Source organism: Astyanax mexicanus, chromosome 15 (genome assembly GCF_023375975.1).
Source record: "Astyanax mexicanus isolate ESR-SI-001 chromosome 15, AstMex3_surface, whole genome shotgun sequence".
NCBI classification, from domain to species: domain Eukaryota; kingdom Metazoa; phylum Chordata; class Actinopteri; order Characiformes; family Acestrorhamphidae; genus Astyanax; species Astyanax mexicanus.
The window spans coordinates 27,209,473-27,735,080 of NC_064422.1; the positions used below are offsets into that span (position 1 = coordinate 27,209,473).

The 525,608-nt window shown below is 37.5% G+C and overlaps 13 protein-coding genes, 2 long non-coding RNA genes and 8 other non-coding genes across 44 annotated transcripts; 13 read left to right on the plus strand and 10 right to left on the minus strand.

Moving 5' to 3' along the window:
• Nucleotides 1-27,214: 27,214 nt before the first annotated feature.
• On the plus strand, nt 27,215-155,758 carry myocd (myocardin). Of its 12 annotated transcripts, none has more exons than XM_022668871.2 (15): nt 27,215-27,487; nt 93,476-93,642; nt 127,191-127,256; nt 134,244-134,299; nt 135,719-135,794; nt 136,234-136,398; nt 142,194-142,366; nt 145,042-145,134; nt 145,953-146,248; nt 147,188-147,347; nt 147,468-148,481; nt 148,663-148,803; nt 149,963-150,088; nt 150,661-150,718; nt 151,754-155,758. In XM_022668871.2, the coding sequence occupies exons 2-15, from the start codon at nt 93,525-93,527 to the stop codon at nt 152,329-152,331; spliced, it is 3,120 nt and encodes a 1,039-aa protein (XP_022524592.2). In that variant the 5' UTR covers nt 27,215-27,487; nt 93,476-93,524; the 3' UTR covers nt 152,332-155,758. The 12 variants fall into 12 exon arrangements, with proteins under 12 accessions (XP_022524592.2, XP_022524591.2, XP_022524590.2 ...); XM_022668870.2 differs by having other exon boundaries at nt 145,956-146,248; nt 148,657-148,803; XM_022668869.2 differs by having other exon boundaries at nt 27,217-27,487; nt 148,657-148,803.
• LOC111192344 (uncharacterized) lies at nt 148,797-151,939 on the minus strand. Its single transcript, XR_002649839.2, has 3 exons — nt 151,810-151,939; nt 150,653-150,733; nt 148,797-150,300 (listed from the first exon to the last, which is right to left on the minus strand). It is a non-coding gene; the product is annotated as an uncharacterized LOC111192344 (long non-coding RNA).
• A 3,311-nt stretch (nt 155,759-159,069) lies between the features above and the next one.
• Nucleotides 159,070-172,628, minus strand: map2k4b (mitogen-activated protein kinase kinase 4b). 2 transcript variants are annotated; one of them, XM_007257212.4, is made up of 13 exons: nt 172,254-172,628; nt 167,285-167,320; nt 166,709-166,741; nt 165,496-165,598; nt 165,212-165,386; nt 164,512-164,631; nt 163,565-163,684; nt 163,429-163,480; nt 163,107-163,234; nt 162,903-162,980; nt 162,617-162,765; nt 162,421-162,466; nt 159,070-162,021 (listed from the first exon to the last, which is right to left on the minus strand). In XM_007257212.4, the coding sequence occupies exons 1-13, from the start codon at nt 172,375-172,377 to the stop codon at nt 161,908-161,910; spliced, it is 1,278 nt and encodes a 425-aa protein (XP_007257274.1). In that variant the 5' UTR covers nt 172,378-172,628; the 3' UTR covers nt 159,070-161,907. The 2 variants fall into 2 exon arrangements, with proteins under 2 accessions (XP_007257274.1, XP_007257275.1); XM_007257213.4 differs by lacking the exon at nt 166,709-166,741.
• A 3,746-nt stretch (nt 172,629-176,374) lies between these two features.
• adprm (ADP-ribose/CDP-alcohol diphosphatase, manganese-dependent) lies at nt 176,375-184,775 on the minus strand. 3 transcript variants are annotated; one of them, XM_049464289.1, is made up of 4 exons: nt 184,703-184,775; nt 178,366-178,926; nt 177,587-177,700; nt 176,375-176,752 (listed from the first exon to the last, which is right to left on the minus strand). In XM_049464289.1, exons 1-4 carry the CDS (start codon nt 184,713-184,715, stop codon nt 176,463-176,465), a joined length of 978 nt encoding a protein of 325 aa, XP_049320246.1. In that variant the 5' UTR covers nt 184,716-184,775; the 3' UTR covers nt 176,375-176,462. The 3 variants fall into 3 exon arrangements, with proteins under 3 accessions (XP_049320246.1, XP_007257279.2, XP_015463325.2); XM_007257217.3 differs by lacking the exon at nt 184,703-184,775 and having other exon boundaries at nt 178,366-179,196; XM_015607839.3 differs by lacking the exons at nt 177,587-177,700; nt 184,703-184,775 and having other exon boundaries at nt 178,366-179,198.
• LOC103043761 (manganese-dependent ADP-ribose/CDP-alcohol diphosphatase) lies at nt 182,205-184,715 on the minus strand. Its single transcript, XM_007257214.4, has 3 exons — nt 184,076-184,715; nt 182,784-182,906; nt 182,205-182,514 (listed from the first exon to the last, which is right to left on the minus strand). Exons 1-3 carry the CDS (start codon nt 184,713-184,715, stop codon nt 182,225-182,227), a joined length of 1,053 nt encoding a protein of 350 aa, XP_007257276.3. The 3' UTR covers nt 182,205-182,224.
• A 6,025-nt stretch (nt 184,776-190,800) lies between the features above and the next one.
• Nucleotides 190,801-213,488, plus strand: LOC103043447 (myosin heavy chain, fast skeletal muscle). Of its 2 annotated transcripts, XM_015607842.3 has the most exons (41): nt 190,802-191,047; nt 191,135-191,191; nt 192,270-192,485; nt 192,799-192,942; nt 193,469-193,625; nt 193,736-193,763; nt 194,121-194,235; nt 194,332-194,424; nt 194,548-194,611; nt 194,697-194,795; nt 195,805-195,908; nt 196,003-196,141; nt 196,230-196,348; nt 196,759-196,908; nt 197,018-197,188; nt 198,358-198,664; nt 198,759-198,850; nt 198,957-199,044; nt 199,119-199,236; nt 199,431-199,554; nt 199,689-199,825; nt 199,929-200,184; nt 201,295-201,537; nt 201,630-201,806; nt 202,514-202,659; nt 202,745-202,835; nt 203,176-203,565; nt 204,039-204,165; nt 204,263-204,381; nt 205,687-205,883; nt 205,983-206,166; nt 206,267-206,432; nt 207,248-207,372; nt 207,454-207,762; nt 208,140-208,343; nt 209,847-209,972; nt 211,496-211,666; nt 211,766-211,870; nt 212,938-213,033; nt 213,146-213,277; nt 213,370-213,488. In XM_015607842.3, the coding sequence occupies exons 3-41, from the start codon at nt 192,282-192,284 to the stop codon at nt 213,385-213,387; spliced, it is 5,835 nt and encodes a 1,944-aa protein (XP_015463328.3). In that variant the 5' UTR covers nt 190,802-191,047; nt 191,135-191,191; nt 192,270-192,281; the 3' UTR covers nt 213,388-213,488. The 2 variants fall into 2 exon arrangements, with proteins under 2 accessions (XP_022524600.2, XP_015463328.3); XM_022668879.2 differs by having other exon boundaries at nt 190,801-191,047; nt 194,121-194,424.
• Nucleotides 213,489-215,182: 1,694 nt separating this feature from the next.
• gas7b (growth arrest-specific 7b) lies at nt 215,183-279,036 on the plus strand. The gene is made up of 14 exons (XM_049464287.1): nt 215,183-215,609; nt 230,239-230,359; nt 238,529-238,606; nt 244,365-244,450; nt 246,576-246,626; nt 259,788-259,877; nt 261,390-261,505; nt 264,932-265,006; nt 271,050-271,128; nt 272,324-272,452; nt 273,137-273,260; nt 275,586-275,665; nt 275,819-275,917; nt 277,016-279,036. Exons 1-14 carry the CDS (start codon nt 215,430-215,432, stop codon nt 277,127-277,129), a joined length of 1,422 nt encoding a protein of 473 aa, XP_049320244.1. The 5' UTR covers nt 215,183-215,429; the 3' UTR covers nt 277,130-279,036.
• A 2,273-nt stretch (nt 279,037-281,309) lies between these two features.
• Nucleotides 281,310-348,574, minus strand: LOC103045081 (myosin-16). Of its 4 annotated transcripts, none has more exons than XM_007257220.4 (23): nt 348,349-348,574; nt 329,792-330,019; nt 323,800-323,904; nt 320,385-320,471; nt 318,040-318,185; nt 315,978-316,068; nt 308,139-308,195; nt 301,874-301,960; nt 300,584-300,829; nt 300,227-300,344; nt 299,475-299,602; nt 298,013-298,209; nt 297,504-297,636; nt 297,117-297,333; nt 295,916-296,052; nt 286,982-287,085; nt 286,430-286,622; nt 285,285-285,488; nt 284,047-284,172; nt 283,786-283,956; nt 283,070-283,270; nt 282,817-282,963; nt 281,310-282,372 (listed from the first exon to the last, which is right to left on the minus strand). In XM_007257220.4, exons 1-23 carry the CDS (start codon nt 348,430-348,432, stop codon nt 282,220-282,222), a joined length of 3,360 nt encoding a protein of 1,119 aa, XP_007257282.3. In that variant the 5' UTR covers nt 348,433-348,574; the 3' UTR covers nt 281,310-282,219. The 4 variants fall into 4 exon arrangements, with proteins under 4 accessions (XP_007257282.3, XP_007257281.3, XP_007257284.3 ...); XM_007257219.4 differs by lacking the exon at nt 348,349-348,574 and adding an exon at nt 340,524-340,707; XM_007257222.4 differs by lacking the exon at nt 348,349-348,574 and adding an exon at nt 330,154-330,420.
• trnal-uag (transfer RNA leucine (anticodon UAG)) lies at nt 288,366-288,447 on the plus strand. The gene has a single exon. It is a non-coding gene; the product is annotated as a tRNA-Leu (tRNA).
• trnal-aag (transfer RNA leucine (anticodon AAG)) lies at nt 288,748-288,829 on the plus strand. The gene has a single exon. It is a non-coding gene; the product is annotated as a tRNA-Leu (tRNA).
• Nucleotides 289,700-289,781, minus strand: trnal-aag (transfer RNA leucine (anticodon AAG)). The gene has a single exon. It is a non-coding gene; the product is annotated as a tRNA-Leu (tRNA).
• On the plus strand, nt 290,263-290,345 carry trnal-aag (transfer RNA leucine (anticodon AAG)). The gene has a single exon. It is a non-coding gene; the product is annotated as a tRNA-Leu (tRNA).
• Nucleotides 290,922-291,003, plus strand: trnal-uag (transfer RNA leucine (anticodon UAG)). The gene has a single exon. It is a non-coding gene; the product is annotated as a tRNA-Leu (tRNA).
• On the plus strand, nt 291,474-291,555 carry trnal-aag (transfer RNA leucine (anticodon AAG)). Its single transcript has one exon. It is a non-coding gene; the product is annotated as a tRNA-Leu (tRNA).
• trnal-uag (transfer RNA leucine (anticodon UAG)) lies at nt 293,014-293,095 on the plus strand. The gene has a single exon. It is a non-coding gene; the product is annotated as a tRNA-Leu (tRNA).
• On the plus strand, nt 294,549-294,630 carry trnal-aag (transfer RNA leucine (anticodon AAG)). Its single transcript has one exon. It is a non-coding gene; the product is annotated as a tRNA-Leu (tRNA).
• Nucleotides 348,575-355,845: 7,271 nt separating the features above from the next.
• On the minus strand, nt 355,846-358,983 carry pts (6-pyruvoyltetrahydropterin synthase). The gene is made up of 6 exons (XM_007257225.4): nt 358,758-358,983; nt 358,163-358,242; nt 357,366-357,388; nt 357,050-357,106; nt 356,625-356,695; nt 355,846-356,531 (listed from the first exon to the last, which is right to left on the minus strand). Exons 1-6 carry the CDS (start codon nt 358,847-358,849, stop codon nt 356,408-356,410), a joined length of 447 nt encoding a protein of 148 aa, XP_007257287.3. The 5' UTR covers nt 358,850-358,983; the 3' UTR covers nt 355,846-356,407.
• On the plus strand, nt 358,374-362,792 carry rcvrnb (recoverin b). Of its 3 annotated transcripts, none has more exons than XM_022667888.2 (4): nt 358,374-358,446; nt 361,012-361,358; nt 361,615-361,726; nt 361,900-362,792. In XM_022667888.2, the coding sequence occupies exons 2-4, from the start codon at nt 361,083-361,085 to the stop codon at nt 362,016-362,018; spliced, it is 507 nt and encodes a 168-aa protein (XP_022523609.1). In that variant the 5' UTR covers nt 358,374-358,446; nt 361,012-361,082; the 3' UTR covers nt 362,019-362,792. The 3 variants fall into 3 exon arrangements, with proteins under 3 accessions (XP_022523609.1, XP_007257286.1, XP_007257285.1); XM_007257224.4 differs by lacking the exon at nt 358,374-358,446 and adding an exon at nt 358,459-358,703; XM_007257223.4 differs by lacking the exon at nt 358,374-358,446 and having other exon boundaries at nt 359,678-361,358.
• A 74-nt stretch (nt 362,793-362,866) lies between these two features.
• Nucleotides 362,867-375,906, minus strand: LOC103027748 (glucagon-like peptide 2 receptor). Its single transcript, XM_022667887.2, has 13 exons — nt 375,448-375,906; nt 372,625-372,721; nt 372,396-372,500; nt 370,552-370,673; nt 369,256-369,362; nt 368,711-368,867; nt 367,234-367,393; nt 366,397-366,457; nt 366,159-366,225; nt 365,065-365,153; nt 364,391-364,529; nt 364,260-364,301; nt 362,867-363,788 (listed from the first exon to the last, which is right to left on the minus strand). Exons 1-13 carry the CDS (start codon nt 375,541-375,543, stop codon nt 363,450-363,452), a joined length of 1,581 nt encoding a protein of 526 aa, XP_022523608.1. The 5' UTR covers nt 375,544-375,906; the 3' UTR covers nt 362,867-363,449.
• A 34,320-nt stretch (nt 375,907-410,226) lies between these two features.
• LOC111193569 (uncharacterized) lies at nt 410,227-411,470 on the minus strand. The gene is made up of 3 exons (XR_007424545.1): nt 411,224-411,470; nt 410,640-410,753; nt 410,227-410,428 (listed from the first exon to the last, which is right to left on the minus strand). It is a non-coding gene; the product is annotated as an uncharacterized LOC111193569 (long non-coding RNA).
• A 233-nt stretch (nt 411,471-411,703) lies between these two features.
• On the plus strand, nt 411,704-415,339 carry LOC125781336 (coiled-coil domain-containing protein 106-like). Its single transcript, XM_049465157.1, has 4 exons — nt 411,704-412,214; nt 412,779-412,925; nt 413,072-413,311; nt 414,739-415,339. Exons 1-4 carry the CDS (start codon nt 411,995-411,997, stop codon nt 415,053-415,055), a joined length of 924 nt encoding a protein of 307 aa, XP_049321114.1. The 5' UTR covers nt 411,704-411,994; the 3' UTR covers nt 415,056-415,339.
• Nucleotides 415,340-467,618: 52,279 nt separating this feature from the next.
• gsg1l2b (gsg1-like 2b) lies at nt 467,619-482,297 on the plus strand. 2 transcript variants are annotated; one of them, XM_007257226.4, is made up of 5 exons: nt 467,619-468,091; nt 468,926-468,973; nt 471,575-471,727; nt 478,691-478,802; nt 478,937-482,297. In XM_007257226.4, exons 1-5 carry the CDS (start codon nt 467,785-467,787, stop codon nt 479,235-479,237), a joined length of 921 nt encoding a protein of 306 aa, XP_007257288.1. In that variant the 5' UTR covers nt 467,619-467,784; the 3' UTR covers nt 479,238-482,297. The 2 variants fall into 2 exon arrangements, with proteins under 2 accessions (XP_007257288.1, XP_007257290.1); XM_007257228.4 differs by lacking the exon at nt 471,575-471,727.
• A 1,333-nt stretch (nt 482,298-483,630) lies between these two features.
• On the minus strand, nt 483,631-499,594 carry hs3st3l (heparan sulfate (glucosamine) 3-O-sulfotransferase 3-like). Its single transcript, XM_007257229.4, has 2 exons — nt 498,706-499,594; nt 483,631-486,559 (listed from the first exon to the last, which is right to left on the minus strand). Exons 1-2 carry the CDS (start codon nt 499,116-499,118, stop codon nt 485,941-485,943), a joined length of 1,032 nt encoding a protein of 343 aa, XP_007257291.2. The 5' UTR covers nt 499,119-499,594; the 3' UTR covers nt 483,631-485,940.
• Nucleotides 499,595-525,608: the final 26,014 nt, after the last annotated feature.

The window sequence follows — 525,608 nt, forward strand, 5'->3', positions numbered from 1 at the left end:
TTCCAGAGGACAGCGCTGTGAACGGCTCCTGCTGTTCTTCATCCCAGCAGAAGATGTTCTTGTGATATCCTAAAACAGCATGTTGCTCAATAACCATGGTATGCTCCACCAGCCTAGAACGTTAGCGTTAACCCTAGGGTCAAATCCAGTTATTCGCCAGAGAACATATAATGTCCAGCTGCTCCACAAACTTCAGAGTTAGCAGCTCAGAAAATGAGGCTTGCTCTCACAGCCTACAACATAGAGGCAGGGCAGTAATCAATAGATATGATCTACACATTTACTTAAGCTAGCCTGGGGGTAATCTCTACACACAATATGCAATTTCCAGTCATTCAGACTTATTGTGTATTTACACTGTTCACACAGGGCTGTGTCTCTATAATGTAATTTTAGCTTTACAGATAGTTGTGGCTTCTGCAAAGCATCAGGTATTATCAGGCACTATTCTCAGACACCCATAATTAGCATCACACTGTAGATCCTTTGTTGTTCTTTAGGAGTTGCGGTCCCCAGGTTCAGAACCCCCATTCTAACACATAGGCTCTTGAAAAAATTCTTAAAAATGTGCATGGCATAATAATATATGGATATACATTTTTTAAGCACATCAAATTACATTAAATATTGTTTTACAATTTTCCCCCAATGGTTAAGTAAAAACTGAAAGTTTCGATTTTTATGTTTAATTGAAAGGAACAACAGCAATCAGACGTAACCATCCAAAAGTTGAACATTTTTATTCATAAGAATTGTTTTTAGCTCAGTCAATATTAATTTATTCAATATTTAGTGTAATTAAAATTTCAGTTTTTATTCCGTCATCTTGGCATAAACAAATTACTTTCTATATAAATAAATTGATTTGCCCTTTGTATATGACCTGAAAGTATGTGTGTAACATGAACAGATACAGATACATTTGCATGTTGTATTTACTAATTAAGCCAGTAAAAAAAGACTTAAAGGTTTAAATTTGAAAATATATATATTTCAAAGGGGTCAATTTAACCTACGACATGACATGAATGTTAACAATTTTGTGTCAATGGATGAAGGAACAGATTTGATTTTAAGTGATTGTTTGTCATATATTGTAGTCTTATTTCAGAAGCTTAATTATTTATGCATTTATTTAAATACATTAAGCAAACAAAGTAGTATAATAACTAAACACATGGTCATAAAATGTTTTAAAACCAAATTTTTACGTGAAACTTAAATTGTAGAACTCACTTTTAGCGTAGTGTAAAAACAACTTATAAAATTCAGAGGCAATAATTGACAGAAAATGCAGAGGCAGGGAAGCTCTGCTTCCTGTGAGAAATCATATTTGGAAACTGTTTTTAGGCGAATAGAAAAATTGTTAACATGAATTGACATTAAAATAATCAAATTTATTGACTTATTTGAGTTTGTGACTTCATTATGAGATGTTCACACAGTGTAGAGGGAAGCTGGTCACTGTGAATGGTGTAATAATGGATGTGGTTTTGATATGACAGGAACAGAATGATCTAAAGATGTTGGAACAAAGGCCTGTTGACATCATTGCTTTAGTTTTTTTTTCGTATTCTGATGTGGGCAATTTTCTTGTCCGCTCTGGTAGTTTAAGTGCTGTGTAGGTTGATGTAGAGTTTGTGACGTTTTGATAGGGCTATCAGGAAACACTATAATAAAGACCCCGTCTCACTCCCCTCCTATTGTGACCTGTATTAATGGCAGTATGTTTCCAGTTTATCGTGGTGTAATATAGCTGGGAAGGAATCATCTCTCTTATTGTTGCTGTTACAGTTCATGCTGGGATCAGTGCGACTCCCCAGCAGTCTCTCTTGGCATCGGATGACACACCACTCACTGCAGTGCTCAGTCAAAAAGGCAAAAACTGACATCATGGCTGGTGCACAGTCCAAATATAGTACATGAGCACTACGTTCTGCCTAAGTTTAGTGTGTGATGTCATCATTACCGCATTACAACAGCCCAAGCTCGCTCTTTTCTTTAAAACAGATTACGGAAGAAGTGGTGGAACAGCGGTACTGGAACAACTTCCCAAAAATGTAGCGTGAACCTATGTTGGAAAAATGCTCGGAAGTCAGGTGGACTTTCTGAATGATTTTCTGACTTACTAACTAAACAATTATATATAATATAACCAAACGATTAAACTGTCTTTATGGGAATGTCCTAAAACAAATGTGTAAAATGTAATTAAGCCGAATTGTTTTCTTGTGAGGAAGACGTTCTCAACACCTTTAAATCAGTTACAACAAAAACAACTCAAATTAGGATCAGGTGCAGTCCATCAGCTGAAAATGATTAGAGCATTGTTAGAGAGGATTCTGGAGAAGCCTCTCTTATTTAAACCTCAGAGTTTTAGGCTGACGTTCAGACTCCCAGCCCAAATCTGATTGTTGCCATATACAGATTGATTTTTGACAGTGTAGACAGCAACAAAAAAAAATAAAAGAATTTTTTTTTGTATTAGTATTCAGGTAGAATTCTGATTGTGTGGGATTGTATAATTGTACAGATTTGTACAGCTGTGTCTCAGTCTGGATTCTCTGTCTGTATTTCAGAATCTTTTGCTTTATAAGCACACACAAAAAAAACAATAATAACATCACATCACAGCTGATGTGATGTTATTATTGTTTTTTTGTGTGTGCTTATAAAGCAAAAGATTCTGAAATACAGACACCCTTCTAATTACTGACACCTACAATATTTCCTTAAAACAGCAACTCATGCAGATAGGTTTGTCTGGACACACAAATTTGATGTAATCACTAGCTACAAAAAGTAGATGACGACTTGTTCTTTTTTTAAATTTAAGCTCAAGAATTAATTTAATAAAAAAAAAAATTATTACCGAGTTTTTTTTTATTTTTATTCCAGACCCTCCTGATTGAAATTCAAAAGAAATATTTTTTAGAATGGGATAAAATTATCTCACGCTTAATCTGGCATGGAAAAAAGCCCAGAGTATGTTTTAAAACATTACAGTTACCAGAAGAAAGAGGAGAACGGGCCCTACCATCATTAAGAAATTCTTATTGGGTAACTCAGATTAGATGAATAGTGTGCTGGTGTAATCCAAAATATCAGGCACAGTAAAATCTATGGAGAATATTACTACTCATAATATCTCTATACAGGCTAAATTAGCAGATAGAGAAATTAACGACCCATGGGTGAAACGAACATTGAGGACGTGAAACAATGTTGTTAGAAAATATAAATTGACAGACCGTATTAAAATTCAGAATTTCCATTAAATAGACTAGATAACAGATTTAAAATATGGGTAATAAAGGGAATTCCAAAGGGATTTTTGTTCCATAGTAGAGAAAGGAGAAATGATGACTTTTTAAACACTAAAAGAATGTTTCTTATTCGAGAACAAGATACTTTAAGGTAACTTCTGGTTTGAAGGTATCTGTTAAACAAAAAGTAAAGACAAAGTACAGAATCACTTGCAATAAACAGTTTGCTCTTGGTATTTGGAGTCTGGAAAGAAGTTTTAAAAAGATCTCAGTACCATTACAAATCAGTCTTCACTGTGGAAAATTATTTACAAGTGGAGAACACATTGTGAGAAGGTTCTTGCAAGGTCAGCATTAGAGCAGACCTCCAGATGAGTAAAGATTTCCCCAACATCTAAAATATGATGACAGGACCTACAGGTACAGTAGCTCTCAACACACTTGACTTTAAAGTACAGTATCTGTCCCCAGTTTCTTGAGAGGTGTGCATGAAGGAAACCCTTTCTGACTCAGCATTTACCTAGCACATGGAATTAATGCTGCATTCCACTTGAACTAAGTTCTAATTGGGAATTTGGGGAATTTTTAAATTGGAACTTCCCCACAATATGGTTTTCCTACTCCTGAAAAATCAGGCTCATCTCAAAATCCAAGATGGCTGCACTGCACATAAACCGTAGTGAAAATAGTAGCAGTATTTTACAGTTTATTATAACTTCTGACTGTTTGTGTGTCATTACATATCAGTCATACCCACAGTTCCACCTAACTGGGACATAAATTGTGGGACATATTGCTAGAATCGCCATAAACACCAGTAAAGGTTGTGGTAATATAGTGTACAGTTATCTGAATGTTTAACTGGAATGCCATTAACTGACACATGACTTCATTCCCAGCTCTAACGTTCGACTTCCGAGATAAATGGAACGCAGCATAAATCTTCTTACATTGACTTTTATTGAAAGTTAACAAGGTTTTTTCCTTCTCCTGTAAAGTCGTCGTATTGAAGATACAAGGTTTTAGCTCGACTGCCACTAAGTTACATGAAACATCTGTCCTGAAAGTCAGAACCACCTCAAACAGAGCAGCAGTCACTTCATGTTTCCAGCAAATACCAGACTGATCCAGAAGTACTTGTCTGAAAACATAGCTTTGAAATTGGTTTGTGCGTTTGATTCTTTTAGGACTGGTTATGCCAAACAATCTGTCACAACTTTTCTGTTTGATGTCTATGAATGACCTTTCATCGCGAGGCAGCTCCACAAATCCATCATTCTAAATTGAAACAGCTGGAATGGACTTGCTGGCTTGGAGTTCCTTTGTTTGAAACAATTCGGATTAGTTCATGTAGACATATGAGGTATACTCTATATCTTAATTAAACCATAATATTTATACGTCAGTCAGTGTCTGCATTAGTTTTGGCCTCGCAAGCAAACTTGTTCAGTCTAAGGCTGAGTTTTTTTTAGGGTCTCTGACAAGGAAATAACCGGCGTGTGTTCAGGCACGAGACCTTTCCTTCTTCTTACTGTTGTGTACAGGGTGGTCCGTTCATTGTTCTGAGGATATCAGCTGCTTAAGGAAATTAGGAGTGGGGCTTGATTTTCTGCTCTTTTTCAAAGAGGCAGTTGGTTTTTATCTGACGAGGGTACATGTGGTTGGTTGCTCCATTGTATTTCTAAAAAAAATTCAAATGCACAAACAATTATTTTTATTTAGAAACCCAAATCCAATATTTAAGCTAAGATTTTAACTTGTGTCTGGGAGTGGCTTTTTCTTGCTGTATTTCAGACCTGTGTCACATTTCCAAAAAAGTTGGGATAGTAAAGCATTTACCACATTGTAAAGTTGCCATTCCTTCTCACAACACTTAAATTGCCATCTTATATCTCATCCATGATTTCTATAAACACCAGTAATTAACAGACCTGCTCTAGTGACTGGATTACCCATCAAGTTCTTAGAGTTTTTACTGAACTGTAAAATCTGCTTTTAGCTACAGTGCACCAGCGAGCTGAAATGAGGGTAACACTAAAACTCAGCTCACTGGTGTCAATACTCAATTTAAACTTTTAATATTTAACCACCTTCAGTCAGCCTGTAACTGTTTTAATTAGGGTTTTTTTTTACCTTGTTATTTATTTTAATTATTTTGTCTGTGTTAATTTATCAAATTTTATGTTTTACCTTTGTGTTTTAGCCCTCTTATTTAATTTATTTTATTCATTTCATCCATTTATTTGTTTTGTTACTGCTTTTACTTTTGGCCTTTTACCTTTTTATTTTTATTTATTTCTCCCTTTTATTTTATATATATATATATATATATATATATATATATATATATATATATATAATTTTTTTTTTTTTTTTTTTTACTTATTATTGTTTATTTTAGTTCCATCATTTACTTTTTTTTTTTTTTTTTAGAATTGTGGTTATTTTAGTCTTTAGTATTTCTTTAACTGTGTTTATATTTTATTATTCTATATATTTATCTCTGTTTTATTTCTCTACATTTTAACGTGTTTGCATATCCTTTTATCTTTAATTATTTTATTTTTTCTTAATTACATCTTACATTGTTTGCTTGTTTTTATCATTTAAACTTAATTTTCAATCCCTTTAATTTTATGTAAGTTCGGCTACACTGAAAATGAGGGTTACCCTCAATGTAATAACCGAGTGGAAATAAATGATTTGTTTTAGGTCCCATTCTTCTAGCAAACCTGTTTTAAGTTTAAATAAAGTCATTTTCTCCACACATTCTCTATTGGGGACAGGTCAGGACAGCAGGCGAGCCATTCCAGTACTCAGACCCTCTTCTTCCACAGTGTATATTTCTCTAAAGCCCTATCCGGATCGGATTAGTTTCTCAGGGGGACGTCTGTGAAAAAAAAATCACTCTTTTACTCAGTGATAAATACTCTTGTATCTAAATTGCAATTATCGTGTTCAGTAGCTCCTCCATTTCCACTTCCTGTTGTGTTTACATAGATATCTGTGGAAACGCGTGTCTGAAGTGTAATTGTGGTGCGGGCAGTGCACAAATAGCTATTTTATTGAACGCGAGGTAACGAAACTTAGAGGTGTGCCCCCGGACAGGACTAAAATTATTGCAGGACCACGGAGTTCAGTGAAAAAGAGTAGATAATTCAATACTTACTTAATTCTAGAATACTCATTTGTCTGACCACAATATGTCTTTCACTTTGTGTGATGGCCATTTAGCAAACCTATTTATAACAGGAGATGTGAATATGTGAATGATTGTCAATGAGACGTGGTTATCTATAAAATGTTGGCTCACCAGTGGCAACTCTTATCCACCATCCATCCAAACTCCAGCAATGTAAATAGCACTACACTAAGTTGAACCACTACAACTAAATCCTGTTTGTCTGAGCAAGCAAAAACACCATTAACCCTCCATAAAATAATATAAACACCCCAGATAACTTACCTTAAAACAATGTGGAGAGGGCACCCACTAAACATGCTAAGAGCTCCCCTGAGAGCTTCTAAGCCCCCCCCCCCCAATTCAGAATAAGCCTCCTAATATTATTGGAACAGAGAATAATAACAGACAACGAAGGCCTTATTCACTGCTGTTGTTCATTTTCCTGTGTACTCATCAATTTAGCCTTCTCCTAAATGTAAAAGTCGCATAAACAGCTGATCTGAGTGTCCTGACTGAGTCACTTGCTGTAAATCAGACATTTATCTTTATCTGTGGCACATATGACGCAAAAGATCAGATTTGTGGACACTTTAACTCTTTGTCTGAATGGAGGATTTGTAATCAACTGTAGTTTAATCTTTTTAACAATTAATATAATAGATGTTCCAATATAGAAGATCCATTCCCAAAGATAATAAATATTTAAACAGGCAAATACCCATTTAAGCATCCCAATTGTTATTTTATAAGCCCTCTTTTATAAGGAACTGTTGCAAACTGTTCTTGGCTTGAATGTGTGGTTTTGTAGAAAACTTTAGTTGCTATGTAGAACCTTTAAATTCTTTGTAGCTTCCTTAACATTCAACTTTTTACCTTTTTTAAGAACAAAAGTAGCTCTTCCATGCTGTGCTTCCAACAAACCATTTTTTGACTTTATTTTTTGTGTCTTAGTTATCTTTGGGACAGAGATCAAGATGAATGTATGTTAATAATGCAGTGACAGTCTTGTGTAAGTAAAAAAAAAAAAAGGGTTTGACCTCCTCCACTCCTTGCAGGTCTGAGGTAATAGAGTGCCTCCACGTACGTACGTATTCCCCTGCTTAATAAAGTGATGGCAGTAAAGAGTAGTTGGGACTGTGGGAGCAGTCTGGGAGGAGAGAAGTTGTGTGTGTGTGCCTGTGTGTGTGTGTGTGTGTGCTGCCGCTCTGCGCCTCGGTGAGTGTGTGTGCTGCAGGAAGCCGGATCCAGGCAGGGCGAGCCTCCTCTTTACCTCCTCTGTGACCATGAACACATACAGTGAGTACTGAACCTCCTTACCTGTGCTTCTCTAGCGCTCAGCTCTGCTCAGACTGGCCTCTGCTTCTTCACGCCTGTGCTGAGAGAGAAATCAAAGCAGGCAGGCCGTGTTTAAGCCTCGCTGTTATGACTGGATGTGAAACAACATTTCTTATCGCTCAAAAGCCTGATGATTTAGGACCTAACAAACGCTATAAGTCCTTGAACAGTGTCCAGATCAGTTCTCACAACAGTGGGGGATTGATGTATGGGCATCGTTGCACTGGGCTGGCTTTACTGACAAACCTGTAGAAGAACTGTAGTGTTTTATTTATCATTAATTACTGTACACAGACTTGTACAGTAAGGAGAAACGGCTTCATTGCTAAGGTCAGTCAGAAATTGATGTTTGAATGGAAATGTCCATTTTTGTGTCCAATGTATGGTAACACTTTGTGTGTGTTCATAATGCATTAAATAGCATACATAGTACCTTGTAATGACTAAGGGTGGAACAAATCATGATGAATTCTATTGTATTTATTTGCAATACATTTATCAATATGAGGCGTCAGATATCAATATTTAACTTTTAAAATTTACTAAATTTACTGCTTCCTTACTTCACAATTGGATGTCTAATTCTGTAAAACTGATACAAATAAGTCTACAATTCCTGGTATTAGCTAATTTAGGAGTATTTTATCCTCTTCAGTAGCACAGCTTTGTGAAGTATCGTTGAGAATTGTCTTACAATATATCAAGTATCACAGTATGATAAGTGATGTATGATGAAAATATCATATCGGGAGATGCCCAGTGATTTCCACCGCTAGTGTTAACGGTCATAACTTGGGTACCTATAGCAGCATAAATAATAATATATTTCATGTAGCATGCATAATATCTTACATTGACTGTCCTAAGTTGACATAATAACTAATAAGTACTTACACTGGTTACTTACTTGCTTTTTAATGTAATTCCTATCACTATCACTGCAAGTCTATGACAAACAGTATAAGGTATTCAGCATGCTACTGTATAAAATGTATTATACATTCATATGCATTCAAAATGCTTTACGAATTCAGGATTGGTAGGAAGTGTTACCCAGTTAATTTATATTTTTTAATAAAATTAACACTTTTTAATAATTCTGTTTTTTTTTTAAGTTAAAACTTTGGAGACTATTTAATCAATTTTATTTTTATTTTTTTTACCAATTATTTAGTATTTCAAGCACTGCAGAAGTGCTCATCCTCACAGTGACAGCAGGGGTATACAATAGGGGTGGACAATATGGCCCATAAATAATATATTTTATGGTATTTTCACGATAATAATACTCTTGGCGATATGACAAAACATTGAATATTAAAAAAAATCTAAATAAAAATACAGTTCTTGAAATGAAAACAAAATGAAAATGATTAAAAAAATGAATTTTATTATTGCATACGAATTGATATGGCCCACCTCTAACTGAGCTATTAAAAAATACAAGAATTGTATCAGATTTATAACAGAAGTCATTGATCCAAATTTTTATAATACTAGTAATGCACTCCAAATATCTCCATATATCAGGATTAAAGTAAAATAAATTATACTGGACAGATTGTATCTGTCTCTAGTAGATATATAATGGGGAATGAGAACAGTGTGATTTTTTTTGTTTTGTTTTGTTTGTTTTTAATAAAGCTACTGTCACTGGTGTTCACTACTGTCACTGGTTAGCTATTGTCACTGGTGCTAGCTGCCGTCACTTGTGCTAGCTGCCATCACTTGTGCTAGCTGCCATCACTTGTGCCAGCTGCCGTCACCTGTGCTAGCTGCCGTCACCTGTGCTAGCTGCCGTCACCTGTGCTAGCTGCCGTCACCTGTGCTAGCTGCCGTCACTGGTGCTAGCTGCCGTCACTGGTGCTAGCTGCCGTCACTGGTGCTAGCTGCCGTCATTGGTGCTAGCTGCCGTCACTGGTGCTAGACATGGTCACTGGTACTAGACACGGTCACTGGTGCTAGCTAGTGTTACAGGTTCTAGCTTCTGTCACTGGTGTTAGCTAGCTACAGTCACTGGTGTTAGCTAGCTACAGTCACTGGGGCTAACTAGCTACTGTCACTGGTGCTAGATACTTTCACTGGTGCTAGATACTGTCACAGTAGCTTCATCTAAGTTCAGAATTGAACATTTTTCTATTCCATAAGTGGATGTTTCTGTAGAATGTCACATTCAGCAGGAATGAGATGTAGAAGATTGAGAACATCGGTCTGAAAGTGTTAAAATGTGGTCAGATGACGGGCAGGCAGAGTGAGGGGAGTGATTATAGACATAATCATTATCGAAAAACAAACCCCGCTGAGAGCATATTGATGTTGACGAGAAAAAAAAATAACTTTCACACACTCTGCTCCAGAATGGTGATTAACTGATATTAAAAGTCTAGGGCTGCGCTCTCACAGTGACACATGGTGTTTAGATGTCTCTTGGCAAGGCTCGGCCTTCTGGGGATTTTTGGTGTGTGATGTAAATGAATATTCAAAATAAGATTATTAGTCAAAAAAAAGAACTTGGGGGAACGCGGCAAACTTTTGGCAGAGGCGAGCAGGCCAGTGCCTGAAAGCCGTCAGCTTGGTAACAAGAAGATTGGTTGTTTATAGAACTTGAGATGTTCAGAAGGAACATATCTTCAGGGCCGATCCCAGGAGCCAGGCCTAATTAGAAACAAATGCTTGAAATTGACTTCAGTGGAGCCACGGATCTCTTTATGTTCTTTGGCAAATTGCTCGCCTTTTGTCAGCTGTAGTCGGTGGCTCATCCCTCCCCAGTCCATTGCATTTTAAATGTGCTTCATAGATGCCGACACTGGGGAGTCCCCCTACCTCCTTCGTATAAGTCCTGGCCTAGTAAACACAGTTAAAACACACTTGTTGAGCTCAGGCTGGTTTTGATTACGCTCTCTTTCAAGTGTTTGCTGCTTGTCCTATGGCCTTCTAGAAACATTACATCATGGAGGAGCTTGGTCAAGCCTGAGGAACAAAAAGAATTCAACTTCCCCCAACTCAATTGTTTCACCAATTTAAGTTGACACAATAATCATGTTTGTCTGACCAAAGTACAAGACATTTTAGAAACCGCTGGTATTTGATGAAAAGTGGCACATGTCTCACATATGTAGACTCAAGTGTATTCAGCTTAATATTGGCCTCAGTCTGCTGTATCTGCGTATGACCAGATCTATTACTCTAGACAACAGTATTGACATGCTGCCCAGTACCCAGTGATTAGTGAAACCCCAAACCAACCTTTTAACTTTTAACTCAAAACATACTTAGACTAGACATGAGCTCTTAATCCATATGGGGACGCATGGACCTCTCCCAGGTACATCCAGGTCTTTAGAAATGCTTTTTAAGAGCCTTTTCTAATTTTAATCTCTCGACTCAAACACAATTTGCCCATTCACCGTTGGAGAAGTCTTTTATCCGGGTTCACTTACTTTTTCTAGCCTGCACAATGCATTTTATTTTACTGTTTTAGCTAATTTGAAGACTAACAGCACCACTGTTTTTTGAGTCATCTAGATTATGTGTCATCTAATATTGTGTGTAATTGTGTGAATGATCAGATCACATTGTATTTACTGATGCAAAAATCTTTTTCTAGCCTTTTTCAGTACCAGACAAAAAAGAGAAAATTAAATGATCTTAGTAAACAAAAAAGTGTTAAACAAGACAGATGATTAAATAGTATATCACTGTTCATCACTGTCCTATGAAAAACACTTATCTCCATTTTTGTCGATTTTTAGTTTACTGCATAATTTGAACAGACAAACTGTCCCAAAATTTCCTGATGACCAGACCAATAGAAACCCTTCAAAATATCCTGAAATAAACTCTTTTTACATTTACTTCCACTGAAACTTTACAAGGTTTCTTCTCTCTCCTGTAAAGTTGCTGTTTTGGAGATAAGTGTTTTTCATTGGACAGCGATGATATACTTTAAATATGGAGGTTAAGGTTGGAAAACCTTTGTATTTATTTAGAGAAGAAGTAAGAACATTTTCATTAAATTTTCTTTTGTCTTCTGTTTCTGCTGAATTAAAATATCCTCACTGTTTGTGCTATTTAAATTGTGTATAGAAATGTCAGTATATAGTACTTATGAATTACATAAAGAGCCATGAGGCTTTAAAATTTTGAAATTTTCTCTATTTTTGTCTATTTGATTGACATTGCATTTCAGTTGTTTGTTGTTTCTTTCTTTTGGCTGCCATTACAAGACCTCAGGTCAATATTTCTCATGTATAATCAGGAGAAGACTTTATTAATGTCCGACTTCATTACAGCAGGTGAAGCAGAGTAAAGTTTCTAGGTAAATAACAGCTGTGTTTTAGCAGCTAAACCTAATGGAAAGACTACACAGCGACATGAGCACTTCAGACTAAATACTCACTAAATTAATCATAATTTATCAGCCTGGAAGAAATTAATATGAGAGTCGAGGCACCTGCTCTGTGTAGAATATGAAAATCTTGATTCAGAGTAAAATCAGTTTATAGCAGGTCTAACTCTACAAGGTTATTTAGCCTTCAAACATCCTTTACATATAGCTTTACATATTTCACTGTCAACTAAAAACCTTGCATCACCAAAGGGCCAACTTTTCCTACTTTCAGTGGAGGTCAAGTTATTTCCAGGCATTTTTATTGGTCCATTCATCATGAAATTTTGGAACCATTCAAATAACGACATCAAATCAAGTCAAAAAAGTAAAAAATGGGAACAATTAAGAGACTAAGATGAATATAAATCGAATCTTTTAGGTGGGGTCCCCCATTGTAGGCATCACCACTTTAAGATATATATATATATATATTTAAGATATTGCCAAATCAGATATTCATAAATGGACGTAACATCAATTCATACAGAAGATCTACCACCTCTATCATTTTTTGGTGGCACTCCTAGCACACTATTATCTAACAACATTATACTTGAAATTACTTAAATAGATGCTTGCAAATTGTTACATAATTTTTGCAGGTAGATCCAGTGTTAAGAATGTAGAATATGAATGATAGAGGACATTTACAAATGAGAACGTACATGTGAAAAATGTCCAGCCCTGCCAGCTTGTTGGTACTCTCAAAGAGAGTGGAAAAATTCTCGACTCGCTCTCGTCTCACTCTCTCACTCTTGGCATGGATGGATATCATTTTTCATAGCCATTTTGCTGTAGCTGCACAACAGTCTGCAGCAGTGCTGTATCATCTGCCCAGCTGTCTGTACACCTGGCTTTAACTCACCTCCGACTGCCTGTAGCCCTCTGGTTTCCAAAACCTGACCGAGTCTCTTACAGACAGACGGCCAACATTAGATACTGCAGAGTTTACGTAGGACGTACCAGCATCAGAGTATCAGATCCCACTGAAATTTGACATTTTTTACCTTAAAAAGAGTCATCATCACTCACTTATTCATTTATTTCATTAGGAATTGAGAAATTATAAAAAAATTATAAAGACTGAGATTATATACAGCATTTAACATTCAATTAAATGCCCATCACTTTGGCATAGACAGTGGATGTCTTGTAATATGTAATAATTATACTGTTCTTTCCAAAAATGTGTGCACTGGAAAAATATATGATATAAAGGTTATGATGTAACAACAAAGCAGAGTGATATATACAGCATGATAAGTGGCAACAATTGATAAATAAGAAATCCTCTAGAGGAAACAAACTTGACAACCTCTTTTCAGGTGGACATTTAACATACATGAATCATGTATATAGGGCTTTCAATGTTTCTTTAAACTATAAAAAGTAATTAAGATTGGTTAGTTCTCAAAAAACTGCATTATTTGTCATTCTATAAAATATGAAGCCAGCAAATATTTTTGCTTAATGAACAAAGTTCCCCTTCAGAATTTTTTATTTTACTTTCAAAGAAAAAAAATCAGGGAAACATGACTGATTTAGGATTTTTCATTACCTACTTTTGTTTAGCAAACTTAAATATATATATATATATTATTAAATGTCAATAATAAATTGACAGATAACAGAGGAAATTGTATTGTTTTATTCTTTAATTCATTAAAATTAAATATCTCCAAAAAAGTGACCATATAAGCAGAGGCAATGCAAGAGTGAACACTGTAGTCTGCTGTACTCAGACAACATAAGCCCTATCCGGACGGGTTTAATTTCTTAGGGGGTCCTGGGGTAATTTTCTCTTTTATGGAGGGTCCTCTGTGATTTTATTCCAGTTCGGAACGACCATTTATATGTTTTTCTCAGACGTCCTCTAAGAAAATTACAGGCTGAATTACCTACTGTTTTTGATCCCTTTCTGACCAGCATTCAACCATCTAGCTGATTGTTTGCAGTTATACTTATAAATTGAGGCCTTCATTACTCCACCTACTTTCTTCCACCACCATGTTTAACAGTTGGTGCAGTGTTCTTAAAGTTGAATTCCTAATCTTTACTCATCCCAACATACATCCACTCATTGTGACTAAACTGATGTATTGCTCACAGAGCATATTTAGTTTTAAAGATGGGAACCTATATTTAGCATATGCGTATGGCCTGTTTCTCTAGAAAATCAAAACATGGCTGTGTTCTGTAGAAATTTGTCAGACCTATGCTGAGGTGATGAGTCATAACTGATTGAGTTTAGAACAAACCCTTTTTCTCCGCAAAGAACAAAAAAACAAAACACATTCCCCTCTCGCATGCACACATCTGAGTGCACAACGCTCGTCCAAAAGAAACAACCAACAGAAATAGGTTTTGGTCTATTTTGGTCTGCCTCAGTGCGTATTTTTAGGGAAAAAATGACATGCACAGTATTGAATTGCAGAACGGTAAGGTCAGACATTAGAGTTTTTTTCTTTATTTCCTTTACGCTGTGATTCATAAATGGTATGTGATGACATAACTGCTGTTTCTTGTGTTCCTGATAAGTACTGGTATACACTACTCAAGTGTGAAATTACGCTTGTTTTTATTTCTATAGTTACAGACTGCAGTCCTTCTGTTTCTCTGTATACTTTATTATACTTTGTCATTCCACCCTGTTCTTTAATGATCAGGAGTTCACAGGATCAAAACAGAACAAGTATTATTTGGGTGGTGGATCATTCTCAGCACTGCAGTGACATTTAGAAAGCATCTATAAGGCATTTTCAACATGGCTATGTGTGTGTGTGTGTGTATAATATGCAGCTCTGGGGGAAAAAAAAATAAGAGATCATGTCAGTTTCTGAATCAGTTTCTCTTATTTATTTATAAATATATGTTTGATTTATTTGCAGAAAAAGAGAAATGGCTGAAATAACAAAAAAGATGCAGAGCTTTCAGACCTCAAATAGTGTGAATAAAACAAGTTCATATTCATAAAGTTTTAAGAGTTTAGAAATCAATATTTGGTGGAATAACACTGGTTTTTAATTACAGTTTTAATGCATCTTGGCATGTTCTCCTCCACCAGTCTTACACACTTCTTTTGGATAACTTTATGCCACCTCTGGTGCAAAGATTCAAGCAGTTTTCAAGTTTCAAGCTTGGTTTGATGGCTTATGATCATCCATCTTTATGAAAACATTAAAATGTTGACAGACAATGAATGTATTCATAGAGGCATATAGAAAAATAAATCTAAAGTAAGATCCACGTAAACACAACAGCGAATGGAAATGCAAGAGCTACTGAACTCAATGCCATGTGACCAGCCTAAAAACTCACTGGTCCTCCTGTTTTTGCAATTGCAGTCCGGATGCAAGAGTTTTATCACTGAGTAGAAGTGTGAAATATTTTTTAGAGACGTCCCCATGAGAAACTAATCCTGTCCGGATAGGGCGTTAGTCACACTTTGTAGTGGTAAAAATAAATCTAAAGTAAATCTAAAGTAAATGCAAATCTTTAAATTATCATAGGAAAAATCATGGAATTGCACGATTCTCATCTGCAGGTAAAATGGACAAGAATAGATACTTAAAATCCTCAAAAAGTCTCTTTTTGAGCAGAGGATTAAAAAGAAGATAATTAATTTAACATTTTACAAAATTTACCATATAATAACTATAAAAAAAGAAGTACTGAATAATTTCTTTAGCTACTGGGGTTAATGTTAGACACAGCAGTCAGTTTGGCTCTCTCAGCTCGTCTTATGAAGGACTGTGCCCTGGTATTTGTGCCCTGTTGTGGTTGGCTGGTGTGGTTCTGGAAGTCTGATGGGATCCGGGACTGAAGCACGTTCTGTGAAGTGTTTTTACAGCGTGTTAAAATTCATCTCTCTCTGTTTACTTTTTAGCAGTAATATAGGAAGGAAATGGTTTACTGTGTGTTGGTGCAGAAGAGGATGTGTTCCTAAACGGACTAATAGTTCACTTATGATTAATGAAAGCTGTTTGACGACAAAACAGCGGATGCCTGTTCAAACAGAAGATTATCTATTGTCTGTGAGCAGCGGGTAACTTCAGCAGTGAGGTACCTGGGAGCATGAGTAAGATGTAGGATAGCTATAAGAAGCTGTTAAGAAGATGAATTCAGACCCTACAGCCCTAAACGTTAATAACCGTGTAAATATGATGCAGATAAACAGACTTTCCTTAGTTAATGTTGTAGGAATCCTTTCTCTAGAATAGAAATATATACGATGACTCAGATTATATACTATACACTTCTGTTCAGACCACACCCCCTTTTCTTTTAGTTCAGATCATGTCTTTCTCTGGGGTGAATCTGACAACTTTTCACAACCCCAAGTCAGAAATAGTTTTACTGAAAATAAAACAGGCGGTGTTTCTTTTCTTCTTTCTATGATTTGATTTCAACTTCATTTTATTTATTAATAAACATCCATTCCTGCATGTCAGGCCTTCAAAACATTCCAATTAAAAAAAGATGTGACAAGGCTGGGGGATGAGTGGTCCAGCGGCAGCTAAACGCTCCCACTATGATTGAAAGATTGCTGTTTCAAATCCTGTTCATGCAGCTTGCCATCAGCTGCCGGAGCCCTGAGAGAGCACAATTGTCTTAACTATCTCTGGATTGGTAGATGGTGCACTATCTCTCTACATCACTCTAAATAGGCAACAAGGCATCTGTGAGCTGATGTATCGGAACCAAGTCGCTGTGTTTTCCTCCGAGCGCGATGTGATGCTACTCGGCAATGCTGCAGTTCAAAAAGAGGCAGTGGCTGACTTCAGGAGGACGCATGTGCTGGTCTTCACCCTCCTGGTGTTGGGGCATCACTATTGATATGGGAAGTCCTAATAATAAAGGGGGGGAGAAAATGAGAATAAAAAAAGTGGGACGAGGCTGATTTAGGACTAAGAACGAGTCCTATATATAACATAATTTGAAACAAGTGGTATCAACAGGTAATCATGATCAGTATTCACAAGCCAAATGATCTCCAGTTTGTAACAAAGGTGTTTTTTTTTTTTTTTACAGAAAATGTTCCTAAAGGTAGATTGGAAAGAATTTGCACAGTATAATGGTTTAAAAAATAGTTTGTAATGTTTTCAGAAGTAATCAGAGAAAGTAATTTCAGTGTAAAAGGTCAAGGGCGCAAGTCCAATTCAAAGATGAAAAGCACTAATTAGACTTATCAAAGATCAGCCCAAAGACCAGCGTTTGTCATAAAATGGGGGTGTGTCAGTACTAGAGGTGTGACATATCAGATCATATGCAATAATATCACCAACATTTTTATTAATAATATTATTATACCCTGAAATATCGAGGCATATCACCCACCCCTACTTATCACATCAATATACTCCTTTTTTTTTGTTGCTGTTTTAAGCAAAATAAAAAAATCACATTTGTTATCATTTCCCATTATATATCTACTAGAAACAGATTATATCTGTCTAGTATAATTTATTTTACTTTAATCCTGGAAATATGGAGATATATAAAGTGCATTATTAGTATCATGACATTCTGGATCATTGACTTCTGTTACAAATCTGAAAAATGTTTTATATTTTTTAATGTCTCAGTTAGGGGTGTGCCATATCATATCGTATGCAGTAATAACATTTCATTTTCATTTTTGTTGCAGTAGTGTGTTCTTGAAAAAAAATGATTGACTCCATGTTTTGTCATATCGCCAAAAGTATTGTTATTACAGAAATACAATAAAATATTGTGATATTATTTTAGGGCCATATCGCCCACCCCTAGTCAGTACATTTTAGCAGTATCTGGAAAGATGAACCTGCTGGAGTCCCCAGATTGGCCCTTCTATGAATAGTCTGAGCATTAGCTTCTGGACATTTTTTTTGGCATTTGATTAAATTTTTTCAGGAAAAAGTTGTATGATGCGTAAAGGTTTTGTGGTTTTGGAATTGGCCTGTTTTACAGCTTTTTTTTTAAAAGAAACTTCACTTTTAAAAGTCAGAGAACATCTACGTAACCCTTGGCCTGCTCTTGTGTTAGTGTTAGCTTGCTTTTATTTTACATTTTATTTAACTTATGCTTCTAGTGTATTTATAATAAATAATGTATAGGTTTAGTAATTGTCTGCATAAATTGAAAAGTCTCTTGAATTTGGACTTAGAAAAAGTATATAGTTTTAATTTTTGTTTTCTCAGAGCATTTGGTGAGTTCTAATAAAACTATACTTTAATAGCAGACTAAATGGAGGACTCAATATGTGGCGGAGTGTGAACAGCATCTGAATCCAGTTAATTGTCTCACTTGGACATAAGGCTAACGGCGATCATGCTCTGAAATGCAATATGAAACGAGCCTACACCAGAGTATTAAATTAAAACAAGTGAATCCAATTACAGCTAATCAGAGCCAGCTGCTTCAGCTACAAATGTATAACATGCAGGCCAGATAGTAATACAAGAAGGCCTTCTGTGCGTGTGTGCGTGTGCGTGTGTGTGTGTGTGTGTGTGTGTGTGTGCGCGCGCTGTATAATGTGTGGGTAATCACTCTTGTAATTATAACCATTCATTGCATGATTTTAAAGTATACAAATACAGTTACGTGCTGTGCTTCTTACGCCACATTTGCCTCAGTGCCTTGTTGTTTTGGTGTTGATTTGTGATATCACAATATGTTTCTTTAATTTACTGAAAGATGGAAAGATCCTGTTTAATACCAGCATCCTCAAACCCCTCTTATCCGCTTGTTTATTTACATACGCTGAATGAATTCATTTGCAACACTGCTAATAGTAAATTTTTCCTGGATAAACAAACTGTTTGAAAACATTTGGATTCAGTTATCAAGGGGATGTAATATCCTAACAAAGTTATTTCTTCTATTAATAAACATGACCGTTTCATGCTACGGGAATGAGGCCTGCAGCACAAAGTATGTTGAAAGATGACATTTTACAGTAAAGTCCTGTTGTTTTTTTAATTCTGTAAACAGCATTTTGTGATTAGGGGTGGATTAGGCATACTCAAAGAGATGAATCCCTTTCTTTTGTTGCTCATCCAATATTACTGTGTCAGACTTTCATCCAGCAAATGGCTTATCTTGCTCATTCAGTGAAATGACTTGTTGCTAAAGTTGAGACAACAGCCCCCACAGTTAATGGTTAATAGCGAATTAGGTTCTCCGTGCATTCAGACAGCCCTCTGTGTGGGGTTTATATATTACACATACCTCAGCAGAAGCTGTTGGTCAAGTTTAAGTATTAAGAACCGAGGCAGAAGAGAGATATGCAAAGTAGAAAAGAGGACATGTAGTGATCATCTGTATTATCTGTTGTTGTGCTAGCAGATTACTAAGCTATGAAGTCCAGCAGTATAGAGTATATTTCAGAACATTTTATTATTTAAACAATAAACTGGACTTATCCATGTTAGTGTCTGAGAATTAATTGTTAAAGTATGAATGGCAGTTTATATTAAAGTAATTGTATAAACCAGAGAAAACTTAGCACTGTGTGAGATGTAAACTAATTGATGATAAATAAATTACGTATGAGCAAGAAATTCTACAACTATCGGTATTAAAGTTATGCCAAAGAGGACAGGCTCTTGTAATGAGTAGGTGTGGGACAATATTGGAAAAATATTAATATCATGATATATTGTATTGTTTTACACGATACGTTATTGATATATGACATCAAATACAGGTATCGTTATTAGGGCTGGGTTTTGAAATTCGTTAACAAAAAGGCACAGTCAGAAATGTCTTGGTACTACTGAGTGCCGAAAAGGTCTAAAAAAATAAATAAATAAATAAATAAATAAATGGTGCCTGTTTTCGATACTTTGCATGAATCTCTCTCTCTCTCTCTCTCTCTCTCTCTCTCTTTCTCTCTCTTTCTCCCTCTCCCTCTCCCTCTTTAGAAATGTTAAATCTCTAACCACACTACTCCATCATTACTCTCCCCCTCACAATAATACAGAATGTTTAAGTTATTGACACCACTAATATAAATATAATTTAATTTTGCCAATTTAATGCTGATATTTCTTAAAAAGAACTCATAAAACTGAAATGCATCCAGTAATATGCTTTGGGAAAACAACAAGACTCAAAAGTATGATAGTCTCTCATGGTGATTTGTATGAGAATGAAATTATTCATGTCGGCTGTTAAATAAATACGTTTTGTAAGAATAATTAACGTTTTTTGTTTATTTTTTGGGTTAGAATTTGGAAAAAAAGTTGGTACCGAAAAGTATCGTTTGGGTATCGGTATCGAATTCAAAGTATAGTACTGGTATCAAAAATTATTTTAACGATACCCAGCCCTAATTGTTATTGAAATGTAGGTGCTCTAAAGACTTATGGTACGGTCTTATTACTCCATGTGGTGACGCTAATCTAATGAATAGGTCTTGTGATATAATATTAGTACTATTGTCAATAACTTTTTCTAGTGTGCATAATAATCTGTTGAGCCTTTTTGTTGTAAGTACTGTTTATTAATGTACACTTATTTTAAAGTGTTGACAAGACACACATGAGTGTTCTCAAGCTATGCCCAGGTAACAGACTGGAGGTTGTAGGCAGGGTTGAAAGATGTAGAAATTGGTTTTTATTTTGTGTGGTATAAACATGGGGGTTGTGACCCCCAAGGTGGACCTAACACTGCCCCTGGGGGGTCGCAAGGGTGATGCTAAACATTGTATGTGACTGGAACTCTTGAAGCTTGTCAAAGTGCAGTTCAAACAATGATGAACAGAGAATTACAACCACCATCTTTACTGACCGTGCAATTCGCAGCTTGGTTTAGGGTGTGTCTTTGCTATCAAAACAATGAGAAAAGTATGCTTTAAAGCTTGTACTAAGTCTCCTAATTAAACATGGGTGTGTTTTGGGCACAATGTGAAATAAAGCCATCAGTGTGTCACTTGCCTTTCCCTTTAAGAGCCAGGTGTGCTATGACTTTGGCAAATTGTTATATCAGCTCGTTCACGCTGTGAAGCTGTGAAGGTGTAACAAGCGAGATAATTTACTGTCAAGATAACAATAAACATCTGACTGTTGATGTCCAAGTTGTTTTCAGTCAGTGGTGCACCTGTGTTTTCTGTTGACAAAATAGCAATACGCACAACTTATTTCAAGATCGCTACAACAACTTATTTCAAGACCACTACAACTTTTTTCAAGTGTAGATATATTTACAGTCTCCACTGCTATTCAAACGATGCAGGCGTAAGGCATGAAAATAGACTGTTTTCAGTGTGTAAAGTAGCAATGACCATCACGACTCTCCTTGCACAGGGAGTAAGATTGGGCTCATAGTGTTAATTTAACAGGAACCCTATTGATTAAGTACTGGTTATTTTGATGTGTGTCCAACACTAATAAACACGTGCGAAAATGTTTGTTAGCCTGCCATCTCAAAAAAAAGCTGTCACTGTAGAGGAATTCTTAAGTGTATTGGCATTTCCTAGTAAGACTCTTAAGTGGACCTCAGCTTATTCAAATTTCATTTGCTTGTGTTTTTATAAACACCAAACATTCCACACACATCACACCCGCACCTATTCGACTGAACTGACCTCCTGTTCCAGAATTAACAAGGTAGAAAAATTCTGTTTCTACAGACTAATATCTGAGAGGTCCTGCAGTTGTACACACTGCCTCACCCTTAGGTCCCCCTTTCAGTTATTTAGTGCTTGGACCCCCAGACTTGCAATCCCATTCTTGATTCTTGGGTGTTCTTTGTTTCCTCTATTTAGGCCTGGACTAGATCATTAATTCAGCTCTTGTCCTTCTATCCTCTCTCCATTCTGGGAAAGAATTGTAATTGTAAAGTGACTTTGAGCGTGAGAAAGACTCTATATAAATGAAAGGATTATTATAGTCTGCTTGCCATTAACATAAACCCTATCTAATCCCTGCCTGAAAGGCGAGGGGACCGCACGAAGTGGACAATGAGAAGATAAAGGCGAGGGATGTTTCTTTTTAATTGGATAGTGAATGTTGAATAGAGCGAGTGTTATCATTAATTGGTGCCAGATCAGTGTGAAGGCTCGTCGCAGAACATGAATATCTCACCACACCCCCCGAAGATAGGGCCAGATTGATGATCAGGCCTTTGACGAGGGGTGAGAAAAGTGGTTCTGGTGTATTAGAGAAGCAGGACACTAACAGGGCCAAGAATAATACATGCTGCAGTATAGGGCAAATCCAGGGTTGCAGCACTGACTCATATTCAGATGAAGTTCACGTCTGAGATCAATATAAATATCTGTGACCCTTCTGAATCATCAGTGTGTGAAATGGCAGGCCTGCGGAATGCGAGTGTCACTTCAGCCCTGACCGAAAGAGCATCGGAGTGAGTCGTGAGCTGCATGCAGCGAGCGCGAGTTTGTTTGTTGCTTCGTCTGTGTTTTGTGGAGTCTCCAGTGGCCTCCCAAATCCTCCAGGGGTTTGTGTTTTTGAATTATTGCCCATAAATTCCTACGAGTTGAAGTAACAATATTGTTTTGTCTCATGTTTCCCTGCAACTCAGAATAAGGCCCAGAAAGGCCTGCTCCAGGATGAATATTGCTAAAAAAGTATAGCCATTAGGACCGAGAGGAGGTTTTTATACAGGAGCTATTTCAAGATGGGGACTCTACTTTGCTTTAAATGAAACGACCTGCTCGGTTTCTCCGATAAAAGTGGTTTGAACTGAATGAAGCATGGCAAGAGGCTTTATGAGGCGACAGGTCGTTTAGACAGATTGCGTGGATGACCTCAGCTGAGAGTCTGGAACCGAGATGCTCTTTCCATTTCAGTGAGGAGGTGTGATGTAGAGCTTTGAAAAAAAATGTCAAATGGATTCAGTAGTCATACTTCTAAAGAACAGTTTGAAGAGCTTTAAGAATAGGCAAACCAGGGCAATGAGTGGTCCAGTGGTCTAAAGCTTCACATGTATCGGAGGAAGCATGTGCTAGCCTTCACCCTCCTGGTGTGTTGGGGCAATAATAAATACAGCCACAACACAACGGTGAAAAAGTTTGAAGGGGTATGATATCAATAATATGTTTTTGAGGAATACCTGGAATATAAAATGAAAATAACTTTTCATTAGGATTCATTTTCATTATTCGCAATAAAACAACTTTACAGTCATATTTGATCCACTTATGTATCTAATGCATAAGCAGCATTTGTTAATGTAACTCTATATTTTAGTGCTTGACAAATGTTTGTACGGTGGCCAAGAAGGATCATACGCACTGCAAATTGAAAAGAGCTGCACAAAATACATCCATCAAATTGACAACGCAGGCACTGCAAACAGAGAAATACAGCCAAAACAAAATGGAAGTGAGACACAACACAACAGAATTTCCCGAGGGGACCCTAAAAGATGCTGTACTCCTAAACTACATCTTTATTAACATTCAGTGAAGCAGCCCTTTTACTATGCATAGAACCGTGGTAATCACTGTTAACAAACATAACTTATTTTTCAGAAGTTCGGTTGCCACTAATAGTCCTCTGAACACACAGCGAAATCCGAGATGTTACTTTTAGGGCCCCCTGGAGAAATTCTGTTGTGTTGTGTCGCACTTCTGTTGTGTTTTGGCTGTATTTGCAGTGCCTGTGTTGTCAATTTGATGGATATATTTTGTGCTCTTGCAGCTCTTTTCAATTTGCAGTGCGTTTGGGCTTTCTTGGCCACCATACAAACATTTATCAAGCACTAAAATATAGATCTACATTAACAAATGCTGCTAAACCATTAATTGCACAAGTTGTTTTATTGTGAATAATGACTATGAATCATATTGAAAAGTTATTTTCATTTAATATTCCAGGTATTCCTTAACAACATATTATTGATATCATGCCACTAGATTTTTTATTACCAAGCTTCCATAGGTGGGACAAAAATGACCTGCATTTAATTCCTATACAATTTTATGCAGAATTATTTAACAATATTATAAATATTTTTTGATCTACATATGAAAGAGTGAAGAGTACAATTATTTATGAATCTAATGGTTAAAACTTATTCTAACCATTTCTAGAGGTGACATCAAGTATATAGTATTCTGAGATGCAGAAAAGTACATTGAGATCTTTAAGATATAGATACCGGGGATGTTCATGCTTTTTCAACAAGGCAATGGAAAACCACATGCTGTTTTTATACCTACATCTCTCTCTCTCTCTCTCTCTCTCTCTCTCTCTCTCTCTCTCTCTCTCTCTCTCTCTCTCTCTCTCTCTTATCTCTCTCAATTTTTTTTTTTATTTAAAATAGCTTTATTTGCATTTTTCTGTCAAAGCAATGAAACAAATACTTAATATGCAAAAGGTAAAAAATAACAATATATTTAAAATATATACGTTAACATACCTTACATATAAAAGTACGTCATACAGTTACATAGATATAAAAAAATTATAAATTAATAAGAATCTATAACCCTGTAAATAGTTGTAATAGCTGTAAAAGCTTCTTCTCTGAGAACAACTCCGAGTTTATCACTATCGGATAGAGATGGGAATGCAGGATCGATCTTATTAAACTGCTGAATGTACAGGTCTGGTGGGCAGTATAGGAGGAAGTCTCTCTCTCTCTCTCTCTCTCTCTCTCTCTCTCTCTCTCACTCTCTCTCTCTGAAGGCGTCCCTGCCCTTCAACCTACCAGGTTGTTAAAAATCTTTCTGTATGTCTACAGTCATACAATTACATTTCCCACTAAGACCATACAGACTAAAGACATGGACCAGACTAGCAAACTGTTCAATTAATTAGCTTATTGGCCCACATAAGCAACAATCTTTTAGCTACATTTTATATTGAATGCGTGAACCTTCATTATCAGCATTTGTTTTCTTTTCACAGTGAAATATATGGGCACCTGTATTGACTGTTTTAATTAATATTTAAAGCAAGTAAAGTGTATTTGTGTTTATTTGCATGCATCTGTAAAGCCTGCACTCTGACAGTGATGAAGCGAGTGTCATTTTACCACTTCCCTCTTCACTCTGTCACACACAACACTGACATTTCCTCTTTATCATACACTCTGAATGCACACACAAATACACACACACTCTCACACAAAATACACTCAAACAAAACACACACACACAAATGCGTGCATCATGCCCCTGGTCCAGTATTCAGGCTAAGATAACCCACAAACTGCAGACTCTCCTGGCCAGCGAGGTTCCGCTCGTAGTAAGTTGCACGCTACAGTTTGTTTGTATATCTGTTTAGAGCGTTTTGGCATTATCAGTGGTCAATCAGTCATGCACATTTTGTTCTTAAATCGTGTTTGGAAAGTTCTGCCTTTTCCCTTCAGCGCTGTGGTAATGATGTATCATTCTGCTTATGCAAATGGCTAAACATCTGTTTTACCCATGTTGAGCTTGAGTGTGCATTGTGTGCAGCTCTGTTGATTTAAGACTTGCAGACTACAACAGTTTGTTTAGCATGTAAAGCCTGTGTAACAGAAATGTCACAGAGCCAGACAGTGCATTACAATTACTCATCTGAACTTAAACGTGTGTCTGGGAAGGCATGAGAACACAGCCGCTGAATCTGAAACGCCAGGCTTTACAATAAGACGGGCTCTATGATTTCTGCAATGCAGAGAACATATCTGGAAATATACAAAAGTGCCAAGTTAGGACTAAAAACAAAGCTAGGATTATTCTGACAATACTGCGCATGCAGATGTGCACTAGCTGCAGATATACCAGTAGCTTAAAAATAATGTAGTTTTAACTGTAAAATTCAGACCACATCATTACCCCAACAATTTAAATGTATCTAAAAAACAACCTTTCTGTGAGTTTTGCAAACATACTATAGACAATAGACAATGAAGATGCACTTTAAAGCAACAGTTGGTAAGTTTTGGGGATTTGAGGATACAAAAAAATATGATATTTTTATTGTAGAGCTCTGAAAAAAATGAAGAGACCACTTCAGTTTCTGAATCAGTTTTTCTGATTTTTCTATTTATAGGTATATGTTTGAGTAAATTGAACATTGTTGTTTTATTCAATAAACTACGGACATCATTTCTCTAAAAATAGTGTCATTTAGAGCATTTATTTGCAGAAAATATTAGCAGATCTCAATTAATGCAAAGAAAACAAGTTAATATTCATAAAGTTTTAAGAGTTCAGAAATCAATAACCCTGTTTTAATCACAGTTTTCATGCATCATGGCGTGTTCTCCTCCACCAGTCTTACACACTGCTTTTGGATAATTTTATGCCACTCCTGGTGTAAAAATTCAAGCAGTTCAGCTTGGTTTGATGGCTTGTGATCATCCACCTTCCTCTTGATTATATTCCAAAGGTTTTCAATTTGGTAAAATCAAAGAAACTCATCATTTTTTAGGGGTCTCCAAACATGTGCTTGGTTTTTGCTGGATGTATTTCACTTATTTTTAAATGGTGCACAACAAAGCTATGAGTGCTTCTATCTGCAATTTTGTGGAGAAACTGTTAAATTAAACTATGTATTTTATAAATTAATTAAACGTATGTATTATATAAACATCTATATTTATATTTTCGCAATCAATACAAATTTCAGTAATTTCATCTTGCTATTTTTTGTATTAATGTAACTGATAATGCATATTCCCTTAAAGTTAAACTTAAAAAAAGTAAAAAAGTAAAAAAAATAAAATAAATGCACCTTAAACTTAAATTTATCGTAACGGCTGATTGTTGTATCATTTTACTTTGTGTATTTTTTATGGTTTTATGCTTCAGTAAAGATCTGAAGATTTCCTCTGAAAGCTCTATTACATTCTAAACTGCAGGATGAGCAAAGAGGGTGGACCCAATATACTAAAGGGAAGCAGCATGTGTGTGTATAATAGAAATAGATAACAGGAAAACACTAATATGGTCAGAATAGTCAGAATTGATACTGTGGAAGATAAATATTGCTATTGTTTCAAAACATAAAAGGTTTTCCAGAGGTGTACAGTATTCAGATTATTCCTTAAGATATTAAAACATTGTTTTCTCTTATCTCTTTCTACAGAAATGATTCTTCATCCACTACAATAATTTCCCAGATGATTTCTTAATAATGAGGGATTCACACTGACATGGCTGAAGTCCTTCCAACAAAAGCGCTGAAAACATTTGCTGCTCTGACGTGTCCGAGAACAACTGGGAGTCTCAGTAACCTCAGTCTGGGTGAAAAACGAGTTGAAGAAGAAAGGCGTTATCAGACCTTCAACCAAAAAGCAACACACCAACTCCCTGAGCGTCTATCTGTGAAGAGATGATCCTCAGCACTGCCCAGTTTAGATGAAACTTCTCAGGTAGGACATTTGTATCACTCCGCTAACTCTGTTAGCCTAGTTCTGCTTTCTTGCTTAAGATTGTCTTTAATGTTGAATATTTTATGTTGTTCTTTGATTTAGAAATGGTAAGTAGTTCTGACATAATAACTGTATTTGTTTGTAGGTAATAAAGTACAAAAAATAATTGAGATAAACGATATTATTGAGATTTTGAGACAGTTGTATTACAATTATTAAAATTCTAATATAATAGCATTAATTTGTTACAAAATCTGACATTGAAATCGACCCATTGTTTGTGTTAATAGACTATCATTGCTAAGAAAAAACATAATTTGACATACAGAAGTCAAGGTTATTTCCATATATTGTATGATAAATCGGTACTGTAATTATCGTGAGAGACGTGCTACATGCTCATTTTCCTTTACTGGTTCCCATCAATGCAAACTTTAATGGGCTGCATAACAAATCCTAGCCTAGGCCTAGCATAGCCTCGCTTTTTCCCTCAGCATAGATACCTGCAGCAGCGATTGCTCTGATTGGCTGTCATTCCTTATCCGGTCATTGTAATGATAGCTGATAGTTTGATTTACTCATTTACCCAACCTTTTTATTCTAGAGCATTTTTAAATATAGATTTGAACAATAAAAAATCATAATAATTTAGATCTTTAAATATTTAGAACAAATCTCAAATGACGAGATATTTTTGTATTTCTTTTTTTTTTTTTTTTTTTTTTTTTTGCATTTTAAAAATCATGTATGGATTTCTGTGTTTTTAAAATACGCATTTATTCAGACAAAGTTTCTGGAGCAAATTTTGAATTAATTTCTTAAGGGTTATTAAAGGTGTTTGTTGTGCAGGTTTAAGACCAGGTGGACTCATTAGTTTAGATCATGTAGCACATTAACAATATCATTTTGACTTCATTTTTCATATTTAAACATGCACTTTTTTAACGTATGTTTACAGATCTTTGCAAAGATTTGTACAAGGGTTAGTTGTAGTAAAAATAAGTGATTCTGGATTGAGCATAGGTACACGCATATACTGTTTAAGCTTTACTGAATTATATTTTGGCTATTTTAGCTTTAATTAAGCAGTTTATTATTTGTGTCCATACCTTCACTTAAATACAGTCTATATATGCTTCTCCCACCTCTTATGGTTGTAACAAACAGTGTATCATACCATATATATATGATGATATTTTGTTTGGCAATACTGTATCTATTTAAAAGAAAAACACAATATTGTTTTTTAATTATTAGTTTACATGTAAATATTGGTGTCAGACTGTGGTCTCCAAGAGGAGATCTATACTTTTAACTGATGCTGTCAGCCTTTTAAGACTTATGCTACATTCACATTATCAGGCTGAAGTGAATCAAATCAAATTTTTTGCTCAATGTGGCTCAGATCTGATTTTTTCATGGCTGTGTGAACGTGCCAAATCCGATTTATTTATGTTTATTTTTTTAGGCACTTTCATATGTGGTCTTAAGTCGGATACATATCGAAAACATGGACATGCAACATGAATGTAAACGGTCAAATTGGAATGCATGTGTCTTTTTGCTTTTACGCATGCTCTATGTGCTTCTCTCGTATCTACACATCTCTTGGTGCAGCTGTGCAGCTATAGCTGCAAAAAACAGCAAAAGCAAACCACCTGGCCTCACCTCACCTCCTCAACCTGAGTATTCACTTCAGACCAGCTGTTTTCTCTCCACTCCAACAAAAGGTGCTCCACATATGAGCTGCTAACACATCCATTTCACCTTATAAAGCTACAAGTCGTCTCTCAAATGTGTATTTTTTTTTGTTGGTGGTGAAGAAGGCAACGTTTATACACGTATATGTGTGCACATGAAAGTGACCTGTATCTGTGTGTAATGTGAACAAATCTGTCTCTGAAACGCCTCACATTTGTGAATGTGAACCGTCCAGATAGCCAAATCCAATCTGAGCAAAAAATCGGATTTGTCCAATGTGGCTTGTAATATGAACAAAGCCTAAGTCCTCTAATCTGATTACAGTTTTCTTTATTATTATATTTTTATCAACAAAAGCCTTGTGCCTCATAAGGGCATGTACCTAATGTACTTTGTTGGAGATGCTAGGTTTTGTGGTCAGGAAACCTGGACTAAAGCATCAAAGGGAAGAGGTGAGATGAAGATAAGTCTAGCAAACATCAGCAGAGTGTAATAAGTTTATTCTGCTGCTGTGCACTTAATGCTTTAAGTTGTCATTATAGATTCCGCATGGCAGTTGCTTTTATGACGGGGATTAACACGGATTGAGTTCATATCAAATAATTTCACCTCTGTAAAGAAATGCTTTAGAGCATTTTACATTTGCATGGCTGAGCGTGGTCATGTTCTTTCTCCACACCGTCCAGCTGACCGTCTGGTGGCCTGTCTGTGTCCAGCATTAGGATCCTGGCTGATGTTACGTTTATGCAAATGCGATTTCTGGATTGTGTAGAGTTTGACGTAGTTGTTAACGTGAGGAATAAGTATTTTTCTCTTTGTGGTTTGAAATCATTTGCTTGGATAAGCAGTAAGCTCATTAAACATCTGTTTGTGGTCGGACGACAACTTTGCTTCCTCCAGATATGCAGTAAATATTTTGGTGAAAGAATACACTACAGGCAACATCAGTGTACACGTGATACGTGTGTTTACGTGCGCTAAAAGAATGCAGAAGAGGTGTATGAAGAATGCAAAAGTGTTTCAGTGAATGTTAGTGTAATGTAGTGTAATGTAATCTTCTTTTCACATTTCTGTTTTGTTTTAGTTTTTTTTACCTACATGTAAAAGTCAAATAACACATTTAGATTGCTTGTAAGGGAATTCTTTATTCCTGTATAAACACACCTGGACAGAGCAGAGTAATTCATCATTGTAGGTTTATGTGAAAAAATGTGAACCCACAAAATAACCTTTATTAACCTATATTAACAATATTGGAGGTAATATTGCTAAACATAAAACTGAATACATGCCCTTTCAGAAGAACTGGTAAAATGTAATTAATAAAAATGTAGATTTCTGCGAAAGAAAAATTTCGCTACATTTGGAATCCGGTGCATTAGACTAAGGTGCTGCCACTATGATAGAGAGATTACTGGTTCGAATCCTGTTCATGCAGCTTGCCATCAGCTACTGGAGCCCTGAGAGAGCACAATTAGCTTTGGGTGAGTGGGTATAAGGCACTCTTTCCCCACTTCACTTCAAAGGGTGATGTCAATCAACACAAGGCATCTGTGAGCTGATGTATCGGAACTGAATCGCTGCTCTTTCCTCCGAGTGCACTGTGATGCTACTCGGCAATGCACTGGCTGGCTTCACATGTATCAGAGGAGGCATGTGCTAGTCTTCACCCTCCTGGTGTTGGGGCATCACTAGTGATAGGGGGAGTCCTAATGAGTGGGTTGGGTAATTGGCCTTGTTAATTGGGGAGAAAATGGAATAAAAAAAATTATTTATAGAAATAAAAAAAGGATTTTGGAGGAGCATTATCATGTTGCATGATTTAGTTGCATCGTCTTACATTTTCCCCCATCACCCTCTGACACACAACAGTTATAAAAAGTATATTCTATGATGGAGAACTTGTCAGGTACATAAATTATACATATATTTCTATAGATATTTTTTAAAAGCATGTCAAATCCTTATTTCTCAGAATGTTTGTACATTCTCAACAGTTTATATTCAGATCGTTTAGAACAAAAAGCATATAGTCAGCAGATGTTCTAAGCCTGCAACTGTAGCTGTATTTGAATAACCTTTCATATCTTTAATATTTACGACGCATGCTTTTATAACAGGGCTGCATAGAGAGTTTAAGTGCAGTGTCCATGAAGGGAAAACATGTGTAATGTTAGCGGTCTTGGCTGCTTTCCTTACATTCTGCCAAAATCAGCTGCTCCCCCTTCGCAGAGATGAAAACAAACATGCAATCATGCAGTGGTCGGATGTGATATGCGTAGTATATGCACCCTAATTACTCATAATCATGAAATCTTAACTGGTGCAGAGCGTTTACTGTTCTGGTGATTAGACAACTTGTTTTCTCACTATACAGCATATACAGTACATAAGCATTCAAACGGATAGTTAACTACAGTGGTGTGTGAAAGTTTGAGCACCCCAGATCATTTTCAGGATTTTTCTTAAGTCATTGGTTGTTTGGATCAGCAATTTCAGATAAATATATTATATAGCAGACGAACATAGTGATATTTGAAAGTGAAATGAAGTTTATAGGATTTACAGAAAGAGTGCAATAATTATTTAAACAAAATTAGGCAGGTGCATGAATGTGGGCACCTTTGTAATTTCATTGATCTGAATTCCTTTAGCACTAATTATTGGAACAAAAATTTGTTTGGTAAGCTCATTGACCCTTGATCTATATATACAGGCACTGTGAGGAACATAGTGAGGAAATGGAAGACCACAGGCACAGTTCTAGTTAAGACCTGATGTGGCAGACCAATAAAATTCTCAGATAAGCAGAGGAGAAGGATGGTGAGAACAGTCATAGTCAACCCACAGACCAGGTCGAAAGACCTGCTGTAGATGGAGCCACTGTGCATCGTTGAACTATTCAGTGCACTTTACACAAGGAGAGGCTGTATGGGAGAGTAATGCACAAGAAGCCTTTTCTGTGCACAAACAGAGTCGCTTGAGGTATGCTAAAGCTAAAGTACATTTAAACAAGCCAACTTAATTTTGAAATAAGGTGCTGTGGACTGATGAAACTAAAATTGAGTTATTTGGAGGAAAAAGAACACAGCATTTCAAGACAAACACTTGCTGTCCACAGTAAAATTTGGTGGTGGTTTATCATGCTGTGGAGCTGTGTGGTCTTAGCAGGTACTGGGAATCTTGTTAAAATTAAGGGTCACATGGATTTCAGTCAAAATCAGCAGATCCTTGAGAACAATGTTCAAGAATCAGTGAGAAAGTTTAGGTTGCGCGGTTCTGGATACTTCAAGACAACCACCCTAAACACAGCTCAAAATCTACTAAAGCATTGATGCAGAAGAACAAGTACAACGTTCTGGAATGATCATCTCAGTCCCCAGACCTGAATATGATTAAAAATCTGTGGTGTGATTTAAAGCGGGCTGTTCATGCTTAGAAACCATCAAACCTCACTAAACTGGAGATCTTTTGTAAAGGGGAATGGTATAAAATACCTTCAACCAGAAGCCAGTCTCTCATTGGAAGCTATAGGATGCATTTAGAGTCTGTTATTTGCTGTTATTACTGCAAAAGGAGAATCTACTAAAAATGGATGTAGAAACTTTATTTTACTTCTTAAATATCACTGGGTTCATCTGCTATATGATCTATTTAATTGAAATTGCTGATCTGAACAACCAAGGATTTAAAAATGAAATTTCTAAAAATGATCAAGGGTGCCCAAACTTTTTCATACCACTGTAGATGATGAACTAATTTCCAAAAGGACATTAAGGTTGTAAAATATTATTTTCAGCATTGTATGTATGATTTTTTTTTTTTTTTGGTGAAACCAATGAAACCAAGGGGTTTGAGCTCTCCATTAAGGTTTAGCATTGTTATTTTCATTGTTAAAAAAAAAAAGGCTAAGAAAGATCAACCTTAAACCCATAGCTATGTTCAGAATCGCTCTCTCCCAGCTAATAGTTTTTGTTAGTATTCTTTTTCTGAACATCATAATTAATGTTGTTAGAATGTTCGGCCCGTCAAGTTTTCTGGATGTTCTTTACAAAATGTTTCTTAACATTTGTAAACATTATACTAACATTGTTGCAACATCACTTGTGTCTGTGTTTTAATTTTTAGTTTTGCAAATGTTAATTTTAACGTTTTTATAACGTTTTTTAACGTTTTAGTATTTATCTAGCTGGGGGCTTTATGTGAGAAACATTTTAATGCAATCCATTATTACATCACATGTTTTCAGAACATTCTTATAACATTGTTTCTGTAATGTTACAGAATATCACATTTTATTTTACAATATTATTGAATATAGTATTGATATGGCCCTAGGGGTGGGCGATATGGCCCTGAAATAATATCACGATTTTTCAGGATATTTTTGTAATAATGATATTCTTGGCAATATGATTACATACAATATGATATGGCACCCCATATCATAAATAGAGTTTTAACCAGTTTGAACAGAAATCAAAGTTCAAACATGAATCTAATAATGCACTCCATGTATACTGGACTGAAGTAAAATAAATAATAGTGGACAGATATAAATAGTGTGAAATGGTCCTGATGGTCCTAAAATATCACTATATTCAATGGTATTTTTGCGATAAATATATTTTAAAAATGTTTGCAATATTATTGTGTATGAAATGATATATATGGGACACCCCTACACTAAATAATCAACCCTGTAATGGCAGAGGCTTGACAGAATGTAACAGGTATAATAATAACACTAGATCCATATATTCTAAAACAAAAAAAAAGTTCAATAACTCCTCTATTATTATCTGCCAAATTTTCAAATTTCAAAAACATTTTAGGTATTTAAGAGATGTTTTATTCAGTTAAAATTTTAAGTAGGAAATTAGGAGTAGAAAACGATGGTGGTCATCATCACTGGGTGGTGAATCAGTCCCGGAGGCCTTAGTCATCCCTGCACCTCTTCTGTTCATCAGATAGCACGTTTCCAACGTTCACAAAGAGTGCTTTAATTACCCCGAACTCTGAGCTGTGTGATGTGTGTGACTCACGCTGCCCTGTGCGTCTCTGGCAGTCTGCACGGCTTAAGTGCAATGTCCATTTGCCGGCCACTAGGATTAATAACTGTTATGGCAACAAATGACCTCATGGTTCAGTGGCTTTAGATGATATTTCCTGTTGAATGCTGCGTGGTTCCTTTGTGGCTGTATCTGTGGCTGAATGATTCGTTAGAGCTCGGGATGATAATTGAGCAGCGAGTTTGTGATACTCCTCATTAACTGGGTCTCAAAGACAGTGTGAAGGTCACTGCTATAAATGATTATTAAAGCATTAATAAGTGTTGTGTGTTCAAATTAAAATGTAGTATTTCATTTTTTTGGTATAAATCCTGAAGCCATTTAGTGGACCTTTTTCTGTTTACTAAAACATCCAAATAATCTGATTAATTCTGGACTCTAGTTCTTAGATGTTTATAGGTCCTTTTAGGTGTAATTGTTTAGTTTGTTTATTAATTTTATATAACATTTAGGTTAGAGCAGATGACTGCAAGGAATATTCCTATAGCCTTGCTTTCTCTGGGTGAGTAGATGGTGATGTGTCTCCCCAAATCACTCCAAAGGATGATGTCGATCAGCACAAGGCGTCTGTGAGCTGATGTATTAGAACCGAGTCGCTGCGTTTTCCTCCGAGTGTGCTGTGATGCTACTCAGCAATTCTTCATCAGCAGCAGTTCAAAAAGGGACAGTGGCTGCCGGTGCATGTATCGGAGGAGGGATGTGCTAGTCTTCACCCTCCTGGTGTTGGGGCATCACTAGTGATGGGGGGAGTCCTAATGAGTGGGTTGAGTAATTGGCCGTGTAAACAGGGGAGAAAATGGGATAAAAAAATTAGAGATAAAATTATAGAATAAAAGAGATGATCAGTGATTTCTAAGGTGAACATCTACAGATATTTAGATCCACTATAAATAAAGTGGAAAAAAAAACTGAATTCAGGTTTTAGTCTTCAGTGAAAGTCTGTTGATGATCTACTGTATGTTTAAATGCTTATACATCACTGTTATGTAGTTTAAATTACTAAGAGTCTTATTGTGGTTACTTAAATTTTATTTAAAAGGAACCACTCAAAATTAAGTGTAACCATTCCATTCCAACTCCACAACTAACAGAACCAAATTAACTGTATTGTTATTTATTGTTATTTATTGTTATTTAATATCATTTCCATATCTGTAAATCAACTGCCCTTTACATTGTCTGTACATATATTTCATAGCATTTAGAACAATAGAGATGGTCTAAAATGACATGCAATAAATATTCATTAACTTAATGTTCTGTACAAAGTTAACAACATTTGTAAAACTTCCATTTCAAAGATATAACATTATACACTGATGTTAAACTACTCTGGGTGAGAAATTACAGATGATAAAAGGTATTGATAATGCTATGAAAAGCATTAAGTCTTGATTAAATAATCAGTTTTTTATATAACACGCTGACTCTCTGAACAGCTCTTTTAAAAATATTGGTGTGTAGGTCAGACCCCAGCACTTGCACCTGTGAGTTATCTGGGTGTCTTCCAAGTAGCTTTCCTTTCCAAGTTGAAGAAAGGGGAAAGTCTGTCTGTTTTTGAGGGAAAAAGCAGTCAGATGGAGGGCAGGGAAAATGAGAATGGAGAATGGAAAAAGGATGAAAACAGAGCTGCTGGAGTTAAAGCACTGCAGTTGGACTTTCTAACTTTCTGGGCATTCTAACTTACTGATGTGACAAACAAGTGAGGACAGCTGATTAATATTAGAAATATGGAATATGCTGTCTACAGTTTAATCATGCTCACTAGCAGGTGCTTCTAGAAGTCATTTCCGCTGATGCCTCTTCAGATGTTATTTCTTACTACTGTTACGCTCTATAATATAATGCTGTGGTTATTTCTTAACAAACTCTGCCAGTGGAAAGTTAGGTTAGCCAGCAGCAGTTTTGGGTTCGGTTCCCAGCACTGGCTGGGCAAGACATTAAAACTATATATGTTATTATTATTTATCTTTATTGTTATAGTGTTAAGGCATTTTGTTAAACTATTTTTTTTTGTTTTTGCTTTCAACTGCTGCCTTACAGAGGCAGAGTACAAAAAAATATCTGTACTTAAATGAAAATCTGTTTCATTTAAAAAAAGTTTTAATATTGCGATGACTTTAATTCCAATGAGAGGGATCATCTCTGGTGAATCTCTGGTGAAAATCCTGCCATGGAAAATCTTACAATTGATTCTTGTGGAATTGGCCAATAGAAAATACTAATTGTTTACATGGACGTTCTTGTTGATTATTTCCCATCAAACCAACATGTTAAAATTCTTGAATGTGACCCCCAGGCTTTTTAAACTTCATTATTCATCACGGCTTCAGTGTGACCGCAGCCGTTAACACCACCACCCCTCCCCATCCTGTAACATTGTGTGGCTTTAGTGGCTTTAGTAAACAAATGCTGTCATCAGAGAGGAGTTCAGCACAGCTATGTCCCCTGTACTACCCTGCAGTGATTTCCTGCTAAACTGCGTTTAAGGAGCCCTTATCACGTGGGAACAAGTGTGCTTATCTGATGATATCAGTCTGTGGCGGCAAAAAAACATCAATTTCATGCTACAGCTTTACTTGTCAATTTGAGCACTCGAGAGGCAAGCGTCTCAAAGAAGAAGAAGAATAATAGGGCCACAGTGACCCGAATACAGTCCAGGAAAATTGCACCGTTTCACACCATATCTCTGCGTGTTTATCATGTTTCTTCACCTCGCTAGGAATTTAAGGTGTTCTTTTGTGAGCCTGTTATCACGTAACGCTCGAGAGATTAATAAAACAAGATGATTTAATGACGGCCTCTTATCTCTGTCTCGTAATGTAATAAAAGGTTGGGAAAGTGCTGGGCATGGTCTGATGCTTAGCTCAGGTGTTAAATACACAAACTAAACGCAGACGAGTTGAACTTCGAGCATTATAATGAGGGATCGCTCCAACGCTGGCAAAGTTTTACTTCATTTCCTACCTGATATTCAGAAGCTCCATTTTCAGAATGTCAAAATAAGCTCTCATATTGCATAACATACCAGGCTTCTGGGAATTCTGGTACTTTTAAACCAAGTCCCTGCTGAGTTGTGGCCTCCCAGCCCTATATATGCTCACGTCTCCTCCTCCTGCTTTCTGCAGCATCGTCTGTTTGTGTTGGCATGTTTCTTGATTGATAGTAATTACATGAACCAACTCTCTGATATTAGTCGTGTGAACGCTCTTATCACAGTGCATTATCTTAATCACAGCATCATTATTAATTACTTGTTTTTCCATAAGCTCTATAAGATCTCTGCATGCCCACGGCTGCTATTAGTACTATACATTAGTCTAGACGTGACCCAGGTCCTGTTTTTCAAATGAAGTCAAATGAAATTTTTTTGCATCATTCAGAATGCATTCATTTTAGATTTTTATGTCAAAACCAAAGCTATGAATAATGGCATGTTACATCTCAGCTTTCCAGTCAGATTTCTCAGATTAACGGTCATCGCTCGGTCCCTCACCAGGTTCAGGTGACTTTTGCCTTTTTCAAGCTCAAGCAGCAGTCGTGTTTTTAACCGCCCAGTATCAGGAGACCCATAAGACTGTTTTAAACGCACTTAAACATCCCCCCGCTTTCTCCACGTCTGTTTTTGTTTGCATTTCTCACATTCTCTGCACTGAAACAGCTCTGTAGTTATTAACGTCAGACTGAGTGCTGTAGAACCCATGAAGTCACCCTTTCCTCTGCTGGAAAGGTAACTAAAAAAAAAAAAGTTTAGAACTGCTGTTTCTTTTGAGAACTTCCACCCAATTATTTTTGTCCCATGTGACACCGATTTGTCATTTGTGTGGCAGTCTGAATGGCAACCAACTCCTTAGATCTTACATCTTGATTTTAAATCTAATACATACAGCTCTGAAAAAAAATGAGACCTCTTTAGTTTCTGAATCATTTTTGAATCTGATTTTGCTATTTATAGGTATATGTTTGAGTAAAATGAACCTTGTTGTTTTATTCTATAAACTACAGACAACATTTCTCCCAAATTCCAAATAAAAACATCATCATTAAGAGCATTTATTTGCAGAAAATGAGAAATGGCTGAAATAACAGAAAAGATGCAGAGCTTTCAGACCTCAAATAAGGCAAAGAAAACAAGTTCATATTCATAAAGTTTTAAGGGTTCAGAAATCAATATTTGGTGGAATAACACTTGTTTTTAATCACAGTTTTCTTGCATCTTTGCATGTTCTCCTCCACCAGATTTACACACTGCTTTTGGATAACTTTATTCCACTCCTCAAGCAGTTCAGCTTGATTTCATGGCTTGTGATCATCCATCTTCCTCTTGATTATATTCCAAAGGTTCAATTTGGTATAATCAAAGAAACTCATCATTGGTCTCTTAAAATCCACAACTTCGAAATATTTTGACTAATAATATCAAAAGGCTTGTCCTGCAAGCTTTCTAACTTAAAAACTAGGTTTAAGAAAACATGGGAAACTCATTGTTAGCTCCTCTGATGGATGAAACTGAAACTTCAGCAGCAGTTCCAGTACTGGTCCAGGTACTAAAAATGCATATTAGAAAAAAACAAAGCCCTTTTGAATAAGGTTAGTTCTATGCAGTGAAACAAATAAGAGACAAAAAAGTTTTGTTTCTCTGAAGAACCTCTTAACAACAGTTTATGAAGAGCCAAAACTTACATTTACACCCTTGTTAAAGGATAAGAAACCTCTACATACCTACAGAACCATGCATCAAATCAAATCAAATCAAATTTATTTGTATAGCGCTTTTTACAACAGGTGTTGGCACAAAGCAGCTTTACAGAAACATGATTACAGGACAAAGAATCAGGCAAAACATTACACATAGAAAATACAGAATACAGAACCCCCAGTGAGTGCGGAGGCAAGGAAAAACTCCCTCAGAGCTGCGGGAGGAGGAAGAAACCTTGGGAGGACCAAGACTCACATTAAAGGGGGGACCATCCTACCACTGGTCAAACGGCTTTTAAATTAAAATTTAAAAAGTCTTTTATACATCCATATAGGTTTTATGTACTCAGGAGTGTAATAGCGCCACTAATGGCTTGGATGTAATCTGTAGTGGAGAGTAAGATGGTCGATGAGCAGCTGATCTGTGGTGGTGGTGGAGAAGAGCTGACTTCAGAAACTTCCATCAGTCTGGCCGGACAGGAGACGCGAGAGCCTGAGGGTCCAACATCGGTATCGGGTCAGACAGGTGGGCAGTCAGTAACTCGGAGGAAAGCAGAGAGATGGAATTAGTTTTGACTGGATTTATGCAAAACTGAGAATATTAAAACATTATCAGAGTGTGGCAAGTGACTCCGGCAGAACTGAATAAAACAGCCTAACTAAAGGCAGAGAGCCAGAAGGTAACATAGACATGGAGGCACCCTGAAACACCAGCATCCACCCACTCCACCGTCCACAAACCTGAGTGACCGTGTGCAGTGGGAGAACAACAGCACCAGCATCTCAGTTTACCACAATTTCCTCTGTCCATGAACCCCTGAATCTGCAGCCTTATCTAAAGGGAAAAACATTAATTACCAAAAGCTAAACTAAACAAGTAAGTTTTCAGTCTAGACTTAAAGATTGAGACTGTGTCTGAGTCCCGAACATATTCGGGGAGATTATTCCAGAGTTGAGGCGCTTTATAACCTTGAAAACCTTTTTTTTTTTTTTAATATTATGGTTTTATTGCCTTACTTGTTTTAAAAGAATTTACTCTACGGCACCATCAAATGCTTCTGGAGCAGCTTTTTCAAGTTCCTTTGCTTGGTTCATTTTAGGTCAGACTTGAAGTATGCTTCTCACTGCAGCTCCACTAAATGTCAGTCAGTGACTCACACAGAAGTGGGCAGTCGAAACTCAAGTACTTCACTGGAATATTCTTATGTACTATTCAATGGAACCTAGAAAATATGAACAGATGTTGTTGGTGTAGTGATTCTTATTTTGGTTTACAATACTGTTAAATATTTTATTAATATTCCTATGTATTTTGTGTACAGTCATATGCAAATTTTTGTTCACAAAGTAATGCACATTTAAATGTGACTAGTGTTTAATATTAAAGTTTAAACAAATAGATGTGCACAAATGTGCCGTATTTATTTATTTATGTAGAGGACTTGTTTCACTTATTTTTACATTAAAAAAATCTTTTTGTTTTCTTTTTTTTTCTTTTTTTGTCTTATTCCTGAAATTGCAATAAAAACGTTTTTTTTTCTGTGTAATCCAAATTAAAATAATTAATGTGTCAAATAATTTTTTACATTAAAATTAGACCTGAGGTAAATATGTTCATTTCAAATGTGCAAAGTAGAGATTAAATCAATCAGTAAATAAATTAATTAAAATTAAAATATCTTGCCCCATGTTGCGTTACTAGTATTATTTACATTTAAATCATGAAAACATAAAATATCAGCCAGGTTGGGGAGAAGTAAAAGTGTTATGTAAAATTAATAATTTAGGTGCGTAAATTTACCTATCCAGCTCTGCTTTTCTGTAAAGCTTTACATTATTTTTTGGATATATATATATGATATATATGTTTTTTTTAGCGTAAATGTCCTAATAAAAGGTCAGTCCTGTGGGAAAAACCTCTGCCAAGTTTTCTTACATTATCTTGTAGGATTCATTCTGGATTCATTCGTTTTTGCAGAACTCTTTCATAGTTTAGTGAAATTCTTAAGGGCCGTTAAATAATGTCTCTAGCTAGCGCTAATCCTTTGCATTAATCAGTGTTATGTTTAAAGGCTTCTATTAAAGAAACTCTTTAAGAACCATCTGTTAAGTGTGTACTCTAGGAACACTGTCCTGTATCTGTTACAGAATGAGTAATTCCACATTAAATCCATTACACATTTCGCACTTATCATTTATTTGCCGGACTGAGAGATAGGTAGGAGATAGCCGTGTCACAGACAGAGGGGAAACTAGTTTAGAATCGAGAATCCTTCCTCTTTCCAGTGATCATAAAGAGCCTGCCAGTAATCTAAACACACATACACAGTGTACAATATTCAGCTTTGTTGTCCAGAGAAGAAAACCATTCCTCTTCTATGGTTTATAGTAAGAGAAACAGAATAAGCTGGTGGAACATTCCTCTCTGCTTAGCTGAAGACAGAGAGTGTCTTTGGACGTGTCAGGTAATGTCTGCACTGGATTTAACAGGAAGGTGATTTGTGGCTTTGGGGCGCTTTGATGCAGATTCATTTTTTTTTAGGTTGACTGATAAGGTGTCAGTTCTAGTTATGCTAGTTGTCAGATGTGTAAACTCGAGTTGCACATTTGATGCCTTGTAACTCGACATTAACTTTTCTTACCTTCACTGACTTGGAATGGGACTTGGACTGTAAGACTTAAACATACTTGACAATCATATTTTTTAAATAATTAATTTCAAAATGTGAAATAATAAGATTAAATAGCATAACTGTTCCGTACTGTATCACTGTAAAGACAGCTGCACACACTGGATGCTCATTTCACACCAAACTCAGACACATGACAGCCCACACTGATCTGCATGCAATACTCTCCAACAATAACAAGTGTAGATGTTCACAGTGGTTGCACTCATTATGCAGCAAATCAGTGGTAACATGATCATGAAGTGCATAAATATGTGTTGGGTCTACTTTTCATTTGTGACTTATGCCATGTGTGGCATTTCTAGCAATTTCTACGCAGAAACAATACAGAATGCAGTACTCTAGTTGACTGTACAGTGTATAAGCCAATAAACAATTATTAAACAGCTGTATAATTACATTTTCACAGGAGCAATGCTGCAAGATTACCTTGTACAAGTAGACACAGAGTTTTGGTTACCTTGGTGACTTGACAAGAATGGGAAATTTAAGACTTGGGACTTGACTTGAGACTTGCCTGTAAAGACATGGGACTTGAGTGTCAAGACTTGGGAATTAAGTGTCAAGACTTGACTCAGGAACTAAGTGTTAAGACATGGGACTTGAGTATGAAGACTTGGGACTTGGCTCAGGAATTGAGCGATAAGACATGGGCCTTGAGTGTCGAGACAAGGGACTTAAGTGTCAAGACTTGATCCAGGACTTGAGGGTCAAGACATGGGAACTGACCCAGGAATTGAGTGTCAAGACATGGGGCCTGAGTGTCAAGACATGGGGCCTGAGTGTCAAGACATGGGGCCTGAGTGTCAAGACATGGGGCCTGAGTGTCAAGACATGGGGCCTGAGTGTCAAGATTTGATCCAGGACTTGAGTGTCAAGACATGGGACTTGACTCAGGAATTGAGTGTCAAGACTTTGGCCTTGAGTGCCAAGACATGGGGCCTGAGTGTCAAGATTTGATCCAGGACTTGAGTGTCAAGACATGGGGCCTGAGTGTCAAGACATGGGGCCTGAGTGTCAAGACATGGGACTTGACTCAGGAATTGAGTGTCAAGACTTTGGCCTTGAGTGCCAAGACATGGGGCCTGAGTGTCAGGGCCTGGGACTTGACTCAGGAATTGAGTGTCAAGACTTGGGCCTTGAGTATCAAGACTTGACCCAGGAATTGAGTGCCAAGACAAGAGACTAACTTGTTACTTGCAACTTTGCGAATTGTCTCCACTTCTGTTGCTTGTATTTGTATTTCTGTTGCTCTTTTCACAATTACAGCTCTTTCAATTAGTGGTGTAAACTCATAGCAGTCTTACTATAGTAACCTACTGACAGCTCAGAAACACAGAAGCTATGGAGATGACCTAACAATGCCTTTAAAAATGATTGAGCGTGGGGCGCTGCCTCTCCCCTCCGCGTGATGACTGTATCATGGAACAGCATCAAAAACAAGGTTCAGAGGTTCATCAACAAGTGCTGGAGAAGAATAATGCGCTTCAGGTGGTGCTAGAAGCTTGGTGCTCCAGCTTCCAGCCCCCAGGTCTATGGGAAAGTTCTTGACAGGAGGAAGGAGACACAGCATGTCCTGTACTGTAGCATAAAAAAGCTGGACAAAGACCTGCCGGCCATAAATCTGCAAAAGCTGCTACCTGCACAAAGCTCAAAGCTGAGCAGAATGAAAGAACTAGAGCCAGGCTAATGAATGCATTCTAAGAAAAAGACTTACCTAAGGAGGATCTTATGACAACCAGTAAGAAGTTCATAAAAGTGTACTAAAAACAATATTTCATATTTCAAATATTAAATAAAAGCATTTTCTAAGAAAGGCTTTCCTTGTTATCTAACGTTCAGTCCAACGTGGGTTCTTTAGGAAAGACAGGTGGCATTCAAAAAAAAATAATCCATGCAAATAATATGATAAAGGCAGTAATCCAATCAGTGCATTTACACACACTTAAAATATTAATCTTATTTTTTGGGGTCCTAATAGTATGCAATGTTTCTCTACTTACAGTGTTCTCAAGTTTTTTTCTTACTGAAGATGTACCATCAAGGGTTACAGCGCAATTTGTAACAATTTTATGATAAATGGACTGTAAAAATGCTCGGAAATCACTTTTATATCGACTTCCACTGAAAGAGTTTTTTTTTCTTTTGATGTTCTCATTTTAGAAATGCAGGGCATTAATGTGATGTTATTTTTAGAACATGAATTGTTCTGCAGTGTTCAATATTTGAAAAATAAAAGACTACTTAAAAATGATTTTCTTTGATTTTACCAAACTCAAAACCTTTGATATATTTTCAAGAGAAAGATGAATAATCACCAGCTCTGAGCCACAGCTCTAACTACAGAGCCACAGCTTTGATTTTTGCATCAGAAGTGGCATAAAGTTATCCAAAAGCAGTGTGTAAGACTGGTGGAGGAGAACATGCTTTATTTCACAAAGTTATTCCACCAAATATTGGTTTCTGAACTCTTATGAATATGAACTTGTTTTCTTTGCATTATTTAAGGTTTGAAAGCTCTGCCTTTTTCATTGTTGTGACCATTTCTCATTTTATCACTAGTTTATTTTTTTCTTAAGAAGCTAGTGGTTTAATGTCCTACATTTACACTTAAAAGCACTGAGTCTTTACTCTAGTCCAGTTCATCACTGAATCACGTAACAGCCTGTGTTACAGCACTGTTTGATTACAGAGGAAACTGTTTGTTCCACAAAGCTCTGAAGTTTTATTCCGTTGCTTTGTCTTCAGTATTTGTATTGTTTTTATCATATCTACTGTTATCTACTGTACTTTCATTTTTCTATTCTGATCTTCCATAAAAAGGAACAAATGCGTGACCCTGTGTAGTTAAAAGCCCGTCTGGCCATTAAAGAATAGATTTGGCATAAATTCTGTCAATTTTTCCATTTTATCAGGCCTCTCTCTTGTAAGCCTCCGTGTATCTGGGCAAGACCTGCCCACCCAAGTAGCCTTGCAAGCTATGACAATCTGGGACTCTTGTCTCTCCAGCATATCTTGAGCGACCTCAAAGTAAATACACTCCCTTTCTGTAGAAGCATGGAAACTTATTATTACTCCAGATGCCTTAACCATTCACTTCTTAAGCCTACAAATTTAGAATCCACATGCACGACACAACAATGAGTTATTGGGCGATTATGAATAACTAACTCTGCAGTGGAAAAAGGGTCTTGTAGCCAACTGATACATCCCCTTCCCCAGCAAGAGAGCTGCACTTTCAGATGCAGCAGAAGGTGAGCCCTGCCTAATGTTTATCAGGTGTTTGTTGCTGAGTTCTTTATGCCATATCGCTCTGACATTAAGATGGGAATGCTCTTCCAAACCGGCCAAACTCACAAAAACATCAGGTTTTTGTTTATTTAAAAAAATGTATTCATCAGGCTCAGGTTTTCCCTTATCAGAACAAATAAGCAGAAACAAGACACGCATGGTGTGGGCTTCTTTATTTAATTTTTCACAGGATGTTATCTGTAGATCTTTCTCCATCTTTCTTTATTTGCAGAAATGCTTGCTAAAAATTACTAAAGGAGCTATGGCTCTCAGAATGATGCCTTAACCTCTTATGGAACAGCTTGTGTTCCTCACTCATGTAAATTACATTTACATTTACTGCATTTGGAAGATACTCTCATCTGGAGAAACTTGCTTTTGACTAATGTTAACAATTTAGGTTAATGTTAATGATAGGAGTCTTGTCCAAGAATATCATTGGATAAGAATGGAAGACCTGTCTAAGCAGGGAAACAAACTCAAACCCTGCTATGGGAAGGTGGTGGTGTTATCTGCTACATTATGTTATATTGAAGCTTTTGGAAATGGATGAAATAAAGCAGTAATACTGAAAATTTTGCGGAGAATGTAGCTAATAGTTCAAGCAAAACACAGCCATATATATGTAAACAGTATATTACAGTATTGTAAACTATAGTACTGTATATTATCACAACGTCCTCCACTGTCACTAAAATTGTTGTCAAAGACTTTTGACTCTGAGTTCTCATTTAGTGAATATACTGCTTGACATCCATTCCAACATAAAAAATGCATCAAAGTATGTGGGAAGGATGAAAATTTATGATAAAAAACAAAAAAGAATTTAAAGGTTGACACGTATCCATCTATTCTTTAACAAAGGACTCACATCCACCACTGATGATCCACCACCAGATCACCTGCCTTCTAATTGTATTCACCCATTCCCAGCTATCCCCTATGTGTTCACATGTTAATTGCTGAGTATTGTTTGCAGTTCTCCCATCTTTACAAAGAGTTTTACATTGTCTTGTTTTCTCAGCATATTGAGATTGTTTTTGCTTTGTCTTTTTGCTTCAGTCAGTCACCTTTCTGACTACTTGGGATGTTTCCCTCCAAAAGTATTGGAACAGTGAGGGTTTGACATTAAAAGATGAATATCATTATCTTGCTGCATGATTAAGGATGTCAGTTTTATTGCATCTTTTTTAAATTGGAAAATAAAATGTCCCTGTGAGACTTTTGAGTTCATCCAGTTGGATTGCCAGACCTATCTCTGATCATTTTTTTTTTTTTTACCTCTTTTTGTGATGTACACCTGCGTACGCATACTTTTAGAACACGTTAGAAAAAATGAAACAAAACTATAATGATCCAACATATTGGCAAAAGTATGGCAAAAGTATGTGAACCATTGCTTTCAGTAGCTTTTGTGATTCCCCTTTGCAGCAATACCTGGAACTAAATGTTTACCTGACTTGTGTGCTGGGTCATTGTCTTGCTGCATGACCTTCTTTTCTTAAGATTCAGTTTGTGCCTTGAAACACTTCCACGAGTGTGTGTTCTAAAGAGTTTTTTTTTATATATATAAATCAGGCTCCGCCCACTGACACCTGATTGTTATTCCATTGATTCAACACACCTGACTCTAATTTCACCTTCAACCTAACTGCTAATCTTAGAGATTCAAATACATTTGCCTCTCACAAATATGTAATATTGGATCATTTTTCTCAATAAATTAATAACCAAGTATTATATGTTTGTCAATTGTTTATTTTGATACTCTTTGTCTACTTTTAGGACGTGTAAAATCTGATGATGGTTTAGGTCATATTTATGCGGATATATAGAAAATTCTAAAGCGTTTCTCAAGCACTATTTTATGTTTGTTGTATATGGCTTTTAGGTAAATCCATATACGATATACATATATGATGTATCATTAAAGGTATGATCAGTATGATCTTATTGGCTGTTTGTGCCTTTTCCAAAACTGCACAACTTATTTGCTCTAATCTAGATGTGCAGAGCTTTAGGCAGTGTAGGTGAATTTTTTTTTTTTTTTTTTGTGGCATTGTAAAAACAATTTTACTGTTCTCATATTCAGTTTTGACTCATGTTTTCAAACTTTTAAGTTTCATAGCTAAAGCATATTTCAGTTTATGCCATAAAATGTTGAGTCCCAGGGGTAGTGTTATTACAAGCTCAGACAAAATAGATGTTTACACGTGCCTGATATCTTTTTTTTTATATCCATACAGACGGTTTGAAAAGGTTCCCATGACGGAGCCATTCCAGCAGTCTGGGCGTGTCCTGCCAGCTCTTTATTTTAAACCCTAAACTCATGGGAAAGCTATTTCTGGACTTGTCCCTCGGACACTGAAAATACTGCCAGTTGTTTATGAACAGGTGCAGCGGTCAGAATGAACCAGGAATAGATTATTAAATAAACACACATCAAAACATAGGGGGAATATCCATAGGGATATATGTTTAAGTTATGGTGTATTTGCTTCTTTTTGTCACTTTTTGCAGCCAGTGTGATTTTTCAGGACTGTGTTCTCAGTGCTGTGAATGTAATAGGAACAGACTGTGGTTCGCTGCTGTCGAGTGAAGCGCAGAAGTGGGGGACGCTGCTGCTCAGTGACCACTGTAGCTCAGCAGGGTCTTAGAATACAGGCAGGCTTGCTTGCTTGTATTGGAATTATAAACAGTGAAATACCAGTGTCGTCAGGAGGATGTCTATGTGGTTTCTACCCCACACGTTTAAGAACCTTGCGGAAACCTGCTGGACATAAATCAGCCTGCATGCCGTCGCACTCTCATTCATTTGAAGCTCGTTCTTTTGAGAGCGGGTGAAACAAAATCACTAATTCTGCTTGATCTCCCGTATCGGAGTGCAAGTTATGTTTGCATACACTGATCAAGCATAACATTATGACCACCTGACTCTTTTCAGCTGTTTTTTTTAGCTACAGTAAGCATACAGGAGCACTGTGTAACTTTGTAGGATCTGTAGTACTTTTGTTTTCTGCATACTTTACTATCCTCCTTTTACCATGTTCTTCAATGGTAATGACTCACCATAAACAGAACAAAACAGCTATATTGTATACTGACATGGTGGTGGTGTGTTAGTATGGGTTGCACTGGGACAAGTAGCTCAGTCACAGTTGGAGTTGCTGTTGGTGTTTTAAGAGCATTTTCACACTTGTAGTTCATTTCTCTGGTCAAAATTGATTGAGTTCATTTACTTGGAGAGTTTTCCACTTTGTTTTGGCTTGTTTTCACACAGAGACTAACCTAAAAGCAACTAAATGTAACCCAACAAACCACACAAGCATGTTCTCTCCTCTGATTGGTCAGAGCTGTCTGGCACAAGAGCAAGACAGTAAATGTTGCAAGAAAGTTCTGTGTTCTAGAATAGCGCTGTGTTTATCTGTGTTTGTACAGTATAAAATACTGTATTTTTCTCACTATAAGGCGCACCGTATTATAAGGCGCACTTTCAATGAACGTCTAGTTTTCTGGTCTATTTTCATAAATAAGGCGCACTGGATTATAATGTGCATTTTAAGAGACTATAAGGAACTTCTAATTCAGCAAGTCTCACCGCTGGGTGGTGGTGGAGGTAGCTAACTAAGTTAAGTAAAGCTAAGCTAAGTAAACAAAACGAGTGCTGAATTTTATTCTACACAGATTTATCTTCTGCAAACTGTGTAATTGGGTGAGTAAAGCGCTTTCGTTTATTTACAGTAAGCTTATATTACCAAATTTCTCCAGCATTAAGGCTGGAGCATTAGCATTAGCAGCTAACCACTAGCTACATTCTGCAGTCCGATAATACTCACATTTGAACGGCGAAAGAGCTAGCGCCTTTAACGGGTAATGTTGTTGTTATTATATAGCTCCAGCAATGCTAGCCGGGGTTAGGATAAGGCTACAGGCCTATAATACTCACCACTTAACGTGGAAATAGCGGTTAGCAGCTAATACAAATGCTACTCCAGCCCTGGGGCTGAAGAACTAAACTGACACTCCTGTATACTCTGCACTTCGGCAGAGTGGCTTTACTTCTCCTTACAACCTGACTGGTAAAATTCATACATAAGGTGCACTGCATTAAAAGGAGCACTTAGGATTTTTGGGAAAATTTAAAGTGTTTTAAGGGTGCATTATAGTGTGAAGAATACGGTATATAGGGAAACAGTACTGGACTGTACACTATCAAGTATTCTATATATGCGTAGTGGAGCTTAAAAATGGATATACGTCTATAGAAGCAAGGAGATCATACTCATACTGTTATGCTATATGTTAAGGTATAATGTGTATATGCACAGCTGCTGACTGGAGGGATACTTCCATATCCTTATGTGGATTCTACTCCCATATCTATTCTATTATAGGCAGGTTTCTTAAAGACAGTTTATCTTCTCTTGCTTTCTTAGAAGCAAAACATGTTGCAGAACATGCGTGATGCCCCTAACAGACAGACCTAGCGAGGGAGAGGGAAAGAGAGAAAGAAAGAAGGGAAGGGAACGAGAGAGAGAGAGAGAGTGAGACGGTGCGGGTGAGTGAATGAGTGGGCAGAGTCTCTGGGAGCTGGCCGACCCATGTGACACTCCCTGCCCCGCTTTGTTTTTCCCACACAAACTGACATGACAAGGGCTTAATCTTCAGCTGCAGCACATTCAAAAAGCAGGGGTTTTGTTTTCAAATTAATACTTGTCTAAAGATTTGATTTATAGGCCAGGCCAGGGCAGCATATTTGCTTATAAGGTTGCCAGTCGTCCATGGCGATACTACAAGCGCTAGAAAAGGTTACCTAAACATCACGATGTACCACAACAAACGTCCCAATAAACTTTATAGAGGGCAGCTTGAAATGGCCTACCAGAAGCTGTTGCATTTTGAAGAGCTGTTGAGAGATGATGCGTGCCCTTAATAATCACAGAGTACATGTACAAACCTAGTTCCAAAAAAGATTGAACGCTGTGTGAAATAAAAATAAATATAAATAACAAATAAAGCAGTTTGTTTTATCAACAGTAGAATATAGAACAGGTAAAAAAATAGAAAATTAGAAACATAGAAACAGGCTGGAAAAAGAGCATTTTAGAGAATCAGAGTTTTTCAAAAGCAAAGATTGGAAAAGATTTACTCATCTGTAAAAAAAAAAAGTCAAACAAACAACAGTGGAACAAATGCAGAAAAATGTTCCCCTATGTGCAATTTCAATGCCTGAGATATCCCTCCATTTACAGTAGCCTACATATTATTAAATAATATTAAAGGCTTAGGGTTGTGCTGAGCAGTAATATCCTCATGTGTTAGATTCTGAAATGAACAAAAATGTATGATTCAGACATCATAAAAAGTGTTACAAAATGCCACAAAATGTACTGCTCCCAGTATGGATCAACTGAACAATGATTTGGTTTGTTTGCATCATGAAAACAATTTATGATATACGTTTCAATGTCCAAAATGTCCATCTTTACTATGCTAGCAGTGTGATAAATTATCCAGCTACGGTTAGCGAACCTTACTGAAGCTCAATGATCACCTGTTCAGCTGAAACATAGCCAGCTCACCCGTTTCCTTGGCTGCATGCAATGTGTGCATTCTGTTGTTTATATCTGGCAAACCTGGGTGTGGAAATGGGACTGGGGGAATGGTGGTGGGCAGGTTTGGAGGTCACAACCCGTACAGATTACTGTGATGCACCACTCGGTTTAAATAAGAAAATATACTGGCTGTAGCTCTCCTGACAGGAGATTACAGTGCTTAAACTTAGCACGTCTCTCTAAAACATCTTGATCATGTGGTGATCATGGGTTACTACAGAAAATATTATACTTGATGGTCCAATTATAATTATAAATAATTTATTTTTACACAGTATGAATTTTCTTACTTTTTAAAAAAATATATGCTTATATTATTATGTATGATACAGTAATATGGCACACCCCTAGTTCCCACTCTATTTCTTTTTTTTTCTTCAGTGTGGAGTTAACCCAAAATGAGTGAGTATTTACACTAAACAGGAAGCAGAGTTTGCCGTTTCCCTGAGAATGTTGATGTGTGAAACCAGATGTAGCTTTCCCCTGAGACCTTAAATATCACTCTAATTCTGGTCCCCTCTTACACTAGTAAGATCTGGTGAGATGATAAAATTTCTGCTTGTGTATTGGCCTGGTGTACCAGCCCTGGCATTCTGGTATTCTGGCATGGTCTCCCTCCTCTGAAGTGGCCCATCTGGGCCTGAGCTCCCACAGGAGGACCAGAGAACGCTAGGCCTGTTTGTTTCCCAGCCACCATCCCACCGGCCATCCCTCTGCACTACTACTGCCCTTTACCGCCCAGTCCTGTGTTCAACCTAAAGGGGTTTCCCCCTCTGCTTCCTTCCCCAGAAGACTAGTCTGGCCTGGATCCAAGGGCCGTTTGTTTTTGGGCCTTTTTTTGCCATCCTTACGCTCTGGGCAGCTAAAAATAAGAGTCCACACAGTGTGAAGGACCACAGTGAACCTAGTTTAAGTGGGATTGATTTAAATTCTATACATAAAGTGGTGATTTGTCGGTCCCCTGCCTCCAAGTCCTCGCGGTATTGTCCTCCCTTTTGAGAATAATGATGGGAATTCCCATACATTTTTAAAAAGTCCTCCTGGAGGCTGATAAGACCTTATATCCCAGAATCTGTTCAATCCCAGAAGTGTGTCCACTGTCCTCAAATATTTCTCCAGTGATGGATGCATTTTTTAAGATCTACGCAAGATACTGAAAAATAGTTATTTCTAAGAATATTTTTCTTACGTAAAGATTTTGCCCCAAGCTGCCAACAGCATCCAGATCGTAGATACAATCCCAAAGGATCCCTCTGCATCCAGAAAGCTGGGAACAGTTAAGAGTAACCCAGAAGCATGTCGTTACTGACAGGGACCGGGACATAAATCTCCAGCAATGGCTCATCAAGTCATAACAGTCACCAACTCAACAACAATCCAGACTCCCAGAATCTGACCACAAATTCCGCTTGGCCCGGGACTCGCCGCGGTTCCAGGCTGGATGCAGCAGACGGAGGTATGTGGGTACGGAACGTAGAGTCATTAGTCTCCGAGGCCTGTGGAAGAGAGCAGGAGAGAGTGTTCCCACTCTGGATCCGGGCAGGAAGCCTCCCCTGCATTTCTTGGCGGCCCGTTGACCCCCGTGGCGCAAAGGACGCGGCGAGGCTCCATCAGATAGGACTGAGCGAGACAGTGTTTTCACTCCGTAAGACTGAAACAGCAATCGCCACAGGCCAATTACCAACTCCAGTACTCATCCATCTGAAAGGTCCCTGTGCACTGATGATCATGAGGCTGGGATTTTACACAGTTGAAGGGCTTTACTTTAGAGACTCGATTAGAGAGTAAATTTCTCCAGACAGGAGAGGACATAGCGTCCTTTAGGGTGTAACAGATGAGAGCCCTACTTTATTAGGATAGTCCTCCAAACACTATGAAAAATAAAGGTAGCAAAATGTTCATTAGAGCAATTCTATTTCAGAAAATTTAATTTTTATGGTTATTATTACTATAATGCTATCTAATAATATTTAATGATACAAATATTATAATACAAATATTCTAATATTTGTGATCATTTTTTTTGTGGTGTAACTGGTCATGCAGTTTTTGATCTAATGTGATCTGAGAATGTATACTGTATCATTTTTGATCAGATGCATGACACATGATTTTTATATAAATGTATAGTGCACATCCACCTGCTGTAATTCTGCTAGACCAAAACCAACTGATTTAGATATACTACCTCTGGGCAGGCCAACAAAAGAAAGTGTACTGTCAGAAATTTTGATTATCTACACTTTACTGGAGTAATTATTTTTCAAACTAATTTTTACTTCTACTACTAACATTTTCACACAGTTTTCTGTATTTTCTTCTCTTTCTACTACATTTAAAAATAGCCCTGTAGCCTCCTATTTTATTTCAGCTTGTTTTCATTCTAGCTTCTTGTCATTTAAAAAAATATTTGGAATCAATCACAAATCTCTTCATCCAGACCGAGTGAATTTATTTGTGGTTGGATAAAAAGTATTAACATATTCCATTCCCTATTGGTTTATATGATCTATCACACCTGCACACGTCACACCCCCCACACTCCAGCAAGAACCTAGCAGACGTATGTAGCCTAAGATGAAGATGATCCGTGCAGAGACTCAAGAGAACATGATAACCATTAAAATGTATTTTGGGAAGACTGGGTAGTGCACTATAGGGGCTCCTGTGGCACGGCCTAAGCTTTTATCCATATTGGCAATTTTCCTCATAACATTACTTGTACTTTAATACTTAAAGTAAATAGTGACACTTTTGGACTGTTACTGATATTAGTTGTACTTTACTAGTTGATACTAGTTGAGTTGATACTAGTAGTATTTTAATTATAGATAATAGAAGTATTCTACCTGAGTAATGAATGTGCATACTTTAGACACATTTGGCCCCTACCAAATCCCAGCTTCCACATTGCCTGACATGTAACTGCATGACTGATAGGCTGGTCCTATTTGCATGTAAAGTCTACTGACTCCTTACACCATTCTTCAGAGAGCCAAGCTAAAATTTCAACAACATAAAAGTAAAAAATTAAAAAGCTCACCTAGCATGAATGGACATAGCATGAATATATCAGGATTTTACTTGTGAAAAGATTTAATGCCACACATCCTCTGACTTCGAAGATATTCTTTGAAGCTAAATAAACAATGTACAGAACTTCCTCATTCATATCTCAGTGCTTGCTAGCAGCTCAACTGAGAGTTGGGGCCTGAGGGTTGGGGAAGATGTTAAAATTAATCAAAATGACAAAAAAAGCAACAACAGGGCATGCAGACTATTTTTTATTGAGTTCAAAATTGCAAATCTAGTCATACAGTACTGTTCAAAGCTTTGGGCACCAAAGCAAATTACACTAATCCATTTATCTCAGCAGTATGAGTGTTTTTACCTGAAAAGCACCACATATGATCTGAACGTATGCAAATGAACATACATACGGCAAACGTAACACGGAATATGTTATATCTTGTGAGCCAAGCTAAAGAAAAAAGTGTAGTTCCAGATTTCTCCTGGATGCCCTCAGCCAGCATGTGTATATGTTCACTTCCGTCAGCAGCTCACCTGATTTACCAAACTCACCAATTTACCAAACCAGGTGTTGATATGATGAAAACTAGAAATAACTCTATTAAAATCAAATGAGGAGAGATTAGGAGATGTTTTAAGGTTTAATGTTAAAGCACTGCTTTTAGTAAATTTGCTAAGTTTGTATTTATGGTAATGCTAGTGTTTTACTGAGATAATAAACACTTACTTTACAAATAAGAAGCTTTTTCTTTACTGAAATTCCCACAGAGGCCTAAAACATTTGCACAATACTGTATATAGATGTGTGGAAGGTTCATATTTGTTCATGGTAATCTGCTTTTGACATTTAAGCTTTTTTTTTTTTTTTACCTTGTTGTTATTAACCTGTCACACTTGTGGAGTCTCTGGTAAAAATGCAACATTATTAACCATCCAAAGGCACTGCCTCATGTGCTTACTACTCCTTCATACTGTATATATCAGCTTTAAAGCACACAAGCACATCAAGAACTCTCTCTTATAAGCATCAGGCCCCGGGATGTCCACCTTATAGTCATCTCCACTTATAACAAAGTTATGTCTGTTTTCTTAAAGGACATGCATGCTGCTCTGCTGCCCTCAGAAAGATCCATCCCCTCTGGGGTAAAAACAGCTCGCCCATCTATCGCCTGGGGCCTCTGCTCGGGGTGGAGGTGGGGGGCGGGTGGCTGAGGGGTCTGTTGAAAATCCTGGGGGCATGGAGGGGATTAACACGGACAGCTTCTGGCCCGGGCTGCTCAGCGTGTGCTGCATAATTGAATTTCATGCTTGGGCCTCTCTTCTGAAGTCGTGTACCAAAGCAGTCATTTGAAAAGAAAGCTATTAGTCAAAGGCCTCGGCAAAGCCGTGGCTTTTGGTGTAGGAAGTCAGAGATTATGAGGCAGCGGCCATCAGTGAAGTCGTCAAAACATGACAGTCTCGCTCCGTAACGAGGGGGACAACACACACAGCACAGAAATAATAAATATCCCCTGCAGAGCCTGTGCTGCTTCTGTTTCACAGCCATTAATGCTTCCTGTAGCTTTATCTCGGAGTAACTGACTGATAATACATGTTTAAATGCCTCGCAGTGCAAGTGACCCTTTAGATGTTTTCTCTACCTGTTGGAATACCTAAATGGAATCATTGCTTAATTATTCAGTTTACAATTTTCAAAAATGCCAAAGGTGAAACCTTGTCAATAAAATAAAAAATATATAATGTAAAAAAGAGATAATAAGTGCATAAATATTCATTCACCTTTAAAGATGACTAACTGACTAATTCAAAAGAAGTCATTTAATCGGCTATTCTAGTAGCCTCAAACATGAAGAAATTATAATCACCTGAGGGCATGATCATTCCGCCCCCATGTTCAACAGGTGGACAGGTATTCTTTTTGTGAAAATGTTCATAATTTTTCATCATCATGTAGCTTTATCTTTGAGTAACTGACTTATAATACATGTTTGAATGCTTTGCAGTACAAAAAAACCCTTTAGATGTTTTCTCTACCTTCATTGCTTAATAATTAATAATTAAGCTTTTTGACAAGAATTTACAAAAAAAGGTCAAAACTTCCACAGAAAGTTTTATATATATATATATATATATATATATATATATATATATATGTGTGTGTGTGTAAAATAAAGAATAATAAGTGCCTTTAAAGTTGACTAACTGACTAATTTAAAATAAGTAATTTAATCGTCTATTCTAGTAGTCTCATAAAAGTAATAATTGGTGAAATTAAAATCTCCTGAGAGCATGATCATTCCACCCCCATGTTTTACAGTTGGACAGATATATATATATATATATTTTTTATCATTTCTTTTTTTCACAGTAGAGGAAATGCATACAGTGTAAGTAGCACAAAACACATTGAGTCTGATTTGTTTTATTGAAATTTGATACATATGTGATTCGGAAAAATGGGACTTAGTCTAAACAGCCAGATCAGAATTAGTTTTTCATGTCAAAGAGAAGAAGAAACAAAGGTGGTGAGGAAAAATAGACACGAGTAGACAAAATGAACAACAGCTGTGAATAAGGGTTACAGTGGCAGGATAATGTATTAACAGAGCTCATATATGTTTGGACCTGTGTCTCTGTTTCAATATTATTAGAAGTCTTGTGGTGTCACAACCACTCTGTTTCTAATGAAATGACCAAATGCAGCCACATGACTTGACTTCAGAAAATAAAAAACTTAAAACTTAAGTTTAAAGAAAGCAGTTACACAAACCAAAGAAGTGTCTGTAGCTGAATTAATCTTAGCTTAATCCAATTCTCAGTGATAAGCCCAGATGTTAGCCTGAACTTTTTAAAACCTCCTGTGATTCTGGCAAGGATGAAACTGAAAATTAACGTAAAGCAATGCTCTTCTGCACATGAGCATCAGTATCACAGTGCAAACTGTTCAGGCTTATGTCAGATATGGGTCTCATTAAAAAGATAATGTTAACAGCCTAAAATAAACTGGTGAGAAATCAGATTTGGGCCATGATCACCTGCTATGTGTGAATGTAGTCTTACTCTCACAATCTGACATCAGATCTGATTAATACAAAAAATAATAATAGTAGATTAACAAGACTTGTAATGTGAATTCTTTATAGTGTACTAAGGTTTTGAATTTTGTTTTATCTTTCTGTTGTATTTTACGTTTAGCACTTTAGCTTCTTCCTCACAGTGTCTCAGTAGAACAGAGTTTTACTGTTTCTTTTTTCTAAATACTGGAACACTTTGGAATGAGTAGTAAACTTTTCACTGTGGCTGGAGAAATAAGTAGAGCACGCGTCCCGTCTGCCTGCCAGCGAGTCGTGCGTACGCCTCACACTCATGTGAAGCCTCTGAGGTCTTCGCTGTTGAGTGGACGCTCTCAAGCTGTCAGAAGAGCTGGGATGAGTCATGCTTTTTTAAAGCACTGACATCACGATCCAGGACCTCAGCGTCTCAGTGCCTCGGCTCCATGCACTGAGCCGTTCAGACTTTACAGCTCTGAAAAAAAAATTAATAGAATCAGTTTCTCTGATTTCTGATTTATAGGTATATGTTTGAGTAAAATGAACATTGTTGTTTTTGTTTTCTAAAAACTACAGACATTTCTTCCAAATTCCAAATAAGAATATTGATTATATTCCAGTGGTTTTCAATTTGGTAAAATCAAAGAAACTTATCATTTTTTCCAGAGCTATATATGAGGCAGTGTGGAAGTAGGAGTAGAAAAAGCACAGCACATCTTGGTGTACATTTCTGATTTCATCATTGGTTCAGAGCTCTCAAAATCCATTCCTTCCATTTCCAGAAATGATCTGGAATACTGACTCGCCTGACCGCAATACATGCTTCCACTGAGTGACAGCTCTCTCAAGATGCCTCAGAGCTCAGAGAAGTTGTTGCAGCTTCAGGACATGGTTAGCACAAAGATTCTGTTTTGCACAGTAAAGTTAATCTCCATCAGCCAGTGTTTAATGATGGTTTTTGATACGGTTTGTCTGAGGAATTGGAAATCATGGGCGTGTTCATTAAATTTCTTCTAGATTCCCTTCAATGGTTTAATAAAAGTATGCACTATATAGGGATAAGTTGGCAAATCTCTGCCAATCAATTTCAGTTATTCTATCATGTATGTGTTACTCACTGAGGATTATTTCTCTTTGTTTGGTCCTCAAAAACAGTGGATACTGTTTTTTTTTGTGTGTTTTTTTTTCAAATCGTGTTTAAAACCATTAGTTTATAATCACATCATTTTATGTTTTTCAACTTAATACTGTCTCTAAATGGTCCACATCCCAGCTTTTTAGTAGATGTGGTTTAAGCCTTAAAGCAGGAATGGACGTATATTAACATATGAAAAAAAGGTTGAGCCGAAAACATGAACTATACAATACCAGTCAAAAGTTTGGGCTCACCTTCTCATTAAGTGTTTTATTTTTATTTTTTCCTACATTGTAAACATAATCTTGAAGTCATCCAGACTATAAATGCTATGATCAGATAAGGAATAATGTAATAAACGTAAAAGTGCTAAACCAAACCAAAATATTTAGGTGGGCTCTAATCTGCAGCAGAAGTATCTTTTGATCTTCCTTTCCTGGGGTTGTCCTGATGAGAGCCAGTTTCATCATAACGTTTCGATGGTCTTTGCGACTGCACTTGAGGATACTTTGAAAAAGTTCTTGAATTTTTCAGATTGACTGACCTTCATTTCTTGAAGTAATTATTTTCTTTATGTAATTGAGGAGAACAAATACTCAAATAGGGCTATTCACTGCATACCAACTCTACCCTATCAAAACAAAAACTGAGCTAATGATGCTCTCAAACACATTAAGAGGGAAAAAAATTAAGTAATTAACAAGTTCAGCACAGCTGTTAAATGAAAGCCGTTCCAGGTGAGCACTATGTTGAGAGTTAAATGACCCTAGCAAAAGAAAAGGAAACTTTTAGGTGTCCTAAGGATTGTTTTTCTGAAGGACAATTCTATTTGTAGTTTTTATTATAATAGGTTGCTGGTATCCAATAAAAATATGTAACTTAGGTTGTGTTCAGGAAGGTAGGGTTTGTGTTTTGGATTTTTAGAAAAATGAACATACAGAAGACATCATTGAAGATTTTTTTTTTTACATGGTTTCATACAGTATTTTTTTGATGCTCTGTTGAAACTGTTACACCAATATTAGCAAGAATATACCTGTGGATTTTATAAGCAGTGATTAAAATCTGTTCTGAGTTATGTTTGAATTATTGGAGAATCTTAATGGTAGTGTACAGGTTCTGTGTGCTGTTTAAAATGCTTATGTTGTCAGTGATCCAGAGCACGGCATTCTGGGCTGCACTTCTGGTTGCAGTGGAAAATCTGATCAGTCCAGTATAAACATGTATGTTTTTGCTGATTTGATGTGTAATTTTACAGTCCTCATTTTGAAACATTACTGTAACTGATCTTATCATAATTGCCTTATCAAAGTCAATCTGGAAAAGTAATAGCAGATAACTGACAAACGGGTTGAGTTATTTGTTGGGCTTATATGGATTAAAAGCCTCTGGTACAGTATATTCCAGAAAGTCCAGTATATTCCAGAAAGTCTGTTTTTGAATGCAGATGCACTGCAGAAGCCTGAAGCGTATTCAGTATTGTGATTCATTTTTCTTTTTCTTTCTACAGCCCAAAAATACAGTAATTGTGTTAGTTTAGTTCTGCAGAATCTAGGAAAATAAATGGCTCTGAGTTCACCCAGGCAGAATAGCTGTCTTCCACTTTCACCGTCCCATATCCCACAGTTTACAGATACCGCCTTATTCAGTAGACCACAGCACAAATAAAGGGCCAGCTACTACACCAGCTGCTTCCTCCTAGAGTGATGTAAAATGAAATGTTTCCAGTGTAAGAGCTTTACAGAAAATGTAGAGGCCTATGAAAGTAATATGTTAAAAAGAATGCTTTATATGGGCTTCAGCAAATCATGAAAGCTCAAAAACTTCAATGGAAAATAGGAAATGCGTCAGGTTTATAAATCAAGCTCTTACACAGAATTTCTCCAGGTTAGTCACTGAATGAGCTGCAAAAAAGAAACAGAATGGTTTTAATGATGAATTTACACCATCAAATGCAGCTGTGAAAGTCATAACACGAAACAGTGTAGAAAAATGAAAGTTTTAATGGAAACAGACTTTGATAGGGGCCGTCAGGAAGACGTTGTAGGTCAGCTTTCACCTCCTCTGTTTGTTGAATGTGGAATAATGAAATAAATCAGCTTGAGGAGCGGCTTTGCTCTGGCCTTTTAGCTCACGCTAAAGAAACGCCGTAAAATCCACCACATCTTACTTTACAAGTTGGCCATGAGTGATCCGACTGAAAATAATGATCCTTCTGGGTCTTACATTTGTTTGAATTATGCGCCCTGTGTAAACCTCCGCTCGGCCACACAAAAGCTGCGGGTGTTTTTGCGCCGTATTTAAACGGATTTCGCGGCTTGTTGTATTAGGTGTTGCGTTAATACGGAACTTTGTCTTGACTGCTCGCTGTTAATTTGACCTTTCGCTGGAAACCGCAGAGGCCTTTATTCGCCAGATGTGTTTTGTCTGTTAGAAAAGGACATGACAACAGAACCTGTGCCTGACTTCATACACTATACAGTACGTCCAAATGTTTTGTAGCCACCTGCTCACCCAGTGACTCTTCTGAAATCAGCAGTATTAATACAAAGAGACCTTTTCCCGGATTTCTTACAGTAACAGGCTCTACTCATTTCCTGGATCTGGTCATGTTGATTCCACTCACTTTAACAATGTTTTAAATACAGACTGGCTCCTCCAAACTCCTCTCTAACCATGTTCTGATCATCTGCAGCTCATCATGTGCTGCTCCTCAGTTTGGTTTAAGTTTAAATAATTAATTTTAGTAACAAAAATGGTGGTGTCAACTTTTTCTAATGAGAATTGATTCAGTCCTATTCAGGCATATCGGAGTGTCATTTTGAGTATCTCAAAATACTGAAAGTGTCCGTTTGGGTATCTCCAATTGTCATGTTGCGCATCTTTAAGTGTTTCTTTAGACATATCCAAGTCTTGAGGCATCTACATGTCTTTTTTTTTTTTTTGTTTCTCCAAGAATCCAAGTGTCCTTTTCTTACTCTTCAAGTTGCCTTTGGACATCTTTAGGTGTCCTGTCGGGCGTCTTCCAGTGTCCTTATTTCTTTTGGGGCATCTCCAAGTGTCCTTTTGGCGTCTCCAAGTGTCTTTTTGGCCATCTCCAAGTGTCCTTTCGGGCATCTCCAAGTGTCCTTTCGGGCGTCTCCAAGTGTCCTTTCGGGCGTCTCCAAGTGTCCTTTCGGGCGTCTCCAAGTGTCCTTTCGGGCGTCTCCAAGTGTCCTTTCGGGCATCTCCAAGTGTCCTTTCGGGCGTCTCCAAGTGTCATTTTGGGCATCTCCAGGGGTCCCTTTTGGCTTCTCCAAGTGTCTTTTTGGGCATCTCTAAGTGTCCTTTTTTATAATCTCTAAAAGTCCCTTTTGCATCTCAAGTGTCCTTTCGGGCGTCTCCAAGTGTCCTTTCGGGCGTCTCCAAGTGTCCTTTCGGGCGTCTCCAAGTGTCCTTTCGGGCGTCTCCAAGTGTCCTTTCAGGCGTCTCCAAGTGTCCTTTTTGCGTCTCCAAGTGTCCTTTTGCCCATCTCCAAGTGTCCTTTTGCCCATCTCCAAGTTTCCCTTTTGGCATCTCAAAGTGTCTTTTTGAGCATCTCCAAGTGTCCTTTTGGCCATCTCCCAGTTTCCCTTTGGGCATCTCCAAGTGTCATTTTGGGCATCTCCAGGGGTCCCTTTTGGCTTCTCCAAGTGTCTTTTTGGGCGTCTCCAAGTGTCCTTTTTTATAATCTCTAAAAGTCCCTTTTGCATCTCAAGTGTCCTTTCGGGCGTCTCCAAGTGTCCTTTCGGGCGTCTCCAAGTGTCCTTTCGGGCGTCTCCAAGTGTCCTTTCGGGCGTCTCCAAGTGTCCTTTCGGGCGTCTCCAAGTGTCCTTTTGGGAGTCTCCAAGTGTCCCTTTGGGCATCTCCAAGTGTCATTTTGGGCATCTCCAGGGGTCCCTTTTGGCTTCTCCAAGTGTCTTTTTGGGCGTCTCTAAGTGTCCTTTTTTATAATCTCTAAAAGTCCCTTTTGCATCTCCAAGTGTCCCTTTGGGCACCTCTGAGTGTCCCTTTGGCATCTACAGGTGTCCTATTGGGCATCTTCAAGGGTCCCTTTTGGCGTCTCCAAGGGTCTTTTTGGGCGTCTCCAAGTGTCTTTTTTTCACATCTCTAAATGTCCTTTTGGGCATCTCCAGGTGTCCTTTTGGCGTCTCCAAGTGTCCTTTTTTGCATCTCTAAATGCCTTTTTGGGCATCTCCAAGGGTCCCTTTGGGCATCTCCATGTGTAATTTTGGCGTCTCCAAGTGTCCTTTTGGGCATCTGAGTGACCTTTTGGGAGTCTCAAAGTGTCCTTTTGGGCATCTCCAAGTGTCCTTTTGGGCATCTCCAAGTGTCCTTTTGGGCATCTCCAAATGTCATTTTGGGCATCTCCAGGTGTCCTTTTGGCATCTCCAAGGGTCCCTTTGGGCATCTCCAAGTGTCCTTTTGGGCATCTCCAAGTGTCCTTTTGGGCATCTCCAAATGTCATTTTGGGCATCTCCAGGTGTCCTTTTGGCATCTCCAAGGGTCCCTTTTGGGCATCTCCAATGGTCCCATTTGGAGTCTCCAAGTGTTCTTTTGGTATCTCGAAGTGTCCTTTTGGGCGTCTCGAAGTGTCCTTTTGGGCGTCTCGAAGTGTCCTTTTGGGCGTCTCGAAGTGTCCTTTTGGGCGTCTCCAAGTGTCCTTTTGGGCGTCTCCAAGTGTCCTTTTGGGCGTCTCCAAGTGTCGCTTTGGGCATCTCCAGGTGCTCTTTTGGGTATCTCCAAATGTCCTTTTGGGCATTTCCAAATGTCCTTTTGGGCATCTCCAGGTGTTCTTTTGGTGTCCCTTTGGGCATTTCCAAGTCTCATTTTGGTCACCTCCAGATGTCATTTTGGGCATCTCCTGTTGTCCCTTTGGGCATCCAAATGTCCTTTCGGGCGTCTCCAAGTCTCCTTTTGGTCACCTTCAGATGTCCTTTTGGGCATCTCCAAATGTCCTTTTGGGTGTCTCCAAGTGTCCTTTTCCGCACATTTTACCTATATGTTATTCATTTGAAATAAATACACAGCTGTTGGTGCTATTGGTCAGTTATCAGCTGGAGGCTGTAGCTCACCGATTTAAAACAGAACTATAAATCATGCTGTTTTGGTTGGATTGACACCATTTACTGGCAGCATACAGCTTGTCTAATACTGATAACTCCTCATTTACTGATAACAGGTACTTTATGATAATAGCTTCTTCTTCAAATGCTGGAGCCCGAATATAACTGCTAAACCATTTAAGGTGGAATGAAACCATTAAATAAGAACCTGGCAAGTAACAAACCATTTTTTTATGTATTTAAAATGTGTTTTTATATATTCATATCAGGAATTGCAATGGAATGTGGTACGTAATGTTGTGATTAAATGTAATAAATGTTTACTTTTGGAGTTACAAGTGGAACTTCAGTGAAGTTACATTTGTATCCAGATATTTAGAGTAAAATGTTGGGATAGGCCAACAAAAGACTAGAAAAGGGGTTCTAATAAAAAGGCCGTGTCACAAGGAGCAATTTACTGCTACCTCTCATGACTGGGTATAACAAGAGCATTTTAGAGAGGCAGAGTCTCTCAGAAACAAAGATGGGCAGTGGTTCACCAATTTGCAAAAAAGTAAATGTTCCTTAACATAAAATTTGGATCATCAGAAGTTTCAAAGATTCTGGAGAAATTACTCTGTGCTAGGGGGACAGGAACTACAGACAATAATGAATGCTGGTGATCTTCGGGCCCTCAGGTGGCACTGCATTAAACAGGTGTGATTCTGTACTGGAAATCACTGCATGGACTCAAACACTTACAGAAATCATTGTCTATACAACTGGGGTGGTATATCAATAAAAACAAGTTTGAGATCTTTATCATGAATCATAAATAACCTAATCTAATTATTATCTTCATTAGTCCTTGGGTTAAAGATAAAACCTGCTGGAAAGCAACTCTCCATTAGGGAAGCTGGTGACCACTGGTGTATGATCAGTTTCTTTTATAGCAACACAGTATATTGAGCCATGTCTTTGACATTATACTGCACACTGTTTTAACGGCAGTTCATATGAAATGAATATCCCAGTCAGAAGAGGACCTGGTGCTTGGTCTCCATTAAGAAGGTCACGTTTTCTGTCTGAAACCGAGGCCTGTTTATTTTGTGCCAGAGGACATGGTCAGTGTGCAGGCCTCTCGCTTGTGTCTGGGAGTATTATATGGAACAGTGGCTCTGACCCTGCACACACAGAGCCAGGCAGCACATGACACAATCTCATATTAATAAGTGACACAGGCTCAGTCGCCTCCAGTCCAGGTTCTGTTCTGGATTCTGTAGCACTGAAAGTGAAGTTATTACATTTCTTGTTTTTAGAACTATTGGAAAATTCTCAGAATTGTGACTTGTTTCATTTGGTCATTAACTGTCCACAGTGTTGTCAAATTTGCAACCAGTGTGCTCACATTCATGACCGGAGACTAGGGTTTCCCTGCAGAAAATTGGTTAGTCAAACTGTCTTTATTGACCGAGTGTGTGTGTGTGTGTGTGTTTTCGTTGAGGTACAGCCTATAGGAGACTCTCTCTTGCCCTTCCTCTCTCTCTCACCCTTTCTCTATCTCTCAATATGTTTAGGAAAACATTTATGTAGTTTAAGCAGTTAAAGTAATGCTGCTGTTTTTTTTTTTGTTTGTTTTAATAAAGCACCACAATCATGCTCATTGTTTGTTCCAACAAGATCCAAAACATGGATCCTCTCAGGATGACAGTAGGAAAGAACCCTGGTTTAAAGCATTTAATAAAAGTGCCCCATTCCAACATTTAATTCCAAAAAAACAAAACTTTGTTATGATGAAGATTCATTGTTATTTTGAGTTTAATAAAGGTGCAGCTATATAGAATGCCCTGCCTCTTTATTTTTATTCCACCAAGCCTACCAAAAACATATCGCAATTATACTGAACTGTGGGGTTTATACTGAAGTGTGAACTAGGGGTGTACCCTTGCACCCCTAGTTTGTCCAAAATCTATGTATTTGTGTAAAAAATTAATCAACATTTTCGTCCAGTTACAGTACGGGAACCTAACTCTGCTCGCTGACACACTAAAGCAACTACAGTTAATTTAACCCCCAAGCCCAGACCAGAAAATAAATGAAATTGTCCAGAGCGCTTGGTAAGACAAAGTACGTATAATACAAAAAATTCTTGCATATGGTCTGTTCAAGCCTGTCAATCACTTCATATCTGAGTAGAACCTCTTTCTTTTTATATAGCAGAAAAATGTTTTAAAAAAACTTGGTGAAATTAAAGCTTGTGACAATATTATCACAGCAAAAACTGTTGGTATTAGACCTTGGAGGTGTTCAGTCATTTTAACATATGGGGATGGGTGTGGCTGCGCATCACACCGCAACCAGCCAGGAACGATGCTAGACTTGGGGTGGCTTCAGTTTTAATTGACATTTTCCTGTGCCTACGTTTTCTGTGCTTTACTTGTTTTTACTACTCTACCTGCAATAACAGTTTTGATCAGCATAACCAGTATAACTTGTGTAGGAAATGTTTTCACCTCGATGACCAACCGTTTTCTGCATGGCTCCTGTTTATTGTGAATCTACCCTTCAGTACGGCACAGTTTACGAAATGGGAGTCTATTACCTACAATAGGCTAACATGTGATGTGTGTAGGATGGAATTCAGTGACCTAGTAGCACAAAGTTGACACAGCATCGCAAGACATTCTATTAAGCAGTTAAAAGCTTTTTTATCAAGTGCTGGAATGAACATTAGGATGTTTTATATGACACGGCCACCAGCTAGAGAGGAAGTACCCAAAATATGCCAGAGCGTAGTATGAACAGTCTTCCAGCACTGTTGTTTTACCTCAGGAAACTATGCTAAGTAGCTATGCTAGTCAGGGGGCTGTGTTTTTCAGTGAGGTATGTTGGCTCAGGGGAGTTAGCACGTGTTTTTGTTTTGTTTTGTTTTGTTTAGTTTTTTCTCTCAAAGCGTTTTGTTCTCAATCCACACACACAGTGCTCCAGCTTGTGAAAGCTGCGGGGGTCCTAGGGTGCTGAATCCCCAGTGATTTCACGTCGGATTGAACTCTACCGGCGCTGGAGCTTTGCTTGTGTTGGAGGTCGAACACAAATCAAGTGAAAAGAGCAGGACAGATAAGATGGCTCTGCACACGTCAGAATGTTCTTTTATTTCCACACAAAGACTGTTAAACATGTGTGACAGCCATTTTTTATTGGTCTGTGTGTGTACACACACATTATCCCCACAAAATACTGTGTGAATTGTCTTTCCGAGGTCAGTCTTGAACTCTGTGTTCTTTGTTTGTTTGACGCAGCTGAAGTGATAAGAAGCATACAGCTAGAGAAGAATCTATAAGGTCTTATGCTTATAAGGCAGTGTGTCAGTGTTTTAGGGGTGCTGGTGTGGAGCTAGCCTGCTTGCTATCAAGAAACAGAGCAATCTAGGTTTAAAGCTACTCCAGTAAGAACACTCACTCCACAGAGTGTTCCACAGAGTAAGAGCGATGGCAGTGACCTCGCTGTTACTTGTTCCTGTCTGGAATGTCACATTTTTTACTGTTTACTAATCACAGCCTTTTGCCAATTAGACAAACAAGCTCACCATATTAGTCCCGAGGTATTTAGGCCTTTCTAAATTTACATGTATAAATCTTCCTTTGCGAAGTGCGGCCGCTCTGTTAGTGTGCACTTGAAACAACATGCTCAAATGATCATTACATCACTTGTTCAAAGGTCAGTAAAGCCTATCAGTGCACAATCAAAACATTCCGTGAGTAATCAGTGAAAATGAGAACTATGACGAAACAACATTAAAGGCTAACAGAGGGAGAGATTCCCTTTTAGAGTAGAATAAAGCAAATATCATCAAACGCATTTAAATTCATGAACATGGACCTATTTGTCTTAAAGTGTAGCTGCAAGGCTAACCATGCAGGATGTGAAGAACAGTCTAGAAGATTTTACTTATAAGTATCAAAGTTGTTACCTCAGATTAGGGGTGGGCGATATGGCTCTAAAATAATATCACGATATTTCAGGGTATTTTTGCGATAACGATATACTTGGCAATATAGGAAAACAGACAAATAATTCATTAATTTCTGGAATATAGTATAATAGTATAACAGTATAATCATAATGTGGCAAAATAAATAATATAGAATAAAATGACATAATTCAGCAAAAAATATTGCAGAATATTTTCATGCATATAAACTACAAGCAAAAACTATAAACTAAAACAATTATACAATAAATACACTTAAAGCATCACAGTAAATAATGGACTAATTTTAAGACAAACCATCCCTATTATCACAATATGGATTTTTAATATCATGATATTTCTATGTCACAATATATTGTATATGATATAATATTGCCCACCCCAATTTAGATCCTATTCTTCATAGCCAGGCTAATCGAATCTATAGCCTCATCTAACACTGTATTATTTATTATATGGCACACCACTTTTTTTTAGGTTCTGCTATTTTGTAGTGGTGTCTTGTGCAGAATTCCACAAAGCAGTGCAATATGCTGTGTTCATCGCCCCCACTGTTGTCTTTCGTGGACGTCCAGTTTTTTCTGAGTTACCGAGCTCACTACTATGCTCTATTTTCCCGCAGAATGTACCAAATTGTTGATTTGGCCACTCCTTATATTTGTTGATATAATATCTAAACTTGCATCATCCAATCTTCTCAATATCCATCAACAATTTATAAAGCCACAAATGTTTTAAAGTTTGTTCAGTAAGGATCCATTTTCAAAGCTCTTCCTGCAGACCGGATGGTAACTTTTGAACTGATGAGAAGCATAAGAGTGAGCTTCTTATAGAAGTTGGTTCTTCCGTTGATCCCTCAATAAATGAGGCTTACTGGACTAAGATTCTGAAATCTTCTGAAATGCCAGCCACTGGTACAGCTGACTGCAAAATCTTCTCCTTGTATTTATATGTGTAAGCTCTGGTATTTCGCATGGATTAGTTATCAGGAATCTGCAAATCCTAAGTTTTACAAAAAGGGAAGCGAAACAGCTCGTTGAATATTGTTCAGTATCTTTATTCATTGGGTAGTGACAGTAGAATCTGTGGATGACAGTCACGTGTTTATACATAAAAGAACTTTATTTGTTTTACATTAAATGCTTCATATATTCACACAGTAAAGAACTTAATTACAGAATAAAAAAATTAGATGTGAGCATGGTGTGAGGTTATACCTGACTGCACTGCATCTTGGGATGGGCAATATTGAAGGATGGAAAATGTACTCTTCTATACCCTGATGTACCAAAAGTCATTGGATAGCAGTATGTTAACTGAGTGTTAAGTGTCAGGCTGTTCATGCATTTTGAGATTGTACGATAAACAGCTGTGGGGAAAAAATTAAGAGACCACTTCAGTTTTGGAATCAGTTTCTCTGATTTTGCTGTTTATAGGTATATGTTTGAGTAAAATGAACATTGTTGTTTTATTCTATAAATTACGGACTACATTTCTCCCAGAGCCAAATAAAATTGTCATTTAGAGCATTTAGTGCGTTTATTTGCAGAAAATGAGAAATGGCTGAAATAACAAAAAAGATGCAGAGCTTTCACATCTGAAATAATGCAAAGAAAACAAGTTCATATCATAAAGTTTTAAGAGTTCAGAAATCAATATTTGGTGGAATAACCCTGCTTTTTTATCACAGTTGTCCTGCATCTTGGCATGTTCTCTTCCACCAGTCTTACATGCTGCTTTTGGATAACTTTATGCCACTCCTGGTGCAAAAAGTCAAGCAAGTTTGTTTTGATGGCTCGTGATCGTCTATCTTCCTCTTGAATATATTCCAGAGGTTTTCAATTTGGTAAAAACAAATGAATCTCTATTTTTTCCAGAGCTGTATATCAATAATCTTTCATAGCAGTTGCTGTTGACATATTTGGTTGAAATGTATTTCAGTGTTAACACATTAACACAAATTAGTAGCCATGTAAAAAATAGCATCAGTACTGTGGAGTTCAGATGGTAGATTAATGTTTTCTTTATGCTGAAATATGCATTAAATCTCATAACTTTAATACCTATACCTCAGGTTTCCACCTCCCAAAAATATACAGAATTACCAGCATTTTGACTTTTTAAATGTGATTTTATTCATTATTAATTGCAAAATAATGTTGTGATTGGTGCAATTATTTTTTAGCGATTAAAAGGCTTTAGACTAGATGAAGTAAAGATGTGATTACTTGTGACTAATCACAGACAGTTTTTGGTCATCAATTGACACCACTATTATTCACCCTTACAGTCACAGTAAGAATCTATATAACACGTCATTATATCACTGACCCTGGCTGCACAAAGCACAAATCCTAACCTGAGATAGGAGTGTTCAGTACGAATGCTGGAACGAGTCCCTGAGCCAACAAGGATGACAAACTTCTGCTCTCTTCAAAGGTCAGCGGCTTCTTTCTTCTTTTCTCTTCACCTTCATTCCTGGAAGATATTGATATTTATAAGGGAGGACTGATAGTGAAATTTCACCGACTTTTCTAGTCATGGTCCTCGTCAAAGGCCCAGCGAAAGTCTGCAGAGAGACACTCCTGTATTGTGTCATATAAATGTTTGTCTGTTGGAATGCGCTGCTGTGCATCACCGCATTGCCTGTGCTTTTCCATTTTCTCTGCTTGTGAAAGGTCATCTGAAGCATGCTGTTCTTCACCGTGGGCTACTGGCTTCATCCAGCTAATTATCCTGCTCATGGAAAGTGTCTGTGTATACAGTTCTATCTCAAACACACACACACACAATCCAGCCACCTCTGATAGTACTTGAGTATTCTACTCTCGTGCATCTCATTTACAACAATGGTTCATTAAGAAGTGGGTACTTCAGAGAACTTTGAAGAGATTCAGTTTGATGTCAGTTATTATACTCATACCCATATGGTTAAAGCAGTCTGCTAGATAACTTTTTTAACAGATATAAAATTTTAAATTTTAATATATGTCCATGCTTGATATATGATTAAAACTGCAAACCTTAAAAAGCATCCTAGCCTTAAACTTAATAAACATAATTTATTGTATTAATTCTTATTCTATACCTTAGCTTTATCAATATGACAATATATGACTAGGTATTATTTTTATCCATCAGTTTGCATCCATATCTGTATCAGTATCAGCTCCTACGTTCTTAAAAATCAAGGTTCTAAAAAGCGTTCGAGTGATGCCATAAAACAGGGGTCGGCAATTAAGTTTGGCCACGGGCTAGATATTTTCCAAGCCATTACGTGGAGGGCCACAAAAAATTGTTTTGGAAAATGAATTGTAATGAGATGTAGGGTGCTACAGACTAGTAGCTCTCCAGCCCAGAGGGTTGTTGAACCCAATTGCAGAACAGTTGATTTCAAAGCAGGTTAACCTAAGAAGAAAGGAATAAATAAATAAATAATCACATTGTTCCTCTCATGAGATCGAACCTGTGGTCTCAGGGTCGCGGTTTAATACACTACTGCTGCCCCGGCTACTGAATTGGGACATAGCTGGGGGGAGAAAAGGCCCTTATAAGGATATAGGGAGCCCAAGAATGTGCAGAAAAACAAGAACAGGTGAAAAGTAAAGACGAAAGTCTCGCCGAACGCGACATAGAGACAGGGTTACATGGTTCTTCTGTGGAGGAGGACCTTAAGTTAAGTTTCTAGTCCTGGATTTTGTCGTCCTTGGTAGTTGGGACACTAATTGGCCTATCATTTACATTAACTTTCTCCTTAACTTTCATTATGAACTGAAAACTAGACGCAAGTTCCAGGTTTGAAGGGTTCTATGGGTTCTATGTTGTAGTAACATTTGTTTGGTTTCCCTTGATGCCATTCCATAGAAGAAAAATTATTGAAAGATGGTTCCTGGCTCTTGTATTTAATTGAGCTTGTATATATAAAAATATGCAATTTATGCTCAAGGTCAGAACAGAGTGTTGCTTTTGTGTGAACATTCTGAAAGTCATATGACTTCTCATTACCCATGACTTACTGTCATATTAGTCAAAGTTCTCTATTATTTTACTGTATTAGGCCATTACTCAATTTTATAAGCAGTTTGTTTCTCGTAACTACTCTTGCGTTCTTGCATGTCTTGTCTGTTGTTGTGTGATTTAGTCAGCCAGAGAAACATACGGTCCTCTTTTGAGTTTCAATTTCTCTCAAGGTTTCTTCTTCTACTTCTGGGGGAGTTTTTCGGCCACTCTCATCACTGACTTGTTTAAAGGAGGCTTAGGCCTGGATCTATGGCAACCTGCTTTTTGACAATGATAATACTTTTTTGTATTGAATTGAAAGCAGTACAATGCTCTAAACTGGTCTGCCTTCTATGCCCTTTTTAAGATTAATAAGCTCACCAGCTTGTTCTTTCTTCTTGATGATATTCCACACAGAGACTTCAGTCATTTTAAGGTTTGATCAATGTCTCTAATTTTTTTATTAAAGAGATTTAAGCTTTTGATATTTTAATTGGTACGTTTCTTGTCCTCTTGATGATTTCAGCTTTTGTGATTTTCATTGGTGCATCTCTTGTCCTCTCTGATTTCAGCTCTTGTGATTTTCATTGGTACATCTCTTGTCCATCTCAATGATTTTAGCTTTTGTGATTTTCATTGGTACATCTCTTGTCCTCTTGATGATTTCAGCTCTTGTGATTTTCATTGGTACATCTCTTGTCCTCTCGATGATTTCAGCTTTTGTGATTTTCATTGGTGCATCTCTTGTCCTCTTGATGATTTCAGCTCTTGTGATTTTCATTGGTACATCTCTTGTCCTCTTAATAGTTTCAGCTCTTGTGATTTTCATTGGTACATCTCTTGTCCTCTTGATGATTTCAGCTCTTGTGATTTTCATTGGTACATCTCTTGTCCTCTTAATAGTTTCAGCTCTTGTGATTTTCATTGGTACATCTCTTGTCCTCTTGATGATTTCAGCTCTTGTGAGAGGCAGCTCTTGTCCTCTTAATGGTTTCAGCTCTTGTGATTTTCATTGGTACATCTCTTGTCCTCTTGATGATTTCAGCTCTTGTGATTTTCATTGGTACATCTCTTGTCCTCTTAATGGTTTCAGCTCTTGTGATTTTCATTGGTACATCTCTTGTCCTCTTAATGGTTTCAGCTCTTGTGATTTTCATTGGTACATCTCTTCTCCTCTTGAGGATTTCACCTTTGGTGATTTTCAGTGGTACATCTCTTGTCCTCTTAAAGATTTCATGTTTTTGTGATTTTCATTGGTACGTCTCTTGTCCTCTTGTAGAGCATTGTCTACGACAGACTTCAAAGTTGTTTGAATGCTTAGAAGCAAGCCTAGGTATCTTATGCCTGCAGTAATGAAGCAGTGGCGCTCTACAATAATATGGTATGTTTATATTTGGAGAGTTTAAAAGCTTTAAATTCTTATTCTTTTTCTTGTCAAAAACACAAACTGACATGCATTTCTCCCTTAAGATTTCTAGACTTTTCTTTTATGCATGCACGGCCAGTGAAACACATATAAACCTCCAAACCTCGGTCTACCAGACGGAGTGATTGACAGTGACAATGTAACCTCATGATTTGTTATGGTCACTTTAGTAGAATGACCATGCCGCAGTAATCTGTTAAGAGCTTAGGTCATGCTAGAAGTGCTTGAGGCAGGTTCATAGAACTGCCAATTCTGTGCAGAACGCGAGCCTTTAGAGACTAGAGCAGGCAGAGAATGTGCTGCGTGCCACTCATCATTACCATCACCCTGCTGCTGTTTCCTGACCCATTCCGCTCTGTTTATTCAAGTACATTTGAATTGAAAGTGGATTACTTCACCAGTTAAAGATGGAGCCTGAGGGCTTTTATAGACTCAGGCACAGCCATTGCCAATGAGTCAAGGATTTGTAATGTAGTACCGTGAAATATAGCGAGATATTTATAATTACCTGTGGCAGAGATATTAAGCAGTCCAGGATGTGTGAGTGATTTTGTACAAATATGTCTGGATTTATTTATTATAAGCATTTATTTGTTCAAATAGAAAATAGATTTTCTTAATGAAGCCCAATATTTTTTATCCTAACCCAAACTTTTAGTATGTTTTATCATATGAAAGTCCAGACCAGAGTTTGCACTAAAGTTGATGTGTTTGTTACGTTGTATAGTGTATATTTGGTCCAGTTTAGTTTTGGTTTCACTCTGCAGTTTAGTCAGTGTATGTGGGCTGTGTCTCCCTTTGTCTTACACTGATTGGTTTGTGAGAGAAGCTTTTTTGTAATTGGTCTAAACCTCTTATAAAAGTGCTTTCACATTGCAAACAATCCAGACCGAGACCATCTTCTTTTGGTCAGACCAAATTGTGGTCCTTTGGTCTGGATCCTACACTGGGGCATCTTTTACTCCTGTTATTTCTGTTTGGCCCAAAATAAAAAAGTCAGAAAATACCCCAAAAACAAGGTAGGTTCATTACAGTAAATCGGTGGAAAGTGGAAGTCTGCAGTTCCATCTGGTTGGTGGAACAAACTTACTCTGGACTTCCAGGGAGGAGATTGAAGTTCAGTCAGAGTTTGCAGACTTTAAGCAACTCTTCAGTGACTGTTCAGACACCCACGGACATTTTATTCTTCAGGCCATGAATGGTTGGTCAATCTGCACCATACGTACTGTACACCAATCAGCCTCACTTTAGCAGCACTGCCTGCTGTGGTATCTATATGAACAAACAAACAACTCTTCCAGAAATCAGATCCTTTCTGGCAAGTCATTATATTACAAAAGTACATTTATATATTTAGCAAATGCTTAGAGTTCAGACTTTTCCTTAAACTTACTTACTATAGAAATACTGAAAGCGATCAATTGATATATATATATGTATTTAAGTTTATTTAATGACTGCACTTTTCACAGACATACAGCTCTGGAAAAAAATGAGACTACTTAAAAATGAGTTTCTTTGATTTTACCAAATTGAAAACCTCTGCTTGACTTTTTGCACCAGGAGTGGCCTAAAGTTATCCAAAAGCAGTGTGTAAGACTGGAGAAACATACGGTTGGTGGAGGAGAACATGCCAAGATGCATGAAAACTGTAATTAAAAACCAGGGTTATTCCACCAAATATGGATTTCTGAACTCTTAGAACTTTATGATGATGAACTTGTTTTCTTGGCACTATTTTAGGTCTGAAAGCTTTTTTGTTATTTCAGACATTTTTCATTTTCTGCAAATAAATGCTCTTAATAACAATATTTTTCTTTGGAATTTGGGAGAACTCTTGTCCGTAGTTTATAGAATAAAACAGCAATGTTCATTTTACTTAAACACATATAGAAACTGAAGTGGCATCTTATTTTTTTTTTTTTCCAGAGCTGTATATTTTGACCACTGGCAAGAAAAACAGAAGCTAGCATTCACCCTCTATATCCTTTCGATAACCTTTGCTTGCCCTATTGTCATCCTTAATAGTACAATCATCGAAGGTATTTGAAAACTCATCACGTAACATAGTCCAGTGGACAGATATACTGGTCACATTCACGTTTTGTCATTCAAAAGCAAATACATTTCCTTTGTTTTGGTTGTGAATCAAGTGGCTTTTAATAGTGCTGCTACAGATTCGCTGTAACAGTAAAAGTGTAGGAAGGAGATGCTACTCGCAGTCAAATGTGTTTACACAAACGTATCCCATCACTTGAAGGGCTCTCTTAGTCGAGCGCTGCATTCTTCTGAACAAGGATCATGTAGATGATGAGGATCACGTCACCATACACAATGAACCTCACAGTAACTAATGATCACATTTACCTGTTTTTAGATAATTGCTTTGTTTTTGTTTTGGATTTTTTCTCATATGCAGCTTTCATTTACTGCTTTAAGCTCAAGTGGCTCTGATGTTTTAAGCTGTTGTTTAGGTTGTCCTAAGCTTCTGCAGGTGTGCTGTATCAAATATTGCTCCTAACCAGACTGAAGAAGAGGCAGAGGATGCCCTTCCTGTGATAGGACATTTAGTCAGCAATAGGACTTCTTTCTTTAACAGAGAAATTTGGTGAAATGCACATATTTCAAACTTCCCACCATACTTTACTTTGCCATACTTTAAATATTGAATTATTAATAAAAGTTTTTTGCTATATTTTTTGTTACATTTATCTTTTGCATTAGTATAAAATAAAAGTGTAATATAAATGTTATTCATTGCATTTCTCTCTATACATGCAGCTTCTTTGGCCATGACATTTAGTAAATAGATGATAACAAATTATGTGTTTGTTTTATTATATAGATTTGGTCTGGTTAGGTTTGGTTTCACAGTGCAGTTTAGTGAAGTCACAAAAAAACTATGTCTGTCTGTCATCAGCTACATGGCATCTATCTCTCTCTCTGTGTGACACTGCCTATTTTTTTTTTTTTAAAGGAATACGTCAGTACGTGGGCATGTTATCAATTTGGCGAGTTGTCTTGCCATATGATTCAGGTGATCTGAACTAAGATCCACTCATTTGGTCATTCTTACCAAACTGTAAGAAATCTGAAGTTCATGTATGAGTAGTTATGTTTTTTAAGAACTGAGTGAGACCTGGACGCTATTTGGAGCAGGAAAGTGAAGTGCCACCTAGGGGTGGGCGATATGGCTCTAAAATATTATCACGATATTTCAGGGTATTTTTGCGATAACGATATACTTGGCGATATAGGAAAACAAAACAATAATTAATTAATTTCAGGAATATTGTATAAGAGTAAAACAGCATAATCATAATGTGGCAAAATAAATAATATAGAATAAAGTAATATAATGCAGCAAATAATATTGCAGAATATTAAGTGCATGCATATAAACTGCAAGCTAAAATAATTATACAATAAATACACCTAAAGCTTCACAGTAAATAATAGACTACTTTTAAGACATAACAGCCCTATTATCACGATATGGATTTTTAATATCACGATATTTCTGTGTCACGATATATTGTATACGATATAATATTGCCCACCCCTAGTGCCAAGTCATTTTGAACTCCTAATGCTGTTGTTGCCTCATGACTACAATCTTTTAATTGTTGCTTTAAGCATGCATAAGATAATCTGTATGCGCAAATGTTTGTGGACACCCCTTCTAATGTCATCTGTAGAGAAGTATTACGAATAAATTAGGACACCAGATTATGGAGGAGATTAATATGAACCTGTAGGCACAGGCATGGGTTAGAGGGTGTGAAGTTACCTGGCATTGATCTACGGAGCAGTGGAACCTGGATTCTCTGCAAAGATAGGGAGATTGAAGAAACTATAGATAAGGGTGATAATCCACCATCCTGACCTCACTAACAGTTATTTTGTTGTTGAATGCAATCAAATCCTTACATCATGTCTACAAAATCTAGTAAAAAGTCTTATCTGGACTTTACAGAAGTTACTCTCAACAAAACCAAGATAAAATCTTTTTTTATTACCTTAATTTCAGGAGAAACGATGAATAAGCAGTTATCTTAGTCTTTTTATATATAATCAGCTCTGGAAAAATGAACAACTTGAGTTCATGAATCAGTTTCTCTGATTTTGCTATTTATAGGTATATGTTTGAGTAAAATTAACATTGTTTTTATTACAATTTTTTATTAACTACAGACAACCTTTCTCCCAAATTCCAAATAGAAATATTCTTATTTAGAGCATTTATTTGCAGAAAATGAGAAATGGCAGAAATATCAAATCACAATGTTCATGCATCATGGCATGTTCTCCTCCACCAGTCTTACACACTGCTTTTGGATAACTTTATGCCACTCCTGGTGCAAGAATTCAAGCAGTTCAGCTTGGTTTGGTGGATTGTGATTGTCCATTTGTCTCTTGGTTATATTCCAGAGGTTTTCAATATGGTAAAATAAAAGAAACCCATTATTTCAAAGTAAAACTCTTCATTCAAAGTGCTGTGACTTAATCCCTGCCTGGGACGCTAATCTATAGTGTATCTATAATTTAAACCAGATTAAATAAAGCGCAATCAGATCTTCACCACAGTGGTGAACAAAAGGAAGCTCTGAAAAATGTGGAAACGCATGAATGGAAATTCATGCAGAAGATTCCAGGGAGGTCCCCTGTGTTTTGCTTGTGACGGGTATGGTGCGTTAAAGGTTGTCACACAAACCTGAGGAGAAGTACACCCACTATAAACTTTCCGGGAGCTTTTTAAACACTGCCTGTGCCAGCCCAGAGAGCCAGAGCCGAACCAGGGAGCTTCAGCAAAAATGTCACACATACACACACACACACACACTTGCATGCATGTACACACTCGCACACGCACGTACACACATACACACACACACACACACGCCTCTCGCCAGCCTCACGGGAGATTATATGGTTTCTTTGTATTTATATTACCTTATGTATTTAGATTACATGGCTTCTCTCTATTTCACAAGTTAAACACACACAGCATTATTCATGGAGCTGCAGGGGGACCTGTAGTGTACCAGGATGATTGGTGGGCACTCACAGCCAGCCTGTGATGAAGACTGTGCCACTGGAGGTTAATACAGGACAAAAGCACTATCAGCACACCGGAGTGTGACCGCTACAGTCCTTATGGGAAAAATCAAAACACATCATTACTTACAGCGCAGGCCGCCCTGGACAAGCTATACTGATATTACGCAGTACATCATAAGAAGTAAGCACTAGAAATGCCAGTGTTTTAATTGTGTGTATGAGGAGATTTTCGTGTTTTACATTCAGGTACAAGACCAGGACATAAATGAACTATTTGGCAGTTTTCACCTTAAAATATTATTAAAGCTCACGTGCCACAGAAGAGTTTTAACTAAACACAGGAAAAAGCCACCTACATAAAGCGGGGGAAAAACAGCACGGTGTTAGTCTTTCTCGTCCCCTGCTAAGGACACACCAGGTGTTTGGACTGATGTATGAGCTGAGCATACATGTGATATCTAAAGTTAAAAAAAAAAAAACATTATAGAATTATATACTTCTAGAGCAGGGGTATTTAATTAGAATTCAGTATGGTCCAGTATACCAGGGGACTGCAATCAGCGGCCCGTGAGCCAGATGTGGCCCGCAAGCATGAAACATCTGACCCATGAGGATGTTTGAACTATGAATATATATTTTTTATATAATAATAATAAAATGCTTCTCTGGCCAGATTTTGTGTACATTCCTCCCCTGTCTCTCTCTCTCGCGCTCGGCGTGTCTTTAGTTTCCGTTCTCATTTTACCGCCTGTTCTCGGGCTCCCTATCTCTTCATAAAGGCATTTTTTCCCGGCCGTGTCCCAATTCACTAGCCGAGGCAGCCGCATCTGCACAGAGCGCCGCAAAACACATACAACCATAAAGACAAGAAAAGTTCCGCTGCTTTAAATGAACACTGTAAGAATTAAATTTATCTGAGTAGTTTTTGGGTTTGCATCCACATTGGACAACGTCTGGGTCCGGACCCGGACCGGGGTCCGCCTGTTAGTGACCTCTGCTCTAGAGTATAGATGCTAAATGTGAAGTAGTCCGATACGTGACACTGCATAAAATCTTTACATTTGCTACATTAAGCTTAATGTGCCTACGCAAGAACCTCAAGAATCCAGGTTTGTAGTTGTAGCAGGTCCTCAAAATTTGTATTACTTTACTTGCATCCAAACTCTAAGTTAAATGTAAATGAATCTCCGTGCTGACCCCACACCTAACTTTAATAGTAAACTTAACCTTAACTATTATACAACCTTAAATCCTAACACTAACCATTTGCCTAAAACTTAATTCTAACCCTTATTCTAGCTCTTGAAGGTAAATGATTGACTGCACAGTTCCAATCTTAAGAAATCAAAACATTTGGAGCCATTCTTAAGAAACTATAATATGTGAACATGCAACGTAAAGAAAATGTACTTGAATGGCTTATAGGCTTCAAAAATATATTTAAGCTAAAGGCATTGTAAGTAGTAGCAGCAGTACGAGGAGTGAAAAGAAAATTAATATTTACCACTGCTCTCACCGCCCTAACATAGCATTAGAAATCCCATAGAGCACAAGCTAAAACTAGCCCTATTTTAACTGTGGAAATTGAGTCAGTAAGTGCCAGAGGTGGAAGGTAAAAAAAATACATTCACTCACATTACTGTAATTGAGTAGATTTTATTAGTAATTTGTCATTTTTAAAGTAGTTTTTAAAATAGGTAATTTTACTTTTACTCAAGTACATTTTGACACAAGTAATTTTCTTCGCTACATTGGAAAACTCGTTGGGTAGCGCAACTGAACTTTTCCCTGCAGTGTTTATTACGGTTAGCAGGAGAGACGCTGTGAATCAGCTGTGTAGCCTGGGGTCTGTGCGCACGGCTCGGGGGAACCGGTGTTCTGTCGAATTATGCTACCCATCGATATGTGCTTCTTTACAGGACTGCGCATGCGCCAACCAACATGTTATGTTTTTTTCATGTTTTTTATGATAATTCCTTAAGTTTTTATTGGGAACATTAAGCAATCTGCTTGGATGTTAAACAAAAAAAAACATGTAAATATCAGTTAAATCATAGCAATGGCAAGTTATATAATAATGAATTGTAAAACTATAAAAATACGGTTTATAGTCACCTATATGACCATAACTTTTTAACAGTAAAGAAAAAAAAATGGAAACCTGTGCCACTTGCCAATTTTATGGAGTGGTCTAAACAAATACTGCCTGAAAGGTCCAAATTATTATTTGGAATAATAGTTCATAAAAAACAACAAATAAATAAAAGTAACTACACTCTAAGAAAAGTAAGTACAGATTTGTACCCAAAAGAGTACAAAGCTTGTCGCTGGGGCTGTACCTTATATTGAGGTACAAAAAAGTACCTTTCAGTGAAAGTCCTTTTTTGTACCCATGTTTTTTGTGCCAGTAAAGATTATAAAAATTATAAACATTATCATCAACTAAATATGGCTCAAAAACTTGATGATCCAAAATTGTCTGGCTTTAAAATAAAAAATGTGCAATTTAAATATATATTGTTTATTAGTACAGTGATGCAGAATACTGAATGTACCCTTTGGCTGGTTAAATGGTACAAATCTGTACTTATTGCTGTTAGAAATGACTTTGTACTTCAGAAGGAACAAATCTGACCCTGTAAAGACCAATATTGTACATTTGTGGGTACAATTATGAAGAGTGTACCTTTGAGTACAAAAAAGTACTCATATCGTACCTCTGTTTTTTAGAGTGTATGTAACTTTTACTCTAAGTAAATCTTAAATGGAGTACTTTTTTACTTTTACTCTACTAGATTTTTAGATGGGTACTTTTACTTTTACTTAAGTAGAATTTTGGCAAAATATAAGTACCTTTACTTAATTACACTTTTTCAGTACTTTTTCCACCTCTGGTAAGTGCTAATAAGGGTCACAGTAGGCCATGGATCGAGCTAAAGGAGATTAGTTAAAAAAATGTATTAGATATAATAATTAGAATTATTAGAATTACATATTATGGATTATATGGATTAGATGGATTATACTAGGAAATAAAGCTTTTGTGTCTCTCCATAAATATCGAATCAAATAGTAATAGCCTGAAAGTCTATTGGAACGTATACCTGGTGTCCACACACACATAGCGAGAAGAACAACGCACACCTCCCACTGTTACTAAGAGCAGAAGTAAGTGAATGGACACCATTTCAATGAGGACGAGCATACCAGGCTTGATGTGCTTGCTGGCATGGCCTCTACACCCCTGCTGAAGAGCGTCCTCAGACTAATCATGAGCATAACACACACTTCAGCACCTGCATTATTCCTGCTTACTTATGAGGAGAGCTGGAACAGATTCTCTGTGTATTTAAATGGAAAGTACGAGTGTTAAAGAACAAATCTGTACTGATGTGTCAGTTACAGTCCTGCGCTTTGCCTCAGCCTGATTGACTGTACTGTGAAAGTGCGCAAAATTGCTCTACAAACCCAAACCTTTGCAAAAACAAGTGGAAAAGTATTACGTGCCGTGGACGTACAGTGCTGCGAGACGTGCCTGCAGGAACATTAGCCTCATGTGCTTCAGTGCTTACTTGAGTTATGAAGTAACACATTCTGTAGATGTTGAAATGCAAATTGTGAATTGAGATTTTTTTATATACCTCACCACAGAACAATTCCATTCAGTAGATAAGTGAGCATTCCTAACAGCTCTCAAAAGGAATTCATACGTATGTGACTACAAGGCCATGTCAGGATTCACACAGTGTGTAGTAAATATAGCTATATCCCTGTGTACATGCACAAATGAACACAGTAATTTTATGAGGTGAACGGAGAATGTTACAAATCCACCAGTATAACTTTATTAAGTGAACATAAACTTAAATTTAATCCACAGCTCAGACTAAACCTAAATTTTACATACACCTCAACCTTAACCTAAATCTAACCTACACCTCAGTGTAAACCTGAAAAAACAACTTATCAACCTAAATTTAACCTACACCTCAGCTGATCCTCAACTAAACCTAAACTGAACTCAACACAAACATAAACTTAACTGCCGCCTTAATCTAAATTTAAATTTAACCTACAGCACAACCTTAACTTAACCTAGCCTTCAACTCAAATCTAAACTTAACCTATACCTCAAAGTAGACATGAACCTAGGGTGCTTTCACACCTGAAAGTCCGGACCGTGGTCCGAACCAAGGTTCATGTGTTTGCTACATTGTATATATTTGGTACTCTTATTTTTGTTTTCACACTGGAGTTTAGGAAGCGCACCAAAGACCTTTGTGTGATACTCCTACATCCTTTCATCATCACTTATGTATCGATGTGTTTACTTAACTTGATGCTGATTGGTTTTAGAAGGACATGTGTCTGACGTTGGCGTGTTGAAATTTCAGCGGGTGGTTTATTCGGTGAAAAGCCTTTCCAGGATCAGGATAAAATGAATGAACAGATTAATTTTTTATACCAGCAGCAGCAACTTCAGGCACAGTACTCTAGGTTAGTTCAAATTCACCAAACGAACGTGCTTGTCCTGAAGCAACTGTATCCACAGCTCATTTTTCCTGCTTTTCCGGTTATTTTGAAAGGGTACTGACTGCAGCCTGCAGGAAGGCGGAGTTGGACGTCCAGTGCGTCCAGCACCGCACACTTTGTCAGCATCATGTTTTAGCTCCGCCTCTGAACGGAAGTAAACAATGTACAGGGCACTTAGCGGACTTTAAATATAATGTGCCGCGTCGTCCGGCTTAAATACTGTGTATACACTACATGCTTGTGAGACTGACAAGGCGTGGCGTGGACAAAGTGGATGGGACCGGACGCGCTGGACGTCCAACACCGCCTTCCCACAGGCTGCAGTCAGTAGTAGTTGGTTATTTTTCTTCTTGTGCTGCCGTTGTTGAGGAACGCCTGCTCAGCTTCCTGTAATCGGTCTGAAAGTTCGAACCATTGAGAAAAGTGCTTTCACACTGCAGGCGAACCGGACCATGGTTCAGAAGATCCGGACCGAGACCACCTCTCTTGGTCGGGCCAAAATCTGGTCCTTTGGTCCGGACAGTGGTTCGCGCCCCTTTTACACCTTTTCGGAAAAGTCCGAAAGTCCAGACCAAACAAGGCACGTGTGAAAGCACCCTAAATCTAATAGTCCTTAACCTAAACTTACATCTCTACCTAAACCTAACTTACACCTAAACCTAAATTTAACCCACACCCCAACTTAAATTTAAATTTTGTGCCAGCCTGTTGCTGGCATTAGGCACACAGTGACAATAGATTCATGTTTATCTGTTCATAAGAGTCGTATTCTAGCTGTACATGTGAACATTGTGCACAGAAGGGCTTTGTGAGTAATAATGTAGCTAAAAGTGTTCATCAAAGGGATGCTTATTTTTAGGGTGGCCATCTTTTTTAGTGTAGGAAGTGATGAAACTGTGGTCTGTGCAAAAATTCTAAATGTGTATCCATCCATTTTATTTATTTATGTTTTTTAATTGAACAACTGACATCTGTTGGTTATCTTCATGGTCTTTGTTTTCTAATCTCTGTTTTCTCCTGTAAAGGAACCTAACTCCAATAAACTGCAGGATGAAATGGAAGTGAGAGCGAGAATCTGACCGCAGCCTCGTGTTCCTTTTCTTTCCACATATCGGTGCGTCACAGGCTGGGTTGTGTGATCTCTTTTTAATGAGTTTTGGGTTATGACTGATAGGCTTGTGCTGCTGGTCTTTGGCTTCACCGTTAGGATGCATCTGGAGAGCTGTGAGAAGCTTGCTGATCCTCCTGCAGGGTAATATCTTAATCTGTCTTGGCATCTGTGGTCAGACAAGTGTCATGTTTTTATTCCGGGGAATTCGAGTTATTTTGCTGTTGAACTTGAGCAGGAGGAGCGTTAGAAATTTTCTTTTCTTTTCTCACCTCACAAGTGTTGATGAAGTGCCTGAGTTCAGTGACTCACTTTAAAGGATCAGGCTGCTGATTATTAAATAGTGCTAAATATTTTCAACAAGCACAAGTGGTTCAGCTGTGTTATCTAAACGTGCATTCGCTTAAGAATACTGTAATGTTCTTGTGACGTCAATCTCTCAGGAGAACTGAACTGCGGAGGAACAGTGTGCTTTAGTTAGATCATCACTCAGATTGTAGCCAGAGAAATAGTGATGAACAGATTTATATTCCTGTATTAATAATGGTTTATTTAATACACTGCATGCCGCATATCATAGTAAAGAAACTAGTATTGTGTCCCATGAGTTTTGTCATGTCTAAGGAAAGCTGTTATTTCTGCAAGCGTGGTTATCTGCTCACAAAGACAATTCTAGCCAGATGCCACTGGTCACAATCATTTTTTATGGCAAATTCCTGGTGCGACATGTTACATTGTGGATTAGAAATATTAAATAACTGAATAACTTCCAAGTAAACTGAATAAATATCCTTTTAAATATCCTATTGCCTTGCCATGAGCACACTGGCCATTGCTTAACCTCACTCACAAGGTAGCACCTTACAACATATACAACATTCCCGAGCTTTCCCCTGAAGTAATACTAGGGTTCGTGATCAGTTTCTATTCTGCTACCTCATGACTTGGCATTTCAGTGTATAAAAGTAATATTCCAGTACATATAATAGTATATCTTCGCTGTTCAATGAAAAACAAGTTTCTCCATTTTTGTTGATTTTTTTGTTTACTACATAATTTATTCACGCAAACTGTCCCTGACACTTTATCCATTTTTTTGATGCATAGACCAATATTTTTGGAATTATCCAAAATGACCTGAAATAAACTGTTTACATTTACTTACATTCAAATCTAAGAATGTTTCATCTATCTCCTGTAAAGTTGCTGTTTTGCTTTGATACATGCTTTTCATTGGACAGTGCATATAACATAAAATGAATCTGCCATTGTTCTCAACATTTGGAGGAATGAGCCAATGTAAAAATTCTAAATTAACTTACCGTATTTTTCGCACTATAACATGCACTTAAAATCCTTTAACTTTCTCAAAACTCTTCAGTGTGCCTTTTAATCCAGTGCACCTTATATATGAATTTTATCAGTCAGATTGTAAAGAGCGGTAAAGCCACTCTGCTAAAGTCCAGCGTTATACAGGAGTTTCAGTTTAGTTCTCCAGCAGTATTAGCATTAGCTGCTAACTGTGCTAAGCACTAGCTCTTTGGTTTTTCAGAGTTGAGTATTATCAGCCTGTAGCCTGCTGCTAAGCCGGGCTAGCACTGCTGGAGCAGCATTAGCATTACCCGCTAACCTCACTGACCGCTAGCTCTTTGGCTGTCCAGAGGTGAGTATTATCGGCCTGTAGCCTGCTGCTAACCCCGGCTAGGACCCAGTGGTGAGAACTGCTGAATTTAGAAGAAAAACACAGCGACACCCCTGTTCCTACTACTAGTTATTAGTTACTAGTGTTGCACAAAATGCATCTAAGAATTTGGAGTGCCTTATGTATGAAAATAGACCAGAAAATAGACGTTTATTGATAGTGTGCCTTATAGTCCTTTAACAGTGCAGTTGTTGACTAGGCTAGGTTGAGTAGCTAAGCTTGCATGGGAAATCTAGGCTGCGTTTGTAAATGCAGAACCACTCTCTTTGCACCTTCCCCAGTAAAATAAAGATTCCAGCCAGAAGAATTTGTTAAAAAAATAGTCTACACTCTAAAGCCTAGAAATGTAAACTGTTTTGCTCATTACAGTGGCTTAAATCTATGCTTGGTTTAGGCAAATAGTAGCGTGTAATGTTGACCAATTCATTTCAAGTGTCATGTAGGGTTTGGTTTAGTTGTGGCTTAGGATGTGATGTAATGAGGGCTTGCTTAGGCTTTTCAGACGCTGCACAAGCCATAAACTCTGAAAGTGGGATTAAACAATGGCTGTAAAGCAAGACCCTCTGGCTGTGTATCATTCTGATGTGTAAAACACATCCCTGAAACAATTTAAATGGGTTAACGGGTTCCTCCTAAGCTAGTCATTTTTTTCTGCGGCAGTTTCCGTGTTTCTCTTCACTCTCAAGCGAATATACTGTTGAACACAACCACGAACAAATATCCAACCTTTTTCTGTATTTATTTGGATGTTTAACCTCCCAACTTTCCCCATCAGTTTACATAGCTAATCTCGCATAAGTCACAGTGTTGGTCTGTATGCATCACCTGTCATTTGTGGCTTTTAGCAGCTTTCTAGACTAAACCACATTGGTCATAAAAAGGTAAATGCCACAAAAAGTGCCCTGTGATGTTCAGCACGTTCTACAATTAATAACCCTGCTAATGCCATTGGAGCATTTTAAGCTAATTTTAGGTTTAGAAAGGTTGGTATTTGTGGGTTCTTTGGTAGGTTATTGATTTTATGTTACACGACATGGGAAAGTGAGGCTGACTTTGGACACTGGCGATAAATATGCAACATTTTGGCTGAGACAATTTGTAATAGCAGTGTTATTGCAAGTTCTCTGAAATATGAAGGTGCCAGAAAGACTGCTTTGGAGGAATGCCATAGACCGAAGTGGGCAGTGAGGACCAGGTACCAATACAGTTTACAGATTCTCTTACTTTAAAAGACCTAATAAACCTGGCAATTAACAGGTGAGTTGCATCAGGTGAGCTTGAGCAGGTAAAACAATAAACAGTGCAAGGGTCCAAGTAAGTTTCCTAGGACCATTATTTTGAAGAGTGTACCCAGTAAATATTTTAGAAAATTCAGATTGGATTTAACTACATTAAATTAGTCACTTATGAAGTATCACTGGTTAAATTAGTTTAATTAGTCACTGGTTAAAAAGTCTGCTACTCTAAATACATGACTATTAGCTAAGTAAAATTAATAAAAGATTGAAGGAGTGCTCTCCGAAAGGCATAAAGTTACATCAGATATTTGTTCAACATTTTAAGTGACATTGCTCTAGTGATTTGTAAAAATCTATAGTGAAATAAAAGTGTGTTCACCCAAATAAATTTGCGTTCTTAGTTGTTTCAACGAGATCTTGGGCCTGAATTAATTTGTTAGAGCTATAGCTTGTCCATAAAACACTGAAATCAGTTGTGCTCTATCCTTTTGTGCACTGATACCTGTATAAAAAGCACCTTCATAAAAAAAGTCATCAGAAGAAATCATTTCTTGTATCCTCACCACAAAATTCAGCATCATATATAAGCAAGCATTTCAAAGAAACATCTATACTTAGTAGGGGTGTCACGATTCTCTAAATCCTCGATTCGATTTCATTTTCGATTTGAGGGTCACGATTCGATTTGATTCTCGATTTTCTTGTTTTTTTTTCTTGTTATTATTTTATGCCTCATAAAATTTAAATAATATATTTATTATTATTATTATTATAAATATTATAAATATTATTATTATTATTTATTAAGATATATATGGTAATGCCATCTAGTGACTTTTTTTGGTAGCAACAGTGTGCACTATTAAAACAAGCAGTTTATCAGAGCTGTGTGTGGATGGCTGGTGAAACTGCTCACTTACATGAAGCTGCAGTTCTTCATCAAACCACTAGTCGGAGCTGCAGCAGCAGCACAAGCCCCGCTCTCTTCACTCAGCCACTACTTCAGTACAGCCCAGCCACGGGCTACAGAGCTCAGCCAGTCCGTTTTTACTGTTTCTGTAAACAAATAAAGGTTTTAACCCCACTAACCGGATAATACAGCTCACTACAGTTCATCTTTCAGCCCAAGCAGCTAACAGCAGCAGGTTAGAACAGCCGACACGGAGTCACTGCTGGGATTACATTATAAACAGGTCAGTTAGCGCGCTGCTAACCTCAGGATGTTTATAACTACGGAGTTTAGTGGACACACCACGGCCACCAGGTAAGTCTTTTAAAGGCTACTGAAGACTATTAAAGGCTATTAGAGGTTATTGAAAGCATTATTGGGGGGCAGAAATCAGTACAGGCTGGTTAGATAAGTGATGTGGTGAAACTGTGACTAGCGCTGTCACAGTGATGTTTATTAACGTCATTAAAACAGATTTTGTCAGGTATTGTCTTATAAATATTTACACAACTTATATCTCTCCTGAAAAGCTTTTATTTTAGTCAGAAACACGCTTGTGTTTACTTTATCTGAGAGAAAGATGTTTTTTTAATTCAATGGAAAGCAACAGGTGTAGTCAATTATAAGTTTAAGATTTTTAATCCACCTCACTGTGATCTATAGTCAGTGTTCTCAAGTCACACTGACACACGCATTTCAGCGAGTTCACACGCTCTCACCTGCGCGCACCCACCCCTCCGTTAGATACAGATACAAAACAGTGATCACACTCCCGCCGACACTCAAAACTTGAGAGCCCTGTCTATATTTCTATAAATCCGTTTTCAGTTTCTCCTCCGTGGTTGAAAGGCAGCTGTCTCTCACACAGCAGAACTGAGGGCGGGGCTGCGCTCATGCAGCGGCTCTCTATTTAAATGAATAGGATGCGCTGTGTTGCGTAGCGCTGTGATCTGCGCTGTGATTTGCGTAGCGCGCGCGGGAGGGATCGTCGATCCTCTTTTTGACTTCGATACTCGAGACCATGACCTCATTTCGATTCGATTTCGATAAAATATCGAGATCGTGACACCCCTAATACTTAGTGTAGGCCTAATGTCAGCTCGATTAAAAAACACCACTCCGACTATAAAGCGTGGGGATGGGTGAATCATGTGTTTGTGTTGAAACCAGTGTCAGCCAGCTTTTGCACAGATAAATAGGCCAAAAATCACCAAAAAAAAAAAAAAAAAACTGTGCCCAGGCCTTTTCTTTATTTATTTATTTTTAACTGTAAAAGATGGAAGTAAACTGCAATATAGTTTGAGATAACAAATATATATCTTAAACTTTTAGAAACTTTTAAGACTTTTCGTAATCAGTACATTTTTACTTGCTACCTTATTTATAATAACTGCTATATAAAGGGAACCCGCTGCCCAAACATTTGTATACCTCTGTATTTTGATTGCGGTGGAATTTAAATTAAATCCCAATCAATTGAGCGTATATCAAAGTCAGGCAGTGACAGACTGTGCTGGTAAGATTAGACAGTACTGGATTAGACAGTGCATGTGCCATTCATTGTGCAGTGGAATGGAAAAGAGTGCAGGAATGCTGCCGGTTCCTTTTTTTCTCCTCCAGGTTGTTCTTCAGATCTTAACATTCTATTTACTAGGCATGAAAAAGCTCCTGACCTTTGAATCTGGAGCCTGCAGTCTTTTACAACGTTGTCTTGTCTGTCACTTGACAGTTGACTGCTGTAGTTCTCTCAGCTTAGCCCCAGCTTAGCAAACACTTCTGTTATATTTTCCATTAGAAAAACCTGGGGTCACCGGTATGTCTGCCTGTGCTAGCCAAAACCAGATGGGGTTTTCCTATAAACAAGTGTACAGAGAATATTTATACAGTCTATGGCACCTGACGCCATAACACTCATGACATTCTGTTTAGTAGCCAATGTTGCCATAAGTCACTTTAGAGAATTAAGTAAATATTTTCAATATAGCCATGCTATTGTTTATTATAGAATGGCAAAAGCTCTAAATCTTGCCAAATCCTCGGTTAAAAAAAAAATTCATTTAATAACAGCTTGTCCTGTGAGGTGTGCTGTTTTTCACGCCGGCACCTTTTTGTTATTCGCGGCTCTATTTACTGTGGAGTAGATGCTAAAACGCTTCTTCTGCGAGGCGTTTGAAACACATCACACACCGACCATTAGAGCCAGGCTTTCAGATTTCACCTCAGCTGCTCATAAAACCTCTGATTAGTGCATTTGCACCTCGTTTGTTAGAAATGTCACCCCACAAAATTTCACGTTTACATTCCAGTTGATTACTAGTCGCCATCCAGCTCAGCTCATCAAGTCTAGGCGCTTAATTGTTGTCTGGATACATTCAGCACTCCAGCTATTTATATCTAGATACACAATAGATATTGACCCATGATTTATTACTACATAAGTAAAAGTAAATAACTTTACATTAATCTTCTTTTTTTTTTTTAACTCCGGATGCTATTATGGTGCATCTGCCTGGCCATCACAAAAAAAAACACCTTTAGCTTTGATTGCTGCACGCTTTCACTGTGGCATTGTTTCAATAAGCTTCTACAATGTCACAAGATTTATTTCAATCCAGTGTTGCATACATTTTTATCAAGATCTTGCAGCATTGATGATGGCATAGTCTGACCACTGCACAAAACCTTCTCCAGCACATCCCAAAGATTGGTGTCCAATCCAGGTGGGAAAATGATGATCTCATGCTCCCTGAATCACTCTTTCACAATTCCATCCCAGTGAATCCTGACATTGTCATCTTGGAATTTGCCCGTATCATCAGGGAAGAAAAAATCTATTGATGAAATAACCTGGTCTATATTCAGTATATTCAGGTAGTCAGCTGACTTCATTCATTCAGCACATACTGTTGCTGAACCTAGACCTGACCACCTGCAGCATCAACCCCACATCATTTACTTACTTAAATCCAGATGGTGACTTTTTTAATATTATTATCAGAATATTGTATTTTTGCCCTTAAAAGATTTATTTCTTCCCACTACACAGAAATCAGAATTTCTCTGCTTAATCACTGGCCTTTGATGTTACAAACATGTTGAATTGTTCATGATCAACCTTAATCTGTTTCAAATATACTTTTTGGATGTCAGTGATATCAAATATTAATTTCTTAAAGAGGCACAGGTATCCCAGTAAAACAGAGTGGATAGGAACATGTTTAAATAGTTTGGTATTTTGTAAAAAAAAAAAAAAATAGCAAAAGGAATAATTAAAACTTCTACATTACTAAATAACATATTTAAAACGTTTGAAAACAAAAACATGTTTGCTTTTCAATCTTTAAAAATATTTATTCAGCTTGTCCAGGCAGCAGTGGACATGACAGAAACCCACCTATCAAAGAAAACAAATAAAATTGTATAAAATGTACTAAAAGTAAAAGTACTTTGCATTGTACTCCATTCCTCTATGTGTAATATTGCATTCATTTAGAGGAAATGTTAAAAATCTTAAAAATGTATTATTATACAGTGTTTGTATGAAATTGAAACAACTATAGTGCTGGCACAATTAATTAATTAATTAGATACTGCCCCAGTTAAAAATGCTGTATAATAATTCTCACAGCCCCAGGATCATTATATAATAAAGCGGGGAAAAGTATCCTAGTGTTAGGCTAATTCCTCCTCAGACTCATCTTGAGGCAAGTCCTGGAATAACCCCAACATAAATAAGGAAAGCAATGAAAACCTCCCATAAATTTGGCCATGGTTCAACTCAACTGGTGGTCAGCGAAGGGGGGGTTGGCGGGGGGGTGGAAGTGAGCAAAAGTGAGAGAAGAGGAAGATGATTAAAAATGACAATAGGAAAGAAAACACACGGCATAAAGCTGTTGGAAATTAATTTCTCAATGAAAGCTGCCTCCTGCTGATGACGGCTGGTCGGGGTGGCTTTGATGTGAACCTAACGACTTATTTTACAACTCCGTCCCGGAGGAGACCACCCTGCAAACTCCAGTTCTGATTAAATCAGCTGCCCTTTACAATGCTGACTCTGAGAATACAAATGAACCAACCCACCATTAAACATCAGCCCGGGCTGCCCAGCCGCCTGCCGAATTTACTACGATGACATTATGGATATGATAATCAGGGTCTGTAACAGACAGTAACAAAATTCCATTATACATCTTAACTCTCATCTGAACAGGTAACATCAAATTCTGAACATCAGAGATGCTATCGTCCTCTTTAAAGCTGCGTCTCTCGCTGTTTTACAGCAGTTCTCTGGGTGGCATCGGCGCTGTTCTGTGACATGGCACACATCTGGCATGCTTATCCGGCGACGCTGCTGTGCTCCTAACTGTCACCAGTATATAAATGGCCAGGATTCCATCTGAGAAAGGGTTTTTAAGTCTTGCCCATCAGTTAAGAGCTCATTAAAAGCCTTCTCCTGGAACAGAAGGAGGAGGTACGTAATCCTCTGGAACCGTTTTTTTTCCCTGAATTCTCTCTTATCTAGGTGTTGTAGTTTTTCCTTTGTTACTTGGTGGTGATCTCTGGGTATTCCGTAACTTAAAGCCAGTCAGCAGATTGAAAGAAATTCCATAGAATTTTTTAAGCATCTGTATAATCAAACAGCTTCAGATAAAAAAATACAAAAAATATATATGTTTGTTTGCTGTGACAACGCTCATTAAAAAAAAAACGTTCATCATTTCTTTACAGTGAAAATATAAACAGTATGAAAGTTGTGATGTCATAGATTGTGATGTCTAATATTAATTTCTTAAAGTGGTGGAATTATCCCCAGATAACAGGGTGCACATGGACATGTTTATTTTGTGAATTACTAAACATTTTTAATAATTTTAATTTCTAATAATATAGGCCCCTATGATTTCTGTGATGCAGGCAATATGGACAGAATCATTGAATTCAGTCATAAAAACAGGTTTAAGATACAAAGACAGAAATAAGCAAATTTAGTAAAAAAAATGGTGGTGTCAATCGCTTAAAAAATATGGTATTCTTCTTAAGACACCAGTTTTTAAAGTGGATATTTAAATGTAAATAAAATAAATATTGTAAGAAATGTAAAATGCAAATACATTTGTTTTATTAAAATACTAGTATATACTTGTGTGGCAAATTGGATAGAGGAAACCTTTTTTTGTACTTTATTGTGAACATCAACAACAGGACATACCGGCCGAAAGAGTCTTAGGTGTGGAGTCCGGATGCACACACAGCCCTGTCACATGGTCCTGTGCATAACCATGTGAACAGGACGCATAAATGCGCGAGGATACGTGGTCACTTTAACGCTTTAATGCTGACAGCCCTATAAAAAAATATATATATATATCTACAGTTTGTTTGCAATTAATACAAAGTTTGCTAAACAAAAAAAAAACGTGTAAAGATAATAAAACACCAACCTGAATACCTTAAATCAGTTTTCTGCATAGTAGATTCCACCAGTAAGGACATAATTTCCTCTAGAATGGCACATTTCCCTTTAAACCAGACTGACAGACTTTGTTTAGATTTTAGAGATTCAACAAAAAATTATTAAATCATCCTTTAAATGAGAATAATAGTAGACTCTGTAATGTCTACATTTTAACTATAATAAAAGCACTGATTAGTCAAGTGTCAAGAAGTATATTCACTTTGCACTGATTTGACAAATTCTGGCCTTGAAAGTAAAGAGCATTATAAGCCTGAGAGCAAAATAAATAAAATTTATACTTATGGACCAGATTGTAAAACATACTAGAAAGTCGTATTGGCTTTTATTTCATTATCAGATTAGATTTGAAATAATGTGTTGGACAGTGTCCATCGTTCAGAAAGCTCTGGTACGTTAGCAAGGCTTTTTGGCCTCCCAGATGTGCAAGAAATTGGCAGCAGGGCTTCGATAACACAAGTATTTTTACAAGCCGCAACATTTTGGGGGGAATTAATGTCCTTCAAGTCATCTAAGTGGCTTTGAAAACATAGCTTATTAAAGAAAACACAGATGTGTGTTTGCAGTGCCCTATGCGGTTTGTTGCTGTAGATGATGTACTATACATACAGAGGCCTTGGCTTGTGGAGGAGCAGGAGAAGGCCTCGTTTTTCACTGGGACACGTTGAGGGGGCTCTCAAAGCTACTGAATCGCGAGCGTGTGTGTGTGTGTGTGTTTGTGTGTGTAGCACTATCCTGAAATAGAGGCCCTAGCGAGGCCTGCACTCTGTAAATTCTGTAAATTAATAAGTTGGCTGGCGCGCTGGCTGGGAGATACATTTGTGGACTTTAAGTGAGCTTACGCTTTGTAAATAAACAGGCTCACTCTGGTTGCTGCTGAATGTCTTCCGGCTTAAATGGGTTTTAAGCAGAATCAACAGAGAGACGCCGCTTCATGTTCTCTGCAATATGGCGCAAAATCAAGGCTGTTATAAAGCTGCTGCAACAACAGGGACGAGGTTTAGCCGCTAAATGACGTAGCGAGTGGTTCAACATTTGAATGTTTGGTGAGTCAAAGCGCATTATTATGCCGGGTTGTCACTGAGCAAATGTAAAATGACGCACTGCTGCCGTTGTTCTGCATTAAATATGGCTGTCGTGTCCTGACGAGTGTGTCTTGGCAGGGTGACAGACTGTGGGTGATCTGAAAGGAAGGGGAGCGTGGCCAGGGCCATGAACGCAGTGAAGAGCGCTGAGCAGAGGCCTGAACTCATCCATGGCTGCAGGAACACAGGGAACCCCAACGGCCAGGCCGGCTCCAGGCCCACGCCGAACACACACCGAAAGAACGGTGAGTGGAGATGCTGGAAATGATGCATGGTAACGGTCTGAAGTGGTAAAAAATGGCTAAATCCTTAAGTTAACACCAAAATACCATACCATAATAAAATGCCTTGATTTTGACCATTTTGACGCTATAAACATTTAATCACAAGACTAAAGTATGGCCCACACAATGTCTATACACACAGATTATTGCAAAAAATGTAGGTATTAGAGGCAATGATTTTGTAAAGACTTGTGATAATTCAAAATAATCAGTGTATGCTTAAACCCTCTTTATTTTTACTTCTGTATAAAATCTATTTGCTTAGAGTATCTACAGCTCTGGAAAAAAATAAGAGACCACTTCAGTTTCTGAATCAGTTTCTCTGATTTTGCTATTTATAGTTATTTGTTTGAGTAAAATGAACATTTTTTTATATTCTATAAACTACAGACAACATTTCTACTAAATTCTAAATAAAATATAAAAAAAATTAGAGCATTGATTTAAATAAGAAAATAAGAAATGGCTGAAATAACAAAAAGATGCAGAGCTTTCAGCCCTTAAATAATGCAAAGAAAACAAGTTCATATTCATAAATCAAATCCATATTTGTTGGAATAACCCTGGTTTTTAATCACAGTTTTTCATGCATCTTGGCATGTGCTCCTCCACCAATCTTACACACTGCTTTTGTATAATTTATGCCACCTCTGGTGCAAAAAGTCAAGCAGTTCAGCTTAGGTAAAATCAGCTCAGGTTATACAGTGTGTACAGTTCTCACAGTACAGTTCTTTAAATGTTCCCCTTAGTCCACCCATGCAGTCTGTTCCTGCTTCATGCTGAATGTAAATGGTTGTACTGTTTATAATTGAGAATAGGCCCATGTGCAAAAACCTGCCATTGATCTGCACTGACGCGTTACTGTATGCGTGATCGGACATGGCTGGAAGCACTGGTCTGTAATCAGTGCGTGACCAGTGGTTTAATCATTATTCTGTAGCATCTAAAAGCATGAAGATTCCTCTTTAAGAAAAACTCTTATTTTGGCCAACATACATACCAGGTAAATAGGTAAGTATGCAAGGTGCCGTTTTGCCAAGTATCTCCCCGGGCCAGATAAAACAAGATTGTTTGAACATTTTATTAGAAGCAGCTGATGACTAATCCATGCTGAAATATCAGTGCGCTCCGCTTTTCCACTTCACAGTCTAATCAAACCGGCTCAAATGCCACTCGAATCACAAGGTTTTTGAGGATGAAAGTATTTGTGGAATCCTGCGATAGAAACTGTATTTTTAGCATGATGGATCCCTGGACTCCCAGCCTGAACGGTGAGAGAAATACAGCGTTTCCCACTTCACTCTAAGAGCCGCCTCAGTTTTCCATGATGTCATGTGTGTTGCTTTGGTGAAAGAAACCGAGGAGACGAATGAGCGTGAGCTTCAGTATCCTTTAGCCATTCAGCTTTTTTTCTGTTCCCCCTCTCGTTATTATTATTTTTTCCCCTCCAAATGATTCTAATGCCTTAAGAACTTGAGCGTGTAGTCCTGTTCCGCTGCCAAACCTCTAAAACCCCAATCTAAATTGAAGATAAGGCCCATGCAGTCCCGGTCTCTCTGCTTATTTACATAAAGCGTCTGGTAATTGAAGGAGCTCCTTTTTGTCTCTGTGTGTTGTGGAGTGAAGTGGCCAGGCCAGACCCCCTCTTTACTGGCCTTAAAAACATGAGCTGGGTTTGGAGTGGCTATATGCAGCAGAGGAGAATAACACTATGTAACTATAAATATTAGAGCTGAACTCTGTGAAGAACAACAGCCTCGGCCATTATGTTGTCAAAAAGTATTTTTGTAATGACCCTAGAAACGCCAATAAATGAAGGCAAAATAAGAACACGCACTTACAGTCTAGAGTGTTTATCAGCATCTTATAACTCATCTAGTCTCAAACATCACTGACCCTATTCTAGATTTTTCTTGTATTTAATTTTTTGTTTAAAGAAACAGTTTACAGAAATCAGTGCTAAATTAGAAGGAATGTGTGAAATAGCTACAGCAGTCAATTTCAAAACACTGGAAAGATAACCGATGAGACATACTCTGTGAGCTGATCAGTGAATGTATACGTTTGCAATGTTTTTATTGTTTGAAAATTATAAATGACTCTGTTAGTTTGGCTGCATTACACTGTGTGTGCTGTTGTGTTCTATACATGGTAACCCAGGGGGTGGAAGTTGGGCTGGGGGGATGGCAGTGGGCATGTTCTGAGGCTGAAATAACAAAAAAAAAGATGCAGGGCTTTCAGACCTCAAATAATGCAGAGAAAACAAGTTCATATTCATAAAGTTTTTAAGAGTTCAGAAGTCAATATTTGGTGGAATAACCCTGTTTTTAATCACAGTTTTCATGCATCTTGGCATGTTCTCCTCCACCAATCTTGCACACTGCTTTTGGATAACTTTATGCCACTCCTGGTGCAAAAATTCAAGCAGTTCAGTTTGGTTTGATGGCTTGTGATCATCCATCTTCCTCTTGATTATATTCCAGAGGTTTTTAATTTGGTAACATCGAAGAAACTCATTTTTTAGGTGATCGCTTATTTTTTTTTCTCAGAGCTGTATATTGTGAACACCTTTATTTTTAAGCTTATTTCATTAATGAAACTACACTGCTGTTCAGAAGCCTGAAACTGCACACTGCAGCTGAAAGTGATAAATGATGGATGGTGATCTTTGCTTATTTCTTCTTAATCTCATACAGCTCTATTACTTAGACTTGCTGGACCAGTGTTATGCATTAACGTGAGTGTATCAGACGTCTGCTCTTGGCCTTGAGCCAGAGACCCCTGAATGTCCTTACTCTCCCATCATGTGAACTAATCTCTTTGAGCTGGAGAGAGTGCCTCTTGTGTGTGATTTGAACAGATCATGCATATGGAGTTATCCACAACACTCTCTAGCCCTCAAGACAATCAACTCATGATGCATTTTTTCTCAAGATAATCTGCTTTATCTACGTAATATGTTGCCAACAGGTTTCACAGCTTCCCTGATCATCTGAATTAATAGACATAAGCTAAAGTCTGTAAATAAGCATTTAAAACGGTTTATAACATGATGTAGTGTAAAAACTGCAACTACAGTCATTACAGATTAGACAGATATGACAGAGTCATAAATGTGTGTTTAAATAAATGTTTACTGTACTTACATAAGCAGCTGTCTAAGTTGTGAGGTGTTATCTTGTGAGAGAGAGTTTAAGTGAGCGAGGCCTGATGGCAAATACCAGAATATATCATAATTGGAGCACAAGTAAAACATTAAGATATAGATTTAATTTAATACCAGCAAATTCTGGAAAACCCACAAATGTTTTGTCATGCCCATTTTTTGTAACTAAACTAAATATCATTAAAAAAACCTGTGAATAAGTTAAAAAAAAGAGCAGCACAAAAGCTGTTCATATAAAAGAATGGCTAAAAAGCCTGTGTAAAAGAACTAAAATATTTAAGTCATGATCATGAAGAATGCTAAACTTTTGTTTCAGCCACTTTTTTCAGTTTTATGATTTTGAAATGTTAAAAAAAAATTAACCTAAAAAGGTACCCTTGCTTAAAATGTTTTTTAAAAAAAAGTAATATTTCATCTTTAAATATATGGCTAAGGAACACTAATATAAAGTATACATATAATGCAGAATGTACAGAGGGTACAGTTTTATTGTAAATTAGTGTACTAATAAATGAGGTGGCACTCTGAATGTGGCTTAAAACACCTTGGTGGCCTGATGTGTTGAAAGAGACCACATGATGGCATCGTTCACACAAAAGAAGGCTCAGGCACCTTTTCACTCACGCTTGTGTTTACATGATGACAGTAATCGTGCCACGCTGCTTTATTTTGTGGCGATGCGGTCATAAAGTACTGACAGACTGACGCACAGTTCAGCCTTACTTTATGATTATGTTTCCAGTACAGGACTAAGTGAGGATGTCTGTCTAAGTCTTGTGTTGCTTTAAGTCATGTTTGGTCGGCTCACACTAAACATGTGTTTCAGATCAGAACCAAGTGCCCCTGTCTTCTGATGTGCTACTGTTTACCAAACAGGATCTTTCTCCAACAGGCCTCATTTTTGTTAGCTCAGTTGACAGTGGAATAAAATGCTTGTCAGGAGACTGTAAACCAAACTAGGAAAGGACTGTTAGGAATGCTGCTTTCTTGAAACATTTTAATAGCACTATCTTCACACTGTCCATTTCCTGAGGGACAAGGTGAGTGATTTCATCTTAAAAAAAAATAGATTAATAAATAAAGCTCCTTTCACTGCTTCAGATAAGTGCTGTAAACCACATTTTGTGGTTTTGATCTGTTTAATTAATTGGTTATTGTACACTGGCATACTGTGACGTGTCGTAGAAGAGCAGTAAGTAAATGGATTGAAATCAGGTTCACAGCGAAAACAAGAGTGTTGAAAATTCAGAGTTAAACAGCTGAGAGTTGATTTTCTCTCTCAAAGTGTAATTTTAACTCTTTCAGATTTAAATGGTGTTCAGTGTTGGAGTTATTTGACAGAGTTGAATATTTCAGTGTTAATCCCACTTAACCCAATAAATACCGGCCAACTCCACAGAGATTTAATTAAACTCCGCCCAGTTAAACACGTTATTTGCATAATGGGTGTGTCCCCCAGATCCCAACTTTCCATCAGTGTAAAATCTTGCCCACCAGGGCTACCTTCCATTGGGTATTGTGTTATATTTAGTTTAATGGTTGTTTGTCTCGCCAATATATTGTAGGCTATAAGAGCAAGTTAACATACTTTGTACAGTAAATTGTGATAAAGTGTTGGTAATGCACTAAGAAATACAGTGGAAAATTACACGCTAACCTGTCCTGAATAGTAATTAAATAATAAAAAGTCATATTAATTGACTAATCTTCTTTTCATTTATATATTTTTTAACTCTTTTCAGTTAGTGTAATGATTTAGGAAGTTAAAGAAATGTTGAGTTAAAAAGGAAATCTGGCAAGGTGTTAAATTTTACTATTTTGAAAGTGTTGATTTAACTCCAAAGAGTGTGGACTTACATAAACCCTGAAAAATAGTTAAAATCAACTCTGTGGGAGTTAATTTAACACTTGCTTTTTGCTGTGTTACGTCTTGTATATGTCATGAGGTGCTATATTGTGAGTGAGGTTGATCACTGGCCAGAAATTGAAGTGACACAAATTATCAGGATTTGTAAAGGCCTGATGGGGTTTGCAAACAATATAACATTTCTCAATTCACAGTTTTACATGTGAATCTAGCATAAATCCCATCAATATTTACATCTAACTAACATGAATAACAAATCAATGCAGAATAAGTATTTCAGCTTCTATGGAGCATGACAAAAGTCATGGGACATGATTCTAGTTCCTGTATGGTGTTTGATTCGTTCCTAAAAAGCAAATAAGCACGTTCTGTTAATTTAATGAATGTCTTACAGTGTGTTCTTCTGTATGATTTTCCAACTAATATTTTGTGATGTTTGAGTGTGAAGAATCTTTTTTAGCTAAAACAGTTTCCACATAATGTAAATGTTCCTCCAGAAACCCTTCAGTTAGAGCAGAACAGGGGTGACTAGGCACGTCACAGTAACTCCTTTTTTTGGACAACATATTGTCCCAGAGATAATTGAAGTAAACTTTGTCATTTTGCCATTTTAAGACCATTTAATTCAATTTACCTAATGATTAGATAACAGCAGGACAATGGACAATGGACTTGATTAATAATAGTTTTGGAGAGATATGTGTTTATTTCACCTGCCACAGTCAACGCTGTATGTTTAGAGGTGCCGTTTTTTTGCTTTGGTTATTGCGTGACTCACAATAAGATATATTAGTGAAGTTCATACTTAAAGCACACGCAAGAAACACAATGGACGATATCACGGTCACCAAAAAAGAGTGTTGTACAGTAAATTGAATCTAATTACTGCCTCCATGAATGCTTGATCAGTTGAAAGGGGTGTTTTAGATTTGGGATGGAGGTGTAACCTGTAGGATGGTAGCTCTCCAGGAGTAGGTTTGGTGACCCCTTATGTAGAACCTTTTAAACATTGAAAAGTTTCTCCACAGTTCTCACAGTTCTTTGCAAACATGCTTCTTCTTCTGTATCTTTGTGGTTCATATTGTTGTTAATCAAACAATGTAATTTACCTTATTTTATCATCACAGTTTGACCAGCAGTTTTATTCTAATGTATTCTTAATTCAGTTTGTTAGAGCTATGAATTGTTCAGTAATTGGTAGGGAATGCCAGGTGATGCAGAATGACTCCTCAGACTCTGTCCCAACAACCAGCAGCAACCAGTCTAACTTAGACTCTGAGAATTAAAGATTGCTTCCCACTAAGGTAATTAGAAGATAGTAAAGGGTGAAGTGAGTTAACCAGAACTTTAAAGGTCAAGATAAGATCTGTAAGATCGTACGTTGGACCTCTGGTGTCCACATTCAGCATAGGTATTAAGAAAAATCAATGGTATATATAAAGGATATATACAATCTAAGTGCAGAAAGACTCCAGACTTTAGAAAACTGTCTCAATTAATCAATCAACTGTCTACCAGCAGTATATCAGGGTTTATGTCAAAGAAATCAGTGTTTTGCCGAATTGTGAAGTCGATAATGGAAAGAAATGTCCTGAATTGATACTGATATAAGGCATGCAGGATTCTTTTGAAGCACACCATCATTTCCAAAAGGAATAAAAATATTCAAGAATGAATTCTTCGGAACATACAATCAATAGCCCTGGCCCGGCATTAAAGATCCTGATTGTTTAGTTGCTTTAATAATGATGAGGGAGCTTCCGCACAACAGCAGTGCCTTTACCTTTTTTCCTTTGTTTCATAGCCATTTCATGCGAACCAAAATGTCACCTGATCCTATCTTGAAAGTAAAATGAGGGGAGGAAGGAGGCTCTGACAAAACAATTTTTGGCTCATAGGTTCAGAAAAACACCTGCTTGAAAAAAAAAAAAAAAAAAAGGCCTTTATTGTTACAGTCTGGGGAAGGCCGAACGCTGCTGTGTGATTCTTTCATGTGAATTCCATGCTGGTGTTGCGGTGACTCTGGGTGAGAGATTACACCCATCTGTTTGAAATTGCGCAGCGAGGCGGGTGAAAATGAAGCACTTGATCTCCTAGGTTATGAAAACTCAGAGGTTACGAGAACTGCGAGAAGATGCTGAATGGAGCGACTGTGACAAAAGAGGACCAGGAAGCAACGTGATGCTGGGAAGGCCGTGAGGCTTTTCAGATTTGTTTATCAGCCAGAGAGTGACATTGTTTAATTGTAGGTGAAAATCATAATATGGCTCGTTTGATCTACTCTGCAATAACATTCGCCAAAGTTTCGAGCTGATATCCGATATCTTGCTGAAGTCTCGCGTTGAATTCGCTTCTCGTCCAAGACTACTCTGTTTACTCCGAAAGGTCTCACATAATTTATCAGCTAAGAAAATACCAAAAAAACAAAAAAAAAAGCCAAAACGTTGGTGGTAGTGTGCCAAAGCACGCTGCTGATACGATCAGTGCAAAATAAAAACAAAGATCCCGGGCCCAGCATTTTCTCATTAAGGAACAGGTGGAATGCACAGCGATGTATTATGCCTGCTGTTGTTCCACAGCTCCAGTTCATCCATGAAATTACTCACATGTACATCCATCATTTGATTTGAGCTTTGAAGGGAGCTGGTAATGAGGATTAGTTGACGGATAATGCGCTTTTTGGCCATCGGCGTCTGGCTCTCGTGTCGGTAAATATAAATAGATATTTATGGGCCAGAAGATTGAGGTATGAAATGAGATGAAGAGGAAAAGAATAAACATCGAATTTTAAAAGCGAGTGAAAAATGTTTGAAGGCCGAGTTTCTGGTGCCTCCCGGGAACTCGGGTAATTGGTATCACATTGAGTCGTATTATAGTAAAACGTTATTGAAAACTATACCCGCTCTTGAGCTCAAAAGCATAAATAAGGCATCATTACTTTTGTTGCAGCCCTGTTTTGCACATATGGCATATGTTCACTTGACTGGACATTGATAGTTGATTTTGTTGTAAGCTTTGAAAAATCCGCTCCCACAGCCAAGAGCTGTTCACCTATCTGGAATGTACAGTTGAAATTGGTTTGGAGCTCACAGCAATAAAGGGCACATTAGAGAGCCATGGCAGACCTTCACTATACTTTTCTCCTCACTCATAAGTTAATTAATTATATCTGCGCTCGGGTTTACACGTAGGAAGATGAGGTCATACGGCTGAAATGAATCTGAGGCTCGTTTAAGTGCTTTATTATAACAAATGGCTCCTTAATGGCTTATCAGACTGAACATATTTTATAGAGACATTTAAACAGACTTTAAAACTGGTGACTATCCATAGTAAGTTGTAAACCCACCATTGAAGCACATGCACACAATTTCCATTGGCTTTTTTACACGGAATAATAGATATACTTTTGTACCAACCTGGAAAAAAAAAAACTCTTAATATGTTGCACCTAAATCTTTTTTTTTTTTTTTTTTTATGAAATTATATTTATGATTTAATTAAAATCTAACATTTTGATTTAAAATTAATAAATAAAAATAATACCTAAGGATAAAAAAATAACTTGTAGTACCCGTCAAAAGTTTCTCATACAATGTTTAATTATTTATTTAATTAATTTTCTATACTGAAAATTTCTAAAGACATGAACACAATTAAAAGACACATTAAGTGTGCAAATCTGTCATCAAATCAAAGTGTGGATACTAGCTTTAATGTTTTTTAACATGATTGTACAATGTAAAAAATCCTAAAAAGAAAAACAAATTGAATGAGTAGAGGTGTTTCCAAACTTTTGACAGGTTTCATATATAAGGACAGTTTACATTTCCCAACATTGTTACAGCTTTTTTTTTGCTTTTTTTTTTTTTAATTTTGAAAAAACAAAAATCATGTTTTCTTTTACTTCTCAGTTATAGTTTTTACTTTTTACTTAATTTTGTTACTTCAGTGATACTTATGATTTTCTAATACAGACTAAAAATTCCAATTATAGCTTAATGTAGTATAAAGGTTATAAAATAGTTTAGAAAAACTAAAAAAAAAGAATTATTACTTTAATTGAATCATCTGAAGATTAATATATTTTTTATTTATTTGTCTTTATATGTTTACTTGTGTGGTAATGCAAGAATTAATGCTGTGGCATAATATCAAACTCAACAAAAAAAAAATGGTAACTTGCTCTTTCAGCCTATAACACTGAAGCCAGGGAGTCAATTACATCATTACATTAAAATGTACACGAGTAGCTAAGACAAGGAGAACTGGGGGGAGGGACTTCACAGTGATGTTGATCCAGTGGGTGGTCATGCTCTATATGCAAATAGTATTGCCAGGAGCCAATTGGAATTTGTTGGAATGGCTGAGAGAAAAACTCCAGGAGAAATGATCTGATGTGATGTTATGACCTCCGGGGTAAAGTTAAAGTATTATTTTTTATAATTTATTCATAAGAGATTTAGTAATTAATGCACTTTAAATCAATAACATAGTCGTTTTTACAAAGCTGCTGTGCTACACCAACTCTAACCTAAAGCCTGAGCATCAAACACACATCTCAAGTGAAAACATTTCTCCTAATCGAAAGCAGCTGAATGAACCTAGAGATTTAAACATCTAATGTTTTCCTTCCCCCTGAGGACATGTAGTCACCACAGAGCTATAAATACATACACACCACCCCACACACACACACAAACATACAGCAATTCATTTCACACCTTCTGATGAGCCCTAAGCCAAGGTCCTTCAAGCTGTTCCTGTAGCGCTGTGATTCCAACCGTCTGAGGAACAATATTTACTTTATATTGACCAAATCTACCCCAAACTGTAACGTCATCTGTTAATTCATTCATCACTGCGACACTAGATGATAAGGAATGTTGGCTATTAAACATTGCTCCGACTCGAGCGGGCCTCTGCGCGGTGGAACCGGAAAAGGTGAGGTCATTACATCCACAGGTCTATTTATAGGCGTTTAACGGGTGCATATTAAACAAAGCATTCAGAAAGTCAATTAAGAAACCGCTCGGCCACAGTGACCCGAAAGCAACCCGCGAGGTTACTCTAAAACAAAGAGCCGTGGTTTTAGCAGGACCTGGCTGCTCGGGGATGCATGTGGTCAGGGAGTAAAGGACTTAAAACCATGGATTTCAGGGCGGCAAAGATTAATGAACAGTTTCTTTTTCCAGGTGTTGTATTGTGGATACAAGAGATTTGGGTTGTGAATTTTACCAAGGAAGAAATCCTTTCCTTGGAAATGAAAACAGTAACACAAAATACGGCCTTGATCCAGCTCAGCTGAGAAATGAAGAAGCCACTGAGCATTCCTACTTCAAAAAGTGATTCTGAATTTTTTCGACTTTACCAGTATTTCCAACTCCTGTATTTGCCTCATGGGTATTGGGTTTGGTTTATCTGGGATTAGCTAAAATAGGATTGAGTATAGGGTTTTTTTCATCAATTTGAACCAAACCAGAACATGTCCACACATGTCCGTGTTTTTGCCAGATAACATTTTTTATTTATGGTCAAAAGCCTTCAAAATATGAGTTGTCAACAAAATAACTGAGGTATTTTTATGTGTGGTGTTCTTAATGCTGGTATGGAGACCAAGGCCCAAACACATTTGAACAATTTCCCATCGCGCTTAACCATACTCTTACCCTAGTTATGAGCCTTCATGCCTAGCGGTAGGGTTTCATGATTCTTATTGGGATAGATTGTAAGAATTACAGGGATTTTTCAGAGGCACATTCTAAATGGAGGGTTTTCAGAAGTCAAGATGGCAAGATGGCAGCACAAGCGACCACAGAATCTCAAAATTATAGTAGTGTTGTCTTTGTTAAAATAATACATATTTCACTAAGTTTAATGTCAGAAAATAAAAATAGTCACAGTTCTACTAAAACCCTGGCAATGAAGCAGTGTTTTATTCATTTTAATGTATTGGATTCTTGAAGGGTTGCCCTTTTCTTAAGGGAGGATGGGTGACACTTAAATAAAATAGAAAAATAAAATAGAATAAAATAGATAATCTATACATTTTGTTTGTTTTGATACCACTCGTAATCCAAGTAGGAAATATCATCAGTTTATTTGCACGTCTATAGTGGTTAAACAATTATTTCTATTTTTTTCTGCAGGCACTTTGTAATTGGGCATAACATTTACCATAAGCCAGGTTTTGTTAAAACAGTATTGTTAATCAGTATGCATGCATAACCCAACCAATACAAACACATCAGTCATTCCACATGCATCACGTTTGTCCACTTGTAACTTGAAATCTAAGCGCTGTACAGTCCACAGTCTTTAAGAGACAACTCTGACCTGCTCTGCAGTGTGAAAAAAATAGTTGGGAATAGGAAAGCATTTCTGGTAAAATCGTGATTTGTGCCTTCCTGATTCCGACCTCCTCCAACCTTTTGCATATTTTTAAGAACAAAACAAAAAAGTTTTAATTTGATGTTGTTCTCACCAGTGACCAAGGTATGTATCATTCCACAGCAGAGGTAAGTTAGAACCATATGTTAATTTTCATAGAAAAGCACCTGGCTATGATTACAGGCATGCTGTTGATGATTGGAATGCATTGAACACAGGCAGCTAGGAAAACACACTCATTTAAAGAAGGCAGAAGGCACATTAATGTGGAACAGGATCGCATGAACGCACAGTGCCGATAGTACCGCATGTTTCAGCGCAACACTTAAAGAGTTTATTACTCAGCATTGCAATTCATCTTACTGCCAGCTCACACGGTCTCAAACACAATAAGGGACTTTATTATTCAATAAAAGAACAATATAACCCCTTTTACAGTTTCCTCCCCGATGAGTGAGCATACGCTGTCTTCATTTAACCTGCTTCGGTTCTTCTTCAGGCATCGTAGGTGATGCTTGGAATAATTAAGTCCAGTAGTAAGTGCCAGAGCAGGCTTTTTCCCCCAGTGCGAGTTAAAATGCCTAGATTTATTGAGAGAATAATTTGGTAATGCTTCATTTGAAGACCTCTCTCACATGGGCTATGAAATCCTATCATAAGCACTTCACAACACCCCCGATAAACAGCATATTTAACTCAGCGGCTATAAATACCCGCAGCGTGTAATGCATGTGGTATGTCATGACACAGTTTGGATTGGCCAATGGACTGGTATTTCTGGTCAACCTGTCGGGTGATGTAAGTATTCACAAATGCTTATAATGTGCAAGCAAGGGTAATGTGTTATCAAAGATAGAATCAGGTTAACTAGGAACAAAATGTGATTTCACAATGCTAATTGTGCTATTCCAGGTTTTCTGGTTTGAAAGCAGGTGCAGCACATGGATGCGGATTTCAGAACCAGTGATTTAACCCCTAAAAGATTTATGCTCTTTTTGGGGTTATATACTACAGGAATTATTCCACAAAAATGTGGTTAGTTCATGTGGTTACTTTCAGTTTATGTATACACTCTAAATTGGATTGTAGTAATGAAACCAAAATCACATCTTACTGTGAATGTGGAATTAACATTATATTGAGATTTTGCAGAAATACAGAAAAAGAGAATGGAAAACAGCAGGTTACTAAAAGGTGATTTTTTTTTTTTTTTTTTTTTTTTTACAAAAAATACTATTTTGTATTAGTTTTTTTTCTTTTATTATTCTTATTATGTAAGGATATATAACAAAAACACAAATCTGAACAGTGGATTCATTTAAACATATTATGTTCATGTACGGCAGAAGAGTTTTTTTTTTACTTAAAATATTATGTAGCTCTGGTTTTGAATGATATATGAACAAACCCCTCAGTAAAAAAAACTTAAGAATGTAGACAGGGATAAAACTGGTCACTTTGATGACTTTAAGTGCTACTAATTAAGACTGTACACTGTACAAGTGCATGATTTTTGCCTCATTTTGAGATGATTTTTCAATTGTGTGACTTCGTTTGAGTTTGGGGGACCAAGTTTTGGCTTAATCACGTGTCGTGAATTTTGTAGTGTTCTTCTTCTTTCTGTTTCTTTTTCTTCTTACGTTGCAGTTCTTCTTCTTCTTCTTCTTCTTCTTCTTCATTCTTTTTCTTCTTCTTCTTCTTCTTCTTCATTCTTTTTCTTCTTCTTCTTCTTCTTCATTCTTTTTCTTCTTCTTCTTCTTCTTCTTCTTCTTCATTCTTTTTCTTCTTACGTTGCAGTTCTTCTTCTTCTTCATTCTTTTTCTTCTTCTTCTTCTTCTTCTTCATTCTTTTTCTTCTTCTTCTTCTTATGTTGCAGTTCTTCTTCTTCTTTCTTTTTCTTCTTCTTACATTGCAGTTCTTCTTACGTTGCATTTTTTCTTCTTCTTACATTGCATTTCTTGTTCTTATGTTGCAGTTCTTTTTCATTTTATTCTTATTCTTACGTTGCAGTTCCTCTTCTTATGTTGCATTTCTTCATCTTCTTCTTTTTCTTCTTTTTCTTCTTCTTCTTCTGTTGCATTTCTTCTTCTATTTCTTCTACTTACAGTTCTTCTTCTTTTGTTGCAGTTCTGCTTCTTCTTACATTGCATTTCTTGTTCTTTTTTTCTCTTCTGCTTCTTCTTACGTTGCATTTCTTCTTCTTTTTACATTGCATTTTTTTTGTTCTTCTTCTACTTCTTATTTTTATGTTGCATTTTTTTCTTTTTCTTATGTTGCAGTTCTTTTTTTTTCTTCATCTTCTTCATCTTAATTTTACATTATGGTTTTAGATACAAGTCTGACGTATATGGATGTACAGTGTGAGCAGTTAGGTCACGTCAGAGCATCACTCCATATAGTGTGTCAACACATATGGTAAAATTATTGAAAATATTGTACAGCGTGAGCCCAGATTTTAGGGGTGATTTCTGGTTTAGACTATGAGAAAATAAAACTTTAAATGTATATATTCTCAATTTTTTTTTTTTTTGTGGCTGATTTAAGGGAATTATCCTATTTAGAACTGCTCATATTTTGCAGGACTAAGAGATTTACAGTGATTTCTGTGGTGACATGGTGCATATGATTATTGCAGTACTGCATGTTCTCTTTCAGATAAGACAATGTTTTTGCCTGTCATATCCTGCTTTATTGTGGGATTCAGTAAAGAGGTAACTCAAATACAAATTGAAATAATTAAATCAATGACTGTGAGAGATTCTAGAGCAGCCTTCTGAACACCAGTGATTTGGTCTTAGACTTCAGTCTAAGACTCTTCTGCCAAGAGACTTCAGTACCTTAGCAGCAGGTGTGCCGCTGTAATGTTTTCATTACACTGTAATTCATAGTCTCCTGGCTGCCTGATTAAAACAAGAGACTCCCAACCAGAATCGCTCAGCCTGCCAAAATCATCCCCTTCCAGAGCATTCCACTCAGGATGCCCTGAAGGTGATTTGTACTCTCGCGTGGAAGTCACGATATGAATGATTGCATGCTGGTGATGGACCTAATTTGCTGAGCCAAGCCTTGTTCTAGTGGTCACAAACCATAACCAAGTCTGCTCTTTTGTTTTTGCACTTTTCTGCATTGCCCAGGACCTGTCATCTTTATATCAATGCCAAGATTACATTTGAGACCAAGTATTTTGATTTGCAAGTGCGTAAAACGTGATTTCTCACATTCTTGTTGCTGGAATGAAAAGATGTTTAAACCTATTATGACAAAAATAAAGCATTTAAAGAGAGTAATTAGAGCGTTTTTTTACACCTAAAAGATTGGACCAGAGTCTGACCCAAGGTTCATGCATTTGTTGGTCCAGTTAGTTGGACTAAAGGACTTTGCTACATCTTTTCATCACCTGCATGAGCTGCTTCTCCCTCTACATAACATTAATCGGTTTGGAGAATGCTGTCAATTTGGCAAAGTGGCTTTCCAGGTGTTGTGCTGAATTATGCCTCCCTGACAGAATTCTGTTCCCCTTTGCAGGCCAAACATGTCATGCAGTAAGATCAGCATAACAGATTACCCTCAGATTCCTTTTATTTCTGTTTATAAATATAAGGGTTAATCTACAGTTACAGAAGATACAGAGGTCATGAGTGTAATCTGTTTCACCCTTACTGCTGCACGACATGCGTGCATGTGAAGAACAGTCGCATTTCAGCACAGCACATGTTCTTTTTCTTCTTTTGTTGTTAAATGTTTGCTGATAGTTTGTCTCAACTTTATGTAATTGGTCCAAAACCATCCAAAAAAGGTGCTTTCGCACTGCAGACAAAAACTGGACCATGGTTCAGTTGATACAGACCTAGACCACTTCTTTTGGTCGGACCAAATTTTGGTTGTTTGGTCTAGATCGTAGTTTGTCGTCACGCTGACCACAAACCAACCAACTCAGACAGCCACCACCTCATGAAACATGGAATTACATATTCGATGCATTTAATCAATTATTTTATATATTTTATATCTGTATATATTAGGGTTGCACCATATCGTATCATATGCAATAATATCAGCAACAATTTTAAATATTATGAATGACATTATACCCTAAAGTTTCGTGCCATATCACCCACCCTTAATTATTCTCTAATTATCAGGGTACTACTTTTTTGCTTTTTTTAGCAAAAGAAAAATTCACACTTCTCATTTTACATTATATATCTTCTAGAGACAAATTATATATTTTATATCTACAGTATCATTTATTTTACTTTAATCCTGGATATATGGCGATATTTGGAGTGTATTGTAAGTATGATGACATTCAGGATCATTGACTTCTGTTACAAATAGCAAAAAAAATCGTATTTTTTTAATATCTCAGTTAAGGGAGTGCCATATCATATCGTATGAAATAATAAAATGTGATTTTCATTTTGTAGTGTATTATTGAAAAATCGGCAAGAGTTACGACCATATCGCCCACCTCTAATATATATATATATATATATATATATATATATATATATATATATATATATATATATATATATATGCATTTTTCTAAATTCAATTAAATTCAGGTAACATGACTAAAATTGTCCTTTTTCAACAAACATTTGCAATACTGGATCATAAAAATACTGCTGTTATGTCTCAAAACACCTCGCTAACTGGAGGCAGACCACTGTGAACACTGGAAATATGACCAGTCACGCACTATTATAGATAACACTACTTTATGATAAAAGCCTTCTATCTGCCAGACAAGGATGAGACTGTGCCCAGTACAGAAAATATTGTGCAGAGCACTGACATCTGACATACACCAAATGTTTAGAATGATAGTACAGTGTATTTTTCTCATTCCAGCTTTAAAAACATTTGAGCCAGATAATCAGGACTCTAGATTACGTGGTTTTAGTCTGTTGGAGCCAGAATTGAGCAGAAATCCTAGCCGGTCTGCTAAGGGTCCACAAGAATTGCATCTAAAACTCGTGTTCTGTAATTCAGTGCTAAGATCTCTGATGGCTTCAGGCTGTCTCTTATTGGGTCTTATACATTCAGTAGTGACACTTGTGGTCAGTGTAATCCAGTCTATCACTCCAGTACTAGCAGTGAGTCAGCGCTTAACTGGTCTAAAGAGTCAGCATGACCTCCATTGGCAGGTCAGTCTGAATTCAGAGCTAGACTTCTTACATACAGCATGTTCCTTCAGTCGTCATTAGCAATAGACAACAAGGAACATCTCCCATGGACCTGTTCTGTTCTGTTGATCAGACTGAACCATCTTCATATCTTTTGAATTTCTAAATAAGTTCATAAAAACTACACTCAAACATTAAGACTGACTTTACCAATCTAAACAGGGATCAGCTGCTAATTTTCAGCTCTTTATTAAACTTAAATGGGTGTGTTCTACCATTCAGAAGACCCGACAGCCATACAAACAAACCCGTATTAAATCCCAGCTCTTAATAACTGGTCTGTGTGGCTCGTCCACTGTGACCACAATGCAACAGCTTTTGGACATATTTTACCCTGTGACACATGGAATTAGATATAACACAAAACTGTGCCTGATTAAGTTGCATTAACTACACAGATAATCACATACATAGAGTACATGTTTCATCGAGCAGTGAATGCTTGCTGATTGATCATCAGATAACATTGTTGTTCAATCTCACATTCTTGAAGGTGTTAATGTGTCAGTCTTGGACAGTCAAGTTTTGGAGATTTAGGGATTTAGAGACCTCTCTGGTGAGAATGTGTAATTGCACAGAATGTGTGGAAGAGTACTTTTAATACAAGTTCATGTAAAAAAAAAAAAAAAAACGTAGTGTGAAATTCTGTTTTTGGTATACTGTTGTGTTTATACATAAATCCAACAACCTACTAGACCACTCTGTTTTAGAATAAATATATTATAGATTGCATGGATGATCATGCCAGCATACTATTTACATTCATTTGAATATTTTGTCCACTTCCAGTTTAGCAGTTCTACTGATTTCAAAAATCCCTTTGCAGGTCAGCTAACTAAAAAGAGCACGTGTTGTCCAACTTCACATTTTTGAAGGTGTTAAAGCGACATTCCATTTTTTGTGGATTTTGGGATTTATGTGTATATATTTATAGACCTTTGTGGTGAAAATGTTTAATTGCACAATGTACATAGAGTAGTACTTTTAGGGTAAGTTAATAAATAGTATTATTATTAAATTAATTGCTGTGAAATTCTGTAGTTTTGAGTATATACAGCTCTGGAAAAAAATAGTCAGTTAATCAGTTTCTCTGATTTTGCTATTTATGGGTATATGTTGGGGTAAAATTAACATTGTTTTATTCTATAAAGTACAGACAAAATTTTTCCCAAATTCCAAATAAAAATATTTTCATTTAGAGCATTTATTTGCAGAAAATGAGAAATGGCTAAAATAACAAAAAAGATGCAGAGCTTTCAGACCTCAAATAATGCAAAGGAGACAAGTTCATATTCATTAAGTTTTAGGAGTTCAGAAATCAATATTTGGTGAAATAACCTGGTTTTTAATCACAGTTTTCATGCATTTTGGCATATTCTCCTCCACCAGTCTTACACACTGCTTTTGAATAAAGCAAAAATGGTGCAAAATGGTGCAAAAATTCAAGCAGTTCAGCTGGGTTTGATGGATTGTGATCATCCATCTTCCTCTTGATTATATTCCAGAGGTTTTCAATTTGGTAAAATCAAAGAAACTCATCATTTTTAAGTGGTCTCTTTTTTTTTTTTCCAGTGCTGTAGTTTTGTTCATGTTGGTCGTTGAAAAAATATATTTACACTTTTAAAATTAAGAAGGAAGTTACAACCAACAAAACTAGCGGACCACTCTGTTTGACACTGATCCTATTCATTAGATTAGATTAGTCTTATCCCTTCCCAACTCAGGAATACTACAGCTTTTTATTTTTTGTAAAATCTTAGAGACTGCTGCTTTAAAAATGAAGTGGTTTGCTTTGCTTAACATGTTTGTTCAGGTTTTTGGTTGGCAAAAAAGCATGGCCTTCCAAATCATGTATCACTGCAAAAATGCTTTAAATGTAATGTAGCGGATCGGAACCACACAGTGATGATGGCATGATTGACAGTCAGCTTACTGAGCATCCATGCTCCTGTAGCCTGTATGTTTGAGTATGTTTCATTTGAAATGAATAACCTGATATGTTCTGATAAGTACTTTGAATAACTTAATAATACCTAGGATCTATTTTTTTTTTCAGTAAATAAAAGGTCTTGATCAGATACAGTGTACCTGCTTTATCTCCTTCAGACAAACCTGGGGAGCATTATGACATGTGGGCTAATGGGAACTGGCCTACACCAACAAAAACATGGACTTGGTCTTTCCCCGTCCAGAGGAAAAATGTGCTCCCTGACAGCACGTTTCAGCCAGGCAGTTCAAACGTGTTCGCTTCAGTTCAAGACACGTCAAGGCAAATATTTGTGCAAATCTAGAACTATCCCGTTTGATACATTGGTAGCATAGCGAGGATATGCCGGAACCCCACCCCCACCTCTTTTCCACATGGTAGACCGAGAAGGAGAGGTGACAAGAGACGGACACTTCTGTACAGCATCTCAGAAGAGAGGCCAAAGGTGAAACGAGTAGTTCCAAGTTGACACAGCTGCCCGTCCTTCAACTGGAGAACAGTGGGCTGTAAGTCAAATGACTGTAGGATCATAATCTGGGCGAAGGAACTGCTCCTACTGTTCTGCCTCCCAGGGAACTCTACAAAAGGTTATCTCTGAGTGAAGAGCAGTTTGGATGAATTCCACATGGGGAAGGATGAGGCGGTAGGGCTCATCCAAGTTCCACGTCCATATCGTCTAAGACATCTAATGCAGAAAGTGCAGACGTGAAACAGTGCTGTATTGAAGCAATTTTCATAATGTTTTTGTTCCAATTTATGCTCGATTATAGAAAGTATGTACATCATGTGAGAAAACAATTAAATTAATTTGACATGGTTGTGATTCACCTGCCTGTTTACACAGACAATTTTACAAAGACGCCCCAGACACAATCATTAAGCACCGTGGATGCCCACTGTGCTGTCCACTATAGGTGGTAAAAACAATAACTTGAAGCATTCAAACCCAGTAAGAATGTAGCTACTGTTAAGCCTGATGGTAGTACCTTTTAAGGCTGTTTTCTGCTATTGGAACTGTTGTCTAGCTGACAATGAAGCTGACAATGATGTTAAAAAAAACAACAACAACCTCAAAACATTCATTTTGGAACTTTTATCTTTGGTGCATTAATATCTTGTAACTCTTTTATTATATTTATATATAATATTTATATTTTATATCATCATGACGGATGGATTAAAACATAGTTCAAAATTACTTTATTTAATATAATTTTAATACATTTGTTGTTGTAACCATTTCATGCCAATTTCTGTTTCTAAAATATGATTTTTGTTATGATAGAACCGATATGATGAAGAGCTATCCTACAGCTGGGGTTTGAACCCCACTTATGAAATGTCTGAGTCACAACAGGTACTACAGATACCTTGGAAGCTTATTTGCGAGCAGAATAAAACTCAAAAATGTAACTGTTCCATGTCTCTTTGACATTTTCACAGTACTTAAACTTCCACGTCTTGCACAGGTTCTGGAACATGATGTCATGAGACGCTCCTAAAAGGACGGGTGAAGTGTATCAGTTGGGGCTCACGAGACTAAAACGACACTGACTTATACGCCAAACCCACTCCTGTGCATATACAGTAGACCTTAGACTAAACACTGATGAGTGTTTCATGTAGTTCAGAGACATCTGATCAAAACATACACAAACATTTCTTTCCACAGATAAATCAAAGCAGGAAAACAGATCCTGGTTTACCTGACAGAAACCTATCAATTTTTCAGAAAAAAAAGATCTTTCTGAGAAAAGAGAGGAGAAAGAGCTTGCAGTAAGTCCTTCAGATGTTATTTTCGATGCTTCTGCTCCTGGTACCACAGTGCTTTTATCTTTGCATTAGTCACGGACTTGTATTAGCTGAAATTGAGTAGAAGAGAGGTTATTGAATTTTAGGTGTGCAGAGGTTTTAAGAATACCATAGAAAGCCCATCCTAAGTTCAGCTAATAACAGGGTGTTAGCGCAAAGCTGAAGAGATGTGGTGGTTCCACATGCTCTTGTGCTGTAATCGTCCATGTATATTTCTCTTTCCTCATGGTGGCCAAGATCCAGGTCTTTGAAACGAAAGCAACGAGGCGAAGTCGATTGCCGAGAGCGAAGCAACCGCGAAGACACACAAAACAATAGCTTTCCATCTAGCCTAGCGCGATCCTGATTCAATATGGATGGCTAAACTGCTAGTGCTTTAGCGCTATTGTTGTATTTTGGATTCCAGGCCTGTTGCCTTCTGCCAGCTCAACGGAAATCTCGCTCCTTCAGACCAAAATAAAACCTTCCCCTCCATCTTTTTAAACTTGGGAGGCTTTGGCCCAGGGGCCTTCTCATGTCACTTTCGATTTGGACTTTTCTCGCTACGTAGCAGCGTCTAATGAAATCCCAGTGCGGGTTTCTAACTCCTCATGTGGCCCTGATAGCCTCCATTTCCCCCATTCCCCACCTCCCCCTTTAAAATCCAAGCCCCTCAAACAAGAAGGAGCTGGGGGAGACCCAATGCGTGAGAAAGCTCGAACCTGTCTGACATTTGATTTGCGCTGATAAAACCAACGCAGCAACGTCTGGATTCTCTATTCTATCAACATTTCATTGTGAGAAATGTTAAAAACTGGAACCTGAGGAACGTTACCCAAACCACATGAAAGATGAAGGCTCTCAACAAGACTTTTTGAAAAATCGTAACCCAGAAGAATGTCCAGGGTCTAAACAAAAGTCTAGCGGACTTTTCTTGCACACCAGAAAGTGGACAAATCTCCAGATCTTTTGGCTTTTTCTCAGGAGACGGGTTCTCGCGGCGCTCCATTTGGGAGTGTTTACCTGTGTCTGTGGTCATCTCTCTGAGCCAGAGGCAGCAGCGACAGTAAGCAGAGGACAGTCATTAAAGCAGTGTTGTAACTGAGACCAATGGGCTTCAGAGAGATAAGAGCCAGCTGTTGCTGCTGCTTCAGGCCTTCAGTGTGCTCATAGCCTCTTGCTGCTGCTGCTGCAGCCAAAGAATGCCATCACTACCTTCACCAGTCTGTCTCCAATTCATTTCTTCTGTCTCTTTCAATCTATCTCTCACTTCCATTAACCTTCTCATGTCCCTCGAGGACAAATACACCTTGAAGTGCAGTTTCTTACATCATTTATCTGTCAGAGTTCATTGAAACAAGTGGAGATTGTGGGTAAAAGTGTGGATTTTCAGTCAGAAACCTTTAGTCAGTTTATAAGAGCTCAAATACTTTATGAATAGATGTTTTGTCATGATTTAAATTTGGAGCAGGATCAAGAATGATTTTCTCTAGTCTTGTTTTGTAAAAGGAAATTTGTGAAATTCTTAACACAATCAGAAATATAGATCATATAGGTCCTATTTATTCACTGTATACATTAGCAACTAATAAGATTTGGCCTTTAATGATCATGACTGGCAATATCTGTCTATAATTTTTCAGACAAACACTTCTTGCTGAAATCTACACTCAATGCAGCGCGTTCTTTAGTGCCAATAGAACAAGCTAAAATTCATGGTACATAATAGTTTATAGTTTATAGTTCAATGATATTTACTTGACATAAATTCAGTGTATAAACATCTAAATCTAATCATGAATTTTACAGATCTATTTGTTTTTGGCATTTTGTAAAATTACTGCTGAGATGTAAACATCAGTCATAGTCTTAGAGATATGCACAGACAAATAAAACAGTTCAATTTATTGATTTGGTCATTAATCTGAAATCACCACTAAGGGGGTCTATATGATTTTTTTTATGTTATATACTGTTCTGTTTTGTTAATGCATTGGTATGAAAAAGTTTGGGCACCCCTGATGATTTTCATGATTTTTCTTTAGAAATCATATAGTTAAGTATATAATGTATCAATAAAACGACAAGTGTGCCCAAATTCATGCACCTGCCTAATTTTGTTGACATAATTATTGCACACTTTCTGTAAATCCTATAAAGTTCATTTCACTTAAATCATGAAAATTATCAGAGGTGCACAAACATTCATGTCACTGTAATATTAAAATAGTTGCTTCTCTACTGTAGTTAAAAAAAAAAAAAAACATTTTAGACCAAAATCATCAGACAGTTCTGACTCATATTCTTAAGGAATGTTTTTTATCCCAGTCTTATTTTATTTCTTAACCAGTTGGACTAAGCAGAGATTTAAAAATCTGTATGGCAATTTAGTTTAATATTAAATATACAGTCTATTACAAGACTTAATTCCCTGTCCCCCCGTCTCTAGTTCTAGTTTTGTAGGTGTTTTCACTCTTCACTCCTGCATTCTGTCCTCCCTTTCTGTGTGTGTGTCTCTGTCTCTCTTTCTCACTTCCCCATCCGCCGCCCCACTGGCTCCACTCTAGACCCCGGCGGGCTGCAGCTCCTCCCCTGGCCGTCTGTGAGCGAGACCCTGTCTGTCTGATGTGTTCTGAGATACAGCCAAGAGCATGACGAGCTCCACTCCTCTATTCTACTCTTCTTCTTTTTTCAGTGATCAGACTCTCCAAAACACTTGTGACAGGGAAAGTTTCATTGTTACTGTAGCATTTGAAAAGTAGACAATATGCTGTGTATATATATATATATATATATATATATATACATATATATGTGCAGTCAGCTCTATAAATATTTGGTCTAATGACACAATTTTTTCATGTTGCCTCTGTACACTGTTATAATTAATTTGAAACAAAACGGGCAAGTTATGGTTACAGCTGAAGGGTTAAACAAAAATACATAATTAACTGCATTAAAGATTTAAAAGTAATTGGACAATATAATTATATATAGAATATTTTTAATACTTGAATTTATTTATTTCGCTCTTTACCTCCACTCACTCCCTAGAGTTTAATTAGCCCAGCAAACACCAAACTGCTTCTTCTCCTTTAAGGCAGGTCCCAAAGCACAAATCCTGCATCCTTTATTTTCACACACATCCAATTCATAGTTTCTGTGTCCATTAAGCCACCAAACGCCTTGTATTTCATTGGTGCAGACAACTTTAAGCTCTAATCCATAGTCATACTGACCTGCACTCCTCTAATTGCCATTTTTTCATTCCTCATTCCTACCATTCACCTGCACAGCCATTCTTTTTGTAGTTTTTCTAGTAGTTTTTTATGATATTTTGAGAGAACAGGCCACGTGTCCACAATGCAGTCTTATTTGATATCTTGGTCTCCAAAAAATCTATTTTATTGCATATAATTCCTATGTATTGCTTTGTATTCCTAAACAAATCCCCAACACTTATGTTAAATCCCATGAACTAAAGCTGAATACTTTAATCAAATCAAACATCGCTTCACTTCAGATCCATTCAGGTGGTGTACAGAGGCAAAATAAAATTAAAATTATAGTTTTCCTCTGTCTAAACACTTACGCAGCTGACTGTATATTTTTCTTCATAAGCGCTTATGACATTGATCAGAAACATCTGAGAATATAAAACAGGCGGGTGGGTGTCTGCTCCAGCCGAAAACAATCGCTCACCTCCATCAACCAGAATCTGCTGATACGAGACCAGCCCTCCTCCCAGCCGCCTGCAGACAATAGAAGAATGGCAGCTGATACGTATAGATCCGTTGGGTGACGTGTCTGTCAGCATGTACAGTACACAGTATTAAAAAAAAAAAACATCTGTGCACTGAAACAAAGCTACAGAGGAATAATTACATGTTAAGTGCACTGTTGCTTGGCTTTGGTGGAGGCTTCTTGTCTTTGGAGGCTTAATTTTTTACCCCAGACAAAAAAAAAACTTAAGATTTATAGATTCATTGAAGTTGGACAGTGTTTTCATTGGAAACTGTTGAAATGATATTGTGGATTTCCTAACACACTGAGTTACACACAGGCTGCAATATAGGTTATTCTAAAATTCAAGTGCGAATGTTAACAGTCCTCAACTGTTTTAATAAAATCTCTCTCTGGCGTGCCAATAAACACAATTTGAAAGATTGTAACATTACTGATGACTTCAACATGGTGTTTTACGCCGGATTCTGAGAGGCGCGTTCCTCAAACTCCAGAAGCCGTAAAGTTATGTTAGAACACCACCATAACACTGAGCGAGAATTCCGCACTGTGGAGCACGCGTGTATGCGTCTGGCCGTCTTCATGCTATATGGCTGTATACACTCGTTTATCACGAATCCAGAGGCATGATTCATGTCTGGAGGTGACGTGCTATTCTTCGAAGCCCGCTCAGATGAAACATGTCTCCTCTGGAGACGCGGGGTCCAATTAAAGGGAGGGATTAGGACGGGACTCAGTGACCCTCTGAGGAATTTTGCGAGGATGCTCTGTGTTCGCTTGTCAGACTCGGCCGCTGCAACAACCTCCCTTTAAGCACTTTCACCTGCTAATTAAGCCTTCCAAGCTCCAGTCAAGGGGAACTGTGTGCGGCCAGGCGCTCTTTTCCTCCGAAAAATGGCCCGCTCGCAGCTCAAGATGTCCTAATGTAAATATTTGACTGAGCTTGTATATTGGACCGTGGACTGCAGCGCGTGGCGAAGGGAGTGGACGGATTGTTTGGTGCCATTAGCAAGTTTAAGCCCTTGGATTCATTTAAAATCCGCCTAAAGTGCTTTTAAACGGCAGGCCAAGCAGCAACACACCCTCTGAAGAGGCAGATAGAGAGAGTGTGTAGGTGCCACAAGAGAGCATGAAGGGACCAGGACCGGTCACACCTAACACTGTTCCTGGAGTAGCTTTCGAAAGGCATACTGTATTGTGTCTACACACACCCACGCTACACACTATGATACAACCAAACTATTGGCTTACAGTGTGCTGCTCCTAGACTGAGGATACCAGTCTAATGGTATACATGATATATGCATTGCTGTCACAGACGTTCCATACACAACACATTCAGCTTCTCACAAGTACAAAACACTTAAAGCTATCGTAATTTAAATGCTATACTTGAAGTAGGAGAATATATTGTACAGGATATGGGCTTACAGGTATGTAAATACTAATTTTATGGTCTGCATACTTGAGAGAACATGTGAAAACTATATCAGTTCTTCTACTAGACTACGACATTTTCCAAAAAACAATTAAAAAAATCTTTAATATTGTGGGAGCTCACAGTTTCATCAAAACTCTAATATGGCATATTTAAATGGGACTAAAACATGTTGTTAGGATGTTTCTAATCACCTAGATCCACTGGGTTGGATTAAAGTGGCATTGTTAGGTGTTATCTTCTGAATGAAGTTGAACACTACCTGGCCAGTGTGCTCATGGCAAGGCGATGTAAGTTATGGTTGGAGTTCATGTCCATAATGGGTGGGTATAGTGGTCTACATAAGTGCTTGTTCTACAGTAAAACTTAGCCTGTCTTAAGTACTGTAGTAACTGTCTTAAGCACAGTTGGGAAAGCATACATTATTGGTACTAGTAGTAGTAGTTGGTAGTGTGTTACAGAATGGGCAAGCAGCATTAGGGTGGGATAGGGTAGTGGATAGCAACCTCTAACTAGGGTTTGAAGCATTTCTAAATATAGAGGCACTTCAGGTGGTTTTGTTTGATTGATGTCCTAGAATGACAACTTTTGACTCTATATTGAATGCTAAGTTTGTGATAGACATATGAGAGTGTGAAGAACCTTTGCATTGGTTAAGAAGCTTCACATCCAGTGAAGTTGTTCACATTCTCACGTATCTTTTTTAAATATACCAAAACTTGTCATGGACCCAAAAGTGGTTCTTCAATGGCATCTCTCAAGAAACCATTTGTAAACCGTTCCATTCTGTTGTTTTAAAGAGCTATTGCTCAATTTTTTTTTTGTATTTGTATTTGTATCCCCTGCATCCTTGCTTATTCTGAAGATTTCCAGTCCTGGCTGAATTCCTCCCTGACTCAACGTTTGGAGGTGTTGTTGTGTATAATAGGCTTGTTTGGAGTAAACAGGCAGGCCCACGGGGACGCTCGGAGTAGTGCTATGACCGCAAGGCTACAGTCTTGCACAAGGAGTCAAAACTAACCCCCTCCATCTCGTCCTTCGAATCCTACTCCTGAAAACTCCATTGTTTGTGATGGACTGTGGGAGCTGGAGGAAGCCTGTCAGTTCTGAGTTGGAGGTTCTTGCTCCTCAGACAGCGCACGCACTCGCACACGTTCGAGCTGACCTTCAGGAAACTCTACCCCTCAGGTTACCATATCCTCTGCCGTGCTGCCGCTGCCCGGAGGAACATGTGTGAAGTTAAGTATGAAGAATGGCCCATGGTTGAAATGAAAATTTATCTAGCTCAGGAGGATGGCATGCGCCTCTCGCCAACCGGCCTGCATTAGGACCAGATGTGGATTTGGGGAGGCGGATTTCGTTCTGTGGTATTTCTTGGGGAAATAGAGAGTCTTAATTCTCGGGTTTGACTCCTGCTCCCATTTGCAGATCCCTCTCGTGTGTGCATGTGTGCGCGTGTGCGAGTGTGTTGTGTGTGTGGTGGGCTCGCGTGCAGGCGGACAGAAGGGCAGCCCCCCTCTCCGATGCTGAGGGAAAGTTCAGCAGTGGGCTGGAGGGAGGGTTTTAGAGCCGGCTCCTCCACTTTTAAGTCCCTCCCCGCAGCACAGCCCTATCAGTTTCTCTCTGGTGGTGGAGTCGAGCCCCCACTGCTACATGGGACCAAAGCTTCTCTCAGGAGTCGAGCGGGGCTGTGTGACTGTTGTTAGCCCTGTCCCAGCGAGACACTGCCTCCTCACTGCCAGCGTTTAGATGCACAAGGAGATACGCTTGTCACTTTGGCAGTTTGGTACTTTGGTACTTTGCTTGCTCTTTCTTCTCTTGGGTCTGTACTGTCCATGACACTCTTTCTGCCAGGCTGTCCTGAAGCGAGTGGGCTTTAATAGTGACCACTCACTCTATTAATGCGCTGACACTGGAACCTTACCTTAGACCAGAATGACTCTGCTGGGCTCTGAACACTCTGTACTGATTCGCAGCAAGTTTAGATCAGGTAAGTCTTGTTTTATTACTAAATTCTTGTTCTTTTGTGTCTTTTTTTTTTTTTTTGGCAGCTGTCAGAAAACGCTATATATATACAGTATATACTGCGTGTGCGTACATAAAGTTTGTGTGTATGTATGTATGTGTGTGTTTAGGAGGGATTACACACATGTTGTTGAACTGACAATGTTATTTCACTGGTAAAATTGAGAAAATAACCAATAACGAAAAAAAAAAAAAAGTTTTTGTGTTGTATCGCTCTCTTAAGCCTTAATTTAAGTTGCATTGAGTTAAGCTGTGTTTTACTTCACTGTTTAAACACTGGAAGCTCTGCGCACTTGGCACCTGTTCTCTCTTGTGTACACTAGTACTCGTTCAAGCGTCCGCTTCTAATAGCCGGAACTGATTTGAGAGTTCAGAGGTTATCAGACGAAAAAAAAAGGAAGGCAACAGTTTTGCTTGACCCTTCCGACCTCAGGTGTTAAAGTTCCCTTCCCCTAAAAGTAATTAGGGATATGATACTTCGGTGTATGATCTCCTGGCTTGCTGTATTTATAACTTGTTATAACTTAGAAGCCTCTCTGCTCTTGCTGGGCTGATATACATCGATACATACAGTCCCAGTCCTGCAGTCCTTCTTCAGATGCTTAGTGAACCTCTGTGTGAATCTAATGTATGAATGCACTGTGAACAATACTGCCACCTCTCTGACGTGAACGTTACTGACGGGATCCGGGAATGAGAGTGCCCCGTGAGAACAATTTAAGAATCCAAGCATCAGCGCAGTGGCTGGAATTGTTGCTTTTACAAAGACAAACTGTTGACAGCGAACACGTTAGCTCAATTTAGGCTTAAAAGCAAAGTTAGCACTTCAGTTTGCTCTGAAAGAATTTATTTGCTTTTACAGTCATAGTCTGTTCTTTTTTTTCCCTCAGTAGACTAATCGCTTACCAGAAATTACAGGCAAAATTGAGCTTTTCCCCTGCTGTTGTTTAGAGGAGCGGTGCAGGGGGAAATGACCCCTGCACCCAGAGGAAGGGAAGATGTAACGCCTCTGGTACGGTCAGGAGTGCTTAAAAGGCTGCTTGTTTTGACCAGCACACATTAGCGCGCTAATACTCCGCAGATGTGGGACTGTTTACACGTAGATGTACACATTTTGCTTCCCTATGGCCACTGCCTGAAGAGTTTCGCCTGAATGTGAGTGACTGAGTGAGGGTGTGTGTGCATATGATGAAGCAAGGCAGATAAGGATCTGCTGGTGCATCCCTTGCGGATGTGTTTGACTCGTTGAGGGACTTCATTAAGGGGCTGCAGGGGATGGGTGGCTCACTCCCACTCCTGCCCACAGATTACATAACTGTGCTCCCATGCTACCAAACATTGGGACAATTAAAGGTGTGTGCGGGATTGTCGGGGAAACGTGCGCTTGATGCAGTGTCATTTCTGCTATTCTGAATCCAGGCTGAATAATTTGGGCAATTATTTTCTGGGTTATGGAACGCTCTTGCTGTGTTTTGCTGCTTTTGCTTCAGGTTGTGGTTAATGCTGTACTACTGTAATGTAATCTAAGATCATAAAACAAGGGGCCAAAACAAGCCAATTTCCAACATTTGCTGTACATTTTTTACTTGTAACCATTTTAAAATAGTTATAATAGGGTCCAATATTTGTTAGATGTCCTCTCACCATTTTGCCTCAATGCATTCTATTCATTTTAATGAAAAGAGTTGCCCCATGCCTCAATGCGTAAGGATTCTCATTGCATTGAGGTTCAACTTTATGCAGATTGGTACAGCTGGAGTGCTGGGTCTAGCCAATTGGAGAAGAGTAGGCTTGTATGTCAGATGCATACAAACAAAATAAACAGAACAGACACTGGCAGCATCTCCTCAGCATCTGGTTAAAAAACGTGAAAAATACTCAGAACTGTTGAAACTGTGTTCCATGTTGTTTAAAAGTTATAGTTAAAATATCTAAGAATATTAGAGTTAAAATGTAGTTAAAATGTCTATGTATAAACTTGGTTTAAAGTAAAAAAAAAAAAAAAATCATATTTTGGAAGTGGTTGAAAACACATCTGTAAGATCTCACAAATGTCTTAACCACTTAAAAAAGACGTTGTCTTACCTTTCCTTTTTTATTTCAACCAAAATGTAACAAACCACAACAAACAGCTTTGGCATTTTTTATGTATTTTTAGAGCAAATTCTTTAGAATATAGATTAGAATATAGATAAGAATGAGATTAAAAATTTGTAAAAATATGACGGTTAACTTCAAGACTGTTCTATAGCTAAATTTGCATTTAAAAACATTGCAGACACGCCCCCACATGGTGAGCCGAGAGATGTGGCATGGGTGATTGTTTATACAATAGTAGAAGTGGATTTGTACCACTACACAGCCGTTTGTCACTTTTGTGTATTTAAGACAGGTATAAGATACATGAGCTCTATTTTTGAACTAAGATAGGCTAAGAATAAGCAGATATATGTTACTCGTTACATTAGAGAAACCATGAATTGGAATTGTTGTTTTCACATATTATATATAATTGGATAGTGTATCATATGGACTGTATGAATGGGGATTGAACCTAGTTTTGAAATTTTGACAGTGTTTACATTTTACGTCAAACTTCTTTATTAAAAAAGCAAAGGATATTCAATTTACCTTGATAGCGGGACCCTTTAAAGAAGCTGTATGTATCACGTGATGTAGAATGGTAAACCTTTTAAGCCAAGAACCATGTAAGAAACTTTATTTCAGAGTTTGAATGCATGTGTATTATCAGTCTTTGTTTAGAAATCGATCCTCCATTCTATAAGTCATCTAATGGCCTTGAGATTTGGTTCCTAACTGTTCAGTTGGTCCAGATTCTCCCAGTGCAGGTCTAGCACCCCCCCCTGTCCAGCCCCCATTCTGATGAAGTTCCAGATCCAAGCACAACTGGGCCAGGTAATCAAGAGCTGATTACTTGGATCAGGTGTGTTAGGAGCTGGAACCCTACAGAGTGTGTATAGGAGTGGGAGTGTCCCAGAGGACTGGACTGAGAAGCCCTGTGTTAAACTGTGTTTACTCACTGTGTGTTCAACTGGGGGGTGACCGGTCTCAAATTACTGACAGTTTAATAAGACCGTAAGCCCTCTGGTGGGCCTGGGTGAGTTTATTCTGTCCTACCTCCATGATCCTTTCCCCTGAACTGGCAGTGAGAGCATGTGTGATGAAGACCATGTGAATAAACACGACTGCAGAAATGAGTCAAGTGCTACTGCGTTACGTATTCTACAATATTATCCAATATTATGTTGTAAAATTGACAGCTTCTGATTTAAACTGTGATTGGATTGGCTGAGTTAATGCCTATATCTTTCTGTAGGTTTAAACAACAAAAAAAAAAAATCCATAGATCGACCATATAAATGTGCTTGATTTTGACTTATATATTTTTATTCATGAAGACACTTACAAAAATAATTAACTTCCCGTAGTAAAGAAAATTCAGTATATGGTTATTTGCTGGAAGGGCTCAAATGATCATCATACTGAATGCTGTTTGGCAACCACTGCCTACTGTTTACTAATATAATCATTAATATCTCAGATCTTGTTCTGATCACCCTGTTAATATTCATATATGCATGCTCTTTCAACAACAGCTAACAGTGAGTTGTAAAGAGTCGCTTTTAAACGAAGCTTCACAAGTGTCCCTCATTAGACACGAAGTTGAACAGCTGCTCTGTCTGCATGGAGTCAGTTGCGCAGTTGCTGGTGTCATGAACTGTGCGTTCTGGTCGGGATGAATCACTCGCTACAGAAGCAGACCGACCATTCATATGGATACAAATATCTCTGCACCAGCTGCCTCATGTCAAGATTACTGGCTTATTGCAATTTGCACAAAAAAAAAAAAAACAGCATCGCACATCAAAGTCTGGAGTCATTTGTTTGTTCCTGCGCTGGTGCGCTCTGATAAAAGACTGCAGTGTTCCGGAGCTGGAAAAATGAAATTCATATTCCGTGCGGAGCATGTTAAGGATTATGCAGATTGGCACAGCTCTGAAAGCTCTGGTGGAGTGGTCTGACGAAGGCTATAAAATGTGAAACTGCCCTCAATCAGGCAGTCAGGGTTGGGCTAAGTTGTTTTCGCAGGTATATGCCCTGAGGACAACTGGTGCAGCTATTTTAGGCCATTAAGTCAGCTCATCTGGTTCTTATTGCTAGGAGGGATACTTGATCCAGGGTGTCTGCAAAGCTGTGATCGTTCTTATTGAGGGCAATTATTGAGGGCAATCACTGGATTCTGGCCTCCTTTATCGCCCCCCCACCAAGCAAGGGTAAATAGTACTCGTGCTGCCAGGAGGCCGGCCTGAGCACATGCTTAAAGTGTTTTCTACTTTCAGCTTTTATTAATTCACCTGTTACTGAGCTTGGAATGGTTCCCTGCTTTATGTGCACCTCTTAAAACAGGATTAAATCTTAGAAAAAAAAAACTTAAAAGCCAATTGATTAAAAGAAGCAAAAGAAAAAGGTCACTGCAGAATCCATAGTTGGGTGACATTGATTAGTAGAGATTGTTGCAGGTTGAAGATTCTTAAAGGTTCTTCTTGTTTTATTTTTATATAGACTCTAAAATAAACATAAATTGTTCGAAAACCGCTTGCAGGTAAAAGCCATCATCAGTTGTAAGAGCTGCCAAGGCCGTTTGCGCGAGAGTGTTTCCCACCAGGTGCCAAAAATCCGCTTTGCTGCCCACCTATTTACCCATTAAGCGTCCACGCCTCCATGCTTGGCACCAAGCTGCTCAGGTTCAAGTTGCTTGCCCAAAGTGTTTCAGAAGAGAAGCAGATGTGCTGTGTGAAGACTGCTTTTGTGTATCACAACTTATACTGAGTGCAGGCACTTTTCACTGCTTGCTTGTCCTCCACCTTAATCTTTACAATGTCGGAAAGTGCTCCAAAGCCGCCCAAAGCCCTGGTCCACGTGCCTAAACTATACTATACTATACTACACTCTACAGGCATAACTGGAATCTACGGCAATAAACCAACTAATAATTCAGACTCAGGAGGGGGGCTGTCATGCCCTTATGGTTGAAAAAAACTTTACTAAACTGCTCTCTAGAGAGGCAAACATGAGACATAGTGCCCTATTGGCCAAAGTTTCCATGTGAAAAAATTATAAACTATTCTACATAACCTAGAGTACCTTCTAGGTTGCCCTTTTTTGCAATAAACTATGATGAAAGGCCCTGTAGAGCAAGAACATGTACAGATAATGTGCAGCGTTTCCTGCTAAACTGCATGTGTACTTTGAGCCTTTCATGCCCTTACAATTGAGAAAACCCTTGCAGTGTGTGTTTGAAACTATAAACCTTTGAAATGTTTATTTAACAATGTGTAGTCTAGTCTACTGTTTATCTTAATAAAGCATGAAAACTGTTTTATTATACATAGTGCGTTGAAAGTTTTTGCATGCTGTTGGAATCCCGGAACATTCCCCAATCGTAGGACGTCATTGCGATTCTGATGAGAGACACGCCACCCAAAACAAAGAACGCAACAGGCCCACAAATATTTCTTAAAACAGGATGTAAGTCTATGATAAACACGGCTCCTGGCTTTTAAACAAATCCCTGCAGTGTGTGGTCTTCGTGAGTGTGTGTGTGGCGGGGCAGTGGTGGGGTCATAACTGCAAGAGCTGGTCAGTTTTCGTTACTGGTTTGTGTACGATTTGTGGGATTCTGTTCTTCGCGCAGGAGGCAGGGAAGATGTCCTGCTATCTCTGATGAGGGGGATGATGTGTTCCCTAGCTAGACTGTTCCCTAACAGATTTACGATGCGTTATGTAGTTGCGCTTATGATGGGTCACTCTCCCTCTCTTTCTTTCTCTCTTACACTTTCTCTGTCTCTCTCTCTCCCTTTCTTTACCCACTCTATATCCACTCACAGTCCTACAGTTGAGGCTCCAGCAGAGGAGGACACGAGAGCAGTTAGCAGACCAGGGCATCATGCCGCGTGAGTAACGCCTCTGATTTCTTTTTTTTTTTTTTCCAGCATTGCATACACTTCACCACTCTGCTCCTTCCTCAAACTACTACTATTCCACTCAGTGGCATTTTAGAGAAGTGTCACTAGTGGAGAAGGTAATAGATGCATTGTGCTTGGCAAGTCCTGCAGTGCAGGCAACACCACACCAAAGTAAAGCAGGAAAAGCAAAGATCCATGTGAGCTAGAGGTTTCATAGATGAATTTGCTAATATAGCCTATACACTAGTTGAAGCTGTGGTGAGATATGGCCTGATTTCAGCCATAAATAATGATGACAGCTAAAGTAGTAGTTGAGGGTCCAGAAAGCTGTTTTGTTACAAAAGCCTGACATGCTTTTGAATGTGGAAGTACTTGTTCCCATTGTGTTTCTGAAATGAACAGGTATGCTAATATCAGTGCTTCAGTCCATGCCAACAGCTGTATGTCCACTAAAACACAGGCTTTTCTGAAGTCCCTACGCTCTCATTTTCATCATCAGTGCTTTGGTTCACACCACTTGGCCAGACACTGGCCTTCTACACATCTGTTGAAAAACATGTCTTACGTATAAGTAAGTAAAGTGTAAATTATGCAGAGATGTAGTAAATGCCATGCTAGTCAGTATATCACACACACTTGCTGCTGCTAAACCCAGTAGTAGCAGTTTAAAAAGCTGGTCAATATGGAGCATCTGCTGATATAGGCAGTAGTAACGGTTTACAGTTCTGGTGAATATGGAGTATCTGCTGCTAAAGCCAGTAGTAGCTGTTTAAATGGCTAGTCATTTTATTTTGTTTTATTTTTTTATGTATTTACATATATATATTTAAACAAAGTGTAGAAACAGTTTGACATTTAAATCACGAGAAAAAGGACACCCTAGGAAGCTAAAGAGTGCCAGTAGTAACAGTTTAAAAGCTAGTCAGTATGAAAGTATCTGCTGATTATAACCAGTAGTAGCAGTTTAAATGGCTAGTCAGAATGGAGTATCTGCTGATATAGCCAAAATTAGCAGTTTAAATGGCTAGTCAGTATGTAGTATCTTCTTCTAAAGCCAGTAGTAGCAGTTTAAATTGTTAGTCAGTATGGAATATGTGTTGCTAAAGCCAGTAGAAACCGTTTTAATGGCTAGTAAATAAGGAGTATCTGCTAAAATAGGCAGTAGTAGCAGTTTAAATGGCTAGTAAAGATGGAGTATTTGCTGCTATAGCCAGTAGTCGCAGTTTAAAGGGCTAATCAATATAGAGTATCTGCTGATATAGCCAGTATTAGCAGTTTAAATTGCTAGTCAGTATGGATTATCTGCTGCTAAAGCCAGTATTAGCAGTTTAAATAGCTAGTCAGTATGGATTATCTGCTGCTAAAGCCAGTATTAGCAGTTTAAATTGCTAGTCAGTATGGAGTGTCTGCTGATATAGCCAGCAGTAGTATACATCTGTGTCAGATTTTGTATTCGCCTTACAAATTATACAGGTGAGAGTGTTCCCAAGCTGCCCTTCAGGGCAAAAGCTAATCAGTGGTTCCAAATGGAGTAATTTCATTTGTCCGTAATATTTTTGTTCATACTTAAAATTCTGTGTTTTTTAACATACTAGGATATTGACAGTCTTGGGACGATATAAACCAAACATCTAAAGTAATTAAAGAAAACACAGTCTGTGCCAAATGTAAAACCCACTAGCTGAAAAACAGATCCCCTTTCTGCAGTCACGCTCAATGTTGCGCTCATATGAACTACACACACACACACACACATACACAGAATAGATGCAGGGCCATTATGAGCTCACCCACAATCTGTTTTGCTTGTGACTGGTTATATTCATGGCTGCTGAATGGTACAGCCAGCTGTAATGGTAATAGCTAGTGTTCCAGCAGAAAAGCAGCAGTGGTAAGATAACAAGTGTAAGCGCCCAGAGGAAAAGAATCCAGAGCTCTGCCCAGTCCTATCAATCTCTGGGAGACGGCCAAAGATAAAGGGCCCCTAAAACGATTGGCCGGTCTGCAGTGCTTAAAAAAGAATTTTCAATGGCTGTTTATCTATTGATTACAGACAAGAGGTGGACAAAGCTAGATACAGAGGTTTGCCAGGTTCAGAATAGCTGCCATTCACTAGCATTCAACAGATTATGTCAGAAATATATCTTGGCAAGTAAAGTTATCTTTAATGTAGGCAGTGTTTGTCTTTGTGGGATTGTGGTATGAATGTTATTAGGTTTCTGGGTGCAGGTATAGACTTTTAATGATTTGACTTTTGATGAAGAACCTCCTTTGGTTTTATAAAGAACCATTTTTGTTAAAGAGAGAACTTTGATTACATTGCTTAATTCATTAGGTGGATTGATGATTAGTTTAACTTAATTTCAACAATATAGTAGCATTATCAAGTGATATTTTACTTGGTAAAATCATTTTAAACATACAAAATTAAGGTTAAAAAAACTAAAATATAAAAATACATAAAGCAGCGTTATGTGAATAGTTATTTCTTGCTCCTAGGATCTCCTATAGTCTGTATGGACACATGTTTCAGGACACCTACATATTTATTGAATTCAAGTGTTTATTCTTTTTGTTGGAGTAACTGTCTCTACTGTCTGGGGAAGGCTCTCTACTAGACTTTGGAGAACTGCTGTGATTTTATTTGGGATTTGACTGCATTCAGCTATGAAGAGTGTTAGGGATCAGGATGTTGGATGATCACGACTCTACCTCATTATCCTCAACTCATCCTAAAAGTATTGGATAAAGCACAATCATTCCCAGTCAATAATGTGAGACCTTATAACCTTCTATATCATTATGTAGGTTCCACTTCAAGTAGCTGAATGCATTCATTAGAATGTATAGTGCTTTTCTGGCTGAGACGTACAGAACTGCCACTAAATGTGAAATTAGCATATGGAAGGAACATTAAAATATTTACACCAATATAATTACACAAATATGAATTAATTAATGCAGATAGCAGCATGCCGATCCTGAAGCAACAATATATATCTTACGCTCTATTATACTGGAGGTCAGTGAAGCATCACCATGATTTATTTTTATTTATTTATTTGGTAATCAAGTTTTTGTTGTGTGTATTTTTACTAGGAACATTTACAAATGACATCCACATCCATCCTGTCCTATCAAACTCAAACATCACACACATACTCATATTTACAAATATGCATAGTATACAAGTTTGAATCTCCATGGTGAAATAAGAATCTTTACATCTTCATATTATACCTATATTCTCACTATAGCACTCACCATAATTTGGAAAATGTTATTTTAAGGTAAAATGCTACAAAATATTGCTTTAAAATAAGCAAAAACATTTACTTATATCTAGGCTAACAATCTACCAATACTCTTTCATCAACCTTCTAATTAGATTTAGTTGCCAAGAGTTCACTGTTTTCCAGCTCATGTGCTTTGCAGACTTGGGCTACCGGGCAGTGGTCAGTAGTATGACATGACTGACTTCATTAGAGACAGATGTGCAAGCTGTGCAACTGTTCCAGTCCCCACATCTGTCTGAACAGCAGCTCCTCTCAAGCAACATCTTCTTCTTACAGTTTGAAAGCTTTTGTTTCCTTTGTCCTTGTGTTTGTTTTATTTACAGAGGCCTGAAGCTGCTCTTCTGATCCAACTTCCACTGTAGTCTGGCCTCTCTCCGTCACAGAGCACCTTGTGTTTTAGAGGAATTACGCAATGGGTTGCATTCTTTTATGGACGGAATATCTCAGTTCTTCTTCTGTTGTCTGGACGGAGGATGGCCTGTGCGCATGCCCTGTGTATACATTTCCTCTGGAACATCTGGTGTTTATTAGACACTTGAAGGCAGCAGGCAGGCCTCTGAGGGCTGTTTGGCGTGTGGCCGGGGAGGAGTTAGCAGCGTGGACACTGGTGCGCGTCTGGCCTTGTTTATGAGCATTATTTCACTCTAACCGTCCAGCAAGCCTGCATCCCACTCAAATGTGACCTAACGTACGATTATACACTCTATACTGTCTGACTCAGAGCTCTCCCCTCTCCCATTTCCATCTGTTCTGCTTGAAGTGACAGCGCTGAACTAGACTCATGACTGCGGGCAGCACTTTATTGCCTGTGTGGTTCTGCAGGCATGTAAAGGAAACACTATGAGCAAAACATCTGATATACTTCTTCATTATGTCCCCACAGTCACGGGCTGTTGGCAGCTGAATATGGCCAATAACATCATGTTTCATTTGTCTGACAAGCAATAAAAGCTACCAGGTGATCCTTAGATTGACTCGAAGTCATGTAGCAGATTACAAGCAAGAAGAATGACGAGCTAGTTCAGAAAGATCTGAGCTGCAACAGCTTATGATTGCATATTATGTATTAACCAAAGACTGTAAAAAAAGATGGACGCTGTGTCGCCGTTCCCATTCGTTCAATGAAAATGAAGCCAAAATCTTCCGCCATGTTGGTGATCCTGATACCCGATTCTGCGCAGTAGAGACCAGAGGAGGGAGGAAGACTGTGGAGAGACAGCCTACTCATTTGAATAACCCCGCCCCTGAGGGCTGCCTCGCGGTTACAGGCTGTAGAGCGGGGCGGAGTGGAGCTGACGGTCTGTTATTGGTCCCGCTCATAAACAGCCCTTTTACAATAATCACACCTTTTTTGAATAGAGCTGAATAACGTTTTTAAAAACTGAATTGTGTGGGGATATAAAAATGTAACAATATAAGCAGAGGTTACAATAGCTGTTGCATATAAATAATGGAGGTAGAATTACAGTATATTAGAAAAAAAGTGATTGAGAGTTGTCTGTTTTACCATTGAAACCTATAGGGGTGGGTGGGGTTACACAGCTTTCTGCAACCGAACAGAAGGGGCCCCCGACCTGTGGTGGCTTCACTTTTGAGAGACGATGCTCTGTCCAGCTATACACAGTCTATGGTATTAACTAATCAATTAATTAATTTTATTCCATTTTATTAATAGAAGTATTTTTATATCAGGGCTTTGCAGCAAAAGCACAACTTCAGAATACCAAAGAATAAAATGAAACTGAGACTGTAGGCCACATTTAAAACATCCAAATGTAAACTTAGGAGGCCTGTTCTCACTTATTTTTAATGAAATATGTATTTATTTTTACAGTTTATTATTGAATTTTACTCATACTTTTATTTGAAATATCCCCTAATGCTAATGCGTTGTATACTGTCTCTGCATTAGCATGGGTATTGTATATGTATATATATGTAAACTATTGGAAAACAATCCAATTCCTGCACTGTCCCACAATTTCTATATTGGTAAAACGCAAAAAGTATTTTGCTTCTCCTGTTGAGTAGCCATTTTGGAAGGTCTATCAGCAACCATATACTGTATGTATAATTGCAGATTAAGTTTTGAACACTAGGTTGATGGTTCTGTTTTTTTAATCATACTACAGTATGATTAACTACAGTACTATGAATTATTTGGCAACTATTTGCTTTAGCAAAGTTTTAGTTGAGTCCCACAGGGTTCTATTTTGGGGTTTATAAAACTAATGTTTTACTTCAGATTACCGCTAAGTCTGATCCACTTATTTAAGCACAACACACACTACTAACACACCACCACCATGTCAGTGTCACTGCAGTGCTGAGAATGACCCACCACACAAATAATACCTGCTTTGTGGTGGTCCTGTGGGGTCCTGATCATTGAAGAACAGACAGTGTGAACGGAGGATAATAAAGTATGCAGAGAAATAGATGCAGTTCAGTTATTATAGAACTACAAAGTGCTTCAATGTGCTCAGTTCTGTAGCTGATAAAATAGACAGTGAATTGAATATTTCAGTTTAATATTAAGTAAGGTATTAATGTTAATGCTGTTCTTTTTCGCATTTTTTAATTGAAAAAAAAAAACCTGTCTAATTTGACAAAATATTCCAAAACCTTTCCATAACACTGTATAAGTACAGTATATGTATGTGTAACAGTTAATAAAAATACATGATACTACATGATTTCCCAGCAAGCCAAAGAGGAAGGCCAGTGGTCTGGACGTCGTCTCAGAAATTGAACATGCTGTAATCTAATCAGCATCATTAGTGCTACTTAATCAGGCAAGACTCCAGGAATAGGCTGCCTGTGTGTTACACTTATCAGCTCAGGTGTTGAAGAGAACATCCATTAGGCATCATGTGTGGGAAACACACTCCCAGACTCTGCCTATAGCACACGTTTCTCTCACGTCTCCTTATTGGCTGTGTTTTCAGCTAAAAATTCTTCCTCTTCTGGAAAAAAATGAAGAAAAATATCAGTAGGCTGTCGAAAGCTGTTTATTTGCCTGAAGCTTTCAGCCAGACAAATGAGCGCAAGTGTAAGAATAAACAACTTTTATGATTTACGCCTTTAAACAAAGACTGCATAACACAACAAAAATGAATTTCAGCATGAGCTTCAAATCTTACATTCTTTACACAAACAGATGATCAGAGCTGCCTATTGATCTTTACTGGTAAATGTACCCTTTTTTTATAAACTTCAGTACCCTAGTTTTATATTTTTTTCATTATTAATGATTCAGAAAGCACTATTAATTATTTGGTAACCATTTATTGTAGCACAGATTGTGGAGTCCCACAGGGTTCTGTTTTGGGGTCTATGTTATTCCTGAGAGTTCCACAGTTATGAGGGTGAAGAACCGATGTTTGGGCTAATCTTCAGGGTTTAAAGAGTTAAACCCCAGATTTCCCAGTGAAGACTTTATCAACATCACTGTGTGAGCGGTGCAATGCTACACCTCCGCTCATTGTAACAATCAGACAAACAGCTCAATCAGGCTTTAACACAGCGCAGTGCAGCCGACCCCAGGAGAGAGCGCGAGGGCCAGCGCAGGTGCTGCCAAAGATTATTTATGTAGGATTTATTGACAATGAGTTCACAGACAGCCATGCTGATAGGAATGCATCCCATTTATTTAGCTTCTTTTCATTTATTTTTCCAGCCCTGAAGAGTCCAGCTGCATTCCACGAGCAGAGGAAAAGTCTCGAACGATCCAAGGTCAGAGTCATGTGCAGCGTTATCTTTCTGAAGCTGGCAAACGCAAACACAAACACTAGCATGTGGCACGTGCCACGAACACGAACACGAACACAAAAGCTGGAGAAGTGGAGAGTAACTGTGTTTAATCACTAAAACAAAGATTAACCAATTTAATCCAAAATAAATTAAATATTTAGAGAGTTTTGGTTCATTTTGCGGTTCATTTAATATTTTGCATTTGACATTTATTGGTAATTTCATATTTTATTAAAATACACCATGTAGTCAGTCATTTAATTACAGCAGAATTTAAATGAAATATACTAAATTTACAGAAAAAGAAAAGTGTGTTACTATAAAAAAAAAAAGAAAATGTATGTCATTACAAAAAAAACTCCAAAATATAAGACCAAAAGACTGATACAAAATATAAACTCAGACATGTTCGTTTCATTTTTAGAGAAACATTATTCCTTAAGTTACAAAACAATTAATAAAAGTTAACAATTGTTTTACTAATTTCACAGAATACAGAAAGAGTAAATCAAATGTAAAAATTTGTTTTGAAACATTATACAGTACCAATTCCACCTGTTCCACAGTTCTCGTATTGGTGCAAATCATAAGATAGATGATCCTGCTCCTTTAGAGTTGCCGTTTTTAGTGGTGAAGTTTTTTCCTAGCAGCGTTAGGGCTATATTTTTTTTTTAAACATGTTAGACTAAAAAGAAAGGAAATCTACAACATATATTTAAAATAATCAAATTTTAGGTCACATTTATTAGGAGATATAAACAAATTCAAAGGGCTCACAAACTGTATGTATTCAATATATTCTACATAGTCTATATTTTACTATGTAGTATACTTTAATAGTCAGTTCAGTAGAGATGTTTTAATCTGCAAGTTTGTCTTTTTTCCATTTATTTCAGCTTTCACTCATAACAAAAATAAATTTATTTCTAGGTTTAAACTACATAGAGTTACTGCCCTATGAAATACATGTGTCTCCAAAATGTATCTCTTAGCTTTGAATAAAAGTCAGTGTAAAATAAGAGTTTATTGTGAGTAATTCTACAGCATTTTCGTTTATCATTATCTGGAATTATTTACAGTGTACAATGGCCAAATATGGCGTGCATGAATTTTTTTTATTGGAGAGCAGTGATATCAAATTCTAATCTTAATAAAATCATTTTTTTTATTCCTTACAAAAACAAGTGAGGTATTGGTTGAAAGCACAGATGTATCTGCAATACATTACAAGTGATAAATAATCAAATTCAGAATCAGATTTGCCTCCACGCTTTTTTGATTATCAGTCATAAATGTGATTTTGAAGTTTTAAGCACTGACTGTGTTCTATGTTCTTATTGATTGCGTGTTGATCTGCAGGTCTGATGAACTGACTGTTTGTTACTGATTGCTGTTTTTCAGACTGGAGATTATTTAAAGCATAAAATCAGAAGTAGACCTGAGAAGTCGGAGCTGGTCAACATGCGTATTCTACAAGGTACGAAATCGAGTGCTTCCCAAACATCAGAAAAGGTCAAAAGACACACTTAGAACAAACTTCGTACAAATGACATCATACCTGCTGCGATGCCTACACTCTGCTGCAGATCTTATAGTAAACCTTCCCGCCAACATCAGAGGCTAAGGTTCCCTCGGCCGCCGACTGCGGAGCTGCCGTAATGAAAACAAAGCGCATGTTGTTTTTGGCAGCAGGCTGTACAGCAAGGCAGTTTACACAAGACGCATTTTGACACTTCAGCGTATGCCCCGTATGATCGGCGCTGAGTGATGAGCGCTCGGGGCGTGTCCCGGCTTGGACGCTCACACAATAACTGTTTACGCTAGAGATGACTCGGTTGCTGCATCATGCATGCGTGCGAGTGGAAGGCCGTGCCGCTGGATTAATGGTGCTTATTATCGCTGTGTTTACTGTGCAGACTCGGCCAGCGACGGCTCTGCTCAAGACCCGCAGACCAAACTGAAGCGCGCCAGACTCGCTGATGACCTTAACGAGAAAATCGCCCTGAGACCAGGCCCTCTGGAGCTGGTCGAGAAGAACATCATTCCTGTCGATTCCACTGTTAAAGAGGCTGCTCTGAAAGGTAGTAATGATGAGCTGGACTGGTTCTGTGCAATTTTAAGGGATATTACCCGCAATCAGGGCCTGCAATTCAATGCCACGGCACTTAACGCATTATTTTGCGGAAAAGGAACTGTATGCGATTTTTCCAGTACATAAAAAACAAAAAAAAACAATATGAAGATTTAGTGACTAATATCAATACTGATTTTAGGGGCTGCAAGTTCAAGTTATGAGTAATATCAGCAGATATTTTTTTATATTCGTTTTCTCGCAAAAACAGAAAGAGCCATAACATATTCAGCCCTATGCAAAGGTTTGGGCACTCCTCATCAAACGAGATTCATATTAATTTTAACAGAATTACATTCACAGATTTTGAAGGGTCTGCATATCATTGTAAGATCATGCGTTCAGAATTTTATGCCCCCACAAAATGTAGATTAGTTAGAAATGTTTTATAATTTTAGCTACGCAGTATAATTCTGTGTATTTTATTTAGCCTAAATATAGTCTTATGCAAAATGTGGGCACCTTCCTTTACAAAACAACATTCAACCTTTCTTCACATTTTACAGCACAATTCTGTTTTTTCTTTTTTTTTTTTTTTTTGGCATTTTACATAAACACAGAAAATAATGTATTTACATGTGCCATTACTTTTGCACACTGGAAATTGTGTTCTGAAATGTATCTCTGTAGAAAAATTAATTTTTATTCGGTCTACTTGTGCCCAGACCTTTACATAAGTCTGTATACAGTATAAAAGAATTCCATTCATACTATATCAAACCATACTTATCTGTCAGTGGTTCTCAGTCCTGGTCCTGGAGTTCCTCTGCCTGCTTCTGGATGTGTGTGAACTGATGAGATGGTTACAGCATGAAGAACAGTAAAATATGCAGGGTAGTGATGCATTAGGAGCAGGACTGAGAACCACTGGTCTACATGACCATAGACCACCATTACATACATGTTGTTTACATGTCTTGCATTACAGTGCAGTTTGAGGAACGTGTGCGATGATAGGCATGCAGCTGCACCGTGCTGATTGGTGGATTGCATTACTTGCTGGTTGTTCCATGTGTTGGATCATCAGTGATGTTTGGAATAAGGGGGAAACTGTGTATGTTTAATAGAGTCCAAACTATCGCTATCAGAAAGGTAAACGTGGAAGAAATATTTTCAGATGCGTAGACGACTCGATCCTTCAGGCACTCGTGAGCTAGCAGTGTTTAGCGAGATTACTGACAATCCTCCCAACCTTCTCCTCAACAAACAGATTGATTTGCGAGGCCCTTGCTCACGGGCATTAACTTGCAGCGTGTTTACAGTGCAGTGGAACCGCAACTGTGTTGTCCCTTTAGATCCCCACTACAGCCAGTGTGTTTGGACTCGTCGGAAAGTAAACACTGTGTTTTCCCCCGGAGTCGTCTGTAAATGTATTGCATAAGCCGAGCGTACGGCCGAGGACATGAGTTTACATTACCTCCGCTGGAAAAAGGAGCGTGTTTTATTGAGACAAACAGCAGCTGTATTTGGACCCACCCTTTTCTCCAGAGATCAAATGAACGTCGGCCCTCGCTGCTCTGTTTTGACTCCTCGTGATTTATGTGGCTCCGCTGAGCCACCTACAAAGGTGTCTGAGGGGGACCGATCCGCTCCACAGCTGTCTGCAGCCCTGGGAGACCCCCATCCCCTGACGCTCCCATGACCCGCTCTCTGGGTTTGATTATTAGACCTGTGGGCTTTTAAATAAGCAAAGGGCTCAGAGATTTTACAACTTTCTTTGAAGGCCAATCGCAAACCTTCTGTAATCTGAAAAGCCTTCGCATCTGTATACATGTGCTCGGTGAAAGCGTGTTTTGTGGAGTTTTTTGAGTATCTGTTTTTATTACAGATGTTTCCAGTCGTTTTTTTGGCCCCCCCTGACCTAAACCGAGTCATTTCATTTTGAGTACCTGCTGTTTATAGGCTACCTAGAAATCTGATATTTGTATTCGTGTGAAGTATAATATACAAGCACATTAAAGGTAGTACAACACTGTATAACTTACAGCACAGTTCTCCTTCATTTCCCAAATAACAAATCATGACCCCAACCCAGACCACAAAAAGAAATTGAGCAAAAATACTGTCTCCCACTCTGCACCTCATAACATTTTTCACTTTTTGACATGATGTGAATTATTTAGTGGCTGTTATTTTAATTATCAGTATTTTATGATGAACAGACCAATAGAAATCCTTCTATTAAACATATGCTCTATATGCTATATTAGCCGTTTTAATTAAACAAATCAATCAGATTAATCAATGATAGACAGTTATGAGATTTAATCTATATTTCAAAATAATAATAAACAAAATTTAATCTACGTTCCGAACTCTAAATAGAAGCGATTTTGTGTTTAAATTGCATCAAAATATGTACCAATACGTCACAAGGCTCTGTTAAAAGAGAAAGAAATAAGAGACCACTTACAAATGATGAGTTTCTTTGATTTTACCAAATTGAAAACCTCTGGAATATAATCAAGAGGAAGATGGACGATTACAAGCCATCAAACCAAGCTGAACTGCTTAAATCTTTGCACCAGGAGTGACATAATCTTATTCAAAAAACTGTGTTTAAAAAAACAGGGTTATTCCACCAAATATTGATTTCTGAACTCTTAAAACGTTATGAATATGAACTTGTTTTCTTATTTGATGTCTGAAAGCTCTGCATCTTTTTTTTCAGACATTTCTCATTTTCTGCAAATAAATGCTCTAAATGACAATATTTTTATTTGGAATTTGGGAGAAATGTCTATAGTTTAAAGAATAAAACAACAATGTTTATTTTACTCAAACATATACCTATAAATAGCTATAAAATCAGAGAAACTGGAGTGATTCAGAAGCTGAAGTGGTCTCTTAATTTTTTCCAGAGCTGAATATTAATATTCATATACATTTATACAAATGTCATGGGTTAGAAACTAGTATCATGTCCTGTGACTTTTGCCGTTTCCCATTAACGCTAAACAGTGATGCATTTGAATGTGGATGTGATTTCTGAATGGATTTGGTCTGTTTGCATGGACAATTCTAACTAGACACTGCCGGTCACAATCATTACCAGACACTGTGATGTCCATTGTGGGTGGTAATGCCTTCTGTGGGGTATTCCTAGTACACACGTGACACTGTATTAAAAAAAGTGGAAGCGTACATGATATATTATCTTATTTAACGAACATGATGCAACATCTGCAAAAATTTTCTTTGTTACTAAATACCGCTGTCGCTGTCACATCATTAGTAGTGTGCTTTAAACATCAAAACTCTCTCTCTGATTTAAAAGAACAATAATAAGCTTTTTCTTAAGCTAACAGCGTCCTGAATGCATTAGTGCTCAATAAACATAGTTTTTCTAATGTGTATGTGTTTTATGTAGTGATAGAAAAAGCAAAATTGCTTAGAATTCACTGATTTATCACAGTGGTCCAGCATGAAAAAGCACTTAAAGTTAACGTAGATGTGCACATGGCTTCATCTGCTAGCTCCCCTTAGTGTCCGATTAAAACAGTTTGCTTGTTTAATATTAAAAACATGTCTTACTCCATAAACAGAGCAGAGCACAGCCAAGTAAACAAAGCCTTTATAAATGATATTAATAGTATCAGGCTTAATATAGTCAATACCGATCTATTACAATACGCCTTGCCTGGCTCTAGTACCAGTCTAACAGATACGGTTTGATACACTGGTCTCGTTTTTAATCTCGATTTTCTCCCCAGAGGCTTGTAAACGTTGTGGAATCTGTTGGTATGGGTTGATCTAAGATGACAAAAGTAAACAGGTGGGGGTCAGGTGTCTCCAGGGCCTGGTTACAGTGTGCAGGCCAGTCCAACATCAACAGGTGGAGAAAAAAAACACTCTGAACATTGTTCACTGCTGGTGCTGGACAGCAGCTGGGCTCAGGAGACACAGCATGTGCCGTGCCCGGCACACTGACGGGGGAGCGTGTCTGTCATGATTGAAACCAGGGCCCACGCTCTTGGCAGTCACATGCTTAGATACTGAGTCTCACACACACACACACACACACACAATTCACCCTACCAAAGTGCGCACACACACACACACTACACACTACACACTGTCCCTCTCGTAACCCCTCTTCTGATAGGACAGTATTATCATGGCTCCTGTAGGATGAAGTGGTGCTGTCAGTCTCCCCCGCCCCCCACTGCATAACAGCCACTACATAACCGCACCACAGGGCCAAGTGCTCGCTCAGTCTGGGTGAAAGTGATAAACAGCACTGTTCACCAGTGGCCGTGATCAAAACCGCAGGGATACCAAGGATTTTTCTGTAATAAGAGGAGCTACTTTTTTCAGTAATCAACGTTTTTCTAAAAAAAAAATAATAATAATAAATAAATAAAAATAATAAATGTAACCAGTAAAAGATCTGTCAAACCATGGATGCATTAGTTTTTGGTATTAGGGCATCATTAATATGCTGCTGTGAGATGACCGATGACGCCAGAACACTGTGATGAAGTCAGGGTTTACTGTAAAATGTACAAAGTGAACACACCACCCCTGTCAGGAGTTTTATTTTTATATGCAGCTCCTTCAGTAGATGAAGACAAAAAAGGGTATGGATGATAATTGTCAACGAAACTGAAACATCTTATATAAAAGTACAAAGTAAATAAATAATAAACACACTCAAGGGTCATTTGCAGTCGTCATTGTTAGAAACCAATCAACATGAACTAGGGTTAGTATGGCATGATGGTAACTTGGTATGTGGATTGCAATATCAGCATCATGACATTCTGAATCAATCATTGACATCTGTTACAAATCTGATAAAATTCTTAAATTAATAAAATATAACATTTTAATATATAATAAAATTACATTTTAATTTTGTTGCAGTGGTGTATTAAAAAAAAAACATATATATATATATATATATATATATATATATATATATATATATATATATATATATATATATATATATGAATATATATATATATATATATGAACTGAATTAATATATATATATATAATTGTGGTACAGCTGCATGCTCTGAACCACAATTTCCATACCATGACAGTTCAGGAAAAAAACACATACTCCTACATACCTAGAACCAGCATCCGGGCATATTACTGTCCTTTAAAACCAAAGCATCTTCTTATTAATTATTTAGAAAAATAATACACTTAAGTTATTAACATTTCAATAGTTTTAATAGTTTTAATCTTTAGATTTTAAGGGGCATAAACGCAAGCAAAATCATATTGCCACCAATCCATACTGTGTGTTATAATCTGAAGGCTTGGTCTTTGCTGTTCCAGATATGAATATTACAGTGAATTATAGAATTTTCTTTTTTGGTTTCTTTGCAATAAACATATGGACTTTATCAATGTATGTAGCTGTTCATTGCAAACACAGACAGTAAAGCCCTGCAAGCCCGGAACAGTGCAGTCACGTTCCCCTTTAAATCCCCATACACACACACACACACACAGCAGGCATGCATGAATGCAGAGAGATGCTTATTTAAATATTTACACAGACACACTTTAGAGCTCATGCAATTCTCCTCCACTTTCCTCTGAGTGAAGATGTTAATCAGCTTTGTTTTACATTACTTCCAACTGCAGTCTGAGGCTCTTACAGCCCCCATAACCCCCCCCCCTCTCTCTCTCTGCTGTGTTTTATTCTGCTGTGTTGTGGCTTTGACTCAATCCACAGTCCCACTATTTCTGCTACAGTTTTGTCCTTCTCTCTTATCTCCCCAGTGAATCATGGGAAGTTCCCCAAGCAGGAGGACTCGTACGCGTTTGAGGAGGACAGCAGCAGTGAGAGTTTGTCTCCGGAGCAGCCCCTCAGTGACGAGTCCCAGAGCTCAGCCGGACCCTTAGCAGAACCCAAGAGCAGCGTCCCCTCCCCCTCACTGACCAGCCCAGTGCAGGTGAACAACCTACTATAAAGTATTACTATCACTGTACAGAACACTGTGTCTACAGTAACAGAACTACACACTGAACATCCACTCATATTCAGATCACTGCGGTAGTCCTGTTAACACCAAAATCGAAATTAAAAATCAGATAAAAATGCTGGACTTTTGCTCAGTAATCGTATTTCTCAGTCCCAGCATGCGTAAAAACAGACAGTAGAACTGAAAATAAGCAAGCAGTGCTCAGCACAGCACCTGCAACGTGGAACAAAACATTTTCAGAGTTAGACTGAAACAGAAGGATTATAATAATATTCATATTCTAGATCATCTTATTTCATAAGTTTATAGGTTGGTTGCAAAGCAAAAATCAGATTTTTGGCTGATTTTTGTAAACTGTAGAGTTTTTCCATTTTCTAAATAAACACATTTACATGGTTTATTAATAAACTCTGATGTTCTACAGTAATCAGATTATGAAGTGCATGTAAACACGCTCACTTAGAGTTGCCGTATAGTAATGTGTGTTATGGAGCCAAGCAGTTTCCATCATGGATTATTAAAGTATGTAGTCTGTCTGTTTTACTGGATCATTTGTGTGGTGCCAGAACAAATATTATGATTCAAATTTTTGTAAAATGTCACAAGCAAAATCAGTCATAGTTGAGTTGTAGCCAGTGGTTTCCATCCCTGGTTCTGGAAAACCACTCACCCTGCATATTTCAGTGATTTCCACTCAAGTTGCTAATTAGGTTTTTAACTGGATCAGAAGTGTTGAGAGTAAATACAGAAATATACACACATACAGCTCTGAAAAAAATGACTATCAGAATCAGTAAATCAGTTTCTCAGATTTTGCTATTTATAGGTTTTTGTTTGAAGGTTTTATTCTATGAACTATGGACAACATTTCTACCAAATTGCAAGTACAAATATAGTCATTTAGAGCATTTATTTGCAGAAAATGAGAAATGGCTGAAATAACAAAAAAGATGCAGAGCTTTCAGACCTCAAATAATGCAAAGAAAGCAATATCATATTCATAAAGTTTTAAGAGTTCAGAAATCAATATTTGGTGGAATAACCCTGGTTTTAATCAGTTTTCATGCATGTTCTTCTACACCAGTCTTACACACTGCTTTTGGATAACTTTATGCCACTCCTGGTGCAAAAATTCAAGCAGTTCGGCTTAGTTTGATGGCTTGTGATCATCCATCTTCCTCTTGATTTTATTCCAGAGGATTTCAATTAGGTAAAATCAAAGAAACTCATCATTTGTAAGTGGTCTCTTTTTTCCAGAGCTGTCTGGTGATTTGACCTTTATTTGTGAGAGCAGAATAAAACTACAAATATTATGCTGCATCCCAATTGAAAACTAATTTTCTTTTTGAGTGTGGTTACTATGGACACTATTATCTCACACTGTTCTCTACAATTCTTTGCCAAAATGGAAGGGAACGGGCTACTAATGCCTGAATCAATATTGGGACTGAATCAATGCCTGAATCAAAAATGGTAGATAGTGATGCAGTGATGTTTGTTGGGGCTACAAACAGGTACTTTTGTGTACTAAGCTGCCAAGCCTGGACTATTAAGATTTGTATATAGTATTTACCTTACAGTGTTGGTGTGAAGTTTACAATCAGAAAACTGCTCTAGATTCAATTAATCACTACTTGGCAGTCATTTAAATCATTTTGTTTACCCTAATGATGCTGTACACAGAATGGAATGGATGCTAACTAAAAAAAACAACCCAGGAACCTTTCATAATGCGTCATATAATCCATCTATAACAAAATTTGTCCACCAGACTCTGTAACATATTGTGTCAGAGAAACCAGCATTCATTTTTAATGAGTTATTGAGTTATATTACAGCCAATTCATAGATACATGGAGAAGGTACGTGCTGATGTATTACTTTTTTCCAGGTCTAACATATTTAATATCTCAGCCAAGCTTGAACAAATTCAGCTTGTTCCTCAAACTGGAGAGAATTTTAACATCTTAGGGAAGTGTGCCCCCTCTGCTCATAGCCTGAACTGCAGTATCCTGCTTAAGCTCCTGAGCGACCGTTACAAGTATATGGCAGGTCTTTGGCTCAGGGCCCGATTCCCTCAGTGCGAAGGATATGATGTCCTTTGTATTTTTTCCAGTACGGCCTGCAGTACTGTGTGGTGCCTATTCTCAGACTCCTGGCATTAAAAACAACTGTCCCCTCTGACAGGAGGTCTGGCACCAACCCTTCAAATGTTACCAGCCTCACGTGCATCAGAGGAGTTATATAGCTCTGGAAAAAAAAAATAAGAGACCATTTAAAAAATTTTGTTTCTTTGATTTTACCAAATTGAAAACCTCTATAATCAAGAGGAAGATGTATGATCAAAAGCCATCAAACCAAGGTGAACTGTTTAATTTTTTGGACCAGGAGTGGCAAAAAGTTATACAAAAGCAGTGTGTAAGACTGGTAGAGGAGAGCATGCCAAGATGCATGAAACTGTAATTAAAAACCAGGGTTATTCCACCAAATATTGATTTCTGAACTCTTAAAACTTTATGAATACAAACTTGTTTTCTTTGCATTATTTGATGTCTTTCAGCTCTGCGTCCTTTTTGTTATTACAAGTAAATGTTACTTGTGTATTTGTAACTTTCTTTGCTAAGATTTTCAACTTTATCATTAAGGGTCCACAGACCAGAGAAACTCCAATTCAAAACCCAGATGAAAGTGCTCACAACCAGGCAGCTCCACCCATACCAGTCCCTGCTATAATCAAGGTAGGAGACACAGAATCCAGTTGCTAATTATACTAAAAATATGTCTTCAATACATATGTGTACATACAGCTGTTAAATCTGTACATTCAAAACACCACATTCACAGTACTTTTCAGTTGGTACAGCTTAAGTTTTTGAAGATACCACGGAATCAGTTGTTGTAAATTACAATTTACAGATTACAGATTTTTTAATATATACGCATTGGGTCCAAAAAGTTTAATATTTGCAGCCACCAAATAATGCTAATTTTTACAAAGCTTATAATTACAGACTATAACAACATTGCAATTTGCATGAAGAACAGAATTTCAGAAATTAATGTATAATTTGTCCCACTTTAGCTTTAATGAAATGTACCATTTTTAATGACATATACAGTACGTTTAAGTATTTGAGTAAAATGATATACTTTGTTTTATTTTAAAAACTGCAAAAATCTGAAAAATGACATTTACATTATGATGATAAATGTAGGTTTAAATGTAAGTGTGACTTGGGATTTAAATCATGTTACAGGGGTAGGCAAATGACATGTTAGGAGTCTCTGCTGGGGCATTAAACTTTAATCTGTTGCAGACAAAACATGTATTAGCATTTGTTTCTATATTTTGACACTATTTTAACTCGATAGTTGTTCTTTATATTGTTTCAAAATGTCAAATGTAACTTGAAATAACATTTTTACATTCATAGGTTTCCCTCTCCAGAAGTTGGAGTTGCCATAAGATACAAGGGTTTTGTGAGAAATTGAGAAAGAAAATGTAATATGTCAGCCTGTGGCTGTGTTTCTAACTTTGCCATCTCTGTTCACAAAGCAGTCCAAAACATCAGACAAGAACCGTCACAAGAAGCCTAAAGACATCAAGCCCAAAGTGAAAAAGCTGAAGTACCACCAGTACATCCCGCCAGACCAGAAGGCGGAGAAGTCTCCTCCTCCAATGGACTCGGCCTACGCTCGGCTCCTGCAGCAGCAGCAGCTTTTCCTCCAGCTGCAGATCCTCAGCCAGCAGAAACACCAGCAGCAGACCCACCACCAGCACCAGCACCAGCCCCCATGCCCACAGAATCAGAGCTTCAGCTACCAGCCTCTGCACCAGCATCCACCAAACAAGTGAGTCTTACCCAGCAACTACAGCCTCACTATTGTAAAAACACTTACTTGTTACATCCATCTTTGTGCACTATTTCACTATTTTCTGCTGTACCACACTGAGAATCAGGACTGAGGACTAGGGTTTAATGTTCCATTATGCGGAAGTGGATAAACACTGATTTGTACTCGTATAGTGGTCATCCTGGTATGTGGGAGGGTCAGTGTTGTGTTCTGCTTGGATAGTGGACTAAAATAGACTCGAGAGACTGATGTAATCTTGTCCTGATAGAACTGACACAGGCCTCAATATCAGCGGGTCTCACAGACTCTCAGCACTTAGCACTGAAAAATGCATGTTAGGGCGTGTGGGTAACAAGCGTGTGAAGGTGGGGTGTAGAAGAGCATAAACATTAATATTAGAAGGATAATAAATATGAAACAGCTTTTGTTGTGTAAATCAACAAAAGGAATGCAACAAGGAATATGTGTTTAGCTGCTTTGTAAGGCAACACCAAGTATTAGATGTATTGGATGAGTGGACCATGAGTTTCAAGTAATCAGTCAATTAAAGGCCAAACAATAACATACTTTATAAGTGCATTACATATTACACTTTTACTTTAATGTGGGCATAGATATAACACAAAGTTGTTGTAAAAAGTTGGCTAATTCTGTGTTTCTTTAGTTTAGCAATGCTGGACTGAGAAAGTAAATACAGTGTATACCAGTTCTTGATCTGATGTTCTAGATCAGGTGTTCGCAGTAGCTCTTGTAGCAGAATCATTAGCAGCACCATACCTGCTCAGGTTACTAGCAAAGAGTTACTAGAAAAATCTTGGAAAACCTACCAGGCACTGTTTTAGAATGAAAGAAAAGTAGCTGCTTTAAGTACTGTATATGTGTGCTGTATTGTCTGCTGTTATGTCTAAACTGACTGCATTAATATGTCTCACTAAGGCAAACAAATGAACAGCAGCACACACCATGCAGTTCCAGTGGTGGCACAAGCACCGCCAGCAGCAGCTCCTCATCTCCTGTGAAGAACACTTACTGCAGCCAGTCCAGCGTCACTCCAGTCAGACCAGGGCCTCTACCGGCCAACCTGGATGACCTCAAAGTACGTAATGCACTCATGTGAAGGTTTAATATGACTTATTGTAAATATATTTATGCTGAGTTATTTATTTGAACTGTGTTCCAGTTCCACTCTTGATTTTTCTCTGTTTTATGCCTGTAGGTGTCTGAGCTCAGGCAGCAACTGCGGATACGTGGTCTCCCGGTGTCTGGCACCAAGACGGCCCTCATAGAAAGACTGAGGCCCTATAAAGACCCTAGCTCCAGCTCCCCCTCCAGCTCTGGAGACATCACTACCGTAACTTTCCCGGTAACGCCAACAGGTTCTCTCTCTTCCTACCAGTCTCCCAGCTCTTCTAGTGCCATGTCTCATGTGGGTGGCTACTACCCTTTCTGTAGCACCAGCTCCACCCCGCCCATCTCTCCTGCCTCCTCAGAGCTGTCTGTCAGCGGCTCCTTGCCCGACAGCTTCAGTGACGTCACCATGTCCTCTCCTCAGTTTGGTCTTCAGCCATCTCCAGCTCAGCTGAGTGCCGACGAGAGCCAGAATCTGGCTGCTGGCCTCTCTGGAGGATGCCTGCATGGAGACGCTCCACCAGGCCTCGAGGCTGAGAAGGACAAGATGCTGGTGGAGAAGCAGAAGGTGATCGAGGAGTTGACGTGGAAACTGCACCAGGAGCAGAGGCAGGTGGAGGAGCTGAGGATGCAGCTGCACAAGAGAAAACACAGCCATGGACTGCAGGATCCTCAGGGTGGGCCCCGGCTTCCGCCACAGCACCAGCTGCACCTCCAGTCCCCAGGCCTGATGCAGCAGCAGCACTTCTTTGGAGGCGTGTCCATCAAACAGGAACATGTGACCTCCAGCTGTCCAATGTCTTCAAAGTCACTTAAGACTGGGTCCCCCAACAGCTGCATGGAGGGCGTGGGTCACTGTGGAATGAGTGGTGGGCTCCGGAATTTGGACGTGCCTTCCTCTAGGAGCCCCTCCGGTCTGACGGCCTACCTGAGCCCACAGTGCTCGCCTCAAGACTCACCAGTCACCAAGAATTCCAGCAGCCCACAGCCCAGCAGCCTGCCCCCTTCACCCAGCCATCAGTACCTCCTCACACCTCCTCTGAGCAGAGACACCTGCTCACACCCTCTGCCTCACAGTGGGGCCAGGCCACATCCCATGCAGGTACCTACACAGCACAAAACAAAGAAAATCAGAATTATATAAAGAATATTACTGACTTTTTCCCGAACTACACACTTAAACTACTGTTTATATTTTATAATGTCTTTAAAATGAACAGACATTAACAGACTGATCTGATGAATGTTCTCTACCCCTCTCTCTCTCTCTCTCTCAGCTCCAGCAGAAGAATGTTGCTCAGTCTGTGAGCTGTTCCTACGCACCTGATCAAAGAAGCATGCAGCCAGTGTATCCAAGCAATGCTGAGAACAACCTGAACCCCAGAGGGTCTTCTAAGGCCAAGAGCACAAACATGCAGCACAAGGTTTGTGAGGAGATGCGACTAATCCAGATTATCCCACCTTCTTAACCTTATTCATGCACAAAATCTAGCTGGAGAACCCATCACACACAAAGCTGACCATTTCCCACATTTCACTCTTGTGATGCTTCCTATCTGTCAGCAAACTAATTCTCACGTTTACCCTGGTTCTTTAATTTCACACCATCAGATCATTCTTAATACTTAATTATCCCCATAACTATCTGATCACATGTCTTCACTGCATTCACTCAACTGTATAAACATGAAAAGAAGTCACAAGTCTCTGAATGGGCATGATTATGGTCATGTGGTTCTCACATGCCAAAACATATAGAAGAATTTGAGGTATGAAAAGACACATTTCATACAGTAATACGTGAACTACTGTTTATAGATAATTCCAGACCAAATAGGCAGAAAAGTAAAACTGCTGTTCCTTTTCCTCTTTTATATGGCAAAACATGCAGAGTGTAACTGCTGCACAATTTAAGGTGGAACAGGAAATAAGACTTTTGTTCAAATCATATAATTTCACCTTAAATCAAGCTTTCAGTGACAAACTGTGCACCAGTTACATTTCTGTCACCAAGACTTAATTTAAGGTGAAATTAGAATATTCAAACAAGAAGCTTAATTTCCCACTCCCCCTTAAATGGTGTGGCAGTTACATTCTAAGATGGAATGGGAAATTAAGCTTCTTGTTCAAACCATCTTATTCCACATTAAATCAAGCAGCAGCCTCAAGTGACAGAATGTGACAAACTGCTGCATCATTTAGGTTTGAATGGAAAATGTATATACTTCTACCGATTTGTTTTTTTTTTTATTTTACTATCCATAATTTTATCCATTGAAATTACAATAAACTAAGACAGTACAGTATGTATCATAATAGCTATTGTCATGTTGCTAGTCATTTCTCATAACATCTCCATCCGCATCCGGAATGTGCCCCTCTATCCCAACAAGAATAAAGGCTCCCTACCTGTACCTGTTAATATGGAGAGGTGCTACAAATTGGGTGGGTGAAATGGGACTGGGCCACAGTGCCTGCTTCACATGAACTTGACACTTTGTGACCTTAGAGACCTCCTCAGCTTTTCTCCGGTCCCTCCTTCCTTGTCTGAGGTGTAACATTTCACCCTATTTCCTCATTTAGATGGCAATATTACACTCTCCCAGACATGTTGACCAAAAGTGTGCTGCCTCCACCACTGCCTTCTGTAGCTCAGACTCTGCATCTGCCATTAAACAGCCCCCATGCTATGAAGATGCAGTGAAGCAGGTAAACAAGTCCCCCAATCACAGCTGATAGCAGCCTGTGCCTTCCTCCACTGCACCAGCTTCTGGCTTATTTGCTGACAACCACACTATTCCTCTTCTCTGCTGCCTTCACTCGTCATGCACGCCTCCTTGCTTTCACACATTGCATGATCTGCCCCCCAAGGCCAGCTTTGGAAGTTTGATGGCTTGCAGAAGTGATACGTGTGTTATCTCCTGCAGATTTAATGCAAAATTTAAGTGTAATTACACCCAAAAAATATTTTACTTAATTTAATAAATGTTAAGATTAAATAAATAATCAGTAGGCAGAAAAAGAAAACAAGATTTTTGGGTGGAATTCCTCTTTGAAGTGGTTGTGCTGAAGTGTGAGGTGAGAAGGAAATTGCTTATCTCTGCCCACAGAAGATAAAACTAGACATGCTGCATCTGACAGTTCTAGCGGCCGAGCATAATCCTTGTTTCCAGCTGGAACAGTGACATTTCGCAGATCTATAATGACTTGCAGCACAGATTTAAAGTAACACATTCTTAATACTTATTCATAACTTGTTTACTGTGTGTTTACCTTTGTAGCAGATGGCCAGAAGCCAGCAGATGGACGAACTTCTTGACGTCCTTATTGAAAGTGGAGGTGAGTGTATGACGTCTGAAATTAAACAGCATTCACAATTAAGAATCAATTAGGAAGCACAATATTGATGGAACTAATTTCACAATTCCCCAGATTTCTGAGAAGCACATTCATGCTGCAATTCTCCTAATTATTCACACTAGTTTTCTTTTGGATTCAGATCCAGTAGATTTGAAGGTCACTGAACTCATTGTTAAAAGTTCATTAAACCAGTGACTGGATTTTTCTGTAACAGTAATCAATTTGGTTCCAATTTCTATATATGGTAAATTAGCTGTGTATCGGTGTTGGTTTACAATTCCAATATTAGTGCATCCCTTCAAATGAATGATAATTCTAATAACCAGAAAACACTGTAGTTTGTAGCATATGTGTCAGTTGCATCCTACCTGGAATTTTATTACCTGAGAATAATAAGTAATCCTGGCTAGTCTGTCCCATCTACATCTTTGTGTACCCACTTCCTTTTCTGCTGCACCTGTACTATACTGTGGATTATCACTATAAAGAACTTTACTGTATAAAAAAACATAAGTCAAATTTTGGCAAATTTAAAGATGTAAAACAGACTTTGTGTGTAGTGAAACATAACAAGTACAAACTTTTGTTGAATAGCACACCTCCATTTACCAGCAGCATTGCCAAATCAGTTCTCAGTGCCTCCTTTTACATGCCAGGTCTCTCAGCATTCTACCAATGAGTTGTGGAGCTACTTTGAGTTTGTTAATTTCTTTGTACGGGCAACGCTATACCCCATTCCTAGCATTGTACACCTGTTGAAAGCATCAGTTAAAAGCACTAAATGCTAAGGGAAACTGAGATGGACTAGTCAACAAAGGTTTGTACTTGTTATCAAGTTTTACTACACCCAGAATCCATTTCACTCTGATTTCTCCTTTATGTTATAGTGGTATAAAACTGTATGCTAGAGACGCAGCACTTACAGATCAAGTTAAAAATCCAGCCTATCCTTTCCCTCTTATTAATCACTTTCTGCACTGTAATATCCCTACTCCCCTCCCCTTTTTTCCAAAGAAATGCCAGCTAACGCCAAAGAAGAGCGGTCCCCTGTAACCAAAGTTGTGCCTCACCTTACAGTTTCACCCAGCAGCGCCGGCCAGACGCCCATCCCCAAGTTCCACAGACACTACAGCCACATGTCGCCCTCCCAGATGCCATATGACCACGCTGCAGGTCATGGAGACTACCATCTGGAGGTGCTATTGAGCAACCCCATGAGCCGGCTGACTGACATCATCCAGCTGAAGATGGGCACAGAGGAGGGCCAACTGGAGGAGGTGAGCGAGGGCTTCCCGGTGCATCACCACCACAGTGACAAGTTGCTAAACAACCGCGACATGATGGACACGCCTTTGTCCCCCATGGCCACCAAAGTATCGCCGGTGCCTGTCGACGGCCAAGGGCTCGGGATGACATTCACAGAGTCGCCATGGGAGACCATGGAGTGGCTTGACTTGACCCCACCCAGCTCAGCCACAGCGTTCAATAGCAGTATGCCTCCTCCCGGGCCCAGCATTTTCAACACGGAATTCCTGGATGTCACGGACATCAACTTGAACTCTGCCATGGATCTGCACCTTGATCACTGGTGAAGCTGACCCCAGCTAGATAAAAAATAATAATAATCACTAAACCACACTAACGCCAAACGAGCGCACAGCCAATGAACAGCAAGAAGCTATGGGCTGACCCATTCAAATGTCAAGGAGTCAGCAAGTTTTACCCAAAGTTGCCTTATGAGAAATATATGCATCAACAGAGACCTACAGTTTAACAGTGACTGTATTGTTAGTAGATAGTATTGGTCCATCAAAACTTGAAAAGTCTTTGGTGTAATGTGTTCTGGGAAAGAATGTTTTATAATTTACTGGAAACAGGAAAAGAAAAATTAGCTACAAACCAAACTGCATTCAAAGATAAGGTCTATAATAAATTCTATAGTATTAGCAACTCATTTGTAAATATTAAACAGTACAGGTACAAAGTTCAATTCTTCATCACATTCATAGTGTGGAGAAACACTCCTGAAGTGTTCACTAAACTCAAGTAATCACACATTCTAATGTGCTACTGTAAATATACATTAATGCTCACACTGCACCTTGAGTAGTATAGTACTTTGTCACATTTTGCTTTGCATTTTTTTTTTCTTGGAAAGCATGTAATTGAATATTTTTTGTAGGTCCCCAGTTAATCCTTTTAATTTATTTACGACTATTAGCGTTTGTTAATTAGAATGTGAAAGCCTGCCTTAGTGTAACATCCACATCGTCACTGTCATGCAAAGAAAACCTTGTATCTTTACAAGAGAAAGAAAATGCTTTCTTGACTTTTAATTGAAGGAAGTCCCTGTAAATAGATTTTGTTCCAATTCACTTTTATAAAAAGTATTGGTCCATGAACTGCTGGGTTAACAATTTCAAAAATGACGTAATGGAGATGCAAGGTTTTTGGGTAACAGTGACAACACATACAAACTAAACTATACCTGCCATTTTACTGTCACTAGGAACCCGTTTACACCAGGTCATTTCATGTGATTAGTTCCTGGTTGTATTCTGATATGATTTTATCAACATGCATATTTACACTTAGTAGACAAATGTGTATCCAGTTAGTCAGAATGAAATTTGACTGTATTGCATTAGACAAATCCGATCATTACACAACAACCAGTTATGTTCAGACTAACCAACTCAGCAATGATGTACTGCATGGGGAGGAGTTTCAGTAGTGGAATATGTCTTAAAGAGCTGTAAAGAGGGTTGAATGTGTATTGGGTGTTTTCATACTTACAGTATTTATGCGGTTTGGCCTTATCCAGACATAATCCTAAAACTTATGACACATTAAGTGACCAGGTGTAAACGGGGTCTAAACAACCTGTAGGAACCAGGACAATGTCTGAATTTTATTTCATTAATGAACAACTACATATGAAGTTTTCTAGCCATATTTCTTTTTGTTTTGTTGATAAAAACTATGAGAAGTTTACATTTGTTTACTGTTTTCCCCTAGGATTTCATTATGGCTGTTTTTAGTTTTAGTGATTTTAATATGACAAGTGACCCATTTGGTATCGTTGAAGACTTCACTTCTCAGATGTATTTATTTGGACATTTCCATAGATATATTTATACAGAAGATATTTATGAGACATTCCTTTTTTAGGAACTGAATTCAGAACTCATAGATCAAGAGACTAATAATAATGTCCTAATCTGAGTAGATTTTTATACAGAAGTGAAAATCTTACCAGTGTGTCTTTAGAACTACCTTTTTTATGTCTTACAACCATTTTGCAGCACTAGGAGCTAAAGAACTGACTGCAACTATCCACTTCAACACTTGCTATGTAAACCAAAAATAAATGTTTTTTTTTTCTTTGGGCAGCAACAGCATATTTTTATATATATTTTTCTAGAACAAGAAGATTAGTTTGTACTGAAACAATCGGTTTATTGTTCTCCACAATTTAAAATAAGTACTGAATTAAATGATCCCTATGCAATAAATTGTAAAAGTGAAATGACGCAGGTGATCACCACTACCTATGAAGGTAAATGTTTGGAAATGGAGAACACCTATTCTTAGTGACACTTGTGCAGAATGAAGTGTAATAAATATACTGTATGCTGTTTTACTGTGAAGATAAATCAAACATTAGGCAGGTTTGGGACCTGTGGACATTTTCTCTTTATAAATGAAACAGTATGTTCTATGTGCTCTATTGAAGCCTCTTTGTACATTGTCAGATTGCCTCTCATCAGTCTTTCCTTTTAGACAGAGACGGATCAATATCAGTCGAAACTGTGAACAGATTGGTTATGAATTTTCAGTTTTGTACGTTAGTAGATATTTTGAATGGTTTATTTTATATTGTTACCTGTGGTACACTTAAGCCTATAGATAATTCTATTTTTGAACATGTTGTTTTAGTTTCTAAAGCTTAAAATGATTTAAAAACAAAGCTCTTATTTTGGGGAAAACAAACCAAAAAGACATTCCATTTTGTCCTCAATTTTCCCACTTTTGCCCTTTTTGCATTTTAATTCAAAATACACTCTGGTGTAGAGCTGGACAATGACTTTTATTATATATCACATTCTTATTATAGCAACTTCTTTTAAAGCATCTTGTGAATTTCATCATTGCCATCACTGCATGTTTCATTACAAAGAGCATAACTAGTTCTGTTTAATTGGTATGATGTGCAGCAAAACTGCCTGGGTGATATGGTAAAAACACTATATCATAATAGACATCATTTACTTCTACATTTACTTTATTAGTAGCAGATTCTAGAAAACAAGTCAGATACTCCTCCATACTTTGTATAGAGAGTTCTAGTTAAATTTTGCTGCACTTAATCAATTAAACATAACTAATTACACTCTTGATAATGAAACATGCAACGATATTCATATGATTAAAAACATCATGACAATAAAATGTATTAATATGATAGTCACATTTCCCATCCTAGTTTTTTATTTTTATTTTATGTATGCAATGAAGGTACAACACTAGCCTTATATAAACATCTGTCTAATTTAGTTCAGGGTGTTTTGCTTTTTTATTTTTATTTTACTTCCAATCCTAAAGCTTTGTTTTTTTATGTGCCCATTTTTCTTCTTTACGGATGTTTTTTTTTTTTTTTTTTTCTAATGCTGGAACAGGAAATGGAGTTGTACACTATGCACACACAACCAGAACAAGCCCACAAGCCTCGTAGCCAACCAGGTAACTGAGAAAGAGCTGAATCAGAAATGCAATAGCCATGATATCGAGTATCTATGATCTCTCTATCGTGCTGAAGAAAATGTGTTAATGTTGTTTCTCTCTACTCTTTTTTTTTTCTCTCTCTCTCTCCTGGGGAAGAAATATTTAGATATGACAAAAAGCTTTTGTACTGCTTGGCCACTGAACAGCTTTACAATGTAAACCGTCTCATAATGTCTCCACCACTGTACTACTACTATTAAAAGACTTCAATAAACACTCATTTCCAGAAAGAGACTTTTCTTCATCTACGCTGTGTTTCTTGTTGTGCATCAGCTTTTTAACTCTCAGAACACACATTACAGGAATTTTTGGTATTACTATTATTAGGTATCTAAACTTATTTGGTTTATAAATTAAAACATTAATAAAATAATGCAAATATTCGCCCTCTTTTTATACCTGTACAAACACTAATTTTAAGCAAAGAAAATATTATTGTTTAATGTTTAATGAGTCTCCATCTTTGTAGATTTCAGACAGAGATTAAGCCTTATCTTGGACTACACTGCATTTTGAATAAAGATTTTGCCTGTAACAGTACATCTGATAGTTGGGTCAAAATCACATTCTCACCTCTGCTCCAGAGTTTGTTTGATACCAGAGACATCCTCCTCTCAACGGGTCTTGGTGTGGCTGTTTTGGTTCAAGTCCCAGTGTCTTCTGCGCAATGAATCGCACCTAGGGTCCAAACAAGTCCAAATTAACCAAGTTACAAAGTGGAGGTTTTTAAAAACAACAACAAAAAAAAAGTAATTACAATTTCCCCCACTGTTGTAATCAGAATTTCTTCATTACATCTGTACTAAAACATCAGTTACATTAATATCTGGGTTTGTTCCTCTGTTTCCAGGGATAATAATGTCTTTGAAATAAAAAATAAATAAATAAAGCATTGCTCATATTCACATTGTTGCCCAAAGTGGCTCGTTTGTTCTTATTTAGACATGCAGCGCTTTTAGCCGATGCTCCTAACAGGCTTACAATACTACAGATAAGGGCATAATTTTGCCCCCGCAAAAGCGCTATTTTTACGCCATTAACAAGCTCAAAGTAGCTCCACACTTTATTGGTAGAATTCAGAAGGACCTGCCGTTTAAAACGAGGCACTGAGAACTTTCAAAGTGTACAGATAGTTTATTAAAACACTCTTTATACACAGTACCTCAAGCTAGACGCCGCCATCTTGAAATTAAATCATACACCAGCACAAACGAACAGGTAGGATAGGGGAACAGATTGCAAAATTAAATATGTGGATAAACAGGTGGAAATCATACAAGTCCACAGAATTAATTTTGCAAGTTACCTATTTTTCATGTTTGTCATTAGACATACTGTGATTTAATTGTAATAGTGTAAAAATAGCAATTTCTTTGCATGGGTAACGCTATGCCTCATCACTAGCAAGACTGTTGGGAGCATCGATTAGAAGGACTGTACATAAAATGCTGGGTGTGAACAGAGGTGGGCTATTTGAGCCTGTTATGTTTTTACTACACTCTAAGTATGTTATAGGATTAATTATGTTTCTAATAATAATAAATCATATATCATGATTTATAAAATGGGATTTTACAATCCCATGACTCCAAGTTCCTATAGTAATAACACATTAAACACATGAGAATTTAATGAGTTAATTTCAGCGTTTTAGAGTGGCATTGCGTTTCTGTGAGGACTGGGAAATTTTTAAAAACGCTGCTGGTGTGGACGAAGATATGTTTAAAACGGAGACTAAAAATACAATAAAAATACCCGGATAGGTGTCGACGGGGCCTAAGTAATACCTGTCAAGTCTCCCGTTTTGGCCTGGAAACTACCGTATTTTACTCCTCTTTCCCGCCGTCCTCCCGTATTAGTATTTTCCCGTACATTTCTCGTATTATATTAAAAAAAAAAAAAAAAAAAAAAACTTTATTGTTGAGGAGACAGGGCACTGACCGCTCTGTGTCTCTTATCCAATCGTGGTGCCGATTCGGGGAGAAAATCCAGCCTTTCAGAAGAAACAGCCAATCAGGTTGCTGGTTTTGTGGAGCGCAGAGGAGGGAAGTAGAAGTCATTTTGCAGAATTTGTGCACCCTTTGTTCAATTTTAAATCCATTAAATAATCCAAAAAATATATCATGTAAAAGAGTGCATCCCTGCCTAAAAAGACATGAAATCTTTACTTTTTTTAATATCTAAATGTTTTTTCATTTGGCTGTATTAAAAGAATGACATATGTAGGAATGTCCACAACATTTCAGTGTCAACAAAGGTAGACCTATCAGAGTCTGATAATCTAATTGAATTCTGTTAGTGGTTCACATGTGGTTATTTTAGATTTTTTGTAAACCGGTCTTAAAATGTAAGGGATGCTGAACCTCCGTTGGGCTGGTGGGACGGCTTTAAGCGGACGGCGGAAAATGTCCATTATTTTTAAATCCAAAACTTGACAGGTATGGCCTAAGTGCATTCCAAGCTATTTATTTATGAGATTGTACATCGACTATAATTGCTTCAAAAAGCTGCAAAATCTGTCTATACTTGGATTATATTGTAAATTAGTATAAATTTACCTGAAACCCCCGCAGGTGCTGGAAAGTTAACGGTATGATTAAAACATGGCCTGACTTTTAGCATTTACACACTAAAATATCTACAAACAAACAAACAAACAAATAAATATAAACAGTTTAAACACTTACTGACTGCAGAAGGCTGGCTGGCTTGCTTGTCTTGTTGGCTGGTTTGGCGTCCTGGTGCAGTTCCATGTGAATCATCAGCAGGTGCTCAAAAAAAAGACTGATTAATTAAATGTAAAGATACAGCTCCACTCCCAGCTCTCAGCACGCCGACCTTACTCTCATTACAATTAACTGTGCTGCTCTTCAGCGTTTATGCATTAAAATACCTGCAAACTGACCATTATATTAATCAAACAAACAGCTAAAGCTCTAAAACTCTGGAACTGTGGAACTGGAATCCGGATCAGTGGAGTTTCTCAGGGCAGCGTTATTCCAGGGAAGCTGCGGAGTGGAATCAGGATACAGGATCGGATCGGTCCCTTCTCTACACCTGACCCAACACAACTGAGTGTTTAATAACACTTTCATACCAGAGTTATATTGCAGTGATGGAAAAGAGAAAAATGCTGTTTTCTGCCTCTAATGCACACCAAAGAAGAATCTAAGACTCTATTATAATGTCCAGTAAAATCCAATTAACCAAACTATTTAATTGTATTGGAAGTCTGTGTTTAATATTTTAATTTTAATATTTAATAATGAACTTTCTATGTCACAAACCATTCCTACACAGTAAACTAATCTAACCATGATTAAAGTGTCTACATAAAATGGACAAAAATTAGCTCTTATTACTTTGCCTCGTTTGTTCACTGGTTGATTCATGCTCTATTCTGATGGACAACAGTTAGTCTCAGTGTTATGTGCAACACAACATTAAAAAAAAGGATATACGTAATGTCCATTGTAGTGGACAGAGTTTAAAAGGGTAAAATTATCTTACTGTAAAACAAACAAACAAACAACAGTAGGCCAAAATAAGCTAATTGATTGGATTTATTCTAGCATTGAGCCCATTTGTGTTTTCAGATCTTACAGAAAAAAAAACAGGACAAGGTCACAGTCACATCTTAGCCTTATCACAACTGACCTGCAGGCAGATATTTAGCTCTTATCATTACTATGTGAACACTAAGATTTCATGAATATTATTTAAATACGTGAAGTGAATAAGACAAACAGCCCAGACGCGTCAGAGGTTAATCTCTCCAAAAACAGACATAAGGCAATATCCCTGCAGATCTTCTTATTACATTTTTTTTTTTTTTTTTACATTTTTTGTACAGATTTTCTTTTGAGTTCACAACATACACTTAAAATATTTTCACAGTGTGAACATCTTTTTTTTAAAACATATTTTCCCACTCTTAATAGTGATACAATGTAATGATACATATCACCCATATCATATTTCCCCTTCTAAATATTAAATATTCTACTCATTTGTAACGTACACTATTTACCTTTTGAAAAGTTGCTTTTAATATTGGGGAAATGTATTTATTATGGTACCCACACACAAAGTATTTAGAGTTTAACCATAACTAGGTCTTACAGATACTAGATAATATCTTTTTACATTTTTCTATTTAGGTACCAAAAAAATACAATAATAAAAAAAAAAAAACGGTATTGTCATTCAAATCTGGCAGCATCATGTTATAATTTTGTCAAATCAGTTGCTGAAAGGCTGCTTTGGCAAAGTTCCATGTTTCTCTTTCAAAACTAGTAACCCAAACTGTGACTTCTGGACACTGATCACTGACATTCCATACAGTCAACATGCCATGCTGTGACTGCTGAGAACATGCCAATTTCAGCAAAAGAGGCAGACTCTATGAAGCAGCAAATACAAAGCTACTTCTGAAAACAACAAAGCAAAGGATTTTTGCAGAGGAATCTGTAATTTTCTAAAGTTATATAGTAAGTTTTATACACATTTACAATTGTGTAGAAGTGTCCTGCAGGCTCTATTTAAGTGTTCACTACACCAGAAGGACTTTTTCCTTAAATGCAGTGAATACAATTTGGTGAGTTAAAATTGCATATTTATAAAATAAAGCTACTTTAAAAGGATAGCTTGATTTTTTTTTATCTAGACAACATGGTTCACTTTCCTGGAAATCTAGTGATTGAGATGGAGTCTAACAGATCAATTCCAACAGACAATCAATCATCCTCTCCTTTCCATTCCCACATCAATGGCACCTGCATATGGCAGAAATCATATGGCTGAAATGTTGGAATTCTACAAAACTGGTAAACTCCCAAACACCCTAAACAATCAACAGATATCCAATTATGTGGAGCAAAAGGTCTAGAGTTAAGTTTCCAACCATCCTTTTAACAAATTCTTTTATGCTAAACAATACTTCTGCATATTCATTCATTTCATCACAATGTGAGATCACAACTAATGTGTTTTATTTATCTGTACAAGTATTGACGTAAATGACCACCACATTACAGAAATGATTACTTTTAGCATTGCAGGTCAAAATGTCTGTTACTGTGAATAGTTAAGCGGTAAAGTTAAAAGCAACACGTTTTGCAATATAGAGATCTGAAGACCTCTCTGGTGACAATGTGTAATTGCACAGAGCATGTGAAAGTGTGTTCCGACATGATATATCACGCAGTGGTCTATTTGCATTAAACAGCACCTAATACAGATTAATGTAAATAATTTGCTATGTGAAATAATTATAAAAGAAATGTAAAAACAATGTTTGGTAAGATCAGCAATTAATCTTTATTATTTTGCACAACTTTGTTGTGGGAAAAGAAGCCTAAGGATTCAGTGGACTCTGGGGGGGTGGGGCACTATTCTACGGCGCACCTGCACAAATATAACCATCATAGTCCTCACAGTGTCCTAACCTGATCATCATCAATACTCTGTAGACAAACTTCAGGAGAGTAATGCATGGAAGACGAGCCGAGTCTCACCAAACTCTTCTTTTTACCAGGAAGAATGAGTGAAAAAAAGTTACTTTTACCTACTTGCTTAGCTTCTATTCACAGTAACACATTTTGACCACAAGTTTGGGTTTTCCAAACTTCAGCATGCATGTTTATATATCTCAAAAGTTTGGAACACCAGTCAAATTACCTGTGTCGATTTTCTAAGTGTAACTTTTTTGTGTGGTTGATACATTAAGCAAATTATCTATCAAAATGCACTGTGCAAATGTAATGTCACATTAAACATCTCCTTTTTTATATGTTCAATTCAGAAAGATAACAGGAAAGAGGCATTGTGGAAATATCGAAAACGTGCAGAGGAATGCCATTTCTGTTTGTTTCTTGTGTGGAAAATCAACAAAATTAATCTGAACAGTGCCCAAACTTTTGCATAAGATAGCTGTTCGTTATATTGATGCTCAAAAAACGCTAACTTATTGTTTTGGTATGTTTTGCATGTTATATTACACCTACCCACACACACTCATTTATACCCCGTGAACACGAAGAGAAGCTCTGCTTTGATTAATTAATTGTGTCTTGAATGAAAATGTTCAAGTTTTGTGTCCTTAATTCTAAAACAAGCTCAGCTAAAGTTTACATATGGCATTAAAATAAATATGATACATCAGATAAAATAACCACCATGTTCTAGTCTGAACGGAGTTGGCTTGTTTTTAGTCGACCGATACACACTAACGGCTTGAAGATGAAAGCCCGTCCTTATTGCACAAAATGTTTTGGGATTTTTGAGTGTCATGTCTTAAAAGCAGTGTGTAACCATGATCAAGAAACAATGCACCAAATGGTTGCCATGTTACACTGCATTGCATACAGATACCATACAGGCGCTCAGTCGATGTACATAGGAGAGCTTGGGGAAGCGGGGATTTCATCCAGAATTTTACACACATAACTGGCAACATCCACCACTCGCTCTTCATACATCTGAATGAAGGGGTGCTTCTGCAGAGGGGGGAGAAAAAGGAAGAATCTCAACAACAATATAATATAAAATGTAACAATGTTAAAAGTTAGATTCCCGTATGAAGTACATGAAGTACATTACGCCAAAACATATGGGACTAATATAATGCCTCATGAACCTAAAGAATGCTGCGCTGACATTTACAAAATGTGTGTGGGACATCCTGCTTTGAATGTCTTACTGCCAGATTGTCTTGTTGTTTAACACCTCACAACTTATACAGGTGTGGGCATTCCTAAGCCATCACCAGAAGTAACACTTCATGATCAATGTACATAATGCTATCCCAAGACTTTCGGCATGTCCGCGTATTAACTACCATTGTTAAGTTCTATAGAAATTAAGAGAATTTAAATTCGTTAATCTGCATTACTTACCAGAAGCTCCTTGTACTTTGGCCTTTTTGACTCATCCTTTGTAAGGCTAAGAAAAAACAAGTGTTATTAATACAATTATTAATTTATTAATATAATATACTAATATCCTATTAATTTATTTGGTAATTATATTATTTCAGAACATTTTTAGCATTTTTAAATACCAACAAACAGAACTAAAACATTTCACACTCACCATAGATTGACAAAGTTGATGAACTTGGGAGAGAACTGTCTCTCCTCTGAATTGATTAGTTGAGGAGGGTCTCCCTTCACCACCTGTGTGAGCTGATCAAACACACTGTTCCACTTCGGGTACGGGAAACGGCCCGTGGCCAGCTCGTACTAAGAGGAAACATTTTAAAACACAATTATTGGCTAATTTTACATTAAAAAAGATACATGTTTTTACATGAGACTGTTCAGTATAATTCAATATCTGTTTGGAGATTTATTTTTATTATTATTAATTAATGACTTACCAGCGTGATTCCCAAACTCCACACGTCAGAACGCACATCATAGCCTTGTCTAGAAGCACTGGGATCTATCCTTTCAGGCTGTTGGGGGAAAAAAAATCAGATTTGTACATTTAAGTACAGTCACAGTTATAATTCAATGAAAATGGCAAAGATAAACATCAGAGAAATGTTTATTAGTGAATAATAAGGTTGCCACAAACTCACAGCCATGTAGGGTCTACATCCAGCATCTCTAGTCTTGGCTATGGAGTCAACCAGCTGTCCACTGATGCCAAAGTCACACAGCTTTATGTTGCCATTTCTATCCAGGAGAATGTTGGAGGGTTTGATGTCTAAAATGTATAGGAGGGGAAAGAGAGTTAAATTAAAGTAAAGTAAATTAAAAACAATATTTAAACAGAAAAAGATGTAATGTACAGTTCTTTTCTTCCCTCATATTTCTATCATGAAGTCTGTTTTAAATTCAGTGTAGTGATAAAAACTTTCCACTAGGTGGCACACTACACTTTTTGCATAACTCATTTACCTCTGTGGATTATTTTCAAGTTTTCTTTCAAGTGATTCAGTGCTTTCACAGTCTGTAAACAAAAATATAAATATTTTATCAACATTTCTCATCGCAGCAGTACAACAATATGCATATAAAGGCATAATGCACTTACCGCTAATGTAATTTTGCCTAATATTTCCTCTGGAATGACATCATCTAACGAGCAATATACATATTTGTAGAATTTGTCAAACGAGGTAGACATAAGTTCCATACATATCCAACAGTCACCCTGTAAAAAAAGAGATTGAAAATACTATCAACACACAATAATTACTGTTTATTTACCAGGACCACAGACAATCCTCAACCCCTTAACTGCTTACAAGCGCACAGGATTTACAAGTTGGGGGTATACTACATGACCACTTTCAAACACCTGAGATGAACATTACACATTGTGTAGCTTTCATTATTTTATGAATAGGTGTATGCCAGACATAAAAAAAAATCAAGAGCAGCAAAATTAATTAAATAATTAAAATTCATAAATAAGGAGAGGGATTTGGTACACATCACGATACAGAGGTTATGATTTAATATATTGTTATATATTGCAATACTGCAGACAAAACATTTTTTGTTTGAGGTAAATTTTAGGAAACCTGTCTTAGTATAAAAACACACTATTGTGTATAAAATCTGAGCACAAAAAGAGTTTATTTTTCATCCAATTAGAACAACAGAGTACATCTATCTAGTGGTTGGGATTTAAATAGACCACTAAATTAACCACCACTCTTTACATGCAAATTAATGATTCGATATCAATATTATGTTTTTGAAAATCAATACAGTATTTAAGAATAAAATAATGCCATATGTTACAATATAGATAATTTCTTTCTGCCTAGTATTTAACATGTAATAAAACATGCCATCTCAATTTCCAATAAGTTGGAAGGGTTATAGAGGTTTCGTTCCACCATATTGAGGAATCGGACTCTTTTCTACATACTATTAAAACCAAAGAAAATCCATATTATGTAGAAAGTCTGCAATAATTCAGACAGTGGGCATTTACAGATACTGTCCACAAGTGTGTTACCAGGGCCTCACCTCTCGGAACAGAGCCCCATAGAACTGGACAATGTAGGGACAGTCACTACTCCTCATAACTACATCCAGGTCCATCAGCAACTGCTTCTGCTCCTTCTCATCAACAGTGGACCGAATCCTCTGCAACAGGATAAAACATGAATCAGTAGGACCAAAACCAGATTTATCCCAGGGTATAATAAATAAAAAACACCAACATTTATTACATTATAATCAGTTACTTCTAGGGCTGCAACTAATGATTATTTTGGTAGTCAACTAATCTACTGATTATTTTTCTGATTAGTCATCAATCATTTCTGCCATGTCCTCCATATCTAAAACAATAGAAACAGCTGATCATGAGATTTAACAGTTTAAAAGCATTTAAATGTTTAGATGTTGTTTAAACGTGGAATGTACTGACATTAGTGATTAAATATGTAATCTGTTGTGTTTGGGCACTTTTGGAGACACAGACTAAGTTGAGTGTAAACTGTGTGAGTGAGAGATTTACCCATCTTCTACTGCGCTTCTGTCCCCAGCACTTTGTGTAATGAGTTACTGTTACAAATTATCTATTAGTTGACAATGAAATTTGAAGTCAACAATTTTAAATAATGGACATTGGCGATTCTATCGACTAATTGTTGCAGCCCTACACAAAAAATATTGTATTATTAAAAAAAATAACATTCACTACACATGTATTGTGCTTCACCTTGACAGCCATGATCTGACCACTAGGCTTGTGAACCATTTTGTTGACAGAGCCATAGGCTCCTCGACCAATCTCCCCCAGGTCCTTCAGGTCTTCTGCAGTGAAGTCCCAGTGCTGCTCAGGAGAGATCTTCAGCTTCCCAGATGATTCGATACTGTGGGTGCGCAGTCTCTCTCTGAAAGTGAGCACAGAAGGCCTGGTGAAATGAGTTTGTGCCTACAGAACCTTAAGAATATCCACTGCTGCAGAAACTGAAACCACTGTGTTTGTGATGGCCCACTTACATGTGTGGGTTCTGGAAGGAAGGAGTGCTCGAAGCGATGGGAAGTCTTGTATTTGGTTTAATCGGAGGATTAGCAAAGTTTAGCTTCAGTGCTTTGCGTTTACCTGAGAAAGAAAAAGAGGAGATTTAGCAGACTAAAGACAAGAAAAGGGCTGGACAAAGCCGACACTGAGTATGAGAAGATCCAAACACTTTGTACATTTTTAAGCCCTCAAACTGTTCTAGATGATAAATGGAACATGTAGGTAGAACATGTAGTGACATGTAAAGATGTTCTGTGGTACGGCATGAATTGTGGTAAATATGGTGGCACACTATGAATGAATATGCTGTAGGTTGTAACTTGTTGATTTTTGTTCTTTTCCTTAGGCCTGACACAATAATTATTTTATTATGTCATTGTACAACATACAGACATGACCTCAGTATTACCACCATTGTAGGAAAAGCCTATTACAGTGAATGAGTTGGTATGTCAACTTGTGTTGAGAAACTGTGCAAACTGTGATTTTATTTTATTTATTTAGCATATTAGGGCATGTTTAACATTGCAACTTTACAATTAATTTAAAGATTAAGGCAATAAATTGAGCCTTACTCATGCTGCCCCAACTACCCCAACACATTAAAACATGTTAGTAACCAAAGAAGAATTACTAGATTTAATTAAAATCATTTTTCAAATTAAAAACATTTTAAGTGAGATTTGATTCATGCATTTGTTAATTTGATCCATGCATTTAATGCACCCTTTAAAAATACATTTGCTACCAAGATCCTGTTTAGACCTGATCACTACATTTGATCACTACATTTGATTGTAAAATGCTCCTTGGACAGATGGATGCATTTAAATGCATTTACAGTGGTGTAAACCGGGTCAAAAAAGGTAAAAAGTTTGTTGAACAAAGTAACACAGAAACAAGTTTGGATCCATAATTAACAATGTTTGTAAAACAAAGGTTTGTGAAGGTGGGAAGAACCTTTAAAAGGTTTAAAGAACAATCACCCATTGGTTCTTTAAGAAGCATTTTTGCTAAATCCTTTGTAAGAATTAGTGTGTACACCATGATGAGTTCTGAGAAAAACACTACTGCAGGAACTCCACAGAAATGTCTACTATTTCTGTAGACAGATTTTTCCCCTCAAACATGCTGTTAGAGTTTAGTTTCAAAATAGCCCAAAACAAAAGCAAAACAAAAGCACACACTTACTTTGGGGCACACCAGACAGATTTATCTGAAACCCTACAGTAGACAAATACATTATGAGCATGATAACAGAGATGGAATGAAGTGCAGTGGAAATGTGAACGGTGTAGGATAGTAGGATAGCTGTGATAGTGCAAATGGAATAGACCAAAAGTACTATAAATTTCCACATACAAATCTAACTACAGTGGCGTGAAAAACAATTTTCCACCTTACGGTATTCTTTTGTTTTTGCATTTTTGTCATACTTAAATTTTTCAGATGATCAAACATTACTTTAATATCAGACAAATATAATTTAAAATTATCATTTAAAAGTGCATTTTATATTTACTCAGGTTACCTTGGTCTGATATTAAAGTGGGTTTGATCATCTGAAAAAGATCAGTATAACAAAAAAACAAGGGAACAAATACTTTTCCATGTCATTGTATGTGAAGTAATTTCTAAACAGTTGACCTGAAGTAGGTGAAGAAACCAATTTAATGAGAATTCTCTACATAGACAAGTATATAGATATATAGACTGACAGATAGATGGACAGACAGGCCGACAGATCAACAAAAAAGGTAACTATACCTGTTTCATTTTGACACCTCCAGCATGAGTTGGACTCTGTGGATTTTACAAATTTTTACACAGTTATAAATCAAGAACGATCCAAAGTAACAAACACATGATTAAAAATGTTGGTTGTAGAAAAAAATATGCAGTTTGCTTTATCAAAAAATAAACGTGCTATTACATAAATGTTGTATGTCCAATTTTGAATCTGGTGAATCTAGATCTTCTTTACATTGTGTAAAAATGGCATACTAAACAGGCTAATAAAATGCTCCAAAATTATATAAATATATATAGCAAGTATAATTACACTATTTTTTGCAAAACACTGTATGTATGTATATATATATATATATATATATATATATATATACACACACACACACACACATATACAGGTGCTGGTCAACGAATTAGAATAATTTGAAATAGTGCAATCATGAAATTCTTTGAATGCATTTTTTGTGCAGAAAGCAAATCAGGTGTTCACCGCACCTGTCCTACTCGTTAGACTAATTACTCGTTACCTGGAAAAAAATTTGCTCAGCTGAGCTTTCCAAAAGGCCCATTTAGGCCATTTAACTGTGACACTGTTGTTTTATTGAATTAGAATAATGGAGAAACCGTTTCATTGAATTAGAATAATTTTTATTATAATTACAATCATCACTTTCTCAGTATTTTGTGGCTGCCCCCTTGGCTTGTATGACTGCCTGAAGTCTCCGCGGCATCGATTTGACCAGCTTGTCGCAAGTTTCCGCACTCACAGCTTCCCAGGCAGTGGCGATGTTCTGCTTCAGTTGGTCCAGCGTAGTAGGCTTTCTGTCGCGAATTTTCCGCTTGACGATGGCCCAAAGGTTTTCAATGACATTGAGGTCAGGCGAGTTGGCCGGTCATGCCAAAACTTCAAGCTGTTTTTTAGTGAACCAATCTTTGGTCGACTTTGCCGCATGAGCCGGTGCAAGATCCTGTTGAAATATGAAGTCTTCTTCGCCGAACTGTTCCTCAACAGTCGGAATCAGGAACGTTTCCAGAACATCTTGATATACGGCAGCATTGACAGTCTTCATTGACAGGAAGCAGAGTTTCCCTACACCTCGAGGGGACATGCATCCCCAGACCATAACGCTCTGGGGAAACTTGACGGATCTTTTCACGCACTCGTGGTTGTAGGTTTCGCCACCACGACGCCAGACACGAGGACCTTGGTCACCAAAGGAGATGCAGAAGCGTGATTCGTCACTGAAGACCACTTTCTGCCAGTCTTCAGCAGTCCACTCGCCGTGTTCTTTGGCCCACTTCAGCCGTTTCTCCATTTGTTTCTTGTTCAGCATCGGTTTTACTGCTGGAACGCGAGATTTGAAGCCGAGTTCGCGCAGACGGCGGTAAGTGGTTGATCTGGAGACGTCAGCGCCGGTCTGCTTGTTCCACAAGTCGGTGAGCTCGGAAGTGGACTTGAACCGGTTGCTGACTGCGATCTTTCTCAGCTGCTTGTTGTCGCGAGCAGAAGTTTTTTGGACGCCGGAACAGTTGGTGCGCTTGCTGCAGTTTTTCTTGAGAGCTTTGCAGACGGAAGACTGGCTGATGCCGAGCTGCTCAGCAATTTTAGTTTGGGTCAAGCCTTGTTGGCGAAGGGCTTGAATTTGAGCCACTATTCCGGTTGAGAGGTCGCGCTGCTTACCCATGATTGATTTTACAACTTAGAAATTCTACTCAACCCTGACTTTATACTGCACAGTGAACACTCTTCACAGAAAACAAAAATTCGAGCATTTATTCTAATTCAATGAAACGGTTTCTCCATTATTCTAATTCAATAAAACAACAGTGTCACAGTTAAATGGCCTAAATGGGCCTTTTGGAAAGCTCAGCTGAGCAAATTTTATTCCAGGTAACGAGTTCTGTGATTAGTCTAACGAGTAGGACAGGTGCGGTGAACACCTGATTTGCTTTCTGCACAAAAAATGCATTCAAAGAATTTCATGATTGCACTATTTCAAATTATTCTAATTCGTTGACCAGCACCTGTATATATACACATACAGAGTTTTGCAAAAAAATTTAATTATACTTGCTGAAATAGGATCAAATTAGAATCAAAATTATATAACTAGTTAGCCACACTACATATCACAGTGTTCTTTCTAGCTGTAGGAATAGCATCTGTTTTGCATGAATGCTATACTGTGACTGATGTCATATCAAAATTTACCTAATGGTGTCAGACTACAAGCAACCAAATACAAGTAATCTACAATGGTCTAAACAAGTGGAACAATTCATAAACTAAAATAAAATTCATCACATACTGTTCATCTCATCTTTACTGACTGAACTCATGTAACACCAGGAGATAAAAACAGTGTTTACATAAAGGATGTATTTGATTGTAATTTGATTGTGGTTTGGACTATAACAGAAACTTAAATAAATTAGCTAATAAATAAATAAATAATTTGATATTATGTAATAAATTACATTTTATTATACAAAGTAAATATATACCAATATCTCAATTTATTTACTATAAAATAATTACACAGGTAGTCCAATTAATGTAAACATCTAAATCACAGAAAATTCATAGGTCGGCAGTATGCTTTCACGTATTGTTAATAATGGTTAACATCCTTCTAGCAGGCATTTAGTTGTCACATCAGATGGCTTTCTGTCATCCATTGAATGGAAGAACAGCTTCATGGTTTTACTTATTTTATTTAAATATATCACTTTCACAACTTTAACCATTCTTTTAGAGCATTACACATTAAGGAAGAAGTAACTGTCTATAGGACTTCCTGTAACATTTTTGTCTGTGATGTCACATAGTTGCCATGGACTATATGACATTACAGTGCCTCTATGCTGCTCTGAAAGATTTGGCCGTTTTGTCACATTTGGTTCATTTCCATAGTTAGGAGTATTGAACATGGTTTCTATTTTAAGGTGTTTAAGTATATTTATTCTAATCTAATAGATGATTGAGAAATTACATAACCAGAAATTTTCTATCAATAATACAAACATATCTGTTTGTAACAGTACACTTTTACTTCATACAATTTGAATGTACCAATTATGTCCAAATTTCAGTCAGAATTACACCAAAGATATCTATACCCTGATAGCAAAAAACATTTTTTTTTATTATTGGGGCTTTTTGGTTCAATAAATATTTTAGGGTTAAAGAAAAAAAAGAACCTTTATGAACAACCTAATATGACCTAATAATATTGTTCAATGTTGAATTTTTAAAAAAGGAACATTTATTTAAAGGTTTTAAATGGTTTAGGCTCTTCTACAGAATGTCATCCTGGTAATCTGACTTCTCATATATTATTACTTTATATAGGCCTTTCACAATAATTACAGTATCGACTTATTGCACAATACATGAACATGAGCTCAATAACATTTGATGATCGTGATATTATCTGTTGTGCTTATTTGTATGTTAATGTTCATAAACATTTATAACGTTTTATTAATTCCTGAGGGCAACACTGTGCCATAGAGAGTTAACTAGTTGGTTACATAAGTAACACTATTTATTAATAAAACTAAAAATAACTTTAGCACTGGAATTAAGTGCTGGGTTACATATCTAACAAACACTACATGCATAAGTATATGCCCTGTATCTCTCACATATGACATGAAAACGACAAAAACTGTGGAATAAATGTCAGAATCTGTGAATTCTGGCCCATGTCAGTGTGAAATAAAATAGGGTCTATGTAAATTAGCTAGCTTAGCTATAGTTAACTAGTTTATTTGAGGTTTCTATTGGCTAACTAACATTAGCTACAGTCAAAACAACACAATCAGTCCAGGCCTAACACGGAACAAACAGATATATAGTCAGGTAATGTAGAAGAACTGCGAGTACTGAGTTTTAAATTAGTTTCTCAGAACTTAAGTGACAGATTTAGTTAGTGTTTCCATCTGACTCACTATTAATAAAAGCTTTCTCACACTGAAGTAGCTTAGCAGTGTAGCTAACTCAGCCGAGCTGGGCCTAACAGCCGCTAGCCGTGTAGTGAGTTATGTTATCTCTGTCCTGCCGGTGTTCTGTCAAGTTCTGCTACCCTGTCAAATCCTGCTTCCTTACTGTATGTTTATCTGTAAAAATACAAACAATTAGAACATGCTGGCAGTAGAAGTGTCGGCATAGTATTTGAATAGCCTAAATCGCAGTATCAAGATAAAGTTAAGGCAATACAGGTGATTAAAACATTTATATACATTATTTTGCGAGTTCCGATTGTACAATGCACCCGGGGAAAAAAATAACACATTATTAGGAAAAACTACAGGTGGATAACAGGTCCAGAAAGTAAAAATACATCCCAGGGTTTTGTACCAACTGCCTGGGCAGCTCTGCTGCAGCTCAGCAGGGCTTATATACGTTTTAATAAATAAATTACCATTATTCTTTAATGACTTTTCTATGCATTTTCATGACCATACGACTTTTAAAACATCAGTAAGGACATGGACAATAAAAACAAAAATCAACTAAAATATAATTATAATTAATATAATTTAGTAGGTCTAAAATGAATCTGATAAAAATGTTGACACACAATCTTTAATAATAAAATGTGTCAGATCCTGAGAACTAAATTACTGAATTAACTCTGAGCTGACGTATTTGTTTTGACTTCTCCAAAACTTCCTTGGTGTTTTTTTTTCCAAAACTTATCCAGGCCTGGAAATTACAATTTTCAAATTCCATGACTTTTTCAGGTTTTTAAGACCGTACAAACCCTGACTCACTGAAAGAAAAAAAAACACACGAAAACAGTAAAACTGAAAGTTTTGCGCATGCGCACAGCCGCTAAGTAGCACATATAGATGGGTAGAAGAGTTTGATAGAACACCAGCACTGACAGTGCTAACGCTAGCTCGCTAATTCTCCTAACCCCTCTGGACGAGCTCCGACAAACACATTTAGCCACACCGCGTCCCCCTCACTCCTCACCCTGTAAGCCGCTCATCGTCGTGATGTGCTGGCTCTGCATTTGGTGGTGCGGGAGCAGCGCACCGCCCGCGTTAATGCCGCTGCAAGAAGTTGGTGAATTGGTGCTGGGAGTCGGAGTCGCCATGGCGGAGGCTCGGTCTGGGCGGTGCGGGAGAAGCAGAGCTCGCAGAGCGGCAACAAAACCAATCAGCGCCCGCCCTGCGCTACGCGAACACGGGCGAGTCCACAGTCGCTGCAGCCGCGGGATCAGCGCATCGCCTGCTCGAAGGAAGGAGGAGCAGGATGGTTAACAGCACGGCTCCATTAGAAGTCCTGCTCGGAGTCCCGACTGACTGCTGGGAGAGTGCGGGGCAGCGAGCTGGGGCACGGGATTTCCAACACGGGAAAACTGCGCTTCAAAATAAGAGCCTCCAGTGACGACCTGACTGCTGTATTACAAAAAAACAAATAATAAAAAAACAGGGTAGTTTAATTGTGTGATGTGGGGAAAAAGCACATTTAAGTTAATTATTATAATTTATTTATTCCGTATACATATACGTTTACCCCATTTAAAAAATAAAATCGCTTATATGCATTTATTCATTCATTTACTTAGCTGTTTACTAGGTTATTTATTATTTATATACACGCATGCATACGGTCAGTGTAGCGTTTATTACTTTATTTTCTGACCGTTATAGGACAAATAAAAAAAGCAATGATGCAAATCTTTCTAATTTTATAATTTCATGTAGTTTAGTAAAGAAACATTTGGTTTTCAATTTTCAGTTTTTTTTTCTCCATTGTTTTCATAATGTATTAAAATTATGGTATACTCTGAAAACGTGGAAAAATAAAAACTAGAATTATTTTTTTCTTCTGATTGTGAGATACAGGAATAAAACATGGAAAATTCACCATGGGAAAATGAATGTATTATTATTATTTTTTATTTGGATCTATTTTCAAATTTAGCCGGAAACAGTCAGAAAAAGTAACTAATTACACTGACCCGGTCATTCATTCATTCGTCCATTCATACATAATACAAGTTCCAAAATAAGTAATTTGTAATTATAACTATATTCGCTGTAAACTCTAAAATATGATTGGAACACCTCACTATCCTGCTGCTTTGTTGGGTGGCCTATAATGGAATTTCATGGAATTTATTAAATTTATTGTCAGTCAGTCATTTGGACCACTAACAGAAGTCAAACGTAAGACACTATAGTAACACCTATTACAGTGTGGTGTGCGAGAGGAAGAATCCACACGATGCAGCATGAGCTCTTTATTAAAAGCTCACCGCAGTCAGAATATCAGCAGAATGACTAAAACTGCTGCCAACTTGATTCAGGATAGGTCAACAACAATTCACACAAATAACAATAGCTCGGCAATAACTCTCAGCAGCGCTATAAACAAATTGCTATAAATACGTTTTAATGTCATTGAATAGAATATCAGCTATAGTTCCTCTCTACGCTCTTCTCTCTTTCACACACACACACACACACACACACACTGATCTACTCACTGATTCCAGTCAGACTGTTTCCCAGTCTCTATTGTAAAACAAAATTTCCTTATACCTAAAAGTAAATGTTTCTGTCTACCTCCTGAAAGACCATTTTTCATAGTATGCTCTTAGTAGTGTTTATTGTAGTATGTGGTGTCACTACAGATTCATTGAGAAAGTCCACTGAGTCCACCGAGAGTCCACTGAAGCCCACGCAATCCCAGAGCAGGACTGCTCTGACTCATGAACTAAATTGTAGTAACTTGTAACATTATGGAATGTTTTTCTCTTCCTTTCCCATCACGGCCACTCCCCTCCCAGTGTCTATACGGAAATAGTCTCCATTATGTGTAGGTAGGTGGTACTGTGGAGGTGTTGAAGGAGGCAGGTTGTCTTTTACAGTTGACTGCGAACTAGCGTTTGGGTCTAACCTCCTGTCTTTTTTTCACTTTGAACGCCTGCTGTTCATGATCTAATCAAATCCCAATGGACTAAATTATGTCTCACCTTAATTTCCTATTTCTGCAACACAGAAAAAACATCAGCAATCCACACTTTCCATACCATACGCATATAGTCTTAGGCACAAAACTTATAGTTAAACTATATATTATATGGTCTCAAAAGTATTGGGACACATGCTCGTTCATTGCTTGTTCTGAAATCAAGGGTAATTAAACGAGTTTTATTCTGCTTTTGTTGCAGTAACTGTATCTACTGTCCAGTGAAAACTAGATACTAGATTTAGAAACATTGCTATGAGGATATAATTGCATTCAGTGACAGGAACATTGTTATGTTAAGATTTTATAAGAACACAAGCCCACCTCCATCATCAACTCCCCAAATCAACCCATAGCAAAGGTATTGCTGGAGTGCTTTATACCCACTTAGTCTATGCCAGGCATTAGGCACGATGCCAATTGGCTCATGTTTTTTCTTGCTTAAACAGTCCTATTCTATTAGCAATACTCTATTGAGACTAGACAACCTGCATATAGTCAGGCACATTAATACACTGGAAAAAAGTCCTATTTGTGTGGTTTTGTGCGTGCTTAAGACAGAGAGTTATTGCCACGCAAACCTATTAAGCACATGATTCAAGTTTCTGTTTTACTTCCCTTGGGTTAACTAACAATATTTCACACTTCTACTCAGTGCTAAAACTCTTGCATCTGGACTGCAATTGAAAAAACAGGAGGACCAGTGAGTTTTTTTGGCTTTCTCAGTCACATAACACAACGTTCAGTAGCTCTTCCATTTCCACTCGCTTTTTTGTTTACACGGATCTCCGTGGAAACACGTGCCCACGTAATTATTGGACAAATAGCTATTTTATTAAACGCAAGGTGTCGTCTGAGAAAAACACATATATGGTCATTCCAGACGGGAATTAAATCACAGAGGACCCCCAATAAAAGATAAAATTACCCCAGGACCCCCTGAGAAAATAACCCCGTACGGATAGGGCTTAAGGTGATGTTGATCATATGATGCTACATCAGTGGCAGTTGGAAAAAAGGCGCCGTCTGACTTCACGTGTTAGAAGAGGAGTATGCTGGACTGCTCTGACTCATGAACTAAATTGTAGTAACTTTTATTACATTATGGAATGTTTTTCTCTTCCTTTCCCATCACGGCCACTCCCCTCCTCTAAAAGAACAGAGGTAGGAAAGGAGTACTTTTTTTGTACTCAAAGGTACACTGTTCATAATTTTACCCTCAAAAGGTACAATATTGGTCTTTACAGGGTCAGATTTGTGCCCTCTGAAGTACAAAGTCATTCCTAACAGCAATAAGTACAAATTTGTACCATTTAACCAGTCAAAAGGTACATTCTGTATTCTGTACCACTGTACTAATAAACAAACTATATTTTATTTGCACATTTTTTTATTTGAGAGCCAGACAATTTTGCATCATGAAGTTCTTGACACGTATTTAGTTGATGATAATGTTTATAATCTTGCTTTATAATCTTTACTGGCATAAAAACAAAAAAGGATCTTCATTGAAACGTACTTTTTTGTACCTCAATATAAGGTACAGCTACAGCGACAAGCTTTGTACTCTTTTAAGTACGAATCTGTACTTACTTTTCTAAGTGTGTATGGAAAAAAGGCGCCGTCTGACTTCACGTGTTAGAAGGAAGTATGCTTTACCCTCCTAGTGTTGGGGACATGACTACTGATAGGCGTAGTTTATATAAATGAGGATTGAGTCATTGGCCTTTCAAATGGGGGAAGGCAACAGAGCAAAATTAGAGTGATGAGCACAGTGAGTGATAATGATCTTGACCAGCAAGTTTATTTGTCTTAGTTTTGTAGGAATTATTTTTACAAAAGTCTGAGAAAAGTTATCAAAACTGTTCACAAAATTAAACTGATATTAAACTGAGATTACTCATTCAACAGTTGCACATGATCAGATTGATTCATATTTTTGTACATCATATAAAGCTGGTACAATAGACAATGTGACATAAGATCATCAAATATTACATTAAAATACAAGTATATTCAGTGTCATTTAAATAACTGAAAACTTAATGGCTTGGTATTAAAAAAAAAAAAAATATATATATATATATATATATATATTTTTTTTTTTTTTTTTTTTAAATACCAAGCCATTAAGTATATTCAGTGTCACTTAAAGTCACTTAAGTTTTTTAAATGAACTAACATGAAATCCCCAAAATTGTTTCATGGAAACATCAGTACCCGGTCAGATATAATTCCTCTGCCTTTGAGGACCATTCTGTCTTCATATACATGGACGGTCCCAAAAGCATCACTGAAGGGTGGTGTCTCAATAACCCCCTGCAGAGTGAGGTGATGAACCCCGTATGTGTCCCTGTGGTATCCTCCGTAATGATCATGTCCAGCCATGAAACACACCACACTCTTATGAGACTGTAGAATGGACAGAACCTTGTCATAATTCCATGCAAGGCAAACAGGACCAGCAGAGTAAGGATGAACGGGAAGGTGACCTGCAAATACATGAAAACAAATGACTGCCTTAGTCTCAGATTCCTGCAACAGGTGAGGTAAATAAGCAAAATAAAAGCATGCTTACTGTGTTCATCACAATTTTTTATCACTCAGTTGAAACTGAAGTTAAGGTGTGACTTTAGTTTTGGTGAAAAAAATCCTACATATTTCTTTTCAAGTCTACTTAAAACCATATTACTTTAAATGAAATCATGTGAAAGAAAACAATAGGCTTTGCTTTGAATGGTTGATTTAGGGCAACAAGATGGCCCACATTTACATTCCATAGCCTATAGCACAGTTTAGAACTGTAAGAATAACTAAAACAAGCATATTTTTCTAGTTTTAAGCAGATAACCACAGCATTGCTTGTTAAGGCTAGAATTAGCTTCTGGACCTCTAGTCAGCATTTCTATCTTCTCTGATTGTGAGGCTGAATTATAAATTAAAATGTTATTTATTATTAATTTATTTTTAAATTAACAATTGTATTCCATTATTTACATTTAAAAGACAACATGTTTTTTTCATTCCTTTAATTTGATTCTTGCAATAAACTGGTTTTTTATCATTGACCTTAATGGAAGAATTCCTTTTTTGTCCATTTTTTTCCATTTCTATCATTCATAGAAATGAGTCATGTTACACCCACTACTCAAAAGAAACTCAGAAAACACCTTTTAATTGTTCACTGTGATGTTGACATCACTTTTACCCTTGTTTTATTATCATTATTAAATATAGACTCAGAGAAAACAGATTTTGTACAATGTATCAGTTTACAATTTTACAGCTGCATTATACAGAAAACATTTATATTACAAATGACTTACTGGCGATAGCAACCTTCTCCTGTTTCTCATCAGCTCTGGCTAACACTTTGTCCAACCATTTCAGCTGGTCTTTACTGAATCCACCACTGAAATTAACGAACCTCGCCTCAGTGCCTGAAACAGTAATATATTGTAAAATATAGTAAAATATTGTTATACCAATAGACTCAATGGGGAGAAGCCTGTGAGTGGACAGAAGCCTGTGAGTGGGCAGAAGCCTGTGAGTGGGCAGAAGCCTGTGAGTGGGCAGAAGCCTGTGAGTGGGCAGAAGCCTGTGAGTGGACAGAAGCCGGTGAGTGGGCAGAAGCATGTGATTGGGCAGAAGCCTGTGAGTGGGCAGAAGCCTGTGAGTGGGCAGAAGCCTGTGAATAGGCAGAAGAATGTAGCAAGAAAATACCAAACTAAAGGGATCTATTTGTAGATGGGCAAGTCTACAACTCTGTTTTCTATCTGACAGTATCTCTGTTTTCTACTGACAGTATCTCAGTAATGGTGGAATACACTGTGTGTGAGTGTGATTAGGGCTGTTTCAAGGCATTTAGGGGCCCCAAGCAAAACGAACATCCCATAACTCTGCTTAATGCTGGCATTACATATTCATTAATCATGAACCTGGCGGGCTGGTAACTGTCAGCAATAAGTGGAAGGTTGTACTTTTCTGCAATGGAGTTGAGTGTGATGTTTGGTGTGACCTGCATTATTTGTACACCATCATAACTGTTGTTTTAAGTGTAAATAAATAAATAAATAAAGCAGCCTCATCAACCACCACCTCTTACCTGGAGGAATGTTGAGCTCCTTATTGTGGTTGTGCTTCGTGATGATCTTCATGGACTGCTTGAACTTCTTGCTGGACTTGTCTCTGCCTATAATACTCAGGTCGTAGGCATCCAGCACAATGAAGCGAAATTTGGGATGGGGGCTGAAGTGATAAGCGTACACTTCTTCCAGACTGTTCTTCTCTCCTCTCTCTCCTCTGTCTCGGCTGTTGAGGGCGGACTGGAACAGCGCTGCTCTGCTGAAGTTGTAGAACTCGTGGTTTCCCCACACATGATGAACTTTGGCGGAGCAGCTGCTGAACTCGTCCAGCACGGTCTGCAGCGCTCTCTCGGACGCGGAGAGTTCTCGGTTAAAGCCGTCGATGATGTCTCCGAGCTGCAGGATGAAGGCGGGCCTCCGCTCCGGCTCCTCTTCCTCCTCCCAGCACCTGCTCGCGTTCTTCAGGATCTGCAGGCTGTTCCGGTAGAAGCGTTTCCTCGTGCGGAGAAAGTTGAAGCCGTCGTCTTTATCCGCGAACTGAATGTCCGCGATCACTCCGAACGAAAAGAGCGGCGGCGGAGCTCCGTCCTCCATCAGCGCGGGAGCAGTCATAACTTCAGCCCGACTCGCGACAACGCAGCCCGGCCTGACTGCTCTTCACTGAGCGCTGTGTTCTGTAGCGCACTGGAGGTCGGACCTCTGGCTGTGGGCGGGCCGGTGGGAGGCCTGGCTGCCAGGTAACTCAGCCCGCCCAAAAACTTATATATAACACAATTAGCTGAGAGTAATTATTCTAGTATATTATTATCAAGAATAATCACATTTTCCTTCTTAACACTGAAACTTTTAATAATGCATATTTAAATGTAAAATAATAGTTCACAAAGGACAATACGTGTTCACAGTTAAAAAATATCTAATTAAACATTTGAATATAAAAATGTAAAATAAAATAATCATATTGGGATTTTTTATATTCAAATGTTTAATTAGATATTTTTAACTGTGAACACGTATTGTCCTTTGTGAACTATGTTCAGTACCTGTTGTAAATAAAGGTAAATCTACATTCTGAACTTCTAAACAGTAGTGAATTTTTTTTGTGTACATCGGTAAATATAGCTAAATACGTCACCAATAAAATATCCAGATCAATCACGTGCGTTAATGTGCTCAACTTGACATCACATGTGCTCGACATTAAAAAAAACAAGGGAAAGTAAAACCATGAATCCGTTTTTAGACCTTTGACCTTTTTTAGAGGGGCTACATAGCCTCCTCTAAATTCCCTTGAGCCGCTCCAAATTAACATGCGTTTTTTCACCTATTATCCCTTTTCAAATCCTGACACATTACGGCCTGGGGGAACGCTGCTGTCCTATAACGCCTCCAAAACCACAAAAAAGAGGAAAAGTTTCAATAGTTCTGAATCACTGTAAAAGACACATCCTTTTATGGGGCGCTAGTCTTGAACCTATTAAAAAGTAGTTTAAATACATTTTAAAAAGTTTGAAGCCTTTGAAAAGCTGTCTGAACAAGCTGTTTAAAAGATTTGAATCTTTTTAAAAGTTGTTCAAATCAAAGGTTCTGTTCTTCTCATGGAAGATTTGGCCAATTTGAAAAGTGATTTGAAAATAAGTTCAAATAATAAAAAAAAGAATTTTGTTTTTAAAAAGTGATTTGAATCTTTTTAAAACTGAGTTAAATCTTTTGTAATCAGTTCCCATCCTAACAGTGATTTTCAGTGAGTGCCCCCTATATACCTTTAGACATGTTAAAGTGGTCCAAGACCAGGACCACAACCCACAGAACAATGCTTTGAGATATATGTAAAGACTTCATCCATTATGATTATGTGGTACTAGGTACTATCTGTCTTATTGTGCCAGACATCTTTCAGTCCAAGCACATCCCAAATCCACAACCTTTATATCTGATGTCTTTAGAATTATCTCATGTCTTTGGCATGATATGCCTAACTAGACAACCTGTATTATGATCTCTGTAAAACTAGAATTAGATTTATGAGAAATAAAGATGATTCTTGTTTCATTAGAATTGTATACAAGATTAAACAAGTTCACACATACCACAGTGTAACTGCACATGCTCAAATGTATTTACCCATTCACCCATATATAAATATACAAATATAATTTGTAAAACATATTTCCCTGCACATTATATAATATACATTATAAACCTGGTGAATATATGTGACAGCAGCAGACCACCATATTTTGCACTTACTATAACACTTTGTGTCATTTTTATTAAATACCTAGTTGTTTGATATATTAAAATATATTTAGGACAGCATAGAAATATATTAAATACATACATATACTGACTGTATACTTTAAACAATCAAACACCTTATACACCTTTAATGTTACTAATATACAGCTCTGGTCAAATAGTGTAGTATAAGTGTATATGCAGCCATCATGGACATGAATGTCATAGCAACTTTGTCAAACTGTTTTTTTCTCAAATGTTTTAACGCTTGGGAGGGGGACATACATGAAGCCCATCCTCTGAAATAGCATCTTATAAATACCATCTACTTAGATTGTGTGCCCTACATCAACTCCTATCTCACCTTATTGACATCAGAAGGGGGGGGGGGGGGGGTTGCTTTCTTCAAAAGAGACCTGGACAGGAGCCCAAAACTTCTCAAGAGTTATCTCCCCCTTCTTCTTGTCAGTGATCATGGCTGACTACAGCTGCTAGTTTCCTTGTGTGCAAGTGTTTGTATGACAGCACTTGCTGTATGAACTTATTGAGGAAGTTCAAGTAGTTGAATTCAGTTCTGAGAAGGATGGTCATAGACAAGTTTATGCAAATCATCATCATCATCTGCTGCTTATCTGGAGATCAGGGTCACAAGGGCAGCCATCTAAGCAAAGAGACCCGGACCTCCCTCTTCCCATCTACCTTTTTCAGTTCTTCTGGGGGGACACCAAAGTGTTCCCAGGCCAGCCGAGAGATATAAGACCTCCAGCTAGTCCTGGGTTTTCCCTGGGATCTCCTTCCTGTTGGACATGCCCGAAACACCTCACCAGGAAGGCATTTAGGAGACATCCTAAGCAGATGCCCAAACCACCTTGGCTGGCTCCTCTCCAAGCCCTATTTCTAAGGCAGAGTCTGGACACCCTGCAGAGGAAACTAATTTCCGCAGCTTGTATTAATATCTGATTCCCTTCGTCACTACCTAAAGCTCGTGGCCATAGGTGAGAGTTGTAACGTAGATTGACCAGTAAACAGAGAGCTTTGCCTTCCTACTCAGCTCTCAAGGAGGAATGCAGGTCATTTACAGAAATGTCTTTTGGAGTTGTTTTAAAAATACTAGTTCAATCAGCTGTCTAAAAATTCAAGTGACTGGGAGGTGTAGCCAGGTGTAGACCCAAACTGTAACCCTCAGAGCAGAGGAAATGATCTGAAACAACCCACAAACCAAAAAGGCACAGAACTGCCATAAACTAAAAACTGCTGAAGCAGTGAGTGAGCTTCACGTCACCATTAACTAAAAGGCAGCTGGCGACTAAAGAATCCCCTACTTAAAAAAAGAAAACATAAATAAAAAAAAAAAATGTATGGTCATATAAGACAAATGTTAACCACTTTTCCAACTGCCAAGCATGGTGGTGGTATCATTAAAGTCTCTTTTCATACAGAATGTCTCTTTAATTTTGTGGTGGCATTAATCAAGTATTAGATCAGATGTATGTGTATTTTTGACCTTTTTTTCCAATTATATATGTAAGTTGTTCACTCATTCATGGCGATTTTTTTTTCTTTTTAAATGCATGACATATATGTCCATGATGAACGTATGTAAATCAACCACAACTGTATATAAAAAGGCCAACATGTGCTTTATCGAAACATCAACACCCTGTCAGATATTCTTCCTCTGCCTTGGAGAACCATTCTGTCTTCATACACATAGACAATCCCAAAAGCATCACTGATGGGAGGTGTCTCTATAACCCCCTCCAGGGTGAGGTGATGAACCCCGTACGTGTCCATGTGGTATCCCCCATCATGATCATGTCCAGCCATGAAACACACCACACTATTATGAGCCTGCAGCATAGAAAGTATCTTGTCATAATTCCATGCAAGGCAAACAGGGTCAGTAGAATAGGGGTGAACAGGAAGGTGACCTGCAAATATAGAAAACATGTCAGGCATCAGTCCGAAATTCCTGCAACTAGAAATACAAATGTAACCTGAATAAGGCATGAATATTTTACATTGTAACATTTATATTTTTTTATTTTATAGCTTAGTCCAGCTAGTGTTCACATGTCAAATTCTTACAATATCTTAAGTAAAAGGTTCTCCAGCTTTTGTTTTCAATATGACCTTGTTTTATGTCATTTTAAAATGAGGTGTTTAGTTTTTTGTTTGGAATTCTTTTTGAAATACTTACTCAATATGGTAACCTTTTCCTCATTTTCATCTGCACTCGTCAACACTCTCTCCAACCAGTCTAGCTGGTCTTGACTAAATCCTCCATTGTACTTCACAAACCTCGATTCCAGTGGAGAAATGGCTGAAATGGGACCAAACACATTTGCATAACAAAATGTTTTATTAGCATAGTAAATGATGAGATAAGTGTTTTCATCAACAAAATGTGCTGTGAGGAGAGTGTGACCCTGAGTGTTTTTCTGCTGTTCTGGGACCAGTGTATATGAACTAGGGAGACAATAAGCTATTTGAGTGAAGTGCTGGGAACCTCTCCTCAAATAGCTAACACATGCTGGTTTTACATAGTGTAAAGTTGTACACATCTTACCATTGTATTGTACTGGTTCTTATTCGCATTTACTTAAGAATAAATGCTTGGATAAAGTCTGTGTAGGGAGTTGGATTTTTTTCTAGAAAAGTGCTTTCACACTGCAGGCAATGGTTCAGTAGGTCGGGACACAGACCATTTCTTTTGGTCGGACCAAACTCTGGTCCTTTGTTCTGGACCGTAGTTCGCATCTCCTTTCACACCTGCTACCAGATTGAAAAGGCCGAAAATCAGGACCAAACAAGGTAGGTCTGAAAGCATCCTTAAACATGGGGTCCATTTACGTTGTAGTCTGCACATGGAGCCCATTTGGGAAGTCCCGCTGGGTCCAAGTCACAATATATCATCGCTGTCCAATGATAAACAAGTATCTTCCAATTTTGTAGATTTTTAGTTTACTACATAATTTGAACAGACAAACTGTCCCTTACACTGTGCCAGAATTTCTTGATGAACGGAGCTATAGAAATACTTAAAAATGACCTGAAATAAACTCTTTTATACATTGACTTACATTGAAAGTTTAAAAGTTTTTTTCTCTCCACTGTAAAGTTGCTGTTATGAAGATACTTGTTTTTCATTGGACAGCGACAATATGTATAAACCAACTCAGAGCCCATGCCCACATGAAGCTAATCTGGAACCCACCTAACCCAAGTTTCACCCATATGAGCATGCTTGGCTGGGTTGGTTCTATACACACAAGGGCCTGGGAGAGCACGTGGTGCTATGTCACTTATGGTATTTAATCAGCTGATCTAAATCAGGGCTCTTTAGCTCAAGTTGGTGTCGTTAATGTCCCTTTGATCCACAGCCTAATATACTGACACTTTTATATTATTGTCAATATACATAAACACAGAAATGTTAACTCAAAACGACTTGCTACACAAAACTGTCAGTCTATACATATAAATAAGTACCTGGAGGTTCGTTGAGCTCCTCGTTGTGGTTGTACTCTGTGATGATCTTCATGGACTGCTTGAACTTCTTGCTGGACTTGTCTCTGCCTATAATACTCAGGTCGTAGGCATCCAGCACGATGAAGCGGAATTTGGGATGGGGGCTGAAGTGATAAGCGTACACTTCTTCCAGACTGTTCTCCTTCTCCTCCTCCTCTCCTCTTCCTCCTCCTCCTTCTTCTTCTTCTTCTTCTCCTCCTTCATCTTCCGCTCCTCTCTCTCCTCTGTCTCGGCTGTTGAGGGCGGACTGGAACAGCGCTGCTCTGCTGAAGTTGTAGAACTCGTGGTTTCCCCACACATGATGAACTTTGGCGGAGCAGCTGCTGAACTCGTCCAGCACGGTCTGCAGCGCTCTCTCGGACGCGGAGAGTTCTCGGTTAAAGCCGTCGATGATGTCTCCGAGCTGCAGGATGAAGGCGGGCCTCCGCTCCGGCTCCTCTTCCTCCTCCCAGCACCTGCTCGCGTTCTTCAGGATCTGCAGGCTGTTCCGATAGAAGCGTTTCCTCGTGCGATGAAAGTTGAAGCCGTCGTCTTTATCCGCGAACTGAATGTCCGCGATCACTCCGAACGAAAAGAGCGGCGGCGGACCTCCGTTCTCCATCAGCGCGGGAGCGGTACTAACTTCAGCCCGGTCCGGGTCACCCCCGCGTCCTAAATTCACTCCGCACTGTGTTTACAGTGAAGTAAACCTGTTAGCTAGTCAGAACCCTCATCATTACGAGCTGTTATATGTATTTTAAACAGGGATAGACTGTGTTAATAGTTAGCCAAGGTTAACTAGCTGAAAGAGTTGTGACCATGTTAGCTAACTAGCTAATTAACTAGGTTAGCTAGTGTTACCTTATAGCGTAGCTAGGTTAACTTAACTAACCCTTGCAGTAGCCTTATCGTTAGCTAACTAGCGTTAGCATGCTAAATTAAAGCTAGGCTTCTTTTAATGAACTACGCTAGCTTAGCTAAACCGGCTCGGTTTCAGCAGCTACCCCGCTTAGGCACATTCAGATCTACCTCTGTGTTTTGATGTTCCTTCCCGTGTCTCTGACTGACGGCTGCTGTGTGTATGGTTCCTTCACTAGCTGAGCTAGCGGCATTAAACTAGACTCCCCACACCGGCTCGGACAGGGGCTGCGCTCCAATACCAGCTACTGCCCTACAGCGTCCTGCTAGTGCGAATTATAGCTAATGTGATGCATACTATTTTTTTTGTTTGAGGTTGACTTTACTATTCCTTTATAATTGTTAAATTGTGTAATAATCTTGAAAAATGAATTGATACAAAAGAAAACACCAGATACAAAAGGCATGTTATTGTTGACATTTACCAATACAGCTACTTATATACAGCTCTGGAAAAAAGTAGAGACCACCACAGTTTTTTAATCAGTTTCTCTGATTTAGATATTTATAGGTATATGTTTGAGTAAAATTAACATTTGTTGTTTTATTCTATAAACTATGGACAACATTTCTCCCAAAATCCAAATAAAATATCTTCATTTAGATCATTTATTTGCAAAAAATAAAAAATGGCTGAAAAAACGATGCAGAGCTTTCAGACCTCAAATAATGCAAGGAAAACAAGTTCATATTCATAAAGTTTTAAGAGTTCAGAAATCGATATTTGATGGAATAACCCTGTTTTTTAATCACAGTTTTTATGCATATTAGCATGTTCTCCACCAGTTACACACACTGCTTTTGGATAACTTTATGCCACTCCTGGTGCGAAAATTAAAATATTTCAGCTTGGTTTGTTGGTTGTGATCATCCATCTTCCTCTTGACTATATTCCAGAGATTTTCAATTTGGTAAAATCAAAGAAACTTGTCATTTTATTTTTTCTTATTTTTTCCAGAGCTTTACATGAAGAAAATATTAGTACGTTTATAGAAAAAAAATCTGCTGCAGTTCTAGACCATCTGAAATGGGGGATCATTCTAGGGCCATTGGTTATGTTTTACTTTTCACAATTACTTTTTCGCTTATAGCGCATTGTGAAAGTAAGCATTCAATGTCATTCAATATTTAATTCATACAGATTTCACTTACAATCACACAATTTACAATTTGAATAATGTTATTTCTGTATTTGTCATGTTATACAAACACATAAACAAATTATCGCTTGATGTGCACCTCTCCAGAAATGTAAATATGCATCACATGACGTGGACAGCCACAGCTGCGATTGGTCCGCTGAGTTGCACATACATTCCCGCCTTGGCGATTTAAACTACACTGCACACGGAAACATAAATGTGCAGTAGACAACAGGTCTGCCTGGAAAATTACTTTAATTACATTAATAAGGTCATGCAACCAGTGGCCCTACCTTTAATGAAGGCACACCCCAGTGCGCTGTTCCAACAGGAAATTGCAGCCAACTCAAGAGCTTGTTGCTGTGCCATGGCCAGCTGCATCACCACACCTATACAGCCCATGCCAAGACATCTGGAATAATATGTTACACATGCGTTACACACTAAATAAATAAATATTATCCATATCAGTCTTTATCTTCCTTCTAAATAGCATTGTGACACTTGCAACTATTTTCTGATAAAGAGTGTAGCTTGTTGATATGGGACAGTGAATGTGGTCTATTATGGTACATTAACAGTGTCAACTATTTAATTAAAACATTAATAACAGTTAATGTGTTTAGGAGAATAAGAATAATGTGCTTCATTCCACATACGAAGCATGCACATAAAATAATAACTTATTAAACCATAAATTAAAGTATGTCGTACTTTCTAACCGTGGTTTTGAGTCAGAGTTTAGAATCCAGACCTCCAGAGAGAAATTACAGTAGGACTTATCTACTTCAAAGAGTTACATGTCAGAAACAATCAATATTAAAACAATTTTGGGATTGTTATCATTGTGCAAACACTTCTCTGACAAAAAGCTAGCATAGCAACTGGGCTTTAATTAAGACAGAATACAACTAGGCCACATGTCTGGACAAAAATATAAGAGAATATGAGCCCAAAATAAAAAGTAACACTGCAAAGCTCATGTTTTAATATCAAACCACAGGTATTCTCTACCTTAATATCTAATGTAACATCAGAATAAATTATGAGAAAAAGTAGTTCTGACTATTAAGTGTTTGTATCCAACATCTGTTTCATGAACTAGTTCAGCTGGCTATCTAGCTCAGGATAAAGGCTATTGGAACACAGCCCCAGTGTTATTTACTCACGTGCGTATGTGGCGCCGTGTGACAGACAGCGTTCAGAAAGACAGAGCTGTACTGCTTAACTAATCAGCAAATAGCAAATAAGACCCAGGAGACAGCGGTAAAATAAAGCGAGCTACTTCTCAGATAAACCCCTGCTGCGCTGCTGCGCTCTCTGCTCTCCTTTAACAGCATTTTATTATCGCCTGTTTGGACATTCAGAGCTCTAAACACAGTTACTGAACGCTGACCATCTACAATAAGCCACATTACCGCCACCTGCTGTTAGTGGAGGCAGGATGCCAGGAACAAAACCGTAGAAATATATCCCCAGGAAATTACGTGTATAAATGTGCACATAAAATAATTTTGAAATACATTGTCTTATACATTGACCTAACTACAAATTTAAGATATGTAATCAAAAACAAAATATAAAAACTATATAGAACACTGAAAAATAGCATTTGTTACCTGTCCCAACTCTCTAACTAAAAACTTTACCATGAAATATAATTATTAAATTGCTTTAGAGATGTTTTTTTTTGCATTGTTGTGTCCAATCCCATCTATGCTATGTTTTTTCATAATAAATCCATAATATTTAAGTTAAAATACACATTTTAGTTGTGACCCTGGGTTTCACTCATAACCCCATTTGACACATCTACAATATCTACATCACATCTACAATAGGAAGTTACATCAGGTGGTTTTTCTGAAGATCATGGAAAAACCAAAATTAAGTTCCCTCATTTGTTTTTCTTTATATCTGATCATAGGTATTGTAACTATGACTGAGGGGTTCAATATCAACCCTCATTCCTGTTACCTAAATTAATTCTTAGTTCTTATTAGTTTATTTTTAAAATACACATTTTGGGATAATCTCTAGAATGTGCTCAGTGTCCTCATGCTATTAGCACAGCTATTTTTCATGTTTTTGCTAATTCTATGCCAAAAATTCATTCCTGTTACTTCCAGTCCTGTTACTTATAAAATAAAAAAGTAACAGGAGTGAGTGCTAGTAACAGAAATGAGTGCCAGTAACAGAAGTGAGTTCAGTAAGTATCAGTTCAGAGTATTGTCCCCTGGTTAACTGATTTATGCGAATATTAATTAATGTAAACTACTTTTTTCCAATTTTGTTTGGTTTTTAATTTTGTTTGGTTCTTAAAACATTTTTCATGTTTAATAAATTACATGAAAAAAATTGTGATCAATTTTAGGTTTGGGTATTCTTGAAAAGATAAAAATGGCTTTGCATATTCTAGAAAAATACAATATGCATGCACATATAGTGATTTATTTGTAATAAATATTAATTATTTGAACATGCAGTCAACTATTTCTTTAAAATAAACAGAGAGATTTGTTAAGGTTTCTCCACAGTTTTAAATTGAAGAAAAAAGCTTCTCAAGAAACTTATAATTTTAACTGTGTAGATTCGAGCTGATTTATTGGCAGGTGGTTTTTAATTTTAAGTTTTGCTACACTTTGTTATATTGGGGTTAGATTCACAGTGCAGGTAATTTGCCAGTATTTAGAGATACATGGAAACAGATAGCATCACTGAAACTGTTTCAACTGTTTTACACTGACTGAATTATTTCCCTAGCAATATGCTGTGGCTGACACAACCCGTGTCAGTAAAGATATTTCTAGGTGGCTTATGCCTAATTCTTTACACTGTTTAGCTCAGCTTTATTTAGACAACTTTAGTTTGGCATTTGACTTGACATTAGCTCATAATCCATGAGCTCTTTCCATCTGTTGCAGAACAGATTAGCGGACAGTTGTGATGGGAGCCCATCTCATGTCTTATTATTTTGTTCTTGTAGCTTCTTGACCTTTGTCTGGGGCAGATGATTTGCTAGAATGGAAGTATGTGTGGTTCATAAGTTCTGGCTGGGTTGATATCAACCTCTTCTAATAGAGTAATGGCATGTAAAATAAAACAAACAGATTGTAATGTTTCCCAGGCACAGTGCCCACCTAATTACTTACAAAAAAGACAGGAGAAACAACTGTTGTTAAGTTTGACTTGTAGCTGCTGATCTTTTCTTGCCCTGTCTGGATCAGCTTTTACTGGAAGAAAGCTGTGACAGGACTGCCAAAGAGAGAAGGACCTTCACATCAGTCACACGCCTTCACTTCATGATCAAGGGTCCCAAAGACCCATGTCAGTCATTTTGCAGGCCTGGGACTCTATCACCCACTTAAACACAATTTACATCTGCAGTATTTGAACCCTTGAGTGTAGGAACACAGAAGCTGCCAACATAGGGCTATGACTGTCTCAAATAAACACGTTAATAACTAATAAACACACATAAGTTTCACTAACTGTTTTTAAAGGGGACAGGGTGTACGAGTAAAAGTGAGTTAATACAGGGCGATTCATACTGCTAATCAGTCTAATTACTTTTTAATATTTAAAAAAGCAAGAGAGTAGAGTATACATGTCTGTAATTCCTAAATAGTTAATGCACCATTTGTATTAAACCCATTGAGTCAAAACTTAAAGTCTATGCTTTAATCTTGATTGTTTTATTTTAAGTCCATTAAAGTGGTGTACAGATTTTATGGACCTGACAGCATTATTCTAAAATTGAAAATGTATCCATAAAATAAATCTGTGTATAGTTTTTTACACACAGGAAGGGTTCTGTAGCTGCAGAATGTCTGGTAACAATCAGGGCCGATGCAACAAGGCAAGCAAACCAATCAAATACCTAGGGCCCCAAGCTGGCTTGGAGCCCCCAGACAACAATAGGTTATGAATTGAATGCAACAACAAATTGTGAAAATATGAAACTTCATCAAAATTCACGAAGCGGAGTTACCCAACAGGAAGCCAGAAAAGAAAGAAAAGAAACAAAGAGGAAGAAAAGTAAAAAACAAGACAGTTGTAAGTGACAATTTACATTGGATTAATTAGGCCTACATGTCATGTACAAATTGTGTATTTTTGCAGCAGGTAGGCTAGCAACAAAATGTATAGCTAAGTTACATTCTTAGCAGTCAACGATAGTAACAACTAGATAAGTTATTAAATGGGCTGATTATAGAATAGATAATAGAGGATAAAGAAAACACAGATCTGTTCACTGTTTACCATATTTATTGACATGATATTGCAATAGCCTAACGTTTTTTCAAACTTAACTTTGAAAAAAGTGGCTTGGAGCCTGCAAACGGCCCTGGTAACAACAGCTCTGAGGAACCTCTCGAACTTCAATAATTGATATTGATTCACTCATAAGATAAAACCTCACAACCTATATAGGTGTTCCCATTCCAAAACTGTCCCGTAATATAACTTTACACATCACAAGTCATTTGTATACTGTTATCTTATGACTTTTGGCATTCGTATTTGTGCATACTGTCAGTTTTTAGTTGAGAACATGTGACGTAACATCCAATAAATTATTAATGATTATTTAACTGTTGATCAAGTTATCTGTCATTTTGGAAGCAGAATCAAAGAAGAGCATTAGTTGTGTGGTGTTCAGTATTGGACACTATCAGCATCAAAGGACAGCCCAAGGGCAGGTCTCAGGGATGGATCATTCTTCCTTGGCAAGACGAAGGCATTGTCTCTACGGCATACCACCCCACCCTGTCAGAGAGTGATTTCATCCAAATATAGGTATTCAGTTCTGACAGGATCCTGAAAGATCCTTATAAAAGAGGGAAGGCAGAGTCTACAGCACCAGTCCTGTGACTCCAGCCTCAGTCAGCTTGTGAGTATTATTTTTATTTCAGTCATTTAGGTAATCTGTCTTTCTTTTGATTTATATAAACACAACAATAATTTACTTCTGTTGCAGTAAGGTTATTGGACAAAAATCACTGAACAAGAGAGCTGTTGGAGGGACAGAAGGGAGGTAAGCATTTTTTTAACCTCCCATTTTTAAACTCCAGCACTTTTTTTGCAATTTCTGTTTGAAATTAGCAAAAATCTTTTCTTCTTAAGCATTATATTAACTACAAGCAGTTTTATGAAGTTAAACTGTATTAGAAAATGAAATGCTTCAAAATATTGAAATGGATCGACAATGGTCAAAATATGAGGAAAACCAAAAAAAGGTGCTGTCCTAAATTTTATATTGCAATCTAGATTTTAATGACTACCAACTGAAGAGTATATGTCCTTTCTGTCTGTTGACACTTGTGTCACCATGCATGTTTTGGATGAACAGGGTTCTTGAAACACCATAAGCTTTCTTGGATGGATGGATGGATGGATGGATGGATGGATGGATGGATGGATGGATGGATAGATGCTAATGTTGCTGCATTGTCACCTGTGTCAATGTTATAATTTTTAGTTTGGAAAATGTTATTTTTAATGTTTCCACAACGTTAGTATTTTTCTAGCTGGAAACGCTATGTGAGAATTACCATTATGGTACAGGTTTTCCACAAAAAGTCCTGGCACATTATTTCTATATGTTACAGGCTAACCTTTCTAGAAACTTTTCAAATCATTGCTGAACATTCTTATAACATTCTAGAAAACCCCATGCAAAAGGTTCCTTAAGAAAATTATACTTTTAACATGCAAAATTTTAAGTAATTCTAGCTTTAAGTGTCTGATTGGAGTCTCCAAATTTCTTTAAACTATAAACAACTGATTTTAATGCAGCAGAAATTAAATTTATGTATATGTATAATATATAATATATATATATAAAATATATGTATAAATCTATTATGATTTGTATCTATACACAGATATGGCCTGTAGACAGCCTAGGGTAACTTAACATGGTAAGGTTTAGCCTACTCAGTTCACTACTATGACTCTAATGTGTGGTTATACGGTTATAGGAGTGTTGAACTGAAGTGTAAGCACTAAGAGAAAGTTAGAAACCGACGCTTAGAGAGAATAAAGTGTAATGTAATGTAATGAGTGATGCTGAAATAAAATGTTGCATGTTGACACTTACTGTCTCTCTACAGATCCTTGCAGCCATGAGTACTGATGCTGAAATGGCTGTGTTTGGCGAGGCAGCGCCATATCTGCGAAAGCCTGAGAGGGAACGGATTGAGGCTCAGAACAAGCCTTTTGATGCTAAAACAGCAGTGTTTGTTACTGATTCCAAAGAGCTGTATGTCAAAGGCATCATCCAGAGCAGAGAGGGGGGCAAAGCTACTGTAAAAACAGAGGCAGGCCAGGTAAGAGCAGTGACCGTCTCTGAACAGACAATATTTAATAAGCTTTTTTAGCATATATGAACACTACTGAGCAATTTGACACTTTTTCACTACTATAAAATGAATTTTGTGGTGAATCAATGGATCAAATGATTCTGATATGAGGCTTGTATTCACAAGTTTACAGTTTAAGAGATTATAAATCATTTGTAGGAAGCTGTAAAACATACTCAATGAACAAGTGTGAATTCTGTTCAAAGTCGAAGATGAATGTAAAATAGTGGAGAAATCCAAAATCTGCATTTCAAGCATGAAATAACTCTCTCTTTTTCAGAGTGTCACTGTAAAGGATGACCAGGTATTCCCAATGAATCCACCAAAGTTCGATAAAATTGAGGACATGGCCATGATGACCCACCTCAACGAAGCTTCTGTGCTGTATAACCTCAAAGAGCGCTATGCAGCCTGGATGATTTATGTAAGACTTATTGCCATGTAATAATATACAGCTCTGGAAAAAATAAGAGACCAGCTTCTTTGATTTTACCTCTGGAATATAATCAAGAGGAAGATGGATGATCACAAGTCATCACAGCAAGCTGAACTGCTTGATTTTTTGCACCAGGAGTGGCATACCGTTATCCAAAAGCAGTATGCAAGACTGGTGGAGGAGAACATGCCAAGATACATCAAACTGTGATTAAAAACCAGGGTTATTTCACTACATATTGATTTCTGAACTTTCTTTGCATTATTTGAAGTCTGAAAGCTCTGCATCTTTTTTTGTTATTTTAGCCATTTCTCATTTTCTGCAAATAAATGCCCTAAATGAAATTTGGGAGTTTCTAGAATAAACAAACAATGTTCATTTTACTCAAACATATACCTATAAATAGCAAAAGCAGATACATTAATTCAGAAACTGAAGTGGTCTCTTAATTTTTCCCAGAGTTGCAGTTGCTGTTTAGTATCTGTAACCGCTGAATGTTAACTGTATGTTGTAGACCTACTCTGGCCTGTTCTGCGTCACTGTGAACCCCTACAAGTGGCTTCCAGTGTATAATCAGGAGGTGGTAGTTGCCTACAGAGGCAAGAAGCGTCAGGAGGCACCACCCCACATTTTCTCCATCTCTGACAACGCCTACCAGTTCATGCTCACTGGTAAATGACTTTACACTTTGAGAAAAACTGTAATCCAACCTAGTTTTCTCTCCCTCACTCACAAAGAAGCTAATTAGTGCTAAATCATGTTTATTTATTTTTATGTTTAGATAGAGAAAACCAGTCTATCCTGATCACGTAAGTAAACTGCACCAATTTTGGTTCTTAAATTTGGTGATATTTAAGTGTGAAGAGACTTTTTTGGTTTTTTTAGAGTTTTAGCAAATAGTTTGACAGAATATCTAATGATAAGATGTATTACTGTCCCTGAATGCAGTTGATCAGTGAAGACATGTTTAGGATTAGGAATTCTTCAGTTCTTCTTTTGTCAGTAAATACATGGTTAATAAGAAGCAAATTTCATAGAAGCAATATCAAAATGACTGATCGACTGCACCTGGGGTCATGCAAAATAATGTAGATTTATTTCATATATAACCAAATTGTTAAGTTTAAAACCTGAACATTATGTATGATGACCTGCTTTCCTCTAAGTGGAGAATCTGGTGCAGGAAAGACTGTGAACACGAAACGTGTCATCCAGTACTTCGCAACAATTGCAGTTTCAGGAGATAAGAAGAAAGAACTTGCAGCCTCAGGCAAAATGCAGGTGAAAGCTTTCAGATCCAGTCCCTTAGCACACGTTATTCTCAGGCTGGAGTTTTTATTTATCAGAGCTGATTATCTGGACTGCTCTCTACTGCAGGGCACACTGGAGGATCAAATCATCTCCGCTAACCCTCTACTGGAGGCCTTCGGTAATGCCAAGACTGTCAGGAATGACAACTCCTCTCGCTTTGTGAGTTGATTGATTAGATGGTTAGATATCAAAATGTAATGCTGGCAGTCATGTAGCCTCAAAGATAGTCTTCTCTTAGCATGTCTCTTCAATCTCTTGTCAATCATAACAAATCTTCTCTAGGGGAAATTCATCCGAATTCACTTTGGAACCTCAGGGAAACTGTCTTCTGCAGATATTGAGACTTGTAAGTTGTTTCTTTTCTTTTTTTCATTATTTCTTGGGGGTTATGTAATCTTATGTAATTCTTGATTGCAAGTTTTGTTTTACAGACTTGCTGGAAAAGTCAAGAGTCACATTTCAGCTGTCTGCAGAAAGAAGCTACCACATCTTCTATCAGATCATGTCCAATAAGAAACCTGAGCTGATAGGTAAACTATCATGGTACCATGCGTACCATGCCTAAATTGTTCCTGATAGGAATCAGCAGTTTCATGTTTCATGCCCCCCCTCTTTCTTAACTCAGTAATGTCTATAGACTCTAGCTCCACTTATCAAATGTAGGGGTCTGGCCTTCTAGCTCACAGTTCCCTCCGATATCATTATAATCTTATGGCAGATATAGTATATGGGAATATGCACAATGGATGAATTTGTAAATAGATGTTTAATACTATAAAGCAGTACTTAAATACTACTTTTTTAGAAGTAAAAACACATACACAATGAAATAGGATGGAGTCAGCTAAAATGGATCATATTTTGTAAATAACTGTAAGACTGTCAAATAAGCTTTGTATTTGAGATCTAACAATATTTTAGTCTCTTAAATATTTGTTTGTTTAGAAAATATAAAAAGTATATATGCTGAGAATTATGAGAGTTAGAGTTTTAGTAGGTTCTCTTCTGAGCTACAATTTATTTAGCTAAAATAGGCCTGCACCTTAAATGTGTTTTTCACAAAGATCCGGATTTTAATTTAAAAAAGCAGGTCAGAACATTGTTTGGGAACATTCTGCTTTGTTGTTAAGCTTACTTTTAATATCTTCATCACCTGTGACTAGTGAAATTTGCTACGTTGTCCTCTTTCATAATGCAATGTTTTTGATGTACTTCTGATGTACCTCAGAACAATCAGAACTGTTGTTAGATGTAAAACTGTGTTGCAATAAGGCAAGAGCACTTACTGTGATTGGCTACATAAAACATAATAAAAAACATGTGCTTGGGTTAAAAAATGCATCTTTAAAGTGACAATAAAGAGACAGAGTCCTCTATTGGCTGTACTTTTTGTGAGAAACAGTGATTAAGTGACTGGTAGGGTGCTCCTCCTTGCAATAAATTATGATGATCTGCTCTCTATGTCTATGTTCAAACAGCCTGAAGCCGGTACTGCTACTGCTCACTAATCTCCTTTATCCTATGATTTGTTTATTTCAGAGACACTGCTAATCACAACCAACCCTTTTGACTTTCCGTTTGTAAGTCAAGGAGAGATCAGTGTTGCCAGCATTAACGACAGTGAAGAACTTCTGGCCACAGATGTGAGCACACATTGTCTATATATAGAGTAAATCACATTAACATGTCTGGAATAAATGTTTTTTTTTTACACTTCATTCACTCATACTAATTTAGAGTGCAGTGGACATCTTGGGTTTCACGGTAGAGGAGAAGATCGGTATATATAAGCTGACCGGTGCGGTGCTGCACTACGGCAACATGAAGTTTAAGCAGAAGCAGAGAGAGGAGCAGGCCGAGCCTGATGGAACTGAGGGTAAAAGTGAATATTAATGAACATAAGATATAAGGGATGGTTATAAATAATACAAACTGACTTACACTTTGTGTCAATGATGCTACAGATGCTGATAAAGCAGCTTACCTCATGGGCCTGAACTCTGCTGACCTGCTGAAAGCACTGTGTTACCCCAGAGTGAAGGTGGGAAATGAGTATGTCACCAAGGGACAAACAGTCCAACAGGTACATACACTTGTTTAAATTTTCAACATACTGATAATTATGTATAATTTAATTTAATTTAATTTAAATAAAAACGCCTTCAAACATGTTGTACTTTTTTAGACTTTGCCGCCCCCATCTGGTGCAAATAAAAACTGTTTTAGATATATTAAATAATATACTGCAGTTTTTATATTGTTAAATACAGTATATATTTTTAAATCAAGTGTGCTTATTTTCAATGGTTTATTACTAATTATGAACTTAAACAATCTCTACTTCTTATCTTCAAAATGACAACTTTTATAGAAAATATAATTTTTGCTACTGTGATAAAAATATGTGAGTTCAAATTATTCATCATGAACTTTTCACAAAACGGTGGTATAATATGGTATGACAGTAATCAAATGCAAACTTGTTTCTTGAAGGTTTACAACTCTATTGGAGCACTGAGTAAGTCAGTGTACGAGAAGATGTTTCTATGGATGGTCATCCGCATCAATCAGATGTTGGACACAAAGCAGCCGAGGCAGTTCTTCATTGGTGTGCTTGATATTGCTGGGTTTGAAATATTTGATGTAAGTTCTGTTATTATAATAACTTAAAATGAAGTTAGCAATGAAAACAGAGTGTGTTTAGAAATGTGCAAACTGACCAGTAACCAGTATTATCTATAAACTATTGCAGTTCAACAGTCTGGAGCAGCTCTGCATCAACTTCACCAACGAAAAACTGCAACAGTTTTTCAACCACCACATGTTTGTGCTTGAGCAGGAGGAGTATAAGAAGGAGGGAATAGAGTGGGAGTTCATTGACTTTGGAATGGATTTGGCTGCTTGCATTGAGCTTATAGAAAAGGTATGAACTGTTTAGGCAAGGGGTGACAAACCTGTTCACTAGGGGTGGGCGATATGGCCCTAAAATAATATCATGATATTTCACAGTATTTTTGCAATAATGAGACAATTTTTTTTAAGAATACACTACTGCAACAAAATGAAAATTAAATGTTATTATTGCATACAATATGATATAGCACACCCCTAACAGAGATATTAAAAAACAGTAACAGATCCAGAATGTCATGATACTAATAATGAACACCAAATAACTAGATTTTGGACAGATCATCTGGACAGATCAGATAAGCTGTCTCTAGTAGATATATAATGGAAAATGAGAACAGTGTGAATTTTCCTTTTGCTAAAAAACAGCAAATAGTAGTACCCTGATGTAATATTTAGGGGTGGGTGATATTTGGGTATGATATTTTAGGGTAAAATAGCATTCATGATATTCACCTGATTTCACCTGTTTACTCAACTGGTGATGTGTCATTACCAAAAGGCACAGTATTTTTTATTATTATTTTTAATTAAATTCAGACTAAGCATAATTCATATTTTCTCAGCTTAATAACTTTTTATTTTCACATGCTGCACAACAGGAAACTTGCATTTAAAGTAAACATTTTTGACATTTTGAAATGTTTATGATGACCTTTCTCTGTTTCAAAGTTAATTTATATTTTCTAAAATAATTTTAATTATCATTACATCATCTTATCATAGCAGAGTGGACAACTTAACATTTAACTCAGCTAAATATGGAAAGAATTTGAGACATATTAGGTGATTTTATAACATGCAGCAAGTGTCTTCAGTGCCTTGAGTAGTAAAGTAAAGTAAAGTAAAAACTATGAAAGTTGTGATATAGGTTATCCCAAGATAAATCTTTGGACATGTTAAAATAGCTTGATATATTTATGAAAATAGTCAAATGAATAATAATAAAATAGTAATAAAACTTTTCTTTTTAAGAAGGAAAATATTCTCTTTAATTTGGAGAGCACTGTGAACATGGTAAAAACATGGAGTGTCTGCTTACCTAAAATTAAATCCTGCAGCAACACCAGCCCAATGTAAAGAGGTTTGACACCCATCAACTGGATGCCTTTAAAAAGGCATTTTTAAAACTTAGATTCTTTACATATTAACATTAACATAACCTTTATTTGCAATTTGCAGCCAATGGGCATCTTCTCCATTCTCGAGGAGGAGTGCATGTTCCCTAAGGCATCTGACACTACTTTCAAGAACAAGCTCTATGATCAACATCTTGGTAAAACAATCATTTTTCAGAAGCCCAAGCTTGTCAAAGGCAAGGCAGAGGCTCACTTCTCTCTGGTGCACTATGCTGGAACTGTAGACTACAACATCTCCGGCTGGCTGGACAAGAACAAAGACCCTCTGAATGAAACTGTGGTGCAGCTCTATCAGAAATCAGCTTTGAAGTTGCTGGCTTTCCTTTATTCCAGTTATGCCTCTACAGAAGGTATGTTCTTCTCTGTAATTCTGCTCTATACATTAGTTCTGCTCTGCTCAAAAGTCCTTTAGTCATCATGTGTCAACTGCTGCTGCTGCTGTAGAGACTGGTGGTGGAGGAGGTGGTGGAGCTGGTGGAAAGAAAGCAACAAAGAAGAAAGGCTCTTCTTTCCAGACAGTGTCAGCTCTTTTCAGGGTGAGTCGTGAGGTTCAGACTCACTGTGTGACATTCAGATCAAAGTGTTTGATCATACTGTATGTGCCACTGGAGCAAAATAAATATAGCAAAATCTGCTCCACAGGAAAACCTTGGGAAGCTGATGACCAATTTGAGAAGCACTCATCCACATTTTGTGAGATGCCTTATCCCCAATGAGACAAAAACTCCAGGTAAATTCAGTATATTAGCTCTTTCTATGTTAAGTATTGTAGAAATTGTTACTAATTCCACTCAAATATGGCAGGTGTTATGCAGAACCATCTGGTAATCCATCAACTGAGATGTAACGGTGTATTAGAAGGAATCAGGATCTGCAGGAAAGGTTTCCCAAGCAGGATTCTGTATGGAGACTTCAAGCAGAGGTAATGTTTAAACTGTTGGCTTGTTTATATACTATATATTTTTTAAATAAGTAACTGTAGTATAAAAACCCCTGTCTGTAAAGCACACTTAATGGTCAATCACTTTTCCTGGTTTGCAAATTCTATGTTCTAGTTATTTGAGTAAACTCAATTCCGATTCTCACTATTTTTAAAAATGTTTGAACTGTTTGCAGGTATAAAGTACTGAATGCGAGTGTCATCCCTGAAGGTCAGTTCATTGACAACAAGAAAGCTGCGGAGAAGCTCCTGGGCTCGATTGATGTGGATCATACCCAGTATAAATTTGGACACACTAAAGCAAGTGCAAATATGATCCTTTAAATTATTAAACAGAATGAAAATACTAATATTACAGGTGTTGCCGTCTGTGTCAAAACAGTACGGTTCCACTGAGACCTAAAGCATATTCATTATTTACTGATACCGCTTAGGTGTTTTTCAAGGCTGGCCTTCTGGGAGCTCTGGAGGAGATGAGAGATGACAAATTAGCAGCTCTTGTCACCATCACTCAGGCCCTGTGCCGAGGCTTCCTCATGAAAACAGAGTTCTCCAAGATGATGGAGAGAAGGTTGAGTTGATTTAAATTGTTAATTATTTAATAGATTTCTGTTCACACTCATAGTATTATTGCAGAGTGTAAACACAGACCTATACCTTCATTTTCTTTGCAGAGAGTCTATTTATATAGTTCAATACAACATTCGAGCATTCATGAACGTGAAACACTGGCCATGGATGAAGCTCTACTTTAAGATCAAGCCTCTCCTGAAGACTGCAGAGACTGAGAAGGAGATGGCCACCATGAAGGTGGAGTTTGCTAAGTGCAAAGATGACCTGGCAAAAGCTGAGGTTAAGAAGAAGGAGCTGGAATCCAAAATGGTAACACTGCTCCAAGAGAAGAATGACCTGCAACTTCAAGTTCAATCTGTGAGTGAAACAAAACAGCCTTTTTAACAAGGGTGGAGCGAGCCATCTTAAATATACAGGACCATTTTATCTTCCCATTTAGAGCTAAATTAGTTTTTTAAGCCATCTGAGACCAAATCTGTACATCCATTATGCAAAACATGTTAGTAGGTCATATTACTTGTTCCTCAACTGTCTTGTCATTCCCAAACCCTTAAACAGCACATGTTGAGGGTAACCCACATTTCTACCCCTAAAATTAAACAGTTCAATAAAAAGGTTACATTTAAATAACATTGGTATAAATCTGGCATAAAAACTGCATTACTAATAATCCTATATCTGATTGGATGAGCTGCAGGATTCTCTGTTCATGTGATTTAAAGAAAGCTCAAAAAAGTATTCACCATAATGAAGATGGTTTTAAATGTTTCTAAAGCCTTTTGTTTTTTAAAAAAGTTTATTATTTAAAAAAAGATTCAGAGCTTTTGACGAAGCGTCTGAGGCTCGAGCCCCAAAAGCGCTCTGCCTAAGGTTCATCAGAAATAAAGTTATGTGCTGGATAAATAGGGTGGGCAGTAATATGCTAGATTAAACACAATATTTGAGCCTTTCCAAAGAAGAACCATACATCAGTTAATTCCAAGTAAATTATGTTCTTTTTTACACACAAACTTAAAAATAAATTACAATAGTAATAAATAACTGACCTCTCTCCAAAAGGTTAGAAATGGTTTATATGTGGTTTGTAAACATAATGATCATGATCCAATTTCAATTAAATTGTAGAGATGTACTGCCAATAGAATAGGACTCTCTGAAGCAGAGAAGCAAGAACATGTAGGCACAATGCCTAATCCCAGGCATGGGCTATAGAGTCAAAAGCCCCCAGCATTGATCTGTGGAGTAGTTGCTTCTATAAATGTTATTTTCTCTGAATCAATCAGATTCTCACAGCAAAGCTTTCAAGAAATCTAGTAGAAAGCCCAACAAATACAGGATTTTCATATATTTCTATGTTAATATGTAAATAAAAATAAATAAATCCAAACTGGCCTGAAGTAAAATGACTGACTGACATTACATAACCAAAACATGTATTTAATAGATACTGGTCTGGCTTTCTCACAGGTAGCAGAGAACCTGTCTGATGCTGAGGAGAGGTGTGAAGGCCTCATCAAAAGTAAGATTCAGATGGAGGCCAAAGCCAAAGAGCTGAATGAGAGGCTGGAAGATGAGGAGGAGATGAATGCAGAACTCACTGCTAAAAAAAGGAAACTAGAGGATGAGTGCTCTGAATTGAAGAAAGATATCGATGACCTGGAGCTCACTCTAGCCAAAGTGGAAAAAGAGAAACATGCTACTGAAAACAAGGCAATTCCTCTAGTCTAGAGGATAATGGATCTTTTTAGCTTGAACAGTTACATTAAAGGGTTTTATTAATTGCATTAATTTTCATCATTTAGGTAAAGAATCTAACTGAGGAAATGGCCAACATGGATGAAAGCATCGCAAAATTATCCAAGGAAAAGAAAGCTCTCCAGGAGGCCCATCAGCAGACACTCGATGATCTACAGGCAGAAGAAGACAAAGTCAACACGCTGACGAAAGCTAAGAGCAAACTTGAACAACAAGTGGATGAAGTGAGTTTTAAATACGGCCTTGGGTCCCTGGGTATCCACTTACCTGCCCACCGCTCTGGGCACGCATTCCCACAAAATCACTGTGTGTGTCTTCAGAGAGCACTCACTAGTGGAGTATATGTTGTCTTGTCTTGCCAAAAAAATGCTGCACTGACTGTATATGTGAGTGGGGCCTCCTGCTGTAAATGTGGATGTGATTTGTTCTAGAGTCACTGGCACAGACGATTCGAGCCAGATGATGCCAGTCATGATCATTTCCAACAATGTTTCCACCACATACAAAATACATAATCCCACCACTGCTTCATTAAATTGCTATAACAAAAATACAAAGATCCTTTTCATTTAAAATAATGAGGGACACAAAAGAACAGTGAAAACACTGTGCCACGTCCAAAATGTTTAAACTATGGTTCATAATGGAGGCACCCATTCCAGATCCCATTTGATTAGAGGTTTACACAGTAAAAGGCAGCCAGTCTTGCTAGGGCCAGCCAATGTTACTCTCCTAGCCCTGTACATCCTATATATTTCAGCTGAAACAGCCAGTTTATGAATTTAGTAAACCAATTAAACTAATAAAAGTGTGATAAGTGATGCTGAGTGCTTTATTTCTTTTATTTATTGCATTATGATCAATTTGCATCACTGGAGTCACTGTTATCATATGACTTTTAACCTGTAAGCTTTCTTTTCTGTACCAACAGCTGGAAGGTTCTCTGGAACAAGAGAAGAAGGTCCGTATGGATCTGGAGAGAGCGAAGAGAAAGCTTGAGGGTGATCTGAAACTGACCCAGGAGTCAATAATGGATCTGGAAAACGACAAGCAACAAATGGAGGAGAAGCTGAAAAAGTAAAAAAAAGAAAATGGTAACAATGTTATATTGGAGAGACCACAAGTACTGATGTTGAAGTCAACATGTACCTTATCTTTACAGGAAAGATTTTGAACTAAATCAGCTGCTCAGTAAAATTGAGGATGAGCAAAGTTTGGGAGCACAGCTTCAGAAGAAGATAAAGGAGCTTCAGGTACCCACTTGTACAAAGAATTCCTAAAATTGAAAATTGGGACGCTGTGTAAAATATAAATAAATGTATATAAAAATACAAAGCAATGATTTGCAAATATTCTGACAGCAGCAACGCATCTCATAAAATTTGGGATGGAATAACAAAAGGCTGGGAAAGTAAATTGTACTAATAAAAAAAACTGCAATAGAAGCAATTTGCAACTATCTGACCTGACTGCAAATCATTGTATTCTGTTTTTATTTACATGTGTTTTTATTTTACACAAATAAGTTTTTTTAGAATTAATACTGTACAAAAAAGAGGAGGGCCATGATGCTCATCATTCTTCTTTGCACAGGCACGTATTGAGGAATTAGAAGAGGAGATTGAAACTGAACGTGCTGCACGGGCCAAGATAGAGAAGCAGAGGTCTGATCTCTCCAGGGAACTTGAGGAGATCAGTGAGAGGCTTGAAGAGGCCGGCGGTGCCACCGCTGCCCAAATCGAAATGAACAAGAAACGCGAGGCAGATTTCCAGAAGCTGCGGCGTGACCTCGAAGAGTCCACCCTGCAGCATGAAGCCACCGCTGCAGGCCTCCGGAAGAAGCATGCAGACACTGTGGCGGAGCTCGGAGAACAGATTGACAATCTTCAGCGTGTTAAACAGAAACTGGAGAAAGAGAAGAGTGAATATAAAATGGAGATTGATGACCTAGTCAGCAGTATGGAGGCCGTGGCAAAGTCAAAGGTAACAGAATTTTTCTAAGCAAGGAGTGCTCATTTCTGGAGTTCTACCACCCTGAAGATGTCAGATCTAACTAAATATATTCAGTTTTTAAAACTCACAGTTTTGATAAAAAGTACACTTTCATTTTACTCAGATTTTATGCACATGGAGTTTTTTTTTGTGCTATAACAGTTTTCCTCTCCTAAAATATCTCAATATATTATTTTTGTTTTCAGTATTGCGATATGTTGCACTATATTGAATTATAACTGCTGTATTACGATACATATCCTGTTAAGATTTTAAGGTTTTGCCAACACACATCACTAGATATATCCCACCTCAAATGTCTAAAATGTTCATTTACATATCAAGTATTAAAAGCCTTAATTACCTGGATCAGGTCTGTAGGGTGGTGCATCTCCAGGAACAAGAATAAGTATCCCTGTTTACTAAAATTGTGATAAACTGTTTTTATTTTATTGGTTTTATAGGCTAACTATGAGAAAATGTGCCGTGCACTAGAAGATCAGCTCAGTGAATACAAAACCAAGCATGAGGAGAACACTCGTCACCTACATGATATCAGTGCTCAACAAGCAAGACTGCAAACAGAGAATGGTACAGGCAATACAGCAGTGATTTAGTCTACAACAGTTCATTTATTTAATGGAGTTGCTAGATTTTAAAGCTATGTCTCACTCGGGTGCTTCAACAGGAGAATTTTCTCGGCAGCTGGAAGAGCGAGATGCAGTGATTGCTCAGATGGCCAGGGCCAAACTGGCCTTCACTCAACAGGTTGAGGACCTTAAAAGACAAGTGGAAGAAGAAACAAAGGTATATCTTTACACTAAGCTGTGGGTTCAAGCTAATGCTCGATTCGTAAACTGTCTGGTATTGGATTGTGACATTTGAGTTAAAAGTTGCTGATTGGACCATAAAAACCCACAGCAACCAAGTTGTTACTTCTTGGATCTTCATTTTTGGGTTGCTGATCAAATCATAAACGGCTAGAGCAACATAGCTCTTGGGTGTTGGATCTTGTTAGTGTCATGTAGGTGAAGGTAAGTAGGAGTGGAAGAATAGCATTTAGCATATAGGGATGTGGTTAAACTTAAGTGAATGCGAGAGTAAAGTATAGGGGCGTGGCTAAGGGTAAGTGAGTTGGAGTGTAACTATAGGGCAAGGGAATGGGCCATATAAATAACCCCAGTAATCGTCCTACTTTATGTTACATGGCAGTCTGCTAGATGACAAATCAGGATTGTCAGTAAAACAGTGCTGAGTTGTTCTTATAGAGTTGCTTTATTGTCCACTAGTTCTGTTGCCGCATTTAACTTAAAAGTGTTTTTTTTTTGGCAGAGGGGTCACTATTTTGATAGAATCCATTGAGTAAAAAGTCAATATTGAACCCTTCTATTGTGTTTTGGTCAATTTTTCATTTTTGTTGTCTAAAAGGTGTAGTTCATTTAATCAGAATAAAATAAGCTTCCATTACTTCACCCACATAGGTAATTTAAACACACAATCTATTTAGATAATTTTTATTAAATATTTAATTAATATTTGTTAATTTAGGCACGTGATCATCCTTCATAAAGGCACAGTTCTTATCCCACTTCCTCACATGCATGTGTGTATATGGTATGTTGTGGTGTGGATCTAGGTGAAACCAGGTTAGAAAATTGGAAGCAAGGAAACTTTCCCAGAAGAATACTACTTTTTGCAGTTTTCAAGAGATTGACATTGTTCTGATTCTGTGTTTCAGAGGATAAAAGCACACTAGTACTATAAAACCATCCACATTATCACAGCAACCAATTAGCCTCACCTAAGCAACCACTGAAAGTGCCAGAAAGTGATAAAATTCTATTTAACCCGCAAAATCATTCTAATTGGTACTGATATTTTTTAATGAAAAGTAACAACTAGAAAATGGCACTTCCTGAAGGACACATAAAATAATTGTGTAATTTTGAATGAATTGGACAAATCTCACTTGTTCCTAGCTATAATATAGTGCATTATTCATGTCAGTATCTAATATTGTAAATTACTTTCTTCCACAGCAATTTCAGTAGCAATTAATACAAGTTGTATATAATGGATTCTCTTCTTTTATTATTATTATAATTAAAAAAGGCTAAAAATGCTCTGGCACATGCCCTGCAATCTGCTCGCCACGATGCAGAGCTGCTCAGAGAGCAGTTTGACGAGGAGCAGGAGGCCAAGTCTGAACTCCACAGAGGAATGTCAAAGGCCAACAGTGAAGTGGCTCAATGGAGAACCAAATACGAGACTGATGCCATTCAGCGCACCGAGGAGCTTGAGGAGGCCAAGTACAGATTCCACATTCACTGAATAGACATTCTGGTTAAACAGTGGTTAAACATGAATTCCCATACTTGCTAACAGGCTCACGTTTATTTTGCTAACAGGAAAAAACTTGCCCAACGCTTGCAAGACACAGAGCAATCGATAGAGGCTGTGAACGCCAAGTGCTCCTCCCTCGAGAAGACCAAGCAGAGACTGCAAAGTGAGGTAGAGGACTTAATGGTGGATGTGGAGAGAGCAAACGCACAGGCAGCCACCCTTGATAAAAAGCAGAGGAACTTTGACAAGGTAAAACACAGAATCTGTCAGAACCTGAACACTGAAAATAAACTTTAAAGCAAATACTTTTTGGCAACAAAAGCAACAGACCGTTTCAAACTCGTTTCAGGTTTTATCTGAATGGAAGCAAAAGTATGAAGAGAGTCAGGCAGAGTTAGAAGGAGCTCTGAAAGAGTCTCGTTCACTTAATACCGAGCTTTTCAAAATGAAAAACTCTTACGAGGAGGCCTTGGATCATTTGGAGACTCTCAAACGAGAGAACAAGAACCTGCAGCGTAAGTTAATTGATCTGTTTAAATTATTAATGTTCATATAAGTGTCCATTTTTGTTCAGCTCAACCTAGCGTACAGGAGCACTTTGTAGTTCTTTAATCACACACTGTAGTCCTCCTTTATCTTTTTCTCTACTTTATTTACTTTATTATTATTATCCTTCTTTCACCCTGCTCTTCAATGGTTATTATTTGGGTGGTGGATTTATTCTCAGTACTACGGTGACACTGACATGGTGGTGGTGTGTCAGTAGTGTGTGTTGTGTTGGTATAAGTGAACCAGACACAGCATTGCTGCTGAAGTCTTTGAACACCTCAGTGTCACTGCTTGACAGAGAATAGTCCACCAGCCAGAAATATTCAGCTAACAGCATCCTGTGGGCAGCAGCCTGTGACCACTGATGAAGGACTAGAGAGTGATCAGTACAAACTGTGCAAAAGCAGATGAGCATCGCTCTTCAAGTTTCTAACAGTGTAGACAGAGAGAGGACAAAGTGTTTAAAAACTCCAGCAGCACTGCTGTATCTGATCTATTTGTACCAGCCCAACACACAGTGTCACTGCAGTGACAGAGAATGATCCACCACTCAAATAATATCTTCTCTTTTGTGGTCCTCTGGGGTCCAGATCATTGAAGAACAGGGTGAAATAAGGATAGTAAAGCATGCAGAGAAACAGATGAACTGCAGTCTATAATTATAGAGCTAAAACATGCTCTTGTATGGTAAGTTAAGCTAAAAGTACGGACAATGAGTGTAAAATCAAGAAGGTGTTCATAAGTTTCTGACTGAACTGTGTACATGCCGCTGTGACTCCAGAGGAAATAACCGATCTCACTGAGCACATTGGTGAAAACGGGAAACTGATCCATGAGCTTGAGAAAGCAAAAAAACAAGTGGACATGGAAAAGACGGAAATTCATACTGCTTTAGAGGAAGCAGAGGCAAGTTGTATCCCACTTTTGCTAGTAATACATGCATCAGTCTTTGTAGTTTGTGTCTTTTCACACTATTTCCCCCCACAGGCCTCGCTGGAGCACGAGGAATCAAAGATTCTTCGCATTCAGCTTGAGCTAACACAAGTGAAGTCCGAGGTGGACAGAAAGCTTGCCGAGAAAGATGAGGAGACGGAACAGATCAAACGCAACAACCAGCGCACGATTGAATCCATGCAGTCCACGCTGGATGCTGAGATCAGAAGCAGAAACGATGCTCTGAGAATTAAAAAGAAGATGGAGGGAGACCTCAACGAAATGGAGGTTCAGCTGAGTCACGCAAACCGACAGGCAGCTGAGGCCCAGAAACAACTGAGAAATGTTCAAGGCCATTTGAAGGTAGAGCCATCAGATTCAAGAAAGGTCACAAAAGGTCTAAATCCTTGTTCAGTCATTTGTACACTGTAAACTTTGATAGGTTTATTAGATTCTTATTAAATTTGGAAATCTCACTGCCCTGGAAAAGTTAAGTTGATTTTCACATTTTGAGAGCTATACAAGTTATGGATTAGCCATATATAAAATAATGATAAAGTGTTGCCTCAGGGAATGGCTTGGTTTCCCCAAACTTGTGTAAGTTGTGTGGTGTTATCTTTTGAGGAAGGCTGACATTGACCAGTGATTTGGTAAAAAAGTTTTTAATATGTTTTTTTTTTCTTGTTTAATATTTGTATCATTTGTCTTGTTTGTATGCTTGTTTGACATTTTGTGTCCAGGACACAACTGTTCTCCTGGATGACGCCATCAGAAATCAGGAAAACCTGAAGGAGCAGGAGGCTATGATGGAACGGAAGAACGCTCTGATGCAGGCTGAGATAGAGGAGCTGAGAGCCGCTCTGGAGCAGACAGAGAGAAGCCGGAAAATGGCTGAGCAGGAGCTGGTGGACGCTAACGAACGTGTCGGCCTCCTGCACTCTCAGGTTAATCATTATCACCTTTACTTTAAAGTTTTCTTGTATTTTTAGACATTTGTTTTTTATTGCAAAGAGACTATGAGAAACTATGAGACAACTGTGAAAGAAAATGTAGAGGGAGAATCTGGAAACCTGCTTATGGTTCAGTTTATTAAAATGAAAGTGAAGTGTTATAGGATGGAGTGCTACAGACTAGTAGCTCTCCAGCCCAGAGGGTTGTTGAACCCAATTGCAGAACAGTTCATCTTTAACTAGGTAAACCCAAGAAAAAAGGAAAAAATAAATAAATAAACACACCGCTCCTCACATGGGATCAAACTTGTGTCGTCAGGGTTGTGGTCCAATACACTACCGCTGCCCAGGCTAGTGAATTTGGGACGCAACCTGAAAAAATGCTGTATAAGTAGAAAGGGAGATCAGGAACGAGCGAAAGAATTTAAATGGGCGGACACTAAAATCACACAAGCGCAACAGAGAGACAGGGGAGGAAAAGTGGTGTTTCCATATATGTTACCTATGAGGTGATGTATAATTATCACCCATATGAAATATCCATAGAAAATGTGTATATGTACATATATTACAAATAACTATAGGACTTATTATCTATCTTATTAAATGTTGAATTCATATATGTTTACTAAAACAATCTATATACAGCAGTAGGAGAAGTTCTAGCCCCATAATTCATTGTGAATCTGAAGCTGAATCTGAAGCTTTTTGTTGCAATTTCAAACAAGTTTTATATATATGTTTGAACACATATACAGTACAGGCCAAAAGTTTGGACACACCTCTCTTTTTCAATGCGTTTTTTTTACATTGTAGAACTATGAATGAACACATGTGGGGTTTTGTACTTAGCAAAACAAGGTAACAAAGTAACTAAAAAAAAACATTTTTATATTCTAGTTTCTTCAAAATAGCCACCCTTTGCTCTGAGTACTGCTTTGCACACTGCATTCTCTCAATGAGCTTCAAGAGGTGGTCACCTGAAATGGGTTTCTAATAGTCTTGAAGGAGTTTCCAGAGGTGTTTAACACTTGTTGGCTCTTTGCCTTTACTCTGTGGTCCAGCTCACCCCAAACCATCTGGATTGGGTTCAGGTCCGGTGACTGTGGAGGCCAGGTCATTTTTTGTTAAGCACATAAAACTCCACATGTGTTCATTCATAGTTTTGATGCCTTCAGTGAGAATCTACAATGTAAATAGTCATGAAAATAAAGAAAACGCTTTAAATGAGAAGGTGTGTCCACACTTTTAGCCTGTACTTTACATATTTGTTTTTACTTTCCATGGCATTCTTATATATGTAAAGATATTACATTTCCGTAATGTTTTTTTAGGCCAGTGTACAAACCTTGAGTTAACCTCTGTATTAAAAGCCAAGAGCATTTTTATTATCTTCTTACTTCGCTTTGGCCTCATTGAGGTCGGCACTGTTAGGCTTTCAGAAAGTCTCTTGTTGTTTCTATTGTCTCTTAATAATAAAAACTCACCACAATTTAGAACACCAGTCTGCTCAATGCCAAGAAGAAGCTCGAGTCTGATGTAAATCAACTCCAAGGAGAGGTAGAGGAAGCTGTCCAAGAGGCGAGGAACGCTGAGGAAAAAGCAAAGAAGGCCATCACTGATGTAAGTTCCTATATATTACCGTACTCTTAAGCAATCCAACTTCCGCTAATTACTCAACTACAAGCCTTGACCTTCTGTGATGTTGCAGGCTTAACACAACAAATGCGTTGCTTGGGGATCATCAGATCCTGTACAATATTTTTACAGGTGATGCCAAAAACAGCAAGCACTAGACAGCAGGGAAATTATGAACAGAGAAATTCAACTTAAAACGGAAAAAAGGGGGAGGAGAGGTAAATCCCCAATTTATTTTACTCTATCCAAACTCAAGCATTTTTTAATCTGTGTATATAATGGAGTGTCTATTTTTTCATTTTCTCTCACTGCCTTTCGTATTTATACCTTCCAGCTCCTTTTTTCCCCTTTTTTACTATAACTTCACACTCTCCTCCCTTTTTCTCTATTTCATTTTGAGCTCATTTTTCTTTCTGCACATATTTTAATACAGTTACAAACTAAATAAACCTACAGTTGAGTCATTATGCGCTGCGAGGACACGGCTCTGTAGCTCTGCATTTCTCAGCCAAATGAACAGCAGGACTGGAGGCTTTATAAAAGCTGGCTAATCATTTGAGAGTAAAGCCCAATCAGTCTGCTGGGTCCAATGAGTAACTCCCAAGACTACTGTAATGTTGTCCAAGTACCCTGGCAAGCTAACAGCCTGGAGTGAGGACAAGCTTCTGATTGGTAAAAAAGACCCGCTGTATTCCTGAAAGAATGCCCTGAATCCATTTCTCCACTTTAAACTGCTGAAATGCATTCACAATTAATATTTATTATATCCTAGGCATACATGATAGAGTTTAATACCTTGACACATTTATATGGCTAGACATTGTGGCTTTGATATATGTTATTTAAAAAATGTGCTACAAAGTGTTCAATAAAAATCCAGTGCTGGGATCCTAAAGAATCTGCTGATGGTTACAAAAACCCATTCTTGTAAATGAGTTTAAAAAGCCTTAACATAATGTTAAGGTTTTGCTTTTTATTAAAACCATACTTTGGTGTAGTTCCCCATATGAACTATTCTGGTTCCTTATGGGACCTTGTTGCACATGAAAGTTAGTTATATACATGTTAATATCTTTGTTAAAATTCATGTTTAAAGAAAACACATCAGATTATAAGATACACATTGTTATTATATACAGCTCTGGAAAAAATGAGACCACTTTTACTCAAACATATACCTCTAAATAGCAAAAGCAGATTCAGAAACTGAAGTGGTTTCTTAATTTTTAATATTTAGCTCTATATAAAGTTAAAAACACATAACGCAGGACAAAACATTTATGTTTGTAATTGGTTAGAGGCTTAATTGGAGCCTTTTTTTTCTGGTGTAAAAATTGCAAATTGCAAAGTGAATGGAACATTTTTGAAAAGCTTAAAATCTTTTACAAAACTCTTATTATAAAAAGATGATAGGGTTGGTTTGTCATAATATGGGCCAATTCACAACAGCTCAGTTACATCCACTCATATTATTCTTGTATAAATGTTATTTTTGAATGGATCTCCAGGCTGCCATGATGGCAGAAGAACTGAAGAAAGAGCAAGACACCTGCGGTCACCTGGAGAGAATGAAGAAGAACCTGGAGGCATCGGTAAAGGATCTGCAGCATCGGCTGGATGAGGCTGAAAACCTGGCCATGAAGGGGGGGAAAAAACAGCTCCAGAAACTGGAGGCCAGGGTAGGAACCACTGTTTCTTATAAAGAACACTGGAGATTTCAACCCAAGACTGAAGAACACAGGTGAAGTTACAAAGCCTGTTCGGATCTTTGTTTCTAGGTCCGTGAACTGGAAAACGAGCTTGATGCTGAGCAGAAGCACGGGACAGATGCTGTTAAAAATGTTCGGAAATACGAGAGAAGAGTTAAGGAGCTCACCTACCAGGTCAGTACAATTTCATGTACCTTTCTTTCTTAAAAAAAAAAAAAAACTCATCATTAAAAATATTGTTTCACACAGAAAGGAGTCTTGAATTTTAGTGCTATTCTAAGGGAGTTTAGAGGATATGGTAGGTCATGGTGTGGGATGCAGTTTTGTATGATGCCAGATCCCCTTTGGCCTTCATTATAGGCAAAAAAGGTTATTTCTGGTCATTTTGAAGTATTTCTATTGGTCCGTTCATCAAGTAACGTTGGCACAGTGTAAGGCAGACAGCTTGTCTGTTTAAATTATGTAGTAAATAAAAAAATCAACAAAAATAGAGATACTTGTTTTTCATTGGCAGCAACGATATCCTGCTGCCACCTGAAAATCTTCCTTGCCTTGACAAAGATGCTATTCCATGGCCAGCCACATCTACAGACCTATTCCATATAAAAAATGTGTGGGATGCTATTTAAACTTGGTATGAACCCAACCTGGACCACAAAATCTGCAGAAACTGAGTGAGGATGTACAAACTGTATGGGATGGAATATTGCAGGACACCATTAGGAACCTCCACAACCCCATATTTAGACATATTTTGTGTTACATATGTGTTACACATGTATTACATGTGTTAGACACTACTTCTGTATGTTTAGCTCAATAAATATTGCCTAAATCAATCTAAATTTTCAATCTTTTTTGTTCCTGGTAATCTTATCTTCATTTTAAATGGCACTGCAATTTAAAATGTCCTTCTGGGAGCAACATTTTTTTAAATTATAAATGCGTATTAGCCTTATATGAGTTGCATTAAATGAATCAGGCCTTCCTTAAAGATACATTATTAGCCATTAAATGGTCATTCCCTTTTTTTAAGGTCTTGTTACAAACTATTAAGATTTTTCTTGTACACTTGAAGAACCCAGTCCTTAAAGCATTAAAAAAGTTCTATATTAGAACCACAGCCTTCACTTAAAAAAGACCTTTTTTAATCCATTTTAAAGTCAGCAATGTTAATATGATTAGTATTCTTCTCATATTCCATAACAGTTCATCAAATATGAGCAATAATTTGTTAACAGACTGAGGAGGACAGAAAGAATGTCCTGAGACTCCAAGATCTGGTGGATAAGCTTCAGCTGAAGGTGAAAGCCTACAAGCGACAGGCAGAAGAAGCTGTAAGTTTTTTCTTAAAGAAATAAAACTAAACAATTGCAGAGCAATACATACAGCATGAAGCTCCATGTGGACCTAAATTAATCCATAAGATCATTTTACATATGCTCACAGGAAGAGCAGGCCAACACTCATCTCTCCAAACTAAGAAAGGTGCAGCATGAGCTGGAGGAGGCTGAGGAGCGGGCCGACATCTCTGAGACGCAGGTCAATAAGCTGAGAGCCAAGAGCCGCGATGCTGGAAAGGTGATGCTTTTTCTCAACTCGAAATCTTATGAATTCTAAAAATAGATAAAAAGTTCATGATCCTTTTCTTTTTCATGTTTTTTTTTTCACAGGCTGCTGAATCGGAGTAGAAATCTCTGAAGTGGATGATCACTTCCTTCTTATGCATGAATAGTAGAGTGATGTAGATCTTTTAATCAGAAATATATTAAAGCACAAGCTGTACAATGCACTGTCTGTGGGGTGTTTTCCTTTTTTTGTTAACATCTTTTATAATTTTTTTGTACAAAACAGTTTAAAACAAACAAAAAAAAAACATACAGATGACACAAAGTCAACTAAATAAATTAAAAGTATTAAACTGCTAACCTAGATTAGGTATGGTATTCTTAACTTACAGAATTAAGAAATAAAAGCTGCTTCTGTCCAATTAGACTCCAAATCAGGGGGTGTGAAAGAAGAAGGGTTTTATCTGTATAAGCAAGGTGCTTTTGACTAGTTACATTACACTATATGGACAAAAGTACTCAGACACTATTTTATACCCCCCAAGTTCATGCTAGCAGTCGCCACTGTGTCAATAGGTTTGTGTTTTCTCCAGAGAGTCCAAGACTATCTGCAGTATGTCTCTACAGGGACTACACAAGCTGTGTGTATGTACTTGAACATCTGTTTCTGCAATGGGTGAAACTTAAAGAAGTTAAATGCATTCATTTACTATCAATATAATGTACTCATGACCTTGAGAGTGAGGAGCTACTGCCATCTAGTGGGCAAAATAACCTTTTTTAAATCAGTATTAAATAAATCAGTGGAGCAACATATTATATACATATATTTAATAGAATTAATAAATATGTATAAGCCATTTTTAATTAAAATGTTTTTTTTTGTCTACAACCAAAATAAAAGTTTAAATCAATATAACTATGAGTATTAATATATTTAGGATTATTGTATTTTTGTTTTATACATTTCTTAAAGTGCTATACTACAGGAATGGCTTTTTTAATGTAGTAAAGAAATTGGATAAACTACCGCATCCCCTAAAGTGACATAATGTAAAAAATGTATGATACTTGGTCACGACTTAAGCGTGGAAACAGTTCCTAATGCATGCGCATAATTTATTAAAACATGGGTACAAGACCCTAATGCATAGGCACGACTTATTAAAGCATTGGAACAAGATCTTAATGCATCGCCATGTCTTATTAAGCGTGAAAACGAGATCCAAATTTCTGGCCATGAATAATTAAAGCATGAGAACGAGATCCAAATGCATGGGCACAACTTATTAAAGCATGGGAAGAAGATCCTAATGCATGGGCACGCCTTATTAAAGAGTGGGAACAAGAACTTGGTCAGGACTTAACTGTCTTGTTTCCACGCTTTAATAAGTTGTGGCCACACATTAGGATCTCGTTCCCATGCTTTAATAAATTGTGCCCATGCCTTAAAATCCTGTTCCCATGCTTTAATAAGTCATAGCCACACAATAGTATCTAGTTTCCATGCTTTAATAAGTCTTAGCCACACATTGATATCTTGTTCCCACGCTTAAATAAGTTGTGCCCATGCATTAGGATCTTGTTCCCATGCTTTAATAACGTGTGGTCACACATTATTATTTTTTTTTATGTGATGACAGTTTAGGAGCTCAATAATAAACAGCAGTCTGGAGCAGCAGTTGTAAGCTTGTAACAACAGATAAAAAGAGGTGTGTGTGCGCGTTATTTTGTTTAACACCCGTTTTCCTAAAGCCCCGCCCCTCTGCGCTACGATTGGCTGTTCGTTCATATTCGATGAACAGCTGGAGGGTGTGTTTTCTGGAGTAAGGATGAACTCCTGTCCAATCCCAGCGCAGGAGACGGGGCTTGTGTGAAAGCGGGTGGGTTGTAAACAGTGAGGCTTGTCTGTGGAGGCGCTGGGTCAGTCCGTGTTGTGCGCGGAGAGCGAGGTGAAGCGCTGCGGGGCTGAGCGGCTGGTTTCCCGGCGGGGTTTGGGACTGAGGAGCGCGGCTGGTCGAGTCTCGGGATTAGTGTGGGAACAGCGCGGGGTTCAGTGATTAATGATACCGTATCGTGTCAGTAAGAAGAAGCTGAATTTGGGTGTTTTTGAGGAAAGCGAGCTGAGCTAACCTGTTGTCAGAGAGCGGCTGGAGAAGTTGGTCATGTCTGGATCGTTCTGTAAAAGTTTGTACGCCTTCAGCGGAGAGCAGCATCAGCAGGGGCTGAAGTTCGAGGTCGGGGAGATGATCAGGATAACCCAGGCTTTACCTGGAGGATGGTGGGAGGGAGAGAAGGACGGAGAGAGGGGATGGTTTCCCTCCAGTTACGTTCAGGTCGTGGAGGTAGGTGTGTGTGTATCTGTGTGTGTAAGAGGTGCAACTATTGATTATTTTGGTAGTCGACTAATCTGATGATTATTTTGTAGATTATTCGATTAGTCAACGATTATTTCTGCCATGCCCTCCATAACTTTAACATTAAAGAAAGAACGTGGAATGATGTTTAAAAATGGAAAGCATACAGCTCTGGAAAGAAATAAGAGACCACTTCAGTTTCTGAATCAGTTTCTCTGATTTTACTATTTATAGCTATATGTTTGAGTAAAATGAACATTGTTGTTTTATTCTATAAACTACTGACAACATTTCTCACAAATTCAAAATAAAAATAATGTGATTTAGAGCCTTTGAGCTTTCAGATCTCAAATAATGCAAAGAAAACAAGTTCATATTCATAATGTTTTAAGAGTTCAGAAATTAATATTTTGTAGAATATTTTTAATAACAGTTTTCATGCATCTTGGCATGTTCTCCTCCACCAGTCTTACACACTTCTTTTGGATAACTTTATGCCACTCCTGGTGCAAAAATTCAAGCAGTTCAGCTTGGTTTAATGGCTTGTGATCATCCATATTCCTCTTTAAAAAATACATTCCAGAGGTTTTGATTTGGTAAAATCAAATAAAGTCATACTTTTTAAGTGGTCTCTTATTTTTTTCAGAGCTGTAAGTATTTAGTAAGTAAATATGTAGAATCTGTTGTGTTTGGACACTTTTGGAGACACAGTTGAGCATCAACTGGGTGTAATGTAATAATGTACTGGTGATACAAATTAGTTTAGTAAGTTGACAATAAAATATGGAGTTGTTATGAACATTTTTTATAACATCAATGTTTTACAAAGATCTTGAAAGTTATTTGAAGCAGCAGTCCTTAAGATTTTTACATTCTCTTGCTAATGGTGTTGCTAATGGTGCTGAATCACTAGATACATCTGGTCTGAAAGCAGACTGAAACCACAATGCAAGTTTTAAAAGTACTTTTTGGATGCTCTGTGCAATTACACTTTCTCACCAAAAAGTTGTGTCGTGTCGTGTATTTGCAACCAGATATAACACTTAATACACGTTGACCGTAATAGCATTTTGCAATCCAACAATGGAAATGGTTATTGAAAAAAAAGATTGCTACATTATGTGATTACAATTACTACTACAGCTGAGTTTAAAATGCTCGTTTGGAAATAATTATTATAAAATGCAAAGTACCGGCACTAATTAAATGAGGTATTGTACTATTTTTATTGAAAAAGTTTTGAGATACTTTTTTAGTATCTGTATACCGTGCAACACTAATCATGTATTGTATAAGTCAATAACATAATTGTGAAATTTGTGAAATTTCAATACAACACAGAGGTATCTTCTGTCAATTCAATTATTATGTCTCTATTTTGACTTTATTAAAGAATATTAAACCACAATATTTAATACATTTTTTTTCTTTGGACTGTTTCAGTCTAACACTTCAGCCACCAGCTAATGTTAGCAAATATAATAAGCCCTGAACTGGCAGGCATAGCTATGTGTAATCTTGCCACAATGTTTTCAGTAATAAAAAATGAGAAGCAGATAGTATTGAGTTCCCTATTCTGAACACTTGAACATTTGCTGTTATTTAATGTACACTGTTGTTTATATGCCAGATTTCTTTGTGTATTTTAAATCAACCGGATCAATTGTCTCTATTGTTTATGGTCCTAATCTGAGAAAATACACAACACTGTCTACTTTCTGCATTACTACAACATTGTCAAATGTTGGTTGTGTTTTGTCATTACCTCATTATTAAGTAACCATACCACTGATTGTATTCAGTTGCGTCACTATACAACACAATACTCTGCAATAAAATTGCTATAGTACTGGATATACTTTACAAGCCTCATTTTATATGATTTTAAATATCAAACACACATAAACAGGAACTTCTGCACTGCTTCACTTGTACAAAATCTACAGAAGCTCATTTAGGCTCTTTATTAACAGTCTTAATTGGGTAGTAAAACTGAACTGATCGTTACTAAACTGCTTTATTTACAGCATGGAAAATATGAGCCTTAAGCTATGAGTTATTCTGAGCTGTTTTTCATTCAGGATTTCACATTCGCCTCTTGTTCCAACTTAGTGTGAAGGACACATCTTAAAACTGGTTTAAACTCCTCCCAAAACATCTTTAAACCCAGCAGACTCTTCAGAAATGATCCGAAGACAGTGAGCAATGGGGCCAGACGAATTCTCTGGTGGATTTGTCTGTCCTATCTGATAAGCCCAACCTGTCTCCGCACTCTGTCAGGACTTCCACATTCCTGTGTGCCAGGCCAGGTTCCCTGTCTGCTGTGTTGCATAATGCATTACTTATAACTCATTGAATTCGTCCAGCTTTTCCTTTGAGGTTGAGGTGTTTGTAATGAAGTTGCTGGTAGCTGCATCAATCAGTTTTTTAGACAGATCTTGGCGCTAATGTTATGTTTGTATGTCCTTAGTCCTAAACTATAAGTTTGCAGTGTTCAGTTTCAGAAGGACACAGGAAGCGCAGTAAATAGGTCTTTCACAATTGTGAACTTTTAGCTGACAAGTATGATTTCATGCATCAATTGAAGTTCATGCCTAAACTGATTAGATACTTCCTTCATAACTGCCAATACGTAATAGCTCCCATCTGACAAAACACACAAACTCAAATAAACAAACATTACTCACTGCTGCTCTCCAAACATCCATTACAGCAGCAACAGTCAGGAATGGTGGGAAAAAAAGTGTAGGCCAAAGGTTTTAAACATGGGGGACGCAACCTCCAAGGGGCATAGTGACATAGTCTCTGGAAAGTTGCGAGGGTGATGCTAATTAAGAGTGGTTTCTCTGCAAATGTGCCGAAAATTACATCCGGACACTATTTAGAGTTTTCCTTTTACTGAACCAGATCAAGTTATTTACCGTTCTTCTCAAGAAGAACCAAGTAGAGGTTAGATCGGGCCCAAAATATCCAGCCCGACCCGGCCCGAGCTCTTGCACGTCCAAATTAAATCCGACAGTTTTTTCAGTAAGTAGAGCGATAAAACCGCTTTAAAAAATATTTTCAGACTGTTCAGAATGATGTTAACTAACATTGCTACACTGTAGAAGCATAGACCTATTATTTAAGAATAAATATTTATCAAGAACAAGATTAAAACATGAACAAAACGAACAATGATTTATATGCCTATACATTTGTAAATTGGGCTACAAGAATGATGTCTGAATGACTTTCCTCTAATCTAATATAATTTAACATGGTTTAAGAATAGAATATACTTTTTAAAAGTATAAAAGAGTTTTTTATATTGAGCTTATAGTCTATGTGCAAAAACACAAAAAATAGTTATAAGGCTAATCACTGAACTGCACATCGCTGCAAGTCAAGTGCATAATACGGACAAGTGGAGTATTCAGTGAGTGCAACTTTTTAAAAACACAGTTTGATGTATTACTTTTCTATATTGAGATTATTACGCCATAGCTTTATATAAAATAAAAGTAGTATGAAAAGTGGTATGAAATCTCAGTCCGACTCGGGTCAGGTCAGAAACTGGTTCGGGCAGAGAATCTAAGCTCCATTACCAGGTGCAGAGCCCATCTCACTATAGAAAATGATTTGCAACTGTTTTTTGGCCGATATAATACAATTGGAACATCTTGTCTCAATGCAGTCTGGACAGCCAGAAAAAGATATCTGATTTTTTGCAAATCATATCCAAACCAAATTTGGAGATGGTTTAAAAATGATTCATGCTACTGAATCAAGCAGATTCAGAGGCAGACAGCTGGGCTTATCATCGTTCTGATCTGGCTGTTCAGATTGAGTCGCATTGCTGCAAATGTGATATGTATCAGATTCCAGTACTACATATAAAAGTGCGTAAACTGACATGGACATTTGTCAGATTTAGTGTGTTTTTTGCCATTCATACAGCAATAATGACACATCTATGTCACATACAAAATACACTTTTACCTGCTGTGAGAATGTACTGGTAGCCAAAAATCTATATTTTTACAATAAATCTAATCAAGCAATTGTACATATAAAGTAAAGTATGTAGGAGGGAAATTGGTTCATGGCTCAACTAGGCTACTGATGCATTCTGAAACTTCCCAAAGTTGTGTAATTTGAAGATTTTATTAAAAGAAACTGTGTAGAACAGTCAGTATCAGCAAAACGGTGTTGTAAGAATATCCTAAACTGCTGGCTAAGAGGAACTGGGTGCCGGCTCATTTGCACTGAAGACGTTTTTCATTCATAGTCTTTTCAGAAAACACCGTGAGCACTGTAATGCAAATTGGAAGAGGAATTAAAACACCCATGCACCTTTGAATGACTCAACCCATAAGTTTCCAGTTGATGAAGCTCAAAACCTCAAAGTGCCCACAGATTTTGCGTGGCAGCATGACTTGTCTTTAGTGGGGAAAAAACAGAGATTTAAATTCAAGGAGTGTCATGTAGAAAACACTGTCACACTATTTATCCGGACTGTAAGATACATTGTATTTGTATTTCCACAGTAAACACATCTAAAGGGCGGTGATAACATTGTGAATAACAGTAAACATGATGTAGCAACAGACAGAACTCTTCGCACTGCAGACTGTGATCATGTGATATTACTAGTCTTGAGGTAGAATGAGGTAGAGCGAGGTCTGCAGTAAACCTCACAATAAACTACTTCATTAGCCCTATCCGGATGGGATTTGTTTCTCAGGGGGACATCTATAAAAAAATATTTTGAACTCACACTTCAGTGAGTTCAGTGGAAAAACAGTAGGAAATTTAGCCTGTAATTTTTTCAGAGGACGTCTGAGAAAAACACATACATGGTGGTTCCGGACAGAAATAAAATCACAGAGGACCCCCCATAGAAGAGAAATTTACCCCAGGACCCCCTGAGAAACTTATCCCAATCCAGATAGGGCTTTAGCCTGAGAAAATAATTGCAAAAATACGTTTAATTATCTTAAACTAATTTGGGATCTTTATTTATTATAGTTTTTTTTGTTCATTGCAAAAATAAACAGTATTGGATCACTGTGTGATTTCTGGGTTTCAGTTTGTTGCTCTAACCACAGCTGTATTTGGTGGTTTATTGAATGGGTTTAACCACTTTCATGTAGAGATAGGAAGAAAACCACATGTGTACGTATGTGATTTGCTAAAGCACCATGCCATGATTCAGTGACAAGTCATCAAGCCTGCTCAACTGAGTCATTTTCACTAGCCTTAATTAATCTGACGAGAACCTAGGAGATGTTCTGGAGGCCATGCGAATGAAAACGGAAAACATGATGTGGACATAATGCTAAGCGGCTAATTATCTCTGTAAGCAAACAATGTTGGAGAGATTTACTTGGCAACTACAGATAAAAAATGTATGAGCATTTAGTGAAGAAAACCATAAAAATCGGTATATTCAGAATGCTGATCATAAGAACCTGTTTGTTTATGGTTATGACATTATGCATTAAGCAAAAAAAAGATAAGCTCAGTGTCAGTCAGTTAGCAGTATAGGGTAGTATAACAATATGTTAGCATTATCACTGTGATAAACTACTGTGAGTAAATGGATACTGTCAAGAAATTAGTTCTTTAAGAACACTCAACACCTCCATTTATCATGTCAGTATCTTCATAATAAGTGGAAAATATTTAATTGGATACATCCCATTATATCATCATATTAATTTTTTTTTTAGCCTGACGCCATACTGATATCAATACTGAAAACACTGAATAAGACCCATATAAATTTAGTACATTTTGTAAGTTTCTAAAAAGTTTAAACTTTGAAACGAGTTGTCTTTAATTAGAGCTCTCTGCATCAGATGTTTTTTACAGCTAGACACCTCTGTCTGAAGTGACTGTCGAAGCATGACTGACAGATACAGTTACTGATATCAATATTGTTACTGATATCATCTGACCTACTTTGCTTTCCTGACATTTTGTGGTTAAACATGTTATTTTGAGACTTTTTTAGATGTCGTACAGGATCAGATTACATTCATTTCTTTTTCTAATATTTCTGCTGAAAGTCAGCTGAGACCAATGCTACATTCTAGAATTTACAGGGTTGACAGGGTGGGTAAGGGTGGGTGACCCAATAAGTAGAATGGTCACTACACTCTAGTAATTTTCAGAAAAATCATAGTGTAAGACAAGGTGTAGTATGAGTGCCACTATTCTGATCGATTTATGAGTGATTTTCATTCTTTAATTAGTCCAAAAGTAAAAAAAAAAAAAACAAAGATAATGTACAAATGATTTAATTATTTTTTTTTATCATGGTCTTTAAAAAGGATTTAAATCGATCTATGGTTGTTATGTAATTGGTGTGACACTCATTATTTATTGAATGTATTGCAAAAACTGAAAAACATTATCACTTTTTACACTAAAGCAGAATATGGTACCAGTCACCCAGGAGTGCTGGGCGATGTGACCTCAAATATAAATCACTGTTAATTAAGCATTAGATTACTTAGATCAGGTTTAATTAAAGGATATTTTAGCAAATGATGGAAACTCTGTGTTGCTTCTATGTTGTAGAAAGTTTTAGGAGGAATACATGATCACACACAGTAGCATAAGTAATATATGATTTACAAAAACATATTAAGTATTAACTAAGTAAATAAAAATAGATAAAATTTACATAAATATTCAATACACCCAGCTCTAAGTTACATTTTTGTCATAATGCCCACTCTTAGCATCAATGCATTATATTATTCTTCTGAGTATAATTTAGATGCAACAGTAAACTGTAGGCTACTTCAGATGAAGCATAATTGAATATAACAGCAGGTCAAACAGAAACTCAGGGAATGGAAATGTGTCATGTGTTGGCTGTTGGGATGAGCTGACTACTCAGCGTCTGGCAGAAAGTCCCACAGCTTGTGAAATCCAAACATGGGCACAAAACAAAGCTATTCAGTGTTACATCTCTGCATCTTTTTCTCAGACTGCTGATTGGCCTTGCTACTTTGTATTGAGCTTGGCTTGGAAATTCACGCAAGCCTCAGTCTCTCCATTACCCTGAATGTGAGTCACGGGTCCTGTGGTAATGAATTCTCTATCATGTATGAGAAATATCCCCCTGTTCCCCCCACTCACAGCCTTACAGAGATCTGTGAGCTCTGACTGATAGTGAGAAAGTGGTAATTGACTTCTCACTGCCCTGAATCTAATCTGCACGGCTAGTGTTTAGCATGGTCCTGTGAGTAGTGGCTGACTGTGGAAATTCTGAATCAGAATCAGAAGGCCAGCTACACACAATATCACAGAGCTTTCTTTAGGAGGGGAACTTTGAGGTTGTGGTTAGAGGATGGCACAGGTGGTTCCACTTCCACAGCAATGCTAAATTTAGTCAGAGAGCAAATTGGAAATTTAGAGTCTCAGAAAAGGTCTGTTAACCCAGAGAGTTACTGTGATCTTTTAAATGCGTTTTTAATAAAGCACTTGGTCTGTTGTAACTTTTTACAAAGCTCAGACATATACACATCACAGTGTATACTGTGCATTATGATTATTTTGACAATATATATATAAACAGCTCTGGGAAATTAAGAAGAGACCACCTACAAATGATTAGTTTCTTTGATTTTACCAAATTGAAAATCTCTGGAATATAATCAAGGAGAAGGTGAAAGATCACGAGCAATCAAACCAAACTGAACTGCTTAAATTTTTGCACCAGGAGTGGCATAAAGTTATCCAAAAGCAGTGTGTAAGACTGGTGGAGGAGAACATGCCAAGATGCATGAAAACTGTGATTAAAAACCAGGGTTATTCCACCAAATATTGATTTCTAAAACTCTAAAACTTTATGAATATAAACTTGTTTTCTTTGCATTATTTGAGTTCTAAAAGATCTGCATTTTTTTTGTTATTTCAGCCATTTCTGAGAAATGCTGTCTGTATTAGTTTGTTGTAAAGATGTAAAGATTGGTATCAGACAGTGGTTCATTTTGTAATGTGTTTAGGCCCTGACTGCTAGTGTTGTACTGTTCCACCTATCTTTTCATTAATAGGTTTAAGGGGTCCAAGTATCTTTAGTGCAGATCTGAAAAAGATGATCATGTGCACAAATCAGTTGGTGATCATTTGTACACATTGTAGCTAACAATATCATCAGTTCAAATACCTGTATTAAAGTAAGAAGAAGAATTAAAAAGTAAAAGGCAACAGTGTTAATAGAAGTAACTGTGTGTGATTAAACAAATCATTTTCCCCACACAGTCCCTTTGCAATCGAAAACATTTTTTATAGCTTCTATTTAATTTTATGTAAATATTGCCTTAATATTTTGGGAGGTAAATAAAAACCAAGAGATAAAGCTGATAAAGAAATACTTTTTAAAAGAGGTTTATGGTCAAATAATTTAAATATTCCTGTCCATGATGAGTGTATGTAAACTTCTGACCCCAAACCACAAACTGTAACTGAGACTTTTAAACATTAAAGTGCTAGAAACTTCTAAACTGGATAAATGACTAATAGAGATCAGACCCTAGCATATCCCTCCTGACCTGAATCTTCCTCTGGGATAGCAGCTTTAGCAGTTTTAGAACTGGGGTTTCCCAAAAGCTGACCTCCATTTCCAAGCAATTGTGTTCATGCCAGCTGGAATCCAGACTTTCTTAAAGTAATTTGCATAACTTAGAGCACTGGAGCACTGGTGAGGCTGTTTAATAGCTGAAAGTGAAGTGCTCAGAATGATCTACACTAGAATCTTCTCAGTACTTATCTCAGTCTGTCTGTCTTAGACCTTTTTTAGACATTCTCATTATCTGTTGTTCTTCATTATTCTATAAAACGTCATGAGGGTGTTTCACACAGCAGGATTTCTTAGCTAAGCCAGGCAGCTTGAGCCCAGAGTCTAGCCAATCTAAGAGAAGAGCTGAGGGACATTCTTAATTGGACAGTCATCACCATTGGGCTTAAGTTATTTGAGTAGCTGTGAAATCATGCTCTGTGTAAAACCCCCTGATGACTGTTACGTGATTGTGTTGTTCACCTGCATTTTGATTTACTAGTTTAGTTAACTGTTCAGTGTATCAGTTTTTCTTAAGGGTTTTTAGATAAATAATCAAATTACAGTTCTGCTGAAAGTGTGGATTTTTCTTTCAGTCTATTCGACATTTGTGCTTGATGAGAGATGCTTTTAGAATGGTGTAAATGTAAAAAAAGGCAAAAAAATCCTACAGGGGGTTGTAAGGATTGTTTAAATACTTAGTTTATAATATAATTCACAGAGTTTATGAGGCTGACAATAAAACAAGAAGAAAAAGTTATCCAGTTGCTGCATGAGTTTAGAAAAAAAAAATGGTATTGGGGTGTGTGGCATGTTCACCAGGTCATGCTAGATAGACTGCTGCATGTAAGCATTGAGAACGAGCAAGCAGTGTGCTAGTCATGAGCTATTATTAACCACACTCCAATATTATTAATGTTCTCCTCCTAAACATAAAAAAATAGTAGATTTAACCATGATTAATCACAGAATATTTTCTAATGTGTATTCTTTTATTTACATTTAAGTACCCATTACTAAAAACTTAATAAGTGCTGGTAGGCCACACAGTTTACATATAAATGCACTGTTTGATATACTAACTAAGTTTAAAAAATGCCTTAAATATATTGTTTCCATTAATATATTTAGTAAATAATAATAATTATTAACCATTAAGAGGTTCAGCTTTGTACCACATAAGAGTTCTACAAAAACATTTTTGAAATAATGCAAAATATTGTTCATTACCATTATTGTCAAATTTAAAGAAATTATTGAGATTTTGTTTTTTGTAAATATTGCACACTCCTAGTTGGTATACAAGTTTTCATCAGAACTCTCCTGAAGTCAATGATCCTATTTTAAATGTATTCTCAACCATTTTAGGCACACACAGATTTTCTTCCAAAGTGTCAGATTTAGAGAAATTTTAGAGATTTCTTCTTTAAGCACAACTGCAAAGTAAAAAATGAGGGATAAAGCCAGGATTTTTACAGCTAGTTTTTTACAATCTCCACGGTATATTAAAGGGTTAATACACTTTTTCTGTCCGGAATTGCAGCAACATTATTGGGCAGATAGAGTTCGCTCCATGGAAAATGAGAGTAGTGCAGATTTTTCTTGCCTTATCTGTGAATACTGCACATGCCTATTTTGAAATGACAATTCTAAAATAAATAAATAATGGAAAGCCCTGCTATCTAGTACCTAAATTAAACATAAATTAAACATACACGTAATTAAAGTGACTGTCCCTATGTTTTTAGTGAGAATGTGTAATTGTAGAAAGCATGCTTGAAAAGTACTTTTTTAAAATGTGTTGTTTGTGCAGCTGTTATGGTGCAGTCTCTTTTCAGAGTAGATGAATTTGTTGAATTTAGCAACCTCGTCAGATCTCTTCAGTTCTAATTCTGTATTTTGTTGGTTTATTGTGCATTAATGAGCAGATAAAGAGCGGATAAAGAGTTTGCTGTTCTGATATCTCCAGGTTTGCAGTAGCTGTTGCATTAGCGACATTAGCAGTGCCACACTCACACAAGTAACCAGGAAAAGCTGTTACACCCCCCCCCCCCCCCCCCAAAAAAAACAAAACAAAACAGAGAACCTACCAGACCACTCTGTTATCAGAATGAATATATGTAGAGTAGCTTTGCTGGGATGGTAGTAGAAGCACCCTAATGCAGTTTATTATAATATTTTGCCCTCTCCTCATTTAGGAACACTACTGCTTTCAATGTAAAAAAAAATCTTAAGAACCACTATAATAAAAGTGAGAATAAGTGAACATTCCATTATTAGCTACAATAAAAAATGATATTCTCCATATTTAGCCTTGGAGAGCATACTCCTGAGACCCGGTTGTCCTGGTGGATACTGGCCATCTTTGTGTCCAGATGTTGGAGTCAGGGTCATAGGAGTTCATGGCTGCATGGGACTTTTTTCCGACAATTTTTCTTTTCTTTTTTTTTTTCATGACAGACTGACTCACTCAGACAAGTCGAGCACCCTGGATATAAAGGCGCTTTTTCACAATTGTCTGTCATAATTGTCTGGATTAAACTTGAACTTGGATACATTTAATCCAGCCTGGATAAGAGACGTGACTAACGGTCACTTGACGTCTAGCTAAACCTTCTTCACAGTGTAGATCCTGCAGTGTTACTGAATGGGATTTTGGCGTGCATTACTATTGTTGTGTGCTAAGTGCTGATGCTCAACTGAAAAGCAGTGATATTAAAACGCATCGTTTGTAGGCACACAAATAGCATAATTATGTTATTTTGCAGTGTTTTTTTTTCAACTCTTGGATTGTTGGGCTGTGTGTTGGCATCAGAATGGAAACTGATGAAGATTTTCTGTTGAATCTGAGTGACCACAATCACGTCTCTCTTGCTGAGACAGTGTCTTTTCTTCTGTTTCTTTGGAAATGACAGAAACCAAAGCTATACATAACCGCTGCTCTAAAACTGAGAGATCAAAGCTCATGAGGTAGAGGATATTTACGAACTTGAAGGTCCTCAGCCACAACTTCAGGTATTTGAAGCATTCTTTCCTTGGGAGTTTGACAGGGTATTGCTGATTTTCCAGGCAGGGTGCCAGTGGCTTGCGAAGAATTTTTTTTCCACACTCACTAGGCTTGGGTATGGGAACCATGTGTCCCTTTGAGCAGATAATAAATAGCATCATTCAGGTCTAGCCTGTCCACTCTGCATCCTTGGGCAAAGAAGGCTGAAAGAGTACACATAACTTTGTAACATAACGCTGTGTCGTTTTTTATTTTTATCTATCTATAAAAGACCATTTGGTGTAATCTAATAGCTTAATTCTATCTTGATTTCACAAGATTTAGAAGAAGCTCAGCTGACTGAATAACTAAACTTGCTGGCAAAAGCCGCAGATTGATGTGTAATAGATATGATTGGTGTGGAGTTCTCTGAGAGGAGTTCTACAGAATCAGTGTTTTAAGCAGATGCACGCAGTCAGAGGCAGATCTGAAATCTAGAGTGTGGACCGTCCAAAAGCAGTCAAGTTGTAAGTTAGCCATCTGGAGTTATGCATTATTGAAAGTTACATATGCCAACACAAGCTGTGAGTTTCAGACAGTTTACATGATTTCATCTTTATAACCAATGCGGATTAAGAGTGATGCATTTGTGAGGAAGAAATGTGGTCGGATTATATTTGAGAAAAAGTAAACAATGTGAAAAAAAATGCACCTGATTAATGACTTTAAGTGAACACCTGTTCCTCAGACATGAGGGACCCTCTTTACCTGGAGGAATCCATTACTGATGTGACTCCAAAATAAGAAAAGATCTTTATCTGGAAGAAAACATTAGTTATGTTTCTTCTACATGGAATTTATCAATATATCAAAGTATCACAATATATTGTTTTGCAATGCTGTATTGCTTTTTAAAAACAAGAATTGGTTTTTAATTATTATTTACATTAATCTTTATGTAAAGATTTTTTCATGTGAAGATATGTAAAGACAGTGGCTCCTTTTGTCTGTTTGAACCCCGATGTCTAATCTAGATTGTCTTTCAATTGAACTGTTCTTACTGCATAAAAAGTAATTTCTTGTACTCATTTTATAAATGATTAATGATTGTACGTTCATCCTATAACAGTTTTTCTACAATTCTACAATTAAACAATTACTGTATAGTGATTCCTATCACATCAACAAGTTCTTGCTAATACACAGGTCTGCTTCAAACCTCCTTACATGGAAGGAGCCTTTAGTCCTGCATAAGCGAACATTAATCCAACATATAAATAAAGAATATCTTTATTTGGATTTTAGCTTAATGTAAAAAAATCTCTTTACCTGAAAGAAACTATTAGTTTTTCAACACCTCTGTAAACATCTTTTTAAAGAATCCCTTAGAGATGTTTCTCGAACATAAGGAAAGATCTTTATCTATTCAAGCTAAATTAGAAAGTTTATGTTGCAAGCGATCCATGTTTCTAAAGAAATGGCCGAATGTGGTCATGTGAGGATGTGGCTTCAGTGTCAAAGGAAAATAAAAAGCTTACAAACCAAGTTTAATGAAACCATTGACACAAAGCTGGTAAGCCCAGTCAACAGACACTGGAACTGCTTAATAGCTATTCAGACCACTATATTCATTTCTGATATAAGTCACATTGATAAAGCCAATACGAACAGCCTAAAAAAGCTCAGATTTAGTTTAAAATCAGTTTTGGACCACTTTTACCTGCTGTGTAGACATGACTGAGAAAACGAGTATAAGGGAACCTCGTTACCATAAGCAAAGTATTAGTGATGTTACTCCAACAGGGTTGCACGATATTTTGAAAAATTACATTGTAATGTTATGTTGTTCTACAATATATATATATATATATATATATATATATATATATTGCGATATTAAAAAATACAGTAATTTTACCAAATTTTGCAACAATCAATAATGCAACAAGTTATTAATAATGCAATCTGTGTATCAATGATTGGATTCTAAGAAATGGGATTACGTAGATAAAATTAATAATTTATTAGATATTGGCACATAAAATGAGAACAGTGTGATTTTTTATTTGTATTAAGCAGCAAAAACGTTTTTAAAAATGTAACATTTTAAAATTGACTTGGCACAATATATTGCACTTTCTGCGATGGGTCTATAGCACATGTGTATGTTGCGCTATCGATGCTTAAACGATATATTGTGCAGCCCTAGTCTATACAAGAAGAAAACCATACAGTGGAGTTGCTCCAGTTAAAATGTAAGATAACCTCTTTATCTGAAGGAACTATTAATAACTGTATTTATTATACTGATTAATTAGCATGTACAGGTGCAAAGCTTAAACAGAACTCAAAATCAGAAATGCCTTATCAACAGAAATTATCTTATTTACTTAAAAAACTGAACTGATGGATTCATGTGCTACTACTGTTCAATAGGAACTTTAAGGACTTGGGTTTAAGCCACCATTACTTTGACCTCTGTGTCGTTGTGGTTTCTTTACACTTTACTGAAAATAAAGTAATGTAGAAGGTAGAAGATTCTGATATGGTAAAATGATACTCTGATATCACTTCTACAGCCTAGTGTGCAGCATATCCCAGACCTCATCACGTACAGTTCTCTGTATAGATGCTAAGTGTGTAATTTACTGTTTTGGAGACGAGCAAAGTCTTCTGGCATTCCTCAGACATTTTCAGCATTCACAACTGGAGTAAATTATGGATGGGAAAACCTCTATGAGCTCAGCTTCAGAACAGCATTGCCCACGACCACAGCTAAAATAGAGAGAGGTGGGCAGAGTCCAAATCCACACAAAAGGTCGCTACATTAAGGAAATTCCAGGCTGTTTTTTTTCAGTGTTATGCAGTCTTGCAACATAAGTGATGTGCTTGTGACATTCTGAAAAGTCACATATTTTCATGTGATGTAGTTTCTGATGTCTTATGTTTCCATAACAAATCAGAATTGAATAAACAATTCAAATTCTATATTCAGTTTTGTATTTTTACGATTGCAAAACAACCCAAAACAAGACCAAATCTCTGTAAACATGCCTCTCTCATTTCTGTTAATACAGAAGTCTGTGTCCATGAGTGTGTTGCCTGGTGAAGAGCCTTGCCAAAGCCCCCTGCCCAAAGACTGGAAGAGCTACATGTCACCACAAGGACGGAGATACTATGTCAACACGCTAAGCAACGGTGAGCAAACACAAGAAACGAAATATTTTACCACTGCACACATTTAGAAATAGAAAATGTCCTGGCACTCAATCTGTGTCACAATCAGTACATTCTAAACACACAGGGTTCTACAGCTCTGTGAAAAAAAATTAGACCACTTAAAAATGATGAGTTTCTTTGATTTTACTAAACTGAAAACCTCTGAAATATAATCAAGAGGAAGATGGATGATCACAAGCCATCAAACCAAATTGAACGGAACTGCTTACATTTTTGCACCAGGAGTGGCATAAAGTTATCCAAAAGCAGCGTGTAAGACTGGTGGAGGAGAACATGCCAAAATGCATCAAAACAGTGATTAAAAACCAGGGTTATTCTACCAAATATTGATTTCTGAACTCTTAAAACTCTTAAAAGCATCTTTTTTGTTATTTCAGCTATTTCGCATTTTCTGCAAATAAATGCTCTAAATGACAATTTTTGGAATTTGGGAGAAATGTTGTTCATTTTACTCAAACATATACATATAAATAGCAAAATCAGAGAAACTGATTCAGAAACTGAAGTGGTCTCTTAACGTTTTCCAGAGCTGCATATAGTACTGACAAAGAGTTTTTGGATTTAGTGGAACTTTATTTAGCTACACAGAACACGAGTGTGAAGAAATCTATTATTTTAAGCATCTCAGTGGTTGTAATTGTTTTATATATTCTAAATAACCATTTTTAGGGATATTATATACATTCATATCAGAATATTAAAACCACCTCCTTGTTTTCACATTATATCAGCTGCATGGACCATATAGGAGCACTTTGTAGTTATAATTACTGTAATGATTGTAGTCTGGAGTTTTTAAACACCTTATTGTCACTGTTGGATTCAAAATAGTCCACCAACCACAAATCTCCAGCCAACAGCATCCTGTGGGAAGCATCACGTGACCACTGATACAGGACTAGAGAATGACCCACACAAACTGTGCAGTGTTTACATTAAATATCTTGGATTCCTACTTTCTACAGTGAAGTAAGAGTCAAAGTAAATGGCAGTATCGTCCATACTGTCCTAACACTTTCTGATTTGTGCCTAATTCAGAGACACGATTCAGAAGATAAACAATAAAAACGCAAGAACCGACCCTCTTGCCCAGCATGCAGTGCAGTGCCAGCATAATTGGCTGGTACGGCGTAGTCTTAGTGGATCAGAGGCTCGCTGAAGATGACGCCTGTTTTCCTCACATTGTCCCTAAACAATTATCACTGTGTCTAGCCAAAGCTAGTCCTCAGTGCACTGCACTGTGTACTCTCTCTCTCTGTAGTCTGTACTGTTCCTGTCCACCCAAAAGACATCCATCTGTGCTTTCTCCAGATGACTGAATGAGGATCTGGCCTGAGGAACACAATTACAGGGGCTATAATTTAATTTTTGTCTCTTCTCCTGGACATTTCTTCTGTACATTTAGTTTGGAGTCATTCTTCTCCGAATCGAGGCAAGACGGTGTGTTTAAACATGACATAATGGATATTAATGCGTTTTTTTGGGCCGCACTGGGTAAAAAAATATAGCATGAAGAGTTTGGTAACTATGAAACATCAGTAGGACAAAAATGAGCCTATGTAGCTACCATAAATAGTTGCTGTAATAACAGCTCATGAGGATTTATGGACTGGCTCTTATGACTCAGGACTCCCAGTAATGAACGCCTCCCGCTCCAGTAGCACTCAGCTTCTGAAAGTTAAAGACTTTTTGGTTCCTGTTACTGCGACCTGGCACTGGTTTCAGTGGTCCTGACAGCTAAAAACAGCCCATACTCCACCTTCACATCTGCCAGTAATAAGAGCAGCTGCTCCTTTTAAAGCTAATTCCAGCGTGCTTGGTGGAGCTGCTAATGTGAAAACAAGAAAACATATGAAAGCCCTGACCAGTCACTTACTCTAATCCTTCACACTGACTCACCGTACGGAATGCACCTACTATAAATCGCCCGGTCTGTTTAGTCTGAGCTGCTCCAAAAGCGTCTTAAGAGATCTTTGATTGGGTTTGGTTTTCGCATTACGACACCATTCAGCAAACCTCCCTGAAGCTGCTTACTGCAGGGTGATCTAGCCCGGATAGTCTGTGTTTGTGTTCTGAAGAACTTTCTTGTGGTATTAAAAAAGGACTCTTGTCAGTTTAGCAAAGATGTCTCTGATTATGGTGTTGTGTTGTTTGATTGCCATGGTGACATGGTGAGTCTGATGCATATGTGTGTGTGAGGGTGGGTGTGTGTTTGGGGAGGGGGGGGGGGTATGTGTGGTTTCCTTCCTGTTCTGTGCAGCAACGTTGTGGTTTCAGTGACTTTGCCATGCTGGTCTGCCTGATCCACCTATGCTCAGCCAAGTACAGTAACATACAACTCTGGGACCAAATTCTTATTGCCCATGGAGTGGCTAATGTAGGTTATTTGGGTATTTTTATATGCGATATAGTGGCAGTGCTGCTGAGTATGGTGAGCTCCCAGCATCCTTTATGGTACCCTTCATCTTTGTTTGCAGTTATTAAAGGGTTTTGTGTTGTTCATGGGGGTTATATGTGTGTGATTTTGTTATATTTGTTTGCTATTTCGTCTTTTGGAGTTTGGATGGTGGATAAGGGTCTCCACTGTTGAGCCACCATTTCATAAAAGAACCACTACTTATCTAGTGGTCTCCTTTTCTAAATAAACTTTCACAACATGACTATAGACTGGCCTTGTTACTCCGCTCCTGGTGACGTTACAATTTGTAATATTGTACAATACAGTACACTGTATTGCAAACATGACAAAAGCGTATTTTGGAGAAATGCTGTAAAGCAGCAATTTGTAGTTCTCAAAACATCTCTTCAGTAGGTGGTTTTTAAAGGTCCTCAGGATAAAAATTCATTAAGAATCTTGTTGGTTTATTTTTTTTGCATAAAGGCAATTTACTTTATGTTTTTATGCTAAAATCTGCCTATAGTAAATTTACTAGACTCATGAATTCTATTTCCAGTTATTTTGATACAAATAGTTGTTCAATATAGAAACCATGGTTGAATGTTAGAATTGTTCTTTGCCCAATCAAAGGATTATATGGATTGGTGGCTAATATTTTGTAGGTTCTTGTACTTATAGTACTGACTAGCAACAAAGGAGTTCCTCCATCATTATGAGTCAAGAAACCCTTTTCAGCCCTGTTTACAGTTGAAGCATAGAATGGCTTCAGTTTAGCTGTAGTGAAGTCAAGCTTAAGCTTGTAGTATGTTTAAACTAGGTTTGTCCTGCTCAGGCTATTTTGCCCCAGTCCAGTCCAGTCTTTGTGTTTGTATAAATAATACAGTCACACAGTTTAGTTAAGATGTGCAGCTAATTACTACTGAAGTTTTACTTTAGTTTTAGTAACAGTTTACATAATGCAACATTCTGGACTGATTTACTTAGTTTAGTTGTGACTTTTTAATTACTATATTGAGTTAAATATCTGACTGTGAAATAAATAAAAAACACTGTAGTTAAGTTACTTAATGTGTGCGTTTCCCTAATAGTTTAAAATAGCCAGTTTCAGGTATGCTTTCGTGTTCCACTGTAAAATAGTTTCACACTAACTAAACTCTTCTCAATGCTGCTGGCTGGGCAATAATATCCATTCATTTTGCCTTGAAGATTCAGTGATTGCTGAAAATGATCCATTAAAACTGTTTCAAAAGGAGATTCTCTATTTAATTTAAAATGTAGGCGGGTCTAGGCTTAATCCCCGTCAAGAAAACCAACACTTTAATTCTAACCAATTGCTGTAGTTTTTACATGGAGAATTTGGTCCTTTTTCCAGAAAGATGCATTGCGATGCACTGACTAGTCTGTCAGTTCTATTCTTGGTATAGCATATTCGTAGATGTATTGTATTAAAAACAATAATTTAATACTGGAAAATACAAAAAAAAACTTTTAAAGAGCATTGACCCTATCTTACACACTGCACATGTTGCTATGTTCATTGCTATCTTACACCCCTCCAACAGTCTATTATTAAATTTTATTTTCATATGTTACACCTGCATTGTTTCAATAGTAACAGGGAGGCGTGGTGATCTGGAAGAGAGGTGTGTTCAGGTAAATTCTGGTGTATTGCAATCATGGCAATAGAAAACACAGGTGCGCCACTGACTGAATACAACCTAGACAGATGTAAACAGTCAGACATTCATTGTTAGCAGTGCACAAACCCATAGCACATGCCTGATGGCAGCTATGCAAACTTTTACATAAACAATAAACAGCCTGTACAAACATGAATAAGCAGATCAGTTTTCTCTGCTGAGAAGTGTTGGACACGTCCAGGTAACTGCGCCCATGAAATAGCAAACAAATTCAATGTACATCTGGCTCTTTAAGGGAATGGCAAGTGACACGCTGATTGGTTCATGGCATGTTACACCCAAACACACCCATGATTAACTATGGGAATTAGGTGATGATAGCAAAAATAGTGCCCTTAATTAACAACCATATTGTGATATTTGAATTGGAAGATGAAATATGTTTAAATATCCTAAAAGAAAGAAGTAAAATGTTGAGGTCATGTTCACATATTGTATCATAAATCAATGTTATTATTTATCATTACAGGGCTTGACAGTTACTGTTCTGTAAACATCTTGTGCATTGATTTTTTTGTAATTTTGAACTTTTGACATCATTTGAATCTGTCATTTAAATACTGTGTCAAAACTGCATGATCAATGGACCAATAAAAGGGCTGGAGAATGACTTGGGATAAAATCTGTTTTATATTTACTTTCATTAAAAGTTAAAAAGGATTCTCCTTTTAAAATATTGTAGCTACAAGGTTTTTTTGAAAAACACTATCTGCACTATGCACCTTTGGAAAAACATAGATGGAGAGAGAGCTTGGAAGAGCCTTTGGGAGTCCTTTTTGTGTAAAATCTGTACCGTTACTCTACCATGTCAGACTGTGTTCTTCATTTACTTTCAATGTTCACTTTCTGTATCTCTCAGCTGGTCTAAAAATGCTCTTCTTTGAGTGGTGACTCAAAGCATGAATTACACTTCCAGTCTGAAAAGGGGCCCAGAAACAAGAAATACCGATTTTAACATAATTCTGCTTTGTAAAATGGTATAAATGAGAAGTTCTTCAGAAATCCAACTAAAAGTTGATGTGTATGTGAATGAAGAATCAGAGAAAGATTGAACTAGAATGGAAAAGTTTGACAAGAATGCCCCAAAACAATGCCAGTCACCAGCCCTAGAGTACCATTAGGAATGAGTGAATCTCCCTGGCAGAGCAACATTAAAGAAACATGGTGAAGAAATGTGTCTTCTAGGGCACTTGAATGTGTAGGCAGTGCCTTTGATCCTTTAAACATCAGAAAATGTCAGAGCAAGTGACAGCACACGGCAGAGCAGAAGACTGCGGCTCGCTGCGAGCGCAGACACCGAAATTACGTAGGTGCAGGACGAGTACAGAGGAGAATTATTAGAAACTCAAAATCAATGCAGTGCTTTTTATTGCAGATGTTAGGTGGTGAAACTGCTGGCAATCAGTGAAAAATGAAAGTTTGTAATGGCTTGACTTTGCACAAATTGTCATGCAGGAGCAGCAGGCAGCGCGGCGGATGCCATTACAGATGGTGATAAATAAAAGATGGACTTCATGAGACGTAACTAGGCCAATATTCATTACTTACGGGGCGGCAGTCCTCATATTCATTACAGATCAGACGCACATGATATCTGTGATGTGTTTTCACACAAAATAAAATCAATCTCTAGTAAACACAAAGTGGGACAATAGCGAGGACGCGACAACTCGGCCACGCCGTCCTGGTGCTGACGTCGGTCTGATTGCGATAATTAGACTAATATGTTCGCTCAGGTGCTTGTTGCCTGGTAACCAACTGTTCCAGCTTCAGAGTTGAAGCTTCGTAAAAGATCCACAGACTCTTCTTTTTTTTGTCTTTCATTACATATCCAAAGACACTGATGGCTTCTGCGTAGGCTTTCATCTTTCACGTTGATACGCCTAGCCTTTATGAGGATGAATACTCACTACCCACAGTAAATAAAATGGCCCATCCATATTCACGTCAGACGCCAGAGAGTGACAGAGGAGGAGGGATGATGAGGAGGACCGGTTCTGAGTTAGAAAATAGAATAAACCTAATCAGAAGCACATCAGTGACATGCTAATTACAGTTACGTAACCTTATTGACATTTATAAGTAGACGTATCTCCTCTGCTATGGAAGACCGAGTGCAATTGAATTATCGTCACCAGTTCAGTCAATTTCTTTCATACTATTGATTGCCTCATTAGAAACTTACTGAAAGATCCGGAGAGGAAGAGCCCAGTAATGAATGGCCTTTGATGACACTGTAGATCACTTTTGAAAGGATCTTGATCTCTTGCTGCCAAATCTCTTCTCCATGAGTGTCACTGGAGCTGAACTGATGGCGCGGGATGTGCTTGCTTCTCTGGGAAGCTCAGAGAGACATCTGAGCTTAAGGTTTGCAGAGAAAAATAACATAAAGGCCTGCATAAAAGTGGCTTCAGTTCGAGACTATCTGGAAATATGACACGTAGGCACATGGAAGAAAGTGAAACAGAGCCATGGAGATAATGCTATCAGCTCTGCTGAAGTCCTGCTATTCATTTATTCCAGCTTTATCACTCCTGTATTATGTTTCAGAGGAAACTGATGGCCAGGGGTTTTTTTTGGCCAGCTCAGACAATCTTAGATTTATTATTATATTATTATATTATTATTATTTATTATGGCTAGCTCTTAGTGCAGGTCTGTCCAATTGGGCCTAATTAATGGTAGATGGCAGAAACTAATGAGTGATGGTTTGGCCAAAATTACTGAGGTTAGGATCCTGTATTCTGATATATATATATATATATATATATATATATATATATATATATATATATATATATATATATATATATATATATATATACAGTTCTGGAAAAAAATTAAAAAACACTTAAAAATTATGCGTTTTTTTAATTTTACCAAATTGAAAACCTCTTGAATATAATCAAAAGAAGGATGGATGATCACAATCCATCAAACCAAGATAAACTGCTTGCATTTTGCACCAGGAGTGGCCTAAAGTTATCCAAAAGCAGTGTGTAAGACTGGTGGAGAAAAAAACATGCCAAGATGCATAACAATTGTGATTAAATACTAGGGTTATTCCATCAAATATTGATTTTTGAATGTTATAAGATTAACTTGTTTTCTTTGGATTATTTAAAGATTTCATTTCCATTTCTCATTTTTGCAAACAAATGCTCTAAATGACAATATTTCTATTTGGAATTTGGGAGAAATGTTGTCTGTGGTTTAAAGAATAAAACCACAATGTTCATTTTACTCAAACATAAACATATACATACAAAATCAGAGAAACTATTTCAGCAACTGAAGTGGTCTGAGCTGTATATATATATATATATATATATATATATATATATATATATATATATATATATATATATATATATATATACAATTAAATTTATTTTATGTTCAAACGGTTTTAAAATCTCACTTCACTCTATAATGTCCCTCTAAGTATTTGTGAGTTATTTGTGAGTTTACTGCTCTAAAATCTAATTGTATATGATTTAAAATATGTGCAATATATTAGGCATGGGCTAGAGTTGTATAAAACCCCCAACACTGAGCTGTGGAGCAGTGAAACTGGGTTTTCTGGAAAGATGGTGCTCTTTTCAATATGTTTGGGATGAACTGAGGATGATGAGAAAGAGGGGTAGAGGTGGTGATCATCCATCATCCTGACCTCACTAACGCTCTTGTTGCTGAATACAAAAAAAAAGCCTTTTCTGAACAACAGAGACGGTTATTCCAACAAATGCTGGATAAACTCTTTTTTTAACCCTTTTAAAGAGTGAATAAGCAGGTATCCATATGCGTTTGTCCACACAGTGTATGCTGGACTTGAAGTAGACCCTCTCGTATTAAACAATGCACCACATGCCCTTTAGTTTATGTTGTGTACACCACTTTTATTAGGCTTTATATAATTCAGAGTGCTCTCACTGCATCTGCAGTAGCTTATCATTCCAGGCCCATCACACAGCACTGTTCAGATGATGTAATTCACTGGTAATGTTGTGACGTTGCCTTCTGTTCCAGAAACAACATGGGAGAGACCATCCAGTGTCCCTGGGACCCCCAAAACATCACTGCGACACAAGAACTCTTTACCTGCGGGTAAGACTGCTTTACTAACCAAGTGCTTTCTCTGTGTTATAGACTTTAGTTCCCCAGTGACTTGAGTCGTAGCATTCATTAGTCCAACACCCATCTATTCATTCATTGATTCACAAATTAAAAGAGGTTGCATCATGGAGGGGTATGGCTGGAGCTTATTGAAATTCATAAAGATGATGTGTATGCAGCCAAGATACATGATTTACATACCACTTAGATATGGGTTAAACTCAAAACAGTTAAGACACAAATAAGGCTGCACAATATTAGAGATTTGTAGCATTAACTTATTTATCAGGAAATAAGCAAAGCAGAATTTGTGGGGCTATTCCTATATCTATTTTTTATTGGCCGATCCCAATATTTAGAGAGCAGACATGAAAAGCCAATATTTAGGGCTGTTGAAAATTTTTAGCTCTGAATGGACTATATTTTTATCCAATGTTTTACACGTTGAATATTTCTGAGACACTTTAAAGTTTGGAGAGGCAACATAATTTCTTTTACAGTTCATTTAAAATAAAACTCGAAATGTTGATAAAATACTGGCAAATAAATCAATAATAAAATAATCTTACCTTCAGTCAATCGGTGACATGAGTATGATAATAGAGAGACTCCTATTTTTTCCCAGTGCAAACAGTCCAGTTGACCTATTCCTTAAGATGGCGTCCACCGCATCCTCTTGATTCTCTTGAACCTCTGTAAAAATAAATAATAAAATAAAAATGTGAGCAATAATCCCATAATCATTTTTTACAAACTGAAGTACTGAATTTGCCATTTACAGTTAATGTTATATATAGCATTCGCATCTAACCTATGCATTGCAATTGCCAACACTAACCACCCCAATTAAATAGGTTGTCTTTCATGATTTAGCTAGTTAAATATATCGTAATAATACTAAACTGTTTAATTTACAGTAATGTTACCATACAATATTACTCCACAGCATCCTGATGTTGACAACCCCCAATAATAATACCTTAAAGGTATGCCAGTAGTGTTGTGTTTGTGAAACAAGCACAAAATGTAGCTAGCTAGCTAATATAAATGCTAATGCTGTTTACTAATAGGGAAACAGGGATTGAGGTTGTTTTAATTGTTTGGTTACCTTTGTTTATTTTCTAGTTATTCAGCAGCACAGACACTGATTTAGAGTTTCAGTAAAAACAGGAGTTTCTGTAAAGTTCCTCCAGCCGCTGTTTCTTTAGCTGAGTTAGCTAAGCTGAGGTAAAGTAGCTAACGCTAGTCAGCTCAGAGCTGGCTGTGTGAGAAGCTACTGAAGCTTCAGAGAGAAGAACAATGCTCAACATATTAGTTTCAGTGCTCATTACAAATGCCAGTCAGATTAATTTGCTTACTGGTATTGTGACTGAAGTTCTGACTAAAGTAAAACCGTTTTCTGCTCTACTCAGCTCCACTGCTGTTTTTAAAGGTGCTCCACAGCAGTAAAACTCACAGAGCTGCCCAGAGCGATGCCTGAAGGCATTCATTAACTATCGGCCTTGTGTACACAGATATTAACCAATATCAATTAAGATTAATCAGTCCATTTGATATTGTTGTTTTGGGATTTTAAATGATAAATATTAGGGAATAATCTATAAAGGAAGACTACATCTGCCTGGATAAACATCATATAAAATGTAGTCTTTTTTTTGTAGGGTTACAATTCCAATAAACTGTAAAATCTTACTGGCCTACTTATTTAATTAATAAATAGTTGGGATACATACTCAGTTAATTTGTGTAAATTCAACTTTTTGCCATATTTGGCATATATGTGTTGATCTGTAATATATTTTTTAATATATAATATATTACAAAATATACAGCAGTGGAAAAAAGGAGGAGACCACTTCAGGTGTTGAATCATCTGATTTTGCTTTTTATAGGTATATATTTGAGTAAAATGAACATTGTTGTTTTATTCTATAAACAGACAACATTTCTCCTGAATTCCAAATAAGAATATTGTCATTTAGAGAATTTATTTGCAGAAAATAACAAAAACGATGCATAGCTTTCAGACCTCAAATAATGCAAAAAAAGTTCAAATTCATAAAGTTTAAAAAATCAATATTTGGTAGAATAACCCTGGTTTTTAATCACAGTTTTCATGCATCTTGGCATGATCTCCTCCACCAGTCTTACACACTGCTTTTGGATAACTTTATGCCACTCCTGGTTTGATGGCTGTGAACATCCTTCTTTCTCTTGATTATATTCTTATATAGTTTTTAACTTGGTAAAATCATAATTTTTAAGTGGTCTTTTATTTTTTCCCGAGCTGTATATTGTGGTACAGCAGCCTGGCCTCAATGTTGAAGGCTGTAAGAGCTAACATTTTCTCTGCTGCTGAGAGAGTGGCCACTTATACACTAATGCAGAATTATGTCATCAATACCTGTTACGTGGCATATTTATCTCTTATCTTAGTAAACTGTGCCCCCCATTCTCAACTCCAGGTTCTTCAGTCCTGGATTTTGTAATTTGGGTGTTCTTGCTGAAAGAACAAAACCTACAAAGATTGTGTGTATTGCTACATACTGTACTGTTATTGAATTAGGAATGTTTGCATGTTGCATACTTTTACTTCAGTGTTGTGAAGGCCAGTGTCGCAAGAACTGCCCTAGATTGAAGGGTAATCTGAAGGGAATGGAAAGCATTCACTTTGCAGTACTCTGTGGGCTGGAGTCTCCCTATCTTCACTACAGGGTGCAGTGTATTCCACAGAGGTCCTCTGATTACAGATTTCCTGTGTTTTAATTTTATCTGTGGTTTGGAACACTGGAGCCACTTGTGTGGTGTGTGCGCATCCCTTGCAGTCCAGATTACCAAGATATCAACAACCTGAACAACAGCACTAGTCAAGTCTCAGCCTGTGCAGTGTAACATCTGTTGCAATCCCAGAAACTAAATGTAATTTTTATAATTTTGCAATGCATTTATTTTCATGTGTCATTATTTAAACACTGTTCTTTCTTGCACTTGAAAAATAAATTACTTCTATTTTTATATATTTATATTATATTTATACAATTTCAGACTACATATATATTTTTCTAACTTAATCATTTTATTTTCACTTGTATGTATTTGTCCACCCTGTGAGCCGTCAACAAGATGTACAATGTATTCTAGGCCATGTTTGCTTGATATTTTTATTAAAAATACTAAATGAATAATTTAGAGACTTAAATTATTACATAATATCTTAAAAACTTAAAACTAAAATACAAATTGTGTCATTTAACCTCTTAAAAGAATCAATTACCTTATTCAGACAGCACTGTGGACATGGCAGAAAGCCACCCCTTCACATAGAAAAAAAAAGTAATATTAAACTATATTTGTAACAATGTGTTTATTCAGTGGGAAATGTCTGAAAGGCACATTTTAAATAAAATTTTGACCCATATGTAAAAGTTTGATCTATAAAAATTATAAACAAGAATATAAATATCTAATTATTTTTATTTTATGGGCTGGATGAAATATTAATTAAAAAAACTGTCGCCCATCCTTCCTTAATACTCATCAACCCCATCTCACACACATACACACACACTTATCCACACCCTGTGTCCCTGTAGACCACTGGTGTTACATGAATGTTCTCAAATATGAACTGTGAGCTAAAGGTTTTTTTTTAGACCACCAACAGATGCCATACATGCCTCTTTTAACATCAAAAGGAACATCAGTGTCAGGATAAACTAAATATTAAAGTTTTTTTTTATTTCAGGTCTCAATTTTCATCTTTCTTATAGGAATTAAGCATTCAGCTTTCAATATGGCTGAAATAATCTTCCTCCTCTGTTTCTTATCAGTCTTCTTAGGGGAGTCCTTTCACATAATCTTCCCATTCACACTCCCATTTTTCAGCCACCTGCACACACACTCCAGTTTCACTGAGAGGTGGAAAGACTGAAGTACTGACATTCCTTACATAAGTAAGAGGACTGCTACTGTACTGCTAAATAACTTTAATATAAATAAATAAATAAATAAATAATGATATAAGAGTGAAAATAAATCAGGTAAGAGCAGATATGTTACACAATAACTTTAGCTATATTAAGTTACTGTGCTCACTAGAACGAAACTTTATTCTGGTACCCTGTTGGCCTGCCTCAGACCTGGGTAAAATATGAGCTACGGTTGTTTATGGAGGCGTACGGGTTAAATATGGCATCCTGCAGCACATCTGCCCACATATTTTGCAGCTAGGCCTGTAGACCCTGAACATGTGTAAGTTGCCAAACTCAATATCTCCAACAGCTGTTTACATTAACCCTGGTTTTTAATTACAGTTTTCATATCTTGACGTGTTCTCCTTCACCAGTCTTACTCACTGCTTTTGGATAACTTTATGCCACTTCTGGTTTGGTGGCTTGTGAGCATCCATCTTCCTCTTAATTATATATTTCAGAGGTTTTCAATTTAAGAAACTCATCATTTTTAAATGGTCCCTTATTTTCCAGAGCTAAATACTTTTTGCTCATAATAAATGTGTATTAATCTTACAGAAAAAAGTAGTCAGCATTGGTGTCTTCAGTTAAACTGTTTATACTGGCTAAAATGGCTATAATAAAAGATGAAAGCAGTATTTTTTAATTTAATAAGGACTTATTAAACCTACTGTTGTCATAAAGGTGCCACAAGGGGTTTTTGCTAGCTTACCTTTGCACTAGTGTGCTCTCTCATACGAGGGCACTTAGCAGACAAGGACAGAGAGAGACCTTTCCCTTGATGCAGTGAAGAGATAATGGGATTTACAAATGATTCAGAATGTCGAAACTGCTGCGTTAAAAAACAAATGCAATTAAGGAGCAGCCAGAGAGAGATCAGTGTCATCGCTTATAAATGGAGGAAGGAAACTGCGAATGTGTTCAGGATGAGGGCATCTCGACTCAGAGATCCATCTCACAAGGGGCTTCAACACCCGTGAGTGTGTATTTGTTGAATTTAATGACCTGCAGGAGGAGCACACAGGAGGTCACGAGGTGAACTGCCTCCTCTGCACTACACTTGGGCCTCGGCCAAGCAGCCGACAGAGTAAAAACAATGAGAGCTGGAGCAAATGCTCTGTGAGCTTGTGGAGCATTGTGACTGCGTCTGTTGAAATGATTCTGTTTGATCAAACGTCTTTCTCCCATTTCCAGTTAATTATACCGAGCTGAATTATTCACTGTGTACATTGTTCTCTTTAGAGGTTTTAAAGTTTAAATAAAGCTCATGTTGCGGTGGCATTTGGGCTTGCCCGCCCTGCTTTGGAATAGAATAGAGCAGCGTGTTATCAAGCGCAGCCGATCAGAACGCGCTCTTTTCTTTCAGCTCTATAAATACGGGCAAGGAGATTAAAATTAGACTCTACCAGGGGAGGTGCTGTGAACATGTTGGAGAAGAAAAAATGCCATGGCTCGAAAAAAAAAAACTGGGAAGTGCCTCCTAGAACACGTCTTTTGGTTTGTCAGCTTGCTTTTTTTTGCCGCTGTGGTTCTTCTGAAAGTCGTCATTTCCTAGATATCCAATGTACAGATTCAGTTTGAGGAATGTGCTCATATGACTGCTGAGGAAATGCGAGATGTTCATCAACATTTTCTATCTAACTGCAATTTGTTTTGCCTGTGAACATGCCCGTGATATGTCACTGAGGTTGGATTACATCTGGATCTAGTTTCAGAGATCCTTCTTAATACTTTAACTGACTGTCTCCCACCGCACTGTCCCCCTCTTGTCTTTACAGTGAACGGATTTCATGGCAGCAGTAGCCCGTTGCATCAGACGGAGCAGTCCCACAGTGTCCAGAGGAAGCCTAGCCTAGATCAACAGGTATGACTGATCCACAAAGTGATAACAACTGATAATAGCACAGAGGCTGAGTACATCAAACCTGGCTTTCATTATTTTTATTAAGTTCAGTTCAACATCTTTACAAAAGAAATCTGATTACCAAGACAAAGTGCAAAAGAAAAGAAAAGGTTTAATTGTTTAAAGAAAAACATAAGTAATAAAATATTTAAATACAATAAGACTACAAACATAAAATCTAATGATTTAAAAGCACAGCTAAACAAGTATGTTTTAAGCCTTCTCTTAAATATGCCAAGATTGTCAAGAGTCTTCAAATTGCCATACAGAAAGAGAATTCCACAAAGTAGTGCCATAATATGAAAAGGAAGCCTGTTCACTTTTGAGTCGAATACAATACATACATTGCACGATACATTTAAACTTGAATAAAATCAACTAAATATTCTAGAAAAAACACAACATTTACAACTGCCCAGGTGTCTAACTAAACTAACTATTGTAGTGTACATTTAATACTTGGCCACAAAAATAGCTAACTTAAACACTAGATAAAGCAGAATTATTTACGAAAGAATGAACTGCCTGCCCTGCCCTCCCACACAGTCTTTGTTTAGCATTAGCATAGCAACCGTGGACAGCTTATAAATCTGTGCTGTTCTGTCTCTGAACTGCTGTTTGCAGAATGCTTTAAAGAGACAGAAGAGAAGAGTAAAGCAGTTTTTAGCAAATCTTCCCTTCCCTCATGTCCCTTTACTCCTGATTACCTCAAGATGGAAATGACAATTTTGCTATCGTAGCAACTTCACAGCACGCCTCTTTTAACACCTCGTTCCACAGCCACCCCCTCCACAGCAACCATGACAGCACTGACAACAAGACCTGAATAACGCCAACAACTATATAAAACACTGCCAAGATACAAATGACTGTAATTCATCCTACAGCAGCCTCACTCATTCAGGTCTTAAAGGCACAGTAACAAAAACAGACACTGCTACTGTCCTAAATAATGTTAAAATTATTAATAGTGCACCACAGAAATGCGAGAATGTAAGAATATGAGAAGTAGAGAAATGTGTGGTTTGAGATGCAGTCATTCTCCCACGAGGAAGCTTGCACTACGCTAATGTAACATGTTCCAGTGACTACTTTAATTACATATTATCATATTAAGTGAAATTACTTAAAGTTTTAAACAATATTTTAACCAAAACTTTCAGGAAGAGGGTTGCTATAGTATAACACAGAGGGTACCTTTTAACACTGAGGTTCAATGTGTTGCAAAATAATGCCCATACAATTACGATAATTACAGACAATATAAAAATATCAAAAAAGTATCACAATATTTTGATTTTTAATTATTGGTTTAAATATAAATATGATGAAAAAGGTGTCAGACAGCGACAGATCTCACTGTTTATAAATATGAAATTTAGTTTTTTATACAGTACTATGACAGTTTCTCTCAAATTAAATGCAAAAATAAAAAAATGCAATATATTGCTTTGCTTACAATATTGAAATTTATATCAATTTATGAATCACATCACCATTGATACATATTGTATCGCCAAGTTCTTGCCAATATAGAGCCCCAAGAAATAAGTCTTTAGATTAATCGTCTAATCAGGGGAAAAAAATTGTTAGTTGATCATAAAGATGGTGAAAAGAAATGTTTGTGTGACCCTAGTAAATAAACAGCTCTGGAAAGAAAATTGCTATTTATATATATATGTTTGAGTAAAATTAACATTCTCTAAACTACAGACAACATTTCTCCCAAATGCCAAATAAAATATTGTCATTTAGAGCATTTATTTGTAGAAAATGAGAAATGGCTGAAATAACAAAAAAGATTTAATCACAGTTTTCATGCATCTTGGTATGTTCTCCTCCACCAAAATTCAAGCAGTTCAGCTTGGTATGATGTTTTGTGATCATCCATCTTCCTCTTGATTATATTCCAGAGGTTTTCAATTTGGTAAAATCAAAGAAACGTGTCATTTCTAAGTGGTCTCTTATTTTTTTCCAGAGCTGTAAATGCACACAAATGAAGTTGAGGGGAAAAAAATATTTTGCAGAAAGATTGTATGGTGGAGGGGATTTCTGGTGATGTGGTGTCTGTTCTGTCCTCCTCCAGAGCCTTGTGTCAACTTCACCAAGACGGCAGGAGCGTGAGACGTCTGTTACCGTAAGCAAACCAGAAACACACAGACACAGACACAGACACACACACACACACACACACAAAACCCAACATACAGCAGCAACAGCAGCTGGAATCCGGCAGCACACTCCCACATCCCACCCCACACAGAAACACACAGCAGCAGCATGACTGGGGCAGACTTGTACTGAGTGAACACATCTGTTGGATGAGACTTTGGTTGAACTGACATCAGCTGCAGAACACGCTGCAGAACACACTGCCGTCATAGTAACAGCCATAGCCAGCTAACTTTGTTTTGAAGAAGTTTAGTAATGTTTATCTATGTGATCTTATAGATTCTGTAATCTCTGTAGCAGTTTTCCAGCAGGAGCTTTGACTATCTGATGAAACTCCAACTCAACCTCATCCTCATAGTTGAGCGTATGACTCAAACTGTTTTATAAAAAAAAAAAAAAATACCTGCAGTTAGAGTGTGTTGTTAGTGTATGAGTGTTTAAAGCCACACTGGTTCCAAAGACTGATGTTGTTTTTCTGGATACTTCATTAACTAAAATTGTGACTCATTCACTTACTCATGGTTAGCAGAGAGAAACTTGTATCGTGTCACATGACTATTGCCATGTCCTATATTTGCTAAAGAATGCTACACTGACCTGTGGGATATGTGAGTGGAGCCTCCTGCATTGAATGTAAACCACATGGATGTCCACTATGGGTGGTAATGCCTATTATACATATTTTTGGTACAAACATGAAAGTGTGGACTTTTAACTGTCTGCACAATGTCGGAAACTTCAGTGCTTGACGTAGCCTTGTCATGAGCATGATGGCCATATGTGTGTTTTCCCAAGCTGTCCCCTCAGGTAACACTTTATGGTCATTTTGCATCATAAGAATGCTGTTTTGTGACAGTAACACTTTGTGTTATTCTATGTTGTAGGTTATTCTATGTCCAAAAATGTGAATGTTTTAACATTGCTAGCCAGTTAACTTAACATTGTAGTCTATTTCAGCTGCTGTTGTAGCAGGGCTTTCCCTCATGCACACACGTCATAAGTCGACCAAATGCAACACATTTTATTTTTAACTATGCTATGTATCACACTGCAACAAAACCATGTTTTTTTTAATGAATACAGTCTTATTTTTATTGGAGAAGTTTATCAGTAGATGTCTAAAATAGAAATTTCTGCGAATGTCTCCTTCGCAGTAAAATTCTTATATCTGGACTGCAAGAGAATTTGTGGGTGAAACAAACTCTTTAAACTCTGTTTTTTTTTTCATGATTTGGAAAGTGTTGACTATCTACTAGATGCTCTCGGATACACGTTGCCAAATACAGACTAAATACACAGTTTCCACGCAAAGTGATGCCTGGAAAAACAAAGTGTGAATACGAATGGGACTCAAATGATAAGATCACCTCTGAGTTCAGTGATAAACGGCAATTAATTCAGCCTGAATTTTTTGAAGAGAAAAACAGACTGAATATGGCTGATATGGACATAAATAAAATCATAGAGGAGCTTCTGTGAAAGAAAAAAATATAATAGGAACCGGAGTACATTTAATCTCATTTAAATAGGGGTAAGGTTTCAAGTGGATATGATAGCTTCTTTTGAAAAAGTTACAAGAACGTTAAGAGATTTAACCACTTTTTTCAGGAGCTCTTGAAACTTTTTTGGATTTTGGGCAGATTTTTGTACCTCAATTTGAGCTGTTACTGGTACATCCAGGTCATGTTGGATACAATCATGTATATTTAGTAATTTAGGGATTTAGGGAAGTCCAGATCAGATTTTTTTTACCAATGTTCATGTATTTGTTACACTGTGTACATTTGGTCTGGGTAGTGTTGGTTTGCTTTCACACTGCAGTTTAGTGAATAGACTAAATAACTTTACTACATTTGGTCATCAACTATGTGGGCTGCACCTGCTTGTACTTGTAACTTATTGATTTGTAGAATGTTGTCAGTTCAGCAAGTTGCCTGTGCCTTGTGTTGTACCAAATCTGACTACCTTTGCGTAAAGTTGTCATGGAGCAGAATGAGTGCTTGAGAAAGTCAGATTTTGGCCAACAATGGTACTTTTTCTTTTTCTGTTGTTTAAATGGTGACAGTAACCTGTCTCAACTTAATATAAAAGGTCAGAAATGAAAGTGTTTCCACACTGCAGACGAAATTGACCATGATTCAATTGATACAGACTGAGACTACCTCTTTTGGTGGGACCCAGTTTTGGTCCTTTGGTCCTGACTGTGAAAGGTGGCAGCACCTTTCACACATGCTATTTTGGTTCAGACCAAACTAAAAAGTCTAAAGGTCTGGACCAAAGAAGAACCTTAATGCCCCTTAATGTCATTTAAGGACATGTTGAGCATCAGTGGGACATCACCATGTTGCCCTTGTGTACCAACCATAAATCATCACGGTAAAGATGAATGGCTGCTTTTTGAACAATACCACTGTTCACTATAGATCAGTTCTGCAGTGTAAATCCTGCTGGAGGAAAGAAGGGGTCGAGTGGTCCGGCCGTCCGACCTGTCTGAAAGAAGCTTTGTGTGGAATAATCAGCGCTGCTCCTGCACATGCTCTATCACTTTCAGCCCAGTGCAGAGGAGAGTCACAGGGCATGGCTGGGTTGATAAGGGCACCACATCTGCTGTTGCCATGGGAACAGAGGCAACACTATCGATTGAAGGCACCATAGGAGGGCCCTAACTGAGAACGAAACTTAGCAGTTTCGTTGCTAATTTTATGCATGACAGCACACCGTTGCAGGGGTCAGCGGGGTCGTTAGTGGAACAGGGTAATTAAATTGTAGCGCAGTGTTTGAAGGGTTTTGACAGATGGCCTACTGTTTTATTTGTATTATCAGAACACGGATTCATTCCTTTCCCCCCGAGTGGCTTTTTAAGCAGTAGAAAATAGGCCTGCGTATTTACAGCGATGTCATTTAAGCCCTTGAATTGAAATGGCTGCTAATAGTCTCCCTTGAGTGCCATTTAGTTACATGCACTAGACTGTCAGTAAGAGATCAGTGGCAAGCTTTCAGTCCTTGATTGCTGAGCATATTGAGCATATTGCTTTGAGTGACCCAGTTTCAAAACACTGCTGTGAAAAAAAAAAGCAGCAGATACCCACAGCGGAGCCCTCACAAAAGCATGTAAAACTTCATAGAGCGGAGCACATAGCTCATAAACACACAGCGCCTATTGAGTGAGGGAGTCTGTGAGAGATGGAAAACGATGACTTTTGTGTCTTTCTTTCAGTGCGAGGCTTTAGAATGATTTAATTTCTGTCTGGTCAAAATTGTACATTCATGGGATGTAGGGCACAACATTTAGTTGAATACAGTGTAGTGGCTTATCTTTTTTAAAGCAAAGAAAATAAAGAGTACTTGAATATATGCCTTGCAGTTATATGCTTATGTTAATATAAGAGATGCACTAAAATGAAAATTGCCAATCAAAATGAAATATTTAGTCTAAACTTTTAGTTTTCAACATTAAATACATTTTAAAAAATTGCTTTTGGGTCAGAACCAAAGTACCAGATTTGTAAGGGGCCAAGGAACCATAGCACAGACCAAGGGACCACTGTTAGGTTCACCTGCAGTGTAAACACACTTTTCAAGATGTTTCAGACTTTCTGACCAATTACAGGAAGGTGAACTAGAATTCTGTCACAACACCTGACAAAGCAACTCAAAGCCGAACTCATAACCAACATTCCAGCCATTCTAGCTACAAACTAATTAATATTAAGTATAAAGAGGCACAGCCCACGTAACTGATGATGACAGGATGTAGTAAAGTTCTTTAGTCTGCTCACTAACTGCAGTGTGAAACCAACACTAACTGGACCAAATGTATACAATTTAACAAACACACAAACCTCTGGTCTAAACTTTCAGAAGTGAAAACCCCTTTTAAAAAGGATCATTTAACACTTAACAAACCAACAAAGCACATGAGGTAAAAGCATTTACCTCAGCAGGGTTAATCTTATCGTGAATTTACCTCATCAGTGCTGCTTAAGTCCCACATTTATCACAGCAGTGAGCAGCATAACTTTAGTCGAACAGTTACCTCAGCAGTGATACTCAAGTCATGTGAGTGAAATTTACACAAAGAAAGTAATTTTAAAAGCCCATTTACAACCTTGTCATTTAAAAATTATGAGACATGCTTTGACTGGATGGTCTGCATCACTGTAACAGATAACAGAAGACACATAACATAGCATGGCTGGGTTAGCTGTTGTTAGGTTTTAGATTAGCTCTGCTCCACCTAGCATGTGTGGCTCTTCTCTAACCTTCATGCTTGGCCCTTCTTTGAACTTCTCTGAAAGATCAGATTAAGGCCTAGAAATCTGATATCTGATACAGGGAGTCTGTACATGCTGTTAAGACACTTTTAGAAACTTTGAAAATGAAGAATTACGTAGAATTTTGTATTGTAAATAAAGAAAGGTAAAACTCTTTAAAAAACTTTTTAAACATAGACAAGTATTTCTTTATTGAAATCTAGTGGGATTTTAAGATGCTTTGGACCCTTGTCAGTTTCTATTTTATTAATAACATCTAACTGGTAATTATCTGGTATAAGTAATCTTTTATGTCAAATGAATCTTTTTACAAATAATCCTTATAGAAAAACCCAGAAAAAAAATCCACAGCCATGTAAGTGATGTCTGCATTCAGACCACAGGATGGTGTTAAGAGAGAAAGGAGTTTTTTCACTGGTATTTAATTAAGCATATGGTTTAGTATTTTTCAAGAAATACTAGCTCAAAATTTATAATACTTAAAAAATAAATACTAGAAAATACATGAGATAAAAAATGACCTAAAACAAAAGAACACATTTGTACACATTGTTAATTCTTCTAATACTTCTAAAGCCACTTATTCTGTCAAGGTCAGTCTTGGCGTCAGCTCCCCGGAGCTGCATGGCTTGGTGTCTTAAAAGATAAAACTTTCCTCATTTACTGCTGAGAGCAGCGCCATTGTCCTCCTCCACACAACTGCACTGGCTTACCACTTTCTTTTCACTTTATCTTCCGTTTTCAGTGACACATTTCTTTCTAGGCGGACCAAACGGTGGACAAAAAGGGGCTTTCAGAGACCCGTGCCAAGAATCCAATCCATGTGTACAAGGCGAAAAGTTCGAGGTGGAGTTCTCTAAGCTTAAAGAACACAGTGAGGGCTTTGATGAGGAGTTAAAGTGCTTGGAAGATGATTACCTTTACAGAGAGATGTTTACCAGCTGGTGTGAATGAAGGCTCTGCGGAGTAAGCTTAGGTTTGTTTTCTTTCTTGGTACAGACGAGGCCATGACATCACGGCTCAGATACCATGACTCTTTCTGACACACACTTTTGTTCTCTCACTTTCACTATCTCTTTTCTTCTCTCTCTCACTCTCTCTCTCTCTCTCTCTCTCTCTCTCTCTCGTACAAACCCCGCATCCTCCCCCAAAGTTGATTAGTGCTAATGTGGCAGTAGATAGAGCTCTCATTGTCAGATCTCCAGGCCTCAGTCTTCAGGGACTGATGCTGACAACATGCCGAGTTTAAGCTAGAAGGCTGGAGGCTGGCTGTGCAGTCTGGCAGAGTTAGAAAGCCATTACTGAACCTCTGTGGAAGAAACAGGGACTGCGGAGGACAGTGACCACAGAACAGTCTCGCTAATCATCCACAGCTCCTCTGCTAAACATGGGGTCTGATAGATAAGAGAAGTGTTTTAAACACTGGAGCTCAGACCTAAATTCTTTAATGACATTATTATTATTATTACACACATTTTACACACCTACTTACCCAACATTGCTACTGAAATCAGTACTAAACCAAAATCAAGTACTAAGTAATGAGTATTTGCTGTAGCTACAGCCTTAGGAAATGTCTGTCATATGTACAGTATGTGTGTCATTAAGTAAAAAGAGAAAGGGGGTCCTGTGAGATTCCACACATGGTTTGGTTGTTTTTTCTACACCAAGACAAAAAAGCAAAATAGCAGTGGCAACATCTTCAATACTAAGCTCTGATTATGTCTTCTATTGCATTTTTATTTGTTCGTTCATTATGACATTTGGTCACAGTGTAATTTTCTATACATGTGATGAACACATTGTAAGATTTATATAAATATAGATTAATCGATTACTGAACAAATTATGCATTAAACAAATAAAGCTGATTGATGGAGCCCACATTGGACTTCATAATAAAAGCCCAAGGCAGATAAATTAAATGAAAAGATGTACATTAAAATCAATGACCACATTGCCAAAAATAATAGGGAACTCCTTTTTTAAGTTTTTTTCAAAATATGGTCAAATATACAGTTTATTCTGTTAATATTTGCATCTTATATTAAAGCATTTTAAACAGGGTTGATATATTTTATTATTACGGAGCAACATATTTCAGCATATTTCTAGCCTAAAATCTTATGAAAATAAACTCTGAAATATCTGCCATGTGTGACTGTCTTCTATACTTCTATAGTTTTGTAACTGTTAAAAGTTTTGTTTGTGTATATGCATATATATATTTAGTAATTATAAAAATCTAGTACTTGCTTTTCAGTGAGTTCTGCATAGAAACTGATCTGAGATGATGTGACAGTTCACGGTTATCTTTGCTCAAATCATTTGCAAGATCTACACCTGGGGTGTCCAGTCTTATCTGCAAAGGGCCGATGTGGCCACAGATTTACAAGCCAGCCAAGCAGAAGCACCCATGCTGAAATGTTTGAAGACCAACCAAGAGATCAGCTGATTAAACCAGTATAATCAACTTTTCCAATCAAGTTCCAGCTTGATTGGAATGAAAACCTGCAGTCATACAGATAAGACTGACTTTTTACTTTTGCTTTGTTACATTTACTTAATGGAAAAACAATCCATGGCAGCTTAATTAACACAGAAAACTTTTTTTTACCTGAATAACGAAGGGTTATACACAAAGTTACAAAAAAGGATAAATGCTTGACATGGAACAACAGCGTTGGCAATACTTTGCAAAGTAACACCAGTAGAGACAGAGTAATTTGACTGAATCTAATGAATCAATATTCAGGGGAAGATGAGCAGGAAAATTGTTCATGCTTGAATGGCTTGAGGCATAAACAGAGCCCTCAGGGAACAAGAGATCATGGGATTTAAATCGACAGAGTAGTTCCAAATTCATGGGGGCAGGAGGGAGACATGGAAGTGTGTCAACACCTAAGCACATTATTTTAAATTATTTAGCTTGGAAATTATAGTTTTAAAAGATTATTGCTTATTGCTTAAAAGAGATGCTTATTGTGAAGAAAGTAGTTAATGTCTGATAAGGTAATTTGCCGAGCAAAGCTGTGGAGATGTTTCTCAATGATTTAAAGCCATTACTTTTTGCAATTTTTGTAATATTTGTGTTTTACTTAGCAAATAAGCACTGCCCAGATAAGAAGCTGCTTAATTGTAGATTAATTGTAGGTTTTATAGCTGCCTAATTTTTTTCTGTACAAATCATATAAGTTGTTCATTTGAAAATAGAATAAAATACAAGGTTGTGAGACATATGATTTCTTTAATTGACTTGTAAGTAGGTTTGTGTGTAGGCTTCTAAGAGCTTCTAAAAGTGTTATGTCGTGGCTTGACACATGATCTGTTCTTACACCTAAACCGATGTTTAACAGCTAACAAAATACAGTGAACAGCATTTTTTGCTTGAAGTCTGTTAGACACATCTTTCTCTCTCTTGTTAAATAAGATCATAGACTGTTTTTGGTGGCTATACCAAACCTTATTTCATGTAATGTGGTAGTGTATGTATATATAGATATATGTGTGTGTGTATGAATACACTGTATATTGAAATAAGTTTTAATAAGTTTATTTATAACATGTTTTATATAGAATGAAGCTATGAAAGGTTAAGGAGTGTAGGTGGCTTCTTTTTAAGAAATTGAAGTCTGGAATAAAATCTAAAAGGAAAAGTAGGGAAAGTACTGTAGATAACTTTGTGTAGGAAGCAGTGTGTTGGGGTGTCAGTGCTCGAAAAAGGAAAACTGAAAGCCAAAAAAAACCCCTCACAAACATTCAATTTACTTTATATTTGCGTATAAGGTCCAAAAATATCCAAAATACAGTGCCTTGCAAAAGTAAAGAGTGGTCAAAAGTTTGAGGACACAATTTTATTTCAGATACAACAGGGAACTTAAAGAAAGGGAGAATTCCATCTGAATACCCAAGAAATTACCAGTAATAGGTGAGAAGGCCAATCTTTTAGGCTAGGTTAGGGCATGGCCGCCATCTTGAAATTGTTATATTTCGTTTCTGAAATAAAAGGGTTTCCTTTGACTTTTGAATCACCCTGTATATACAACTCTGGAACAAAAATAAGAGACCACTTAAAAATGATGAATTTCTTTGATTTTACCAAATTGAAAACCTCTGGAATATAACCAAGAGGAAGATGGATGATCACAAGCCATCAAACCAAGCTGAACTGCTTGAATTTTTGTGCCAGGAGTGGCATAAAGTTATCCAAAAGCAGTGTGTAAGACTGGTGGAGAAGAACATGCCAAGATGCATAAAAACTGTGATTAAAAACCAGGATTATACCAACAAATATTGATTTCTGAACTCTTAAAACTTTATTTTATTTGCATTATTTGAGGTCGGCATCCTTTTTGTTATTTCAGCCATTTCTCATTTTCTGCAAATAAATGCTGTAAATGACAATATCTTTATTTGGAATTTGGGAGAAATGTTGTCAGTAGTTTAAAGAATAAAACAACAATGTTAATCTTACTCAAACATATACCTATAAATAGCAAAACCAGAGAAACTGATTTAGAAACTGAATTGGTCTCTTATTTTTTTTCAAAGCTGTAAACTGCCCTTAAAAATAAACAGATAATTATATTTATTTGTGTGTGAAAGACATTAAATACGTAAGGAGTCCAGACGTTTAGAGGGCTGTGCACATGTTCTGGTTAGGGTGTGAGTTTTGCTGAGACAGGGAGCTCTGGGGTGCGTCTGAATGGTATCTGTCATTATTCAGCTTCACTGTGACAGCACTGCTCTGACAGCTCAGCGGCGGAGGATACAGAATGAACGCAACATGTTTGATCTGTTTTTGAGGGGAAAAAATATGAGCTACAGCGTTGTGCTGATAAATGACACTGTGGGTGTAACTGATATACTGTATTTAGATATTCAGAGATATTTTTGCAGTGGTTTTACCAGGGGTAATAATAGTTTTGTGGTAGTAGTATTTTAGTTGTAGCAGTGAAAGCGCACAAATCAGTATGAATTAAAACAATGTAAAAGGTAAAGTTAAAGCTTCCCTATGTAGCAGTGTAGAAGTAGAAAGTTAGAGCAGCTATTTAATACTGACTTGTGTATTTTCACTTTTTGCTTGTGAAAGGAAAGACTGCTGGAAACTGTGTTACTGGAAACTCCCAGTGTAGGTTTTGTGGTTACAGTGTAGGGGTGGCCCGTGGTCTTGTGCAGGGACTACTCTGAGGGGGGGATGCAAGAGAATTACATCCATCTAAAAGAGACAGACGACATCAGTCTACCATAGAAGTTCTTTTATATTTTAAACCTCACAATATATATGGTAAAAAAAACTATTTCAGTGTCAGTTTATTCCCAGTATCGTGCAACCCTAATCCCTGGTCACTGCCATGCATCTTTACATCTTATTTAGACTGATGCTGGTTGGTTTGCTGTTATAGCACCTAGGGGATGCATGACATTAGCAAAAGAAAGATTTTTGTCTAAAAAATGGTAAAAAAAAAAAAAAAAAAAAACCTATAGCACTTTCTCATACATCTGACTTGAGTAGCACTACTGTGGTACATTTATTATTAGAGAAGCTCTGCTGAGGTATGTTTAAGATTAGAATAGCATTGCTGAAGGGCATGTATGATTACAATAGCACTGGTATTTTTGTGATTAGAACAGCACTGCTGAGGTATGCTTATGATTAGAATTGCACTGCTAAAGTAAATTCATTAGTAGAATAGCACTGCTGAAGTACTGTAAATGTACTGTGCTTTGCTTGGCAGTCTGCTGGGATATTAACAAGAATATGTGTTTAATTAATGTTTTTAAGTTGTAGCTTTGTAAATATTTTTTGTAAATATGACATACATTTGGCTGTGTGATTTATTCAATGTATAAAATATAGTTGGTATTCATTATATGTTTTCTTTATAATTTATTGCTACCCAATACATTCACACCACTTTGCCTTTGCATTGTAAAATTGCAAAATATTTTTTTCAAAATGATTGTACACTGCAGCTGATATTTTGAGGTATTTATAAAGTGTAACAAAGAAACTGTACCTACAGATCATAACCACCACCACTACCCATCTACTCATCTACAGCATGTATGTGTCTGTGGTAGGTACTGTGAAGCAGTGCACACATATAGTATGCAGTGAGAAACAAACACAGTGCTAAGCAATCTAACAGGAAGAAACACATCAGGTTTCCACTGTGAACTGATCAGTGTAATTCTAAACTACTGAGTGACACCACTGATCAAGCTCTGAAAACACACAAAGATATCATCAGATACTGCAAGAAGATTTGCAGAGTGTTAAAATGAGCAAACATATGTGCCCCCATTTTCCTTTCTCCAGTCTCCTAACAGCTGCTTCCCATACAGATTTCACAAGAGCTGTCACTGCTCACACACATTTACAGAACAGGAAACATTCTCAGCAATGGGCTGGAATAGCACATGTAGCACACGATAGCACTGTTTAGTAGGTAAAGCTGCTCAGCAGGCCTTTTTAACCATGTTCATAAAACAGCAACTGTTTTAACTAAAGCTGGAAAATCAAACATTGTAGGCAGTCGTGTCCAATTGTTTGCAACAGCAGTGAGTTAAACAAAGCTTTAACTCTTAGTCTTATTATAGTACAGCGCCTTTGTTATAATGGTTAAAGCTTTGTTTTATTAACTGATGAATTATAGTATGTGGCAGAGTGAGAGATAAGGAATCTGGCTGGAGCCTTGAAATCTACTCAAGAGCCTTTTATGTGGAGCTATAAAGAAGGAAAGCCAAGGCCTCACAGTTAAGCCTAACTGGTAAATCATTGAGCATGATGACCCAAAATCGAAGCTTAGTATAAAAAATTAAGGATGCACCAAAGAAAACATGTCGAAATCAAACATTTAGTCGAAAACTGGGCCCAGTTTTCATTAATTTGTCCACTTTTTTCACTTTTGTTTTTTTAATTCTGTGAATGAAATAGCTTAAATGCATTTTTGTCTTCATTTTCAAAGATTTTAAAATATGTATTGGACACTAAACATCTCAACAGACATACCAATAAAGCACAATATTGTTCTATTTAAATTATAAGATCTTTTGCCTACTGAATTGGTTTTTTTTTTTTTTCAGTCAAATACATTTGATTGCCAAATATTACTTGGGACCCTGTACAGAAGTTGTGTCAAATTCTCTGAGCTACGATTCCTCAGGGATGGGACATCACACATTAGAAACATGTAATGTGGTCAGATGAATCAGTATTCCAGATATTTTTTGAAAGAAATGGATGCCATGTGCTCCAAATCAAAGACAAAAAGAACTTAAAGGGGGCCCCCAGTTTGTTCCCTTATTCAGTCATCTCCCTAAGATCACACACTTCTATTAAACTACAAAAATAAAGCTTGGTATTTTTCCTTTCTATCATTGCTCCTGCCCAGGCAAACAATACAATGCCAGTTATGTTCTGTTGAACTCCTTGCCGTGAAATACTTAAAATGTTTTTTAAATATCTTGAATAATGAAACACTGTGATTTTATTCCTGTAAAATCTGCCATGTTTGTGTTTTTTCCCCTCACCTTTGAGAAAATTACAGGCAGAATTATCCATTATTTATTATGTTGATATAGAATCAATTATCAATTATCCATATTTTTTAACTCCCATACAGACATATATTTTGCCCAACAAATGTTACTTTGTATTGAAAAAACATTTTGTTTTTTTGGCTTCTATATGTAGTTTCTAAGCACATTTCACATTTATATAATTGCACACAGGATGAATCCAAACAATGTCATGTTTTGTCAGCTTCAGGTTAGGGACGGGTCAGGACTGCAGGCAGGACACTCATACCCATACATTCTTCATCTGCAGCCATGTCTTTGTAATGTGTGCAGCATGTGTTTTTGCCTTGTCTTGCTGAAAAGGTCATGAACAGGTCATGAAAGGTCAAAAAGGGCTCAAGGCTTGCCCCTTATGCACTGAAACTCCTCCTGATTGCTTGAATTGTTTATTAACAAATTAATTAAAATTGAATAGACAAAACATGCATTAAAAATATGTTGGCTTCATAGTTGGATCTCATTCATCTGCAATGAAATAAAAGTCTTTTTATATGGCTCCTAATCCAGTCAACATATAAATAACTATAAAAGCACAGCCATGTGATTTTGTTGCAATCATGCAAAAATAAGACTTCCTCTCTTTGATGACAGAAATAAAAAAATATCATAAGGTGTTTTCCTGAGAACATCCATGTTGTTTTTTTGCCAAAACCACTTAAACACATTTTAATTTGTACATACAGCCTTCAGCTTATTTGATTAAGTAGACATTATTTGTAATATTATAATTCACTATATTTCCAAATGGGAAAGTTGTATCTACTGAGCTATACATACTGTAGCCAGGTATGTTTTACAGTGGTTTGTTCTATAAAAAGACTTACACTGTAAGGATGTAACAGTAAAGTGTATAATTTCATATTGTGTCAAACTGTAATGCAACAGTTTGTATTGTGGTGATTGTATTGTTGTATAGTTATTAGCAGGGTTGCGCCCATGATTGTTTGGCTCAGTAATTGCACCTAGAATGTTAAAAATCTATTGAATTTAAAATGTTATTATTATTTACAGATTAATCTAATATGTATTTTTAAACTATTCATGATCATGCTGTATCAAAACATATTTATAGTATGATTATGATTATTATTATTAGGATTCCCAGTAGCTGCTAGCTCTGTAGCTGCTATATTTCCCGTCATAATTCTTACAGTCTTAATAGTCCACATTGCCTGGTCTCTGGTAAGAAGCTGGGCTCCCCCACCTGCTACACCTCATTACTGCACCACCCTAACCTGATGTCTCTGCTTGACCCTCTTCTCCAACAGATCAATTGCGTAACGTTCCCCCTCCCGCTACACATGGCAGAGCAGCAGTTGCTCAAACCGGACGAGTGGAGCTACTGTGATTATTTTTGGGTAAGTTAAAGCATATATAGGAAGTCTGACCAGTTCACATCTTCATAAGTTTACATTTTTTTTGCTTGTCTTTATCAGAGTAATAAGGGCTACACAATACTAACCATGTTTGTAGTGTACAATGACCAAATGCATAGATTACAATAAATGTATACACTTATCAGCCAGAACATGTTAAGTTAAATATTAAGTGAAACATCTTTTTCAGTTTCTTCTGTAAAGAGGTGGATATAATGGGCAGCTAATAGACAGTCAGTTCTGGTAGTTGATGTGTTAAAACCAGGAAAAGCAGGCAAGCTTAAAAATCTGATCTGGCTAAATTGTTGTGGCTAGACAACTGGATCAGATCATCTGCAAAACATCAGGCAGGTTTTGTGGGGGTTTTCTGGTATGCAGCGGTCGGAACCTACCAAACATGCTCCAAGAAAGAACAACCAGTCAAATGACAACAGGGCCATGGAAGCCTGGAAGGCTGACCATCACAACTTACTGGGCTTACAAGATCCGCTGCTAACTGGATTTTGATGCCAGATACCACAGGACGCTTTAGAGGTCTTGTGGAGGCCATGCCTTAAATACTGGTATGATGGCAAAATGGGGGGACGGTTATGGCTGATCAGTGTATATACTTTACTTTACATCATATCAGAATCAAAAATGATGAACACATCCATGTTTTTACACTCTCTGTCCATTTTTCCAGTTTCACTGACCATAAAGCTCGTCGTAGTTCTATAATCAAAAACTGCAATCCTTCTGTTTCTAAGTATACTTAAACATCCTCCTTTTACCCTGTTCTTCAAAGATCAGGACATCACAGGACCACCACAGAGCAGCTTTTATTTGGGTAGTGGATCATTCTCAGCACTGCAGTGACACTGGTGTGAGTTTGTGCTGGTATGAGTGGATCTATCACAGAAGTGCTGCTGCAGTTTTTAAACATTGATGGATTGAGAACAGTTCACCAACCATAAACATCGAGCAAAAGGCGGCCTTAGGCTAAGCAATGACACTAACACACCAGAACTACGCATTTTTAGAACTACAAAGGGATCCTATATGGTCAGTAGAGCTGATGAGATGGACAGTGAGTGTAAAAACATGGATGTGGTTATAATATTCTATAACAGGACTGTGAACAATGGAATGAAATTTACTGCTAGTGCAGTCACAATACCAGTATTTTGTCTGTATTATGTATGTGGGATGTGGGATACAATACCTTGTTCTAGTTGAAGTTCATGTCATGCATGGCTCTGGGTACTGTTTTGAATGCCCACGCAGTAACATCTTGGCTTTGGTGTAGTTCTTGGTGTAGAGCTTCTGAGCATATTTTTCATATTTAAACCTCTGCATCCAGGACCTTCACTTACATCAAGGACCTGTGAAGAAAGTTTTTGAGAGCCATGTGGGGCGAAACATCATTTCTGTCACAACTTTTCCTAAAGGCTGCGTTTGACAGCATGATTCTCAGCGTGTTTACCAGCATTCTTGTTTTGTCTCTGGTTTCAGGCAGACAGAAAGGACCCGCAGGGGAACGCCTCCATCACAGGCTTTGAGGTGTTATTGCAGAAGCAGCTGAAGGGGAAACAGATGCACAAGGAGATGGCTGAGTTTATGAGGGAAAGGTAGATTTCATCTCATAATAAAAAAATAAAAAATTAGGCCAAAACAGAAAAGTTACCTAAATGTATTTTTTTAAGAAAAAACTATAACAAAATCACATTTACAAAAATATTTATTGGATACTTAATACTGTATATAATATCCCAGTAGACAAAGCAAGACAACACAATGCGTTTATTTCAGCAGTGCAATTCTAGTTATTAAATGTACCTCAGCATTCTATTTTAATATTTGATTTACTTGCAGTGCAATTTTACTCATAAATGTTTCCCAGCAATGTGAAAGAAATTTACACAGAGAAGGATAAGAAAAGAAAACTTGTCATTTGGTATGAATGGACAGAGTTTTATCCTGTTAGCACTGGTTAATCAAATCAAATCAAATCAAATTTATTTGTATAGCGCTTTTTACAACAGGTGTTGGCACAAAACAGCTTTACAGAAACATGATTACAGGACAAAGAATCAGGCAAAACATTAAACATAGAAAATACAGAAAACATAGAAAATACAGAAACAAGGTTAACAATCCTACCATTAGCAGAAACAATAGAATACATTTTAAATAAAATTAATTGTTCAATACTCTGTTGCCTTATATTCAGTGCATCCCTTCTTCAGTTCCATTATCACACACAACGCTGCTTATATTACCGTTATTGCTTCATCAGATACAAGCATGAAAAATACAGAATTACGAATGTTTTTCCATGTTTTCTGTCAGTGACACAAATTCTTCATACGTCAACAACGTTTCGGCTGCTGTGTACAACAACTTCTGCCCCTCAGCAGGATTCTCAGTAAAAGTGAAGTTGCATAACAGTTTTATAGTTCTCCTCTTTTGTTACCATGAAAACCGCACAGCAACAACTCCTCACATCACACAGCGAGTTTCCTCTATTTCATTAATGGTGGACTTTCATGTGATGCAAACATATTACAAAAAGCAAGTCACTTCCCTGGGCAGAACTTTCTGCTTTTCAGACATCAGACATCAGACACCTTCCTGCAGAGTGGACGAAGATGTGTACACTTTAATAACCTGTGCACATGCTATTGTTTTTCTTCTACCTGTGACAGCATAGGCTAAGCTATGGCTACAATTGCCTGTTATTACAGCCTGTAAATTATTTTCATTATTTGCAAGTAGGGATGCACTGAAATTAATTTTTTTGGCCAAAACTGAACAAAGTGAAACCTTTCAAAGGTTTTATTACTTTTGACATTTTTTACCAATGAATAAAACAAACAGCCTAAATTATATAAATAATAATAACTAATATAATATCATTTATTATCCCAGCAAACATGCCAACAAAACATGTTAATCAGTGCTATTTCTATCACAGATTTACCTCAGCAGTGCTAATCAAATCACATGTGAGGGAAATTTACCCAGAGAAAGGCCAGTTTGGTGTGGACATGCCGTCTCTGCTTAAAAAACCCTATTGTTAGTTTTATATGACATAAAATATATGAGTTATTGTTTGGTATAAATTATTAGGTCTTTTTGCTTATTCAGCTTCAAAGTAAAATAGCTTTTTGTGTCATTTTTGACCAATTAATTTTGGTTGCCAAATTTTGGGTTATCCCAATATGCCAGTTATTATATTAATTACAAATTAGCACAGTGATGAAATTTCAAGACTTTAAGTCTAGTCTTTAAGTACAAATATTGAGAACTTTTTTCAGGTATAAAGTTGTAAAACAGAAGTTACCTTTTTATACTGAGGTAATTGTGTTGCAGATTAAAGCCCTGCTTGCATCTTATGTGTATTATAAAAATAATGTCATTTTGAAAAAAATGAAATGTAATATTTTTGATTACTGATAAAATGAGCACCTATTGCCTTGAGCAGATTTAATCTGGAAGTTATATGTATTTAAAATTTCTAAAGAAATTTTTACACAGTTGCTGTTAGTGTTTTTTTTTTGTTTTTTTGAAATGTTTGACACAGTAGAGCGTACTGGACTCTCCAGAAGAACTCATGTGGTTTTATGTAACAGTTTATTTAACCCTTTCTGGATGCTACTCGGCCTGCAGCTGACGCAAAGGGTCTGGGAAAGTGTTCTTAAAGTCCCTCAGTGGGAACGTGATGTAAGGGGTCAACTGTAGTACCATTTTCCCTCAGGCAGTCTGGGGGGGGGGAGTGTTAGCACACAGGCACAGCAGGAAATGACCTTAGCATGTGAATTTCTGGACACGGCAGATGTGCTGAAACTCAGCAGTGAGAGAACTGGGGCTAAACATCGGTCCCATGGTGACTAATAGGTCATGCAGTTGCATGTTCAGCGAAGTCATTTTATTGAGAGTTCAGCTAAAAGCATCCTCATTACGTTAAGTGTAGAAGTTCAGCCAATAAAGATTTGACAAGTTTCTTGCTTCAGTTTCTTCAGTTAATGAGCTGGAAGGCTAATGCAGCTAATATTGGGCAATACCTTAAGCTTGTACCTCAGCAGTTAGCATTATGCAAACATCAAGTGTTGCGTCAATCTTTGTATTTGGATCTGTTTTTATAGATAATTTTTGTCACAAACCACATAAGCAAGACTATATGAACAATAATTTCCACTGGTATTGACAGAGAAAACGTTTATTTGGTTTTTAGCTGCATTAGCATCATGGCTCTAGCTTAAATCCGAAAAAGCAAACTTCAAACACAGACACCTTTATATTTGGGTATGAGAAAATGTATAACAGATTTTTAGTAGTGGTGCGAATCATTTAAAAAAATCACAATATTCTGTTAGGTTATAAAATTGTTATGAGAAAAAAACTAAGAAATGTGTAGTGCAGTCCACATTACACATTTGTCAGTGTTTTAATTTTATTATAATATCTCCTTGTAATTGTGGATTAAAAAGTACTTTATAATATTACAATTGCATGTATTGGTTATACAGGCTGTATTATTTTCATTATTTGCAAGGAGGGATGCACTGAAATGAATTTTTTTGGTCAAAACTGAACAAAATTTTTCTTCATAACTTTTTACACCACTGAATAAAACGAACAGCCTAAATTACAGAAAAAATAAAACTACAATTTATTATTTATTTTTTTTTACAGATTTAATATCCCAGCAAGCATGCCAACAAAGCATGCTAAACAGTGCTATTTTTATCACAGATTTACCACAGGAGTGCTAATCAAATCACATGTGAGGGAAATTTACCCAGAGAAAGGCCATATTTCATTATAAAGTAATCTACATTCCAAACTCAACAGTAGCTACGCTGTGTTTCCAACGCTAAATAAAAAAGCTGATACCCCAGATAGCTTGAAGAATGTTCGTCATTATTGGCTGAGACTCAGCATAGTCCTTGCGATATCGGTCCGAATGTGGTTTATACTTGGCAACTGAAGAAAAAAAATTACATTTAAAAGTTTTCAGTTAATTTTATACAATATTTAATTTGTGTCTCCAGGATTAAGATTGAGGAAGAATATGCCAAGAATCTCCAGAAACTCTCTCAGAACCCGCTCGCATCTCAGGAGGAAGGGTAAGTGCTCACAGTTACAGTTACAGCACGTTTAGAGGAGCAAGTGTGAGTGAATGTTTTTCTTTACACTGGCTCCTCAGCAAGCCATCTTATCAAGCTTGCAAAATTCTTACACAATGTAAAGAAAAACTGCCAAATGCAAACTATGTCACAAAAATTGCTTTAAAAGGTTTTTGTGTAAGAACAGCAATACACAGCAAGGCATGTATCCTTTGAAATGCATTTGTATGAAAATCTCCAGAATGTGCAGGAGCTGATCCATGATTTTAATCAGACATCTGACATCTGAAACTGTTGTGTCTGACGTGTGATATCTGACACTGAATTCTAAAGATGTCCTAAAATATACAAGCATGATATCTGCCTACATCACCCGCATTTAACCTTCAGAGCTGCATTTCTAGAAAAGTCTTGTGCTGGGTAGATAAATGTAATAAATGTGGTATCAATACAAGATTGAATTTCACTCAGAATGTTACTAGTTCAGTTTTAAGGGAACTGCAAACCAGACATTCCAACCACCAGAAGGCCTTGAGAGCATGGTTGCAAATGGATTTTTTATAATAATGTTTAAAAATATATATACTTTAGAGTATATTGATGCATATTTGTTTTTGTATTATTATTTTAAGGGGATACTTGAATACTATCACTGTACAGCTAGTTAAAGTGACAGTTTGTATGTTCTAGAAATTTAGAGATCTCTCTGGTAAGAATGTGTTTTTGGACCAAGCACGCACATTGAAGTGTGGTCTCTTTTCAGAGTCTCTTCATGTTCTAACTCTTTTTGTTTTTGGTTTATTGATGATTGAATGAATAGACAAAGGCTGAGTTTGTAGTTCTGAAAACTCCATGTTCGCAGTAGCTATTGTGTCAGCATCATTAGCAGCACTGTGGTTGCTTGGGTAACCAGAAATGGTTATTATAGCAATAGAAACTCATAGGAGTTTTGTCCACAGATTTGTCTATGCAGAGAAACACATTAATGACAATAATTAGAATCATTTGTGCCATCCACACAATCTATCAATATATCTGCTGTCAATGTAAAAGAAAAAAAAATGTTAAGGACTGCAGCTTTAAGGTTAAGTCAGTTTTTTTATTAGTGACCCTGGTTCAGGGCTCCCTCATCCTTTTTATGCTTTGTTTTCATGGAAATTGAGCAGGGTTTTGCATGTTAGCTATATAGTGATGCTGCACTGGCAACAAAAGAAAAAGAGACCATGGTTGATCTCACATGTGTGAGGCATGTATGAGGCATGCACTTTTCCACACCCTCATTGCTAATGGCTAATCTAATTTGAAAAGAAAATTGAAAAAATTTTTTGAAGATCCTCTTGAATGTTTTTCTGAGCAAAAAATGTCATCACTGACAGGCTTCTCCTCTAGGAATTGATTCAGCTCACCTGTTTTTAGTGTAGCTGCTGAATAGGCTTTGGTCTTGCCACAATATTAAGCTGCCTCCCAGCACAACTAAGACTTGCTCTTTCAGCTGCCACACCAGTTCAATAAAGAGGCCTGATTGTTTAATACAGAATGTAGATCATGCCGTAGAGGTCCGCCCACCCTCTCTTACAGAAAGGCGCCACAAAGCTTTCATTATTCTGCCTCTCAACTCGGGTTTTGTTGTGACTTGTGATGGCCATTGTTCTGCAGGCTGGCTTCTGCAGCCATGCTCAGAACCTCTTGTTTTTTCTGAATTTGCCATTTGTGCACTCATGATGTAGACAGTATTGTTACAAGAGGGCAGGCCATGACCTTTCACCACCTCACTGACCAATCATGCGCTGGCTTTAAAATACATCACATGAATATTTTCAAAACGTATGCTGCTAAATAGACGTGGACAGACAGTCATAACTAAAATTTAAAAGATTTTTTTCACGTCTGTTTTTTTCCTGCATAAAACAATAATGTCACTGTTGCTAAATGTATTTTGGTCCAAATGCTCTTGTTAATAACTATCATATATTGTATTTTTTATACATTATCAAATCCATACTTTAGTTCAAGCAAATACTAGATTTCTATCCATAGTATGAATATACAATATGCCATTTACATTCTTCAAATCAAGTTTTGAAAAAAAAAAAAAAAAAAACATACTAAGGGTGTGTTTAGTTTCATTTTCCTTAATCCAGACAAAGCAATAAAATAATACATTGTTCCATTTCAGTCCAAGCTGTAAATTTTAGGAATTGGATTTTAATTAAAATAGTCAATAAACGTTCCGACCTAGTCACTGGATTCCTAATTTTACATTTATGGTATTTGGCGCAAAGTCTTTAATCACATTATAGAGGTAGGTGAATGTATCATAACAATATTGTAGTGTAGGTAGTGATGCTCATATTATACACATTTCTAAAATCAAAACACTGTCACAAATAAAAATACAGTGTCAGAAATACATACATACACACATGTATATTAGCATTTCAGTGTTGCTGAAAGTGCATAAATGCCTTGACACAGTCTCTGAGTAAATGAACATAGGGTAGCTGTGTTAACATGGCTACCGTATTTTTCACACTATAAGGTGTATTTAAAATACTTTAATTTCCCCCAAAAATGTGTGGTGCATCTTATGTATGAATTTTACCAGTCATGTTGTAAGGAGCAGTAAAGCCGCTCCACTGCAGTCCAGCATTATATATGAGTTTTAGAAGGCTGGTGCAGTATTAGCATTAGCTGCTAACCGCACTAGCTCTTTCGCCGTTCAATGGTGAGTATGTAAAGCTATGTAGGATGGACTGCTAGCTAATAGATCCTTAGTGTAGTGAAGTTGGCGGCATTAACTAGCGCTAAACGCTGTTAAGTGCCGCAGCTAGCCCTGCTGCTAACCTCGCTACTGCTAACCTCACTGCTGCTAACCATGCTGCTGCTAACCGCGCTGTTGAAAATATTGGAAATTTAAGCTTCCAGTAAAAAAACGGAAGCACTTTACTAGCAGCTACTAGCAGCTAGCGCTGCTGCTAACCATGCTGCTTTTTAACCATTTAAGCTTCCTGTATAAAAACGGAAGCACTTTACTTACCCAAATAAACAGTTTTGATGAGAGAAATCTGTGTAGATTAATATCCAGCACCCGTTAAAAATAAAATGTTTGATTTTTTTTTTTGAAGAACTAAAGTTACAGTTTTGTGTACTTCACCTAATCTTTAAAAAAAGATGTTCATTGATAGTGTGTCTTATAATATGTTGCGGCTTAAAATAAAATACGGCATATTTCTTTTCTAATTACCTAAAAGCTTTTGGCTAGGTTGTGAACCTCCAGAGAATAAATAAAGCTGAATATGGAATATATAAAGACCTATGCATTGAATATACTGGTTTGTTTGACGACACAGTTCAGTCTAGCGTACAGAGAACACGCCTGACAGCGACTTTTTGCCCATGAGACGCTAATACCACCTCACTGCCTGTGTTCTTAAGTCTTCTTACTGCTTATATTTACTTATATAGCCTATATTTACTTCTGAAAATACACAACTAATTATTTTTTTAAATAATCACAACAATAATATAACACTCATGCTGAGGGAGTTTGTGAATCCCAAAGTGGAAACAATTTTAATGCTTATCTAGTGAAAATGTATAAAAACAGTGTAAAGGTGATTTGTTTAGTTTGTGGTAAATGTGCTGGCCAGCGTTTGGAGCTGTGTGTGGTTAGCGGTGTTAGCTAGCTCTGCTACTCACATGAGCTGAGAGATGGACTCTGTATTAAATAGTTTTATCCGGTTAGTAGGGTTAAATCCGTCAGTCCTGCACATATGAACTGCAGAAAAGGTGAAAACTCCAACACTAGACTGAGCCTGTAGCTGAAAATGTAACCCTAAACGACTGTTGAGAAGTTCCTCAGGTCGAGTCTGCAGCTCCATCTAGAGGCTGAGTATATGTGTATGTATATATATATATATACATACCTTTGTGGACCTTCAAAGGTAGAACAATAAAATAATATAGTCAGCTAAGCTAAAGCTTTTTTTTTAGGTAATTTTCAACTATCGTTGAGAATTTTTCCAAAAAATGTGTTTCTGCAGTTTCTTAATCTATTTCTATTCTCTAATTTCACACACACACATGTTCTTACATGTATAGCTTTCATTTGAATATGTTCATTTCAGCACTTTCAATTTCAATTAATTTTGATTTGAGTAAACTAAACTGCATACATGAAACCACAGAGATTGTGTTTTGTAATCTGTCTGTTTTAAACAAATCCACCTTTTTTCTCTCATCATTACTAATTTGGTATAACCTGATATTCTCACTCAGACAGGGAACTAAACCCCAGTCTGCCACATGGAGAGGAGGCATGTCAGCCTCTGTTCTGACTCTATATCTGACTCTGACTCTAGCTGATTTCTGATTGCAAGTTAGACAAAGCAGCTGATTGGTACCGAGTTTTGGTAGCTGTGACCCGGCTGTCATGGCTCTGCTTGCTATGCAGAAGGCTGTGACTGCCTGAACTGCAGGCCTGAATTGCAGGCCAGGGGTGTGTGTTAGAAAAGTAAATTCCACACGTCTCCCATTCAAAGCCCTCCTTTGAATCAGAGCGCTGTAGCAAGTGGAGCGCTTTAACTGACGCCTTGGGGGTCCTATTGGCTGAGGCTTTGAGAAAAATATGCTATGAATGCCTGGAATGAGGCAGTGAGGGTTTATCCTTTCACATTCTCTGCCTAGTTATGTTTGACACTTTCCCTGAAAAATGATGGAAATGTTCCATTGCAAAGGACTAATTTTACAGGTTCTTCTGGGAAAAGAATATATTCTTTAAAAACCTTTGATGCTCAGCTCTGAATTCTTTTTTGCTATTGCCACTGTTTTACTTCCATGAATTTGGTTACTGCCATACTTGGTTTAGCAAATATATATATATATATATATATATATATATATATATATATATATATATATATATATATATATATATATATATATATTAACGTTATATCTATGATGTTTTACCTGTGATGCTGCAGAGAATGCAATTTATAGTTGGTTTCTATGGTCAGGATCAGTTGATGAGTTTGTTTACTTGTTTGTTTACACACTTCTACCTAGTGATAAAACTCCTGCATTCGGACTGCAGTTGAAAAACAGGAGGACCAGTGAGTTTTTAGGCTTTCTCGGTCACATGACATCACGTTTAGTAGCTCCTCCATTTCCACTCACTTTTGTGTTTCCGTGGATCTCCGTGGAAACGTGAGTTGAAAGTGTAGTAATGGTGCATGGCAGTAGACCAATAGCTTTTTACGAAACGTGGGATGTGCGTCCGGACGAGACTAAAATATCAGAGTGTTGGGTGGAGGTGGGGCAGAAGCTGGGGTTAAACTTAGTGGCGTAATTAATTGCGTTAAAAATGACAACATAATAGCGTTACTGATTCCAAATTAATTGCATGCGTTAACAGCCCTAGTTAAAATATAACAGAGAAACACACCTATCTACTTGTTTAGCAACAGAAATAAGGATTTAGACAACATGTTCAGAAGTTTCTATTTGAATTCCATAATTTCAGTGATTCAATGATTTTTCTTATCTTTAAATGTTCATCATTTGGAATTTTCATCAGAGAATGCATTTTACAGCATGATATTTTCCTGCATGTGTATTTTACAGCTCACCTGGGTGGGAGTGATGGGGTTGTTACACTTACCTAGTGCTGTGTGTGACATTAAAAGACAAAAAATAGTAGTAACAACAAGCTTTAACAACAGTTTTTACCAAAGACATGCCCACTCGCTTGAGTAAAGGTTCGTATTAGGCTGTAATGAAATCCTTGCTTGTAATCAACCTATTCTTTCTAATTGTAATAGATTACAGATACTTCTTTTGTATTCTGATGTAGTCTGTTACATGTATTCTATTACTACCCAATCCTGCTGGTTCACTTGACAGTACTTTATCATTTGTATATTGAGAGTTTAATGGAGGTTAACAGGTCAGGTTGCACAGATTTTTCTGTGAAAGGCTTAGATTAAACAGGAATGAAACTCCCACTGTGCTAAAGTCATGCCGGTTCCTTATCTGTCCTCAGCACACTTGGAGAGGCCTGGGCTCAACTGAAGAAAAGCCTGGCAGACGAGGCTGAAGTTCATCTCAAGTTCTCCTCTAAGGTAACAAATCCTCTGACCACGAAAAATGACTTCCCTCTGCCACTACCTCATACTGCTGCTGATGTATAGGCGTCTTATTTAGATAAGAAGGCCTGTAACAATGGTTATCTATGAAGTTACATATTTACTTAAGAATGCATGCATTATAATCAGTGTGGAATCTTGAAAATGTAAAAATAAGGTAATGCTTAATTCTGCAGCGTGAGCACAATGTACACTATGTTTACTGTGTATAAACTGTGTATAAACTAAAATACTGCTCACATAATGCCTTCTGTATGTGTGGAAATATGCTGTGGAGAAGGTTCTGCTGTACAGCTGTTTGGAGAAGAATGGAGAGTGTCGTATTTATGGAGGCTGGAAGATAATGTGCCAGATGTGTTCATACTCTCTGCTGAGGACACATTAATCCTATGAGCTATAGCTGCACACAAAGAACCTCCAGCCTCTGTATATTACATGCAGAAATAGACAACTATAATAATTTGCACAGGCTAGTCAGAATAGCAAACGAATTAATTATTTTCTGGCCAACATTAAGAAATAGTAGCCACAATAAAAGAATAACAAATTATTTAAAACCTTATGAACACTTTCAAATAAAACCCATAACACCATCTTTAAACCCATCTTTAGGCGCACCTGCAGCTTGATTTTGGGGCGTGTCAGTGTGTGTTTGCTATCGTAACAGCAGGAAAAGTACCCCTACAAAAGGCATGTAGTAATAATAGTAATTATTCTAATTAATCATGGGTGTGTGTTGAGCAATAATGTGCAATAAACCAATCAGCATGTCATTTGCCATTCCCTTTAAGAGTCGGGTGTGCTCTGACTTTGGCGTATTGGTATTTTAGTGGTGCAGCACTTCTGACCTGCTTTTCCACACTGTGAAGATGCGTGAGCAGGTCATTTATAAGAACAGCAATGTTACTTTATTTTTTATTCTGTTCATTGTTGATGTAAAAGTTGGGTTTGTGCACTGCTGTGTGTGTGTGTGTAACAAGCAGGGATGTGCGTTGCCAAAATAGCAATAAACATCTGAGGGTTGACTGTTGTCTAGGTTGATTCCAGTTAGTGGTGCACCTGTGTTTTTCATCGCCAAGATAGCAATATGCATATAATGTTTATATGATGCATATAATGTACATGTTTAGTCCTGTCATTCATATATTGTCGTTACTTTTCTATGTTTCAGCTGCAAAGTGAAGTGGAAAAGCCCCTAATGGTATTTCGAGACAATTTCAAGAAGGATATGAAGAGGTTTGACCATCACATCGCTGACCTCCGGAAACAGCTGGCCAGCCGATACGCTGCTGTGGAGAAGGTAGACTTGTTTTATTTGTCAGAACCTTGGCCGGCCTTGTGTTTCATTGGTCACCCCTATATATGATACAGGCAATCCAGGCAACAGAATCAGAAAGCCGAGCAGTGTATCAGTGATAGTGTAGCATTAGCATCACATTGATCTGTGAATACATCTCATCTCCTCCTACGTCCCCAACAGCCCAGATGCTTGACTTAGTCCCTGTTCGTCTAGCTGTTCTAGAATTTCAGGAATTCTTCTCATACATTATTAAAGCTCCACTTTGTTTCCCAAAGCAGGAGACCATTTCCTGGCCCTGGAGAATATCCAAGCTCTATAAATAATCACATGGCCGTGCCCTTCACACATGACCTTGAGACTGAACACATAGTGGTCTGGGTTTTGAAGTGTTGGTGCCGTAAACAAACCTGCTCTGACAAACTGATCTCATTTCAGCGCTGTCATTGTAGAAGCTGAGATAGGAGAAGACCTTCAGCGTAAAATATTGGAAAGCAATAATACATAACACAAAGTTAGAGCTGTTCAGAAGTCAGTCAATATGGTGGGTTTTTTGAGAGAGTGATCTGTAATTCAAAACAGTGCTTATAAGAAATTGGAAACGTGATAGACAACATACAGAACACACAGAAAAGAAAACATATGAAACTTATCTCATCCCTTATCTCTGTTTTTGTGTCCTTAAAGTCCCGTAAGGCCCTCGCAGACCGGCAGAAGGACCTGGAGGTTAAGACACAGCAGATGGAGATCAAACTGAGCAGTAAGATCGAGGAGGACATCAAGAAGGCCCGCAGGAAATCCACACAGGCAGGTCAGTGCCTCTGAAATGGCAGCACTCTCACAAGACCTGCACTCTGTGGCCTTTTTCTAGGTAGAGGCAGGTTAGATAAAGTAAAGGATCAAGACTGAAAAGCAAAGGTTTGTACTGCATCTCATGCAAACCAAAATACGTCATGGATTTCAGAGATTATGGAATGAAATGTACAATATGTTGGTCTTAACTTTATCAAACATATATATATATATATACACTAAATCATGAAGTTTTATCTCAGGGGATGATTTGGAAATGTCCACATCAGTATAAGTTGTGAGGTGCTATCTTGGGAGCGGCAAGGTGTTTGCTCATGGCAAGATGACGTGAAATATCAGTACTCAAGGCCTGAGAGTGGGTGTCAAGTGGATGGGACATAAAATTGTACAGCATTTATCATTCCTGGATCTACAGAGTGTTACATGTGTACTGGAAATATGCCATGAAATGTAATATCACCCACAGTGGACAGTGCAGTAAAGTGACGCTTTAATGGCAATGATTGTGACCAGTGGTGTCTGGCTAGAATTGTCCTTTTGAACAGAAAAGCGATTGTGGCAGAAATCCCATCCACATGTAATAGAATAAGTTTTTCGGCTTTCTCGGTTACGACATCACGTTCAGTAGCTCTTTTATTTCCACTCGCTATAGTGTTTAAGTGGATCTCTGTGGAAACGTGCACCCAAAGTGTAATTACGGTGCATAGCAGTGGACGAATAGCTATTTTATTAAACGTGAGGTGAAGAAACTCAGAAACTCAGCGAAAAACAATAGGTAATTCAGCCTGTAATTTTCTCAGAGGACGTCTGAGAAAAACCCATACATGGTCATCCTGGACTGGAATAAAATCACAGAGGACCCACCATAAAAGAGAAAATTACCCCAGGACCCCTGAGAAACTATTCCCGTCCGAATAGGGCTAAAGAGGAGAGTGAAAACTCAGCTTGAGAGAACAATTAAAGAAAATGAAGCTAAATTAAGGAAAATCTGGGAGTCAGGAGAAGAATTTCTGTGAAATTCAAATAAATTATCCCAGACAGTATCTTTTTGGCAGAATCTACCTGTTGCAAAACTGCATAGCTTGTTTTTTTTATCAACTTTTTCTATAGGCAACTGAAATTAGATTACTTTCATGACTCTGAGGATAATAGTGAGGGTTTACATCTGTTTAAAACTAATTTGTGCTTCACATACAGCCTATTATTATTAGAGTTCTGTGACTGAGCGGTTCTGATCCGGTCACTCTAGGGAGGAGAGACATGGCCAGTGTCACTGAGCCAAACGGTCTGTTGTTGTGCCAGAAGCCATTTTTCTGCAGTGACAAGACACAACCTCGGGGCATGTTTTTTCCAAGCTGTTGCGCTAGTCAGAAAACACAAAATTACAACCACATATTAGTGGAAATTCAGGGCAACAGAGAGAGATGCAAAAAAAAAGAGAAGTGAAAATAATAGAGGAAGATATCTGTGCTGCAGATTGAACACGTCACGCAGTGGGTAGAAGTGGCTAACCTGCCATACCTGACATACTGGCTTTTAGTGGCTCCAAAAGCTGGAAAGATCAAATTTAGATAATTAGGATAGAGCTCAGTTTTCACTCAGAATATTTTTAATTTAAGATTATACACATACAGTAATTAGATTCAGCAATATGTTTTAACACATTTCTCAGCAGCTGTCATGAACTAGTGTTGTTTTGGCTCCCCCTAGTGATAAATCAGTGGAATAGGGGTAGTATGTCATGTTATAAGTGGTAATTTAGGGCATGCAATCTAGGAAATTTAGAAATCTGTAAATATTTTTTATTGTATCATGTCATGATACACATATATAATTTTTAACACACACTGTGAATGAACACACATTAAATTCAAAAATTGAATTGAATAGTTATCTCTAAAAAAAATACTTGTTTGTTTTGTTTATGCTTATATTAGGCACTGCACACTTAAAACTCATATTTTTGTGATACAAACTGTTATAGAGATGAACTATGTGTCACATCCCACAGCCCAGTTCCCTGTTGCTTCCCTTCTGTGCTTGTGTTTCTCTGTGTTTACCTTTCCTCCTCCGTGGTTCTGTGTTCCTCTGTGTCTCCACTTTAACTGTTTTACTTGTGTTCATTGTAGCTCCACCCCCTCATTACCAGTCCCCAGATATTACTTATTTCCTTTCACACCTAAATGAATATTACTTGCGTTTGCATCTGCTCCCCGTGTCCTTCCTTGCAGCAGCCGTGACACTATGAATTAAAAATTTGTATTAAACCCCGAGTGAAGTCATTACCAAACATGCTCTAATATATCGTGTTTTCTGTCTGCAGGGGATGATCTGATGCGATGTGTCGATCTGTATAACCAGTCTCAGTCGAAATGGTTTGAGGAGATGGTCACTACAAGTCTGGTGAGACTGCTTGCTCCACTTGTCTATATTATAGTTATTATTATCCACCACATACAGTAGTGTGTGTATCTAATAGAACATACAAAAATTACCGGAACACAAAATGGAAAATCATACTTGTTCTCACATCGTCTTTGTTCTTGGAACTTGTAGGAGCTGGAGAGACTGGAGGTGGAGCGTGTGGAGATGATTAGAAAACACCTGTGCCAGTACACAACACTGCGGCATGAGACAGATATGTTCAACCAAAGTGTAAGTCATGTTTCACCAGACTGTGGCATCTATACTCATCATCAAAAAAATAGTTGTACCCTGAAGGAGTCCACCAACAGAAATGAACCATTGCAGTTAGTTAGGTTAGGCAGTTAGGCCAGATTCTGTCTTGGTGGAGCTATGCCAACAGGACAATGTTCGTCCACATACTGCCGCCATCTCAAGACTAGAGGTTGTGTTGAAGACATGGACACTATACTATGGCTATCTGCATCACCAGACCAATCCTTGATTGGAAAAGTGTGAGATGATATTGGACACACTATCAACACTACACCCCTGCCGTGAAATCTGCAGGATTTGAGTGAGAATATTCAATCTGCATGGAATTAATTAATCCAGGACACCTTTAGGAACCTCTACAAGTCCATGCCAAGAGTCTGGCATGTTGTGTTACACGTGTTACACTTTATTTCTGTAAGTGTAGCTCAATAAATATTGCCTTTTTTTGTCTAAAACAAAATGTTATTTTTTCCCCATTTTCTCCTCAATTTATACGGCCAAATACCCAACCCACTCATTGGAACTACCCTTATCACTAGTGAAGCCCCAACACCGGGAGGGTAAAGACTGGCACATGCATCCTCTTTTCAAGCTGCTACTGATGCAGCATTGCCGAGTAGCATCACAGTGCACTCGGAGGAAAGCGCAGTAACTCAGTTCTGATACATCAGCTCACAGACGCCTCGTGCTGCAGACATCACCTTCTGGAGTGATGTGGTGAGAGAGCGCCATCTACCCACCCAGAGAGAGTAATGTCAATTGTGCTCTCTCAGGGCTCTGTTAGCCGATGGCAAGCTACATGAACAGGATTCGAACCGGCAATCTCCTTATCATAGTGGCAGTGTTTAGCCTGCTGAACCTTTTGGAGCCTTGTTTGTCTTAATTTTCATGAATTTATTGTTCCTGGTAACCATTATCTTATCTTGCCTCTGAATAGCAATGCAATCTGATAGAAACTTCCTTCTGAGTACAAGTATTTCTTTGACAATGAGTGCATTTAAGTAAACACTTGTTTATCAGAAAAATACAGATAGTCAGTAAAACATGGTGCTTCTCTGTTTGTTTCATGTGCAGACCATGGAGCCAGTGGACAAACTGCTTCAGATCGTGGACCCTGCTAAAGACAGAGAGCTGTGGGTGAAGGAACACAAGACGGGAGAGGCGAGGCCAGTGGACCTGGAGATCTAATGGAGATTAAAGAAAAGACTGTATTATTATCCCAGTGACGGAGCTGGCCCTGTGAGACTGTCCTTTTAGGTGCGTAAGCTGAAAATCAGCCCTGGAACCTGGAGGCCCTGGAACATAAACACCCTCCATAAATGAGGGCCAGTGAATGGAACTGCTGTGTCTGAGAAGATGGAGCTCTACTGACCAAAGCCGGTTGCTGTGTAAGCCACAGTTTAAAGCCAGTGAACCCTCAGCTTAAGAGTTCAGCCAAGGGTGGATGACGTTGTTGGTTCATTACAGGCTACGCATTACCAATTTTGATTCACTGCTATGTTAACACATGGTCCCCCATCCAAACAGTGTTGATAATATTGTAGTCCTATTTATTAATTAAGGGATGGTTGGGAGAGGAGGGCTCATAAACTAAATCAGGCAGCAAAAATGGGCTACTGACAAACACTGTTCACCTACAAAAGTGAAAAGATTTAGGCACACCTAGTCAAATTACAAAACGCACACAGTGTTTTGTTGTAAATCCAGCTCTGGAAAAAAGAGACTACTTTAAAATTATGTTTTCCTTGATTTTACCAAATTGAAAACCTCTGGAATATAATGAAGAGGAAGATGGATGATCACAAGCCATCAAACCAAACTGAACTGTTTGAATTTTTGCACCAGGAGTGGCATAAAGTTATCCAAAAGTAGTGTGTAAGACTGATGGAGGAGAGCATGCCAAGATACACAAAAACTGTGATTAAAACCAAGGTTATTCAACCAAATATTGATTTCTGAACTCTTAAAACTTTATGAATATTAACTTATTTTCTGCAAATAAATGCTCTAAATGTCAATATATTTATTTGGAATTTGGGGGAAATGTCTATAGTCTATAGAATAAAACAACAATGTTAATTTTACTCAAACATATACCTATCAATAGCAAAATCAGAGTAACTGATTCAGAAACTGAAGTGGTCTTAATTTTTCCAGAGCTGTGTTCAGCATCTAAAGAGAACACATTTTTGCACTTTCTCAAAGCTCAGTACAGTTCCTTGGTGCATCACAGCAAGCAGCATTATTAAATGATGAAAAACAAAACAGTATCAAAAAAATACAAAACGTGACTTGAAATAAAACATAAAATGCCATTCCTATACTTTGGAATAAATGTTTTAGTTGGAGTAACAGACTTTCCCTGTACAGCTAAGTGACTTAATGTCCTGCTCACAAGTTACTCCCTTGTGGAAGATGAATGAGGAGAAGCTGATCAATGACCAACCTTTATTAAATCATTAATAATTAGAACTGTTATCTTGCCTTATATTAACGACTTAATTACTGAGGCACTTGCACCTCAGTGCTTCATTTTTCTGGGCTGTGCAGTGCTGCTTACTGTTACTTTGTGAGTGATGGCCTGAAGTGTGTTCTCTTTAGGCGTTTTTTTTTCATGGTAAATTATAAAGTTTCTAAAGTGTCTAAATATCTTCATTTATCTTCACTGTCATGAAAAAAAATCTTACATGTCTATTTTCAGTCATTTTTCTCTTTTTGACATTCTGACAGTTGTCCTATACGTTGTGTTAAACTTTCATGTTAAATGGACCAATAGAATTTTCCATAATGACTTGAAATATAAAAATTGGCCACTGAATGAAGATAGGTGTACCTGATAAACTGTCAACTCAGTGTAGATCATTCTTTATCTCTCTCTCTCTCTATCCCCTCTCACTCTCACTTACACTCCAGGGCCCTGCAATATTACAAAAATATAAACAGCAACATGTATTTATTTTTTTACGAGTTAACCAGATAAGGGATACACATACATAAAGAGAATGTTTACACACATCAGTTTTAAAGTGTTCTCACTCTCATAGAGAACTGCTGCTGCTACAGAATTATTCATAAACACGCCCTTCTCTACGGTGGCCGAGAAAGCCCAGCGCAGTGCAAATTGAAAAGCGCTGCAAAAGCACAAAACACATCCATCAAACTTACAACACAGGCGCAGCAAATAGAAAAATGCGCTGCAAAAAGAAAAACGCGCTGCAAATAGAACCACAACACAACGGAAGTGAGTCACAACACAACGGAATTTTCCCGGGGGACCTTAAAAGATGCTGTACCAGCTGTATACAAAGGACAATAAGTTTTACTTATTGTCCTTTGTACACATAGTGAAGTCCGAGACGTTACTGAAGACGCAGCTTAGCTGGTACAGTATCTTTTAAGGTCCCCCGGGAAAATTCCGTTGTGTTGTGACTCACTTCCGTTGTGTTGTGGTTCTATTTGCAGCGCGTTTTTCTATTTGCAGCGCGTTTTTCTAGTTGCAGCGCGTTTTTCTATTTGCTGCGCCTGTGTTGTAATTTTGATGGATGTGTTTTGTGCTTTTGCAGCGCTTTTCAATTTGCACTGCGTTGGGCTTTCTCGGCCACCGTACCCTTCAGTCACATCAGGTTATTTATAGTGCTATAAAATGGCATGAAATGTTCTCAGACAAATGCCCATATTTGGCACACACAGACATGCTGATAACGCAAAATTAAACTTCACACCCAGATATTTACAGAGACAGAAGACTGCTGAAACTAATGCTTATTGGCTTCTGTGAATTTTAGTCATTACAGACAAATATATCTGTTTTAACACAGTTTTACACATGGTCTTGAAGAACTGGCTACACTAAGAGGTTTGTGTTTCAGTTAAGACTTTTTATATGATATTTTTTGTCTCACCACAGGTATCATGATGAAAGACCTTTAATGTACACTGTAGAATAGGCTCTTTACTCCCATCTTATACCGAATAGAATTATTTAAATTTAAAGTGTGATTATCTGAGGATTTTAAAGGATTTTAGATTGTCCCATCCCTAAAATGGACACACAGTGTCACTGATGTAAAGCACCAAAAAACATTCGGCCACCAATAGTACCCTCTTGTGGAGAATCGCCAGTCTCAGATAGAGACGAAAGAAAGAAAGAAAGAAACCAGGGCAGTGAGGTGCTTTTCATATATATAATCTTTCACTGAACAAGCTGTTAAAAGATTTACTAAAACAGTTGAGTGACTCACAGCTGCTTCTCATGAATTCCTTGCTGTCTTAATCTCAATGAAAATGTGGTTTCAGATTGCAAGTTTGTGGTCAGGAATCTCAGGGGTTAAGAGTACACCATGTTTAAACATGTAACAGGACAACAGTTCACATTATAAGCCTCTTTAATCAATTTAGTTTTGTTTTTGTTTTGTTTTTTTGTTCAGATTTAGCGGTTTACATTCTCATATGTAAGGGTCCTTTATGTGTCTGTAATGTAAACAGATCTGTCCCTGAAACACACATGCATACACTGATACAGTTATGCACATCATTCCTCATTTTTGCACTGACTGATGACAGCAGCACTAAGCAGATGTGTACAGGCAAAACATCGCATCAAATCAAATCTGACTGTTCACTTTCTAGGATTAGGATTTGTATCTGATTTGGGATCACATATGAAAGTCATTCAAATCTGACTGGAAAAGACCAGATTTGAAATATCCACACAGTCCTAAAAAAAGATTTGTGTCACATTATGGCAAAAAAATCAGATTTGAATAAATTTTGCCTGGTAATGTGAATGTGAACGCAGACAAACCGACAACAGCTAGACAAGTGTTGTTTCCTAACAGGCTTGTTTTCTATCTTAACAGACATGATTTTTTTTTTACTTTATAAAGATCTTACTTTGGTTATTCTGAAGGATTGATTCGAGGACAGGCTACAGGCACCTACCAGAAATGGACAAAGTATGTAAAGCAAAAAGAGGTACAGATAATATATTGAAAATTATTTTGCACAATGCTTATTTTTTTACAAAATGAACTTAACACTGATTTTGTTTATACTGTCTGTTTTAGACATTTGACTGAATTTCTTTTCTTTTATTGTCACGGCTTCTTCTTTTATAGCTACAGTATTATAAGCAAGCAGCTGGAAGATCATTTTTGTGATTAGAAATGTAATGTTCACCATGTTTCTGTTCAAGTGATGTTCAGAGTGTAAAGTTTACTACAAAATACTTGTAGAAAATTTGATAATCTATAACTAATAACTGATGATTCTTTTCTTTTAATATTTTAAATGTTAAAATTCAGAGTATATTTCTGTCTGTATGTGTCTTAATAAAAATACAAGCTTTATAAAGAAAATAATTGTGGCACACATTTTAATATGTTTATTGTTAAAAACTTATGTTTTACATTTTCGGGAATCAGGAGTACATAAAATACATACATTTCCAAATGCTTATATATAGCTTTCTAGGAATCGGTTTATAACTGATTTATTTCTGGACACTACAGGGATTGAGCATAACTTTTGTTGTTGTTTTTTTTATACAGAGTTGAAATGTAGGTAAATGTATACTAAAATACTTTACTATGGATAGCTTTTAATTTCTTTAAATATTCATTTGAAATATTTTACCTTTGAAAACACAAATAACAATTAATCTTAATTATTCATACATATGACCTTGTTTACACCTGGTCCATTAACGTGACTAGTATCTGGATTGTATTCTGGTGTACACCAATTATTAAGGGTGTTCTGGTTGTATTGGGGGAGTTTTCAGTTGTAGAATGCATCTTGGAAAGACAGATGCATTTAGATGCATATCCAGATCAAGGTGTCCAGATGGGTTTATGATGGTAGTTTAAAAAACATTTTATGGCAAAGTTTTGGCAAAGAGAACATACACAGCACAGTGTAATTATCCAGACAGTAACACAAGATCTGTTTCCACTGAATTAAAAATGAAAACAACAACTATAGGAGGAAGTGTGCTGAATGTCAGCTTTGACATTATAAACAGTGATTCTATGTTGATTAAAGCTGACATTCTGCACTTTCACTTCCTACTTGTGTTCTGTAGTACAGACCCAAACAACAAACAGACCTTGCACAGTTAGTCCCAGACTGTGCTGTGTTTCACACAAATTGCACAACATAGTTTAAAAAGGAATAATACTGAATATAGATGCTAGTGTTGACCAAAGTTTGATATTTTATCATTTGAAATCTTGATTCAGAGCTCCCAATTTATGTTCGAGGCCAGGAAAAAAAACGCTTTAGTCGATCATGAGTTTCTTGAGGGAGTTGAGATAAGTGGGAATGAGAGAACTGACTGATTCATCGTCATCAGTGAGGATCTTCTCACCTCTGCCTTCTGAACCAACAGAGCTGGGTGATCTTACAACCCCGGGATATGGAGTGCTATAACCCTGTAGAGAAGGAGAACATGTTTTAGTTTTTTTTTTTTTTAAATGATGCATATTTAAATTGAAAGCATTTACATAGGTATATAGTATGTGTTTATTTTGTAATAAAAATGGTACGTTGTAATTATTAATTAAATTAAAGATTTAATTTATAAAACCTTAATGGACAACTTTGATGTGTTTTTTTTTTTTCACTTCATTGCCAAAGTATCAGATTGGGACTCTGTATCGGTATGAACTGACTCTGACTCAGGGGCAAAAAAATGTGATTGGGACATTTCCTTGAGTGTGAACAGTCAAGCAACTCACAGAAATCACACACACACATTTGGTACAGTATGCATATTCTACAGGTAGCAAAATACCTGATATGAGTTCCAGTCCTGTGATATCTAGCATGCCATTATGTATTGTCTAAAATAGATTTAATATAAGCTTTAGACTTACTGATGAGTATCCTTTTCCAAAACTGCCTCTGTTCTTGGTCCTGATCTTTGTCAAAGCAGACTCAGCTATGTCAGCTCGCTCTTCTGCATCATCCAGCTCATGGACAGTCTTCCTATATTTAGCCAGGTTCATGTTGGCCTGCTCCTCCTGCAAGAACAAATATAGCGACACTGTATTTTCTATTGTTCAAAATATATCTAAAATCTTTTCTTAACAACATGAACCACAGAGAAATGTCTCAGCATGATCATACCGCTTCCTCCACTTGTCTTTTGTAGGTTTTCATTTTGATCTGCAGCCTCTCCACCAGCTCCTGCATTCTCAGCTGGTTCTTCTGGTCCTCCTCGGACTGAAAGAGTAGCTCTTTGAGACGGCGCTCGTTCTTCCGCAGGGTCTTCACCGTCTCTGCGTATTTCTTCTGCTCTGTTTCCAGTTCCAGCTCTAACTCCTTCACCTGCGAGGTCCAGACATTGCCAGAGAAGTGTTAGGTGGTAAGTTGTGAGGTATTATCTTGTGAGAGGGTGAACAGTGGATATATTATCAGGGTTTAAGTGGGTGCCAGATTAACTGAACAATTCATTTTTAATGTCCTGCAAGCATTTACACAATTCCTTGATTCACAGTGTCATATGTGTACCAGGAACCTGTCATAGAATATGGCATTAATGATTGTGGTACTGATCATAACTGGCGGCTTCTGGCTGGAATTGTCCATGCAGTGCACACAAGCGACACTGTCAGAAATCAAAGCCACTGATTGCAACATTCTTTAGGTTCCATGTTATGTGGCAAAAGTCATTGAGACTACATGAGACTACATGAGTTCCTATTCCATGACTTTTGGGATGACAGTGTTCATTTGGAGATACAACAAGCCAGTGGAGACAACAGCAGCATGGCGCTCAGTCTCAAAGCCTTCAGCTTATACTGGTAAGTATTTGGCAACCAGAGTGACTCTCAGTACTTTACCTTTCCTTCCAGCTTCTGAATGATCTTCTTGCCTCCTTTCATGGCCAACTGCTCAGCCTCATCCAGTCGGACAGTCATGTCCTTGAGCTGGGCCTCCAGGCCTTTCTTCACCCGCTCTAGATGCATAGTGTGCTCTTGCTCCACCCTCAGCTCCTCTGCCACTCTTGCAGTCTGCACAGAGAAACACATAAGCTTCTGAGTGTGTTAAGATCTTATGTACGCCTTGACACCATTATTGACATTATTGAGATTGTATTGTACCTCACACACAGCTTTCTTGATCTTGTCGTTGGCTCCCCTCAGTTCATTCTGTAGTTCCTCATGCTCTTGGGTCAGCTGCTGAAGGTCTACCTCCAACTTTCTCTTGCCACTGGAGGCGGACTGTAACTACAGTGACAGAGCCAGTGTGGAGTTAGAGTAAGAGTAAGAGTTTAGAGTAACAAGGGATGAGCATAGCATTTACTGACCATTAAAAGTGTCATTCCATCGTTTTTATTCATTTTAAAATGTCTAGTTGTGGTCTAACGCTGTTAGCTAGCTCCTATCTGATGGGATGAATACTAATTCATGGGCTGATATAGACACAGTGCTTTTCCTGATCGACTTGTTTTCTGAATATTTTCTTTTATTAGCTAGTGGAAAGGTTTCATGTGCAGCATCCATATACAACTCAGAGAGACCTATTGTATCTCACAAAGAACAAGAAAAAGTGGATTTTAGCACAAGGACACCTTTAAGCTAGTGTATTGTATCAATGCTATGGATTTCATTAGGGACAGGATTGTGCATTTATAATAGTAATAGTATAATAAGAGCAAGTGTGTTTATTTTATATGTAAAAGCAGTTCTAAAACATAAACATAATAAAATAATAATATTCATAATATCCACCAATTTCGTGAGGATCACATGTAGGGGTGTGCCATATTGTACCGTACGCAATAATATTGATAACATTTTTTAAATGTTTGAAATGAAATCAAAGTACTACTATTTCACTGTTTTTTTTTAAATATATATATATATATATACTAGAAGCAGATTATATCTGCCCAGTATCTATGGAGTATATGGAGATATTTGAAGTGCATTATTAGCATTATGACATTCTGGATCATTGACTTCTGTTACTAAGTTCTTGATTTTTTTTTTATATCTTAGTTAGGGGTGTACCATATCATATCGTATTCAATAATAAAATGTAATTTTAAGGATTTTTTTTTAATTCAGTGTTTTGACATATCACCAAGAGTATCGTTATCGTAAAAAAATACCATGAAATATTGTGATATTATTTTAGGGCATTATTGGCCACCCCTAATCACATGTACTCCTATCTATACATATAACCTGTAAGATTATTTGTACATTTTTAAGTGATACCAATATGATAAACATGATAGTACCATAGTATTGTGGCTCTGGTTCCAGTGTTTCAAAAATATGAATAAAGAAGAGTTTTGATTAGTATTTGATTAGATCTTGATTAGTATCTCTACCTGGTTGTTGATATCGTTGTATTTCTCTGTGGTCTCTTGGAGCTCCGTCTCCAGGGCCTTGCGAGCCCTCTCTGCAGCCTCCAGCCCTGCACGACTCTCCTCGCCCTCAGTGACCAGCAGAGTGCACCGTCGCTCCAGCAGTGTGTGCTCCTCTCTCAGCTCCTCCTGCCCTCTCGTCTCCTCCTCCAGCTGCACCTGCAGGTCCTACACAGAAGACAGGAAGTGAGAGCAATTCAAGTGAAGTAAAGTACCAACTCTGCAAGTCAGCAAGGTCAAATCACTGTTTGCTACTGTTTTCACACACTGAAGCTTTGAAATGTAAAATTTATACAATGCTCAAAATATGTTATAGAAATTCGAAAATGTATTTTAGATTCTTCAAAGTAGCCTTTTTATGCATTGATGCAGCTCTGCTCTCAAGCAGCTCCATGAGGAGCCTCTGGGGATTCCTTTTACCTACAGACCTGAAGCAGATGCCCCAGTTATCCTGAGAACCTGCTGGCTTATAAAGGCCGCTTGTTGTGGAAGTCTTTATAATACCTTATATAATATTATGCCTATTTTGCAAATGAATAAATTAAACAAAAAATAGACATCAGCATCACAACTCAGATTTGGTTTATAAACACATTTAGAGCACATTTTTGCACATTTGAAAGTCATTAGGTCAGATTGTATTTAAAAGGAACATATCAAGATTGTCTTGTATATCTTTTTTACATTTGTATTAGTACTGAATAAAGGACTCTTCACATGACAAGTTGATCATCCATCTATAGAACTTAGGAAAAGAGAATATGCATGAATTGGTAGGGTTAATTGTTTGTATGCTGAAGGAATGTAGGAACATAAATATTTTTTAAATAGATATATAATGGATGTTTTTTAGCTTTGTTTTAGTATAAATAGAGTGATTTCAGAACTGTCATTTAGTAATATATTTTCTGTGCAATTATCCTAGGATCACAACTTTTTAAATTTATTTTACACTTTTATTACAATCTCAGGCTATTGCTTTATTATTGGTCTTGAGATCAGAGGACAAATTCTTTGATAATGAAATAATGGAAGGCCAACAGAAAATTTTGAGTTAAGACTGTCATTTCTGAACTACTGCTGTACAGCTGTCACAAAAGTACAGAAACCTTAGTCTGCTGTTGCATCTTTTTGACAGTCTTCATTAGCTCTGCGTTGTTCTTGTTGAGCAGGTCCATCTGCAGCTCCAGCTCATTTATATCACTCTCCATCTTCTTCTTCAGACGGGCCCCTTCTGTCCGGCCCTTCACCTCTACATCCAGACTGGCCTGCAGTGACTCAACTGCCCTCTGGTGGCTTTTCCTGAATACAAACAATAAACCCCTAGTTAGGTGAATCTGGCAGTTAATGAGAGAGTTAAATCACCAGTTTAAACAAGACAGACATCAAATGCAGGACTAGAGTTCCCCACCCCTGCTTTAAAGCTTATATCAATGTTCCGTACAACAGTTTCATAGAGTCCCACATGAACCAGAAAAAGTCAGAAGAACTTCAGGTCAAAAGTATGCAGACAGACTTACTCACCTCTGAGTCTAAAGCGCATTTGTGAAAAGCAAGAAGAGGAAAATCAGAAAAGCTTTGTTCAGAAAAAAGCTATCTGGGAATTTGTGTCAAGATTATTTTCATAGATTTATAATGGAAAATGTAAATGAAATCTCAACCTGGCAGCATCCAGCTCCTCCTCCTTCTCCTGCAGTCTGCGCTCCATGTCTGCTTTGGCCTGAGAGAGCTCCAGCTGCAGCCGGAGCACCTTAGTCTCCTCGGCCTAAAGGGAAAACATGGAAACACACAAGATGTGTTTGACCTTTTTCACATTCAATAATGTTAAGTGCAGTTCCTGCAGAAACTGGGAGTGTAACTGCAGTTTAACATTGTTGATCATTAATGTACTAGTGCATCTAAAAAAAAAAAAAACAGAATATAATTGAAAAATTACTTCATTTCAATAATTCAGTGTATTCAATGAGAAACATAAATTATATTATACTGTATTACACACAGAGTGATCTATTTAATTATTTTTTTTTTGCATTACAAAACATCACTGATTGTGGAAACTTCACACTAGACCTCAGGCAGTTTGGACTGTGTGTCTCTCCACTCGTCCTTTAGACACTGGTCCCTTGATTTCTAAATAAAGTGTAAAATTTACTGATGGCTAATGATGGTTTGGAGAGCCATGTCATCTGCTGGTGTTGGTCCACTGTGTTTTATCGAGTCCAAAATCAGTTTTGCAGTGCTTTCCCTGAAACTCTTACAGCACTTTATGCTTCCTTCTGCTGACAACTTTTATGGAGATGCGGATTTCATTTTCCAGCAGGACTTGGCACACTGCCCATACTGCCAAAAGTACCTACTGGTCATAAAAGTACCAACTGGTCATACATAATATTCTAATTTTCTGAGACACTGATTTTGGGGTTTTCATTGGAGTTTGAATTAAATAACTGAAATAAAGTAAATTAAGTAACTTAATGATATTAATTTTTTTAATTCATATTTTAAAATGATATTTTATTAATGGAATTTAAATGTGCTTGGCAAAGAAAAACAGAGCTGTGTACACAGGCTGTTGGCTAAATCTTACATTGTGGTAAAAACATTATAAACAAGGGTAATAAAAAAAATTAACTAACTGTAAGCCATTCCAGGAGATTACCTTACAAAACTAGATGTGTAAAAGGAGCCTAATTTGAAGAATCTAAAATAAAAAAAAGATTTATAAGTCTTTACCACAATATTATAAGGTATATATAATATATCTAGGTATTCTAACAAGGGTTACATCATTTTTTTTATCTTCAAATTACCAGACAATATATATCTGAGCCTCTTTTGTGTTAGAAATTTTGACTGGTACTGTATTTATTTTTAAATATATAATTTTGTCAGACAGTTCAATTAATAATATAATAAGTGTCTAATATAATACGTTATTATTTTTATTGTTATTATTATGTCGAAGGATTACTGGTTGAACACATTTGTGACTGAGATTGAGTGAGATTGAGCCCATGTGTGAAAGAGTCCACTGAGTGAAACAAGGGTAGCGTGGCCGAGCGGTCTAAGGCGCTGGATTTAGGCTCCAGTCTCTTTGGAGGCGTGGGTTCGAATCCCACCGCTGCCAGCTGGTTTTTAAAAACTCCACATTTCTACTACTGTTATAGTGTTTCCGGAATCAAAGCGTGTTTGTAGAGAAATGCGTGCTATCAGTTTAAATCCAGAATACACTTTCAGTTTCTGTTGGCGAACTGAACCAGGCTGTGAGCCGGGGCCTGTCCAGCACGTGTCCTGTAGATTCAGCTCAAAGCGCCATTTCCACTTCCTGACTGTAGGTGGAGCCCAGGAGCAACAAATACCAATTCCTCAAATAAGAGTACTGGAAACAGCTGTAGATGAGGCTCAGACTCTTTCGACATTAGTACACGGTAGCGTGGCCGAGCGGTCTAAGGCGCTGGATTAAGGCTCCAGTCTCTTCGGGGGCGTGGGTTCGAATCCCACCGCTGCCAGCATGGTTTTAATAACTTTAATAAACCTTGCAACGTTTGCTGGTGCTGGTTAGAGTAACTTAAATCACTAAAACTAATCACCCCTTTAATACTTACATTAGTGTACAAAGCAAACTAAATAATGCTTATCTAAATAAACAAGTCTGTACAGGCAAATGTTACATATCATTTTAGTCTTAATTATGAGATTTGCTTGTGTGGCTTAAAACATAACATAAATTGGACTTTGACTTCCCGTTCTTCATTCCAAACGAAATCTTGACCTAAAAAAATGACATATAATGAACATTCAGCACTAATATTTTTATATTTTAAATTCTTTTTATGTTTTTAGAAGATTTTACTAATATATTTAACTCTATAACTGGTATAACATATACATATTACAGCCTATTACTACCTATATTGTTTATTTATGAATATTTATTCAGTTTAAACAAGTTATTTTCCTAATACAGTGTTCTGACAAAATGTTCTTTTTATTAACTGACAACAAATGTATTATTTTATACACATTAACAAATTGACTGTAACATTAGCTGCCACTGTCTAATGTAAATCTTTCAGTAAGTCTTCTGGTCATTCTGGCTATCCAGCTTGATTATGCTACTTATGCGGGTTGACCTGCTTGGTCTTGGTGGTTTGATTATGTGGGTCAGGCTGTCATTCTTGGTGCTGCCAGTGTTACTTGGTTATGCTGGTTGTTAAGCTTGGTCTGGCTGATCACATTTACAGACCAGATAAACAATCGCATATCAAACAAAAACGCAACATATACTGGTTTAAGGCTTGGCACGAGTTCTACTGCCACGCCGTAGAGGGGGCAAATTAGCAAGAAACAACCAATTTATTCAAGCCAGTACAAATTACTGGCAGCGGTGGGATTCAAACACACGCCCCCAAAGAGACTGGAGCCTTGATCCAGCGCCTTAGACCGCTCGGCCACGCTACCTCATACCGTCAATAAAAGACATTTCATGGGTTCGGGCAGACTCATCTACAGCTGAAGATGTTTTAGAGAGAGAATTTTGCGTTGTGGATCTTTAAGAAATTGCATCAATGGTGGCATGGTGCACATATACTATGTGTTTAAGTGGGATAATTCAGCTGAGTCTGGACATTCTGCTGTATATAAAAATGGTATTTTCTCCACCTAGAGTTACAATATGAAATTCACACTTTGTGAATTTTACAAGGTTTTGCAAATGAATTTTAACTTAGATCAAAGATTTTATTTTTAATCATGTTTGGAATAAAGTAATGTCCACGGCAGTGCCAAACAAATCCCCAATGTGGGTCAGTGAACAGCAGTGCTGTTACCGTGTGCAGTACGAAAGCGCATTTAGACCACTTTTCCTTTTTAAATCTGCTAAAACTGTGCTTGCCAGCGGTTGTATTCGGTGGGGGCCTAGATCGTAATACATAGTACTGACGGAAGCGTGGCCGAGCGGTCTAAGGCGCTGGATTAAGGCTCCAGTCTCTGCGGGGGCGTGGGGTCCGAATCCCACCGCTGCCAGCTTAATTTTAAAAGGTTTAATAAACGTTGTAACGCTTGATGGCGCTGGTTAGTCTAACTTAAATCACTAAATCAAATCATCCCTTCTATACAAAGCAGACTTTTACGAACAAAAAAAAAAACAAAATAACAAAATAAAAAAGTCTCTATATCTCTCTATAATCCCACCGCTGCCAAGGCACTTTTACCGGCTTGAATAAATTAGTTGCAACAATTGCTGACTGACGTAAATCGCTAAATCATTTGCATTTATTTGCTCATTAGATATATTTAAACAGTCTAGATTATTTAACTTCTTTTTTTGAGGAGATTTATATTTGAAAGACGTGACTCATTCATACTTTCTTAAAGGACTTGTGAGAAGTTGGATTCATTAAATGGCATGTCTATAAAATCGTTTAACTAACTAATCAATTGACGGGCCAGCCCTCGCTGATTCAAACTGGGTTACAGCTGGAAAACACCATAAAAATGCATTTAATAGCATCGGTCTATATTCCTAATATTTTAGTAGAATATTAAAGATCTGCTACTGCCCAACCTACGAATTTTATCTGAACCTGAAGCCATTGAAAAGGTAGCGTGGCCAAGCGGTCTAAGGCGCTGGATTTAGGCTCCAGTCTCTCTGGAGGCGTGGGTTCGAGTCCCGCCGCTGCAAACAAGGTTTTTGAAGTGAATTAAAAGTGGATAAATCGTCTGAATGTGTCCGAATCCGCACCGCTGTTCGCTGAACCCTGGATGGTGGTTTCCCTTGTGTCATTTCATTCTGAGTTTGGACAGACCAATCTACAACTAAGGGTATGTCAGAGAGAGAATTGTCTTTAGTTGGGCTCTGCCATGGAGCAGTGCGAATACCCTTGCTTTTTGACGCTCATACCCCACTTCTGCCGGATAGTTCAACCTGAAAAGTGTCACAACTTATGATGTTAATATAACTTTATTTGATTCCAAACATGATAAAACAAATCCTTGGATTTGTTCTTATTTTAATGTGTTCTGTAGGTTTGGGTCAAAGCGTGAATTCCACATTCTGACTGAAGGTGGAGTTTAGGAGAAAGAAATACCAATTCTCTAGGCTAGTTGGTCTTGGATCATCTTTGGGTGGTAGCGTCTTAAACGAAACCAAGAGGTAGCGTGGCCGAGCGGTCCAAGGCGCTGGATTAAGGCTCCAGTCTCTTCGGGGGCGTGGGTTCGAATCCCATCGCTGCCAAGGCACTTTAACAGGCTTGAATAAATTAATTGTAACAGTGGCTGGCTCATTCATACTTTCTTAAAGTACTTGTCAGAAGTTGGCTTTATTATATGGCATGTTCTATCTACACATTATTCAAGTTTTAAAAATGGCTCTGCTTTTATCTTACCATTAAACACCGTTTTAAAGCAAATCAAATCCCTCGATCTGAATTGTGTTCTCAAGGACCTTGTTTGCCAGATTCTTCATCTGATCCACAAAGCAAAATTCTCTCTCTGAAATACCCTCAGCTGTAGATTAGTCTGCCCAAACCACCATCCAGCCCTTGGGACATCATCCATCACCACTGCCATCAGCTTTGCTTAGCAAGTCTGTCAGCTCCACAGACAAGCATCACCATCAATCACCTACCATAACAGCACTGCTGGGAGGTCAGATAAGCTAACTTACACACCATGAGGTGTTACTCTCTCAATTTGTTAAAACAACAAACAGTCCAACACCATGACCCTACTTTACCACCCTCACTGCTTCACAAGAGCACATGCAAGAGAAACCAGAGCCTGACAGCAGCCATTCAACATTTAGACTAACAAAGCATGTCGGCTGAAGACCGCCTGATAATAGCTGACCTGGCTTGTGTTGGGAAAGATTTCTACATAAGTAGATCTTATACCCCATCTTTGTGTCAGCACTTGTCACCCCCAGGACACCCATTTCAGTTAAATAACAGCAGGGCCCCAGGAGACATTTTATCAGTGACTACAATCTTGACGCCTGTACTAATTCTGCTTGTAGCCTCTGAGGACCTCCGGTCCTTTGACGTAAGTTCCAACAGTTCTGTTGAAAAAGGTTCATGCATCCTGTCATGACAGTATTGGGCCTTCAATCATTGCTTTGAACTGTTCTTTTTCTGGAGCAGAATGAACTTACAACACACATCTTCAATAAAAACCAAACAAGTTTAAAAATTTTCAGAGCTTTCTGGAAGCAGTATAAATAACATTATTCATACTCATGAAATAAATTTAGCTCATGCACAAGAAATGGACAACATTTTCCCAAATGTTCAAATGTTTGCTTTCTGACTCTTTTGACTAACTTTTGTTAAAGTCTTTTTGCTTTTGATCCAGAATATAAGACTATATATAGGCTGACCTTGATGTAGTGTGCATATATAAGTGTTGTGCACGATTTAACCCAGTAGTTCGCAGTTCTGAATTCGCACTGCGCTGTAGTGTTAGTTAATACTAATTACAGAACACCTGATTCAACTTACTAATCAATTGACCGTCCAGCCCTCGCTGATCTAAGTTGGGTCACAGCTGGAAAACACTAAAATTAGTAGTGAAGTGGTACGCCGTATGTACGCAATGTATTTAATAGTATCAGGGTATATTCTTACTATTTTAGTAGAATATCAGACTTACTACTGCCTCACCTACTTGCTGCTTCTGAGCTTGCTGTCAGTTAACGGGTAGCGTGGCCGAGCGGTCTAAGGCGCTGGATTTAGGCTCCAGTCTCTCTGGAGGCGTGGGTTCGAATCCCACCGCTGCCAGTTAGGTTTTAGTAGATTTAAAGTGGTCTAAACGCGCTGTCACACTGCACACGGTAGCTGCACCGATGTTCACTGATCCACATTGGGTTTAGTTAAGCGCTGTTGTGGACAGCTTTGCGTTTCTATGCTCATAACCAATTCAACCTGAATCGACTTTAAGACTAAATCGTTCCTAGCTTTATCTTTAAACATAAACATATTAAAAATTATCAAGATGTTGATATAAGTTTACTTGATTTCAAACATGATAAAAATATCTTATATTTAAATTACAATGCATTTACAAAAAAACTTTTAGATTTCTTTTCTTATTTTAATGTGTTCTGTAAATTTGGCCCAAATAGTGAATTCCACATTCTGACTGTAGATGGAGCTTAGAAGAAAAATACCAATTCTCTTTTATATATACAGCTGAATGGCCAGACCCAGTTGGTCTTGGACCACCTGCAGGAGGTAGCGTGCAGTGTTGCCAACTTAGCGACTTTATCGCTATATTTAGCGACTTTTCAGACCCTCTAGCGACAAATCTAGCGAGTTTTTGTGGTGTTATTGGAGACTTTTGGCGACTCTGAGATGAACACACGCTCTTCAGTTACTGACCGCGCTGCAGCGGGCGCTGCCGTGAGCCCCGCCCACATCACTCACAGTGCAGACCCACACTCTCTCACACTCAGAGCACCCACGAACACACTGTAAATGAATCGTTCGTGCCCACAGCCGCCGCTGACTGACCCCGCTCTGTATTTAAAGAGCACAAGTATAAATATAACTGTGTCTTCAGTGTGACACGAAAAGAAATCACTGAATTTAACTCACTTTGTCACTCACCTCATTCACCACATAGCCTGTCACTCACCTCCTCCACAGTGTCTGCCTCTTTATAAAAAGCTAAATATCTATTAAACCATTGAACGATTTGTCTATGATAGGTTTAAAAATAAAAAAATAATAATAATAAAACAAAGCTAAATATATATTGAACCATTCAACAATGTGTCTATGATAGGTTTAAAAATAAAGAAAACTTAAGAACACGTAAAATAAATAAATAAATAAAAATAAATAAATAAATAAAACAACGTAGAATAACAGTTCCGGCTAACTGCTGCTCTTATAATATATATAATTATAATAACTCTTATAATAACATTTAATTATAATAAACTCTTATAATAACATTTAAGAACATGGCAAAAAAATAATTTATGTAATTCCCGTAAAAAGTTATTGTAAAAAAAAGTAACGTCCTATTTAAAAAAGCAACAGAAGTTGTTCATTTGTAACATTTCTAACATATTTATGGTGTTTCTTACTCACTTTTTTTCTCTCCCACAACCTTAATCCTTTACAGCTTCAAAAACATGTATTATGCAAATTATGATGACGTCATTTAGCGACTTCTAGCGACTTTTAGAACAGCCAATAGCCAATAATCTAAAAGATAGGCATCACTGGTAGCGTGGCCGAGCGGTCTAAGGCGCTGGATTAAGGCTCCAGTCTCTTCGGGGGCGTGGGTTCGAATCCCACCGCTGCCAACAACAGTTTTCATGGGTTTAATAATGTAACTTAAATTACTATATCAAATCATCCCTTTAATATTTATGTTTCTATACAAAGCAGACTTAAACATCTATCTAAATAAACCAAATAAACAAAAAATGATATCCAATTTTCTTTCTGACTTTTGTTAAGTCTTTTTGCTCAATGCAGGAGTCCATAAGAAAGAAATACCAATTCTAGATTTTAATAAGAAGTATGTGGTAGTGTGGCCAAGTGGTCTAAGGCTGGATTAAGGCTCCAGTCTCGTTAGGGATTTTAATACTTTTCAAAATACATAATAAACTGGAAGTACATTTCCCCAAACATCTTCTTGTTGACTTAACCTAAACGTACTTAGCTCAGACTTTTAGTGAGGAATTTTGCTTAAACAACTTGATAAAAAGCCATTCAAACTTTGTTAAATTCGTTTTTTTACTGTGCAGAGAGAGGGTCAAAACAATAAGCCTCATAGCATCAATAAGAATAAAGACTGCAATTGCTGCCACACATGCTTCAACTAAGTACTAAGTAAAATGTCTAAACACTTATGCCAATGTATAATTTGAGTTGCTACTTTATAATACATTTACAAAAAATGCAAGTTCTGTTTCAGTTTATCTTATGAGGTATTAAGTGCAGATTTATCTGAGAACATTTGAGTTTAATTTTAGAATTCCAGTCCTAATTTTTGTTGGCTAACTGGAACAGACTGTAAAGAAACATGCTGCTTCCAGTTTTACTTACAGGTCTATGCCTCTAAGATTGTCTAGAAATGTGTTTAGAGTTGCCTCAAATAGTCAATTCTACTTTTTGACTGTAGGTGAAGCCTCACATAACTACTTTAAATAGTTTTGACTGCTTGGGCTCAGCTGTTCTCAGCTAACAGGCATGTGGTAGCGTGGCTGGATTAAGGCTCCAGTCTCTTCGGGGGTGTGGGTTTGAATCCCACCGCTGCCAGTATTATTTTAATAGATTTGCAACATTGGCTGGTAAATCGCAGGATAATGTACATACTGTATATATATATATATATATATATATATATATATATATATATATATATATATATATATATATATATAAAACACCAAATAAATAGTAAAATAAAATCTAGTAGGTGAACATTAATGGTTTATGGTTTATCTTAAAATCAGCTTTGGCAGAACATCTTACACCAAGCACTCCTCCTGTTCCCTCAGTGAAAATCACTGAGCGTGAAGCAATCATTCCATGCTGTTATTTTTTATAAAGGTCAAAACTGATTATCTTTCCATTCCCTACCTCTAATGCTGCCTCAGACTCCTCCAGTGAGGCTTGCAGTTCTTCCTTTTCCATCTCAATTTTCTTTTTCATTTTCTGGAGCTCATGGACACTCTTGCCCCCATCCGAAAGTTGGTCTGTGAGATCAGCAATTTCCTCTGAAATGACATCATTATTCAGTAGAAATACACAGTGGTCTCTGCAGACAGTGCAATAAAACCACAGGAAGGAGAACACTGGACCACATTATCATTTGTGTGTAAACCTGGCCCAGGATTTCACGCCATGCCCTTCATTCACTGAGGAATCTTATAGAGTCAGCTTGTTTCCGATCTTGGCTCCAACCTCTGTAGTTCAACTAATTATAGCCTTAGCTTAGAACCGCAGTCATAAAAAGGAAAGATTAAGATTGACATTGTGTGGTCTAAATCCATCATAATGCTAGCTCAGTTGTATTGTAATTAGTGCTTATGTGGGTTAAGTGACTCATAGGTTTGCATGAATTTGGGCTGTCACTCGGCAGAACAGCTGCATCATGCATCTTTCAGCGCATGAACAGTAGCCAGATTGAAAGAAACAAATGTTGAATATAGTAAAATAATGCACCAGATTTTTTTTACCTATAGTTTAACCTATAGTTTAATTGATCTGGTCTGAATCAGTTAATGAATTTGTAAACATGGAGATGGGTTTGGCTTGTTTTCATACAGGCAAAAATCCAAGTGCACATAAGATGTCACAACAAACCGTGTGAGAATGTTCTGGGCTTGGACCAAGAGAGTAAATACAGAAAGAAGGTCTTGTGTTCTGAACCAGTGCTTATTTTTGAGCTATTTACCATGAAGTAATGTCCGAAACATTATTTTTTTTTATAGCTGTAGTGATTACATATTATTTTAAACTGGCTGTTTAGATTAAATTTGTAGAATACACTTGATAGTTGGTCAGACTGAGTTTATTTGGCACCAGACAGAGACTACCTCCTCTTAAGGGTTTCAGCGTGGCTGTTTGAGTCCAAATTTGGGTGAGACTACTGTATTCACATCTGCCCAAATGATTCACACCAACATCAGAACCAGAGTTATATGGACTAAAATACCCTCAAATTAATTTGATGCAGTGGATCTATTTTATTATATCTGACCTATTGTAAAATAACTTCCGATTCTCTTTTTTCAATTTGTGTGGGTGTGTTGTGAGTGTACGTATGTAGGTATTTTACCCTGGAAGGCCTTGTTCTCCCTGCGTAGAGCATCACTCTGTTCCATGGCCTCTTCATAGGCTGTTTTGAGTTTGAACAGTTCAGTAGCGTGTTGCCTGCTCTCCTTCTGACAGCTTTCCACCTCGGCCACCAGCTCCTCACACTTTAGCCTCCAGTCACCCAGCTGCTTGTCCAGCATACGCTGCTTCTTATCCAGCACTGCTGCTGCATTGTTCGCCTGCAGTATTACAACCCAAAACAATTGAACTTTTACAGGCCATAATGGCCAACTTACCTACAGGAATCTACTCAAAGGGGATAGTACCTTGGAGATTAGCAACATTTTCTAGCAATAATGAGAAAATCACAATATGTAGATATGATGTTCATTTGAAGGGTGGCCTTTACCTTCTCCAGGTCCACACAGAGCTCCTCCACCTCTCCCTGAAGCCTCTGCTTGGTTTTCTCCAGGCTTGAGCACTTGGCCTGGGTGGCTTCCACTGCCTCCTCAGCCTCCTGTAGCCGGGCTGACAGCTTCTTCCTGCAACACATGCCATCCGGAGATTCATACTTGGACACAGTTCATACTTGGACATCACATTTGATTCTGTGCATGGTTTATGTTTGGCATCATCCTTCCCAGTGCTCCCAGTCAAGGGGTTAAAAAAAACAGTTCCAACAGCACTGCTTTGCTTAGAATGGTCCTCCATCCATATAATCTCTGGTCAGTGATAGTCCTATAGTGGTATATGTCTACTACAAGTCAAAAACTTATGAAGTGCATTGATGTGGTAGATGTGATAAATTAGTCTCTGAAGGTACAGAAGGTGAACCTAAAAAACGTTTATGTTAATCTTACTTATCTATAAGGAAATCAATATATGGTTCTTCTATGTGAGATGGTGTGTGATCCGTACTTGGCTTCCTCCAGTTCGTCGCCGTGCTGGATGGCATCAGCCTCATGACGGCTCCTCCAGTGTGTGACGTCGCTGTTGAGTTTGGAGACGAGACGCTGCAGCTCCAGTTTGCTCTCTTGCTCCTCCTCCAGCTGCTCCTTCAGCGCCTCAAAATCCTGCCGCACTGTCGTCAAACTGCTGCTCAGCACTGATTTACTCTGTGATAAATACACACACATATCATATAACACACATAGCTTAGACTTCTGTAAAAAGTTACCGTGTGCTGCTACTGTTTAAGAACCTATATGTTATGTGCCTCTCAAAATGATAACATTACATGAAATGCCAACACAATGAAAATACAATAACATTTTAACAATTAGTGTTTCCCATTATAACATTTAAGCATCTTCATCCCAATGTAAGCATATGCAGTAATCAGGTTGCAGAATGTACAATGACACATATCGTCGCTGTACAATGAAAAACAAGTATCTCCATTTTTGTCGATTGCTACATAATTAAAACACATTAACTGTCCCTTACACTGTGTCAAAATTTCTTGAAATGATCTGAAATAAACTCTTTTTACATTGACTTTTTTAAAAGTTTAAAAGTTTTTTTTTCTCCTGCAAAATTGCTGTTTTGGAGATAATTTTCAATAGACAGCAACTATATGGCAATGACTAATATCATGACATTGGATAATTGACTTCTGGTGAAAACACCTCTGTTTTTAATATTGCATTACATATTGCAGAAAAATATATTGCCTTGTCAGATTTTACTGTAATGTGTAACCCTAAATAAAAGTTCCAAAATGTGAAGAAGCCACTGTTCCAAAGCATACGCAAAGCATGAATTTTGAAGTTTGACCACATGGACAAAAAAATGTTTAATGGTTAAATGAGACCAAGATTGAAATGTTTGGCTTCAATAACTAGTGGTACCTCCAGATGAGTAAAGGTGAAGCTTTAACCTCAACAATACTGTACCAACTGTTAAGCATGGTGGTGGGAGAATCATAGCGCAGGGTTGTTTGGTACATTCCAAAAAGTGGGGGAACATTTATTGCTGTGATGAATGTATGTAAACCTCCACGAATCTCAGTGTAAGGGTGTAACGGTACACTGTTGAGACTGTACCACAGTTTGGAACTGATGGTTTCTTTTAATTTAACTTAAACATTAAAGTAAGTTACAGTTTGTTCCAGCTAGTGCTGTTTAGTCCTTTGTGGTAGATTATACACCCAAACATGGTGACACATCATCCTCATCTTCATAATACCTTATGAACTCATTAGTCACAATAAGAAACAGAAAATAAGAATAAAAAAACATCATGGACTAACTCTAGCATATTATCCTTTCATGTGACCAACTGCACAAAACTGCAAACCCCCGTAATGTCTCTAATGTTTCTTTTATCTTCTATTCTATTAAAAAATCTTGGGTAATTGTTGAAACCCTAAAAGACCCACCTTGAACTCCTCATCAAACTGCTTCTTCAGCTCCTCATGCTGCGTCACTATCAGAGTTTTAGAGCGACTCAATTGGCTGCCCTTGTTCTCGGCCTCCTCCAGCTGCCTGCTCAGTTCATTATTGTCAGCTGCAGGATGGGAGTGCAAAGAGCTCCTGTTACTTATTGGAAAACTGAAGTAGACTTTAAGACAACTGAACCAAACATAATTATTAGACATTAGTTACATTTAATATGATGGTAGAATCTTACAACCAATAATTTGAACTGTTTTGTTTTGTGAGAAGGTATATATTTAAACCCCCCCATGAAACATTTAGACAAATGTACATGAATTTCATGTATTTAATTCTATAAAGACACTCAATCAAGATGCTTAAGGCTTATGTTAGTAAAACAGCATGCACTTATCTACCCGAATACCTCTACAAAGCATATCCTGTATGTCTCTGTATGACATACTGTATAAGTAAATGATGCCTGTCTTATTTATGTGCTTAAAGAAGTACTTCAGCCTTTTTCAACCCTAATCCTGATCTATCACATCTGTATCACGCCGTCATTAATCATGAAGAATAATGTGAAACACTTCTCTATACTTTAGAAAGAAAAGAAAAGCCACAAACTCAAAACACACGTACAACAAAAGCCAGTGGGCCTTCAGCACCTTAAGCTGGAGACTTAAACCAAAGCATCACACTGTTTAAAGCATCTAAATCACAGACATTCCTTTTCCCGCAGTGTTTCCCCTACCTGTCAGTCTGTTCTTTGCCACAGTCACCTCAGTCAGGGCTTTCTGCATGTCCTCATTTCTGGAGTTGGCCTCAGACAGCAGGTCCTCCAGTTTCTTCAGCTGTGTGTCGGTGGACGCCTGGTATTACACATAATCATAAAGCGTGACGTTAGCTTTGATCAATGCAGAAACTCTATGGCTTGGGTCTGTGTGAAAATGAATGGGAGTGAATGGAAGTAACAAGGGATTAAAATAATGATTAATTGTTAAATCTTGTTTAAAAATAATTAGTAAGTATTATTAGTTGAGGTATTGTGGTAATTTTAAACAAAATTCCATGAACTCCTATTTAAAGGTCACTTTTTTAAAGAACTGACCTTGGCCTTCTGCAGGGCATCCAGTGAGGCTGCTAGATCGTCCACCTCCAGTCGCAGGTTCTGCTTCTCCTTCTCCAGTTTGGCTCGAGTTCTCTGCAGGCCCTCACACTGCTCGCCCAGCTCAGCCAGAGAATCACCATGACGCTTTCTCAAAGCCGCTGCCACAGTTTCAGCCTGCACTGAGGACTCCTCCAGCTCCCGCCTCAACCTCTGCAGCTCCGCCTCACGCTTCTTATTCATCTCCATCTAAACACACACACACACACAGGCCCGTGAGAGGATAAACATGCAAGATTTAGAGAGATTGAGCTGGCTTTAATTGAACTATGGCTTTAATTACGTTTCATATAAACTTTTTAAATTACAAAATTCTGTTCCAGTCAACACATTCACAGCTGATCTTTTCAATGACAACTTTTATTTGAGTTTAGATCTGTTAAGTTTAGCCTGAAAGACTTTGGCAGAAAAAAATTATTTAACATTTCTATTATTTAGTAACTACTATGAGTTGTTCATTTATTTACTATGAATTATTCAGTTGCTACACTGAGTTGTTTAGTTGTCCATTACAAAGATTACTAAGACTAAGACACTACTAAGAATTATTCAGTATTTATCTTAATGCATTCAGTAACTACTATGCATTCTTCTGTCAGAATCTATTATGGATTATTCCACACCTGCTATGACTTATTCTGTACATACTATGAAGTATTCAGTATTCATTAAGTATTATTCTGTACTGACTTTGAATTTGTCAGTATCCATTATGTTTTATGAATTACTTAATATCAACCATGAATGATTTAGTAACTACTATGCATTATTCTATGTCCACTGGGTATTATTCAGTAACTGCTTTGATTTATTCAGTACCCATTATTAATATGTACTATACATTATATATCATTCCATATCTACAATGATTTATATCTACTTATAACCTAGTTTAGTATGTTTAAATTTAGGTTTCTTTATTGTTTCCACTATGAATTAATCATGTGAAGCCATTTCTGTTTGGAGTTTATGGCTAAATTACTGTTTTCATTATGTATAATTCCTAAACTAATATAATTTATCCAATACATGCAATGACTTGTTCAGTAACTGGTATAAATTATTCAGTATCCACTGTAAATTAATCAGTTGAAGCAATTGATGATTGGCTTATTGCTAATTTACTCTATGATACATTTTCTGTATGGTACAGCAGCCCAAGATTAACAAAAATGACTAAAATACTGCAAATATTATCTTAATAACCAGTGTAATTAGAGCCTATGAGATTACCTGAGAGGCTGTAGCACCTCCTGCTTCCTCCAGCCGGTCTGTCAGATCATCCAGCTCTCGTGTCAGATCAGCCCGCTGCTTCTCCACCTTTAGAAAGAAGACAAACACTTTGTGAGTATGATTACTGCCACCAGCAAGTCAATTAAAACACAAAAACAGGTGGTGTCATATTTTCTAATAATGGAGAAATGATATTATTATATCATTATATATTATAAATTTAATCTTTTCATATAGGGTCTCACACCAAAAAACTGCTTTTGCAATCAAATGCTTGCTGGGTCAGTGGGTTTGTGATGTTGAGCACCTTAGGCATGACCACAGACATGCCAATGACATTAAGTCTAAAAAAGACAGAAAGAGAAAGAGAGAGAGAGATTCCAGAGGGACAGGATTATGGTTATTGAGGGATATACAGCGGAGATGATCCGGCGCAGGCACAGTTAAAGTGCTCCTGGTGACAGATGTGAGGATGTCATTAGCTCTTCACCATAACACTGTGTGTGCTTAGCGGGGGGTTAAAGCCACAGGAATGCCGGCGCAGTGCTTACTCAGGGATGAAGCCCTTATCCCAACATTGCAAGTGCAGAGTGAGGGTAAAATTCAAACCTGTAATATAGATAATGATTGGCCTGTGTCATTCTGACCAAGATTTGCTCTATCTATCACATTGTGGAGTGTCAATGTACTCTTTTGCTAACTTCAGGCATGCAGCAATGTTCTTTTAGTAAGCAGTGGCTTCCATCGTGGTGTCCTGCCATAGACACCCTGCTTGCTTAAGGCTGTGCACACTGTAGACTCCTGAACACAGATGTTAACCTGTGCCAATGACGCCTTCAAATCTTTGACATTGACATTCAGGCTTGTTTCTTTACCTCACTGAGTCTCTGTTGTGCTCTTAGGGTCAGTTTGACTAGGTACCAACTTTTTGTAATCCTTTTCAGCTTTATGTAAATACAAATGATCTGATCATAGATCCTCTGAAAGGCTTTTTTGGGACGGCATGGCTCACATGCACGTATCCTTCTTGTGAAGAGCAAACTCAAAAGGTTTGAGTGGTTTTAAACAGTCAAAGTACCAGTAGATTTAGTCCAGACCTACAAGCAAGACTTCAGTTAGGCTAACACTTGACACTAATTAGATACTTTCAGGTCATTAGCACAAGGGTTACCTTTTTTTTTTTTTTTTTTTTTTTTACAAAAACAGGTTTTTTATGGTTGTTGTCAATGAAGACTTGAATGAGCATAATACGTTTGTGTTATTATTTTAGAAACATTACATTTGTCAATATCCTTGACTTGGATGAAGATCAGATCACATTTAATGACAAGTTCATTCAGAAAACCATGAAATTCCAAAAGGTTCACATAATGTTTCTTGCTACTGTATTTATACAGCTCTGAAAAAAAAATAAGAGACCACTTCAAAATTATGAGTTTCTTTGATTTTACCAAATTGAAAACCTCTGGAATATAATCAAGAGGAAGATGAATCAGCATAAGTCATCAAACCAAACTGAACTGCTTGAATTTTTTACACCAGAAGTGTTGCATAAAGTTATCCAAAAGCAGTGTGTAAGACCGGTGGAGGAGAACATGCCAAGATGCATGAAAACTGTGATGAAAAAACAGGGTTATTCCACCAACTATTGATTTCTGATCTCTTAAAACGTTATGAATATGAACTTGTTTTCTTTGCGTTATTTGAGGTCTGAAAGCTCTGCATCTTTATTGCTATTTCAGCCATTTCTAAGTTTCTCATTATAATTTTCTCCATTTTTACCACCATATATTTCAAATTGCAATTGAAATACTGATATTTTATGCTTTCATATCGTGCAGAACTGTCAGTAAACAATGTTATATTTCACTTTTATTAAAATATTGCAAATAAAGCAGCCCCCACCCAGACTTCTCTTGGATCAAATGATCTGCACCTAAACCCGCATGTGACGGCAATATATTTTTTTCCAAGCATGTGGCAAAACTCTAATCAAAAACTGCGGACCAAATTTAGCAGTGCGCAGCAGATGGTCATTAAATGAAAAAAAAAAAAAGAAAAAGAAAAACAAGAAAAAGGCATGTTTTGCATTATATGAAAGCATATCTTAAAAATGAGACCACCCCTTAATTATTTTATAGCTGTTTAAGAGCCATTGTAAATGCCAGCTGAAGTGTGTCAACTAATGGAAAGTGGCTGTAATTAGTTCAGTACAGCGCTCACAGCAGATTGATAAGGTAGAGCAGCTCTGCTCTGCTGGTGTAGAGTTTCACTGAGGGGCAGTAAGAGCGGAAGACGGTGGCCGGTGCGCTGACCTGCGCAACCTTAGGGTCTTAAACCACCGCTGATTAAGTGAAAACAGCATGGTTGAGTTTCAGTTAACACCCAGGAGGGGATTCGTCCTGCAGGCCTGGACTAGATCAATGCCTGTTCATGACCCTGTGACCTCTAAACGGTCATAAGATCATCACGAGCACAGTGGACCAATGCATCACTGCGTCAGTCATCACTGCAGTTTACTCATCTGTCAATCAAGTAGTCCTTTCACCGAGTACTCCAGGTCAGGGGGAGGGAAGAGGGGAAGAGATTCCGTATCATCCTCCCATTCCATAAAACACATGTACAAACACATATAACAACTGTTAGGAGTAGATAATGCAGTACATGTACAGTACTACTGATATAAAACTCTTCTATGAACCAGTCACAATATGAATTACAGTATTTAAAATCTCTGAAGTTTGAGTAAGTTAGAATAAAAGTTATACACCAATAGCACCATGTATCAAACATGTCTACAGTCAATTATAGAGGCAGACTTTAAAGAGAAACATTAGTTTATTGAAGTAAAACTGAATTCAAAAGTAAAATAAGAGGCAATTAACATATTTATTTATTTGGAACACAAGATACTATGTAGAACTGTTGGGCAAACGAATTGGTATAACAAATAGAAAAAAGTTAAATCAACTTCCCTTTTAGTTGTAATAACTTAGTGATTAAATGTATGCTAACTCATTTTTCATTCCCATCGCCGGTTCGAATCCTGTTCATGTAGCTTGCCATCAGCTACCAGAGCCCTGAGAGAGCACAATTGGCCTTGCTCTCTCTGGGTGGGTGGATGCCGCTCTCTCCCCACATCACTCCAAAGGGTGATGACGATCAGTACAAGGCGTCTGTGAGCTGATGTATCAGAACAGAGTCGCTGTGCTTTCCTCCGAGCGCGCTGTGATGCTACTTGGCAATACTGCATCAGCAGCATTTTAAAAAGAGGCGATGGCTGACTTTACATGTATCGAAGGAACACCTCCTGGTGTTGGGGCATCCTTAGTAATGGGGGGAGTCCTAACAAATGGGTTGGGAAATGGCCGTGTAAATTGGGAGAAAATAAAAAAAAATAAATATAAAAAAATTATAAAAGTTTTAGTTTCCTATTACTTAAAAAAATTGAGCAAACAGGTTGCCTTCAAAAAGTTAAGTGAACTCAACTTATCTGGTCTTACAGTAAAACAAAAATAAAAAAGTTAAATCAATTTCCCCTTTAGTTGTAATAATTTAAAGGTATGCTAACTTAAGTTTTTATTACCAATTACTTTACTTTTTTAAGGCACCCGGTTTGTAAATTTAACTTATCCAGGCATACAGTGCCCCTATAATCATTTACGTATTTGACGGAAACATAACTGCATGTGTGCATGAGTTGTTCAGGAATCTGGGGTGTATTATTCGATTTTTAATTTTACTTCCAATGAGTGTATAAAAAAATGTAGGATCTACTCCTCTCTCCCCAAATTATAAAAAGTAAAAGTATTTTACTTGATCAGAACAGAATTATGTTAAGAAAAGCTTCTAATACTATAATATACTATATTAAGAACATAATATCATATTGCAATTTCACTCCCCATCCCACTAGTTACTGGGTGCATACTGCAAGTATGTAGGCAATACATAGATATGTAGGTTTATCATTGCGTAAATACCTGCATACGTGTACGTGTCTGCCCCCCATGATTCTATCAGTGTAGTGAAAACAATGGTGGGACTGTGTGTGTGTGTGTGTGTGGATGGGATGTGCCTGGCTAGGTCCTGAGAGAGTGGAAAGTGTGTGTGCTGAGGCAGTCTGAACGCTCGGGGAGATAAAGGTGAACATGTGTGTGCATGACTCTTCACACTCCACTTGGGATTATCCTCAGAGCAAGAAAGAAGCTGGGAGCATTAAAAATGCCACCCAGCTTGGAGACACACTCACACAGCCCAGAGGCATGTCACTCTTTTAAACAACGTAATGTGCATCCATCCTGTGAGAGTATCATGTCCCACTTACTGCTACAAAGTGAGATGTACAGAGTAATGCACTAATAAAAATGTCATCTCTTAATTGATACTTAACCTTTGAACATTAACACTAACTGAGTGCTGTATTAGTAACACCTCATCATTCGTGTAATTATCTATTCAACCACTCATTTGGCAGCAGTGTAATGCAAAAACCATGCAGATATGGGTAAGCAGCATCAAATAATATTGATAATAACATTACAATGAGAGAAAAATATGATCTTAGTGATTAATGATTGTGATATTGTGACTGTTGGTGTCAGAAGGGCTACAGGATCTACTGACACCTCTACTTTGCTGTTTTGAGATGCTGAAATTATTCTTTTTCTTGTTTTTCCCCCATTGAATACAGTTTTACACCAGTTTTTCTTTTATCCAGTTGTCCAGAGAGTTAGCTCCACCCTTTACTCCCATGTACAGCAGAATCAGCAAATGGTAAATGTTGCCTGATCAAAAAGGCTAATGAGAGGGCCTTACTCAAAGATTACTGTTTTGCATCGAATTGGTAAATTCTGTCAAAATGAAAAATTTGCTAATTTGCTTTCATTCGGATGGTCTCCTGGGATTTTCAGCAAAGCAGACTTGAGGGTTTAAGAAGAATGATTCAATAAAGTAAAAACATCCTGTGATGAAAGAGTTTGGCCAGATTTCACGTTTCAAGTTGACAAAAAGGCTACAGTAACACCAGAATCCCCTATTGAATTTCACTTCTGTCATCCAAAAACAGAAAGCTGAGGCTGCAGTAGGCATAGGTTCATCAACAATGTACGGTTAAAACTTAGAAAAATGCAATAGCTGACCATGCACATTTCTTCATTGTCACAGTTTATGCCATTTTAAACTGGTTTCCTGAACTTGACAATGTGCTCAGTGTTCTTCACTGCCTTTCCTAGAACCCAGGACCTGAATTAATTATAACACCTTTAGGACATGGAAGAACTGGGTATGCACAGCATGAAAATGCTGAAAGTCCTGAATGAAGGAACTGAGTGATGCCCTACTGTTAAGATGAACCAAAAGCTCAAACAAAAATCACATCAAACATTTACCCATCATCCTCAGTGTTGCTCTAACTGTAGTAGTGCTTGGAGCTAAGTGGCACTCAGAAGGCTTGGGGGGAAATTGTGATTGACATGAAGCGGGTCTGCTTGAGGATGTCCTGTGCACTGATTTAAAACATGCTGGCTTTGTTATTCCAGGTGGAAATCATTAGGAACTCCCTACCCATACCCTCCTGCCAGAATGCCTACTCCTGCAGTACCTCTGAGCGCGAGGAGAGCGCAAACTAATGCCAGACGTCTTCCTTCCACACGGCATCTGACACAACCTGTCTTCCATAACCACCCCAGCGACACCCGATAGTCCTCAAATCTGTTACGGATTAGGAACTTTAGAAGAGTACAATGGAACGGCCACCTTTTATCAGAGTTGACTTTAAGCTGAGATTCAATTTGTGTTACAATTTAATTGAAGGAAAATACACACTCAAATACGTCCATCCTAACCTCAATTGTCAGGCTCTGTCTGTCTGATTACCACACTTTTCAGGTGTTCAGGTGCTTCCCAGAATGAGAATACTGTACATGATTTCTGTTCTAATGGAGAGAGGTTTACATTTCTTTGTAATTGCTTGCAGGTACTTTCAAAAAAGTGCATATATGCAATCAATCAGCCCTGAGTGAGGTCGAAGGTGACGTTCCAGGAGAGCTGGGTTTTGTTTTTATAGCTTTGGAAAGTAAAAAAAAGAAAAAGAAAAAAAACACCAACAGGACCCAGAGCATTGCTCTTAAGCAAGAGTGATAGTTCTATTACAGAGTGAATGAAAAGTATGAGCAAATAGCCAAATCGCTGGAGGAGAAAATCAGATGTGAAATAGAAACACATACAGTAGGTGTGGGACTGTTGTTATAGGGTAGGAGGTTACCTTCACTCTCATGGCTCTTTCTGCCTCCAGCTCTTCCTCGAGTTCCTCAATGCGGACCTGCAGATTAAACAAACAAAGCAGATGAATGCTGATGTTCAGTTTCACAGCATATTAAAAAGATAATCTGTCCGTTACAGTTACAGTATTAGAACATCTTCCAATATTGGAATTCAGGAGTTGAAACACCTTTCTTTGGGTATTTAGTTATACTGTATGTAATGGTTGACTGCCTAGCCATCATGTTGTAGGCTAGAAGAGCAAGTTACCAGTTTCTTTGTTGCAAAGTCTGACTTTATGCTTGCTGAGATCTGCAGTGAATAAACTCTGTCCTGCGATAAATTTATCATGCAAAGGAAGGTAGGGCTTTGTTGTGCTCTATTAAGAAACTAAAAGAAATGTTAGCCTTTCCAGAATAAGCAACAGTTAGTCATATTGAGTGACTAATTTAAAAATACGACATTGATTATTTTAAGTTAATATTAATTAAATACCCAATGGAAGGTAGTCCTCAAAATGAGTTGATAAAACTCACAGGGAGTTTATTCCAAAAGGCATAATGTGCTGTATACTGTTTCAATTTGAAAATACAAATAAACTAGTATGAACATGAATTTTAAGCAAGAATGTACTCCATATGCTTCAGCTTACTCTGATTAAGAATAGAAGCATCTGTCTTCTGTCCCTGGTTTGGCTTGCTCCAAATCAAAACCATTTATCAGCTTTGCCAAAAGCAGCTGCAGTGTATTGTCTCAAAATCCGTTCTGAACGCTTTTCTATATAAAGGCTGTGGGGCGGAATTCTTCCTGCTTTTAGTCCTGCATGCCGGTGGCTTTCAACCCAGGTAGCAATTTAGAGGAGGAATTTGTTCACCCACTGTTATTATCTATACCATCACCCAACACCAATATATTCTCATATTAAACAGTTTTATCAGATTCATTGTACTGAAATGTCTGTTAAAACTGACTACTACATTAATAATAAGATATATTTCATTCATGATCAGATATATATACCTTAAAAAATATTACACAAATTAAAATAACAAACCAAAAACACTCCTTCTATTGCCTTTTTCAACTCTTTTCACTTCTGTAACCAGTTTTGAGATAAGGTCACCAGTCTGAATGGCAGCATAATTATACAGTATATAACCACAGAAGGAAAAAAATACATCAGGCAGATGAAAGATGCTGCAGTTCTGCGTGAAAATATCACAAAGCAAATACACCGGGTTAAGTCTTTAAGGCTTGTGGTTCGGTTCAACCCATTTAAAGCCAAACCCACATGGCAGACATTGCACTTTGCATAGTCTGTCACCATTTTACTCAGCATGTCTTTGCTCAATGTTTACTTTTATCCTTTAAAGAGCAAAATCTGAAGCAGGTTACACCAGCTATGCATAGGATAGATGATTCTGAAGTGCTTATTTAAGAGTTGAACTTTAAGCATTGAACCAATTGAGCTGTAAAATAATGTGCAAAAGAAAATGATTCTATGCTAGCTAGTAGAAATGCTCTGTAATTCAGAATCAGAATTTCTTGTTTTGTAAAAAAGATCGCAAGACTTTAAATACCTCTAACACCCCTAATTATAAATGCACCCTGTGCATAGGCAAAACCCAAATCTAAAATTGAATATACACATTAAGCATTATAATAATCAATGTTTTAGGACACACCTGGGCAACAAAACACACCTGACAGTCACATGTTCCAATACTTTTGCACACAAGAAAAATGGGTGGGTTCAGACAAAAGGTGTGAATTCGCCTGAACTGTGTGTATCAGAGCCAGATGTAAATACCTGTAAATAAAAACTGAAATGTTGTTTTTTTTTTTCTAATATTCATATTTTACTTTCAAATCCAAATGTATTCAGTCTACGTACAGCAAAAATAATATGATTGGCCTCACAGTTCCAATTTTGGAGCTACAGGTATTTTAGAATAACAAAGGTCTGGATTATGATTTGAATGAAAACATAAAAAATACAATAAAATAACCAAACCAGATATTGACAACAACTATAAAGGACTTCCTCAAAAAGTTAAATGATCCTATTGCCAGAAAGAACCAGATGATCACTATTTTCAGAGCTAAAAACACCCAACAGAGCTAAAAACAACCAATAATATATAATAATCTCAGGTGCTTAGACTTTTACACAGTACTGTTCATCTGCTCAGGGCTAAGTAAAAAGATTTACCAGCCAATAAATTAAACTTAAAAGCATGTGGCAACTTGGCTCTGAGTAGTTTAAAGCTTAACTAGGTAATAACCTACTTTATAACTAACCTAAGGTTGAACTTAGGCAGACCTGGAGCAACACTGATTCTGAACACTGAAAAAAAAGTCATATACAATAAAGCTTTCAGTATATGAGATAAGCTTCCGGGGTGAATGCAAAAAAAAAACAAAAAACGTTGTGATTAAAATTTATGATAGGATGGGCAGGAATTAGCTTCCTATGTTATGTCTTGAGGCACCATTATCTCCTGTAGTATCTTGTTGTGGCTGTACAGGAAGTATCTCTGACAAGCCGCATATAGCTGGAGGATGTCCCACAACATGTATTCTGACAACTAGAACCACAAATGTGATAAAAGTCAATCAGCAACACTCACACACACACATGCATTCCTATAAACACCTACACACCTACACACACACACATATATTCAACAACATTCAACCCAAAACCCAAAATCAAGTCATCCAGGCAATCACACTCCACAAGCCTGGCTCACCTTCAATGTTTTAAAGGAACTGAAGCCAAAATAAATGACTGTAAATCCATGCAAAAGACACACTTCAGCTATACACTTATGAAACAATAAATATCTCACATTATTTTAAGACAAATCAAGGTAAGCAATACAGCAACTCACATGCCAGCGCAGGACCTCAGCAGAGAGCACAGCCATGGCCAAGCAGCAGTCAGACAGAGTCAAACTGACTCACACACTCACTCACACACACACACACACACACAGACTCAAACACACTCAGCGGCTCTCCTTGCCCTGCTGCAAGAAACTCCACACCCCCTTTCAGGCTCCTTAGCAAAGCAGAGCACTAAAGTAAACCTTTCTAAAGATCTGCAGGTAAGCAGAACATTTCTAAAGGACAAACCTGCAGCTACCTAGGTTGGTCATTATCAGAATAGTGAGTTTTGGCCTTCAAAACTAAAGAAATGACAATTTATCACATTTATATGACTGCAGACTACACAGACATCATACTACACAGTCCATACCATTTTTTATCAGCATGTTAGCTGCTGGCTACCTGAGCAACTGCTAATGTGGCTGATACAATAACTAATGCAAATTGGCAACTCTAAGTCTGCGTATACATGTATTGTTAAACCAAAGAAATTCAGAACTAGAACTAATGAGAGCTGGTGAGATAAAAGAGAGCGCAACAGAATCCTTGCTAAAATGACCAGATTCAGCCACACTGAGAAGAGAAAGCACCACAAAAATGCATGTTTTAGGTACTTTTTAGCATGCTCTGTGCAATTACACATTCTCACCAAAAAACTATAGATTGTCACTTTCATTTTTGGATATGTTTAAATATCTTGATATTTTTTCTGAACATATCTAAATGAATAGCTACTACTTTAAAATGAAGGTTAACATTTCCCTATATTTGTAATAATGTGTTTACTCAGAGTCATTCCATTCAGCTACAATATGCTGCAAACACAAAGGCCATATCATATTGATACTGACCCATTTCAGTCCTCTTCAATGCAGAAACAATATTATAATGTTGGAAATCCTGCCACAGTATGAATTAAAGGCCTGTAATTAATCTATTGTTTAGAACTTTCTCCCCCCAGTCAACATAATTACACATTCTTATGGTTTCAGGATCTCAGCAGTTTCAGGCCATCATGATGGGCTATAAATTGAGAGCATATGTGGAACTGCCCGATGTGTATCCACAGGATATTCAATAGTGTACTGCTGTAGCGCAGTAGCGCTGTAAGATCTCTGAAATTACCAGGGAAAAAAAAGACCAAAACCATCAGATTGCAAACACATTTGGCAGTGAGACAAGTCAGACCTGAGCCTGCATCAAACATTTAAACATGTTTCATTCATGCGGGCCATCAATCTTCATCGACTTTGACCTTAGTGTACCTTGTGCCCCCCTCAAAATCCACCCCTCTCCCCCCAGAAACCCTCCTCTAGCTCTCTTTGTACTCATGACCATCACGTAAGTGCCTGCATGTGCTGCACAGAACCACAGCTCTCGCACAAGCTGTAACTTTTACTGCCTGATGACAGAGGATTTTCCCCCAATCAGGAAAAGTCCAAAATGGGAGGAAATTGGACATATATTAATATTTCCAAGACCCATTTTACACAAAGAGATTCAGGCCTGTAAATCTCTGTCTGTCGGAAATGTGTGCTAAAAATTTATAAAGGGTAAAAAAGAGATGTTTTGCTTAAATATCCTGACATAAAAAAATGAATTAATTCAAACATAAATACTAGCTTTATATGAATATATTATATGCTACTAAAACATAATTGCTTTAATGTAATGTCTGGTCATGTTGAGCAGTGAAGCCTGGGTGCAGGTCAACTTGTTGCAAGCTGATTTAACAGAATTAGCAGTTAGCATTACATTTAGACATTTGGTTGATGCTCATATCTAGAGCAACTGTCGCACGAGTTATTGGTGTATCACACCAGAATTGAACTATTCATCACTACATTTGTCTGTTTGTTAGCTCATGAAGTTATTTTTCTTGTGATCTCATGATAAAAGTTGGTTTGTCTGCTGTTTTCCAATGATAAAGAAAAAAGTGGAAATTTAAAATATTTACTACTTCATCATGGGAGAAATTGGGTCATATAAGTTGTTCTGAAATTAAAGTTAATTTAAGTTAAATTAATATATAAATTAGAACGTTTTCTCCCTCTGTTTGGTTTGTTTTCACACAGGCATTATCCTAAACACTTCAAAATGCGCACCAATAAACCACACAAGCACATAGTCTCATCTGATTGGCCAGAGCTATTTGGCGTGAGAGCAAGAAAGTAAATATAGAAAGACGATTTTTTGTTACAGATTTTGTTATCAGGTTAAAACACACCTTATCAGCAGTTACCTCAAATAAATGGAGTATATTTGATAGTTGGGTCGGATCGAGATCGAGATCACCTTCTTATTACAAGCAAACCGCTCCTGAAGTTTGTTTGGGACCGGACCACACCTACTGAAATGAACCGCACTAAGGGCACAAACGAACCAGAGTCTGTTTTAACTGGACCAAATAGTGCTGGAGTAAAAACATCCTGGGATATTTTAGGAAAATCTGTATTGATGTGTTACAGTAATTATCGGAAGTCTCTGGGCATTTGGGTTGGGCGCACTTTGACTGGTTTGTTTCAGTTTAAATGTATATTATTCCTTATCTATTCCTTCATATGGTCCTGTCCAACCTTTGAGTAATAAAGTCGTATAAAAACAAAGCAGTAAAAATTTCAAAATAGAATAGAATATTTAAACGTATAATATAACAGATTCAAAGCAAAAGTCACAAATCATGATTTTACACAATGATAGAATGTACGGATGGTGGTGTCGGTAGTGAATGTTTTACAGGGGACACTTGCTCAGCTCACAGTCAGTCCCTGGGTGGAATAAATCTTATTGACGCTCGCACAAAAAGACTCCACCTGAACGAGTCTGATCAGTCGATCCACTGAAACAACAAGGCGGTGGGGCTCTTGTCAAACCAGCTTAGCTTTTGTGCCTTCCAGGTCCACTAAGCTGTGATTAATGGAGAGCGGTCCATAAAGCCAGCTTTGTGTAGTATAGATAATACCCCAAACTAAACGTGAAAACACGTCCACTTTTGCTGACACTTGGATCCCGTTTCAGCTCCGCTCGCACAGACAAAGAGCCTCTGTGTTCTCCTCACAACCTTAAAGGCAAGGCGTCTGGATCTACAGAGAAACTCTATGATCAGGGAGTACTGTACTGCATCCTGTACTGCCCACGTTCTCTCTCTTTCTGACCTTCTCAGTGTCTGTGTTTTGTCTTCTCTACGTTTCCCATCATTTCCATCAATTTCTTAGTTTTCCTAATGCTAAATTTAATTTGTTTTGTATGCTACTCAAGCTAGCACTCACATAATGCTGGCCAGTTGTGTACTTCAGAAAATGTACAGTCAAGTCAACTCAAAATGATAAAGCAAATAATTTTAGAGATATTTGAGAACTTAACTTAGGGTGTTTTACATCTGAAAGTCTATACAGTAAATTAGTGTACTGTAGTTGCTGCCACTATGATCAGGAGAATGCTGGTTCGAATCCCGTTCATGTAGCTGGCAATCAGCTGCCGGAGCCCTGAGAGAACACAATTGGCTTTGCTCTCTCTGGGTGTGTAGATGGCACTGTCTACAAACATCACTCCGAAGGGTGAATAAAAATCTGGTGAGTGAATGTGTAAGTGACCAAAGCTGACCTGGAATCACTGAGAATACACAAAATAGTAACAAATATTTTTTTGCAATTTTTATCAATTTACAGAACCAATCTACAGAACCACAGTTATGCCAAATATCATGGGACAAGGAATTGGGCACTGGGTTGCCAATAACAGGGTTGTGGGTTCAATATCCAGGTTTAGCCAGCATCCATTGTTAGGCTGTTAGACCACTGCTCCAGTAATGTGCGCAGTAGAGTATGTCACTAAGGGCTATCTTACACACTTCACAAGGCATGTCACAATCCTCATTGCTATCTTACACCCCACAACTGTCTATTTTTATGCCTTGTGTCTGCATTGATTAAATAGCAACGGCGCATGTGAATGTATCTATGTCAAGGGGTCATGATATTAAACTCTGATAATTCACATTGCCTTGCTTTTTGCAAGCAGGCCAGTGTTCATCCTCACTCACAGGATAACACCTCACAACTTATACAGGTGGTGATTTTGCCATGCAATTTTCTGAGATTTTTCCATGGATCTCACTTTATTTGAATGGTATATTTTGCTACTTGTAGATTATTTACAGGTGGTCGAAATATAAGAAAGAAATTATATGTAGTTTTTAAAACAATAATTGATCTATAAACAAAACCAATTTTGAGAACCTCAGTCTGTGAAATCCCTATCTAGACTCACTTTAATTATATGATAGTAAGTAATAAGTTATCATACCTAATAATTACACCAATCGCTTGCAAGACGCATCTGTAAATGCATGCATTCTGATGTTCATGTCATGCTTGTGGAATTGCCAGTTAACCCTGTGACTGGTGTTCTAATGCTGGTAATGTCCACATAGTACTGTATGTACTGTATTAGAAGATTTATTAAAGCCCAAGTGAAACATGTAAAAAAAAAACACATAAAAGAAAAACACAGACCTGCTTTTTCCATGACATAATTCTGGACGTATATAAGAAAGACCCAAGATCCGTAAAAAAAAAAAATATATATATATATTTTTTTATTAAATATATTAAAATATATTTGTGTCACAAAGCCTGAGTGACAGAGGTTAAACTAACATGGCCTTTACCACCTTTTTCATTCCTGAGGCATGACCTACTACCTTCTGGCTTGTAAAATACATCTTGTACCTGTCTGTTTTCCAAAGTCTGTACCTGGAAAGTGGCTGGTGGAGCCACGCAGAGCATATCTTACATTCCAATTTGGAGTTTTACATCAGAGAGATCGTTATCAGTTCATATGTTCTTCGGGATGTTTTTGCCATCTCAGAGCAGGCTCCACAAATCAGGGTTCAGGACCCCAGCAGTGCTGAAAGACAGGAATGCTCCCTCTCTCCCCCCACAGGCCTCACCTGCAACTCCTTATTCTTCTTCTGCAGCCCTGCACTCAATGCCTCCTCAGCCTCCAGCCGGCTGCTGGTGGCACTTATCTCCACATCTTTCCTGACAGGACACAAAGAAAAAGAGAGAGAGAGAAAGAGAGCATGAGAATAAGATAGACAGAGATGTGACAGGGCTAATTTAGCAGATGTGCTGGTTATGATTTGCACACCATGTCTGAGAAAGGGACCTCAAAGGTTATTAAAACGTCAGTCAAATATTCCACGTCAAGTACAGCAGTACAACAATTTTCTCAAGCATCTGCTATGCTTTGTTAGAACATCAAATTTTCTGAAGGACTTCTTCTGCTGTACCCTATAAAATATCACTTTAATACGTCGTTAATATAAAAACTGCACCATGCATAAAAGGTCCAAAACAATCCATAGCAAGCAGAATATTTTTTTACTGTAGTCCTTGGCACACTTAGGGAAGTTTTATTTGTTCTATTACACAAGTCTGAGGGTCTGCTACGGTAAACGCATACTAACAAGCCTGAACAGCTCAGGGAGCCTGGAGCCTTTTAACTCATCAAAGCTAAGATAATTCCGCTCCAAGTAGATATCATGTTATAGCCTCTACAAGACACCCAAACATCTGTTTTTCTTCAGAACGAGGACATCTAGACTCGCCATCTGTTTACACATACAAAATTCTTCTCTAAACTTTAGGCAACTCAACTGATCTGCACGAAAATCTGTCATGGGACTTAACTCAACTTGAGGGCACTACAGTTCACTTCTTAGTTAAGGTGCAATTTTTCGTAAGCGTAAATTTAAATTGTTTTGTGTGCTACTCAAGCTGGGACTCACATAATGCTGGTAAGTTGTGCACTTCAGAAAATTTACAGTCAGGCCACCTTAAAATTAATAAATAAAACAAATAATTTTAGCGATATTTGAGAAATTAACTTCAATTTAGAGAACTTACACATAAAAGTATATACTGTATAGATTTTTTAGAAGCCACATCCTGCTTTTTTGTATACAGCTCTGAAAACAAATTAAGAGACCACTTCAGTTTTTGAATTAGTTTCTCTGATTTTGCTATTTACAGGTATATGTTTGAATAAAGTAAACATTGTTGTTTTATTCTATAAACTACAGACAACATTTCTCCCAAATTCCAAATAAAAATATTGTCATTTAGAGAATTTATTTGCAGAAAATGAAAAATGGTTTTCAGACCTCAAATAATGCAAAGAAAGCAAATTTATATTCATTAATATTTTAAGTTTCAAGAGTTCAGAAATCAATATTTGGTGAAATAACCCTGGTTTCTAATCACAGTTTTCATGCATCTTGGCATGTTCTCCTCCAACAGTCTTACACACTGCTTTTGGATAACTTTATGCCACTCCTGGTGCAAACATTTAAGCAGTTCAGTTTGGTTTGATGGCTTGTGATCATCCATCTTCCTCTTGATTATATTCCAGAGGTTTTCAATTTGGCAAAATCAAAGAAACTTCATGTTTAATAATTTTTAAGTGGTCTCTTATTTTTTCCAGAGCTGTAGTGGACAGCAGCGTGTTTTCTATTCTGCGAGTTGCCATTGGAGGTGTAGTGCCAAATTCTGCCTCACTGCCAGATTCCAATACCATGTGCTTGTTAGTCGTCCAGTAGGAAAGTCGTAACAGAATGCACTTGGTTTTCTTTGTGTTTCTGTTTGTAAATAAGGGTTAATCAGTTACAGTAGATACAGGGATCACCAGTGCAATCTGTTGTGCCCAAGAGGGAGCTCTTCATGCTGCAGACTGTGCTTATGTGACATAACTAGGCTGGAGGTAGAGTGAGGCTGAGGTCTACAGTGAATGCACACACAAGGCTACTTCCTAGAGTAATGATGAGCATGCTGTTAACTATGCTTTGCCATAATCCATTTCCAGTGCCCATTTAGTGCATCATTTAGTGCATCACGTCCACAAAAGTTAATGTGCAATACACACAAAATTTCAGATCAATGGGTCTACAGGACTGACTAGGAAATGCTGAACAATGCTGTCAATAATGGACTTTATAATATCAGTTCACTCACTTCTTGATGAGCTCTTCCAGGCTTGCCCTCATCTTGCCCAGCTCGCTCAGGTTCTCCATGGTGTTCTTACTGTCTCCCTCCAGCCTCTTCCTGTTCCTCTCCAGATCACTGCGCTGCTTCCTCTCCTGATCCAGCTGGTACTCCAACTGAGGCACACAAAACAATCCACACATCAGCACTCACAACTCTCCCTCTCTCCTGCATACATTCAGGACCATCTGAGCTCACAATGCAATTACACGATATACACAGAGACTGGGGAGAGTGACAGGGAGGAATGACACAGTTGTTTGTGATCATTAGAAGCAAGATATGATATTTCAGACACAGCTGTGAGAGACCAGTGACTCATACACTCGTTACAGCATCCCAACAATTGGACAGCGCAGTCAGACTGAAGGGTCACACGTGTGGTTTGCAAGTACAGCAGCTGGGTCATTATCAGAACACTGTGCCTTTCCAAATGGCTGCCAGAGAGGGTTGAGGTCACACTGTGTGCTGTGGTTTTAACTCTACTCTGTCTAGGTATGTTGCCCGTATTGTTCCTGACGTTGTATTGAAATTTTACACACTGTGTGAGAGATGAGCTTAGTTTTTTGTTGGTATTTTATCTGTATTTTATAACTTTATTTTATAAGAGATTTGTTTCTGTCACCAGGGGTTTCAAGCAGGTATGAAAACAGGGTGCACCTATAGATTTCACACAGTGTAGGACTACATGGTTCCCTAGGCTAGAGGGTGAGTTTTTGATCAGAGAACTATGGACCATTTTGCTTAGTTTTCATTGCTATGATTTAGTAGCCAGTGATCTTTTGCGACCCATGAAAAGGAAGATAGACTGTTTTTGTTTAATTTGTACCATCCATTTTGAATCTCCCAGTGTGGTACTAGAGAACACAGCAATTTTAGAACGTGTGTGTTTAATAAATCTTATATACTCTTGAAAAAATAAAGAGACCACTTAAAAATGATTTTACCAAATTAAAAACCTCTGGAATATTATCAAGAGAAAGATGGAGGATCACAAACGACCAAACTAAGCTGAACTGCTTAAATTTTTCCACCAGGAGTGGAATAAAGTTATCCAAAAGCAGTGTGTAAGACTGGTGGAGGAGAACATGATGCATGAAAACTGTGATTAAAAAACAGGGTTATTGCACCAAATATTGATTTCTGAACTCTTAAAACTTTATGAATATGAACTTGTTTTTTTGCATTATTTGAGGTCTAAAAGCTCTGCATCTTTTTTGTTATTTCAGGCATTTCTCATTTTCTGTAAATAAATACTCTAAATTACAATATTTTTGTTTGGAATTTGGGAGAAAGTTTGTCCGTATAGCAAAATCAGAGAAACTGATTCAGAAACTGAAGTGGTCTTTACATTTTTTCCAGAGCAGTACATAAAGCTATTTTCTTTTGTTTTTACGTGATTTCATTCACTTGATTTAACTAAAAGTCGCATGTTTTTGGTCCCAAAAACCTTGTAACATCAAAGTACTTTTAGGTGGGTGCAAACAGACACTCGCTTAAGTCAGTATTTAGAAACCTCCCCATTGGTTGATCACAAAGTTAGTTTGACCAGCTAAAAGTTGTTTGGAGTTTGTTTGGAGTTCCATCTAGTTTTTCAATCATGTCCAAATAAGGGGATCATGAGGGTCCTTTCAAAATTCACAGTTTACAGTTTCATTTCTTAAAGTTGCTTATGGTAATTGCTGTAGAAGCCAACCTTTAAACTTTTTCCAGACTGACTGTGTTATATGCTTTTAGAATTTGCTGGTATTTAGTAAAATTGATGTAACTGGCTGATACTCCAGTGGCTTTTGTTACAAAATGCTGTAATGCACAGTAAAACAGTACACAATCACTCTAAACCTTTTTAAACCTTTGGATGTCGCATCAGAGGGTGTTGCCAGATCTTGCCTTGACCTCCACAGTTCCCCTTAATTGCCCTTCCTTAACGATGTTTTAGAGGAAACTGCACCTTAGTCTTCGTATGCATTGTAGACTATAAGCTTCATTTCTATGGCCTCTGGATTAGAGCACACGGTTTAGAGCATAAAAATTTATTATATTTTCAATTCTTGACCTTCTAAAGAGTCAATTAAGTGACACCATGAGTTGAATGTTTGGATGATTTACCACTGAAAGTGTCCACACTTGCACATGCCGCAATTATCGTAGTTTGTACAAGACCAGAACCTCAGTACTGCACCATTTAGGCAGCAACTATACACTGGTTTTCGGATTGTGCATAATGTATTCTGAAAAGAATATTGTGATTTAATGTATCATGAGGACAGTAAAATTTCACGTTAGCTAAGGCCTTATAAAAGTTCAGTAGTCACCTCTTCCACGTGCACCTGCAGCTTGGCTTTCTCCTTGGTCAGGAGGTTCACCTTCTCCTCCTCGCACTGCAAATCCTCGATGGCTTGCTGGAATGATAAAACACAGCTTGAGGATCTGGAGAACAGATACAGCCCTAAATCCTCAGCTGTGACTCTGCCTGGATTTCTTTGATCCACAGCTGGGATGTGTTCATTTACTTCGGCCATAGAGTTTGTCAGAGGAAGTCTGCAGCTTGATGGCTTAATCAAATGCAATCCTTCAATGCAAATTCCAAGTCTTATTCAAAACATCTGACACAAACAAACCTCGAGACATAATCTCACACCAACTAAATTCCACCCATGATAAGGGGTTTTTTATATAAGGAATGGAAAACTGATATCTGTTCGATATGACTCAATTATCCATCTCATTGCCCTCGCAATCAGGGGTCTATTGTGTTACTGGCAATGCCACAGATCTTAAATCACAGAGATTACCTGGCAAATGCTGCTGCTACTGTTCAACATCTGGCAGGGGGTTACACTGCAGGCATCTACTGTACACATGGCAGACGGGTTCAATACAGTAAGTACACCATACTATACCAATCAGTCCTTAAAAGTTCCAAACACTAATTTGTCCATCTTGTTCTTAATTAGATTAGAAACCACTCTGCCTGAGACTGGGTTATTCTAAATGCCCTTGTTTTCAGTCAAATATGGTTTTTCTTCATTCCTTGTTTTGCTGATTATCAGTAAATTTCCTGAAGTTCCAGCTTTCCTGGGAGACAAATGGGGTTGCACCAAATATTTGCCAATCGAAAATATTCTGATCAATAATTCATTTATTTAAATTAAATTTGAGTGTTTCTTCAAACAGAGGAACATTGAATTTTTAAAGCAGCAGCCCCACACTCCACCCCCAGCTCTGGCAGTGACAGCTCAAATCGCTGTTGTATACAGCAGGGAGTGAGGGAGAGAGCCAGCAGGGAGAGCCAACAAACATCAGGTTTAAGTTCATTTTTAGACTTTACTGTTTCTAAGCTGAAAGATAAGAGCTGTGCAGGGCTAGGATAGTAACATTATCTGAGCTAACTAAGTCTTTTGTTAAAACAAACAAAGGCTAAGGCTGGCTGCATTTTTCTGAGTAAATTTAATTCACATGTCACTTGAGTAGCAATGCATATGAACCTTTATGATTAGAATAGCATTTCTGATATCAATTTATTATTAGAATGGATCTGCTGATTTGATCTGTTTAATTTAGGACTTCATTTGTAACAAACAGAGATTCCTTTTGGCATCAATAAAGTATCTATCTATATATCTAATAAAAGTGGCAAAATTAATGAAACCTTTGAGAAAAACCTTTTTGATTTCAATTTTGGCCAATTTATTTTAACTCATTTAACAATTTAATTAGTGCATCTCTAATTACAAACCATCCCAAAGGATAAAGGCCCTCTAAACACACTGATTAGTGGGGTGTTGGGCGGATGACCACAGCTATAAAATATCAAATTTATCTCCCCACTCTCAACCGCCTGTTAATGTTGTTAAAGACTCCAAGGCACTAAAATGTGATAATTAATGACAAACTAATCTTTTGATTTAATGAATTCACAGGCCTGGGCCATCCATACACAATTCCTCTCAAGGAAACAGAACAAATCCAGTCCTTTGCCAAAGAGACGTGATGTTAAATTTTAACAGCCTTCAACTAATCTTCCAGATGGGCCGGGTCCGCGCAACACAACAGCCTGTAAACTGCTATGATATTTACCATCCCTCTGGTGCGACCTTGACACTGAAGCATTAAGCTAAATCTCAGAGCTGCATATGTTTCTGCATCCAATCAGTGACCAGGGCGTACACTACTGCCCAAAAACATAAAGCAGACCAGAGGGGAGTAAATCTGTAGGATGCGATGATCAGAGTAAATCTAAAAGATATTTTCATGTTTATAATATTTCATTATCCTGAACGCACACATTTCTGTAATAGACAATATTTTGGATTAATTTAAACTAAGAATTATTATTTTACATAAAATACATATAAATATATGAATAAATGTGATTAAAGATATTCATCTGCTTTTAGTAGAGTGGATCGATACACTCCACTGCACACAGGCTGTATATTGCCCATTTTAGAATTGCAAATACATTTACAATACAAGTATGGTAATATTTTACTAATTCTCAACTCTGTTGCTGTTAAACTGTTTAACTTATTTAAACCACTCAGGGAGATTAAGATAACAGAAGAGGGGGTATGTTGCAATGTGATTATTTGCAACATACGCAACACTTGAAAGAAGCAAACGCCACATGGTACATCTAAAAGACAAATTTATTGATTTTCAAAATATTTAGATTTTTTTTTTTATTTGAATGAGGGATTTACTTAGTGTCACAATAATTGATAAGATAAGATAGGAAGAGTGATACTGCTCATAGGTTGACAGTAAATAAATAACAAATACATAGTAAATATGTGATAACATTTCACATATACACATTGATGATAAACAGATTATGCTATGCATAGTCAATTGAGATATAAAAAATAAATAATGTTAATTAACAAATAATTAATATAGTATTACTATTACTCAACTTTTTGTACAAAATAATGAGAGATGTATCACATACTGCCTTGCCTTCCACATGTTTCAAGCCAGAAGACGTGACATCACAGGGTGTAGAACACATGCTTTTTATTTAACTACAGTTTACAGATTTTTATGTAGTTTTATAACAGAGGGACCAAATTCAACCAGATCATGGGAATAGAGATGATAGACGTGCACTGTATGTATAAATTGGAGGGCAATACTTGTGATAGCGAATATTTATGTTCTAAATTGTGCATAAAATAAATACAGCTCTGGAAAAAATAAGAGACAAGAAACCATTTAAAAATAATGAGTTTCTTCGATTTTACCAAATTGAAAACCTCTGGAATATAACCTCTGGATGATCACAACCATCAAACCAAACTGAACTGCTTGAATATTTGCATCAGGAGTGGCATAAAGTTAGCCAAAAGCAGCGTGTAAGACTGGTGGAGGAGAACATGCCAAGATGCATGAAAACTGTGATTAAAAAGCAGGGTTATTCCACCAAATATTGATTTCTGAACTCTTAAAACTTTATGAATATGAACTTGCTTCCTTTATTCCTTTCCTTTATTCTTTTATTTGAGGTTGTTCATAGAACAAAACAACAATGTACATTTTATTCAAACATATACCTATAAATAGCAAAATCAGAGAAACTGATTCAGAAACTTAAGTGGTCTCTTAATTTTTTACAGAGCTGTATTATTCAAAATGATTCTACCTTTAGTATATTTGTTTAGTATATACAATGTTTATCAAGGACATATGAACATATCCTTAATTCAGAAAGTCTCCATTTACTCTTACCTGGCTGAGCTCCACCAAATGATCCTTCTCTTTCTGGAACTTCTGCACGAGCACGTCCTTCTGGCAGAGCTCCTCTGAGAGTTTCCTTACAGTAGAATCTGACGACTAAAGAGAAAGAGAGAGAGAGAATGAGAGCAGAATTATTATTAGGACAATTCAACCCACTACATAATTGATGCTATTATGTTTTTTCTCCTGAAATGAAAGGTGTTTATATATGCATGTATGTATGCGCATGTAGGAATGCACATGCAGTTGTGCATATGCATTACCCCACAAGTTGTGTGAAGAGTAATGATGTTATATGTTGCCAGGTATACTAACCGCATAATGCATAATACATTGACAAATCAGGCCTGAGGCACGCCACCAACTGTAATTAGGAACTGTCAACTGAACAAAACCTAAGCTTTATGAATACCCTGAGAACACCAAGCTTGTATTAACTAACACTCATCAGATGTGAGCTTCTCTAAAAAGCTGTCTAATCAGCAACCACAAGGCAGGTAAAAGGTAATAAGAAGATGTTTTCAGCCATCTTGCCTTTTCTGCAGTGTATAATATTATTAAAATGTCAGTTCAGGGGAAATGTGGAGGTCAAAATAAGAGCTGAAAGACCAGGATAACTGTTGGAGAAAACTGTTCGTAGGCTGGCAAATCACTGTTCTATAAAACTACAATGAAAAGAAAATCATAACTCTGACCTTTCCACAAATATTAATTGTTAATTTATGCTACAGAACTAAATCTAGACAGACCAGACACACACTGAAAAAAAATATGCGTAACTTGCGTTTACTTTAAAATAGTTTTGCAACTTTCTGCATTTGCTTTTTTTAAGTATTTTTTTCAGGACTTAAATGTTACATAGAGTAAATAAGTGAACTGAAATTCAGTCAATCCTTTCTTTTAGGAAACGTTACTTAATTTCTGCATACAACATTACTTAATTACAATTACTTAATTTATATTACTCAAATAATTTATGATAAATTATATAATAATATATATAATTCCTGAAATTAAAATATTTCTAGTTAAAACACACATATTAGTATGCTAAAAAAATTTTATTACATGCCATCCATGTGTTGAGACAGTGAGACTTGGTCTGTTTACAAAATAAATCTTTGAGATTATGTAAATATTTTAATGTGTCACACCTGACACTGTGGATCGAGGAATCAGAAATTCCAGCACAACTTCAGAAATGTATGTATGTTTCATCCATCTTAAAGCATGTTGGACAGTATTAAGCCTTACTCCCATAATATCACCTCAGAACTTATGCAGGAGTTCCCAAGCTGTTTAAAAAGGTACACTTCATGATCAGTTTACACACTGCTATTCCATGACTTCTGGCATGGAAATGGAAATATTGCAAGTGGAGGTAAAATGAATTTTATATAATACCAGTTAACCTTGCATGAAAATGTCTTGAAATTATTAAATTACCTTATTACAGGCTTAATCTGAAAAGAGTTACAAAACCAGTTTAAAGTTTGGATACACCTTTTTCATTAAAGTTTTTTTTTTATTTTTTTTCCTACATTGTAAATTAATAAGTGTTAAACAAACCAAAATACTCTGTGAAGTGTTTAGGTAGCTCAGATCTGGAGTTATCTGCTGTTAACTTGCCGTCTCTGATGCTGATAAATTTATCCTGTGCAACAGACCTTACTCTTGGTCTTCCTTTCATGGGGCCATCCTGATGAGAGCCAGTTTCATCATGTTTTCAATGGTCTTTGCGACTAAACTTGAGGATACTTTCAAAGTTCTTTTTTTCAGATTTACTGACCTTCAAGTATTTTTTTTCTTAATTTAGTTATTCATTGTATTTTCATTGTATTATATTCATTGTATACTAACTATACCTCTTTACAACACAACTGATGCTCTTAAACAATGAACTCTTTGCAAGTTCAGCACAGCTGCTAACTGAAAGCCATTCCAGGTGACTCTAACTCATAAATCTGACTAAACTGTCATCTAAGCAAGAGGTGCTATTTTGAAGAATCTAAAATATAAAACATAAAAATTACATGTTTTCATCATAGTTTTAATAACTTTAGTATTAATCTACAATGCAGAAAAAGTTGAAATAATGAAAAACCACTGAATTTAAGGAGTTTCCAAACTTTTGACTGGTATTGTATGTTCCCTGATCTAAAAACCAAATAACATAATGTTGGTAGACCTCATACAAACTGTGAATCAATACAACCCTTACATTTCTCTGAGCTAAAGGTTTTCTGCAAAGGATTTTCAGAGGAAGACAGTATATACAGCCCCACACATACATCTGTGTGTGTGTATCTGTGTGTGTGTTCATGAGTGAAGGTGTGTGGACCTGTCGAGTCTTTGAAAAACAGATGTAAACCAGAAGTGCTTATGGATGGGTGGAGAGGCTTCATGAGCACTTTCAACCTAAAATCACTACTGTCATTTCACTCTCCTCTGACCTCAAAGCATTTTCCAACTTTTATGGGCAGAACTCATCGCGCTGCAGTGTGTAACCACACAACTATTTGGTTACCATCTGTATTTAAGTAAATTGATTAGAGAAGTGGGGAAAAAAATAAAAGTGAACAGAAGAAAGGCAGTGCAGGCAGGTTAAAATGAAGGGAGTTTCACAGTGAGACTAAGGCAACAATTTAGTTGTTCTAAGATTTAAAGGTACAGACACCTCAAGGCTATCAAAAAATATAGCAGTGTAAAAAACACAAATTTCCAAACCTGATTTTGACATGGTTTTAGCATTGATGATATCTAACAATGAAGTGTTCCAGGTGTTATTTTCTTCCACTCTTGTCTGAAAAGTTGTCTGCAAAGTTGTGCAACAGTATGATGCGGTCATTATCACATTTTGTTTTAAAATTATCCACACCAGGGCTACATTGCAAATAATCTTTTTTTGATAATATATATTGCGGTATTAAACTTAAAACTCGAGAAAAACAGCAAAAAAGCAGTAATCTGCCCTTTAATCAGGCATTTATATGGCTTTTTAAAAGATAAATAAGAGCATTTTTCTGGGATTACAAGTGTGAATTCAGCTGTAACTGGAGATATCTGCGCAAAACTGTGCTGTTCTGAGGTGCACAGCTTTCCACACGTGCATTTACAAACATGTGCCCAACCATGTGAATGGAGGCCATGCGGTTACCTCGTGTTTACTCCTAACACCGCCCCCCCCTCGCTTCCCCTCCCCTTGCACTTCTCAGGCAGCAGCAGCCTGTCACTTACACAGACACAGAGACAACACTGTGTATCTACTTCTTGTGTCAGGAATCAAAACATTGCAACATGACGTGTTCAGTTTAATTGCTTTAAGTGATACTGCACGTCTGCGATATTACTATTGGACCAGGACTGCAGACAGGCCCTTTTCTACTGCAGCCATGCTTTTCTAATATGTGTAGCATGGGGGTTGGCATTGTCTTGTTGAAAAATGCATGGTCCCTGAAAAACACCATGTTGTAATCTAGTAAGGAAGTATTTGTTACTCTAGGACTTCAGTGATTATACTATGACAAACTCATGCGTTTGGAATTTGGACCAGAACAGTCTGGATAATCCTTTTTGTTTTTGGTCCACAGCACACAGTGTTTCTATTATTTTTAATCTGGAATTCTATCTAACCACAATGCACATTTTCACTATGCAATTGATAATCCCAGATGCCTCTGAGCCCAGAGAAGTAAACTCTGCTTCTGGACATTGTTAAAATAAGGCTTCTAATGCTTCTGTTTAGTGGCATTTGTGAATGTAACTTTGTATTGTATTGCTTGGCACAGGTTTGCCAAAGCAATCGACTGCCAAGATGGTTATGGTGTCAAACTGAGGTTTTTAACATCTCTGCTATGACAACAGGAGGACCACAAACGGGTTCTGCTTAAAGTGTGAAAGAACAAATCGACTGTACAGGTCTGGTCATGTGTTTAACTCACTGTTCTGGTTCTGTATATTTTTGGCAGAAGAAACATCTCTCAAAACTGTGAATGTTTGTACTTCTGATATCAGGCTGTTCTAGGCAGTCAATCACCTACTACGCATGCAGTCACTTAATGTGCTGAAAGTAGCTTGTGCTTTAACAGCAGACAGAACAGCTTAAGAACTACTAAGAAGGTTTACAGAATCAGAGTAATGCACACAGACTAATCCGATCACTCACTGCAATACAGTGAAAAAGATAAGTGGATGACACCAGTAAGAATACAGATTTGTAGAAGAAATAGCATTAAAAGTAACTAAGGATTAACTGAAATTTGGATCAAAAAGCATTAAAATAAAACTCTTACGGTAAATCTGAAAAAATCCCTTAATATCAATACCAGTGCTGTCACGCAGCCTTGTTCTCCTTCCACACTACCGGACTCAATTTCCCAGAATTCCCCTGGTTATGACATCAATAATAACCTTTCACCTTCACCCAATCGCGTTACGCTCCGACGCTCTGATTCACCTGTATTCTGAATTACTTCCGGTTCATTCTTGTCTAGCTCCTTTATTTAAGGCATCCGTTTGTAAACAAACACTGCGAGGTATTGTCGACTCATGTTGCATACTAAGCATTTTCCTGTGTTCTGTTTTTGCTTTCTCGTTACGACCCTGTTTTCGGATTATCGGTTTATGTCTTTTGTTTTGCCCTTATTGGATTTGTTGTACGGTTGGACTGTTTCTCGGTTTCGAACTCGGACTGTATTTTTGACTACGTCTTCTGTTATCAGTGAGATCGCTGTTTGCCTGGCTTTCCTGTTAGCAGTATCTGTTAGCTTGCCTGTTAATAAACCTGTTTGTACTTTTAACTCGGCTCGCGTCACTCCTCTCTACCTGGCGTCACAAGTGCATACATTATATTTTATTCTTTACATTTTACAAAGCCACTATCTGCTACAATAATACACAACAGACAATACTATATTACCTGTAAATACCTTTTAAAATCACCAGTGGTTTCTGGCTTTTTCCCTGATGTTATACCTTAGGATCACCTGAGCAAGTTTGCACTGCTTTGCATTGCTTGTACTTACTGAAAGTAATCCCTAGCGTCTAATAAATAGAGGGAGCACAATAAGTTAACCCTTTAAACTTAAATAGTCTGTAACACTGTATAGGCATAGACTTTATAAACTAGAAGCTGCTACAAAATATTTTACTAAGCTATACTAATAAAAAAAAAATTTGCACTTTCCATTTATCCATGAGCACTGGCACTGTTTATTAAAGAGTTTTGTAATTAGGACCTCAGTAGCTTATTTTAATATAAGAGAACCATTACAATTCCTTCAGTTATAACTACTGTAAGACCTAATTAAAATCAAGTCTAGATTTTGCTTAGTAAAACAAAAATAATAGTGTATATAGTTAAAAGTGTATAACAAGTTCACTATAATGAACTCTTAACGTTACAGTTCTTCCACTTTTATGAGGAACATACACTGACATACACCGACAGTGATGGAACAGCACAAGTATTGCCTCAGGGGACAGCTTGGGAACACCCACACCTCTATAAGCCCACACCTGTATTGATTCTAAGTGAGGTTGTACACTAGCCAGTGTGCTCATGGTAAGGTGACAAGAATTATCAGAGTTTGAGCGAGGCCTGATAGTGGGTGCCAGATAAAAAGACAGATAGAACACATAATTTCCGAACATTTCTCGATGCACAGTTTCACATATGGAACTATGTAATAGAAGGCATTACCACCTGTAGTGGACAGAGCAGTGGTTGGTAATGATGTGACTGGTTGGAATTGTCTTTACAATCAGATAAGCAACTCACAAGCAGAAATCACATCCCACTTCAATGCACAAGGCCCCACACCCATATCTCGAAGTTCAGTGCAGCTTTATTTAGCTTCCATAGGACCTGGCAAAAGTCATGGGACACAATACATGTCCCATGTTCCATAATATCTGGCATGTCAGTGTAGTTCTAAGACAAATAAAATGAAGAGATATAAGTCTGTGTGCGTTTCTCCCTCACCTGTTTGTCCCGCTCGACTGCAGTCAGTGTGTTCTCCAGCTCCTCCAGGTCACGGCGCAGGTCACAGCACTCTACCTCCAGTCTCTGGCGCTGGGAAGCCAGCTGAGCAGCAGCACCTTCCTCCTGCTCCAGACGCTCCTCTAACCCGACCACCTGCACCTCCAGCTCCTGCCTGGCCTGAGCCAGATGCACACACCGCTGCTCCGCCTGCTGCAGGCTCTCCTGCTCCTGCCGGGGAGAAGGAGGAGGAGGAGGAAGAAGGGGAGTCAAGTCAGGGTACAGAAAAAATACGCCCAAACCATGTAACACGAGCCCACAGAAACAACATTAAAAAGTCAAAATCTTAAAACATTCCAACTCACTTCCATGATGCAGGACAAGGAGACAAGGAGACAAGATAAGTTTGATGGTTGTCTAAGATGTTGACTTAGACAACCATCCAGGCACCTTCTTCGGTTATTTCAGACTGCTTCTTTTCGAGTAAACCTGATGCTTTCAAAAGCATTATCAAAACACTATGACCAAAATCAATGCATGGTTCCAAGTCTTCATTGGCACTAATGAAGCACAAGCTAGTGAGAACAAAAAGCCAACTAAAGCTACTTGTCAAATCAAACTCAGATCCAGGCACTTTCTCCAGACCCCACAAGCTTCAGATTGGTTCCTAACAAAGCACTGGACTCGTATTTAAGCCACTGTCATCATCTCAGAAATATGTGGCCAGTGGGCTTTTGCAAATCTGTCATCTAACCAATTTAACACTTTTCCTTTAAAGTGCATGTTCTGCTCTGACGCCTGTCCTTGTCCATTCTTGGCCATTTTCCATTGCCTGGTAAAGCTGCTTTATTCAAACATGACCTATCAGCTAACAAAAATATGAAGCCCATGTTACATAATCCCTGACCCTTTTAAAAGAATCACACTGTTATAATAAAACTCAGACAAAAAAAGCTTGTTTTCCTTAACATTTCAAATGAAAAAAAGAGTATGTATATAGGTTTAATCTCTGATTTATATTCCCTATCTCTTATAATTCAATAATTCAATATTATAATAAGGCTCTATCCACCTTATTCTACATGATGATAAGGATGTTGCCATGTTTGCTTACTTTGTGTTAGATCTTCCAGTGCAGCGGTGGAGCATTATTACAGGAAACACCCACAGTGGTAATAAATGCACAGAATAAGTAATATAATATATACTCAGTTAGTTGTTATAGGATGTTACAGAAAGTTTGCTTGAACAGCAATGTTTTGAACACCACAAACAAATATCAGCGGCTTGAGGAGTTTCAACTTATAGCCACCACCTTCCACAGAAGACGAGCTGTGTTTAATGCTGACGGCTAAATTCAACGCTTAATTCAAACAAATGCCCATACGTCTACTCTTACCATTTATTATACCACAGTTAGTTCCGACTCTGCAATGTGATGCTGAGAGACGCTCTATAAGCGCTGTTATCAGCCGGTAATGCACTGTAACCGAAGCTCTCCATGTATTACTCCACCAAATACAGGTAACTTTGCAACGATTCAGAGCTTACAAACCAAACAGTGCAGCTCCAAACAGAGCAGCAATGGAACTATTTTAACTCGCGGAGGGTTTATAACAAAACAGATCGTATTATCTTGTCCTCTTCAACTCAAAATCTTTAACTAAACAGTGATAATGGAACTGTGATATAATCGCAATAATACATACAAGGTTTGTGCTATAACGTCTAATATTGGCACTGCTGTGCTGCGGTCGTAGGCATGAGGCTTAACACCAGACCCATCCTAACCCAGAGAAAAGGGTTTTCGGTTTTAAAGCTCCGTTGAAGCGGGTGTGCTGTAAGGTTTACCCGCTACACAGGTTAGCTCTTAAGCTAACATCTTCTCTGACAGACTCACAGCAGCACCAACCTGTCCGCTTCTCCTTAAAGTGTTTTTTTTATGTAGCTTCTTCAACAACTTACAGTTCCTCTCCTCTGGAAGACAGTGGACATAAGTTATATAGGGTTAGTTAGCTAGGTTAGCTAGGATAGCTAGTTTCGAACACCACAAACAAATATCAGGGGCTTGAGGAGTTTCAACTTATAGCCACCACCTTCCACAGAAGACGAGCTGTGTTTAATGCTGACGGCTAAATTCAACGCTTAATTCAAACAAATGCCCATACGTCTACTCTTACCATTTATTATACCACAGTTAGTTCCGACTCTGCAATGTGATTGGCTGAGAGACGCTCTATAAGTGCCGTTATCAGCCGGTAATGCACTGTAACCGAAGTTCTCCATGTATTACTCCACCAAATACAGGTAACTGTGCAACGATTCAGAGCTTACAAACCAAACAGTGCAGCTCCAAACAGAGCAGCAATGGAACTATTTTAACTCGCAGACTCACAGCAGCACCAACCTGTCCGCTTCTCCTTAAAGTGTTTTTTTATGTAGCTTCTTCAACAACTTACAGTTCCTCTCCTCTGGAAGACAGTGGACATAAGTTAGATAGGGTTAGTTAGATAGGTTAGCTAGGATAGCTAGTTCCTCACAGCACTCCTATCTTTTTGTGTGTTGTGTGTGAAAGCTGGTTAGCTATCCTGTAAATAACTGTAAATAAAGTTAAATATCCTGTTGGAATGTTGGGTTAGCATAGCTAGCTACCTAAGTGTATTACTATCACTACCCACAGCTACTTCAGACTGCATTTAAATACGATATAACCAAAAACCAATTAATATGAACTGACCCGCTATTCTAACACAAATATAAAATAAACAAACTCTTGAAAGTGGGCTAGAATAAGGATACAGCCAGTATCCAGTTTAAATGACAAGTTTAATTTAAATAATTTATTATGTATTTTTATGTAAATACAACAGCAAAAATAATACATAAACTGTGGATTACTTTTTGTAATTTATCCAATATGTAAAATTAAGTGATAAACAATTTAAAATGTGCAGAAGTGTGTCCTTCTATAGGATTTACCTGAATAGTCATAGAGTCATAGCCCACTACTCCAGTCAGTCTGTATAGTTATACAGAGGATAATATATATATATATATATATATATATATATATATATATATATATATATATATATATATACTACATAATACTAATAATGCTATTATTTTTTTTTATTTAAAATACATGTCACGTTTAAAATAAAGATTATATTTTATATATTTGTATTTTTAGTAAATTATTTAAATATATAAATGTATGTACATTTGGAATTGAATATAATATTTATGATATTTTATATAGTGAAAATAAATTGGATTTTTTTTTTTATCTTTTTTTAATAAAAATAAATTGGAAGTATTGTACCCAATGAAAACAAAACAGTGAATTTCAGTCTCACAGTCTGCTGCTGTTTCTCTCTCTCTCCGTCTCTCTCTCTCTCTCTCTCTCTCTCTCTCTCTCACACACACACACACACACACACACACACACACACACACACACCTGGCGATGTTGTATGGCTGTACTAAACGTATCCCAGTCCAGTTCCTCTTCACCGGCTTCCTCCGAGTCATCAGAGAGGGAGTGGCGGCGGCGGCGGAACCTCCGGTCGGCTATATACAGCACCTCCGAGCGGCTCCCACAAACTCCATCAACCCCGTCCAAACCCCCACACACCCCCTCCACCCTCTCAAACACCCCGCTCATCCTCTCAATAACACCCCCAACACTCAGCTACAGCCTTCAGCAGGTTCTCCGTCTCTCCTGCTGAGTGAGTCCTCCACACGGTGCTCAGGTAACCTGTCTTCACACTTCACACTCCTTTTGTTTAGATTCCTCACTTCAGTCTTTTTCAGCCCTCCCCTCCTCACAAGTCTTCCCAAAACACCAGGTGAGGAGATATCTCGCCCTTTTCTTTCTCTTCTCTTTACTGTCTGTCTCTCAAAGCACTGTTTAAATAAGAGAAGCAAGAAAATCTTCATTAAAACTGAGCGGTTGCTGTTTCTAGGACTAGCCTAGTCCTTCATCCTCAGGAGCGCATATCTAAGGTAGATTAATTAACTCAGCTGTGAAACAGATGTCTTCTCTTTCTAATCCACAGGTGTTCCACAGGTTTTTATGCTCAGCAATTCCTCTCCAGTATCCATATGAACGTTCAAAAAACACAAAAATGAGGCTAGTATCAGCAAAAATGAATTTCTCTCTCAAATAAAGTTCTCTCACTGAATATCTCTCACTCCCCACTCCTCTCCCCCATTAAGACGTACAGTACATGTCTACGTCAGACTTTGAAAACTGTCATGCTATTCATTCCTGCCTCCAGAACAATAAGGATATTATTAAACAACATTTTGAATGTGAGCTCTTGTCTGAATTACCAGACAAAACACACCACATCTCATCTTTTTACCCAGTGAACATCAATAGGGTCGATGAACCAAACAGCAGGCCTACAACACACTGCCATCCTGATAAAATCTGAGCAAGCGATAAAGCATCCAGGCAAGCATGGGGCTCCTCTACTGTAACCTGACTCTGCTTTGGTGAACCGTAGCAGGAACCGAGCCGTATCATACGGGGCTAAATAATCTGTGTCATAAAACCCACGCAAAGCAATGGCATTAGTCCATCTTTTGAGTGTTTCAGACTCGAACAATGGCATCTATTTTACTCCCCTCTTCAATAATGTAGGGAACTCTTCATGAAACTGAATATTACACCCACAAACACCACACAGACAACAAAGACACACTCTGACAGTGACCACTCATTGGCAAGCCAAATAACGGCCTTTAACCCCTGGTATTTTTATTATGGCAGATGACCATGAATAATAACAGGTTTTCCCATGAGCTTGACCATTCAACTCGTCTTTGTTTGACATTTTAATATTCTTTTTAACATAAAAAACATTAACCTGCACTTTATGTTGGTGGGTTGTCTTTTTTCCATTTGTAGACAAGCGCGAGTTGATAAAAGGACAGAGAAGAAGAAGATGAAAGCACCAGGGGAAGTCCCTAAGATTGATGCATGTCTCCAGATAAAAGACAGTGTTGATGTTAGTAGCCGGGGTTCCATGTCACAGTCCTTATTCAACCTTTGGCGAACTGTCAAAGCACGGCAGATGTTCTAAGGTAACTTGAAATTAGATTTAAAATTGTTTCCTCTGGCTTTCAGCAGACATTATAGACAGCAGGCATCATAGAGAGAAAGGTTACAGGTTCAGCTAAGGCCTCGAGATGTTTTTTCCAGAATCAGAGAGAACAGGTTTATGTTGATATTAGGCTTTGTGTGGAATCAATCCGTGGCTTACCATTTGAACTTTCAAACACAAACATGTATAGGAGCTTATGATTTCACCCCAGTTTCCTGAGGTGTGGCCTTTATACTCTATTGGGGAGGTGTTCTTTTGCGTCCCTGTTACAATTGTTCTCTCTGCCGAGCTTTACTATGTAGGATTCTGTATGTTCAAAGTAGATCCTATCATGAAAACGATGTAACCATCTCTGTATAATCATAATCATAAACTATTAAATACTGTTTTAGGGCCAGAGTACTTCATTTATTTACATGGTAGTTATTCAGTAGGTTTATGCACAGTGTACATTGTATTTTTTAATCTGTCATAAACTGTTTTGCTTAAAAGCATGAAGTTTCGTAAAGTAATACAATTTAAATGTACTGTATGTGCAGTATGGGAAGTATTTGTGGCTTCCACTACCATTTGTCAGCAAAACAAAATCCTCACACCTTAATACCTGTGTATTTGTTTGAAACCATATCTTCACCTCTCTGATACGGAGAACTTTCTAGTTACTGCTATTATCACAAAATGGACTTTAATCACAATATATAGTGTAAGATATATGTCACAATCTTCACAACAGCACATGCCACCATACTGATAATCCATTACATACAAAACAACTGCCTAATATTGTGTAGGTCCCTCAGTTCTAATTTAGCAAAACATAAGCTCCACAACACATATTACCAGCATTAAATTATTTTAGCATTTAGATTTTTGGTACAGTAGTTTTTGGAAAGTCCAAAAAGGGTAAGCTTTGCTCTCAATGATCAGTGAATCTTGGGAACCTACAACACTGTCAGTGATTCTCTATTCTTGGAACAGTCTGTTGTGTTTAGCCATCGCAATTTAACAATAGTACAATTGTAAAAGTGGCTCAAATCCTAATATTTTTCCATTTTCCTGCTTCTAACACATCAGCTTAAAGAACTGACTGTTCACTCGCTGCCTAACACATAGCACTTTGATTAACACATTAATTAAGTCTAGAGTGTTTTGTAGGAGACACATTATCATTAAAACAGTAAAAGTGGTACATGGTTTTATTTTATAGCAGCTCTTGTTTTGGTATGAGACAGCTGTTTCCTGAGCTTGAGGGACTCATCTAGGAGTCTTGTAGATGTTTGCCACTGATTTTTCTCATTTTGACAACTTTCATTGATAATGGCTTGATCTTTTTCTGCATTTTAATGCTGTTTTATTTTCTGCTTTATAAGCAAACGTCTAGGATTTTAGCATAGATTATTCTGCTTTCATTTAGTTTATTAGTGTTAATGGGTTCTTGGCCTATAAGTGATTACTTAATGACCGATAATGAGTATTTACAGCCTAATGAAAACCTGCTTGTAGAATTATACAAGGGACATGATGTGTATACCCCACTCCCCTCCTGCTGACTCTGGAAGAGGAGGTGGGCTTTATTCACAAATCTTGCCTTGGGCCCCTTCAACTCTAAAGCCAGCCCAGACCTTAAAGTTTTTCCACATGCTTAAGTAGGGCATCTGGTTGTTTCTGTAACAGTGTTTCACATTTATTTCACATTATCAGTTATTGGAGGGTAAACAGAGCTTTTGCTGCATTCTCCTTTAACGTTTTTGTACCACATTAGAGGGCTTGCTATGTTTCAAGACTAAAGGCTAAATGTTTGATGTTTGAAACATAGAAGTAGCCAAGAGTAACAAGACTTTTTTTTTATTTTAAATCTACTTAAAGCTGCAGTACTTATCATAGTATTCCATAGTGGGGAGGTGGCAGAATATTCTAATAAATGGCATCAATGTGCTTCTGCAACCATCCTTGTAAAGCCTGATAAATTAAATCTAAAATAGGAGTTGTCTGGTAGGTCTTTTTGGAAGCAATGACAGATTTTTCCAGCTCCCTGAGCAACTGTAGCGCTGCTAATGGTGTTGATACAAGAGCTACTACAAACATAGAGATATCAGAACATCAAACACAGTATTTATCTGCTCATTTATACATTCTTAATGCAATAAAGCACAGAATTAGAATTAGAAGAGAGCTGGCTAACTAAAAAGAGTGTGAGAGAGTTATTTCTAAAACCACCAGGTTTATACTGTATGCTCTAAAAGGAGACCACACCACAATGCATGTTATAAAAGTACTCTTCCACATGCTCAGTGCAATTAGACACTTGATAGATTTCTCACTAAAGAGATGCCCAAAACTTACATACTGTCACTTTAAATATTACACTTAAACAACTTGTTAAGTGTCATGACCTATCTGCTGCTAAGCATGACACCCATTTATATGGGCAGACTAATACTAGACTAATAAACAGCTTCCCCGACTGCACACTGACCCAGCAGGGGGTTAATGAATCATGGCCAGTTAAGTTCTAGGCACTGATCTTCTTAATGACTGAACAGAGAGCTTTCTCCAGGAAACAACTGAGAAACCCCGCAGAAACCACTGAGCGTAACAGAGAACAAAGGAGGAGAAGACCCAGGAGGAGCAGATCTTTTTTCCAAGCACAATGGAAAACATTAAAGTCAGCCAGTGGAACCTGACTTTAGGTCAAATGCTTTGCCTGAGTCATAAAATGCTTCATACATATTATTTGGATGTCATTTGTTCCCCACTGAGTTCCCCTCAGACTGCAACATATTCTGCTGAGCTCAAGCATCTGCTGTCCATCCAATATTGATAAATAATGGCTTACATTTTAAACTAGATGTAGCCTTCATGCAGCTTCTTTGGGTAGCTCCATGCTTTACCCATCACAATGAACAAATACTAGATCCTAAAGCTGCCCACTTCACTATTACACTCTCCTTTTTCCAGTGCAAGTCAATGGACACCCGGGGTTTCATATAAAAACTAATGGCTAGCAGTAAAAGGCACAGTAAACCTCAGGCCGCAGCTCTTCTCCATTTCACTCCATGAGGTAGAAAAGGCAGCTGATAACTATATCTGAAGCCTGGGGCTGAATGCTAGGGGATTTGTTTGTATTTAGATTTCAGTGGGTTGTAGGAAATTGGAATGAAACTGATGCTGCATGTTGTAGGAAATTCAGAATGCAACAACAATTCTGGTACAGCAAAAATAACTTGAATTTTTCAGCCATTAGACAAAAGATTATGCTTTTGTGTCCTGACTTATGCTGTAGCCATAAAAAATGATTCACTGTATTTTTTACAGCCCTACTATTCTGCCCTTGTAAAGCCAAAATGAACTAAAAATAATAACAGTGTTTGTAACACATTTTACAACCCCGAATTAAAAAAAGATGGGGAAAGTGTGGAAAATGCAAATAAATAATTTATTTTTTAAATATAAGTTTTATTTGTACAATAAATGCAGTGTTTCTTACGTTCTTTATGACGTTTATTTCATTGCAGACAGTATGAACTCAAATTATTTCATGTTTTTTTTTTCTGCTCAAATACATGTTTATGCATTACAAAAAAGGGATTGGAGCAAGTTTTAATAGTAACAAGGTGGAAAAATAAATAAATAATGGTGTAATTTAAAACAGGTGATGTCAATGGGTAACTGTAATCCTAATTTGGTACAAAATCAGCATCCTCAAAGAAGAAAAAAAGACTAGATGGGATTTGTGCATTTCTTAATCTACAGTGTATAATGCCATAGAGCAATTTAATTTCAGTGTGTTAAAGGACAAGGGCTTCTCTGGGCTTGGAGTCATCTGAGATAATCCATCAGACATCGGAAACATGCACTGGAGTCAATGACAATGTCTTATTCCAGATCTTTCTTGGGAGAAATGGATGCCATGTGCTCCAAAAACAAAAAGGACCATCCAGACTGTTACCAGCATTAGTCTCAAAAGGCCAGGGTCTGTAATGATATGAGGTTGTGTCAATACACTTCTCTGATGGTAGCATTAATATAGAAAAGTACATTGATATCTTCAAGCAACATGACTTCTTTCACTTTTTGACAAGACAGTGCAAACCACATGCTGCACACATGACAAATAAAAAATGATATGTTAAATATCCCATAGAGTTACACACCTTAAAACCTCTTTGCAAGAGGAATGAAACAAAGTAACAACTAGAAAACTTTGTTGCTTGGTATTGTCAGTGTCAAAATATATTTTACATTTTGTGAAACGAAATGGCAACGTTATAAAGTGGTAAATGCTTTACCATCCCAAAGTTTTTGGATTGTAATGCATATTAATTAATGAAAAAATAAGGTTAACCAGAAATATTTTGGCTTCATCCTGCCAATGCACTAAAATATGGGTCAAACTGAATGGTAGAAGACTGTGTTTTTTTGTATTTGCATTTTCCATGATGTCGCAATTATTTATGAGTTTGGAGTGGTAGTGAACTTAACCAAAGCTGCAGTAAAATGTCCCACTGATAAACAAAAGAGCAAGCAGGAAAAAAGCACAGCTGAATGGGACTTCAGGCTAGCCTGGAGGATCTGTTAATGCAATCAGCAGTGAAAATAATCAACTGTATATTGGCCTAACTCCACTGTGCCATTCCTACTAATGCTGGCAGGTCTGCTCTGTCTGCCTCTCTGCTATACTCAGACCCCCTTTCTCCATCCCAGCCTGCCATATTTTAGTCCAATGAGGCGAGGCGAGAGCAGTGAGACAGCAGCGAGTTCCAGAAGTGAGTAGCCACGCCACTCATCCTCCCTCCTCAGCTCAGCACTAAAAGAAGAACGCAGCTGTCAGACTGGACTGTTATGCATTCTTAGATTTAAAGGTTCCTAAGTGGATCTCGCCTTGTATTGCAGTGTATGCACTGATGTGCCAAAAGTCATAGGACAAGCACTTGTATTGTGTCCCATGACAACAGAACGCTGCACTGACCTGCAGCATGTGTGTGTGTGTGTGGGCTTTTCTGCATTAAATGTGAATTTGAGTATGCTCTTATGGGATCAATTCTAGACAGACACCACTGGTTACAATCATTATCACTGTGCTGTCCACTGTGTGTGGTAATGCCTTCTATAACGTATTCCCAGTACAAATGTGACACTGTATCAGGCCTCACTCAATTTAACAAGCAACAATTCAAGTTGCTCCGTCATGAGCACAGTGGCCATTGTTCAGCCTTACTCACAAGATAACACCTCACAACTTATTCAGGTGTAGGTATTTCCAAGACATGCCCTGGGTTAACAGTCTGTGATTCCTTTACATTGTGCTGACTTATGACTTTTAGCATTTCAGTGTATGATTCTATTAAAGATTAATCATTGGCATTTGTTCAAAGAAGGCTTTTGGACCATAAACTTCCATCAGTTGTCAGCCATCACTGGATCATATGTATACATTTTCTAAATGTCTCTCACTATAACAGTATTTCCTAACCTGCTGGAAATTCTCCTCTTGTAGATGAAAGAAATGACAGCTCTGCAGAACCAATACTTCAAATTCTACATATGATAACAAAGTGGTAACAAAGTCAGTAAACATCAACCAGCAACAAATTCTATTGGAAGAATCCCAGCAGACTTACGGCTCGCATCCTAACGAAAGCCTCATTTTTCTCCTTGCACAGCTCTGCGTTCTCCCCCTCCAACTGGCGGACGCGCGACATCAGCCGGTCCGTCTGCTCGATGGCTTTCTTCAGCTCTTCTCGCTCCCTCATCCCTGCCTGTGTACACACTGCTGTGGTGGATTTAACCTGAGCTGCGGAGAAAGATCCAGCTGCCCTCAAATTCTCTCCCTCTCTCTCTCTCTTATTGCTCTGCTCTGGACTCAACTGCACCACCATCCCTCCACCTCCTGCCCAACCTCCTGCTCCCGGGGCCTCTTGGCCCGATTTAAGACAATTTCTCAGGCTGATACTGCTCTACTACTAACTCCCTGTGTCAGATATCAATACAAACCACGGCACCGTTTGTAATGCAGTGATGTGGGGATAGAAGAGGTTAAAAAATAGCAGAACACCATAATAAACATCCATTGGTTGTGCAAAGGAATGAAGACGTCTGTTAAAGCCATCAGGTGCTGCTCATAATGACACATAATATGTACAGTATGGCAGGGAGAAACATCTCTCTGGCATCCTTCATGGACTCTCTTTTTTCCTGGAGAATGGCTACAGAAGAAGAGTCTTCCACTTAAAGAGGAATTTAACCACTGTTTAAAATGTTTCTGCCTAATTCCACTGGTGATGGTTTGAGACATAAACAAAGCCATTTAACTTCATAGTGGTTTGGTGTGAAATGGTGCATAGTAGAGAATTATACAATAGTCCAAGTGCTTTATAGTCGTGGCAATAGGAATGAGAGGTCACTATGTCTGAAGCTAGATACACTGCCTGGGCAAAAAAAGTTGCCACCTGGATTTAACTAAGTAAATGATGTGGGGTTGATGCTGCAGTTGGTCTGCAGGTCTAGGTTCAGCAACAGTATGTGCTGAAAGAATGAGGTCAGCTGACTTCCTGAATATACTGAATATAGACCAGGTTGTTCCATCAGTGGATTTTTCTTCCCTGATGGAACAGGCATATTCCAAGATGACAATGCCAGGATTCATGGTGCTGGAATTGTGAAAGAGTGGTTCAGGGAGCATGAGATCATCATTTTCCCACCTGGATTGAGAGTTCACCACAGAGTCCAGACCTTATTCCCATTGAGAATCTTTGGGATGTGCTGGAGAAGGCCTTGTGTAGAGGTCAGACTATACCATCATCAATGCTGCAAGACCTTGGGGAAAAACTAATCCAACACTGGATTGGAAGAAATCTTGTGACATTGCAGAAGCTTATCGAAACAATGCCACAGTGAATGTGTGCCGCAATCAAAGCTAAAAGTGGTCCAACCAAATATTAGAGTGTGACCTTTTTTTTTTGGTGGCGACTGTTTTTTGGCCAGGCAGTGCATATAAAAGTGTAGAAAAAGCATCACAGAACATCTTAACTCAGCATAACAAAATATGTTTCTAGTATTGTGCCATATGCCCATTTAAATAGATGGAAGGCTGATCTTGCTTGACTGGAAATAAGTGTCCAGTTGTGTTAAAGAGATGGCTTAAATAAATACTAAAATATTCATGTGTAACCACATCACAAATATTATGGAATAACTTACTGTGTTTTAGCTTTTAAAGGCATGAAACTCTTCAGAGGTCTGGTTTATATCACCACCACTCTGACCAATTCTGACACTCTAGAGTCAAGCATTTCAGTAAAACCTCTCAAAGACTTGGTGTACATCTAAAGGGTTTACTTAGAAATGGTGACAAAAATTGTTGGAATTCCCCTTTAATTACTACCACATTTAGCAAAATCCAGAGAAATCTTTCCAGAGCAGCTGATACCTCCCACAACCCCTAGAGATGAGCTTATTATATACTGTGATGAGCAGTACGTCCTACACAGTTCCAAGCACCAGAAAGCCCCCCAATGATGGACTGGTCTCTTTAACCATTCAAGAGAAGGAAAGAGCCAGAGAGTTCTGCTCTTGTCTTTGTCACTGTTTACAGTCTGTGAATAGTTTATGACCAACCACCAGCCAAAGGTTCTCATTGTATGTAGCTATACATTTACCCATGCATATGGCTGTTTTGGCAGCTATGAAGAAAGTAATATCTTTGTAAATCTTTAGTGAAACAAGCAGAGGTTTTCTCTCAGAGTAAATCTCACACACACAGAGCAGCGTAAAGGCCAGCAATTTTGGTCCTTTTCCCTCATTCCTGAATTCCATTGCCCAAAGATAACAAACAGAATTTTTTTAGTGTAAATCCATCTGACTGTACAATCTCAAGTACAGTCCAGAAAGATTTTGACTTTTTCTATTTTTACTTCTAAATATTAACTATGAAGTGACAATAAGAGAATTAAAATAGCATTATGACATCAGCAACACAGCCAAATTTTTCAAGCAATGCATATTATCCTGGAGTCTGAATAAAATGGTCCGTATTCAATTCTTGTCTCATTTTAAACAAACAAATAATTAGCAAATATTATATAATCTGCATAATTCCAAAAGAAAAAAAAATGCATTTTAGAATTTGTCAGTAGCAGTGTTTTTGTTGGTCTTTGGCATATCTGTGCAAAAGTCTGTTAGGAGTAGATCAGATCTAGCTGAGGGCTGTTTGAGGACAAGCTTCAATGGATATGATAAGATGGATGAGACAATCAAAATCCCAAGACTGCTAAATAAAACATATTGCCTTCCTAAATACTGTCAAATCAAACAAAAGGGAAATTACAATAAGACAGCATACATATAATATCCAATGTGTTTAGTTGAGTAATGATAAACGTGAAAGTTACATTAATCAAGTGAACACCTCCCCCTTAGCCATGTCATCAGCAGGTCTCAGGTATAGTCATCATCCTCCACAATAGAATTCAAAAATATAGAAAATCTAAGAACATTTTTGAAAAACTACATAAAAATTACAACATATAAAAAAAATGTATCACCTAAAAGATACATATATATTCCAATTTCACAAAAAAAAACCTGCCCACTAATCAAAAAAACAAATTTAAAAATAGATTTATAGATTATAGATTAAGTTTACTCTGAATAAGTCCTAAAAGACAAACTCTTCACGTTTTATGTGTAAGTTAAATAAATACACTGGAAATTTAACTGATGCTGTCGGATGTCTTTTAATACTTAAAAATAATAAAATCCAGATTTTCAATGTTACCAGACGTCGCTGTAAAAGAATTAGCATTTTCATCGCAAACGTTTCCTTGTTAGAGAGATAAGCATTAGAGGCCTTTCCCTTTAATTTTGTAAAGTCTGGTGTTATTTCCAGGTCATGATGCATAGAGGTTGCAGTCATTACATTAAAACCACCTGCCTAATACTGTGTTATTGCCTCTCATGTCACCAAAAATACTCTGAAGTGTCAAGGCATGACCTCCATGTGACATCTGAAGCTGTCCTGAGGTATCTGGCAAGACAATAGATAGGTGTGCATTTACTCTCCACACACATTAGTGAGCCTGGGGCATCCATGACCATGTTGCCAGTTTACTGAGTGCCCATCTCCAGCCTGATGATCTGAAGATGTATAGTCTTACATGCATAGACAATTTTACTTTTGTTAAAGTTTATAAAGACTGTTCACTTGTCACTGAAAGTAATGAAAGCCTAAATTGTTGCAGAATTATTTTGTTTACCAAAGAACTTGGGCTGGGCTTGATATAATGCATGCATGCTCAGAAGACATCTTGGGTTTTGCTGGAGTGCGCCTTAGTCATTTGTAATTTAGCTTTTCTCTCCTCACAAGATTTGACATGCAGTTTTGGTTTAGCTGCAGAAAGTAAATGTATAGTTTCCTTGCCTGGAAAAGAACTAATTTTCCGCAGCTCCTTTAGAATCATTTTTAAACGTCTGTAAATGACAGGGGGAGAAAACCTGTTGCAGCTTGAGCCCAGGCATCTTGTGTCACTGGAAAATGGCATTACCAAACCACACCCAATCTTATCTTAACAAAGATGTAAAACTTGACTTTTGTTAATGCATAATGGAAGGTCGAATAATTAGTAAACTCCACACAATAAAAGGAAAGGGCGTTCCTGTGCTTTAAGACGTTGGTCTTCTGCCTGTTTTATATTAAAGACACAGGCTTAAGTGATATGTTTGCACTCAACAGAGTTGGCACACCTGTACTCTACTACACAGCAAAGATAAACCAAACTACACAGTATGCAGCAATTAAAATGTCACAGCTAGACTGATTGCTGTGCTCTGGCTGAGCCCAATATTTGCACTTTAAAACATACCCAGCCTGACACTTTTAGTGTGTGATCTGATCCCAGTCGAAACTCCAGACCTGTCCTCACATTCAGCACAATTTCTCGGTGAGAATGCTTGTCCCAAACCTCAACACCGGTTACAATGTGTCTCCCTTAGGGCTTTGTGAATGGGCCCGTGTGTTGCAAACATTTTCATGCCTCGACTTGATTCGGGAGGATGTGTCGGGTCAGGTTTTCACACAAAACGCACAAATTATGCGATTTGTGAGCTACGGCTCTTTAGAGGGAAGAACAGAATTTTTCTGTAGCGAGTCGAGGAAGGTAAAAGGCTGTCCCTCTGGCAAACGCACGTCATACATTCCTGCTTTCATACTCAATTGTTCGAGGCCCAGATCATGAGCTGAAGTTTTCCAAATAAATTTGTTCCCCTACGCTGCATTCCAAGTCTGCGGAGGTGACACGGACGCGGAGACCAGACTGGGATCCCGATCATTTGAACAGCTGTCCAGCCTCATCTCCCTGAACGTTCATTTGCACTGATGTATATTGCATCAACCTTGACCTGCAAATATGTTATGCTAGCAGTAGCTTGAATATCTATAGACTCTTAGTTAACTCTCTTTAGACTTTTTAGTTAATGAAGCTCATTTTTAACCCCTTTCGCCTCGTGCAACTCAGAAATAAGGTGGGACAGAAGGGACAAAGTATTTACCACAATTTACTGTATTTTTCGCACTATAAGGCGCACCGTATTATAAGGCACACTATCAATGAACGTCTGTTTTTTGGCCTATTTTCATACATAAGACGCACTGGATTATAAGGCGCATTTTAAGAGACTATAAGGAACTTTTAATTCAGCAGGTCTCACCGCTGGCTGGTGGTGGGGGGGGGGGTAGCTAACTAAGTTAAGTAAAGCTAAGCTAAGTAAACAAAACTGTAATAAAAAAGACTTCAAACGTGCGCTGGATGTAAATCTACACTGACTGCTTTAGCATTAGCATTAGTGGCTAACCGCTCCAGCAGTGCTAGCCGGAGTTAGGAGCATGCTACAAGCCGATGCTACTTCAGCCCCGGTGCTAGAGAACAAAACTCAAACTCCTGTATAACGCTGTACTTCAGTAGAGTGGCTTTACTGCTCCTTACAACATGCCTGGTAAAATTCATACATAAGTTGCACTGGATTGAAAGACACGCTGATGATTTTTGGGAAAATTAAAGGATTTTAAGTGTGCTTTATAGTGCAAAAAATATGGTAACGACAGAGTTGTCATTGTCACATCTTCATTTTAAATTTCTTTACACATTCTCTGTTGAAATCAGGCAGGTCAGTAGTGTGTACAGCATGTAGTTTTGCATTGTCTTGTTGGAAAAGACATGAGTGTACCTGGAAAATGTCTATTGCTCTTAGAGAGAAATACATTTCTTTTTTTTTTTTTTAGCTGACACAACCCCTTACTGTGACAGACCTAAGTTTTTGGACTTGTTAACAGTCATCTTTGGTCTAGAGCACACAGCACTCATGTTTTTAAGAAACATCCTGGAAAACAGATTTCGTCTGACCAGATGCCTCAGAGCCCAGAGAAGTTGACACCGTTTCTGGATATGTTAGCATAAAGTTTCTGTTTTGCAAAGTAATGTTTCAAGTAGTATTTAACTGATTTATAGGTCTTCAAAAAGAGCCCTGTGGGACGCCACAAAATGTGCAAACCTACATCTTAAAAATCCCTTCAAATAATTCCAATATAATTGTTTCTGCAAGAGGATTAATAACTGAATTGTAAACCTAGAGTTCAAGAGGGTGATGTATGTTTACATTTCTGTCATGGTGCCAGACACCACACGACACCTTCAGAAATCCTATGGTCTCCATGCATGGATGGATCTGCAGCTATTTAATCATCATGAATATGAGGCACCAACACCATATTAGGCAGGAGGTTTTACGGCTCTGGCTGATTTGTGTAATTGGTGTAACTATGCGTTCACAGAGTGCAAATCCTATAATTGTAATGCTATCAATCATAAAGTTAATAAAATGATTACGTAGGGTGCTCTAAATCTTGCAGTATTGTGCTGAAATGATTGAATTTCCATCCTGTTTTTTTAATAAGCTGAGTTGGAAAAGCCTTGGTTCTGACTCTCTCAACCACCCCCTCTTTTCTCTCTCTCTCTCTTTCTGTCTCTCTCTATGAAAGATCCATGTGAGTTGGCAAACCAGCTGACAGCAGTGCAGGGGCGAATCCTACAACTGGAATTCCGGGTCTAGAGAATGTAACTAGTGGGAGGGACTGGTTTTATCCCATGAGCATAGCCATTCGAGTCTACGCCTACTAGGATGAGACAGCAGGCGATGGGAAGTAGGTAGGAGAGAGAGAACGCTGCTGGACATTCCGATACTAATGTAGAGAGCGATAAGTTATGATCCTAAATAATATGTTTCTTGAAGGTTTTTTTGACACTTGGTTGTGCTTTTGCTGTGGACCTCTACCTCACCTCTGCCTCCAGCCCACTTATGTCAAGTGAGCATGTCAGAGCTCCCTCTGTTGCTGCATGCAGGTATAGCAATTTGAGTTGCTTTTTTTCAAGGCGTTACCTCAGCTCTTTTTAATGTGTTTCTTAATCTTGAAATACATTGACGATATGTCGAGTGTGATAAAAATACGATTTATTGCACAACCACAATCATGCAGAGATGGCTGAGATGAATGGAGTGTCCAGGTTTTTGTTGGCTCTGGCATGTGAGACAAAAATTGACGAATTGATGAAAGACAACAAATTTCAAGACACCTACTTAACTCAACAAAGCACAGAACTGCACAACTCTCAAAACTGCGCAAAACTCAATTTGGTTTCGGCAGCTTTAAAAGCGTTAAAAAGTGAACAAAACCAGCAGAACAATAGTATCGCAACCACTCTGGAAGCAGGTCTAGAAGCCAAAGGGTCTGAACCCCAAAGTGAGCTCTATTGCCTAACTGACAAAGTCTCAAGTGCAGGTTAATTTAACACACAGGTAATTAGCCAGTTATCATTACTCAAACCTTTCTCTGACGCTTTTGGCGAGGCTGTGTTGACTCAACAGAAGACCCTGCCTACTACCCACCCCCCCCTCCATCCCCACACACCCCTTTTCCAGTGATCGCTGACCTGCTCTGAAATGTTTGCATTCCTGAGAAACGTGCAAGCCTGCCACTAATGCGTGCACACACACACACACACACACACATACAAAAACTTGGGTCGGTCCAGACAGCACTTACTCTCAAAGTAAGTGCTCAGGGGCCCTTACACTGTTTGTTCAAATCAAGCACAAATGAAACGAGCGAAACTAAGGTGGAGTGCAAAGTGCAAAGTGTGTGTGAGTGTGTGTGTGTGCATGCAGAGTAGGCCTTCACAGGTGCCTGAGCCATGATAGCACAAATGGATCTAAATGGGTCTCAGATTGCCAGACACAGATAAAAGCTTGTGTTAGCCTGAAAAGCTTATTCAGTGGAGAATCACAGTGTGTAACTTAATCCCAAACAGAGCCTAATGTGTGTCTGGAATGCCACCTGGTTAAAAGTCCAACACTGAAAAAAACACTCAGCATAAAGAAGCAGACGCGTTTTCTTACGTGTGTCAGAGGCCTGCCGTGGATGCCAACAAGGGGTCGATACTGGTGAAAGTCAGTCTGGATCACACACACTCTCTTCTCCATCCTCAGCACGGGCACACTCTCCCCATCTTGCTATCTCCTCCAGGCTCCCAGAGGAAGTGAGGCTTCTGTTACCTGACCCTGAGTCACACAGCACACACACACACACACACACACACATGCACACAAACACACTCGCTCACGCTCACACACTCTCAGGGGGAGGGAACTGCAGTGCTAAAAAGAAAACATCTAAACTCACTCTCTGAAACTATTCTCCACCTCCCCACCCAGCCATCACCACCCACTGTCAGATGTGCACAAGCAACAGGGCCACCCTACTATGTCCTGAGGGTTAACCCTCAAACTGCTGGACAGACTCCTGATTGGATGTTCTCCTTGGATATTTTCTCATATCTAGAGAGCTTTATTTATTTTATTTTTTATTCTTTTATAACTGTTAGTATGTAAACTCTGCCCAGGCATACACACTCCCTGAATACTGTTGTACAGCTAGAGATTGTGACACACTTGTTAATGAACAATTCGTGTTAACCATCATCCAGATCTTCAACCATGCTTTTTTTAACCCTGTATGCATGCTGGAATTAATTGTACTCTAAGTATTACTATAACTGCACTACATGCAAAGCAGTGCAAACAGGCTAAGTTGTTCCTAAGTTATACAAATTATGAAAAAAGACTGGAACCATGCATGGTTCTGAAGGAAATTCCCCAAAGGTTGTGCTAAATTTTAGCACACTTTTAATCTCCAGAGTAACCAGAAATCCAAAAAATAGTTTAATGCTTTTAAAACTTCTTAAAGAAGTTCTTTCACAAATTGATTGTCTGATATCTGAGACATTAGTCATACAGCATGAGGCACACAGCTCTGAAAAAAAAAATAAGAGACCACTTAAAAATGATGAGTTTCTTTGATTTTACCTAATTGAAAATCTCTGGAATATAATCATGAAGAAGATGGATGATCACAAGCCACCAAACCAAGCTGAACTACTTGAATTTTTGCACCAGGAGTTGTCCAAAAGCAGTGTGTAAGACTGGTGGAGGAGAACATGCAAAGATGCATAAAAACTGTAATTAAAAAACAGGGTTATTCCACCAAATATGGATTTCTGAACTCTTAAAACTTTATGAATATCAATTTGTTTTTTTTTTTTGCATTATTTGAGGTCTGAAGTGGGCTCTTATTTTTTTCCAGAGCTGTATGATGTCATTCAAGTGTAGAGAATTCCATTATAAAGAAATCTTCTATACAGCACAATATTTCATGTTAGTTGCTGTGCATGACTTGGTTATCACCTTACCACAGGTTTAGCACCTGTGTAACTCCACCCAACCCCCATATTTTTAAATCACAAAACACTCTATTATCCACCTCAATTTTCTCCACTAATCTGTCTTATCATCTTTAGCGTCTATACAAACAAACATGTAGATTTCTTTATAATATTGTGGTAATCTTGGGACACTTTTTAAAGGTCCTGCTATTTTATAAGAAGATGGGTTTAGGCTTTAGGAGTAAAAGTCTCATCTTTTCTATACAAATGAAGCCAAAACTCTCTGCCATTTTGTCAAATTTTATACTAGACTCTGCGCAGTAGAGACTACACTCACCTATTCCTTTGGTCTGTCTACTTCTTTCTCTCAGATCAAGTGTTTAATACTGACTTTATTGAGTTTATAGTGCAACCTAAATACAAAATACATAAACTGAACTTTTACTGTGGACAAATAACTTCGCTTCTGGTCCTTTAGGCTGCACAATGAAGGCAGTCTGAGACACTTGGTCTGGAAGAAAGGACTAAACAGACCAAAAAAATAGGTGAGTCTAGTATCTAGTGCAAATTTTACAATATGGCAGAGAGTTTTGGCTTCATTTTTATATAAAAGAAGGCACTACGACAACACTGTCTATGTTTTCAACAGTCATAGATTCAAACTATTGCAACGGTCTGTTTGACCAGCATTTCAATGATTATTTAAGTTATATAAGCTGATAACTTGATATAACCAATGAATTTTTTTTTTATTTTAAGAAAAACGTGTATAGCATGCATGCAATAAAGACTATGTAGCAACATTTTGCTTTTTACAATGTCAGATTAAATATGTATGTATGTTTTTTTTTTTTTAAAGGAAAACATGATAATGTAGCCTAATGCACAAAAAAGTCTGAAGTTGAAAAATGCTGCATGGGGGCGCTCTTTCTGAGCTGGGAGTAAATCTGATAAGTGCTGACGCCGCCTTGCCCTACTCATCCCCCTCCTGTCTAAATCCCCTCAGCTTATGAGATCTGACGGAATAGCTGCAGGGAAGTGTTAATCAGGCATGAAATTATATTTACCTTACACATGGAAAAAATGTCAGCACGGATATTGAGCTTTTTCATGAGCACAAAAGAGGCTGAAGTACAGGTGGCCGAGCTGCCCTGAAGAATGGAAAGCATGACTTTTAAGTGATCTGACACAAAGCACTCCGCAGGTCTGAGCCAAAACATCTAAATTATGTGTACGTTTTCATTGATCATCAGTCACAGGCATCAAGCCCGCAGAGTCTCTGTCTTGGTCTCCTGCCACTGCTGCTGCTGGGTCTGAAGAAACCCTCTCTTTTTTCTAGTCTTTGTGCTCTTGTGCTCCCGGGGTCACCTAAAGCTCCTGTGATAATGTAAATTATCTGCTTTTCATCTCTGATCCCGCATAATACTAAATTAATCTACATTAAAGCTGTGGGACAAGAGTGTCCTGACAGAAAGCAGAATCGGCTGCCCAGAATTTTTCATCTGTACACATCATTCCCTTAGAAAGCTCTGAATAATATATTTCTCCGCTCAGGGGATGACAGCAGATCCTTGAAGATCACAAACAAAGTTTGGCAGGAGCTTAAACTCAAGTCAGAGCTGAGCAGGTAACTATGTCTGACCTCTCTGTTTAGAGTTCAGATTTATGTCATAAATTACAAATGTGTGTCCTTAAAGTAGCAGTCCCTGAATTTTTTATTTTAAATTAAATTTAGTAGTATTACTAAATTAAGAAGGGATTTACTATTTTAATGAATTGCATTAGTTTCCTGGAATGGCCATCCCTGCAATGTCTGCTACAGATATGGAAAAAAATAAAAGACCACAGAAAAATGATGAGTTTCTTTGATTTTACCAAAATGAAAACCTCTGGAATATAATCAAGAGGAAGATGGATGATCACAAGCCATCAAACCAAGCTGAACTGCTTGAAGTTTTGCACCAGGAGTGGCATAAAGTTATCCAAAAGCAGTGTGTAAGACTGGTGGAGGAGAACACGCCAAGATGCATGAAAACTGTAATTAAAAACCAGGGTTATTCCACCAAATATTGATTTCTGAACTCCTAAAACTTTATGAAGATGAACTTGTTTTCTTTGCATTGTTTGAGGTCTAAAAGCTCTGCATCTTTTTTGTAATTTTAGCTAATAAATGATTTAAATGACAATATTTCTATTTGGAATTTGGGAGAAATGTTGTCCGTAGTTTATAGAATAAAACAACAATGTTCATTTTACTCAAACATATACCTATAAATAGAATAATGAGGGAAACAGATTCAGAAACTGAAGTGGTCTCTTAATTTTTTCCAGAGTTTCCTGGTTTGTTGGATGCAACTGATAATAAGCAAAATCCCGGGTCTCCTGAGGTCGCCAAATCCCAAAATCCTCCAAAAATTACAGACAGTCACTTGAGGCCAGCAAATGAAACTACGCCACAAAAAGTTCAGGATTAAAACTCATGTACCATTTCACTTTTATTACATATATCTTAAGTGTGCCAAGGCAAGAGCTACCGGGTAACTTCTACAACTGACAGGATTTTATGACTCTTTCCCACTCTAATCACTGAGCCACATAAATCAAACACCCAAAACAATAAGCAAAGCCAGAGCATCTGCCAAAATAGCAGTTAGAGGCTGATAGGAGCTTTATTGTGCATGGCCTTCAAGGTAGTACAGCTCATCAGGCAGAGATTGCTCCCTGGCAGTCTGCCATGGCCCAGTGAATGGTGCTTTTGTTTGGACAGGCACATTAAATGATAACCGGCGTGTACGTCTCTCATCCAGTGCCAGTGTGCTGGCTGTTTGTGTGCACACAAACAGCTAAGCGCACTCAAGCAATTCACCTACGCACTGCTATAATAATAAATGCTCTTTCACATAGATTTGTTTTATATTTTAATATTTATGTTGAGTCAGGGATGATCCTACACAGCCTTGGCTCTGGATAAAAAAAAAAATCTTGTGTTTTATTATTTTTATCTGTGAGGTCCACTTGTCCGAGTTTGTGCTTTTTCTGCGCAAGCAAACCTAATTTAACTCACTTGTTAATTACCAGGTTTATTAGGTGTGTTACAGTAGGGAATTCAGCAAACTGTGTTGAACTCAGGCCACCCCTTGCCACCCAGTGCTTTGAAGCAACACAACAGAAAATTGGCATGTCTTGTTTCTGGGCTCCCCCTACAGTTGAGTAGTGTAATTGGAACTTCCAACCATCACTAAAGGACACATTTTTCTGGACAAGCTGGGAAATACCTTACTGTAAATGAAAGTCATTGAACCAAAGTCACATAGTGCAGTTAGCAGCATGCTGTGCCTGTAGAAGCAATAGCGGAGACACAATTTTCACATTTTCCCAATTACGTGTCTTTTTTTAAGGTTAATTTTTTCAACTACATCGTGTTGCTTTGATGCAAATGACCCGATTCTGGTTGGCTCCAAGTTTGTTTTTATATAGAACTAACAAAATGTGTAAAATGAATTGAAAATTTGCCTTTTTCAAAACCAATTTATATATGTAGACTATACATGACATTTTTTTAACTGAACCTTCGTTTATATCAGTGTTTTTTAATCCTGCTCCTGGAGGCACCCTGTCCTGCACATTTTATTGTTTCATGGTTTCCCTGCTTTAATACACCCACTGCAACTGTAAAATGACTTGTTAATTATCTGATTAGTTACGTCAGGTGTGTTAAAGGTTAGAAAGTAAAAAATATGCACAGCAGAGTGCCTTCGAAACGAATTTACATACATTTAATTCTTTCACACAAAACTAAGAAGTGAGGAAATTCTGTGTGCTCATTCATGCTATGGGCCCTTTAAGTCTGTGCCTGGATGTATCATCACTGTATTAGCAGACATCTTCCAGAGCTGACCTGTGCCAAAAATATTTCACCACTTCACAAAAAAGCAGACAGACATAAAACAAACTGGCCTGGTTTTGTACTTTTCTCTGAACGAGTGCCATGTATCGATTACTTTCTTAAGGAAGACATTACCCACCTTTTTCTGATGAAGCACAGCAGTAATAACTGGCTTTTATACTTTAATTGCTATCATTTCTGCTATAGTGTAATGTAATTACAGGACTGGGTACACATCACTCATATAGAGAAATCATCCATGCCATTTCTGCCAGAGGTTATATTTCCATGTCTGACTTCGTCTCAGTGGAATCTGATTAATTAGGGGTCTGTGAGGGCATACTCTTTGCTTCATACCTTGTTGATGTTAATGATAACTTTGGCGAGGTGCCCTCTAGGTGTCGTCCCTTGTCACATTAGCTTGCATTCCGCACAGAAACACGACACAGCAAACCTTCAAAGAGAAGAATGCAGAACCAAGACTGTAGAATCGATCTAAACAGAGAACCTGTAAACGACTGTACCAAAAATACATCTGCTGAGCCTTAACATGTATTTAGTGATATATATATTTTTAAATATAGAGGGGTCAACACTTTTCAAAATGAATTAAGCTTTGTATCCCCTTTTTAAAGACATCCAGAATGTCTTCCTACCCACATACTGTGAAATAAGACAACACTGTCAGTTTTTTTTTTGTGGACTAATTAATTTAGAAAACTGAGCCTTGTTGTTTGGTTGCGAGGTGCAGTTTTTGGCTTCTTTAAAAAAATGTATCATGCTTGCCAAAACAATATGAAACGTGCTTTACTTTTTAACATAATTTGAATCTGTCTGGATTTCCGAGTTCCATGATAATTGGCCCAGTAGGAATGCTGACTTTTATTGAAAGTAAAAGGTTATATCATTCTCATGTGTCTTATGCTACGTTGACATTACAAGTCACATTGATTTTTTGCTCAGATCAGATTTGGCTATCTTGGTGGTTTACATTCACAAATGTAAGTGACCTATATCTGTGTGTAATGTGAATGAATCTTCAGAAAAATCAGATCTGATCCACATTGAGCAAAAAATCTGATTTGAGTCACTTCAGCCTGGTAATGTGAACGTGGAAAACTAAAGACAGTCAAAAAAGCAGACAGAGCAGACTGAAGCTCAGAGGGAGGAAAGAAAAAGAAAATGTTGGCAAACTAATAAAGCTAGTGCTGTTATTATTGTAGTTTTTGAACCAAATAATCTCAGAATCTTCAGTAAAATTGTTAAAGTGGGATAATATATCACTTTTGAAAAATATTTTCACTTTTAAATATAGTTTGTTATGGGGAACAAAGGGGAAATCAAGCGAATTATACTAAATCAAACTCTGGACAACCAAAAGCTTTTATTGTGCTTTGGGTGAACCCTTACTTATTATATGTACTGACAATTATTTTTAGTATTTTAAGTATTTGGAAACATCATACATGTCAATTAAATAAAAAATGTGCAATAATGTGTTATAAGTGTTTTCCTGCAAATTACACACACAAACTATCATGTGGAAAAAAGTTATATTCAGTTTAATGTACAGTAGTAAAAAAACCTTCATGAAATAAATCCCTTACTGGCAGCTGCCGCACCTCCAGCTTTATAATGGTTTGTTCAGATTTTTTTGTGAATTGTGAGTAATTATATTTAAGAAGTCAGGTAAGCAGATATAGAGCTTCATATATCATCTAGCTAGCTTCTGGTAATTGTTATGATATGATTGATGTGAAGGAATTATTTCCATTCTGATGTTTTAGTGGGGGCACCCAGCAATATTCAAGTTCTCTACTATATTTAAGTGCACAACTAGATATAAGGATGCATCAGAGCCAGGCATTAATTTTAAAAGGGTTTTATAAATTGCTAGGCTGTCATCTTTGATTTAAAGCTTGGCTTCCAGTGATTTAAGAAGCCTATTTTGGACAGCTAGATTTACTCTCTCTTTCAACACTGATTATATGAATACATAAGCTTCATATATCACTGCAGAGTACTTATTTCTTGTTGACGTGATGCACAGTTCTTCAAGAATTTCCTCAAAACTCCAGTGCAAACCAGACAGTGCTGTAAATCAACAGGAGCTTAATGGAATTTGTTCTATTTTTCCTATTTACTTTTAAGAACACATACGACACCATATTATATTAATACAAGTTGAGATAAAAAAAAAACAATGGCCTTTTTGTCCAAAAAATGGACACATAATGAAAAACTTAAAAGTGTACATTATAATTGTATGAAAGGATTTCTTCCACAACACAAAGTTACACTGGGTTTTATTTATGCAACCACAACAGACCACAGAGAAACACATGGTTGTATTGCTGATTCCCATAAAAAAAAAAAAAAACTCTAACAGTGCCCCTTAGTGGTAGTGGTGAGCATATCTGCAAGAGAATTTTTTTTCCATTCTGATTGGTGACTTTTATCAGTACACATTTATTTTGCTAAAAACATAACAGTTACCTCAAGTTTTTAAAAGCTACATAGCAATTTAATTGCACGTAAACCAATGACAGACTAAATGACCATACAGAAACACAAGGAGGAAAAAAGGCTGAATTAATTTGGAAATAGATTTTTGTATTGCTGTAAGCTCCGTGTTTAATAGGATCAATCTCACATGGTCGATGGCTGAGCCAAATTCTCAGTGCCTTAGGCTAATCCACTACCGTGGAGCCTGAGGGGTGTAGGCCACAGCAGGTGATACTCTCACTCTAATCTAATACCATCATATATAAGGGGCTGAGATTTACTGCTTGCCCCTACTGACCTGCACTCAGAAGCTTGCAGCTAGACACTCAGAAAGCATACTGGTGGTCTACTCCCCTCGGTATATAACTATATTCTTGTCCGTCTCGTACACTTTGATTTCGTAGAGCATGTTAGGTGGGAGAAGCTTGACCATGTTGTCCCAAATATACACAGCCAGGTTTTCTGTTGTGCTGTCGAATAAAGAATAACAGGGGTTATTACAGGTAAACAGTCTGCATGTATGGAATGACAGAAGTAACAGGATAATATGATGCTTTTCATACCTGACCACATTAGCAAAATATGGTACGTCCAGGTCCAGGTTTTTGTGGTCAAGAGGTTTCATTATGGCCTCCTAACAAAATATAAAGATTTTTTTTATATAAATTGCTAGGGTGTCATCTTTCATTTTAAGCTTCATTTCTAGTGTTGGAATTCAGAATGGTCAGAATTATGAAATCATGATAACAGTATGATTTAATATTACGGATTATTTTTCAATAACTACATAGTACACAGTCATTTGTGGTTCTAGCTGCTTTTAGGTTTGTGTAAAAACACTAAAAAGGCAATTCTTATTATATTCTAGCTGCATTCTGTTGTTATGTACTTGTAATAAGTTAATAATAAAGTAATAAAGTTAAATTTATGTATCTATGTTTATTCAATTATAGATTAATTTCAAACAAAGCCATGCAAATCCCCTTACCTCTATATACTGTTTTAGATCAGTGAGATTCATCACCATTCCCGTGTTTCGGTCAATCTAAGCAGACAGAAGTTGCAGATGTGAATTCCATATTGATAATTCTTTAAAAAATATAATTTCCATTGTATATTATACATTTCTACACATGCATTATTTTTTATTGTGTGCTAGTGGAGGACTACAAAGAAAAAAAATCACGGTACAATGTAAATGCCTGTTTGCTGTGCTAATAACCACTATTGAATCTTGGATGTAGACATAATGTTTATTACATTTTTGTGGCACTTCTGCTTTGGGGTCAGTAAAATATACCTACCTTTCCTCGTACTGTCACTTCAACTGAAAACAAACAGATGAAAATAGGAATAAGCACAGTAAATAAGTATCAAGACATTACATGTATGTAAGAACAATGTATACTGTACAATACAATAAACGAGAAATGGTACAGTACCACTCAAAAGTTTGGATGCACTTTCCTATTCAATGTTTTTCTTTTCTTCTTTATTTAATGTATTTTTTACATTGTAGATTAATATCAAATACCTCAAAATAGGACACATGAAATTACATAGTAAACAAAAAAGTAGTTGTTGTTATTCCCAGAGTGTGCAGATCTGTCATCAAAGCTAAATGTGGCTACTTAAAAGTATTGTTTTTTTCTTTTTGCTTACAAAATATTTCTGCATGTGTTCCTGCATGGCTTTAATGTCTTCCATATTAAATTTATAATGTAATTTGTTTATATATAAATTACAGCATTTTAAAACCACAAATAATGGTATTTATTTTTTTTAGGTTTAGCGTTTGAGCTGTGCTTAAAAAGTCTTATTCAAGTTTTTGTTTGCCATGGGATCGCAACTACTGCAACTTTAAAGATAAGTAAAGTTAAAGAGAAGTAAATAATAAATAATATTATTTATTATTACCTGTTCTGTTAACACTTACTTTTTGTTCACAGAATAATTTCATGTTAACCTCTAAATAGATTTAATGCTTTAATGTTAAATGTACAATGTAAAAAAAAAATCATAAAAAGAAATAAAACTCACAGAATGAAAAAGGTGTAATGTACTGCAAGTTACTGTACTTTTGACAGGTTGTTAATGTTACCTTTGTAGTTGTGGCCATGTCCATTGGGGTTGTTGCACTTTCCAAATATCCTCTTATTCTCTTCATCAGTTAAGGATTTGCTAAAAAAAACAGGAGTGTGTTGTATTAGTGGACGTAAAATACACAGCTGGACTTATACAGCAAGAAACTACAATTCCCATAATGCACTTGAGTCGCGTAACTAGAGCAACAGGTTTTCTCTTCCGCTTACAGAAGAGTCAACAGATTTAAATGTGATGTTTAGCTGTAATACAGTAGCGTTACCGCAGATTTGGCTCAAATAGGTAGCGTTACGATACATTAATTAATATACTAAACTGTCAGATGAGATAAGATTAATTGAAAGAGTCAGATAATTAGGTTATATTTAACTTATCACGATAATGTGACGCGCTGTATTATGAAGTGTAACGACATTTAAAAAAATTAAGTATAGCACCAGCTCTATTACAATGGTTACTACATTAATATAATTAATTAGTTAGCTAGGTTAGATTACTAGTAGTAGAAGGAGCTAAGCTGATGGATGGTGAAAGTAACGGTGAGCTATGTGTGTGTGATGCGTGTGTCGTGTGTTGGCTGGTTAATGATCTACCTGTGGAGTCGATGGCAGGCGCTGAAGCTCTGTACTCGAGTGATGAAGCCCAGGCGCTCTGCTGATCTGTCAGTGCCGTTATTATTCTCCATTACTGATCCAGAACTCAGAGCTAAACCTGCAGAATGAGCTGCAGTTTAAGATCAGTGTCTGCACTATTCCGCTGTCTCCGTCTTCAGCCCGGTTATGATTGGTCCATGCTGGGGGCTGTGTCTTTGTGTGTGTGTGTGTGTGTGTGTGTGCAGTGTGTGGGAGGAGGCGAGGAGAGCGACCGGAGAACCATGAGCAAATAATGTTCGTCGATTCCAACCGAGCAAAATTAAACCGAGCAAAATCACCATGAACAAAGAGTCCTCTCTTTCTCTCTCTCTCCATCTATATTCATATTTCCCATTGAAACTGTTTTCCAAAAAGCTACAACTGTGTTTATTTAGTTGTGGATTGTGGAAAAATATTGCTGAATTGCAGCTATTGTGCATTTATGCATTACTATTATATTAGCAATGATAAAATAAATATTAATGTTTTTTTTTTGTTTGTTTCGTTACATCTTTTTAAAATGATAATGGAAAAATATCCTTAAAACAAACTTTATTCATCGTTGCCTAATTAGGCATCAGTTAGTGTTCAAATTCTGACATTGAGCTCCTCTACCCTCACAATTAGACCAGTCATGATAATTACATTATCAAATTATTGTACATTAAATGGACCTTAACTCAGATATATCTTCTTTTGTTCATTCACATAAAACAGTGAACAGTATTTTAGCCAGTCTTGCAGTGACCGATGCTTCAATTACTTTGACTCCATACACACAGTGTGGACTGCAGTGGGTGAAGAATATATAAGAAAATATATATATATATATATATATATATATATATATATATATATATATATATATATATATTTCACAATGTGAAAGCTTTAATTTCTAGTATTTTCAACTGTGTAGTTAGCAGCAGTGCTAGCCGTGGTTAGCAGCGCTGTTGGACGGCATTTACTAGCCCTAAGCACTGCTAACCATGGCTAGCGCTGAGGAACCCTTAGTGTTCCGGTAACACAAGGCGCTATCAGCTAGTGGTTTCTCCCATGTAGCTTGTTTTAACACGGTACACACGCAGACTACAATCCGATATACTCACCTCTGAATGGTGAAAGAGCTAGCAGTGCGGTTAGCGGCTAATGCTGATACTGCTTCAGCCTGGAGAAACTTCACTGAAACTCCTGTATAACGCTGTAATTTAGCGGAGTTGTTTTACTGCCCCTAACAACCTGACTTGTAGAATTCATACATTAGGCTCACCGGCCAAATTAGATGATTTTAAGTGCAGATTATAATAGTAGTAGTAATTAGATACTACACGTCTTCTTCTCCGCTGTTACTGACGGCAGTTCACGTTAGCATGTGTAGCATAACTGCGTTTTTGGGGAATAATCAGCAAGTGCATTTCTAGTAGTAAAATACTGGGTGAGGCTCTGCTTACAAGAGCTTTCTGTGCTTGAACTTGCAGGATCCTTAACATCTGATGATACATTCTGATTATTGTGTCATTTTTTACTTTTAAATATTTTCATTAATGGTCCTTTAGGAAGCCATATTTGACTTTTTACCAGTTGTTTTGTAATAATTAAACATATTTCTTTAAGCTTAATATAAAAATAATACATCAAATATTTTTTGTTAGTTTACAGATTAGAGTTTGGCCCACTGGGAAATAGTCAATTAGACTTCAATCTATTGCTTAAATTCTACAGCAAATGGTCTCCAAAGGCTAAGCTGAAGGGGAATTTTGTACTGTCTCTCCAGTTTTGTATAAACTTTCTAACATTTCATATAAGAATATCAAGATTACCAGTTACTGATCATCAGAAGAACCACAGAACAATTTAAACCTCACAGTTCTGTGTATGATTTGTAATTTATAGTTGTTTTATTGTTGTTGGTGTACATTAAGGATCTGTCACCATCTGGTAATTTAATCAGGTGGTATTAATGAGATCAAGAGGTCCCCTGCTGTTAGCTAAGCCTGTTCTTTCATGGATAGCTCCTTATGTAGACAGCTTCCACAGAGCATCCAACAGTGTCCCTCCAACCAATCAAATTGCAGTCCAAAACCCTGCGATCATCCCTTATAATCTAAAGCAGTACTGTATGGGTTTAAATAGGAGGCCTGGTCATGTTGGTTTGTTTCAGCCTCTACATTCGAGTGAAAGATGGGCAACAGTAAAAGTGTTTCTCTCTCTAAAGACGTGCTGGAGGAGCTGAAGTCCAACACACGGTACACCGATGAGCAGCTTTTTGCCTGGTACCAGACCTTCATGAAAGAGTGCCCCAGTGGCCAGATCAGCCGAGAACAGTTTGAGAGCATCTACGCCAGCTTCTTTCCTGACGCTGACCCGAAGGCCTACGCTCAGCACGTGTTCCGAAGCTTTGACTCTAACAGCGACGGGACACTCGATTTTAAAGAGTACATTGTGGCACTGCATCTTACTTCTTCTAGCAAGACGTTCCAGAAGCTCGAGTGGGCCTTTGCGTTGTACGATGTGGACAGGAATGGGACTATCACCAAAAATGAGATCCATGAAATTGTCAAGGTAATTTCTTTCGCTTGCTTTGCTGCTGTTTCTGCACACCAGATGGTCCAGTGTTAAATCAACATCCTTATTGTTAAAATAATACTGTGAGTAATTTAAAGTGTTAAATTACTACAAAAATAATGTATTTGTTGTCAGTGTATTGGCACAATACTAAATACTTCTATGATCATGTTAGTCAGTTCCACATTTTTTAATTAACTGTTTATTTAACTGTTCTAATTAAATTGTTATTTTTTGTCCACTTCATTTTCAGTCTATATTTAACATGATCTCAATAGAGGACCAGAAGAACCTACCAGACGATGAAAACACGCCTGAAAAAAGGACAGAAAAAATCTGGGACTATTTTGGGAAAAAGGAAAATGGTAAGATTGCATTATTTTGCATTTTTTTGCATTATCTAGTTTCATTAATATGGGTCACTGGTTGAGGGAAAGGTAGATTAGGATGATATTTTAAAGGCATTGGTAACATTTAGTATTTCTCAAGTATTTGAGAAGTCAATAGCCCTGAAATTCTTATCCGCTTCTCCCCTCAGATAAAATAACAGAAGGAGAGTTCATCCAGGGAGTGATGGACAATAAGAACATTCTCAGACTGATCCAGTTTGATGAGCCCCAGAAGGTCCAGGACAGGCTGAAGGAAAAGAAGCAATAGCAGTGCCTCCTTCCAATTTTGCCTCACTCTTCTTTTAAGATCAGTCTTACAATTGACTTATTTTAAGAAATGTCCCAATGACTTGTGTTTCTATATATTTATATATATACTCGTATATATACTCACATATATATATATATGTATATATATATATATATATACATATATATATATACTATTTGACAAAAATAGCTTAGTATCAGTTGCCAATAATATAGAAACCAATCATAGCCAGTTGAATGTGCAAGTTTATGTGGCAGTTTCCCTGCTATGGATTAAGCCCAGTTTTAGGACTACAGAGCATTTTGAATTTGGAGAGTTTACATTAAAATGTAAATATATTCTAAATCAAGGCCTAATCCATGTCTGGGGAACTGACCTGATATGTTATTTGTGAGTATAATATAAGAGTGGAAGGATTAAGTTTATTGGAGGAACCCTGTAAACTGGGAACCCCTTTCTTTGTATGGGTGAGCATTAGCCTGCTGAAAAATGCCAGTTGGAAACCTCTAACCAAAGTAGCCTCTGGAGCCTTTTTAGAGGGCAGAGGATGAGACCCAGTGTATAATCAGACCACACCTGTAATCATTTACATAAATTACATAACTAAAATATAAGTATTTCTGGGATTTTCAGGAGTCTGGGGTGTGTTATTTTTTTGTCAGTGAGTGTATTTTGCTTCCATACCAAACATTCATGTTCAGACTATACAAAACATGGCTGTTGCTTGGCTGTACTGAATATACACTGTAATAAAATATCATGTTTACTGTATCTGTCCAAATTATTTTCAGACTTTACAACAATTATAATCACAAACACAGCAATAACAATGGCAGATAGATTCATTAAGGATTAAACCTTATTTATATTTATAATTGCACTATACAAATATCACTGTGGCTCAGTCATGAGAGATTACTGTGTGTCCACCATATAATGTCCACGATACATACAGTCCACCCTTAAAATATGTATATTCACAGTTTCCACCAAATATAATCATTTCAGTTGGTTGTCCCTCTGTATGCTGGTCAGGTCAGCTGTTGGTCAGCTGGATGTTACATTTCCTTCGAATCCTGTGTCCTTTGTTTTATTTTTTTAATAGGAAATAAATATACTGTACTATGCACTAGTGGTTTCATTGATAAAGTACTATGAAGTAAGATGTAATAACTGTTTCACATTTCATTGATATATATACTTCAGTCATCACTGAATATACTGGCCTTTTCTGCAGTCCAGAACATGTAGTACTTAACCAGCTAAAGCTAACCTGCTGTTCTTCTAAACATACGTATACACAGAGTACACAGGTATCAAAGTAGCAGACAAACATACACAAATATATACATCTTAAATGTACAAATGTATACAGTGGTCTGTTATAAGCAGTCTATTAACAAACCAGAGTCCTGATCCTTAAGGACATTAAAATCCACTCTCCTCCAGAATCTCCTCCATGGTTTCGCCTAAAGTCATTTCTCCATCGCTGCTGGACAGACTTTTCCTGGTGTAGAACTCTAGTCCAGAGCACTGAGCGCAGGATACCTCCTCCCCTGCCGACAGGACGGTCACCTGGGTCACCTGGGCCTGCGTGGGTACATGACTTCCCTCCTCATAAGAGTCACTGTGGTCCAGAGTGTGCCTTGGTTCCTTCTGTGATTTCTTCCACAGGTATTTAGGGTGAATTCCAGCAAAGCAGTTGTGAACCTCGAAGTGGTTGGCAAAGAGGAAGACCTGCCACCTGTTCTTCAGCTCAGCTTGGACCTGGTGGGGCAAGACGTCAGTAGATATCGCTTAAGACAGAGATATCAATCAATGTAATTAAAGTGTTAATACTATGTGAGGATCCAGGGCACCACAGCAATGTTACTATAATTAAATGTTTTTTATTCTTGACACCAGTTGAGTTTTGAAAGTGTATAAGTGTAAAAAAGATTCAATTTTGGAGATCCGCTGGGTGAACACTGGCTTATATGGAAAAAAATCATATAAAAATCATATAAAAGCTTGTCACTTGCACACATTATGCTGCTTCTTAAATGATTCTGACGTCACACATTTCTGAAGAGTTGTAAAAACATAAAGTTTATTCTTTGTGTTTGGCCCCTATTCCACAAACATTAAATACAAGTGAACAGTATGTCTTCATTCCCTGGTTTGGTGTTTTTTTATTACAGTGGCTCGTAAGCATTTAGCAGTAACATACAAAAATATCCAGTAGTTCTAGTGACTTACCTCCCCATTAGCAAAGCAGTACAGGACAGCAACCAGAAAGCCCTAATAGAACCAAAACCCTGTTATTAATCTAATTACACCATCTCTGATGAACTAACATATATCATAAGCGAATCACAGTAAAATATTACCTGAAAGGAGCTGAGTGTAAGATGGATGAAGTTTCGCACGTAGCGATGATGCCCTTCAATAGTTTCGTCTACAATTATTGTGAAAACAATCTCATGGATCCCGAGAAGTGGGATCAGCACCAGTGTTGCTCTGGCTAAACTGCAAAGAAGAATGAAAACCAATTCTAAAAAGTTCTGTAAAAGAGCATCACAATTAAATATGGAAAGAAAAACATGAACCAAATAATATGAGCATTTTCATAGCAATATGTGGAGTATATGTGGAAATGTATATACATTATATATATATTTTAAAGCAATATACAAGGAGACAATGTTTTAGAATTCAATATTTTGTCAGTATATCTATTATATCTTATATAATAAGAACAACAATTAATCGCCAGATTGTTCTTGACAATTTTGCCATTTTTGTTAGATTTTAACATAATCTATGATTCAAAAATGTCATGCTTGATTGACCAATAGAAATAGTCCAAAAGACAATGTATTTAATATGTACATCCAGGCCAAACAATATTCTTTAAATAAGTAACATTTGAAGATAAAGTAAAGAAAAATATTTGTGTATTTATTTAAGTCGCATATTTATTAGCTCAAAATCATATATTTGCATATATTCTAAAAATATGTATTAGAAACCTATTTGAAGCATATTGTTCTTTAAGTCATACCTGTATCTGTAGTCCGTAAACTTTACTTGGTCAGCTTTTAACTTCGACAGTAGAAGTTTTATGATTTTGAGAAATATACAGAAAATAACCTGAAAAAAAAAACAAAGAAGCAGTTGAAGAGCATTCACATGACCCATCTGTGTTTCAACTACAGTGTACAAGACAATCACATTCTGTCTACTTCTACGTGAAAAGAAGACGGATGAAGGCGAGTGATTACAGAGTTTCTCAGAAAGTGCTGCATGTAAACGGCTCACTCTTATGACAGCTTGTGACTCGCTCCGAACACATGATGGCACAGTGCTGCCAAAACTGCCATGAAATCCACATCATGCTTTGATAATCATCATGTTCCGAATTCACAATCCTACTGACTGCCACACAATACTGAACCTCTTAAACTGCTCTTCTACTGTAAAACACTAATCCACTTGGAGAAGTGAAAAAGAATGTGGCTTTTATACTTTGCCAAAAATAGAAAATAGAAATAGGAAATATAAAACATAATTTTTGAATGTCAGTGGTGTATGTCATGTTACTGAAGAAAAAAATGTATAACTTTATAAATGTACACATAACATTTGTTCTTTCAGTTGGACTAAAATCAATAGGTTATCTGACTTAACTTTTGGCCAATGTCAAGTTAATCTTAACTGAAAAGAAAATTTTGGTGCATTCTTTGCAGGAGTACTAATGTACTGAAGAAAATTTAGTTTTTTTCCCTATAGATTTAAAGAAAGTATATTTGAAGTTTTGTTTTTTGTCTTTAATTCTGATTTAACGTGTTATTCTAACATCATGTACTGTATTTAATAACATCTTGTGCATGATAAAAAAAAATGCTTGGCTTCATTTTATGGCACCAGGTTACCTACAATATATGTATATACTGTATATAATTTAAACTTGTAACTGACATCACATTACTTGCTGTAGAAGTGTGGATCCCTTCAAATGTGATGACAATTAAAATTGAAGTGCTCAAGTGTCCTGTTGAGATTTTAAAAAAATTATACTACTATAAAGAATGCCTGTCTCACCTCATGCTGTTATAACCACTGCTAGTGATGCTGTGAAAAGTGTGCAGCACTCACCAGGACTGAGAGTGTAATTGGAGCTCTAATAATCCACCAGATCCACCTGTTGTTGATGAACCAGCAGCTTTGGATAAATGCGGGAAAAAACAGTATTAAAAAATGTATGTTTATGGTAAATAAGCATCATCATCAAATAAGCACCCTAATAGCTTCTATAAATGTATGTTCTATATGTTATGAATGCATAGTTACTAGATTAATAAAGATAAAAACATTACTATGTTAAAAAGCTTACCCTTTGTTTTCATATAATATTTTAACCACTGTCCACGGGACCACAAACAAAAACGGAGTCCCTAAATCAAAACAAAGAAATAACATTGTGAATAAGATACTACAGTTATCCCTGTACATGTGCTGAATATTTTTTATGTTATATTAAGTTAAACCCTTACCAGGGTTAAAATACATTACCAAGAAATACATTAGCTAAAAAAAACTAAATGGTAAAACTGTGTTTTGTTTTATTTGTTTTTAAATCAACCAATTCAGGAAGCAAATATGCAATTTTAAGTTAGTTTTAATTACACAACTGTCACTGTTCTCTAAAAAAACTACAATAGTGTAATTAAGCTAAATCAAACATGTACAATTATGTCCATCCTCCAATTATAGCCTTGCTTAAGTTGTTTTTTGCCCACTTTCTATTACAACAATTTCATTTTAAAGAAAGCTCTACAGTGCAGTTATAATACTTCTTAAAGTTTAATTTGCATATTGTCGCTGTCCAATGAAAAACAAGTTACTTGGTTATTTAAGTTCCTGAGGGAGAAGAGTCCTGCATAGTTTTATAGGTAAAATGTTGAAAATGACAATAAGTTTTCAAACATTACTAAAACTCATCCATACAGCAGAAGGCAACTTGCTCTTATAGTGATCTACACTGTGGATCTAAACCATAAAAGAATGGACAGGGGGAAGATAGCCTGGAGGGTAGAACTACACACTGATAGTGAGTAAAGAGGAGAGTGAGAGACAAAAATTATGCAAATAAATGGTTGTAGAAGCCAGTGAGAAAGCGTTTTAACTGCTTATTAAAGGTATTTCATACTAATAACAAAGCCAGGCCTACCCCATCCTACCAGCATGTATCTCTTCAGCAGCCTCCGCTTGGTCAGCACAGCCGTGAAGAGCAGTGTGTGGAGAAACACTGCCTCCACCAGGAGCCAGAAGTAATTACACCCCACACAATACTGCATAAACACCTTGGAGGCCTTGCAGATCACAGCTATCTGAAAGATCAACAATTATTTTATTAATGACTTTGAGATCATTACTGTGAGATAATTAAAAAAAAAAATCAACATTCTGGGATTAGGTATAGGTATAGGTATAGGTATAGAATTAGGGCTGGGTGATATGGAAAAAATATATTGTATCCTCATGTTTAACCTTTTACATTGACATTGACATTACATGACAAAAATGATTTTGTTACTTTGTAAAAATAATTAGGCTTATTTAAGTAATATCTACAGAAATAATCTAGTACAGTCTAGTTACTTAAGAATTCCACATTTCAATTTTTGTAATTGTTAGCCGTCAAATACATTTGTAAATTTTAGTTTAAATGCTAATTTTTTATTGTAATTTTTTATTTTTGTGAGAAGCAAAACTGAAAACTGCAAGTAAAAGGCCTCTTACAGGATCCACGCATGCGCAGTGACGTCAGCTTTTGTTCCAAGTAAACTTTTTTCTCACGGAATGCAGCGGGCAGCGGAGATTTAAAATCTAGTTGAATAAAGGTGTTGCAAAGTAACATTTACTGAAAAAATATGTAGTTAAATACACAGAGAATTATGAGTAAATATTACTTGAATATATGCTCTGTTAAATTTACTTGCTGTTTTTACGTGAAAAAAAAACTTTCCTACGTTTTTTAAGTCAATCCTACTCCACATTTTTTTCAGTGTACCATCTACTGAAAATCTTGCAAAAATCTTACTCAAAAGTTTCTACAGTCTACAGACAGAAACATGGAAACATGACATTCCAAATAATTTTTAAATGTCAAAATGAACTACTGTCCCCATATGAGAACATTGTTTTTTGTAAAAATGACTTTCTTTAGTTTCTATAATTGATTAGTTAATTAGTTTGAATTAGAATTGATTAGTAGTTTAGTTTGTATAATTGATAGGTGCTACTAATCCAAAATAGTTAGAAGAAATTAAAAATGCACACCAAACTAAACTCCAGGTGTCAGAAAGTTCAAGAAATGTTCACGGTATACGAAATACAAAATGCATTAGTAACAACAGATTCTTAAAAAAGCAAATAATACAGTTATTCATATTCAAAATGTGCTGCACTTCATTCACTGAAATGTGCAGATGAAATCCAGAATATACCAGATCACAATAACAAATTCATCACAGTATGGTAAACTACTATCATATCACCCAGCTTAGCTCTATATAGAACCTTACAAAACCTGGGGGTTCTTAGACTTCAGAAGGGAGAGTTTAACTAGATGTGTGAACTTATTCAGTGAAGTTGTGTTCAGTCAATAATATTGATAATAAAAATATTTAAAAAAAATACAGTACTGTAGAGTCCGAGTAGCTGTTCCATCCGTTTTCATCCTTGGGCAGGTTGGAGTACATGGTGTATAATATGATTTCTTTGGTAATGACTGCCATTGCTCTAAACATGAATGACACAAAGAGGTTCATGTGGATGTAGTTCCTCGTACAGTGAAGCTTCCTGAAAATTAAAAATAAAGATCATCCATCGTGTGTCTTGGCTGTGATGAATAGGGTAAACATGCTTTTGTCTGTGATCAATAGAACAGGTAGATCAGATAACTGGAGCCAGTGCAGTCTCCAGAAGAACAAATTGTTGTTCAGGATACCGGCGACAGTATTTGACCAATGGGAAGAGAAAATAACATCAAACAATAAAAGTAAATCTAATTATGTCACAAACTATTTGGTGTAAAACACTGAGCCAAATGGCAGATAAGGATGGTGGGCAACAAGACTGAATTATATGCTTGAGTTCAGAAACCAAGCATCCAAACAGCTTCAGCATAACACTGTTATTTACAACAGTAAATAAACCTGGGCCCAGAACAGAGCCCTGTGGAACTCACCTTAATAAGCCCATAATGAGCACTGCCACAGAGAGCGACGCCAAGGACAGAGAGTATCCCACAACAGAGAAGATCCTCAACACAGACTGCCGGAATTTCTCTTCTACCTGCATCACAGAACATAAAACCGTATAGGGCAATTTTACTGATTTTTCAAAGCATATTTAGTTTTCTAAGATATAACATTTAATAAATATCATTCGCACCGACTTGGTTTGAGGAGGACTGTCACACATTCTGAGTCTTTCTGTGAGGTGGAGACACCAGAAGAGTTAATGCCCCTAGAGGCTACATTAGTTATTAGTGCTGGATCAGTTTTGTACAAATTGGCTCTGAGAATCCAAGAGCTGGCTCCTGATTGTGAGATGATTGTTTTTTTCTGTTAAAACCACACCTGATTGGTTAAGATGAGGTGGCGTCTGGATGCTGCTTGTATTTTTAGCCATAATAACCAGCTTTCTAAAAAGAGCCAGAATTCCCATCACTATTAGTTACAAGTACACTGTGAAAAAAGTATAATCACAGTTGAACAGAATCTTCTTAGTACAGTACACTTGGATTTCTGCATGAATTGATCATTAAATGTGTTCTGATCTTCAAGTCACAACAATAGACAAATACACAAAAAAGTATATGTTTGCATGGTTTTATTGAACACTACATGTTAACATTTACAATGAGGTGGGGACAGTAGAAATAATTGTACACAGTGTTTTGCTTCAACACCCAATTCCTTTAGGAAACATCTATAAGTTACTGCATGATTTTATTATTATTATTATTATTATTATTATTATATGTTTGTATTATTTTTACTACATTAATAATCACTATATTACAAAAATAAATCTTTTTTTTTTATTTTTTGGAATCTTTATATTTCTATGTTTTTTTTGTTCAGTATCCTTTTTAATTTGTCATTGTTTTTATTGTTTTTAATTCCACTGTAATTGTCATTAATAGTTTTGTTAACTATTAAAACTTTCAACTCAAAAACAGAGTTGAAAGTTTAGTAATATCAGTTGTATTATTCTTCACATTTAACCATAAAACTGTTGCTTTGGTTGTTTTGGATTGAAATGATGTCTTTTAAACAACAGTGTGTTTTGGGTAGTTCCGTTCATCACCATTATGAAAATGTCTATACATTTTTTCAAAATGTAACCATTTCACATTAAACCACTCAGACTTATTTCACATTGATTCCTTATCTCAGTGACTGAATTATGCTAAATGCTGTTAACACTGGTGGAATTCCTCTTTAATTTGTGCTGAAAATGTGAAATAAAAGGTTACCTCGTTTTTGAAAAAATTGGGGTCTTCACACTCGGACTGGTCTTGCCACACAGTGCTGGAGTTATCTTCTGTTTTCCAGGTTCCATTGATTGTGCAGATCCTGTACACATTTCCTGAAAAGCCTAAAAACGAGAAGCGTGGAATTACATAAGAAGCAGAACTGAATCAGGTAATTTCCTGTGCTTATGCTCTTTTATTGCTTTTTAATATCAGAATGTTACACAGCTGGGTCATTATCTGAATACTGTGCCTTTTGGCCCCCAAAACCTTCAAAAAATGTGAAAAAAAATGTAAAGTATTTTCATTATCATAAATATAATACTTTAGACTACACAGAATTAATATTTTCCCAGTTTAATTACAACTTTAGCAAAAATAGCCATTTGATAAAAACTTATTTTGACCTAGAGTAGCAAACTTTCCAGATTGTTCATGGTGATCTTGTTCTCAAAGATACATTTAGATTTTCAAAATTGTTTAAATTACCTTGACATTTTACCACGACAGGGTGGACATCTTAAGCTTTATCTTAGCTATATATGGAGACCATATGAGAAATATATTATATGAAATTAATATTATTATATAATTGCTGAACATTCAGTAAGTGTCTTCAGTCCTGTAAAAATAAAACAGTTTGAAGGTTGTGATTTTACTGTTGTCAAAGGTTACATTCTTTAAGAGTAAGTTATTCCACAATGAATGGGTGAACAGGGAATTCTTGGTTTATATAGCACATATTTTTTTATCAAAAAAAGTTGAATTAACGATTACAATTAATTTCTATATTTCTAATTTTTTGTAATAAAAATGTTTTATTTTAGCATTTTAAATAATTATTTAACCCTATGTTATGTTACGGGTCAAATTGACCTGTTTTAAAGTTTGAAGATCTAGCAAAAATAGTTTAAAAAAGTATTGTTCTTCTGCTTGCATTAATTAACGTAATCAACATATAATATGAAAATAATTCATCTGATATATTTGCATAAACAAAAACTAAAACAAAGTGTTTTATTTGTTGGTCTATCAAAAGTAATTAAGTAGTGAAACATTTAAAAAAGGTTTAACTTTTTTTTTTAATAAAAAATGAGTGATTTATTGAACCATTACTTGTTAGAGGTAAGGAACACCATTGCATTAAATATTGATAGAATAATTAGTAATGAAGTTAGTAATGAAATATTCACAGTGCCTGTTAGGAGTTTTTTTTTTGTTTGTTTGTTTCAGACATCTTTTGGATAATTAAACATGCATGGGGACAAATTGACCCAGAAACACCATTCCTGTTCCTGACAAATGAACATAACAGGAGGGTTTGCAGCTACAGGCAGCACTTTGGACATAGTAAAAAAAAACACTTCACTGTATAAAAAACTGTATAAAATGTACAAAATTTCCTCTATAATTATGTATAATGATATATAATTCCTATTTTTTATATTTGTAAATTAAAAAAGGTATAGTTACACAGTGAGTGTATTAAATTTACACATCTAAGCTGCAGATACACAAAGCATGTTATATTGATAATGACCCAGATTATGGTGATCTCAACTTGCTGCCCTTTTAAACTGAGTGAAAGGGCACAGTGATATGAATGGATCAGTGTCAGGCTGAGGTCACTGTGTGGTCGTATGACTGATCTTGACCTATGCAAATCTTCAGCAGAGCAGTCATGAGTCACTCCGCTGTGACGGTGGGTTTCTCCAGTGTTCACAAGGACAGAGTATGAAAACAAACACAGCTCACCACTGTGGCAGAAACGAGCCCGGCTGTCTGAGCTATGCTGCTTTTATAGCAAGGATATGAAATGTCGTAAGAGAGCAGATAGGCTGCTGTACCTTCCTTGATCCATGGTAAATATGGAGGGCAGGGAACCGATACGCTCCCAGGAGATGAATGTGGCCAACAGGCGAAAACGTCCAACGTCCCATTGCAGTATATTCCTTAAAAAAACAAACACTTTATAGTGAATATTTTATAGTGAATATTCCAGTGTATACTGCTGCTGCTGGATAAAAGGCATAGACATTAGTTGATTTTTTTTGTTTGTTTGCTTGTTTTACTCACCAGTTACAGTGTGCAGGGTGGTTGCCAGAGTTCTTGTACAGTTTTCTCGATACTCAGCACGTTTATATATCAAATCATCAAGCATGGAACCTGAGGCCTTCACAAACAACATTAAAAAAGGCAAGAATAATGAATTTTACAGACACTCTTAAAGATTGTTAACACTTTACTATAAGGGTACAAATTAACAGTACTTACCACAGAAAAAAAGGAGTTAGGACCTTATTATGCACTTAATTAGTGTGAATAAATAGTTTTGTTAAGACCTTCAGTTCTTTAACCCTTGTGTGGTGTTCGGGTCTGTGGAACCCGTTTTTATTTTTCATCAAATGATACAAAAAAAATATTTTTTCTAACTCAAACTCATTGACATTGGCTCATTTTTTGTGAAAAACATATATCAAAACACATTTTTGATAAACACACACTGTACCCGCCCCCCCCTACACATTTATATTACATACTACACATTTAGTAACAAAGTAAACAAGTAACAAAAATATGAACAGCACACAAGGGTTAAATGATGCCATGTTTAATCAGAGTTCATTTTTCATCTCTGATGCATTGAAATAACTTTTTCATTCAAGAATTTAACACTAACCTTACTAATTCTATGAGATAATGTTAAATACCAAAAAGTGTTCTTTGCTGTCTGGTCAATAACTTTTGGTTACATGTACACCCATGTTGGTAAATTTTTTTTTAAATACAATTCTAAAATTGGTTCTTCTGTTGTATCTCTCAAAGAACCCACTATAACACCTTTCATTGAAGCTGGAAAATGTATAAAGTTCTATACAAATAAATTTGTGAAAAAAAAAGATAAATGCATACATCCCCACAACTCCTTGGTACAACTTACTAAAAATACATTATTGTGGTTAGCAACACTTGTGATCAAGTCTAACCACATTTGATCACAAGATGGCAGTATGTAAAGAGACTTGAAAAGAGACTTATGTAAGCACTGCTCCTTATTTACCCTGTATAACTAACGTGCAGTGAAGTCAAGTGCAATGAAAAAGCTCTACGTTTTAACCAGGACTTCTGAACTTTTGTACCAATGTAGAAATATCTAAGCATTCATGAATCAAGCTTTTTAATTTTGTCTCATTCTTATTGTGTAAAGGTTTGATTGTAAATAATGTATTAATATTTTTTACTATTTTTGTATATTCTCTGTTGTATGTATATTTATATTTTATATATTCTTTCGTATATACTATATAGTGTCCATGTGAGCAGGCAGTCCTCAAAGCTGCACACTGCTAGTTCTACTCTGTACAATAATAGACCACTTAAAAAGAAAACAATAAGAGACCAGCTAAAAATTATGAGTTTCTTAGATTTTACCAAATTGAAAACCTCTGAAATATAATCAAGAGAAAGATGGATGATCACAAGCCATCAAACCAAACTGAACTAGTTGAATTTTTTTCACCGGGAGTGGTATAAATTTATCCAAAAGCAATGTGTAAAACTTGCCACGATGCATTAAAACTGTGATTAAAAACCACAAAATATTGATGTTTGAACACTTAAAACTTCATGAATATGAACTTGTTTTTTCTTTGCATTATTTGAGGTCTGAAAGCTCTACATCTTTTTTTGTTATTTCAGGTATTTCTCATTTTCTGCAAATAAATGCTCTAAATAACAATATTTTTATTTGGAATTTGGGAGAAATGTTGGCCATAGTTTATAGAATAAAACAACAATTTCATTTTCCTCAAACATTTATCTATAAATAGCAAAATCAGTCTCTCAGTGGTCTCTTACTTTTTTCAGAGCTGACATATTTAACAAACTACAACATTAAAATCCACTGAACAATTTCTGTAAAATGCTGAAAAACCTAGAGAGAACCTAACATTCATTTCCATCTTCCAACCTAACAACTACTCACATTCACTTTAGCCATTCACCAAATATTTGCCAGAATACGTTTATCAAAAAAAAAAAAAAAATCAAGAAATGAACAGGGAAGACCTGAGAGATTTCTCTGGGAAAAATCATATCTACAGATTTCTACAGTATTTGTTTTATTTTCCTACTGCTGAGATAAAATTGAACAGGTTTTTTTTCTTTCCCTTTGCTTACCTTTCCACTGCGCTGCACACTACATTTTATTAAAACTCCTGTTATTTACATTCACACCAATTAAACTCGTGAAAGTGAATGCCACAACTTGTAAAAGAGTATTATTGGTTCTGCAATATGTTTTACTTTACATAAATCAAACAAGATTATTACATGTGGGGTGTTTTTTTCATGCCATAAAAACTGTTTTTTTTTTTTTACCTTGCTTTCTTGTATCTTGAAATGATTGATGCGCGTGAATAATGACTTTTAGCAAGGACGTAAAATTGAGAGTTATACCTGAAAGCAGCAGTGAAAGCACCGCAAAGATAATGTACCTACATAAAGCCTGACACTTTTATGCAATGTCTAGATTAGGGTACTTTTTTGTTTCACCTTTACTTAGAAAAGAAAAACAAGAAACCCACAAAGAAAAATGAAATCCAGTACCCCTGACCTTTTTTTTTTTGCATACTGCTTACACAAGCTTTTGTGAAATGCAAAATGTTGAAAAACATACAATTATTATTCTAACAAACACTACAATTGTAAAAAAAAAAAAAAAAAAAGAGCATCACCAGCTGTGGTTTATATTGTAAAAATATTTTATGTCCAATAGACAAAAATAAATTAAACAAACCTGGTTTCTATGTTACTTGTTACAAGTTGTTTCCAATTATGATTCTTTTTGCTTGCAAAACTAGTGAAAACTTTTTACATTTCTATTGTATTTAGACTTACCCTGGTGTTGAAGAGCAGCAGAAAAAAAGTGGAAAGCAGCATGGTGCCCCAGCCTGCCAGTCTTGCCACTGGCCGAGGGGGCAACTCTGTGGACATGGGTCACTGCTCACCTCCCAACAAGGTTAACAGTGCACCACAACTGACCACTACATCCCTGAAGCCCCAACCTGCCCTCCACAAGTTTCTCCTGATGGAGGCTCCTGAGGAAATTACTCCAACCAGACCTCTTTTCACCAACGTGTCACCAATCACTGCACCTGAATATCCTCACAGTCAATAGTATCCACTAGAAGTATGGATGATTGATGATTGATGGTCCTTGGAGGTCTTTAAGGTCTCTTAAAGGAGCTCACTGGACGGCTGTTCCTCTGCTCCGGGCTCTTCTTCGCTCTTCTTAGCCACCCAGTCTCCAAACGTCTGTGTTAATGTCTGTGTTTCTTTACAAGCTGACGCCGACTCCCCTCATGGCCCTCCCCTACCAATGATGATAAGGCAGGAGGCCAACCTTCAATAGCTAACTTTGTAGTTGCCAGGGAAGTGCAGGGACTGTGACAAAAGATAGAGAGGAAAAAAACAGCTAAAGCTGCACCATAAACTCAATCACCAACCTAAAGACCGCTCATCATATCTAAATCATATTTCCAGTGGGGATTTTGACGGTAGCGTGGCACTCAGGTGGTACGGGTGCTGAACCTCTGATTCATCACGAGCTGTACCAAGTAGTGCACAAGGCCTGCGCTTTATCCATAGTGAGATAAATCAGACTGAATGTAAACAGTAACCTCATACTGGATACTAGGTAAAGCAATCTTTGCCTGACGGGTCATTGTTCGTTTATAGCAGAGCCAAGAAAGCGCTGCTCATCTTTTCCACATTCCTCGACTCTTCTTCATAATAATGTCTGTCGTCATGCGTCTCACAAACCATGCATCTCAAATATGGTAACTTAATACACTCTCAGAAAAACTACTACAAATCTGTCACAGGGACAGACTCAAGGGTGGTACCCTCAAGGGTACATCTTCAGTACCTCAAGATTTATTTTTTTCTCCAAAAGCCAAAAGCAGTGTGTAAGACTGGTGGAGGAGAACATGCCAACATGCATGAAAACTGTGATTAAAAACCAGGGTTATTCCAACAAACATTGATTTATGAACTCTTAAAATTTTATGAATATGAACTTACCAAACTTAGGAATACTACTGCTTATTTCATTTTAAAGGACAAAAATTAGAAACTGCTGCTTTAAAGTGATTAAAAATGAATAAGATGTTCATTTATCAACTTAAACTAAAAGAAGAACCCAACAAAAAAGAAAATCTAATGAAACCAAAAGCAATTCTGATAAGATTTCAATCTAAAATGTAAAGTGGACAAGCCAAAATTGCATGCATTCAAATTAACAATTATAAACACAAGTAATGTAAGTAATTACTGTCACATATGTTGGTCCTGGCACTACTACATGCCCAGAACCAACCTCTGACACTGAACAATTGTCAAAGTAAAGAGACTTTCACTCCACAGCTCACACTGACTGATCACATGACACCCCCAGACCACCACAATCACCTGAATACTGATTTCACCTGTTCCACTCACTATGTATAACCCTGCACGTCCCTCACTCCTGTTTGAGTATTAGATCTGGTTCCATCTGTCTATACTAAGCATTTTTCTAGCCCATTATTATTGTTCATTTTGTGTATGTCCCTTTTTGTATGTATTGTTCTCCGATACGGCCTTGACGTTTTTTTAAACCCTGCCTGTTTTTGACCATGTTTTTGGATTAACCCTTTGTTTGTTTTGTTTATTAAACTCACATTTTTGTTACCCCGCACCACTTCTCATCCTGCTTGTCCTGGCCCTATTATAACAAATACAATATAATAATTTATTTTATTGATATTACCCTTACAAACATCCACCCAAATTACCCCACCCACTCTTCCAAACTTCATGTACAGCACACAAAATACAGAACACAAATCATGGGATATGGGAGCAGTAATTGACAGAATATTAAACTAAATATTATTTTTTTCTTTAACAGTAATTACAATATAATTATAATACTACTACTAATAATATATTATGGAAAACATGTTGTAGCTTTAATGGTGCATTTTTGTATTTTGGTAAATACAATTGTACATGTACAGTACCTTTTTCTAACAGTGTAAGATAGACATTACCCTTACTTTTAATTAAATAATTAAAGATTTTTTAAGATTATTTTATTTTGTGTATTGGGTCATACATTAATCTCTCAACACAACAGGCTGCTAGCATTCTCCTAGCTTTTCTTCTAAAACATCTAACATCTAAACTTAACATCACTGAATGAGAAACATGATGGCAAACATCATTTAAACTTTACCATTACACAATTATAACTTCAGTGGTGTAGTTCCCATGTTTTAACCCCCCGCCTCCAAACTTTCTAACACTGTTAGAATGGTTCTACAGTACAATACATCAAAGATAATGAGAGTGAGCTACGTACACTCAGCAGCTGTGTACATAAGATACTTACGGCATGCGTTCACATTGACCCCACTCTGAGACTTTATTACGGTCTGCAGTGTCCACCGTAGAGTCTAACTGCTGATAGTAATAGTATATGAGTATATGGTGGTGAACTGGCTGTAAATGTACGCTTGGCTCCTCTCAGGGTCGCATTAACATGATTGCATTAGTATCAAAGCATCCCATTTCCCTGATAAAACAAATAAAAGACCCCAGACGCCTCTTTTCTGCATCACTGGAGACAAGTGTCTGTTAGTCTAGAGCAGCAGCTTCATACAGAAAAACACATTAATGCATTATATGTAGCTATTTAAGCTAATTAGCTCCATAGTGCATTACTACCTTTTTTTTTTTTTTGCCAATTATTTGTAAACTTGATTTGGGGCAGAGATGAGGAACTGCAGTAATGGAAGAAATGGAAAAGTGATTAGCGTGTGGGACCGTACAGTAATTTGTCATGAGGAACCTTTTAAATCAATACGTTTCTTCTGTTTATAGAGAGATGAATTAACTTAACTTTGGCGAGAGGTGCACAGACATTATCAGCTCTTAACCCGCCTCACCCTTTACAGGTGCTACATTCCCACTCTTTATGCTTTTATTTTGTTTCCAGGAAGAAAAAACTAAGGCACATTCTGTACCTGAAAGTAGAACTAAGCAAACAGAGCAGAACTATTAGCACTTTTTTAAGTGTTTTTAAAATAGTTTTGGTCTAAAATTATAAATATCTATATGTTAACCCTAAAATAACTATTTTCTTGCATCATAGGGAGCAGAATAATAAAACCAAGCCATAGTCCTGTTTAGCAGTTTTCATGTAGAACATGGAGAGAGACAGAAATAACCACAATGACTAGCAGCTCACAGAGAGAGACCCTTATTCACCCTCCACACTAACATCAGGCACAAATACATAGACATAACCATCGTTGAAACAACATGAAATCCCCCAAATGACCCCAAAAGAAGCAATGGGTGAATGCCAGGCATGCTGGGAGCTCACTGGGTTCTCCCTAAGATCTCCTAAATGCCACTAACAACATTTTGCACGTCACAATATGAACTAAATGACAATAGGTGTTTACAAAAAGCTACCACAGTCCAATTACAATGACAATGTATAATCACAAGTAAAGCTAGTAGTCCTTATTTTTCCTCAGCTATTCCTCTTATCACAATCTACCATCTATTTCTAATTTAGCATAGTCCCATAATATCTGATGATACATGATCCTTTTATGAGTTTGAACAAACAATATGACACATATTGGTCCATTATAGTAACAGCTTAAAAATATTTTAACCTATAATTGCAGCTTTAAAATCATTGTGATTCCCCACTGAACTGTAATAGGGGAGAATAGCATTACTTCCATTGCTACTCGGGGCTGCACAATGTAACTTTGGTGAAGCATGCAGGCCAACGCTTTTGAGAACTGCCATCTTTGAGTAAAACCTGATGACAAACTAGATTCTTCTTTCATTTTCAATGATAGGTGTACATATATCTCTCATCTCATCAACTAATGCATTTTAAATGACTTTTGAAATGATGAAAACTCAAATTTTATTTCCCACCTATTAAAGGAGCCCAGCAGTAAGAAATGCCAGTTCTAGAAATACAGAGCCTGAAGGAGTATAATAATATCAGAAATCCTATCCTGTATGTTTTCACTTTGTAAAGGGTAGACAGCTAGAGAGGAGGCAGAGCATGATGTAATTGGTTAATTTTTTTTTTCTCATGTGATGGTACATGATGACATAACTGCCATCAAAACCCTTGACTTTTTTATTAAAGCTGAAGTAGGTGATCTATTCTAGAAACAATTCTTGCTATATTTCTTGAAATTATCTTTACATTGCCATAGCGATAACTCAATTTAAATAATGTTATCTGTGATCTGTGTTCAAATAATTTCATTCTTTCTAGCTCAAGGAAAGGATTTGAACCAAAACAGGTTGGACAAAGCAATAGATAAAATCAGTGTGAACATCAGGGTAAATTTCCAACAGTGGATAAACCTGAGGCTGTAGAAAGGTCTGGACAGCGTTGCCAAGGTTGCTGTTTTCTGTTTGACAGGTATTTATCTGGTCTTTGTCTTGTTTATGATGGATAGTTTTTTTGTGAATTATGTGTCTCATATAGTGACTACTTTAAGCCTTTTTCCTGGTATAAATTAGGGTTTTATCTGTGTGTGATACTCTGTAATGGAAACCTGCTACTTAAACACGTACAGTACACAAAATGACATCCCTCTATGAAAGAGGTGCACTGAGGAAAAAGACAGACCAACCAACTGAAATGTAATCCCGCCCACAGAGCTCACTAATATGCGTTCATACTGAGCACAAGGAGAGACCAATCAGGATTGAGCTACCAAAAAGGCTCAGACACAAAAACCCCTATTACACTGTACAATGTTTATATTCACTGGATATTGTACATGATTTGCAGGCAACAGGGAATCTCAATCAATATGTGGGAAATTCCTGCAAGTTACTGGAGAAGTGGGATGTCTGAGAAAATCTTTATCTGTTATATTTTTAGAGAGGCACGTAACTGCATCTTGAAGAATGGATATATTTGTGCTGTATTTAGGTCTTGAACGCTGGAGTGCTTTCCCATGTGTTTCATAGTCACATGGTTCTGAAAACAGGTCCAGAGACTGAGAGAAAAAAACTACATTGTCATGAATATCCATAAATATACATGGATATACTTTGTGATGTTCCGGCTAGCCTGCTATGCTTATTTTGTGTGTATGTTATCTGTGTGTATATTGTCTGCATTGGACTTTTGGGCAATTTTATTTTATGGTATTTATCATATCTTTATGATAAGTCTTTAATTGGGATGTTTTACAAATTAATGGTGTATCTAATATGTTTTTTTAGTAGTTCTTTACAGTGTACACTTTTAAATAATAGATTTATGAGACCAGCACTGTTTCTAACATCGCAGTTCAGTGTGCTCTGTGTGGCTAGTCAGGCTGTGTATGATCATTTGCTTTGGGGGAGAGACTTTGGAAAAGGAGGACTGAAAGGTTGGGGTGGAATTTTTAATTGGAAACACAGAATGAGCATTAAAGAGAATGGAAAAACAAGATTAATCAGTGATTAAACAAATACGAGCTAATAGCATGCGGTCCGCAATTGGAATTTTTAAATATTGAGATGTGTATAGCAGTGAGAAAACAAGGGGATTAGTAATTAATCCTTTCCCAAATAATTGTGTTTTCATCTAGATGCTGATTGAGCTTCCAGAGAGGGGGGATATGACATTGAATCTATTTCTGTGAAAAGTATTGATGATTATGGGCAAAATAATAGTTTGAACATATACATGTATACATATAGTATAATGACTGGAGGCAATAACTGATCACATTCTATGCATACTCTTAAAGTTACCTAGACCAGATCGCTGTTTATCCAGAGAGGAAGGGTCCTGTATATAATAGAGGAAATGTGGCTATAACTAAAAACATAAATTAATTGAATAGATGCAAGAATTTACTTTTTGCACTCCCATTGACAAGAAGTTACTTTGTCTTGTACTATTTAATACAGTATTATTGAATTATTTTGGCTACCTATTAAGTATCTCACCTGTAGAAGAACCCTATTCAGCACCACATTGCATTTCCTGTCCTGGAAAGGGCACTGTCAAGAGTGTAAAGCAGGACCAAGGAGAGGACGTAAAGAGCAGACACAAATTCCAGGTATTTATTACCAACAACAAAAAAAAAACTAACCAAGAACAAAATGAACAAAAGAAAAAACAAAAGGAAAACATACACAACCTGAACCGAAGTAAAACGTACAAGAACCGACAACTAGGACTGAAAACAAAGGGCTATATATACACAGAGAAGGGGACAGGAAACAGGAAACACCTGAACAAAGGTAACAAGGGTGCGGAGCTACAAATGAAACACAGGTGAAAACACTTATGGCGGCAGAGACAGAGTGGAGCATGACACAGACACGGAGGAGGAAAGGTAAACAAACACTGAGCAGTAGAAACACGGAGACATAACAGGACCGACACAGAACAGGGCCAGCATGTGACAGACACTCTCTTGTACACTGTCTAGTAGTGTTCATTTAGGCGGCAAAGGTGGCTGTGTCCCAAAAACCATGCCTGTTTTAAAACCATGTGCCCCATAGTTCTCTTGACCTGTAGTACTGCAGTTCTTGACATCATCAGAGAGTAAATGCTGTAAAAGCTACTGTATGAAGTGCACTGAGTGAGAAGCAGATTAACTAAATGTGGCAGAAAATAAATGGCTTTGCTACAAACACTACATTTGGAGCTCATTAAAATATTTTGGGGGTCCCAAAAACCCCTGATACTGAACCTACACAAACAACTGCAAGACAAGCTCAAGAACATTTACAATGGCAAGTGATTACAAGTCATTCTCAATAAGTTGATCAGCTAATGTATAAATTTGCATTGATTATATTATTTGCACATTATAAACAAGCTCATGTTTTACAGATATTGATAACATTATGCTCCATTTAACAGGTAATAACAGGTTTCTCAGTGTTTTTCTTTCCTAGGAGAAAATTAGCAAGCTTAGCAACTGTCTTGTAGTCCTTCTGGGCTCTAAACTGTCTTCATTACCAAACACATTATCAATGTTTACCAGTTAAATCCACCTCTGGCCATGTAACTTTTTAGCAGAAGCTTTTTTTAGTTTCTTATGCTTTTTCTGCTGATAGAGTTTGCTTCCTTGCTTTCATTAATGGCTGCTGCACGCTGTGTTTGTCTGCTATTCTGTTCCATACCTGGCAACCTGAGGTGTGAAAATAGGACTAGGGAATTGTAAGTGAGTGAAATCAGAAGCTAAAATAAACAAAAAAAGATTTCTGCTTTGTAACAGACAATGCAAAGAAAAACATAATAACCAGAGTTCTGCTAAGGGGTGGTACAGAAAATACTGTATAATAAAAAAGGGACAGAAATCCTGCAAATATGTCCTGCATAGCCACACATTATCTACTGTACGTAAGCACTCATTATTTGTAAGAGTCAATTTTGCAAACCCTCACATTAAACCTGGCTTTGGGAATGAACATAAATGGTTTGTCAAATGCACTTTAATGGCTTAACATCCTCTCATTTGATTTGTGTGCGTGCTGAACATGTAAACAAAATGGACACTGCACTTTCGATGTCACAGTCTGTCTAAAAGAAAAATTTCCCATGATCCCTGTCTTGGGGTTAAGATGTGTAGCGGATACACAAAGCAGAACAGCCACAAAACAAATTGGGGAGGGTATGAATCTGCACAGATACCAGCATTTCTTGATCAGAATCTGAAACTCAATTGTCTGTTGCATGCAAGACATGCAAGTGCCAGAAAATGCACAGACTGTGTGCAATGTGACCAAAATGACCCAAAGTAATTTATTTGAACAGTTCCATCACTTTATCACAGCACCATATACACTGATCAATTATACCATTATGACCATCTCCTTGTTTCTCCATTTTGTCAGCTCCACTGAGCGTATAGGATCACTTTGTAGTTCTACATTTACTTCTTTATTGATCAGGACTCCACAGGACCACCACAGTGGATAAGACACAGCAGTGCTGCTGGAGTTTTTAAACACTGTGTCCATTCTGTTACACACTCCTATGTAGCTAAAGCCTCTTGTAGATGTAAAGTCAAAGAAAAAAGCAGATCTATTTCTGCACGTTTCTTCATCAGTGCTCACAAGATGCTGCCCACAGGATGCTGAGCACAGGATGGTGAGTACCGAACATTGTTGGTGATCTATTCTCAGTTCAGCAGTGACACTGATGTGTTTGAAACCTTAAGCAGCACTGCTGTGCCTGATCCACTCACTCACATGATGTGCACGTTCTGCCCGAGCCCGACCCAGCCCGCCCAATAAACTGTCTTTGTGAGCCCGAGCTCAATTCAAACCTACATTTTTCAAATAAGTAGAGCATTAAAACCAAGCATTTTTAAAATGTTTTTGGGCTTTTTGAATGTGCGAAATTTCTTCAGAATGATGTTAGTTAACATTGCAACACTGAAGAAGCATAGACCTATTATTTAAGAAAGATGTTTTTTTTAAAAACAGCTACACACAGCGCTGCAAGTCAAATGTGGACAAGTAGAAGAGCTCACGTGTGCCTCAGAGCTGTGTGATTATAACATTGTAACTTTTATTTAAAAAACAGTTTGATTTGTTACTTTGATAGTATATTATATAGCTTCATATAAAATAAATATAGCCTACGTCACAGACTATTTTCTTAAGCCCAAACCGACCCAGCCCGAGGAAAATGGTGGGAAATCTCGGCCCAAATTTGGATCGGGCCTCTGGTCGGTTAGGAAAATGGGCAAAGAGACAAGGAGGTGATCATAATGTAATGCTTAATCCGTATGTATATTAAATGTGTCTAGGTAATTATTGAGACGCTGCTTAAAAACTTACTTTAAATAACTGAACCAAAGCAGTAGCAGAAAGGTTTTTCTCTGAACGCTGCATAAGGGAAGCGCTCTGGGGTTCAACAATCAACAATTGCAACAATCACAAGATGCTGTTTGACTGTGTTGTCCATTATTAGAGCGCAAGCATGTATGAAGCAACACTACTTCACATGATGATACTGGGATTGTGAATTCCACATGATCCCAGGCAACCCCACATCATTGGACAGCTGAAGACGCTTGGAGGAAAATGTTAAATAATGCCAGTTCTGTTTTATCAAAAGGAGGGCAGTCATTTTTTTTTCCTTGAGTGAGGAGGTCAATTGTGCTCTCTTGGGACTCCTCCATGGATGATTGGGGCGTCAACAGAGGTAAAACCAGCAATCATGCAGAGATGAGGCTTTATTTATAGATTTATAACACTTGCGCCAAAAAGATCCTTACCATTTTGTATTTATGAATTAAAAAGGCACACATTTATATTGTCACTTTCATAACAAATCCTCTCTGAATAAAAACTTTTTTAGGATAACAGATAATGTTAATAGAAACATGTTTATAATTTCAGTGTGTGAGATATTAGCAGCTAGTTTAACTGGTTTAAAAAAATGTCCAGACAAACGAGGCCATTGAAAAGTTTTGATATGATATATTATACATGTACGTTCTCAAATCATTGAGTCTATATTTATATAGTGCATTTAAAGGGCTATATAACCAAATAATTAAAGTTAAGTACATTTGCAATATACAAAATGAAATTAATTTAAGTGAAGAAATTTTTTTTGTGATTAACTACAATCAAAAACTTTTTTTTAATCAGCACGTATTGGTTAATGCCTTGAATTGCCTTAAAACTTGTCATAAAAATTTGTCTAAAAAAATTGTGTTTAATTGATGTGAATTAAGTTTGTTATCATCAATGAAAACTTAATTACCTCTGATGCAGGTGTCCTCAGGTCATCTGTAATACTTACAATACGAGCACTTACACACAGTTCATAAGCTGATTACTGCAATGTGTTTACATAATCAATGCTGCAAAGTTACAATAGTTAAAGCAATAAACTGATTTTTACTTTGCGGCCCACCAATAAACTCACAGAAATCTCCCTGGATTGCTAATCAACTGCTTTGTAATCAAATGCTTTAGATTAAATACTGCGACCAAAAACATATTTCTTTGGATAAAATAGACTTTTTAGTTTGTCACAGTTTTTTCTCAACAATCCAATGGTTTTAAAGGCAGTAAGTTGCTGCACTGAATGGATGAACTTTCAACAAACAACTGAAACATGTTATGGACCAACAAAACCCTTGGCAACAGAAACTTGTTCTATACTTATATCAATGCATCTGTCCATAATGTACAGGGTCACTATGCAATGCAATCACACAACAAAAGTATGTACACCTCTATTAATATGTCCACCTCTTTTAATATGGAGCTTCCTGAAGATAGTAGACATTACATAAGCAGGGTAAAGGATAAAACAGATGGCTGCTGCTAGATCACTGGGATATGTCCCTAAATTTAGCCAGTGGTGATTCGTGACTATTAGAGCCAGGCCCACGGTTCGGGCCATGAATGTAAAAAAGAAAAAAAAAATTAATAGCACTAATAATAATTGAATCTGTATGCTAAGTTAAGCTATAACAAGCACAATATAATACTGCTGTTGTTTTATAACAGACATATTACCAGTAAAACGCTCTGTCACAGAATATACAACTGAATAAAAGCTGATTGGCTTCTGCTCATGTTCATAATCAGTGATGTATCTAGAGCAGGCCTAAAGTATTTTTAATTTCACAGTTTTGGTTCCACCTACTGAAAATAATACTTAACCCTTGTGTGGTGTTCATATTTTGTTACTCATTTACTTTGTTACTTGTACTTAATTCAGCAAAATTAAGCAATTTTACATTAAAATGCTTTACACATGCTTGCTTCACCTTAATTGTAAGCAATATAAACAGCTTACATGGTTAATATTTGCCCTTTACCTTTCTTATGTTAGGTAAAATATTTTTTTAGTATCATTTGATGAAAAATGAAAACGGGTCCCACAGACCCGAACACCACACAAGGGTTAATTGATTAATTGCTTTCACTCTAATTTCATAATTCTGTAGCTTTGGTTCACACTACACAATTTAAGGGCCCAGTTTTAGAGCCGCAAAACTGTTTTTGGAAACCCAGAGAAAAGACTCAGATCAGAGCTGGCTTAATTGCTAAGTGTGAAAAGACAAAGGACGTGATTTTGCAATGTGACTGCTGACGCCTTGAAAGCCTCCAACAAATATCTAGCAGGTTTAATATCTGCACCAGTCCGTGATTCTAAATCCAATAGTGTGAAAAGTGTTGTGACTGGAAGGTAATAGAGTGGATATCCACAGCAAATGAGGGCACAAGAGATGGGGTGAGGAGAAAGACAGCGTTGAGCGTCCATTAAAAAAGAGCTACCTTGATTCCTTGGTTCTAATTAAATTTTTCAGACTACTTTTCTGATTCTAGAGAATTAAGAAATATATACAAATTTAAATATAGTTCAAATATAACAAGTTAAATTATTCTATTACATAAAAATGTAAGTAATTGCAGACATGCAGTCGTAAGTGGCAAAAAAAAAATCATTCGGTTTTCTTGGAAGGACTAGAAGATGTTCTAAACTCTTCAAAAATTCCAAGCTCTGGAGAGGAAACTCTTACAGAAAGTCTCATAAATACTATAAATTGTGAGCGCACAGGAGTGTTACATGTCCGTCCAAATTACCCCATGGTGCTTCACCACCCCACGTTAAAAACTCAGTGGTGTTTCACACATTTGGTAAACACATGACTTTGTTTGGGGTGGGAATCTTCTCGGTCTTCTCCCGGCTTCATAATGTTTATGGCCAGCTGTAAATGGGTCAGAGTGTGTTTGGTAGTGCAGACAGGTGGTATCTGGGAAATTTAAACAGGCTGCCTGTTGAATACATAAATTGTTTGCTTCGCTCAGCCATTAGAATGCTGTATGTGTGTTTTCTTACAACCCTAATCCTTTTTTTTATTCTGAACCCACAAAAAAAGAAACAGATTAGTCTTCTAGCTCAATGGAAATCGTAAAAATGTTTGTACTCTGATGCCAAGACTACAACTTATGTTGTGTTGAACCTTTAAAAATCTTTTTCTAGACTTTTCTCTGTCTTAGCACCAAGGCAGAGTTAAAACAAACTCCCTTTGTTTTCCAACTGAAGTCCTGTCTCTTTTTAGAGCACTTTCCTTAACATTAATCTTACATGATTAGAGGCTTATGATTGCACTTAAAGGTCTTACTTTGTTTTTATACCCTCAAGTGCAGTTTAGGGTCTCTACTGTAGAGTAGTGTCTCTACTGTAGTGTAGTGTCTCTCTAGTTGTTGAGTAGTTGTTGCAGCCATGTGCTAAATGCCACAAATTTTGTCCATTTTTAAAAATGTATTGACTGTACTGTAACAAACTATTGAAATTAAATAACCAATCCATTTTCATACAGGGTGATTAAGTGTTCAATATAATCTCTAAATAAACAAAATGCCACATTTTTCTTATTTGATTTGCATCCTTGTGGTTTGTGAATTATTAATGCTGCATTCCATTAACCTCAGAGTCGACTGTGTTCCCGTTAAACTTTCAGATGTTAACATTCATCATTGTTAGCATTGTCCAAGGTTAGCACGGCTAGTGATACTAGTTTATTTTAGCACATTTAAACACCAAAGAAACATGTCCACAGATAGAAGTTGGACAGTAATCTGTTTGTGATTTAATGAGAAAATAGAAATAGATAGAAATGCTAATATTCTGTATAATACTACTGTTTTACAACTGTTGAGGTGTGGTGCAGCCATCTTGGATTCTAAACTTGTTGTTGGTGAAGCTCTAATTGTTCAAATTGCCTCTGCAGGACATTCTATAAAATTCACATTCAGTATTTCAAAATCCACATTCAGCATCTGTAATCTAAAATTCAAAAATCCAGACACATTTACTTGGTAACTCAAAGTGTTATAAACATGTCTAGGGTCAGGTCATAAAAGAAAATGAAAGTGGGCTTTCTCCCCATAAACTCTGCCAGACTAAACACTCTTTCACACTGTGTAGATATACAGTATGAACCTGTATGAGTTTATTAAAACAACAAATAACACAACTACTACATCTTACCCTGAAGCAAAAAAAAAAAACAGAATGAATTAATCTACCCTAACTTGATATTTCTAAAGCAGCAGGAAAGGTAGCTAAAAGACAAGGGCTCTTACACCCTGTAATAAATGAAACAGAAAAAAGTATAAGCAGGAATTCTGAGGGAACATACAAGTAGAAGGCTAATCAGAGCAGGGCGATTTACAAGATCACTAAATGGGAAGGTCCCAAAATATAAGGTGCATTAAAAAAATGTTTCCTAAATTGCTATACTGTTGGACACTTGGAAGGGGTACTTGGCCCTCTTTGCTCCAGGGGCCACTGTAGCATGGCTTACCCTGTGCTCTGTCCCCTGCTTTCCAACCTGGATTTGCAACCAAAGAATTTATTATAATTTTTCTTATGGCTGTACGATAAATAACATTTTTGTTAAGGTGAAATGAGTTTTTATAAGAAATATGACTATAGCTGCATTGTGAATAACAGCAAACTCAAAATGCATTAAAATGACTGGAATGGACTTAAATGGAAAGCAGTCATATTCCTGAGTGGGGAGGAGATAAATAATTCAAGATATCAGAGCAGCATATCATCTCAGTCTGTATCTGTTCATTCACACAATGGTAAACCAAAGAAACTATAATAAAATTAGAACTGAAGAGAGCTGGCGAGATCCTTTAGCCAAATTCACCACAGAGGACTGCACCACAATGCATGTTTTAAAAGTACTGCTGCTTTAATTTATTGTATTTCATATTAAAACCGAGATGGCCGTATCATGCTCCAGTAATGCTTTTCCTCCCTTTCCAAGTTCTCCAAATTTTTAAGACCTTCTTGATGCATTGCATGCTGTTCATATGTTGCATCAGTTCCTCTTGTATGGTTTAAAATACAGTACAACTGTTCACAAAAACAAAACATTGTCCTTTTGCCACCTACCATCTCTCTGTTGCAGCCATGCCACATTCATTTTTCATAATATTTGAAGATGAAAACGTATTTGTTGTACCTTCAGTGTACTTTCAACGGCTGCAGACCCATTTGGAAGGATGACAGCACCTCAGCTCTCGCGTCATCTGTATATATATTATGCTTTTTGATCAGATTTGCTTTGGCAAATCGAGTGCGGTCACTTGCTCTGGTAAACAGGCGAAGCTGCGCACAGATGCTTGGGGCAGCAGCGCTCGCACGACTACGGCCTCTGTTTACATTCTGAGAGTGCTGCAGGGAGACGGCTGGCCCCCGGCGGAGGGGAGAAAGTGGCCATGCACATCCAGCCCGAGCAGGAAAAACAAACAGGTCTCTGAACATCCTGTCCAACCTCGGTCAACAAGGCGCACACCGGCAGCGGCAGTCAGACACAGGGCACGGGGGCCACTGCCTCCCTCCACCTCATCAGTCTGCCGGAGACACCCCTGGGCTTCCTAACAGGATTGTGAATCCCCCCGCCTGCTCATCTTGTTATACTTCTGGTGATTTGTGGAGCAGAGTTGTTGTTTTTTTTTTTTTTCAATGAGCTTCATGATTAAGAGCCCGCTTCCTCGAACCATCTCTCAACTTCCTTAGAAAGCGATGCGATGGCTGCGATGGAAGAGAAGATGAAATCGGCCTAGCGCTCCAATAAAGAGTTGATTGGGCTCTGACTGGCAGCTGCTGGCAGAGGGAGACAAAAATGAGTCATTCAGAGGGAATTATCCAGCAGTGACACTGCTCTCACCTCTCCGAAATCTCATTAGCAGGAAGTCTCCCTGTCCCCGGGGCCAAAAACCGCTCAGCTCTCGATGCCTTCTGAATCTCAACCACGGCCGCCTTCACCCTTAGTGCGGAAACGCAGCTGAGATGGATTTCTCCTCGCATCCACTGCCAATTTATTATTCACTTAATGGCAAATTAATTTGATGCCACTCTCCTGCCCCCTTCGTGCATGGCAGGGCAATCTAGAGAGAGTAATTTATGGGTGTTGCTGAAAGGGCCATAAGTTTATTGGCACTTTTGCTCCAGATAAACGCACATATACCCACCCTAAAATGTGAGCATGAAAGTGTGTTCATGTCAAACACCTGCGGAAATATGGAGCTTGTTCGTTAAACCATTGCTTGATGGATCTTTTTTGATACAGGGTGATTAAGGGTCCAAAATAATTTCCTAATAAATATGTGCAATGTTTATTTTATATTTTAGTCCCTTATATCTTAACAAGACAACTGTATTCCCCAAGGATCACCCAACAATCCCAGAATCATCTAGATTCAAATCAGACACACATGCTATTATGTAAACAGGACAGGTGGTGTGTTTTTTTTACACATTTCAGTAGGTAAGAAGATAAATAACTGTTGGGACAAACTTTTACATATTTATATATCAAACATTCCTCCCACAGCTGCATTCTCCATTAGTTTTGCTCTAATTTAAACAGCTAAAAGAGGGATGCTTCTCTAACCTGAATCTGAATTTGTTTCTTTAAAAACCTTTAAAAACAACCCAATATCTATTACTCACTGGCTATATACTGACAACATATCACTATGTTTTACTTATGTTTTATTGGTCTGTAACGTTTTAATTATATGATACACATACAGACTAGCACCACACCTTTAATATAAATATATAAACCAACCAACAGAGCACCAGAGCTAGTTTTATGCACTCCATTTTAACCAGTTTAAACAGTGGCTGACTATCAACCTGCAGCATTAGCTTACTTCATAAAAAACATCAGATGTTGTATTATTAAAATTCTGTTTAATTGCTTATTTTTTAAACATTTTAACAGTTTTAGCTAATCAGAGACTCACTTCTGTTTAACAACACAAAACAAAAAAACACAACTTTCTGCTTTCCCCATTGCTGTTACTCATTTTAGGACTCCCCTGATATTCATCTATATACAATATACTTGTGGTGGGCAGAGATTGAAGAATTTGACCTCTGCTTGCAGTGAACACACACATACACAAACCAGTTAGCACACTGCCACGACACACACAGTAATATTGTGAGCACACATGCCCAGAGCAGTGGGCAACCCCTGTTCAGGAGCCCAGCTGTGGCAGCCTGCCAAACCTAAGGATCAAACCCTCTGTCCGTCGATGCCTGGGTGCTGTATCCACTGAGTAATCAGTGCCTAAACCACTGCTTAGTCCAGTGGATTAAGATGCTTCACCTGTGATCTGCTGTAATGGCTGCTGGTTTAAATCTCAGAACATGCTCATTGCCATCAGCAGTTGAAGTCCAAGATACCACAATTGACCTTTTCCTCTAAGTGCACTGCTTGTCTATTGAAGCTGCATCAGCTGCAAAAGAAAAAGTAGCTTTATATGTATCAGAGAAGGCATGTGCTAGAGGTAGAGTTAGAGGTAGAGTTGAGGTAATGACTAGTGATAGGGACTGTTCAAATTGGGGAGGGAATGGAATGCAGCTGTTGCTTGATGGATCTTATATTTAGATGGCTTTGCTTGCACATATAGTAAAGCCAGACACCGCGAATAAACAACATGGGTGAATAACTGTGCCTGTTTGCTTCCATTTACTTTCATCCTTCTAAGGTACTGCTGTGTTTAGGGTTAAAATACAGCACATCCGTCCTGTCCATAGATATATAGATGCTCAGGTGGATTATATATCATCGCTGGATGATATATTCATGCAGTGCTGGAGACCGTGAAGCATCGCTTAACGGTGGAGAGAACTTTTCAGCTCCAAGTAAAGTTTCTTTTTTATTTTTTTAATTCTGTAACCAGATTATTTATCAACAGCAGATGCAATAACCAATGGTTGTTTATATCCCAGGGGTTGCTATGGAGGTCAAGAGCAAGAAGGAAGCAAGAGTAACTGAGCCAAGCCTGTACATGACCTGAAAAAGGAGGGCAGTTGATGTCTCTGCCTTTGGCCTGTTCTGTCTTGAGGTGATTAGGTAAATCATACAGGTTTTGGTGTAATGGGTCATGATTAAGTCCATAAAGAAGCTTGAGAGAACCTTTTGAGGGCAATATTTTTAGACTAAACATGTAAGATCATAATTTTTGAGTAGATTTTCTTTTTCTAAGCTTCTCTGATACACAACAAGTGCAGAACTGTACTAACTATACATGCCAAAAGCCAAAAATCATAGAACAATTACCATGACCCCAGACTTTTCCCATGTCCGTTTGCATGGATGATTCTAGCCAGTCATCCATGGTCATGACCATTACCACCTGCTGAGCGAATGAATGAATTATAGTGTTACAATTATAGTGTACAATTACAGGGCAATTTACCTAGAATTCAAGTTTTTGGACTGTGAATCCAGGCTGCACTGGAAGAAACCACCACAAACATGGGTAAAGCATAGAAACTCAACCCAGATGGGGTCTTGAACCCAAGAACACTGTACTGAAACTAGAACATGCTATCCCAAATCTCTGTGCCACCACACAGTCCTGGCACACCCAATATTTTACTATATTTAACTTTTGACATGTCATTGTACATTTTCAAAGCGTAAAATAATGAAAGAATTTTGATCTGAAGAAGATTTTCAGTCCTCTTCCTTTTCACTTCCATAAGCGAGAAACCCATGAGCCAAGTCTTAGAAGGGGAATGGTTTAGACAAGGGCCGTTAAGGTCATTCCTCCAGATGCCTGATAACCATCGGATCATTAAAATATTAAATCTCTGTTTGCCTGACAGAAAAGTATACAAGAAGTAGGAACTGCGAAACATTGGCGCAAATTCCACGAAGAAGGGGAGAAAAAAGCGGCATGTTCAGCATCAAAGCATGCTGGAGTTTTCTTCTGCACTGCATCTGTGCCAAGGAAGATCAAACTAGCCTTCTACCGTAGTGCTGTCCCTCTGAAATGTAATTCATTTTTTTGGGGTTAGCTGTGCTTAACTGTGCTTCCCTGAGCTGTTTTTGGGCTTGAAAGGACATCGTTTTCGGTTGTATACTCCAGCGATAGGAATTAATGGACAGAACGGGCCCTGCCCTGTGAGGGTGTGCCGGCATTTATGAAGCAGTTGCTTATAAGGCGGCGCATGCCGGATGATTCATTCTAGGGCTCCTGGTGGAGCTGCACATCTCCCTGAGAGAAAGCAGAAGGCACTCCCGTCCACACACACAGCACCAAACACAGCCCAGACTGGCCTCAGCGTACACGTACGCAGCATTCTTCACTCTGAAGGAAGCCGGGCAAAAGACACCGTGACATGTAACCCACATTTAACATCCCGGGACACGTCTTGGGACGTGGGACTGTTGCTAAACGCAATCCTGGGAAGCAACTTAAGCAACCCTTCTCAAGTGACCATTGTGAGACTAGCTGGCTACGAATGGGACTCCTTCTCAAAGCAAATCGGGACCCTTTAGTTGATGAATTGCAGCGTCACTGGCGAATATTTGTGTCTGTGTACTTCTTGCGAACTCATCTAGCAGACTCTTGGGGCTTGTTTAGACGTTAGTTTCATTGCTGTGACAACAGAAGACTCACCAGCAGTGCAGTGCCCTCACCCAAATCCGCTGGGTCTGGGATGCCCTGTGAAGCACGCATGATGATCCTGATTCGGGTTTTGGTGAATTTACACGTCTCTAACTGTTGTTACCTCATGGAAGTCGCGGGTGATGGATGCAACACTTGAAAGCAGTGCAAGTAGATTAAAATCAACACACATCCCGCAGCCCCTCAAAAATGCAAGCAACGCTCCCCATGCGCAAACAACATAAATCACAAGACTCTCTCCATTGGGCCACGTCCAATCAGTGGATCGCTACAGTTTGCAGAGCTGCTCCCACCATGACCACATTTGGCCACATGTGTCACGTCAGAAGAGTTTGCAAGCCATAGGAGTCAAAACCCACCGCTGTAGGCACCTGCAGGCTCCTGGAAGCTCCTGAAAGTTCCTGTGTTCTTGCCCTAATGGATCCTGCTGTATCTGCACACTGAAACTTGTGTGCCAGCAGGCAACCGTCCACCAAGGGATGGATTATAAGCAAAGAGAGAAAAAACAAGAGCTTGGGGGATTACGTGATACGTGACACAGGAACAAGCGTCCAGGGAACAAATGAGAAATGGCTGATGCATGAGCGTCAGTAGAGGGCAAAGTGACAAGAAGCAACCCCGTCAGAAGAGCCAAACTACGGCAACAAAGGCAAACTCATTCTCGTCTACTGCTACCGTGTTTTGCTTTGCTGCTGGGTCTCCAGTTTTGATGGACTGCAGATGCCAGCTACTTTGCGAAACCCTCACATATATATACAAATACTGAATTCCTACACCAGGCTCCCAGGCACTCACATGCCAGTGCATTTTTCAGTGCTCAAACATGCAAATATTAGGCTGTTGATTTATATGACTGATGAGGTGTTAACAGGCCTACGTGTTTCAGACACAGTTCGGGCTGTAGCTTCTATTTAATGGCTGACCTGCATCCTGCCCTGTGCAGATCTTCTGGAATGGTTGGTGCCACCCAGATAGCGGCCCAGTAAAAGTTTTACAAGGGTCCTTAATTCATAAGGCCATTTTTCACACTAATATTTAGATCCTGCTCACGACCTTCATTAGTTATGTGACGTACGGAAGATAGTACTCATTTAATTGAGTCTTAGAGTTATTGTTTTTGTGATCTAAGCATACCTATCTAAATCCATACCTTAAAAAACTGTACCAAAATGAAAAAACACCCACAATCAAACCTTTCCTAGAGGATTCAGCTGAGTGTAGCAAAGTTAAAAAAAATAACAAAACGTAGCAAGCTATGCATTTCTTGAAGGAATTACCAGTGATTAAAAGCTAAAACAGTGAAATATAAAAGAAAAAGTTTAGTAAACATTAGAAAGAAATCTAATACAGACTAGATAAATAAAAATTAAAAGTTTTAAATAAGAGAAATTGAAGTGATTTGCTTTGCTTTGCAAACACTGTAATGAGTCATGGCAGTTTGAGGTTTCGAGATTGACCAATTATATATAGCTCTGTTTTGGTTCTACTGGATTATTTAAAAGGGAGAATCTATGTAATTACTGTGTTATTACAACCGTATAACAATGTTGGGGTGAAAGGTAGTCTGAAGGGCAATTAAATGGGGGCTTAAGATTAGCACAGTGATAGTGAAGAACCATTTCAGGCCGATTAAAGCCGGTGTGAACCTGATACTAAGATAAGAGTGGCTCATTATAAGTTTATGGGATAACTTTACAATTATTTTTGTTTATATCTTTAAAAGTAGGACCTGTAGGAATGTGAAAAGTGGTGCAGTTTACAAGACATAAAAAAACAAAGTTTGAATCAAGTTTCTGCGTTAATCAGTTTAATTGAGTTATTGAGCAGGTAGTGTTCAGGTCATGTTTAGAAGAAAAGTGCTAAATGCCCACATGTGGGGGTTTTTCTCTGACCTCTTTAAAAGAGAAACTGCCCCCATGTGGCCAATCACAGACCTGCTCCTGCAGTGTTCGAAGTTCATGATACTGTCATTTCCACACTAAACTCTTCTTTATTCATTATTACTATAATTTTTACCATTCATTACTCATTACTATAACTATGCCATGCAATACACATCGTTTTTTTCTTCTTAGAACACCTTAAATAAAAACGATTTGTGGTAAGTAAAAAAGATCCTAAATGAATTTCCTGCGCAATGTCACAATATGTTCCTCTTCTTTACTGGAAATTATCATATTATTTATTTTTATTTATGTAATAAAGTAGTTTGGTTACCATTATTTATTTAGACAGAAAAAAATCAATTTCTAAGATAAATATACAGCTCGGGGGAAAAAAAAATAAGAGACCACTTAAAATTTATGATTTTCTTTGATTTTACCAAATTGAAAAACTCTGGAATATAATCAAGAGGAAGATGGATGATCACAATCCATCAAACCAAGGTGAACTGCTTGAATTTTTGCACCAGGAGTGGCATAATGTTTTTCAAAAGTAGTGTGTAAGACTGGTGGAGGAGAACATTCCAAGATGCATGAAAGCTGTGATTGAAAGCAGGGTTATTCCACCAAATATTGATTTCTAAACTCTTAAAACTTTATGAATATGAACTTGTTTTCTTTGCATTATTTGAGGTCTGAAAGCTCTGCATTTTTTTTTGTTTTGTTATTTTAGCAATTTCTCATTTTCTGCAAATAAATGCTTTAAATGCTGACAAACTTTTTATTTGAAATTTGGGAGAAATGTTGACCGTAGTTTATAGAATAAAACAGCAATGTTCATTTTACTCAAACATATACCTATAAATAGAAAAATCAGAGAGTCTGATTCAAGTGATCTCTTTATTTTTCCTAGAGCTGTATATTTCAGGTTCTGCAGTATACTATACTGTTCAGCAGAGGGCAGAACAGACCAAAGTAAGCATCGGGAACAAGCAGTCAGTATAATGTTGATCCATACATTCACACACATATGAAAGCTAAATATATAGTACATGCTTATACTATAATTATTTACAGTATATTTACTATAAAGCCCAGTTAAAGCAAAACTGAGCAAAAGCTGCTCCCCTGAATCCCAGTCATAATCACAAACACAAACACAGACAGCCATGGCCATCCATAATCATCCCCACAAAACATCACAGGGTCATAGATCAGATCAAAAGCTCAGGAATGATTAATCAAAGCCCAGCCCGAACGAGCAGCCTTCAATTAACACCGAGGTCTTACCATGTGATTATGTAACCCTGTCAGGAGGCAGGAGGTGAATGGAGGTATAATTTATGGATCAGAGAGGGGGCTGCACAAGTGGTCCATAAGATTTAGGGTTAAATTGAGAGCTAATAGCAAGTAATTAACCATGAATATTATTCCGCCTTCAGTCCCTGGTATTACCACACGCTTTAACCGGGAGTAAAGCAGTGGAACAGCTGGTTGATGATTCAAATCTGATGTATTGGTTTAGTGTCACACAGAGTTGTGCCCGTGTTTAGTCTGTATGTTGCATAAGAAACATACTGTAGTTCATAGAACCATAAGAATTGCACCATATTTTAGTTAACATGCCCCAAGCTGTTGATTTTTAGTACATACAGTACTAGTCAAAGGTTTGGACACTCAATGTTTTTATTTTCCTAAATTGTAAATGAATACTGAAGTCATTCACATTATGAAAGAAACACACAAGGAATCATGTAGTGAATCTCAAAATGCAATGCATAAACACACCAAAATACGCTGTGGGCTTAGGTGGCTCTTATCTGGGGTGCTGTTAACTTGCGGTTTCAGAGACTAGTAACTCTGATAAACTTGCCCTGTGCAACAGAGGTAACTCTTGGTCTTGTTTTCTGGCATGGTCCTGATGAGAGTCAGTTTCATCAAAATGTTTCTTATGTCTTTGTCTGATGCTCTTGACTGACCTTCATTTTTTTAAGTATTTTTTCGTTACTTAGTTGAGTAGTTCTTGCCATAATATGGATAAGAACATTAATCAAATAGAGCTATATACTGTATACCAACTCTAACATTACATTAACTCCTCAACTGATGCTCTCAAACACATTAAACACATTAAACACATTAAGAGGAGCAAGAAATTCAAGTTATTAACTTCTGGCAAGTTCAGCACAGCTGTTAACTGAAAGCCATTCCAGGTGACTCTACTTCATAAAGCTGACGAGAAAAGATGTGCAAAGCTGTTATTTAACCAAAAGGTGCTACTTTGAAGAATCTAAAATATTAAACAGATTCTGGTTTGTTTGTACACTTACTAAATAATTCCATATGTTTTTCTTCATAGTTTGGTTTAGTATTAATCTCCAATGCAGCATTTTTTTTAAATAATGAAAAAAAAATATATAGTGACCCTAGATGGACATGACGTGTCTACATTTAATCAATGATTAAATCAAGAATTCCTAATAATTCTTAAATAGTGTGAAATGAAAAATGAAAAAAGGAAACACGTTTGCTGTGGCATTGTTTGGATAAGCTTCTGCAATGTCACAAGATTTATTTCAATCCACTGTTGCATTAATTTTTCACCAAGATCTTGTTTGGTAGATGATGGCAGAGTCTGACCACTGCACAAAGCCTTCTCCAGCACATCCCTAAGATTCTCAATGAGGTTAAGGTCTGTACTCTGTGGTGAACAATCCATGTGTGAAAATGATGATTTCATGCTCCATGAATCACTCTTTCACAATTCCATCCCCATGAATCCTGACATTTTCATCTTGGAATATGCCTGAGCCATCAGGAAAGAAAAAGTCCATTGATGGAATAACCTGGTCTATATTCAGTATATTCAGGTAGTCAGCTGACCTCATTCTTTCAGCACATACTGTTGCTAAACCCAGACCTGAACAAATGCAGCATCAACTCCAGATCATTTGCTTAGTTAAATACAGGTAGTGACTCTTTTTTTTTGGCCGGGCAGTGTAGAAATGATGCTTGTGTGTCAGACATAGTGTGTGTGTGTGTGTGTGTGTGTGTTTGACTAAAACTAGACTAGGCTGAAGTGTGCTCTCACTGGTGTGTATTCTCTGGGGTAGTAGAGGAGCACTGTGTCTGACAGGTTCCAGACGTGGGAGCAGCGTAAATCCTGTTACTGAGAGAAGAGAGAGAGAGACAGACAGACAGAGAGACACAGATTTAGGAAGCGAACAGAGACGGGAAGCTCTAGTGTCCTTGTATCTAATCCCACTTCAGTGTCTGATTTCTCTCAATGGAATGGGAAACACACCAGCAGTTGTGGTGGTAAGAGGGTGGATTGTGTGAGATGTGGAGCAGGACGAGCAGAAGACTGAAGGAAAGGTGGGGCAGCCCTGGCTGATGAGTATTAAAAGTGAAAAGACAAAAGGATTGAAGGGCATTAAAATCGAATTCTTGTTTTTGGCATATTTCAATCGCCCCAGACAAACGAGAAACAAGACAGCCTATTTCATTCAAATGTACAGACACATAGATGTCATAGAAAGTGTTAATAAGAGTCCCAGTTTACACTGTAAAGTCCTGGTTGAGTGATAGTTGGTACAGAATCTTAATTACATTATGCAGACATTCTTTAAATTCCACACTCTTATTACCATGTGTAATAAAAGGTTCATCCAGGGTTCTTTACAGCATTTTCAAGACCAATTCTGAACCATGGTTGATGTGTTTGTTACACTGTATACATTTGGGACAGTTAGTTTTGGGTTGACACTGCAGTTTATAGAGTGCACAAAATAACTTTGCTGTGGGGTGCATCCCAATTGCCCACTAATTACTAACACTAACTGGTTCTCAGTATGTAGTATAGATAAAAATGTAAAAGTAGCGTATACTCATATCCACATACTCAAAACTGGTAGGTTATCCCACAGTTCAATGTAAAACAGAAAGGGAGGAGCTACTTGCATCTGGAACAATATTAAGAAAAGTTGAAATTGAGCCTTAAATTAAATTGAGAAGTTGAACCTTAAATTGAGCAGTAGAACCAACCAGAAACAATTGAAAAGGCAGGACACCCGGTAACAATTAAACATTTGAACATTTGAACATTTGAGCTTCATGGATTTATTTATTTTGCTGACTAAAATGCTCAATAAAACTCAATAATAAGAAAAAAACAACTATGCAATATTTATAGCCTATACCCTTATTTAATAAGAAGTTAAGTTTATATTATAGTAAAAATCTTACCAATTGGGGACGTGGAAATTAGTTCAGTGAAGGTAGCCTAGTCTTGGAAAGCTATTAAAATTGCCTAGGTGCGGACAAAGATCTATTATGATCGGGAGCTATACTATGATCGGGAGATCGCTGGTTCAAATCCCAGTCATGCAGCTTGCCATTAGCTCCCGGAGCCCCGAAAGAGCACAACTGGTCTTGCTCTTTCTGGGTGGGTAAATGGTGCTCTCTTTCCACATCATTCCTAGAGTGATGTCGGTCAGCATGAGGTGTTTGTGAGGTGATGGTTCCAGGCCATACCAGCCAAGCTTTCTCGTGCATGACATCACTGCAAACTGGCAACTGGGGAAAATGCCTTGCAGTGTTGGAGAAAGACATTACATGTCTAGCAGTTCCATCTCTCACCAGGAGGGACATTAATCAAATGCCAGGGACATACAGTACATGCATGCAGAATTCTAGGGATAATTATTATTTTTGTCAGTAATTATATTTTCAGTGCTTTACAATCTGTATGCATAATTATTGTATTTTTCTGCATGAAAACATTAATCAAACATGCACCCAATTACTGTTTTACAAATAATATCCATATTAAACGTATATACCAATACATAGAATACGTAATACACATAATCAAGATATTTAGATTTTCAAGTGGATTAATAAACTGGCACATAAAAAATATAATTATTAAAACTAAGTGTACAATGTTTTTTCTTCAGCTTCTACCTTCACTACAGTAAATCCAATGAAGGTGGGCTGATTTTGTTCTCTTTATAAGAAAGTATATAGCTGGTCAGTTTTATTTGTGTATAAAATCCAAAATATGCTGAAATATCTTCATACTGTTTTATGTTTATGGCACCTTTGTTTATAAGAGTGTGGGTTTACACATTTGCAATAAAACCATACAATAAAGCACAAACTGATGTTTGTCTGTTTTCATCTCTCTTGTATGCAGGCAGATTCGGACAGTCTGTGCAGCTCGTGTGGATTTTGGAGGTTTTATGTGCTGATCTTGTATCACACTCTGGCTCATACCATGGTTATGGCCCATTGGTGAAGTAATAACAGAAGGCCATGCTGAGCTGGGAGGATACTGAGTGATGGAGTGCACACGTCACCTTGCAGCACCCTGAATTTGTCATGTGTCAAGACAGCTGATTTAGGAGATGGAGCACAGCATTACCTTTTAAAACACGGCCAGTGCCTCCACTGCAAGCATGTAGAGAGCGGATTCATCTTGATGCTGCTTGTGGAGTCAAATGCAACATACAGGTCATCTCTCTTAGGGGTCATTATCAGAATACTGTGCATTTTGTTTCATAATTAAAAAAAAAAACTTAAAAAATTAGTATTTATCATAGGTGACTTCAGACTCCATACTACACATAAATCATATCTTTTTTTTTATTTCCTGTCACATGGGTTCACCCTGTTATTCCTGGATGGACAATTTTAACTAAAAAGATACATTTTGGCTTTATAAAAATATATTTCTATTTAATTACTGTGGTATATTAACATTAGGGTGCGCTGCTTAACTTTACCTCAGATAAATGTGGAGAAAATATGAATAATGAATAAAAATACTGCATTTGGAGAAATGAGTATTATTATTACAATAAAATAAAACTGTATTAAATATGAAGGTTGTGATGTCTGATGTCAAAGATTACTTTATTAAAGTAATCTCAGGATGACAGGGTGGACAGGGTCTCAACTGCTCCTATAAACACTGCAAGCATAAAAAAAAAATCCATCCATCCATGTTTGTTTTGTAAGTTAGTTTAAGAGCTGTTTGGATGCTCCTATATTGTGACATCACAAAAAGAAAACATACATAAAACCACCTTTGCACCACCACTCAACCATCATCACCCACTAGATCAGTTGAAGAAACCCTATTTCGGTCTGCTGGTTGGTAATCACAGAAAGTACACAGTCGGATTAGCAAGCAGACTTCGTTTGAGGGAGGGATCTGTACCCACTGTCTGTGGAAAGTCATCAGATTAGGGAGATTTAGGTACTTTCAAATGTTTTTGTTTTGTGTTTCTATGACAGTTAAGCATGAACCTGCCTGTTTATATTTTGCCATTTAGCACAAGCTAACACTAACATGTGGTAAACTCTCAGTGTAACCTTGGGGTGGCTAGTGACAGTTAACTATTTTTTCACGAAAGTAACAGAGCCCTTTCCAAAAGACTCATTCTAAAAGAGACTGAAACTGGCAATAATAGAGCTGGGGAGATCTCTTTATGTGAGTGATTTTGTGCAAAGAACTTCATGAACATTATTTGTATAGCATATTGACCTATTCTAACAGCTTTATATTTTCATGAAAAAGCTACAAGAATGTACTTATTCAACTTAACCAGGCAGCACTATAGCCATCCATCTATTTTTTCAGATCAGATCAATCTTGAGTTGATTGCATTGTTACGGAGTGTTTGTATACTTTTTAAACAGCTATTCTGCAGACACAAAAGGTTTATTATGTTGATATTGACCCTTAGAGAAGCAGATTGTTGTTTTTAGAATCAGGAAAAATTTGGGATGTATAATAAGTCTTCACATTTCTCCAAGAATATGCAATAGAAGTAGAAAACCCTCCGCCTGGTCCAATGCTTTTTAACAGCATAAAATCTTGCATAAAGCGTGCTGAGGCGGATTCATAATTACAGTGTTTTTGCATCATTAGGATCCAGAGTTAAGCCATATAATTTATAGATAGCTTCTCTTCACCAAGAGATGTGTCAAACGTCTGATGTTGAGACAGGCTCCTTCACCCTGGCGCTGAATTCTGAAACAGCGCTCATAAATTTTGGAGCGCGATCCCACCAGCAGCCTCTTCATGTCCTGCTCCCCCTTTAGCGAGCCGTGACAGTGATCTATCAGCTCATTACTGTCAGGAGACTTGCTTAATGCTCATCCGCTTCCACATCCTTAAAAGAGAGAGGCCTGAAAAGTCTTAAACGTCTCCAAAACAACCTGGGATGTGTGAGGAGAGTTGTACTATTTCATCAGCAGCTGCATTAATCTGAGAGCACTACCGAAGAAATGAAGACATTTATACCCGAGAGGCAGAAGAAATGACGAGCATCGGTGCAGTCTTTCAGCGTGAGCCCCTGTTACGTACAGCAGGATCTCAAAAGCTCAGGGTAATGCAATATTCATTTGTATCGCTCTGTATCTGTGTTGTATCGATTTAAAAACACCTCTATTAGCCTTTGTTTTAGCTTATTAGAGACAGTTTAAATTGAAGCCAAATGTTTTGAACATTATAAACTCTTTAGTGGTGAGCAAAGTACCTGTATATAAACCATGTACTTGAGTAGAGGTAGAGACATAGTCAAGGTAAATTTTTTGTCCTCATTTTAGACCTCAAACGTACTTTAAATGTTTCATTCACTCAATAAGGGTTTCTATTAACTGGCTCTCTTTTTCTCAATGGTTGCTTACTGATAGACACCCTTGTTCTTCCTCCACACAAACACCAGTAGATTGAATAAATGCCCCAAATAAAACCCCAAATAACAGTAAGAATGATGCTGAGCATGCTGGGAACTCCATCTAGCTGAGGTCCTCCTTCTTCTTTATTATTCCATACACTTTGTTTGATGTACCAGTTCTACTGATACCAAAACTCTCTCAGAGTATCATTGGGGTTAAGAGCCTCAGACGACTTTGTTTAAGTCTCTGAGTTAAGATGGACAGCGTGGGTCTCCGGCCTGAATGTAAGAGGAACAACCTTGTGATGGTAAGGTTGTTGATTTGGTCTCCTAATGTGCCACCTTTGATGGGTAGAGGCAGGATTGAGAGATGAAGAAGGAATGAAGAATAAAGAGGAGATGTAGGAGTGGTGATAGGGTTGAAATAAGAAGAAGCGTCAGGTGTGGTCTTCAGGTTCCTTCTTCAGTTGGTCCATATTGGAGTAATGAATAAAATGGTGTGTTCAGAACAGTAGCAGACATCCCAATTCTCCTGCAACTTATGTGATGCCCACGAATATTAATACCATCTCCCTCATGTCTGCAAATCATCCTGTAATATCCAGTAAATCATGACATTGTATTGAATTATGATTGGTTTCTTCTTGTGCTTAGTAGTGCTTAGACCAATGTGTGGTCTCTGTTGGTGGGATTTTCATTCTGATTGTTTTTTCTTCTTTGAGCTCAGTAGACGTGTCGGTGTGGTCTGTGGACGAGATTTGAGCTCAACGTCTTTCTTTCAGTGTCAAGTGTCAAGTGGACTAAGACCAAGTCAAGTGTAGCTCTGCAGCTCCAAACAAAAAGAAGTCAAACACAGGGAATACTACCCCTGCTTGTATTGCCCATGGTGGGCATATGACTGAAAGCCATGCTAAAAAGTTTACTGGGGTAATTTTTTCTCTAATACAGCTAATGTTATACAGTATGAAGTAGCTACTAGCTTTGCTGCTCTGTTTATGTTTATGTAGGAAGAGTGAGGACAAACCTACTGTGGACTTAACGGTAAAGTTATGGAAAAAACATAACAGCATAACAACATAAGTTGAAAAATGTAACATAGCAAATTTAATATAACATCTGAATAGGGGGTTCTGCTTTAGAATTTACTCCAATCGTGTCTAAGTGATAAATGCTCTTGGAAGCTGTTCAGTAGAGTTACTTGGAACTGTTTGACATGAGGATATGCGACATTTCATTTTTTTAGACCTCTCAGCCGAATAAATACACAAAGATCAAATCAGGAAGAGCAAAACTGCTCCTTCAAAACAAGCGGCTGTTACCCTGCACTGCTGTTTAAAGTTTTTGGCAGTGTTTCAAGGGCGGCTATTACCATCTGTTGCATCATGGGATCCATCACTTGCACTGTGGAGAAGTGGGCAGAAAAACACTCACACCGTATGCTTCAACATATATCACCATCTTGCCTTGGCGGGGAATTGGTGAGGAAAGAGGCAGGATAAATAAGGCGGCAGTAGATTTACAGAAGCATTTGTCAATGAGGCTCTCGGCTCTACCAATTTGGGAGGAATGCGATGGGCTATGACGATAGTGCAGCAGACAGGATTACTTCAGACTATGAGTCAATTCTCAGCAACCACTGAAAACATCACTGAAGCCGCCGTAAAGATAACTGATAGAGAGCAGTGAGATTCCAGACCTTTCAAACCGGCACACAAAAGAACGTGCAATCTTCACCAATCTGTGTCTTTCTTAGTCTCACATCTCTCACAAAAGACTTAGACATGACCCAAGATACGAAAGGGTCTGAGCTCAAACAGGCCAAGTTTAAGCCTAGTCATTTCTGTTCATGTTCTCATTTACTCCAGACCATACAGTTCCCACAGTAGCTGCTTTATCTTCTGTATTTTATATTCTGTGGCAGGCCAGCAATCTGGGAGGGTGAAGAGGGCATATACTCTTTCCCCAATACAAATAAGGGCCTGCCACCCCAGCTATAGAAGCTAAACGTCACACAGTAGACAGCTGTCAAACAAACCCTTAAAAAACGAACCAGAACAAACCAGCAAACAGTGCTGAACTGTAATGAAGAATGTACCGAATCCATTACCATCCACGGCATGTTGTTGGAAAACTGTCACAGCATTGCTGGAGATCCAAACATATGTCTCTAACGAGATGAGCCAAATATTGACGTAGGCCACGCCACATAAATCTGCAGGCAGAAATACAGCAAGATTACAGTTACTGTTGTGAGGCCATTAATTCCCTCAACAATTCCCAAGGGCTAGTCAATAAATAAATGAAAATATGTGTCAGAGACTGAGGCGGACAGAAGGTCCCCCGAAAGGTTTAATCAAGCCTCGGATTCCAGCAATCAATTTAGTGTCTGAAAGCAGCACTGCTTCATAACAGCACTGTTTCACCAATTCATACTAGTCATACCATCACAGTGATGTTCCGTTCAGTTAGACACACTATTCTAAAGACATTGTACAGAAGGGTTCACACGTGATTTCTCATCAATATTAATTGCTGAAAAAAAAACTATGCAACAGTGTGAAAGTGTTACTGTCCTCTTAAACCATTCCATAATGTTTAGCAGAAATAACCTGCTAAACATCATATTGTGATATTGATATTGTAACACAGAGATGTGTTCATCATATCAGCCTTTCACTTCATTTTTGAAAAACATGAACTAATAGTCCGAGAACTTTTATTCATTCAGATGAGGGTTGTTTCTGTCTTGGATCATCGTCTTGCAGCTTAATCCAATTATGGATATGGACAGATGAATCGATGGTCTTCTTAAAAATAACAGGACATTCTCCACCTGTAACAATTATATATAACCTCATTATAAATGGCAATAATAAATGCAAATGAGAATCTTTAATAAAAAAAAACTGAAAGCAAGTTTTCATGTATATGAATAAGCTTGAATGTATGAATGTATCAATATACAATAATGTAGGCTCTCATGGAAAAGATGACACAAATTACACACTATGTGTACACATGTTGTGACACAAAGGAGCCTGAAAATGTATTTACAGCTCTGGAAAAAATAAGAGACCACTTAAAAATGATGAGTTTCTTTGATTTTAGCAAATTGAAAATCTCTGGAATATAATCAAGAGGAACATGGAAGATCACAAGCCATCAAATCAAGCTGAAATGCTTTAAATTTTGCACCCTGAGTGGCATATAGTTATCCAAAAGCAGTGTGTAAGACTGGTGGAGGAGAACATGCCAAGATGTATAAAAACTGTGATTAAAAACCAGTGTTATTCCACCAAATATTAATTTCTGAACTCTTAAAACTTTATAAATATGAACTTGTTTTCTTTGCATTATTTGAGGTCTGAAAGCTCTGCATCTTTTTTGTTATTTCAGCCATTTCTCATTTTCTGCAAATAAATGCTTTAAATTAAAATTTTAAATAAAGTTTAAATAAAACAACAATTTTACATATACCTATAAATAGCAAAATCAGAGAAACTGATTCAGAAACTGAAGTGGTCCCTTATTTTTTTCCAGAGCTGTATGCAAACATACATGCCAGCTGTTAGCATGTATACTAACATGGGATTAGTATTGTATGTTTATGTGGTTTCTGCCAGAATCTGTGTGTGAGGAAAATTATATCCAGATGTCAGTGATCATGATCATTGCCACCCACTGTCTTGTCCACTGTGAGTGGTAATGCTGCCTTCATTGGTGAGTGGTAATGCTGCCGCAGATTGTCAGATTTCTAAATTTGATGTCTCAGCTGGTCCCATAAATGCTTGATTGGTAATAAATCTGGGGACTGGGCAGACCAAGACCTTTGTGGCTTGACCCAGGATCAGACCACATCTGTAATCTTCAATATATCTGCCTGAGTTTTGCAGTAGTCTGTCTTTTTTGTTAATAAATGTGTTAAACCTTGAATGTAGAGGTGTGTGCAGATATGGTTAATTTTATTTATTTACATGTTTTATATTAATATTTTGGTAACACTTTATAATAACGTTCAGCTATAAATCATTTATAAGTTTTTAATTCCTAATTAACTAAACATGAATTAATCATGTACTCATATCTATAAATCATGCATAAATATATTAGTAATGATTCACAAGACACATACAAGTTATTATTTCATTCTTAACAAATGATTAACAAATGATGAATAGGTCAGGAATTCAGTTTTTATATATCAGTTACATACTTATAATAATCATAATTCATATGTAAATAGAATATTTACAAAGGAATGTAATGTTAAGGCCTTTTTAGCCAAACATACTTGATGAATAAAACATCTATAAACTTTGATTTTATAATTTATTTATCATGAACTAATCAAGTATTAAACAGTAATTTACCCAGTAGCCTTGTGTGTGCTCTGGGTTCTGTTGTAGCTAATTATTTTTACACATTATTTTAATGATTATTTTAAGACAGATTTAGACAGGTATATGATGTTCGCATTCAAAGCAAGCTCCTAGCTCCTTCCTACCTGATGGACTTCATGCACAGCTTTGTTGACCCAAAAACTTCAACTGCAGCTTATGTGGCTAAACGAACTTCCACTGAGCAGGAATCAAACACACTCAAGATTGAAGCATTTAAATGACCAGTAAACCAGTGTATTCGTCTGGGTGATCTTTTTCTCTCACAGTCTACCTACCTACTGTCAGGTGATGCTGAATTTCTCCCTAGGTGTGTGTGTGTGTGTGTGTGTGAGAGAGAGAGAGAGAGAGAGAGAATGCTTTATTCTGCTTGTCTGTGATGGACTGGTGGTCTGTCCAAGGGCTTACATGTCTTTTGCCCTATAAACACTGGCATAGACTTCAGTACCCCCCATCACCCAGAAGGATTAAGTTTATAAGAAGGTGATTAATACATATCTAAAAATCATTTATAAACTATACTTCTTTTGTTAAATCATTTATAAATGAATTGTTCAACATTTATAAAACATTTTGCAGCACCTAATCTAAAGTGTAAACTATTCTCTGTATATAAATATCTGAAAATGCCTGTAAATCATTTATAAACTATACTTCTTTTGTTAAATCATTTATAAATGAATTGTTCAACATTTATAAAACATTTTGCAGCACCTAATCTAAATTGTAAACAATACTGTATTTTCAGAACATACAAATATATAAAAAGGCCTGTATATCATTTAATAAAACAGATTTAATGGTTAGGACTTAAATAACAATGTGAGTGTTAGTGAGGCTCTTCAGTCAGCACTTTTGCTGGTACTAATCGTGGACTGACACACACACATATACACACTTAATTTAACTTGCCATTTATTAAAACATGAATATGACTAAAAAGTTGTTACAATTTGTATCGCATGTTATATTAAATACAAAACTTCATCTGCTTATTAAAAAACATTCACAATTTGTTGCACAAATTAATTAATAAAATGTGATATACTGCATAACCTGAAATAACTATAACTTTTTTCATAAACCTTAAAACCATAAACCTAAAAACTTTTTAGATTGCTTGCTAGATTATTAGTTCTTGTGGAATTCAAATGTCCCATTTTATTCATGGAGTTTTCCAAGGTCATGAATTAGTTGTCCTAGAGGGCCATTATGATGTTTTTTAGCTAGCCATTCATACCATTCTATTACAGTCAAGTGTTTTTTCAACAGCTCCTCTGACCGGTTACCTCTAAGCCTCCAAACAGTTTCCTTGTATGTTCTCCAGGCTCTCTCTATATGCTGGGTGTGAGCCCCTGTCTGAGCATCAACATATGAGACACTGTGATTCACTGTGTAATGTCTGTAGCCAAACTGAGGTAGAGCTTGCCGATATGCACGCCACTCATCGCTTAAGATAGTGGATCCCCTCCTGACATGTCGAGTGATGAGTGGCAAGAGTTCCCTTCTGGACCTTCGCTCGACTAAGCGAAGAACTGGCTTTCTTTGATTTGTGCCCCCAGCTTTCACACCCAGCATCCCAAACACCCACTTCCTCCTTCTCCACCCCCCTGCCATCCGTCCTCTTCCATACTAGATTAGATAAAAAGGAAAATTTTATACAATTGCCAGTACCTCCTGTTACAAAATATTATCTTGGCCAGTTTCTACTTTCTAGTTACAGAATAGCAGGCCAAGGCAAAATTCATATACAACACTTTTTTGCAATTTCATTTTCATTACTACATAATTAACACATTAACATTTAAGAATGATATTACTGAATAGCATAAAGCATAAGGCGTAAAAAACACCATATTCCATGATAACAAACACAAGCTAACATAAAAATGTATACATTAGCATACATTATCCTAATTTTTTAGAAAATCCTGGTAGAAATGTTATTTCTAGGTACTTCCAAAGAACTGCAAATAAACTGTTGATGTGGCTGGATGAGCTGCTGATGAAGCTACTCTTAATAAATCTTAAAATTAATAGCTTAAGAAAATACCTGCAATGTATAAGTATTAATTACTACTAACAATATAAAAGAAAGAAAATAAATATAAAATGTATGTCAATTTAACATCAACATCATACAAAATATCAAGATACAATGACACCTGCCTTTCTTTTATGTCTGAAGTGACTCTCGTCTATAACAATGAACTGCCTGCGTCCTCCAATACGCTGTCCTTTTCTTCTTCTGAGTCTTTCCATTGACACCACGCAAGCTTCTCTCACCTTTTTGGCCATTTTTGACAGAGTTGCTGAACTTCCTGCTATTTCATCAGCTATCATGTCAATTTGGCGCAAATGCAGACCTTGAGAAAACCTGCAAGCACATAATAATACCAACTCTTAAACTGTAACCTAAAAATACCTTACCAAATTAAAGTAATTTAGACTGGAATATAAAGCTCTGAATAGTACTCAATAAATCTAAATGTGGGCTTAAAAACCCAAGTATATACATGAAACGTAAACTATACAGTACATGTAGCAGGCTGAGACATAGTAAACCTGTATGTGTAAGCTGCTTTCACCTGTACACAAATTCCATCCATTTGAAGAGAGACACTTTGGAATGACTAAACACAGAGTTGTGCCTGACAGATCTCTTCATTTGCCTTCCTCTGTGGATAGCTCGTTGACACCTCCTGCAGGGATGGGAATTATATTGATGTGAATTTAGGTGTATTAATCTAACATTTTTTTTTTTCAAATTATAATGTTCTGTTTAATTCCAACACTAATAAATTACTTTTTATTACAGAGCTAAGTGATGAAGCAATGGTTTGAACATGGTTTTCCTGAGATTTGATATGATGGAACAGACAATGCAGTGCCACATTAAAAACATGTGCCTTAAAACATAACTTGCACATATGCAGGCACACATATAGATATCCATGACATGTTTAGAAATGCTTGACAGAATAAAAAAAACGAATTTAATAATTTACGTCTTGAATGGTGTTAAAAAGCATAACAGTACAAGGTTATAATTACTGAACAAGGCTTAATTTAGTTTTAGATAAAAAGCTAATCTTTACATTCTTTAGTGCACATTTGTTCAAGCACATTAGGTTAACTAAACGCATGATAATTATATGACAGCTTGACTTACCATTCATAGCAATCTGAGCAGTTGCTCTGTTTCAGCTTCATTCTGTGGTGACAGAGACTGCATTTCACCTTTTTCTGCAACAGTTTCTTCTTATGAAGCCACTTTATTAATTTTAAATGTTTTCTTTTTGATTTCTTTCCCTCGATCATTTTCCTTACTTTTCTCTCCAAATACATCATTTTGGCGCATTTATAACCGGATGACTGTCAGTTAAACGTGTCTAACTTGCATGTACAGGATTCAGTCAGAGAATCTCTAATAGAGGGGAGAACACCCACTTGAGAATCACTTCTGTGTTTATTTGACCACCAGAGGCGCTCCCGAGTGAGTCCAAAACGAATAGGTTTGTATGGAGAAATAGAGCAAAATCAGAGTTTATAAATATTTAATACTTCTTATACTGAAAAAAATACTAATGTCTTCAATAAGTAACATGCTGTTTTCCTAAATTAAGAGAATATACTGACCAAATGAATAGTTACTATTTTTATTTTGAGGTTTTAGCCTTTAGCTCCATTCACCCCCATTCATCCAGAACTCACTCGCGGGCTCCCTCTAGAGGTTGTCTGTGATTTTCTAGTGCGGAGAAGATAGGAAGTAGGTAGGCTCTCCATAAACTGGCTTTGATTCAGTCTTATTTCACGATTTATTATAAATTATTTATATATTATTTATATAAAGCTTGCTTATTAAATATTTATTTGGCTTATTTAGCTTAAACAACTACTTTGAATTACGTTTTGTGTATGTATAACATATATATATTCACGTATGTATCGTTTATTTACTATTAAAACTGTCAGGTGGAACTTTGTAATATGGGTTGAGTTAATTAAGGGGGGCACCAGGGGGGCCACTAATAACGCCGCCGCTGCTGCAGGGAGAAGTCCGGTCGTGATGGAGTTGAGCAGTATATCTGCAGCTCGCCCCAAACGAGGCAAAAAGACCAATAAATCTGCAGAAACCAACAAAGAAGGGGAGCATGGCACAGGTAAGATATGTAACGTTAGCTTTTATTAAAACTAATGTTAGGAAATGTAGCTTACTAGCTACATTACATCCTGTGATTTCCGAGGAAACTTGGCTTACACTAGCTTACCTAGCTAACCTAACCTTAGCTAGCTGGTTGGATCACTGTTCATTATGAATAATATGTGTTTACCATCCTCAGTAAAAATTTTAGCAGGCCACCATTAGCTGAGAATTTATAAGGATGATGTTAGCACACTAGTTAGTTGTTATAATTAAAGTATGAGTTATGGTGTAACACAAGTACTGCAAAAAATGACTGATAGACCAGCCCATCAGTCCAAGGACCAGGGATGGCGATACCTGTTAGACATTATTTTAGGCAACTTTTTTCCTGCTGTGCGACAGTTGGACTACAATTAGCTAATGTTATGTGCCAATCTTGTTACTTATCTTTGACTTGTAGGTCATTTTTAAACAGTTTATAATATTTGAACTTATGTAGAGAATCCACCAACATAATTTATTAACTTAGTGGTTAACAAGTCCACAGTCCACTATTAGAATTTATTTATTTTTTTTGCAGTTACCCAGTTAGCCCCAACAGCTGTGATGTCCTTGAAAAAACACCAGATTCTACTGGCTGAAGCAAAGAAGAATGAGGAGGCTATGTCTAAAACAATTGCTGACCTGAAAGAAGAAAGGGACGGTCTTCTAAAACAGTTAGACGAATGTGAGTATTTTGGTAATTAATATAAAATATTTACTTAGCACCAGAATGGCTGTACAAAAACATAAACCCCGGCCCTCTAACTTGCCACCACTTAAAATCCTACATTTTAAAAATGTCTCACTCAAGTTTGATTTGTTTGATATTAGACCAGAAGAAAGGTCTGAAAGGTGGCACCGCAGAGGACGATTCGTCTGATCTATGTGAGGACCAAGAGTCATCAGAGTTTTCTTCATCTTCTTCATCTTCCTCTTCTACGTCAATGTCAAGTTCCTCTGAAGAGCAGAGAAAGAAGAGAAAGAAACACAAGCACAGCCACCAGAAGAAGCTCAAAAGAAAGAAGAACAAAAAAGGAAAAGAAGAAAAGATGCAGCAGTATAGAAAGAGAGGTACCTAAAACCACAGACAAATCCATATATACAGGGCCAGCTTAAAAAATTAGAATATCTTTGAAAAGTTACTTTATTTCAGTAACTCTGTTAAAAATGTGAAACTCATATAATATATATATATATGTATATATATATATATATATATATATATATATATATATATATATATATGTATTAAACTTTTAATCGTTTATTTCTTTTTTTGTTGATGATTTTGGCTTACAGCCAATGAAAACCCAAAAATCAGTGTCTCAGTAAATTAGAATATTATATAAGACCGACTGATACTGTTGGCAGTGGGGGTAGTTTGCTAAGTCCGGCTGGAAAATGAAATCCACATCTCCATAAAAGTTGTTAGTAGAGGGAAGCATGAAGTGCTGTAAGATTTTGAGGGAAAACAAAACTGCACTGACTTTTTAGACTTGATAATAAAACACATTGGATCAACACCAGCAGATGACATGTCTCTCCAGACCATCACTGATCATCAGTAAATTTTACATTTAATTTGGAAATTAAGGGAGCAGAGTCTGGAGGAAGAGTGGAGAGACACACAGTCCAAACTGCTTGAGGTCTAGTGTGAAGTTTCCACCAATCAGTGATGGGTTGGGGAGACAAGACATCTGCTGACGTTGATCCACTGTGTTTTATCAAGTCCAAAGTGCAGTGCAGTTTTGTTTTCCCACAAAATCTTACAGCACTTCATGCTTCCCTCTACTAACAACTTTTATGGAGATGTGAATTTCATTTTCCAGCAGGACTTAGCAAACTACCCACACTGCCAACAGTATCAGTCGGTCTTATATAATATTCTAATTTACTGAGACACTGATTTTTGGGTTTTCATTGGCTGTAAGCCAAAATCATCAACAAAAAAAGAAATAAACGATTAAAATAGATCACTCTGAGTTTAATACATATATATATATATATATATATATATATATATATATATATATATATATATATATATATATATATATATATTATATGAGTTTCACATTTTTAACTGAGTTACTGAAATAAAGTAACTTTTCAAAGATATTCTCATTTTTGAGCTGGCCCTGTATATATATACACATGCATATATGTACCTTGGACTGTTTAGTCTGCAGTTGATATACAGAAGTAAATTTGTGAATGTCTGCTCATTACCAGAGACTGTGAGGTGAACATTTAAGCAATGGTTGAGCAACACTGTATCAGTTAGCCAAATTAAAGCTATAAAGATTAGATTTTAAATATTTTACTTTCTCTGTCTGAAGCCTAATGAATCATAAGTCTTGAGGAACGAGTTGGCAGTCACTAAATCAAGTCCATATGAAATAAAATAAAGTAACAAGGGCATTTTATAGGAATTGTTTAGTTTGTTTGTACTTTTCTTATTTGTGTGTGTGTTTTTATCTTTGTGTTTGTCTCTGTAGCTGGAAATCCTCAGCAGACTGTTAGAAGATACAAGAAGATTTTGCATCAGTACAGAAGAGGGAAAAATCTCCGTGATGCATACAGGGCTGTTGGAGTAGACAGAAACACTGTAGTGGCCAATGCTCCCATTGCAGAGCTAGCTATCGTGGCACCCCAAGAGTACAGAAAGGTGTTGGAGGGTTACTCAAGGCAGGAGAAACTGCAGGTGTTTGCAAAAAAGTGTGCAGATGTCTTAAATAATGATGTACAGCTGTTAAACAATGTGGAAATGTACAAAAAGAAAAACAAGCTTCTGCCTTTAATGAAAAGAAAGTAAGTTTTTTTTGTAATGTTTCGCAAGCTTGCCTATTGTTTTGGACTGTAAATAAAACTAAAATGGACATCCAACAGATGACAGTGTTATTGGCTGTGAAGACAATGTTTTAAAAGTGCAGCAATGGCAGAGTTATTTTTCAGTTGTTAATGATTCAGAAGATTTTGTTGAATTTGTCATTTTTGAGTGAAATTGTTATTACTGTCATCTTCTTTTCTGTTTTTGAAAAATAAGTTTTTTGGTTGCCACTTTGAATTTAATAAAGACCTGCAAGTTGTTACCAGTAAGTTGATTTTCCTAAGTTGATTTTTTATATGTACTTGGATATTTGGATATGTTTTGGAAATGTTAAACAATTAATTTTAAAATTATTTAACAAAACAATATATAGTTTATAAATGATTTACAGGCATTTTCAGATATTTATATACAGAGAATAGTTTACACTTTAGATTAGGTGCTGCAAAATGTTTTATAAATGTTGAACAATTCATTTATAAATGATTTAACAAAAGAAGTATAGTTTATAAATGATTTACAGGCATTTTCAGATATTTATATACAGAGAATAGTTTACACTTTAGATTAGGTGCTGCAAAATGTTTTATAAATGTTGAACAATTCATTTATAAATGATTTAACAAAAGAAGTATAGTTTATAAATGATTTTTAGATATGTATTAATCACCTTCTTATAAACTTAATCCTTCTGGGTGATGGGGGGTACTGAAGTCTATGCCAGTGTTTATAGGGCAAAAGACATGTAAGCCCTTGGACAGACCACCAGTCCATCACAGACAAGCAGAATAAAGCATTCTCTCTCTCTCTCTCTCTCTCTCACACACACACACACACACACACCTAGGGAGAAATTCAGCATCACCTGACAGTAGGTAGGTAGACTGTGAGAGAAAAAGATCACCCAGACGAATACACTGGTTTACTGGTCATTTAAATGCTTCAATCTTGAGTGTGTTTGATTCCTGCTCAGTGGAAGTTCGTTTAGCCACATAAGCTGCAGTTGAAGTTTTTGGGTCAACAAAGCTGTGCATGAAGTCCATCAGGTAGGAAGGAGCTAGGAGCTTGCTTTGAATGCGAACATCATATACCTGTCTAAATCTGTCTTAAAATAATCATTAAAATAATGTGTAAAAATAATTAGCTACAACAGAACCCAGAGCACACACAAGGCTACTGGGTAAATTACTGTTTAATACTTGATTAGTTCATGATAAATAAATTATAAAATCAAAGTTTATAGATGTTTTATTCATCAAGTATGTTTGGCTAAAAAGGCCTTAACATTACATTCCTTTGTAAATATTCTATTTACATATGAATTATGATTATTATAAGTATGTAACTGATATATAAAAACTGAATTCCTGACCTATTCATCATTTGTTAATCATTTGTTAAGAATGAAATAATAACTTGTATGTGTCTTGTGAATCATTACTAATATATTTATGCATGATTTATAGATATGAGTACATGATTAATTCATGTTTAGTTAATTAGGAATTAAAAACTTATAAATGATTTATAGCTGAACGTTATTATAAAGTGTTACCAATATTTTAACCACCCAAAAAAGTTTATAACTCCTGATATAAACATTTAAGATAATCTGTTCCACATACTGCTGTGTGCTTCATTTATTAATCTAGTTCAAATAATCCTAGTTTTTCAAAGTTTGTGAAAGCTCCTCCCCCCGGGGCCGTGTTTTTGATCTTGACTTTGACCTACACCGCTGGCCTGCAGACTGGCCATTCTAAGTGCTATCGTGTACAGATAGATTGCATGGATATACAGGATCTAAAGGTCTTAGTCCATGCCCGACACTTTTATCATTTGAGAAGCACCTCCAGAACTCTTGTGGAAAAAGAAAGTTCACTTAAAAGGGAACCTCTCCCAAAGGGAATCTGTGAAGCCCTCGGCTCAGAGGGAAATAGAGGAGAAAGACAGAGGCCTCATTAAAAGCTGGGACATGATTCTCTTTGTGTTGGGATTTCCAGTGTCTTGACGCTTTCTAAAACTTGGGTGTTTGTTTGAACTGGCGCAAGCGATTCTGTATGCACACAGAGGGCTGCACATTAAAGCAGTATTTTCACTTTGCTCCCAACAAAAGAAACCTAGTTCTTCTGGCTTTTCATGATGGAGAAAAATAACAGTCTTTTTTCAAAAATATAAACAAGTTCGATGTGGATGTGGATGCAATATCACTGATAAAAGCTTTCTAATTCTAAGCACTGCAGTTTCTGGATCAGTTTCTCTGATTCTGCTATATATATATATATATATATATATATATATATATATATATATAATTAGTAAAATGAACATTGTTGTTTTATTCTATAAACTACAGACATTTCTCACAAATTCCAAATGAAAAATTGTCATTTAGAGCATTTATTTTCATAAATAAAAAAACTGCTCCTCACGCGGGATCAAACTCGCGTCATCAGGGTCGCCGTCCAATACACTATCACTGCCCTGGCTAGTAAATTGTGACACGACCACGCCCTTATAAGGAGATAGGGAGCCCAAGAACAGGCAGAAAAACGAGAACAGGCATAAATTAAAGTCATGCCGTGTGCAACAGAGAGATGGGGGGTATGTAAACAAAAGCTTGCCAAAGGAGCATTTTGTTTTTTAATTTTTTTGATTATCGTTCCTTATAGTTTAAACAACCTCACAGACCAGATGTTTAATGCTTGTGGGCCACATCTGGCCCACAGGCCACCTATTGCCGACCCCTGCCATAAATTGACCATGTGACATAAGCATTCAGATTCTAGAAATTCATTTAGCCTGTGACCAATTTTCTTTATAACATTTTTACTATAGACTTCTACCAAACTGAACTAGCCCAATCTGACAAAAACTTATCTCATAAAACTTATGCTTGTATTATTTTAATCACTGTATAGATGCCTATATCATAGCCTCATTTTGCTGTATATAAATTACTTACTGAGGGAGCTAGTCAGGCTACGGCACAGCCTCCACACTGTGGGTTTAGCCTCAATGCAGTGTTAAAACTTATAATTAAATTGATTTGGCACTTTTCTCATCAGGGTGGGTAGCATCCTCTGACATCTCTTCTCATATTGAACTGGTGGAATCACTGTTAATAGCAGCTCATTAAACACTGACACAACTGCTCTGGTGCTACACTTAGTATAACACTCTGTAATTGAGCTGATTTCTGGATTTGTGTGGAGGGCAATGGTGTCATTCAATGAAGGATGGGAGGAAATCATCTTCAGCCATCTTCAGCACCAGAGTCAATTCTGTCATACGACAGAGGTTGTAAGGTTTGAGACTGACCTGATAAAGTTAGACAAATCCGTGACAAGAGTCAAACGCCCTGGAGTGCTGCATTCTGATAACGTGTCCATGACTATGTGAGATAATGGATTTTAATAGCGTATGGTATCAGAAGGACAACTCAATTCCCTTTGATCAGACACATGGATCTTATGTGATATCACAACTACCAGAACCATTTTCTCTCGCTCTTAACTGATCAACTGTATTAAAACTCTCTGAACTTTGCTGACAGTTGGAAGATAGAAGCGCATGTAAATCCTTCACGGTATCTGAAAGACTGAGATGACACAAATGCGTCACGGTATCCAAAAGTCCTTTGCCTGTAGCATGGCGGATCCTTCAGCTGCACGTTATCTGAAGCTTCTCGAGCGTGCACTGCTGGCATACTGAGTCTACTCAACAACGGGAGCCAGAACCCATCCGTTTAAAGTGAAACACATGAATTATCCTTTATAGCCGACTAGAGCTGAAAAGGCCTGGAGAGCTGTGCTGCTTTGGTTCTGCGTGACGAATCTGCAAGTTACACGCATGGGTAGCGTCCTCCGTCTTTTCCACCCGCTCTGAAAGCAGGAATAAGCAGAGTTTTAGCCTAATCTGTCAGCTGCAGTACTGTCCATGCAAATTAATTACTTTTGTCAGCATCGGTGAGAAAATGTGAGGCGTAGATCGGTTCCGCACACCTCCTACATCCACTAGGGTTGGAATGAAGATATCAGTACCAGTCTTGGAAACTGGCCTGCCATCATTTTTTATTTAGATATATAAAAATTCAGCGTTTTTTTGTCAGGGAACCCAACAGATAAGCAATGCTCAGCATTAATTTTAAGTGGTTATTTAAGAATAAATATACTAGATAATACTGCTTTAAGTGTGAATGCATGTCAATGTGAACCCCAATCACCTGATTTAAATTTTACTGAGTGTGGAACCATGCGATTAACCCTGACCATATCCACCTTTGGGGAGTTATTAATTGATGGGTTGGGTATGCACAGTTTGTCCAAATCTATTAGGAAAAAATTCCCAAAGGCGATATTTAATATTGATATTTAATAACTATGTAACAAAGCTACTAAAATAGTAAGTGTATGTTTCAGACTGCACAGTGATTGGCTGATGTAAGCTTTAGTTTATTTAGATATGGTTATGGTTATTTAGATATTATAAGATATGGTGTGTCTTGTAAACTAAGTATTGTCAAGCCTTTAAAGCTGACTAGAGATAAAAAGGTCTGGAGAGCTGTGCTGCTTTAGTGCTGTGTGACGGGAAGTTGAGAAGTGGAATCCACACTTTACACATGCCTCTTTGGACAAGCTAAGAGATGCAAAACTGTGGAGTACTATTACAGGAATTTATATTTATATATGACTTGGGATACACAAAATTACACCGTTATTATGGTTGTGTCTCGTACTTTAGTTTCTGCCATGCCCAGAATAGCTGCAGTAGTGGTACTTTTCTCCCTATTACAGATCAGCGAAGCAGGAACGAACGAGTAGGTAGGATAGTTGATCACATTGCAAAATTAATTTCTTTGGAATTGCATGAATTCCAACTGTTGCTAAAAACGGTTGACTTACTGTGACTTAAACTTAAGATGGTGGCAGGACAGTGGTTTTTAATAAACTTCTTGAGTAGTTTTAAAGTTCTCAATGCCTCATTTTAAATGTCAGGGCTCTCCAGATTGTACCAATGAAGTGTGGAGCTACTTTGAGCTTGAATAATGAAACAATTTATCTATGGAGGAAAAATATGCCCTGTCTCACTCATTCCAAATCCTGTTTGGGCACATAGTACTCGATCTTAAAATGCTGCGGGAGAACGGAGATGAGCTATTCAACAAAGGTAAGTACTTTTTATCCCATTTTAATACATCCAAAGTCAATTTTACACTAGATTTCTCCTTTAAGTGTGGATGCAAGCCAGTGTGAAAGCCATCCATCACATCATTTACTACCTGTGGAACTCTATGGTCAGTTGCCGCATACATACTCTGAGTTCTCCAGAGTTAAGTAAGTCTATTACACACAGCTGGGTTAGTTTTTATTAGGGCCCTGTATTTTTGAGGTTAGTCAAGTTAGCAAGTTAAGTTAAGGCCAGTTTCACACTCAAAATAATTCAAGCCCACTCTGAAAGCAAAGGTAAGCACAGTCTAGTCTAAGCTGTCAATTGTGCTACTGTCCATACAAATGCTTTACTTTTGTTAAAGTAAAAAATCTTCATTGAGAAGATCAGTGACAAACAACTCCTACACACCCTTGGAGTTTGGAATAAGGATATTAGCACCAGTCCTAAAAATTGGTCTGTTATATCATTTTCATTCAGATTTATAAATATATAACTGTTTCTTTTTCAGAAGATCCAAGAGAGTTGCTTCACAAAACCCACGACTGACGCATGAATTTTACATGACTGCTTTGTATGTTTTAAAAATGCACCAGTGTGACTAAAAAATCATGCCACAGGGCTTCATAAGGGAAAATGAAGCATCAGTGAAACATACGGCAGCGACAATGTGACTCCGCTGACGCCTGAAGACTCTCTGGCCCAGTTGAACGAGACTAATTATATGTGAAAATGTCTGCACCGTGACAAGGCTGTCAGACCATATTGACTCTAGGACTCATTTGCTTCTTCTTCGTCTTCTTCTCTCTTTTTTTTCACGCTAATCGATTACAATTTCCTCAAAGCCGCCTGTGTCCTCGGTCCCCCTGCAGATAAAGAAGTCAGAAGAAGCCATCTGTTGAATACTAACACCGAGCCTACCTGAGACTCACTCTGTCCAATGGCTCCTTTTGTCTGTGTCATTTGAACGGTCATTATGATGCGCTGGCATAGAGGACGGCGAGCCGGCTCACAAGTGCCCCTGAGCTGGATTACAGCTGAACACAGACGCCCACTGCTCGCCTCTAACCTCCTTTATACTGATTTATTTATGCACTTATAATTCAATATGTACACCGGCCACCTGCAGAGAACTGCCACAATTACGTCCTCATGTGAAATTGTTTGGAAGGGCGGAGAAAGAACACAGTCTGCAGTGTGAATCTGGATTAATACACATGGACATTACCAACAGATCTTATGCACTTAAAGATAAGTAATGATTTAGCAAAGTTACCATAAGCCACAGATGGAATCTATTTTTAACTGTTAGAGGAAGGGGTTGAAGCAGACTTAGCCCACAGCTCTGAAAAAGAATAAGAGACCACTTAAATATGACAAGTTTCTTTGATTTTACCAAATTGAAAACCTATTATATTCAAGAGGAAGATGGATGATCTCAAGCCATCAAACCAAGCTGAACTGCTTGATTTTTTGCACCAGGAGTGGCATAAAGTTATCCAAAAGCAGTGTGTAAGACTGGTAGAGGAGAACATGCCAATATGCAGAAAAACTGTGATTAAAAACAAGGGTATTTCACCAAATATTGATTTCTGAACTCTTAAAACCTAATGAATGTGAACTGAAAGCTCTTTTTTATATTTTTGTTATTTCAGCCATTTTTCATTTTCATCAAATAAATGCTCTAAATGACAACATTTTTATTTGGAATTTGGAAGCAATGTTCTTAGTTTATAGAATAAAACAACAATGTTAATTTTACTCAGACATATAATCTTGACATTTCTTGGTTCTGGACTCCCTTTGCTTTTAGAAAGTAGAATTTGAGCAGAGCCTCAAAGAGCACAGTTTACTCTTACCTGTAACCTTACGAGTCGTCGCATACCCTACACTGTAGTATAATCTCCTAATATTTTATACTACAGTTTTAACCTTTAAGGCAGGAATGTGTGGGCGGGAACTTAAGGCTCTGCATACCAATCACAGCTGCTGTTGTCTGCATAATTACATTGAGCTATGGCAGAGGCTACACATAAGTTTGCAGAAGAAGTATACATTGGCCTTTACCCATGCATTTCTGGACAAGCTGAGAGATACAAATCTATCATTAGGACCAATGGTATATGAAGTATTGTGACTATTCCCCCTATTACCGGTCAGTGGAGCATTAATTGTAATCTGTTATTTTGGGATAAAATGGATCATACACTTTAAGTATGAATTTAAGCCAGTGTGAAGCCTAATCACCTTACAAAAACATAAGATGCTCAACAAACACATTGGCTGTGACCTAAACTGTACCTAGATGATGAGTGTTGATGATGGTTGTTATTAGCTATTAGCATTTAAGGCTAGATCACTAAACTTCAAATCAGAAGTATAGATGGCCACTCTGAATAAACCACATTTCTTATGTTTTAGAAACATAACAAATGTATGCACAATGTGTTTTGACTCAATGTTGTTTATTCCTATTGTAGTATGTTTCAGGCAACAATCAATTTTCAGTGACACTGTTATATAGCAGCAGTTTTGACTGTGTGGACAAGCAAGTGATCCATTTCCATGAAATCACAACAGTTCATCAGGGTATGACAGGCTTTCTTGTCTGGTATGAATTGCTGAGGATCTGAACAATCAGTCAGTGGAGATTTTCAATTTTCTTGTCATGGTAAAATGGAGGTAAACATAATGCTTTTTGTCTTATCTGTTCTGTGTCCTCTTCACTAGAAGAGCAAAACAAGACAGCTCTCCAGACCTGAGGCAGGTTTTTCCAGCTATTCAAAAGCTCAAGCAGTTATATATGTATTTACCCTGCAATATAAATATATCAAGTAATATCACTGGAAGAAAGTTTTGTAGATGTTGCTGCATCTGCATCATCTGCTTCATTTATATCTCTGTATTATCTTCTAGACAATAACATATAATAAATAAAAAGACCAACGATACTCTAGCATGAATTTGTTATACTATAAAGCTATTATTTAGGGCAATTTTCTCACCATAATAGCTGTACATCTAAAACATGCATAAATTAATAATATATGAATTCATGTTTTATTAGAATAAAACATTTTTTTTTGCATTATTTCTGATTCTTGGTTAAATACATCAATGGAAGCATAAGATAAGAAAACTGAAGCTATATTGTTATATTTTGAAAAAAAAACAATATATTTGTTTTTTACTATGCATAATTATTTCTATTCATGAAGTAAAAGGTTGGAGAATAAATGTTAAAACTGTTTGGACAGGTAATGCAATAAAAAAAAATATTGGCAACAAACATTATCTCTACATAAAATGTAAATAAAACACAGATAAGTCTCTTAATAGCATTTAAACCTGGACTCTTTCACTCATTTTGAAATGTCTAGCCTTTGGTATTTTTGTCTTCTGTTGCTGTATCATCTTGTAATAAAGCCTCTTTTACAGTCTCTTCCCTGTCCAGCCTTGACAGGGACAATATGATAAATATTTTGTAAAATTAATATTAATGATTCCTGAATATTCAGCAAGTGCCTTCAGTCCATTAAAAAGAAAACAGTTTGAAGATTTGATGTCTGTCACGCCTGGTGATGAAAGCGCTCCTATCTTTCCCACACATTCAGCTCTGCCTGCGATCTTCAGCCTGCGGACTACGTTGCGAGGGATGCACCACATGACACAGCACATGACACTTCCAGAAAGTAGATCACCTGAGTACTAGCCACATGGTTTAGCCCTATATAAGTGGCTCATTTGCTCTTAGTCTTTGCTGAGCATTGACAGTTTTTTTCCATTGCCTGTGTTACTCTCTTGACTTTGCTTTGTATTACCAACCTTGATTTTTGCCTGCCCTCTGATATTGCCTTGACTTGTTATGACCTCTGTACTGTTTATAATTCCTGGTATGTTGTATGTTATCTCCTTGTTGCTGCTGTTTACTGGTACTGCCTTGCTTTGTCAGACCATACTTTTGTCTTTCATACTACGTTTAATAGAGTATATTTTGATTTGTATCTACACATGTCTGAGACATGATCAATCATGACAATGTTACTGACAAAAGAGCATTTATCTAAGGATGGACACGGAACACCTTGATACATTATTTTGGATAGTTTATGAAAATAACTAAATAAATAATTAAAATGCGTACATTATAAAAACATACATATTATATTGAAAAAAAAAACATATTCTTATATTTGTGTTAATAAATTATTCAAAGGATCATTCAACTTATGGGCAGGACATGGACATGGCGCTCAACCCCAACCTAAGAAAAATGGGTACCACTTTAAAATAAGACTACCTTTATAAAGGGTTTATAAATGGTTTACAATTAGTTTATTATTGGTTACTAATTAGGTTGTAAATGCTTTAAAAATCATTAATAATCAGTTATAACATGTATGTAGAAAGAGCCACAATGACCTGTTGTTTGCCAAATAGTGAACCCACAGCCATCTATATTTTTTCCCTTTCTACGTATGTGTTTTAACTGATTATTAATATTTTTTAAGGCATTTACAACCTAATTAGTAAACATTAATAAACTAATTGTAAACCATTTATAAACTATTTATAAAGGTAGTCTTATTTTAAAGTGGTACAGAAAAGGGTATTGATACACAGCTCACACAGTGTTTGCACAAAATGTGAACAACTAAACATCTACACTGCAAACACAAAAGGCATGTTTTACTGATATTGACCCAGTTAAAACTAGCCTGCGGTTGAGCTTAGCAGAGCTGTTTTCCTTAATACTTTGAGCCAGGCTTTAGCTTTCAGGAGCAAAAATCATTTTCAATCACAAGAGTTAATCTAGATGATCTGGATGACCTTGTCTTTTAATTTGCATTACTTAGAAAGTATTAACAGTGTAATGACTCAAGTATCCACAATCTGTCTATAAGAACACTTAAGAGAGCCGTATCAATATTGCATGAGTTCATCTTCCTGTCTAACCTGACTCGACGCTGTCAACCTCTTACAGACAGAAATGGGCTGCCGGAAATTTGGGGGCTATTTTCATGCCCCCTGGACACAGCGAGCTATTCTCATCTCTGCATTTCCTGGGGTGATGAGTCTGGTGGCAGACGGCTGGTCTCTTTGGGGAGGGTGTAGGACTCCTGATAGGGCTGTGGTTCTTTTATCACAAGCCAAAAGAATGTGATGAGTAAATAAATGAGGGTTTAGGACTTTGAATTATTGATGCTTCTTCAGGATTATTAGCAGGTACTGGTGGGTTAGTGGTGGAATACAGTGTTTAAAAGCAGCTTGGAGCCGCAAGAAGCTTGGTGCTTTCCTCTCCACAGGGCTCGAGATAAAGGCCATAATGTCCATTAGTATTGCAGAGCCACATGAAGGCATCGCGGCCGAGCTCGAAGCGCAGCAATTGACCCCCTCCCCGTCTCCTGTTCGGCTGTGTGGAATATGTATTGGAATATGTATGCGTAACATATTGGGGATTGCCTTTGTTCATGCTTTTAATTGACAACAGAGTTATGTCTGAAATGAAGCAAAATGAAGTGTGAAACTGCTCGGAGGCATGAAATGAGACTGCATGACCGAGAATAGCCAAGCAGCCACACCACCCTGTAAATAAATGCAGTTCTCCCTCTTTATTCCCATATTATGCTTTATTCTCCTTATTCCTCTCTTGGTGTCTCTTTTTTCAGCTTTTCTACCTCTTTGAGTTCTGTGGTGACTCTCTGCTTTAGGATAAACTGGTAGGCTAGACTTCTACACTGTCTGAAGCTAGCCCTAGTGATAAATAGCCTAACTATATATTGTTCCTCGTAGACGCATTAAGTTAATGTACAGGGGGGAGGGAGGGGGTGGGGACTTTCCAATTGATCTGTTGTTTTTAAATGGCCTGGGTGGGTGGAGACATTAAATCATTCTTTCTCCCAAGTGAGAATTTTATGTCTGGATATGCACTGTAGTCAGGTGACTTGCTTCAGGTGCTAAAATGATTAAAAATGGATCCCATCCAGCGATTGTCCACCATATTGCAAGAGTAAAATGAACTTTCAGAATAACTGTAACAAGCATACAACCCCAAATCAGAAAAACATTATGGAAAATGCAAAAATAAATGAGTAAATAAATAAATAAGTAAAGCAACGTTTAAAACAGAATCCAATTAAATTAGTTTCTCTGATTTGGCTTTTTATAGGTATATGTTTGAGTAAAATAAACATTGTTGTTTTATTCTATAAACTACAGACAACATTTCTCTCAAATTCTAAAAAAAAACATTGTCATCTAGAGCATTTATTTGCAGAAAATGAGAAATGGCTGAAATAACAAAAAAGATGCAGAGCTTTCAGACCTCAAATAATGCAAAGAAAACAAATTCATATACATAAAGTTTTAAATTAATATTTGGTGGAATAACCCTGGTTTTAATCATGCATCTTGGCATGTTCTCCTCCACCAGTCTTACACACTGCTTTTGGATATCTTTATGCCACTCTTGTAAAAGACTGACGACTTTACGTAAAATCAGTTAGTGATTTCATCTTAGGTGCGTTCATGAGTAAAGAAATATAACTCCAACATGTTACATGTTAAACTTGAAATGGTTGATGGACATACAACATAATAAACATAATAAAATGACATTCTGAAAACAAAGGAAATACTGATCAGTAAGTTACTACAGCAAACTATATAAAATAAAATAAAAGCAGTTTTCTTTACACTTAGTAAACAGACTAAAATAGTGTTTAAAAATGGTAATATTAGTTTTTTTCAGATATTAAATATTTTTCACATTTTTCCTTTCAGTTGTCATTGAAATTATAATAAATGACTGTAATTTCATGTTTTTTCCACATCCAGGATATTACCTTGAACTCTTCACCTCAGATCATTAAACCATTTCGCAGAAATATGCGTGACAGGATGCATGATCCTGCAGAAAGAGGTCACTGCCATCAGAGAATGCCGTTGCCTTTAGATTTCCGCTGCCCAAAATATCCCTGCCAGCTTATATTAAATATTATGTGTTATTTGTGTTATGTTCTGTTTTAGCTCATTCATGCATAAACTTTTTATTTTTTGTATTTTTTCATCATCACTTCCTTTCACTTCCTTTCCTTCAGTGCAACTGCAGTTTATATTTTTTTGTGGGATATCTGACCAAGATGTCACACCATGTGCGGTTACAGAATATTACATCAGATAATTTACATAAAGGCATTCAAAACAAACACAGGACAAACATGAGAAATGGCAAATGCACGCTTCTGTTACACATTCTATTTTAATTTTTATCAAAGCTTTAAACTCATTTGTCGGTTCGAACCCCGGATCACACAGAAGCTTGCCATCAGCAGCCGGAGTCCGAGAAAGCACAATTGGTCTCACTCTCTCTGGTTGGGTATACAATATGACACTCTCTCCCCACATCACTACTAATATAGTGTTGGTCAGCACAGACTTCTGTTAGCTGATGTATAAGAGCTGGGTCACTATGCATAACTCTGAAAGCAAAGTGACCCAGCATTCACCATGTTTTCATTATGCATTTCTCTGAGTGTGCTGGCTACCCAGTGATGCTGCACTGGAAAAGAGGCATTACCAGTAATTTTGGGAGTCCAAATGAGTTATTAGAAATAAATATTTAAAAAAAATTAATCAACCTGAAAGTTGTATTGAAAGTTATTCCAAGACCATGGTGCAAAATAGGAGATGGCTTTTCTGCCCAATTCTAAGCTGATCTTCGGAAAAGCGAGAATCATATAAACTGTTAAGAGCTAATAACACAAATAGGAAGGGAGTTTACCTAACAAATGCTCCTAAATAAAATGTATTGGTGTTGCTCTCAATGTTATAAATTTAATATGAAACGTAATGAACTGTGATACAGTGGATCTAACTGCTGGAGAAAAGAAGATTTAGCATGCATATAAATAATGTCCCCATGATCAAAAACAGAAGTTCTCCACATCATGTCTCTCGCCATCAGTGGATTTTGACGGCGCTTGATATAATTTCAATGGAGTTGTCGGTTGCCCGCATGCATGGTGCCAAATCAAGAACTATTATTGCCTGGAAAGATGCACTTCAAGCTATGGAGACTTTATTAATCCCTTAATGGCTTATATGAATATACGTTTTATTTTGTTCTTTTGTTTTTTTCATATTGTACTGTCCGATAGGTTGATCTTCTCTGTTTGTATGATGATCCATCAACACACCCAGGGAAGGGGAGGGGGGCGGTAAGGGGCAAGGAAGAGTGAAGGGGGTGGGAAGAGTGTAGGGGGGAACGGGGAGGGGGGGTTTGTTTGCTGTTTGTTTTTTTTGTGTTGGTGACTTATTGTAAAACTAATAGCGATATCAAAACTAATAAAAAATTGGTCACAAAAAAAACAGAAGTTCTTAAACTTTTGTAGCTATAGGAACCCTTTGTTACTGCGGCACCCCCTACTCCCACTCTACTGAGAGTAAAAAACAAACACTGAAAACTTTGCAACAATTTTTTGTTAATCAAACACCACTTTTTAGATACTGTATGGTCATATCAGATAATGATATATGGACATACCTAACTAAAAAATGATGCATATAAGAGATACAATCTCCGAATTGCTGCCCCGCACATTTAAGAAACTCATACTTATAGTACATGTAGTTTGCATGAGTGTTTTCTGTGCTGCAGCTTCTATTACACTAATAAACACCAGCCTAATCCTGTTCTAGTTTAATCAATTTTTTCTCACTAGATTGTCAATATGCACTCTGAAGGAAAGCCTATCATCCAAACAAATGCAAAAAACAATAGTACCTGTAATATTTTGAATTACTCATATTCCTTCTCTCTATGTTTATGTTACTTGGTTATATAGTACATGAACGTCTTGCTCAAGGCAGTGGTTTAAAAAAAATGACAAAAGATCTGAGTATGAGCCGCATAGCAGCGGACGATGATGTATTGTATTGGCCAGCAGGGATCATTCGGGTGACACAAGTGCCCTGTGGCCCTCAGAAATGGCACTGTATTGATTTTCTGTCTGACCGTGTCTGCAGTGCCTAATGCCCTGCCATTATCCCTCATTTAAATCAGCTTCCGTCATGGAAGGCCAAACAATAGACTCTCCTTGAAGAACAAAACCGTCGCTGGTTTGACAGTAACGCCTGTGGCTAAGCTCACAAGGGGAAGCTGTAGTTTGCTATATTGACTTTGGGACAGTTGTCATATAGTGGATTTCACACTCTTGTAGGTCAGGAAAAACATCAGTGGACTTTAATGCGCTTCCTTGCATTTGTACGGATGATTAGCGCCTTAACTGCTTAACCAACATCTGTTTTCTCAAGGATCAGGCTTCCAGAGAGCCTTATTACTGCTGAATGTGTGAGTTGGTCTTGTAGAAATCCAGCTCTCCTGCTCTGTCTGTACAGTATGTCCACCAGGTTAATGTGGAAGCTCGGATCTGTTTGTCCTCCATCATCTGAGGCTTGATCTTCATTAGCCGCCAGTGCCTGGCAAGCGATTAAGCCCGGGCTTCTAACAAGAAACAGCGAATAAAACTTTCCAGGTGTGCAGAGCTCATGGACACCTGTATCCCCATTCACCCATTAGACATAATGACGCTTTAGGAGGATAGTGGGTAGAAATCAAGCCAGTAAATGATGTGTGTGTGTGTTTCTATAAAAAGAGGCTTGTAAGGTCAGATGCTATAAGGAGGTGACTGGGTTTGACCTGATTTTTGTATGTTCTGTTGTGTAGGCTTCGTTTCTGCAGACAGATGGCTGTGTGTTTACTAGAGTCCATTTCATTAAAAAACCAACAAGCTAATATGCAATACAAGATTAGCAGTTAAATCGACAGGTGTGAATCGGGTCTACAAGTGTGTTATACTGTACATTTTTACCTTTAAAGTACTAAATAATGCATTTTGTAAAGTATTATAAGTTGTTCATTTACTTATACATACTAAGTATGTGTCTTAGCCAGAGGTAGAAATGCTCAAATGCTCTTTTACAAGCTGATTTGCAACCCTGTTACATTTTCTCACTTTTTCCATTTGAAATGGTTTTATAAAAAATGATCATGATGTTCACCATGATGGAGAACAACCACACAGAATAGCATAGTCTGGGACTTGGTTCAATTGCTTCACCTGGTTGACCTGGCGTTAGCTGTTATTTATTTTATTTTTTTAGCTATTTTTGCTATTATGTTTAGTGTTGAAAACTTTTTTAAATACTCACATTTTACATATTAACAGATCTTTTTCTTTTACTTATGTGTTGTCTTTGTGTTGACTCTGTTTAAGGTTTTCATGTATCCAACTCTCAATATTCAACTATCAACATAGTTTTGCATTCTAGAGCTCCAAACATTTTATGAATTAATTTCTGAAGAATCTAAACTTTCAGACTGTAGGCCATAGGAATGTAAATAAGTTGATTACTTAACGAAAGCACAATATGCTCAAAAGGCATTTAAGTAAAAGTAATCAGGAACACTACAGCACAGCCTAAAGTGTCTTCACCACAATGTTTTCTTGCTAGTGTGGAGATTCTTTAAATACAGGTGGAAGCTGGTGATTGGTTGAGGTAAATGAGTTATTAAACAATGTTTTCACTCTATCCAATGAATAGTTACACACAAGTTACACATAAATAGCGCCTTTCTAGATACCCAAGGACACTTTACAATCATGTACAAACAACACTCATTCACACACTCAAACCAGTGAGAAGTAGCAGCCAATCACATACAGCATACTCTTAACCGGAGTTGAGCCAGAGTGCCAATCCATGTCTGGGCATTCATTCATACTTACATATTTAAATACATACTTACACACACATAAACACATCAGGGCAATTTAGAGTATCCAATTTTCTGGGCAATTTTAGAGGATCCAGTTTGCCTAATCACCATGTTTTTGAAATGTGGGAGGAAACCAGAAGACACAAGAAGAACGTGAAAACTCCACCCAAACTGGGACTTGAGCCACCATACTTTCATTCGTTTTCATTCATTTCATTCATTGGAGCTTTAATTTCTAAATTTATTGATCAGGATAAATGGGGAGGGATAATATGGCAGAATATGGCAAAATACTGTAATTGTTCTTTTTTTATATTTTTGGTATGTACACTCTTTACCTCCTTGAACCCGGGGTATATTTGTGAGTTATTAATAATCCTAAAGCACAATCTACTGTTAATTATTTGGTAACCGTTTACTTACAGTAAGCATAATGTATTTTGTGGACCTCCACAGGGTTCTATTCTGGGACATATGAATCTTACAGTATTGTATTTGTTGTATCAGTATTGTATTTTAGAGACTGTGCTTTAATCAGGATGTCCTCTGGGCTGGACACTTCATTAGTGATACATGATCTGTTATTAGAAACTGTGGGCAAACAGTACGGCCAGCTTTACTCCAGAAGTTGTCACCTCTGCACTCTACACATAAACGCAGTGACGACAGCTGCTGATCAATGGTGCATCAAGGCCAGTAAAGGCAGAATGTGTGGTTAAAATAAACCCGGAGCTGTAATATCGTCCTCTGCCTTATCTCGTGTCCTTGTTCACTCTGTGTACCTAATTCTGGATCAGTGTATTTATGGCTGGATATTTTTTTTCCCGCAGCTCTGCTGCTGTTTAGCACTTTATCAGAGTAGCTGGAGTGTGAAGCCACAGGAATTTCATTACTTGCCTTCATTTATAACATGAATCAGACTCTGGTTGGTCTTCCATGTCTCGTGTTTCTCACTGGAAACATAAGGGTTGGATCTATGGATCTAAGTCATGGACAGAAGGATGTTGAATGATGACAGCAGGTCATTCAGGTTCTGATATGATTTATGACTGTGTGTGTGGAAATGAGTCCAGATGTTTAGATGAATAATTCATTTAATTATTTAGCATGCACATACCAGGTGTCTTTCACATGGACATAATGCTGTTGAGAAAGAGAGCATGCTTGTGTTTAAGGACAGTTCTGTTATATATATATATAAATGTGTAGAGTAAAATATATGTAGATGATCGCTAGGTTACATTTTATATTTAATCTTGTGTCCAAATCTGAACAAGGTTATATCTGAAAGAGCTACACCGTCAAATCAGAATATTATGACCACTTCCTTATTTTTTCCTATGGTTCATCTTGTCAGCTGCACTGAGCTTATTTTAACACTTTGTAATTCCATTATCACAGACTGTAGTCCTGTATCGATATCTTTGTAATGATCAGGACTCCACAGGACCACCACAGGGCATGTCTAATTTGGGTGGCAATTTTTAGCACTGCAGTGACACTGACACGGTGGTGGTTTGTGTGTTAGTAATGTGTGTTGTGCTTGTACGAGTGGATCTGATACAGCAGTGCTGCTGGAGTTTTTAAACACTGTATCCTCTTCCTGTACACTCTATTAGATCATCCTCTAGTTCTTCATCAGTGAATGAATGAATCTACACTTATGAAGCACTATTCTAGACCACCAAGAAGCTTTAAATTATGTTTTACAAATAACAGTTATTCACACACACATAATGTAGAGACGTGGCAGCCAATTACACACAGCATACTCTCAACCAGAAACAACCGTCCACTTAGAGGAATGCATCAGGCACTACGACATTGACACAGCCAAACCATGTCAATCGATGTTCATGGGCATACAGTCATACTTACATACTAACATACATACACCCACACATAAGAGCAATTTTAGAGTGTCCTGATCCTCATATTTTTTGACTATGGGAGGAAACCAGAGTCCCTGAAGAAAACCCACACAGACCCACACAGAGGACATAAAACTCAACCAGACAGGGACTTGAACCCAAGACCCCAGTGCTAGGATGTGAACATGCTTACCATTAAGCAATTCTGCCACACAATGATCACAAGACACTACCCACAGCATGCTGCCCACTGGAAATTGTCCACAGCTTTCCACACTGCTGGCTGGATATTTCTGGTTGGTGGACTGTTCTAAGTCAATGAGTGACACCGAGGTTTAAAAACTCCAGCAGCAGTGCTGTATCTGATCCACTCCTCCATGTAATTTGTGTGATTAGATGTTGATCACTCTCTGTAACAACTATAGCCAGCAAACTACAGCATATTGCCATGGTGTGGTCTTGGCGTCAGTAAAACCATGGCAACCAAAGGTCAGTTTGAGTTGCCAGTTTGAAAAAACACCCACAAGTGCGGAGTGACTGGCAGTTTGTGCAAAGGGAGGTGATAAGATGCTGTCTTTAAGAATGAAGAGAGGTTGGAAAGTGGTTCTTGATCTTGGTATCTAATTTAAAATAATTTATTTAATTCTCGATTTAAATAAAGTAGAAATAATTGCTCTCTTCTGACACATTTCGTTTATTTCACACAGATTGACAAAGTCTAAAATCCACTGAAATTACCAGCAGTTTTGGCCCATTTTAACTGATGTACAACATGTTTTGAATCTTTACATGTTAGAGCTGATTTTCAGATTTTAATGAGTGGTGGTGACATCTGCTCTGAGCAGTTCAGCCCTCCACCAACATCAAGACGGCACGGCTTGGGGCTCGGTGGCGAGGCTCTGTTTGTTTGCCGGCTGATGGGAGTTAATTGCCTGCATGTCAGGGCCATGTTCTAATGGGCTGGGTGCTGGAGCCCTCGCAGGAGGATGGACACATAAAAGAGTGAGTGTATCACGAGTACAGCACATTAGACACCAGCCAAACAGGCCAAAACACAACTAATGAGCTGAGAGAGCCAGTCACACCAACACACTGGAACACACACACACATTGCAGGGATCACAGCCCCTGACACCCGAATGTGTTTACCAGCTCAGTATGACTTCACTCTTGGTGCATCTGTTTCAGGAGGATAGCATTTGTTCAGATTGATAAAATGATGTTAAATATGTGCTACACATGGCACTGCTCCAAGTGGTTAAGGGTAAACTCTCACAAATGTTGCTTCAGCCAGTGTGCTCTAGACTGTGCATTTTATAAATATATATAACTACATTATAACAGAGGCAAGAGGCGGATCAGATGCTCACATATGTAAAATGATAAGCAGGTTTAATCACAAACAGACACATGAAGAGCTTTGTTGTAAAACATAAGGCAGATAAGGAGCAAAACTATAGGCAAATAATTGTTCAACAGCCAAATATGCACAAAAAATTAAATAAAAAGCAAAATACAGGAGATAACGCTTAGTATGGAACACAAGGTTGGCAATACTTTGCAAAGATATAGTGTAAACAGATGGCTATACAACATATCATCGCTGTCCAATGAAAAACAAGAATTTGTAAAACAGCAACTTTACAGGAGAGAGAAAAAACTTCTAAACTTTCAATGGAAGTCAATGTAAAAATAATTAATTTCAGGTCATTTTTAAATATTTCTATTGGTCCATTTATCAAGAAATTTTGTATGCACAGTGTAAGGGACAGTTTCTGTGGTAAACTACAAATCGACAAAAATGGAGATGCTTGTTTTTCATTGGACAGCGACTTTTTTTGTCTGAACCATGCACCAATTAGAAGATATCTTGGAGCAACCTAACATTCTAACATTAGTAATAAATCTTTGTTCAGAGCAGCAAATCCCTTACAAATCACCAACTATTTAACCAATAATTACATAGATGTAATAGTGTATTATGTAATAATTTAGATTTTGAGGCTTTTAGGAAATCCTAAGAGGAAATATGGCATTCTTGGACCTCACATGACCCGCCTGTATTTTGCACCTGGCTTTTGCTTCATTCTTTTCTATTTCTTAACAGATCGGAAATAAGGTAACATGTCAGGCAATCACAAAATGAAAAAAAAAATCTGTTCAAAAGCTTTATCTGACCACAAACAACATCAGCACTGTTAGTGGCAAAAGTAAGATACGCTACCAGTAACTCCTCCTAAAACTATATATAGTAACCTAGATAAAGGGCTGCTCATTATATATTATCAACCACTTTTATACACCAAAATATGGAGTAAAATGTAATAAATAAATGCCTCATCTCTTGGTGGTCTCATTTAGCTTGTAAGTACAGCTGCAGATTATTAAACCTATTCAGAACAGACCCTGAGGCAGAGTCCTGAGGGTCTTCCGTGCATGTCATGTCCTATTATAGTGGTCTATCATACTCCATCTGTGCGTGAAGGAAGTAGCAGGTAACGTCTGCTTTCTCTTTGATCTTCTGCAGAGCTTGTCATTGGATGAAGCTGGTCAGTGGAAGTGTTTCCCTGCTGATTGGCAGTTATGTGGTTTTGCCAGTCTTCTCCAGCACCTGAATTCTGTAGCAGACTGATATGCACGAGGTGGCATGGACTAGATGTTTTTTTTTTTTTGTAACTTAATACATTCCTTGCTTGGGTGTCATACAGGTTGTTTTATTTTCTCAAAAATATAATCAAATAAGAATATGAAATGTTCACAGAACTTGAAAAACATTACAGTTTTTGAAGTTTTATAAGTAAGACTAGCGTCACATCCGTTTGAATGGGATGAGATAAACACTTTTTAGATTTTGGCTCCGTAATGTCCAGAAAGCATGTTTTTTTGGGCTTGTTATGGATGCTGCACTTGCACAGATCTCCTCATCAAGTGAAGTTTTTCCATTAGCATGCTCACTGACCTTTCTTCACTGGTTGTGTACGTAGAAATCTGATTGGCCCTTTTTGTTAAAGATGGTACTTTATCCTTGAACAGTCACTGGGTTAAGCATTACAATAACTTTCAGTCATATTTCAACCAGTGGTTGGCCTCCTTATTAATAACTTTAATTAATAACTAAAGTATAATTACTAACTAAACTTTAATTAAAAACTACAGTTATTACATCACTTCCAATGAAGTGCCCAGAAATTTTTCAAAGATTTCTTTTTTAGACACAACTGCAAAGTGAGAAATGAAAAAACTGTTGTGCCACAAAGGGTTAAGAACAAGACAGTCCCTTTGATGTGTTAATTTCTTCCAATTTACAGACGTTCACTCATTATTCTAAACGATCCGCCCATGACCCAACTCAATTTACTGCTATTTTTGTGGGACTTTACATGCTTTAATTTATCTCGTCTAATAAAACAGGTTGTAACATTTGAGACTCGGAATAAAGCTTAATTGATTGGAGCACAAGAAAGATGAATTTTAATGCTGTTATTTATACCTGCGTTAATAGCAGCTGGACCCTGGAGGGAAGTGGAGGTGCACACTTTATCAGGAGCTTGTTGGAGATGACTGATTTACCACTGGTACACACACAAGGGCACTCTGATTGGCACCAAAGATCTGATCGAACTGCCCGATATTAATCTCCACATTTCCCTCCATTAAGATTATATTACCTCACCACTGAAACATCTCTAACAGCACTGTGTGAATTTTAAACCTCACTCCCTTGTTCTGCTGAAATCTTAAACTCTGCAGAAACAGAGCTATTAGAGTATAATACAGAGGCATTAATAAAAAACGAGAAGTTCATCTGTCAGATTGCACCATCCAGAGAGAGCTAAAAACTAAAGCAGAAAAACTGAAGGAAGGAAACATTTCAGGTTGTTTACCGTTTCCCCGTTCTAATTAACACTGCACGGCATATTGCAGGAAGGAAAATGTGAGCCATCCATTGGAACGGATACCTCCGCGGTGATGAATGAGCTGTCATGTTCAATTGTTCTGGAGCCCTGGTCTCCTTGAAGTCCCCAGGCCACAATGCACTGGGGCAAAGGGTCATCTGAACAGGTTCCTTCAATGGATGACAGGAAGCTTCTACTCATTGTGAATCATGATGGTTTTATTTTTCTTTTCAGTATAATTTAGTTACACTGAGGTTGATTCTGTGTGTTTCAGGTTAATATATATATCTCTCCAACACTCCAGCTACAGTGTATTCAAATTTACATTAATGAGGGGGGTTGGCAAAGTAACAAAACTGCTGCAGTTTTATCCACCGACGACAGACAGCTTCTTCACCATTAATTTTAATACATATTCTTATCCACTCGTTTTTGTTGGTCCAGAGACTGGAAACATCTACAGGTAGCAATACAGGAAGCCCTACCAGCATATCACACTGTTCAGTGCAGTGTTCTTTAGCTTAGTGATTCTCAACTGGTGGGTCGCGGACAGCTCTTAAAAAATAAATAAATACATTTAAAAAGTTAAAAATTAATTAATGCTTATCTGATTTTGTACTCATCTTTTACATTGGGGAAAAAAGAGACTAATGTACTCTAAACGCTCAGAGGGAGCTCAATTGGCCCTGATCCCTCCGGGTGGGTAGATGGCGCTCTCTTCCCTCATCACTCCTAGGGTAATGTCCACGGCACAGGGCGTCTGTGAGCTGATGTATCAGAACCGAGTCGTTGCACTTTCCTCTGAGCACGCTGGCTGCTTTGCAATGCTGCATCAGCAGCAGTTTGAAAAGAAGCGTTGGCTGCCTTCACATGTATCGGAGGAAGCATGTGTTAGTCTTTACCCTCCTGGTGTGTTGGGGCATTACTAGTGATGGGCGGAGTCCTAATGAGTGGGTTGGGTAATTGGTTGTACTAAATTGAGGAGAAAATGGGAAAAATTAGAAATAAAATTATTTAAAAAAAAAGTGGGTCATGAGTCTCAGGCTGGGACCAGTTGAGAACCCCTGCTTTAGCTCATGTCTAGCATCCCATGGCAGGGCTTCCAATTAGCATGTTTCAACAGGACAATGCTCACCCTCATCTTGTGTCCAGAGCATTGACAGTACTTTGAATTTGGAATGTGTTGAGTTGATGATCCAACATCCTGACCTTACTAATCCTTTTGTTGCTCAATTCAATCAAATCTGCACATAAATTCTCTGAAATCTAATAGAAGGGCTGTTACTCTGAGAAAAGCTGAATACATTTTTTAATACCCTGATTTTGGATGAAACAATAAATGAGCAGGTTTCCCAATACTTTTATCCATAGAGTGTATTGTGTAAAAAACACTGCACAGTTTTGTGCTACTGAACAGAAGCTACTGTTACATACACATTTTTTCACATATTACATTGCATTGTGTACATAGAGTATAGATTTAATAGATTATAATGTACATTTACTGTATACTGCATGTAAGTACAGATATGTTTACATATGTCTCTTCTGTTGTAATATTTTTTTATTTCTTGTATATTATTTATTTATACCAAGTCTCAAAGCCAATGATGCAACTGAGGAAGACTGGATTTCTCAGGCGCTAGGACACTGAAGCCGGCCTGGTTTTGCAGGATCCAGAGGGCTGATAATTGCATCCTGTATTTCTGAGAAATCGGTGGATGCAGCTGGTGTATCATTTGAGACCTTCAGTCCCCCACTATCCATCATGCAATGCAGCAAAGTTTATAACGACATGTTGTAATTAAATGTAAATTGAAATTTGCCATTTTTAGCTGATAGGTAGAGTCTGTAGAGTTTGCTCAGGCTGTCTCCTGTGTGTGTGGCAAAGTCTGTGGTACCTGAGCTGCTGCTGCGGTGGTGTAATGTAGTGTATACAGTAAAATAGAATTAAAACAAGCTCCAAACTTAACTCTTAAATAAGATTAGTATTATTATGTTTACTATACTAGTAGTACACTTTAATCCATATTTATTACATTTAGTAAAATTCTTAACTTTTTTTTTTCATTGGACATTAGATTCTATGGGATATTTGCAGTTAATATAGTCCACTAGATAGGTCATAACAGCAGGACACGAATATGTCAGATATTTCTATCTAGTATGAATCATATTTTATTGTTCAGTGTCAATAAATGACTGGAATAGATGCTGTTCTGACCTCATGAGAAGGAATGAATTGAATTCTGTCTATTTCCGAATGCATCTGCTTCCCCTCGGGGACACAGTGAGCCGTACTGATGCGCAGAGATTCATCAAGGCCATTCAGAAGAACTAGATCTATTCTCTCTGCAGTTCTTTCTTCCTGAGAGTTAGATCATTTCAACGTTATTAATACGCTGCAGTTAATCCACGTAACAAGTGCGTTAATATGACACGGATATTAATGTGATGGGATATAATAGGAAGGTGCCACACACAAGGATTATAGGGGGTTAATGGGGTACGACATGCATTAGAATATTAATGGAGTGTATTAAAGGGGACCAGTTCCTCTGCTGTCAACGGTAAAACGGAATCGACCCCAAACTGGCAGGTCAGCTGGAGGATTTTTATTTTATTTATATATTTATTTATTTTGTATTGAACATGGAATTATAGAAGACCTCAGTCAGTGAGTAGAGATGAGTCGTTTAATCCCAGGCTAGCAGATTCAAAGCTCAATGCTGTCTGTATGATAGCACACGTATTTATGTCTAACAAAGAAAACCCTACTCCATAAACAGTTGGTTATGTAATATGAAAGAACATAAAGAACATACAGAGGGCTGGTGGCAACTTATATTCCTTTTTAATCGCTAGTATGAATTGCAGTTCAGTGGTGGGGATATTGCATTACATAATGAGATGTTGTAAAAGCGCACACTCAGTAGCAGTAAAATGGAGCAGCACAGCAGGTAGGCTTCCTTCATTTTATGTCTTTCTTTTCCCATTTTCTCTTTTTTCGCCTTTCTGAGCTCAGTCCATCAATTCAATAGACTCCCGAGGCATCGTGGAACTGGACAGTGTCCTGAGACGCTGAGACGATATAAGTATCCGCACAGCTAAAAAAATCCATTTAGCACATCAGACTTTCTACACACAGGCTTCCTGAAACACAGATCAATTTTTCTATATGACCCGTCACACAAAAGCTGCTGCTCTGTTTCTTTATTTTAAAAAGGCCAGATGATCTTTACAATTAAAGGAAGATTATGTGATGATGACAAAAACCCATATAAACATTTATAAGAGTCTTATTAAAAAAGGGTCAGTTATTATGTGGTGAAATGACACCAATAAGAGAGTAGAATAAGAGCAGTATTTAAAAAAAATGTGTTTAAACACCTTTAAAAATATACTGAACCATTAGCATGTACTTATTGTGCATACATTTACAATTTATTTTAACACACCAAATATCTGCGTACCAGGGGCCAGTTACACCAACTATTCATAACTTCAAATTACTATCACTGCAGGGTGTTGGGAGACAGACTACATTCTTTAGGTTACTATTATACCATATACATATAAAAATATATATATAAATATATAGACACACAGCTCTGGAAAAAATAAGAGACCACTTCAATTTCTGAATCAGTTTTTCTGATTTTGCCATTTATAGGTATATGTTTGCGTTAATGTGTTTTTGTTTTTTTTAATTATATGAACTAAGGACAACATTTTTCCCAAATTCTAAATAAAAATATTGTCATTTAGAACATTTGTTTGCAGAAAATGAGAAATAACTGAAAACACAAAAAAAGCGTAAAAGCAGGTTCATATTCATAAAGTTTTAAGAGTTCAGAAACCAATATTTGGTGGAATAACCCTGGTTTTAAATCACAGTTTTCATGCATCTTGGCATGTTTTCCTTCACGAGTCTTACACACTGCTTTTGGATAACTTAATGCCTCTCCTGGTGCAAACAAATCAAGCAGTTCAGCTTGATTTGTTGGCTTGTGATCATCCATCTTCCTCTTGATTATATTTCAGATTATTTTCCAGAGCTGTATGCATACAGTAAATTCACATGCTGTTAAGGGTGTGATAATTATTAATTACATCTGTGTAGGTTGACAACAGTGCTTCAGTGGCAGCATGCTGACTGCTATAGTACACATTTTTTTACTTGTTAAGACACAACATATTTACTTGTGGTGCATCTAGATTTAGTAAACTGGTAGTTTAAAACTAACTAGTTACCTAAGCATTTAGTAGAGTCTGTGCACACAACCCAGCCCTGTCCTTGAAACCAGAAAATCTCTTCAGAAAATACTAAATATATTCAGTGTTTTTTCTGATTAAATGTAAATGTTTAGTTCAAATGTGCAAAAATTGCAATTGCACCTCTTTGCAATATTCTTTAACTGATTAAATCTGCCGGAAGCTAAACTCTAGCAGGACTATTCTAGCAGAAATATTAAGCTCTTTGTGGAATCAGGTTATGCTTTCCTCCCTCGCTCCTGTATCTGTCTAAACCCTCAGAGAGACAGAGAGAGATGTAAAGAGAGGAAATGGGAAGATGTAAAGCATATCGTGCTGTGAAAAAGGCTTATCCCCTGGCATTATACTCGTCAGCTTGCTGACTGAACAAATTTGCCGACCGGACATATCAGTACTGCTCTCGATTGCAGCAGGACTACTGATACATTCAGCCATATTGTAACTGAAGAATAAAAACATGCCCATAGAGCGCTGATACTAGGGCATCCACAGAGGCCAGTGAGGTTACTGACCCCATTAGAAACAGTTTTCAGTTTAGCCTGGCTGGGATATCATTGGGCGGAATGACTAGGAGTGCAGGTGGGGAAATTGCCCGAGGTCCAGAATGCAGGGGAGCAACAGCATCTTCTTTTCTGGACCCCTCAAATCAGTATTTACACAATTTCATGCATAATACACCATATGTAACTTCAGTAAATTAATTATATACTCCAACCATTAGCATACATTAGCACACCAACTTGAAATTTAGTAAGTAAACAAGCAAATTACATTTTCATTAAGGGCGAATTTGAACATTAATTGGTTTTACACTGGAGCCTGCAGGATCCTAGTTATACCACTCAGGTATATAATTTGTGTTCTTTCTTTGTACAACATGCTCTTGGTTTTATATTGCCAACAGCAATACAGTCGTTTGTAAAATGTAGACCCTTAGGCCAATGACATTTTTTTAAATTAAGCAGTGGTAAACACAGCCTCTGTAGCCAATCAAACATAAAACACAATGTTTTCGGCAAATGAAAATGCAATCTGTCCTTAAAACATCATTTAATAAAAATTTAAATCATCAGTGTGGGCTGTGTATACATTTAAGATATTTATTGTCACGTCACAGAGTACAGGTGTACGTGTGAGTGAAAAACTTGGGAGCAGATTCCCACCAGTGTGCAGAGAACAATATTTACAAATAAAATATAATTTAAAATAAGACATACAGATACCTTTACAGTATTAACAATATACACAGTATACATAATAAAAATACACACAATAACTTACACTATAGATAAATATATTGCACAGAACAAATATTGCACAGATGTAGATATGCAGATATCTAGAGTGTGTGTGTGGAAGTGAGGAATAGTCCAGTATGTGACAGAATATCTATGAGTATATGCAGGTAAGGAATGAGTTGAGGGGGATGTGGGAAGAGCAGGGGGAAATTTGCTATGTAATATGGGAAAGTCTGATAGATGCAGTGTAAAGTAAAGTGCAGGTGCAGAGTTTATATTGGTGTCAGTGAGGTGGGTTGGGCAGAACACTGTTCTACTGGCTGTTCCACAGCCTGGTCGCCTGGGGGAAGAAGCTGTCTCGGGAACCGGCTGGTTCTGGTCTTCAAGCTTCTGAGCCTCCTTCCACTCGGCAGCTGTGAGAATAGGGAGTGGCTTGGAAGAGATCCTTCTGGATTTCCTCAAGCAGCGGTTGGTGTATAAATAAAAAAGATTTGGGAGCTGAACCCCAGTGATGTACTGTGCTGTGCGCACTACCCTCTGCAGGGATTTCCTCTCCAGAGCAGTACAGTTCCTGTACCATGTGGTGATGCTGCCAGACAGAATGCTTTCCACAGTGCAGGTGTAGAAAGTCCTGAGGATGCTGGGGTTCAGACCAAACCTCCTCAGCCGTCTGAGGAAGTAGAGGCGTTGTTGTGCCTCCTTCTTCACCACGCGTGTGGTGTGTTTGTCCACGCCAGATCCTCGCTGATGTGAACACCTAGAAACTTGAAGCTGCTGACCCTCTCCACCGCAGTCCCATTGATGGAGATTGTCGAGTGTGCTCTCTCCTGCTTCCTGAAGTCCAAAGTCAGCTCCTTGGTCTTGCTGACGTTTAAAGAGAGGTTATTCTCCCGGCACCAATTTTCCAGGATGTTAACCTCCTCTCTGTAGGCCGATTCGTCATTATTGGAGATAAGGCCAAAAATTGTTGTGTCGTCAGCTAATTTGATGATGACATTGGAGCTGTGTCTGGCTGTGCAGTCGTGGGTGTACAGGGAGTACAGGAGCGGCCTGAGCACACAGCCCTGAGGGACTCTGATGTTGAGGGTCAGTGAGGAGGATGTGATGTTGCCCATCCTAACCACCTGCTGTCGGTCTGATTTAGACTCTGTGTGAACTGAATATTGCATTTGCTCTAATTAATTTATTCCTTTTTGTACCTTGTACTAACACTCATCAGACCCAGGCTCCTATACATAACTGTCTAAAGATCTTAAAACAAAACTAATCTATGCTCATAGACAGGCAGCGGAATACTATTAAAATACAGCCACAATTTGTCATCTTTCAGTTTCTACATTGCAGAATTTTGTTAGGAAACCTCAGTTCAGGGGAATTGTGGAGGTCAAGATGAGATCTGAATGTCAACTAAGGAAACTCTGCCAAGAACCTACATATTCATTGATATTGGCAACAATACTCATCTACATCCTATTTTATAGAGAAATATAAGGCACACTTTATTTGTGTATACTTTGTGTGTATAGTGATACAAAAAAACATTTCAATCAATTATTTGTGTAATCACAGCAAATACCATTCTATAACAGTGATATAATTGTGACTTTCTAATGTCAATGTGTAATTCTAAAATGGATTTGGTTACTTTGCCTTAACCTTTCTAGACCTAAATTATGTTCCAGTGAAACATATATTAGAATGCTGTTTTCTGTCTGCAATCCACACAAAAGAAGATTCTTATAGTCTAAAGAGAAATCTGTATTAAAATAAATTCAATTAATAAAAATATTGAATTGCTTTTTTATTGTCCTGTAACACGTTGCAATAAGAGTACATTAATTAACAGTATTTACGACATATTGTTTTAACTAATGATTAATTGACACTAGACACTAGACATTACTTATTATTACTGTATATATTTAACTAATAATTATTAATTGAACGGATTTACAACATTCTTAAGCTGTCAATTTTATTATGTTTAATATTGTCTTACCTATGTTTATCATTTTTATTGTATTTGGATTTAATTTTGACCTTTTTACTTCTTAAATCATCTATAAACAGAAACATTAACATAACAAAAGTGTTTTAAATTAACTCTTACTTTGTCTTGTTGGCTTTAGTGTGCCTTGCCCTAATGTTTGAGTTGCTGTGGGAGGGGGCTAAGCTACTGTAAATTTTTCATTGGCTGATTAATGTTCTATTCTGATTGACAATAGGCTTTAATTAGCGTTATGTACAACAGAATATACAAAAAAGAAAACAAATGCTGTCCATTGTAATGGACGCAGGGTCTGAAACGGTTAAACTGTGATTTAACTTATCTTTAATATATTAAATTATTTTATTCATGTAAGTTTTTTCTCATATAGGGAGGTTTGAGATATTCAAAATTTATTTTAGATATTACTCTTTTGGATCCACCTTAATTCATTCTAACCCACCAAAGTCACAGTAATCATCTTCTGTCCTGTTGAATGTATTAGTAAATGGACTCCATGCTCATTCATCACATTTCACATTAGGTCTAAGATGGCCGTCAGACGTGACTGACCTCCACGCCCTTTTCCAGAAGGACAAAGGCACCCTGAACTTAAGGCGAGCAGCGCTGCACATTTGCATCTGGGTGGATTGAGAGAGGCACTCTTTGTTTCCTGTACTGAGCATGCTCAGAGATTAAAGCTGGAACTAGGAGCTTCTAGAAGGATTTGCAATGAAAATAACCCAGTCCAGTTCTCCTGAAGATAAATCTGAATCTCGTCTCTCTGGAATGGAAATGATGGGATGAACTCAGTCACATCTATTTTTGAATGCTTGATGATGAAAAATGACAAAGCATGTTTCCTCAGCATTCACAACACTCATCAGAACAACAGCAGTAATAGGGTCACTGCATACATACAAGTTTTCCTTAGTGTACAGAATTTATTAGCAAAAAGGGCAGAAAGGACTTGACTTTCCTTGTGAATTGATTGAATTATGTTAATTCTATATTATTAAATGTGAAAATGCAGCAGTTGCGATGCTAATGTAACTCACAGCAGGTTAATGAGCATAGCCATGACATGCTGACCCAATATAGCCCAGTTCAATAACACAGTCTCTAGACTAGACATGTATTGCTGTGTGTATTTGTACTAAACCATTATGGAATGTACGTTATGCTGTACAATTAGATTAATAAACACAGTGCAAATGGAAATATTAAGCTTAAGTTTAGAAGAAAAATAGTTAAAAATGATCTGAAATAATGGTGTAGAAAATCAAAATCTCTGTAACATGTGGTTAAATCTATAAAATGGTGAGATGCAGTCAACCTACTGTCCAACATTTAATAAATAAATTATTAATCATTGATAGGGATGCACAAATATTTGGAAACCAGAAATATTTGGTCAGAAATGGCACAAAGCACTTTCTGCTTCTGGCTGTATAAGTGAAAATTTATACAGAGTAATGGCTTATTGAGTCATATTGTGCTGTGTTGAATTGTTAAAATGCTAAAGTGTTAAACTATGTTTAAAAAGCGTTAAATAGTTTTAAAATACAAAAATACATTTAAGGTACTTAATTTATATAATGGTGGAAAAAAATGAGTTTGATTTGAATCTGTATTCAATCTTCAGCCTTTGGCCAAATTTTGTTTGGCTTCAGTTTCAGTCAAATCTTTTCATCTCTGTGCCTTTCTTATTACTGAACTAATAAACTCACCAAGCAAAAAATATTACAATAAAATAAATGAATAAACACATTTTCTACCGAACAAATCAGAACATTTTATTATTGTAATAATGCATTTATACATATTCTAATAACAGGTTTTGTACAAACAATCTATTAAGACAGGAGATGAATGTAGTATGTTGTAGTAGAGTATTATTAAATGATTTTGCAAGCATTATCTTGCCTGCTTCACCAGAGTTACATAGTGCAATTAGCAGCATGCAGAGCCTGAAGTAGCAACGGACAAATACACTGTTCTCAATATTACAAGTCAGAATAAATTTGTAGCATCTGTAAAATATAACAATTACATTTACAGCTCTGAAAAAAGAGGCCACTTTAATTTCTCAATCAGTTTCTATGATTTTGCTATTTATAGGTATATGTTTGTGTAAAATGAATATTGTTGTTTTATTCTATAAACTACAGACAAAATTTTTCCCAAATTACAAATAAAAATATTGTCATTTAGAGCATTTATTTGCAGAAAATGAGAAATGCCTGAAATAATAAAAAAAGATGTAGAGCTTTCAGACCTCAAATAATGCAAAGAAAAACTTCATATTCATAAAGAGTTCAGAAATCAATATTTGGTGGAATAATCCTGGTTTTTAATAACAGTTTTCATGCATCTTGGCATGTTCTGCTCCACCAGTCTTACACACTGCTTTTGGATAACTTCATGCCACTCCTAGTGCAAAAATTCTAGCAGTTCAGCTTGGTTTGATGGCTTGTGATCATCCATCTTCTTCTTGATTAAATTCCAGAGGTTTTCAATTTGGTAAAATCAAAGAAAGTCATCATTTTTAAGTGGTCTCTTATTTTTTTCCAGTGCTGAATAAAAAGAACCTCTGTTCTAATACAACAGCTATTGTATACCATGCAAATGAGATTCTAAATTTTGCAACCGTCCTACAAAAACTTTTGTAGGCTTTTGTCTCAGTTCCAGTTCTCTGAGCATAGTCTGACACATATAATTGAACTACCAGCAAGTGTCCCACTTTCTCGTTCTTTTCGAAACAGGCAAAGCTAAACAGTTTCTTTCCCAAATTAAAATGTTTTTTCAGAGCTTCAGACAGGCGTTCTCACAAGTTAGGCCTCATCTCTGACTTAATGGGTTTATAAAACCCACTGTTTTGGTTTTAAAATAGTGTCGAATCCACCCCACACAGCAGTATTCCCAGACAGATCAAGCGCTCACCTCGGGCTGATGGATTTTTTTGTGTGTCCTAACTCTGAGAGAATATGTAGGTCATGGTGCCAGACCTCAGGTAAAGCTTGATGAAGTCTGGCAAGCTCGTTACCTGACTGATCTGTGCTGTGCGAACTCTGTAATCCACGCTCAGATGTACATCCTCAGATATAAAACACAGCGGCGCTTAGTGGTAATTACCACCCTGGCATTATAAATCATAATTACTAGGTTACAGGGCTGGATGGGAGCATGTGTGTGTGTAGTGAGTGTGTGTGTGTGTGTGTAGTGTGTGTGTGCAGTGGGCTGGCGCTGGGCTGGGCTGGTGTGGTGTGGAGGGCTGGGCTCCTGCAGCACTGCTGGAGGCTGAAAAGCGGTAAATTAAAGGTCTCAGGCAATCAGCCCTGCCTCCACATACGACCAGAACCCAGAGATTCCATTCCAGCCCGGTGATGGAGTGCAGCCACCAGGAGCTGTGGCAGGACCCGGCACATTCAGAAGTGTGATGAAGCATTTTTTACCTCCAGGCTCACTGCCCCTGCTGTCAGGTGTGGGGTTGAAGGTTCAAAACGCTTTGTCCCATCACTTGTTTCAGTGAGAACTGCCTAGTTTCTGTCAGATCAATGAAAGCCAGATGTTTCCAGTTAGAATGAATATATTTGGACTTCTGTAAGTATTTATGATGGTGATATTACAATACATTTATTTGCACTTTATGACCTTATTCCCCTCAGTTCCACTTTAATCAGTTATGCTGAGCTACTCATTTGTATTATTGCTTTCATTTTCATGCTGAACTGCTATGCTGTTGCTCATTCAAAAATAAAAAAAAATTAAAAAGCACTACCAACCTTTAAAATGTATTCAAATCTAACGGACTGAGCGCTGCCACTATGATCAGGAGATCGCCGATTCGAATCCTGTTCATATAGCTTGCCATTAGGTACCAGAGCCCTGAGAGAGCCCAATTGGCCTGGCTTTCTCTGGGTGGGTAGATGGCGCTCTCTCCCCACATCACTCCAAAGGGTGATGTCCGCAGCACAAGGCATCTGTGAGCTGATGTATTGTAAACAAGATGTTGTGTTCATGCCTAGCAGAAGCACAGGGTTTCAAAGTACTTAGGTAAAGTCCCACCACTTTTTGATTATTGAATTTTCATATAAAACAATAGACAGATCAACAACAGCGGAATAACCAATTAAATTATCCAGGAGGTGAGGCCAAAATAAGGTTGTCAAACTCAACAGCACTTCAGCTTCAACTTGTTTTGTGAAATGCTTCAGATCACTAACAATACAAATATTTAAACACTATTAAAGTACCACAGTTTGTTTCAATTTGTTCATCCTCAGAGATGTGAGCTAGAAATGTTAGCTATCTGTTACTTTTAGTCAGCCATGGACCCATGGAGGAAGGTGAGAGGGGGTGATGGAGCTGCTGGTGAAATTCGATAATTGAGGAGTAATTTTCATTCATAACACAATAATCAGTAAAGAAGCACCCCAATAAAAATACCATTCATTCACAGTATAATCATCATCAGAGAGTCGCTCCAAAAAATCCTATTCACAATCACCTCAAAAGCTGTTCATTATAAACTCTGACCACTGCAAGAACAAAAGACCCCTTTAGACTTTAATTCTGCATAAATAATTGCCCCCTTAGTGAACTTCAAAGACCTTCAAAAACACTGTATAGTGTAACGGCCGGTAACCGCAGGCCTGTCTGCTGTTTTGACTTTGTTCTTTTCTCCAGCATGACCTTTTAACAATCTTAAGCTACGATCAAAAAGTGAGATATACTTCAGTTTAACACAACTGACAAATATGTTTTAATTTAGTTTTTTTTTTTTTTTGAAAAAAGTAGATAAAGTAAAAAATAAGTAGATAAAAGTCAAAACCATGCAAACACAATAGAAATGTATAAAACATTGTTTAAAACAAAGTTTTTAATGAGAGTTTTTCTTTTTTTTTAATAACAAGCAGCTCCTGTCAACCTTATAAGCAGCTTTTATATATTTAACAAGATACAAAAATAATAACTCCCTATATTTTTTTAAAACAGCGATTCGATTAAATTTAATTTTGACTGTTTGACTGTTGACTGTTGTCTAGGTTGTATTCAATCAGTGGTGCACCTGTGTTCTCTGTTGCCAAGATAGCAATACGCCTGAAATGTACCTGAACACATCTCTCTTTCAGACCACCACGTACATCAGTATAGATATATTCCCAAGTTTCTTTACTATTTAAACAGCACAAATTTAGACTGTTTGTGGGGTGTAAGATAACAATGAGCATTGTGTGACATATCTTCCACAGGGTGTAATATAGGGCTCTTTATAGTCTATAGTGTAATCTATATCAACAGAGGATAAGGTATCAGTAATAGATTTAGGCTTCTCTCCTCATCTCTGGTAATTTCGTAATGGCACTTCGCCGTTCTGAAGCACCCTGGTGTCCTTGTTTGTGTGGGACTTTGTCTCTATCGTGGTCCTCTGGTACACAGCGTCCTAACCGGCTCAAGTAAAAACACCCTGTTATTCCAGGGTCTCTGTGAGCTGCTGCACTTTCAGTGCTGATCTTATTTCTCGCCAGCTCATTTCAAAGCATGAGCTGAAGCTGAGTAATGAAGGACAAGGTGGCGGGCGGCAAGATCAGTATTACACAAAGGCCTCTTTCATTCAGACAGGCTCATTCATGACTGTACTGCTTATTCAGTGCTTGATTCTAATCCCATTAGGGTTTGGGAAAAAAAGAGGTTAAAGAGAAACTTTAATGGAAATCAGCATTGAGTGGGTTTTCTGTTTATCTATATTACCGTTATTAAATATTATATCAGCTAGCTCTCATGCTAGCAACCTAAGTCTGAGGTAAACCTAAAACTGATTAAACAAGGTTCATCTTGGAGTTCTGGATTCAATGAAATTGATTCATTATTCTGCTTAGTGAATTCAATTGCTATAAATGTATCCAGTTCATTCAATGTATTGAGTGTGAAAGAGCTGAAATTTAGGTCATAAAAAGCTCTTTTATAACATGTACAGCATATTGTTCCTCGGCATGAATGCTTTTGTAGATTTTGAGCAGTGTTTAGTGTTTAGGGTCGTTGTCTTGTTGAAGTCTCCAGACCTGCCGCAACTTCAACTTTCAATTTTCTCACTGATTCTTGAACATTTTTCTCAAGAATTCAGTGATATTGACTGGAATCCATGTGACCCTCAACTTTAACAAGATTCCCAGTACCTGCACTGAACACAAAGTCCCACAACATGATGGAACAACCACCAAATTTTACTGTGGGGAGCAGTAAAGTGTTTGTCTTGGAATGCTGTTTCCCTTTTCCGCCATGCATACCACAAATTTAAGGTGTGTCCAACTTTTCATTAGAACTCTACATTTATCATAAAAAATTTGTTGCACCCAGATGGCATTGACTGACAGAAATGAAACTTTGTGGGTAGTTTTGAAATCATAAGACATGCAAACAATACAAGTTTCCCACTATGCTTTGCATGTGATGTATACAAAGAGGGGCATATTGCTGTGCCTAACTGACTATACACTGCAAAAATCCATTGGAAAAAAACTAGACAAAATATATGCAAATTAAAACAAATATATGTATATTAAGCAAAAAAATCTGCCAATGGGGTAAGCAAAATACAAAAAGCAATGGCAAAGTCTCAAAATGAGTGAAGTAACAGCTAAATCAAGCAACAAAGTCACTGTTTTTGGACACAATACTCAGATATTTTATTGCTGCTTGATTGTGCTTTTTTTTAGTTCAAATTACTTAAAATAAGATACAAATTCTAAGTAAGAATGATTAAGATAATTAACCCTAGAATAAGCAAAGTAATCTAATACTTACAATGCTTAGTAAGACAAAAAGTCTTATCAGAGTCGAAAACAAGATTTATTGCCTTAAATTTCGAAAATTTCACTTGCTACGATTTAGTTTTTTGCAGTGTATAAGGTCATCCTGTTGCGCATGCTTTCCATTCTGACTCGTGTTGCTGTGTTGGTAGAATCCTTTGCAGGTAAAGTATGTCTCAGAGAAGAGCTCAAAAGCAATTAGAGGAGCAAGAAGAGTTTAAGAGGGGTTGCATCGTAGGGCTCTGGGTAGCGGTGGAGTCAACCAAGGAATACATAATGAAGAGACTGTGTTCAGCACCAAGGTTAATGGTATGTTTTTTAATGTGTCACACGTCCAAAAGGCCTGGTATCATGGTGTGGGATTCAACTTTACATGACCGCAGATCACCTTTAGTTCGGATCACCTTCACTGCAGGCACAACAGGACAATTCTCTTCTACATACATACATCTTATCTATAAGTGTACGCCCCTTCTGCTGCAAAGATCTTGTAGCATCTGGACCCTCACAGATCCTGCTTTACATGGAAAACAGTGCAAAAGTCACCAACATCATGGGTTTTCACGTCAGCACATGACAGCAGCAGGGCAGGCAGGTCCTGTGAAAGCTGGTAAAACAGTAGGTTGAAGTACAAGTTAACACAGCATTAGAGTCTCCTGGTATCACCTTCACTGGAGCTCATATGATACTGGAAAAAAATAATACACTGTCAGTGAAAAGCCAAGCCATTCCATAAAACAGTGACAGGAGTTTGATGAAGCGTGCATATTTACATACACAGCTTTATTTCAATGCCCTGTGCCTTTCAATGGATTTTCATTCGTTGTAATCAGAGGCCCAGTGACAGCACTTCAGAGGCAATGCATCCTTTCTGGGAAAAAAACACGATTATTTAATAAAAATCCAATTTGTTTTAAACCAGCCCTGTTTTCCTTCGCCCTAGCAGGCCTGAAGTGACACCAGGCAGTCTTTAATTTAATTAACCAAGCACAAAAACAAGTCAGTAAAATGAACACTGCAGAAACTTGGGCGGACGCTTGAAGCAACACTCCCCCTGTGTGAAATTAGTCGGCTGTGACTCAGAGCTTATTGACTTGCTGATTTTCACTCTACTGACTTGACTGGTCCTCAGCACTAGTGAAACTGGTCAGCAGATACAACTGCAGACACCACAGATTGTTGGGAGTGAACCAGTGCACCTAGTGGGTGGGAGATTGGTATTGTTCATGGACATTAACTTTTTTTATGTTTTAATTTTCCATGCCAAAACATTAACATCTTTTTCCAGGCTCAAATGTCTCTGGAGACACTAAAGTACCCTTCTTTTAATAAGGCAATCTGCGATTTACGATTTCCATTATTTATAAATAGCAAAACCAGCCACAGGGGAACCTGTTTGAAAAACCATTCTTCTTTTCTTCTTTACTTATTCATTGATGAAGTCCATTATGCCGTATTCATTAAAATCTGATGAGATCTCTACATGCATTCTTGTCTTTTGCATTCTGATCACTCACACACACACAAAGACATTCTGACAATTGTATGGGATTTTTATTACATCCAGCATTTCAATTGTAGAGTGAGATGGAAAAGTCCTTTCATCCCCTCTAGGATAATATCTGTAAAGTGATTGGGAGGTCCATGCAGCCACCTGTGGCCCACGGTCCATTGCAGCACATGGCTCAGCTCACTTGCACAAGAAATGTCACAGATGCCTCAAAATCTGGTCTTAAGATATTTTAATCCTAAAATTCGTAGGACAAAAAATAATGACACACAAGTTGTGTGTTAATTTCTCATTGACCTGTAAAAGGTTTGATAAAATTCATCTATTTCTGACGAAAATGTGTCTCATGAAATTTCATACATATTCCACAGGTGGTGCAGTTTGTACTATTTGATTTACTTGTATCAATATCTGCCATTTTATGATTGTTCCAGCTCACCCCTTTTCTTTTTGTATTGCATGCTGGGATACCATTGTACATCCAAAACACTCCTAAAACATCCAGTTATAAGAATGTATCTTGGATATTTAAGTATACTCAACTTTAACATGTATCTATACTTCATATTTCATACAAAAAGGGTTGGTTTCTCAGACATGTCTAGTCCCAAACTATATTTTTTTGTTTTAGTATAGCATCTCCACTTAAAATATTCTAAAAGTCTAAGACTATGCTGAATCCCTGTCTGGGAATCTGCCCCAAAAACTAGATACTATTAGTAATTAGCATGCAAATGGGATGCCATGTACTTCCATGTACTTGAAGAAGAATTGAGAAAAGTGTTGCTACAGCTAGTACATTCATGCTTCCTTTCCTTTCCTGGATCTTCTAAAAACCGGACCCATGCTGCCTCCTTCTGCTGAAAGGAGAGTATATCATATGGCCTGGAAGAACCCAAAAAACACCAATGCACAGTCCTGCCATGAACTGTAAGCTTCTGGAAGAGCAGTGTTACTGTCTACTCTCCTCTACAGTCATGAGGTTTTAACATCACCACAGGCACCAAAAGGCTGTTTTCAGAAACAGTTTGGAAAAAGTTTGCAGCTGACCACTTTATGGGGACAAGAAATAGCCTTTTTAGAGAAAGTTTTATGGTCAGAGGAGACTAAAATTCTGGGGGAGAATCAATTCCCCCGAAAGGACTAATAGAGTCGTCAAAATAGAAGACTCCCCGAGGTTTGGTTTCTCTTAATACTCCAGGGTCATGAGGTAGCAGTAACTAACCACTGCTCCAGGACTGCTAAATGGAACGCTTCTAATAATGAGCTGCTGTGATCGCAGGACTCGTACCACATAATAATGAGTTTCCACCACCGCTGCGAGAGGAGATGAAAATAAGAGCACATACACACACACACACACACACACACACATACAAAATCCCCATTATTGTCAAAGTTAACAAGTAAATGATGCTCCTTCCATAATGGAGCTCTGTTAATCAGAGCTGCCACATAGCATTTATTCCACAGGAAGTAAACATGCTGTCTGCAACCTTCTGATGAAATTCACAGCAAAAATCAATCTCTCTCAACTTTTTGACTCTCATAGTCTGAAGTCATTTTCCACCACCATTATGGCTCATATTCCAGGAAGCAAACATAACCATCAAGGCCTCAGACACAAAAACTCCCCCGCTCCCCACCCCCTCGGCTTTGTTCCCACACCATGGCCGTGGGGTAAATTGGGATTCATTGTTGGCAACATTACGGAGGTGTGTATCATTAAGGAGAGGCGGTAATCATCCCCAGTAATTGGCTGTTCATCAGTCCAGCAGAGCTACAGGGACGAGGCTGAAAGGCGAGACAGCGCTGAAGCTTGGAGGTCACCCTCGCACTCTGGAGGAAGACTTTATGAGTCAGAACACCTCGCGATGAATTCATCTCACCTCTCTGGACAGGCATGTGTGGATGCCGTTCAGGGCCATTAGAGCTGACATGAGCCGTCTAATGGAGTCAGTGTGTACAGAATATTCTCAAGACTACCACACCAAGCAGACGCACGTTTGCAAATGTTTACTCTGTTTATTTAGCTAGTTTAGCTAGTTGCCTTTTAAGGAGCTGAGAGAGACGTTAAAATGTACGCAACCATAGAGCAAGGGATGCACTGATACCAAGTAGGTTTCACATGGGATAATTACTGCGTTCACTCTCTTTCTCGCTTTCTCTCTCTCTCTCTCTCTCTCTCTATAGCTCTTTTTGCTTGCTCGCTCATATCTCGATCTGGCACTGAATATACAGCTCTGAAAAAAATGATGAGTTTCTTTGATTTTACCAAATTAAAAACCTCTGGAATATAATCAAGAGGAAGATGGTTGATCACAAGCCACCAAACCAAGCTGGACCAGGAGTGGTATAAAGTGATTCCAAAAGCAGTGTGTAAGATTGGTGGAGGAGAGCATGCCAAGATGCATGAAAACTGTGATTAAAAAACAGGGTTATTCCACCAATTATTGATTTCTGAACTCTTAAAACTTTATGAATACAAACCTGTTTTCTTTGCATTATTTAAGTTCTGAAAGCTCTGCATATTTTTTGTTATTTCAGCCATTTCTCCTTTTTTCTGCAAATAAATGCTCTAAATGACAATATTTTTATTTGGAATTTGGGAGCAATGTTGTCCGTAGTTTATGGAACTTAAAAAATGTAAACATTAATGTTAATTTTACTTAAACATATATCTATGAATAACAAAATCAAAGAAACTGATTTAGAAACTGAAGTGATCTCTTAATTTTTTCCAAAGCTGTATATAATTCAGGCTTGAATTATAGACTTGTTGTTTGCAATGTGCACTAGGTATCGGATGTTGGTATCGGCGCCTCGTTGGAGAGTACACGTACGAGTCCGTTAGCAAGATATTAGGCCCAACAATAATACAAGTATTACTGTAATAATAGTAAAAGAACAATATTTTGAATTATTTTTATTAGTAGTAGTAGTAAAAGTTGGATGGTTGTTGTTATTGTACAATAATTTAAGATATTACTAACAGTAGTACTGTCACACTGTTTGGGGCTATTTTTTTTATTTTTATCATTCTATGACAATGAAACTTCTGCATGACTCACAGTATTGCTGAAAGTGTGAAGGGTGATTATGGAAATAAATGCATTTTAGGGGAAAGTAGAATCTGCCATCGTCTGCTTTCTGTCATCCCCCCTCTACATGCCTCACAGCTATTCCCTTTTATGTGAGCACTCAGTAACATGAAATAGGCATCGGGAGAGAGAGAGAGAGAGAGAGAGAGAGAGAGAGAGAGAGAGAGACAGAGAGAGAGAGAGAGAGAGAGAGACAGAGAGAGAGAGAGATGTGAAAAGTGAGAAGATAGCATGAGCATGAACTGTATAGCTGTCTCATTACCATACCATACCATACCATCCATGTACATTAAATACTAGTATGATTCACATTACACAGATCATTGTACAGAAGGGTTAGCATATGAAAAAATTATATTGCAGTATTTTACAGTAACTGTTCATTTGCTAAAAAAAAACATTATTAATTCTAGAATAAATACAAATATAATAAACACAATAAGATTTATTGAAACCCAGCTCAATCCAGCCAACATGTATATGTGGGTTTTCATGTGGCTGTATGCGAGCATGGACGAGCAATGGGTTTTTTGATGGGTGATACATGTGCCCCAGGAGGGTTATAAATTCGGACCCAGATGGGATACAGCTAAAGGCCCCCCAGTTAGGCTACCACTCTGGAACCTATAGCTAGGGTTGAAATTATTGGCCCCAAGTGGATTCCCAAAAGAGGACCCGATTGGTAGCCCATACTTAACCCACATGGGACCCTCATGGACATGCTGGCTGGGAAAGCCCTGCTAGCTAGAGATGTATAATGTAGTATTTTTGATCCTTTAAATCCAGAGAGCAAATTGCTGCCAGACTCTATTTATGGGAATAAAGACAGAAGTGTTAGTGTCCACAGAGAGGAAGCTCAAGCTTGGCGATCCAGAAAGCTAAAGCCTGGGAAACAAGAGGCTGTCCATGCTAATGCTAAATCCATAGCTCACCAGCTGAGGTAAAATAACAGGATTGTAAATAGGCTTTTGTAAAAAAGGATCTGGGTATTTTTTTCTCTGGCCAAAGTCACATATTTTCTATTTGTACATCAAAAATAACTTAAAATACTAAATATATCAATTTTACAGGGCACCTTGAAGGTAAACAATCTGGGCTGGACATTAATTACTGAAAACAATAAAAACTCTCTAGGCTACAGCTGAGGTGGGCTGCATTTCCTGGCTACAACATCACAGAAGTCTGTTCCAAAGTGAAGGACCCCTGATAAACATTCGAGAAAAGGAGCAAACATTTGGAGTGATCCATTCCTTGTTGCCCTTGGTTAAAGAAAAAATAAAAACAGCAACATAAATAGAGGGTGAAAATGGCAGAAAGCTAATTTAATTTTTAAAAGCATTCATAAATTATTTTTTGAAAAAAATGAATGAATGTGACCAACAGGCAACTAATAAGGACTACCAAGGACCTGTACTAACTTGACTGCAGCCTACACTTTGGATTGCAGCTATTGAGTACCTTTTTGACAAGAAATTAATGTGTTTTTACAAGCAAATTCCAAAAAATAAATGTTAAAAATGTCATTGCCTATGTGCTTTAAGTCACACTAAATTCAAAATGAAAATTGTTTTGACCTTGCTGGTTAATGTTATACAAAAAATACAAATTTTAATTATAAGTTAATTATGTGTTATCTTTGACTAATGTGTAATAATGTGTAATGTGTCCATAAACTGGACAAAGCTTGAATTGCCAGCTTTAAAAAAAAGTTGAGAAGACAATGCCCTCTGCCACCACTGCCATTTAAATAAAATTGTATTGAAATATCTCAGATTTTAGGGTTTTTTTTTTTTGTGTAGATTATTCACTTTAAGGTTGTTGTGTGTATTTGGAGCAGAATTATACTCAGTTCTAGAGCTTTAAAGACAAATCGTAATTCCCTTCCTTGTTCTAAAAGGACTGTTTTACTCTCTTCCATTGAAAAACCATCAGTATCTCCCACAGCAGTTTACATGACAGGCAAATCAGGAGGAACATAGCTTTTTAAACAACAGCGCTGTGTCAGTGAGACAAGCTGTTAATACATAATACATCCCATCAGCTCTTCTCCCGTACCAGCCTGGAGTATCTGAACCATGTGTCACATGTCGACTAAAACTTTACCCCATTATACCCAACCTGCATAATACGAAGCCTTCTGTGCTGAATATTGAGTGGGAAGTGATGGCGTTATAGCCCCCTGTTCTTTATTGTCAGTTACTCAGCCTTTTCATATCCACTTAAAATGTGTCCTTGGTTCTCTCCCTGGGGTAGAATAAGTTCCAACCTGAACTCCTCTATACTTCTGCTGCTCAAACTCAGCTGACCTTCCCCACAGCTCGAAAGGGAAACAGGTACATTAACCTCAAGGTGAGGCGTCTCAGATGTACGCCACTGTTTTACCAAGAACTGGAGCTGACTTCAGCACTAATGCCATACCTGCTGGGCCGTGCACCTTGTAAGGTAAACTGACTGCGAGCTAGAGTACAAAAAAGTCAAGTAGACTCATAGAGATTTACACACTGCTGCTTTCTCTGGAATTGATTTTCCCATTTTCTCTCACCTTGATGGCTGTGCATGCAGAAAAATCCACTTTAAAGGGCCCATTTAATGGAAAATACATTTCACTTAATCGTTTGGGAATAGAAGAGCCTGACAAAACATTAAAACACTGTAAACGACTCAGACTGTGCTATTGCTTCTTGATTCCGAAGGTTTAAAATACATCATTTCTGTGATGTAGAAAAAAAGCAATATATTTGCATGCATTCTATCAGCCTTGTAAGTCTACAGCAGTTTAGCTCTGCTTATTAATACTGGGAAAAACACAAACAGAATCAAAGCATTGAGGCATAAAACTTGTTAGATTTTAGATTAAACAAAAACAGAAACACCCAAAAAGAAAATGACTAAATATATATTATATTAAAATGATATTATCTATTTTACCTACGCTTACTACACCTTACTACACCAAATTTGCTTCTGTCTTTGTGCATGTTCATTACAATTGCTTAAGGTGACCCCACCACATCGCAAGTGGTTGCTAGGGTGTTGATGTGTGTGTGCATTTGTGTGTGTGTGTGTTACGATTATGCTATCACAATGTTATAGTAAGTGAAAGAGGTAGTGGTGTAGAGTAATACAGTTGTATTGAGAGGGACAGAGAGAAAGGGAGGCTGAACATTAGCACAGTGACAGGGAAGAACTTGTTGAGGTTGTTTAAATCCAGTTTAAACCTGATACTGTGGTAACAGACTCCTCATTATAAGTTTAAGGGAAAAATCTATTGATAAATATTTTACACATAGAATGATACATAAAAATGTATAAAAAAATGTTTGAACACAGTTTCTGCTTTAAGTGTTATGCATTATTGATCCTGCTTTGCTTTGCAAACACTATAATAAGATGCAATACCAGGTTAATAATCATTTACGTGCTGTATATGAATTTCAAGTAATTCTAACAGCAACCGTTTAAACCATGCTGTGCGCATATGATAACATTGGAGGAGACTGTTAAAAAGAGGAGGAATAACTTAGAAAACTTGGATCCATCAGGTTTGAGGGTTTGGGAAAATAATACAAGAACATATTTGGATATGGACGTCACTGTCTGATATCTTGGACGTCATGCATGGCTGAATGTAATTGAGAATAGAAATGGCTCATTCAAATTCAATGGAGTAAAAAGCAGCTCCCTTGCATTCATTACAGCCATTAACAACAGACACTGATTCTAATGAAAATGTTGGTGTGTGTGTGCTTCCTTGTGTCTAATGAAAAGATGTGTATGTGTGTTTTGTGCGTGTGTATACAGAGTGTGTGTACGTATGTGCTCGCTGGTGTGTACAGTACGTGTCTCACCATACATGTACACAGGAATAACTGGCCGGTTGCTATTAGTAACCCATCAATATCTTTCACAAGTCTCTTCCCCTTGGGGGTCGTCCGTTAAAGATCTGGACAAGCAGGCCCAGCAGTGCACTGCTGACATCAGAACTCCAGAGACCTTCAGGAGGCAGAGGCTATTTGAAATTCCTCAACTCACAGGCTCATGGATATTGGCAAGCCTGACCCACATGTGAGGGGGAGAAATAAATTAGCGGGCCGAGGTGTCCGATACAACCTCCAAGGCTCAGCGACCTCACAGATGATTTACAGTTTCAGAACATCTTCATTGATTCGGTGCTGGGGTTGGAGCTGGTAGGAAGTAGGCTATGAGACCAACAAACTCACCATCTATCCCATCATCATCCTCATCAACATCAAAGATATAAAGAGCATGACTTCTCAGCATGCTACCTGCCTTTGGGCTTGATCAGTAATGAGCTGGGTATATGCTGACTATATGCTGCCATGCAGACTAATTAAAGCAATATTACACTTGGTGTAAAACACCTCAGAGGGCCTGTTTCACACATACTTCCTCTGAGTGGATTGAGTGTTGAAGCAGAGTGTATTCACATATACAGTACAGGCCAAAAGTTTGGACACACCTTCTCTTTTTCAATGCGTTTTCTTTATTTGTATGACTATTTACATTGTAGATTCTCACTGAAGGCATCAAAACTATGAATGAACACATGTGGAGTTATAGTACTTAACAAAAAAAGGTGAAATAACAAAAATATATATATATTCTAGTTCTTCAAAATAGCCACCCTTTGCTCTGATTTCTGCTTTGCACACTCTTGTCATCAATCTCTCAATGAGCTTCAAGAGGAAGTCACCTGAAATGGTTTTCCAACAGTCTTGAAGGAGTTCCCAGAGGTGTTTAGCACTTGTTGGCCTCTTTGTCTTCACTCTGTGGTCCAGCTCACCCCAAACCATCCCAATTGGGTTCAGGTCCGGTGACTGTGGAGGCCAGGTCATTTTTTGTTAAGTACATAAAACTCCACATGTGTTCATTCATAGTTTTGATGCCTTCAGTGAGAATCTATAATGTATCTAGTCATGAAAATAAAGAAAACACATTGAATGAGAAGGAGTGTCCAAACTTTTGGCCTGTACTGTACATTGTAAAGACAGTGGTCTATATGCACCGTTAATCATCTTATCCTTTTCCTCACACCAATCAGCTTGTATACAATTAGGTATTTACAATTTGAACTACCTGAAAATGACACTCAAATAGCCAGTGAAATCGTATTCACAATTGGGACATTGTAAAATGTAAAATATATAGGGCTTTCATACCTAAAATAATGCAAAGAAATTATGTTCATATTCATTTAGAAACAATACTACACCAATACTAATGTGTGTAACACATAGGAAGAGAAATCAATATGTGGGATTTGGAATAACCCTAATTTTCAATCACAGCTGTCATGCGTCTTGGCATGCTCTACACCAGTCTTTCACACTGCTTTTGGGTGACCCTATGCCACTCCTGGCACACAAATGTAAACAGTTCAGCTTTGTTTGATGGCTTGTGACCATCCAGCTTTCACATGATTACATTCCAGAGATTTACTATTGGTTTCTATATTCTAACACTATCAGTAGAAGCAGCAATTGTATTTACTAGTTAGCCATTTGTTAGATACAATCTTGTTCCCACAATGAGCAAAACCAATAAGCATTTTTGTCTTGTTTACTTCAACATTGTGGTTCACCGTGTTTTAGCATAAACTGTAACATAAATCGAGTTGATTTCTGCAGTTGTGCTTCCTTCAGACAGCCCACGAAACAGTGGTTCACATCCGGTGGCTCAGCTAGCATTAGCTTTTAGCCTTTTAAGCTTTGCTTCCATATTCTCCGTAATTATAGGTAGCTTGCTGGATTAGCAACCATGCTAACTGGTCATGTCATTCACATCCATGTAACAGTGCAAACAACCTTGATCACACACTCAAGAGACAAACTTGGGGCGATGCTAGTGACTTGTTGTCTGCCAGTGTAAACGGAGGGTTAGACATTTAGCTTACTAAAACAAAACACCACCAAGATCTTCAGTTCTGCTGAGAAAGCATGTACTGTGTATAAGATTTGTATTTAATTATTAGAAAATCCAAAGATCATTTAATCATTTAAAAAATCACATTAAAAAATAAAACTACCTAGTTGCATATATTATTGTTTCGCAGGTTCAACTCCTTAACTTTTTCTGGGTGAGTAGAATACTCCTTTCCCAGCACTCTAGCACAATGCTAACCAGTGTGGACATCTGTTTCCTGATGTAACAGAACTAGCAGTTAGTGCAGTGTACGCTGCTGTCCAATGATGTTACGTCAATCACAATCTAAAAAGAAGGGTTTGGCTGGCTTAAAAGGACTTGGAAGAGACACATGCTATGCTAAAGTTCACCTGTCGAGTGTGGGAACATCCTAACTAGTGGGTGGGAATAGGAAAAAATAATAAATTAGGCAAAAAAAGCATTCGTTTCAAGTCTGTAGATCTACCAGAAAATGTGTACATAGTGTTTTGCTGCATGCTGAGAGCCACATGCTGTGAGCTGGAAAAACAGGCACAGCGGCTGTTCTCTAGATGATGTGCTGCTTCTAGGATGCTATGGTGCTTGGCTCACACAGAATGCGTGAACACTCCTACCTGTTTACTTGGAAACTCTTTCTTCTCCATAGCTTCACTACACAGGAAGTAGAAACAAGCCCAAGCCTATAAAATGTAAAATGTATAATGTCCCATGACTTTTGCCACAAAACATGTAAGCTGTATGGAATGTAAGGAATGCTGCAATGACTTGCAGGACACCCATGCGGCACATGCTTCTTTGAATGAGGATGAGATTTCTGGCAAATTCTCTTGGCTTTTACAAATCTCTCACTGTGCTGTTCACTGTGGGTGGTAATGTCTTTAAGATTTACTATTATTCCCAGTACACAGGTGATAGTGTGATTCAGGTAATGTTGAATGTCTGCACAACATTAGAATGGAATGCCCCATCCACCTGACACTCCCTATCAGGCCTCGATTAAACTACAATAATTCATGCCGCCTTGTCATGGGCACTCTTGCCAGTGTTCAATATTACTGACAAGATAACACCTCAGGACTTATGGAAGAGGAAAGTATGAAGAGCTGTAAGATATTTTAATTGTGGAAACTTCACACTAGACCTCAAGCAGCTTGGACTGTGTGCCTCTACACTCTTCCTCCAGACTCTGAATCCCTAATTTCCAAATAAAATGCAAAATGGTCAGTGAAGATTTGTAGAGCCATGTCATCTGCTAGTGTTGGTCCACTGTGTTATATCAAATTTAAAATCAGTGGTGCAGTCGTTTCCCATAAAAAGCTTACAGCACTTCATGCTTCTCTATGCTGACTTTATGGAAAGTGGATTTCATTTTTGAGCATGACTTGGCGCACTGCCAAAAGTATCAATTGGTCTCATATAATATTTTTATTTTCTGAGACACTGATTTTTGGGTTTTCAGTAGGACATAATCATCCAAAATAAAATAAAAGAAAATATTTGAAATAGATCACTCCTTGTGTTATACATGCATATAATATATGAGTTTCACATTTTGAACTAAATTACTGAAATAAAGTAACTTTTTAATTATTTTCAAAATTTTTCAGATGCACTAGTATATTTGGTTTCTCCCAACTATCAAAGCTTAGCTTAGTTTCTTTTGTGGAGTAAAATGTTCAGATATATTACCCTGTGTCTAAATCGAATATGATTAAATGAACAATCTGCAGTATCTGAAATAGTTTCTGAAGTAAGGACCTAAATCAGACCAGACCATAATCAGACCACCCATACCAGAACAAACCCTGCAGCAAGAGAAACATAAGAGACTTTATTTTTCCAAAAAGAGAGAGGGTAGATGTGAGGAAGGCCTGCTTCATTCATCTCCCCTAGGAGTGGGAGCAACGTGAGATGCCTTCCTTTTTTATTTTGGCACACATGTTTACAGATGTGAGTACTGCAGCATCTAGAAAATGGCAGGGGACCTTACATTTCCTGTGCATCACAAGACGCAATGCAGCACAGAAGAAAACAAACAATGAGAAACTATGGGGTGGCAGATTGTCAAAATCACAAGCCAGAAAATTAGATTAGATTACATTTAAATGTATTGTCATTAGAAAAGAACAAGTACAAGCTAATAAAATGCAGTCAGCGTCTAACTTGAAGTTTAAATATTTGAGCATACACAAATCAAGCATAATCAAGCACCTCCTTGTTTATTTACCCATTATCCAATTTTTCAGCTCCACTGAGCGTATGGAACACTTTGAGGTATTTCTATAATTACAGACTGTAGTGCTTTTGATTATTTGCATACTTTTTTATTATCCTCTTTTACCCTGTCCTTTAATGGCCATGGCCCCAACAGGACATCCACAGAGCAGCTATCATTTAGGTGTTGGGTCATTCTTAATACTGCAGTGACACTGACACTGGTGGTGGTTAGTGTGTTAGTGTGTGTTGGCTATTACGAGTGTCACTGGTGGACTGAGAATAGACTCCCAACATCAATAAATGAGCTTCTATCTATGACTTTACATCTGCATGGTGGACCAGATAGGTATGATGGTTTAATACAGCGAACAGTGCGTGGATACAGTGTTTAAAACCTCCAGCAGCACTGCTGTGTCTGATCCACTCATGCCAACACACAACACAATGTAAATGTCAATGTAAAGATATGGAACATTAAGGTACATAAATGAAACGTCTTAAGTGAACAATGTGCAATTTGTGTGGGTTGCGGTGGATATTTTGAATCTGCAATAAAAGTGCTACTGTCTAATACAAGGTATAGTTGAGCAAGTTTATGACTTGATATTTTATCTGTTTGGAAAATGAATATCTGTGGCTATCTGTAGATCTTCACAGTCCCACAAGCCAGACTTCTGCCTGTCTCCAGAGAATATGGGTTTTATTCCTGATGTGTGGTGTCAGGCTTTTGATAAAGCAGTACATGCAACCCCAGTCAAAGCACCACCACTTCTGAGACTCTGTCAGAGGAAATGTTCTTGTGCCCCCACAGAATTACACAGCGAGCAGGGAATGAATATTGAGGTGCAAGCATTTGCTTAGATCTGTCAGTTGGAATCAAGGAGACTGCTTGAATGATTGTCATGTAATCAGATCCTTGCTTGCCATTCCCTGTAACTGACATCAGCAAGTCAGCAGATTGGGACCACTGTGTGCCCCTCAACCCAGTGTCTGTCTACTCCTCTGTATTCCTCTTGCAGAAGATGCCAGTTCAATGAGTGACTGAAGTGGACTGAGAGGCATTCTTACTGCCACTAGGGCCACTTGTCCATTGAAGGGCCAACAGTTCTGAGCATGGAAAACTTATACTTTCTGAAAAAAAAAATGTGACTTTATATGGCGTTGGGGACTTTAGGATCCGCAGATTAGCTGGGTGGACCTTGCTAACAATGCAGAGGCTGCAGTAGCATTATCAGACAAGGCCGGCAGCGATGTGAGATAAGGTTGTAAGCCTGGATGCTAATGCTGTGGTAGCGATGCTTGATGATACCTATAGCTGCATTGCTAGCACTGAAGTAGTGATGAAGAACAAAGCCATTAGCATTGATGGACGAAAGCTAACACTTTAGTTAGTAAACTAAATTCCTCAAATTAGCATGCTAACTTGCTAACTCTATGACATCAGGGCAGAAAGATGAGATGGGACACATCCAACAACAGTATTTGTCTTAGAAATATTACTAGATGCTGTGCACTTCCTGGTCCTGATTTAAAAAAAGAAAATATTATCACCTTACTGGGTCCACTTTGAATCAGAACAGTAAAACATGGCCTTGAAAAAGAAGACTATACATAAGGACATGCGTTTGTAGGCAAGTAACAAGGAGTCTCTGAAGTGAGCATAGGACCACTCCTGTTGTGTTCAGGTTTGGAGAATCAGGTGTAGAGCAGGTATTAGATATGTTACACTTCTCAATTGCCCCTCATAATACAACAAGTTTGAATGGGGCAAGAGCAGTACTGGTACTGATCTAGCTCTTGGCCCAGGTTGTGCTTCTTCAATGCTAAACCACTACTCAAGGTGCTGGGACTTGAGTTGGATTTGATATAGTGCCCTAATGACCCCTTGTTCTGCTACAAGATAGCATGGGGCAATAGTAATACTTGCCCTGATCTAGCTGTTGGCCCAGATTGTGCTTCTTCACTGCTAAATCACTACTCAATGTTCTGGAACTTGAGTTGGATTTGATATACTGCCCTAATGACCCCTTGTTCTTCTACAAGCTAGCATGGGACAAGAGCTATACCTGCCCTGAATTCGCCGTTGGCCCTAGTGGTGATTCACTAGTTCTACCAGCACGACTCTAAAGACAAATGTAGCAATAGAGTCTCCTGGTGGAATTTCGCTAGACACTCTCATTACTCAACCACTGAACTGGAATGGTCTCCTATGAGGCTATGGAAGGGACTATATAAAATGTTGCGTTTGGTATAATGCCCTTTAGCCCCCTTGTCATACAAATGCAGGCACAGTGCAAGGGCAATGCCTTTTACAAAGCCTTGCTGTCAGTTCAGGTGGTGCTTTTCCACCTCACAACAACTGAACTGGAATTTTGTCCACAACAATATTGTATATCTGTCACCCCCAGGGTTAAAACTGAGGCAAAGCTCGCAGGCTATTACTGGCTTCTTTCTTTCAAAGCACATCCCTTGAGGAACATATGCTGCATCAGAATTATGAACTATATAAAAAGCACATTAATGTAGACCTCAGTGGTTAAGGTAGCACGTATACTGGTCATTGTTGATAGAGGGTCTGTCCTTTTAACCGAACACACAGTAAATAGGTTGGAGAGATTGGAGAGGCATGCAGAAAACAATAACCGCCACTACCTGTGCATCTCAAGGATAAGCATACACATTTGAATGCCATGCGTAAGGACACTCACACATCATGAAGCTGCCAACCCCATGCTTCACTGTAGTCTGTCAAAGGTTTGGTCCATGTGACACCTTAATTAAATATAATGTCATGACATGTCTCCATCTAATATTAAGGGGTAGAAGTTTTTGACTTAGACGTTGAAGCTTTCCTAATAGGAGTCAAAGTCACATGTGTACCAACTAGTAAATTATTAGATTTTTTACACGTATATTTTAAATAACTATCAATAAAAATATTGTGCATAAATATATAAAAGGAAAATTATATGTCACTATTTAATGACATATTTTTATTTACTTACTAAAACTGTGTTTTTCTTTTTTCCATTTTTTTTTGCCCTAGTGCAACAATATACAGTTAGACTGCATTTTTATAGGAATAATGCCAATAAAGCAGTTCATAATTTCTGCCATAGAGTAGAGGGTGGGCAATAGGCAGCCCGCAGGCCATATGTGGCCCGCAAGCATGAAACATCTGGCCCATGAGGTTGTTTGAACTATAATTAAAAATAAAAAATAAAAATAAAATGATTCTCTGGCGAGCTTTTGTTTACATTTGTCTCCTGTCTCTCTGGCGCTTGCTGTGACTTTAATTTCTTCCCGCTCTCATTTTTCCGCTGTTTTAGGGCTGCCTATTTCCTAATAATGGCGTTTTTTCCGGTAGCAGTAGTGTATTGGACCATGACTCTGGTTTAATCTGTGTGAGGAGTGGTGTTTATTTATTCCTTTCTTGAGTTTACCCTCTTTGAATTCAATTGTTGCAATTGTTAATTGCCGACCAATGCCTTAAAGGGTTAATAAATAATGAATGCATTCTGTGGCATGTTTAACTGGTTTTGCTGTGAGAAAAGCACAGAGACTTCCAATTTTCACAAAGTACAAGACTTTTAAAAGTGTTGTTGTGTGCATATTAGGCTGATAAAGAACGTGTGACACTATGTTGAACACTATCTTCCCTCAGAACAGCAGCACTGTGAAGCTTCTTCATCGGCCAATGAAAGTTTCGCGGAGCGAAATGGGCGGGGAGGCTAAGCGCAAAGCGCGAGGAGCCTCTCTCTCTCTCTCTCTCTCTCTCTCTCGCTCTTTCGCGCTCTCTTTCTCAGGACCTTGAAGCCGTTCCTCCCAGTATCATCCTGAAGGTAAAGCGGCGAGTGACTCACAGTAACTCTTGTCCTGCTGCTGGTTCTGGTGCTGGTTCTGCTGGTGTTTGGATAGGGGATCCCCGGGTCTCCAGTGATGACGGGTCTGGACCGGCGGCGCCGCGCGTCTCTGGCGCTCGCGCTGAACCTGGCCGCGATGCTGCTGGCCGTGTCCGCGCTCACCACGAGCCACTGGTGCGAGGGCACGCGCAAGGTGGTGAAGCCCTTCTGTTCGGGGTCGGTGGTCGGCAGGCAGTCGTACTGCATCAGCTACAACAGCACGCGCGGCGGTAACGACAGCCGTATGGTTCAGTACGTGTTCGAGACCGGCGAGGATAAGTTCGTTATGAGGACTTTCCACAGCGGAATATGGTTCTCCTGCGAGCAGAACATCGACCTGATAGGTAAAACTCAAAAGTTAAAATCTGCTTTACTTCTTTCTAACTGAAGAAAACAATATATTTACTAGCTCAACAACTCACACCCACAGAGGGGAGTGCTGTGGCAGATGTTCTCCTGTGGAAATGATCTCCAAAGTTCAAACAGAGTTAAAGTCATTTACTAAATTCGTCTTTAGGTTAAACTTGAGGAGAAAATGCTCCTTCTGAATCCTGAATGTTTGCCTAAGCCTCTGTTTTTCACTATATTAGCAGTTCTGTCGTTATCTTGGCTGTTTTTTTCTCATTATTAGAAATGAGGATTTAGACTAGCTGATAAGCTAATGCTCTAAGATAAGACCTAAAGCATTGGATGATCCTGCAAACCCACTGACCGACATATTATCAGTCGAGAATGACTTTATAATACACTAATAATACAGGCTATTTTAGTACTGTTTGTCTTTTATATAAAATATAGGCATTCTTTTTTCTCAGAATGGTTTGCTATATCCCACAAGTTGTATGTACCACATCATGTATGATGACAGTAGGGTGTGAATGAGAGTCAGAACACAATATAAACAAAGGACACATGAGCATTTATTGAGCTGTAAACCTGTTTTTTCAGTCTTCTTTTAATATGTCTCATTTATTATTATTTTTTTTATTTGTCTGTACCTGTAACTCGCAGACACTATATTTTAATATTTCTCTGAGCTGAGTATTTTTCAGCTCATTAAAAGCACCACTTAAACCCTGTGGCTCTGAAGTGTTTTTATGTTGGTGTAAAAAACAGTAATAGAGATTTTACTGTGTAATTCTCTCTCTCCATGATTTCTGCTCTGTCTTTGTCCTCAGGCGAGAAATGTAGAAGTTTTATAAATGTCGCACCTCCTCATGAGAGAGGTAAGTTCAGTCCTTTTTTGTCATTTCCACAGGGTTTTATGACTGACTCTGACACTGAAATATATATTGTATTATTTTGAAATACAGGATTTTTTTCCAGGTTTCATCAGAAGTTGACAGTCCATCATGCTGTGATATTAAGTATTCATATCCAGGATTAGAAGCAAACTAAGGATGCACAAACAATGAACAAAATCAAACTTTTGGCTCAATGCTGGAGACCAAATCTCACCATTATCTTTAAATTGGCCACATTTTTACCATTACAAACATTATATGGTCTAAATTCAAAGAAAAAGGTAATTACAAAACTACTGCTGTTCTATTCATGAATTTACTTCAGTAGTGTTATTCTAAGCATGCGTTTACTTCAGCAGTGCTATTCTAATCATGAATTTACTTTAATAGTGCTACTATAATCATGAATTTACATCTGCAGTTCTACTTTAATCATATATTTACCTCAGCAGTGCTTTTCTAATCATATATTTACATAAGTAGTGCTATTCTAATCATATATTTACTTCAGAAGTGCTTTTATAATCATATATTTACTTCAGCAGTGCTTTTCTAATCATATATTTACTTCAGAAGAGCTATTCTAATCTTGAATATACTTCAGCACTGCTATTCTTATGAATTTACTTTAGCAGTGCTGTTCTAATTATGAATTTACTTCAGCAGTGCCATTCTAATCATGAATTTATTTCAGCACTACTATTCTAATTATGAACTCACCCCTGTAGTGGTAATCCAAATGTTCAGTGTAAAATCAATAATATTGGCAGATATTATTATAAAAAAAACTTTCTTCCATTTGCATTAAAAAGATTATAGCATGACATATTTGATTGTATTCTGCGATGTGAATGTTGCACATGCAAACATTGTGATGCTGATGCTAAAATAATATATTGAGCAAGCCTAATGTGATTTGACTGAAAGTAATGGCCTGACTTGAAGTGGCTTCTCTGTTGTTATCTTGCTCTTGTTGTGCTGTTTGAGGGGGTTATTTCAGCTCACTGGGAATCTGTTTATCGGTCTGGTTGCTGTGTATTGACCGACAGGGTTTTTTAGGGGGGGCATACTGACTAACATTATCCTCTTGGGAGTTCTTTTTGTGCCTTTAGAGTAATTGATTTACATATGCTGCGATTAAAAACACACCTTCTCACAGCAGTTTTATGATGATAGAGGTCTTAGTACTTTGGACTAATTAAGTATTTTTTATTTTTCACACAGACAGACTGTAATCAAAATTTTTATATACTTTATATTCATGGACTAGTACTGGTACAGTACTGTCAGCCTTTCTCTTTTCTATTGTCATCCTCTAGACATTTTCTATAATTTATGCTATGGCATATTCAAGCTTTCATGGATACCATTCAAAAAGCTTATCACAAGATCTGCAGCTACTTAGGAATATACAATACAATACAATGATTTGAGTATGTAGAAAGCATGATCATTTATGATGAAGTCCTCTGGGATTCCATAAAATATGTAGATGTGCATGCTGTAAAAGCTGTGAACACTGAACTCTCCCTGAATCCACAGTTCAGCATCCTCCATATGTGCATGTTTGAGAGACCCCTAATGAAAGATGTGAAGAATGTGGAGCTAGACCAGCCTCTGTTGCTGCTCTCAGGGTTTACAGTGTCAGTTCTCTGTGAAGGCCGAGCTAATCAGCGCTCAGATCAGTGTTCCTGCTGCCTCTGAGTTCATCACGATAAAACCTCTGACCTCTGATACCTGTCTGCTATTCCTCTAGAGTCTGTCTGCTGCAGCTTTAATCTGTCTCTATCTTCTGGTTTCTCTCTGTATCCCCCTTTCTCATTCTTTAACCATTGCTTTCCTTCTCTGTCCATCTTCTGTTAATCTCCCTCTTCTTTTTTGCATTCTGTTTCTCTCTAATTTTTTGCCATTCTCTCCATTTTCTCTAATGCTCTCTTTGTCTCTTAACTGATTCTTTGTCTCACTGTTTTTGTTCTTTTTTACATTTTAATTTTGTCTCTGCCTTTTCCGTTTCTCTTCCTCTCTTTCTTTGGTTTCTCTGTCTAATATATTTTTTCACACATTCTTTCTTTAACATTCTTTCAGATTATTTTGTTCTCTGTTTATTTTCTCTTTCACCCTCTTTTCCTGACCATTCTTCCTTAACATTCTCTTTCTCTCTTTTTTTGTCTTCCTCTCTTATTCTGCTTATCTATTTCCTGTTTTCCTTTCTGTCCTCCTTTCTTTACAATTATCTCTCTTTCTCTTTATTTTGTTTCTAGACCTCTTCCTCCTCTCTTTTCATGTTACTTCTTTTTCTAACAATCATTCTTTCTCTCTCTTTCTTTTTACTGTATCTCTTCCTCTGTTTCATATTCGTCTCATTTCCTTCACCCTCTACTGTTTTTTTCCTAGAATTCTCTTTATTTCTTTTTTCTATCTTAACTTTCTTTCTCTCTTTTCTTTTATTTCCCTCCTCTCTCTCTCCTCTCTCTGTTGTCTCTGAGGCTCTTTTTCTATTTTAACTCTTCTCTTGCCTGTGTTGACTTCATTATCTCTTTATCTCTTTTTCTCTTTATTTGCCTCTCTCTCTCTTTTCTTCAGGGGTCTTGTGGCTGTGTATCGTGGCTGAGTGTTTGTATATTCTGCTTCTGTCCACTGGGGGAATCCTCATGTCCATTGAGGTCTGCCATTTTGGGAACGTCATTGATGGCCTCAAACTGAACGCCTTTGCCGCCATATTCACCGTCTTGTCAGGTAACAGCTTGATTAGTTTAACTGTCCCCTCATAAAAGTGTTACATGCCGTCTTTTCACACAGGTTCATGTGCTAGTACATATATTTTTTATTGTAAAATTATACAAAAACGCATTTCTTACTCACGAGTAAGAGTTTCCTGTAAATGCATTAATGAACCCAGGCCTAACAGAAATCTCATCCTTGGATTCCGTGATCAGACTTTGAAGTGTTGGAAATTAGAGCACATAGAGCTCATCACGATTCAGCCTCATGAAATGTCACATTTTGCATATCTCTGTGATCCCCCATCAGTCTATAGAGCAGGACTGGAGAGTAAACAGGCTACAGCTGGAGTGGCAGAGCTTAGCTGACATATTCTTCAGGAACACTGGCCTGCCTGAGTGAGACTGTCACGGACCCCGTTCCCAAAGGCTGGCAGTGTTTGTAGTGTCTGGAGAGCGACAGTGTTAGATGTTTGTGACGCTGCAGGCTGGTCTTTGCTTTTCCTGAGAACCAGCCACCCAAGCCATGCTGCTGCTGCTGCTGCTGCTGCTGCTGGGGAAAGCAGACGGTGCTCTACACACAGAATTGCAGCTTCGTGGTCTAGATCCTACATAAGCCTCACAGTATCAAATCCTCTTGAATTTCATCCAGGCTATTTTTGACCTCTTGGTTTATTTAAGGGCTTTGAACAACACATGGGCAGAAAATTAATACTACCTTAAGCCAGCATGTGTGTAGGGTATTTGACGTAGCGTATGCACTGAAATCCATATGTAGCACGAAGTGAATTTACACTGACATGATTCTTTAGTCTAGATTTGCAACAATGAAACCATAGCCCATCAGTTTCTGTGTGTGCTGATTTATTTATCTGTACAGACATGTGCGAGTGGGGGCTTTGTTAGTGTCCTTCAGCAAAGGAAAGGATTAATTCACTTCCGCTGGACCTTCAACTACATGACCTGTGAAGGTATTCACAGTTGCTGACGTTGAATCTGCTACTTCCTGTGTAGGGTAGTGCAATGTCATATTGGACTGTCACTACTGATTACATCCGGAACTGAAGAATTTAATGATGTAAGTGAATCATTTGAGTGAAGACTTTTTTTTATAAAAGGCTTTTGCTATGTTTCATGGATGCTGAAGGACACTCACTAACCTGCTGCATTTGTGTGTGGGGCTTACTGCACTGAATGTGGATGTGATATTTGTCACACAGACATTTTTTGCAGGTGCTGCTGATTGTGATCATTACCACTCTCAGCGCTGTCCACTGTGGGTTGTAATGCCTTGTAAGAAGTATCCCCAGTACACGGGTGACCCTGTGGATTAAGGAATTTTAAATGTCTGAATAATTTGATAAATGGAATGTCTCATCTGTCTGGCACCCACTATCAGTGTTCAACCTCAATCACAAGATATCACCTTATAACTTATAATATGCATATATATTCCTAAGCCATCTCGTACGGTAACACTTGATCAGTTTACATAGTGTTATCCCATAACATTTGCTGTGTCATTGTAAATATGCAAACCATATATATATGGATTTTCAGATTCCACAGTAGCTACACTAAACATAGTTTTAGGGGGCTATGTCAGGTAAGACGATTGTTTGCTTAATATTAGAGTAAAGAAGAGAGACACACCAAGAGATTTGAGCAGATTTGAGGTGTCAGATAACAAAACTTAATTTTTTCAAAATAATCGCTAGGCAAGACCAACTGATGCAAATTTCAAAACGTGCTGACTTTCAGCAACCTGTGGCCATGGTCTCATCTAAACAGCTGCTTAGTACTCTCAAATTGGAAATACAGGAACAGTAGGGCTGCAACTAATGATCATTTTGGTAGTCGACTAATCTGATGATTAATTTTACGATTAGTTGATTACTCAGCAATTATTTCTGCCATGCCCTCCATCTTTAAAATATACACCTGAACATAAGATTTAAAAGGCATTTAACTGTCTAGGTGTTGTTTACACGTGGAAAGTACTGAAATTTAGTGCTTAAATATGTAACCTGTTATGTTTGGCACTTTTGGAGACACAGACTAAGTTGAGTGTAAACTGTGTGAGTGAGCCTATTATCTCCCATTGCTCTTCTGTCAACAGCACTTTGTGTAATGCGGTACTGTTACATATTAACGATTTGTCGACAATGAAATTCGTAGTCGACACATTTAGATAATCGGCATTGTTGATTATATCAAGGTTCAAGAGAACTTTCTGAGTAAAATGTTTATAGAATTTGCTAAAAAGTTTGATCAAAACCCCTGTCTGACTGCAAAAAGACCTTAAGGAAGATTTAGTTTGATGATGCAACTCTGTAGTGACACCAGCACAAACAATACTACTGTTGCCATATCAAAAATCCTAAACCACTACAGTTCCCACAATACCATGCAAATCCAATGCTGTGTATTTTAATGCAGGGGAGCACATTCCAGGTCATGGAGATCTACCACTCTGGATATTTCATGTCTAACACACCTGAGACCAAAATGTTCTCATGTACCTGAAGGCCTTCATTACCTGGGTCAGGTATAAGATCAGGTGTAAGATCATGGTTGAAGGTAAACTTTGCAGGGTTGTAGATCTCCAGGACCAGAAATGTGCTGGACTTAAAGTTTTCAGATGTCATGCACTCGTATTCATCGTAATAGCACATTGTGTATTTTCATGCACCGAACCATGACCCCAAATATGCCCTTTAAAGACACAGTAATAAAAATAGTCTGACTGAAAGAAGAATTATCCATAATACACCACAGTTGTCAACAATTGGCCTCTAACTGGGTCATGACCCAGACAAATCTCCATTATTCTCCCAGAAGTTACGTTTAAAGTAAAGATTGTGTTGTTTTTGTTGTTCGCCGTGTGTATCATACTAACTGTAACATAACTGTATTATTTGTTAAGCCATCTGCTTTGACTTATTGAGATTACTGCAGCATTAGTGTGAGTAAATTTAGCATTGCTGGGCTGAGTCTGGTCTGCCTTTGTGCAGTTCAGGGATTTTGCTGGCATATAAAGTAATCGGATTGTTGAGGCTCTATATTTCTCTTTTTTTTATTTCTCTTTTTTGTGGTAAAATCCACACAGAGGAGATTTCACACCCTTGTGGTAGGACAGATATGTACATTATCCAGTGAGACATTCTGCAGCAAAAGAGAGAAAAAAAGAGAAAGCAAGAGAGAAGAAAGAAATTCAAGGACATTAAGAAAGAAGGGACAACAGTGCAGTAAGTAAGTGTAAATTAGCACATTATTTGTAGATATACAGTACATCTGTAGCTACCCCATTCAGTATTATCGGCCTGTCGCCTGCTGCTAACTCGGCTAGCACTGCTCGAGCAGTATTAGCATTACCCGCACTAGCTCTTTCGCCATTCAGAGGGGAGTATATTGGACTGTAGCCTGCACGTTTACCGTGTTAATACAAGCTTTGTGGGACGAACCGCTTACCGGTTCCTGAGTGTAGAGCTGTCGGGCTAGCGGTTAGCCGCTAATGCTAATGCTTCAGCCTTAGTCTTGGAGAAATTCGGGAATCTAAGTTTAATGTAGATAAATGGAAGCGCTTTACTCACCCAAATAAACAGTTTTCAGGATAGAAATATGGGTAGATTAACATCCAGCACTTATTTGGCTTTAAATGAAAGTATTTTTGTTTTGTTTCTTTTACTTAGTTTAGCTTTAGGCCGATAATACTTAATACTTAGTTAGCTAGTTAATATAATACTTAGTTAGCTAGTTAACCCCCTACCACCACCCAGCGGTGAGACCTGCTGAATTAGAAGTTTCTTGTAGTGTCTTTTAAAATGCGCCTTATAATCTGGTGCACCTCGTGTATGAAAATTGACCAGAAAATAGATGTTCATTGCTAGTGTGCCTTATAATATGGTGCGCCTTATAGTGCAAAAACTGTTTATATTTATTGTGGTTGCTTGCTGTTTTGTGGGTAGTGGCATTGGTGCGTTTTACTGTGCTCTGCTAATAGCTGCTCATAGTATGGACTGAATGATTCACTTTTTACTTTGCTTCCTTCATGAGGCATGTTAGTTTTGCACATTCTGCAAAGCCAGATTGATCTAGCCGTGCAGAGCCAAGTGGAGCAGAGCCGAACCTGTTCTCCCAGCAAGTACATGGCTGGCTGTTAATGAACATATGCTGCCGTGCACCAGCTCTAGTTCCTCCTACCCATTGAACAAAAGACTACAGCTTCTTGTGACTAAAAGACAATTTATATTTCTGTGCCAAACCTACGCCGCAGTCTATGAACACCAGAAATGTAACTGTTGTATTGTGCAGAAAGCAGCAGCTGTGATTGGTTCGCTGAGGCTCTTGTTCACACCCACACATTACTTCCTTCACTGTTTAAACTGCAGAGCAGTGCAGACACACAAACAAACAAATATATATGCACACAGTGTCGTAGGGCACTCACACAGGTTACGCCGTACACAATGTGTTGACTCAACACAGTAGTTTTAAAACAGTCTTAAGAAGCTCCTACAACTGCTACAATCCTTAATTGTAAGTAAGATCTGATCTGCCAATTGCTAATTCCTTATTTTGGCTGAAAATAGTCTGATATTTAAACATATCTAGTCAATATTTCCTCTATATTTCTCTAGTATTGACAGATGTTTAACATTCAAAAAACATAATAATAAACACAATTTCATTTTAGGTTGTAGTGTTTGTGTTTTTTGCCAGTACCATTCAAACACATTGTATCAGATTCACTGCTTTCTTATATACAAGTCATTTAGACGATGAACACCAATTGACCTAATCTGTACGACTTTGCGTTTTCTCCTAATAATCTCCTATTACACTTCAGCTTGGCTATTTCTGGAGCTGGGTGACTCTGATTGTCCTGACTCAAGGTCTGACTTGCTGGTGTTGTTGATTAAGTCTGCATTACTACCATCTGGACAGAAGATTTCACATCTCTAACACTTTAACGCAATGACCCCATTAAGCAATGTCCCTGAACTGCACCAGTGTGGTACATACCCTAGCCAAAGCTGACAGTCTTCATTAATTACCACCTTCCATCAGCTCCCAAGTGCTCTGGCACTGGGGTTCTCACTGAATAATGAAGGAACAGATTTAATGGTGACATTGGGATTGGTGACATTAAGTATTTAGAGTTCTCTGCCATTTAGTTTGGGTAAGTAGAGATTTAAAGTATTTATTTATGCGGTTGGAGAGGTGGCGGAGAGCTGTCTCATTAAGGGACCATTCTGGAGGAGACAGGAAATTAAGTGCATTCTGTTATTCTGAATGTTGAGAATGTTTAATGTCCTCTACTGGAGGACTTTGCTGACCCTATTTTCTAATATGGTGTAACACTGCCCCCCTGTGGCGAGGCACAGTAATGTCAGTTTGGACCAAAGGCCTTGAGCGACAGTGCATTCACTGCCACAGACAGTTTTATAGAGCGTCGGTCAGTTTATCTTATATCATATATCAGAATTTCATCACACTACTATATTACATCACACACTAATAAATTGCATTAAAGTGTATTATAGGACATTTTCTTTTATGGTAGACTTTAATGTTAAGGCCAGTGCTTTAACAAGTGAATATCAAATTTTCACAATATTTATTGTCATGTTTTTTGCTTTTGCGCTGTAGCTAATAGCTAATTGCAGTAATGAAAGCTTACAGCTACTGATTAGCATTGTGCAGACTACCTTCACAAATCTTCAGACACGTCCTCAAACCTCAAACTTGTTCTGAATTATCTCAAACAGACTTACTTAAGCTATGTGGTTTCTGACACTGTATAACATTCAGTTATTTAACAAATCTCACAAAAATCTGCTACATATCTAAAACAAAAGCAGGCAGCTAAATTCTAAGTTCTGCCTGTGGATTTGTTTATTAATATAGCTACAACTTGGTGTCATATAATGTATCACAGTAAAATAAAATATTGTCATATTGCCCAAATCTAGTTTAGATCTCTTAGGAGCATATGAAGGTCATTTCATCACCCTTAGGTAATGGACCCTAAAGGGACCTAAAATCTCACTTTCCAGTACTCCAGACCAGATCATCACTCTGCTGCCTACTTGCTGACTTTACAGTTTTGTTGGAACAGACTGGCCATTTATCACAAATCCAGAACTCCATCTTTGATTGACCTTCCAGTGTAGCGTGGCATTCGTTGGTGTTTCTGAGTCCACTGCAAATGTATCTTTGTAAGCTGTGGTTGCCGGGGATGAAATACAGATTTAAGCACAGTTTCTCTGCTCTTGCAGCATCTTGCTCTATAACACACCACCAACTAATGCAGTGCTGAAAATGACCCACAACCCAAATAATATCTGCTCAGTGTTGAGCCTGTGAATTTCTGATTATTGAGGAACATGATGAAAGGAGGATAATAAAGTATGCAGAGAAACAAATGAACTACAGGCATCAACTACCAACTACCCATGACTTGATACTTCAACTTCTTCAAAAGTATTTTAAAACCTAGTATATATACTTCTACCTGAGTAATGAATGTGAATACTTTTTGCACCTTTGAGAGAAGGTCATAAAGGTGGAGGCTGTGGTAGAGCCTAGGTGATAATGGATCTGTACCTCCAGCAGATATGAAGAAGCAGCTGTGTAATTAGTTACAGAACAGATTAACCCAAAGGCTATACCACATAGGGTGGTGTTGAATTGACACGCTTCCTGCAGGAAGAGGCACTGGATCCATCTTTAGTTTTTTTTCTGCAGGGGAAGAAGAAAGCCTGCCACAAAGGTAATGATGTTATTCCCTACATTACAACAACCATTATTGAATACATGGAGAAAAAGCACACTCACAACCCAAATGATAATAATGGGTCCTGAAGACTTGGTCCACTAGTCTAATAAACTGAATATGGAATATGCATATATGGATGTTAATTAAAACATTTAAGCACCAAAAAAAGGTGTTTTTTTGGATGTTATACTGTTGCAGGTCTCCTTGGAATGGTGGCACACATGATGTACACAACAGCATTCCAGCTCACTGTGAGTTTAGGCCCTGAAGACTGGAAACCGCAGACCTGGGACTACAGCTGGTCTTACATGTAAGCTTTTTACACCCTTCATTTAGCTTAGCAGTGTCCGTTTACACCTGCATAAACAATCAATATCAGTCAATTTGCATGTCACCAAGGATTCTTTTCTGAATTATTTATGGATGTGTGTCTCCTTCCTACAGCTTAGCCTGGGGTTCTTTCACCGCCTGCATGGCATCCTCGGTGACCACCATCAACAGATACACCAAGACCATTCTGGAGTTCAAGCACAAGCGAAGGAACATCGAGAAGAACCTGAAGATCAAGCAGAAGCTGCTGGACTTGGACTCTCCAGACCAGGTGTGGGATATGTATATCAGTTCGGTCCCCAGCACAGCTGAGGAGCTGCTGGACCTGTCCAGTTCTGCTCGCAAACTCTCCAACAACTCTGTCTTCCTGGACCTGAATGACATGCCCGAGCCGCAGAGCGAGGAGTACTGCTGAGTGTGAACTTCGCCATCGCCAAAACTGCTCCTGGAATACAGTTACAGCCCACTGCCGCCTGGCACTGCCACATGCTCTTAATCTACTGAACCTGACCTCCTATTCTTCTGAGGCCTGTGATCAGGAGAGGCTTTCGCTAGGCTTCTCTGCAGAGAAAGGAACTGACTGATTACGGTCAGCTTTTTTATGTACTGTGTTTTAGTGTTTGCTGAATGTGATACTGTGAATCTATTTATTGATTTTATATTCATGGATTATTGATATTTACATGTTTAAGTATAATCCTCATTTTGGTACCAACACATTCTTGTTGAAGACGATAAAAAGAATGGAAATATCCAAAATGGTAACTTCCTAATAAAACACAAAATAAACAATTTAAACATTAATGTAAAAACTTTAGTGCTGGTTGATATGATCTTAAATCAATATCACGCTCAATTGTTTTGGTTAATTATGGTTAATTAAGCTCCACTGAGAGATATGACTGAGTTAGAGAGATAAAGGGGTGGTAGCAGGTAGCAAAAGCTGTGTTGTAAACCTGTGAACAAGGTAGAGAGATAAAGGGGTGGTAGCAGGTAGCAAAAGTTGTGTTGTAAACCTGTGAACAAGGTAGATGTAAGATTTATAGGACATCAAATTGGTAGAAGGACGAGGGTCTTTTTTCATCAAATTTTTTTTACACCAAATCCGAGGTTCAAGCCACACAATCTTTTTTTTATGTGACCCATATCATACATTTATTTGGACATTAATGCTGATGCACATGGGCAAAGGTGCAATGAATTATTTGAAGCTTTTGTATTTTTCTGTGGCCACTATTGGTCGTTTGATTAGAAATCTGGATCGGTTGCAACACTAGCCTTATAGTTTTGCTTAAAAGGATACATCACCACAAATATTTATTTGGTTGGTTACCAATTTGTGAAATTGAAGAACCTATAACTATAACTATAAAAACACCATGTACATTTAGTAAAGCTTCTTTTATTCTTCTTAAAGGGTTCTTCAAGCCTTTTAAAGGTTCACATTTAGATTTATCCCTTTTAAAAATACCATGGAAACCAAAAGTCCTTTGTATCATCATTTTCTATGAGTATAGATAAGAACTATAATACTTTTAATCACAGAAACACTCCAATTTTTTTTTTCAGGATGAGTTTCCGTTATAGTTATTTGATATGGCAAATGCCTGCTTTTCTGTTGTCTGAAAATTCTAAGTGACATGCTTGAGTGCCTTTGCTTGTGCTTTAATTTTGGTTCTGTTTTATCATTGCATGCTAAGGAGATCCAAACTATTTATTTTACTGAAATTTACCAGATTGTTCTATAATAATATTTATATATGTAATTCTTAAACCTAACAAGTCAAAAGTGTCAACTAATACAGATCTTGATTGTTGCTGTCCTGCAAAAACCTGGAATCTCCATCTTTGCCATTTTCAGTTCTTGCCAATTGTTCTTTTTTTTTAAATCAAAATTTCATGATAAATGGGTAAAAGATAATTTAATATTTTCTTCTTCTGTATTGTTGACATTTTGGAGACTTTTTTGCATCACAGCTGCACTATCAATATTATGGATATTGTTTGCTACTTTAAGGGAAAGATATCAGTGGCAGATGTGTACATTAGAATGTGTGGTTGGTAGAAATGAGTGAAGATACATTTCTAAAAGTAATGCATTCCACAGAGTGCAGTAATTTTATTGTCATGTATCACTATGTGAGTGTGTAAAGCTGTTATATTTCTATTTCTATGAGTACACTGAGATATATATAATGTAAAAGCTATTTGTAATCAAATGAAAATATTTGAAGTTTTTTAGCCTGTATTAGTGTAAACAGGCTTGGACTGAGTGGAACTAATCTGAACTGTAAATGCTTAAACAGGACATTTTGATTCAGTTTATCTTTACTTGAATTTTTATCTTGTGCTACTTTTATTATCATGCTGAGCTAAACTGAGCTGGTGTAGATAATCGTTTTGATTGATGTGAGGGAGACTGCATAATGACTTCTTGGTCTGAACAAATTTCCAAATATTAGAAGACGACGTGTTGTTCCATCAAGAACAATGGACCTTATTTACCAACCATTTAAAAGAAGAATTATCTTTATAAAAACACAAATATCCTGATGTTCACCAATGGTTTCTTATTTGCGATTTGTTTAACATATAAGGAAAATGGGGTCCATCATTATAAGGGCTTAAGAAAAGATGTATGAATCAGACGTATCCAAGACGTGCCCTATTTTCTATATCAACAGTTTCCAAACTTTTGCAACTCTTTCGATGTAAAAGACCCTGTTTTAACCATCTGTCTATGATATCTTCATTTAAAAATTTATCTTATTGAATTTACTCAAACTTGTACTAATGCTAACAATACAAGCTTCCTAATCCACTAGGTTGACCTAAATATATCATTTTATTTGTTTCAGATAATTTATAGTATCTGTCACATCTTAAATCACATTTGTTGAAATATATATTATTTTGTTAATTAATTTGTGAATTAATTCGGTTCTGAAGACCACAACTCTAATAAGGTTTCCAAAACCTTCTCTAGCTTGTCGAATAATAGTGCCCTGTATAGTGATTTGGATTATCACATGTAGGGAATAGTAAGTAGAGCACCGTTTTGGACACAGCTGTACACTTTTTGTCTTTTCTCAAACACAAATATAGAAAAAAATATTAGGAACATTTTGATAAATGAGGCTTAAATGTTTGTAAAAAAATGTGTGAGTGTGAAGAACCTTTATATTACTACAAGTGAAGGTTCTACAGATTACAAACAAAGTTCATTTAAAGAACCTTTTAAAGCACCTTGATTTATTTTAGGAGTGTACCAGCAGCTGTATTGTTTTTTTTTTTATTATTATATATTTTTTTCTTTTAGACATGGCTTTATTTTGTACTGAAACACTGTATGTTGGTGAAGTGCAGTCATTGTTACGTTTTTGTACTTATATTTTAAGTTATTCTTGTTTTTGCACTTTTGTCATTGCACACAGGATGAATGAAATGTAACAATAAAACACTTCCAGTCTTGGCATTTCAGGACAGCAGGAGGGAGAGATATTTCTGTGGCCACAAGGAGGCACTGCAGCTGTAGTTTTGACATGAGGTGCTGCTTAGAGACAACACTGCCTGTAAGGTTGTTATTGTATCCTTTTTATATATATTTTGTGTATATTTGATGGTAATGATGAGGTTACATATATATCTATATATATATATATATATATATATATATATATATATAGACACTTATATATAGGCATATTTATAGACACCCAAGGACGCTTTACAATCACTACATACAATCATTTACACTCAGCACACACATTTACGCACACAGATGAAAATGACCACTCATATGCTGCTTTGGGTACTGAGGTATTGACCCACATTAGATGCCAATCCATATGTGGACATACAGACATACAGCTCTGAAAAAAATTAAGAGACCACTGCAGTTTCTGAATCCGTTTCTCTGATTTTGCTATTTATAGGTATTTATTTGATTAAAATGAACATCGTAAAACATTGTTTTATTCTATTAACTACGGACAAATAAAAATATTGTCATTTAAAGAATTTATTTGCAAAAAATGAGAATTAGCTGAAATAGCAAAAATATGCAGAGCTTTCAGACCTCAAATAATGCAAAGAAAACAAGTCAATATTCATAAAGTTTTAGGAGTTCTCCTCCACCAGTCTTACACACTGCTTTTATGCCACTCCTGGTGCAAAAAATCAAGCACTTCAGCTTGGTTTGATGGCTTGTGGTCATCCATGTTCCTCTTGATTATATTCCAGAGGTTTTCAATTTAGTAAAATCAAAGAAACTCATCATTTTTAAGTGGTCACTTATTTTTTCTACCCAGATAGGGGCTTGAACCCATAATCCCAACACAAGGAGGTGAACAGTAAGAGTAGCAAAAAGGAATACATAATCGTCTGCTATTTGCATTTTCAAACTATGTTTTTGTAAATAGGTGACACGGTAGTTATCATGTGGCTAATACATTCTCCTCTCAACACTGTCTTGGGTTCAAGTCCTCATCTGGGTGAAGTTTTCCTGTTCTTCACATGGTGTTGGTTTCTTCAGGGGACTTCAATATCTTCACACAGACCAAAAATAATGAAAATCAGTTGAATTTAGTTACGTTTACTCGACCTAATGAGTGTGTATGACATTGTTTTCCATGTGAAAATTTGCTTTGTGGAACTGACTGGTGCTTCTCACAGCTGTGTGTTGGCAAAGTTTAAGGACTGTGTAGAGTTTGATTGTAAAGTGTCCTTAAGATACATATATAAATATAAATAGATGAAGAATAATTTCCATTCCTTCATTCATAAATGTATTCACACTCATACATTGCTTATAAAAAGGTTTTATTCTTCAAATTTTTATTCAGCTTCCAACATTTGATAACAAATACAGTAAAATCTTCAAAATAATTTAACAGCTTCCTTGGCCACTAGTGCAAATTCATGCAAGCAATAGACGAATCCCGGATTCCATTTTGTGTGGTGTGTGTGTGTGTGTGTGTCAATGTGTATCATCAACTACAGAAGGATATAAACAAGAACGGGCCATGAATTCAGCTTGTAAATGTGAGTATACACAATACCTCATTAAATAAATCAGTATCTTTCAACCTAGACTGAATCTCAGACTGTTCCCTCCCTATTTCCTTTGTAGTGCACTAGGTAGGTCATGAAATAATGATGTTGACACAGAAATAGTAACAGATTATGATATTTTATTCATCTATAGGCCAGACATATCCCTGCTGAAATTAAACTGTAGCGCACTGTTTGAATGCAGGGGCTGGTATTTTATTATTTACCTATACAACAGATTGGTACCCAGTTTGAGACCGTCCTAAGTTCTAGTGCATTACATAAGAAGTAGGGAACCATTTGAGACTGATCCTTGTCCAAGTGTACTACACAGGAAGTAGGGAGTCATATGTTACTGTTCTTAGACCTAGTGCCCTACACAGATAGGAGGGACCTATTTGAGACTGACCATAGTCTTAGTGCACTGCATAGGGAATAGGAAGTAGGGAGGAATATGAGATTGACTAGTACTGACTTGGACTGACACTTGTAACTAGTACACTACATAGGGAGTAGGGCACCATTTGAGGGAGCTATATAGGATTGACCCTAGTCCTAGGGTGATGCATGTGTGAAGTAGTGAAGCATTTGAAATTGTGCACTACATGGGGGTATACTTAAGACTGATCCTATTAATAGTGCACTACATAGGAACTAGGGAGCCATTTGAGATTGACCCTAGTCCTAGAGCACTACATACGAAGTAGGTAACAATTTGTATTACATAGGGAGTAAGGAGGCTTTTGGGATTTAACAAGCTCTAGTGCACTACATAGGGAGCAGGGAGGCATTTGTAACTAATCTTAGTTCTAGTGTATTACAGGGGAAGAAGGGAGGCATATGGGATAGAACCTAGTCCTTGTGCACTTTTTAGGGATATATCTGAGACTGGCACTATTCATAGTGCATTACACAGAAAGAAGGGAGCCATTTGAGATCAAACCTAGTCATTGTGCACTACATAGAAAGTAGGGAGCTATTTGAAACTGACCCAAGTCCTAGTGCATTACACATAAGAATAGGGATGTATCTAGAACTACATATGGAATAGGGATGCATTCAAGATTAAACTTATTTCAGTCAATACTTTCTCCTATCCAATGACGTGACTTGAGGCTCCAGTTCTTATTGGCTTCTGGACATATATTAAGCAGGCAAATGGCCTCATATGCCTGATAAAACACAGTAGCAAGATGTGATTATTCTCACTGTCCTGCTCTTGATAGTAAGATTTTAATCTAACAATTAAAATCTAAAATGTGACAGCTGTATAAAAATGGCTATTTGGTTCACTTCTATCACATGGCTTAGACCTTTACCATCTGTGAGGTCTCAGACGTCCCACAGTCCAGCACATGGAGCAGCTCAGTTCTTGGCCAGTTCTGTGGAAAACAGTAGCGTTTACACTGGCTAGACCCCAAATCAATCATGGGTGACTTTGCATCACAGCAAAACTGCCCCATAGCACCTCGTTTCATGTGTCAACCTCATTTACAAGATTTTACAACACCATAAATCATACAGCACTCTTTACTCACAGCATTTCTTCAAATTGGGCTTTTAGGAATGATGCTCAGCCTCAAATTGCTTGTGGCAACTCAAACATTCTCACCCTCGTCAGTTTTATGCTGCAGCCGTAAAGCCTGTCGCTGTGGAGCCAGAATTGCATTCAGCTGATGGATAAAATGTCTTTGTTTGAAAGTCAACAAATGCAAATTTGATGACTTCATCCTTCACTCTTGATCAGAGTGTGTCATATTTAGCTTTATCATATTCATCCTCTCCCTGTAAATCACTCGGTGATGGCCAATAGCACTCATTTCCTAAATGCTAATAGTCTCTCTATTGTTGTAATCACGACAATGCCTCAAATCGTAGATGAGACAATGTACTTTAAAAGCACTAAAGATAACTAACTGCATCAAATATTTACTCAGTAGAGCAGGCACACCAGTGCCCATTAAGAGTTAGTGCCGTCTGCAGTCCGGCCTAGCATGAGCGAGATGGATTTTTGGAGTTTCTTTTTCCCAGTTTTCCTGATTTCAGTAAAGAAAAGGAAACATTCTTTATTGCCATCCAAAGTCCATGCCAGCCATTTGGTAGAACTTCAGATTATGGGGGTGGTAGAACTCTCTCAGTTTCTGAATGACATCAGGGTCGACGCGGACGTGGGTCCGGCCTTTGGTCTTGCCCAGGCAGTGGGGTTTGCTACTGCCCTCGGGCTTCTTGAGGCAAGGGAAGCCCTTAGTCTTGTTAAAATAGAAGTGCTTGTCCGTGACGATGCGCTGGAGGCCCAAGAAGTCCTGCACGCGGCCCAGCTCTCCGGCCGGGTCACTGATGAGCCGCTCACCGTGGACAAAATGGATCTGCGAGAGAGGGAAGTAGGCCAGCCAGCGCTCTAGGTGCCTGGCGTACAGGCCGATATACAGAGGGCTCCAGAGAGAGTCGATCTGGCCCGTTGTTCGGTTCTTAAAGGTCAGGCTCTCAAAACTGGGCACGCCTGGCGTCTTTGAGACAATCTGTGTGTAGTCAGAGATGGCCCGGGTGATAGGATCCCGCACCACCACAATCAGCTTCACGTCTCGGGACATGGCATGGATGCGTGCCGGAGTCTCTGGAGTCACAAAGTATCGTGGCGTCTTCTCCATCACTATCTGTCCATCCAGGGCTTTGGGCATCATGCTCCTGAAATACAAACAGAGAGTTTAAAGCATGGCACACTTATTATTTCTTATTATATTGTGTTTATTGAACATTAGCTCTTCCACAAAAAATGTCAACTTTGTTTTCAGCACCAACCATTAATGCACACTGAAGTTTTTTCATGCATTTAGCCAATGGATGTTTGTTGTTAAGATTAAAGAAAACACAATTCCTTTTTGTTATTAGATGAAAGAAGAGGAATGTGATTTATGAGAACACATGATTTGAAAAATTCCTTGTGCCTGAAAGTAAGTAAGATGTGTTGTCCATTCTGAGATACTTTCCTTTCATGTTTTCCTAATGAATTGCTTAATTAATGTTGACAAAAAATTGGAAAAGAAAATGTTAGAATGATAAAAATGTATTATATCATATTTACATGACATCTATACTACATTGATTTCTTTGGGAGGCTTAGTTAAAGATTTGCATCATAATTGATTCCACAGCTTGTAGGCTGTGTTTTAGCTTGGATGAAGGTCATTGTGAGGTATTTACATGCTTTAAAATGTCATAATTCTGTAATAAGGGATTTTGTTATATGAATTCTGTTAAAAAAGGAACATGTGATAAAAAAAAGTTGCAATTTTGCAATGCAGAAAAGTCTTTAATGTAAATGTTTAGAAACATATTTTAGAATATGGTTAAAATTCATAATAAAATTACATACCTTTTACAAGTAAATACAAGGATATCAGATCAGCCCATAACCCTAGGCATGTTTTTGCATTACTTGTTGTCTTAATAATTATATAATTACACAAGTAAACAATAATAATACAAGAAAACAACAGCAATAACTTCGAACCTCTCTGAGCTACAAATCATGACAGCAATCAGTCCTGATCTTACTTTTTCTCCACTCCTCATCAATCCCATTTCCCCTCTAGACCCTGAGATCTGTATTCCTTAAGACTAGAGTTACTTTTGCCAGCACTCTATTGATCAGCTAAATCACATCACGCCTCCAGCATATGCATTAGAAGTGGAGACCGGGCCGGCAGAAACGGAGCTAATGAGGTGACAAGGCTTTTGTCCTCCAGCAGATCAGCCGAGGGCTTTAGGGGTGGCCGTGTCACTTATTGGCTGCAAATGAGAATCCAGGCGGCTCTGCGTCTCTCTAAGCTCTTCTCTGTAAGTGCAGCAGCGATGCTGCTAGTTGTGCAGATGTGCAGGCTGCATCAATCAAGTGAGGGTTACTGACGTACGAGGCAAAACAAATGGAATTCACGCGCCTGGGTCTTACTCTCCACTCTCGCATTGGCCAGCAGATGGGACTCATTTAGCTTAAGTGGCTGGAAGACCCGAAGGACTTAATGGACCTCCTGCATCCCACCTGCTTTCTGAGCATGACCACACCTAACTTCTGCTTTGTTCCACTCAGCAGCACAGGTTTTTCAGACTTAAGCAAGTTCTGCATGTCACTTAGGGTGTGAAAGAGACAAAATATGCAAATAAATTCACATCTTAAAGAAATGGCTTAAAAATAGGCTGGTGGTGATGAAAAAAGAGCCTGGTGTTATTCAAGCTCATCCCAAAACACCATAATATACCCAAGAGAAATTATCAGTGATCAAAGAAAAATAGAGTGGAACAGCTAATTAGAATGGTAACATGATTGTAGAATGGTAATATGATTGTATTTTATTTAGTTTCTGAATCAGTTTCTCTGATTTTGCTATTTATACGTATATGTTTGAGTAAAATGAACATTGTTGTTTTATTCTATAAACTACAAACAACATTTCTCCCAAATTCCAAATAAAAATATTGTCATTTAGAGCATTTATTTGTGGAAAATGAGAAATGGCTAAAATAACAAAAAAGATGCCGAGCTTTCAGACCTCAAACAATGCAAACAAATCAAGTTCATATTCATGAAGTTTTAGGAGATCAGAAATCAATATTTGATGGAATAACCCTGTTTTTTAGTCACATTTTTCATGCATTTTGGCATGTTCTCCTCCACCAGTCTTACACACTGCTTTTGGATAACTTTATGCCTCTCCTGGTGCAAGATTTCAAGCAGTTCAGCTTGGTTTGATGGCTTGTGATCATTCATCTTCCTCTTAAATATATATATTTCAGAGGTTTTCTCATTTTTTTCCAGAGCTGTATGTTGTTTTAATTGGGATATAGTTGCAGATTGCAATGACAACTATGGAGGGAATCAAAAAGACTTAAAGACAGACGTTTTATATGATAATTTGTTTATTATATGATACTTTTAGATCATAGTTTCACGCGCAAAGTTTGTTAGTTAGCATTGTATTCTTAAAAAACAAATTAAATACTGAATTTTTTAAATTGTAATTTTTATTCAAAATGTGCTGCATCCAATTAAACAGGATTAATTTTACAGTTTGTAATCGAATATGCTGTTGGTTAGTGATTTTTTTAAGGGCTGATGGAATCCAAAATATATTGTGAAATGTGTGTAACAACAATAACAAACAATAAATAAAAATAAAAATGTCACAATATGATAAAATATTTTGATATTGCCCAACTCTAATTCTAAAGACGGCCAATACAAAAACATATTATCATAATAAATGACATCACAGTATATTTTTCTGAGAATATATTGGGTATTGTTAATGTGTTGTTAATGGTATTGTTAATTGTTAATGTGTTTAATTTTAATTAGTAAAGAAAATAATGAATTTATAATGATTTCTCATTAATAAGTCATAACTAGTGTCAATAATACACGTGTCACTAAGATTTTAAAAGTACTTTGAGTGGGTTATCAAATATTGTAATCATAATATTAATATGCATTTTACAATGGCATGCCAAAAATTATGGGACTGCGGTTTGATGCAAATTGATCGTGAAGTGTTACTTCACAGTACAGCTTGAGAACCCCACACCTGTATAAATTGTGAGTTGTTATCTTGTGAGTGAGGTTGAACACTGATCAGCATGCTCATGACAAGGCGACGCAAATTATTGGAGTTCGAAGGAGGCCTGCTAGTCTGTGCAGAATGATGGGACAATCAAGTTATTTAAGCATTTAACATTCTTTAGTCCACAGTTTGTACCAGGAATACATTAAAGAAGGCATTATCACCCACAGTGGACAGCAGTTGGTAAAAATGATTGATTGTGACAAGGGAGTGTCTGGTTAGAACTGTCCATATGAACAGACATGAGATTATTTTCACATTCACATTAAATGTAGGCCCCAGGGGCAAGTCCTGCTGCTCAGTCCATTATGTTTGTAATCTTTAGCTTACATGGGACATGACAAAAATTATGGGACACGATGGGATATTTTTCCCATGACATTTGGCATATGAGTGTATAACAGGTTAGTTAAATGTCTACAGTATAATATCATCTGAAGCAAGAGACCACATTCCAGCTTTTGCGGATGAGGACGGTCAATAAGGACAAGCCACCCGATGCTTCCAGTGTCCTCTAGCAGAATACTGCCGCCCCTTTTCTGTCCTGCTCTCCCAGAATCTCAAACTCTCATCAATACAGCAGCAGCAGCCCAGCACTCCGCCAATTCCATAGCCACACTGCATTATCAATGACTTCATCTGGGAGAGCACTTAACCTAAAGACGTCCCTGTTTACCTACCCCTATAATGGGGCAGGCAAGTCTATTAGAGCTGCCCATTAATTATTCACTCGCTTCTATTGAGGTGACCCCTTCGTACTTTCAGCTGACCCCATCGCTCCACCCCCAACTTGCTCTAAGTGGAGGCTTGCTTGCTCCATATATGCAATTCTGGATACTGCCTGGAGAGTTCTATATACTGACAAAAGTAACACACAGAATGCATGTCAAAGTTGCAATGTCAACAAAAAAAAAAAACATGCAGTGGAAAAAATGTGTATTGTGGTCAGATGATGAATCAGTATTCTCAAAAGTTGCTGGAAAAAACAACGATGAAATGGACCATCCAGACTGTTATCAGCAACAAGTCCAAATGTCATGGTCTGTCATGGTATATGGGTGTGTTAAAAGGAGAAAAGTACATTGAGATCTTAGAGCAACATACACTGCCTTCTTTTCCTGGGGACTGAAATGGGGGCATTTTTCAATGAGACAATGCAAAACCACATGCTGATTAGAGTACAATGGCTGCGTAAAAGAACATTTTAAGTGTTGCAACATTGCAAAGTAGGAAATCCTTCACGATTCTAACTTTGAGTAATATCTTGGGCTAATATTGGCTGCAATTAAATAAAAGTCAAAGTAAATGCATTTTCCATATTGTCCCTTTTTCTGATTTAGGATAGCAATTATAAAATTATAAAATGTATATTTGTACCATTTTTATCGGTCCATTCATAATAAAACACCCACAGTAACGAATGTTAGTAAAGAACCCGAGCGACACAGTTTTGATGTGACAGCAGTGATACGCAACGCAAAACACTTGTGTGTGTGCAGAACACGGCAAGCTTCCCCTGGTGTACAGTGATCTGCTTATGCTGAATAGAGAAAATCTGAGCTAACAAGAGAGGAGATGCCAATCAAAAGGTGGAGTCCATTAGCAGTCTGTCTTACATTAGCCTTGGAGACAAAAGTCACTGATGCAGAATAGATTGCAGAGCTCTAGCCCATTCGCTAGCATGACAGAGCTCATATAAAAGCCTGAAAGATGTTCTAAAAAAGGAAAGCATAAAGTGCTCGGAGGTCTATAAGCTGAGGATAAAATGTTAGTGTGCACCAGTCTGCTAGCCTACTTAGATAGCTCAGACCTCTCCTTTTTTCTCTCTCCTCTCATGGCCTTTTTTATTCTCAGGTTAAAGAAAAAAACTCTAGGTCGTTGTGTAGAGCATCAGTTACACATTCAATATCAACTTATGTTGTATGGAAAAGGATAATTATATTTCTGCTGACAAATTCCCTCAAATTGGCACCAGCGATCCCAATCTCCAGGGATTAGTAATGCATTGTTGGTTTAAATATTGGCTGAATGTTAACACTTTCCGAGCTCACCCTCGGCAATATGTATTCTCTCTACAAGCTATGAAGCTTCTCCATTGTTTACCGAGTTGCTTTGTGCTGTGCAAGATCCCAGCCGCCCAGAGGACTCAGCCGATAGGCTCCTCCTAATTGAGCCTTGCGTTTTGGCCCGGCCTCTCCGAGGTATACTGAATAAACCAAATGGTGCCCTGGGTATTGATCATGATGGGGGTATGGTAATTTTGGGCCTCAGCTGGTACGAGGGCGGCAGGTGGAGTGTGTAGATGGGCCACTCCACGGCCTCATCAGCAGCTTGCTGCGCACAAACAGATGTGAGGCAATTACCCTGTCTTCTGTTCAGGCATCACCTACTGCTAGGCATGTGATAAGAATTTAGCTCTTTTTTTGTTGTCGGAAGCTAAATTGTTCATTCCAATACAAATTTAAAATGGATACTGCAGAAATAAGCAGTGTAATGTTAATGTATGTGATGATTAAGGGATATACTGTAGTATGTATACATATATATATATATAAATAAATATTTAGTTCAGCCTCTTTTTTTTGTATAAGTGCTGTATTTGGCATATAATCTGATACAATGATGAAAATTGAAGGGGCTGTGATAGATTATTTGAGAGATCCCATAGAAGAACTATACTATGGGCAATATACTGTCTCATAAAAATGCATTATACAATATTTTTTATAATGCGATATGCATCATGATACAAGAGTTACTAATCAATATATCAAAATATATCGAAAATCAAATTTTTAGAAACCCGTCATATAGTATAAAAAAAACTAGCATATGTATACGATCTGAGTACAAAAAAAATTACTTTCCATTTAATAAGAACGGTGGCATTTGAAGATAGAGAGCAACACTGCTATCAAGTGGTCGGGGTTTAAACACAACACAAAGCAAACCACTGTCTGCCACCAATCTTTACATAAAAACTAACAATTCAAAATCTATACTGCATTTTTTTTTATTTAATACAGTATTGCAAAACAAAATGTTGTGAAATTTTAATACATCTATATTTTTATATATTAAACTTGTAGCACTATTTTAAATGCAGATTTCTATTTATTAGCCTCGAGTATAAAGCTTACATAAACAAACACAATGGGCAATATCAAGGTCAGCAAAAAATCAAATGTCATGTCTATATATTGTACAAAAAATCAGTAACATAAACATCATGACAGACCTATGTTTCTTTAAGTTCTGGAAACTTTTACAAAGTTCTTCACGTCTCTTTTACCAGTAGTACCAAAAGTTGTTATTTTATGGAATCACTCAAATAAACATTTGCTGCTCAATCATTTACAAAAAAATATTTAAAAAAATGCAGATTTCAATACTAGACAGATTGTCCCCCTGAGATCTGGGATCTAAATGGGTCTTGATTAACCCGATTAAATAAACAAACAATCCAGAGATGAAAGCTATTATATTCAAATGCGGATGAGTGTATTGTATGGTGGATTAACCGCCTGACATTCGTCTCCTGTAAAATCCTGCATCCATTAGATTGGAGTAAGCATACGCATGCAGTCAGACAATAGAGCAGCAGTCGGGAGAACAGTGTGTGTGTGCCTGGACATGTTTGTGTGTGTATGTGTGTGTGTGTGTGTGTGTGTGCTAGTGTGTGGGTTTGGATCCAGCCATCCATTTCTTTGCATGGTGGCCATTAAAGGCCCAGTCAATTGTAACTGTGCCCTGTCCACTTCCCGTAGACATCCATCATAGAGGGGGCCGGGATGCCCCTCCCATCCCCCCTAGCACTCACCCCCACACTCCCCTGAGGCACCTAATGAGAGCTGAATTACAAACCAAGTGTCTAGGCCTTATGGTGATTTCATAAACTACAGTATATTTCAGCTAGCAAACACACCTGACCCCCACGTCTACCCAAACCCATGGCCAAAACTTCCTGCCACACTGAATTATGGTATATGAGCACAAGCAGAATTATGGTATGAAATGGTTTGTTAGACACAATAGTGAGACTAATAACAAGCTCAACATTAAAATAATACATTATTAGGGATGCACTGATTTGAGACTGCGGGTCAATCAAAAAATATCTAATTTTAGAAAACATATACATTTGAAAATATAAAATAAAGAATTTCAGAGAGGTAAAGTAAGTGTTATTTAAGTAAAATGTACTTTTATTTATACTCAAATAATAAGTTGGGTAATATAACAATTATTGTGCTATCTGATGCTGCATTTTTTAAATATTGTCGAGCTATAGATGAACATGACCTTTTTGATTCTGCTCTTTTAAGGTTTAATAAATACATAATCAAATATCAGTTTACAATAGTGTTCAAAACTTTTCTTGTAAATTCTTTTAAATTATTGAGTTTGTATATTGTATAATTACATAATAATGTCTATTTAAAAAAACAGATAGTTTTTCCCATTTAGAAGCAAATATATAATCTACAGAGACACATATTGTATAATTACTGTATATAAGCTACTATACAATTGTTTTATCACATTAAAAAATAGGAATGTTCTATTGAGTCTGATACTCAATATATGTATCACCCCGATACTGGCCAAAATCACTATATCAAACGGTAGAGGACATACAGAATGTAGACAATATGTAAGAGTATTATCTGATTCAACACCTGTAAAAATAATTCTCAGGCAGTCAATAATCCAACATGTAATGATATTAATAATGATCTCTATTTATCTATTTATAGACTAGAGTATATACATGAAACTAGACACATTTACAGTAATTAGTCTATGGTTGATACATCACTGAAATTCCCAAAACAAGATGTAGCATCACATGTATATTTTAATTTGTCTTACAAGACACAGCATATCATGCAACATGACTTATGCACATACACAGACTGCAATAACAATACTGAGATGATATATTGTGCATCCCTAGTCATAACATAATTAGTGTGAATTTGGCTGAAATGTTCAACTGGGTTATAAAAGCACCAAAGATTCTGAAACGGAAATTCAGTTCTGATTTGATTTCGAACTCCCTTTCTATAAAGCACTTGATAAATCAAACACATCAAGCACTCCATAAAGCCGGGCTTTATTAATTGCAGTCATTTTGGATGTATATATTCAGAAAGCCCTCATAAAGTAGCTGTAATGGCATATATTGACAGAAAGCATCAATAATTCATAACACCTCAAACAACTTCCCTCACTCTCAGCTCAGACCCATCAAATAGTCATGAAGGTAATACTAAGCTAGATTTCAGGTAGTACGCTGTGATACATCTTCCCTCCTCTGAGGCAAAAAGATCACACGCTTAGCCCTCAGAATTTGCATGCCAATTATTTCCCTGTGTTGAAAGATGTGTTTTTGTGAGGCCCATAAATAACATCCTGTAGACCGGCTCTACGTCTATGGGTATGAATTTAAATCTGGATGTTAATGACCTCTATATGAATTGCAAATGATGAACTCTTGCAACGTGATGACATCAGCTGCGACTACATTACAGCTCGGCTCGGTGAGTGACTGGGCATTATATGTCATGGTGAGAAAGCATTAAATTAAAGCAATAATAAGAAAAATGCACGCTCATCTGCAAGGTTTACCTCAAGGAAACCCGATCCAACAGGTTAAAGTACCGGGCCACTCCACCGCTTCAGCTAATCAATAATATTGATGCTACAGAAACTAAAAATGTACACCTAAGGATGTTCCGGAGCTCTCTCCGCATGCGGAGCCAAGTTTCTACAAGTATTTCACTCCTGCTTGAGACAATTAAGTGCACAGGAGGTCCATTTTCCCCCTTCTTTTACCTCTTTATGTGCAACTTGCAGAAATGCCCTCGTGGCAGAAAGTCTATTTCCTTCAGGTCTGCAGGGGCGTCCGGCACCAATGTCATGCACTGCTGAGGGTGACTTCATGGCAAATAGCTTCCTTATGAGAAAGTGACAGTGTTGGCGTCTGAAACATGACCTCGTGGCTCGCTCGCGGATTATGCCCCCCGGCAGGATCTAGCCTCTTGCTAATTGTAACTGAATCTGCGCTGACCAAAGCTTACTGGCGTAATGTTTGCATCAACTCAAGGTCAAGCACTTGGGCCAATCGATCGGAAAAGCACCATAAGAACAGAACTTCATCCATCTCCTCTGGCCTTATACGAGGTTTTATCCCCGATCCAACTCCATTCGTTTTGCTCTTGTCAGAAGATACGCATCTGGATCACAGACGTACCAGAACTACCTCCCCTCCTCCTCCTCCTCCTCCTCCTCATCACCCCAACCCCACAACCCTGCCCACCTATAGATCTAAATCTAGTCTTGATAACGGCCAGATTGATTAATGACCAGGTCTTCTCCACAGGCCCAGCACCATGGGCTGAGGACAGACACCAGATTTTGTGCTTGGCTGCTTGTCCATAAGCTTCACTGACCTTATGAAGTGCCTGGCACACATAATTATCTCGGGTGGAAAAAGTGACTCGGGTTAAAGATCAATTGACAGGTCTCACAATAATGTCAAGTGGTTTGCCATGCTGTGAGGTCCATCTGCTCCTGGAGGGATGACAATCTGCCTCACAGATCTCCAGCGTATGACACTGGGGGCATCAAACATCCACATCAAACATTTTGAGCATAATAGGAAGTATATTTAACAAGAAAATATCAGACTCTGCCCTTTACGTATTGACCTGCTCAGTGCAATATTATCAGTGTGCAGAATTAAAAGGCTGAAGGCAAATTTCTGCGTTTGCCTGTGTGTTGGTGTGTGTGTTAATGTGTATGTGTGTGTGGTGGGGAGTGGGGTGTGCAATTGGGGGTGGAGGTCTTTTACAACCACAACTGAATTATAATTAACTGTGAAATGACATACCAATCAATCAGGCAGTTAAAAGGTAAATAATTGAGTTTCGTTAACTCTTCAGACAATTCGAGGTTTATGGTGGTAAAAGGACAATAAAGTCACTTGGCACAAATACATTAGCAATACTGATGGAATATTCAATAGGCTTTTATTTTCTTAATGAATCTTTCCATTTAAAACGATAATTGTGGAGTAAACAGGTGAAGGGGTGTGCTCTTTACATTTAATGAAGTTTGGTGAAGCTACAGCAAGAATTTACAACTTCTAAGCCAGAGCCAGAGAATATCTCTAACCCTGATCATACAAGCTTAGCTTAGCATTTGTATCCTTAGAAGTTGTAAATTCTTGCTGTAGCCTCACCAAACTTCATTAAATGTAAAGAGCGTGTGCTTCATCTCTTAAATGCACAACATATCTTTTTTAAATGAAAAAATTGGTTAATAAAATAATATAGACATGCATAATAAAGACTAACGACATGCAGCTGCCAATAGACCTTCACTGGGTCTCTGTGCTTACATTATGTGGGGCACAAACGAGTGTATGTAGCTCTGTCTGTTCAAAGTAACATCTGTTACAAAGATGATTAACGCTGAGAACTTATCCAGGCCCTCTTTAGAGGATTGAGGCGGGGCAGATGGCATGATATCTTCCATTCACTCAAACGTCTGTGGATATTTTATGCTGTACGATAGTGTTATTTAATATTTTCCTCTGATCCTGGCTAGCTTTGGACAAAAAAATGCTCTATTTCACTGATATGGAAAAAACATCACTACAGCTTTAATGTCTGAGTCAGCTCAGCTCAGCAGCTCATTACCATTACAGTCATCACAGACTACAGAACTACTCGAGAAAATGTGAGGGTGCTGAATCTGGCATTATTATTAGGAAGCACTCCAGTGGTCTCTAGACTGCGGTGATGTTTCCATATTGACTTAAAAATAAGGTCAGCTCTCCCTTTAGGCCTGAAGTGTGTCTGTGGATGGAATTCTCTTTCTCTCCTTCCTTGTACCAGTTTTATAAATAATATATAAAATAATAAAAGATTGTATTATCCTGCTGTGTGGAGGAAACAGTAAACTGCACTAAATCGAAATCTTTTCTTCAATTCAGTTCAATGCACTTTCTCGCTTGTCTAGGGATTTTGTAGTGCAGGCTGATAATACTGTGATGTTAACAGTGTGAAAATCATGTATTTTTCACATTCAGGGTAATATGGACAATATACTGTAGATATTTATGCATTCATAATTTTATAGAAAATATAAAAACACGTCCATATTCATAATAACCTGCTACACAGGTTACCATCTGTGTGATTTAATAAAAATAAATTATGTTCATGTGAAAATAGGTTGGTTTCTGGGGGATGACACTTTGCAAAGTACAGTCTTGTGCAAATTATGCTGCAGAAATAATGCAATTAAAGAAGCAGCATGACAACTTTATCTCAGAAAACATAATCTAGTGCAGTTTGCTGAGTCAGTGAAGTATCCCGAGTGCAACTGTCTTATACTTTTTTATTAAAAAATAAATATTACTTTATCCACAGTAATTAAATATTTAATACAGGGAATCACAGAGTTGTGATTTTGTGTTCTAAATAAATATGAATATTTTAATGTTATACTTTGCTAATGATTACATCATATAATATTGTATATTGCCATTTCTCCTATGTCTACTGAAATATGAGTATTTGCATTCAGGCTCATGTGAACCCTGGGTTTGCATGATAATCATGTATTTATTTATGACTTATTATTAAAAGTTATAAATATGTTTGGAAGAAGCTTTATTTGTACATAGAGGGAACTGCATATATAGAAAGAGTAGCATCTAGACAGACATAGAGACAAACAGATAGATAGTTCAGAAATCAATATATTTTTTAAATCACAGTTTTCATGCATCTTGGCATGTTCTCCTCCACCAGTCTTACACACTGCTTTTGGATAATTTTATGCCACTCCTGGTGCAAACATTCAAGCAGTGCATGAATGTGATCATCCATCTTACTCTTGATTATATTTCAGAGGTTTTTAATTTGGTAAAATCCAAGAAACTCATCATTTTTAAGTGGTATCTTTTTTCCAGAGCTGTATATTGTCACTGCCATATAGCAAAACCTCACATAACTTAATTGGAAGTCAATGTTAAAAAGATTTGTATTGTAAGTCATTTTGAAGCATTTCTATTGGTCCATTTATGATGGAATTTTAAGAGCTGCTAATTGTGTAAATCAGTTGCCGCTAAAGTAACTTTTTTACTGCCCCACTACCTCTCTCTCTCTCTCTCTCTCTCTCTCTCTCTCTCTCTCTCCTTACCTGTACCAGGTGAGTCCTCGGCCGTAGTGTCTGTCAAAGAAGTGCGGTTCTGAGCCCAGGGCTCGGATGTCCGGGTGCAGTCTGAGGAACTCCAGCAGCGCTCTGGTTCCTCCCTTTTTCACTCCCACGATCAGAGCGTGGGGGAGTCTGCGGCTGGCCGTCCACTCCCTGCCCGAGCTGATCTCACTGACCCCAGCCTCCGCTCTCTCCTCCTCCTCCGCCGCGCTGCTGCTGCTGTTTCTGTCCTGGAGCCCCGTCCTCCTGAGCGGCAGGGCTCTCTCCCCGGCTCCCGCCTCGCAGCGCCCCGCTATCAGGTGCAGCAGGCAGGCGCAGGCCAGCCCGACGCACAGCATCGCAACAACTTTCTGAGCGAGTCTCCTCAGGTCCGGCGCGGGGCTGTGAGCGCTCGCCATCCCGCTAAAGAGGAGGAGGAGGACCGGGGGGAGGCCATGCTAGTACCGGCGGCTCACTTCAACTTCAGACAGCTCACACACACCCACACACACACTCCTCTTATTCGGTCTCAGACTCCACATCGTCCGGTGTGTGTCCTGTCTTCTATTTTTCTCTCTCAGAACAGATAGATAAACACGGCTCGTTCTGTCTTTCGGAGAAAGTTGTTAGTTAGGTAGTAAGCGAGTTTTCACATATTCCAGTTGCCAGTGTCCAGAAAAAACATAATAATAAGTAAATATATAAACAAATAAACGTAAATAAATAGGCAAGTGAATAAATAAATAAATTCTTCTCCGCTCTGTTAGAAAGAAGAATGTGAAGGAATTTCTCTCATATTAAAATTCCAGCCTCAAAAATGAAATAAACAGTAAGGGTTTTAAATCTCCTCGCGCTGCCGCTTCAGTCTGTATAAACTCCCACTCAGACTCTCCACTGTCCTCTCCACTCATTCATTAAAGCGCGTGCGGCTCACAGATCCGCTCTGATTGGCAGGCCGGGGCAGAATGGGCGGGGCTAATCCGTCATAGGTGTATGTAGCACGCCAGGTCTTAGTAACAGTGTGCACCTGTACTGAAAACAGTTCTATGGAAGTCAATGTAAAAAGCGTTTGTTCCAAGTTTTCTCATGTCTTTAGGTCTAATCATCATGACATTTTGACACAATTAAAGAACAACTGCCAAATTCATGTAATGCAAAAATGAAAGACCACAAATTTGAGATACAAGGTTTAGCTTTTTCTGGACAGGATTAGTTTCTCAGGTGGTCCTGGGGTAATTTTCTCTTTTATGAGGGGGTCCTCTGTGATTTTAATTCCGTCCGGAATGACCAAGTACGTGTTTTTCTCAGACTTCCTCTGATAAAATTGCAGGCTGAAATACCTGTTTTTCGATCAACTCCATGGTCCTCTGGTCATTTTAGTCCTGTCCGGATGCACATTTCTGAGTTTCGTCACCCCGCATTTAATAAAATGCCATGCACTGTAATTACACTTTGGGCGCACATTTCCACAGAGATTTGGGAGTACTTTGATGTGTATTAACCCATAAGAGCCCAGACCCACTTCTGAATAATGATACCAAATTCAGTGAGCAATTAATTTGTGCTTTATTTCTGACTGTGTGAATATGACTGTAAATATTATATAGCAAAAATCCTGATGCAACACAATTAACAAAACATTTTAATTACCTGTATTTAAACCTTTTTTTTTGTTAGAAATGGTGTCAGAACTAGTTTTACAGAATGTAAAACAATTATTTCAATCATTTGATTTTAATTGTGGAAGCAGACCTCTAGAAGCTAAAATGCACTTTCAGAAGGAGCCAGTTTTATCTCCAGCACTAACGCAGCACACCTACATACTGTAAATAAGGTCAGATGAAGGTACACAGGTATATGGTATATGTCACTTAACTTTCTACATCTATAGGGGGGTCTGTGACACATATGTCACCATGAGCTCTTTTAGCTTAAAATAAGCGCAGAGAACAAAACAGAAATATCAGGAACTATACACACATATCTAAAATCTATATATACAAAAAAAAATACTAAATACAAAAAAAAAAAGATTAGATGAAGCATAGTGACACAGTATGTATGTGTTAGCAGTGTGTGGCAAGCAGTGGCCAGTGATATTAAATGTTGGTTAACAGTAAATAAATACAGATTAAATAGTAAATAAGTGGTAATAATGCAAATAGAGATCATTGAAATAATCATATTATTATATACAGGGTGAACTAAGATATTGCACACAGTAGAGCACTACACAGTTAAAAAAATGCTAGATTATATACATTTCCCAGATGCATTAGTGAGTTTGGGTCAAAACATGGGTTATTTTTTTTATTATTGGGTTATTTTAAACAACCCAGCACTGCGGTGGGACCTGAAAGAGAACATACACATAACATAATGCCCTGGTCGCCCTTTGTAACCATTTCCCTCCTGCTGGAAGAGGTTAGTTTGATTTATTCTCCCTCACAAATTTTGTGTTATAAAAAAAACTTCAGACACCACACATATGACTGTAGTTGAAGAAAAACAAAAACGTGTTTGTGTGGAAATATGTTACTTTAGCTAAGGCAAACCGCTTAACAGCAAATTAACATGTTGGCTATGCTAACTAGCAAACTTAGCTAATTTAGCAAACTACATAGGTTAGCTACGCTAACTAGATATGTTAGCTAGCTAGATTAGCTAGTCAGCTAACTAGATAGGTTAGTGTTAGCTATTTAGCTAGCTAGATAGGTTAGCTATGCTAGATAGATACGTTAGCTAACATAGCTAGCTTTTTACACTGAAAGTAACGTATTACAGTAATGAGATGTCCATTAGCATCAAACTATTTCTAAACCACGTTTACTTTTAACCTAGTGTTTTTTTAAATAATTATATAACCAATTTGCTGTTTCATAAATTAGCGTACATGTAGCTATGCTAGCTAAACTCGCTATGCTAACTAGTTAGGTAAGCTACGTTGTTCGTTTCAAGAAACAGGTTTCACACATGGCAGGCATTATTTTCTCAGCTATTATTCTTCTTTTATTTTGTATTACTCTCTGTGACTTCAGTATGGAATACAGTAACTATGTAAGTAGTTCATGTGTGTGTGTGTGTGTGTGTGTGTATATATGTTTAAATATATCCGCGGGGTTCAACCTAAAAAAAAAAAAAAAGAAATTCTGTTCATTGATATGTTCATTGATATTGGTATGTTTTTGTTGTTTGTTTGTTTTGTCTTTTTTTATTGCATGCACACTTGTTGTTAGCTGAAAAAAATTATAAGGAGGGCTTTCTTTTACTGGACAATGCTCCAATTGTAGCACTTTTGGCTGCTCAGCCTTTTAGTAATGTAACGTAATAATAAGTAGCGTAAGTAGCAATATCTAGCAATAAGCTATAGCAATATTGAATTTCTGAATTTCTGCATACATTTAACATTCCTTGAGACATAAATTGTCAGAGAATGCAATATCATTTACAGTGGACAGCACAGTGGGTGGTAATGACTATGATCGATATGTCTGACTAGATTAAATGACCCACATTTAATGCTGACAGCCCTGCAGCATATGATACAATAACTAAATCTTGTTCAATGATATTGTAGCATGTTAGTGTAACAGAAATGGCCTGAACTCACGGAATTATTATTTAGAAAATCGGATCAATATATGTGATTGGGCCAGTTTGGGTTATCAAGCTGTAGGCACAAGATTTCAGATAGGTCCATAAATCTCCATCTATGTTGTGATACTTAATGGGTTTTCCACAGTCTGTTTATAAACTCAGCACATGCATGATTTCAGATAGATTAGAGTCTTTGATTCTGATTCCAAGTGATGGAAATCAATGAAGTTGACTCCACAACATAACTTTCCCATTTCTCAATTCCAAAAAATCAAGATATTCTGTAGGAAAAGAGATACAAAAAAATACAATATTAATGCAGTGCATAATACTCTGTTGGGATTTATGGAATCATTAATGTCATGTGACACTTGATATTATAGATAAATATGTTAATTTAATTAATAAAATCAATCTTACCTTTGCAAAGCAATTTGGAGAACTAGTTAAGTGAATGGAGTTTCTTCATGTGAGTAAATGTTTCAGCACAGGGGATGCTGTTTTGATCATGAACCACTTTTTATTCATACTCTGTCCTTTTTTCCCTTTTATTCTTGGTTTAAAGTAAAATACAGTCAGTCTATTGATTGACTTCAGGCTGTCTAGACAGTAACAACAGTATATCTTATACTCTGTAGTGTTTAGGCTGCTGGCTATTGAGTCCAGTGCTTTAGAGTAGAAGCCTGTGATTGAAAAATGTCATTAAGTACATTACTGGTAATTACTTACATATTTAATAAATAACTATTTAAATAAGAGAAAATGTATTGCTGTTGAAGTTCTTCTTTTATTTTTATTACTGAGGATGAATGTTGTCCTGTTTTCATAAACATGTGTAATGCCTGTAGAAAAGCTCAAGGTAAGTGACGCCAACATTGGTGTAACATTTCTGTTGACTGTTTGCAGTATGATGTGTAGCTCCGGCCATCCCAATATGTTTGGTGATAAAACAGCCAATTTCTATGGCATTATTTCTATAAAACTGTAGGGGCAAAAGAGAATATTGATATCATATCACAATGTCTTGTGTTGCAACACTGTGTGAGTTTTTACACAGTGTTTTTACACAGTTTTGTCACTGGATCACATGGGTTAAATAATGTGATTGACAGCCTTGGCTGAAAAGAGGAATCTGCAGGACCTTTTTGCAGACATCCCAAGTTGCAAAAATAATTTTAGGTAGCTCATCTCAACATGCCTTTTGCAATCATTTATTCCCCACTAGCAATGCTAAAATCACTATCACAAACTGCACAGTGGGCAAGTCTTTCATTGTTTTTTACTTTTATCAGACAGGGATATACTTTAGAGTAGTCAGAGGTGAGTTTTGCTGGGAGCCATGATTCTCCTTCTCTTACTTACTGAACGCATCACGTTCAGGAGGGGGAAAAACACTTCCCACCCACACTAAAAATTGATTGGCTGACTCACAGACTCTTTGTGGAGAAAAGCCCAACCAGAACCCTCTCTGTTTTGCATGCATTTTATGAATAGGCACACGAGGGGAACGCCTTTCTCTTTCCTTCCCTCTTCCTCTCTTTCACATACGTGATTGGGGAAAAAAGTCTGTGTTGCCTGTGTGCGCGTTTGTGTATACTCTTGCACCACTTGTTTTAGATTTCGTAAAATTTTATCTGACTTGCGGGCATCAGAGGGCCTTTATTGATATGTGATAGTCTCCTGCAAATTCCGGGAGACTTGGGAGTGAGCAATCTGTTTTTGCTCAATACATGGAGTAGCTGAGTTGTAGTTCAGCTGTCAGGCCATTAGCTGTTATACTATTATTTATTATGTGGTGTTGTCCGGTTGGTCACATTAACAGGCCCTCTGTACAAAGTTATCTTTTTTTTTATTATGCATGGTGTAAGCCTTAAATTGTCAGTGTATACTGATTACTTGCTAGCCAGACAGATAATGTTAGTTTGGTTAGACAAATTTGGTAGTATTTGTCAAATGTTTTTTCTAGTATAGACCCATAATAAAATATATGAACTGTTACATTACACTTACTATATAAGCAGTTTATCCAGTGAAAAAAAAAATCTTTGTTGCTTGTTGTTCTTTAAACTGTGCCATAAACATAATAAAGGTATCTGATAAGCTTGTTCTAAGATAAAGGGGTTGGTCCTACCAAATAAGATGATGTGTATTGTTCTGTCTCTGGTCTGTACTGCACAGACCCACTGTATTGCATATTTGGTGAACAGTTTTGGCTTTATTTCTTTAGAACAGAGGTAAACAGATCCCCAACATGCATGCTTACTACAACCATTGTACATACACTTTCACACTATCAGGCTCAGCTGTAAACATTATGGACATCCTGAATGCATCTTCTTTATTTGACATTGAGCACTGGAGCAATAAACCTGACAAATGGTCACCAGTAGAAGTCAGATTATGAACAGAGCCTAAATAACAATGACTGGAAAACAAACATCGAATGCCCTCTCAGGTGTGGAAGATATATAAGTGTGATATAATTCCACACCTGATGTGATTATTATATCATGACCATATCATAAAAATACATTAGATGGTCGTTTTGGGTGATTTCATCTTCTTTGCGTCGTGATTTATTTGACCCCCGTTCAGGTGCAGCAGATGTGACCAGGGCCAAAAGGTCACATGCGTCTCCTCCTTAATAGTGATGTTATGAGCTCTGTAGATCTACTATCACACACACAGAGAGCTTTATTGGTTTTGTGTTATTTGGCTATATGTGTTTGTAAACTCTCCATTACACTCAAATAATATGAGCAATGTGACTTTTAAATTGAGTTTTCAGAAGCTGTGGCAGTAAGCAAACCTGGTTTCCCTCATAATAAAAATACAATTTTTTTTTTTTCATTTTCTAAATGGAATTTTCCCAGCCTAGAAATGGGTGATCTTTATGATGATGAGATTGGCACCCATCCTTGAGGCATGAAAGGCTGTCTTGAGATGTAGACCTAGTGTACAGTAATTTTACATTTTGAAAGGTCTGCAGCCAAAAATGTGACTATATTATTAGCAGGATATTTTGCCATAAAGGACATGTGGTTAAATCTTAATTTGGTCCTGTTTAATTTCAACATATACATATACTGTATATTAATTGAAGGTCTGTATATTATTTCCAAACTCTATGGTGAAAATCAATTGATATCCTAAATTTAGGGTTTATATTGCATTTTTGAGTTGAGATTAAGGTTAAGATTAGAATGTGTATTTTAGGGGGTCCAAAGCCTATAAACCTTATAGGAAATAGAGACATCATGTCGTGGCGGCATTATTTTTGACTATTCTTCTAATTTGAATATTCCATTTTACCTTAAATAGTGAAGAAGGGACACATTCTGACACCTCTTTGGAAGTTATTAGATATATAATAGAAAATATAAAAGTGCAACTTTCCCTTCACTGAAATGACCAACATTGTTTTGCAGGACTGTATAGCAAAATGTTTAGGTGTTTGGGTGACGCTAAGCAGCTGTACACTTACTGGAAAAAAGGTATACCTCTTGGCTACAAATGCTCAATAGTACTATTTTGCATTGCATTTGATTTTCTCTTTTTAATATTTGAATTTTTTTGTTTATATTTTCGATTGTATTCATTAAAACAGGCTTTGTATTAGTTTTTGATTACTTTTTACTTTGGTAAATTATCCCTTGGAAAAGTGAATGCAGTCAATGACTGGTTTGTGCCTTTTGTTTGTATTTCTACATTAGTGATCCAAATGTAGAGTACCTTTTTTCTTTCAATTAATTCTGAATCATATCCCTAAAGAAATCCTGACACAATGTAAAGAACTGGCAGATTTATACTATGTCAAAAAGTCAGAAAGAGCAAAAATGGAGATTAATCTTTTGAGTAACACATTTAAATGCATGTAAAAGAAAGAAATGTGATTTAGAAACAAATCCAGTCCAATGCAGTGTTGTGTTTCATTCTTTTGAAATACATGATGTGCATCAACACTTGGAGACAAGTGAGAGCCAGTAGTATGTTGTAGCAGAATTCTGCCAGGCTGATACAGAGTAGGTGTTTTTCCTCTGGATGAATTTTTCCTGTTTATTTTATCAATGAAAGGGCTTTCCAAGGCTCATAGAACAAGGTCACCCAAGCCAGTCCGAGCAATTGTGTGTGCAGCATGAGAGCAGATTGTTGGATGATGAAGTATCCATCTATTAAAACCTGACCCTGAGGTCAGGGCCAGTGAGCAGCGCAGGTGATTTATTTCCTGCCGGGGACAAAACAATGTTTTCATGAAACCCAAATGAGCACTAAGGCTTTATTAACTGTGCTACATCATATTCCAGTGTGTAGTTGTACACTCAGTATCGCCACATAAGCAATGGGTGTTGTCCTTTTTTGTTGATGGTTTCATTTCATCTAAGCTGCACATCACACACAGTTACATTTGTTTTCCCAGCTTGGGTTCCGGTGCTGGCATGTGCGCCAATGGGCGGTGAGATTACGGTGCTGCTCCAGCCAGTTAATCTTTTGAAAGATGGGGGGTGTCTGCCAGCGCAATATAAGCATCAGACAGTGCTAAATTCCAAATGGAATATTCTTCCTGGGTGCTCAGTCCACACGAACAATCTTCTCACTGAAGAAGAAGAATGTGCTGGATGGTGTTTGCAGTGTGAGGGTTGTGTTAAACTCCTGTTCTCTCAAAATTAAAAACAAAACAATAAAGGTTCTTGGTTTAAAAATGGTTCTTGGTTTAAATGTATAGTTCTTTAAAAGGGTCCATATGCTTTTCTTGCCCTTATGCATTTCTTTGTTTACTTCACTAATTGCACATATGGGGCCCTATTTTGCTAATGTAAAAGGTGGGTTTGCTCGCTGCTGCATGTCCTTGTGCGTGTGTATTGAGTGGGGGTGTAAGCACGGTGAGCTCGCACGATGCATCTTCATAGCTAAGATAGGAATGGATGTCTGACAATTAACTGCTGTCAGGGTTTAAATCGGTCAGTGCCGCACCTGTGTTTTCTGCCGCCAAGATAGCAATACCCCAGAAATGAACCTGAACACACCTCACTTCCAGACCTACATACCCATCGGTTTAGTTATATTCAAGGTGTGAAAATAGTTTGTTGGCAGGATGTAAGATAGGAGTAAACATCACAAAGCACCTTGCGCAGGGAGTAAGATAGGGCCCATGATATTTGTGAACAAAAAAATGGTAATATAAAATAAATTATACAACCAGGATGTTTTGTTACTGTGCATTTACGACTGATGTATTTTACATGATGTCATATGATATGTTTGTTCTGATTGGCTTTCCATTTGGGTGTCAAAAACTCTGTGAAAAAACATCGCAATGAAAAGTACAGAAAACAAATCCCCTGGAGCAGGGTATTTCTTTTTATATATACATTCAAATAATTATGTTTTGCTAAAAAATTGCAGAAGGTGGGGCCACATATAATCTTGTTAGATTGTTCTATTTGTATGACCCATATTAGCATGTTTATGATAACTTTCTCTACACCTGCATTTCTCACATTGTGGGTGCACCTTCTCTGGGTGGTGCAGAGGCATGATGGAGGACTGTGATTGGGGGAAAATTAATTAATTAGTTATTCAGAACCAATGATTTGATGATATTTTCCCATTGAAACCAGAAACAATCTAAATGGTCTCATTTTTGGTAAGTACAGTACATTTGCAGCTGCTCATTTAAACATTGTTATCAAACAAAGTCTTTTGCACGCCAAACCCAGATCTTGCTGTCTCCAAGTCTAGGTCCAGAATAGAGAGATATCTGACAGGTATGAAAAGAAAACCAGGCAGTGCCCAAGTATTTTCTGTGCCCTGTGCATCACCTGATTCCCATTAGAACTATATTAGAATTTGTTTTAAACCCAGTTGGACCCAGTAAATTACCTTGGGTTTGTTTATTTTTGGGCACTGGTTGTGAGGTTCTCTTTTCAATAATGAATTTCTTACACTTACATTTCATTCACAGAAATGTTTTATTATTCAAACAGGGTTCTCTATGTTTTAAATGTTTGTTAGCCTCTGTATCTGGAGAATACAACCTTTTTAAAGCAGGCACTTTTATGAGGAGTGTTTCAGAAACATTAACTTTATAAGACACTTAACGTTTAGATATAATACTGTCAGGCTAGTCAGGTTCATGTTAAAACTTGTTGCTGTGGGTCAGATCAGGTCCTGGCCCAACATTTCAGACCTGATTAAAGCTGTAATCTGTGTGAGCAGTCGGGATCAGGCTGCTCAGGTTTAAGATACTGCTTTAGTCCAGGCCACATGAACAGCTAGCCAGATGAACCTGGTGTGAGCTGGAAGGAGAAGTGTGAGGAAGATTACTGTAGACATGTAGACGGATAAGCGGCTTTTACTCTGTGAGAGTAGAATGGAGGGGAAATGGGTGGCAGTAAAGAAAACTGTTCACAATAAACACCTGACTGCTTGGTTTAAGTAGTCTCGATTTCCAGACATCTACATGGCCTGTATAGAAAACACTGTCTTGAACACTGAGGATGAAGGAGTGTGTTTCTGATGTAATGTACATTGTTAAAATGGATTCATCAGGGCAGCGGTTCCATATTGACTTTGTGGCTGTTTTTATAGAATAAAAAAGCAAAGTTAGCATGCTTTATTTATTCCATAACTACAGTTGAGGTTTGTTTGTGGTTATTGTTCTGTTGAAACCTTTAAGTTTTTAGCTGATATGCCAGAAATGTACCAGTTACAGAACCTCGAGCCTCAGAGCATGATGCTGCCACCACCATGTTTTAATGTTTATAATGTTTGTGGGGTTACATGCATTAACTTTACTTCTTCATGTATCTTTGTTTCATCTGCTTGTAACCCTTCAGTCTTTTCAGCATTTATTTATGGTTTAATCAACATCATTTTGAGGTGGTAAAAGAGGAAACATCATTGATATTGCGACTGTGTTTTAACATCATACTTTTCAGCATTGAATTCACTGTAGATTATGTTCCCTATTTCATTCTACATTGTGTAGTCTTTGAGGGTTTAGTAAATCTTTAATCTTTAACACTGCAAATCCATTTATAGCTAAAAAAGATTATTTTAGATTCTTAGAATTAGTTCATTAGTTAATTTGTTAATTTGTTTTATAAATGTAGTTTTTGGAAGTGGTATTACTTTCAAAATATAAAATGTTACTAAAATCAAAATAATGATTATGTTTCTAACACGGCATGCATCTTAAATATACAGATACAGTACACCTGGATAAAGCCAAGTCACATAAAAATGCAAGTACGAAAACACTTAAAAATTATGAGTTTCTTTGATTTTACCAAATTGAAAACCTCTTTTTTTGCACCAGGAATGGGCATAAAATTATCCAAAAGCAGTGTGTAATGTGATAACATGCCAAAATGGATGAAAACTGTGATTAAAAACCAGGATTATTCCACCAAATATTGATTTCTGAACTCTATGAAAATGAACTTGTTTGCAAATGAAAATATTTTTATTTGTAATTTGGGAGAAATGTTGTCTGTAGTTTACAGAATAAAACAACAATGTTTAATTTACTCAAACATATACCTATAAATAGCAAAATCACAGAAACTGATTCAGAAACTGAAGTGATATCCTACCTTTTTCCAGAGTTGTATATACTTGACCAAGACACATTTAAAAAAGTCTGTTAAATCGCAAACATCAGAATTAGATGCATTTGAGCCAGGGTATAGCACTAGAAATGCAACAGTCTCTCCAAGATTCATCTGACAACGAAAACTCTTTATAGTACAACCAAAACACCAGTAAAAATTGCTGTGCGATGAGAAAATTTTCCGTTCAACATATCTGTCATGGCTGACTATATTTTTTCTTTCTTACAATGAAAAATCTTCATTTAAAACAATGTGTAGTTCAAGACTAGGCTTTATGCCAAGCTGGGAATCTGCCCTCTAATGTTTAATTTTTCGTGCTTTAATAGAGCCAACTGGCACAGACTCCGCTAAAATCAAGGCTGGTCATGTGCATTTTTTTTGTATATAGTTTGATATTATCCAAATGTAATCCTGATACTTAAGATGTATGAAGTGACCAGGAGAAAGCAGGTCTAAAAAACAAACAAAATAAGACAAACAAACAAAAAACAATGTTACCATGATATAGTGTACATGTACATTGTGTTACAGTCTTGTTTTGGGGAAGGAAGATTAGATTTTTTATTTATTTATTTATTTTTTGGCTGAGATGCAGACCTCAATATTTGGAACCAAATGTAAATGATACTGTATGTATAAGTGAATTAACCAAGACATTCATTGTTAAATATATTAACATTTTAATTGAACAGAAAAACAAAAGAAAACTGCAAAACAGCAGTGGGCATCCTAGTATTAACCTACTTCTGTTGCATTAATGATTGAACACTGCGCTGTTCTTGCTTTGGTCCACTTCTTTTTTATGTTGCTAGTCTGCAGGACAGACTGTGGGCTAATTGTTTAGGCTGATTTTAATCAGCCTTGATAGTGCTCTGCCACAAGCTTCTAACGGCAGCATCTCGGTTCTGTGGCGAGATGTAATCACCTTACTTATCCGCACTTCTGCCAAGCACAAAAACTCCTTAAGATAAAAAGCCAGATTAGCGGAGGGTATAAAGATGCAGCTCTGCGCTTTCACCTTGATAAACAGCCTGAAAAAGAAGAAGAGCTCAATGCGACTGTCCAACTTTTCGAGCTTTGTCTTGTGGCCTGGGAAACCGAGCTTGTCTCAAAGGCGACTGGCTGTAATGAGAACTGAGGCCTCGCATTGTTTTGCGGAGGATGGACTTCGCCTGATACGCGAGCACCATAAATGAACCCAGTTCTTTTGTGCGAGAGTGTTTTAATGTGCTTTTTTCACCCTCGTCTGCACTGTCCCGAGTGTTTTAGTCACAAAAACAAGTTCACGTGGTGAGCCTGGAGAGTGCGAGACAGAGATTACTACCTGCTGAATGGCTGACCTGATTCTTGCTGAGCCAGAACGCATCTGGTATCATTGTTTAATAAGACTGTTGTAAATAGTGGGGATTAGAGATCACTTTAGAGGTGGGGGGGTGAAACATGATGACAACATGTGGGTTATCCCGGACAAATCTGCCTACATTTGTTCCTGAAACTCTCAAGGATTAATGAGCATTGAGATATGGGCTGGTAATCTGCTTCACCTTTCATGCAACGTCCAACGGCTCTTAATATCCTGCTCTAGAACGCTTCCTGTGTCGGACTGAATAGCATGTCAGCAGCACCGGATTAATATTTTAAGTGTCTCATTTCCGCTTAAGAGGCCTCTTTTAAAAAGTCTTTTATTATGACTCTTTATCCTAATTGTGCACTCATATTACCACTGTAACCAGTTTAACAGTGAAACAGTGTAACCTGTTTCACCAGATCATAAAGTGCAAAGTCACTGCTATGAAAAATGAATGATGGTGCTCATATCAAGCAATATGTGGATTCCGGCTCTAATTAGATCTGATAGTGGAAATGGAACAACCTCATTTTCTCTCAGCTCAATAAGCTATTAATTATAGGGTACCTTTGTATGTCAGTAATCTACGCTCAAATAACTGGTTGTACTATTGTACTGTAATGCAAGTTTAAATAGTGGAGTGGACACTCTGTAAGTAAAAAGCAGGATTAAAGTTCCTCCCTGCTCATACCTTGGATTACCACACCTTCTGGCCTGTGATTATGCAGCTTATCGTGCTCATCCTGCGTTCACTCTAGCTTTTAGTGGGACAAAAGAAGGGAAGAAAAGAAACATGTACATTAATACCATCTAAGACAACATAATACTTCTTTCTATCCTCATTTCACCCTGTTTTTGGACTAATACAGAGCAGAAATTATTTGGGTGATGATCATTCCCAGCAGTTGTGACACACACAGTGACATTGACATGGTGATGTTGGGTTTAGGGCTGAGTATCGTTAATAATACCTGCCCCTGGGTTGTCCTGACCATTAAGGACAGTGGAAGGAGGATAGTAAAATGTGCACAGAAAAAGAAGGACTGCGGACTAAGGCGCTGCCACTATGTTCAGGAAATCGGTGGTTCGAATACTGTTCATGTAGCTTGCCATTAGCTACCGGAGGCCTGAGAGAGTACAATTGGCCTTGCCCTCTCTGGGTGGGTAGATGGCACTCTTTCCCATCATCACTCTAAAGGGTGATGTCGCTTAGCACAAGGCGTCTGTGAACTGATGTATCAGAACCGAGTCGCTGTGCTTTGCTCTGAGCACACTGTGATGATACTTGGCAATGCTGCATTAGCAAAAGTTTGAAAAGAGACGGTGGCTGACTTCACATGTATCAGAGAAGGCATGTGCTAGTCTTCACCCTCATCATGTAAATAAGGAGAAAAATTAGACATGAAATTATAAAGAAAAAGAAGGACTGCAATTTGTAATTATATGATTATAAAACTGCAATGTGCCCCTATATATTCAGTGAAGCTGAAAAAATATACACTTTTTAGATAAAAAATCGTATCTTATAATCTTTAATGGACATTACTTTAGTATTTTAGTATTTCTATTGGTCTTATAGCACAATGTAAAGAATAACTGTCACGTTCACGTTATACAAGGTGTGTGACAGAAAATATATACACATATACACCCCCAGTGTACAGTATGGTCAGTATAGCAAACGCAGTATTACGCAGTATTACGCAGTATTACGCAGTGGCGCAGAAATGTGCCACTTTTTTATCAGCATTAAATTCACAGCTCTGTCATGCAGTACACTTTAACTGTCCCTTTACAACACCCTAAAGCTGACCACAAAATGGAAGATGATGCCATTACATTGGAGGGGCAGGGATATTGGCAGACGTGCAATAACACACCCAAATCCCTTGATGTCTCACTAGGGAATTGAACCAGCAACCCTTTCATCACTAATGTGAGGCCCGTCTCTACTGAGATAGCCAACAGCACATCACAAAGAGACATTACAAAGAATGATGTGTGCCAGCCAGAACGCACTATTGTTCCATGCAATATGAGGAGTTGGCCCAGTGCCAAACTTTTCCAAAATTTTAGCCAATATTATCGTCCTTTACAAACTTTTTTCTGCAAACATTTTTAACAGTTCCATTATGTTCAAGGTCATATATCTCACAAAAATTATAAAAAAAAGTGTTGTATAGCTCACAAGTTTGGGTTCATCCCAGCTCAATGACGTCAGTCATAATGGGGTAGTTTAATTAGGGCAGCCCTCACACTGCCCTCCACAACAGCTAGAGGCTAAAGACTGATGACCCTTTTCATTTTCAAATCCCCCCGGGCACTCTGCTCATTGTTCTTATTAGGACATGATCAACATCCAGGTCACCCAGCTGGAAGTAAACACATCTCATTTTCTACAGCTTTAGCCGCTAATGATAGATGCAAAGCCTAAGCATATTAGAGCAGCTCAATTTGCCTTTCAAAACCATTTCCAGTCAAACTCCAGTTTCAGCTAGCAGTTATACAAAATACTGCCTGCTATGAGGTGCATGGCTGTTTCTGAATATCTGTGGGCTCTATACAATATTCTGGTGACTCGCACCAGTCTTCTCAGTAACAGTGTTTTGCAAGGAAAGAATGAAAAATAAAATCCTAATAAACTGACTCATAGATTTCAAAATACCTAGTTTTAAGCATACATTGACTTTTGACCTTTATCGGCAGACCACCTTACAGCCTGTGCTTTAAGGGGCAATTTCATTTACTGACTTGCTGACTTAGTGACTGACAATCATACTCTGAAACACACAACTGCCTTTTTCTACCAAGTTTCAGTAAAGAGGTAGCTGAAACAGCTGGTAACAGTTTTTATCAGTAAAAAAGGTGTGATGCTATTTCACGTGCTATTACACTCCACCCCTACCACAGAATCTGTGGCATTAGTAATGCTACCACATTATTAGGATCACCACAACACCTTTAGGATCATCACCATACTGTTACTATCAGCACCATTATTAGCATCGCTATTGTGCCAGCATTGCTCCTGTGGCACAGCATTAGCCTCTTTTAACATCACTGTTGCATCATTAGCAACATGTACAAATGTAGTAGCAAATATGTTGCAATGATATAGTAGTAAGTATGTAGTAAATATTGTCTACATCTTAAGGCTCTGAGGAAATGTTTAAGTCCTTTTTAAGGCAGGTTTACATGAAATAATGCATGAACATAATAGACATAATCATATTTTATTCCACAGCAATTTGTTTTCACAATTGAGAGCATCACCTCCCTATTGACGAATTATTCTATGCAGCAAATTGTGGTCTGAAAAAAAAACTAGCTAATTTTTGCAAGATAGGCTTGGCTATTTTTCTTGTTTTTCATTGTGTAATTGTTTTTATCTCAGTTGTACTCTCTGATCTGATTTCGCTTGCACTATTGCGTTTTAAACAGTGACTGATCGGCTCTGGCTGTACAATGTGTTCAATTAGTGCATAAAATACAAATCTGTTTTTATCACAAAAAAAGGATCACTATTACACCCAATACTGTTCGCCCCACTCAGCCCTCCATAAACATGTGTGTCTCTATAAAAGGCAGATTTAGAGTCTATATCCCCTCTGAGACTAGCGTACCATCTGACTGAGCTCTGGCATATGCTCCTTGACCCTAATGGATGTCAGATTTTGCCCATTATCCAAATACTATTGACAAAAGGCCCAGTGGCCATTTGATCTGCCCACTCTGTGATATGTTTTATATCACTTTGATAAATGGCATTGTCCGATGGAATCAAAGCCGAATCCCACACCTCCCACTCATCCTACACATTAGTGCATTAATAATAAGCTTTACAGTTGGAGTTTGGTACACACACACACACACACACACATACATACACACACATAAAAATACACTGCCAGACGGAGGTTTTGGGTAGACCTATTTTTTAAACATAATTTTAAAGGACCCATGACTCAGCGTTTTTATTTTTAAGCCATATTATTATATTTTTTATATGTTAATATATTTTTACATAAGCATTTCCAACATTTCCATATATTGAATTAAACAGTTTTTGTTATTGCATGTTAACATATATGAATTCAAATAGCCCCTGTTCTGATTTGCTGCTTCATTCAAAAAGCAATTTAGGCTGAATCTCTCCTTATAACTTGAATGGGCGGGGCTCAACATGAGAGTACTCCTTTGGGAATAATGTAAAACCACACATTCTTTTCCCTTGTTGTGTTGTCAGTGTCACGAATGAGGATGGAGGGATGGACGTAAGTGCACAATATTGTTTATTTAAACAAACTAGATTATAAAAACAGAAAACAAAACACGGGTAGCACAATAACTAAAAAAAAAACAAGTTAAGGATATAAATCTAACTAAGACAAAGACTAGAAAAACTGAGGAAACACGAAACTCTAAATATAACTCTAAACATAAAATAACCTGAGAACACAAAGATAACAACCTGAACAAACTTGGACCACTTACATACAGAGGACAAGGATACAAAAGACTCAACACTGAACGCTCAAACAGAGGGGCTTAAATACATGAGGAGAGTGAGGAACACCTGGGCTTGGATAACGAGGGGGCAGGGTTACAAACAAGACACAGGTGAGAACACTAATAGTTAGGGCGGGACTAGGGCGGGGCTAGGGCGGAAACAGGTACAAAAACACAACACAAGCACATGGCAGGGAACACATGACAGGTAAACAGAGGGGCAGGAGCACAAGAGACCAAATGAGGGAGACAGACATGGGCTAAACTGTGACATTACCCCCCCTCAACGGCGCCACTACCAGAGGCGCCGAGAGAGAGGGAACAGAAAAACAAGACAAGGCTAGACAAGACCAGAGAAAGAACCCAGGGGCAGGAACTGAGACAGGAGACTAGACAGGAGAAACATACTGGGACTGGAATGGAGACTGGGGAGGTGGAAAAAACAGAGACTGGACAGGGGACGAGAACTGAGACTGGACAGAGGGCAGTACATTGGGCAGGGATGCAGGAAGGGCAGGGGACATGAACAAAGACTGGACAGGGGACGGAGACTGGACGAAAGACTGGACAGGGGACGGAGACTGGACGAAAGACTGGACAGGGGACGGAGACTGGACGAAAGACTGGACAGGGGACGGAGACTGGACGAAAGACTGGACAGGGGACGGAGACTGGACAGGGGACGGAGATTGGACGAAAGACTGTACAGGGGACTGAGACTGGACGAAAGACTGGACAGGGGACTGAGACTGGACGAAAGACTGGACAGGGGACTGAGACTGGACAGGGGGCTGGATGTTAGATTGGGACAGAGACTGGACTGTGGAGGAGAACCTAGACTGGGCAAGGGGCTTAGACTGGACAGAGGACTTGGGCTGGACAAACTGGGTCTGGACAAGACAGGGCGATGGAACCGGGACAAATACACTTACTGGGACTGACACAAATACGGTGACCGGGATGGGAACAGAAAAACCACCGGGGACAGGAATGGGAACAAACACAGACACTGGGACCAGGACAGGGAGAGACATGGGAACAAACAAAACTTGGGGATGCCCAGGACTGGCTAAAGTCTGTGGGGTAGTTAGAGGGGCCAGCCTGGGCACAGTTCTTGGGCAGAGGTCCGGGGGCCTTGGGGCGGGCCTAGGAGCCCGTGACCTGGGAGCAGGCCTGGGGATAGGCCTGGGGGCATACAAAGTTCTGGGAGTGGGCACAGGGTCAGAGGCGGCCGGAGCCGCGGGCACAGGGTCAGAGGCGGCCGGAGCCGCGGGCACAGGGTCAGAGGCGGCCGGAGCCGCGGGCACAGGGTCAGAGGCGGCCGGAGCCGCGGGCACAGGGTCAGAGGCGGCCGGAGCCGCGGGCACAGGGTCAGAGGCGGCCGGAGCCGCGGGCACAGGGTCAGAGGCGGCCGGAGCCGCGGGCACAGGGTCAGAGGCGGCCGGAGCCGCGGGCACAGGGTCAGAGGCGGCCGGAGCCGCGGGCACAGGGTCAGAGGCGGCCGGAGCCGCGGGCACAGGGTCAGAGGCGGCCGGAGCCGCGGGCACAGGGTCTGGAGCAGTGGGTACCACGTGGGCGGCAGGCACTGCTGGTGCTGGAGCTGAGGCTGGAGCAGCGGGAGCTGCTGGAGCTGGAGCTGAGGCTGGAGCAGCGGGAGCTGCTGGAGCTGAGGCTGGAGCAGCGGGAGCTGCTGGCGCTGAGGCTGGAGCAGCGGGAGCTGCTGGCGCTGGAGCTGAAGCAGCAGGTGCTGGAGCTGGAGCTGGGGCAGCAGGTGCTGGAGCTGGAGCTGGGGCAGCAGGTGCTGGAGCTGGAGCTGGGGCAGCAGGTGCTGGAGCTGGAGCTGGGGCAGCAGGTGCTGGAGCTGGAGCTGGGGCAGCAGGTGCTGGAGCTGGAGCTGGGGCAGCAGGTGCTGGAGCTGGAGCTGGGGCAGCAGGTGCTGGAGCTGGAGCTGGGGCAGCAGGTGCTGGAGCTGGAGCTGGGGCAGCAGGTGCTGGAGCTGGAGCTGGGGCAGCAGGTGCTGGAGCTGGAGCTGGGGCAGCAGGTGCTGGAGCTGGAGCTGGGGCAGCAGGTGCTGGAGCTGGAGCTGGGGCAGCAGGTGCTGGAGCTGGAGCTGGGGCAGCAGGTGCTGGAGCTGGAGCTGGGGCAGCAGGTGCTGGAGCTGGAGCTGAGGCAGCAGGTGCTGGAGCTGAGGCTGGAGCAGCGGAAGCTGCTGGTGCTTGAGCTGGAGCTGAGGTTGGAGCAGCGGAAGCTGCTGGTGCTTGAGCTGGAGCTGAGGCTGGAGCAGCAGAAGCTGCTGGTGCTTGAGCTGGAGCTGAGGCTGGAGCAGCAGAAGCTGCTGGTGCTTGAGCTGGAGCTGAGGCTGGAGCAGCAGAAGCTGCTGGTGCTTGAGCTGGAGCTGGCTGTAGAGCTCGGGCAGCGGCGGGTGCAGCTTGGGCAGGCTCGGAGGGTTCCAACCCGAGGAAAGGCGCTGGGAGCGGAATATCTCCTCGGATTTGCTCGGCGAGGAGCCGGAGAAATTCAAGGTCCGCCTTCCGAGTAGCATGCCACTGTGCTACGTCCATATTTAGGTTGAGTCTTATGTCACGAATGAGGATGGAGGGATGGACGTAAGTGCACAATATTGTTTATTTAAACAAACTAGATTATAAAAACAGAAAACAAAACACGGGTAGCGCAATAACTAAAAAAAAAACAAGTTAAGGATATAAATCTAACTAAGACAAAGACTAGAAAAACTGAGGAAACACGAAACTCTAAATATAACTCTAAACATAAAATAACCTGAGAACACAAAGATAACAACCTGAACAAACTTGGACCACTTACATACAGAGGACAAGGATACAAAAGACTCAACACTGAACGCTCAAACAGAGGGGCTTAAATACATGAGGAGAGTGAGGAACACCTGGGCTTGGATAACGAGGGGGCAGGGTTACAAACAAGACACAGGTGAGAACACTAATAGTTAGGGCGGGACTAGGGCGGGGCTAGGGCGGAAACAGGTACAAAAACACAACACAAGCACATGGCAGGGAACACATGACAGGTAAACAGAGGGGCAGGAGCACAAGAGACCAAATGAGGGAGACAGACATGGGCTAAACTGTGACAGTCAGCTCTCATCAGCACAATTTCACTGATTTCTGTAATTTTCTTCTCACTTTTTCGTATATGATTAACAGACATTTACTTTACAAACTTTACATGAAAATGCTTATTTTAAATGACACTATGAACAGATAAATCTGAGCACACCCAGGACACACTGTGATTGGATTAGGGTCTGATAGGCCCAATCACATTTGGAGGTGGTAAGAGACACACCTAAACATTTTAACAATAGTGTAAATGCAATCATTTTTTTCTGTCCAGACACAGTTCAGCAAGCATCTATTGAAAACAAAGTCAAAAAAGGATTAGAAATATTACTTATAGATAGTAAATAGAACTATATGTGTGGATATATGTGTAGGATCAGCAAACAAAAAACGCTATTTATAGCTTTATAAGTAGCTGATATTTATTGTTGAGCTGTCCATAATTATTAGCATGTAGTCTGTTTTATTTTTTTGCACAGTTTTTTGCTTGTCACAAAAAAACTCTAGTCAGCAATAGTTCACTTTTAATTTAATTGTGCACAAATTAGAAAAAAATCAAGTGAAATTTCCCAAATTGCTTCCTTAAATAACTTTAAAGTGTGTGGTTCTTTAAAGAACTATTTTTTATACATGTCAATGAATATAAAGAAAATCTGTTTTACCAGTTAAAGTTTCCCCCCTGTACATTTATCCATGCAAAGAACATTAATTAAAGCTTTTGCATAAAGGTGCAAGAGGTGTTTGATTCATTAATTGAAAATATGTGGGCATTGTTGGGCGAAAAATGCTTAGATACAGAGTTTTATACCCCTGTTATTTTGCCTCAGAATGAAACCAATTCATTTTACTTTGGTGGGTTCATGAATAATCTGATGACCTCAGATGACCTCTCGTTTTTAATGCACCTTTAATGGCTAGTGGGATCAGGCAATCGTGTGATCTTTGGGGGATAAGGCTGAGCCAGATCCAGGGTCTATCAGCAGCTGGAGCCTGAGAGAGCACAATTGGCCATGCCTAACACAGGCATTAGTTGGTTGATGTACAAGAGCTGGGAATGAGATGCTTTCTAAAGAGGGCATTGGCAGTTGGCTTAAGTTTTCCACCCTGTCATGCTAAAATTTCACAATCATTGTCAAGTTTGCTGTGTAGATTGCCATAACAGGGTGGACACATCCATGCAAGTGGTTAAGCTGTTAAAATGTGATTTCTGTGTAGCCTGAAGTCTTACAAATATAAAAAGAAAAAGAAATTGTTTTAAGGACTGAAAGGCAAAGTATTCTGACAATGAGCATATTGTCGCTGTACAATAAAAAATGCATTTCTCCAAAACAGCAGCTTTAAAGGACAGAGATAAAACCTTCTTAAGTTTTAATGAAAAGCAATGTAAAAAAAATATTTCGAATAAATTTAGAGAATTTCTATTGGTCTATTAATCAAATTTTGACACAGTGTAAGGGACGGGATAAGTTAATCAGAGTTTCCAGCTTCAGGAACCGCAAGTTAACAGCAGATAGGAGGCCACATAAATGCAAGCGTTTTGGTTTGTTTAATATTTTTAACTTTACTACAAACATTGGACAAGAAGAACTTTTGACTGGTATTGTACATTATTATGTAACACAGTTACATTTATACATTGATACCTCAATACCTCAAACTGTCTCCAGTGTAGTTATAATTCTGTAAAAAAATGAGCTGCTGTGTAATAAATATAATCTATTGTTTTTCCTGTTACAGCTATATGTAAGTATATAAGAAATTATATTGTAATTGCGTTGATTGTTAATGTTATTACACAGATTTTACAGACACTATAAGGTACTAAAAGATATGCCTAAAAAACAGATGCAATTTGACAGCTTGTAGTATAGTATAGTATAGTTTACTGTATTATAGTGTGGTGTAGTGTAGTGTAGTACTTTTTCGTTAGCAGTACATCCTTTTTGAACTCTCCTGAACATTAACCGTTTCCAGTTTGTGTTTTAATGGACAGTGACAATATATGATGAACTCATTATTCTTTACTTCTATAATTTGCCAAGATAAATACATTTTCCATTCCATTTAATTTCACTAAAACATAACAGAGAGGAAATTCACATTTTTAATGAAAGCAAGAAGTCTCTGAAATTTTGACAGGCAGCAGATGCTGGCTATAAAAGCTCAGACGCTCAGTCACTCACTACTACAGATTTAAGGCAAAAAAAAAAAAAAACATTTATTTCCTTCAGATGAAGACTTAAAAATGTGGTGATGCAACAACAACACACTGTCGTAACCCTGAGCGGCCCCTCTCTCTCCGCAGAAGCCTTTCTCCAGCCCCTCTTCACGGCGCGCTGTCTAAAACCATTTCAGCAGAGGAGCTGAGCGGTGACAGCTTGTGTGCTCGGGCCTTTGGGGGCCGCCGCGGACGGATTTGGGCTGAGCTTTTTGTTCTCCCACTCCGCGGCCCAATCGCGCTTTTCATGCACTAGCCCATAACAGGTCTCGGATCAGTGATCCTGAAAAGAGCGGCAGAGTGAGGGCCATGTTTCTACTGTCAGGGTACGCTGTCCGATACGCTGCCTCTGCATACAAGATTTATTTTTACCATTTGAATGAATGTTTTGTCCTCTAATCTGCGGGGAAGTCGTGGCTCTTTTCACTCACAGATTTCACAGAGTCATTCATCCACAGGAAAACATGACTTTCTAATCTTTTTGTAAAGCATTTCTACAAAACAGGTTCACTGCTTTTCGTGTGGAGATTTCTTTTTATGCACATATTTTAAATCCATTCATCCACTGAAAACAGGATATTTCTTATTTCGGAAAAGTAACTTATTGAGGTAAACCACTCCAAAAAAATGTTTTTGTTTACTGATTGTCTTAATATGTTTACATTTTGATGATCAAATACATTATAAATAAGCAATAACACCCAGGAGGGAGTGCTATAATATGTAATTTTGGCACATACTGGCTGTGCTGGGGTCGTAGATCAGCACTGCTGTGCCAATATTACATGTTATTGCATGAACCTTGAGCGTATTATTGTGATTATACCACAGTTCCATTATCGCTGTTTATTAAAAGATTTTAAGTTAAAGAAGACGAGAAAATATGGTCTCTTTGGTTATAAACACTCTGCGAGTTTAAATAGGTTCATCGCTGCTCTCTTCGTAGCTGCACTGTTTGGCCTGTAAGAGCTGCATCGTTGCCACACAGGTTACCTTAGTAATAGTACCTTAGCGTAGTTAAACATGGAGAGCTTCGGTTAGAGTGCATTACCGGCTGATAACGGCACTCATAGAACACTTCTCAACCAGTCATATTGCAGGGTCAGAACTAACTGTGGTATAATACCTTGTATTCAAACAATGATTGTGGCACCAAACATAAGTAATTCCAGTTACTGTCAAAGTAATGGAAAAGGAAGGTAAAATGTCCAAATATCTCATGCCTTCAGCAAAGACCTTTGTAAAATTAAATATATCTTTTGCACTCTCTCTGGAGTTGTTTTGGTAGAAGTTACAGGATTTTGCAAAAGCCTCAGTATTTGCACATTAATCAGTTTTTACAAACATTGCCCTGCTGCTTCACAGAAGTTACATAGTGCAGTTACAAATTTTGCTTTAATTATTTAATAATGCTTTAATTTAACATCTTCTCATACAGTCGTGAAAGGCTGAAGCTGACCGTCTATTCCAGCAGCAGCTTAAGGATTTTGTTCATTTGCTACATATGGAGAGACTTTGCTATATGTAGGCAAATAGATATAATCTTCCTTAAAACGTCATCAAAAGCAACAAGCTTTTTTTTTTACAATTTGACATATTTTACTATATATTTGAATTAAATGTTTATTGGGAATTGTACATCATGAAGGATGTTAAAGAACTTACTTTCCTCTGTTTGCTTACTTGCTTTTTGATATGGACTTCTTTCTGGATGGGAGTGAGGTTGTTCTTTGAAGAAATAAAAAAAAATAAAGCAGAAATCATGTTTTATTTGATGACTGTATGAGTTGCATCTGTGTTAGTTTTATATGAAATTTAGCTTACAAAGTGTTGCTGATTCTCTACCAGTTTGTATTATGGAGAAGGCATCTCTGCTATTAAAGTGATTCTGCTACTGCAACATAGCATATATTTAAGTTTGCTCTGTTTTCTGGATTGTTCACATGGGATAAAGTAAGGCTAACCAATCAGAAGTCTGATGTCATGGTTTCAGACCTAATAAATGAGCATCAAGGCAGCGGCAAAACACAGGAATCTTATATTGTTCCGAGTGGAACAAAAAAATCTTATGTAACAAAGGCCATGCAGACTATAAACATGTGGAGGCAATGAAGACATATAACAGAACAGAGCTAAAAGGAGAGGGAATAATAGTAAGTTCTTTACAGAGACTTTATAGAGCCTTTTATTTTAAGTATGTCTAGGGGCAGCGGAGGCTGATCATGTTCCACAAAGACCTTTATAGAATTATAGTTTCTATCACTAATAAGCAGTGTTGTGGAGAAAAGGAAATTAAAAATAGCAAAACGGACAGAAAACAGAGAAAACAACAAGTGTAAATTTATCTACATAGCTGTGGAGTTTCTAGCCCTGTTTACAGAAAACAGGAAGCAAAAATATGTATCGGGCTTGGTGTACAGTTTCCCATATGGTCGAAATTGTTTTCCACGTCCAGAATTGTTTAAAATGTTTGCTTTTTACATGAAAGCATCTTAAATTTAATGTTATATGTGGTGAATATGACAAATAGTATCTATAACTAAACTTCTTAAATACAACTTTTGCCTATAAAGTAAAGTTCCAGAAGCAGAACACAGCAGAAGGAATATGTTTCATCTCACAAATATCCATAAAAAAGAACATGCGGCTACAATGTTGAGTGAGAAAAAATAAGAATATGTTTTTTCACAGCTTTATGTCAGAACATCTCAAGTAAAAATAAACAGTGGCAGAAATGGTGTTAGAGAATAGCAGTGAGGAAGAAATCACACTGGTCTAGACAGGACGGACCTGTGAACACAACAGAGCTGTAAAAAGTCATTTGCATGTGCAGAAATTTATTGCTGTTTTTTAAAGCATATTTTACAGCTTTTGCTAAATTGGAGCACACTTGCTAGCTGGTGCTTTTTTGGTTGCTTTGTCTGGTTAATTAATTTGAGCTCTCAGGACTGAAAGCTGTTTTTTACAGCTGGAGCTGGAAGAAGAACATTGCTGATAGATCTGAGACAGGAAATCTGACCTCAAATGACAGTTTCTCTCCAAATACTAGCACTATGTGGTTGATGTGGTTGATGTCTTCATGATTTCGAATGCTACTACTCTGTTCCATCCGTATCTGTGTTTAAATACAATGTATATTATAGTGATTAGAGTGTATATAAGCCTTTACAATGTACGCTTTTTGGAAAATATGACACTAAGTTGTGCTAATTTTGTGTGGCAGTACTGCCAGATGTTGCTATATATACCAGTTTTCTTTTAAAAGAGAGAATAATTATTTATTTTGCTTTTTTGCAAATAGTAATAATACTTAAGAATACCTTTTAAATACTGTGTTACTGTACTGACACTTATTTTACATTTATTGTATATCAAGCCAGGTGCTGAAACCGTGCCTGTCTCTCCCTGCGATTTCCAGTCACAGAACTACACTACCCAGAACACACCATTCAGTGATTCATGATCATGTGATTCCTTCAGGAAGTAATTCACCCGAATATAAGTTCTGCCCGAATATGACATTGTAACAGATGATATTATTTACACAATTACACAATTATTGAGCCGTGCTGGTTGAATGCAGGTGCTGCGACTAGAAATGGTATAGATTTTTTTTTTTACAATAAGCTTGTATCTTTTCTCATAAACATTAGTTAGAGGTAGATAGGTGTGTCTAATAGAGTGGAGAGTATGTAAGACACGGTGTTCAAGAACTTTAGCAGCACTGCCGTGTCCACTCGTGATCCAATCGTACCACCACAACGCACGCTAATGTTCAGTGCACTGAAGATCAGGGGAAACAGAAGGACTACAGTCTGTAGTTATAGAACTACAAAGTGCTTCCATATGCTTAGCAGAGTTGAAATAATGGACAGTAAGTGTGGAAACAAGGAGGTGGTCATATTAATCTGCATTGACTGCAGTGTTAGTAGTGTTAGTGGCAGTAGTATCTCTGTAAGTGCATCAGCTAGCTATTGCTTCTAGGCACAATATCAGAGATGATCCCTGACTCTGAAATAAAAGAAATTGGAAACATAATTGTGTTAGACTCAAATAAATCAAATCAAATAAAAGGTTAGAGATAAAAGGAAACAAATAAAAGCAGTATGATGGAAGTAATATAAAGATCTGATGTAATCTAGTTCTAATTTCATCTAGAAGCCAACCAATATGTCAGCTGGCAGGTAATATCGATCTTGCGGTTTTATCAGTACCAGAGGAGAATGACTTATAATTACATTGCATTTATACTCATCCTATATATTGTCAACAGTGCCTTAATACAGCATCAAAACGCATCTAAAATGAATCTAAACTTAACATTTAACACAATCAAAAAATAATCATGATGAGAACTGAGAAAAAAAAACAGGACTTCAAAGAGTTCTCTAATCAAATGTATTTCTAAAACAGTGGACAGTGCAGTGAATGATAATGATCATGACCACCGGTGTCTGGCTTGAACTGTCCATGCACAAAGACACTGAGAGTCAACTCTGGAAGAAATTTTATCTACATTCATT

Coding starts and splice junctions, on each gene's coding strand:
- LOC103043761 (XM_007257214.4), bottom strand. CDS start 184,715: ATGGAGAACGGAGGTCCGCCGCCGCTCTTTTCGTTCGGAGTGATCGCG. Junction 182,907..184,075: donor GGAGCTCAACGAACCTCCAG/GTACTTATTTAT, acceptor GTCCCATTTCAG/CCATTTCTCCACTGGAATCG. Junction 182,515..182,783: donor GGAAAAGGTTACCATATTGA/GTAAGTATTTCA, acceptor CTATATTTGCAG/GTCACCTTCCTGTTCACCCC.
- myocd (XM_022668869.2), top strand. CDS start 93,525: ATGAACGCAGTGAAGAGCGCTGAGCAGAGGCCTGAACTCATCCATGGC. Junction 145,135..145,952: donor CAGTCCCTGCTATAATCAAG/GTAGGAGACACA, acceptor CTGTTCACAAAG/CAGTCCAAAACATCAGACAA. Junction 148,482..148,656: donor CCAGGCCACATCCCATGCAG/GTACCTACACAG, acceptor TCTCTCTCTCAG/CTCCAGCAGAAGAATGTTGC.
- gsg1l2b (XM_007257226.4), top strand. CDS start 467,785: ATGACGGGTCTGGACCGGCGGCGCCGCGCGTCTCTGGCGCTCGCGCTG. Junction 468,092..468,925: donor GCAGAACATCGACCTGATAG/GTAAAACTCAAA, acceptor CTTTGTCCTCAG/GCGAGAAATGTAGAAGTTTT. Junction 471,728..478,690: donor CATATTCACCGTCTTGTCAG/GTAACAGCTTGA, acceptor ATACTGTTGCAG/GTCTCCTTGGAATGGTGGCA.
- rcvrnb (XM_007257223.4), top strand. CDS start 360,978: ATGGGCAACAGTAAAAGTGTTTCTCTCTCTAAAGACGTGCTGGAGGAG. Junction 361,359..361,614: donor AGATCCATGAAATTGTCAAG/GTAATTTCTTTC, acceptor CTTCATTTTCAG/TCTATATTTAACATGATCTC. Junction 361,727..361,899: donor TTTTGGGAAAAAGGAAAATG/GTAAGATTGCAT, acceptor TTCTCCCCTCAG/ATAAAATAACAGAAGGAGAG.
- map2k4b (XM_007257212.4), bottom strand. CDS start 172,377: ATGGCGACTCCGACTCCCAGCACCAATTCACCAACTTCTTGCAGCGGC. Junction 166,742..167,284: donor GAGGTGTCAAAATGAAACAG/GTATAGTTACCT, acceptor TGTCTACTGTAG/GGTTTCAGATAAATCTGTCT. Junction 163,685..164,511: donor ATGGGGCTCTGTTCCGAGAG/GTGAGGCCCTGG, acceptor CTTTTTTTACAG/GGTGACTGTTGGATATGTAT.
- pts (XM_007257225.4), bottom strand. CDS start 358,849: ATGGAGAATAATAACGGCACTGACAGATCAGCAGAGCGCCTGGGCTTC. Junction 358,243..358,757: donor GCCTGCCATCGACTCCACAG/GTAGATCATTAA, acceptor TGTTTTTTTTAG/CAAATCCTTAACTGATGAAG. Junction 357,107..357,365: donor AAGTGACAGTACGAGGAAAG/GTAGGTATATTT, acceptor CTGTCTGCTTAG/ATTGACCGAAACACGGGAAT.
- gas7b (XM_049464287.1), top strand. CDS start 215,430: ATGTCTGGATCGTTCTGTAAAAGTTTGTACGCCTTCAGCGGAGAGCAG. Junction 238,607..244,364: donor CAAGAACTCTTTACCTGCGG/GTAAGACTGCTT, acceptor TTGTCTTTACAG/TGAACGGATTTCATGGCAGC. Junction 273,261..275,585: donor CAGGAAATCCACACAGGCAG/GTCAGTGCCTCT, acceptor TTCTGTCTGCAG/GGGATGATCTGATGCGATGT.
- adprm (XM_007257217.3), bottom strand. CDS start 178,957: ATGACTGCTCCCGCGCTGATGGAGGACGGAGCTCCGCCGCCGCTCTTT. Junction 177,701..178,365: donor GGAGCTCAACATTCCTCCAG/GTAAGAGGTGGT, acceptor TTACTGTTTCAG/GCACTGAGGCGAGGTTCGTT. Junction 176,753..177,586: donor GGAGAAGGTTGCTATCGCCA/GTAAGTCATTTG, acceptor ATGTATTTGCAG/GTCACCTTCCCGTTCATCCT.
- LOC103027748 (XM_022667887.2), bottom strand. CDS start 375,543: ATGTCCACAGAGTTGCCCCCTCGGCCAGTGGCAAGACTGGCAGGCTGG. Junction 367,394..368,710: donor ACAGCTACTCGGACTCTACA/GTACTGTATTTT, acceptor TTGATCTTTCAG/ATAGCTGTGATCTGCAAGGC. Junction 366,226..366,396: donor ATATTATATGAAAACAAAGG/GTAAGCTTTTTA, acceptor ATTTATCCAAAG/CTGCTGGTTCATCAACAACA.
- hs3st3l (XM_007257229.4), bottom strand. CDS start 499,118: ATGGCGAGCGCTCACAGCCCCGCGCCGGACCTGAGGAGACTCGCTCAG. Junction 486,560..498,705: donor CGAGGACTCACCTGGTACAG/GTAAGGAGAGAG, acceptor TTTGTATTTCAG/GAGCATGATGCCCAAAGCCC.
- LOC103045081 (XM_007257219.4), bottom strand. CDS start 340,655: ATGAGGGAGCGAGAAGAGCTGAAGAAAGCCATCGAGCAGACGGACCGG. Junction 316,069..318,039: donor CTGGAAGAGCTCATCAAGAA/GTGAGTGAACTG, acceptor GTGTCCTGTCAG/GAAAGATGTGGAGATAAGTG. Junction 300,830..301,873: donor GAGGTGCTACAGCCTCTCAG/GTAATCTCATAG, acceptor GTGTGTGTTTAG/ATGGAGATGAATAAGAAGCG.
- LOC103043447 (XM_022668879.2), top strand. CDS start 192,282: ATGAGTACTGATGCTGAAATGGCTGTGTTTGGCGAGGCAGCGCCATAT. Junction 198,665..198,758: donor CAGTTATGCCTCTACAGAAG/GTATGTTCTTCT, acceptor CTGCTGCTGTAG/AGACTGGTGGTGGAGGAGGT. Junction 201,538..201,629: donor AACATGCTACTGAAAACAAG/GCAATTCCTCTA, acceptor TTCATCATTTAG/GTAAAGAATCTAACTGAGGA.
- LOC125781336 (XM_049465157.1), top strand. CDS start 411,995: ATGTATCGTTTATTTACTATTAAAACTGTCAGGTGGAACTTTGTAATA. Junction 412,215..412,778: donor AGAAGGGGAGCATGGCACAG/GTAAGATATGTA, acceptor TTTTTTTTGCAG/TTACCCAGTTAGCCCCAACA. Junction 413,312..414,738: donor GCAGCAGTATAGAAAGAGAG/GTACCTAAAACC, acceptor TTGTCTCTGTAG/CTGGAAATCCTCAGCAGACT.